At 45.9% G+C, this 576,716-nt stretch overlaps 3 protein-coding genes and 1 long non-coding RNA gene across 8 annotated transcripts in view; 1 reads left to right on the forward strand and 3 right to left on the reverse strand.

The window, feature by feature from the left end:
- Nucleotides 1-111,010: 111,010 nt before the first annotated feature.
- On the reverse strand, nucleotides 111,011-346,255 carry CEP131 (centrosomal protein 131). 4 transcript variants are annotated; one of them, XM_029599216.1, is made up of 26 exons: nucleotides 345,955-346,255; nucleotides 342,975-343,182; nucleotides 331,866-331,960; nucleotides 321,444-321,558; nucleotides 320,023-320,150; nucleotides 312,215-312,328; nucleotides 311,932-312,099; nucleotides 294,851-294,962; nucleotides 294,483-294,602; nucleotides 294,110-294,278; nucleotides 280,162-280,259; nucleotides 279,696-279,875; nucleotides 269,605-269,796; nucleotides 261,267-261,404; nucleotides 248,974-249,099; nucleotides 248,761-248,877; nucleotides 204,765-204,867; nucleotides 202,905-203,106; nucleotides 179,371-179,478; nucleotides 177,804-177,921; nucleotides 156,654-156,728; nucleotides 156,130-156,272; nucleotides 136,908-137,085; nucleotides 136,481-136,677; nucleotides 121,810-121,870; nucleotides 111,011-111,360 (listed from the first exon to the last, which is right to left on the reverse strand). In XM_029599216.1, exons 2-26 carry the CDS (start codon nucleotides 343,146-343,148, stop codon nucleotides 111,289-111,291), a joined length of 3,303 nt encoding a protein of 1,100 aa, XP_029455076.1. In that variant the 5' UTR covers nucleotides 343,149-343,182; nucleotides 345,955-346,255; the 3' UTR covers nucleotides 111,011-111,288. The 4 variants fall into 4 exon arrangements, with proteins under 4 accessions (XP_029455076.1, XP_029455075.1, XP_029455079.1 ...); XM_029599215.1 differs by having other exon boundaries at nucleotides 345,734-346,255; XM_029599219.1 differs by lacking the exon at nucleotides 342,975-343,182 and having other exon boundaries at nucleotides 345,955-346,252.
- Nucleotides 346,256-375,472: 29,217 nt separating this feature from the next.
- Nucleotides 375,473-439,838, reverse strand: TEPSIN (TEPSIN adaptor related protein complex 4 accessory protein). 2 transcript variants are annotated; one of them, XR_003856363.1, is made up of 12 exons: nucleotides 439,687-439,838; nucleotides 407,733-407,805; nucleotides 405,252-405,343; nucleotides 404,365-404,458; nucleotides 396,833-396,900; nucleotides 396,319-396,400; nucleotides 395,811-395,882; nucleotides 395,531-395,719; nucleotides 394,775-394,952; nucleotides 378,036-378,150; nucleotides 377,035-377,168; nucleotides 375,473-376,354 (listed from the first exon to the last, which is right to left on the reverse strand). XR_003856363.1 is itself a non-coding variant. In XM_029599220.1 (12 exons), the coding sequence occupies exons 1-11, from the start codon at nucleotides 439,723-439,725 to the stop codon at nucleotides 377,747-377,749; spliced, it is 1,056 nt and encodes a 351-aa protein (XP_029455080.1). In that variant the 5' UTR covers nucleotides 439,726-439,838; the 3' UTR covers nucleotides 377,040-377,168; nucleotides 377,722-377,746. The 2 variants fall into 2 exon arrangements, 1 of the variants encoding a protein (XP_029455080.1); XM_029599220.1 differs by lacking the exon at nucleotides 375,473-376,354 and adding an exon at nucleotides 377,722-377,800 and having other exon boundaries at nucleotides 377,040-377,168.
- Nucleotides 439,839-440,109: 271 nt separating this feature from the next.
- On the forward strand, nucleotides 440,110-440,869 carry LOC115090302. The gene is made up of 3 exons (XR_003856364.1): nucleotides 440,110-440,309; nucleotides 440,496-440,606; nucleotides 440,844-440,869. It is a non-coding gene; the product is annotated as an uncharacterized LOC115090302 (long non-coding RNA).
- A 21,367-nt stretch (nucleotides 440,870-462,236) lies between these two features.
- The window catches only part of SLC38A10 (solute carrier family 38 member 10), a 219,202-nt gene continuing 104,722 nt past the window's right edge, over nucleotides 462,237-576,716 (reverse strand). The window contains 7 exon segments of the mRNA XM_029599221.1: nucleotides 462,237-464,050; nucleotides 477,940-478,110; nucleotides 526,837-526,860; nucleotides 532,852-532,959; nucleotides 534,326-534,772; nucleotides 542,721-542,891; nucleotides 556,464-556,620. Coding sequence (XP_029455081.1) covers nucleotides 462,963-464,050; nucleotides 477,940-478,110; nucleotides 526,837-526,860; nucleotides 532,852-532,959; nucleotides 534,326-534,772; nucleotides 542,721-542,891; nucleotides 556,464-556,620 — 2,166 coding nt within the window. The 3' untranslated portion in view covers nucleotides 462,237-462,962.

Raw genomic sequence — 576,716 nt, forward strand, 5'->3', positions numbered from 1 at the left:
TGTCTATCTTTACATTAGCTCAGAGCAATCCTCAGCGCTTTCTCATTTTTTTTGGCTCAAAACACCCCTTGCAACTATTATCAAAGCAAGCTACCATTCACCCCATAACTTTCCACTCATGACCAGAGAGCAAGGACTTAAAACTAAACATATTACAATTTTCACAACATTGTTCATCAAACTACTCATCCCAGTAAGTTGTTTTCAGTCTTTAGGTCTTTTCTTTTTTTTAAATGTGTGTGCTTTCTACTCCGCACCTCCTTTGTGCTTTCTTTTTTTTAAAGCAGGTTTAATATAGAAACATAGAAACATAGAAATGACGGCAGAAGAAGACCAAATGGCCCATCTAGTCTGCCCAGCAAGCTTCACACATATTTTCTCTCATACTTATCTGTTTCTCTTAGCTCTTGGTTCTATTTCCCTTCCATCCCCACCTTTAATGTAGAGAGCAGTGATGGAGCTGCATCCAAGTGAAATATCTAGCTTGATTAGTTTGGGGTAGTAGCCGCCGCAATAAGCAAGCTGCACCCATGCTTATTTGTTTTACCCAGACTATGTTATTAGCCCTTATTGGTTGTTTTTCTTCTCCCCTGCCATTGAAGCAGGGAGCTATGCTGGATATGCGTGACGTATAAGTCTTCTCCCATGCCGTTGAAGCAGAGAGCCATGCTGGATGTGCATCAAAAGTGAAGTATCAGGCCCATTTGGTTTGGGGTAGTAACCGCCGTAACAAGCCAGCTACTCCCCGCTTTGTGAGTGCGAACCCTCTTTTCTTCTCCCCTGCCGTTGAATCAGAGAACTATGCTGTATATGCATTGAAAGTGAAGTATCAGGCTTATTTGATTTGGGGTAGTAACCGCCGTAACAAGCCAGCTACTCCCCTCTTTGTGAGTGTGAATCCTTTTTTCCACATTTCCTCTTGCTGTTGAAGCTTAGAGCGATGTTGGAGTCACGCCTGTGTATGTTTATTTAATAAGGGTATTGACTCCAGGCAGTAGCCATCATTCTGGCGAGTCACCCACTCTTCATTGGCAGCCTCTTGACTTTATGGATCCACAGTGTTTATCCCACGCCCCTTTGAAGTCCTTCACAGTTCTGGTCTTCACCACATCCTCCGGAAGGGCATTCCAGGCATCCACCACCCTCTCCGTGAAGAAATACTTCCTGACATTGGTTCTGAATCTTCCTCCCTGGAGCTTCAAATCGTGACCCCTGGTTCTGCTGATTTTTTTCCTTAGGAAAAGGTTTGTCGTTGTCTTTTGATCATTAACACCTTTCAAGTATCTGAAAGTCTGTATCATATCACCTCTGCTCCTCCTTTCCTCCAGGGTTCTTCCTGTTTTGAAGATTTGCGGTAACAATTTTGTTCCCAAAAAGCTCGACTGTTGGAAACAGGATGCTGGGCTTGATGGACCCTTGGTCTGACCCAGTATGGCAATTTCTTATGTACTTATGACTAGCAGAGTGTTAGTTGCTCCCCGTGCCCCCATCCCTTTCAATCTTCTACATATTCTCAGTCTAAACCACAAAACTAATCTCAGTTCAGGCTCCAGAGCTTATTTTGTATTTTAGCAGAGAAGTTCAGTGACCTTTCCACAGGCACTGAGGCTGCAAGTGCTGGGGAAGGAGACCTTTAGCTGGTTGGTACATGGAGAGCCAGGGAAGTAAGGCATATGTCAACTCTCGTTTATCACAGCAATAAATGCTATTAACATAATATGGGCAGCCAGGACTGACGCTTCTGCCCAAGCCCGCCCCTTTACAATCAATAATTCACAAACTCAGATTTGGGAGTCAACAGGCCGCAGCTTTATTAAACACCCCGGAGCCGGAGCCATACAAATATATATAACCTTGAATTCCCCCATTTTCGCCCATCAGTCACAAGTCAGCAAGATGGGCAACCCAGGCTTATCCCAGCCTGCAAAACATGTAAACCCAGGCTGTCCCAGCCTGCCAGGGATGCTCCCCAGGCTATCCCAGCCTGTATGAAGTGCCCCCTTTTATCACGTCCCCACGACTCCTGCCACCATCAAGCAAGAAACCGAATAAACCGACCCCCACCACCATCCAGCAAGGAGTCGAATAAACCGACCCCTGCCACCATCCAGCAAGGAGCCGTACCAGCCACAACTGCACCCAGTTGTTTGGCTAGGGACCACTGACCTGCCCCCCGTCAGGTCAACCACCAGTTAACACAACATAACCCCCCACCAATCGGCTCGGACTACCCCCCCCCCCCCCCCCATAAGAGCTGTGACAACGATAAGGCCCCATACAACAAACAGTAACAACAAGGGCGGGCGGGTGGGATGCATCGCCAGATGCCCGGCCGAGAAGAGAGACTGACCTGGAGACGTCAGGTAATCCCTCTACTGGCTCCTCTCCTCCTCCCCGCCCCCCATCTAACCCCTCGGGAGCCAATCAGTTCCCTCCACGATGTGGTTCAAAGAACCACCCAATCCCAGCACGATACACGGGGGGGGGCGCCGGGTGACCATCCGGCCACCTAGAGGCTCCCCTCCCCCAGCAAGGCACCAGCCAGGCTTGCATCAGTGAGCCTGGTGCCATATTATCCTGGTCGGGCAGGCATGAAGCCTACCTGACCTCTCAAACATCCCAGGCACTGTCTTCAAATAGCAGGGACAGGCAGCAGTTTCCAGCCTTCTCGTGCTGTTTTGTCGATGGGAGAGTAGATTAACCAGGTTACTTGTAGCAACGGTGCAGGGTCTCTTAGAAGGAAATTTAATTTTTTGTCCAGAGATCCCTACACCTCAGCAGAGATTGTAGGCAACTAGGACTACCCCTGCAGCTTTCAAGTGCTTGGGGCTATGAAGATGGATCCAGTTTCCAACCTTGCGTTGCAACTGTGGATATGCAGCAAGGCTTCATGGCATGTGCTGCATGAAAGCCTTCATGAACTGACAAGCATCGCCCTCCACCCTCCCAATCCTAAATATCGGCCCACTGACCATGTGGTTCAGATTAGTCCACCAAATAAAGACAGAGTCCCCATGTTGTGTTTACACCCACAAGAGTTCAGCTATTTCACACCTGAGCCATTGCGTGGTGTCCTGCTCCCTGCACAATTTATTTATTATATACTGACATTTGATCTGAGATATCACATCAGTTTACGTTCGGGTACTGTAGGTATTTCCCTATCCCCAGAGGGCCATCCAGTGCTCCTACCATTTGACAGGGGCCGGCCAATGGCACGGATACCCTGTCACATGGTAAGGGCAAAGGGGCATCGGCGCCATTTTTTTTTAGAACAGCTGATGCCTAGGAATGGGAAATCTCTCCCCGAGGTCCCCCTGGATCTCTCCTCTCCCCGAGGCCCCCCTGGATCTCTCCCTGAGGCCCCCCTGGACCACCGGGTAATTTTAAAAGGTTTTGGGGGGGTCGGGAGGGTGGGGTCGATTTAAAGGGTTGGGTGGTTTGTTTTTTTTTAGCGGCGTGGGCCTCCCTAAAAAAAAGGGTCGGAAGGGTGGGGGAGGTTAAGGGGGGTTGATTTAAAGGGTTGGGTGGGTTTTTTTTTATTGGGCCATCGGCGCCATTTTAATTAGTGGCAACCAAAATGGTGCCGATGGCCCGAGAGCGGGAGATCGTGCCGGGACCCCCCCCCCCCCCCACTGGACCACCAGGTAATTTAACATTTTGGGGGGGTTCGGGAGGGTGGGGGAGGGTAAGGAATTGGTTTTAAAGGGTCGGGGTGGGTTTAGGGGTTGTTTTGGTGTGCCGGTTTTCCCGCCCTCCCCCAAATAATTCCCGTGCCCTATTTAACGATACAATACAAATGCCCCTGACAATAAATCGGGGGCATTTGTATTGTATCGTGCACTCTAATGATTTAGGACGATTTTAAAATTATCTGATGATAATTTTAATCGTTCAAAAACGATTCACATCCCTATGGGATACCCCAGCCCTGGGATTGAAAGTGTGTAAAGCCATGGACAAGCTATATCCTCTGCCAGACGATGCTTTAGAGCTGCTTTGAGTACCCAACGTAGATGCGGCAGTATGCGCTGTTACCAAGAAGACCACGATCCCGGTTACTGGAGCTACAGCACTCAAGGACCTGCAATACAGGAAGTTGGAGGTGCAACTTAAAAGGATTTTTGAGGTTTCAGCAGTGGGAGTGCAGGCGGCTATTTGCAGCAATTTCACCTTACGAGCGGGTCTCCACTGGATTCAGCAGTTGCAAGCTAACTCTGCCTTATCAGATGAAGAGGCGGCCCAGGCAGGTTGCCTGGAAGCTTTGGTGGCGTACAGCGCGGATGCACTACATGATCTACTGCACACATCGGCCAGATCCATGGTTTCAGCTGTCTCAGCTCGTAGGCTCCTCTTTTGAGAAACTGGTCGGTGGATGTCTCCTCCAAGTCACAACTAGGGTCTTTGCCCTTCAAAGACAAACTACTTTTCGGTAAAGACCTGGAAGATATGATCCAATCTCTAGGGGAGAATAAGATTTCTAATTTCTCCCTGCGGTTATGAAACCAAGTGAAGAGCAGTGCAGGACACTTTGCAATGACTTCTGCAACTAGGGGCCATCGTCTCAGTGCCTCGGGAGGCAAGAAGGAAAGGCTGTTACTCCATTTACTTCATAGTGCCAAAAAAAAAGGGATCCTTTCGGCTCATTCTGGATCTGGAAAAAGTAAATAGATGTCTCCGGGTCCCCCGGTTTCGCATGGAGAATCTCTGGTCAGTCATTGCCTCGGTGCGCAAGGGAGAGTTTCTAGCATCCTTAGACCTCACGAAAGCAGATCTTCATATAGGCATTCGGTCAGATCCCCAGAGGTTTCTTCAGTTTTCGGTACTGGATCAGCATTTTCAGTTTCAGGCTCTGCCCTTCAGTCTAGCCACAGCACCCAGGACGTTCACCAAGGTGATGGTGGTGGTGGCAATCCATCTCTGCAGGGAAAGGTTGCTGGTGCATCCTTACTTGGACGATTGGCTGATTTGTGCAAAATTGAAAGTGCTTGTACAGGAGGCGATTCAGAGAGTATTTCAGCTCCTGCAATTGCTGGGCTGGGCGGTCAATTTCACCAAGAGCCGACTGGAGCCCACTCAGTCATTGGAGTATTTGGGTGCTCTATTCGACACTCAGCAGGGTAGAGTTTTTCTTACCACGGAACGCATCTCCAAGCTGCAAGTCCAAGTAAGAGGTTTAATGCTCAAGCACCCACCCAGAGTCAGAGATTATTTACAGGTTCTCGGGTCGATTACTTCAACATTAGAACTTGTACCCTGGGCCTTTGCTCATATGAGGCCTTTACAGTCCGCCTTGCATTCCTGATGGAACCCAGTCTCCGAGCTTTTTCATCTACCTTTGCCGCTTATGGAGGCAGTGAGATCCAGTCTCGACTGGTGGTTGGTGACAGACAATTTAGTCCGAGGAATTCCCTTGGAAGTGCCCGACTGGACAGTGGTCACCACCGATGCCAATTTCTCTGGTTGGGGAGTGGTACACCAAGGGAAATCGGTACAAGGACTTTGGTCTCCCGTTGAATCTCTCTGGTTGATCAATCGACTGGAAACCAGGGCGGTATGGTTGGCATTGCAAGCATTCCATCCTCTCCTCCAGGGCAAGTCGGTCAGAATTCTCTCAGACGATGCGGCCATGGTGGCATACATCAATCGCCAAGGAGGAACCAGAAGTCAGCCGGTGGTGATGGAAGCTCAACAATTGATGAGCTGGGCAGAACAAAACTTGGTAAGCATAGCAGCGTCTCACATCGCTGGCGTGGACAACATGCAGGCAGACTTTATAAGTCATCACCGTCTCGATCCCGGAGAATGGGAATTGATGGATGCAGTTTTACAACTCATTTGCGACGCATGGGGCACACCAAGCATGGATCTCAGGTGACATTTCGGAATGCCAAAGCTCCACGGTTCTATGCTCGGCGGAGAGAGACAGGAGCAGAAGTGGTAGATGCCCTAGTGCTGCCTTGACCCACAGAGGTTCTTCTGTACATCTTTCCACCTTGGCCAGTGATTGGCAAAAAGTGCTCAGGCGGATAGAGATCCATCCAACGGAGGTCATCCTGGTAGCTCCAGAATGGCCAAGACGTCCCTGGTTCGTGGACCTTCTCAATCTTGCCGTGGAGGGCCTGCTGTGGTTTCCAGTTCTCCTGGACCTGCTGCATCAAGGGCCTGTTTGTTTGGAAGAAGTCGATCACTTCTGTCTAATGGCATGGCTTTTGAAATGCAGAGGTTAAGTCGCAAAGGCTGTTCTCCGGCTGTAGTAGCCATGCTCCTCCAATTGCGTAAGACTTCTACCAATCTCACATATGTTAGAGTATGGAAGGTTTTTGAGACTTGATGTCTGGACCGAGAGGTCACGCCTACCCGGTCTTTGGTGTCAGATATTCTGTGTTTTCTACAATCCGGTCTAACGGTTTGTCATGTAGTTCCCTCAGAGTGCAAGTGGCGGCACTTGGTTGTTTGCGTGGATCTGTCCAGGGCGTAGCGTTAGCCACACCTCCGGATGTAGTTCGTTTTCTTAAGGGAGCAAAACACTTGTGTCCTTCACTTCGGCATCCCTATCCGTCATGGACTCTGAATTTAGTCCTTACTGCTCTTTGTTCGGTGCCTTTTGAGCCCTTGAAGAGATCGACTCTAAAAGTTCTTACCTTGAAGGTGATTTTTCTGGTGGCCATTACATCGGCTCTAGGGTGTCAAAACTCCAGGCACTTTCATGTAGGGAACCCTTTTTGTGGATTTCAGATTCGGGAGTTTAAGGACGGCTCTGTCCTTCTTGCTAAAAGTGATTTCCTCTTTTCATGTCAACCAATCCGTTGATTTGCCAACCTTCACGGAGTTAGACTGTTCGGATCCTTTGGCTGGTTACTTGCAGAAACTTGATGTTCGCAGAGCTTTGCTGCGGTACCTAGAGGTTACCAATTAGTTTTGTGTGTCTGACCATCTCTTTGTGCTGTGGTGCGGTCCTAAACTAGGATAGCAGGCGTCCCAAACTACTATAGCTCGTTGGCTAAAAGAGGCTATTAGTTTGGCTTATCTCCTTCGGGGTAGATCCCTTCCTACGGGTCTGTGTGCTCACTCTACTCGTTCGCAAGCGGCGTCTTGGGCAGAGTGTCAGATGGTATCACCGCAGGAGATATGCAGGGCGGCTACGTGGAAATCCTTGCATACTTTTGCAAGACATTACAGACATGATGTTCAGGCTCCAGTTGTGGGAGGATTTGGAGAGGGAGTGCTTCGAGCGGGCCTCTCCAGATCCCATCCCAATTAAGGAAGCTCTGGTACATCCCAGGAGTCTTGACTGATCCGGGTACGTACAGGGAAAGGAAAATTAGTTTCTTACCTGATCATTTTCGTTCCTGTAGTACCACGGATCAGTCCAGAATCCCACCCATCTCAGACATGAGAAAAAGGGAGAGTCCGCTCAGTTCTTATAAATTATCTTATTTCAGATTGGCAGAGTTCTGAATTTTGTCCTCAAGTGGTTCTCAAGGTTCAGGTCCTGGGAGGGTCCAGTGGACCGGTTACATAGAAACATAGAAAATGACAGCAGAAGAAGACCAATCTGTCCATCCAGTCTGCCCAGCAAGCTTCACACTTCTATTTTCTCATACTTATCTGTTTCTCTTGGCTCTTATTAACCTTAGGTTCTATTTCCCTTTCACCCCCACCATTAATGTAGAGAGCTGTGATGGAGCTGCTTCCAAGTGAAATATTAAGTTTGATTAGTTTGGTAAGCGGCAGCATAGCTCTCTGCCATTGAAGCTGAGAGCAATGCTGGATATGCGTGAAGTATTAGTTTTTCTTCTCCCCTGTCATTGTAGCAGAGAGCTATACTGGATATGCATTGAAAGTGAAGTATGCCTTGAAAGTCACATTAACTATCATCTAATATTGAAATGCCTAATAATTGGTAATTGAATAAGCCTAATAATTGGTAATACCTATAGCCAATGTACCCATCCCTGTTTTTTTTGTTTTTTTTCTTTTTTTTAATTTGGAGATGGCAGCCCTCCATCCTTCCGCTCCGTGAAGGTGGAACACCAACCACTGGCCACTGGCATCCCACTCCGTGAATGCCTCTGTGGCTACTGCCGCTCCGTGCAGTGTTTTGCTGCCTCCTCTTTATACGCTTCCTCTAGACCTGATGGATCCACAGTGTTTATCCCACGCCCCTTTGAAGTCCTTCGCAGTTTTGGACTTCACCACTTACTCTGGAAGGGCATTCCAGGCATCCACCACTCTCTCCGTGAAGAAATACTTCCTGACATTGGTTCTTAGTCTTCTTCCTTGGAGCCTCAGCTCGTGACCTCTGGTTCTGCTGATTTTTTTCTGACGAAAAAGGTTTGTCGTTGTCTTTGGATCGTTAAAGTTTTTCAAGTATCTGAAAGTCTGAATCATATCACCCCTGCTCCTCCTTTCCTCCAGGGTGTACATATTTAGATTCTTCAATCTCTCCTCGTATGACATCCGATGAAGACCCTCCACCTTTCTGGTTGCCCTTCTCTGCACCGCTTCAACCTTGTCTCTGTCTCTTTGTAGATACGGTCTCCAGAACTGAACACAGTACTCCAGGTGCGAAGGACTTCAAAGGGGCGTGGGATAAACACTGTGGATCCATCAGGTCTAGAGGAAGCGTATAAAGAGGAGGCAGCAAAACACTGCACGGAGCGGCAGTAGCCACAGAGGCATTCACGGAGCGGGATGCCAGTGGCCAGTGGTTGGTGTTTGTTTCTTTTACTGTATATAGTTATAATGGTTTTGAGATTTGAGATTTGTGTATATAGTTATAATGGTTTTGAGATTTTGAGATTTCCATTCTGCTTTGACATTGAGTAATACTGCTGGACTGTAGGTGGCACCAGCCTATTTATAGGCGGAGTTTGTTTTGATAACTGCTCTGTCTCCATCTGCTAGAGGGAGTGCAAACCCAGGAGTGTGGACTGATCTGTGGTACTACAGGAATGAAAATTATCAGATAAACTAATTTTCCTTTATCTGCCATGTTACTATGAAAGCTAGGAAAACAATAATAGAAACATAGAAATATGATGGAACCAAAAGACCATATGGCCCATCTAGTCTGCCCATCAATCTAATTTATGTAGCCCTTACAAGTTCCATGACTCTGTCAGAGATCCTCTGCATTTTATCTCATGCTTTCTTGAATTCATATACTGTTTTTGCCTCCAACCATTTCCACTGGGAGGCTGTTCCATGCATCCACCACCCTATCTGAAAAGAAATATTTCCTAAGACATAGGGTCTACCCCCTTTCACCATCATCCTATGACCCCCTCATTCTAGAACCTCCTTTCTATTGAAAGAGGCTTGCTGCTTGTGCATGGAAACCTTTGAGTTAGTTAAATGTCTCTGTCATATCTCCTCTATCTCGCCTTTCTTCTAGTGCAGTGGTTCCCAAACCAGTCTTGGGGAGACCCTCAGCCAGTCGGGTTTTCAGGATAGCCACAATGAATATGCATTAGGTAGATTTGCATGTACTGCCTCCATAGCACGCAAATTTTATCTCAATCATATTCATTGTGGCTATCCTGAAAATCTGACTGGCTGAGGGTCCCCCAGGACAGATTTGGGAATCACTGCTCTAGGATGTACATGTTTAGATCTTTGAGTCTATCCCCATATGCTTAAGAACGAAGATTACTGCTCATTTTAGTGACCACCCTCTGGACCAACTCCAACCAGTTTATGTCCTTTTGAAGGAGCAGACTCCAGAATTGTATACATTATTAAAAATGAGATCTCACCAGAGACCTATATAGGGGAAATATCACCTGACCATTCCTCTCTTTATGCAGCTAAGCATCATTCTGGCTTTTGCTGTCACTTTACCCACCTGTTCGGCCAAACAATCACCCCCAGATTCTGCTTCTCTTTTGTGCTTGGAAGAATTCACCTCCAATACTGCACCTCTCCCTTGGATTTTTGCAAACTAAGGGGTAGATTTTGAAAAACTGCGCGATCGCGTACTTTTGTTTGCGCAGCAGGCGCAAACAAAAGTACGCTGGATTTTATAAGATACGCGCGTAGCCGCGCGTATCTTCTAAAATCCTGGATCGGCGCGCGCAAGGCTGCCGATTTTGGGCAGCCGGCACGCGCCGAGCCGCGCAGCCTGCCTCCGTTCCCTCCGAGGCCGCTCCGAAATCGGAGCGGCCTCGGAGGGAACTCTCTTTCGCCCTCCCCTCACCTTCCCCTCCCTTCCTCTACCTAACCCACCCCCCGGGCCCTATCTAAACCCCCCCCCCCACCTTTATCCATGGATTTATGCCTCCCGGAGGGAGACGTAAATCCACGCGTGCCGAGACCGGACCCGGGAGCGGTTCCGGAGGGCACGGCCACGCCCCCGGAACATCCCGGCCTGAAACCACGCCCCCGGGCCCGCCCCCAAACGCTGCGATCGGCCCCGCCCCCAACACGCCCCCTTCCAAAAACCCCGGGACCTGCGCGCGTAAATCCGCCCGGATTTACGCGAGCAGGGCTTTGAAAATCCGCCCGTAAATGCATTACTCTGCATTTATTCACATTAAATCTTGGCTGTCAGTCTGTAGAGTATTCCTTGAGCTTTGCTAGATCCCTCCTCATGTTTTTCACATTTTCCTGGCTGTCTACTCTGTTGCAGATTTTGGTATCATTGGCAAAAAGACAAAATTTTCCTGACAATCCTTCCACCGTGTCACTCACAAAAATGTTGAAAAGAACTGGACACAGGACTAATCCCTGAGATACATCATTGGTAGTGTCCCCCTCCTCAGAGCAAACTCCATTTACCACCTCCCTTTGTTACCTCCCACTCAGCCAGTTTCTAACCCAGTCAGTCAGTTCCATACCAAGTGCACTCAATTTATTTATAAATCTCCTGTGCGGAACCATGTCAAAAGACTTACTGAAATCCAAGCATACTAAGTGTAGCTCTCTCCCTTAATCCAATTCTTTATTCACCCAAAGAAATTAATCAGATTTATCTGACAAAATTTACCTCTAATAAAACCATGCTGCTCAGATCTTACAATCCATTGGATTCCAAAAACTGCACTATCGTCTGTATTAACAGTGATGCCACTAATTTGCTCACTGCAGATGTCAGACTAACCAGCCCCTAGTTCCCAGCCTCCTCCTTACCCATTTTTATGAATAGGAACCAGAGTCCTCTGGCTCTACTCCAGACTCTAATGAAACATTGAAAAGGTCAGTCAGTGGAGCTGCCAGAACTTCTCTAAGTTCACTCAAAACCCTCAGATGTATCCCATCTGTCCCCATCGCCTTATTTATTTTAAGTTTAGTTAACGCCTCATGAACACACTGTTCTGAAAATTGATTGTTTTACCTCACTTCTAATTTTATTTGTGCTTGTTTAATTTGGCCCTGCTCCAGACCCTTCCACAGTAAGCATTGAACAGAAATATTTGTTAAGCAATTTTACATTTTCCTCATCAGGCTCTACATATTTGTCCCCGTCATCTTTGAGTCTCTCAATGCCACCATTGCACTTCCTTCTACCACTAACACATCTTTAAAAAAATCTTGTTCCCTTGCTTTACTGCATTTGCTATTTTTTCTTCCATTTGAATTTTTGCATTCATGACTATTTTTCCAGCCTCTCTTAGGGGAAGATTTTAAAAGGTGCGTGCAGTTCCCGGCATGCACACATGGACGCACGGATTTTAAAATCTGTGGAAGGGGCAAGATGGTGGCATAGGAAGGTCGCTGAATGCAGGTTGCCCGTGAATTTCCTTCTGGTGTATTACCGAGTGGAATTATGCCGTTGAAAAGAAAGGGGAAAGTAAGGATTTTTCCACCAGAATCCTTACCTCCCTTGGGGCAACTAGATATTCTGCGGTTTATGTGCCAGCCGGAGCAAGAAGGGGAACTGGTGAAGCCGATGTGAGGCCTAGCGGGGGAGAGCTGGGAGCTCCGACGGAGGAGGCATCCCTTAGCCCTGACATCAGACCGTCTCCAGCACAGCGTGACCCCGACAGAGTCACTACCCAGTTGCAGGTCGATGACATGGCCGAAGCGACTGGGGGGGGGGGCGGGGGGTGGAAGTTGATCTCTGTATCACACCGAGAACTGAGGAACTTGCCCGTGCAGGAGCCGAGAGTGCTGCCAGTGTGGGAGCCTGTGGATCAGAAGTTTGCCTCGGAAGGAGGAATGAGGAGGCTTCTGTGGACAGAGGTCAAGCCATAATATCTCTCGGTGCACATGGTGAATCCCTAGAATTACCATCTAGGCCGGATGCGGTGACTCTCGAGTCACTCTGGGATTTAGTGGCAGGCCAAGGACTGTCTATGAAAAGACTAGAAACTAAAATGGACTCCCTAAATTATAATTTCCAGCAAAAAATACTTGGAATTCAGGAGCAAACCATGGTGACAACTAATAAAGTTTTAGAGACTGAAAGTAAAATTAAGTCTCTTCAAGCTGTTAACGTGGCAGTAATTAGCGAACAAATGGCGTGCTCCAAACTTTTGGAAATCCTAGAAAACAACATTAGGCATTTAAACCTTCGGATTTTGAACTTTCCCAAAATTGTTGGAGATATTCCCTTCACTACATTAAAACGGCTCCTAACAGAAGGTCTTGGATTTTCTGATGATGATATGCCATCTATTAACTTTTGTAGATTCTTGAATAGTAGACCTTCTGCTGTAGGAACAGCCGCTACATCTGCTATTCCAATAAATTTAACCAGCTTCTTAGAGAACTCTGATACAGATGTATTAGAAAGAAATACTTTGCTAGGTGCGTTTATTTCTGTGCAAGACCTTAACAGCATGATGCGTAATTTCTTCAGAAAGTTTCCTCTAATGTTTTATGGTCAAGCAATAAGAATATATCCCAATTTTTCACAGACAACACAAATTAGGAGGAGAGAATTTCTTTCTTTAGGGCAGGATATGGTTTCTCTAGGATATACATTTACACTTTGTTATCCTTGTAAGTGTATTCTAAAAAAAAAGGGGACGACTGTTTTATATTTTTTCAGATAGAACAGCTTCGTCAATTCATGAATGCCTGCAGGCCAACCACTTCTTCCCCGGTTGATTAAGTATGGGAAGTTTAAAAATGTATTAGCTCCGGTGTATATTCTATGTTAATGCCAGAATGCATATTTAGATTCCAAATAATTCTCTCAGTTTTCTCTTTCCCCTTTATTCACTTTACTATTTCTTATAATGTAAAAACAAAGTGTAATATTTGATTTGTTAAAGGTAGATGATAAATATTTTTCTTTTCTATATTTCCTTTTGTTAAAGTGACAGTTTGGATATAGTAAGATTTTTCAGGATTAATATTGCTGTTGTAATTTGATGTATTTGTTTATATTTAGGTGCAGTAACTCTACCTTTTATTTATTGTTTAAACTTTTGAAAATGATAAATAATTAAAAAAAAAATCTGCGCTCGCACGTGCGGGTGGCGTGCACGGGGGGGGGGGGAATTTTAATAAGTTACGCGCGACAACTCAATCGGGCCTTTCTCCGCTTCCTCCCAGTCCACTCCAATTAAGGAGCGGACTGGGAGAGAACTTCCCTACCCTCCTACCTAAACTCCCTCCCTCTCTTCCCCACCCCCTAAACCCTTTGTTAAAACTTTTTTTTGTTTTTGTTTTCTTACTTATTGTTCCTTTGGAACAGAAGTAATCCGTGCGCGCTGGCCGGTGCAGGACAGAGGCTAATGGCCTCTGTCCTGCACCGGCCAGCTTCTCCAGGACAGAGGCTAATGGCCGCTGTCCCAGGCGGCCCCTGCCCTGCCCCTCCCTGCACAGACCATGCCCCCAGCCCACACCTTTTCAGGGCCCAGCACTTGTTCGCATATCGGCACTTATGCGCATGGCCAAGCCCGTTTGAAAATGCAGTTGGTACGCACAGGGCTCGGTGACACATAAATGCCGGTATTTGTGTGCATGGCCATTTTAAAATTCAGTCCTTAGCTTTTACAGATATTGTTGCCTGTCTTCCGCTTTCACTTGAAGTTTATGAATGCTAATCTTTTCTCCCTTATCCTTGCAGCTACTTCTTTAGAAAACCATAGCAGCCTCTTTTCCCTCTTTCCTAACAAAAAGGGGAGTTGCTTACCTGTAACAAGTATGAGCAAAAAATAAAATAATAAAATGTTTCAAACCCAACTCCGCAGGGTTGCGGTCGGGTTTCGTGAGTACTAATATCTTGCTGTCCTGTGAGAACACCTGTTATAAGTAAGCAACTCTGCTTTCTCACAGGACAAGCAGGATGGTAGTCCTCACATGTGGGTGATTAGCAAGCTATAGGATGCCTGAATATAATGAAGCCAAAACACTTAACGACATGCAACAGGCACAACCACTGTGGTAGTTTTGGGTAGTCGGGCAGCCTGATCATCTCCCTGGGTCACAGGAAGGAAGTTGGGTTTTTAAAGAGGAAACAGGTTTCGCAGGACCGATTGGCCAAAGATGGAATCCTGTCTACCAGCCTTGTCTAGGCAGTAATGAGATGCAAAAGTATGGAGCGAGCTCCATGTGGCAGCTTTGCAGATGTCAATCAGAGGTAGAGAACGAAGGTGTGCCACGGACGTTGCCATTGCTCTTACAGAGTGTGCCTTCACTCGATCTTGGAAAGGAATTCCTGCTTGGCGATAGCAAAAAGAAATGCAATCTGCTATCCAGGTGGATAGAGTTTGTTTGCCTACCGGAGCACCTAATTTCTTTTTATCAAAAGAGACAAATAGTTGGGTGGACTTTCTATGTGGTGAAGTGCGATCCAGATAAAAGTCAAGAGCGCATGTACAGTCCAAGGAGTGAGGATCCCATTCTCCTGGTTGAGAATGAGATCTTGGAAAAAAGGTAGGAAGAGTTATAGATTGATTGATATGAAACACCAAGACTACTTTTGGTAAAAATTTTGGATGGGTACGGAGTACCACACGGTCATGAAGGAACCTAGTATAAGGTGAGTACATTACTAGTGCGTGTAACTCACTAACTCTGCGGGCAGATGTTATGGCTATGAGAAAGAGCACTTTACGAGTGAGATGGCGAAGTTCGCAAGAATGTAAGGGTTCAAAGGGAGGCTTCATAAGTCATGCTAGAACTACGTTAAGGTCCCATGTAGGGACTGGAGGGCGTAGTGGAAGTTTAAGTTGTAACAGACCTCTCATGAAGCGAGCCACCAGTGGTTGCGTTGATATTGTGGTATTGTTGATACCTTTGTGGTAAGCAGCAATAGCTCTAATATGTACCCGAATAAAGGAAGATTGTAATCCCGATTCTGAGAGATGCCAGAGGTAATCCAGAAATTTGTCTATGGGACAGGAAAAAGGGTCTATTTCCTTTATTGCGCACCAGGATGAAAATCTTTTCCATTTTGCGCGATACAAACTTCTGGGAGAAGGCTTTTGTGAAGCCACAAGGACTTGGGATACACTGTCTGAGAGGTTTAAAGATTGCAGAATTAACTTTTCAATATCCAAGCTGTCAGGGACAGGGAATGGAGGTTGGGATGGCGTAGTAGACCATTGTTCTGCATTATTAGCATTGGGTCTGTGCCCAGGCGAATGGGTGGTTGGACCGATAGGTCTCGGAGGATGGGAAACCAGACTTGATGTAGCCAGTGGGGGGCTATGAGAATCATTGTGCCCCTCTCCTGCCGTAACTTCATGAGAGTCTTGCTGATGAGTGGAAGTGGAGGGTAAGCATAGAGGAGACCCATTGAACACGAGTGGGTGAAGGCATCCTGTGGGGGAGCATTGTGGCTGCGGTGCAGAGAGTACAAAGTGGTTACTTTGCAGTTGTATATTGACACAAAGAGGTCTATGTGTGGATGGCCCCATTGGTGAAATATGCGTTCTGCTACTGTGGGGTTCAGAGACCATTCGTGGGGGTGAAAGGTCCGACAGATTGTCCGCCAGCACATTGTCCATGCCTGCCAGATAGGTTGCTCTCAGCAGCATGGAATGGGAGAGAGCCCAGGCCCAGATCTGCACTGTCTCGTGACATAATAGATAAGAGCCTGTGCCCCCTTGTTTGTTCAAATACTACATTGGTATCTTTGTTTGAGAGACAATCCTGAAAGGCGAAGAGGGCATATCAAATTGCCCGAAGTTCCAGAAAGTTTATCTGATGCTTTGACTCTGCCTTGGTCCAAATATCCTGGGTTTGGAGGTTGTTGACATGAGCTCCCCAACCCAGGGTGGCTGCATATGTGGTTAATATGATCTGAGATTGTGAAGGGTGAAAAGGTAGTCCTAGTAGAAGCTTGGACTCCTGTATCCACTATTCCAGGGAGAGTCGAAGCCGATTGGTAACGTGGACAACGTGAGACATCTTTTGACGTGCCTGGGACCACTGCGATTTTAAAGTCCACAGCGAAACTCTCATGGCTAAGCGAGCCATAGGGGTTACATGAACTGTGGATACCATGTGGCCCAGCAGAGTCAAGAGATGATGAGCTGTAATGGTCTGGTGAGATTGTACCAATCTTACTATGATGGATAAGGCGTGTGCCCTGGTCCGTGGGAGAAACGCCTTCGCCTGGATAGTGTCAAGATCTGCTCCAATAAATGAAATTGTCTGAGATGGAGTCAGATTTGACTTGGGGTAGTTGATAAGAAACCCCAGTGATTGGAGCAGACTGATTGTGTAACGGAGTGACTGAAATGCTCCCTTTTGAGTCTGAGCCCTTATAAGCCAATCGTCTAGGTATGGATAGACATGGACATTGTTTTTCTTTAAATGGGCTGCTACAACTGCTAGGCATTTTGTAAATACCCATAGGGCTGATGCAAGCCCAAATGGTAGTACAAGGTATTGAAAATGGAGTTGACCTACTGTAAATCTGAGGTATTTGCGATGAGGAGGATATATCGCGATGTGTACATAAGCCTCCTGCAGGTCTAGAGAGCAGAGCCAATCTTTCTTTTGAATCAGCGGAAGCATGGTACCGAAGGTTACCATTCTGAACTTTTCTTTTTTGAGATATTTGTTTAGGTCACACAAGTCCAAAATTGGGCGAATACCTCCTGATTTTTTGGGGATCAGGAAGTAATGAGAGTAGAACCCCTGACCCCACTGCTGTCAAGGTAAAGGTTCTACAGCCTTGGACTGCAGATGGGTCAAGAGCTCAGCTTCGAGAAGCGGGCCATGAATGTTGGGGTTTGTGAGATGACAGGATATGCCGTTCAGTGGTATAGTGAGAAAGTTGAGATGGTATCCTTGTTTTATTACAGTTCTTACCCACTGATCTGTCATGATGGTATGCCATAGTTTGGAGAAAAGGCACAAGCAGCCTCCCACTGGAATGACCTGGGAAGGAAGAGATTGGCTGTTGCTCTCTAGAAGAGAGTCAAAAACCTGAAGCTGGGCCTGTTTGTGGGGCTAGTTGGGTTTTTAGTGTTCTAGTTTGATGAGTCTGGCCTCTTTGAGGAGGTTTAGATTGTCGAGGACGAGATTGAGGTAGATAATACCTTCTGGGTTTATATGTGAACCGTCTAGGATCACGTCTGAAAGATCTTTTTGTGGTGGATGGATAATTTGCAGGAAGAGCAGACAGCTGACAGAGGGTGTCGTGGTGATCTTTTAACTGTGCAACTGTTTCTTGGACTTTAGTTCCAAATAGGTTGTCACCAGTACATGGGAGGTCTGCTAGACGATCTTGGACTTCTTGTCATAAATCAGAGGACTTAAGCCATTCCCAACACCGAGCATTTATTCCTGCTGCGGAAACCCTGGAGGCGGTGTCAAAGATATCATAAACTGCTCTTATCTCATACTTGCCAGCATCTAGACATTCCTGGTATTCATCTGATAGAGATTTGGAATACTCCAGCACCCTCTTCCAGAGGTTTCTGGAGTATTGAGTCATATATAATTGATATGCTGCAATGTGTGTTATAAGCATTGATCCATGGAAGACTCTTCGTCCGAAGACATCTAATGATTTTTGTTCCTTACCTGGAGGTGCTGAGGAATGATGCCTGGATTTTTTAGATTTCTTTTGGGCCAACTCCACAACTACAGATTAGTGGTGTAGTTGTGTTTTTTGGAAACAGAGGGCTGATTGTACTAGATATATGGCATCAGCTTTCCTATTTACAGGAGGAACTGAGCCAGGATGTTCCCAGTTACGGTGTAGTAAGTCCAGCAGCACTTCATGAACAGGAACTGCCATGATCTCCTTGACTGCATCTACAAATTGCAGCACTTCAAGCATTTTATGCCTGGCATCCTCTTCTGTTTGCAAATTAAAAGGAATTGTGTCAGACATTTCCTTTATAAACTTTGCAAATGTCAAGTCCTCAGGTGGAGAACGTTGACGTTCATCTGGGGGTGAAGGCTCTGAAGGAAGATCATCTGAATCATCAGTCTGTAGTTTCAACTCCCCATGGATTATAAGGATGGTCATCGGCACCTCCAGGACCTTGAGGTTGATGTAGAGGTCCAAATCCAACCGAATCTGGAGGTGGCATCGATGGAATTCAAGGTGGCATCAATGGAGGCACTGAGGATGGTGAAGGCATCGATGGCATCTGTGTTTTCGAAAGGATGGTGAGATGGTGCGGAACCCAATGGTCCTGGTGTCGGTTCAGGCATCAGCCAATCCGGTTCCTCATCCGAGGATAATGGTATCGGCATCAGATTCGGTGGCTTCGTAGGGGCCGGTGGCACAGCTGGAAGCAGCAACGAAGGAAGAGCAACGATTAAGGAGTCCAGTCTATCCAGAAGTGGAGCCAGCATCAGAGGCATCGGATCGGGCTCGGTATGGGGATCGGTGCCGGTGGAAACTGGAAGCCTCGTAAAGCTTGAAGCATCGCCTCTTGGACAATCCTGTTCAATTCTGCCCGAGAAGCTGGCATGGAAAGCACAGCAGTCGAGGGTGGAGGCTCAGAGGGTGTAGCCAGAGGCTCCACCTGGGGCGCTGGAGTCCCGGATCCCGGCACCGATATTGGTGGGTGAACGCCTCGGTGCCCTGAGTCCAGACGGGGATGGGGCCTCATCTCCTTGGGGCTTTTTGGTCGGTGGCTCTGTCGACCACGTTGATGGCTTTCCGGTTCCGACATCGGAGGAGACACTTCTTCGATGATGGCGTAAATGCTTTTCCCAATGATCGGTCCGTTCTTTTTCTGGCATCGAGGACGAGGATGTCGATGCTTTGGACCGGGAAGAGGAAGGCGAAGTGACATCACCGGTAGATTTTTGCCGTTTAGGCTTTGGTGGTGACAGAGTCTTCGAGGACAGAGGATTTTGATTCGGTGCCGGTTTTGCCAAAGTCGATGGAGATACCTTAAAAAGGAGTTCCATCTTCTCCAAGCAAGCCCTGCGGCCTTTTGGAGTCATTTGTGAACAGCTTGTACACTGTTGCACATCATGAACGGGTCCTAGGCACAGAATGCACATGTCATGCAGGTCTGTGATGGACATGGTTTTTGGGCACTCGGGGCACTTGCGGAACCTGGTGGCCATGATGTTTGAAAAAGAAAAGTTGCGCAGTCGGTGACCGGATACCGTTGAGGAAAACTTCCGGGAACCGACCAAAAAACAACGGGAAACAAACTTACTGGCGTCGATGGAAGTCAGTGGTTGATGGGAGACCCCAGGATAGGGACAAATTAGTTTAATTTTAAGTTTGAGTTCCATGAGGAAAATTTGTAAGGTAAACTCAGAGCTCCAGAATCCACGAGACTACTGCTGCGCGGAAAAAAGAGAGACTGAAGGGGGACCCCTGCTGGATGCAAGGTTGGTGCTGTGCTGGGCATGCTCAGTGGTGCCAGTCAAAGTTCTAGAAACCTTGACAAAAGTTTTCCGTGATTGGACTCCATCCTGATGATGTCACCCACATGTGAGGACTACCATCCTGCTTGTCCTGTGAGAAAAGGTTAGTTGCCCTTATATCTCCTTTTAGTTTTGCCCACTGCTCTTCTACATCCCCTGAATTTTCCCAACCAGTTAACAACTCCTTAAGGTACTCCACCGTTTTAACAAAATTAGTTTTCCTGAAGTTTAGGATGAACCTTCATATCTTGTGCCTTAATACTGAACTATACCATCCAGTGATCTCTGGATCCCAGATGATCATCAACTGTAACATCAGAGATACTGTTCCTGTTGTAAATACCAGGTCCAGTATCACCACCTCCCATGTGGGTTTCATTACCAGTTGAGATAGATTTAAGCTTCTCCTGGATTAACTTCCTTTCGTGGTTTGCTTTGTGCATAACATGTCAGGAATGATCCTCACTTGTAAGCCAGGTATGTTGAGCATGATCTCAATATCTCAAATTTACTGCTGGTGCTCTTCTAAATACTTACATTGTGTCAATGAGATCTTCCTTTTGGAGGTCATAGAATGTAATATGTATAGGCAACATATCAAGGTCTGTCTGGAAGTTCCTTTCAATCAGGCCAGTGGAAACCAATAGAATTGATACTATTTCTGTATCTTTCTGCCACATTTTCTTGGTCTCTGATTGTATCATTTGGTATTTAGGATCTTTCTTTTCTCATCTCTATGTGTTCCACAGCATAGCCGCTTGGTATTAACACTTTTTTTAATTATTTTTTTTTAAATTTTATTTTTATATAATTTTACATAACACACAAATATATACGTATGACAGAAATAAGAGGTTCTCTCAAAAGATATAGTAATTACAACTTACACATCTTAAATTGTACATTATAGTAAGCAATTCCTCCTAATTTTTGGTAAATAGAGGAGACAAGAGACCAGTAACATAACTGAAGCAAAATTGTTAAGTAATACAAAATAAAGTATCAGAAATTCAACTCATTAATCATATGCCTACCGAGAGAGTATATAGCTGTTTATCTAGGGTGAGCATCCAAAAATACCCTTAATTGTACTGGTTCAAAAAATACAAAATGTAGAATTCTGATATTTTAAGACACACTTACAGGGATAACGGAGTGTAAATTTAGAACATATTTCCAAAGCTTCTGTCCTCATTAAGAGGAATTTCTTCCTCCTTTCCTGAGTTATGCGTATATCAGGAAAAAGCCATAATTTCTGGCCATAATACAAAGGATTCCTGTTTCTAAAAAAAAATTTAAGAACAGTATTCTTATCCTGTAAAATTGCAAAGCTGACAAGGAGTATCCCTCTCGCAGATATTTCATTGTCTTGAGAGAGCTCTAGCATTTCTGTAACATTTAATTGAGATTCTTGTTTTGCTTTATCTTTATCTAAACCTTTATCTGTAGTGTTCTGAAATAGGAAATGTGCTTTAGTTATAACAGGCATAATTTCATTTGGCATTTTTAACACTTCAGTCAGGTATTTTTTAAAGATATCTACTGGAGGCATTAATTTTACCACAGGAAAATTCAGAACACGAATGTTCAAATGAGTTCTCCATATATTCCATTTTCTTTGCTTGAGCTTGCTCTTATATTATCAATCTTTGCTGAGTCTTCTCTACATTTTCAAGCCTATCCTCAACTTCCTTAATCTTCAGATCTTGTTCCACAGTCTTTTTCTCCATCACCATACACCGTTTATTTGTAGCCAATACAATATTTGCTAATGTAAGTATCGCATTTTCAATTGAAGTTGAAGCTTCCCATAACGATTCAAGAGGAGGTTTAACAAGAAAAGGCTTTAAGTTCAATTCCTGCTCACCCAGACCTTCAGCTTTCTCTGTCGGCGTCCCGAATCTGTTCCACTAAGGCAGCCTCCACGGCTGGCTGTTGCAAAGAAGCCTGTTTTTCTTCTATCCGAAGAGCCAGGTTCTCACCCACGGTTCCCTGCACCTCAATGGACACTCTTCTGGGCAATTCTAAAGAGGTAACTTTTTCTTGTTCCCCTTTCAAACCGTCGGGGGAATCAATTAATTGTAAAAAAAAATCTGCTGCAATGTACCCATGAGGAGGGGACGGAGTCTTAGGCGCGCCGGGGCTAAGCGATATCTCGGCCTGTGAAGGTGGCGTTCGCTCCGCGTCACCTCCATTCGCGGCCCTCGCTCCCGGCAAAGTCGGAGTTGAAGCGAAGAAGCTTGGTATTTATGACTGACCCGGCGAAAAGGTTGCTTCTGAAATCGCCAAGCTCTCCCGGAGCTTGGCCTTCCTTTTAGTGTATGGCATTCTTCCTGGTAAGCAAAAGGAAATACGAATTTCAAGCTGGAAATCTGAGCGTTCCTCACAATCTCTTTCAGTCAAGCGCCATCTTGTCTCCAGAAGACCTGTTTCGGTATTAACACTTCTATCAGTAATGCCGTTCTTGGGCTTTTCTCCTTTACCACAATGTCTGGTTTTCTGGCATCAAGATTTTTATCAGTTGTAATAGGAATGTCCCAGGTGACCATAATTTCATTCTTTGCTGTTATGTCAGGGTGTGATTCCAGTGCTTTTCTGGCACAGTGATGTTCTAGTGTTTACATAGTTTCTGTGTCCTTCTGGCAGCAGCATGGCACACCCAGTGATAAGATATCTAACTGTTGCCAGTCTGTTTTACCATTTTATTTTTCTATCATAACTGTGAACCTTCTTGTCCATAGTTCTCTGGCCTGTGCTATAATTATCAACCTTTCAACTTTAGGTTTAAGTTCATCTCTCCTTAGCTATTTCTGCATCAAGTTTTGATCTCTGTGTGCTGCCAGTTTCTTATCAAAGGGCTCTAACTCACTCTGCTCTACTCCCTGAGACAGTCTGTATTACCAAATAACTCAACAAAGGGTTTCTATCTCTCTATCAGGCCGATACAGTACAGTACTTAATATCATGGCAATATTAAGTCGGAGTCCCAAAAGTTAAAAATAATTAAAAAAAATTTTTTTAATCGACTCGCGGGTTGAAAACCAGACGCTCAATTTTGCCAGCGTCCGGTTTCCGAACCCGTGGCTGTCAGCGGGTTTGAGAACCGATGCCGGCAAAATTGAGTGTCGCCTGTCAAACTCGCTGACAACCTGTCAATCCTGTCAAAAAAGAGGCTCTAGGGATGCGCTACTGTCCCTAGCGCCTCTTTTTACCACGGGCCCTAATTTGAATATTTGTTTTACTGAATCGCGCACACAGGAGAGTGGCCTGTGCGCTCGCCCACTCTCCCGCGCTTTTTACTATATCGGCCTGTATCTCAGATGTAGGTGGTCATTGGTTCTGTACTTGGAGGAAGAATCCCATCTTTCAATTGTCAAGTTTTTATTCTGTCTGACACAAACATTCATTCAGAGTCCGCATGATTAGGATGTACTCTCATCCCTAGTACCATCACACATCCCTAAATGTCCCTGTGAAGTGCATTTCAACTTTTTCTATCAGTAATGGGAAAAGACAAAGATGAATTGAAGGGGTTAGGTTCTGAGCAAACATTGTAATTAACCCACTGACATTCATTCATTCTCTTTCCTAGTAATCCTCAAAGTCCCAACAGCATTCTGCTACTGTAGATGTTTTAAATCAATTTAGGTGGCCTGCATCCAGCCACTCTCCCTCTATGGTATGCTCTTCACTGCTGAGGCTTAGTAGTTATTCTAGAAAGGAAAACTCTGGATGTTGAAAATTCAAAATAAAAAGGGGAATTACTGCTGAATCTCAGCCCTGCATCAGGAAGGTAGGAGAGATAATTAGGAGCAGACTTACCATAGGAACACACACTACATTGATGGCATCCAAAAGGAGTGAATTCACGAAAGAAGAGCTCACTGCACCAATAACTCTGAAAGGAGCTGATTCAACAAAGAAGCATGCACTTCATCAATACCACTGAAAAGGGTTAAATTTTCCAAAAAGCACACACCTAGAAGGTTATTGCTACAGCGTACGCCCCTTTGGTAAATTGGACCCTTTTCCATGTTATTGGACTTAATGGGGATACAAGCTGCCAAAATGTATAAAAATGAGTTAGGTAAAAGGGGCTTCAGAGACATTCTGCATGAAAGCCTGGCCACAGACCAGTCTCAGAGAACTCCCACCTTATCTGATTTACAGAAAGGAACTTGGCCAGCAGCCAATCCATGGAAGATAAACCCAACTGTATTTAGCAAAGCCTTACTTTGTGTTTCATTTTCTCCTGAGATCCCAAGTAAATATCTTGATTTCTGTATAAATATACACTATAATCTAAATGGTATTGTAACTGCAGTAATTATAATAAAGCACTAGTCTATTTGGGTAACCACCTCATTACCAGTTTTTGTGAGGGTGGTAACAATGCCAAAATATGCAATCAAATATATTTTTTATTTTCTTTTTTATTAAATTGAAAACATACCGAACACCAGTCACTAATGTGTAATCAACCTTATAACCCACTTCTCACAATAAAATTTTTTTAAGAGAGGAAAGTGATGTTTCATAAAATTCATTGAAAGTACCATCCAGGTTAACCTCGTTGTTTTTTTTTTTTAATCATGAACACCACGGTCCAACCCTCTATGAAATGTATTATTTTAAGTATCAAAAAACTTTTCTGAATTAATAAACTATTGTGAAAAGTCCATCCTGAACGTGAATAAGAACAATCCGCCAACTCATTATTAGTAAGCCATACTTAGCTTTAGTCTAAAACGCTGAGACATCCATTCAGCAAGAGCGTATATACCCAACAAGGCCAAGTTTCGAATGTCTTCTTTGTCAGGGGAACTGCTTAACCACTGCTCTTCTCAGCTCTTCAACATTGTTAGTCCATTAACTTCTCCTTAGATTCAAAATGCTCGCAGCGTGCTGCATCTATTAAAAAAAACAACGAGGTTAACCTGGATGGTACCTTGAATGAATTTTATGAAACATCACTTTCCTCTCTTAAAATTTTTTTTATTGTGAGAAGTGGGTTATAAGGTTGATTACACATTAGTGACTGGTGTTTGGTATGTTTTCAATTTAATAAAAAAGAAAAAAGTAAAACAGAAAATAAAAAATATATTTGATGCGGGTTAGGTAGTGTCATTAGGTCGAGTTACCCCCATTTTTGTGGATTGATCGTTGGTATGTAAAATATGCAATCAGACATGCAAATGAAACCATATAATTCTTGGAGACCAGAAAGTCCCAAATAAACTAATATTTTATTTTAATGACTACAAATATCAAATTACAACTCTAATCAGGTTATATAGTGTATGATGATACAGATATTTGCATTCATGAAGAATCATTAGTTATTAGCCTTGCAAGTAATACATTAGGACTTACTGGCAGTTGGCCAAATTGCTTCTTGAAGGTCATAGGATGAGTCTGCTATGATGGTGGCTCCTTATGTTTTATACCTTTTCAGCAGCATGTCTCCAACAGTCATGGGCAGAGTCACTGTAACTTTCCACCCAGGATCTGTTTTGGCTTTGAGGAGAGATGTGTGTCCCATTGTTTTGATAAAAGAGGACAGTGGCCTTATAAAGGAAAATTATTCCTCACCTGCTAATTTTCGTGCCTGTAGTACCATGGATCAGTTCAGATGGTGGGTTAGGTCCCCCGTCCAGCAGATGGAGTCAGACAGCAAAAAACAAACCTTGAGGAGGGGGAGGTCCTATATAACCTCCCTGCCTCCGCCTCAGACCTCAGTAACTAGTCTATCAAAGCAGAGAGGAGAAAAAGGACGGAGGGATCAATCATCTGGACATCCGTAATACAACGGCAAAGCCAAATTAGGTAGAGTTTGCCCAACCGGACCGAGGAGGCCAGAACAGCCCTAAAGCCCCCGGAGATCTACTGGAGAACCCGGGAGGACAGGCGAGCAGAGGCGGCCCCCGAATAGGCTCCCATTTCAATGTACAGGGCGGGTCGTCTGGACTGATCCATGGTACTACAGGAACGAAAATTAGCAGGTGAGGAATAATTTTCCTTTCCCTGTATGTACCAGGATCAGTCCAGACGGTGGGATGTACCAAAGCTTCCCTCTTATGGGTGGGCCGAGGCCAGCCCTGCTTGAAGGACACTATCCCCGAAGGAACCCTGGGAAGGGGCCCGAAGATCCAGGCAGTAGTGCTTCAGGAATGTGTGAGGCGACTTCCAGGTGGCTGCCCTGCAGATCTCCTGTAGGGAAACAGAAGCGCCCTCCGCCCAGGAGGTCGCCTGCGAGCGGATGGAATGTGCCTTGACTTCCAGCGGAGGGGGTCGGCCAGCTCCAATGTAAGCGGACATGATAGCTCCCTTCAGCCAACGCGCTATAGTGGCCTTGGAGGCCATGCGACCCCCTCCTACGACCTGTCCACAGGATAAACAAATGATCCGAGAGCCGAAAGTCATTGGTGGTTGCCAGGTATTGTATCAGACAGCGTCGGACATCGAGGTTGTGGAGGTCTCTGGGGTCGGAAGAGGAGAAGGAAGGCAGCTCGACCGTCTGATCAAGATGAAAGGCTGAAACCACTTTAGGTAAGAAGAAGGGTACCGTGCGTAAGGAGACCCCCTCCTCCGTGAAGCGTAAGTATGGCTCCCGGCATGACAATGCTTGGAGCTCTGAGATGCGGCGCGCCGAACTGATTGCCACCAGGAAAATAGTTTTGAGGGTGAGGTCCTTGAGGGTGGACTCTCGGAGGGGCTCGAAGGGTGGACCCCCAAGGGCCCGGAGGACCAGGTTGAGGCTCCAGGATGGGCAAGGGGCCCTGGAAGGGGGTTTTGCCTGGCGTGCCCCCTTGAGAAATCGTATAATATCCGGATGGGAGGAAAACCTTGGATTGTCCCCATCGTGTAAAAGGGCCCCCAAGGCCGCCACCTGTACCCTGATAGAGTTATACGTGAGACCCAGCTCCAGGCCGCCCTGGAGGAAGGAGAGTATCTGCGCCACCGAGGCGCGCAACGGTTGGATGGAGAGGGAATCGCACCAGTTTTCAAAAGCTTTCCAAACCCTCACATACACAATGGAGGTGGACGTCTTGTGAGCCCGCAAGAGGGTTGAAATAACCAGCTCCGAGTAACCTCGACGCCTCAGCTTACGCCTCTCAAAAGCCAAGCCGCAAGACAGAAGCGATCTGCCTCCTCGAAAAATATGGGGCCCTGCCGGAGGCGGCACGGGAGATGCCTGAGGCGAACCGGCCCCTCCACCACGAGGGTGAGGAGGTTCCCGAACCACGGGCGTCTGGGCCACTCCGGCGCTACCAGAATTACCGGGCCCGGATGCGACTCTATCCTCCAGATCACCTTCCCCACTAGGGGCCACGGGGGAAAAACGTACAAGAGAACCCGGCTGGGCCATGGGAGGACCATGGCGTCGAGTCCTTCCGCGCCGTGGTCCCTTCTGCGGCTGAAGAAATGGGGAGCCTTCGCATTTGTTGCTGTGGCCATGAGATCCATGTGAGGAATCCCCCAGTGGTTCGTGATCAGGGACATTGCTTCCTCGGAGAGTTCCCACTCTCCCGGGTTGAGACGCTGACGGCTGAGAAAGTCTGCTTGTATGTTGTCCCCGCCTGCAATGTGCGAGGCTGACAGGCGGAGCAAGTGGGTCTCCGCCCACTGCATTAACTTGCCTGCCTCCCATGCGACATGTCAGCTCCTCGTACCCCCCTGGCGGTTGATGTAGGACACCGTGGTTGCGTTGTCCGAGAGTATCCGGACCGCCCGATGGTGCACCAGAGGAAGGAATCCATGCAGGGCCAAGCGCACCGCTCTGGTCTCTAAGCGGTTGATGGGCCACTGCACCTGAGTTGCCGACCAGCGGCCCTGTATGGAGCTGGATCCACACACCGCCCCCCAGCCGGACAGGCTGGCATCCGTGGTGACCACTATCCACTCCGGAACCTCCAAGGACACCCCCAGGGCCAAGTGGTGGGGAGCCAACCACCACCTGAGGCTGAGGCGAGCCGATGCCGGGAGTGGGAGTACTGCCTGGAAGTCCCGGGGACGCCGGGTTCCACCGGGACAAGAGAGAACACTGAAGAGGCCAGAAGTGCGCAAAGGCCCACGGGACCAGGTCGATCGTGGAAGCCATGGTGCCAAGGACTTGCAAGTAATCCCATGCCGTTGGCCTTGGGAGTGAGGCAAAGAGACGAACCTGCCAACGCAGTGCCTGGGCCTGTTGTGGATGAAGAAACGCCTTGCCCAACTGTGTGTCGAAGTGTGCGCCCAGGAAATCCAGCGACTGGGATGGCGTAAGGTTGCTCTTGGCAAAGTTGATTACCCAGCCCAGGTCTCGCAAGCAATGTACTACCCGGTCCACCGCCCGGAGGGCCTGGGGCAGAGACTTTGCTCGGATGAGCCAGTCGTCCAGGTAAGGGTGTACCAGAATCCCTTTTCTGCGCAGGTCCGCTGCCACCACTACCATCACCTTGGTAAACACACGCGGAGCTGTCGCTAAGCCGAAGGGGAGGGCACGGAACTGAAAATGCTGGCCCAGGATCTTGAAGCGGAGAAAGCGTTGGTAATCCTGATGAATCGGGATGTGGAGGTAAGCTTCCATGAGGTCCAATGAGGCGAGGAATTCCCCCGGGTGGACCGCAGCTAGCACAGACCGGAGGGTTTCCATGCGAAAGTGCGGGACACGGAGGGACCCGTTTACCAACTTGAGGTCCAGTATGGGACGGAAGGTGCCCTCCTCCTTTGGTATCACGAAGTAGATGGAATAATGACCTCTGCCCAGTTCGGAGGCAGGAACTGGAGTTATCGCCCCCAATGCCTGCAGGCGCTCTAGCGTCTGGCAGACGGCACTTCTCTTGAGCAGGGATCCGCAAGGAGAAAACAGGAACCTGTCCTTGGGCGTTTGGGCAAAATCCAACACGTAGCCGTGCTTTAGAGTATCCAGGACCCACTGATCCATGGTGATACGGAGCCACTTCTTGTAGAATAGAGCAATCCGGCCCCCTACCCGTGAGATCGGATCGTGGGCCCGCCTGGCGTCATTGGGATGTCTTCGAGGAAGGACCCGAGCCTCGGCCCTCCCTGCCTGGTTTGCGCCCCCGAAAGGGCCGGTTCCAGTGCTGAGAACAAAAGGACGGGCCCCGGGGAGGCTGCTGTTGCTGTCTCACTGCACGTGTCCGGCGCTGGTTCCGGTATCTAGTTCGCGCCGACGTCCCCAAGGGCCTCGTGGCGCGGGGCCTATCCTCCGGTAGTCTATGAACCACATTCTCATTGAGGGACTTGATAATCTGGTCCAGGCCTTCTCCGAAGAGGAATTTGCCCTTAAAGGGGAGTGAGCCGAGGCGAGCTTTGGATGAGGCATCTGCCGCCCAATTTCGGAGCCATAATAGACGACGGGCCAAGACTGCCGCTACCATGGAGCGCGACAAGACCCGGAAGAGGTCATATAAGGCGTCCGCCCCATATGCCATCACAGCCTCAAGCCGATCCGCCTGCAGGGCCTCCGCTGGCGGTAGGGTCTGGGAGGTGAGAAGCTGCTGTACCCAGCGAAGACCAGCCCGCTGCGCCAGGGAACTACAAATGGCCGCTCGAACTCCCAGCGCTGAGACCTCGAAGACTCCCTTGAGGTATACTTCCAGTTTTCTGTCCTGGAGATCCCTTAACACGGTGCCGCCTGTGACTGGGATCCGCAGGCGGAGCAAGGCGCCCTCGGCATCTCCGGGCAACGGGGGGGGGGGGGGGGCAGAGAGCAGAAGGAGAGGAAAAAAAAAAAGAACGCGGCTCCAAGCCACGCGTTCCCGCCGGGCTGGTCCTCGCGCTCACAGATCGAATCCCCCCCACCGACCAGAGGGAGCCGCCGGGGAAAATACACCTCCCAGCGGCTGGTGGCCCCGAGGAATGGAGCGTCGCGGGGCCGCTGGTTGGGAGCAAGGGAGCAAACGAGAGGGGGGGGGAGGGGGAGTGGCTAGCACCACTAGCATGCACCCCAAGATCCAGCGCAGCAAAAAAAAAAAAAAAGACAAGCTGTAAAGAGAAAAAAACACAAACTTACCCCGTAGGGGAAAGGAAAACGAGCTGAGAGAGGAAGGGAGAAAAGGGCCAACCTCGCCGAGTAGGCACTCTGGGTTCCCTTCAAATTCCTTCTCTTACTGGTATATTTAATTTTTTTTTTTTTTTGTAGAGTGATCGATCCCTCCAGAGGGCCTAAGAACCCTAATTCAAGTGCTGGGGACAGGACGTTCCCTGCTCACATCTGCTGGAGTCAGACGATACTGAGGTCTGAGGCGGAGGCAGGGAGGTTATATAGGACCTCCCCCTCCTCAAGGTTTGTTTTTTGCTGTCTGACTCCATCTACTGGACGGGGGACCTAACCCACCGTCTGGACTGATCCTGGTACGTACAGGGAATGTCAGTTTACACACAGGAGCTATAGACAGTCCTCAGCAGTGTCAGCAAGTATGTTGAGCTTGGCTTTTTTCACTAGCATCAGCATTTTTGTGATTTTCCATTATGGTTTACAGAAGTTAGCATGAATCATCTTCAGCCTGTAGAATTGGACCTGGAGTTTTATCCCTTTTATTACATGTGAATCATGTATCATGTTCATCGCAGAACCATGCTAAACTGCAACATACTGATCTCCAAGAATTATTTGGATTTGCTACAATTCCTATTCATTATTCCTCTAACAGTGTGACCCTAAAGACATATAAATTGTTACTCAAGACTGCCTTGTTTAAGTTAGCCTTTTCTTGATGACCTTAATTTGCCTAATGGTTTAATTGTATATCAGTTCTAGTAATTTTTTTTTTTTTGTGAGCTACAAACTGTTGTGGGTCCGTGTGCTATATGTATGTATTTTTGAATTATGAATGTTGAAATTGTACATTGCCTAGTGCTTTGGCTGAGGCAATTAATACATTTTAATAAACACAAACAAAATGGGAAGGCAGAAATGTTTCACTTGTCCCATGCAGACCCATCAAGCCTGCCCCACTAGCCAATGTAACTCATTCTGCACTATTTAAAACTGTGAAAACATTAGAGATGTGAATCGTGTGCCCGATCGTTTTAACGATCAGGTTCGGATGGTGGGAGAAAAAAATCGGATCGTTAGAGATTGTGAATTGGAATCGTTCCGATTCCAATTCACATTGTTAATTTTTTAGTGAGGCTTGAGCAGATAAAAAAAACCCACCCCGACCCTTTACAAATGACCCCTTTGCTCTCCCACCCTCCCGAACCCCCCCCCCCAAAATGTTAAATTACCTGGTGGTCCAGTGGGGGGGGGGGGGGGGGCCGGTGCGATCTCCCGCTCTCGGGCCATCGGCGCCATTTTGGCTACCACTGATAAAAATGGCGCCGATGGCCTGATTAAAAAAAACCCACCCCCGACCCTTTACAAATTACCCCTTTGCTTCTCCCACCCTCCCGACCCCCCCCAAAAACCTTTTACATGTACCTGGTGGTCTAGCGGGGGGTCCGGGAGCCATCCCTTCAATCGTGCCGGTGCTGGAGTTTCAAAATGGCGCCGATCGCCTTTGCCCTCACTATGTCACAGGGAGCGACCGCCGCTCCCTGTGACATAGTGAGGGCAAAGGCGATCCGTGCCATTTTGAAACTCCAGCACCGGCACCGGCCAAAATGGCGCCAAATGGCCGGTGCCGGTGCTGGCCGGCGCCAAAATGGCGCCGATGGCCCGAGAGCGGGAGATCGCGTCGGGAACCCCCCCCCCCCACTGGACCTCCAGGTAACTTAACATTTTGGGGGGGTTCGGGAGGGTGGGGGAGGGTAAGGAATTGGTTTTAAAGGGTCGGGGTGGGTTTAGGGGTTGTTTTGGTGTGCCGGTTTTCCCGCCCTCCCCCAAATAATTCCCATGCCCTATTTAACGATACAATATAAATGCCCCTGACGATAAATCGTGGGCATTTGTATTGTATCGTGTACTCTAACGATTTAGAACGATTTTAAAATTATCTGATGATAATTTTAATCGTTCAAAAACGATTCACATCCCTAGAAAACATTGTGGGGGTCACTGAAGGAGGCCTCACCCACAGGAACATAACTGTAGCCCTTCTCATCCCAAAGGGATCCAAATAATATTCAACCTTAATTAGGGTCAGGCTTATGCCCAACTGAATGAAACTGCTTGACAATTGGGAATAAAAGAAAGATCTACTCTACTCTCTGAGAGGGAAGGTAGATAATTAAAAAAAAGGGGACAGGAGGAATGGAATAAATGAATATGCATGATATAAATTTGCATATACTGGGTCTCCAGTATTAGCAAATTTCTCTCATAGATATTCATTGTGGATATCCTGAAAAACCAACTGGCTATCTCCAGGATTAGAAAGCCTTGCAGTACACTAAGCCGGCATTCATCTACAACACAGAAATAAGGATTGCCAACATCTGAGGGCACAGGCTGAGCCAGTCCTGGTTTTACCTCACTGCATGCATGGATGTGTAATGCAGTTTTTCTTCTGAAAATTAGGAGCCAGATTTTAAAACTTATGTGCGGGCGTAGATTTGTGCACACAACCCGGCGCGCACAAATCTATGCCCAATTTTTGTGCGCGCAGCCGCGCGCATGTTATAAAATCCAGGGTCGGCGCACGCAAGGGGTGCACACTTGTGCACCTTGCGCGCGCCAAGCCCTAGGGGAGCCCCGATGGCTTTCCCCATTCCCTCCAAGGCCGCCTCGAAATCGGAGCGGCCTTGGAGGGAACTTTTTTTTCGGTCCCCCTCACCTTCCCCTCCCTTCCCCTCTCTAACCCACCCCCAGCCCTACCTAGATTCCCCCCCACCTTATTTTATTTCTTATGCCTGCTTGAGGCAGGCATATCTTGCGCACGCCGGCCGGCTGCCGGCATGCGAACCTCCGGCACGGCCGCACCGAAGGAGGCCTCGGGACCGCCCCCAGACTGACGCCATGCCCCCAGACCCGCCCCCAGACCGCCCCTGACCCGCCCCCGGACTGCCACCACGCCCCTGGACCTGCCCCCTTCCCGCCCCTTTTTCGAAGCCCCGGGACATACACGCATTCCGGGGCTTGCTTGCACTGCTGAGCCTATGCAAAATAGGCTCAGCGTAGGGACTGTCCTAAAATACGAGATTTTTGGGACTTGGTCTCTGGCTGGCTCTCCACGGTCCTCCTTCGGGAGTTTGTGCTTACCCCTCTACAGGCGCTGCTTAATAATGAACATTCTGAACTCACGGTTTTCCAAAATCGTTTTATTAAATATGTTGTCACGATCTCCAGGTGTACATTGGCTCGCAGGTGGAGGGGGCCTGAGATTCCCACCCTTCTTGAAATACAGGGACTCATGAACACGACCCATACTTTGGGGAAAATAACGGAGCATAGGCATAAGACATTACATAAATTTCATAAGATATGGCAACCTTTTGAAGCATGGAAGGATGCTGTTTCCACGTAGTAGAGCATGGGTCCTTGGTAGTATATTTTCTTTTCATCTATCTTCATGGGCTGGATATGGCTGTTATCTTCTATGCACTAACATGTTTATCAATAACACTCTTGGCTTCGATACTTGTATTATTGATAACACAGAAGAGGCCTTTGTGAAAGGGGAACGGGGGTGGGGGGATCACAGATGTTTTGAATAGTTGTTTGAAATTTGGCTTTATTTAGAGTATTATGTATAGGCTATTGTATGCGAATTCCTGTCATGTGACGGATATTAATGTTGCTACACCTATGTTTTTGATGTGTATGTACTATGCCAATAAAAATTATTATATACAAAAAAAAAAAAAAATAGGCTCAGCGTGCCAGGGGCAGATTTTCTCGGGTTACACGCATAGCCTTTGAAAATCTGCCCCTAGATCTATATGACCATGCATACAGTAGGGATAAATCTGTCCCCTTTTTCCTCTCTCCGCACCAACAGAAATCCATAAACTGTTCATAGTTTAAAGCTTGGGTTGTGCACTCTTTACTTGAGGTTTCGGGAAATTTATAGAACAAGTATCCTGAAAGAGAATAGAGAGAACATGTATCCAAAGGAATAAACACTGCAGACCCGCTGACCAGAATCACTTCTGTAACCCCGGGGCTAAATGTCTCAGCACAGGACCCCAAAGGCATTTTTAAATTTGGGGCTTCTGATGGTTCAAATGCTCCTTGCTAGTATTAAGCTCCTCTGAGTTCAAGATTCCTCATCAGGGGAGGGGGAGAATATCTCCAAAGCCCTCATCATTGTTTACTCAATACTTAATCATTGAAGTCTTTTGAATACAGAAGTAATAATCACACTGTAAGCTGATTTTGGTTTCCAACTTATCTTTACTGATTAATGTAACTTTGTTTTGGCCTTCTTGTTATTTGGTTATTTAGTTAGTCCGTAAGTTCCATGTAAACCGGTTTGATATGAATCTTTTTCATGAAGGTCGGTATAGAAAAATGTTAAATAAATAAATAAATAAATAAATAATGATGGAAATTTGATAAAAGCATTCTTTTACAAATCTTTGTTCATGTACAATCCATTTACATTGTTAGTCTCCAATAAATCTGTGACTTTGCAATTCCAATTAATTGTATTTTAATGTTGGATTCAGTTTCATCTGTTATTCCTAATCCTATCAAATTGTTGGAATAATTTTAAAGCTTCTTCCCAAAATTTGGTGAATAGGATGATGACTCCTAATTTAGATGCATTAAAATAAAGTTCCATAACTCATACCTTTAGTCCAATTGTTCAGCACTGAGTTCTTACTCCTTCTCCTTACTCCCCTCTTGGTAACTGACAGGAAACTTCTCACTCCTTTTTTCAATATCCAGATCAGCGGTTTTCAATCAGTGCATCTTGACACAGAAGTGTGCTGCCACACTTCCCAGTCCCCCACTATCCCAGCTGCTTCCCCTGCCCCAGTGAGATGCAAAGTCTTCCTCCACCCGGACTTGAAATGCTGATAAGCCCGAGCAGAATGCTACAGAAGAGCTGGAAGAAGCACTCAGCAGCACTAGCAGCATGCTCTCTTTTTCCCGCCCCCATGGCCATGCGCAGAGAAAGAAGAGACTATGCTAAGCTACAAGTGTGTGCAGCATCGGCCCAAAGGTGAAGAGTAGTGCGGCCTGGAGCAGCATCAGCCCCCACAGCTGATGGGACTCCTTTCTCGAGGCCGTGGGAGTTGTAAGAAGAGTGAGCTGCTACTGCCGTTAGTTGCTCTTTGGTGGGGAGAGAGAGAGTGAGAGAGTGTGAGTGAGTGAGCAAGCATGTGTGTTTGAGAACCTCTGTGTGTGTGTGTGAGAGAGAGACAAAATGTATACAAGTGTGTGATTGAGAGCCTGTTTATATGAGAGAGTGTGCATGAGTGTAAGTGTGTGATTGAGTATCTGTTTGTGTGAAAGAGAGCTTGTAAGTAGTATGATGGGTACACTCTTTTTGCCTTAACCACTACTTTTGACCTTCAACTCTGCTTTGCCGCTCCTACTCACCAGCATGGCTGCTTCCATAACACACAAATTTGACCTTCCTCTCTGCTCTATTGCCTCTATTCACCAGCTACATTCTTTCTGCCTTAACCTCTACTTTCGATCTTTTGACCTTCAACTCTGCTCTGCTGCTTCCATAACATATAAATTTGACCTTCATCTCTGCTCTATTACCTTTATTCACCATCATAGAAACTGCCTTGACCTAGTCCTTTAACTGCTATCTCTGAGTTCTCCATCTCCGTTTTTTCCTTTTAGGGCAATCATCTGAAAACTTTCACAAATACCCTTCCCCACAGCCTCATCCAATCACCACCACCCTGCTCATAACTCATAGCTGGGTAACGGAGACTGATCTTGTGCAAAATCCTCCTTTACCAAGCTGTGAGCATTTTTTGAAAGACAGCAAAGAAGGTTTAATTTGTGAAAAGTATAAAATATAATGTAATTCAGTGATAAAGTATTTGATTTTAACTTAAATGTATTCAAATTGTTGATTTATTTTAATGATACCAGATGCATTACATCCCAGTTTTTGTAAGGGATTGTAGTTAAAGCTAATTTTATAGATACATTTCTTGGGCTATTTTAAATTTAGAGATTCAGAACTACAAATTATTCATAGCTTCATTCATTCCTGTTAAGTTTTTTATTTCAAATACTGACATATATTTTGGATTTTGATACCCAAAAGATAGAATTCCTAGACTGTCTTTTGGTCTAGTTTCAAAGTGAAGATTATTCTCAAATTGTCTTTATAGATGTTACTTTTTGTAAATCACATTTAATTATTGCAATTATTTTTATTTTTTTTCTGTTTTTGTGCTTTTTCACTGATGACAGATGGGGCAAAAAATAGCTAAAAATTTATTTTTGAATCTAATTTTTCCTTAAAATTGAGAATGTTTTTGAAAGAAAATGAGAATGGCTTGGGAAGGTGTTTTCTGAGAAAACAGACTAAAGGATAGTTATAGTAATAAGATTAGATTGTGTAGATAGTCAATGTATTAATTGTAATTACTACTCCAGATTCAGTCTAATACACTTTTAAAAAGAACGCGTGCGCATGCGCGTCCATGTGTGCACGCTATCATAACATGAACGTGCTGGTGCGCGCATGTTATAAAATCCCGGTCAGCGCGCACAAGGGGGGGTTATAATTAAGTAAATTTGTGCGGCGACGCATCTTCCGGCTTCCCTACTTCCCCTCCCAGTCTGCTTCAATTAAGGAGCGGAATGGGAGGGAACTTCCCTACCCTCTCACTAACTTCCCTTCCCCTTCCCCTATCCTGCCCTTCCCCTATCCTAGCCCCACCCCCATTTTTTTTTTTTTTTTTTTTTTTTAATGTAAATAATTTTTATTGTCAATCATGGCATATAAAACACATACAGAAAATTTAACAATCAGTACTGAACGATAAGTATACAGCAAATAAACCGGGCGCCTCTAGCCCCACCCTGCCCCCGGACCACCCCACTGCCGAGGCCCGGCTCTTGTGCGCGTAACAGGGGTTACGTGTGTGGCCGGGCCCCTTTTAAAATGCACGCAGCGCGTGTGTAAACCCTGTCTTTTATGCGTGAAAGCCATTAAAAATCTGGCCTTCAGTGTGCACACCATCACACAAATAAACACTAGTCTAGCTAGCTAAAATAAAGACGTAAAATATACAGAAGAGGAGAGATGCACAAGAACAAATTTACTCAGCATAAAATAAAGAGAAAATGCTATACTTACCTCTGAACCATTCTCTGAAGAAAATTAAAACACCTATAAGAAAACACAAAGAATCGGTTTCTACAAATAAAACTTAATATGCTTACCAACATAGTTTTATAGAGAAAAAAAGAAAAAATATGTACTTATCTGATGGTACACTTTTTTAGTCTTTAAAATAAAATTGAAATTGAATCTTGCTTTAATTTGTTATAGTTTACTGTTTCAATGCTAATTTACAGGATTTTTACACTTGTTGTTACCTGCTTATAATTAATTAATACATTTTAAATCAGAAAATCTTTAAAAATCACTTCATCTCATGTATTCTTTTAACCCTTTCTTATTTTAAACTCAGTGGGAAGTAGGGCATTTCTTGGCTTCTCCTGTGACTATTGGGGTAGATTTTAAGAGGTGCATGTGTGCGTCCATGTGCGCTCGCTTCCCGGCACGCACATGGAAGCACCAATTTTATAACATGCGTGCACATGAGCATGGGAGTTTATAATCCACACATGCATGTGCGGGCGGCGCGCGCAAGGGGGGCCTATTTTATAAGATTATATATGATGCGGTGATGTAATCGGGCCTCCCCAAGTTCCCTCCAATTAAGGAGCAGACTGAGAGGGAACTTCCTACCCTCCCACCCATACTCCCTCCCTCTTCCCTCCTATCCTCTCCACCCCCTAAAACCTCTCCTACATTTCATTATTTTTGTTTTGTTGCTTACTGCTCCGTTGGAGCAGAAGCAACTTGCGCACCCTGGCTAAATGCCGGCGCACACTTCCCCGGCTCAGTGGCAAATGGCCGCTGTACTGGCTGCCTGCATTTTGCCTGCCACGACCTTGGCCTGGACCTCGACACCACTTGCTTGCTGTATGCCCTGATCTCGGCTTTCTACGTGACTTCGTCTGAATGCTCTGTATAGGAGCCTTGCCTAAGACCTGCCATCCCCTGGAACCCAAGATCTTAACCTGCGAGGAACAGAGCTAGTATAGGTGAAGTGCTAGTCTTAGTCCTTGTAAGAGTGCGTCCACCAGCTGTCGATGTGGACCTAGTGGGTTCACCTATTAGGCTACGTCAACCATATCACAGCCCAAGGGCTCACATCGGTATCACAAGGCAATAGAAATAAGGCTCCCAGTAGGGAATGGGGTCCCCTAATCAGAAATGGTTCTCCCTTCCCAAGATTAGAAAAATACCCAAGGTCAAAGATATTCTCCAAAGACTCTGATTCTCCCAGTTCTTTAGGTTTCAGGGCAGAGACCCCTATGAGGGTCTCTAAATGAAATCCTTTGCAGTTCTGTACTCTGTACTGAGATGTTAACTAAATCTTTCTGCGTAAAAGGCCCAAAAATAAACACTACATGGAAAACTCCTGTCTCCCTACCCACGGCAGAAGGAATGAGCAAAACCAAAAAGGCAAAATACACTCAAAAAATACACAAACAGCTACACTGGCACAGAGTCACTACTCTCCAACCACAGGGCGTCATTTGGAATCAGCAGATCTTCTCTCTTCCTATCCATCCCAGGGCAGGAGATTTCCCACCGTGAGCCAGGATTAGGGGTTCTAAAAAAAACTCAAAATTAAAATCTAAAAAAATCTTTAAACAATCCAAAAAACACTTTGAGACACCTTACTAGCCAGGTTTTGGACTAGAGAGGTGCAGTCTCATTTCCTATAGGTGTGTAAGGCCCAGCCATGCTGGAAACAGGGAAACCAATAAAAAAATCTTTCTCCTTCAAAAGCTGAACTAAAATGCCATACTGATCTCTAATCCCACCTGCCCTCAAACAGGCAGGAGTCCTCCACTGCAGCTACCACACAGAGAGTTGCTATAGCAAAATGATAATCTCCAGTTCTGACATACATACAAGCCTTCAACTAGAGCACCTACTTGTGGAGATCCCAAAGGGTCTCTATACAATATTAACACTCATTAATCACCATCTTTGGCATTTAATATCCATTATTGCATTAAGGCTTTACCCTAGACTCCAAACTAAACCTAAAAAAACACATCAACGCCAGTGGCGTAGCCAGAATTGATTTTTTGGGTGGGCACAAGGTTAACATGGGTGGGCTGTAGGCATGCAGGTCTACTAGTTGTTTTTTTACTGATAAATATTGCCAAATTATGCAGAATAGCATTCACATCTATGCCTAAGTATGAGGTCTACTTAATGATACAAACATAATTCACGGTGATTTGTGGTACTTTAGCCTTCTTATTATTATGATTTTATACACGGCTACTACCTGTCCATAAATTTTGAGAGAGCGGTTGTGTTGCTTATATTTAAATTGCTAACATCTCAAAATATATATATTTTTTTTTACCTTTGTTGTCTGATCTTTGTATTTTTCTAATCAGTTGGTCCTGGTCTCTTTTTCCCATTTTTTCCCTTGTAGCTCATTTCCTATTTCCTTTTCAGTGTCTTTCTTCTATTACTGTCTTCTTCCCTTCCACACACACACACATACACGCTTTCTCTCACAGACTCCCCCTCACACACTCAAGCTCTCACTCTCATATGCTCTCCCCCCCCCCCAACAGAAGCTCACATTCTCTGCAGACACACATACAAGCTCTCACTTTCTCACCCCTCCCCAGGCTTATATTCTTATGCACACACAGATGCACATCCAGGCACCCATTCTCACCCACAAACCCATGCTCCCAGTCTCACCCACACATACACATATTCAAGCTCCCATTCTCATCCACACATATACACATTTAAGGTCCCATTCTCACCCACACATACACACATTTAAGGTCCCATTCTCACCCACACATACACACATTCAAGCACCCATTCTTACCCACATATTCAAGCTTCCATTCTCACCCACCCACACAAACCCAGACTCCCATTCTCACCCACCCACAAACCCAGGCTCCCATTCTCACCCATATATACACACATTCAAGCTCCTATTCTCACTCATACACAAACCCAGACTCCCATTCTCACCCACACATACAAGCATTCAAGCTCCCATTCTCACCCACCCACAAACCCAGGCTCCCATTCTCACCTACACATACACACATTCCAGCTCCCATTCACCCACATATTCAAGCTTCCATTCTCACCCACATACACACCCAGGCTCCAGTTTTCACCCACACACACCCACACACACTCCCATTTTCATCCACACATACACTTTCAAGCACGTGCACAGCTTCCGCTTTCTCCCCCCAAAGCAGGAAGATCAGCTGCCTCTCCTGCTGCCACCAGACTCCTGCTATCTTCGGACGTCGGGCCGTACAGCCCGCCGAACTTCCTGTTGGGGGGGGGGAGCAGAAGCGCAGCGCACAACGTCCGCTTCCTCCCCCCTCCAAGCAGGAAGATCGGCGGGCCGTACGGCCCGACGCCCAAAGATAGCAGGAGGCTGGTGGCAGCAGGAGAGGCAGCTGATCTTCCTGCTTTGGGGGAAGAAGTGGAAGCTGTGCAGGGCGCTTCTGCTCCTCCCACCCCCAAAGAGGAAGTTTGGCGGGCCGTCGGCCCGAAGATAGCAGGAGGCCGGTGGCAGCAGGAGAGGCAGCTGATCTTCCTGCTTTGGGGGGAAGAAGCGGAAGCTGTGCGCGGCGTTTCCGCTCCCCCCCCCCCAACAGGAAGATCGGTTGGCCATACGGCCGCAGCAGCGCTACCCCATGTATGCAGTGATGGCACGCGAGGCGTGGGTTCTCTTGTTCGCTGTCGCGGGGATGGGATCCCGCGACAGCCTTGCAGTTCCGGTGCCAGTTGGGTGGGCCTGGGTCTAAGTTGGGTGGGCACCTGCCCACCCAGGCCCACCCGTGGCTGCGCCACGGATCAACGCAGTAATAAAAGAGGGCTACTTCAAACTACAGGTCCTCAAAAAGCTCAAACCCCTCCTATTCAATCATGACTATGGGTCAGTGCTCCAGGCCCTCCTATTTTCCAGGCTAGACTATTGCAACTCCCTTATCCTCGGATTCCCAGCGACCACCCTCAAACCTCTGCAACTGCTACAAAATGCAGCAGCCAGATCTCTCACAAACAGCAAACACTCTGCCCACATCACTCCCATTCTCAAAAATCTCCAATGGCTCTCCATAACCCACCGAATACAATACAAAGCCCTAACCCTCATGCCCAAGACCTTCAGCAATGAAAAGATAGAATGGCTAAAGGATACCCTCCAACCACACAACTCACAAAGAAACCTCCGATCCAAAAACACTGGGCTACTAACTATTCTTTCCACCAAACAGGTCCACCTCACCACAACCAGAGAAGGCACCATCTCAACAGCTGGCCCCTCACTGTGGAATAAACTACCCACACAACTCAGAACTGAACCCTCAACCCAGACATTCAAGAAGATCCTAAAAACATGGCTATTCCAGAAAGCCTTCTAGCCAGCAAGTTAACTTCATCCCCTATGATATATGATCTCTCTCAACCCCCTCCCCCTACATTCCTGGTGAAACTCACTCCTCTCATCACCCCCCCACCCCATAGCATCCCCCCCGCGCTAAACCCCCCCACACAGTCACTCCCCCCACCCATCCCCCTCTCCCTCCTCTATCACAGCCACCTTGTCCTTTTTCAAGTGGCTAAACTGCCATCTACATAATAACTGCCCCATCAAGATGAAAATGGCACCACCACCCCGCCGTTTCATGCTTTTATACGTCTCAAACTAAAGTTCCAAATGATTTAATTAAGTTACTTTGTTTTCTCTGTTTATCAAACTAGAGTTCCAAATTGTTAAATAATTTTATGTTTCGATGTAAAAATAATAAGACACCGTTGTCATATTATGTAATGAGTTGACACTGTAAACCGATGTGATATTCCATATCGAATGTCGGTATAGAAAAAACCAAAAACAAATAAATAAATAAATAGGAGCCTAAGCTCAATAATAATCTTAACCCCGACAACATACTGTAAGGGCAAGGACTTACAATGTGGCCTTCCACGCGGCCCGACCGTCGCCCGCACACGCCCAAAGTGACCACCCTGGAAATGGCGGTAAGCTCCACCCAGCGACTGAAGTCGTCCCGGTGCGCCAGAGCCCTTTAAAGGGCCGACGACCATCCTAGGCCAGCCATTTTCTGGTCGGCCAGCCCTGCATGACCGGCACGGACCCATCGGGGTCAAGGGCAAGGACTTACCCTGCGACCTTCCACGCGGCCCGACTGACGCCCGGATGCCCGCACACGCCCGAAGTGCCCCCCCTGGAAACAGTGGTAAGCTCTGCCCAGCGGCCGACGTCATCCCAGTGCACCAGAGCCCTTTAAAGGGCCGATGACCAGCCTAGGCGTTGTGCGACAAAGAGGCCTGCCCCTTTGTGCGCACCGGAACACCACTCTGCAATTGTCCTCCTTCTCAAACCTCCAGAAAACGGACTCTTTCTAAGCACGCATCCACTTCCCAGCTCTCCAGCAGACTGATTCTCATTCAGAATCCTGGCAAACGAGGCCGTGCCGAGGACCTGACCTGTTCATCAAATTGAGGATGAGTGCACCGACACGGTCCAGAGCCAGACACCAACTCAGAAAACAAAACATTAACGGTAGGCCCGAAAACACCACCTCCACGGTGGACTACCCCCCTTGCTACAACGCCCGGCCTACCTCCGCGATAGGCAGAGCCCCCAGACCCCCGTCCCCAACGCTCATGAGGTGGCGCCGAGGGACCTGACCTGGACTACCCCCCCTCGCTACAACACCCGGCCTACCTTCACGATAGGCCGACCTGTTCCTCAAATGGCGTTCCTCTAGAATACAGCAAGACACTCCAGAATACCCATGACCTAACTAGCAACTGCAACCAAATGAAACATAATACCTATGGTCCAGAATAGCCAATTCTGAAACTAATACCCACCATCACACCAACTCTAAAACAAACCACAACCCCAAGATCTGAAGGAGAGCCAATCACGTCACAACCACCAGCCATCTCTAATATGGCTACAACACCCAACATGTTTCCTCAGAAAAGACACAGACACCTGATAAATATCCCCTCAAGAAATATATCAAAAACATGTTCTATCTTACCTTCTTCCTTATAAATGCCCAATCCTTAACCAAAAAATTCATGTTAATATCAGACATTCTTCAAGAAAAAAACCCTGACTTCATCGCCATAACGGAAACCTGGTTTAAAAATACTGACCAAGTAATAACAAACCAACTAAACAATAACACATATGACATATTTTCAATCCCACGGAAATCCCGCAGAGGAGGGGGATTACTCCTAATCATAAAAAAACACTTCTCAATGAAAATGATTCAACACTCTCTCCCGCGACAATACAAAATATCCCTCTTTGACACAGAAAACCTGCAAATATGCCTAGTATACTGCCCCCCCAAACGTCTGGATAACGAAATCTCCCCCTCTTAGAATTCCTAATAACAAATATCAGTATGAAAAAGCCCACGATCATACTTGGAGACTTCAACCTCCACACAAACACCAGCCCCAGATCGCAAAACTGCCAAACCATGCTTGACATGCTATCAAGTTTAAACCTCAACCAACAAGTGAACAACCCCACACTGGACCTGATTTTTACAAACCACTTCGTTCTTTTCAGACACATCAATAACATATAAACCAGTCCCTTAGTCTGATCACTACCTCCTACAATGCAAGACACAAGCAAACATCAACAACACAAAAAAAACAATTGAATCTTTATCTTTCAAATACCGACCACCCTTCCAACCAGAACTCGGAAAACAACTAGCAAATCTAGATCTCTCCAACATAAACAACACCATACAATCCTGGTTCCAACTTACAGAAGAGACTGCCAACAACATAAACCCCGAGAAAATAAAACAGGTAAAGAACAACAGAGAAAAACACAACCCATGGTTCAACTCCCAACTAAGAGTCACAAAATCCAACCTTAGGAAAAAAGAAAAGGACTGGCAAAAAAACAAATGTCCCTCGACACTGGAAAGATACCGCACACAACTCGCCACCTATAAAAAAATGATTCATGACACAAAGCGTGACTACTATAGTCAAAAAATAAAAAACTCCACCAATAACTCCAAATCACTATACAACATTGTAAACAACCTCATATCTGAAAACAACACCACCCCACAACAGAAATCAAAAATTTAAGCCAAGACCTTGCCATGTTTTTCAAAAACAAAATCAGCAAAATAATGGGAGCCATCAACAAATCCTCGATTACAGAAGACCAAATATCCACTACAAACATAATACCATGGTCTAATTTCGAGCCAATCTCAACTACCGAAACAGAAAAAATGCTAAGAAAAATCAACCCAGCACGCCATGATCTAGACATAATCCCAACACGAGAGCTAAAGGAAATAGCTCATACCGTTGCCCCAACCATAGCAGCAATTATAAATAAATCTCTCGAAGAAGGTGAGCTACCAGATAAATTAAAAACCTCAACGATCAAACCAATAATAAAGAGGAAAAACCTAGATCCAGATGATCTGAACTACCACCGTCCAATTTCAAACCTACCCCTACTCGCAAAATTGATGGAGAAAGCGGCCCTGAAGCAACTCAATGAACATCTCGAAACCAACATCTTACATCCTACCCAACACGGTTTTAGGAAAAACCACAGACTGAAACCCTGCTACTCAACTTATCAAACAATATATTAAGAGGTTTCGACAACAAATTAAGCCATATACTCATTCTTCTAGACCTCTCTGCCGCATTTGACACAGTAGACCACAAACGTCTAATATCAAGACTAGTGAATATCGGTCTCTCAGGCAAAACTCTAGACTGGTTCACATCCTTCCTCAAAAACAGATATTTCAAAGTCAACTTCAACAACAACTCATCAGAAGCCATCCCTCTTGAAACTGGAGTGCCACAAGGGTCAGTTCTCTCGGCCACACCCTTTAATATTTATTTACTTCCACTCTGCCAACTCATCTCAGGTCTAGGCATTACATACTACGGGGTAGATTTTCAAACCGCGTGATTTGGCGTACTTTTGCTGGCGCATCAGGCGCAAGCAAAAGTACGTGGGATTTTAGTAGATACGTGCGTAGCCGCGCGTATCCGCTAAAATCCTGGATCGGCGCGCGCAAGGCTATCGATTCCGTATAGCCGGCGCTCGCCGAGCCGCGCAGCCTACCCCCGTTCCCTCCGAGGCCGCTCCGAAATCGGAGCGGCCTCAGAGGGAACTTTCTTTTGCCCTCCCCTCACCTTCCCCTCCCTTCCCCTACCTAACCCACCCGCCCGGCCCTGTCTAAACCCCCCCCTTACCTTTGTCGGGGGATTTACGCCTCCCGGAGGGAGACGTAAATCCCCGCGCGCCAGCGGGCCGCTTGCGCGCCGGGACGCAACCTGGGGGCGAGTACGGAGGGTGCGGCCACGCCCCCGGGCCGTAACCATGCCCCCGGCCCCGCCCCCAAAACGCTGCCAACGCGCCCCCGACACGCCCCCCTCAGAAAACCCCGGGACTTACGCGAGTCCCGGGGCTCTGCGCGCGCCGGTAGGCCTATGTAAAATAGGCGCACCAGCGCGCAGGGCCCTGCTCGCCTAAATCCGCCCGGATTTAGGCGAGCAGGGCTCTTAAAATCCGCCCCTACATGTACACCGACAATATCCAACTCCTCATACCAATAACCTCCACCATCGAAGATGCATTGACGCTAGCAGCCTCTCACCTTGAATCAATAAGAAACATGCTAAACCACCTGAAGCTTTGCCTCAACATGAACAAAACAGAGTGCATACTGATAGAAAGAAAAAATGCAGGATTAAAACTCAACCACTCCATACAAATAAACATCTGTATCCATCTAAAGGACAATGTAAAAGACCTCGGAATATGGATAGACACCGAACTCAACTACAAAAAGCACATCTCAACGAAAACCAAAGAAGGATTCCACAAACTTCAAATCCTTAAACATCTAAAACCACTGCTTCACCACCAAGATTTCAGAACCGTCTTACAATCACTTATATTCACTAGCCTCGACTACTGCAATTCACTCCTGATAGGACTCCCAAAAACGAATTTAAAACCACTACAATTACTACAGAACACGGCAGCCAGAGTCCTCTCCGGCAAAAGAAAAACAGACCACATCACCCCTGTACTTAACAGTCTACACTGGTTACCAGTAGAAAAAAAGAATTGAATTCAAAATCCTAACCATCCTACACAATGCAATAGAAAACACCTCCCTAAACAACATCATACAGAAACACAGATCACAACGAACCACAAGAACCTCAAGAAAATTACATCTAGACGTCCCATCACTACCTTTAGCTAAACTATCCAACATAAGAAACAGAGCCATCTCCATAGCAGGACCTAATCTCTGGAACTCATTACCAGAGTACCTAAGCTCACAAAGCAACACCAAAACATTTTAAAAAGAGCTCAAAACATGGATCTTCAGACAAACCTTCAAAGATGGAATTGGTTAACCACACATAACATAGCTAACACATAACCATTGTCGGTTATATAATTACATTCTCAAGACCACTATAGAGATCATTTAAACTCTGTAACTCACCGACAAGGACAATAATTATTTATCTATTCACAGGCTGATGATACTATATATCTATTCACAGGCTCTTTAAAATTAGTATTCATAGGTTCATCTAGCGTCGATATTCGCTTTTTTCCCAGTGATAACATAATTCAGATTATGTACCATAACCCACTCCCATGTTACTTAAAAATGTTGATATAAATTATTTAAGTTGAATCAATTCTTGTTGACCATAAACCTGTTTGATATCAGGTGCTTCCAAAATGTATTAAGTTGTTGTATCTGTAAACCGGAGTGAAGGCAGCTAGCTAAACTTCGGTATAGAAAAGCATTTAAATAAATAAATAAAAATAATCGTGCTGTTCTGTGTAGTAGGGAATAAGAGGACAGAACCAGATTTTTCATAAAGTGGTGGCATACTGTTTAATATCTGTTATTGCATTTAAACAATAAACTGACATATATGGGATTGAACAAGATGGCTAGCACCAGACTTGAGGGTAAAAAGCTTTACAGACAACAAACTGAGGAAAGAGACTACTGAAAGCACACGTGGCCTCCAGTGCGTTCATGAGTATGAATGTGTGTGAGGAGGCCTTGTGTGGATATATTCATGTACGTGAGAGAGCAGCTGTAGTTGGTTGTGTGTGTGAAAAGGCAGCTTTGTATGCAAGGTGTGCATTTGTGTGTGTAGGAAGGCAGCCTGTGTTAATGGGTGGTTATGTTTATGAGGAGGCAGTTGTGTGTCCATGGATTTGTATGTGTGTGAGAAGGTGGCTGTGTGAGGGGGGTATTTAAAAAATTTTCTGTGCTGCATTATCTGCAGTTAAAAGCAGCTCATATCAAAACATTCACAGATACAACAAATACAAACATTGTCACATACATGCTTACAGATAAAATTAAGCTATGTGTGTATGTGTGAGGAGGTAGCTGCATGTGCAGGTGCGGATGGATGTGAGAAGGCAGCGGTGGGTGGGTGTATGAGAAGGCAGCTTTTCTGTGTGGGATTGTGTAGGTTTTTGAGGAAGCAGTCATGTGTTTATAAACTTGTGTGTGAGAAGGTGGCTTTGTGAGTGAGGGTGTATATGTGTGAGGAGGTAGCTGGGTGTGTGGAAGGAAGTGGTTGTATGTGTGTGTGTGTGTGCGCATGTGTGTGTGTATATGTCAGAAAGTGGCAATGTGTTTGTGTGTATAAGGAGGTGGCCATTATGTCTGAGGGTTACATTTTTTGAGAAAAAGTTAGTAGAAAAACTGCAAGGGCTATTTCGCAACCAGGTTTATTTGCATAGATGTCCCAGTATCAAAATAGCCGTTAAGAAAACAAAGGAAATAGATGCCTTGATCCTTTTTCAAATATTTATTAAAGTAGAGACTACTGGGACATCTATGCAAATAAACCTGGTTGCAAAATAGCCCTTGCAGTTTTTCTACTAACTTTTTCTCAAAAAATGTAACCCTCAGACATAATGGCCAACTCCTTATACACACAAACACATTGCCACTTTCTGACATATACACACACACTCAAACACACAACCGCTTCCTTCCACACACCCAGCTACCTCCTCACACATAGACACCCTCACTCACAAAGCCACCTTCTCACACACATACAAATTTATAAACACAACTGCTTCCTCACAAACCTACACAATCCCACACAGAAAAGCTGCCTTCTCAAACACCCACCTACCCACAGCTGCCTACTCACATCCACCCACACATCCAACACCCGCAGCCACCTCCTCACATATACACACATAGCTTAATTTTATCTGTAAGCGCAGCGGCGGATTCCCGATGAATACCGGCCCGGGGATTTGCCGCCCACCCCGGCCCAGGAGATACCACGTGGTCTGCCAAGCATGGCTCTGTCACAGCCGCACTCGGCAGACCACGTGACTAGCGCGACCCTTAAGTGATGTTTTTTGAGACCCCTTAATGTAATGATATCTACATAAAGTTTATTGTTCTGAGAGTAGATGATGAACAGAAGAAAACAGTATACCACCACTTTATGAAAAATCTGGTTCTGTCCTCTTATTCCCTGCTACACAGAACAGCACGATTACGGTATTTTGTCGGGGTTAAGATTATTATAATGAGCTTAGGCTCCTATTTATTTATTTGTTTGTTTGTTTTTTCTATACCGACATTCGATATGGAATATCACATTGGTTTACAGTGTCAACTCTTACATAATATGACAACGGTGTCTTATTTTTACATCGAAACAAAATTATTTAACAATTTGGAACTCTAGTTTGATAAACAGAGAAAACAAAATAACTTAATTAAATCATTTGGAACTTTAGTTTGAGATGTATAAAAGCATGAAAAGGCCGGGTGGCGGTGCCATTTTCATCTTGATGGGGCAGTTATTATGTAGATGGCAGTTTAGCCACTTGAAAAAGGACAAGGTGGCTGTGATAGAGGAGGGAGAGGGGGATGGGTGGGGGGAGTGACTGTTGCCAGAGAATGTGGTTAGTGCAGTTAGTATAGCTGTGTTTAAAAAAGGATTGGATAAGTTCTTGGAGGAGAAGTCCATTACCTGCTATTAAGTTCACTTAGAGAATAGCCACTGCCATTAGCAATGGTTACATGGAATAGCCTTAGTTTTGGGGTACTTGCCAGGTTCTTATGGCCTGGATTGGCCACTGTTGGAAACAGGATGCTGGGCTTGATGGACCCTTGGTCTGACCCAGTATGGCATTTTCTTATGTTCTTATGATCCACTCACCCTGAGCAATTATAGACCAGTATCAAACTTACCACTAATTGCAAAATTAATAGAAAAAACCGTACAAAATCAATTAGCAGAACACTTAGAGGACAATAATATTCTGTACTCATCACAACATGGATTTCGCAAAAACTATAGCACTGAAACACTACTACTTACGCTAACAGACAACATCATGAGAGGTTTCGACAGCGGTAAACATTATATTTTAGTAATGCTGGACCTATCAGCAGCATTCGATACAGTAAATCATGATATCCTATTAAATAGATTAGAAGAAATAGGACTATGCAACACAACAATCAAATGGTTCAAATCATACCTAACTAACAGATATTTCCAAGTGCAAATCAAAAAAGCAATGTCAGAAAGAATAAACCTTCAAACAGGAGCTCCGCAGAGATCAGCCCTATCTGCCACACTATTCAACATATACATGCTGCCGTTATGCCACCTGCTAGCTGGTCTGGGCATCTCACACTACATATATGCTGACGATATTCAATTAATACTTCCAATTAATGACTCAATTGAGAAAACATTAACCTTAGCCAACATGTATCTAGATATAATAAAACAGCTCTTAAACCAGATGGAATTAGTTATTAACATAGAGAAAACAGAATTCCTACATCTTGAACGAAAAAACATCACAATCATTCAAAATCCAATCACAATCAATAACAACCAAAAAATACAACTAGCAGAGAAAGTACGAAACCTTGGAGTGATTATCGATACGGAACTAAGTATGAAACAACATATATCTCTAAAAGTAAGCGAAGGTTATGCCAAACTTATGACTCTCAGAAGACTTAAACCACTACTAACACCAAATGACTTCCAGTCAGTACTACAATCATTAATTTATTCAAGCACTGATTACTGTAATGCCCTTCTACTAGGATTACCCCACACCACGATAAGACCACTACAGGTATTACATTTACAAAACACAGCCGCAAGAATTTTAACCAGTAAAAGTAAAAGAGACCATATCACCAAAACCCTAATTGAACTACACTGGCTACCCATTGAACAAAGAATTCAATACAAGACTCTCTGCACCATACATAAATTAATACACGACGAAAAGGCAGAATGGCTGAACACAGCCCTTCACGTACACGTCCCTAATAGAAACTTGAGATCAGCAAACAAAGCCCTACTAACTATTCCCTCAGTAAAAACAGCCAGACTAACTCAAGTAAGGGATAGGGCCCTATCCCTGGCAGGACCTATAATATGGAACACAATGCCTTCAGAAATCAGAGCACAAAGAGACATCAAAGCATTCAAAAAAAGTTTAAAAACATGGCTATTTAAGCAAGCATACCACAAAGGGAATGAAGAGTAGAATCCAGCGAATTGTATGATACAGTCCGAAGAACTCCCACACACACACATCAGCTTACTCGAATGGTGTGTGTGTGTATATTTTATTTTACTTTACCTCTATTAGATTACAACAACAGAGGACCAGACTTAAGTGTTAATTTATCTTATAGCTGATATACTTAAAGTAGACATGACTTATCACAACCACTAAATAATATTTAATATGAAACTATGTTACAGTATTTGATGGCACCTGTTTAATATGTACAGGCCTACCCACATGCTCCCCCATCACAATGAAGAATACCCTACAACAGGATATCGTTAGGATATCCATACTTCTGACTCTCACCCTCCTTAGTGTATTCTGCTACTCCCTTAACCTCTGGCCACCTCCTTTGTAACTTATGACCCACCCCTCTCTCCCTCCCTCTGTACACCCTTCTTTGTATTTTCCCTCACCCTCACCCTCCTCCTCTCTCCCACACCCTTCTACCTACACTAGGCTGTTTCCTCACCGACCCACCTTCCTGAATATCTGAATTTCTCAGCTCTTCACGGCTGTTTTACACTTTCTCAGGATAACCTTTTAGTTTAAGGTTATTGTTTTTTTGCTAGTATCATGTCCCCTTCATCTAAATTGCTCTCTTTAAGATATATTTATTATTATATTTGTCCAAGAAACCCTCTTTCATTCTCCGATATTATATACTTATATATCCCTTGTATATTGTTTCATAGAGCTTGTTACGTAGACCTTGTTACATAGACCTTTGTATATTGTTTCCTAGAGCTTTTAATTTCACATATCTCTTGTATATTTGTTTTTCCACTGTACTTTTACTGTTCGATGTAAGGGCTATGCCCACAAGTTATTAGTTGTATGTAAACCGATACGATGTGCAAATGGCTATCGGTATATAAGAAACTCCAAATAAATAAATAAATAAATAAATAATATAACAACACATTTAATTTTGAAATTATGTGCCTTATTGTGAACCATTGTGATGGCAACTAGCTTAATGACGGTATAGAAAAGATTTTAAATAAATAAATAAATAAATAAATAAATAAATAAATAAATAAAGTGCTTTTTGACCAGTTTCCTGGTAGCATATTCCAACTGGCTAGTCTTTGTACATAAAACAGGCATTCTTGAAATTAATCAAGTCTCTCTTGCTTAAAAAGAGGGGACGCAGAATAGGACTTAGATTCAGGTCTGAGGCTTGCCTGTTAATAAATTTTGAACGAAGCATTGATAGTTGGAGGGGAAAATACATTTAGACATTTAAAAATTAGTAAAAGAATTTTAAATTTTACACGCCAAGAAATTGGGAGCTAATGGAGCTCAATCAGCACAAGAGAAATACCTAATAGGAGTAACTAACAAGATAAATATATAGAAAGTATAATACACATCTCTCAAAACGTGTGACAACTATAAAACCAAATGAGTGCTATGTTATTTTTGTCATATGAACAATCCTATAAAACATTTACATGTAATTTAATATGTAGAGTATGGAGGCAAGGAACACACTTGAGACAGCTTTCATCGCAGGCAGGAAGAGAAGGCAAAAAGGGCTGAGCCCTCACGAGGCTCTTCCTTTTATTGTACATTCATACAAAGGCAGATGATGTGTCATTACATGATTGGCTATTTTCCCATAGCAACAGACGAGTCCCTACACTATTGGCTTTGGCTCAGGGGGTGTGCACGGATCATTTCATTGGCTGCTGAAATCTATACCTCCTGACTTTGTCCTGCCTCTGACTAGGGAACACCCAGCCCCTCTTTCAGGCTATCAGGAATAATTATAAGCCAGAGAAATACATGAAGTCAGGTATCCTCTCCTTGGCAGAGACTTAAGCACAAGTGATGCTTTTATTCAGGCAAATGTCAGGGAGAAGGGAAGTTAATGTTTAAACCCTGAAATGGCTTGCTGGCAAGCGCATATTTCCCACATTAATACAGATTAATACAACAACAATTACAATTCATATGCCAAAATATCTAGCATATCCTAAAAATAAACATTACAGATGACAAAAAGAACCAATTAAAATGTGCTTATATACATAACAATAAAATGTAAATCCATACTCTCAATTATCACCACATCACAATACATACCTCTTAATATATTGACACCATACATACCAAACATAAAACCACTCCATGTGAAACAGTCCCTGACATACTATAAATTAAACATTTATTTTTGTACAAAAATCAACTTGTCCTCTATCTTGTCCTCTATCTTCAACTGTTTTTTCTTCTTATAGACACTCAGATTTAAAAACATCACCCCCAACAAGGGTCCCTTGTTTCACCCAAACAGGCTTCTTCAGGAGGAATTCCTGACCCAAATCTGCAAAATAGATGAATCTTTCATAAATATATGAGTTTCAGATACCATTGTCTCAATGCCATTTCCAACTCCGGTAACACCTCACCTTCTTATTAAAACACTCAGGGTACTTAGTGCCTGCAAGATTAGTTTCAGAAACTGGACACTACATCTCATGTGTCAACCAAACCAACAGTTTTATGTTTGGTATGTATGGTGTGAATGTATTGAAAGGTATGGATTGTGACATGTGAGAGTGTAGATTTACATTGTTTTGTTTTGTGACATGTGTAAGCAGATTTTTAATTGGCTCTTTTTGTCATTCTGTAAAGTGTATTTTTAGGATTTTGGCATATTAATTGTAATTAAGTTGTATTAATAAATAATCTGTATTAAGTTTAAATAATTGTTTTATAGGATTGTTGTTCATATGACAAAAATAACATAGCTCTCATTTCATTGTACAGTTAGCGATAATGCGTGCTGTAGCGTTCTGGACCAACTGCAAAGGTCAAAGTATAGGCAAGCATTCCTAAGAATAAAGAATGGCAGTAATCAAATGATGAAAGCACTAGAGTGTGCATAACAATTTTTAAAGTGAATTTTATTCACAAAAAGACCCAATCTCTGCAAAAGTCGCAATTTATAGAATGACAGGGCAGGCGGGCCCCGTGCCCGCATAAGAGAGCCTAATGTGGCATCAGGCTCTCTCCCAGCGCTGAGAGAGGTCGGATGACTTAGCTGGCACGTCGCGATGGAGTCCAAGGAGGCGGCAGTTGCACTGGAGGAGATGGAGGAGATACCTACACACTCCTTGCCTGGACCATTAGGGTTACAGTCGGGCAGCCAGCCTCCTCGGGTAAGTGTTTCCATGGCAACGCGGGCCAGGGCACCAATGCAGGCCAAAGCACCATTGCGGCAAGCCCCTGCCGATAGGGTTGTCATAGGAAAAGAGGGAGGGGCTGGTGCAAAGATGCTGACATCGCGATCCCGGGCACGGTCCGCTGCGATTCGCACAGGTGCCAAGAGCAGTGCTTCTAAGGGATAGAAGGCTCAGGCACAGCGCAGTGAGCCTCTTCCTCCAGTTAATCCCAGTAATGCACAAAGCCAGGCTGCAGTGCAAGCTAGCAACTCGCATTCTGCTACCCCTTGTCCTGCACCGCAAGATGCATTTTTGGAGGAATTTGCCACTCTGCCTCCTGCAGTAGTCGCTAACAGGCCAACAGACTGGGGCCTCCCAGACAACCTATCCCCCCCTCCAATTTTCTGGGGACTGGAATGGTGGAATTTGTGGCATGGTCACCCGTCTACCTGGCTAGAACTGCGGCTCCAATCCCTTCAGCAGATAATAGGTCAGGGCCTGCCGCAATGGGGAGGCCTCCGTGGGAGGGTCCTGGTACATTCTGGTTCCCACAGAGAGAAGATCAATTTGCGTCCCGGTTTAACCCTGCTTTCCCCGGCTACCACACCAGCGCAGCGAATTGGGGTGTCCCTCCTCCTAACTGGCTTTTTAGCTCGGAGTTTGGTGACCCTGCAGGAGGTAATTACGGGCAGTGGGGTTGGTACCCCAATTTGGGGTCTTTCTCGACCGGGCCTTACTCACCTGGAGCTTACCAGCTTGGTGCATTGGAGGAGGAAAGGGGGTCACGAGCGTGTAAAGGAGCAAGTGACGCCACAGGTAGCGCAGGTCTGTCCGGTTGCTGCTCTCTCTGGTTTGCCTTTGCAGGGCCCAGTTACACAGGAGTCGAGTGAAAGACCTGGCACTTCGAGGCAAGAATCGTGGTGTAACACCCCAGCCACAGCTTTGGAGGTCGCCATTGCTCCCATTCTGTCGAGCACCATCGCCGAGCATCATGGTGATTTGTCTTCCAGTGCAATTGCGCTTGGCGAGACTTTGTCAATGGGAGCGGCAGGGAGTGATGTCTCGGCTGCGGAAGCGGCCAGAAATGGGGTTCAGGTGGGGCAAGGTGAACAGTCCTCCTCAGTGCAGGCCCTTGAAGCCCCTGAGATGGAGAAAGTCAGTGGGGAATCAAAGGATAGTGCAGGCATAGCTGTTACGGGTGAGCAGAGTAGTACTGTGCCAAAGGGAGCAGATCGGGAAAAAAGCGGTCAAAGTCAAAACGCAAGAAGAAGGTCAGCAATTCTAGCTCCTCCAGTTCTTCGTTGTCTTCCAATACATCTTCCGTTAGCTCGAGGTCTTCCCGTGCTTCGGAACACACCTTAGGCAAAGGGCAGGGGCACCGCAGCATTAGTAACACATTCACGGCGCTGTGGGAAGATGTACCGAGGGCGCTCAGGAAGAAGATTCCGTGGCGGAAATATATAGACATATTCAAGCTGCTGGAGGGAAGAAGAGGGAATAGAGTAGAAAAACGTTAAAAAGGACACAGTGAGCGTCTTCATGGGACACAGAAGAAGGTGTTGCACAATATTCATAATTGGACCAGGTCTTTCCTCAGACTCGCCAGTGTAGTGGGGCATCGTGATCCCTCACAATATGGCTCTTGCTGGCATATGTGGATGCCATTTTGGCAGCTAGTAAAGATTACTAGGGGTGGTCCTGGCTCAACTATGATGAGTGTTTTAGGGATTCAGTGGAGGAGAATAAGTCGATCTCGTGGGGTACACGTGATGTTGGCCTTTGGCTGACACAAATGAAGGGTAAGGGCCTGGCGGCTTTGGGAGGCGGCTTCTCCGTTGCAGGCAATTGGCCCTTTTGACCAAGTTCCGCACCGGCAGGTGTGGGACGAGCAGCGGCCAGCATCCCAGATGTTTGTTGGCGGTTCAATTGCTCGGGATGTCTGTTCCCTGACTGCAAATTTAAGCACATTTGCTTCTATTGTGGTTCCAATCACTCTGCCGCGAAATGTATCAAGCACAACGGGCCTGCCACCGGACCCTCCAACAAAGGGCCCAGTAAGTGAATTATCTCGTCGGGCCCCAACGCCGATAAAAGTCATCGCAATGTGGCCGTGTTTACAGATATATCCAATTGGTGAGATTGGGCTCATGTTATACAAAGGTTTTCAATGGGGTTTTTACATTCTTTTCAATGGTCCCAGTTTACTCGGGGGCAGGGCTAATTGCCCATCAGTCCATCGCATGCCACACATAGTTAAGCAGAAACTGATGGAGATTGCCCTTGGATGGATTGCAGGTCTTTATGCCGAGACCCCTTTAAAGATGAAATGCTAAGAGAAATCAGGGAAGCAAACCAATTTGGCAGTGCAATAATAATGGGAGATTTCAATTACCATTAATCCACAGAAGCAAACCTTGCACATAAGCAAGTACTCAGGAACACTGGTGCAGGAAAAAAGGCTCAATTCCATTCAACTCAGTTAAAGTTCTTTTATTGTAGATTGTCACAACTTATTCAATGCGGCAACTCCATTCAAAGTACCAGAAAACAATTTGAAGTCCCCCGACACGGTCCCGTGTTTCGCGGTAGCTGCATCGGGAGGGACCAGATCACGTTTTATATCTAAAAATATAACAATATGTTGTAAATAATGGAACAGGAAGGGCTGCTGGATAAAATATAAAGATACAAACACATACCTTTAAACATGGGCTCAGGAGCGCAAGCACTCTCAAACTTTGACAGCCATTTAAAGGACAAAAAAGGCGCTAGAGGGGAACACTCGCGAGATGCTGTGACTGACAGAACAACACATGTGAATGGAATGACACATCAGCAATACATTCAGTAAAAGAGGTGCCATACTATGTCTTTATTGAGGCCATTGGGGGAGACTGTATCGAGCGTAAAAATCCACCGTTGCTCCCTTCGACCAAGTATAGAGGCGAAATCTCCCCCCCGGTGGGGACGCGGGACCACCTCTAACACAAAGAACAAGAGAGCTGAGATGGAGTGGTCAGCCTGGAGCCAATGAGCGACTAAAGGCTCATCTATTCTAGAGGACCGAATGTTCGAACAATGTTCAATAACACGGTGAGACCATACCTTGAATACTGTGTACAATTCTGGTCGCCGTATCTCAAAAAAGATATAGCTGCGATGGAGAAGGTACAGAAAAGGGCAACCAAAATGATTAATGGGATGGAACAGCTTCCCTATGAGGAAAGGCTGAAGAGGTTAGGGCTGTTCAGCTTGGAGACGAGATGGCTGAGGGGGGGGATATGATAGAGGTCTTTAAGATCATGAGAGGTCTTGCACGAGTAGATGTGACTCGGTTATTTTCACTTTCGAATAATAGAAGGACTAGGGGGATTTCCATGAAGTTAGCAAGTAGCACATTTAAGACTAATCGGAGAAAATTCTTTTTCACTCAACGCACAATAAAGCTCTGGAATTTGTTGCCAGAGGATGTGGTTAGTACAGTTAGTGTAGCTGGGTTTAAAAAAGGTTTGGATAAGTTCTTGGAGAAGTCCATTAATGGCTATTAATCAATTTTACTTAGGGAATAGCCACTGCTATTAATTGCATCAGTAGCATGAGATCTTCTTAGTGTTTGGGTAATTGCCAGGTTCTTGTGGCCTGGTTTTGGCCTCTGTTGGCAACAGGATGCTGGGCTTGATGGGCCCTTGGTCTGACCCAGCATGGCAATTTTTTATGTTCTTATGTAGTCCTCTCCCCTCTGGCCAGGGGCAGATTGGCCTATCGGGGGATCGGGCATCCCCCATTGGGCCAATCGCTCCAGTCATGTGGTCTGCCGTGCGCGGCCGTGACAGAGCCGTGCTCGGCAGACCACGTGATGTGTCCTGGGCCGGCATGGGAGGCGAATACCCGGGCCGGTCCGACATCGTAAATCCGCTGCTGCCTCTGGTGGTCATTCCAAAAAAGAAGTCGGGAAGTTTAGGTTAATTCACAATCTGTCCTACCCAGAAGGTAACTTTGTCAACGACTTTATTCCAAAGGAGCTATGTATGGTGCAGTATGCATCCTTCTAATCAGGCATTAGGTTGGTTCGCAGTCGAGGGAGGGGAGCGTTAATGGCCAAAGTGGACATAGAATCTGCGGATTGTTTTTGATTATTCGGATTCCGCCTCGAACAAGACTTTTATATTGATAAATGCATTCCTATGGGCTGCTCAATTGCCTGTGCCTATTTCGAAGCTTTCAGTTCTTTTGTCCACTGGGTAGTAGGGAAATGCTCAGGTTCACGAGCCATTGTTCACTACTTGGATGACTTCCTTTTGGTAGGGATGAGGGCGCTGCAGAATGCATGGAACTACTGCAATGCTTCCGCAGGTTGGCAAGATGGTAGGCCCGTCTACATGATTAGTATTCTTGGGGGTAGAATTAGATTCCGTGGTGATGGTATCGCAGTTGCCCACAGTTTGCTCATACTAAATGGGATTTGTTTCACCAGCTTGCACCAGAGGCCAACCTAATCGGAGCAGTCGGCCTGTCTTTCCTTTGGAGTTTTGGTTTCCTGAAACATGGAGACTGCTGCAGGCATCATTAACCCCATCCATATAGACAAGTTATGTGAACGGTGCCTGTAAGGTGGTGTCATTCCTTTTGTCCATAGGCTGGCATTGGGGTCCGGTCACACACATGCAGTTATTGCAATTCATCGAAAGAGCAAGGGCAAAGGGACTATCTAAATCAGCAGTGGCCAGACAGATGACGGGATATTCCTTTTTTGTAACTTATCATTAAAATCATCCATTGTACCTGAAGACTGGAGGATAGCAAATGTAACCCCAATATTTAAAAAGGGCTCCAGGGGCGATCCGGGAAACTACAGACCGGTTAGCCTGACTTCAGTGCCAGGAAAAATAGTGGAAAGTGTTCTAAACATCAAAATCACAGAACATATAGAAAGACATGGTTTAATGGAACAAAGTCAGCATGGCTTTACCCAGGGCAAGTCTTGCCTCACAAATCTGCTTCACTTTTTTGAAGGAGTTAATAAACATGTGGATAAAGGTGAACCGGTAGATATAGTATACTTGGATTTTCAGAAGGCGTTTGACAAAGTTCCTCATGAGAGGCTTCTAGGAAAAGTAAAAAGTCATGGGATAGGTGGCGATGTCCTTTCGTGGATTGCAAACTGGCTAAAAGACAGGAAACAGAGAGTAGGATTAAATGGGCAATTTTCTCAGTGGAAGGGAGTGGACAGTGGAGTGCCTCAGGGATCTGTATTGGGACCCTTACTGTTCAATATATTTATAAATGATCTGGAAAGAAATACGACGAGTGAGATAATCAAATTTGCAGATGACACAAAATTGTGCAGAGTAGTTAAATCACAAGCAGATTGTGATAAATTGCAGGAAGACCTTGTGAGACTGGAAAATTGGGCATCCAAATGGCAGATGAAATTTAATGTGGAAAAGTGCAAGGTGATGCATATAGGGAAAAATAACCCATGCTATAATTACACGATGTTGGGTTCCATATTAGGTGCTACAACCCAAGAAAGAGATCTAGGTGTCATAGTGGATAACACATTGAAATCGTCGGTTCAGTGTGCTGCGGCAGTCAAAAAAGCAAACAGAATGTTGGGAATTATTAGAAAAGGAATGATGAATAAAACGGAAAATGTCATAATGCCTCTGTATCGCTCCATGGTGAGACCGCACCTTGAATACTGTGTACAATTCTGGTCGCCGCATCTCAAAAAAGATATAATTGCGATGGAGAAGGTACAGAGAAGGGCTACCAAAATGATAAGGGGAATGGAACAACTCCCCTATGAGGAAAGACTAAAGAGATTAGGACTTTTCAGCTTGGAGAAGAGACGACTGAGGGGGGATATGATAGAGGTGTTTAAAATCATGAGAGGTCTAGAACGGGTAGATGTGAATCGGTTATTTACTCTTTCAGATAGTAGAAGGACTAGGGGACACTCCATGAAGTTAGCATGGGGCACATTTAAAACTAATCGGAGAAAGTTCTTTTTTACTCAACGCACAATTAAACTCTGGAATTTGTTGCCAGAGAATGTGGTTCGTGCAGGTAGTATAGCTGTGTTTAAAAAAGGATTGGATAAGTTCTTGGAGGAGAAGTCCATTACCTGCTATTAGGTTCACTTAGAGAATAGCCACTGCCATTAGCAATGGTTACATGGAATAGACTTAGTTTTTGGGTACTTGCCAGGTTCTTATGGCCTGGATTGGCCACTGTTGGAAACAGGATGCTGGGCTTGATGGACCCTTGGTCTGACCCAGTATGGCATTTTCTTATGTTCTCTTATGTTCTTATGCGAGCTCACGGTTGGGGTTTCCCCATGGAACGGTTCGTGATTCATTGAATGTTCGTGGATTGGTCTAGGGGTTCTGACCCTAGCCATGATTGCCGTGTGCCTATTACTTACGGCATCCTGATACAACTTTGGAATGTGTTGCATAGCATTTGTATGTCCCCTTATGAAAGTTCCCTTTTTCGGGCCGCTTTTGTTCTGGCCTTTTTCAGGGCTTTCCAAATTGGTGAATTAGTGGCCAGGGCTATGAAGGGGGCGGAAGGTTTGGGATTACTCCTGAAACATGTCATCTTGGGTCCCGATTATGTAATATTGCATTATCCTCAGGTCTAAAACTGTCCAAGCAGGGCAAGGCAATTCTGTAATGCTTCAGGCTGTCTGTGGTCTAACTACTTGCCCAGTTCGGAATCCGCAAAAGTACTTGTGTTTACGGCCAGTGGGCGGGCATTATTTTCTCATCCACGAAGACTTGCAACCCTTAACAAAATTTCAGTTTGCAGCGGTCCTGCGAGCCTGTTTAACAGCTCTAGGGTTGGACGTTCAGAACTTTGGCACTCACTCTTTCAGGATTGATGCGGCCACTTCAGCAGCCATATCCGGGCTACCTGGAGAAATGATTCAATCGATTGGCAGATGGTGGTCATAGGTTTTCAAGGGTTACATCCATATCGAGGGCAGTGCAAAACAGCAACGGTACTAATTTTGTTCTCTTTTCAGGTGTTTCACGCTCTAGACTTGAAGTTTGGATTCTGGGGCACTCCTTTATCGCTTGAGCATTCCGGCATGCATGCAGCTGCCCCTATGAGGTTCACTTGGACTTTGCTCACAAAGGGGTAGGGTTTCGATGGCTAGGACGTGAGGGGATGCTGTGGAACGATCTAATCCCATGTGTGCACTACTGGGCATTGGAGCACTTCGGTCCGCCCAGGTTATTGATCATCCACCTTGGGGGAAATGACTGGGAGAAAATATCAGGGTGTAAATTTATTAGCATGGTCCGGAAGGACATGATGTTAATATCCATTTTATCACCACATACAATAATTTGTTGGTCCGATATAATAGCAAGGCCTGCTGAGATGGGTAAGTTGATTTGGCATAGAAGCAGGGCGAAAGCCAATAATCAGATTGGGTCATGGTTACTCTGGGTGGGGGGCTCTCACATCAGACATCAGTGGTCTTGGGATGTGGCATCGGGATTGTTCAAGAAAGGATGGTGTTCACCTGTCCTTCAAAGGGATGGACCTATTTTTTTTAACTCGTGTCAGGAGGCCTTGGAGGAACTATTGTAATGGGAATCTGAGGGCCGCATCTTGGGGGTGGGGGGAGGGGGTGTCGCAAGGTTTGTTTCAAACCTGTGCCTGTGGCCCGAGCCTACTTAGGGGGGCAGTGTCATGCTGATTGTGCCAAGTTCCATTTGCCAGAAGAGCACAACTGGTGCAGTTGTCCCTGCAGGACTCCTTGCTGGGCGATGGGGGGGGGCCGAAGGTTCGGCTCCTTGCTGGGCAGTGGTGGGGGGGGGGTCAAGCGAATTACCATGGCTGAATTGCTAGGCAGGTGACCCAGCGGAGATCATCTTGCTGGGAGGCGGCAGATGGTCATCATCAATTCATTGTGGGGGGGGGGGGGGGGAATATTCAGCTCAGGCCCTGCTGTTTGTTAAATAAAGCTGCGGCCTTGTTGATTCCAATTGTTGTCCTGTGTTGTTTGAGTGATTACTTTGTAAAGGGCGTTGGCGGAGGGAGGAGATAGTCCTGGCTGCCTACATTATGCACTCCTCACAACTTTGTTAACCTGTAGATGCAACTCAATTTAGATTCCATTATAATACCTAAATTGTGTGCCTGAACAATGATAGGAATTTATACACTTTCAATGATGAAATACTTGGGGACACAGTGTGATGGACATCTCGCTAGGTACAGAATCTTTTGCTAGGTTAAGTACCAGTTTAATTTGAGATAACCAAGATTTTAAGGTGAGCATACAATCAGCACTCCTTATAAGTGAGGCATCATAAGAATCTTTAACATATTTAAAAAAACAAAACAAAAAAAACCTGATAATCTGCATAGAGATGGAAGAGGTATTGTTCTATATACCGTACTAGAAGGCTGTTTACTTTAGTTCCTCTGGATGGTAAAAGAGACGCCCCAGGGTTTATATGTCACTGGATGCAGATAAGGCATTTGAGAGAACTAGGTGGAAATATCTGTTTTTAGTTTTGCAGAAGTTTGGATTCCCTGAGCCCTTTCAGGCTTGAATACAAGCCTTGTATGCTGCACATGGACCACAACATGAACTAATGGGTTGCGATTGCCCTTTTTTCCATATTTGGTGTGGTATCGGGCAAGGCTGTCCACTATCACCACTCCCTTTTGATCTTGCTATAGAGCCCTTACCTCAGAGTTATCAAACTGCTTGCATTCCTGGGTTCAAATATCGGGGAGGGTAGTCTCAGCACAATTTGTATGTAGAGAATGTACTTATTTATTTCACTAATCCTAAAGGGTGTGGCAGTATATTTGCAGGACGTGCTGAACCTCTCTAGCAGGATTCATGCTATAAATTAAACTTGTCTAAGTTAGAGATGTTTCTGGTCAGCCATAATCTTGACATACCTGGCTGGTGTTAAGGATTCTCGTACCAAGTTTAAATATTTAGGGTCATCGATTGTACATAGTCACCAGGATGTACATAAAATAAATTACACTCCCATTACTCAAAAAATTAAAACAGACTTGGCAGTTTGGTTGGGTCCTCTGATTTCTTGGGCGGGCAGGATTACTCTGCTGAAAATGAATACTCTGCCAAGACTGCTGTGCGATTCAACATCTTCCATTTCATGTTCCAGCTACAACCTCTTCCAACTTGAATAGTGCTTTCACTAGTTTTATTTGGCAAGGCAAACCTTCTCCTATTAAACTGGGCACCTTGTGGATGCATAAAGCACTTGGAGGTATGGGATTGCCTAACAGGCTGTATTGTTCTGCAGCAGGACTAGTCTATTTTCATGAATGGCTGGATGTTGCTACAGTAGTCCTTGGGCTCCATTGTCACTTTCCAAACCAAGGAGGCTGATTTGCTTTTATCTGCTAACTTTCCTTTAGTCAGGAAGATGTGTCAGGATAGTCCTATTTTAGCACATACTTTGAGGGTATGGTTGATATCATGCAAGCTTCTGGGCCTTTCTAAAGAAAAAAGTTCCCCTACTTGTTCCATTGAGGAATAAACCTAGTTTAGCGGTCTGGACATTTATTTCTAATCTGAGAGATTGGCAATTAAAGGATTTGCAGTTTGTTTGGCAGGACAATCTGTTAGATATTTTGATTCCTTAAAGAAACAAAAACTGAACTTACACACCTAACTTCAATTTCTAACTCTTCTGTAGGTTCTCCTTCTCATTTAGACTTTAAAGGCATCTCCATTCCTGTTCACAGTCATGCTATCAGTTTAGGTGTCATGATAAACTCAGATTTATCAATGTCTGATCACATTTCGACCATTACAAAAAAATCATTTTAGAAATTACACCTCTTAAAAAGACTTCGACCTTTGCTATTTTTTTTCAAGACTTTCATACAGTTCTGCAATCCTTGCTATTCTCGGGATTGGATTAGTACAACGCGCTATATTTAGGCCTATCTGACTCCACAATCTACCCCCTGCAATTAATACAAAATTCAGCTGCTCGGATTCTCTCAGGCATTTCCCATAGAACTCATATTACTTCAGTTCTATCTTCTCTCCACTGGCTTCCTATTAAATACAGAGTACACTACAAGATTCTGACATTTATTCATGCACTTATTTACAATGCTTCATCAACATGGCTCTGCTCCACTCTCCGTATATATAAACCAACCAGACAATTAAGATCTTTATCAAAAAGCTTTTTAGACATACCCTTGGTCAAACTTGCTAGATTAGAAATAACTCATAAAAGAGCCTTCTCGGTAGCAGGTCCCATTTTGTGGAATTTGTTGCCAGATTTTTTACGTCTCGTACCATCAGCACAACATTTTCAAGAAAATGTTAAAAACGTACCTGTTCCAGAAAGCATTCAGTTCCCTGACCAATTCCCAATCATAAATCGTCCCTCATCACCTCCGCTACTTAATTTTATCATTCTCTCTTTCAATCACATCTTCCTCATTCCACATCCCAAAGGCACTATGTTTGTATTTTGAATCTGTGTTTTAGAGTTTGTTTTATAATCTCTCAGTCAAGATTTGTAATTTTATTGTTTTAAAATTAGATTATGTAGGTTTTAATTTTTAACCATTTTGATTAATTTCCAATTGTAAAAGTGGTATACAAACATTTTTAAATAAATAAATAAAATAAAGGGGTTTGATCTCCCTAGTGATTCACAAAGCTATTCCCAACTTCAACATACTTTACAGAACGATTTAGATGGGAATTGAGTAGTTAGAGCTTAACGCAGTTGCAGAAAATGCTCTGTCAAATGCACATCCAGGTCAGAGTCCTTGATTATTTATAAGGCTTTATTGGAATCTCACCTTACTGTGGTTGGCTTTCAGAGATTGATCAATCATTGGAATGCTGATTTTGAACTGGGACTGGATCAGGATCTGGAAGTCTATATATAAAACATCCATATGTCTTCGTAGGATAGAATCAATGATTAGGGTACCATATAAAATGTACAAGACTCCAGAATCAGCAGTTAAATACAATGTTAGAGCCTCAAATTTATGTTGTCAGAGAGGGGAACGTCCCTCAATGATGGTGGTCTTTTCAGATACGTTTCTGAATTTTGATTGGGGGGAGAAAAGGAAATTAAGGATAATAAAAATTTCCACTTGATATCTCTTTTGGGGCTCCTGTGTGATTGGATAGTAGGAATGTGCATTGGTTTAAAATGAAATAGATAATGTCAATGACCTTGTCTATTTCATTTCATTTTGTTGGAATCACAAAACATACAAAAAAAAATTATTTTTTTTTGTTTCGTGGTTCATGCACACTAAGTTCAATCAGTGCACACTAACCATGAATTAGGGGGGGAAACCCAACAAAACATTTAAAAAATGAAATTAAGCAAAAAAAATGACACAAAAAAATAAACATAGCACACCCCTATTGGAGACCATTACTATAACCACTAAACAGAAGATTACAGTTTCTTGCTTTCTGCTAGCTGCTCATTTCACTATAGCCTTACATTGGAAGTTTTCTTCCAACGTTAATTATTGGAGGAATCAAGCTAAGGAGACAGCTCTTATATAAAAACAAACTTTTTGTTTAAAAGGGGATTGAAATTTGAATGTATATGAGTTTGTTCCTGTCTTTTTATAATTTGCAATAATACCTCAGTATACTATGTGGTAATCTTTGTTTATAGTTTTTGCTTTTGGAAGCCTCTGTGGGTTAATCTGTAGAATATTTGCAGATAAGTATACTGGTACTTAGTTGCGATTCTTTTTGTTAAATTGCTGTTGTTCTGTTCATGCTTGCATCTTGAAGAAAGAGTTTAAAAAATGTACTTAATATTTAGGAACCTAAATATTAGGAGTTTAAATTTAGGCCTAAAATTAATTTGCCTAGATTAAGGTGCCTGGTGCTGCTACTATAGGATAGTGGGAAATAGGAACGCCTGAATTCTTATGACATGAACGTGATCTCTGAGTTGGTTTTCCAACCAGAGTTGGAAAAGCTTAGTAAATATTTAAATAAGAGGAACAGGACTCTTAAAGGGGTCTTACTTGAAACCTGAGCACCAGATAGTAAATCTTTTCCATTTAAAGTTGTAAGATTTTCTGGTATAGTATTTCCTTACATAAGAACTACCATAACTAAGTCAGACCAAGAGTCCATCAAGCCCAGTATCATGTTTCCAACAATGTCCAATCCAGGACACAAATACCTGGCAGGATCCTAAATAGAAATATCCAAGGCTGCCTATGCTCAGGGATAAGCAGTGGCTTTTCCCAAGTCTACCTGGTTAATAACAATTTATAGATTTTCCCTCCAGGAACATGTCCAAACTTCTTTTAAGCCTATCCTCCGGCAATGGACGCTTAATTATGAGTGGAGTGAAAATTTTTTTTTTTTCTGGTTTGTTTTAAATGTGATTCACAGCAACTTCATGAAGCATCTCCCTTGAAGCAAGGAGAATTTTCTTTACTCTAGTAGAATTCTGCATGGATGAAATCAGTTGGCTTTCAGCATTAGAGCCAAAGGCTGATGGCTAGAATGTACAAGATTCCCACTGTATGGTGTGATGAGGGATGGAAAGATCCACTTTATTCCATCTCAGTTTTTGAGCAGTCCTTGAAATGAATGGAGTTGGGGAAACATTTAGAGAGAAGCCCCAGTTCATCCAGAATTGAGAAAGCATTTGCTGTCAAATCTAGCCCTTGCCAGTCTCCTAGAATAGTGTTTAGAAACTTTGTTGTTGCAGAATGTTGCAAAGACGTCTATTTACAGAATACTTCAAAGTTGAAAAAGCTCCTGTGCTATGTGGTTGTGTAGTGACTATTCACGTGGTTGTAGTTGATGACTTAAGCTGTCTGCTTTCTGATTCTGGGATCCTAGAAGAAAAATTCCTTGAGAAATTGCCCATTTCCAAATTTTGAAGGCTTCCAGGCAAAGTATGAAATAACCTGCTCCTCCTAACATCAAGTCGTGGTCCCTAATCTATAACATTAGTTTTAATATTTTGTCTTCTCTCTATTGAAGCAGAAACATTTTTCCCTGGGCTATGGCCAGACAGGCTCCGATGAAGTAGATTACACGATATGGTTTCATGTTAGATGTTTGAAGACTGATTAGAAATCCTACGTATTGAAGTATGCTCATTGTAAAAAGAAAGATGAATGAGCTTCCTGAAGGGATTGGTTGGATATGAGCCAATTGTTCTTCCTTAAGGGAGCAGCAACAACTGCTAGGAACTTTGTGAAACTCTCGGCACTGCAGAAATGAATCAGAAAGCATACTTCAATCCGTAGGATTTCTAATCAGTCTTCAAATCAGAAAGCATGCTTCAATCCGTAGGATTTCTAATCAGTCTTCAAACATCTAACATGAAACCATATCGTGTAATCTACTTCATCGGAGCCTGTCTGGACAAATCTAGAAAACCAAGGAAAAAAAACAACCCAACATTGTTCTTCCTTAAGGGAGCAGCAACAACTGCTAGGAACTTTGTGAAACTCTGGGCACTGCAGAAATGCCAAATGGAGAGAGACCATGGTATTGGTAGTGATCTTTTACTACGATGAAGAATATAAATTTCCTGAGAGTAAAAAGCATCTTTTAGGTCTAGTGAGCAAAGGCAGTTGTTTTCTAGGAAGGGAAGGATGATAACCAAAAATGCAGCCTGAAATTCTTGAGATTCCTTAGGTAAAAATTAGGGGAACTTTGGCTTGTTTTCATTTGAATCAGAAAGTACTTGAAATAAAAATCCCAAATTCTTTTCTTGCAGTGGCACAGACACTAATGCATTGACTAGTAAGAAAGATGAAGTCTCTTGTTGAAAAAGCATGAGTTTTTTGGAACCTACAAACACTGTCTTCACTGCAGTATGGTTTAGGGGAGAAGATCTGAGGTTCAAATTGGTAACCATGATTGGTATACTAAAAATTATCATTGGACCATGCTTATTTGACATGCTGAAGCCTTCCACTATCAGAATCTCGTTGAAAGGTAATAAGAAAGATTTGTTTAAATTATAATTAAAAATTAGGATTGGCTTTGGTCTGTATCTGCTGTAGAAGCTTAGGTTGTCTCCTTTCTCTGGTACATTGTTTTGATGCTGATGCTGGAAATGAGGGTAAGGACAAAATGTACTGTTGGTGTGTCTCTCTTGGGTAGCAATATTACTTACTATAGACTGGAGGCTGACCCTTGCTCCACTGTAGTTGATGAAAGGGTAAGGGGGGTAGCACAGTGGTCCTTAATAAGAATCAGTTTCCTTTAATTTCTCTCAAAAGAGGTTATCTCCAATGTGGAGAACATCTGTGAGCTTCTTATGTACATCTTCATACAGACCAGATGCACACAATGAAGCAAGCTTTCTCTCTCAAATGACTACTGCTGAAGTCCTAGAAAATGTACTATAGGCCAACCTTATTGCTTCAGTCTTCTGCCTCCTGGCTAGCAGGAATAAAACAGTTAGTTTGATCTATAGGAACTGCTTCTGCTAGATATGTGCTTATTTGATTTATATTCTGCCTTAAATGAATCATATGCAGTTGATAAGCAGCTGTTCTGGAGCTTAGCATGGCTTTTTGAAAGACCTTCTTTATTATGTTGTCCAACATCCTGTTGTCTCTTCCAGGAGAGATATCTGAATGCATTTATTTATTTATTTAACATTTTTATATACCGAAATTCATGTAGCAAATGTTACATATCAATTTGGTTTACATTATAACATTAAACAGGCACGACAGAGTGCAATTACATCAAACAGGAGGATAAACTTGGATCAAGTAACTGGGGATTAATGAACAAGAAATTACAATAAATAATGTAGTAATCAATAGGATCTGGCTAAATATACAGTAGGTACTGTATATTTAGTACATTTACTAAATATACATTTGAATATAAATATAAATATATTTATATTTGAATTTAAATATATTTGAATTTAAATAATAATAATAATTAAATAATATATTTGAATAATAATTAAATAATATATTTGAATTTAAATATAAATAGTACATTTGAGTGCTTAGCTTTTCTTAAAGCTGATTATAATACTACAGCGTTATGGGGGAAGTTGAACTTTATCATGCCCAGGAGATTGTGAATTCTAAATTAAAGATCCAGCTTCCTTAATATTGAAAAAATGGGTAAAGGTGTGTGTCACATTTTGGTTTGAAGCAGCCTATGTACTGGAACTGCCACTACCTGCCTACGTACATTAATATACTTGAACAAGCCAAGATATCTTCTCTAGCTTCTGATTCTTCTTGTAATTTGAATTAAATTTTCTTAAGCATCTTCTAAACATAGGTGTGGGGGGGTCAGGGGTAGCATTTCTTTAGGAGAAGATATACTCCTATATGTTGGGTTTGTGGCATAGTGTGGACTCTTGGTCGCAGTGGTGATGACTCCTCCCACAGGGAGGGGCCCCATGGGGAACCACAGCGATAGGCTAGACTTAGAGAGCAGATACTGGGAAGGAAAGCTTTATTGTACTGTTGTAGATAGATGATACTTGCACAGGAATGGATGGCACAGAAGTCCAGCGATGTGCCACTAAGCTCAGACAGTCTCAGATGTAGAGGTCTCACCTGGATGTAACTAGGTTGGTAGTGTTCCACAGAGCGGGATAAGCCGAACCTGAAGGGTGGAAATGGAGAGCTGGAGCAAAGAAGTTCTCACTGAAGAGTAGTGCAGGAATCCTCCTGGTAGTAGATGAATGAAAGGACCAGAGGTCCATGGTGCAGGATACCCTGGCTGGAAAGGTCCTCGAGGAGCAAGTACCTAGGAGCGCAAATGGATCCTGAAATAGAGAAGAGAGACCCCTGAGGAGCAGTTGTCTAAGTAAGGTAGTAGAAACCCCGAAGGGTAGTTGGAAGCGAGAGGCCCACAAGGAGCGGGTGCCAGAGCTTCTTCAGGAGCGAGATACCCCGGAGGGTAGCGAGGAATCTAAGTGAGCAGCTTAGAAGTGGTCAGAGTAGCTAAACCGAAGTCCTTGCTAACTCGTTGGTTAGGAGCTGAGCAGATGCTAAAATACCCGGAGGTATTGATGTCATGCAGTGGGAACGCCTCCGAGGTTCCCACCATGTCGTGTTGATAAGTATAGGCAGCATGCGTGCCCTAGGAGGCCATGGGAAGGAGCATGGCGGAAGGGGACGCCCATGCTGAGTTGGAGATGCCAAGGGTTTTGGCACTCGGCACCAGAGGCAGCCATCTTACCCATGGAGGAGAAAGGTAGAAAAGAGGTGATGCAGAGCGGTCGCAGCCATCTGCGACTGATGGACACAACAGTACCCCCCTTCAAAGGGCCCCCTCCAGGATCTCTTCCGGCTGGTCTGGGTTTTCGTAGGTGTGCCAGATGGAATTGATGTACCATGTCCTTATCCATGATGTTGGCCAGAGGCTCCCATGAGTTTTCTTCTGGTCCATAGCCTTCCCAGGAGATGAGGTATTCCCACATCTTGCCTCTCTTACGAACATCCAAGATGTCATCGACAGCATATTCGATGTCGTCCTCTGTGTCCAGACTAATTGGTTCTGGGGTCTTTTTGGAGAACTCAGAGAGCATCAAGAGTTTTAACAGAGAGACATGGAAGGCATTGTATATTTTCATTGATGGAGGTAGTTTAAGACTGTATGTCAGGTTCCCCAAGCGCCGAAGGATAGCAAAGGGTCCTCCATAGCGAGTTGCAAAATGTGCTGAAGGTAATTTAAGATGGAGAAACTTGGTACTCAGCCAGACTTTGTCTCCAGGCTGAAACTGAGGTGCCTTTTGATGGTGAGCATCATTGGTCTTTTTGGCTTTCTGTCCTGCTTTGAGTAGGTCCTTCGTTTGCTTCCAAAGTTGAGATAACTCTGCTGCCATAGCCTGTGCAGCAGGAGAAGCCACAGATAATGGAATTGGCAGAGGAGGAAGCGGTTGTCGTCCATAGACGAGTTGGAAGGGAGAAGACCCGTAGATGTAGCAGGATGCAAGTTGATAGCAAATTCTGCCCAAGGCAGCAGTTCTGCCCATTCTGTCTTGAATTTACGTAGGACTGTAGAAACTGTTTAAGCATTCTGTTCATTTTTTCAGTCTGTCCATTAGACTGAGGGTGGTAAGCGGAGGTTAAGTCCAAGGAGATGTCAAGTTTTTACATAAGGCTCTCCAGAATTTAGCAGTGAATTGTACTCTTCCTTCAGACAGAATATGCTTAGGCATACCATGAAGGCGGAAGATGTGTTTAATGAGCACAGAGGAGAGGATCACCTTTGCTGGTGGCTGAAAGGAATCAGTAAGTTTTTTCTTGGGACATTGTCTTTTTTTAAAATATTGCGGCAAAGTTAATTATTTGGGAATATTACTTAGTATGTTTGTGTGTTTGTGCTTTTAATAGTCAGTAAGGCAGTGAATAAACAAGTTAGACTATTTGTATTTTTAAATAGTCAGTCAATAAGGCAGCTAGTAAACAGCTAGTAAGCAGAACTGAGTGTTTGTATTTAAAAAAAAACAAAACACAAAAAATAGCCAGAAGCTAGAAATAAGCTAGGAGCAGTGTATACCTAAGTAAAAAGGTTGAAAAGTTCAGTTCAGTTCAGTTACTCACCTTGGAAAGGTGTTGAGGTAGTGTGATTTGGTTTGAATAGGTACCAACATTTGTTAATCAAGAGAGCAGTGAGTCACTCAGGCTGACTAACTGAAGTTAGACTGTTTGGATTTCCCAACCCTTCCACCCGTCGCCCACCCACCCCTAGCTCATCCTTTAATTTATAGGCAGGCGCCACTTTCACAAAAAAACAAAACAAAATGGCAAAACGATTCGAGTTTAGGAGGTCGTTCCCGGACCCCCGCTGGACTTTTGGCAAGTCTTGTGGGGGTCAGGAGGCCCCCCCAAGCTGGCCAAAAGTCCCTGGAGGTCCAGCGGGGGTCCGGGAGCGATCTCCTACGCTCCTGACGTCGGGGGACAAAAAACAAAATGGCGCCGGCGCTACTTCTACAACACACCGGAGGCCCGAGAGTAAAAGATCACACTGGGACCCTCCCTCTGGACCCCAGGTAATTTAAGGCATTTTGGGGGGGTTCGGGAGGGTGGGGGATTTATTTTAAAGGGTCAGGGTGGGTTTTAGGGATGTTTTAGTGTGCCGGTTTTGCCGCCCTCCCCCGATTTACGATTTACACGATATTTTAAAAAACAAAACCGCGACGATAAGATTCCCTCCCCCCCCCAGCCGAAATCGATCGTTAAGACGATCGATCACACGATTCACATCTCTAATTCCTACTCCCATAGCAACCTAAAACTTATCTAGGAACTGATCAAAATTGAGATGATGGCAGCAGTCCAGCAGCAAGAGTGGGGCTTCCCAGTCTTTTGCATCGAGTGTCACATGTATGATTTTTTACCCACCGGTGAGAAGTTGAACATGTGCATGCGATGCAAAGAGATCCTGGCTCTCAGAGAACAAGTCCGATCTCTGGAGGCTAGAGTGTCAGACCTGGAGGAGCTGAGGCAGACAGAGAGGTATATAGATGAGACATTCAGGGACATAGTAGCCAAGTCCCAACTTCAGACTGGCAGCCCTGGTGCTGCCTTGGAGGAAGAAGGTCTCATGATTGGCTAGCATCAACCGGGGTGCAGCAGGAAAGGATCCTGTAGCAAGGACCTGCTCTCCAGGTGATGCATTGTCCTTTCGCACTGAGGATATCTCCCCAAAACCTACTGCCCAGGAGGGAAGGGTTAGGTCGACCATCATAGTTGGTGATTCGATTATTAGGAATGTAGATAGCTGGGTGGCTGGTGGGCATGAGGATTGCCTGGTAATATGCCTGCCTGGTGCGAAGGTGGCAGACCTCACGCGTCACCTAGATATGATTTTAGACAGTGCTGGAGAGGAGCCGGCTGTCGTGGTACATGTGGGCACCAACGACATAGGAAAATGTGGGAGAGAGGTTCTGGAAGCCAAATTTAGGCTCTTAGGTAGAAAGCTTAAATCCAGAACCTCCAGGGTAGCATTCTCTGAAATGCTCCCTGTTCCACGCGCAGGTCACCAGAGGCAGGCAGAGCTCCAGAGTCTCAATGTGTGGATGAGACGATGGTGCAAGGAAGAGGGATTCAGTTTTGTTAGGAACTGGGGAACCTTTTGGGGAAGGGGGAGTTTCTTCTGAAGGGATGGGCTCCACCTTAAACAGGGTGGAACCAGACTGCTGGTGCTAACCTTTAAAAAGGAGATAGAGCAGCTTTTAAACTAGAACAAATGGGAAAGCCGACAGTCGCTCAGCAGCGCATGGTTTGGAGAGAGGTATCTTCAAAGGATACTAATGATGCATTAGAATTAGGGCATCCCGACAGAGAGGTTCCAATAATAAGAAAAGTAGTCCAAGTGCCTGTAACTAAAAACTCACCTGAGCTAAAAAAATTCTAACTTATCCCTATCAATTAAAAAGCAGAATGAAAATACAAACAAAAAACAAACTTTGAAATGTTTATATGCTAATGCCAGATGTCTAAGAAGTAAGATGGGAGAATTAGAATGTATAGCAGTGAATGATGACATAGACTTAATTGGCAAGGTTTGAAAATGAATTAATAGTCAAGCGAGTGGATGAGTATAACAAAATCACTGGCTATATGTGTCCAGGGTTCAGCCGGTGCTGGTAAAGGTTGTAACAAACCCCAAGGATGTCCATCTGGCGGCTTTTGCTTGGTACAAACAGCACAAGAACTCACATACACTTGTACATCCTTTTTCATGGTTGGCCACCAGTAGTACTGCTGTAACATTGCCAAGGTACGACTCTGTCCCGGATGGCCGGCCAGACGGGAATCATGCGCCCACTTCAATAGCTTCCTCCTTTGATTTCTGGCCACAACCGTCTTCCCAGCGGGTACCACATGAGTGGCTGCAAGAACCACTTTTCCGGGGTCAATGATGTGACAGGGTTTGTCTGTCACATCCTGTGGAGAGAAGGATGTGACAGGGTTCGTCTGTCACATCCTGTGGAGAGAAGGATCATGACAAGGCATCAGCCCGAGGGTTCTTCTCTCCTGGGTGGTATTTCAAGAGGAAGTCAAATCTGTTAAAGAACAGGTACCATCTTGCTTGACGGTGATTGAGTTGTTGAGCTGTCTGAGGTACTCCAAGTTTTTGTGATTGGTGTACACTACTATTTGGTGTTGTGCGCCTTCCAGCCAAGGACACCACTCCTCAAAGGCCAGCTTGATTGCGAGTAACTGTCTCCGATTCCATAATTTCTTTCGGCAGGCGAGAACCGCCTTGAGAAGAAGGAGCAGGGATGGAGCACATTAGATTCGCTATACTGGCTTAAAACCACTCCCACACCAACGTCTGATGTGTCAACCTCAACGATGAAATGGGCTATGCGGGACTGGATGGCGGAGGCAAGGCTTCTTTTGAAAAGCCTCTTTGAGTGTCAGAAAGGCTGATATGGCTTCTGGAGACCAGTCGGCGGGATTGGCTCCCTTTCTGGTCATAGCAGTGAGAGGGACTGTCAATAATGAGTAATTCTTGATGAAGGAACGATAGTAGTTCGTGAAGCCCAAGAAGTGGTACAGTTCCTTCAGGCCTGTAGGTTGGGGCCAATCCCAGATACTTTCTAATTTCTTGGGGTCCATCTGAAACCCATTTTTAGAAACAATGTCGCCCACGAAGGATACAGCATCCTTGTGGAATTTGTACTTCTCTAGCTTGGCGTATAGATAGTACTCACATAGGCGACTTAAAATCTTCTTGACATCCTCTTGGTGTGTTTGTAAATCTTGAGAGAAGATCAAGATATCATTGAGATATACTACTACGCATTGATATAGTATGTCCCGGAAAATGTCGTTCATCATATTTTGAAAGACTGCAGGTGCGTTACTCAATCCGAAGGGCATAACGAGATATTCAAAGTGTCCATCGCGGGTGTTAAAAGCAGTCTTCCATTCTTCTCTTTCACGAATACGCACCAAATTGTAAGCTCCTTTAAGATCCAGTTTGGAGAATATCTTGGCTCCTTGGAGCCAGTCAAACAGTTCAGAAATTAAGGGCAGGGGATACCGGTCCTTGATGGTAATATCACTCAGACACCTGTAGTCGAGGCAGGGCGTAAGGTGCCATCTTTCTTTTCTACAAAAAAGAAGCCTGCACCAGCAGGGAATTTGGAAGGTCTTATTAATCCCTTTTGAAGGTTCTCTTGTATGTAGGCGGACATGACCTTAGTCTCAGTTACGGAAAGATGGTAAACTCTTCCTTTGGGAGGATCCGAATCGGGTTTCAGGTTTATAGCAGAGTCAAAGACTCTGTGTGGTGGAAGTACATCTGCTGCTTGTTTAGAGAAGACATCCTAGAAGGAGGCATATTGTGGAGGTAAGCCAGGTAACGGTGGTGTAGTAGGCATGCATATGAGCGGTGAAACTTCCGCGAGACACCGGCCATGACAGCCAGGCCCCCACTGGGATAATTCCAACGTGGCCCAATTAAATTGTGGCATATGATCTTGTAGCCAAGGCAGTCCAAGTACCACCGGGTGCATGGCCTTCTCCAATATGAGGAAGGAGATGGATTCAGAGTGTAAAGCTCCAGTGCGCAGGCCAATGGCCTGGGTGCTCAATGAAACTTCTCCAGGAGGTGGTTCCCCATGGATAGAGGACAATAGCAATGGCTTAGCTATTGGTGTGGTAGGAATCCGTAGATGGTCTACTAAGCATTTTAAAATGAAATTACCTCCAGCTCCGGAATCTATGAGAGCGAGAGTCTGAAATTCAAGACCTCCGCAGAGGAGTGAGACTGGTAGAGATAATGGAGGTCTAGGAGAAGTCCTCCTACAGATCCTAGGCCTGTCAGTTTCCCAGACAGATGGGACAGGTTTGGACGGCATGGCCTGATTGGCCACAGTACATGCATAACCCCATGTGTTTGCGAAAGCGTCTTTCCTTGGAAGTTAAATGGCTTCGGCCTAGTTGCATAAGCCATAGGCACAGATTTAGGACAGTTAGCCCCCGCAGCGGACTTTCGTGGACTCTTAACCTCTTGTGTTCGGTCTCTAATACGGCGGTCAATTCTCCCAGCCAGTTCCATCAGAGACTCAAGGGTATCAGGCATATCACGAGCTACCAGTTCATCCTTTAAGCGAGAGTTGAGGCCCTCCATAAAGATAGCACATAGACATCCAGTGTCCCAGTGTAGTTCGGATGCTAAAGTCTTGAATTTGATCACATAGTCTGTAAGCGGCTTATTACCTTGCTGGAGATTAAGCAGAGCAGATCCAGCGATGGTCTGGAGAGCAGGGTCATCGAAGACAGACTTGAAAAGTTTCAGAAATCTTGGTAGGTCATTCAGGATAGGATCTTCACGTTCCCATAACAGTGAAGCCCAAGCCAAGGCTCTTCCTTCTAGTAGAGAAAGGATGTAAGTGTTATTGGAAGCTTCTGTGGGAAAGAGGGTAGGCTGTAAAGAAAAATGCATATTGCATTGGTTAACAAACCCTCTACACATCCATGCTTCACCCGTGAAGCGGTAGGTGTGGATAAAGGTATGGTGGTCTTGACGATCACCACCGGAGACAGCAATTCTTTCACTGGAGTTGCTGAGGTATTTATTTGAGCATGCAACTGAATGAAGGCAGTAGCCAGGCTTTCCAGAGACGTTTGTTGCTCAGTGATCCGCTGGGCTAGGCCAAGAATGGCCTGCAAGGCCGCGAGCTGAGCCGAGTCCATGGAGTTAGAAATCTGTTGGGTTTGTGGCATAGTGTGGACTCTTGGTCGCAGTGGTGATGACTCCTCCCACTGGGAGGGGCACCGTGGGGAACCACAGCGATAGGCTAGACTCAGAGAGCAGACACTGGGAAGGAAAGCTTTATTGTACTGCTGTAGATAGATGATACTTGCACAGGAATGGATGGCACAGAAGTCCAGCAATGTGCAACTAAGTTCAGACAGTCTCAGATGTAGAGGTCTCACCCGGATGTAACTAGATTGGTAGTGTTCTGCATAAGCCGAACCTGAAGGGTGGAAATGGAGAACTGGAGCAAAGAAGAATTCACTGAAGAGCAGTGCAGGAATCATCCTGGTAGTAGATGAACGAAAGGACCCGAGGTCCGTGGTGCAGGATACCCTGGCTAGAAAGGCCCTCTAGGATCAAGTACCTAGGAGTGCAGATGGATCCTGAAATAGAGAAGAGAGACCCCCGAGGAGCGGTTGTCTAAGTTAGCTAGTAGAAACCCCGAAGGGTAGCTGGAAGCGAAAGGCCCCTGAGGAGCTGGTGCCAGAGCTTCTTCAGGAGCGAGATACCCCGGAGGGCAGCGAGGAATCCAAGCATGCAGCTTAGAAGCTGTCAGAGTAGCTAAACCGAAGTCCTTGCTAACTTGTTGGTTAGGAACGGAGCGGAGGCTAAAATACCCGGAGGTACTGACGTCATGCGGTGGGGATGCCCCCGAGGTTCCCGCCATGACGTGTTGATAAGCGTGTGCAGCGTGCGCGCGCCCTAGGAGGCCACGAGAAGGAGCAAGGCAGACAGGGACACCTGTGCTGAGTTGGAGACGCCGAGGTTTTCGGCACTTGGCACTGGAGGCAGCCATCTTACCTATGGAGGAGGAGAAAGGTAGAAAAGAGGTGAGGCAGAGCGGTGGCAGCCGTCTGCGACCGATGGACGCAATACTATGCTGTTCAGGGGAGGGATCCAATGGAAGACTTGTGGATTGTTCATCCTTTGAACACAGAGTAAGGCACTGGAGAGATCAGAGCACTCTTGGAAAACAGATAAAGCAACAGGAGAGTCTTCTGGAGGCATCTTATGTTTGGAAGAAGCACCATACCTCCTGATTTTGAATGAGTTTATACCATTTCATCCCTACATTGGTAAGATATAATAGTGGCCTAGGTATCCAATTCAAAGCCATAGTGTCCAAAATAGGGATCACTTTCTCTAAATGGAGGAGGCAATATCAACACATCAGTTAAATAATTGTATACAAAATCGTCCTATATCTTTTTCAGAAAGAAATTTTGATTCGTTGGAGTGGAAGGAATCACTGTAGAGGAATCATCTGATTCTAGGACTAAAATTGGCATTCTGAGAGGCACAATCTCTTCTCTTTTTGGCAGAGATTTAGCCAGAGTACTTCTAGTGTTTTCGTACTACTCTGCGCAAAAGAAAAAATATTGGCATAAGAGATTTGTACACCAATGAGGCACCAGCTCATTGTCTGCAGTGGACAGCCTTAGCTCCTGTACCGATCTTTTCTCTGCACGATGCACTTCAGGGCACTCCTCATCTTTCACTATGCTTATAGTAATTTTTTTCGTAGCATGTGGGAATTACTTTCACTGCATCGATAACCTTTGGTATCAAAGAATACCACTTGCCTCCTTTTTTGCTGAACGGGGAATGGCCACATCATGACTGATCATGAAGAAACACTGCCCTTTTTATTTTGGATGAAGATCCCTCTGTGGATATAGACTTTCTCCTTTTTTCCAGAAGTAAAGGAATAAGGTGGTTCCAAAAGTTCATGGCCCTGGGGGGGGGGGGGGGGGGGGGATCTGTGAGCACCATTTGACACACAGGAAAAAGGGACCAGATATCTGACACAGTAATCATGGAAGTCAGTCAAAGACTTAGAGCATCTTTTGAAGTCTCGTTTCAATTCCAACATCTTGAAAACCACTGGCACAATGTCAAACAATTTTGGAGAAAGAGAAATAGTATTTTATTTCTTTAATGGAGAAAAAGATCATCAGAAGTTAGTGCAAACCAAATTGCCTCACACCATCTTGCACAGATGTATGATAAATAAATAGCGTAAACAAGATGTACAGAAACAACTTATTGCAATTCTGAAGAATCTTTCCAAAAACTCCATATTCTTTTGGTCAGACAATAGGGGAAGAAATAACTGCCCTGAAGAATATTAATGCCAAAAAGGCCAGTGGCAATAACATTTATCTTATGTTCTTAAGAACTTGGGCTATGTCTGCCAAGAATGGTTGGCCACCTTATTTACTGCTATTCATTTAAGCAGTATAATTCCTAAGGCCCAGAAAGTAGCAAAAGTTGAAGCCCTGAAAAATCAGAAAAATAACTAACTACTCTCTATTTCGCTTCTGTCAAAGACATATAAACTAATGGAGTGTGCATTAATGGCAAGAATCTAGCCAACAGTTGAAAAACATCTACTTAATGAGCAAAGTGATTCCATCGAGGAAAAAGTCACTGTAAATACAGTGTACTTCCATACACATTACACTGAATTTAGATTCCAATGTCGGCAAAAAAAAAAAAAAAAGCCAAACACACAGAACTGCCACATTGGATCTATCATCCGTTTATGAAATTGTGTGAAGACATGGGTTTCTTCCTAAGACAATTCATAATCAAAGTGCCATCTCATACTTAACTCAATGTTTAGTAATCAAAATTTCTGGGTACATCTCACCGCCAATACAAATTGGATGAGAACGATGGCTTGTTCAGTATTTACACCAGTTTTAATTTAGGATCTTCACCTTTCAAAGTAATAAGGTGCGCTGAAGCTGCCATGGGTTTGTGTACCCATTCATGCGTGTTTGTATGCGCATTTTCCAGCGCAAAGCCCTATACGAGGATGTAATAAGGGTTTTGTGCACGGGGAAAAAAAGTGCGTATGAACATGCTTACTGACCCACATTTTTTTCTACGCAAATTCATGCTAATGGCACGCAAAGGAGGCGATTATCTAATTATGGGCAATGCAGGGAGCTGCGCTATTGCTAGTTCAGGTTTTTTTTTATCGCTATGGTCAGGACATGAATTAAGTGACAGTGCCGACTCTGGGACCATTTTACTCCATTGGTGAGGTGGTGTGTCTGTGCAGCTCTGGTGTGATTTCTGATTATTTCTGATTGTGTCCAGCTGTTCCTGATGCTGTGGTATATCCTGCGGGTTCAACCAAAGGATGACAGCAGCAGAAAGTTTGGTAAATGACAGAGGCCGTGGCAGGAGAGAATCCAGAGGGAGCTGGCAGAGAGGGAGGATCATGAGGTCCAGGCTGTTCTGGCTGGAACAGGCTACAGAAGGAAGCGGATATTTCACCTCAGGATCATGTTGATGGGTATGCCGGAGTTGGATGTGGTGAGGACCTTCAGACTGAGCTCCAGGGCTATCATGGGCCTGAATGAAGAGTTCAAAGAAGACATTGATCCCCTGACAGATTGTGGACATGCCATCCCAGGCCTGGTGAAGCTGCTCGGAACCCTTCATTTTCTGGCCACTGGTTCTTTCCAAACACAGTGCTGTGGTAGCTGGCATGTAGCAATCCACATTCTCCCATCACTTCACCTAGATACTGAGGGCCATGCTGAAGAGGGTCAGGCAGTACATCAAATCCCCACAGCAGCTTTGGGAGTGGCAATAAATGAAGAAAGCATTTTTCGACATTGCCAGTATGCCAAATGTGATGGGAGCTATCGGCTGTACCCATATGGCTCTCATCCTTCCTCATGGAAGAAAGATGGCATACTGGAATCGAAAGCGTTACCATTCCCTCAATATGCAAGTGGTGTGCAACGCTGACCAGAGGATTCTCAGCGAGGTGGCAAAATTCCCTGGTAGCAGCCATGATTCTTTCATCCTGGCACAGTCAGCACTGGCACAGCAATTCATTGAAGGGAAATATGGTGAAGGCTGGCTGCTGTGCTAAGTGTGAAAAAAAAAAAAAGCTGGTACAAGAACATAGAATACGTTTCAATCAGCTCTGTGGGGTACATGTGCACAAACAATTTAAAAAGTAAGTGTGATGTGGTGGGAATCTAAGACAGAGTAGTAAGTGCTTTCTTGTATGTTGGTGCCAAAGTGCTCATCTGTCTGTGATCTCACTTGTTTTTATAAATTAATAATATGTTTTTTTAAAACATTTGTGGTTTGGCGTAAAAAGGGGTATATATTATAATGTTCAACTTTTTACATTAGCTGTGTTTTGGAAAGTAGAGGATTAATTACTCAGAAGTTCACAATTATTCTATGTGGACGGGGTTAGTGGAGGGGCAGAGGATATAATGCACCTTTTTTTTTTTTTTTTTCTAATTGGACCTGAAGGGGTTGCCCTCAGTGGTACCATCATATTTTTTGTGGGTGGGTAAGGTAGACAGCCAGGAAATTAGTCTAATATTTCATGTAACTGATTTTTTTATTGGATAGTATAGCCTTTAAACAATATGGAGGTACGTGAGTTAGAGAACAAACGGTAAAGAATGGGCCACATTTTGCTGGCACACATGAATCAGATAAATAATGGCAGCATTGTACATGCTCTCTTGTACACGGCTATCATTGCATCTATTAATTTGTAGCGCATATTAGTAAATAGGGCCGAGTCCCAAAGGTAGAATATATATATATATATTTGTTTTTTATTGCATATAGGAGTCTCATTTGTAATTTTAAAAAAATGGTACAGATGTCGGCTTAAAGGAATCCAGTTAATTTTATGTACAATTTATTTTTCTATAGGTGATGCTAGCTATGCCATGCAAATCATGGTTGCTAGCACCACTGGCAGTTCCTAGGTCGCCTACTGAATTGAGGTACTAAGAGGTTAATAGTGGAGGAGGGGAGGATATGGTATTAGGAGAAACCCAAGCTTGTGAGGGGGAGGAGAGAGTAGTGGGGTTGATGGACTTTTGGGAGGGGAGGAGGAGGAGGATGGGAAAGGGTGGTGGGAGAGGGGTGGGTGGACATAAAACTTGGAAGGGGGTTAGTAGTTGGGAGGGGAAGATACGGTGTAAGGAGAAAGCACAGTTGCTTACCTGTAACAGGTGTTCTTCTAGGACAGCATGATGTTAGTTCTCACAGATGAATGACATCATCAGATGGAGCCTGGCCCAGCATGCCACTATCCACGTGTCTATGCGAGGTCCCCCTTCAATCTCATAACAGAGAAAAATATGAGTGAAAAAATAAAATAAAACAAAAGTAGAATCCAATTCCACAGAGCAGTGGGTGAGTTTCCTGAGGACTAACATCCTGTTGTCCTAGGAGAACACCTGTTACAGGTAAACAACTGCCCTCTCTCCGAAGACAAGCAGGATGGTAGTCCTCACATATGGATGAATACCAAGCTCCAGCCTGTCCCCAGCAATACCAAGACCAACAGTTACTGAACAAGGTGCCAATGGGCACAACAACTGCAGTGCTGTTGGTCAATAGGGAGACAGCCTGGTTCCAACCAGGGGCCCTAGGCAGGAAGAGTTGGGTCTAAGCCTGTAAGAGATTGCATAGGACGGATTGGCCAAAGGCACTGTCTTGACAGCCATCCTTGTCCAAAAAGTAGTGGGCAACGAACGTGTGCAGGGAACTCCATGTCGCTGCCCGACAAATTATGGCGATGGGAACTGCTTGCAAGTGAGCCACCTACGTCGCCATGGCACACAAGAGTGAGCTTTGATTCGGCCTGCAAGCTGAAGGCCCTCTTGTGCATAGCAGAAGGCGATGCAATCCGCTAGCCAGTTATATAGGGTTTGTTTACCCATCGCCACTCCCAATCTATTGGTATCGAAAGAAAAAAAGAGTTGAGTGGACTGCCTGTGGCCGGCTGTGCGGTCTAAATAGAAAGCCAAAGCCCTCTTGCAATCCAAAGTATTTAGAGCCCATTCCCCTGGATGGGAATGAGGCCTGGGAAAAAAGGTGGGTAAAACAATGGACTGATTGATATGGAAATCAGTCATAACCTTTGATAGGAACTTGGGGTGTGTACACAAGACCAAACGATCTTGGAAAAACCTCGTGTATGGCGGGTACGTAATCAAGGCCTGAAGCTCACTGAATCTATGAGCCGAAATGACCACCACTAGCAATATAATTTTCCAGGTGAGGAACTTTGGGTCACAGGAGCACAAAGGCTCGAAGGGAGGATGCATGAGCCACACTAGGACAATGTTGAGGTCCCAGGATGCAACAGGAGGCCAAAGTGGGGGCTTCAGTTGGAGCAGACCCCTCATAAAATGACCCACTAAAGGCTGCACCGATATGGGTGTGCCAGCGACACCCTGATAGTATGCACTAATGGCACTGAGATGAACCCTGACTAAGCTTGTCTGAAGCCTAGACTCAGATAGGTGCCTCAAATAGTCTAAGAACTGGGGAAGGGGGTATGTGAATGGATCCAAGCCATGCTCCGCACCCCAGGTGGAGAATCTTCTCCAGAAGTTAGAGTGTTTGTATATTAAAAACAAACAAAAAAAAAGTAGCCAGAAGCTAGAAATAAGCTAGGAGCAGTGTATACCTAAGTAAAAAGGTTGAAAAGTTCAGTTCAGTTACTCACCTTGGAAAAGTGTTGAGGTAGTGTGATTTGGTTTGATTAGGTACCAACATTTGTTAATCAAGAGAGCAGCGAGTCACTCTGGCTGACTAACTGAACTTAGAAAATGGCTCAGGCCATCCATTGCTCCTTCCATGTGACAGGGGCCGACCAATGGCACCGGTAGCCCCTGTCACATGGTAAGGGCAAAGGGCCACCGGCACCATTTTGTTTACTGGTAGCCGACAGCCCGAGAGGGAGAGATTGCTACCGGGACCGTGCTGGACCACCAGGGCTTTTAGTAAGTCTTGGGGGGGGGGGTTGTATTTAAGTAAATTTGAAGGGTTGGGATGGGGGTGAGGTTTTCCTTTTTTTTTTTCCCGGCAAAAATTGCAGAAAATAAAAAACGATCCATTGCAAAACAAAGTTTTCCATGGGTCACCTGACCCCGACCCAGCAGTTAAAAACGAAGCACATCCCTAATTAATAGTGCTGAGGGCCGGTGCATTGCTGAATCTGCTTTGCTCACCAAGGACTTCCCTTTCCAGCTCCTGCTTCCTTGGCGTGAGACGTCCCGGGTACCCGCTCCTCAGGGGCCCTTTCCTCGTCTCTGGCTATCCGCTCCTCAGAGGGCCCTGCGCTTAGGACCGCTGCCTGCCCCGTTCCTTGGGCTTCCTCTGGAACCATCACTACTTCTACAGTGAGTACTCTGCTTCGCAGATCACTACTGTTACATCTCTACTGAGGAATCCTCATCGGTGTACCCTGCTCTGCGGATCATTGCCATATGATACCTCGCTCTGCAGACCATTGCATATCATCTTTACTGAGGAGCCCTCATCGGTGTACCCTGCTCTGCGGACCATTGCCGTATCATCTCTACAGAGGAATCCTCTTTGGGTATACCCCACTTCACAGACCTCATGCACCTCTGTGTCTGTGTGACTTTCCTGGTATACTCCCTGCTCCACGGGCAGTGTTGCTCTACTTCTCTAAAGAGACTCAAAGACTTCCCGAGCTGTATCTGATGTCAGCCCCCCTGCGCTGACGCGCCATGGTTCCACCCCCTGGGGCCATCCTCTCCAGCTCCTGTCTTTCCAGCTCGCTCTCTCTCTGCTCCCTCTCCAGTAACTACAGTGCTACGCACCCCGCAGCCGAGACCTCGCCTCCCGAAGGTGAGGCTCCTGGGGCTCCTCCCCGCGGGTGGTACCACCTCTCACCTTGGTCCAGGGCCCACATACCCACAAATCCTAACAATTACCATTACAATATAGGAAACCTCCCATACCAAAACAACCCTTACAGCCTTATTTATGAAAAGGCAACACTGCACATATTGCACCATGCCCTAGAACACCAATAAAACTCTTATTAGGAAACCAGGCTGCTTTAGATCCCTATACAGAAATTACAAGCCAGCAAAATACCTCACCTCGATCACATATGCAGAACACAGTGAGACCCAGACCAAATACAGAATAAAAAGATCAGAAAGAATAAACAGAAATGTGATGAGAAGAACTGAAATGGAACCCACAACAAGCCAGCCTCTATATGCAGAGCAACAATGGAAACAGAAACATTACCATTTTTCATAAAACATTAAATAATAAAATCAAGAAATATAAAATATTAATCATAATAGTAAAGTCATATTCATAAAAAGAATATTTCAAACCAGTTAATGAACAGAATATCAAACATTTCCCAAACACCAAAAAATATTTTAAAAATCTGATGAATAAAAAATCCAATTAAAAAATGTTCTATCCCCCTCCAAAAAAAAAAAAATTTCAAAATAGCAGAATCATCAAATTACACATAATTAAAACTACTAAGAATTTAAAAATCTGCTCTCCATACCTGGGATCTGATTTCCAGTCACCCCGAGATTGTCATGGATTGGGGGAGGTAGGACCACACAAATTTTATCTTCTCACACACGTGCACAACACATTCATTCTCTTACACACACTCTCTCTCTAACATATACAGGCTGCCTTACCCTCATAGATACATTATGTGTGAGTATGCGTGCCTGTGAGAGCCTATATGACAAAGGCTCTCACACAGACACACACACAGGCTCTCACACACAGACACAAGCACACACAAACAGGCTCTCAGACACACATAGGCTCTCACTAACTCACATATACATACAAGCTCACACACAGGGTCTCCAGTTATCATCGGGCCATGGCAGGATGAGCTCTATCATAGTCCCACAGGCCCTCCTGCTGTCTTCAGGCCATATGCCCACTGATCTTCCTGCTGTGGGGGGGAGGGAGAGGAAGCTGTGTGTGGGTGTGCGTGCATACATGGAAGATGGGCTTCTCCTTCGGCCTGAGGCCTCTCCTGCTGCCACCGGCCCGCCACCTCCCTGGGTGTGCCGCCCCATGCAAATGCACGGTATGCACGGTATGCACACCCGGTCTTACTGGGCCTGATTGTTACCTGTCCTGGCTAACATCATGCTGGCCAATCTTTGCTGAGATAACACTAGATTAAAACAGCACAAGATAATCCCAGAACACACAGAGCTTCCATTATATCAAGAGCTTCTCAGTCCTCCTCAAAACCATCTTAGGTCTTATAACCAAATTTAAGTGTGCGTGAAACTAGTAGAAACAAGTGGTCTCTACTGTTGAATATTGGTATTCATTATAGAACTCCACTGATGTTCCTAATAAGGACCTCACTGAGGATCCTATAGGATCGCCATACACTTTCCACCTAGCAAAAAAGATATGGTACTCCATAAATCACTTTAGAACATTAACTGGAAATTACCAAACTTTTCCACAATTAAACATTCAAAGACACACCAAACCAGACAAGGGATGGTATCGCAAACAACTGTAGTCTGCACCTACTTGTAGGCAGGCTAGAATCTATAAATTGTGCTATACTGAGAGTATCCAGTGGCTTACAGATCTGACCCAGAGCATCTGATTTGTGCACACTTGCCATACTCCAAAAGAATGTTTTTCATGAATACAGTCAGAGAATATATCAGTTTGTTTAGCATTATTTCCTTTGCTTCTGCTTCTGTTAATATATCAGCATATTTTCCCATATGAAAGATGGTGTTCTTATGTTATATTTTTCAAATTAATAAAAGGTTTTAAAAAATTAATTTTTACAATTCATGCAATTAGGGCCACTTAGACTAAGAGACCCTTGGGTGAGCACACAGATACCTTCCAGAACTGATACACTGCATTCCAACCACACTATGGGGTAAATGTAATAAGCCATGCTCAACCTGCTGTGGGTTTTTGTGCGAGTAAACACCCACATGTTCCTGCATTGACCTTATGCATGTATGTATGTAATATGTTTAGCACAGGGAAAATGCACGCAGAAACCCACATTAAAATATTGTGGCAGGTTTGTGCGCGTGCATGCAAATGGCACATAAAGGAAGCAATTATCCATTAACTGGAGCCATGCTAGCAGGGAGAACTGTTACAGGACGGGGCCGGCCCGGCTCGCATGGACTCATCTTCGGCCGTCCAGGCCCGATATGGCTGCCACCGCGGCTCTCCCTTCGCGAGGGAGATGCTGCAGACCCGACGCGCGGGGGCTCGGCTCTTAAAGGGGCCAGGCGGGAAATCACGGGGACAGCTTCCGGATGACATCAGATGCTGCAGGGTATTTAAACCCTGCGTTTGGTCAAGTCCATGCCTTGAAACGAGGTTCCTCTGCCTTAGAGTGTCTAGTTGCTGCTTGACCTGCATCTTCAACTGTCTTCTGATTCCTGGCTTCCGACCCGGCTCCGTCCCATGACTCTGTCTTCAGCTTCCGCCCCTGGCTTTGGTTTGGTTCTCTGACTTCTGACCCGGCTTCGGCTTCTTCCACCACCTCAGGTATTTGGTACCCGTTGGCCCTGAGGATTCTCCTAAGTCCCAGCGGCTCGGGCTCCTCCCGGGGGAGCAGCGGGCTTCCGAGGGTGAAGACTCTTCCGTCTCCGGGGCCCAGCCGTCCTCTTCGTCCACCTCGCTGGATGCTGCCCAGATCCTTGGTCGCATAGGGTACCGCCTAAGTCCAAGAGGCCCAGGTCCCTACGGGCTCCTCCTGGGGGGACCTCGGGCTTCCGGTGGTGAAGTCCTCTCCAGGATCTCTTCAGCGCCGACTCCCGGCTGTGACGCTTCCTGTGGGTTCCCACAGTATTCCATCTACTGTCTCAGCCGGCCCAAGGGTCCACGACTGTAACAAGAACAGTTATGCAGGTTTTTAAAGTGAGGTTTTTAGGGCCTCAGTCAGGGCAGGAGTGGTATTGGTGTGGGTGTGTGCCCATGCAGCTCTAGTGTAATCATGGATTATGTTCACTTTTTTCTGATACTATGGTACATTTTCCAGGTCAGCCGAAGAGAGGCAGAAGACTTTTAGTGTAGTAATGTGACAGAAGGTCGGAGAGAGAACAGGCTGAGAGAAACCAGTTTTGAATAGGGCCCTGAGAGGAATCCCAACTTCAGTCTCACTCCTGGACAACTGTCATGAAAAGGAAAGGCTTTCACCTCATTAATCATCAATCGTGGGTCTCCACGCACCAGTGGGTTTTTCTGCGTGGGTTGCTACATAGGGCCTTGAGCGTGTGGTTTTACAAGCATAATGGCATGTGTAATTGTTTCTGCGTGGATTTTCTGCGCATATCTCATTAGCATTCTCTGTTATTGCATTCATTAACATACTATTATTGCATCTCATTAGCATACTATGTTATTGAATCTCATGCAAACGCCTGGTTTTGTTGCATGTGCTGAAAAAAATACATGTAGAAAAATTGTATCGATTTCAGTTCAGGTCTTATTACATGTAACTTAACAGTGGCAAAGGAGAAATGACTATTTACCTGATAATTTCCTTTAGTACAGACAGGTGGATCCAGAACCAGGTTATGCACCTTTACCAGCAAATGGAGAGTGAGCAAAGCTGATGTCATGGTGTATATACCACTGCACTGACATCAGCTTTCCAGTATTCTCTGCAAAAGCCAACTGAGGACAAACTAATAAAAACTTGATTATTAACAAACCACCACTCCAGTACTCAGTCAACAGGAAACCGCTGAGCTCAAACAAGGAGTGCAACAACACTAGTCTAGGGACTGCACTGCCACTTACTAGTACTCCCTGGAAAATGCAGCCATGTAGTAGGAATGCTAAGGGTGGAAAGGTGGATTCACCTGTCTGTACTAAAGAAAAATAAATTATTTATTTATTTATTTAAAATTTTTATATACCGGCATTCATGTTGCAAACACATCATGCCGGTTTACATATAACAGGGGTGTACAGTGAACAATTCAATAACCTATTTGTGTAGAAGGAAGCAGTTACAAATAACAAGGTAAAAGAACTGGGAGGAGAGAAGAAAAGGGAGAGAATAACATTAGGTATAGGTATTTACATTAGTAATAACATTTTTACATGTGGAAGTGGTAGAATCTGGCTGAATAGAATTAATCGGTGTCCGGGAAAGCTTTTTTAAACAGTAATAATTTCTCCTTTCTTAGTGTTCAGACAGGTGGATCTGCAACCAGTAGGATGTCCCAAAGCTACTTCTGAACAGGGTGGGAGGCTGCCAGCGGTCCAGTCAAAACCGCACGGGCGAAGGCTGCGTCCTCCCAGGCCTGCACATCCAGTGAATAATGCCTGGAGAAAGGTATGTAAAGAAGACCACGTTGCAGCTTGGCAAATCTTGACAGGAGACAACAATCTAATCTCTGCCCATGACACTGCCTGAGCCCTAGTGTAATGAGCCATAACCTGACTAGGCAACGGCTGCTCAGCATCTATATATACGGCCGCGACTACCTCCTTAATCCAGCGGGCTATTGTAGCCAGTGATGCTGGTTCGCCCTGTTTACTCCCATTATGGAGTGTAAACAGCCAGTCTGTCTTCCTAAGAGGTTCAGAACCTCCAAATGCCTCAAAATAAGCCTCTTAACATCCAAGCATCATGACTATATTCATCCACATCTCTCTCTCTGTCCAGAGATGGCAGGCAAATTGATTGATTCAAATGAAAATCAGAGATCAACTTTGGCAAAAAAGACAGAACAGTACACACCTGTATCACTCCTGGAGTCACTCTCGGGAGCGGTTCCTGGCAAGACAATGCCTGCAGTTCGGAGATTCTTCGTGTATAACAAACTGCCACAAGAAACATCATTTTCATCGTAAATAACCTCAAGGACATGCTATGCAGCAGCCAGAAGATGAAACCCGACAAGAAATCCAAAACCAGATTAAGACTCAAAGGTACTGGCAACCGCAAAGGAGGACGAATATGCTTCACACCTTTTAAGAAGCAAGCTACATCTGGATGAGCTGAGAAGATTCCACCATTCACCTGACCTCGAAAACAGTCGAGATCCGCCACATGTACTTTCAATGAATTAAGGGCCAAATCCTTTTTCAATCCATCCTGCAAAAACTCCAGAATGAGTGGAATCTTAACCGAACAAGAGAGGACCCCTCGATCCTCACACCAAGCCTCAAACACTCACCAAACCCGCACATAGGCTAAAGAAGTGGAGAACTTTCTTGCTTGTAGCAAAGTGGCAATCACCGCAGTGGAATACCCATGCTTCGGCATCCGATCCCTCTCAAGGGCCATACCATAAGACAAACTTGAGTCGGATCTTCGTGAAGAACAGGGCCCTATCACAGCAGACCCCTGTTTACCAGAAATCAAATAGGAGGATCCACCAGGAGCCTTTGCAGATCTGCATACCACGGCCTCCTGGGCCAACCTGGTGTCACCAGAAGTACCATTCCCGTGTAATTCTCAATCCTCTGAATGATTCTGCCCAAACTGGGCCACGAGGGAAAGACAGATAGGAACTTGCAACTAGCCACTTCTATACAAGGGCATCAATGCCCAAGGACTTTTGGTCTCTCCTGTGACTGAAGAAGTGAGAAATCTTCGCATTGTGAGATGTTGCCAGAAGGTCTAGATAGTGGAGACCCCAGTAGTCCACTATGAGCTGGAATGCCTCATTTGACAATTTCCAATCTCCCGGGTCCAGACTGTCTGCTGAGAAACTTGTCTCTTACATTGTCTTTTCCTGCAATGTGGAAGGCTGAGATCTCCTGAAGATGTACTTCTGCCCATTCCATGAGATTGGCTATTTCCTGTGACACTTGTTGGCTCTTGGTTCCTCCCTGGCAATTGATGTAAGCCACTGTCATGGCATTATCTGACATTATCCAGACTGCTCAACCCTTGTGGGAAATTATTTTAAGGAGGAAGTTAGTGTGCGGAAGAGTATTGTGCCACGATAGACAGGAATGAAGCAGAGAAAATTACTGATATTATTAGTGCAATTATTTAAGGCCTATAAGTTCAGAGAATACATGTTCCAGTTTTCTTAGCCTGCTTGTAACAAAAACTAACAAAACAAGACCTGAGACCAGATATATTGGAGAGCTGTTACTCAGAAAGGCTAAATGCAGATATCTGAAGAGAACAGGACTTAGCCTCCTGGCCACACCTCATGTTTGTTGCTGATGCGATAATGGATAGCTGGGGCCTCAGTGAGCACATGGGGAGTGGTCCAGAGAAAGATACTAGCACAAAGGTCAGAAGAATTAACTAAAAAAGAGCAACATGAGACAGGCTGTTTGAAATCAGAAAATCAACAGCTTGAAGGAAAAGCTTTTTGGACATTATCAGTGGTTAATCAAGTGACCAATGAGTTGTTGCTGATTTCCCAAAATACATCACATTGGGAATTGTGAAGAAAGTATTTTGTGTACATATTCTTTCGTTTAAACGGTTTCTATTGAGCATCAGAAATTGGAAAATAGCAATACTGCTAATCCAGTACATACCAAAAATGTATCAATCAACAAGTAATCATACCAACAGAGTAGAAAGAAGACACTCACATTGTTTCCATCACTTAAGGCCCCCCCAACTCCCGCCCTTCCCCCCATCTCCTGTAACCCCTCACCAGTTTCCTGTGGCCTGTACGCAACATAGAAACACAACTTATAATACGATAGAAAATAAAGGTATTGGCCCCATCTCATCAGATTACTAATTATTAAATAGTAGGCTCCGGGGATGGTGCGGTAGTGTTAGAATATATGGTTCCCATATTTGCAAGAAACGATGTCGATGCTGGCAAGAAACTTTTGCCATTTCTTTGTCCATCAGCAGCATTCCATGAAAGTGATTCCGCCACATCCAGCTCCGGAGCTGGCGTTAATGAGGCAGGGAGCCTAAAAATATCCTCGGAGGTTCTTACCAGTGATGAAACACTCCCCCCCCCTCCCCTCCTCTTCAGGGCTCTGCATCACCAGGCAGACCAATTTACCCCGGGAGCTGTGGTGAACAGGGAACTTGGAGCGGTTTCCTTTTTTGTTTTTTTTGTTTTTTTTTACACAAAAACTAACTTCAAGTAACAGGAAAAAAAATAAAGCCTAAGCTAAGAATAATAGGAAAAAATCCCCAGAGGTGTACTTCCCTGTACCGCAGACACTGAGGGAGAGCCTTCGGGTCGCTGAGAGCGCCAGTCCCCTGGCTATTAGGGGACCTGGAACCACACGGGCTAGCACCACCAGGGACTCTACCTGAAGGATGGCCCAGTCACTGAACCTAGCACCTCAGGGCGCAAGAAAAATCCGTCTCACACAGAGCTGCAGGTATACACGACCACCATCTGCTGCAGTCCGAGAAATACTGATGAGCTGCAGGTGGCACACTTGGGATACCAGTACCTCAAAGCTTTGCTCTCTGACTCCATCTGCTGGTTGGAGTGCATAACCCACTGGTCTGGACTGATCTGGGTATGTACAGGAACAGCAATTTGTCAAATGTGACAAGGAGGGAGATATGCCCCCCCTTAATGGTTTTTACAGAAACTGTACCTTGATGAGGGCTCCTTTCTTTCAAAGTCGCTCTTTAGGAATTCTTTACCTGATAGTATTTTATTCATACAACTGTTAGCCCTTCTATGTAGTTTTATAGAGCACTATCCTGTAGAATGGATGTTAAACCATATAACCACTGCTTATTTCAAGAGATGGGTTACGATTATGCTGGTTAGACCAAAGCTGCCCTATCGAATGTGAGAGGCTCTTATCAGAAATATAGAGAACAGTCTGCATTTCTTATTTATATATATATAAAATGTTTTGTCAACCCATTTTGCCTATCCTTTCCTTTTTCATCTCTGCATCAGGCAGATGTGCTTATTTATTATCTATTTATTTATTTATTTATTTAAAGGGGTTTTTTATATACCACAGCACGTTCCAAACATCACCTCGGTTTACAATGAACCATAATTTAGCAACAGGCTTTACAATCAATTTAGAAAGAACAAGCATATATCAAATGAGGTCAATGAACATAGCAATAAATCAACATATAGTACAATTGAATCCAGCCTAATCTCCTGGGAGAAACTATGTATAATTAGGTACATTCAAGCAAATGCAGTAAGAGGAGAAAGGATTGGGATGTATTTGGTGTGGGGTAAGAGGTGTATGAAAGTACATTATGTATTCAAATGATTTTTACCAGAGAGAGGTGACCTTAGAGTTAAAGTGTGTGAAGGAGAGGGGAAGGAGAGGACGGCAGTTGAAGAGTAGGAGGTTATTATGTATAGGCTTGTCTGAAAAGCCAAGTTTTTAAGTTTTGTTTGAATTTATGACAGGGCTCCAGGCGCAGGTCTGTGGGCATTTTATTCCAAAAGTTGGTTCCTGCTATGGTAAATGATCGTTCTCTCATTGAAACATGCTTGATATGTTTGAGCGTGGGAGTCTGGAGTTTGGCTTGGTGCCTTGTTCTTGTAGGTCTATTTGATTTGTGGAATGTAAAATGGTCAGAGAACCATTGCATATCTTGGTTGTAGATGGATTTGTGTATGAGGGTAAGGACTTTGTATGTAATCCTAGATGCTACTGGTAGCCAGTGAAGGTATTGGAGTACGGGCGTATTGTGATCATGGCGGTGTGCATTGGTGAGTATTCGGGCGGCTGCATTTTGTAGCATCTATAAAGGTTGTAGCAAATATTTTGGCAGTCCTAGCAGGATAGAATTACAGTAGTCCAGTTTTGACAATATTGTAGCTTGTAGAACTGTTCGGAAGTCGTGCGGGTGCAGGAGAGATCTAATTCTTTTTAGAGTATGGAGTTTAAAGAAACCGTTTTTGACAGTGGCCGCAATGAATTTTTTTAATGAGAAGTGGTTGTCTATGATAATACCGAGGCTGCGTACCTGCTGTAAGGCGAGAGGGCCAGCTTGTGGATAATTGGTAGGGTTGAGGGGGATGTTGCTTTGTGGGGAGATGATGAGTAGCTCTGTTTTGCTGGTATTTATTGCTAGAAAGTTTTCCGTGAGGAGATTCTTTATTTCTGCAAGGGCGGTATCCCAGAGTTTCAGAGTGTTGGGTAGAGAGTCCTTAATGGGGATGAGGATCTGCACATCATCTGCATATATGGAGTGCGGGAATCCGAGTTTCATCAAGAGTCGACATAGGGGGATAAGGTAGATATTAAACAGTGTTGATGAGAGAGAGGATCCTTGAGGTACTCCTTGTTGCAGTTTTCTAGGTTTGGATTCATGGCGGCCAATTTTTACACTGTATTTTCTCTCATTAAGATAGGATTGGAGCCAGCATAGGGCAGAGCCAGAGATTCCAATTTGAGATAGGCGGGTGATAAGGGTATTGTGGTTGACAGTGTCGAATGCAGATGATATGTCAAGCAGAGCAAGAATGTAAGAGTGTCCCGTGTCTAGGGTTTTTAGTATTAATTCTGAAAGTGACAGGAGCAGGGTTTCGGTACTATGGCTCTTGCGGAATCCATACTGGGATGGTAGAAGTAGTTGATGTTCATTTAGAAATTCTGTGAGTTGCTTGTTTATGATTTTCTCCATTATTTTGGACAGGAAAGGAAGGTTCGAAACTGGGCGATAGATGGTTCAGTAGGGTCCAAGTCCACTTTTTTGAGGGTCGGTTTTATTATGGCATGCTTGAGTTGAGTGGATACCAGACCAGAAGTGATAGATTTGTTGAGAATCTCGGAAATGGGTTTGGCAATCCTTGCAGGAAAGAGAGGAGTGTTTTAGTGGGCATGATATCAAAGGGGTGCATAGCTGGTTTAATTAGGGATGTGAATCGTTTTAGGACGATTAAAATTATCGTCCGATAATTTTAATATCGTCTTAAACCGTTATGGAACACAATACAATAGAGATTCTAACGATTTATCGTTATAAATCGTTAGAATCGTGAGCCGGCACACTAAAACCCCCTAAAACCCACCCCCGACCCTTTAAATTAAATCCCCCACCCTCCCGAACCCCCCCCCCAAATGGCTTAAATAACCTGCGGGTCCAGCGGCGGTCCGGAACGGCAGCGGTCCGGAACGGGCTCCTGCTACTGAATCTTGTTGTCTTCGGCCGGCGCCATTTTCCAAAATGGCGCCGAAAAATGGCGGCGGCCATAGACGAACACGATTGGACGGCAGGAGTCCTTCCGGACCCCCGCTGGACTTTTGGCAAGTCTTGTGGGGGTCAGGAGGCCCCCCCCAAGCTGGCCAAAAGTTCCTGGAGGTCCAGCGGGGGTCAGGGAGCGATTTCCCGCCGCGAATCGTTTTCGTACGGAAAATGGCGCCGGCAGATCGACTGCAGGAGGTCGTTCAGCGAGGGTTCCGGCGCCTCGCTGAACGACCTCCTGTGCCGGTTTTGCGATTTTACGTTTTTTCGATTTTTTACGATTTTTCATGATATTTTACCCCCCCAAACGGCAACAATACGATTCCCTCCCCCTCCCAGCCGAAATCGATCGTTAAGACGATCGAGGACACGATTCACATCTCTAGGTTTAATCTTTTTGAGGATAGCTTCTATTTCTAGAGCAGTAGTGGTTTCAAAGTTTGTAAGGGTGGCAGAGTGTGGTATGGTTTGATTTGGATTGTGTATGTGTGAGTTGTGAGTGGGTGTGGTGATGTGTATGTTGGCAGTAGGTGCATTGACAGGAAGGGGGGAGGTGGTAAAGCGTGCCATGAGATTAGAAGAGAGCGGAACTTTAAAAGTAGCGCTGGGGCTTGGTTTCTACGCCATTTCTTTTCCATTTTACGGAGTTCCGTTTTCATAATTCTCAGATCGGGGGTGTACCACGGTCTTTTGTCTTTCTTCTCCGTGTTGATTTCTTTCGAGAGTAGTGGGCACAGTTTATTTGGAATATTGCTGGTGATTTGGTGCCAGGAGGAACAAGCTGAGTTGGCATCAGTGAGATCTAACTTATTGAGGTTTTCTGATAGTGAGTCCATAATATCTTCAGATTTGCAATGTTTACGGAACGTTATGGTTTTCTGGTTGTGGTGAGACGTATTAGTCTGAATGTCTAATTAACAGTGAGATCTCGCTACAAGAAATGGAAGACAAGAATGAAAGTGCATGGTCCCGATCAGTTACAGCAAATTTCTCCATCAGACCAGAACATCTGCTACACAAGACCCATTGTGTTCATAAGTTTCTTCTTATTTTCTATTTCTATTACTGTTAACATGATGTTATAGCAAGATGCAGGATATTTGCCTAGAAAGCCACAGAGAGAGAGAGCGAGACTACCAGTTTAGCCATAGGGAGCTGCCTTAGTTATTGGATAAGTGGTGGAGAAATAAATTAGTCTGATAAAAGTTATGTTAAAAAAAACGTTTAGAATATTGAATAATGTAGAGCAGTACCATGTACAAAGAAACTGTTAAAAGTTTGGATTTTTAAACCTGTACTTTTATCCGTACTACAGCATGTTGCAAGAGTCACTGCTGACACACTGAATTGCTTGCGTCTTGTCATCAGAATGAATGTTTCTCCACAAGCCCTGATGCACGCACAGAAATACAAAAGACCATCCATGCGCATGTTCATCTCTATAACCATGGTTACAGTTATGAACAATTTATATAAAGATTGTTTGGTTTGTTTGCTTTAACCATTTTGGGTTTATTAGATTCTTTTTTTTTTTTATGTTGCATTTTACATGCTTTGCATTAGAATCATTTACTAATATCATGTTATGATAATTATGGTAACATATGCCATAAGCATGAAATAGTAATCCTTCAGAATTTAGCTTTGGAGATATTTTTGGCCTCTCTTAATATTTCTAATTATATTGCCCCATGTTTGATATATCAAAGAATGCTCCCATACCATTAGCCATAATGGCTAACTGTATACATAGTAATACTAATCCCATATTCTTTCCTCTGTACCCATAAGCGTGACCTATAGTTAATGATACTTTTCACTTCTGATATTTCTCTTTCTTACTCAGTTATACTTTGTTTCTACCAAACCCTCACTAGTAATACTCAAACCCAAACCCAAGATTTAGGCCACAGTTTTATTTAAGAATACTTAATCTCTCATGACAAGCTGCAACTGCTAATATATATATTTTTTTTTTTGCTAGTGTCATGCAATATATCCAGATATTCCAGCAGTAGCAGGTAATCAATGAGGTAGATTTAATACCAATAAATCATACTAGAATACCATCCCATAACAATGCCTTATGTTTGCATTTGTGGGAAGAGTGGATTATTATTATTAAATGATTATTTTGGACATTTAGTCCTCATAACCAATTTCCCATCCTATCCCATCATACCACCCCCTTCTGGTCTTTAGAATGTAATAGTGTTCAATCAACAGACCTGCAGGGTCTTATATAATCATCAGTCCTATATTTTTTGAAATTTTAATATAATAACTTCCACCAAGGATACAGAATATTGGGATACTAAAAAACACTTGCGGGACCAAACATTTACAATTTATGGGACAACATAGAACTTGAGAAGTGTTAATAAGAATGAAGCCCCTGAAGCAGCTCTAGCGAAACACGGTATCGTGTCGGGCTTGACAAGATTGCACTCCTCAGAAAGGAAAGTAAACGTTTATGTACACTTTGGTGGAAGTTATTATATTTAAAATTTCAAAAAAATAGGACTGATGATTATATAAGACCCTGCAGGTCTGTTGATTGAACACTATTAAGTTCTAAAGACCAGAAGGGTGGTATGATGGTCCCTATGATAAACAATCATTTTTTTTTTCATCATTGATATTTGTTCTCTGCAATATGTATTGAACTTTACATGGATAATCATATGGCATTAGATTTAATCCTGGCAGAAAGGGAGAGTGTTTGCCAAGTACTAAATGATGAGCTCAGTGCCCAGTGTTGCACAGAGATTATTGATCATACCCCGCAGGTACTAAACAGTACTAAGTGGTTAACTGAAAATCATAATCTTCCTCCAGCATGGGCTATTAGCATATATGTATGTATGGTGGGAACAGATTAAGGCACGGGAAAGAAAATACTGATTTATGTTTGCATTAGCCTTGCTATTATACTTGGAATTATTTTGATATGCATTGTGAAAGCTATTACTCATGTGCTTACCCTTCCTCTGCGTAATACAGAAGTACATATTAACAACTATTATGAGTTATTACTCTGCTTCAAAACTTGGCGGGTGGAATGTGGGAAATTATTTTAAGGACCCAGTATGGCAAGTTCTTATGTTCTTAGCATGTGGAAGAGTATTGTGCTGTGATAAACAGGAATGAAGCACAGAAAATCACTGATATTAGTGTAATTATTTAAGGCCTATAAGTTCGGAGAATATATGTGCCTGTTGCGCCCTCTCTGCCTTACCTCTTTTCTCCCTCTCTCCTCTCCTCTGGGAAAGATGGCTGCCTCCACTTCAGTTTGCCGACCTCTCCAGCATGGGTGATTGTGTTCGCCATGTTCCTTGAGGCCTCCTAGCGTGCGCGTTGCCCTTCCTTATGAATACATCATGGCGGGAATCTCGGGGGCGTCCCTACCGCATGACATCACTACCTCCGGGTACTTAGCCTCCGACTCCAACACTGCTACAAGTTAGCAAGGATTCCGTTCCAGCTAATTTCGACCACTTCTGAGATGCCTGCTCAGAACTCCTCCTACAACCCTCTGTGTTCCTGCTCCACGGGGGCCCTGTCACTCCTATCTACCCTTCGGGGTTATCTCGCTCACAACAGACTCGGGACACCCGCTCCTTGGGGGGTCTTGCTTTCTTTTATTCTCTCCAGGTACCCTGCCTAAAAGGACGCCTAGGTACTCGCTCCTGCCTCTTCCTGGGTTTCCTGCGTCTCACGGACCATGGCATCGGCGTTCAGCCAGCCTCACTACCTTACTACTGCGGAAGCTATAACCTTGATAGCATTTAACCAGCCTGAGTACCTCATTCTTCAGTCTCTCTACCTCGTCTCACCATTGACCAGATTCTCGGCATACTCCTTACTGCAGATCGCTACCGGATCTGTCTTCACTGACTGCATTCTCTGGGACTGAGTTATCGGCCTACCCCACTCCGCAAACCACTAACAGACCCTCCACTTCCCAGCCTCGGGTAAGATCAACTCGGCACTTGTGTCTCCAGTGTCTGGACTGAACATTATCATCACAGATTACTCTGGGGTGAAGAGAGCTGCCGGTCCCTTGGGCAGTGCCTCATTGCTGTATAATAAAGCTTCCTTCCCTTGTGTTTGCTTACTCAAGAGTTTAGCCTATTGCTGTGGTTCCCCACGGGGCCCCTCCCGTGGGAGGAGTCATCGCCACAACAACCAGGGGTCCACAACCATGCCTCAAACACAACAGTGCCATTTTTCTTAGCCTGCTTGTAACAAAAACTGTGTAACAAAACAAGTCCTGAGATCAGATATATTGGAGAGCTGTTACTCAGAAAGGCTAAATTAGAACAGGACTTAGCCTCCTGGCCACACCTCATGCTGTTTGTTGCTGATGCGATAACGGATAGTAGTGGCCTCAGTGAGCAAAAGGAGAGTGCTCCAGAGAAAGAAATTAGCACAAAGGTAAGAAGAATTAACTTAAAAAGAACAACATGAGACAGGTTGTTTGAAAACAGAGAACCAATAGCTCAGAGGAAAAGCTTTTTGGGCATTACCAGTGTTAATGAAGTGACCCATGAAGTAGGGAAAAGCAGTGGTTAATGAAGTGACCAATCAGTTGATGCTGATTTCCCAACGTGTTGTCCTGGATTTTCCAAAATACATCACATTGGGAATTGTGAAGAAAGTATTTTGTGTACATATTCTTTAATACAAACTCTATGCTTTGATTGCTTATTCTCAGACTTATAAGTAAAGCTTCTATACTTATAATTGTGTATTCTGTGACATATAATCTACCACTCAGCCACCCCTCCCAACCCCCCCCCCCCTTTTACAACCCAGCAATTGGTCCACAAATCGCAAGCATGCCAAAGGGATGGCCCGGGCTTCCAGGCGACTAATGCTCCAGACAGACTCTTCTGTACTACAGTGCCTTTGCACTGTCAGCTCCTGACAGTAGGTCCCCCAACTCTGGAGGCTTGCATCTGTCATGAGTACTAGCCAGTCTGGTGATTGTAGGGAAACCCCTTTCCTTAAATGGTATGCCTTCAACCACCACTGCAACTGTTGGAGAAATTACTTACCTGATAATTTCATTTTCCTTAGTGTAGACAGATGGACTCAGGACCAATAGGTATAGTGTACTCCTGATAGCAGTTGGGAAATGGAGTCAGATTTCAATCTGACGTCAGTCTACATATAACCGTGCAGAAAGCTCTGCTCTTCAGTATTCTCCTCGAAAAGCAATTGTGGATATATGTGTGTCTGAATAACTTGGCTAACTTTGCCTGGTTGAACTGATTTCCAGCTGGAGGCCGCCAGTGCACTCAACCGAGAAACACAGTCACCCAGCAACTATGGGTGTCTTAACTAGGGGTAAAGACTGGCTTACCCGTGCTTGTCTTGCTCTCAGTGATTGTCACCCAAGGTTTCCGGATTTTAGGGCAGCCGTGGGCGGGATGCCGAGTCCATCTGTCTACACTAAGGAAAACAAAATTATCAGGTAAGTAATTTCACCATTTCCTAGTGTGTAGCAGATGGACTCAGGACCAATGGGATGTACAAAAGCTACTCCCAAACCGGGTGGGAGGCTGCCTGTGGCCCACTTAGTACTGCCCTTGCGAATGCTGTGTCCTCCGGGCCTGAACATCCAGGCGGTAGAACCTCGAGAAGGTGTGAATAGAGGACCATGTTGCCGCCCGACAGATCTCAGTGGGTGACAGTATCTTGGTTTCTGCCCAGGACACTGCCTGAGCCCTTGTGGAATGGGCTTTGACTTTTAGAGGTGGAGGCTTTCTGCCTCTGCGTAGGCCATCTTGATTACTTCTTTGATCCAGCGGGCTATGGTTGCCCGCAAGGCTGCTTCCCCTTGTTTCTTCCCGCTGTGAAGGATGAATATGTGGCCCGTCTTTCGTATGGATTCCGATTTTTCCAAGTATCGGACTAGGAGTCTGCCGACGTTAAGATGGCGAAGAAGGCGTGAGTCTTCAGAGTCCTTATGCTTGTCCGGAGATGGCAGTGAGATGGTTTGGTTTAGATGGAAATGAGAAACCACCTTTGGAAGGAAGGAGGGGACAGTGCATAGCTGTATGGATCTCGGTGTGAATCTGAGGAATGGTTTCCGACAGGATAATGCTTGAAGTTCGGAGATGCGACGGGCTGAACATATTGCCACTAGGAATGCAGTCTTCAAGGTCAGGAGCCATAGGGACAAACCGTGTGTAGGTCTGAAAGAAGCTCCCTCACCCATGAAGTAATTACTGTTTGAACTGAGGAAATAGGGTTGAAGAAGCAATTTTGAGGCGGTAAATTGATTCCTACTAGTAATTAAATGCCTCATACCAAGTGGAAGGCTAGAGTCAGGGAGGTGTCAACATCACCCCCTGTACTAGCTACTTCCCAGCCTCGGATACCTGCTTTCTTTGCCCCAACAGCAGGTTTGGAACCGGTGATAGTGGTCGCAGGAGATGTAGGTACTGAGCAAATGCCACCCTCCATGACCGAAACATCTCTGAGTCCCTGTGCCCATAGTACTCCTCCTCCACCTATTCAAATTTCTTCTGACTTCTTAAAAATTCAAAAAGATATACATGGAAATGGAGAAGGAATCTCAGCCACCGTGGGGGGATTGGAACCAAGAACACCGGAAAATACCTCATTACACCTGATTAAACCTAACGAGTTCACAATGGACATACTTTGGGACGCAATAAAAGCTTTGGAGTCTGCAGTAACAAACTTGACCAAAATAACAATGGACTCTAATTACCGATTTAAGAATATTGAAATGCCTATGTCTAACTCTGATGTTAAGATTCAACAAACCGAGAGGAGACTTGATAACTTAGAAATATGGCAGCAGAAGTTTGCCAGAGCAGAGATAATCTATGACAAGAAATTAGAAGTTTTGGAGAATTAATTTAAATATTTAAAACTTAGAATTATACATTTTCCAAAATTGGATTTGATTTCCCCATTGACATGCTTAAAGAGTATTTATTGGAAATTTTAAAAATTCCTCTATCAGCTATTCCCTCTATTTCAAAGATTTACTATGTAAATCCGAAAGGAACTCCTGAATTAGTAAATAGTGAAGGACAAAACTCTTTGAACCTAACGGGTAATTGAATCAAATATAGATACAGTGATTACAAATAGATCGGTATTACATGTATCCTTTTCTTTTGCCATGGATAGAGATCTTGTTGTTAGATCCTATATGAGAAATAGGATGGTCCCTTTCCATGGCGGCAGAGTATGGATATATCCTGACCTTTCTAAGCAGTCACAAGATAGCAGGAAAAAATTTCTTGGATTAAGAACAGAGATAGAAGCAAAGGGAGGGAAAATGATATTAAAATTTCCCTGCAGATGTGAAGTTTTCTTGCAAAAGAAATATATATTCTTTGAAGTTTCACAGTTACGGGCTTTCTTGGATTCACACCCCCAAGAGATTGTGGCTGCAGAATTAGAGGCTAAATAGAGACATGCCTGTCTGTAAACTCATTTTCAGTTGTACGTCTGGTTGAAGGTAATCTCCCAGAATTGTCCTCAAATATTGCTCTGTTACATATTACTTCATGAGGTTAGTTTGCTTCTTAAATTTAATTCAAGAAATGAATATTAGAATACTATTGTTGTGAAAAATTAATATTGTTGAAATTTTCTTTTTAATCTGTATTCATTCTTGATGACTGTGTACTGTTCTATAATGGAAATGCATAAACTAAAAAAAAAAAAAAAAAAGAAAGAAGCTCCCGCTAGGAAGTCTAGTACTAGATTGAGATTTCATAGGAGTACTGGCCACTTTAGTGGTGGTCGGATTTGCTCCTCCCCCTTCTCAGGAAGCGGGAGTCATCTGGATGGGAAAATAGGCTGATGTTGTCCATTCTGGCTCTGAAGCAAGCCAGCGTAGCCACCTGAACCTTGATGGAGTTGAGAGAGAACTCCTTCTTCAAGCCGTCCTGCAGAAATTCCAGGATCATGGGGATTTTGACTGTCCGCGGAAGGATGTTGCAGTCTTCACACCAGGCTTCGAATATTCTCTATATTCGTATTTAAGTTAGAGACGTGGAAAACTTGCGTGCTCGGAGCAAGGTGTCAATCACTGCCCCCGAGTATCCACTCTTCTTCAGGCAAGTCCTCTCAATGGCCAGACCGTAAGAGAGAATAGAGTTGGGTCTTCGTGGAGGATTGGTCCTTGCTGGAGCAGGTCCCTGTGTGGAGGTAGACACAGAGGGTACCCCGCCAGAAGTCTTCGCATATCTGCATACCATGGCCTTCTTGGTCAGTCCGGGGTCACTAGAAGTACTAGCACCCTGTGGTGTTCTCTCCTGCAGATGATCCCGCCCAGTAGTGGCCATGGAGGAAAGGCATACAGTAGGTCTTCCTGTGGCCAGGTCTGGACGACGGTGTCAATCCCCTGGGATTGTGGTTCTCGTCTGCAGCTGAAGACCTTGGGAACTTGGGCACTGGACCAGGTTGCCAGAAGATCCATGGCTGGTGTTCCCCAGTGGTTTACTATCAACTGGAAGGCTGTGGTTGACAGCATTCCTTCCTCTGGGTCTAGACTCTCTGCTGAGGTAATCCACAGTGACGTTGTCTTTTCCCGTGATGTGGGTGGCTGAGATCCCTTGTAGGTTTGCTTCCGCCCATGCCATTAGGGGGTCTATTTCCAGGGACACCGGTTGGCTTCTGGTTCCTCCTTGGCGGTTGATGTAGGCAACTGTTGTGGTGTTGTCTAACATGGCTCTGACAGATTCGCCCCGGAGTCTGTGACTGAATCGTACGCAGGCTAGTCTGACTGCCCGGGCTTCTAGTCTGTTGATGTTCCATCCAGACTCTTCCTTGTCCCATTGCCCCTGGGCTGTCAGTTCCTGGCAGTGGGCTCCCCACCCTCGTAGGCTCACATCCGTGGTGAGCAAGACTCAGGTCGGTGGGGATAGCCTTACTCCCTTGCTCAGATGGTCTTCTTGTAGCCACCATTGGAGCTGGGTCCGCACCTCTGCCGGTAGCTGGAGGTGAACGGCGTAGTCCTGGGACATCGGGTTCCATCATGACAGTAGGGCACAGTTGTAGTGGTCGCATGTGGGCCCTTGCCCATTGGACGACTTCTAGGGTCGATGTCATGAGGCCGAGGACTTAGAGGTAGTCCCATACCTTGGGGCGGGCACAGTTCACCAGTTTTCGCAACTGGTCCAATAATTTCCTTCTCCTTGTAAGGGGAAGAATGACCTTGTCTTGTTTGGTGTCGAACCGGACTCCCAGGTATTCTAGTAATTGGGAGGGCTGTAGGCAGCTCTTGGTTGTGTTTACGACCCACCCGAGATTCTGCAGTAGATTCTTGACTCTGGTGGTCGCCTGAAGACTTTCCTCTGGAGATTTTGCCCTGATCAGCCAATTGTCCAGATACGGGTGTACGAGGATTCCTTCTTTCCTCAGTGTCGCCACCACTACAACCATGATCTTGGTGAATGTCCAAGGGGCAGTAGCCAGTCCGAAGGGTAGCGCCCGGAACTGGTAATGATGGTCCAGGATCGCGAAGCGTAGAAAGCGCTGATGATCGTGATGGACCGGGATGTGGAGATAGGCTTCTGACAGATCCAGAGAGGTCAGGCAGCGATCTGCAGGGACATAGCTGCAATATCAAATGACTGTTTAAGGATGGATTCCTGATGTCTGTCCTGGGCATCCTTGAGTGCAGCACCTTCTTTGACTGGAATGGTAGTGCGCTTTGAGACAGCGCAGACCATGGCGTCCACTTTGGGGAACCCCAGGAGTTCTTTGGCTGAGGGTTCCAGGGGGTATAGAGCTTCTATGGCCCGCCCTCCTTTGAAGCTGGCCTCCGGAGCATTCCATTCCAGGTCAATCAGCTGTTGTACGGCCTACAGCATTGGGAAATGGCGTGAGACCTGACAAAGCCCGACCAAAACAGGGTTAGTCTTTGGCTCCACTGCGGTGCTTGTGCCTGGGATAGCCAGCGTCTTCAGGCTCAGAGACACAAGATCTGATAACTCGTCTTTGGAGAAGAAAATCATCATGGTTCGGTATGGTTCCGTTCCTGGAGGGATTTCCCCTTCCTCCAAGGAGTCTGGCTCTTCCTCCGAGGTGTCTGTGTCCCCTAAGGGGAGGCTTTTGTCCGGAGGAGGCATGTCACGGGGAGGCTGAGAGGGGCCTGGAAGATTTTGGTCTTCTGGTGGGGTCTGTGGCTGTGTCACCGGTGGCACTGATTGTGCCTGGACAAAGATTTGCAGCCCTTTGAAGAATTCCACCCAGGAAAAGGTTCCTTGGTCTATATTGAGCCCAGAGGCGTTCCCTGTGGGGTCCATCTGAGGAGGGGCCGAGCCGGGGATAGAGAGGTCCGGGGTACTATCGTTGGTGGAGCCAGATTCCTCTACTAGCGGGGAGTCCTTGTCTTGGTTCCCCCCCCCCCCCGAGCCTCTTCGCACTGCAGGCATAGAGCAGAGGCCACTTCATGTTGCGCAGCTCTCAGCTGGCAGGCTGGGCAGAGGGCTTGTCCCTTGGCTTTCTTGGTCAGTGGTGCCATAATTTGTGCGCGTGGAGTCATTCAAAACTTGTCTGTGTGCGTACATGCATGCGTCGGGAGGCTTAGTTGTGCGCTCCGGGTGCGCCGAAGCTGTACGTGCAAGCTGCTGAAGATGTGCGCACAGACCAGATTTGTGCGCCCGGTGCCATTGAGCGCACGGCTGTACACCCGGCACCGATGCGCGCCCAGCTCGCTGCTGTGCACACGGCTCAGTAATGCGGACAATACTGCCATCAAGAGGGGGAAATGGCACAGATGACCTCACGGGCAAGATGGTGGCCCCCACAAAGGGTCTCCATGTGGGAGGACCCTCACACCGGATCAGGGTCTAGCCCGGATGGGGCTGCTCAACCCGATAGGACAGACACCAGAGGGCAAACTGTGCGGTTATCCGAGCCGCGGAGACCGGAGACTTTAAGAAAGTTTTCTACCTTACCTTGTCTCGGCGCTTCTTGGTCTAGTGCCGGGCAGTCTCTGGCTGTGGGGGGAGAGGGAAAATACCTTCACCACCGCGCTCGGTATTGCACCCGCTACCTCTCAGCCACTCCCGTTCCTGGGGGCTAAGTCCATGCCGGAACTGGCTACCGGCCCGAGGCTTACCTCTGAGGGATCTCTGAAATCACCTCAGGAATTCTCGACTGGGGGAGGGACCCTTAGGTATCACCGTAGGAGAGTGTGGCTCGTCTTGTAGAGGTAAGATTTTTCTCTCTTCTTTGGTTTGGATTTTCTAACGCTGTGCAAGCATTTTATAGAGTCCCAAACTGCTTAGGAGACTGAGAAATATTGAAGAGCAGAGCTTCCTGCACGGATATATGTAGGCTGATGTCAGATTGAAATCTGACTCCGTCTCCCAACTGCTATCAGGAGTACACTATACCCATTGGTCCTGAGTCCATCTGCTACATGCTAGGAAAATGCCGATTTTCACTGGAAGGTGAAGCTAAATCGAATAGTCTTGAGACTGAGGACTCAGAGTCAGCAGGGTGTGCTGAAGAGGATGATTTTATGCCCTCACCCACTTAACCAACTCTAGGGTGGCTGCCATCAATCTGAGCACCTATAGATAGGACCACACAGCCGGGCTCACCTTTTCTGTCAATAATCACACTTGCGCCATTAGCTTCTGAATGCGGCTCTCCGGCAGGAACACCTTGCTTTGCTTCGTGTCAAAGCCAACACCTAGGTAACTCCAGTGTTTGAGATGTCTGCAGCTTGCTCTTGGCCAAGTTGACCACCCAGCCCAGGTCCTGCAATAAGGAGATCAGTTTGCGTGAGACCCAAAAACTCTCTTCCAGGTTCTTGGCGTGAATAAACCAATCATCCAAGTATGGGTGAACCAGAATGCCATCCTTTCTTAACACTGCTGCAACCACCAGCATAAATTTGGAAAAAGGTCTGGGCAGGTGGCCAGACTGAAAGGTAGTGCCTGGAACAGATAGCGTCGCCCCAACACAGTGACACAGAAATTGCTGATGCTCCAGTCAGATGAGAATATGAAGGTACGCTTCTGACAAATCCAGTGACTTCAGAAATTTCCTCGACTATACTGTCATTATCACTGAGCATAAGGTTTCCGTGTGAAATCAAGTTACCTGCTAATGACTGTTAACTCCCTTGAGATCTAGGATGGGGTGATAGGAACCTTCCTTCTTTGGTACCATGAAGTAAATGGAAAATCTGCCCTTATTTTCATGAGACCTGGGCACTTGGACTACAGCCTGCAGGCTGAGAAGTCTTGATAACCTACACTCCACTGCTTGCCTCTTCTGTGGAAAGTTGCAATGGTGACACCATGAAGACATCCTGAGGAACAGTGAGAAACTCCAAAGCATAACCATCTCTTATCACCTCCAGCACCCATTGGTCTGACATGATCTCGACCCATCTCTGATAAAATAGAGAGGTGTGACCCCTCCCCATCTCTTGTTCCCAGGGGTGGTTTGGCACACCTTCATTGAGTGGCTCAGGGGGGCACCACTACCTGAGCCTGCACCTCTTCTGGGTTGTCTGGGATGAAAGGTCTCACACCTGCACAAGGGCTAAGACCTTTCAGAAGCTGCTCCTCTATAGGGTGTAGAAATGTACAGTGCTGTAAAAGTACAAAGAATGACCAATCCTTGTGAGGTAGGGCCTGGCTAGCATTGCTTCACTGGACAGAAAGACATTGGTGGACAATACATACAGGTATGAAAAAGAATAGCAACATATGGAACACTGAGGAGGCCTGGAGGACATGTGCTTTGAGTTAGCAGCCACAGTATGCACTGGGGGGTTGGGGGAGACAGGATTTGAATTCTGTGCCCGGAGCAAAAGGGGGAGGGATAAAAAAAACCCTGTTTTTTCCCAGAAACAGTGAAACTAAAGAGCAAACTAGGAAAGGATATGGCCAGCAATAAAGAACCAGTATGAACAGGGTGAGGCTGGACATTGGGGAATGTAACAAAGACTGACGAGCGACTATGTGCTGCCTGGCACGTACTCATACAGGATAAAAGGGAGCCTACCATAAGATGAACTTTGGAGAGAAGTGCACAGAGATATCTTCCAACTTGTAGGATTCATAGCATTCTCTCCCCAGGAAGAGAGCTGGCAATAAAACAATTATTAAACACAAAGGGGCAGATTTTATAATCTGCGCGCACGGGGTACATTTGTGCGCGCTATCCGGCACGCACAAATGTACACCCGATTTTATAACATGCGCGCGCTGCCGCACGCATGTTATAAAATCCAGGGTTGGCGCGTGCAAGGAGGTGCACAAGTGTGCACCTTGCACGCGCCGAGCCCCAGGGGAGCCCCTTCCGCTTCCCCTCCCTTCCCCTATCTAACCCACCCCCTCAGCCCTACCTAAATCCCCCCCCCACCTTTATTTCAGGAGTTACGCCTGCCTCTGGCTGCCGTTGCGCCATCCCCAGACATGGCCACTGTGCCGGAGAATTCGGCCCCGCCCCGGGACATATGCGCATCCTGGGGCTTGTGCCCATTGCCAAGCCTATGCAAAATAGGTTCAGCGCGCGCAGGAGCAGGTTTTCGGGGTTACGCGCATAACCCTTTGAAAATCTGCCCCTAAGCGAGACTGATTTTATAGGTACTAAGATGTTTGCCGACTATTGAATATATTTTACTAAATTGTACAAATTGGCTTTATGTGCATCTCTTCCTGTCCATCAGGTTCAGGTAAGAAAAAAATTCTAATTAGAATAAAAACCTGGGGATAAGCACCTGGAAGGTTTGGCCCATATTAGCCTAGCAGGGAGGACAGACAAACAAGGGGCCAAACAAGGGACAAAAACATCTAAAACTGATCGCACAACCTCTTGTGCTGGAGTGCTGCATCTGCTTCTTGTCCTCTGGCAACCGAGGAATCTGGGCCTCACCCTACCCTATTGGCCATTTTTTCCAGCTCACTCCCAAACAAGAGTGTTCTTTTAAATGGCAATTTAGTAAGAACAGACTTTGAAATTGTATCAGCCGACCAATTCCTGAGCCATAGCTGACGTCTGGCTGCTATTACTGAAGCCACCCCTCTGGCCAAAATGCGGACCAGGTCATAGCCCACATGTGCTAAAAAGATGGTTGCTGGTTCCATCACTGCCCTGGAACTCACACCAAATTTGTTGACTTCTTGAGAGAGAAGTAAGCAAGAGCGAGCCACCAGGAAGCAACATAAAGCTATCTGCAAATTCATTGTCATCACTTCAAAGGCTTGCTTAAAGATGGCCTCAAGGATTCTAATCTTTAGCATCCTTCAATGCCGCTCTCCCTTCCATGGGAATAGTTGTGCACTTTGTGACAGCACACGAGTGCATCCACTTTTGGAAAATGCAACTGCTCCCTCGCAACCAGATCCAAGCGATACAGCTCTTCCAAGGTTCATCCCCCTTTAAAATTAGATTCTGGGATGCCCCATTCAAGATCAATCAATTCTTGAATAGCCTCCTTAACAGGAAAGAAACACAAGGCTTTACACAAAGAAGTCAAAATGGGATCTTTCTTTGGCTCAGACATGGAATCAGCCCCCGGTACTCCCAGCATCTTCAATGTTTGGGAAATCAGAGTCAGTATCTCATCTCTATTAAAGAAACGCAACATAGTCAATATGGCTCCAGCCCCAGAGGAATTTTGCCATCCTCCATGGAATAAGGATTGGTTACATCATCCTTGCCGTCCGGGTTCCTATTGGAGTGACCCGCGGCAGGCCTAGATTTACTCCAATGCTTACACACAACACCAGGTGCACGGTAATTGGCAGACTGCGATCTTGAATCACTATTAACTGGGGCCAGTGACTGTACCTGAAGAAAAGACTGCAGCCTTTGAAAAAAATTCCACCCAAGAAAAGATAGCTGGATCCAGGCCAAAACCAGAGGGCATTTGTTCTGTGCCCACTGAACTACCTTCTCCTGCTGAGGAACCAGTTAGGGGAGTCCCAATTCCAGGTGAGATCTCTGGCAATTCTTTTCCCATTCCTGCAACAAGCCAGGATGGACCGGACTTAGCAAAATCAGAGGGAGATAAGTCTCCTTGAGCCTCCAAAACAGTGCTGACACAAATTAGAAGGAATGCCAGGCAGAGATGGCTGAATATGGCAAGCAGTTAACAGGGCAAGGTGCTTAGCTTCTTTGCTATTGGTGCCATAATAAATCACACATGCTAAAATGACTCCGAGAAGAATATGCACCCGGCTGAGTTCATCACTTGAAAAGGACTAGACGTTCAAAAATTAGGCATCCAAAAATTAGGTGCTCAAGTACCTGAGCAGCTGGATGCCCAATTTCTCATGCATCCAACTCTTAGGCGCCCTGAAGCGCAACACTGTACGTCCACCTAGGCACCTTCAGGTGCATTACCAAGCACTCCAGAAGGCATCCTATGTGCATAACTGTGTGTTGATATGCACCCAACTGGACGTCCAGCTAGGCACACCATTAGATACAATTCTGGGCGTTCAGCCAGGCATTCAGCGTGAACCGAATTCCTGAGGACAGACGTACGTGCCATGGAAAAGCATGTGAATGCCGCCACGGCTAAATTCTGAGCCTGAAAGCAGGGCCTAGCCCAAATGACTGATCAACCCGCCATGCTGCCTGAGTTCCTCTACTCCCCTGGAGGCGGGAACGGACCTTGGACTGGTGTGCCGAGCACGGAGACCAAGGAAAGAGGAATCCTTAAAATCAACTTCCCCTCTTTCACTTCCTTTTTTTTTTTTTTTTTAAACTCTTTACCTAAGCTTCAGCCCATCCTGGTTGAGAATGAAGTCTGTCTCCAGCTGCGGGGGGAGAGGGCATGTACCTTCACTGCCGCGCTCGGCTTCCTACAACCACTTGTCTTTCAGCATTTCTTTTTTACAGCTAATTCCACGATGGAAAAACCAGCTACCGAGCCAAGGCACTCATCTGAGGGAGAATCCATTGAAATCACCTCAGAAAATCTAGACTAAGGGAGGGACCCATAAGGTATTGCCACAGGAAAGCAGGGCAATAAACTTCTATCCTTCTTTCTCCTTCTATTTAACTTCAGTGCAATCCCCAGTAGGGAGATGCACGTCCATCATCTGCTGGCAGGCTGACGTCAGTGCAGGGATATATATATAGCGTGATATGTATACCATCTCCATCTGCTGGTAGACGTGCATAACCTACTGGTTCTGGATCCACCTGTCTGAATGCTAAGAAGTGTAAATTTCTCATGAACATGGAAGAGAAATCACCATAAGGCAAGCTCACATCTAGGACCATCCTCTGTACTGTTTCAAATTGTACTTTTCAACAAAATCTGCCACTCAGATCCATATCTTCAAAGTATTTTCCTCATAGACACAAAATGGGAGAAAACCCTTACTACATCTGGACCTTAGCATAAGAGACTGGTACATATACACCGAGTTCCATTAACATGGAGCAAGAATAGGATCTCCAGCTGACTATACACACTTAGCAAACAAATACAGTCTGTTTCATAATCTTTAGTACAGACAAACAAAAAAAACCCAACCCTTTATTACATTACCACGGGGGAGGGGTTCCCAGTGAAGGACACAGATGACAGCATCCTTGTAAAGCAACAAGTTTTATTGTTAAAACACATCCATAAAAAGTCCAGATATACATCAGGTCATTCAGTCAAAGCTTGTTGCTATGGGTACAAGTACCAGGGTTTGTAAAAATAAAAAGTTAGTGAGGTGGGAAACATAAACATGGAGATGAGGATGCATCAGTAACTCATATACATGTTATTTCACTTGAATCTGCACAGACTGTGTGCAATCTCCTCAGAGTTCAGGGTCTTCTCTTGCCATGTAGCAGAATTGGGAGACTCTGCCATGATGTTATTTTGCTAGCAGCTGTTTCCTCTGTTGCTCTAATAGTGCCTCCAGGTGGTCAGCCCGTTTAAGTGCTGCCTAGATCATGTAAAAAGAAAAATAAAACCAAAATAATCATGTTTCAGCTGAACAATTCCAGACATAAAACAAAAGGCAACAGATAGTGTGAGTCTGTGCCAAGAATGGGATGGCTCGGAAGGGACCTAAACTGGAAGAGTGGCATCTCTCTGCAAGCATGCCCACATCAGTCATTGGCACTGGGAACTTGCAGTCTTTAGCCTAGCCGCTTGATAACAGGAAAGTGCAGATGAACGTGTTCACCACTAGGGGGCAAGACCTTTTCTCTTCAAGTAGTCACTGGGTCATAGTACAACTTCAAGAGTCCCCTGTACGGAACTGCTCCAAAATGAAGAGACTACTCATGCCTTGCTTACATATAAATGTGGGATATAAATCTTTTAAATAACTTAATTAATATAAACCTACATTTTACAGGCAAAGACAACATAACAGGATGTTCATAACTTGTTTACTTTGCAGATGATGTAATGACACCACTCATTGCCCAATACCAGCCACTATATGAAGTATAATACTGACACACAGCTTTGCCATTCCCTGAAAAACAAAACAGTAGCTTTCAACTCTCACTCTACAGTAAATAACTGTATAAATTGGATTTTAAATCAGTCGATTGAATGGAACTTGCATAGCAATCACATATTCACAAAAAATGTATTTAAACAAATTTATTTTCTGCCTATATTGGACCAGCCATGCTCAGCAAATTACATAACATATATACAATTAATATGAAACAATAAAAACATATAATGTGAACTAGTGATTCTCACATGGAATGACTGTATATACGAGTGCGTTTGATTGAACATCGCAGCTGCTTAGCCACAGGTAAAATCATGGCTCCAATGGTGGCCCATTGCCTAGAGAAACAGCATTGTTTTCAACAGCTGACATGGCGAGTTTTAGAAGTAGTCACATCGCAGCAACGTGGTGGTGACCTGAATGCTTTGCTGAATTTAAAGGAGCAACAATGGATATTTTGGATGCGTACTGTGAGCCCAATGGGTTTGAATAGCATGATTGAGTGGTATTCTTTGTAATATCAGAGTGACGCGTGTTTACGTCACTTACGCAAGGGGGTTTAAAAATGGTGGCGGGAAGTGGCAAACCGGAAGAGAAGATCGTAAAAAACGCTGAGAGTAACAATGGTGGAAAAACTGAGTAAGTAGCTATGCATGTCAGGACAGTGTTAATACAGCTATTTAGAGTCTAATGAAAGTTTTTTTATGGCGCAGAACATTGCCCTTGAAGAAGGACGATCCCGTCCGAAACACCGTACAGTGTCGGGCACGGACACAGCAATGTGGAGATGTATCACGTTGCTACATATTATCGGATGTGTAACTTGGGCATTAACAGCATTACATACTGGAACTACAAGTTAAGTGATATTTAATTATTTAATGAGGAATATTACTTCGTTGAAACAGTTGAAAAAGTACGGAGCACTTTAATTATTAAGCACAGAAAAACATAAAAAAGATGGACTGACCGATGATTAAAAATAAGGCAGAGTGAAAAAATGGTACGAGTTGCCGCACAATGATGCCTATTATGAAGGTCATGTAAGGAGTGAGTCGCCAAAAGGTGGTGTAATGAGAGCAGTGGGGGTTTTTGTATAATTACAGTGTGATGATCGATCCCTAGCTCGAACAGGAATTGTGTGTCAGTTGAAGGTCTTACGTCTGTATGACTGTATATAAAACATTTCAATAAAATAAATAAAATAGTTAACAACATATCATCCTAGCAAAAAAATCTCTCAGCACTGTGACCTTTTTGGTTTCAAAAAACATGGCAACATGAATCCTCTATGAGAAGGCACAGATTGTAACAGATTCCAATTTTTTGTGAAAACATTTTTAGTCTGATGTTAGTTGAAGCTCAACTGGTACAGCCTCATTTTTACACAAAGGCCTAACAGAGGCAGATCAGTAAAAATATAAAGGAAAATTAGTATCCTTACCTGATAATTTTCGTTCCTGTAGTACTACGGATCAGTCCAGACTCCTGGGTTTTGCCCCCCCCCCCCCCCAGCAGATGGAAACAGACTCCGCCTTATCTAGGCTGGTGCCACCTACAATCTGGCAGTATTACTTAATGTCAAAGCAGAATGGATTATAAAAAAAACCCCAAACTAACTATATACAGTAACCGACTAAGTGGAAAAAATTTGCTCATGTCCCCCCCAAATGGGATCAGCAACCAAGGGCTGCAGCATAACGCAACTGGTCTGCAAAAGCAAGAACTAGACATGAATACAATAGCGGAAACTCTCCAAACTGATAAGACCCTAAATAGGGCGGGATTCTGGACTGATCCGTGGTACTACAGGAACGAAAATTATCAGGTAAGGATACTAATTTTCCTTTCCCTGTACGTACTCGATCAGTCCAGACTCCTGGGATGTACCAGAGCTTCATTTACTTGGGATGGGATCCGGAGAGGCCCGCACGCAGTACCCCTGCTCCGAACGTCCCTGTCCCAGCTGCCTGAACATCCAAACGGTAATGTTTAGCAAAAGTGTGGAGTGACTTCGATGTAGCTGCTCTACAGATTTCCTCGGATGACACCTGATGACTTTCCGCCCAGGAAGCCGCTTGAGATAGAGTAAAGTGAGCCCGAAGGCCCACAGGCAATGGCTGCCCGCTTAACAAATAAGCAGAATTTATGGCCTCCTTTAGCCAACGAGCTATCGTGGTTTTAGCAGCCATATTACCCTGACGAGGACCACTCCAAAGCACACAGATGGTCTGACACCCGGAATTCGTTGGTAAGGTCCAGGTATCGTAGTAAAGCTCGGTGAACATCCAACTTCCTCAAGTCCTTATAATCGGGGTCCGACCGGTCTTGATCAGAAAAAGCCGGAAGCTCCACCGACTGATTCAAATGGAACTAAGACACCACTTTGGGCAGAAAAGATGGAACCGTATGTAAGGAAACACCCAAATCAGAAATCCTCAAAAAGGGTTCTCGACAGGACAATGCCTGAAGTTCTGACAATCGGCCTGCTGAGGCAATCGCCACCAAAAAAGTCTACCTTCAAGGTGAGATCCTTCAAAGTCGCCCTACGCGAAGGTTCAAAAGGGGCCGAACACAAGGCTTTAAGACCCAAATTCAAATTCCAAGACAGATACAGTTCCCGCACAGGAGGTCTCAAATGCTTCACACCCCGTAAAAATCGGGAGACATCAGGATGCATCGCTAAGCTCATCCCATGCATGTTACCACACAAGGAACCGATCGCGGCCACCTGAACTCGTAAAGAACTCCAGGACAAGCCCTTAGCTAAACCGTCCTGAATGAAACCCAAAATGTCCGAGACTCCCGCCTGGGTAGGCTCAACCCCCCTGGCGAGACACCATGCATCAAAAACCTTCCAGACCCTGACGTAAGACAAGGAAGTAGAGACCTTACGGGACTGCAACACTGTAGAAACAACAGCATCCGAATACCCCTGGGACTTCAGACGTTTCCTTTCAAAAGCCATGCCGCTAGACAAAAGCATTCGACCTGATCAAAATAAACCGGACCCTGATGGAGAAGGTCCGGCAGATCCTGAAACCTCAGAGGACCGTCGATGGCCAGATTGACCAGATCCGCGAACCATGGACGCCTCGGCCACTCTGGAGCGCCGAGAATTACCTCCGATGGATACACTTCTATTCTGCAAAGACTTCGACTGATGAGTGGCCAAGGAGGAAACACAGAATATAACATCCACCGGCCAGGGGATAACCAGAGCGTCCACGCCCTCTGCGCACGGTTCCCTGCAGCAGGCAAAGAAAAGTGGCACCTTGGTGTTCCAGAACGTCGCCATCAGATCTAGACAGGGTGTTCCCCAACAGGCACAAATGCAATGAAAAGCTTCATCTGCGATCGCCCATTCTCCGGGATCTAGGCAATGTCGACTGAGGTAGTCTGCTCGAACGTTGACGACTCCAGCAATGTGGGAGGCCGCTATGCTGAACAAATTCCGTTCTGCCCAAGATATCAGTAACTGAGCTTCCAAAACTACTGGTTGACTCCTGGTTCCTCCCTGACGGTTGATATAAGCCACTGTGGTCTCATTGTCGGAGGGAATGTGGACCGACTTGCCTCAGAGAATAGGAAGAAACGCCTGCAGAACCAACCTCACCGCTCTGGTCTCTAGACGATTGATAGACCACCGAGCCTCCTGTGAGGACCACCTGCCCTGCACGGACGTCCGCTGACAAACTGCTCCCCAACCATAAAGGCTGGCATCTGTGGTTACCACCGTCCAATCCGGAATTACCAAAGGCACTCCCCGCCTTAAGTTGTCCGGGTTTTGCCTCCAGGTCAGACTGGAACGAGCATAACCCGTCAGGGGCAACTGAATATGGAATTGTTCCGAGACTGGGTTCCAACGGGCGAGTAAAGCCGATTGCAAGGGCCGCATATGAGCGAAGGCCCAAGGAACCAATTCCAGAGTCGAAGTCATGGAACCCAGCACCTGTAAGTAATCCCAAACAATCGGAGAGGGATTGGCCAGCAGGGCCCGTACCTGCCCCTGAAGCTTGACCCAAATCTCCTCCGTGAGGGACACCGTGCCCTGACGAGTATCGAACAGAGCTCCCAAAAACTCCAAGGACTGGGATGGGACTAGGCGACTCTTGGCCAGGTTGACTACCCAACCAAAACTCCTTAGCAACTGCAGGATACGAGTGATTGCCTCCTGGCAACGCAATTCCAACTTTGCTCTGATCAGCCAATCGTCCAAATACAGATTTATAAGATACCCCTCCTTGCGGAGCTGTGCCGCCACCACTACCATGACCTTGGTGAATGTCTTGGGCACAGTGGCAAGACCAAACGGAATTGCCTGGAACTGGTAGTGGCGCTCCAAGATGAAAAACCTTAAAAAACGATGATCTGCTCGGATGCCAATGTGCAGATAGGCTTCTGTGAGATCCAGAGATGCCAGAAATTCCCCCCGTCGCACCGACGCAATGACGGACCTTAGTGTTTCCATTCGGAAGCGAGGAATCTGCAGGCATCTGTTGACCCGCTTGAGGTCGAGAATGGGACAAAAGGTTCCTTCTTTCTTGGGTACCATGAAATAAATGGAGTACCGGCCCTTCCGAACCTCCCCCGACGGCACTGGCACAATGGCTCCGAGGTCGAGAAGCCGTTGTAGCGTCTCTTGTAGCACTTCACGTTTTGGCGCCTGACCACCGGGAGAGACTAGGAATCTCAGGTGGGGCATGTGTGCAAAATCTAACGCGTAACCGTGTCTTATCACCGAAAGGATCCACTGGTCCAATGTGTTTTTGGCCCACTCCTCATAGAACAGAGTCAATCTGCCACCCACCACTGGGAACGAGGACTGAGCCGGCCACCCATCATTGTTAGGTCTTTCCACCCGGTACGCTCTGGCTGGAGCCAGGTCCATCGAAATGCCGCCCCCGAAAGGACGGAGTGTAGGACTGCTGCCTGTTGGCATTGTGACTAAAGGAAGAACCCGATCCTCGAGAAGTCTGGGATTTCCTATCTCTGTGAAACCGAGCCCTGGAAGAAAAAGCTCCTCTCGACTTCGGCTTATCCTCCGGCATCCGATGAACCTTATTCTCGCTCAAGGACTGAATGAGGTCCTCTAGCTCCTTACCAAAGAGCAGCTTACCCTTAAATGGCAGGGAACCCAGTCGAGCCTTGGAAGAGACATCTGCCGCCCAGTGGCGTAACCATAACAGACGTCGAGCGGATTCAGCCGACACCATAGACCTGGCCGATGAGCGAAGCAAATCGTAAAAAGCATCCGCACTGTAGGCAATGACTGCCTCCAGGCTTTCCGCCTGAAGAGCTTCCTCCTGGGATGATGAGTCGTTAGCCAGTAGCCACTGCGCCCAACGCAGACCTGCCCGCAACAAAAAATTGCTACACATTGCAGCCCGGATCCCCAGGGCAGACACTTCAAAAATCTTTTTAAGCTGAATTTCCAGCTTACAATCCTGCAGGTCCTTAAGGGCTGTGCCCCCCATAACCGGAATGGTGGTCTTCTTCATGACTGCCGCCCACTGCTGCATCCACCGTAGGGACCCTCAAGAGCTCCAAAGCGTCCTCGGGCAAGGGGTATAGCTTATCCATCGCCTTTGCCACCTTAAGGCCCAAATCCGGAGTGTCCCACTCTTTAAAAAGCAAATCTGTGGCTGAAAAATGAAAGTGGAAGGACGAAGGAGGCCCCTGTAGACCCAGTACCACAGGGTCCGTAGCTCCTAGGCGAGACTCCTGAGGAAGTTGAATCCCTAGCTCCCCCAAAACAGCTGGAATGAGTGGTCCTAACTCATCTCTGTGAAAAAGGCGGACCACCTTCGGGTCATCCCCGTCCGCCCCATGGAACCCTCTCAGACCACCCTGTTGAGGCTCGGCCTCTCCCTCCACCTCCCTTGGGGGGGGCTGAGAAGGCAACTTCCAGTCGTCCAGGTCCTCCATGTCCTCTGAGTCAGAGGAAGGATCAGGGTCAGCCACCGGGGTCCTTAGGGGCTTTGGTTGCTGGTCGGACGAGGAACCTGCCACCTGAGGGAGGGGCTGGGACTCCAGGGGAGGGGGTCTTCTCTTGCGTGCCTTGTGAGCCTTAAAGGCCTTATGCATTAGCAGGACAAAATCTGAGGAAAATGAAGACTCTGAAGAGGTATCCTCCATGTACCATGCAGCCGGATCATCAGGATTAATCCTGCCACTAGTCGCAGGCCTGTCCTCCTCAGGGACTCTGCGCTGAGGTGACAAACTCAGGGGAAGGTCATCATCCACAAGAACTGCCTGCGCTGCAGAGCTCCCCAGTCCCAACGGAGACAACATGGCGTCCACCATCGGGACTGCTGACCCCGAGGGACCTAAAATGGCACCCGTTCCCACGCTTCCCGGGAACGGGCCAGAGATTGCGGCAGGGAGCTCCCCAAACGTTCCCATAAGAGTCTGCACCCGGAGGACCACTCGTTTCGGCGGCGCAGAGGCACCCTCACCCCTGGAGACACAAGAGGTGCACAGACCGTCCCGAGATAGGCGCGCTCGCGCCGCAGGCCTGACATGCGGCTGGATGTGGCATGGTTGGACAGGCAACCAAAAATCAGCACCTACCCCCCGAAAAAGTGGCGAAACGGCGCCGAAATACCTCCCCCCCCGTGAATGGAAGGGCGAAGGAAGTCGACTCACGAAAATAAAAAATGACCCTCTTTTAATTACCTGTCCAGCCACCTCGGGTCCTAAAACCACTGGGGGGAGTGAGCCAGGCTCCCTGGTATCACCCCCAGTGTCCGTGTGGGTTGGAAAATGGGTCCTCAACCCCCAACACCAACAGCCTCTTAAGCAGGGAGGATGGTCCCCTCAGGACCTCAGAACCCCCTGGGAGCGGGAGACCATGACCTGCAGGAACATACTGCGGTCTGTCTCAGACAAGATTGTCTCTATAACCTATACTTTTTTCTTTTAAACTTTCGCCTAACCCCATCTAAAACCCTAGGCTAGGCCCAACACAGACTGTAGGTTTTGCACTTCCTCCTCCACCTGCTGGAGACAGAAGAATACTGCCAGACTGTAGGGTGGCACCAGCCTAGATAAGGCGGAGTTTGATGTTAAACTTCTGTCTCCATCTGCTAGAGGTGGGGGGGGGGGGGGGGCATAAACCCAGGAGTCTGGACTGATCCAGGTACGTACAAGGAACTAGAGTTTTAACAATTTTATTTCACTCTTCAGGAGAAAGAAATATTAGAAGTTTCTAAATATTTTCTACATCAGGCATTGAAAACATAGATCTAATGAGGATGCTGCAGTTCGGATCAGCAGAAACCCATATTACTAGGTAATACATTTAAAACTAATAAGAGAAAATATTTTTTATTCAATGCATAATTAAGCTCTGGAATTTGTTGTCCAGAGGATGTGGTGAAAGCTATTAGTGCAGCTGTGTTTAAAAAAAGGTTTGGACATGTTCCTGGAGGAAAACTCTATTAACCATTAAGATAGAATTGAAGAAATCCACTGCTTATTCTTGGGATAAGCAGCTTGGAATCTATCTATCCTTTGGGATCCTGCCAGGTACTTGTGACCTGGATTGGCCACTGTAGGAAACAGGACACTGGGCTTGACGGGCCTTTCATCTGATCCAGTATGTCAAATCTTATGTTCTTATGCTAAGCTTACTCAGATATTACATAGGAATATTTTGACTTCACCATCTTTAAGCAGCATAAACTTTGCCAGCAAAGAATTATTTCTGCATATAATTTGTTCCAACTATAACCAGCATCAACTTATTAAACATGTCTTCCATTGCAAAGTTCAGCATGGCATCTATTATTAGAGCAGACACTTCTCTCATACAATGCCAACAACTCTAATTGCACCTTACACACAGGCTGATACAGTAAGGACAGGTAGGAAGAGCTGTGTTAGTGCCGGGCGCACCCGCAGTTGCCGCACGCACAGTCCAGCTCACCTATCGCTCGATACTGTATGTAAATAGCTTGCAAATGCAAGCTGCGTCTAAGAAGCGTCCGTGAAGCGTTAGGCCCGCGCAACCCATTTTACTGTATAGAGCGCTATACAGTATCCTGGGTGCGCTGGCCTAACGCTTCATGGACACGTTAGTATCTGTCATTTCAAATGACATTTGAAATGACAGGTACCAAGAAGTGGATGGTTCTCCGACGCTCGGGGTTGCCAGCCCTCTCTCCCCTCCTCCCGAAAAAAAAAAAAAAATCGAAAAAGCGAGAAAAAAAAAGTAGCAAGAGAGAGAGGGGAGAGAGGACGGGCAATCCTACGCTCGGGATTGCCAGTCCTCTCTCCCCTCCTCCCGAAGCAAGGCGCGAAAAGCAGCCTTGCTTCAGGAGGAGGGGAGAGAGGACTGGCAGTGTAAAGCAACTGCTTACGTTTTTTGCAGCCCCCCTCCGGAGACGGACATCGGCGAAGACGACTGCAGCTCTCCTGCCTCCAGCTGCCCGTGAAGATGGATGCCTGCACGGGCGAAAGCGGCCCCCTGTGCGTGCAATTGGGCCGCTCAAGACACAATGTCACATGTCGTGACGCCAAACGAAGTGACGTCACGCTTTGAGCGGCCCGATTGCACGCACAGGGGCGGCTTTCACCCATGCAGGCATCCATCTTCGCCTCCGGGAGGCAGGGGAGCCGATGTCCGGAGGAGGGCTGCGAAAAAGTAAGTCCCGCGCCAAGGAGCTCGTTTGACTTGTGCATTTATGATAGGTGTTAAGAGCCCTCCACCTCCACTTCTACACACATACTCTTAAAAACTTTTAATTGTTGATCTCTTTCCAATTCTCAAAAAGTAAAAGTCAGGTGAACAAAAATCATCTTTTTCGAGAGAATAAAAAAAGAGTAGGAAGATGTGTCCACTTTTAATTATTATTTTTTATAGACCTAAAGAAAAAAATGTGACTTGGTCCAGCCTAAAGGGGGGGGAGGGTCCCCCTCATCTTCCACTCTTTCATCGAGGTTTCATGGTTACAGGTTTGGCAGAAACTTTGAAAAGCCATTGCATGTGTGTATGGTTTTTTTTTGGGGTTTTTTTTTTATTATTTCCTTTCTGTAGTGGGCTGGGTTTACACTGCCAGTCCTCTCTCCCCTCCTCCCGAAGCAAGCTTTTCGCGCCTTGCTTCGGGAGGAGGGGAGAGAGGACTGGCAACCCCGAGCGTCTGAGAACCGTCCACTTAGTTGCTACTTTATTTTTTTTTTTTTCGCTTTTTTAGATTTTTTTCCCGCTTTCATTGCTTCGGGACGGGGGGGAACGGACTGGGGCTACCCCGGAGACCAGCACCCATTGACGCGGCCAGGGCAGGTGAGCGGGGGCTGGGGGAAAGTTTGCCGCCTACCCTTACCCCTGCCTCTAACGCAGGGGAAAGGCTAGGCGGTAAGTTAGCAGGTTAAACGCGCAGCAAAACGGCAGGGTAAAAAGGGGATAGTCGGGGCGCGCGTTACTGTATGGGAGGGAATAGCTAATTCGATCGTTTACATGTAATATACATGCCGCGGGCGGAAGGGGTTTCCCGGTGATTTAAAGAGGCGGTAAGGATGGGTTAAAGGGGATTGTGTATCGCAGGAAGGGCTAACGCGGCCGGAAAGTGAGTAGAAAGCGGGTTAGGAGCGGGGTAACCGCGGCCCCACTTTACTGGATAGACCTGACAGGATGCAGTAACCACAAGTTTGTAATGGTACTTAGCAGGATCTACACTTGCAGCTTTTCCTTATCTCCTACATATTCTATGAACTTCATTCAGCTGTCAAACTAGGCAAAGCAGAATGCAGAAGAGACAGTTGTGTGTCTGTGAGCTCCTAGTTGGCTTGGGATGCCTCAGAGATCAGCACTATGATCTATTCAAAGAGCCATGGCTTCTCCTGATCCTATGTCTAACTGCAATCATTTTTTTACTCTTCCAGATCTTAAATTGCCACCCCAAGTAACTACCATCTCACCTCATGCTGCTTCCGAAGGCTGTTCACAGATTCTTCTTTCTTCACTATAGCAGTCTTCACCCTGTCATTGGAACCAAAAAAAAAAAAAAAAAAAAAAGGTCACCACAAGTGTTCATGGCCCACGTGCTGGCAGCTGTAGCTAGACAATACAGGTTACCAACATTTATGTACTAATGTCTCTTGTCCTGCAGCAGCTGTCTTTGATGTGATTGGCAGGTTATACCTAATAAAACTCTCTCTGGACATTTGTATAGAGTCTATCTGCCAAACTGCTCCCTGAGGTGCTAAAGAAACATAACTGATAAGTACGGTCACTGCTGAGGTACAATGAGGCACCATAAAGAGCGGGGTGGGAGAAGGGAGTTGCATTACAGTTAGGTCCTAGAACATTATGGTTCATACCATTTTGAGTAAAATCTTTAGAAAAAAGTGGAGAAGGTAGTAATGCTAGCGAAAGCAGCAGCTCTATTTAGCATTAAATACCTAGTAAAGGAAAATTGGTTCTTACCTGCTAATTTTTGTTCCTGTAGTACCTTGGATCAGTCCAGACTGCTGGGTTATGCCTCCCTTCCAGCAGATGGAGTCAGAGAAAAAACTGAAAGGCACCCCCTGATAACCCAGTGTGCCACCTGCGATCCTTCAGTATAATCAATATCAAAGCAGAATGAAAAAACAATTTAACAGTCAATGACTAGACCAAAAGAACTTACAATAATTGGTCCCAACCTGTTCAACTATGTACATGCAAGGAGTAGATATTCTTCCATTTCTCTTTCATTCTCATATATAAAGCTGGGCGTAGTTTTCAAACACCTTGTGCAGTCTCCAAATCCCCTGTGTAGGATGATAAGTAACAAAATCTAACGGACTTACCAGAACACCTGGGCGGGCATATGGACTGATCCGTGGTACTACAGGAATGAAAATTAGAAGATAAGAACCAATTTTCCTTTCCCTGTACGTACCCGGATCAGTCCAGACTGCTGGGATGCACCCAAGCCGCCTTAACTGGGGTGGGATCCAGAATGTCCTGCTCGAAACACTCTGCTACCAAAACACTCGACCTCCGGAGCTCGGACGTCCAAGCGGTAATGCCTAGCAAAGGTGTGTAAAAATTTCCAAGTAGCTGCTCGGCAAATCTCCAGAGGAGAAACACATTGGCTCTCCGCCCAAGATCTAATCGAATGAGCTTTAAGACCATCCAGCACTTGTCGGCCTTTACATATGTACACCAATGTAATGGATTCCTTTAACCATCGGGCAATAATGGCCTTGGACGCATTCTGTCCCTTCTTAGGACCACTCCATAAGACAAAAAGACAGTCAGATAACCGAAAGGCATTAGTCACTTCAAGTACCTAAGAAGTACCCGGACATCCAATTTTCTCAAATCTTGAGCCTGAGAAGAATCTTGATCCAAATCAGAAAAGCCGATACCACCTTCGATAGAAAGGAAGGCACCGTCCGAAGCGAAACTCCCGAGTCTGAAATCCGCAAGAACGGCTCCCGGCAGGACAACGCTTGAATCTCTGATATCCGTCTGGCCGAACAGATAGCCACAGATAGCCACGAGAAACACTGCTTTGAGGTCAGATCCTTCAACGTAGCCAGCTTGAGAGGCTCAAAAGGCATTTCGCACAGCGCCCAGAGAACCAGGTTCAAACTCCACAAAGGTCATACTGGGCACACCAGTGGGTGTAAATGCTTGGCCCCCTTCAGAAAGCGCGCTACATCTGGATGCTCTGCAAGGGGAGCATCGTCAACTTTACTTTGTAAACAGCCCAGAGCCACCACCTGAACATGAAGCGAACTGTACACCAAACCTTTCTTCAAGCCTTCCTGTAAGAATGCGAGAATGTGCACCACCGTGGCCTTACGTGGGGACACCTTCAACCCGCTGCACCAGGAATCAAAAACCTTCCAAACCCTTACATAAGTAAGCATAATGGAGGTCTTTCGTGCGCAGAGCAGAGTAGAAATCACCGCATCTGGATACCCTTTTTTCCTCAGTCTCCGCTCATAAGCCAAGCCGCTAGACAAAAGCGATCCACCTGATCGAAAAATACTGGACTCTGATGAAGAAAATTCGGAAGGTGACCGAGCCGCAAGGGTCCGTCTACCGCCAAGTTGATCAGGTCTGCGAACCACGGCCTCTGAGGCCATTCTGGACTACAAGAATTACCGACCCCTGGTGGAGACTCTATCCACCTCAGGACCTTGCCCACCAGTGGCCAAGGAGGAAACACAGAGAAGTACGACACGGGACCACGGAAAGACCAGGGTATCTACTCCTTCTGCCACGTGCTCCCTCCTGCGACTGAAGAACCAGGCCACCTTCACGTTCAGTCGTGTTGCCATTAAGTTCAGATGGGGCATTCCCCACCGCAGGGTCAATAGATTCATCGCCTCCGACAGCTCCCACTCTCCGGGGTCTTGCCGCTGACGACTGAGAAAGTCTGCCTGGACATTGTCCACCCTGGCTATGTGAAACGCTGCCGGACGAACCAGATTGCGTTCCACCCAGACCATGAGCTTGTCCGCTTCAGCGGCCACCTGTTGACTCTGTTCCTTCTTGTCGGTTGATGTACACCACAGTAGTGGCATTGTCTGTGAGGACCCTTACCGACTGATGGCGGAGGAGGGAAAGGAAGCTGCACATTGCTAGACGAACCGCCCCGGTTTCTAAACGATTGATGGACCACTTGGACTCCTGAGTTGACCACTGTCTTTGGGCCGATCGCGACTGACAAACTGCCCCCCAACCAGAGAGACTGGCATCCGTTGTCACAAATCAGCCACTGGGAATTCTCCAAGTCCATCCCCAGCTGTAAGTGCTCTGGGACCAACCACCATTCGAGACTGCTCCTGGCGGGATCCAGGAGAGGTAAGCGAGGTGGAACTCTTCAGACTTGGGATCCCAGTGAGAAAGCAATGCCCTCTGCAAAGGTCTCATATGAGTGAACGCCCATGGAACCAACTCCAGAGTAGAAGCCATAGAACCAAAAGCGCCTCACCATCAGGCGCCAGCGAGCGGGGAGGCCACCCTCCATCCTGGGCCCCCGCAAGAAGTGAACACAATCTTAAATAATAAAAAAGAAACGGAACTATCATCAGGAGGTGAGGGAAATGGGTGACTGCGATGTGTGACCACGCCCCTCCCCCGACGTCACTGTGAGCTCCGGCGGCGGTTGAAAAGCGCCTCACCATCAGGCGCCAGCGAGCGGGGAGGCCACCCTCCATCCTGGGCCCCCGCAAGAAGTGAACACCATCTTAAATAATAAAAAAAGAAACGGAACTATCATCAGGAGGTGAGGGAAATGGGTGACTGCGATGTGTGACCACGCCCCTCCCCCGACGTCACTGTGAGCTCCAGCGGTGGTTGAAAAGCGCCTCACCATCAGGCGTCGCACGCCGAAGGGGCGCAACAAAGGGGCTCGCCCCTTTGTGCACCCCTTCATGCAACTTTGTGCTTCATTTAATATTTTTTCTTTTACGTTTTCTGTTAAGTAGCCTTTTTTTTTCAAGTTCCTACCTTATGCCTTTTTTAACAATTTTATTATAAATGTTCTCTATTTGACTATGGAAATATTTTTTCCTGCTTTTTCTGTTTTATGTAAATCGGTATGATTTGCATTTTAATGTAAGAATGTCGGCATATAAAAATTATAAATAAATAAATAAATAAACAAACCAAGAACCTGTAAGTAGTCCCAGACCCTGGGCAAGGGGAGGGCCAAAAGACGACAAACCTGAGCTATGAGCTTGGCCATTCTCTCCACGGGGAGGAAAACCTTGCCTACCCCCGTGTCGAAACGGGCTCCCAGGAACTCCAACACTTGAGACTGAACTAGCTGACTCTTGGAGAAATTGACAACCCAGCCGAGCGACTGAAGACTAAGCAACACCGACTGAACTGCCTATCTGCAAAGGTGTTCCGATTAGCCAGTTGTCCAAATAGGGATGAACTAGAATCCCCTTTCTCCGAAGAGATGCTTCTTCCACCACCATTACTTTGGTGAATACGTGTGGCGCTGTTGCCAGACCGAACGGAAGCACTTGAAACTGGTAATGCTTGCCCAGTACCACGAACCGTAGAAACCTTTGATGATGTTCCTGGATGCCGATATTCAGGTATGCCTCTGTCAGATCTAAAGAGGCCAAAAATTCGCCTTTGTGGACAGCTGCAATGACGAACCTCAAAGTTTCCATGCGAAAACGTGGTACTTGAAGCGCCCTGTTGACTTTCTTCAAGTCCAGAATCGGACAAAAGGAGCCCTCTTTCGTGGGGACTACGAAGTAAATGGAGTATCTGCCGGTCCGGCACTCACCCGGTGGGACTGGGACGATCGCTCCCAGATCCTTCAAATGACACGGGGTCTGGAGCACCACCTGCTGCTTTGCCCGAGATCCGCAAGGAGACACCAAGAAAAGATCCCGCAGTGGGCAAGCAAAATCTAAAGCATAACCGCGATCTATAATATTTAGGATCCATTGATCCAACGTAATTTTGACCCATTCCTCTTGAAAAAGAGAGAGACGACCCCTGATCACCGGAACGGAGGAATGGATCGGCACACCTTCATTGGGAAGATTTGTTGGCGGAGAATCCTTGGAAGGTTCCATCCCGGGAAGGCCGTCTGCCCCGAAAGGAATGGGCCCAAACCTGTGACCTCAATGGCGCCTGTTGAGGAAGAAAGGACGGGGCCCTACTAGACCGAAAACGCCATTGGCCCCGGAAACGACCCCTAAAGGAACTGAAGGGGCGAGTTAACTTGTGTATCTTCCGGCAATTTGTAAACCTTGTTATCCCCCAAGTCCTTAAGATTTTCCAGATTGTCTCCAAATAAGAGCTTCCCCTTGAACGGGAAAGATCCCAGCTGAGACTTGGAAGAGACATCAGCCGACCAATTACGCAGCCAAAGCAATCTCCTTGCTGAAACAGCGGATGACATCGTGCACAAGGAGGTTCTCAGGAGATCATACAGGGCCATCCGCCGTATAAGCGATCGCTACTTCCGTCCAGTCCGCCTGCTCTGCCTCTGCCGGAGGAAGTTCCTGAGCCGGAAGCAACTGCTGCAGCCATCTAAGGGTGGCTCTCTGCATGAGACTACTGCAGAAGGCTGCCCTAATGCCAAGTGCCGACACTTCAAATATCCTCTTAAGAAGAACCTCGAGTTTCCTGTCTTGTAGATCCTTGAGAGCAGTGCCTCCTGTCACTGGAATCGTGGTGCGCTTGGCGATAGCCAATACGGCCGCATCCACTTTAGGAACCTTAACTAGTTCCAAGAACTCGTCCGGGAGTGGGTAAAGCTTCTCCATGGCCCTACTAACGCATAGAGTGGCTTCCGGGGTGTCCCATTCCCGAGTCATGAGCTGTAAAAGGCTCAGGTGAAAAGGAAAAGTCCGAGGAGGTGCGCGAAGAATGGACAACACAGAATACCTCTGAGAAGGATCCGCCACCGACTGCAGAGCTGAAATATCAAGCTCAGTGAGCACATGTGGTATCAGAGGATCCAGCTCATCCCTTTGGAACAGCTGGAGCACCCGCAGATCATCCCCCTCAACCGAAGCTGAAGTATCCAAGTCATTGCCTGGGTCTGCCGCGGGGTCTTGGGGCACGGGGTCAGGTGAAGGAGGTGGCGCTGCCCCTGCAGCAGGGACTGGCCATGGTAGCCGAGCCCTGTGCACCTCCTGATTGTCCGCGGGCCTGGGAATCTTAGGTGGAGGAGGTTGTTGCCAAAGCAAGACAGCCTCTGCCTCCATATAAGCCTTTTGTAATAACAGCACAAATTGAGATGAAAAAGGGTGTTGTCTCTTTAAGGCCCCTCCCTCAGGCAAAGTAGGAGGAGGAGAAGGAGGGGCCAGAGGCTTGCATGCCGGATCAAGGGGCCGATCAGGGCTTAAGTTACGAGGAGGAAAATCTCCTCCCCCGGAGCCCCGTGCATCATCGGGGTGTGAGTCACCCAAAATGGCCGCCGTTCCCACGCTTCGCGGAGACGAGGCCGGCCGTCAAGATCGATCCTGCCTGCTTCTGCCAACCCCTTGTGGCCGCAGGAGAGAATCTTTTGCCTTCCAGAGGCAAATGTGAAGGGCATTCTCCCTCGGGGATGCAGCGCGAGCACAAGCCGTCACGGAAGAGCCGCACTGCCGGCTCCCCACAAGTTGAGCACTGCGATCCTCGCAGCATGGCAAGTACAGCCGTGAAACAAAAAACAGCTGAGTAGCAAATCCACCCCTTCTGGGGACCCGGGAAACAAGCAGGCTTACTCAGTAGGTTTTTTTTTTTAAACCGAGCTTGTGCAGCAGGGGAATGAAACGTCCCTGGCTCAGAGGAATTGAAACATCTCTGGAATGTAGGGAGAGGGACCAGCCCACCAGTAAATCCCCCCTTCTCACCGGACTGTAACTAACTCTCCAGGTATTCAAGCTGCAAGACCAAGGTCCAGCTGTGCCTGCTTAACTTAAACTGGCCCCTTCTTACTGCCTGGTTTTTGGGGGGTTTTTTTATATGTTCTTTTTATTGGGTTTTTTGCAAATATACAGCAGAAAAACACAGTAAGAAAGAACTCATATCACGTATAAGCATGATACTATACAAGATAATGTAGTGTGAAATAATAATATAAGTGAAGAGAGAAGGAGAAGAGCTAGAGTGCATAATACCTTGTGCACTTCCTGGTGTCATGCCCAATTTGCCCGTTCCCTTACAACCAACTAACAACTGTTGCATTGTAGCCTTGAACTTACATTTAACGAACATTTAACTTACATTTAACTAGTCCCATTTTTCTTCTTTTTCTTTTCTCCCCCTCCCCACCATGCCCCCCTCCCCCCTACCGGTCATTGGGGCAAAAAAGGAGGTTAAAGAGAGAAACAATATGCGATCACTAGGCTTGCCTTGTGCTCCATAATCTCTAACACAAAATTTACACAAAACAAAAAACAAAACAAAAGGAGTGTGGTGGTCACGGACTCCATCCGATGTAGGTTCATATTACTTGGTTTGTGCGTCAGTCGTGGGCCTTCAATAGATGTATACGTGTGGTCCTACCTGTGTGTTTAGCCTGACATGGGAGTCCTGCTTCCAGGACGCTAACAGTGAGATTATAGTGTTGGAAGAGGCAATCTTGGGTTCCAAATAATTAAAAAAAGATTGCCATATTCCGTTAATCAAAGTTACCTTCTTCGGAGAGGTGTTTTTGGCAGCTATATATTCCAAAGCACTAAGATTAAGCAGTTTTTTGAACCAAAAATCCACACTTGGTGGTGTGTCATCCAGCCAATGGGTAAGAATAACTTTTTTCCCTACGAGGCTGGCTCGCTGTAAATAAAGCATTGTCTGTGTGGTAGGGTCCCCAGATAGGGATGTTGGTGAGCCAAACAACCACAAATTGGGGTCAGTAGGAAGACAACTGCCGAGAATTTGTGAGCATTTATAAGTTATCTGCCGCCAAAAAGAGAACACAATCGGACATTCCCAAAAACAATGTTCAAATGTACTGTTTTTTGCATGACATTTCATACAGTCCGCAGATGTGGTGATCTTAAATTTAAATGCCTGTAGAGGAGAAATGTACATGCGCCAAAGGAATTTATAGTGGGTCTCCCGGAGGAGTACATTATCTGAGACATCTGACAGAGTGGTAAAGAGGTGCTTAAATTCCTGGAACGAAAGCTTAAATAACGGCCAAGCTGTCCACTTAATATGTAATCATTCCAGATGTACTAGGTCACCACTGGTGGCCAAACTCTTATAATATAGAGTGATAATAGGCTTTTGATGAGATGGGTGGTGGAAAATATCCCGAAACAGAGTTATTTGTGGGATATCGGAGAAGTACTGTCTGTTGTGCCTTAAATAATGCTGAATTTGTAAATAAGCAAATAAATCTGATTCCTGTAATCCGTATTGGGTCCTCAGGGAAGAAAAAGCATAAGGCTGCAATGTTTTGGTGTCATACAGTTGGTAATCGTCCCTGACGATTCCACTGGTGGAACACAGAAGATGTGAAGCCCGGTAGAAAGTTTGGATTAAAAGCTATAGTGATTAGCGGGGTTAGGCGGTGTGGAATATGAAGTAGTTTACCAAGATGTAGCCATGTTTTGCGGCTTGTTTGTAATAGGATATGTGACTTAAGAGGCCCACTGATTTGTGCATATTCAATTTGTAGTAGTGGGTTCAGTGCTGGAACCTGATACCAGTCGATCAAACTCTGATACGGGATGTATGTGGAGGTGGAGAGCAGTCAATCTCTTACCAATCGTATATTACAAGCCATGTTATACCAAGATAAATTTGGACATCCTAGACCTCCCTCAGAAATTGATCTGTATAATGTAGCCATAGAGACTCTCGCTTTCTTATTTCTCCACAAAAACATGCGGAGCGCTGTCGTGATAGTCTTAGTGTCCCAGTGTGTTAACCAGATAGGGATCATTTGAAAAACATATAGCTACTTTGGTAGAAGGATCATTTTAAATATCTGTATCCTGCCTCCAAAGAAAGTGGCAGAGTTCTCCAACGTTCTAGAGTACACACCTTTTGTGTTAGTAGTGGCTTTATGTTAGAAGTATAAAGATCTTCTATGCGCACGGGGATTTTAATACCTAAATATTTTAAAGTCGATGTTACCCATCGTAGCGGAAAGTGTCCTTGCCAGGTGGATTGTATTATGCCAGTGACATCAATCGCCTCTGATCTTTCCTGATTGATTTTTAAACCAGCAAAAGTGCCGAACAGTAGTTGTAGGCGTAGCACTTCCGGTAGGGAGACTAAAGGGTTGAGAAAGAAGACCAAAACATCATCGGCAAATGCCGCTACAGTAAAAGGTTGAGCTGGCCCTCCAAATCTCGTGATATGTGGACTTTCAGCTATCTTCCTTAGGAGTGGATCTATAGAAAGGATGTACAGAAAAGGTGAGAGGGGGCATCCCTGCCTCACACCTCTACCAATGGGGACATCTCCAGAGATACATTTATTGGCCACAATACGGGAGATCGGGTTGGAATATAAAAGTGATACATAATCTAAGAAGGATCCTTCGAAACAAAGTCTTTGTAGAGCAAAAAACAGTTCCAGGAGACACGATCGAAAGCCTTCTCAGAATCAAATCCAACGACTAACGCGGGAATGCGGTTGGAACTGCAAATTTGTAAGGCTGTGATTAATTTAAGGATGTCGGAATTGGCTTTGCGTCCCTTTACGAATCCCACTTGATAACACTGGGCAACAAATTTTCACAAAAGTCATGTTACGGAAATGAAATTAGTCAATTCTTATACATTTCCATTTGCTAAACACGAATGTGACTGAAAATGCAAAAACGGCTCTAGTTTTTTTGTAATATGCAATAATATAATTACATCTTGAACTGTATGCCAATAGCTCACTGGGCAACACATTTTCACAAAAATCATGTTACGGAAATGAAATTAGTCAATTCTTATACATTTCCATGTGCTAAACATGAATGTGACTGTGAAAATGCAAAATTGGCTCTAGTTTTTTTGTAATATGCAATAATATAATTACATCTTGAATTATATGCCAATAGTAGGAGACCTATGGTTAATACCGTTTGAAAAATGAAGTCATAGACTACGTCTTAGATTTCTTTGCTTGTCTCTTGTACACCTGTTCGGGAGCATCTCTGCGGAGTGTCCAGCAGTAGTCAGCCAGCATGAATATTTCAAATGCTCACCCTTTCTGACTGGGCTTCATATAGTACACTGCTGACGTCAGCTTACTCAGCAGCAGCATGGCAGTAGAACTGCATTGCATCAGAAAATGATGTAATAAACTCTGGATGATGTGTGCATGATGGTATTATGCAATATGATGCAATATTACATCATTCTAGGCTTATTTACAGTCCTACTGGATAAATTTACATGACTAAACATAGAAAGTGAACTATGTTAAATATCTTCAAAACGAGAGCCAATAAAAACTTTTCATGGTCATATTCATGTTCAGCACATCAAGGTACTACAGAGTAGGACCTTTTTAGGTCAGTAACACTTTCATTGTTGCCCAGTGTAAGGGGCGATCAAGTGGGGTAGGATGACATTTAGCCGATCAGCGAGAACGTTTGCCAGGATTTTGAGATCACAGTTTAATAATGAAATGGGCCGGTATGATCCCGGGAGCAACAAGTCCTTGCCTGGTTTTGGCAAGACAGTAATGTGCACCAAATTAAAGTCTCTAGGGAACTTATTTTGGGCTAAACCGTCACGATAGAAGCTAGTCATGGGTTCAACAATTTGTGTGCGTAATATCTTGTAGAAATCGTAGGAAAACCTATCGGGCCCTGGGGATTTACCTGAGTTCACGGCTGCAATAGCGGACAGGACTTCTACGGGTTGCACCGATCTGTTCAAGTAACCTAATTGTGCTGTGGTAAGCTTTGTGAGAGATAGGTTCTGAAAAAAAAACAGACTCTCCTGGGTTGTGGTCTGTGGTATCATCCGTGTATAGTTTTTCATAGAATTCCCTAAAGATAAATCTCGGATTTACGAGATACAAGGTTTCCTTTGGAATCCTTTATGTGTGAGATAAACGTCTGGTCGGGCCGCGCGGACTAAATTTGCCATTAGTTACCTGCCTTGTTCCCGAATTGAAATAACTTTTGCTCCCCTTTATATAATTGCTGATGTGCTCTAAAATGCAATAGAGTATTTAAGCAGTTTAATGTCCTGTAGTACTCAAGATTTGATTGATGAGGTACATTGATTAGTTTCCGTTTGTGCACTTGTAGCTGTTTCCCCAGCTGCACAATATCATTGTTCAAGGTTTTTTGATAGGTCCGTGTATATGATATAATTTCTCCCCTGAGGACCACTTTGGCTGTTTCCCAAAATAATTGAGGAGTGTCTGCGTGTTGTTTATTATGTGATGAGAACTCAGCCCACTTCTCCCTTAAAAAGGTCTGAAACTTTACATCATTCCGTAGGTGAGTGGGGAATCTCCAGACCCGTGATTCCTGCCCCTGGCTATTAGTATGAAGTTCCAAAGTGATCGGAGAATGGTCAGAAATTGCTTGTGATTCAATCGTGGTGTGCATTATCGCATGAAAGTGATTTTGGGACACCAAGATATAATCAATACGGGATAAAGAATTGTGTGCCCGGGATTTGTGAGTAAAATCCTTCTCATTAGGATGTAATGTTCGCCAAATATCCAGAAGACCTAATTGATGACATAAAAAACAATTCCTTTCAATTTGTTCCCCTGCCCCCTTGATGAGGGTGGGTTTCTGTCAATGGTGGGATCATGGACACAATTAAAATCCCCCAGCATGAGAAGTAACCCTTGTGTGCGGGCAAGGATATTACGCAGATTCTCAAAGAATTTATGAGTATATTCGTTTGGCGCATAGACATTACATATGGTGAGTGAAACATTATTCCATGTACCAATGATTACAACAAAGCACCCATTTTCAACTATGAATTGGTCAGTGACGTGGAAGTCAATGCTTTTGTGTATCAGTATCGCCACTCCTGCTTTTTTCCCTTGTGCTGCCGTGAAATACAAGTGCCCACCCACTCCCACTTCAATTTTGCACTTTCCGCTGCTGTTAAGATGCGTTTCTTGCAAACATGCAAGGTCCACACGCATATGTTTGAGATGTGAAAGAATTGTTTTCTGTTTAATGGGTGACCCCAGGCCATTGACATTCCACGACACCAACTTACCCATGAACAGTATGATCAAGACACATAGTGGGCCAAGACCCGTAGGTTCGAAACCAGCGAGAGAGCAAGAGGGCCCCCCAGCTTAGCCCTCACTCTCCACAATAAGTTCTCCATACTCTTAAGGCGAGATATATAGCACAGCCTTATGTTGATAAAGTCTACAAGAGAAATGAGATTAGAGCATTCAATAACATTCGCCCCAGCATATCTGATCGGCAAAACCTTCAGTGACAGATAGGTACCCCCCTTCCCTTTCCCCATTGTCCTAATTAGAATATCCCCCCCTTCCCTTAACCCAACCCCATATCCAAGTGCGTCCCACCGCCTATGCGGTTTGGAGATCATGTGTGGTATGTGTACAGGTGCCTTGCCTCCGCCATCTCTAAAGATAATTGTGCAGTAACTCCCCTAATATTAACCACTCTGAGTCCACAACTGTCCAGTAAGTGACCAGAGAACTTGTGCCACTGAGATCATCTTCAGTTATAGGACACTAATCGCTGTTATGGAGCGCTGGATTGGGGAAGATGTTCCTACTTGTGGGGGACCTTAAAAATGAACCGGGTCCAGAAGCAGGCTACTTCATATTGGTCCAGTAGAAAACACCGCTGGCTCCCTCCCACAAGTTACTGTATGTTAGCAGGTCACTCATCAGCCATTCCACAGGATATATCAGAGTCCTGGCATAGCATCGCATGGGTGCCTTCCTATGGAATGCCTTCTTTTGTAGGGGACATTCAACAGTTCACCATTTCCTAGGTCAAATAACGGAGTGGAAATCCTCTGCTTCATACAAAAAAATAGAAACAAATTTGCCAGAAACACTGGTGTAGATGTTCACAACAGTCTCTCCTTCCAACGGGAAGAAACAGGGTAGCCTGTGAGTGTACATGCTTGCAAATACTAGTCACCCCTGAAATCATGAAACATCAACATGAACTTAACTGAGTGTGTTGCAAGAAGAATTAGCCATCCGGGTTTCCAACAGTCCTGCCATTCACTCCAGGGCGCGGACTAGCTGTGGTCATCCATCTGAACTATAATTCCATGGTCTGTAGATCCAATTGTCCCGACTCATTTCAGCCGCAATTCTGAAGGAATTGGTGTGCCAGTTCCGGTGTTGCAAAAAAAAACCAAAACAAAACATGGATTTTGTCCTGATGCCAGATTTTTAGCTTTGCTGGGTAGATCAGGGAAAACCTCGTTTGTTTTTCAAATAGCTCCGTACAACCGGAGAAAAAGCTCTTCACAGTTCAGAGACACAGGCTGAGTAGTCTTGAAATACCCGTATCTTCTGTCCATTGTAGGCCACATCTTGGCGCTTCCTATAAGCCTGCCAAATATCTTGCTTGTGCCGAAAGTTCAATAGTTTAGCGATGACAATCAGAGGTTTATTCTGCCAGTCCGACCGCGCCCCAAGTCGATGCGCGCGTTCTACCACGAGCCGTCCTTGGAAATCGGGAAGCCCAAACTCCTCCGGTAGCCATTTTTCTAATAAAGAACATAGCTCGCTGCCACTACCGTTTCGGGAAATCCCATAAATCTTAGATTCCCTCTGCGATCGCGGTTTTCGAGGTCATCCAATTTGTTTTCCAGGGCAATAATTGTTTTCTCTTGCATGAAAATTTTGGTGCTGCTAGAAGTGGCGTCATCTTCCAAGACGGCAATTCGGCTCTCCGCCTGGTCCAAACGAGGAGTGATCTCGGTCAGGGCAGAATAGACCTCAGCCAGTGTTTCAATGCCTGCTATTTTTTCTCCGAATTTTTCATCCAGGGCTGCTCGGACAGTGTCTTTTATGTCAGCAAGTGTGATGGGAATGGCCGGGCCTTCCCCTGACGTATCGGGCCCCGCCGCCATCTTGTAGTCAGTGTCGCGCGGTTTCTCTATTTTGCTACTTTTCGTGGCCATTCCGGACGGCGATTTTTGCATAAATCGAACAATGGACATATGTTCTTACCAGGAATGGCAGTAAGCTAGCCGTAGGTAGCCTTAAGGGGTCAGATATTGACCGATGGCAGGGCAGGCACCCGGAGCCTAGAGAGAACCCTCTTCCCGGCTCACCACATCACGTGATCTCCTCTTGTTTTGTTTTTTTTATGTGGAGGAATCTGTATTCCTTGACTGAAAAACTATTTTTATTTATATATTTGTTTTTTTAGTTAGTTACTACCCAGTTGATCTAGTCATTCGCACACCAGGGTGTAAAAACCCTCTCGATTAAATAAGAATCAAGAAATTTGGAAGATCAGGACCGCAGGTTATGCTATCCTTCATCTGCTGGAGTCTGAGAAATACTGAAGGATCGCAGGTGGAACACTGGGTTATCAGGGGGTGCCTTTCAGTTTTTTCTCTGACTCCATCTGCTGGAAGGGAGGCATAATACAGCAGCCTGGACTGATTCGGGTACATACAGGGAACTGATCATTAGGAACATAAATTTGTTTAAATTGGAGGGCTTGTGTTTGTTTGTTTTTTTAAATACTCTTGAAAGATTTATTGTGGGAACAAACTGACTCCTGTGCTCTATCTACTGTAGCCGGGGACTGAAAATTTTGGCTGCCTGGTCTTGCTTCAAGGCTGCAATCAGGGCTGTTCCAGAAGAATTAACTCCACAGAGCCAATAAGGAGTGACTGCTACAGCCACAATCCCTCCCTACAGAAGGGAGCAATTCCTCAGGTATCCCTTCCCAGCAGGGAGTGACTACTGCAGCTATACCCCTCCCCCACAGCAATTCCTTAGGCACCTTCCTTAGCCCACAGTGAGGAGAAACTGCAGCAGCCATACTCCCTCCCTCCCCAGTGAAAATTGACTGCAGCAGCCATCCTGTCTCCAGAGTTCTAGCACCAGCACCTCCTGAGTGAAAAGGGGGGGGGGGGGGGGGGAGAGAGAGTTGGCAGAACACCAACCAGTATTGCTGCCTCATGTCTGATTTTACAACAATTTCCCGTCTATGTTCCTGGAGCCTGTTCTCACCTCATGTGAACCTCCTGTAGCTCCTCTTCTTTCTCTCGGTTTATCCTGTCCAGCTCCAAGCGATGGCGTGCTCTCAACTCTGACACTTCCAGCTTTAAGCGTTTGTTTTCTTCTTCTGTCACCACGAGCCTGTCTGCAAACTCCTGGCGGATCACTTCCGACAAACTGTTCCTTTCCTCTGTCAGCTTGTCCTTCACCTGCAGCATGTGGGATGGGGGACAGTGAAATTCTGAACAAATTCCTTCTTCTGCAAGCCAATATCCAGTTTTCAGTAGTATGTCCAAATAAGAGTGAACATTGCGGCACACAAGTGTTCTCTTTCTGCTTACAGAGGGACAGTTAATTCTCACCTTTCACTGTCCTCATCTGAACCCTTCAGCCAGACTATAGCTTCAGCCTCTGGTTTCCCCCTTCATAGGGCACCTACCTTCCTGATGTCCTCAGCCTCCTGCTCCTTCTGCTTCACCAGGCCCTGCAGGCGGATCTTCTCTCCCTCTACCTCCACCAGTCGCCCCTTCAGTTCATTGCAGCGCTCCTGCAGCTTCTGCTCAGATCTCTCCAGCTCCTGCAGTTCAGCTTCGTACTTGTCTCGAATCCTCTTTATTCTGTGATAAAAGACATGGGAAGATAGGCCCAAGGCCTTTGTGAGTCAGGATAATCCTGACTTTGTGAGTCAGGATAATCCTGTGGAACTACCCTATAACAAGGCAACTCTCAAAAACAAGATCTGAAAACCAGATCTGGCTATTTGTGCCACGCATACATCACAAATAATAAAACGAAAAGTTGAAGACAGAGGTTTAGAGTATGAGCAGAGATTCAGCAGGGCCAACTGATACTGTTAGAAAAACTCTGTGCACTTTGAGACAGCAGCTGATGATTTAGCTAGCTTAGGGCTGTTGACATTTTGCCATGGTCTTTCATACCAAGCCTTGCAAGAGCTCTCTGGGAAGGGCTAGGATTACAGCAACATACAGGAAAATATGCACCAGACTGGAAAAATTGTTTGTTTGAAGATATGTACAAATCTAAGTAGAAATATTTCACTTCCAAACATTTTTCTATTTTTTCTTTACAATCTGGTGTCCAAATGCACAAGACTCACAAATCTATACTTGAATTTTACCACTTCCAGAACTTAAAACTGACGTGGAACCCTGAATAAGCACCTAGGATTGCTGCTAACTGGGCCAGTGGAATGCTACAAGAGATCCTTACTGAGTCCTTTACTATTCAGATTATTATGATTTGATAATACAGAGTAAAAGAAGATTACTATGTTACCAGATGTTAAAAATGATGAAGAGAATGTGAATAAAGAATGGATTTATTTATTTTTATTTATTTATTTAATTTCTTTTCCTATACCGATGCTCAAGACTAGGTCTTATCGTACCGGTTTACAATGTAACTGAGGGGAAACCAATTAACATCAAGGTAGAAAGTAAAGTTACATTAAACAGGGAGCATAAAACCTGGGCAATGGAAGACAGTGCAGAGTTTAAACTAAGAAACAATTAGAGAGAGATAAATATATAAATCAACAAAAACTGTAAGATACAAAAACATAGGTTTGTCCTAGGCAGTTATTAGCCTGGTATGTCCAGAGGGAGAAGGAAAGGGTGAGGTTGGGTGGGGGGAAGGGATTGGGGGGGGGGGGGGGGAGTGAGAGTCAGTGATGGTTGAGGAGATCCTTCAGCGGTAGGCTTCTGCGAAAAGCCAGGTTTTCAATTTCTTTCTGAAAGTTGAATGGCATTGTTCTTGGCGTAAGTCTTGTGGAAGTGAATTCCAATGTAGTGGACCTGCTGTTGAAAGAGCTCGCTTGTGAATAGTGTTGTGGACCGATGATTTGTTGGGGGGGGCCTTGAGCGAACCTTTGTAGGCAGTTCTGATCGGTCTTGCGGAAGTATGTAATTCAAGTGGGAAGGTGAGTTGGAGAGTGGATTGCTGGTAGACTGATTTGTGGATGATGGTGAGAGCCTTGAAAAGTATTCTATATTGGATGGGCAGCCAGTGTAGAATTTTTTAGTATTGGTGTGATATGGTCCTTGCGACGAGTGTTTGTAAGGATCCTAGCCGCTGCGTTTTGCAGCATCTGAAGAGGTTTGGTGGACGAAGCAGGCAGACCAAGTAATAGAGCATTACAATAGTCGATCTTTGAAAACAGTATGGCTTGAAGCACCGAACGGAAATCCTTGAAGTGTAAGAGCGGTCTAAGTTGCTTCAGGACCTGTAGCTTGAAGAAGCATTCTTTGGTTGTGGCGTTAATGAATTTTTTGAAATTCATTCTAGAGTCAAGGGTGGCCCCAAGATCTCTGACCTGGTTTGCTAATGGGATGCTAGCATTATTTGCGAGGGGGTTGTTGTCACAAGGGGAGATAACCAGTAGTTCCGTTTTGGAAGTATTTAGGACCAAATTGAGACTCGAGAGCAGAAGGTTGATGGCGTGTAAGCAGTTGTTCCAGAAATTTAGAGTAGAGATGGGGTCTGAAATGGGGATTATGATTTGTACATCGTCCGCGTATATAAAGTGGGTGAGATTGAGACTATTGAGTAGCTGGCATAAAGGGAGTAGATATATATTGAACAGGGTAGGGGAAAGAGACGAACCCTGAGGTACACCTTGGTTTGATGGAATGGAGTGAGATTCTTTGTCATTTATTTTGACTTTGTAGTGTCTGTTGTTCAGAAAGGATGTGAACCAGAGCAGTGCAGAGCCGGATATGCCTATTTCCATTAAGCGGTTAATGAGGATATTGTGGTTTACCGTGTCGAACGCGGCAGAGATGTCAAGAAGGGCTAGCAGGTAAGATTGTCCCTTGTCAAGGCCCATCAGGATGTTGTCCGTTAGAGAAAGAAGGAGGGATTCTGTGTTTAGGCGTTTCCTGAATCCGAATTGAGAGGGTAGAGAATATTGTGGTAGTCAAGGTAGTCTGGAGTCGGATGTTGACAAGCTTTTCCATTAGCTTGGCTATAAAAGGTAGGTTTGCAATGGGGCGGAAGTTTGCAGGGTCGGCTGGGTCCAGGTTGGGTTTTTTAAGTAAGGGTTTAAGTGAAGCAATTTTTAAGGAGTCCGGGACCGATCCTTGATTGAGGGAGCAATTTATGATGTCTGCCAGCGGTTTAGCAATGGTGTTAGGAATGATTTAGGAAAACAAAGTAAAGTCCTAGGGCTTAGGCAATGGTAAACAAGCTATGTATGTATAAGCTTGTACTGCGTGAGACACAAGACAAATCTCTTCCATTGCCAAATCAAAGGACATGGTGTGACTCCAAATAAAAGCATCAAACATACTCTGTATTTGAAAAATTCCTCCAGGACTTATTTGCCAGGAAGAAAAAGCAAAATTGCTTACCTTGTAATAGGTGTTATCCCAGGACAGCAGGATGTAGTCCTCACATATGGGTGACGTCATTGTCGGAGCCCTAGTGTGGGAAAACTTTCTGTCAAAGTTTCTAGAAACTTTTGACTGGCCCTGTGAGGCCACTGAGCATGCCCAGCATGCCATGATATTCTCTGCCACAGGGATCACTCTTCAGTCTCGTATGTAGCAATAAGCTTTAGCAAAAATAAAATAAAAGGTCGGAGACCCAACTCCATGGGGTGGCGGATGGGTTTCGTGAGGACTACATCCTGCTGTCCTGGGATAACACCTATTACAAGGTAAGCAATTTTGCTTTATCCCAGGACAAGCAGGATGCTAGTCCTCACATATGGGTGACTAGCAAGCTAGAGGCTGAGTCATTTTGTAGTGAAGCAACAGTGAAGTATTGTTGTTGAAAAAGAGTCAGCCAAAGATCATAGCAGGTTGGATGTAGGAGTTGGGATTAAACTGGAAACAAGTTCTTTAAGACAGATTGTCCATAGGCTGAATCTTGTCATCCTTGCTTGTCCAAACAGTAATGAGCTGCAAAGGTGTGAAGAGAACTCCATGTTGCTGCTTTAACATATGTCAAGAATTGGTACTGAACGATAGTGTGCTACTGAAGTTGACATTGCTCTTACTGAATGCGCTTTTACTCGCCCTTGGAGAGGAAGGTCTGCTTTTTCATAGCAAAATTGTATGCAATCTGCTAACCAGTTGGATAGAGTATGTTTACCCACCGGTTTTCCCGGTTTGTTTGGTTCATAAGATACAAAGAGTTGATTGGATTTCCTATGGGCTACAGTGTGATCTAAGTAAAATGCTAGCGCACGCTTACAGTCCAAGGTATGTAAGGCTCGTTCCCCTTGGTGAGAATGAGGTCTTGGAAAGAATGTGGGTAAAACTATAGATTGGTTCAAGTGGAATTCCGTAACTACTTTAGGAAGGAATTTTGGATGTGTACGGAGAACCACTCTGTCATGTAGGAAGTTTGTATAGGGTGAGTACATGACAAGTGCTTGTAACTCACTAACCCTTCTAGCTGATGTAATGGCTATGAGGAAGATAGTCTTCCATGTGAGAAATTTAAGATCACAGGAATTCATGGGTTCGAAAGGAGAACACATGAGTCTTGTTAAAACCAGATTAAGGTCCCATTCTGTGACTGGTGGCCGAATTGGTGGTTTAAGTTGAGTTAAACCTCTCATAAACCTGCTGACGAGAGGTTGTATGGATATTGGTGCATCTCCCATCTTGTTTATGGTAAGCTGAGATTGCACTTAAGTGTACTCTTACCGATGAAGTCTGGAGACCAGATTCTGAAAGACGGTATAAGTAGTCTAGTAGCGAAGTAATGGGGCAGGTGAAAGGATCAATATCCTTTTGTCTGCACCACAAAGTAAATCTTTTCCACTTGGAAGAATAGTTGTGTGGAAGGTTTACGTGACGCTATAAGCACTTGAGATACATTAGTTGAAAGATTGAGCAGTTGTAAGATCAAGCTTTCAACATCCATGCTGTCAGGGATAGGGATTGAAGGTTGGGATGGCACAACAGACCCTGATCCTGAGTTATGAGAGTGGGAGCTACTCCTAGACGAATTGGATCCCTGACTGAGAGGTCTAGAAGTGTGGGGAACCAAACTTGTCGAGGCCAATATGGGGCTATGAGTATCATGGTCCCCTTGTCCTGTTGTAGCGTCACTAAAGTTTTGGTTATGAGCGGTATTGGAGGATACGCGTATAGAAGGCCTGAGTTCCAAGGGCAAGCAAAGGCTTCCTTGGCTAGTTGTTTTTTTTGTCTGTGTAGAGAACAGAATTTGTCCACTTTGTGATTCAGATGTGACGCAAAGAGATCTATTGTTGGTTGTCCCCAATGTTGAAATATCCTGGTCACTACTGAGGGATCCAGGGACCACTCGTGTGGAACTGACGACTGAGGCGGTCCGCCACTACATTGTGAATGCCTGCCAGATAAGTGGCCCGGAGGAACATTGAGTGGTTGAGGGCCCAGTTCCAAATCTGTGCAGCTTCTTGACAAAGGAGATATGAGCCCGTACCTCCCTGTTTGTTGATGTACCACATGGCTACTGTATTGTCCGTTTGGATCAGAACAGTCATGTGTGAAAGGCAGTCCTTGAACGCATGTAGCGCATAACGTATAGCTCGAAGGTTTAGAAAATTGATTTGAAATGTTGCTTCGAGTTTTGTCCAAGTACCTTGGGTTTGGAGATTGTTTATGTGAGTTCCCCAACCCAAGGTGGAAGCATCTCTAATTACAGTTATTTGTGGGACTGGTTGCTGGAAGGGTAGGCCCTTGCACAAATTGTCCTTGTCCGCCCACCAAATTAGAGAAGAACGTAGCTGGTGGGTTACCTGAATTGGAGAGGACAATGGTTGAATGGCTTGGATCCATTGTGATCTTAAAGTCCATTGGGTTACTCTCATAGCCAGCTTTGCCATAGGAGTGACATGCACCATGGAGGCCATGTGGCCTAGTAAGGTTAGAAACTGATGAGCTGTTGCTTGTTTCTCTGAGTGAATCGAGTTTGCCAGTATGGAAAGTGTTTCTGCTCGATCTTTGGGTAGAAAGGCCCTTGAGAGGATGGTGTTCAAGTCTGCTACTATGAATTGAAGCAGATGAGATGGCGTGAGATGGGACTTTTGATAATTTATGAGAAAACCCATGGAGTGAAGTAGAGTAATTGTTCGACTGAGAGAAGCCAGAGCTCCTTGTTGAGATTGACTTCTGATGAGCCAGTCGTCGAGATAAGGAAAGACATGGACACTTTCTTTGTGCAAGTGTGCTGCTATTACTGCCAGACATTTGGTGAAAACTCTGGGAGCAGAGGCAAGTCCGAATGGTAGTACTCTGTATTAGAGATGTGAATCGGAACTGAAATCCGAACCGATTCTGGTTCCGATTCACATCTCTACTCTGTATTGGAAATGTTGATGGCCCACCATGAAGCGCCGGTACTTGCGATGAGGAGGGAATATTGGAACATGAGCATAAGCATCTTGTAGATCCAGAGAACAAAGCCAATCTCCTGTTTGAAGAAGTGGAAGCATGGTGCCTAGAGATACCATCCTGAATTTTTCTCTTTAGAAATTTGTTGAGATTTCTGAGGTCTAGGACTGGACGTAGGCCTCCAGTTTTCTTTGGAATGAGGAAGTAACGGGAATAGAATCCTCTGCCCTGCTGAGACCGGGGCACAGGTTCTACCGCCCTGGCTTTCAGAAGGGTGGATAATTCTACTTGTAATTGAATTATGTGATCGTCTCTTAGAAAGAGAATTCTCGGAGGAGAAATTTAGTTTGTATCCTCGAGAGATTATGGAAAGTACCCATTGGTCTGTTGTTATTTTTGTCCAATGGTTGTAAAAGTAGGATATTCGGCCTCCTACTGGTAGATCTGCTCAAGGGTTGGGGAGATGGATTTGTTATCTGGTTGTAGCCTCAAAACCCCGCAGTAGGCCCTGTCTGAGGTGGGGGCTGAGGGCGAGCAGTTCTTGTCTGCCTGGACTGAGAACGTTGTTGTGGCCTAGTAGACCTGCCTCTCGTTGCTGGAGGGTAGTAGCGTCTCTGTCGATAGAATGGACGCCTGGGTTCACGTCGTGTGGGATGGCGAGATGTCTGTGGAGCAGGTTCCTGTGGAACTAGGGATAGTTGTCTCAGGGTTTCTGAATGCTTCTTCAGTTGCGCCAAAGCATCTTAGGACCTTCGCACTGAAAAGGTTATCTCCAGTACATGGTAAATCGACTAGTTTATCCTGTACTTCAGGTCTTAGATCAGAGGCCTTAAGCTACGCCCAACGCCTAGCCACAATCCCTGAAGCTGCTACCCTAGAAGCTGTTTCAAAGCTATCGTAAGCAGCTCTGACTTCATGCTTCCCAGCTTCAAGCCCTTTATGGATGATTGTCTGGGCTGCTTCCTGATATTGTTGTGGCAGAGATGTAGTGAAGTTCTCCATTTGTTTCCAGAGATTCCTCTGGTATTGAGTCATATAAAGTTGATAGGAAATTCTGGTGTTCAGGATAGCTCCTTGGTATATCTTCCTACCCGGGGAGTCCAAAAATCTATGATCTTTCCCTAGGGGGTTTGAAGAATGTGGGCGAATTCTCTTCAACTTCTTTTGAGCAGACTCCACTACTACTGAGTTATGAGGGAGCTGCGATTTCTGATATCCAGGAAAAGACTGTACCAGATACGTAGTGTCCATTCGCTTGTTTACAGGAGGTACAGAACATGGGTGCTCCCAGATTCGATGTTGTAGATCTAGGAGGGCCTCATGAATAGGTATGGCCAACACCTGTTTTGGAGGGTCAACAAATTGAAGTACCTCCAATGTCTGGTGTCTTCTTTTGCAATCAATTTAAAGGGTATGGTATCTGCCATCTCCTGAATAAAGCTGGTAAAGGATAAATGCTCTGGTGGGGACTTCTTCCTTTGATCTGGAGGTGAGGGCTCAGACATAAAATCCTCAGATGATGTATCTGTATATGTATCATCCCCAGTGTTATATGGATCTTCCCGGTATGGAGATAGTGGGGAGGATCTCGGTGGATGATGGAGCCCCGAAGGTCCTGGTAGCGGATCAGAGGGTATGTGTTCAGAAGTGTCCTCTGATGGTTTTGGAGGAAGGGCATCGACCACTTTTTCCAACTTGTTCATTAGAAGTTGAAAGAGTGCTATTTCTGGACGTTCTGGGTCTACTGTTGGTACTGGCATCGATGATATAGGGGTTGGCATCGGTGATGGCATCAATTGTTGCGCCCGCGGAGGCTTCAAATATTTTGAAGGTATCGGCGTCGATGGGACTATCTGAATCTATGCGAAGATCGGTGTCGATGGAAGTACGGATACCGTCTGCGTTGCGGTCAGCGGCATCGATGAGGAGAGCGTCATTGGTGCGATCACCGGCATCGGTGCAGAAGGCACCGGCATCAGTATGAGTACCAGCATCGAAGGCACCGGCATCATCGCCGGAGGAAGATGTTGTTCCTTGAGTGCCTGAATGACCGCTTGCCTGATAAAATCAGACAATTCCGGCGTTACAACTGGGGCGGGCAGAGCAGTTGTAAGCGGTGGCGGAGACTGCACTGGCCTATCATCCACAGAGCCCTGTGGAGGTGCAGGAATCGGCGTCTCTGGATGAAGAGGCCCAGGCGTTGAGGGAATGGGTGTTTCCTGTGTCCGTGGCTGCTTTGCACTCAATTCCCCTGGGGAGAGAGGCGATCCCGATGGACATCGATGTCGATGTTTCGAGCGGTGTTTGCCGACTGATTTAACCGAAGCTATCGACGACGTCGGTGATGGATGATCCCCCGATCCTTCCAGGCGGCGCTTTTTAAACAGTACCCGCTTGGAGGCTCCTGCTGGAGACGATTTCGTCAAAGTCGAGGGAGATGGTAAAAGTTGCAGATGAAACAGATGTTCCATCTGTTCCTGACGGGCCTTCCTCCCTTTCACAGTCATTTCTGCACATTTTGGACAGGAATTTACATCATGTTTCTCACCGAGGCACATAACACACTCGAGGTGAGGGTCCGTAATCGACATTGTACGATTACAAATGGGACATTTTTTAAATCCCGTAGCCATTTTGTCTAGACAGCCAAAGGCAAAGAGAAATCTTGAGAAAGATTATTTTACTCAAAGAGTAAAATGAGACACAGATTTTACTCACCGGCCGGTGGAAAACCCGAGAGAGATCCCGTGTGGGAGAATTTCTGAGAAAAAAAATGACTTTTTGTCACAAATTTGTGAGAGAACTCACAAAGGCTCCTAAACCGCGATGCCTACAGCAGCGTGGAAAAACGAAGTCTGAAGAGAGACCCCTGTGGCAGAGAATATCATGGCATGCTGGGCATGCTCAGTGGCCTCACAGGGCCAGTCAAAAGTTTCTAGAACTTTGACAGAAAGTTTTCCCGCACTAGGGCTCCGTCAGTGATGTCACCCATCTGTGAGGACTAGCATCCTGCTTGTCCTGGGATAAGCGCAGTTGCTTACCTGTAACAGGTGTTCTCCTAGGACAGCAGGATGTTAGTCCTCACAGATGGGTGACATCATCAGATGGAGTAGAGCACAGAAAATGTTTGTCAAAGTTTCTAGAAGCTGTGACTGGCACACTGAGCATGCCCAGCATGCCACTATCTGCGCGTCCACGCAAGGTCCCCCTTCAGTCTCGTAACACAGCAAAAATACAAGCGAAAAATAAAATAACAAAATGCTTGATGACCCAACTCCGCGGCGTGGTGGGTGGGTTTCCTGAGGACTAACATCCTGCTGTCCTAGGAGAACACCTGTTACAGGTAAGCAATGTTGAGATTACTTACCTGATAATCTCCTTTTCCTTAGTGTAGACAGATGGACTCAGAACCAATGGGATAGTATCCGCGTGCTAGCAGTTGGAGACGGATCTGACGTCAGCACGGGGTATATATATCCCCAAGGAAGCGTAGCAACTTAGTAATCTTCCTTGCAAAAGCTGTTATGGATGTGTGTACTGACGCTCAGTGAAAAGTGAAACAGGATTCCCCTGACCGATTGATAGTAGCTGGAGACCGCCAGCATTCACAACCAGAAGGCGTTGACACCTGGTATAGTGTACGCTCTTATGTAAACACATGACATGGCTTACCTTGAATCGGTGAAACCCATGTACACAGGCAGCTGGGCGGGATGCTGAGTCCATCTGTCTACACTAAGGAAAAGGAGATTATCAGGTAAGTAATCTCAACATTTCCTGGCGTGTAGCCAGATGGACTCAGAACGAATAGGATGTATAAAAGCTTTACTCCCAGCCTGGGCTGGAGGCTGCCTGAGGACCATGTAGGACCGCCCTCGCAAATGCTGAGTCCTCCCTGGCCTGGACATCCAGACGGTAGAACCTGGAGAAGGTATGGAGGGAGGACCACGTCGCCGCTTTACAGATTTCTGCAGGCGACAGCATCCTGGATTCTGCCCAGGAGGCCGCTTGTGCTCTGGTAGAGTGAGCCTTGACTCGTAGAGGTGGTGGCTTTCCCGCTTCTACGTAGGCCGCTTTGATAACTTCTTTGATCCAGCGAGCAATAGTCGCTCGTGAGGCTGCTTCTCCTTGCCACTTCCCACTGTGAAGGACGAACAGGTGGTCCGTCTTTCGCACTGTTTCCGACATCTCCAGGTATCTGGACAGCATCCTGCCGATGTCGAGATGACGCAGCACTCGATCTGCTTCCGATTTCTTCAACCCGTCCATGATTAGCAAGGATATAGTTTGGTTGAGGTGGAAATGTGAGACTACCTTGGGTAAGAAGGAAGGAACCGTGCGAAGATGGATAGCCCCTGGGGTGACCCTGAGAAACGGATCGTGGCAGGACAGCGCTTGTAGCTCTGAGATGCGGCGTGCTGAACACACAGCCAGCAAGAACACCATCTTCAAGGTTAATAACCGGAGGGACAGTCCTCGGAGGGGTCTGAAGGTGGGTCCCGCTAGGAAGTCCAAAACTAGGTTGAGGTTCCACAGGGGCACTGGCCATTTCAGTGGCGGGCGAATGTGTTTGACTCCTTTCAGGAAACGTCTGGGTGTGTGGCAATGCTGTTGCCGTCACACCTGGGGCCGTAGCAGGATAGTGCTGCCACCTGAACCTTGATTGAATTGAGGGACAGACCCTTCTGGAGCCCGTCTTGCAGGAAATCCAAAATGATGGGAATTTTAGTGCCATGTGGATTGGTGCTGCGAGTTTCGCACCAGGCTTCAAATACTCTCCAGATCCTTATATAAGTTAGTGATGTGGAGAACTTGCATGCCCAGAGGAGTGCATCTATTACCGGCCCCGAGTATCCCCTTTTCTTCAGTCTAGCCCTCTCAATGGCCAGACCGTAAGAGAGAATTGAGCTGAATTCTCGTGGAGGATGGGACCTTGTCTTAGCAGGTCCCTGTGAGGGGGCAGGGGTAGGGGATCCCCTGCCAGCAGTCTTCTTATGTCTGCGTACCAGGGTCTTCTTGGCCAGTCCGGGGCCATCAGAAGAACTAAGCCTCTGTGTCGTTGAATCTTGTGTATAATGGCGCCCAGCAGGGGCCATGGGGGGGAAGGCATATAGCAGGATCCCCTGAGGCCATGGTTGCACCAGGGCGTCAATCCCGTGGGAAAGAGGATCTCGTTTGCGATTGAAGTATCTGGGTACTTGAGTGTTGGACCTGTCCGCTAGTAGATCCATGCCCGGAGTCCCCCACTGATCCACAATCATCTGGAAGGCCGTGGGTGACAGTTGCCATTCCCCCGGGTTTAGGCTTTCTCTGCTGAGGAAGTCTGCCGTGGTATTGTCCTTCCCGGCGATGTGGACGGCGGAGATGTCCTGGAGATTTGCTTCCGCCCAAACCATCAGGAGGGCTATTTCTAGGGATACCTGTCTGCTTCTGGTTCCGCCCTGTCAGTTGATGTATGCCACCGTGGTGGCATTGTCCGACATCACTCTGACTGCCTTGTTTCGAAGTCTGTGCGCAAATCTCAGTCGGTTGATGTTCCACTCCGACTCTTCTTTGCTCCACCGCCCTTGGGCGGTTAGCTCTTCGCAGTGTGCTCCCCAGCCGCTCAGGCTGGCATCTGTAGTGAGTAGGGTCCAGGTTGGGGAGGACATTTTCGACCCCCGGCTCGTGTGGCCGGGCTGCAGCCACCACGTAACTGATTCCGTACTCTGGCCGGTAGAGGGAGACGCACGGTGTAGTTCTGTAATCGTGGGCTCCACCGAGATAGGAGGGCGCGTTGTAACGGTCTCATATGAGCCCGTGCCCATGGTACTACTTCCAGAGTGGATGCCATTAAGCCGAGGACCTGTAGATAATCCCAAGCTGTGGGCCTGGAGGTGCTCAGCAGAGCCCGCAAACGATTCCGGAGTTTTGATCTCCTCTTGGAGGTCAGGCTGACTTTGTCTCCCTGCGTGTCGAATCGGACTCAGAGGTATTCCAGCGACTGTGAAGGCTGTAGGGAACTCTTGTTCATGTTGACTACCCATCCTAGGCTTTCCAGAAGTGATATGACTGTTGGTTGCCCGGTGGCTCTCCTCCGGTGACCTTGCCCTGATCAGCCAATCGTCTAGGTAGGGATGGACGAGAATTCCTTCCTTCCTGAGGGACGCCGCCACCACTACTATTACCTTGGTAAAGGTCCGCGGTGCGGTGGCTAACCCGAAGGGTAACGCCCGGAACTGAAAGTGTTGGTTCAGGACTTTGAAGCATAAGTAGCGCTGGTGATCCCGATGGATTGGGATATGCAGGTAGGCCTCTGATAGATCCAGGGATGTGAGGTACTCCCCTGGCTGTATTGAGCTTCGGACTGATCACAGAGTTTCCATGCGAAATTTTGGGACCCTTAAGTGCTGGTTGACTGACTTGAGGTCCAGGACAGGTCTGAAGGTGCCCCCTTTCTTGGGGACGATGAAATAAATGGAATAATGTCCAGAATTTATCTCCCATGCAGGCACTGGGATTATGGCTTTTAGGGACAGGAGCCTCCGCAAGGTAGCTTCCAGTGCCACCCTCTTGAGGGGTGAACAAGGAGATTTCACAAACTTGTCCGGAGGGAGATGAAGGAAGTCCAGGTAGTACCCCTCTCGGATGATGGCGAGGACCCACTGGTCCGAAGTAATCTCGACCCATCTGCGGTAGAATAGGGTTAGCCTGCCCCCTATGGCTTCGTCCCCCAGATGGGTCGGCTGATTCTCATTGTGGGGTGCGGCCGGGACCCGAACCCGAGCCGGTTCCCCTCTTGTTGTGCCTGGTCCGAAAGGACTGGTTTCTGGTCTGAGAACGAAGAGCTTGGTAGCGAGTCCTGTAGGGGTTGAAACGTTGAGAACCTCTACCTCTGGATGGCCTAGGAAGAGGGTGCTGGTTCCTCCTTGACCTGTCTTCTGGCAGACGGGGTAATGGAGAGGCGCCCCACTTGTTAGCCAAGTTCTCGAGGTCGCTGCCGAACAGGAGGGATCCCTTAAAAGGCATTCTTGTAAGGCGTGCCTTGGAGGAGGAGTCGGCCGACCAATTTCGTAGCCAGAGCTGTCTCCTGGCTGCCACTGATGAGGACACTCCCTTGGCTGCCGTACAAACTAAGTCGGAGGCAGCATCAGTGAGGAACGAGAGAGCTGATTCCATTTCTTCTCCCGGGGTGTTCCTGGCTTGTGACAAACAGGAACGCGTCACTACGGTGCAGCAGGTCGCGATTCATAGGGACATAGCTGCCACCTCAAAGGCTTGTCTCAGGATGGCGTCCAGGCGCCGGTAGTGCGCATCCTTGAGGGCCGCCCCTCCCTCCACTGGAATGGTGGAGCGCTTCACAATTGCGCAGACCATGGCGTCTACCTTGGGGCATGCCAGCAGCTCCTTAGTTGCCGGGTCCAGGGGGTACATGCAGGACAGGGCCCGACCCCCTTTGAATGAGGCCTCCGGCGCATTCCACTCCAGATCGATTAACTGCTGTGCTGCTTGGAGGAGGGGAAAATGGTGAGCCGTTTGACGAAGGCCCTCTAGCAGAGGGTTCATTCTAGGTTCCCCTGGAGTGCCCTGGCCCAGGATAGCCAACTCCGACAGGCATTGAGAGACCAGGTCTGGGAGATCCTCCTTCAGGAAGAAGCGTCTCATGGTTCGATACGACTCTATCCCCAAGGGAGGTTCACCCTGCTCGGGAAGCTCACCTTCTTCCTCAGAGCAATCTGAATCCCTATAAGTGGGGCTTCCGGGTGGCCGTGCCTACGCCTAGAGGGTCCAGGGGTAGGGTCATCTGGTACGTATGGGTCCGTTCGAGGAGCAGACTGCATTTGGACAAAGGCATGAATCCCCTTGAATAATTCCACCCAGGAGAGGGAAGCAGAGTCTAGCCTCAGGGGCACCAGGTCTCTAGGGTTCCCCGGCTGCTCGCCTCAGCCTGCTAGTTCCAGGGTGTTCCCTGAGGAACTGGCAACTAATCTGGGCTGGGATCGGCCCTGTCCTGGAACTCCTCACATTGGTCACCTAGGGAGTCTGCTTCCTCGCTCTGTGTGGCTCTGAGGTGGCATGCTGAGCAGAGGCCTAGAGCTCTTATGCCCGGTTCTGGAGGCGCCAACTCCGTGGACGCTTGGACTCTCATACGCTCCATTGCGTATCTTATCGCTATGCGCGAAAGCTGTGAGCCTATCAATGTGCGTCTATCAATGAGCGCCTGTCAGCGTGTGCCTATCAGCATGCGCCCCTGATTGTGTGCCTAAAATGCGCGCCTATGAATGTGCGCTTAGCAACGTGCGCCTATCGGCGTGCGCGTAGCAACGCTATTAACGTGCGCCCAACAACGGCGAGCAGGCAGGCAAAATGGTGGGTGCCACAGAGGCCGACCCCGCTAATCCTCGTTCTCCAGAGACCAGACAAAGATGTACGCCTTACCTGATCTTCGGCGCTTCCCGGTTGCGACCGAGGCGGTCTCCGGCTGCGGGAGGAGAGGGTGATTACCTTCACCGCCGCGCTCGAGGAAGTGCACCCATTGCCTCCAAGCCGCGCCCGAGCCATTCTCACTCGGGGGCTAAGTCCTCACTGCGAACGGATTGGGACAGAGGCTGCCTCTACGCCGCGCCCTTCTCACTTGGGGGCTAGGTCCCTGCCGCGATTCGGCCACCGGACTGAGGCACTTACCTCCGAGGGATCACGGAAATCACCTCGGGAAACTCAACTGGGGGAGGGACCCAAGGGTATCACCGCAGGAGTGCGGGGCTCGATCTTCAGGTAGGATTCTTCTAAGAATTTAGTCGTTAGAATTTGGAGAAACGCTCAGCGAGCGTTAGGTAGCTCCAAACTGCTTTGGAGATGGAAATTACTGAGCGTCTGCACTTCCTGCAGGGGTATATGTACCACGTGCTGACGTCAGATCAGTCTCCAACTGCTAGCACGAGCACACTATACCCATTTGTAATGAGTCCATCTGCTACACGCTAGGAAATTATCCTTTTCTTACTAATGCTTTCACCATCCAAGGATTCCATGCAAAAAAGTTTCAGGGATTGATTTACCTTCTTCAAATCTAGTACCAGCTGAAAGGTACCTTCTTTCTTTGGTAGTTCAAAAATATATGGAATAGGTTCCTTTCCTTCTTTCTTCTCTTGGGACCAGTACTATAGCCTGCAAATCAAGTAGTTTGCTTATTGTGTCCTGTACTGCCCTTCTCTTGGTCACGCTGCATGGTGATAAGCTCTCTTTTACCGGAAATTTCAGTTCTGGGGTAATAACCCCTGTTTAGAATGTTGAGAACCTACTGGGTCCTCCTGTGATCTTGGCTCATTTCTGAAAGAACTTCTGCAATATTCCCTCCTCCCCCCCCCCGCTGGGTAGGACAGCACATCATCATTGGGGGCCTTTGTCTATCCTGTACTACACCTGGTCCCCCTGAAAGGGCTGACCTTGCCCTGATGGTTTCACATTCTTAATGTTTTAGAGTCTGGACTACTGTTGGCTCTCCCCTGGGCCACTGCTGTCCGGTGCCCCCTTTGGCAATTCTTTTGCTGCTGTCCTCTGGTAGCCTTTGTGGCTTGGCCTCCCCCCATGTTCTTCACTAATTCCTCCAATTCTTCACTAAACAGCAACCTCCCCTTAAAAGGAAACTTGCCCAACCTGGCTTTTGTGGTCAAATCTGCTGCCCAATTTCTTAACCACAATAGCCGTCTGGCCACAACACCCCTGCTGCTACCTGTTTTGCTGAGATTCTTATTAGATCATATAGGGCATCTGCCATATATGCTGCCACCGATTCCATCCGTGTCCTCCCTCCATGCTGTTAGATTGGGAACCTTCCCCCATCTCTCATTAGCAGAGCCTGCCTCACAGCAAAGCAATGCCCTTGTAGCATACTCCTCAGATTGCTGCTTGTAAGGCTAGGCTAGAAAGTTCAAAAGCCCCTTTCAGCAATGCCTCTCTTTCTTTCCTGGAGGTCCTTCAAGGCTACTTCCCTCTTCAACAGAAATAGTTGTTTTCCTTGCTACCACAGAAACTGCTGCATCAACCTGAGGTAGGGAAAAATCTATCTAGGGGAAAAAAAAAAATCTATCTGCATCTGCCTGCTCCATTACATACAACGTCTCCCATTATTTTTCTGCGGTATCCCATCTGGCTCCTATCATATCCTGGATGGCTGAAGGAATAGGGAAAGCTCTAGCTGGCTTAATTCCAGTAAGGACTGGATTACCTTTTGGCTTTACTTTCTTCAGCTGCTCCTCTGATAGCATCAGGACATGCAAGACCTTGGCAATGAGTGCTCCTAAGCCCTAAACAGCCTCACCACTCAATCATCCGGTAAGCCCTGGGATCGCCTTCCTCCTGTGACTCCTTTTAGGAAGAGTTGCCTGCCTCATTAGAAGCCAGTCCCTCTCCTTCCCTCCAGGCACCATCCACTTCTGTTGCAAGTTTCCCTTACCACTGGGGATTCTGGGTGTAGCTCTCCCTGCTTGAGACAACTTGCCCTTCATCTGGCAGTAGCCCTTGTGTATAAACCGGCACAAATTCTGCAGAGAAATCACTCTCAAGATTCCCGTAAATGAAGGTCCTATGGGCCCCTGATCCTTCCTCAGATACCATCGAGGAATAGCTGGATTGCCTTTTTGAGGAGTTCCTCTGTTCCATAATAGCAGGAAATGCCAGAGCCACAGAGCCGTACTTTCACTGCCTCCTCCCTCTGTCCACAACACTCAATATGAATTGGGCTCTGCAGCTCAAACAAACACTTTCTCCCTGTCCATACCTGCATTCCTAGCAATGCTTCTGAGGGAAGAGGGGAGTGATTTGGGCTGGGTTTGCAGTCAGGGTCTCTGCACTGTCTGCTCTGCTCTTTTTTTTTTTTTTAAGAAGTTCTGCTGCTTCCAAAGGGAAATGAAGGCCTTGAAACCTAATTGATCTGAGAAAGGAAAAGCAACCCTAGGAGGGCTGTCATCCTAAAGAGGGTACCCAGTCCAGCTCTGGAAATTGACCTTAGGGAAGGCAGTCACCCCAATGCCTCTTCATGCTGGACCAGCACCCACCTACTGCCGAAGGCAGAGAACAGACTCCTTCCCTACTGTAGCAACCCATATAGGAAGAAAACAGGGTAAAGAGTCTTGTGCTCTGCCTCCATCTGCTGGTAGGAGGAACAAATCCCACAGTCTGGACTGGACTGGCAGGATGAAGAGGCATTTTAATTCTATTTTCTTGTGGCTTTCTGAGGGCCAAGCTCATATCCAAAACATGTTACAGTAGACCTAATACCATATGGGTTCCAAATGTCTTTTGCTTTTTTGCATGGTCTTCTGGCTGGCAGCCTATCAGTGCATGTAAATATAATATTCATATTGTGATATTTTTACCTCAGAAAACCATACTTTGAATATCCATTTTCATGTAAAATCTGTTATAAATACACGGTTTTTAATTGTGTGTGAGGAGGGCATGACGAGGGTGGAGCATGCAAGGCTTAAAGTTTGCCTAGAGTGCTTTGGTAGGGGCAACAACTGAATGGGGGGGCCTAATAAGACTGCCACCTGGCATATGGGAGTACAGATGTATGAGGCTGATACTGACACCCTGTACCTGAAAGCACCGGAGCACAGGTTTGGTGTTCTTAAGAGGACTACAACAGATGAACAAAAATACACAGAGACAACAAGGAGCCTGGAATGTTTGCCAAAGGAGGGAAGACTGGCATTTGAAATACTTACTTTGGTGGGGAAGAGAACAGATTATGACCAGTAAACACTTAAAAGGCTATTATGTGAATCATTTACAATTTGAACTGAATATACTACTGTTAAAGACAACGAGACATTATGAAAGAAAAGTTCAATAAGCTGCAGAGTGGTTACCTTTTGTACCCCATGTCCATGAATTTTCTCCCCAGAATCCCCAACTGCAAAAATAGCTGGGGTAAGCTACGAATGCATAACAAAATTCAATTTTATGTGTGTATGTTTCTCCCTTATCCAACATATACCCCTGGGAGCACCCACTTTAACAATGGCTAAATATTACAATCACTTTATAAAACTGCTTGGCTGGATAGACTGTGTAAGATATACCAAACAATTCCAGATGAATGTTGGTATAAATGTGGACCATATTTGATGGGACTGTATACAAATACAGAAGTGCAGAAGGTTCTACAGGAGGTTTTATCTGTTCAAGTGATAAAGGATCCAAGAGGTTTTTTGTTTTGTTTTTTTAATCAATTTTCCTGGATGATGTGCCTCACAGGAAAATAAAGCTGACGGCACGGATTTTTTTCAGCTGCCAAATGTGAATTATCAGCACATTGGTGGAAAAGTGTTTGTACCCTCAGTTTGATTAAAGGCCTTAAAAATATGTACTATTTGGGGAAACTAACAGTGCTTCACCGTATTTGCTCATATTTTTAATTATGTATATAATCTTTGTAATCCATGGGCTATACATTTTTTAACTAAAAAAAAAAAAAAAAGATTTGCGTGACTCAATTTTGAAATTATGGGATCCATTTCTGTTTTTCAATCAACCATGTTTATGTAGACTAGAGGAAAGTGGCATTGGGGGAGAGGCTGGGAGGGTGGAGGGTGAATGGGGTATTGTACATGTAAAATTGTTGTTGATTTGCATTGCTCTCTAAAATGATAGCTTAATCTGTGTTTATTCTTGTATTTGCTGGAAGATTAATAAAATTATAATTTAAAAAAAAAAAAATGGCTTGGCTAATCTATCTGGGGCAAATTTCGTACCCAGGGATCTAGGTGCCTCATTCTGGGGTAAGTGCTGGTATCCTTTCAAAATTGTGCTTTATTTGAAAGGTACAAATAATAAACTTGAGAGATCTTCTGGAGAAACTGTGCAAGAAAAAAAATTCAGTGAGTTAATTTCCAAGACTGGCTTGAATAGTTTCACGAGCATTAATATAAGTGGTCATTTGTTGCACCTCACTGAGGAAGATCAGCCACAACAGACCACCATCTTTGTGAACCTGAAAGTTTCCAGTCAGGTACATCAGGTCTGCCTTTTGTGTAGTAAAAATAAGAGCATACGCAGGATTCCCCATTTCCACTTACCACCAGTACTGCACTCTTGAGAGAACTTCCTGTGAATACCAGGTATCAATCCTATGACAAACTCCAATCTGTAACCACCAGAGACTAGGTCTGGTTCTTGCTATCATCACCTGTCTCCCTAGCTGCTAACATTATAATCTGTGCTGTTACACAGTCACCATTCATATGTGCAGAGCAGAGTTTGTAGAAGTGACCAGTCTGCTAGCAGGCTCTAAGGTTCATAGGCTGGTTTCATGGCACCAGCAACACTTACCTGTTTTCGGCTGCCCGCTCACACTCCTCCTTGGCCGTGGACATCTCTGCTTCCAGGCGCTGGATAACTAGTTCTATTTCCTTGTCCCTCCCCTTCCTCACATCCTCTTTCAGCTCCCGTTCACGGGACAGCAGCCATGCTTCCTGGAAATATGGGTCAGGAAGCAAGGAATTAAACAAGAAGACAGGGATAAAACATTAGGAATTCAAGTCACAAAGGCAGAATTTAGGCTTTACGATATATAGAGGGGTATGGGGTGGTGAGAGAGGAATCAGTCAAGGTTTCCAGGAAGGTCTCTTGCACTGCATATTCCACACTAGTAGTGGGAGGTCCTCAGTGAGGATGCTGAAATGTTAAATCTGATGATGCCTTCTTTACACCGCTACAAATATAACACACATACAGAAAAACCCAGCACCAAGGAGCTCTCCCAACCAACACTTACTACCACCCACTGCTATGGCTTTCCCTCCATCATCCCCTTCTCAACGTTCTCTCTCAGAGCCCAGCTTTGTGGCCATCACCTCTTTCTTCATGTAGGTCTCCTGCCAGGCTTGCTTCTCAATATCCAGTCTCTCTTTCAGGGCTTTGGTCTCAGCCTGAAAGTGAAAAAAGTCTGGTCAGAGTGACTTTCTGCAGAGGTTTGTATAGAGGCTGAGGGGTAGTCCTTGCCCAGGCTGAGGCCAGGAGGGGGTGCAAAATAGAAGTGAATGAAAACTGTATTAATTCAGATATGAAAGTGTAGAAAAAAAAATCATGTACCATGCAATAGAAGTTAGTCAGAGCAACAAACACAGGACAGTTGATGAACTTTGTACTATCTGCTATAATCTGCAATACAATCAAGCATTAGAAATGCAAGGCAGGCATCCTCTACAGCAATGGTTCTCAACCCTGTCCTGGGGACCCCCCCAGCCAATTGGGTTTTCAGGATATCCACAATGAATATGCATGAGAGACAATTTGCATGTTATGGAGGCAGTGTATGCAAGTTTTCTCTCATGCATATTCATTGTGGATATCCTGAAACCTGACTGGCTGGGGGGGGTCCCCAGGACAGGGTTGAGAACCACTGCTCTACAGCATCCTCCTGTGCTCTCACAGCATCCTCCTGTGCTCTCACAGCAAATGCCTTTTTTTTTTTTGTTAATCCTCCTGGTTTGGACATGGTTCCAGCAATTTCATGTCCCCAGTGGTGTTGGATGATATGGAGCAGTGGAGAGTTCCGTATTATACAGATTTTCAACCTCAGCCAAAAGACCAAGGAACCTTCCTTAGCTCAGACCATGCACTTGGATCTTTGCTATAAGGCCATGAAGGTTAATGAGACAAAGTAGAAACTTAGGAAGGAGGGAGTTTGACCTGCTTTTGGATATGCTTTAGGATTTATTTTTTTTTGACAAACCCACAGCTCTCTCAGGTGTCTTATCTCTTTTTTCAGTGCCCTGAAATATTTAAAGTACTAAAAAGTGATGGGAGGCGGTGAGAGAGAGAGTTTAGGAGTGCTGAATGCATCGTTGTGTGCAAATATTTAGGCACCCTTGGTCAAAACTATATGTAAGTGAACAGAAGCTGACACAGCCTCTACATGATACAAAGTTAAACAGCAGCTTTATGCACTTAATGATTTTAATAGACTGAAAAAAAAACAATGACTATGGCATGTGCAAACGTTTGGACACTTTCAGTCAGTACCTTGTAACATCTCCTTTGGTAGTAATATCATCTTCCAAATACTTCCTCTTTGTTTTGAAATTTTTCCCTACTCTTCTTGCTGAACATTTCTAGTTCAGACAAATTTTTAAGTTTCCTTGTATGCATTACCCACAGTGTTTCAAAATTAGTAAGTCTATGGACTGAAGGCCATTCCAAAGCCTTCATCTTTCTTTGCTAAGTCCCGTTGAGAGGATCCCTCCGGTTATTCCAGCTACCACAAGAACAGTTCCACAACCGAGGAAGGAACTCTTAGACTGAAGTGTGGAGGAGTTCACAGCCCCGCAGGGTCAGGAGGAGAGTTGGTGGCAACTTCAAGCCCGAGGAAAACACTAGAGCAAATCGGTATGGAGGTAGGAGAATCAAGGGAAGAAGCTGCAGGTGCAGTGGGAGGAATCCCCACTAAAGAAATACCAGCAATGGTAAGACCGCAAGTTCTCTCATTTGAGACGCTGTGGGAAGCCATAAATGAAATGAGACTGTCCATATTACAACAATTGACTCCAGCTATGGAGCAAATTAGACGACATGATGAAAAAATAGAAGTTATTGCCAATACAAATGTGGAATTGGAGCAGCAGGTCTCCTCTATCTGGACTGAGATAAAAACGATTCAACAGTCGCAAGTAATGATGATGAAAGATAAAAATAATACAGCTTTGAAGTTGAAAAACTTTGATAACGTGGTAAAAAGCAGGAATTTGAGGTTTATAAACTTTCCACAGATACCATTAAGATCCCCGAGAGAGGTTTTTAAGAAGTATTTGATTGAAATACTCAAGGTTTCAGAGACAATGATACCACCAATAAAGATATATTATATATCTAAGTCCAGAAGAGTGGCCGCTGACCAAGGAGGAGATATGGAACTATTAAGACCAGTTCACGAGTAGTCTCTTATCTATCAGCAATTTTGGAAGCATCAGATTCTGAATTAGCTGTACCTGCAAACCTCATAGTGACTATGGCACTAGAGACTGACAGAGAATGGTTATTAAAATGTTTGAAATATAGGAATGAGAGATTTATGGGATGTATAATAAGAGCCTTCCCGGATGTCTCTCATGAGACTCAGAAGAGGAGAAAAGCATTCCTCTTGCTGAGACCTCAGGTCTTGTTAATTGGGGGGAGATATTTCCTCAACTTTCCATGCAAGTGCGTGGTTAAATATTTATAGAATACCTATGTTTTCTTTCAACCTCCCCAGTTAACTCAATGCCTAATGGGGAAAACCCCCATAACTCCTGCAGCACCCTGTTCAGGTTCCCCTTGTTGTGTTTGAGGCATAGTGGACCCTTGGTCACAGTGGAGATGACTCCACCCACGGGGAGGAGCCCCGTGAGGAACCACTGATAGGCTGAGCAGATAGACACAGTATGGAATAAGTCTTCATTATTCTGCCGTAGAGATGGTAAGGTAGGAAGGTAATGCACCAATCCACGAGGTGCCAATACGCTCAACAGGCTCAGTAGTGTAATCTCACCCAGATGTACAGGGTAGGCAGGAGTCCGCAGAGCGGGTAATGCTGCGACTGGTGGTTGGAGTTGGAGCGCTGGTTCGTAGAGGTACTCACGGAGAGCAGGCGTCTTCCTGAATGTAGAATGGTGGGACCGATGGTCCGTGGTACAGGATAGCAGAGGAATAGGCCCTCGAGGAGCGAGTACCCGGTAGTCTGATCCTGTAATGAGAAGAGAGACAAGACCCCCGAGGAGCGATTGTCTAGGTAGTGAAGCCCCGAAGGGTGGTAGAAGCGAAAGACCCCGTGGAGCGGGTATCCAAAGCTTCAGTAGGAGTGAGGCCCTTAGCAAGAGATAGCGTCTAAGCTGGCAGCTTAGAGCAGGCAGAATAGCGAAGAGAAGACTTTTCTAACTCGCTGGTGTAGCGGAAACGGAGGTTTGCTATACCCGGAGGTATTGATGTCGTGCGGTGGGGCCACCCCCGAGGTTCCCGCCATGACGTGTACTTGAGCGTCAGAGATATGCGCGCTCGTGCCCTAGGAGGCCACGGGAGTGAGCATGGAGGATGGGGACACCCATGCTCGTTTGAGAACGCCAAGGCACCAGAGACAGCTGTCTTGCCTAGAGAAGGAGAGAAAAAGGTAAGGCAGAGTGGTCGCAGCCGTCTGCGACTGACGGACGCAACACCCCTGGTCTCTCAAACTGGAAAAGAATCGCTGTTATGTATCTATTTCCTAAACTGAAAAAAAAATATTCTTATTCTTTCTTAAGGTTGTGAAGGATTCATCCCCATCCTTTTGAGGACTTTAAAATAGAGAGATTGAAATATATGATTTCTTGATTTAATGTTTATTTGTTATCTACATTGTATAAGTCAAATCTCTTGTATTTTTTTCCATTCAAGAAATGTTCTTGTAATTATTGCAAATTGGTATAAATAAAAAATTAAAAAAAAAAAAAAGAAATCTTGGTCAAATGAGCCCTCTCAAGGGCAAGCGGTAAGACAAAACTGATCTGGATCCTCATGAAGTAGTGGGAGTAAAGACAGAAGATGTTTGTGTTGAGGCCATCGCAACAGATCCCCATTCAATAACCTGATGACATCCGCATACCAAGGACATCATGGCCAATCTGGAGCTATCAGAATCCTGAGATCTTGATGCTCTGCATGCCATTTTAGAACTCTGCCCACCAGAGATGATAGAGGAAACACGTACAAATTTGCTTCTGAAGGCCATTCTTGAACCATGGCATCCAGACCAGCTGAATCCCGTTCTCTCTCTTAACTGAAGAACTGATGCACCTTTTCATTCTTGTTGGTTGTTGTATAATCCATGAAAGGCTGTCCCCACTTGTGCACAATGAGACAGTGCTTCCAGAAATTTTACTTGTGAATCTGAAACTAGTGATAAACTGATTACCAAGTAGAATTCTAGCTCTAGAGAGGAAAATTGGTTCTTACCTGCTAATTTTCGTTCCTGTAGTACCACATATCAGTCCAGACAGCGGGTTGAGCCTCCTGTCCAGCAGAGGGAAACAGAGAAAAACTGAAGAGGTATATCAGGACAGTGCTCACCCTGCGTCCCTTCAGTATAATTGATATCAAAGCAGCCAAAATAGCATTGAATAGAGAAACAGAATAAGATCAAGCAAGTAAACATTAACTTTGAAATTGAAACCGGAAATCCAAACATGCTCTTACACAACTATCAAAAAGCCGATACCTCCGGTGCCTTATAATTTGGATATCCTTCCGATGCCTTATAAGTCAGATAGGAAGTAGAAAATCCCAAAAGGAAACTGTGAATGAAAACTTCGAGCGGACGTGGCAATGTAGATGCAGTCAGGGTGGGAGTCTGGCCTGATCCGTGGTACTACAGGAACGAAAATTAGCAGGTAAGAACCAATTTTCCTTTCCCTGTACGTACCCAGATCAGTCCAGATAGCGGGATATACCAAAGCTTCCCTAAACAGGGTGGGACCGAGACAGACCCGCTCGAAGTACATGTTTGCCAAAAGAACCAAAAACCGGCGCCTGTACATCGAGGCGATAATGACGCGCAAAGGTATGTAGAGATTTCCAAGTAGCTGCTCTGCAGATTTCTTGCAGCAAGACTGACTCACTCTCCGCCCAAGAGGTAGCCTGAGAACGTAAAGAGTGAGCCTTTAAGCCCTCCGGAACTGTCTGGCCCCGACAAATATATGCCGACACAATCACCTCCTTTAGCCAGCGAGCGATAGTAGCTTTGTTTCCCTTACTCGGCCCGCTCCATAAGACAAAGATGATCAGAGACTCGAAAATCGTTTGTAATCTGAAATATTGCAGTAGGACCCTCTTCACATCAAGGCGCCGTAGGTCTGCGCCAGGCGTGTTCGCAATGTCCTCTGGAGAAAAAACAGGGAGCTCCACTGACTGATTTATGTGAAAGGAGGACACAACCTTTGGTAGAAAGGATGGGACTGTCTTAAGGGAAACCCCTGAATCGGAAAAGTGAAGGAATGGCTCCCTACAAGACAGGACTTGGAGCTCAGACACTCTCCTGGCTGAGCAAATAGAGACCAGAAAAACAGTTTTAAGGGTCAGATCCTTAAGTGTGGCCCACCGAAGGGGTTCGAAGGGCGCCTCGCAAAGAACGCATAGAACCAAGTTAATACTCCATGACAGACAAGTAGCCCGGACAGGCAGGCTCGAATGCTTAGCTCCTTTAAGGAATCGAATGACATCTGGATGGGCCACCAACGCGTAGCCATCAACCCGCCCTAGGAGAGAACAGAGCGCCAAAACTGTACCCGCAAGGAATTGAAAGACAAACCCTTAGAGAGACCATTCTGTAGGAAGGAGTGGACCTGGGACATCTGAACCTTGCGTGCCGGTACTCCGGACTCGCACACACATTCTCAAGCACTCTCCATACCCAAATGTAAGCGAGAGAGATAGAAGTATTACGGGCCCACAAACAACAGGGTGGAGATAAACTCCTCCTTATAACCCTTCTTCCTTAGTCGCCGCCGCTCAAAAGCCAGGCCGCAAGACAAAAGCGATCTGCCTGATCGAAAAATACTGGACCCTGTCGAAGCAGGTTTGGCAGATGGCCAAGGTGAAGAGGACCGTCCGTTGCGAGATTCACCAGATCCGTGAACCACGGTCTCCGAGGCCATTCCGGCGCTATGAGGATGACCGGTCCCCGTGGAGTTCTATTCTTCTGAGTACCTTTCCCACCAGAGGCCAAGGTGGGAACACGTAGAGGAGGATGTCATGAGGCATGGGTAGTAACAGGGCAACCACCCCTTCCGAGCAATGCTCCCTTCTGCAGCTGAAGAATCTGGGGGCCTTTGCATTGCTCAGAGTAGCCATCAGGTCTAAGTGAGGAACCCCCCACTTGCGCACGATCAAATCCATCGCCTCTTCGGACAACTCCCACTCTCCGGGGTGTAGATGCTGCCGAATCAGGAAGTCTGCTTGAGTATTCTCCTTCCCCGCAATGTGGGAGGCTGCCAGACGTTCCAGATGGTGCTCCACCCAGGATAGCAGCTTGCTGGCTTCCAGGACCACCGGACTCTTGGTGCCCCCCTGGCGATTGATGTAAGCTACCGTGGTGGATTTGTCGGAGAGGACTCGCACAGCCTTGTGCCGGATCAAGGGCAGAAAGGCCTCGAGAGCTAGACAGACCACTCGGGTCTCCAGACGATTGATGTGCCACTGGGATTGGATGGGGGTCCATCATCCCTGGGTAGACTGACTCTGACACACGGCTCCCCAGCCGGAAAGGCTGGCATCCGTTGTAACGACTATCCACTGGGGTGTCTGCAAGGGTATCCTCTTCAACAGGTGGGCGAGCGAGAGCCACCACTGCATATGTAGATGGTAACATCAGAAAGTGGTAAGGGCATCAAACTCCTCCGAGACAGGCTTCCAGTGGGACAGCAAAGCTTTCTGCAAAGGACGCATATCTATAGTTGATGCCATAGTGCCCAGAACTTGGAGATAATGCCAGGCTGTAGGGACAGAGAGAGATAATAGGTGTTGAACTTGACCCACGAGCTTGCGTGCATGGGCCTTGGGTAACAGAACTTTGCCCACACAAGTGTCGAAGCATGCTCCTAAGAATTAGAGGACCTGAGAGTGCTTGAGTTTGCTCTTTGAGAAATTGACTATCCAGTCAAGGGAGGTGAGGACTGACGAGACCCGGTTGACCGCTATCATGCATAGGTCCTCCGACTTTGCCTGAATGAGCCAGTTGTCCAGGTACGGGTGAACTAGGACTCCCTCCCACCGGAGGAAGGCTACCACTACCATCATGATCTTGGTAAATGTGCATGGCGTAGTGGCTAGACCGAATGGGAGTGCTCGAAACTGAAAATGTTGAAACGTAGAAATCTCTGGTGTTCCTGTCTGATCAGGATGTGAAGGTAGGCCTCCGTCAAGTTGAAAGAGGCAAGGAACTCCCCTGTACAAACTGCCGCTATGACTGCCCTCAGGGTCTCCATCCGAAAATGGGGGACCTTGAGGGCCTTGTTGACTCTGAGGTCCAGGATCAGTCGAAATGAGCCATCCTTTTTGGGGACGATGAAGCAGATGGAATACTGGCCGGATCCCTGTCCCTCGAGGGGGACCAGGACTATGGCACAGAGTGCCTGAAGCCTGTCGAGAGTCTGGCACACTGCTGGGCGCTTCCGAGTTCCGCAGGGTGAGATCAAGTAGAGGTCCGGTAGGTCTCGAGCAAACTAACGCGTAGCCTCTTTTGATCACTTCGAGGACCCTCTGATCTGAAGTAATTTTGGCCCATTCCTCGAGAAATAGGGACAGCCAACCACCTAAGTCTGGAATGGAGGAATGGGCCAGCTATATCTCATTGTGAGGGCTTTGTGGCAGTGACTTGGTACGTACCGTCTCGGAAGGGCCGTCTTCCCCGAAAGGAGTGAAACCATGCTGGAGATCTAGTGGAGGTGTTCCGATGAAAGGCTCCACACGGCTTGTTGTACCTGCGCTGCCCCCTGAAATGAGAGCGTGATGGAAAAAAAGATCTGGACTACTTGGGGCAGTCCTCCGGCAACTTATGGACTTTGTTGTCACCCAAGGATTTAATAAACTGGTCCAGGTCCTCGCCAAAAAGCAACTTACCCTTGAAGGGTAGAGTGCCCAATTGCAACTTAAGACGAGGAGTCTGCAGCCCAATTCCTCAACTAGAGGAGACGCCTGGCTGACACCGCTGAAACCATGGCTCTGGCTTGCACCCTGAGGAGATCATAGAGGGCATCAGCCCCATATGCAATCACGCCTTCCAGCCTTTCAGCCTGTTCCGCCTCTGCAGACGGAAGGTCCTGGGTGCTGAGTAATTGTTGAACCCACCTGAGGCTTGCCCGCTGCATGAGACTGCTACAGACTGTCGCTCGAACTCTGAGGGCTAGCACCTCAAAATTCCTCTTGAGATGCATCAACTTTCAATCCTGAGGATCCTTTAACGTGGTTGCCCCCACCTTGGGTCATCAATTTCGTGGCTGCCATGGAGGGTCCCTCCCTACCGGGCAGACAAACAGCACAGAGTCCATTGTGGGAGAGCTGGGAAGCCAGCTCCCCGCAGGCCAAGCAAGCCGCTGACCGCAGCATCAGTGTAGAGAGGGGAGAAACCACGCTGTCGGCAAGAAAATGGAGTAGACTCAGCTGTGCCTGGCTGAATACGAGCGGTAGCGAGGAGAAACCTCTGCTACGCTCCTTTCCCCTGCAAGTGCGGCTGCAATAGAAAGCGTGAACAGCTGTGCCTCCGATGGTCTCTCTTTTTTTTTTTGTAAGAAACGACGAGATCAGCTGATGACCTGTCAGCACCAGCCTACATTTATTCCATATCTTTAAAGTCAGTAGTGTGAAGGGGTTAGTAACCACACCTCCCCCTTCCTTTATGGAAAGTCCCCAACATCTTTGGTATAAAGTGGCCCCACCTGCTCCCTTTTTCTCTATGTTGACCCACTGTTTTGGTGTATGCCACTCCGACCATTCTGGAATCACTTTAAGCTGTTCCGCTTGATAATATTTTTAAAAATTTGGAATGGCCAACCCCCCTTTATCCTTGGGGCGGTGAAGTATCTTTCGTGCAATGCGAAGTGACCGTTTTCGCCATATGAAGTGAAACACCTTGGTGTGTAGGGCTTTCAGGAATTTTATAGGGAATTCTATGGGTAGTGTCTGAAACAAATAAAGCCACCTGGGTAAGACATTCATCTTAACTGCCACTCTCCCCAGCCAAGAGAGCATATATGGAGCTCCAGATCTCAAGATCCTTGGTTGTTTTTGCCATCAAGGGGTTATAATTTAGAGCAAATAATTGTTTCCAGTCCGCTCCCAAGTGAATACCCAAATATTTAATACTATGCACATTCCATTGAAAGGGAAAATGAGCCTTAATGTTAGAGGCCTGATTATCCGAAAGGGAAAAATTTAAAATTTCCATTTTCATTATATTAACCTTAAATCCGGATATGGAACTGAATCTGTCTAGTTCTTGAACCAATATTGGTAGCATGAGCTGGGGTTGAGCTATAGAGAACAGGATATCATCCACGAATAGTGAGATTTTATATTGGTCGTGTCCTATCATAATCCCCTTGATGTCAGCATTGTTTCGAATAGCTGACACCAATTGTTCCATAAAGAGAGCAAACAGCAGGGGTGAAAGGGGGCACCCATGCAGAGTGCCCCTGCTCAGTTCAAAAATAGCAGAGTAAGATCCGTTAACCTTAATGCATGCCTTGTGTGATGCATACATAGCAGTTAACCATGTCCTAAAATTGTCCCCAAATCCTACTTTATGTAATACACGGAATAGGAACCACCAATGGACCCTATCGAAGGCCTTTTCTGCGTCTATGGCCATTAACACAGATGGAATCTGCTGAGCCCTAGCCTGCCACATCAAGTTAACTATTTTACGCAGATTGTCCCCCGCTTGCCTACCGGGTATGAAGCCCGATTTATCATTATTAAGATGAGTAACACCCTATTAAGCCTACTGGCCAGAAGTTTCGCAAATATTTTTAAGTCTAAATTTAAGAGGGATATCGTCTATAAGACCCACAAAGAGACTTATCCTTACCCGGTTTAGGCAAGATGGTGATACCTGCCACATCCATGGAGGGCAGTAATTTGGGGCTCTGTAAAAGATCATTATATACTTTTTGTAGATGTGGAATAAATAAGTCCCTAAACTTTTTATAGAAGAAGCCAGAGAACCAGTCAAGGCCTGGCGCTTTGTGAGGTTTAAGTGAGGCTTTGGCCTGAAATATCTCCCCCTGAGATATCTGCCCATCCAAATTAGATGACTGTTCTGCCGTGAGACATGGCAACTGTACCCCTGCCAAATAGGTATCTATATCACTATTAGAGATTGGTTGCTCATTTGTATATAATTCCTGATAAAATTGCACAAATCGGTCCCTAATACTCTTATTATCCATGACATTTTTGCCCTGTAAATAAATAAATAAATCTTTAAAATTTGGTTTTGAGAGATTTAGTGTTTCAATTGTAATGTCTAGCCAACAATTTGCCCGGTTTATTTCCCTCAGCAAAATAGTTGCATCTAGATTTATCCAATTTATCAAGTATCTCACCATCTAACATGACTCAGAGTTCATTCCTTTTTTTATACAGTTCCCACAAAATCCCCATGCTCCCCTTGATTTTATGTTGTTTTTCCAATTGGGTGATATCCCTGATCAAGTCAAGACGGGTTTGCTGAGCTATTTTTTTTGCATGCGGACACTTTGGAAATCAGCTTTCCACGGATAACTGCCTTAAAGCCATCCCAGAGTATACCAGGAGATCTTCCCCATTATCCTTGATAAGAAAATAATCTTTGATGTCTTCCCGTATGGCCTCACAAAACTGGCGGTCAGAGAGCAATGTATTGTTCAATCTTCAATACCTGGTCCCCGGATCATCTGCCTGCATTCAGAATGACCCTAAGATGGGCGAGTGATCCAACCAAGTGATAGGCCCAATCTTCATTCCCTTACATCCCACACACCAAGGCTTGCTTCCTAACCAGAGATCAATACGGGAATAAGAGCCATGAACCCTAGAATAAAAAGTATAATCCCTGTCCGTGGGGTGTTGAAGTCGCCAGAGGTCATGGACACCCCAGGTTGCCATAAGAGTTTTTAAATCGCTGTCGGTGGCTTTTTTGCCCACCGCCAGGGTAGTTACTATGATCGGTATGAGGATTTAAAACCGTATTAAAATCCCCCCCCATTAAGCAAGGGGCCTTGTATAAAATCACTTAAGGACTGTTCCAGTTGCGTAAAAAAATTCTCCCTGATTACTATTAGGCGCATATACATTGAGGAGGGTCATTAGAATATTGTCTAAAGTGATCACCAAGGTGATACACCATCTTACCTTATCCCTTCTACAATCCAAGACTTCCACTCTTAGGTTGTTGGCAAACATAATGCCCACCCTGCATTTCTTCTTCCCCTCACATGTGGAGGCCAAAAAGATCTGCGGGTATGCCCTATTCTTTAGGTGTTCCTCTTTTTTGAGCAAATGCGTTTCCTGAACAAAATATATAGATGCCCTATTGGCATCTTCAAAAAGCAACTGCCTCTTTCTAGGGTGATTAAGACCCTTTACATTTAGGGAGATAATGGTCAAGTCAGCCATGGGAAATACCTGAAAAACAAGCTAAAAAGTTCCCCAATCTTTGTTCCATCGTTATATGCCCATAAGTATTTATAGATAGCATATTCCATTGATACATCCTGTTTGGCTTTTCATATTCCCTCCCCCCCCCCCCCCCAAATAGTATTACTATGGAGGAACCCACCCTCACTATCTATAGTGAAGGAATGACGTCAACTCAGGTAGCCTACTAGCACTGCACAGCATAAGTGGTGCCCGTGCTTACATATTCAAATACCCCCCCTTTCCCTGTGGACTCATTACCCCCTCAAATATATATACCATACCGCCATCATGGCTCAGAGACCCTCAGACTCGCAGTCGGGAAGGCCATAGCTGTAACAGCCCCCCTGTAAGTTCACATAATCCACAAAAACCAGGCGAGTAGAGGATCTGTCCACAGGGTGTCCAATTATCCCGCTAAACGGTGTATGGGCCCGCGTCTTCAGGTAGTGCACTCGTTTCTGGGGAACTACGGCCATCATGCCTTTTCAGGTGCTTCCTGTCTTTGCCAGTTCTCTGCCATCGTGGGGCTTCTATGCGTCCCGTGGTAGTACCAGTCAAACGGTTGTGCAGTATCCGCGTTTAAGATGGCCTTACATATGGTTTGAACCAGGGCAACAATCACTCTATCTTCTTCCTCTGGAACTCCACGAATTCTAATATTATTGTGGTGGTGTCTATTTTCCAGATAAGAACATAAGAACATGCCATACTGGGTCAGACCAAGGGTCCATCAAGCCCAGCATCCTGTTTCCAACAGTGGCCAATCCAGGCTATAAGAACCTGGCAAGTACCCAAAAACTAAGTCTATTCCATGTTACCGTTGCTAGTAATAGCGGTGGTTATTATCTAAGTCAACTTAATTAATAGCAGGTAATGGACTTCTCCTCCAACAACTTATCCAATCCTTTTTTAAAACACAGCTATACTAACTGCACTAACCACATCTTCTGGCAACAAATTCCAGAATTTAATTGTGCGTTGAGTGAAAAAGAAAAGAACTTTCTCTGATTCGTTTTAAATGTGCCACATGCTAACTTCATGGAGTGCCCCCTAGTCTTTCTATTATCCAAAAGAGTAAAAAAACGATTCACATCTACCCGTTCTAGACTTCTCATGATTTTAAACACCTCTATCATCATATCCACCCCCCCTCAGCTGTCTCTTCTCCAAGCTGAAAAAACCTAACCTCTTTAGTCTTTCCTCATAGGGGAGCTGTTCCATTCCCTTTATCATTCTGGTCGCCCTTCTCTGTACCTTCGCCATCGCAATTATATCTTTTTTGAGATGCGGCAACCAGAATTGTACACAGTATTCAAGGTGCGGTCTCACCATGGAGCGATACAGAGGCATGACGACATTAGCCGCTTTATTCACCATTCCCTTTCTAATAATTCCCAACATTGTTTGCTTTTTTGACTGCCACAGCACACTGAACCGACGATTTCAATGTGTTATCCACTATGACGCCTAGATCTCTTTCTTGGGTAGTAGCAGCTAATATGGAACCTAACATTGTGTAACTATAGCATGGGTTATTTTTCCCTAGATGCATCACCTTGCACTTCTCCACATTAAATTTCATCTGCCATTTTGATGCCCAATTTTCCAGCCTCACAAGGTCTTCCTGCAATTTATCACAATCTGCTTGTGATTTAACTACTCTGAACAATTTTGTATCATCTGCATATTTGATTACCTCACTTGTCATATTTCTTTCCAGATCATATATAAATATATTGAAAAGTAAGGGTCCCAATACAGATCCCAGAGGCACTCCACTGCCCACATCCTTCCACTGAGAAAATTGTCCATTTAATCCTACTCTGTTTCCTGTCTTTTAGCCAGTTTGTAATCCACGAAAGGACATTGCCATCTATCCCATGACTTTATTTTTCCTAGAAGCCTCTCATGAGGAACTTTGTCAAATGTCTTCTGAAAATTCAAGTACACTACATCTACAGGTTCACCTTTATCCACATGTATTAACTCCTTCAAAAAAGTGAAGCAGATTTGTGAGGCAAGACTTGCTTTGGGTAAAGCCATGCTGACTTTGTTCCATTAAACCATGTCTTTCTATATGTTCTGTGATTTTGATGTTTAGAACACTTTCCACTATTTTTCCTGGCACTGAAGTCAGGCTAACCGGTCTGTAGTTTCCCAGATCGCCCCTGGAGCCCTTTTTAAATATGGGGGTTACATTAGCTATCCTCCAGTCTTCGGGTACAATGGATGATTTTAATGACAGTTTACAAGTTTTTACTAATAGGCCTGAAATTTCATTTTTTAGTTCCTTCAGAACTCTGGGGTGTATACCATCCGGTCCAGGTGATTTACTACTCTTCAGTTTGTCAATCAGGTCTACCACATCTTCTAGGTTCACGGTGATTTGATTCAGTCCATCTGAATCATTACCCATGAAAACCTTCTCCAGTACGAGTACCTCCCCAATATCCTCTTCAGAAAACACTGAAGAAAAGAAATCATTTAATCTTTCGCGATGGCCTTATCTTCTCTAAGTGCCCCTTTAACCCCTCGATCATCTAACGGTCCAACTGACTCCCTCCAGGCTTTCTGCTTCGGATATATTTGAAAAAGATTTTACTGTGAGTTTTTGCTTCTACGGCCAACTTCTTTTCAAAATCTCTCTTAGCCTGTCTTATCAATGTCTTACATTTAACTTGCCAATGTTTATGAATTATCCTATTTTCTTCTGTTGGATCCTTCTTCCAATTTTTGAATGAAGATCTTTTGGCTAAAATAGCTTCTTTCACCTCCCCTTTTAACCATGCCGGTAATCGCTGTGCCTTCTTTCCACCTTTCTTAATGTGTAGAAAACATCTGGATTGTGCTTCTAGGATGGTATTTTTTAACAATGACCATGCCTTCATCTTATTCAGCATTTCCTCTGAGGGTTGTTTTAATTGCGATATTTCCTGTGACTGCCGTTTTATCTCCGTAGCTTGGTCATCTGCGGCCTGCTCCAGCTCGTGCACTCGCTCCGCAATCTCCTCCACCTCTTTGCGAATGTCTCCTAACGTTTCCTGGATTTCCACCTTAAATGCCTGTATAATTTCAGCTTTGATGTCTTGGAGCCACGTTCGGAGTTCCTGTCTTCTTGGACTGGCTTCCAGATTCTGTTCAGCGGGAGTCTCGTCCTTAGGCACATTTTCCACTGCCATTGCTTCTTCCTCCCCCGAGGCCGTCGTTTTCGGCGCAGCGGAGGTCCTGCTGTAGGAGTACTCAATGAGGTCGATGGTCCTCCGTCAAGTTGCCATAGTCAGTCCGCAGTGATTTTACCAAAAATCAATCAGGTGGGGGGGGGGGGCCCATTTGCTAAATTTGGCACCGTTTTTACACCTCAGCTACACGGAGCTGAAGGATCAGGCGGCCATCAGTGAGGGCTCACGTCATTTCCCCACCATTCCCTCGTTTTTTCTTGGAAATCCAGGGCAAGCATGGAACACTGAAAGATCATAGCAATAAACATAGTGGTTACAGAAAAGATTGCTTTTGCCTTGCGGGACAAACCTGAACTTTATGATCAGGTTAGCAACCATACTGATAGTGAAGGAGACAGTGTGCTACTGTTGATTGATGTGTTACAGTGCCTTCCTGCTAGAGTTATTTTCCATATATTCTTTCTTCTGTGATATTGTTTGGTATACATTTGTGTGGTCCTAAAATAAAGTTACCGTATTTTGCGGTCCATAAGACACCCCTGACCATAAGACGCACCTAGGATTTAGAGGAGGAAAATAAGAAAAATTCTGTCCTCATGACTGGCTCTGTACGGAGCTCTCCCTGGAGCGAATATTGCGTCTCTCCCTCTTGCACGCTGTCCCCCTCCGCCTCCTCCCAACTCAGCCCAATCAGTATGGTGGCGCAGGTCAAATGCATGAAACATCTAATATATCTAAACAAATGAGAAGGAAATGGCCTGTACTAACTTTGATGCCATGTATCGTTTTCTGCCGGCAGAGCTTCAGCTCCCTGCCGGTCTGCTGTTCTGGGGTGCATCTTACTGCGAAGCTCGGCAGCACCCTGGGAACAGCAGACCGGCAGGGAGCTGTTTGAACTGGAGAGGCCTCCGTAGCACACGTGGTTCAAACAGCTGATGTTTGACCTGCACCATACTGATTGGACTGAGTTGGGAGGAGGGGGATGGCGCATGAGAGGGAGAGACGCTACATTCGCTCCCATAAGACGCACAGACATTTTTCCCCCACTTTTGGGGAAAAAAAGTGCATCTTATGGAGTGAAAAATACGGTATATAAAAAAATAAATAAAATAGGACATGAAATTTCCAGGACATAACCATTCTGAACCCCCTCTAAGACCAACTCATTTGAGGTAATGTGGACCCATTTCTGATAACATTTTGATAGACTGCCTACCTTCTGATTTGTAGACTGAGACCTTAAAACTTCATTAGGTACCACAAAATGACCCTATCGGAACTGAGTCTCCCCCTCATTGGAAGAGTAAAAAGACAAACCTATTAAGCAGCCTAGCCTTTTGACTGCCTAAGGAGCTTCCTTGCTTGTACCTCTTGGAACCTCTAAATCTATTACAGGTCTGCATTGCCCATGTCATCCCTTTAGGCCTGTTCTCCCGGAGTCTAGGTACTTTTAAATCTCCCCAAACCTTTGCCATCTTTTCAAGGTCTTCTCCAAACAATAAGATCCCTTTAAAAGGGAGTTTTTCAAAAGGAAAATTGGTTCTCACCTGCTAATTTTCGTTCCTGTAATATTACAGATCAGTCCATACCAGTGGGTTTTGCATCCCTACCAGCAGGTGGGAAACAAAACTTTGAGGCATTGCAACAGAGTGCCACCTGTAGTCCCTCAGTATTGACCTGTACCCAAGCCAAAATTAAGCTAAGCACCCTTCAAGCGGGCAAAAGGGATCAAATGGGTGGAAACCCCTAAAACTGTAAACTTGAGTGTCCACAACGAAACAGGAGAACTGGAACACCAGGAACCTGTCCAAAAAGATACTCCTGATAGTAAAGAATTTGCTACTAACTTCTTCACTTTCTTTTTTTTTTTTTTTTTAAAACGTAGTAGCAAAATTCAGTCTTTCGGAGTCAACTGGGTGGGCCTCTGGCCTGATCTGCGGTATTACAGGAACAAAAATTAGCAGGTAAGAACTAATTTTCCTTTCCTGAATATATCCAGATCAGTCCAGACCAGTGGGATGTACCCAACCACCCCTAAACTGGGCAGGAACTCGAAAGACCCGTGCGCACAACACTCACCAAAGGACGCCTCGTCCTGCGCCCTCACATCTAAATGAAAATTCTGGTGAAAGTATCAATCAAGGTCCACACCGCAGCCCTACAAATCTCCTGTGGTGACAGAGGTTGACACAGCCCAGGACGCAGCCTGCGCCCTTGTGGAGTGTGCTCTCAAACCCCTAAGAATCTGCTGACCTTTACAAATGTATGCTGAATAAATCGCCTCCCTAAGCCAACGAGAGATGGTAGCCTTAGAGTCCTTGTCCCCTTTCTTCACTCTACCGTATATGACAAAAAGATGACCGGAGAGACAAAACACATTCGTGACTTCTAAATAGCGTAAGAGAATCCGCCACACATCCAAAAGAAGCAACTCTCTATCCTGAGGGGAATCTTTCAACCATTCTAGAAACCCTGGCAGTTCCACCGTCTGAATGACATGAGAGGTAGACATCAGTTTTGGCACAAAGGAAGGCACTGTGTGCATTGACACCCTGTTGTGTAAATATGCAAAAATGGGTTCCTACAAGACAGAGCCTAGAGCTCCAAAATTCTCCTAGCAGAGCAAATGGCCACCAAAAACGCCACCTTCAGCATCAAATCCTTCAGGGTTGCTCTCTGCAAAGGCTCAAATGGAGCTCCACACAGGTCATGGAGAACCAGGTTTAGACTCCAATCTGGACAAATCTTTCAAACCGAAGGGCACAAATGCATTACTCCTTTGAGAAACCTGATTACATCTGGATGAGCGGCAAGAGTCTGACCATGAAACTTGCACTTGAGCGCACCCCAAGGCTGCCACCTGTATGTGAAGAGAGAGTGGTATGCTAAACCTTCAGACAACCTCTGCTGCAGGAACTCTAAAATATGCAAGACATCCACCACCAGGCGATCCAGCAGACACTGAAGACACCACACTTCAAAAACTTTCGAGACCCTAACATATGCCAAGGACATAGCTGGTCTCCTAGCCTGACGAAGTCTGGAAATGACCTTCTCAGAGTAACCCTTCAAATGCAGCCTCTGCCTCTCAAAAGGCAGACCGCAAGACAGAATTGATTCTCCCGATCCGAGAATATGGGCCCCTGACGCAGCAACCGTGGAAGATGAGCTAACCTGAGGGGGCCTTCTACGACGAGCTGCACCAGATCAGCAAAACACGGTCGACGCAGCCACTCTGGCACCATCAGCACCACATTCCCAGGATGCATTTCTATGCTCCTGAGGACCCAACTGATGAGAGGCCATGGGGGAAACATGTACAGAAGGATTCCTGTCAGCCAAGGGCACACCAGAGCATCTATGCCCACAGAGCCAACCTCCTTTCTTTGACTTAAAAATCTCTCCATCTTTGAATTGACTCGCGTCACTATCAAATCCAACTGGGGAACTCCCCACCTGGCACAGATGTAATTCCATGTCTCGGGGTGGGGGGAATTCCCACTCCCTTGGATCCAAGCTGTTGCCTGCTGAGGAAGTTCGCCTGCACATTGTCTACTTCCACAACATGCAACACTGCTAGACCTTCAAGATGGCACTCCACCCAAGCAAACAATCTCCGAGCTTCCAGTGCCATAGCATGACTCTTGGTACCGCTTTGCTGATTGATGTACACCACCGCTGTCGCATTGTCTGAGAACACCCGAACCATCTGCCCCCTGACCAGGGGCAGGAAAACCTCCAGGGCTAGATGAACTGCCCTCGTCTTGAGGCGATTGATGGACCAGGATCTTTCTCCCTGAAGCCAAAGACCTTGTGCCGATCAGCCCAAGCAAACCGCCCCCCAACCAGAAAGACTCACATCCATGGAAACCACCACCCAGTCCGGGGATTCCAGGCACATCCTCTTCTCTAAATTGAGACGAGAAAGCCACTACGAGAGACTGGACCTGGATTCTCGAAGCAGAGGCAAGGGAAGATGGTACCCCTCTGACAAAGGACTCCACCTGGACAACAGCGCACATTGCAGAGGCCTCATGTGCACGAAAGCCCAGGGAACCAAGTCCAACATGGAAGCCATGGACCCCAGGACTTGCAAATAGTCCCACACTGTTGGCACTGCCAGCCGAAGGAGACACTTCATCTGGGACTGCAATTTCACCACCCGATCCTGCTGCCAGGAAAACTCTGCCCTGCCGAGTGTTGAAAAGGGCCCCCAGGTACACCAAGGATTGTGTCAGTTCTAAATGATTCTTCTGCACATTTATGACCCAACCGAGCAACCGCAAGGTGATCACCTCCCTCTGGAGAGACCTCTCACACTCCTCTTCGGATTTTGCTTGAATCAGCCAATCGTCCAGGTATGAATGTACCAAAATTCCTTCCTTTGGTGAATGTGCATGGCACCGTCACCAGACTAAAAGGAAGGGCCTGGAACTGAAAATGCTGGCCCAACACCATGACACTTCTGATGATCTTTCCAAATGGAAATGTGCAGGTACGCCTCTGTGAGATCTAGGGAAGCCAAGAACTCTCCCTTGCACACCGCCGCTACTATAGTGCATAGATTGTCTTCAGATAAAAAGCAATTCAAGTCTGATCTTAAGACATGGTTATTTAAATGTGCTTTTACAGAGTATGATTCATCAGTAAGGAACACCAAGTAACTAATTTAAGAGCCATAGATTCCAGAAACCTTGCTCCGTTGAACTGCTAAGACCTTTACTATCTATATGTTTTATTATGTCATACTTTGTTTGCAAGTTTTATGTAGTTACGTATTAAATTCCCTTAGATTTATTCTATGTGATTTTATCTTTTCTTTTAACAGCTAATTATTTCGTATTCTTTTATTAGTATTAGCTGTTACTATATTATAAATTTTGTATTTCCATATTTGTATTAAACTTTGTAAACCGTTGTGAAGGTACATCTGATGTAACGGTACATAAATGACAATAAACTAAACTAGTCTGCAAAAACAAATAAGCATGGGAGTAACTTGCTGATTCTGCGGTGGTTACTGCCCTTAATCAGTAAGCTTTTCTGCTGTTGATGCAACTCCAACATTGCTCTCTGCTTCAATGGCAAGAGGTAATGGGGCATTAGACTCAAACAGCAACCAACAAGGGCCCTGACTTTGACAGTGGTAAACTGATAATTATAAAGGTGGCTTGTATAGCCAGCAGTTGCTACCATAAGCTCTTCACCCTAGCCTACGCCTAATTGGACTTAATCCTTCCCACCCACCCTGATTCAAATTATTATGTTTTTCACTGCCAAACAACCTTAGATTTTATCACTTATTACTCTAGTCACTTTTAATCGACTGTTATATGTTTGACTACTAATCTTATATTGATTCTGTTATTTAAGGTTTCTATGTCATAATGAGTTTAAATGAATAACATCCCAGTTCTTCATTTCCTTGTTCTCTGTAAGACTTACTTTCAGTCATTTCAATAGTTGTCTGTAAACCGAAGTGCTTAGTGATTTTTAGAGATGTGAATCGGAACTGAAATCCGAACCGATTCTGGTTCCGATTCACATCTCTAGTGATTTTATCTCTAGAACCTCGGTATATAAAAAATGTTAAATAAATAAAAATAAATAAAAATAAATAAGCTTGGTCCTTTTCTGTCATCATTTCTATGTTTCTATGATTGATGCACCAGAAAATCACTTTTTTATCCTGTAGTCTACTCCCCCAAGTGACCAGAGTTGTTGCTGATTTCCCAAAATACATCACATTGGGAATTGTGAGGAAAGTATTTTGTGTACATATTCTTTAATGAAAACTTTATGCTTTGATTGCTTATTCTCAGACTTATAAGTAAAGCTTCCATATTTGTAATTAAGTGTGCTGTGTATTCTGTAACATATAACCTACCACTCAACCACCTCCCCCTGCCCACCCCCCATTTTCCCCACCTTTCAACACTCCCCATTTTTATTTTTTGAAGGACAGATAGTAGGAAGAAGCTGCAGGCAAACAAGGGCATTTAATTGGTAGCCAGTTAAACCCTCTCCAGAAATGGGATAAACACCCTGGTCCATGGTGTGGCTCAACTGAGGGAAGGAGTGCTGGACTTTCACCTCTGCTGCTGCTACTCAATCCAATTCCTCTGAATTTAGCTTAACCTGACCTCAGTGCTCAGCATGGGATGCTCCTATCATCTGCTGGAGACAAAGAATACTGGCAGACTGAGATCAGCACGGAAGACTGTAAGGGATGACATCAGTGAGTATGTTACTCTGTCTCCATCTTCTGATCGGTGGGCAAAACCTATTTGTCTGGACGGTCTGGCTGGCTGAAGAGGAATATACCCCTTAACTCTCTCATCTCAAGAATAGTGGCAACCCCATCTTCACTATATTAACTGCTCAACCACAGCTCTCATACATAAGCTCAGCACATTTGGGAAAATGGATTGGATGATTTGGGAACCAACTTCTGGAGACTTGCAAACTTCTGTATGAATTGGATATCAATCTACAATAAAAAGCATGGCAGAAAGGATTAGTGGTGGGGATGGTGAGGGGGAAGGGGACAGGTCTACAAGTCTAGTTGTGCAATAGAAGTGATAAGTTGTAATAATGAATAAGTAAGAGGTGTATTTGGGTGGCTCAACTCCCCAGTTGTATGACCTGATGCCGTCTCTCCTGCTCCTCCTTGCTTTTCTCGTATTCTTCCTTCAACGCCTTGCTACTCAGGGAACAGTTCTCCTCCAACTGCCGTCTCAGCTCATCTAGTTCTGCTCTTTGCCTGCCAGGCACAAAAATATATTTGGTTCAGAAAAATACTCCTCCTCCCTCAAGCTGAGCCAATGTTCCTATTCAGCAGCTGTGCCAAAAGACAACTCCTCTCCCCCACCTGTTCTTAATAGAACATTCCCCTGATAAGCCACAATGCACATTGCAGGCTTCCACCTTCAGAGAAGCAAATGCTAGTGACAAGTTTGAGCCAATTATACAAGGCATATGGGGCTTATCCACTATAAAATCATATTTCTCTTTCTACCTACTTATTTACCCAGCATTTTGGATTGGTGAAACATGAACAGGTGAATAGCTTGGTACTGCACTTCTGGGCAGCAGAGTGTCAAATCTAGGGCAGCCATTCAACAGGATGCATGTGCAATGCAAAGGGTATGCATTCCACACACCAGACATGTTATTGCCAACTGGACTGGAACACCTTGGATATGTGCAAAGCCATTATACTGAAAACTGAACATAACATAACGTAAGAAATACCATACTGGGTCAGACTAAGGGTCCATCAAGCCCAGTATCCTGTTTCCAATAGTGGCCAATCCAAGTCACAAGTACCTGGCAAGTACCCAAACATTAGATAGATCACAAGCTAATATTGCTTATTAATTACCATAATAGAAGTTTATGGATTTAACCTCTAGGAGCTTATCCAAACATTTTTTAAACCCAATAACACTAACTGCTGAAATCACATCCTCTGGCAATAAATTCCAGAGCTTAACTATGCACTGAGTGAAAAATAATTTTCTTTGATTTGTTTTAAATGAGCTACTTGCTAACTTCATGGGGTGCCCCCTGGTCCTTCTATTATCTGAGAGAATAACCGATTTACATTAACTTGTTTAAGTCCTTTCATGATTTTGCATACTTCCAACCTTTCCCAAGAGTGATTAGAAAACACTAATGGAAGGTTAAACATAAGCTTCTTTGTATTTTCTGCATAGAAAATTTCAGCTACTGAGGGGAAAATTCTGGGAGGGACATGATCATATGACAGCATCAGGGAGGAATTCAAGACGACATGTTTATAGTCATGCTATTTACAGCAGTGCCAGGAGGTACTGCATGATGTATACATCTACCAGATATGCTAGAGAAGCAGAGTGTGTGCAATTTAGGAAAAGGATTAGGATCAGAGTACCAGACTTCTTTCTACAGGAAACCACCACACAATGTTTGGGCTTCTACCCTGCATACATTATTCATGTTTTCCTTTGAGTGACTATTCAGATTAAGTCTGTGCAAACTGTGAAGACAGTTGAGCTTTTATTATGATGTTTGCTACCCTGCAGTATTTGTTAATTCTCTTGGCTTAGAACAACATTTCAATATTGAACTGTCACATTCCTTCCATTTATCACTCAGTAATCTAGAAGTCATGGACTATACCCAATTTTTCACATCCCTGTGGCACTTCTCTGGGGCACTATCCTCCCACCTGGCTGCCTGTTGATTCAGACGCTCCTTCTCTTCTGCCACCTCACTGTAGAGTCTCCGTCGCTGCTGCTGTAGTGACTGCTCCTCCTGCTCCAGCTGCTTTTCATACCTATGCAAAAGAGGGCGGCATTCTCCTGGTCAAATTGCTCATCACTACCTCCTCACCCTTCCCTCATTGGCTTTGGCCATCTCCTACACTGGTGCCAGGGAGCAAAAGACAACAGTCCACAGTTTCCCATATACCTGGACTCCGGGGGTAGATTTTCAAAGGGATACGTGCATAACCCCCGAAAAACTACCCCTGCACATGTCGAGCCTATTTTGCATAGGCTCGGCGGCACACACAAGCCCCAGGGATTTCCAAAATGGGCGGTCCTGAGTGCTCCGGCACAGTGGCCTGTGCCGGGGCATGGCGCGCCGGCAACTCCTGAAAAAAAGGTTGTGGGGGGATTTAGTTAGAACTGGGGGGTGGGTTAGATAGGGGAAGGCAGGGAAAGGTGGGGGGGGGGGGGGGGAAATCGAAAAAAAGAGTTCCCTCCAAGGCCGCTCTGATTTTGGCGCGGCCTTGGATGGAACGGGGAAAGCCATCGGGGCTCCCCTTGGGCTCGGCGCGTGCAAGGTGCACAAGTGTGCATGTTATAAAAAGCAAAATTGCTTACCTTGTAATAGGTGTTATCCCAGGACAGCAGGTTGTAGTCCTCACATATAGGGTGACGTCACTGATGGAGCCCTAGTGCGCGAAAACTTTCTGTCAAAGTTTCTAGAAACTTTTGACTGGCCCTGTGAGGCCACTGAGCATGCCCAGCATGCCATGATATTCTCTGCCACAGGGGTCTCTCTCTAGTCTCGTATGTAGCAATAAGCTTTAGCAAAAATAAAATAATAAAAGATAACATACCCAACTCCGCGGGGTGGCGGATGGGTTTCGTGAGGACTACATCCTGCTGTCCTGGGATAACACCTATTACAAGGTAAGCAATTTTGCTTTATCCCAGGACAAGCAGGATGCTAGTCCTCACATGTGGGTGATTAGCAAGCTAGAGGCTGAGTCATTTTGTGGTGAAGCAACAGTAAAATAGATTGGATGTAGAAGGAGTTGAGATTAAACTGGAAACAAGTTCTTTAAGACAGATTGTCCATAGGCTGAATCTTGTCGTCCCTGCTTGTCCAAACAGTAATGAGCTGCAAAGGTGTGAAGAGAACTCCATGTTGCTGCTTTACATATGTCAAGGATTGGCACTGAACGATAGTGTGCTACTGAGGTTGATAGTGCTGTTACTGAATGTGCCTTTACTAGCCCTTGGAGAGGAAGGCCTGCTTTTTCATAGCAAAACTGTATGCAATCTGCTAACCAGTTGGATAGAGTATGTTTACCCACTGCTTTACCCGGTTTGTTTGGATCATAAGAAACAAACAGTTGAGTAGCTTTCCTGTGGACTGCAGTGCGGTTTATGTAAAAACTATTGCACGCTTACAGTCCAAGGTGTGTAAGGCTGTTTCTCCTTGATGGGAATGAGGCCTTGGAAAGAATATGGGTAAATATACTTACCTCTGTATTTATGTTTCCGAGTTTGGCACCCAGTTACATTTAATCGAGTTTACGAATGTCTCCCCAAAAGTTTTCCTGTCCTCCTGTGTTAATGTATTCCGCCCCTGAGGCGACTGTTTTAATGTATTCCGCCCCTGAGGCGACTGTTTTAATGTATCCCGCCCCTGAGGCGACTGTTTTAATGTATCCCGCCCCTGAGGCGACTGTTCAGTTCTTTGTAAACCGGTGCGATATGTATGCTATACAGGAACATCGGTATATAAAAATTAAAAATAAACAAACAAAAATAAATAAATAAATAAATCAATAAATAAAACTATGGACTGGTTCAAGTGGAATTCCGTAACTACTTTGGAAAGGAATTTTGGATGTGTACAGAGAACCACTCTGTCATGTAAGAACTTTGTATAGGGTGAGTATGTGACAAGTGCTTGTAACTCACTAACCCTTCTAGCTGATGTAATGGCTATGAGGAAGATAGTTTTCCATGTGAGAAATTTAAGATCACAGGAATCTATGGGTTCAAAAGGAGAACGCATGAGCCTTGTTAAAACCAGATTCAGGTCCCATTCTTTGACTGGTGGCCGAATTGGTAGTTTTAGGTGCGTTAAACCTCTCATAAATCTACTGACGAGAGGTTGTGTGGAAATTGGTGCATCTCCCATCTTGTTATGGTAAGCTGAGATTGCACTTAAATGTACCCTTACAGATGAAGTCTGGAGACCAGAGTCTGAAAGATGGTATAAGTATTCTACTAGAGAAGTTGTGGAGCAGGAGAAAGGATCAATACTCTTTTGCCTGCACCACAAAGTAAACCTTTTCCATTTTGAAGAATAGTTCTTACGTGTAGCTAGAAGCACTTGAGATACATTGGTGGAAAGATTGAGTGGTTGCAAAATCAAGCTTTCAACATCCATGCTGTTAGGGATAGGGATTGAAGGTTGGGATGGCGCAACCGACCCTGATCCTGAGTTATGAGAGTGGAAGCTACTCCCAGGCGAATGGGATCCCTGATCGAGAGGTCTAGAAGTGTAGGAAACCATACTTGTTGAGGCCAATATGGGGCTATGAGTATCATGGACCCCTTGTCCTGTTGTAGCTTCACTAGAGTTTTGGTTATGAGCGGTATCGTATAGTAGGCCTGAGTTCCAAGGGCGAGCAAAGGTGTCCTGGGCTGGCTGGTTTTTCTGTTTGTGTAGAGAACAGAAGCTGTCCACTTTGTGATTCAGGTGTGACGCAAAGAGGTCTATTGTTGGTTGACCCCAACGTTGAAAAATCCTGGTCGCTACTGAGGGATCCAGGGACCATTCGTGTGGGTGGAACTGACAACTGAGTCGATCCGCCATTACATTTTGTATGCCTGCCAGATAAGTGGCCCGGAGAAACATTGAGTTTGTTAGGGCCCAGGCCAAAATCTGAGCAGCTTCTTGACAAAGGAGATACGAGCCCGTACCTCCCTGTTTGTTGATGTACCACATGGCTACTGTGTTGTCCGTTTGGATTAGAACAGTCTTGTGTGAAAGGCAGTCCTTGAACGCATGCAACGCATAACGTATAGCTCAAAACTCTAGGAAATTTATTTGAAAAGTTGCTTCAAGCTTTGTCCAAGTACCCTGGGTTTGGAGATTGTCTATGTGAGCTCCCGAACCCAAGGTGGATGCATCTGTAGTTAGAGTGATCTGTGGGACTGGTTGCTGAAAAGGGAGGCCTTTGCGCAAGTTGTCCATGTTCGCCCACCAAAGTAGAGATAATCTTAGTTGGTGGGTCACTTGAATTGGATAATGAAGGGGTTGAATGGCTTGGATCCATTGTGATCTTAGAGTCCATTGGGTAACCTTCATGGCAAGCTGTGCCATAGGAGTGACGAACTGTGGAGGCCATGTGGCCTAGTAAGGTTAGAAACTGATGAGCTGTTGCTTGTTTCTGTGAGCAAATGGATTTTGCCAGGAGTGAAAGTGTCTTTGCCCGATCTACGGGTAGAAAAGCTCTCGAAAGGATAGTGTTCATGTCTGCACCTATGAATTGAAGTAGGAGAGACGGAGTGAGATGGGATTTTTGATAGTTGATGAGAAAACCCATGGAGTGAAGTAGAGAAATCGTTCGACTGAGAGAAGTGAGAGCTCCTTGTTGAGAGTGACTTCTGATGAGCCAGTTGTCTAGATATGGAAAAACATGGACACTTTGTTTGTGCAAGTGTCCTGCTATTACTGCCAGACATTTTGTGGATACTCTGGGAGCAGAGGCTAGACCGAATGGTAGAACTCTGTACTGGAAATGTTGATGGCCCACCATGAAGCGTAGGTACTTGCGATGAGGAGGGAATATTGGAATGTGAACGTAAGCATCTTGAAGATCCAGAGAACAAAGCCAATCTCCTGTTTGAAGAAGTGGAAGCATGGTGCCTAAAGAAACAATCCTGAACCTTTCTTTTTTCAGAAATTTGTTGAGATTTCTGAGGTCTAGGATGGGACGTAGGCCTCCTGTTTTCTTTGGAATGAGGAAATAACAGGCATAGAATCTTCTACCCTGCTGAGTCCGGGACACTAACTGTACAGCCCTGGCTCTCAGAAGGATGGATAATTCTGTTTGTAGATGAATTAGTTGAGATTCTTGCTGTGGAAAGAAGCTCGGTTGAGATTCTGGTGGAATTGAGAGGAAATTGAGTTTGTAACCTCGAGAGACTATGGAGAGTACCCATTGGTCTGATGTAATTCTTAGCCAATATGTGTGAATATAGGATACACTTCCTCCTACTGGCAGGTCTGGTCGAGGATTCAGGAGATGGACTTGTTCTCTGGCCTGTATTTCAAAAACCCGCAGCAGGGCCTGTCTGTGGAGGAGGTTGCGGGCGAGTGGTTCTTGGCTGTCTGGTTTGGGAACGGTGTTGTGGGCTGGTTGTCCTACCCCGAGAGGCTTGGGGGTAGTATCGCCTTGGTCGGTAGTATGGGCATCTGGCTTCTCTCCTAGGTTGTCAACGAGGAGGTTGTGTAGAGTGTTCTTGTGGAACCTGTGACAACTGGCGTAAGGTCTCTGTATGGTCCTTAAGCTGTTGTACTGCCTCTTGGACCTTTTCGCCAAACAAGTTGTCCCCCACACACGGGAAGTCAACAAGTTTATCCTGGACCTCAGGCCTGAGGTCTGAGGCCTTGAGCCATGCCCATCTACGAGCGGTGATTCCAGCAGCTGCTGTCCTGGAAGCCGTCTCAAAACTGTCGTAGGCCGCCCTCACCTCATGTTTCCCGGCTTCTAGGCCTTTATGGACTATGGCCTGTGCTGCTTCTTGAAATTGTGTTGGTAAAGAGGTGACAAATTCTTCCATCTGCTTCCAGAGATTTCTCTGATACTGTGTCATATACAGTTGATAAGAAGAGATTCTGGCATTTAGGATGGCAGCTTGATACACCTTTCTTCCCAGGGAATCTAGAAACCGGTGCTCTTTACCCGGTGGGGTTGATGAGTGTGGGCGGATATGCTTAGATTTTTTTCTGGGCAGATTCCACTACCACAGATTGATGTGGTAGTAGTTTTTGGTATCCTGGAGCTGCCTGTACCAAACATGTAGTGTCTACACGCTTGTTTACTGCTGAGACAGAACATGGGTGTTCCCAGATGCGGTGTTGGAGATCCAAGAGTACTTCATGTATTGGAATAGCCAATACTTGCTTTGGTGGGTCAAACTGCAGGACTTCCAAAGTTTGTTGCCTTGTATCTTGTTCTGCAGTCAGCTTAAAGGGAATGGTGTCTGCCATGTCCTGTATGAAGTTGGAAAAAGACAAATCTTCTGGTGGGGACTTTTTTCTCTGGTCTGGAGGTGAAGGCTCAGACATGAAGTCCTCAGAAGATGTTATCAGTCTGCTGATCATCCCAGGAGTCATCTGGATCGTCTCGCTGTGGATCATCAGAGGGGATTAATGGAGAAACTCCCTCCAGCGTTTTTGGTGGAAGTTTGTCGATGACATCTTGATATCTCTGTAAAAGACGCTGAAAAAATGCCAGATCATGGGGTTCAGGATCTTCAGATGGTGGTTGCATCGATGGAATTGTAGTTGGTATTGATGCCGGCACTGTTAGAAGTGTCCGTAATGGTATCGAAGACGTCGACGGTGTTGGCATCGAGATCGGCCTCGAGGAGGTCGACGGTATTTACACATAGATGGATGTCGATGCCGTAATGAATCTCTGTGCAGGCATCGATTCCATGCTTGTCGTCTGTGTCGATATCGACACCGGCATCGGCATATTTACCGGCATCGATGCTGTGTGCATCAGTGGAACCGCCGGAATTGGTTGTTGATCTTTTAAAGCCTGTATGACCGCTTGTCTGATAAGATCAGACAATTCCGGCGTTACAACTGATGGAACCAGAACAGTTGTAAGCGGTGGCGGAGGCTGAGGTATCAGATCCTGCACAGAGCCCTGTGGAGGATCTGGTATCGATGGTTGCGGTAGAAGAGGCCCAGGCGCTGAGGGAACCGATGTTTCTTGGTTCCGTGGCCGCTTCGCTGTCTATTCCTCCTGGGGAATGGAACTGGACGTCGATGTTTGGTTTTATGTTGATCGACAGACTTCATCGATGCTGTGGATGTCGGTGGGGAATGATGATGTCCCGATCCTTCCGGGTGAGGTTTTTTTTAAGTAAGATGCGCTTAGTAGCTCCGGCTGGAGACGACTTTGATGACGTCGAGGGAGATGGTACAAGTTGTAGGTGGAACAAATGTTCCATTTTCTCTTGCCTCGCTTTCCTTCCCTTCGTCGTCATCTCTGCGCATTTTGGACAAGTATTAACATCATGCTTCTCACCAAGACACATGACACACTAAGTGTGGGTCGGTGATAGACATTGTCCTGTTACATACAGGGCATTTTTTGAAGCTCATAGCCATTTTTAAGTCGACGGCCGTCGATGAAAAAATGAGAGCTCGTGAGAAAAAATTATTTTACTCAAAGAGCAAAATATGAGACCGAGGTACTCACCAGCCGGTGGAAAAACCCTGAGAGACTCCGATGAGAGAGAATATAGAGAAATTTATGTGACTTTTCAGTCAGAAATTGTTGTGAGAGACTCGCAACGGCTCCTGTCCCGCGATGCCTATAGCAGTGCGGAAAAACGAAGACTGAAGAGAGACCCCTGTGGCAGAGAATATCATGGCATGCTGGGCATACTCAGTAGCCTCACAGGACCAGTCAAAAGTTTCTAGAAACTTTGACAGAAAGTTTTCCCACACTAGGGCTCAGTCAGTGACGTCACCCATATGTGAGGACTAGCATCCTGCTTGTCCTGGAATAATCAGGTGTACATTTGTATGCGCCGCGTGCATAACATTTTAAATCTGCCCCCGGATGTCCAAATGAGTGTGACCTCTACAGAATGTCACAAGTTCTGTCTCCTTTCCTTCTTCTCACAGTGTTCTGTCCAATTAAAATTCATATCATGAAGATTAGAAATGTTTTCAAAAAGTTCTGAATTTCAACCTTCCCTAATTTCTCCATTTCCAGCTTGCATGTCATGAAGATCTCCAGCTGATTTTATTCACACATAATCAGCTGCAGACTTCCACATAAATCTCAGGAAAAAACTACAGCAGAATCATACTAAGAAACTTGATTCTCTGTTGATAAGCAGGCTGAATTAGACATGATCTGTGGGTGACATCCAGAGGCACTAAATGGACTTCTCTTCAAGTAGAGCTTTGAGCTCTACTGAGCATGTGCAGGAGTTCCCATATAAGCATTGCCCCGTAAACCTCTTCAGCCTTTTTTTTGGCTGAGTACAGCCCCTATGTGTATTCAGTCTTCAGATTTTTTTTTTCAGAATCCTTTAAAATTGTTTATTTTATTCAGTTTCTTCACTTTTAGTTGCCTTGCTGCTCTGTAACACCCACAACAGCACTTTTCAGTACTACAAAAAAAAACCCAAAAACACACACAAAAAAGCCAAAACAGACTTGAGCATCCTCAAAATGGCTGAAGAACGACAGCCATAGTAAGATGGAACACCTCACAACGTCAGAGGACCTGCTTAAGTATCTTAGAAGAAGCAGTAGATCCTTCATCTGCAGTACAGCGTCATCTGCCAGCTGGGAAATGAGTTGAACAGGAATTCCTCATTACCTCCCCCATCGGCCTAAATCAAAGTCACAGGGTCGAGTGTTACTATCTCCCTATACTGAACCGGAGCCTACATCAAGACACTTCAATGCATCAAGGGATATGCATGGTACATTGTGGGTCACACTCTATGCACGGTGCACCAATGGATGAGATACACGGATGGTGTGCACTGGGGTACTGGAAGCATAGAGGTTCTAGAAGCAGCTGTATGCATCTAGGCTACCTGCTGAAGGTCTTATCTTATCTGCACCAATCACCACAGCCCTCATTCATTCTATGCTAACAGTTTGCATCTGATTAGACACTTCAGCTCCTTTAAGCTTTATACTGTGGTTTGCCACCCAAAAAATATAAAAAAGGAGAAACTTTCTATTGAGGTAAAGGAACCTATCCTTGTCTGTCACTTACACCAGATCAGATGGCATGTCAGTCGCTCGACCAGACTATGCCGGTTTAAGGTGAAAATGTCTTTGCTTTGTCATTTAAAAAGAAAGAATAAATCACCTGGTCCTCCTCAGCATTGCTGCAGCGATTCCTCAGACCAGCAAACACTTCTTCAGAAGCCTTGATACAGGGTTCTTGATCTTTTCACACAATGGCAGCAGAATCAATGTTGCACCTGGTCGCAGACGGCTGCGCCCTCACTGTCTCACCTATTTTCTTTTTCTTTCCTCTCCTCTGGGCAAGATGGCTGCCTCCGCCTCACCTCGCCGAGCTCCCAGCGTCCCCGGACCGGCATGGGTGATTGCGTTCGCCATTCTTACACTGAGGTCACTTAGGATGCGCGCGTCGCCCTCCCTTTTGAATACGTCATGGTGGGAACCTCGGGGGCGTCTCCATCGCATGACGTCACTACCTTCGGGTATTTAACCTCCGATCTCCAATCCAGCTATGAGGTAGCAAGGATTCCGGTCCAGCGAATTTCGACTCTCTCAGAAGTGTCCGCTCTGAATTCTCGCTCCTACCTACCCTCCGAGGTTATGCTGACTTTCCTAGGACGCTCTAGGAAAGTCAGCTCCTCGGGGGCCTTGTCGTTCCTACCTACCCTCTGGGATTTCGCTGCTCCAGCAAGGACGCTCAAGGCACCCAACTCCTCGGGGGTCTTGCTTCACTCCTATCTACTCTCCAGGTTACCCTGCATCTACAAGAACGCCTAAAGGTACTCGCTCCCCGAGGGCCTTGCCTCGCTCCTGCCTACTTCCTGGGTCGACCTGCTTCTACAAGGACCCTGGCCTTGCCTCACCGCTACTTTCGCGCTGCGGAGATCATCTCTCCAATAGCATTACCAGCCTTGTGAGTACCCTCACTCTTCAGTCTCTCTGCCTTGTCTCACCACAGAACAGATTTTTGGCATACTCCGCTCCTCGGACCACTACCAGATCTACCACTGCTGGCTACGTCATCTGTGACTGGGTTCTCTGCCTACCCCGCTCCGTGGACCACTACCGGACCCCTCTTTTTCCAGAATCGGATGAGACCTCCTCTGCACTTACTACATCAGTGCTTAGGCTGAACACTTCCATCTAGGACTACTCCTTGGCTGAAGAGAACTGCCTGCTCCACGGGAATTGCTCTATTGCTGTCTAATAAAGCTTCCATTCTTTCTGTGTTGTTTACTGTAGAGCCAGCCTATTGCTGTATTTTCCCCATGGGGCCACTCCCCGTGGGAGGAGTCATCAATATAGCAACCAAGGGCCCACAGCCATGTCAAACCCACAACAATCAAGCTGTTCAGAGGTGGTTGACCAGGGGATGTTCCCCTCTAAAGCAAGGGTTCTACAAATACACCTCCTAACCCATTTCTGGATATGCCCGACATTGCACTGGAACATCTGTCATGTTCAAATTTCATGGAACAGATAGGAATAAGGCTTAGGGCCTAATTTTCAAATGCATTTACACACTTAGAACAGTGCATATGCAATTTACTCACATTAAGTGGCTTTTTAAGGATTGCATCAAGATATGGTATTGAATTGTCCATATTGTTTTATCCACATTAAGTGCACTTAATGCAGGTGAATACTTTTGAAAACTGTTCTGATAGTATGTTACTTTTATACAAGTAACTCCTTTGAATAGTCACCTGTTAGTGTCAAAGACACCTGCACTGAAATCTTCATGTCCTTCCAGATAATGGATGCTCCATAAGAGCCAGTAACTCTCCTGGTCTACAACATTCTAAACTGTTGGCAAATGAGAATGTGGAAACACCTATTTCTGACATTCCTACGGCTACAAAGCTGAATCTCGAATGCAGAGTTCAAACTCTCCAAGATTCGGAGTCATCCAATTGTCACATCAGTCAGTTGTTATTGAGTCTGCCTTAATAAGGCTATTAGATTTTCTTAGCAAGGAATTTTTCCAAAGTTCCATGTTTATTGAATGTATCTCCAACATGCCCGCAAATGTATTCAAAATCTGAAGGTTTTCTGCAAATTGCAGAAAAGGAGGGGGTGTCTTATTACCCACAACTGCTTTTGAAAGCTGAAGAGTGAATTCATCACCTTCTTTGTTATGTCTACAAAATTTTTATTTTTTTTTTAATGAATTTTCAAAATTACAATTCCAAGAATACACTTGAAAGGTAATGCATATAGCAAAGAAAATTTCTTTAGAGAAAAAGTAATAAAAGAAAATATATAAATGTTACATGCGTCTCAAGTCCACAATTTGAAGAGATCCAACTACACTACCCAAAGAAAAATAGTATCAATTCCAACAACCAGGAATAACTAGCTCAAATGGGGTAGCTTTACACAATATGAGAGGACGATATACTGGAACATATGCTCAACATGCAGAAACTGGTGATGAACAAGACTGACCTACTTTGACAAAAAAGCTGTTTATTGCAAAGGTTGATAAACATAAGAAACCTCAGAAATCTTTATTATTTTGTTTAAATCATTTTATTAGGAAATGGCACAGTTATCCATACATTAAAGGATATGAACAATATTACAATATCATACATACCGTACAATGAAATACTATTGAATTATTACAGAACAATTCCAAATTCAAAATAATGCAACAGGACAGAAAGGGGAGAGAAGAAGAAAAGTTAGAGAAAGAGGAAAGGAAAAGAAAAAAAAGGGAGGGGGGAGGAAGGTGACACCGGTTAGACAAAGCGAGGAGACCTCAATATGCATGGACACAATGGTACATATCCAACATAACCATACCAAAGCATCTTCATAGAATAATAGGGCTATAATGATTCCACATAATTGTCAAGGGGTTTCCAAATTTGGGCCCAAGTGGATGCTCGCCGATATTTAATCACCATAGCTTTCTCACATATACTATAAAGATAAAGAGTTCCACCAGAAGTGAACAGAGAGCATATCACTATGCTTCCAGTTAGCCAAAATAAGGTACATTGCCACCCTTAGCAAAAAGTCTAATAGTTTTCTATGTGGGGGGATGAGGTGTAGGGACATGTCGGCCCCTCGAAGGATGACTGACCGATATGTTAAAGGATCAGTCATTTCAAGAATTTTAGAAATAGTCACCCAAATTTGTTGCCAAAAAGAGGATATCAATGGGCAATAATAGATCATATGAGATAATGTGGCATTAGGCATGGAGCAAGACCAACATGCATGAGATGGGGTTAAGCCTGCACAAAAAGTTTCCAAGGAGTCCAGACTGCCCTATGGAAGACAACAACAAAAAAAAAAAAAAGAGGTTTGAGTTAAACTAGAAAATAGTGAGACACGCAAAGTTCCTGTCCAAAATCGTGTCCGACAATTGGTCCAATTTCAGACGCCCATAAAGCTTGCAAACCAGCTGATGGATGCGGAAGAGAGACCTTCAGAAGTTTGTACAGCCTAAAGGCTAAATGGCCCCTTGGTCCATATTCGCAGAAAACAGAATATATAGCAGGCAAATCGGCCATGCGAAAGCATAATAGAGGAGAAGCATTGAGTGCATGCCGAAGCTGTAACCAGGCATAAAACTGAGATTGCGGGAGGGAAAACTTCGTCTGTAATTCAGAAAAGGTAAGGATTCCACCCGTAGAATAGAGGAAAGGAGCCATAGCTTTTGTGTTGCCAACTATGCCAATCAAGCGGATGACCGCCGATTAATATTAGAGAATTATGCCATATAGGAGTTTATTTAGAAAGCTTCCAAGTGGGATTTCAGGAGGCGTATCTCTGTTTGAATTCTGTAATTGCTCGGTGGAAGGAGCATAGTATGGGATTGGGATGCCTTCTAAAGGGAAGGGAAATAGGGCCCGTTCGATAGATAGCCATCTAGGAGTATCAATAGTAGGGAAAGGGTGGGAAAACCAGTGATACCCCTGTTGTAATATTAATGCCATATGGTAGAGATAAAAATTGGGAAAATTAAACACCACCACCCCCCCCCCCCACCACCACCACCACACACACTTTTATCTGCTTTTAATTTAGTTAAAGCAATATGAGGCACTTTGTTATGCCATAAGAACCATGAAAGGAGGCAGTCTACTTGTTGATAGAAATTTTTAGAAAAATAGGTATCATGGAATGTATGAAATTTATGCGAGGAGCAAGAACCATTTTTATGGTATTGAGTTATCCCACCAGGTCAAATGTAATGGAGACCACTGTAGGATGGCATCACGGAGCCTTTGTAATAAAGAACATTCACTACGTAGTATGGTAGAACGTACAGAGTCATAAAAATTGACCCCCAAATATTTGAGTCCTCAATGAACCTTCCGGACTGAATATTCTGAAAGGTCTGACACTGCCCCATGGACTTTCAATGGAAGCATCTCAGTTTTATGCCAGTTTATTTTATATCCAGACATAGTGGAATAAATTGAAATGAGATCCAATAGTGGAAGGAGAGACATAGTAGGGTTCATTAGATATAATAAAACATTAGCATAAGTGGATAGTTTGTAAGATACATCAACAATGGTGGCCCCCATCAAATTAGCATCCTGCCGAATCACCAGTAACAGTGGTTCCAAAGCCAGGTTAAAAAGGAGGGGGGAAAGAGGGCAGCCTTGTCGAGTGCCTCTATGTAAGGAAAAGGATGGAGTTGCACGATTATTAATATAAAGACATGCTGTCAGGGAGTCATACAGAAATCGGATCCAGGAGATAAATGAGTACCCAAGACCAAACCAACTAAGTGTTTCAAATAAAAATTTCCATTCTATACGATCAAAGGCCGTTTCAGCGTCTAGAGATAATGCCAAATTGGGGAGGGAGGAAGAATTAGATTGATGCTCCTGTATGTGAAAGAAAAGGTGACTATTGTTGGAAATCAGCCTGTTCTTGATGAAACCTGATTGATCTGGGTGAATTAAAAAACCCATCACAGTAGCTAACCGAATCACTAAGATTTTAGCAAAAATCTTATAATCAGTGTTCAACAAGGAGATGGGCCTATAATTAGAGGCATGTGGGTCCCTTCCTGGCTTTGGGAGCACTACAATACAGGCTTCTGAAAAGAAGGTAGCAGCTGATGAGAGATATACAAGGAAAAAAAAAGTGTGTGAATATGGAACTAAGTCTTTTTGAAAAGCTTGATAGAAGTCTACATTGAATCCATCAAGACCGGGTGCTTTCCCTTTAAGAGAGATGAGATATAGCTTCTGCCTCCTCTTTACATGTGATAGAGCTATCTAATACTTCTTTCTGATCATCCGTCAGCGAGGGATGGGAGAGCCTGGAAAGAAATTGGTGGATCGTCGAATCAGATGCAACAGATTCTGATCTGTAAAGTCACTAAATACTTACAAAATATCATTATTTGATGTTAGCGACAATCCTGTAGATGAAATTATATGGGAGATACTTTTTTTTATCCTTCCGGCACTTGAGGTATGAAGCTAGCAAGTGGCCACATTCGTTGTTCTCAGCATAATATGCTTTTTGATTGAATAAGGTTAAATTCACCTGGGAGTTCAACAGCTTGTTGTATGCGTATTTAGCCTTCAACAGTAAACTCCAGGTAGCAGGTGATGGAGAAGCTATATGAGATTTTCCAGAACAGATATTTCCTTCTGTAAGGAGTTAAGGGCAGTTTTTTGTGTCTTTTTGTCGAATACTATAGCTCATATCACCCAGGATGGTAGCCTTGAAAGCAGCCCAAACGGATGTGAAATAGACATCTGGAGTGATGCTATGCAAAAAGTATTCTGAAATCTTATCCTTTAGCAAGACCAAGAAGGCATTGTCTGCTAATGTCGTCGAGTTGAATCTCCACCGAGGGCCTTCTATCACAGGAGAGACTAGGGCGTAGTTAATAGAGACAGCAGCATGGGCCATTACGAGAATAGGGTGTATCCATGCAGACTGAATGCAAGGCAGCATAGATCTGGAAATTAAAAAATAATCAATCCAGGAGTATGACAAATGCAGAGGAGAGAAGTAGGTGAAGTCCTTATCTGTAGGGTGTAACACGCGCCAAGGGTCAGATAACCTATAAGAATCCATAAGACTTTGTAAGGCCTTACTAGCCTTTGAGTAAGAGATTTGGACTGTTTGCTTATCAAGAATGGGATTCAGGGGTAGATTAAAGTCTCCGCTAATAACTAAGTTTGTAGATCCCATTGTAAGAAGCTATGCAAAGGTTGCATGGAAAAAATCTGGGTTGTCCATGTTGGAAATATATATATATATATATATTAAAAATGTATGAGCCACCACTGATGGACACATTAACGGCAATCCAGAGACCTTCTGAATCAGAGGATTGTTACAAGATTTGCAAGTTCAATTTTTTATGGAATAATATAGCCACTCCTCTTTTTCTGTTGTATGCTGGATTGTAGCAGGACTTCGCCTACCCATGCTTGTTTAAGCTTCTGAGACTAGGGCTCAGAGAGGTAGGTCTCTTGAAGAAAGGCGACGTCCGCTCGTAAAGACTAAGTGAGTATATTTCTCCTCTTAATTGGATGGGAGAGCCCGTTGACATTTAAGGAGATCACTTGAAGAAATTTGCCCACAGAAGCCAAGATAAATATAAGGCAAAGGTAATAAGATGCAGCTGATGGCAATAGGACTCCTCATAAATAGTCTTCCATTCTGCAGTTGGGCAGTGAGTCCTCCCCCCGGGTGTAGAATAGGGAAAAAATAAAACCAAGGCTTAAAAGCTAACAAAGAAACTGAAGAAATGATATGTGGCCATTCCAAGCCTGTTGGCATATGAGCCGAGAGAAAAATAAAAAGCCTCTAGGCAAGCCTGGGCCGAACAAGATTCCGCTGTCCGCAACTGATTTAGGCACATAGTAACATGCAAACAGGCTAACCCGCCCAGATAGGGGTTATCATATTCACAAATATACAACATTGTCCAGAAAGTTCAAGTCCATTATCGAGAATGCATTGAGAAAAAAATTAAAGTTCAAAGCATAAGGTGCGCTATAAAGTATGCATATCCTCATGTGTCAGATGACCCCAACTACACGCACTCACTGCACAAGGGAAAAAAACAAAATAAAAGACTTATCAAGTCACCATTTGCTGTGAGTTTTCCCTCAATTAAAGGAAGGCATCTAAGTCTTCAAGAAGATTAAATATTTTGGTTTGATTGTAGCACGTAACTTTCATTGTGGCTGGGTAAAGTAATCTGTAACGGACTCCTAAGGCCTGAAGGAGAGGCCGTAGTGCTAGGAAGGCCTTGCGTCTGGTAGCTGTAGTTTTAGTGAGATCTGTAATGAATAATATGGAGTTATCTTGAAAAGTTATTGGCACTTTGGAACACACTGTCGCTAAGATGGTGAGTACCTGTGGGTAGCGTAGGACTTTGAGGATAATGGGCCATGGATATTTAGAGTTCCGAAGAGGCCTTGATGGTATCCTGTGTGCTCGTTCGATCTCGAATGGGTGATCAAAAACAATGTGCAAGGAAGATGGAATCCGGTTCACTAGGAAGCTCAGCATATCCGAACCCTCGGCACCCTCTGGCACACCCAAAATTCTGATATTGTTGGGACGGTTTCGATTTGAGAGATTTTCATACTCTTGCTGGAGTCGCTCTAACCTTTGCATGATCTGAGGGAGGGGTGCCGTAATAAGTAGTGAAGCGGTTTGAGATTCCACATCTTCTAAGCAAGATTGAAAAGAGGACATTTGTTGAGACACAGATTTAAGTCTCCTTGAATTGCAGTGGTCGCATCAATATTTAGTTGAATCATTTCCTTGAGATGCTTCAGCTCAGCGAGCAGCAAGTCTGCTGATGCCATTGCTTTCATCGGTGTTGATTTCTCCGGCTTTGGTGGATCTTGCTTCACTCGTTTGGAGCCTGAAGTGGCCGCAAAAGCGGCTTCAATCTTCCCAGCTTTAGAGTTAGACATCGTGAGCGCAGTGAAGTTAAAAAGAAGTGTATTCTGTGCGAGGAAACGCAAGTTTAGCACCTTTTATTATAAGATCTTGAGGAGCAACGGTCTCAAGCAGCCATCTTGGTTGCTGCTCAAGAGCGCCCCCTCAGAAATCTTAACCATACATTTGCACAGAAATTTAAGCAAGAAGAAAGCGCCAAGCTCTAAATCTTTAGGCTTCATTAGCAGGAACTGACGCCTCCTCTTCTGTGTTGACCTGGCAAGATCAGGAAAAATTTGTACTCTGGATTTCAAAAAAAGTTTCATTCGATGTTTAAAGTATTTAAGAATCCAGTCTGTCTGTCTGTCTCAAGGAAAAAAGATACAATTAAAGTGGCTGGTGTAGCAAAATTTCTTCAGATGTTTCCAATATTGTTGAAATATCCAGTTTAGATGTTTCAATCGGTGAGAGAACTTGCATGTTATCCTTATCAAGGGAACCTTTCTTTAAAAACGGAATATAATATACCCTTGAAGTTAAGGGAAAAGCCTGTTCAGGAAACTTAAGTATTTCCAATAAATATCTTTCTTTACCACATATCCTTAGGTGGGACATGCGGGATTATTTGGAAAAATTAATAAACCGAAGATTTCTTCCCCTTATCTGATTTTCCATATTTTCTAATTTATACTGAAGAATTTGGTCTTCTTACTTAGTGCTGGTTGTAAAGCTGAAGAACTCTCAATTTTAACTTTAAGGGAATCAAGAAATTCTTTATTCTCCCTGGATTCTTTCTCCACATTGTTTAAACGGAAATCCAAATCTTTAACACTCTTGAGGAGACGATTTATTTGGGCAATATTACAGTTCAAAGCTTGAATCACTTCCCAAAATTTCCTCCAGATTAAACATTGCAGGCCTTACCAGCTCAACAAAATGAAATTGTGAGAGATCAGCTCAGCTTCCTCCAGGTTGTTGCAAAGCAGCACTACCAGCAGCCTCCCCCTACATCACAGATCTTTCGAGGGGCAAAGACGCTTTCCTCCAGTCCTTCGGGCTCAGAGCAAGACCGATTGTCGGCTATGTCCTTGGTCAGCTCCTGATCTCAGCACTGGAACCGTGAATGCGCCTTAGCTGGATTAGCAGGGGCTGTCCGCTCCTCCAGGGACAGAGATGCTGACAGCTCAGGGAGGGGATCTGGCTCAGCTTCCCCCCCGAATCCCTTCCAGTGAGCAAACTCCCAGCGCTAAGGCTCCCCCCTTTGGATGTGGGCATCCATTGGACCAAGCAGGGGGGATAGAAGATAGAGCAGCTGAGCCAACACGCTCTCTTGCCCTCCGCTTGCATGCAGAATGAGGCATTCTAATAGAAAAGTAGGAAAAACAGAGAGGATGCTCAGAGCTGAAATGCTAGTGCACCATCTTGGATCTCTGAAACTTTAACACTTTTCACACATCAGCTTTGATTGGAACTTGGTGTATAACGTGGCTCAAGGCGAATAGCATTCAAGGGGATGTGCACGCAAGTTACCAGATATACCTAGTTTCTGTGAAATTAAACAAAATGTAGTGGTCCAACCCTACTGTGGGTCCTCGAGCACCTTCTACATTTACCAAGTCATTTTCACAGGAGTAAAATTCCAGCCTTTTCAGCAGTACTACCTATTGCCTCTTCCAGCCCAATGTTGGCAACCACCTCTCGCCACATCCCGGTGGAATGAGCGCCATCATCCCAAGGCTACACAACAGGCCTGGCACATACCCAGGCCCAGTTTTTCATCCCTCCGAACTCTGTTCCAGAGAGGAACTGGATCCAAATCTTTTTTGGATCCTCTCTGGAACTGGAGGACCTCTAAATTCTCTGAATCATGGAGTCTGGATATTGTCTGTTTCTCCCGGTTACCATCCCCACCCCCCCACCCCACTGCTCAAATCCTGATACATATCTGTCACACCTGATGCAGTTTCGCCAAAGAATGCAATCACTTCCTCACCAACAAAAGACAGAACCAGTCTCTGTGTCCCAGCATGAATGAGGTTTCTACTCCTTACATCTCTTAATCCCCAAGAAATCAGGAGGATTGAGGCCCCATTCTGGATCTGAGGACCTTTAACAAACATCTGCTTCGATAGAAATTCAAAATGAATTCCCTCAGTATGCTTCTTCCTTACATCCAAATACAAGAAGGGAAATATGTTCTCAAGCTGAAGGATGCATATGCTCATATACCATCCATCCTTCCTATTGGCGACACCATGGACCTGGCCGAAGTTCGCAACAGATCATAGAGTGCATCCACACTATAAGCGATGGAAGCCTCTAGCTGCCCTGCTTGTGGGGCTTCTACATCAGAAAGACCAGCGTTAGCCTGCAATTGCTGAACCCAGCGAAGGCCCGCTCGTAAGGCAAAATTGCTGCACATAGCTGCCCGCACTCCCAGTGCTGAGACTTCAAAAATCTTCTTAAGCTGCAGCTCTAACTTCCTATCCTGCAAGTCCTTAAGGGCTGTAGCTCCCATAACCGGGATCATAGTCTTCTTGGTGACCGTGGACACTGCCGCGTCCACCTTATTTATTTTATTTATTTATTTTTAGTTTTTATAAACCGACGCTCCTGTATAATATACACATCGCACCGGTGTACAATGAAACAAATCTGTCGCCTCGGGGGCTTACATTTAACAAATAACATTATAAAAATAACATAGATATTAACATTTAAACCTTTAAAATAATTAAACAGATAAACAGAGAGGAGAATGACAGAAATTAAAGGAACATAATGAACATAGAGGAGAGTCTTCAGGAACTTATGGACGACATGGGGTCAGAAATGGTCAGAGGCTAATCTAATACGGTATATCTTCCTGATCTTATTGCTCCGGGAATGCTTGTGTGAAGAACCAAGTCTTTAGTTTCTTTTTGAATGTATTGTGGCAGGGTTCAAGGCGAAGGTCTGGAGGGAGTGAATTCCAGAGTGTGGGGCCAGCTGTGGATATTGCGCGTTTCCTCAGGGTGGTTTTTGCCGGTTGGGTGATTAGCAGGTTCTTGTATGCACTTCTGGTTGGTTTCTTGGAGGTGTGTAGCTGGAGTTGATGAGTTAGGCTGAGAGGCGCGATGTTGTATAGGGCTTTATGTATCATCATAATGGTTTTAAAGTGAATCCTGTATTTAATCGGTAGCCAATGAAGCTGCTGAAGGATGGGAGTGATGTGTTCCCTTTTTTTGGTGTTCGTGAGAATTCTGGCCGTGGCGTTCATTACCATCTGGAGTGGTTTGGTGGTGCAGGCAGGAAAGCCCAGAAGGAGAGAATTGCAGTAGTCCAGTTTTGGGAGTATGATGGCTTGTAGGACCAGGCGGAAGTCTCTGTAGTTTAGTAGTGGTTTTAGTTTCTTTAGAGTTTGCAATTTAAAGAAACATTCTTTCGTGGTGTTATTTACGAACTTGTTGAGGCTGAATCTGTTGTCCAGCAGTACTCCCAGGTCTCTTACTTGTGGCGAGGAAGAAGTGACAGGATCTTGGTTAGCCGTTGTAGAGATGGGTGGAAGGTGATTTTCAGGGGCTATAAGTAGGATTTCTGTTTTGTTAGTATTTAGTACCAAGTTTAGGCTGGCGAGTAGGTTATTGATTGCTTTGAGACATATATTCCAATATGCCATAGTTTTGTGTAGAGATTCAGCTATAGGGATGAGGATTTGAATGTCATCCGCATATAGGAAATGTATTAGCTTGAGGTTAGTAAGAAGGTGACAGAGTGTTATTAGCTTGAGGTTAGTAAGAAGGTGACAGAGAGGCACACGGAGGATCTCAATCGTCTCCTCCAGTAGAGGATTTAGCTTATCCATCACCTTGCTAACTTTTAATCCGAGAGCCGGGGTATCCCATTCTTTAAATAGCAAGTCCGTGGCAGAAAAATGAAAAGGAGAGGAAGTAGCAGGGGCCCTCAGACCCAACAACATTGGATCCATGGCATTGAGCCTGGACTCCTCCTTTGGCCCATCTATGCCGAGTTCACTGAGTATGGCAGGGATAAGCGGAGCCAACTCCTCCCTCCTAAACAGTCTTACCACCTTAGGGGCTCTCACACTGTGGAAGGAGATGCCCCTATCTGGATCCTGTGAACGCTGATCAGGGTCTGCATCCACCCCCATCGGAGGCTTGCCCTGCAGATCCTGGTCTCCTGGATCCGTATCCTGATCTGTGGAATCAGTATCAGTCTGATTAGCCCCTGTACGCAAGGGTCTCTTAGCCTTAGAAACATAGAAATGACGGCAGAAGACGACCAAACGGCCCATCCAGTCTGCCCAGCAAGTTTCGCACTTTTTATTTTCCTCATACTTATCTGTTTCTCTTGGCTCTTAGTAACCTTTTGGTTCTATTTCCCTTCCACCCCCACCATTAATGTAGAGAGCAGTGTTGGAACTGCATCTAAGTGAAATATCTAGCTTAATTAGTTAGGGGTAGTAACCGCCACAATAAGCAAGCTACACCCATGCTTATTTGTTTACCCAGACTATGTAATTCAGTCCTTGTTGGTTGTTGTCTGTATACAGATCCACTTTACTTCATTCCCCTGCCGTTGAAGCAGAGAGAGTTATGCTGGATTAGAGGACCCGGAGTCACCCTGAGACTTAGCCTGCTTTCAAGGATGAGACTTAAGTCCACCAGAAGACGTTTTACCCTCAGCCTGCAGTTTCCCTGTCTTCCTGGCTTTAAAAGCCTTATGAAGAAATAAAATGAACGCCGATGAAAAGGAGGAAGAGGAGGAGTCAGAAACCCCCTCGGGGTCATCCCCCGTTGCAGGAGCGGGAGGCTGGACTGAATCACTGCACCCTGGAAAACCTGGCTGAGGAGAAAGATGAGGCGGGAGAAACCCCTCCCCCATCGCTGCATAAGTCACTGATCGAAATGAATCCAAAATGGCCTCCGTTCCGGCGCTCAGCAGGAAGGGACCTGCCTCAGCCGATCACGACGCAGCTAAGCCTGAAGGAGTCCGAGTCGGCTTGCTCTTGGTAATTTTCGCAGACCCAGAGGATCCCTCCCCCCCGGGAAGACACGAGCACAGCCCTTCACGAGAAATAAGCGCATGGGCCGTGCTGCACGCCGAACGCAGCATCGGACAGCCGGACAGAGGAAAGTAAAAATCAATTCTGTGAAAGTTAGAAAAAAAGAAATGCGGCCCGCCAACGCGCTGAGACAGGGAGGTAAGAGAGAGCCGCTGTGCAGGTAACAGAGGCTGAAAAGGCAAACAAGCCAAAACTTTTTTTTTTTTTTTTTTTTATAAAAACACTTGCCCGGCTGTGGTCCAAGGTCCTGATCCAGCTGGATGGAGTGAACCAGGCTCCCCGGTATTGCACCCAAATTGCTAGCTGAAAGCAAGAGGGCCCTCGACCCTGCAAGGCAGCTGCCTCAGTACCAGTGGAGGATGGTCCCCTCAGGACCTTACAAACCCCCTGGGAGGCTCAGGACAGGAAACTGCTTTTTTTTTTAAACCAAAGAAAAAAAGGGAATGACAGGCCAAATCTCTCTAACTAATACTATTTTCTCACTAAATCCAAAATTCAATCAGCACAGACTGTAGGCTTTGCACCACAACCATCTGCTGGAGACATATAGGATGGTGCCACCTACAGTCCGGCAGTATTTCTCTAAGGTGGAATTTTGTTTTGAAAACTTCTCTGTCTCCATCTGCTAGAGGGGGGGCAAAACCTAGGAGTCTGGACTGATCCGGGTATGTACAGGGAATTGTCATTTGACCTGTTTGCATCAGTACAGAGCAGATAACCCAGACTGGTCTTTTCTTATTTGCACCCAGTATTCTCAGACTGGCTTAAGGCACTTTCCTCTTCGACTAAGGGACAAGCCTCACAGATGCTTTTCCACCTCTACTGCTGATTGCTAGGACTGTGCAAAAGCTGCTGCAAGACAATGCTCCCTTAATTCTTATAGCTCCAGCATGGCCCAGACAGATAGTTTGCAAATCTCATACAACTTTCCAGCAGTGCCCTCGTATACTTAGGGACAGACCCTACATTGTGTTCTTTTGTTTTGAGTTAACAATCATCCAAGTCTTCTGTACCTCAATCTAATTGTTTGGATACTGAATGCTCAAGTATTTGCTAATCTCTCCTTATCTAGAGCAATAGAGGGCATTTTGGTTCCAGCTAGAATGCAATCTGCCCACGGATCAGATATTCCAAATGGTACCAACAGCCTTTGACCCATCTTCTTGTGAGCTCCAGCATTTGCTAATGTACTTGCTCCTCTTTTCTGATTCAAGCCCACCATAATGCCAGTGAAACTACATCTCAACGGCATAGTGGCCTATATATTTCAAATACATGCTGAACCCATCTCTACTCATCCACTGATATCTAGCTTTTTGAAAGGCTTGTGCTACTTTTAGCCCTCGGCATAACTATCTCCCCCTTCCATGGGACTTAATGCTGTCCTTTTTCAACCCGTGAGGCTGACTTTCGGTTCACTGTCAAAGGATTCTCTTTAGTTTTTGACACAGGAAGTAACAGTCCTCACCGCAGTTACTTCATCTATGAGAGTCTGCAAGCTTCAAGCTCATATTAACTATATGCCATACAATTTTTTTCCATGATCGGGTGGTCCTTTTTGCTCAACCAAAATTTCTACCAAAGATTGTCTCGGCTTTCCATAATAAATCTGAAACCGCGCATCCATGAAGGAGAAAGAGCCTTTCATACTTTAGATAGGCGAAATGTATTCAGCACTGCCACATCTTAGCAGAAATGCAGATAACAGACTTGGTTGAACCTCATCAGCTCAAAGCTCTGCCTTCTATTGGTGCTCATCTTTGGGTAGTATCCTTCGAGTATGTTTGCAAAGCTGCAAGTTGGTCACCAGTTCACACCTTTAAGTTCATTGCTCTCTGAAAAACTTCTCAAGAACCAAAAGCAACTGAACAAGCAACTTTGCATGACCTGTTCTCATAGCAATCTACGGAGAAAGCAACCCAGAGTCCTCTGTGGAGAGTAAACACTCCGCTGCAACCCTCAGCTTGGGACGCCCCATGGATCATGGCTAATTCAGCCCGTTTACTGATGGAAAAAAAACCAAGTTTTCTTACCATAAACAGCATTTTCCTTACATAGCAGGAAGAATTAGCCATGAGATGCCCACCCGGCTCCCTGGAGAATTGACTACCTAGTGATATTTAGCTGTGAGATAGACTGAAGAGGCTCTCAAGGCAATGTCTGTGCAGGAACTCTTGCACATACTCAGTAGAGCTCAAAACTCTACTAGCTTGAAGGGACAAATCTGTTTGGTGCTGCTGGATGACGTCACCCACAGATCAATGATAATTCATCCTGCTACCTTCAGAAAACACAAATTATAGTAAGCAAACTTACTTATACTGCAAGTCTTTAGATGGGTGTGCGGCAGTGCACGAGTGGCTGAAAGATTAGAGAGCCAACCTTCAAAAGAGAGCTCATATACCTGCCTAGGTTAACCTCTGCCCCCACCCCCACCCCCCCAAGCTTCTGTCACCTGGCATACTCCCTCTCCTCACTAAAAAGTCTCTGGGTCCCCCTTCTTTGCTCCTCTGTGACCTCCTCTAGACACCTTGGTTTACCTTTTTCTGGCCAGTTCCCGCTCCCGCTGACTGAGCTCTTCCTTTTCCTCCTCCAGGTGCTCCCTCAGCTCCTCTGTCTGGCGGATATAGCGTTGTGCTGCCCTCTCATCTGACTGTAGCAGCTCTGCCTCATGCAGTGCCTTCAGCTTCTTGATCTCTTGCTTATGTTTGGCAATCAACTTCTGGATCTCAGGTTCCAAGCCTTGGCAGAGAGAAAGTGCAAGAAGAGGTTTATCAGTGGGAGATAGAGCAAGGACAACTCCATAATCCTGCCCTCCCCCCCCCCCCCCAAACAACAGCTGCCACATGGAATAAGTCTCCATTCAGCAAAACAGGCCACAACTTTGACCTGATACTCCATTTATCACCAACCAGATATGCAGAGACTGAGAAAGCAACTGTTTCCTCCTTTAATTCCACTCCACTTGTTTTCCCATGCCTGAGTGACAACTGTGTGCTCGACCTGTTCAGCTACCCCAAATGCACGCAGTGTGACACACTACTGTATGTGTCTTCTAAATGCCATGTGGAAGTCCTGTGCCCACATAAGAAGGCTTTTTTTGAAACAGTGCTTGAAGAAGAAAATCTCATTTGTCTACAAACATTCCATTGGTCACAAGAGAAAGCGTGCAAGTAAATTCCTGTTTTATTTTCACATAGATTTATTGTAAAGAAATCTGTAGACTGGATGGATGGCAAATAGCCTAACTTGGAATAGGAGATACTGATCTGTAACAATGACAGCAGGCACAGAAATATCTATCTATCTATATATATGTATATATATCTATAAAATATAAAACACTCAAAAAATGCCACTGGAACACTGAAAATTATTCCAAATGACTTTTTAAATTAGATATATTTTTTTTTATCAAGGTAAAGACCTCATATAATGTCACAGAGTACAAGAATCCGTACTCACATTCTCTAGTGGTAACTTCCACAATGCGATTTGTATTGGCATATCATTTTTGCCCTCAAGTATTTATAATCATTGGTCCAACCTTTGGTTTTTGAAATTTTTCTTAAACAAGCAATGTTTCTTAAATTTCTTATATTTGTGTGCTTTAACGTTATAAAACAAAATAGCACTTACTGAATGAAAGAAAGCTGGATTGTAGCCAACGCGTATAGCACAACGAGCTGCCCGACTTTGAGGAAACGCTGTGTGGGCTGTTACAAGCAGAATTGAAGAAAAACCTCGTGAAAATTAAAAAATTTTACATACCGAGAGCCCCTGAGGAAGCAGTTGATGAAACACGAGCTGTGTCGGGCAGCTCATTGTGCTATATGCGTTGGCTACAATCCAGCTTTCCTTCATTCGATAAGTGCTATTTTGTTTTATAAAGTTAAAGCACACAAATATAAGAAATTTAAGAAACACTGCTTGTTTAAGAAAAATTTCAAAAACCAAAGGTTGGACCAATGATTATAAATACTTGAGGGCAAAAATGATATGCCAATACAAATCGTATTGTGGAAGTTACCACTAGAGAATGTGAGTACGGATTCTTGTACTCTCAGTGACATTATATGAGGTCCTTACCTTGATAAAAAATATATATATAATTTAAAAAGTGATTTGGAACATTTGGAATAATTTTCAGTGTTCCAGTGGCGTTTTTTGAGCGTTGTTTTATATTATATGTTACGGGTTACAACACATTAGCAGTTATTTTGTTGCATACAGAAATATCCATGTCAATATGCAGCACGACAACAGCGAGTGTGGCCATTACTGCCAAGCCACAAGTGCTGTATCCATCTATACACAGGAGCTTCAGTACAGTACTCTCTGACTCTGCTTGCTTTAACAGCCCCCACCTCCTCCTGCCACAAGAAGCAGTGCACACGCACCTTTCACAGTGATTTCTTTAATTTTCTTAGTTTTCTCATCAATCCATTTCTCTCGTCTGACCTTCTCAGTGGCACTCATCAACTCCTTCAGCTTCTTAATCTCCTATAGGACAGGAGAGAGCACAAATGCTGGGTCCAAAGCTCTACCTCATCCTCGCCATCAAATAGTCACATATGCAGCACTGTTAGTATGCACAAAATTGTATAAGACAGATTACACAGTCACAAGTTCCCTACAAGCTGGAATAGAGGAATAGCCAGAGAATTGCTGAGGGTCATATACTGGGTGGCACTAGCAAGATTTTTATTTTTAATGGAGAAATTACTTGCCTGATAATTTCATTTTCCTTAGACAGATGGACTCAGGACCAATGGGTTTATGCTCCCCTGCCAGCAGATGGAGATGAGTCAGGTTTCAAAGCTGACGTCACCCTACATACTCCCCTGCAGTGACCTCAGCCCTTCAGAATTCTCTTCAAAAGCCACTGTGGACATATTAATGAAAAAACTTGATTAAAAATGATTAAAAACGGATAACCGTAAGTCAACCAAACAATGAACCCCAGTAAGAATACAGATGCTCTGGATCTAGGAACTGGATGATGGCTTACCCGTAATCTCTAGGAATAGATATCCACTCCACAAGCGAATCCGTGGCACCATTCTTGGGTAGCTGAGGGCGGGATGTCGAGTCTGTCTACACTAAGGAAAACGAAATTATCGGGTAAGTAATTTCTCCATTTCCTAGCGTGTAGCCAGATGGATTCAGGACCAATGGGATGTACAAAAGCTACTCCAAATTGGGGAGGGAGGCTGCCCGCGATCCGATTAACACCACCCTTGCAAAGGCTGTGTCCTCACGGGCCTGTACGTCCAGGCGAAAGAACCTAGAGAAGGTGTGCAAAGAGGACCATGTCACCGCTCAGCAGATATTGATGGGAAAAAGCAGTCTAACTTCCGCCCCATGAGAATGCTTTAGCCCTAGTGGAATGAGCTTTAACCTGAGAAGGTAATGGCTTTCCTGCCTCCATATAGGCTCCCGTGACTACCTCCTTTATCCAGCGAGCTATGGTAGCCCTCAAAGCTGATTTTACCTGCTTCCTTCCACCATGAAGGACAAATAGGTGGTCCATCTTTCGGATCAGTTCTGAAACTTCCAGATACCACACCAAATGTTTGCTGACATTCAAATGATAAAGGAGGCGGTATTCTTCCGTGTCATTGTGCTTATCTAGGAATGGCAATGAAATGGACTGATTCAAATGAAACTCCAAGACTACCTTGGGTAAGAAGGATGGAACGGTACAAAGCTGTAACACTTCTGGAGTCATCCGGAGGAACAGTTCCCGACACGACAATGCCTGTAGTTCAGAGATGCAACATGGCAAGCATATAGTCACCAGGAACACCATTTTTCAAGGTTAATAAATGCAAGGAAAGTCTGCATAGCAGCCGAAAGTAGGGCCCTGCCAAAAACTCCCATACTAGATTAAGATTCTGCAAGGGAACTGGCCACCATAGGGGTGGCTGGAGGTGCTTCACCAATTTCAGAAAACGGGCAACATCTGGATGAGCCGACAGGTGGGTTCTGTTCACCTCACCCCTGAAAACGAGAGAGTCACTATCTGGACCTTCAAGGTGTTAAGTGTCAAACCTTTATTCAAGCCGTCCTGCAAAAATTCCAGAACTAGTAGGATTTTGACCGCCCAAATGGGGACACCATGTTCCTCGCAACAGGCCTCAAATACTCTCAGTCCTGCATATATGCTAGGGATGTAGAGAACTTCCGTACGCAGAGTAAGGTGGCAATTACGGCTGCAGAATATCATCACTACATCAAGCAAGCCCTCTCAAGGGCCAGACCATAAGACAGAATAGAGTTGGAGATTCTCATGAAGGACCGGTCCCTGCTGTAGCAGATCCCTGTGCAGTGAGGGAGAGACAGGGGGGGGGTCTCCACCAGGAGACTCTGCATAACACGGACTCCTGGGCCAATTTGGAGCTACTAATAGGACTAAGCCCCTGTGGTGCTCGATTTTGCGAACGACCCTGCCCAGCAGGGGCCACGGAGGGAAGGCGTATAGCAACTCTTCTTCTGGCCAGGTCTGAATGAGAGGGTCGATCCCCAGGGACAACTGATCTCGCCCTGCGACTGAAGAATCAGGAACTTCACATTGTGATATGCAGCCAGCAGGTTGATGGATGGGAGACCCCAGCAATCTACTACCAGTTGAAAGGCTTTGGCTGACAACACCCACTCTCCCGTATCCAGACTCTCCCTGCTTAGAAAGTCTGCTCTGATGTTGTCTTTTCCTGCGATGTGGGAGGCTGAGATCATCTGTAGATGTATTTCCACCCATTCCATAAGGAGATCCAACTCCTGTGACACTTGCTGGCTCTTGGTTCTACCCTGGCGGTTGATAGAGGCTACTGTTGTTGCGTTGTCCAACATTACACGCACCCCTTGACCCTGGAGTCTGTGGCTGATTTGTAGATACCAATCTGACTACCCAGGCAGTTGATGTTCCAGAGGGCCTCCTCTTTGGTCCAACATTCCTGGGCTATCAGTTCCTGACAGTGAGCTCCCCAGCCCCAGCTCATGTCTGTTGTGAGACCAGCCAGTTCAGAGAAGACAAGGGTACACCCCTGCTCAGATGACATTCCTGCAGCCACCACTGATGCCGAGAGCATACTCCCATCGGTAAGTGGAGGCGAATTGAATAATCTTGAGACTGTGGGTTCCAACGTGACAGTAATGAGCGTTGAAGCGGTCGCATGTGCGCCCTCACCCATGGCACTACTTCCAGGATTCGCCAGCAAACTGAGAACTTGGGAGATAGCTCCACACTGTCGGGCATATCATGCTCAACAACTGACACACTTGAGACATCAACTTCCTTATCCGCATGGTTAGAAGGAAGACCTTGCCCTGCTTGGTGTCAAACCGGACTCCCAGATATTTCAAGGACTGGGAGGGCTTGAGACTGCTTTTATCCAGGTTTACGACCCAACTGCGTTCCTGAAGCAAGGAGATCACCTGTTAGTCACCCGGAGACGCTCTTCCACAGACTTGGCCCGGATCAACCAGTTGTCCAAGTAAGAGTAAGAGTGCACAAAGATTTCCTCTTTTCTCAATGCTGCCACTAAGACCATCATAATCTTGGAAAACGTTTTGGGGGCAGAGGTTAGACCAAAGGGCAGTGCCCGGAACTGATAATGGCGACCCAGTACTGCAAAGCGTAGGAAAATGTGTTCTTGACGGATTGAAATATGTAGGTAGGCTTCAGATAACCTCCCTGGACCTAAGACCTTTCACGATTGTATGGCCATTATCATCACAGAGCATAGGGTTTTCATGTGGAAATGATTCACTTATATATGTCGGTTGACGCTCTTGAAATTCAGGATGGAGTGAAAGGAACCTTCTTGGGTACATTGAAATAGATGGAATAACGCCCCGTATTTTCCTGGGACGCAGGTACTGGGATTATAGCCCTCATCCTGAGGAGCCTTAAAAGAGTAATCTCCACTGCCTGCTTCCTATTCTGGGAGTGGCAAGGAGACATCATGAATATGTCATCGCATATTCTTCTCATATGACCTCTGTAACCATTTGTCCAAAGTGATCTCGACCCATCATAGGTAGAAGAGGGACAGTCAACCCGCTACATCCTCGTTCTGAGGGTGGGTTGGCAAAATTTAATTGGAGGTTCGAGACAAACCTGAACCCAAGCCTGCCTCTCTCTTGGGCTGTCGACTATGAAAGGACTGAGACCTTCCAAAGGGCCAAGACCTCTGAAATGTTGAGTTTCTGTAGGGGCGAAAGCATTGGGAGCCCTTGGATCAACCCCTCATAGGCAAGGGTCACTGTAACAGCTTTTTATTATCTTCTGGTAGCCAGGGAACTGCAGATTCACCCCATTTACTGGCCAGCTTTTCCAATTCACTTCTGAAAAGGGGTTTTCCTTTAAAGGGCATCTTTGTAAGATTTGCCTTGGAGGTGTGTCTGCTGACCAATTCCGCAGCCATAGCTGTCTTCTGGCTGCCACCACTGAGACCACCCCTCTGGCCGAAATATGGACCAGATTTGAGCTCATGTCAGTTAAAAAGGCGACGGCAGCGGGTTCCATAACTACTCTGGAATTCACCCGAGTCATCCACCTCCTGAGAGAGGAGTAAGCACAAACGAGCTACCAGGACACAACAAGAAGCAATCTGTAAGGTCAATGCTACTGTGTCAAAGGCCTGTTTAAAGATGGATGCCATCTGTCTATCGTGTGCATCCTTTAAGGCTGCTCCTCCCTCCACTGGGGTAGTAGTTCGCTTAGAGACAGCCAAGACCAGCGCATCCAGTGAGTACAGAGCTTATAACTCTCATCCCCCTTTAAAACTTGCTTCTGGGGCATCCCATTCCAGGTCAATCAACTCCTGGATGGCTTCCAGTACTGGAAAGTAGCAAGAGGCTTTCCATAGGGAAATCAGAATGGGATTCTTGTTTGGTTCTGTCAGAGTCCTCCCCAGGAACTCCCAGCATCCTCAGGGTCTGGGAAGCCAGGACAGGCAATTCGTCTCTATGGAAAAACCATAACATGGTCCAATACGGTTCTAGATCAGGGAGAATTTCCCCATCTTCCAAGGAATCTGTATCCTCCTCCTCGTCTGTGTCATCCGGGTCCATGCCAGGGATACCCTTGGTGAGTGAGGCGAGGCATGTCTCAAGATCTGCCGATAAGACTGGGAGAGGGAGGACTTACCTGCTGAGGTTCTGTCTGGATAGAGGCAAGTGAGGTAGCAGACTGTGCCAGTATGAAGGTGATGGAGTCATTTTTTTGGTTACTTTTGCTGAAGATGTATTTAGAGGTTAGGCCATATGAATTCAGAGTTTTCACCCAGATAAAGACTAGTTTGAAGGCCACTGGCCAACCTCTTGAGTGAACTCCTGTTTACTGTCTTGCACTATGAAATGTTTACAAACAGGCAAAGTCTATGATGAGAAAACTATAAATTAAGTTATACTAAAGCCTGAGAGAGAATGAATGCCGCACAGCTGTTTCTGAGATCTGATAAGAACTCAGAGGGAGGGAACGCGGCTGCTTTCACAAGCATTTGTAGTGTATAAGAGGAGATAGCGAGAGAGGGGAGAGAGAGTCCTGGACATGATGGTATGGTTGATCCTTTGGAAATGTAAGCTTTTTATATCTATGTAGCAATTGTTATCTACCATTACTTCTTCTATATGATCTGATTTCATTTGTTCTATCCTCCTATTACTCAAATAAACTTACTCTCTTACCTGGAACTGTGATGTACTGAATCAAAGTTTGTGTGGGGCTCTCTGTGTTGGGGATAAGCCCCTGGGTTCAAGCCCCCAGGTATAATCCCAGTAATTGTGGGTGTTTATATGAGATTAGCCCCCCCCCCCCAGGTCAGAGCCAGACAGCATATCAGTGTGCACGGTCTGAACCCGTAACAGAAGGCTTGAAGGCCCTGGAAAAATTCCACCCAAGATAAGGCAGCTAGGTCCATGCCTAGCTCAGGAAGTACTGGGGGAGGTACTGCTGAATTTCCCTCTCCCATGGATGTCCTAGTCACGGGGGTATTCAGATCCGGGGTACTTCCAAGTTAAGGCTGTGGCTAACCCATCTTCTGAATGGAGGACCTGGCTTAGCAAACTCCAGGTAGGGCAACTCTCCCTGGGCTTCCTCACAGTGCTGACATAAGTTAGAATCCAGGTCACACTGTGAAGCCCTAATATGACAAGCAGTGCAGAGAGAAAGGCGCTTATGTTTCTTGACTGCTGCAGCTATTGGTGGCGGTAACTGTGTTCTGTCGGCTCACGCTTAAAATTTTATGCGCACGGATTTTGGGTGCCTAGGCAGGACGCAGCGAGGTGCACGCACAGCCCGTGTACCCGGCTTTACCTATATTCTGCGCGTATGTACGTGTGCGATGTTATGCACAGTGCGTGCTCAGAGCCGACACACTGCGCGTACCGACGTTCTATGGAGGACAACATGGCACGCACCAAGATGTGCGCAAGATGGCACTGCCGCAGCCAACCATGCCTAAAGGGGGTCCTAGCCCACCAAGGGGCCCCTCAACTCGCTTGGAAGTCCATTTCCCCTTACCCCAACGGGATTGGGAACAACACTGGTACAGCACACCGAGCAAGGAGACTGGAGGAAGTCTTACCGAAACCCCTCCCAACGTCTCTCAATTGGGAGGTAATTTTTTTTTTTTTTTACACTTACCTGGGATCAGCGTTTACCAGCTGAGTACAGAGAGTCTCGGCTGCATGGGTGGAGAAGGCTTTTGCCATCACCACTGTGCTCAGCTTCTGGCACCCACTGCCTTTCAGCTGCTTAAGTAGCAAAGTCCACACTGAGACCAGCTACAGGACCAAGGCACACCTCTGAGGGATCACAGAAATCACCTCAGGAATTCTTAACTGGGAGGAGGGACCTTTAGGTATCATCACAGGGGAGCAGGGCTCAATTTTTTTCTCCAGTTTAAATGTAGAATTTCTCCTTCCAAAAAAGTACAGCAATCCCGATAGGGAGAGGTATGTCCACCATCTGCTGGAGATGAAGAAATATTGAAGGGCTCAGGACACTGCAGAGGTGTATGTAGGGTGATGTCAGCTTTGAAACCTGACTGTCTCCATCTGCTGGCAGGGGACCATAACCCATTGGTCCTGAGTCTAATCTGGCTACACGATAGGAAAGTAAACATTGCTATAATAGCTAGGAATGTGAATCGTTTTTGAACGATTAAAATTATCGTCAGATAATTTTAAAATCGTCCAAAATCGTTAGAGTGCACGATACAATACAAATGCCCATGATTTATCGTCAGGGGCATTTGTATTGTATCGTTAAATAGGGGTGGGAAACCGGCACACCAAAAAAAAACCCTAACATCCATCCCGAACCTTTAAAACAAACCCCCACCCTCCCAAACCCCCCCAAAATGTTTTAAATGACCTGGGGTCCCGGCGCGATGATCCCGGCGCGATGTCCCGCTCTCTGCCCACGGCTGCTGTGAAGAGAAATGGCGCCGGTGGCCCTTTGCCCTTATGTGACAGGGCAAAGGTAGCGCCGGCGCCATTTTGATTCCTAGCTCCCGACGTCACGCATCCAGGAGATCGCTCCCGGACCCCCGCTGGACCCCCAGGGACTTTTGGCCAGCTTGGGGGGGCCTCCTGACCCCCACAAGACTTGCCAAAAGTCCAGCGGGGGTCCGGGAACGACCTCCTAAACTCGAATCGTTTTGCCGTACAGCAAAATGGCGCCGACCGTACGGCATGGTCGGCACCATTTTGCTGTACGGCAAAACGATTCGAGTTTAGGTCGTTCCCGGACCCCCGCTGGACTTTTGGCAAGTCTTGTGGGGGTCAGGAGGCCCCCCCAAGCTGGCCAAAAGTCCCTGGGGGTCCGGGAGCGATCTCCTACGCTCCTGACGTCGGGGGACAAAAAAACAAAATGGCGCCGGCGCTACCTTTGCCCTGCTGTCATATGACAGGGCAAAGGTAGCGCCGGCGCCATTTCTACAACGCACCGGAGGTCCGAGAGTAAAAGATCACACCGGGACCCTCCCCTCTGGACCCCAGGTAATTTAAGGCATTTTGGGGGGGTTCGGTAGGGTGGGGGATTTATTTTAAAGGGTCGGGGTGGGTTTTAGGGATGTTTTAGTGTGCCGGTTTTCCCGCCCTCCCCCGATTTACACGATATTTTAAAAAACAAAACCGCGACGATAAGATTCCCCCCCCCCCCCCCAGCCGAAATCGATCGTTAAGACGATCGATCACATGATTCACATCTCTAATAATAGCAGCTGCTAGTGACGTAAAACTCAGGGTAGAGCCTGCAGCATGGGTTAGTAACTTCTCTCTTTAATGCAGTTTCTTGCAGAGGTCCAGGGGATTTCCAAGAAGTCATGGGAACAGGAAATCTCCAGAGCTGAAGCTATACCATGCCATGTGGCCAACTAGTGGTTTCCATGAAGCGGGGCCAGTTTAAGGCAGGAAAAAAGTCAAAAAAATTCCAAAGTTTTGGTTTCCAGAAAAGAGATGGACTTGTTTCCTAAGCAAGCACCTAATTTGTCAATATTGCCTTGAATAAGGAAAAAAATGTACTGAAGGATGAAGAAGTTCTCTATTGGGATACAACAGTACTAGTGAACAGAATGTTAAAGTACTGGTGTGAATGGTAGGGGCTAAAGAACTGCAACAGCATTCTAATTCACAGCATGGCCTCTAGGCAGGTAGGTGCAGAGTTTTCAAGCCACACGTAGCCTGCCAAGATTATGCAGGTGAAATGCAGCACAATGTTATTGCATGCAAGCCAGATCCAAGAATGGTTCCAGTTTGAGTGCAGAATATGCTGCTTTCTCTGTAATAGGAATCTTTGCGCCTCTTGTGGTTCATTTTTCCCCTCAGTGAGAATTCCTTCTCCTTGCAAATCTTTAGGTTATCATACAAGCAACCTCCTGACTTCTGCAGTGTTCTGCAATTCCTAGTAGCTGAGAAGTTCTCCTTTGTGTCAGCCTGGACTGATGCAACAGAGAGGCATTTCCTGCCTTTGCCTAAGAAAACTGTATTACAATGTTCTGCAAGTGTTTTAAGAGTAAAAAATGTTATTGGTCAGGAAGCCAGTGTCCTGTGTTGGGATTGGTTTTCCCAGCACTGGCGCCACAAAGATCTAGCCTAGAATTTGCCACAAATCTCAAACCTCAGTAAGGAGCACAGCTGACCAAACCTGTGTCAGGACCCTGTCCCATTTTTTAGCCAAATCCTGAGCTTCCCTGGGCACTGGTTAGTTAAAGTGAACCTTGATTAGGTAAAGTTTATTGAATAATCCTTATTCCTTTTCACTGTTGCTGGTTATAACTTTTACAATTTACTGTATTTTTTTTTCTAATAAACTATTTGTTAGCCCTGCATCCAAATGATGAACCCATCAGTTTTGTATGGCATATTTCTAGAAACTGTGCAACTCTTGGATTATGTGGGATTCGGGGTCCATAGAAAAAAAACAACCCAAGGACATAGCTTGTGGGTAGGCTACTTGCCCAAAGGCAAGCAGGAACTCAGTTGGTGGACAGGAGGTTGCCAGTGTAGAGGCAAATGCACAGGTGCAGGTGAGCCTGAGCAGTGCTTGGCAAGATGGCTTCAAATCCAGAGTAGGCGTTAGGGGATATGCTAAGGTGTTATGTGACAATATTGTTTTGCAGGAAATCATTTACAGGTTTTATAAGAAAGGGAAAGGAGGAAAGGTTGAAAGTTAATGCCACAGATAATATATAGAACTTTCTGGGGACGATACACAAAACATTCTTTAAACTCCAGATTCCCCAAGCAGAACCTGTGATGAGGGAGGGAGGGCTGGGCCAGAATGAGAGGTTGTCTAAGAAAACTTAAGGAGTGGTCAAATGTTTAGCAGTAAAATTATATGCCAAGAAGTGCAGAGCCATGCATCTGTGGTGCAGAAATCTAAGCATGGTAAGAAGCTGATGTGCATCAACCAGGAGAGAGATCTGGGAATGATAAGTATCCGATGATTTTAAGATAGCGAAAGTGTGAAGAGACAATGGCAAGAGCCACAAGAATTCTGGGTACATAGGGAGAGGCATAACCAGCAGAGAAAAAAAAGCTAATGCCCCTGTACAGGTCATTGGTGAGGCCTCATTTATAAGTTCTGGAAAACGTATCTCAAAAGGATCGAGAAAGACTAGAGGACAGAAAAACAACCAAAATGATGTGGTATCTGTACCAAAAGCCATACAAGATAAGACTGAAGGATCTAAATATATATTCTAGAGCAGTGTTTCCCCAACTAGTGCACCGTGGCACACTGGAGTGCCACAGAAAAGTCACCATTGCCCAATGTTCAGATTCAGATGATCACTTGGAATTTGTTCTCAACACCTCACAGCAACAAGTGGTGGCTCAAACTCGTAGGAATACTTTTCTGAGAACATGTGTAATCAGTCATACATGTCTCCTCTTCCTAGCTACAACATGAGCCCTGGAGTGTGGTAATTAATGGATAGCATGCAAGGCACGGATAATTGGGACCCACTTTGTGCAACACACTCTGCACCAGTGCCTTCTCACCTTGCGTCTAAGTCCTTTCAGCCTCTATCTTATCCCTCATGCTCAGTGAGACAGTGCATCGAGCACTTGCGTATTGGAACAGCAGTTCTGGCTGCCGCATGAAGCAGCAAAGGTAACTAACTTAGCCAGCTGCTCATACCACACTGGCTTCTTCCTTCTGAATGAATATAGAGGGAGCTGGTGCATTGTGATGGATTCATGTGTATCTTCGCCCCTCTCTACTTTTGTTTTAAAATTTATAAGAGAAACTGGCAGGGCTTTCAGTGCTTTCCTAGCTCTTTTTTTGGCTGTATGAGTCCTCTCTATGTCCAAACTGCCTGCTCCGTGGAGGTTGGAGTGGCACACAACAATTTTGAAAATGTAGTGTGCCTGGGAAATACTGTCCTAATGCACAAGTAGCCAACCCTTTTCAATGGAAAGGAAGCTATAGACCTAGAAGTCATGATATAAGGCTCTGAGGAAACAGACTCAGGAACATCTGAAAAATATTTAGGGAAAGAGTGCTGGATATATGGAATGGACTATGAGTAGGTGGTGGAAACAAAAATAGTAATGGAATTTTAAAAAGCATAAAACAAAGAATACCTGGTGGCAAGAGAATAGTAATGAAGCACTAGGATAACCTACACAGATGGTGATGCCAAAACAGTAGTGGTAGGATGCCATGCATCCAAAGATATTGTTTGCATACCCTACACAGAGTAGCAGTAACAAACCTAAAAACAGCAATGGTACAAAGGCATTGGTTTTCCAAGAAGACTGGTGTGACCTGCATAAAATGACAATGGTTAAAAAGCCAAACTTCAGTAGCACGGTGAAGCCAGATTTCTATTTAATTTATTTACTTATTTTTTTTTACATCCAACAACCTCACTAACTATGATGGTTGTGTAGATTACTATAAAATTTGATGACGACACACAAAAGGTGCCTGGGTATTGGCTTAACTATGGGTTTTGTAAGAAGCAAAGTTGAAGATGGCAAGCCCTGAAATGGCTTGACTAGCAGAGGTGGTGGAGGCTACCACTGTAACAGATTTTGGGCATGTTATGAAGGGCAATGGAAGGAAGAATTGAGAGGTTAGGTTAAAGACAATGGGAGAGGGGGAAGCCTGAGTAGATATACATATAAATTTCCATAAGCAGCCCAACCCAAAGTGGACAAATCTCCATTGAGCAGGCTGGATGGGCCATTTTGGTTTTATCAGCCTTCATTTACTATCAGGTGCCATGAAGTTCATAACCACAATCTTTCTCCCTTCACCCATAGGCCTATTTGGGACCCAACTCAAATTTCCTTAACTAGTAATAGAATGGAACTAAAGTATTTGTTTACTTACTAAAATTTATATCACCTATTTTAAACAATTCCACTACAAGCAGCATAACAAAGTTACAATATTAAAAAAACACCAAAACACAAGAGATATAAAAATAATATACAAAAAATAAAACATAAGAAAATATGTTCTTACGTGCTAATTGTCATTCCTGTAATACCACAAATCAGTCCAGACAAGTGGGTTTTGCATCCCTACCAACAGATGGAGGCAGAGAATAAAATCTTTTCAGGCACTGCTACATAAAAGAGAGTGCCACCTGCAGTCCCTTAGTATTGGCCTGTACCCAAGCCAAAATGTCCAAATCAGCAAACCCCAAAAATCTCTAAGCAAGCAGAGACTCAAAGTTGGAGCCCCCTAAAACTAGGACCCCCTGTCTCAAACAAGGAATATAGTAACAAAACCTATGTACACTTAGTAATTCTGCATATGATTACACATAGTCTGAGCCACATCCAGAAGTGAGGAAGTCTTTCAAAAGAAGGGAATGGGTCTCTGGACTAATCTATGGTATTACAGGAACAAACATTAATAGGTAAGAACAAATTTTCTTTTCCTGTGCATTTCCCAGATCAATACAGACAAGTGGGATGTTCCCAAGACCCTCTAACCTGGGCAGGATCTTAAAAGACCCACATGCAACACACTTTCCGCAAAGCCTCCTCCTCTAGTGCCTGCACATCCAAGCGGTAATGTTTGGTACAAGTGTGACGAGATGACCATGTTGCTGTACCACAAATCTCTTGCAGAGAAATCAGGTGACACTCCGCCCAGGAAGCTGTCTGCGCTCTGATAGAATGCGCCTGCAACCCTTCTGGCATTGACCAACCCTTACAGATGTAAGCTATATTTATCACCTCCTTCAGCCATCTTGCAAATCCTGCCATTAAAAGCCTTATTTCCCTTCTTTGCTCCACTGAACAGGACAAAAAGTTGATCTGATTTCCGAAAGGCATTTGTCACCTTAAGATATCACAAGAGGATTCGTCGCACATCCAATAAGTGAAGCTTCCTTGCCAGAGGAGCACCTAGTGACAAGTGCGGAAGCACCAGAAGTTCATCCAGCTGGTTAAGATGAAACTAGGAAACAATCTTAGGCAAAAAGGAAGGAACTGTTCGTAATGACAATCCATCCACCGAAATTCATAGTAAAGGGTTCCTACACAACAATGCTTGCAGCTCTGATATCCTCCTAGCTGAGCAAATGGCCACCAAGAAAACAGACTTCAAGGTTAGGTCCTTCAAACAAGCCCTTCTAATCAGTTCAAAGGGAGAACCACACAAAACTCAAAAGACCAGATTAAGGTTCCAGACCAGATGACCCAGATGTTTTGCCCCCTTCAGGAAACGTACAACATCCAGATGAGCCGTCAATGGTCTTCCCTGCAACTTACCTCGAAGACACCCCAAGGCGGCCATCTGAACCCAGAGGGAATTGTAGGCCAATCCCTTAGCCAAGCCGCTTTTGTAAGAAGGCTAAAACCTGAGGAACGTCCACCTTCAGTGGTTGCAACTTGTTCTGCAAAACACCACAACCAATACTCTCAAACCCGGATATAAGCCAAAGACTTGGAGGGCTTCCTTGCCTGAAACGTTGTCGTAATCACAGGTTCTGAGTATCCCTTCTCAGCAGAGACGTCACCTTTCAAAAGCCAAGCCGCTAGATAAAAGCAATCCGCCCAGTCTGAAAAGATGGGTCCCTGCCACAACAAACCAGGCAGATGGGCCAAGCGAATGGGACCATCTACTGCGAGATAAACCAGTTCTGCAAACCACAGTCAGCTTGGCCATTCTGATGCCATCAGAACCACCCTGCCTGGATAAAGTATGACGTGACAACACTCGGCCTATGAGAGGCCACAGTGGAAAACACGCATAGTAACAGCTGTCGGCCACGGCTGAACATGGGCGTTGATGCCCTCAGAGCAGACTTCTTTCCTACAACTGAAAAATTGAACTTCCTTCGCATATCTTCGAAACCGCCATGAGGTCTAACTCTGGCCTGCCCCATCTGGCAACTCCCATTCCCCCGGATCCAGATGCTGCCTGCTGAGATAGTCCGCCTGCATGTTGTCCACTCCAGCCACGTGAGACACCACCAGTCCCGCTAGATGGCTCTCTGCCCAAACAGTTCCTGTGCCTCCAGATGACTCTTCATTCCAACTTGCTGATTTGATGTACACCACAGACATCGCATTATCCAAGAACACTCAAACTGTACTTCCTTGAATGAGAGGGAGAAAGGAGAGCAAGGCTTTGCAAACTGCTCTAGTCTCCAACTGACTGACCAGGATGCCTCTTCTGTTGACCATGGTCCCTGGGCAGTTTTCCCTTGATGAATCACCCTCCAAACTTTGAGGTTGGCATCCATGGCCACCATCACCCAGTCAGGTACCTCCAGGTCCATCCCTTTCTCCAAATTGGGATGAGACAGCCACCATGGGAGACTGGACCTGGCATCCCTTTGAAGTGGTAAAGGAAGCTGAAATTCCTCAGACAGCAGATTCCAACAGGATCAAAGGGCCCTTTGAAGGGGTTGCATGTGAACAAAGGCCCATGCAACTAACTCCAGCGTAGATGCCATAGAACCCAGGACTTGTAAATAGTCCCAGACTCTGGGAACCAAAAGACGCAGACGTCTGAACACTTGATCCTACAACCTGATCACCCTCTCCGTGGTCAGAAACACCTTCCCAACCCAGGTATCGAATCGAGCTCCCGGATATTCCAACAACTGGGATGGCTCCAAGTGACTCTTTGCCAGATTAGTCACCCAGACCAATGAAACTAGGAGCTGATGACTACTCTCCATTCCTGACTTCACTCTAATGAGCCAATCATCCAGGTACGTGTGCACCAGGATTCCTTCCCTCCTGAGTGCTATTGCCACTACCACCATCACCTTCGTGAACGTCCGCAGCACTGTTGCCAATCCAAAGGGAAGGGCCTGAAATTGGAAATGCTCCCCTAGGACCATGAACTTCAGGAACTTCTGGTGGTCAGCTCTTATGGGAATGTGGAGATAGGCTTCCATCAAATCAAAAAATGCCAGAAACTCCCCCTTTTGCACTGCTATCACCATCCGCAACTTTTCCAAGTGAAAGCGTGGTACCAGGTGGATGGGGGCAGTTTGGACCATTAATATGGAACTGGAGAGCACTAGGGTTTTTTGGGGTTTTTTGTTTTTTTTAATTTAAGCAGTTTTGGAGGAATTTGGTGGGGTGAGGAAAGGTTTGGTCTAGAAGGGAAATTTGTGAGACTTGGGCTGCAGACCAGAAAAAAATTTTTGTTTTAAAAACAATCTTTTTAATATATCCAGTTAAGTGGTAAGTTATAACTATCTGTCCACATAAGGCTGGATAACATTAAACCTGCTCGGAGGCAGGTCTAAAAGTTATCAGTTAACTAAGCCGGATAGAAGTGAAAAAAAGGATCATGAGCCAGATAAATTTGGCCCACCCTGGAACACTTAAGAATATGCCATGCTGGGTCAGAGCAAGGTCCATCGAGCCTAGCATCCTGTCTCTGACAGCAGCCAATCCAGGTCACGAGTACCTAGCAGAATTCCAAAAAGAAGATCTGTTTCCTTATCACAATCTCAGGGATAAACGCTGGCTCTCTCAAGTTTATCTTGCTAATAACTGTTTATAGACTTTTCCTTCAGGAACTTGTGCCATTCTCTTTTGAACCCAACTATCAGGCCGATACAGTAAGGAGCGGGGAAGAGCTGAGTTAGTGCCGGGCGCACCCATGGTTGCCGCATGCACAGTCCGGCTCACCTACCGCTCGATACTGTATTTAAATAGCTTGCAAATGCAAGCTGCGTCCAAGAAGCGTCCGTGAAGCGTTAGGCCCGCGCAACCCATTTTACTGTATAGAGCGCTATACAGTATCCTGGGTGCGCTGGCCTAACGCTTCACTGACACACTGGTATCTCATTTCAAATGACATTTGAAATGACAGGTACCAGGAAGTGGACGGTTCTCCTACGCTCGGGATTGCCAGTCCTCTCTCCCCTCCTCCCGAAGCAAGGCGCAGGGAGGAGGGGAGAGAGGACTGGTGAAACGACGTGTAAAGCAACGAAGCGACTTACTTTTCTTGCAGCCCTCCTCCGGAGACGGACATCGGAGACGGACTGCGGCTCCCCTGCCTCCCGGGGGGCAGCCGGCTGCGAAAGCGGCCCCGCCGGCAAAGATGGATGCCTGCACGGGCGAAAGCGGCCCCTGTGTGTGCAATTTAGCCGCTCAAGACGTGACGTCACATGCCGTGACGCCAAACATCGTGACGTCACGCCTTGAGCGGCCCAATTGCACGCACAGGGGCCGCTTTCGCCCGTGCAGGCATCCATCTTCGCCGGCAACTGCCTCCGGGAGGCAGGGGAGCCGCGGTCCATCTCCGCCTCCGGAGGAGGGCTGCAAGAAAAGTAAGTCGCTTCGTTGCTACTTTTTTTTTTTCGCTTTTTCGATTTTTTCCGCTTTCGTTGCTTCGGGAGGAGGGGAGAGGACTGGGGCTGCCCCGGAGACCAGCACCCATGGACGCGGCCAGGGCAGGTGAGCGGGGGCTGGGGGAAAGTTTGCCGCCTACCCTTACCCCTGCCTCTAACGCAGGGGTAAGGGTAGGCAGTAAGTTAGCAGGTTAAACGCGCAGCAAAACGGCAGGTTAAAAAAGCGATAGTCGGGGCGCGCATTACTTTATGGGAGGGAATAGCTAATTCGATTGTTTACATCTAATATACATGCCGCGGACGGAAGGGGTTACCCGGTGATTTAAAGAGGCGGTAAGAATGGGTTAAAGGGGATAGTGTATCACGGGTTGGACTAACGCAGCCGAAAAGTGAGTAGAAAGCGGGTTAGAGCAGGGTAACCACGGCCGCACTTTACTGTATTGACCTGTATGTTAGCTACCTTGACCGCATCCTCTGGCAATAGATTTGAGTGAAAAAAATACTTCCTATGATTTGTTTTAAATCTGCCAGGGGCTAGTTTCATGGAATGTCATAGTCCTAGTATTGTTTGAAAGGGTAAATAACCATTCCACAGCGAATGATTTTATAAATTTCAATCATATCCCCTCTCAGTTGTCTCATTTCTAAGCTAAAGAGTCAATCTGTTTAGCCTCTCTCCATAAGGGAGCTTTACTATCTCCTTTATCATTTTTATAACACTTCTTTGTACCTTTCCTATGTTTTGTTTTTGTTTTTTTTTAAATGGGGCAACCAGAACTGCACACCTACGCAAGATGTGGTTGCACCATGGATCTATACAAGGGCATTATGATATTCTCAGTTTTGTTTTCTATTCCTTTCCAAAATAAATCCTAACATTCTATTTGCATTTTTGACCTCAGTCACACACTGAGCCAAGGATGTCAAGGCAATGCTCACAAGGACTCAGGAGGTTCTTTTCCTGGGTGGTGACGCCCAACACAAAAACCAACATCATGAACTTGTAGATGGAATTATATTTTCCTTACATGCATTACTTAGCTTTTGTCCACATTAAATTGCATCTGACATTTAGAAGCCCTGTCTCCTAGTCTCAAAAAGTCCTTCTGCAGTACTTCACTATACACTATTTTAATGACTCAAAACAATTGTGTGTCATCTGCAAATTTGGTCACCTCATTAGTCCTTTTTTTGAGATCCTTTTATAAATATGTTAAATTGCTCAGCTCCTAATACAGACCCCTGGAACACTCCACTAACAACTTTCCTCCAATTAGTCCTACCCTGTTTCCTGTCTTTTCTCCAGTTACAAATCCACAATAGGTCACTGTCTCTGATCCCATGACAGGAAAATTGGTTCTTACCTGCTAATTTTTGTTCCTGTAATACCACATATCAGTCCAGACCAGTGGGTTTACGCATCCCTACCAGCAGATAGAGGCAGAGAAGAAAATCTTTGAGGCACTGCTACATAAGAACATAAGAAATTGCCATGCTGGGTCAGACCAAGGATCCATCAAGTCCAGCATCCTGTTTCCAACAGAGGCCAAAACCAGGCCACAAGAACCTGGCAATTACCCAAACACTAAGAAGAACCCATGCTACTGATGCAATTAATAGCAGTGGCTATTCCCTAAGTAAACGTGATTAATAGCCATTAATGGACTTCTCCTCCAAGAACGTGTCCAAACCTTTTTTGAACCCAGCTACACTAACTGCACTAACCACATCCTCTGGCAACAAATTCCAGAGCTTTATTGTGCGTTGAGTGAAAAAGAAAGAATTTTCTCCAATTAGTCTTAAATGTGCTACTTGCTAACTTCATGGAATGCCCCCTAGTCCTTCTATTATTCGAAAGTGTAAATAACCGAGTCACATCTACTCGTTCAAGACCTCTCATGATCTCAAAGACCTCTATCATATCCCCTCTCAGCCGTCTCTTCTCCAAGCTGAACAGCCCTAACCTCTTCAGCCTTTCCTCATAGGGGAGCTGTTCCATCCTCAATATTGATCTGTACCCAAGCCAAGATTAGACATCTTTCCCCATATCAGGGCGAACCAAAACATTCAGGGTTGGATACCCTTGAACTGGAGAACTACATAACTCCAGTATCCAAAAACAGTCAGACAACCGCTGAATCCAACAAAAAAACTGAACAGATCAACTGGTAATAAAACTCTGATATATCGAGAAAAATACCAGGGCGAGTCTCTGGACCTAATTCTGTGGTATTACAGGAACAAAAGTTAGCAGATAAGAACCAAATTCCTTTCCTGAGCACCCAGATCAGTCCAGACAAGTGGGATGTACCAAAGCAACCCTACATCGGGCGGGAACCCGAAAGACTCGCTCTCAACACACTTTCACTGAAAGTAATATCCTCTTGCATCTGAACATCTAATCGGTTGTGTTTGGTGAAAGTATGAAGCAAGGACCACATCGTGGCCCTACAGATCTCTTGGGGAGACACCAACTGACACTCCACCCAAAAGGCTGCCTGCGCGCTAGACGAGTACAGTTTCTGACCCATCAGAATGGGTCGGCCCCTTACAAATATAGGCCGAGAAAATAGTCTCCTTCAACCAATGAGCCAAAGTAGTTTTGGAAGCTCTCTCCCCTTTTTTCGCTCCACTGTACAACACGAACACGTGGTCCAAGTGCCAAAAGTCATTAGTGACCTTCAAATAACGTAACATGTGCAACGCACATCCAAATGATGGAGAATTCTACCCTCCGCTGAATCCCTAGACCAGGGCTTCCCAAACCTGTCCTGGGGACCCCACAGCCAGTCGGATTTTCAGGATATCCACGATGAATATGCATGAGATACATTTGCATACCATGGAGACTCCATATATGCAAATTTATCTCATGCATATTCATCGTGGATATCCTGAAAACCCAACTGGCTCTGGGGTCCCCAGGACAGGTTTGGGAAGCCCTGCCCTAGGCCATTACGGGAAACCCAGCAATTCAACTGTCTGATTCACATGGAAGGCAGAAACCACCGTACGCAAAGACACTCTCTGTTAGTAATACGCAAAAAAGGATTGAGACAAGATAGAGCCTGAAGTCCATCTGGCTGAGCAAATCGCAGCCAGAAAAACTGCCTTCAACGTACGGTCCTTCAAGGAAGCTTGTCCTAAGGGCTCAAAAAGCACCTCACAGAGAACCAGCAAGACTAAATTGAGGTTCCAATCTGGATAAGTCTTCCGAACTGGAGGTTGCACATGCCTCACACTCCCTTCAGGAATCAGATGACATCAGAATGGGTGGCCAAAGACTTAGCCTGCACCTTGTCTCAGACAACCCAAGGCAGAAACCTGGACATGGAGCGAACTATAGGCCAAACCCTTGGACAAGCCAAACTGAAGAAAGGATAAAATATGCGGCACCATCACAGACAGAGGATCCAGGCATTGTTGTAAACACCAGGTCTCAAAAACCTCACACACCTTGATGTTCGCCATGGAAGTAGCAGGCCTTCTTGCCTGCAGAAGGGTAGTAATTACTGGTTCTGAATATTCCTTCACTTGCAAGTGCTGCCTCTCAAAAGCCAAGCCGCGAGACAAAGTGATCCTGCCAATCTGAAAATATGGGCCCCTGCCGCAATAGCCCTAGCAGATGAGCCAGCCGAAGAGGTCTGTCCACCGCTAGATACATCAGATCAGTGAACCATGGACACCATGGCAAGTCGGGTGCCACCAGCATTACCGACCCTGGATGCAATTCTATGCGCTGTAACACACAACCTATGAGTGGCCACGGTGGAAACACATACAGAAGAATCCCCCTTGGCCACAGGCACAGTAGAGCATCCAACCCTACAGAGCTGGCTTCCCTTCTGCGACTGAAAAATCTTGTCTTTGCATTGGCTCACGTTGCCATGAGATCCAGCTGCAGAACCCCCCCCCCCCCCCCCCCATTTGGCACAAATGTGATTCCAGGCTTCTGGGAACAGTTCCCACTCCCCAGGATAGAGTTGCAGCTTGCTGAGGAAGTTGGCCTGCATGTTGTCTGCACCCGCTATTTGGCAGGCCGCCAGGCTCTTGAGGTGATGCGCCACTCACACAAACAGCTGAGCCTCTGAGCCATCGCATGACTTTGTTCCTCCTTGGCAGAAGACATATGCCACCGCTGTCTCGCTGTCCGAAAACACTAGAACCATGTGACCCCGAACCTCTTCTAGAGCTCTGCGCAACGCCCTACTCTCCACATGATTGATGAACCAGAATGCTTTCACCACTGACCAAAGCCTTTGGTCATAGAAACATAGAAATGACGGCAGAAGAAGACCGAATGGCCCATCCAGTCTGCCCAGCAAGCCTCACACATTTTTTCTCTCATTCTTATCTGTTCTCTTAGCTCCTTGTTCTATTCCCCTTCCACCCCCACCATTAATGTAGAGAGCAGTGATGGAGCTGCATCCAAGTGAAATATCTAGCTTGATTAGTTAGGGGTAGTAGGGGCAGTAACCGCCGCGATAAGCAAGCTACACCCATGCTTATTTGTTTTACCTAGACTATGTTGTACAGCCCTTGTTGGTTTCTTTTTCTTCTCCCCTGCCGTTGAAGCAGAGAGCCATGCTGGATATGCATTGAAAGTGAAGTATCAGGCACATTTGGTTTGGGGTAGTAACCGCCGTAACAAGCCAGCTACTCCTCGCTTTGTGATTGCAAATCCTTTATTTCTTCACCCCTGTCGTTGAAGCTATGCAGGATATGCGTGAGGCATCAGTTTTTTGTTTTTGTTTTTTTTCCCCTGCCGTTGAAGCAGAGAGCTATGCTGGAAATGCGTGATGTATCAGTCTTTCTCCCATGCTGATGAAGCAGAGAACCATGCTGGATATGCATGGAAAGTGAGTATCAGGCACATTTGGTTTGGGGTAGTAACCGCCGTAACAAGCCAGCTACTCCCCGCTTTTTGAGTGCGAACCCTTTTTCTTCTCCCTTGCCGTTGTAGCAGAGAGTTCTGCTGGATGTGTGAAGTATCAGTTATTCTTCTCCCCTGTCACTGAAGCAGAGAGCTATGCTGTATATGCATTGAAAGTGAAGTATCAGGCATATTTGGTTTGGGGTAGTAACCGCCATAACAAGCCAGCTACTCCCCTCTTTGTGAGTGCAAATCCTTTTTTCCATTACCTCTTGCTGTTGAAGCTTAGAGCGATGTAGGAATCACAGTAAGCATGTGTATGTTTATTTAATAAGGGTATTGTGTCAATAGCCATCATTCTGGCGAGTCACCCACTCTTCATTGGCGGCCCTCTTGACTTATTTTATTTAACAGCTTTTAATATACCGGTGTTCGTGCAAGCACATCACGCCGGTTTACAATAACTTGAGAAGGAGGAAATTACAAAAAACAGGGAGTGGGGGAATGGAGCAGGAGCGAAAAAAGGGGGGGGGGGAGGGGGGGAGAGAGGTAAAGGAGGAAAGACAGCAGTTGAGAAAGGTACAAGGAACGTATCAGTATTTACAAAAAAGGTTGCTTAACATGGTGGATTATATTGATAACTTATTAAACAATTAAACACATATATATAAACTCATATGTATAAACTATTAGCTTATTTACAGCAGTTATAGCAAGTAGTAACGGTATCATGATTTAAACATAAAGGTTGAAAGTTTTAACTGGGGGTACAGTGGAGCACGGTAGATAGGTGGGGATGGGGTGATAGGTGGGCGGGGGTATAGGGAAAGGGTGGAGGGAGGGTGGGTATGGGTGGGTTGAAGGTGAGACTAGGGAGGTTTCAGGGAGGTGAGACAGGGGAGAGACAGGGGGGAGCAACTAGGGGGGTTTCAGGGGGGTAGACTACGAGGGGCTGGAACAGTGGTAAGCCTGTCTGAAAAGCCAGGTCTTAATGCCTTTTTTGAAGATGGTTAGGGAGGGTTCAAGACGGAGGTGTGTGGGGAGACTTTATGGATCCGCAGTGTTTATCCCACGCCCCTTTGAAGTCTTTCACAGTTCTGGTCTTCACCACTTCCTCCGGAAGGGCATTCCAGGCATCCACCACCCTCTCCGTGAAGAAATACTTCCTGACATTGGTTCTGAATCTTCCTCCCTGGAGCCTCAAATCGTGACCCCTGGTTCTGCTGATTATTTTCCTACGGAAGAGGTTTGTCGTTGTTTTTGGATCATTAAAACCTTTCAAGTATCTGAAAGTCTGTATCATATCACCTCTGCTCCTCCTTTCCTCCAGGGTGTACATATTTAGATTCTTCAATCTCTCCTCGTACGTCATCCGATGAAGATCCTCCACCTTCCTGGTCGCCCTTCTCTGTACCGCTTCCATCTTGTCTTTGTCTTTTTGTAGATGCGGTCTCCAGAACTGAACACAGTACTCCAGGTGAGGCCTCACCAAGGACCTGTACAAGGGAATAATCACTTCCCTTTTCTTACTCGATATTCCTCTCTCTATGCAGCCCAGCATTCTTCTGGCTTTTGCTATCGCCTTGTCGCATTGTTTCGCTGTCTTCACATCATTAGACACTATCACCCCAAGGTCCCTCTCCTGCTCCGTGCACATCAGCCTTTCCCCCCTCAACGAGTACAGTTCATTCAGATTTCCACTCCCCATATGCATGACTTTGCACTTCTTGGCATTGAATCTCAGCTGCCATATCTTTGACCACTCTTCCAGTTTCCTTAGATCCCTGCCCAAGCCACAGCCCGGCAACTTCAGATCAACCCAGACACACTGCTCCCCAGCCCTTGAGGCTAGCATCCATGGTCACCAGGTCCACTCCCTTTTCCAGGTTGCTCCTCGACAGCCACCATTTATTTATTTAATATCTTTTAATATACAGATACTCAAGATAAAATATCTTATCGTACCGGTTTACATCAAACATGGGGTAACCAACAATATAGGAGCATAAAAAGCATAAAGTTACATGAACCAGGGTGATGAACTCAGGACAACTGTAGAATGAAAAGGCTGAAAAACCATGAAAGGCTGGACCTGGATTCTGCTAGAAGGTGCTGCAGAAGATAAAACTGCTTTCAACACCGGATTCCATCTGGACAGCAACACCTTCTGCAGCGGCCCGCATGTGAGCAAAGGCCCATGGGACTAGATCCAACATCAAAGCCATGGATCCCAGTACCTGTAAGTAATCCCAGACCCTGGGCACTGGAAAACATAAGAGCCGTGTCACTTGCGCCTGCAGTTGACACTCTGTTCACTATCATACACTTGGACCAACTGGGTGTCGAAGTGGGCTCCTAGATACTCCAACGACTGAGACAGAACTAGGTGACTCTTTGCCACATTGATGACAAAACCCAGAGAACAGAGAGTGGACATCACTCGCTGTACGGAATTACCTCACTCCTCCATCTTTACCCAGATAAGTCAATCATCTAGATATGGATGAACCAGAATTCCTTCTCGTTCTAAGGCTGCCTCCATTACCACCATCATTTTTGTGAAGATCCGGGGTGCTGTGGCCAACCCGAAAGGAAGAGCCCGAAACTGGAAGTGCTAGCCCAAAACCTTGAACTGCAGAAACTTCTGATGGCCCTTGCGAATGGGAATATGCAGATAAGCTTCGGTTAGATCCAATGATGCCAGGAATTCTTCTTTGTGGACTGCCGCAATTACTATCCGCAACATCTCCATCTGGAAACGTGGCACTTACAAGCTTAAGTTTACCTTCTGCAAATCCAAGATAAGGCAGAAGGTGCCTTCTTTCTTTGGTACCACAAAATAGATGGAGTACCACTCCCACCCCTGTTCGCTTGGCGGCACCGAAACTATAGCCTCTAGGCTTATTAACCTTTGTAGAGTCCCCGCCACCGCTTCCTTTTTGCCTCGAGAAGAGCCGTGGGACTCCAGAAAGGCTTCCCTGAGCAGATGCGAAAATTCTAAGGTGTAACCGTCTCTTACAACCTCCAGAACCCACTGGTCTGAGGTAATCTTGGCCCACTCTTCATAAAAATGGGACAACCTGCCCCCTACCGCTTCCAGCAAGGAATGGGTGAACCTGCTTTCATTAGGAGGTCTTACTACCTCCAGTCCCATGACCATATCTGCTTCTGGAGGACCTGCCGGCATCCCGAAAATTCTGCTGATGAGATGACTGCTTGGAACCCAAAGAGGAAGGCCCTCTGCCGGATTGAAACTTTAAGTCCCATAAACAGGAACAGGATGGAAAAAACTTATTGGCCTTCTTATCCTCCAACAGTCTGTTTTCCCTTGTACTCCCCCAGATACTCTATCAGCTGGTCTAGGTCCTCCCCAAAAAGCAGCTGCACCTTGAAAGGAAGATTGCATAGTTGAGTCTTGGACCACATGACCTCCGACCAATTGCACAAATACAGAAGTCTGCATGCAGCCACCACAGAGACCATGTTTCTGGCCTACGTACACACCAAGTCATACAAGGCAGCCATCATATAAGCCATCCCAGCTTCTAGGCGAGCCGCCTGAGCAGGAGTGAGCACACCAGACGAGGCCTGCTCCTGAGGCTTCTGGATCCAGCACAAACAAGCTCGCTGCATCATGCCAGCACACACCGCTGCTCACAAACTCAAGGATGACACCTCAAACAAGCGTTTCAACTGAACCTCCAACTTGCGGTCCTGGACATCCTTCAGTTCAGTGGACCCCGCCACCGGAATTGTAGTCATCAATTACTGCAGAGACTGCTGCATCCACCTTCAGAGTTTTAAGGCTGTCCAAATGCTCTTCCAACAAGGGATAAAGTTTCACCATCGCCCTTCCGACCTTTAAGCCTGCTTCCAGGAAATCCCACTCCCAGCTATTCGGCTTCAGAATCTTTTTAGGTATGGGAAAAGCAATGGGCAGCCCCCGTAATCCATCCACAATCGGATTGATGCCCTCATTATCCAACTCCTCCTGAGTTAGCTTTATCCCCAATTCTTCCAACACTTGTGGAATAAGAGGCCGAAGTTCCTCCTTCTTAAACATAAAAACATAAGAAATTGCCTTGCTGGGTCAGACCAAGGGTCCATCAAGCCTAGCATCCTGTTTCCAACAGAGGCCAAACCAGGCCACAAGAACCTGACAATTACCCAAACACTAAGAAGATCCCATGCTACTGATGCAATTAATAGCAGTGGCTATTCCCTAAGTAAACTTGATTAGTAGCAATTAATGGACTTCTCAAAGAACTTATTCAAACCTTTTTTGAACCCAGCTTCACTAACTGCACTAACCACATCCTCTGGCAACAAATTCCAGACCTTTATTGTGTGTTGAGTGAAAAAGAATTTTCTCCGATTAGTCCTAAATGTGCTACTTGCTAACTTCATGGAATGCCCCCTAGTCCTATTATTCAAAACAGGCGGACCCACTCAAGGATCATCCCACTCTGTCCTGGTCTCCACGAGATCCAGGTCATCCCTGCTCACATCTGGATCCGGGGTCTAGCCCCCAGCCGGGTCCCCATCTGGATCTGCTCACTGCTGCAACACAGCATCCTCCTCAGAGTCATACAGATTCCTGGGGTTACCATTCGCACCAGTACCATGTAAACCCAGGGACTTGAGCACACACCCAGAACCACCCACCGAAGCCAACCTAGGTCTCTTGGGCGGTCCTAGTCTTCTATCTCTGGATCTACTCTCTCCTGCACTCTTCCTAGCCAGAAAGGGCTTATGCATCAGGATGACAAATTTGGGGGAAACCCCCACGGGCCATCAAACCCCTGTTCAGGAAGCCTAGACTCCGAAACCACTCCCTCCTCCTGGTCATCCTCCAGTTCCTATCCCACAGGAGAAAGTTGAAGAGGGGAGCCACTGGGGTCCTGATCGGCTGGGGTTCCCTGCCTGCCATCCCTCTCGGAAGAAGGCACAGGAGGAGACACCCCCCACTCCACAGGAAACCCTCCTGGACTTAGCAGTCTTGAGAGAAGATCTCTCCCCTCCCGATGCACAACCTGCACAGAGGGAACAAGCATTCAAACAGGCAGACCAGAGCCCACAGGCCCTGCAAGCCTCCATATGCAGTATATCCACCACGAGGCCCGCGAGTAGTAAGGCCGCCCATGTGACCACTGCTGAGTCAAGCAAGGACACGTGCCCGCACCGAAAATGCTGTCACGAGGGGAAAGACTGCAACCAGCCCGAACGCCGCACAACACTCGCAGCGCTCAGCACAAGTTTCCCAGCCAGGGAAAAACTAAATTTACACGGCCTCTCTTGTTCTCTCACTTTTGCTAGCTGCAGAGAAACTCGCTGGCCAACCATCCCGACACCGCACCACAGCCCAAACTTCCTGGCTCCCGGCTTCTTTTCTTTTTAAACAAACTTAAATCAGATCAAAACAGAACACTAGAGAATAAAGAAAGGGATACTTCCCTGAATGGAGCCAGCAGTGCACAGGAGGGGGACTTCAGGGCACCAAGATGGAGCCAGTCTCCTGGCTATCTAGGTCCCTAGAGACAGTGGGCCACAACAGCCAAAGGTATCCAACCCCTTGGTAACCCAGCTCAACTCAAGGGATGGCCCACAAAAGGAACCTAACACCTCGGAGAGCAGAATCCAACTTTAAAATCTCCAAGGTCTCCACTTTCAGACAGGACTGCAGGTATGCACATCTTCTGGAGACAGAGAAATACTGAGGGACTGCAGGTGGCACTCTCGTTTACGTAGCAGTGCCTCAGAGTTTTTCTTCTCTGCCTCCATCTGCTGGTAGGGATGCATAAACCCACTGGTCTGGACTGACCTGGGTATGTTCAGGAACTCCCAATTTCTTGAAGAGTCTCCATCCAAATCCACTATAATCAACCAGTTCACTTTTGCCCACATGTTTATTTACACCCTCCAAAAAAATATAGTAAATTGATAAGACAAGACTTTCCTTTGCAAAACCCATACTGACTCCCCCCCCCCCCCCCCCCCCCCCCCCCCCAAACCAATAAACTATGTCTATTTATGTGGTCAATAATTTTGTTTTTAAAAATAGCTTTGACCATTTTGCCTGGCACTGACATTTATTTATTTAAAAATGTTTGTATACCGCTTTTTCAATTCAAAGAATTAATCAAAACAGTTCACAATAAAAACACACATAAAATTCAAGGCATCAGAAAATACACAACATAACAAATAAAATATAATAAAAACCCATCTAAATAAACAGAACAAAAAGGAAAACAAAACAAAAAAAGACAAAACAAAAAACCTGAGTTTAGTGTATGGGAAATTAAGAAGTAGTCAGTGAACTAAAGGCTTGCTGAAATAGATAAGTTTTTAATATTTTTTTGAATTGTTGTGCAGAAGAATGGTCTATAGTTTCCTGGATCAACCCTGTTTTAAAAGCTGGAAGTCACCTTCCAGTCGTCTGGTACCATGGCTGTTTCAAATAAGTTACAAACCACCAAAAACAAATCTGCAATTTCATTTTTTGAGTTCCTTCAGAACACTGGGGTGAATACTATTTGGTTCCGGTGATTTGTTATTCTTTAGTCTCTCAATCTGAGTTATTACCTCAAAATCTTCTTCAGTAAAAACAAAGGCAAAGAACTAAGTTTTTCTGCTTTTTCCTTGTCCTCCCTGACCACCCCTTTTTCCCTTGGTCATCTAGCAGCCCAAATGACTCCATCGCAGGCTTTTTGCTTTCAGTACACTTGAAAGTTTTTACTACTTGTTTTTACCTCTATGGCAAGCTTTTTTCAAATTCTCTTAGTCTGCTTATTTTTATTTTTTTTTACCTCTTAACTTTTGGTTTTGTCTTTCTTCTCACTATTAAATCACGCCAGCAGTCATTTGGTTTTCCTTCGACCTTTTTCAATGCGCAGAATATATTTTACCTGGCTAGATTTTAGCCAGATAACAGACTAAAATCTAGCCAAATAAGTGCCTCACTATTCAAAAACTTGCCATTTAGCCAGACAACATATGAGTTATCCAACTAAATGGTTTTGAATATCAATACATGTTCACATAAGCACAGAGCAAAATGTTTACAGAGCTTGCACCCCTGGTGAGGAAAGTAAAACATCATTGCTCTCTAGTGGTATTTGTCTCTGCTAGCTGTGAATTGCCAGGAATTGTACTTCACATATATAATTTATCACATCAGGAAACCTGAGGCACTGCTGTGTGAAGCATAAGTCCTGGTAATTGCAATACATAAAGGAGAGGCTGAAAGTTAATTCCATAAATAAACACAGAATGCCCTGGGTACAATACACAAAATCCTCTTTAAACCATAGATGTTTCTTCTTTCAGCCCAAGAGGAACTTGCTCTATCCTTCTACAATGAAAGCAGCAGGCCATGACAGAAGTGCCACAGGTGTTCATACCCATGACCCTTTTTCTTTCCCCCTTCTTTCAACAGAACTCTTTGGGATCCAACTCAAACTTCCATAAACTAGTAATAGGATGGAATTATAAAGCAACCCCTGTTACTTCCTCCCCCGGTGATTGAGCGCACGCATGTGCTCAGTATATTGTGCAACAGAAAAAACATATTATATGCATAAATATACACACACCTTTCTCCTCAGGGCCATTACCCACATAAATCACCTTTACTGACTGAACCTGCCAGTGCTTCTTGGGTGCCAGCATGAGGTTCTACTGCAGTGGCATGCACACTCCACATTTCCCCACACCCCCTATAGCAAATTTAAGTGCATCACCTCCCTAATGCGTCTGCAACCCTGCCTGCTTTGGATCAGGTCATCTGAACTACAATCCCATGGCTGGGCCCAACAAATCTCCAAAAATCAAACCGTAACCCCAGTAATGAAACATGAGCAGAAGCACTGCTTGGAGATCAGGTAAACTCAAACCTTACACAGACAGAGATGCTTCAGAAATGGTGTCCCCACAGAAAAATGATGAATGAGTGAGCAGGTGTGCGAGATAAGAGATCCTTGCAGAAAATGAGATATACTGCATTCATTGGACCTGGCAGTTTGTTTCTGCTTCATTGGGCTTCCAAATCAATCAGAACTGAGAGGCTAGGCTCTAGCACTATTAGCTTACATTTGGAGAGATTTCCTTCCCCTCTTCTATATCCCCCTCCTAAATTACCTAGCTCCAGCACCACACAGACAGTCCAAGGCCAGGTGCTATGCACCAGGGCTCTTTCAATTGTGATCAATAAGTGTCATTGCTGTGCAATGATTGGGCCTCCCCACTCACAGTAACCCCAGCTCTGGCTGGTCCAGGGAATGGAAGATCTGGTCCAGGGATTAAACACAGATCCCTCAGCATGCAACACACACCATCACAGTGTCATTCTAATGGCTCACAGCTGGCTTTCACACTCCCCATGTAAAACATGGAGTTCAGCCCCGATACACTTTCACACTCACTCCCCACATAAATAGCTTAACTAGCACTAGCCCGGACTCCTTTATGACTTAGTTTCTTAATTTATTGCCCTTTCAAACCTTTCTTTCCAGCTGTTTAAGCTTCCAAGTTTGCAGTCCTTGTTAAATGTAATTTTTTGTTTCTTCTGATTATAATAAGTTGTTTATGTTTACTGTTCTGTCCCTGTTCGATGTAAACCGATCTGATATGGTATTTAACCTTGAAGGTCGATATAGAAAAAACAACAAATAAAAATAAAATAAATAAAGCACAAAGTCCCACCCTGGAAGAATTTGCAGACAGCATATACAAATTAACCCCAGAAAAGCAGCAGGCACCGTTTTGCCAAAGTGCTTCAGTTTTTGCATCATGCAGAATTTTCAAAATTGTTTCTTTTTGCCTCAGTTTTAAAACGAGTCCAGTATGCAATGAGAAATTTGTCTAGGGGAGATTTAACCATAACACCTTTAACAGAAAAAGAATGACAGTAGCCCCAAAGCAAAGCAGCAGCACCCTCTGCTGGAGCAGCAAGCATCAAACCCTCCAATTACAACAAACAAAACCCTTGTGTTGATAAATCCTCATGCACTGAAAATTCAATGTAATACAAAGGGGAAAACTAGCAATTCTGATAAACGAATGCCGCTGATTACATCTACCCAATTCTTAATAAATAACTGGCAGCCTTTCCAGGTAACCCAAAACAGCACAGGTTCTGCTGCACAACCTTGGATCATGCTAAGGGTCTAACATACATGATTATCTTTAGAATAAACATGTTTGGATCAAGTGAACTTGCTAGAGGAGAGTGTACAAGATATTTGGGGAGGCTGGGTCAGTAAAGTAGCTGGCCATCAGGGAGTGGGGCACTCCTGAAACCGTGGTGAGGTTGTACCCATTACCAGAGGAGACACTCGAGTTTTTGATTCTTCTGAAATTAGATGCTTCAGTCTCAGCGGTGACCAAGAAAACCACCATTCAAATGACAGGGTCTGCCACATTGAAAAGTGTGCAGGACCAGAACCTGGAAGGTCACCTCAAGAGGATTTCTGAGATTTTGCTTTGGGTATCCGAGCTTTGGTATACAGCATTTTTATGCAGAGAACTTGTTTGTGCTGGGTTCAGCAGCAAGTAAAGGAGAGTTCCTGGTCCTCCACGAGGCAGGCAGAGTGATTGGAGGCAGCAGTGGCCTATGTGGCAGATGCCTTGTTAGTCGTCCTCCAGCATTATGTCATCAGCAGTTTTGGCCAGGCAGCTGTTCTGGTTAACTGGTCTGCAGATGTTTGGTCAAAGTCTCAGTTAGGGGCCCTCCTGATCAAAGACATGTTTGGGGAGGATTTAATGTAGCTGGTGAAGTATCTGGGAGAGTTCAAGGGACATTTATTGCAGGACGACAAACCAAAGGGGAGGGAAGTAATCCTTTCCCACCCATTCACATTTTAGAGACTATAGATGATAATCAGCAGTACACAGCGAAATTTTGGGCAGGACCCAATACTTTTGAGGTGGGTGAAAGTTGACCCAAGATACCCCTGGTCAAGGAACCAGGGGAGCTACAGTTAGTCTTTACAATGAAACAAGGCTGTTCACGGTCTGTTGGTCCACTTTTACGAAGCGTGGACTGGAATCACAACAGAGCAGTGGTGTCTTGGGAGTGATAAAATAACAGCTACGCATTAGATTTCACACACCCAGGGTGGGAAGCCTTAGTCGTCACCCCTTGCGCTACTAGCGCCAAACAGGTAGCAGTCTGCAACAAGGTGGACCACTTGCGAAAGCCAAGGGTGATGGTACCAGTTCCACAAGAAGAATGGGGAAAAGGTCGGTATTCCATTTATTTTGTGGTCCTGAAAAAGGAAGGTACATTCAGACCAATTTTGAATTTAAAGAAGGTCAATGCGGCCCTCAAGGTATCACAGCTTCTTATGGAGACACTGCATTCGGTCATAGCAGCAGTTCACAAGGGAGAGTTCCTGATGTCAATAGAACTTACAGAGGCATATCTACATATTCCAATCAGGCAGGAGCACCAGAAGATGCTGCAGTTTATGCTTCTGGGAGACTATTTTTACTTTTGTGCCCTTCCTTTCGGTTTGGTGACAGCACCGTGTACATTCACCAAAGTGATGGTGATGGTGGCAGTAGCCCTTTAGAAGGAAGGAGTGCTGGTACACCCATATCTGGATGGCTGGCTCATTCGGGCAATGTCAGTGGACCTCTGTCAGCTGGCAGTACAGCAGGTCCTAGAGAGGCTGAGGGCTCTGGGCTGGTTGGGGAACCTAGCGAAGAACCTTCAAATGCCACCCCACTCCTTGGAGTACCTAGGAGCTTGATTCGACACCTGGATTAGCAAGGTGCTTCTCACAGAGGGCAGGATTGTGAAGCTGCAGAGTCAGGTTTGCTGCTTAATGCAACTCAAAGTGACCAGAGTTTGGGATTATTTGCAGGTCCGGGGGTCTATGGCATCAACACTAAATCTAGGTTCCCTGGGCATTTGTGCATATGTGGCCCCTTCAAAGAGTGCTCTTATTTATTTTATTTATTTGATTTTTATATACCGATGTTTCATGAGTACATATCGCACCGGTTTACATAAAGTTAAATATTGGAGGAGTTGAAAATCCCTCTTCCCTTCAGGAGCGGGGGGGGGGGGGGCGGGGGGAGGTGGTTTGTTTGGGTCAATCTGGAATGGAGGATGGAGTTGAAAATCCCGTATTGGGCAATAAGGACGCCAATGCCAACCTTTCCAATTGGGGAGCAGTGTGTTAAGGCCAGACCGCGGGAGGTCAATGGTCAAAGGAGGAAACATTATGGTCTATCAATCATTTAGAGACTAGAGTGGTACGCTTAAGCCTGGTTTTCCTTTCTGCCACAGTTACAAGATCGGGCAGTGCGAGTTCTGTTGCCAATGCAACAATGATGGCTTATATCAACTGACAGAGAGACCAAAAGCTGAATGGTTTCTCAGGAGGCTCAGCTGTTGGTTCACTGGGCTGTGCAGTCAGGGCCGGAGGAACCACTAGGCGAGCTAGGCCTGTGCCTAGGGTGCCGAGACTTAGGGGGCGCCTCGGCAGGCAGCCAGCTCCTGACTCGCCCTGCCTCCACCCGAGTGCCACCCTCCCGACACCCCCCCTAGTGGTCCAGCGGAGGTCCCGGGAGCAAACTGCCACTCCCAGGGCCTCGGCAGCCACTAAGCAAAATGGTGCCGGTTACTTTCAGTCCCTACCATGTGACAGGGGCCAACCAATGGCACCGGTAGCCCCTGTCACATGGTAGAGGCTGAAGGCCACCGGCGCTGATCTTCTTTCTGTGAGTGTGTGTGTATGTGAGAAAGGAATCTGCCAGTTTAAAAAAATGAAATATGATAATACATATACCTGAACTTTTGAAAAGTTGGATGAAAGATGAAATTACTGAATTTTAAGCATCCCTCCTTTGGAAAATAAAATTTAACTTAAAGTGGGTAGAGACAAATACTAAAGCAAAAAAAATTAAAGTATTTAAAATGTTCATCTCAGCAAAATCACAAATTTAAGATACTGATGCCAGGTGGGGTTTGGGTTTGTTTTTTTTTTGAAGCATAATTTAAGCATGAAGACTAGAATAAAATCTGAAATGGTTTTTCTTTTTTTTAAGCCTTTAGAAAATGTATATTTTTAAATGACTAAGACTGGAATCTTCCCATTTAAGGAAGCCGACTAAGGATGTCTTTCTGTTCCATATCTCCCACATGAATAATCATACGACTGATAGTTTGAAGAAAGACACTTGCTTTATTGCCTGAAAGTGTAAAACAAGAGAAGCTGTACGGTGTGTGAATGGCTGTCCCTTGGGAGGACAGAACCTGAAGGAAGGGTGTCATTTCGCCTTTTGATAGGAATGTGGTTTTCTTATTTAATAGTTGGGAGCATCACTTTCACTTTTAGTAAAAGTGAAAAATGCTGCAAGTCTGAAAGCAAGGTGCTTCTGTGAGAGTGTAATGTGTTTGTAAGTCAGGGAGGGTGCTTCTGTGCGTCAATGTGTGTGTGTGTGCGAGAGAGATGGAGCATGTGTGTGATTGAGAGCTTGTGTGCGAGAGAAATGGAGCATGTGTGTGATTGAGAGCTTGTGTGTAAGTAAGAGAGAGCGAGAGCATTGTGTGTGTGAGAAAGACTGGCCAGGGAGGCGACAAGTGTGTGTGTGAGAGTGAAAGAGAAAGAGAGTGCGTGAGAGAGAGAGACTGATTGTGGTCCCTAAGGAAGAGGACTAGCAGCTACTGCTGCTTCTGAAATGGCCTGCAAGGGAAAGGAGTAGGAGAACTGCTGGGGAGGGTAAGTAAAGGTGGCTTTTTAAGTTCATTTTTCTTGATTGACTACCATTTTAATTATTGGGTAGTATGTGATGTGTCTGCTGTTTGAAATATTTTATTGGTATTTGGTAAAGCTTCAAAATTTGCATGAGTCTTTAATTATTGGATATTCTATTCATCAGCTGTTTTGAAATTATTTTATTTGTATGGTTTTATAAAGGAAAATTAGTTTCTTACCTGATAATTTTCGTTCCTGTAGTACCAAGGATCAGTCCAGGACACCTGGGTTGTGACTCCGCACCAGTAGATGGAGACAGACTAAAACTTGTGGGCGGAGCCATATATGCCCCTGTGTCAGTCACAGCCCCTCAGTCATACGTAATGTCAAAGTAGAACACAACCAGAGAACTAAACTAGCTATAAACCGCTAAAAGAACGGGGAAAGAAACACCCCTCCTGGAAACGGACTCTTCAACCGAGAGAGCTAAACAAGCGGAACAGAATAATTCAGAACAATGAGCGGACTCTCCGTTACTTCAGCGCAGCACTGCGGGCGGGATCCTGGACTGATCCTTGGTACTACAGGAACGAAAATTATCAGGTAAGAAACTAATTTTCCTTTCCCTGTACGTACCAGGATCAGTCCAGGACACCTGGGATGTACCAGAGCAAACCTACTGAGGGTGGGAAGCAGAGAGTCCCGCTCGGAGTACCCTCTCTCCAAAACCCCCGGAATCGGTAGCCCGGACATCCAGCCGGCAATGCCTGATAAAGGTATGCAACGACTGCCAGGTAGCCGCCCTGCAAATCTCTTGAGGCGACACCTGCGACGCTTCCGCCCAAGACGCCGCTTGAGATCGAGTCGAGTGAGCCCTCAGGCCCACGGGAAGTGGTTTTCCCCGCATCAAGTACGCCGAACCAATGGCCTCCTTGAGCCAACGGGCGATCGTTGTGCGGGACGCTGCGGCCCCTTTCTTTGGACCAGAGAACAGGACAAACAGATGATCCGTGACCCGAAACGGATTAGTGACCTCCAGATATCGGAGGAGGGATCTCCGCACGTCAAGCTTCCTTAAGTCCCTTGCTTCTGGGACGGAGGACTCCCCGCCCACCAAAGCGGGCAGCTCCACCGATTGATTCACGTGAAAAGACGAAACAACTTTGGAAGGAACCGTCCGCAAGAGACTCCGGAATCTGAAATACGCAAGAAAGGTTCCCTACAGGACAGGGCCTGTAAATCGGAAACACGCCGTGCCGAGGCAATCGCCACCAAGAACGCCGTTTTTAAAGTGAGATCCTTAAGAGTTACGCGTTTCAAGGGCTCAAACGGCGCCGCGCATAGAGCGGAGAGAACCCAATTGAGGTTCCAAGCCAGACAAGGGAGACGCAATGGAGGACGAAGGTGCTTAGCTCCCCAAAGGAAACGAGAAATATCCGGGTGAAGCGCCAGGGACGTACCACGGCCCTTACCTCGCAAACAACCAAGCGCCGCTACTTGAACCCTTAGAGAACTGCACGCCAGACCTTTGGCTAGACCTGCCTGGAGAAAACACCAGAATGTCGGAAACTGAAGCCGAAGTGGGGTCCACCCCACGCTGCACGCACCATTCCTCAAAAACCACCCAGACACGGACATAAGCCAGAGATGTCGACTGTTTCCTGGAACGCAGCAACGTAGCCACCACCGCATCTGAGTAACCTTTACTCCTCAGGTGCCTCCTCTCAAAAACCATGCCGCGAGACAGAAGTGATCCGCATCCTCCAAACAGACGGGGCCCTGATGGAGTAGGCCCGCCATTCCTTGGAGCCGAAGGGGTGCCGCTACTGCCAGCTGGACGAGGTCTGCGAACCACGGCCGGCGCGGCCACTCCGGTGCCACCAAGATCACCTTGGCCGGGTGCAACTCTATGCGCCGTAGAATCTTGCCGATCATCGGCCACGGGGGAAACACGTAGAGCAACACATCCGTCGGCCATGGAAGCACCAACGCATCGACGCCTTCTGCCCCCCGTTCTCGACGTCGACTGTAAAATCGCGGAGCCTTCGCATTGTGCCACGTGGCCATCAGATCCATGTGGGGCACACCCCATGTTTCGCAAATGAGAAGGAACGCTTCGTCCCCCAGCTCCCACTCTCCGGGATCTAAGCGATGACGGCTGAGAAAATCCGCCTGAACGCTGTCGACTCCCGCAATGTGAGATGCTGCTATGTTGCTGAGATGCAGCTCTGACCAAGCCATCAAGCGCTGAGCCTCCTCCGCCACCTGGGGGCTCCTTGTTCTGCCCTGGTGGTTGATGTATGCCACGGTGGTCGCATTGTCCGACAACACTCGGACTGCCTTTCCCCGCAGCAACGGCAGGAAGGCTTGCAGGGCCAGACGGACCGCTCTGGTCTCTAGGAGATTGATAGACCACTGGGCTTGCGACACTGACCATCGGCCTTGGACCGAGCTGCCTAGGCAGACCGCCCCCCAACCGGAGAGGCTGGCATCCGTGGTTACCACTGTCCAATCGGGCACCAGAAGGGAGACTCCAGAAGACAGATGACTGGGATCCAGCCACCAGAGTAGGCTGGACCTCGCGTGGCCCGCTGGAGGAAGCGGGAGATGGAAGTCCTCCGAGACCGGCTTCCAGCGGGACAGTAAGGAGGACTGTAATGGTCGCAGATGAGCGAATGCCCAGGGAACCAGCGCCAGCGTGGAGGCCATAGACCCTAGGACCGTAAGGTAGTCGCAGACTCGCGGTCGGCGGAGAGACAATAAGCGCCGTACTTGAGATTGTAGTTTGCACACCTGGTCGTGCGACAGGAACACCTTGCCCTGCTTCGTGTCGAACACCGCTCCTAGATATTCCAAGGTCTGCGTGGGTGCCAGATGACTTTTGCTGAAGTTGACCACCCATCCCAGGGACTGCAGGAGATGGAGGACCCTGGCCACCGACTTCCGACACTGATCCTCGGACCTCGCCCGAATCAGCCAATCGTCCAGATAAGGATGGACCAGGAGACCTGCTCGGCGCAACTGCGCTGCCACCACAACCATCACCTTCGTGAATGTACGGGGAGCCGTCGCGAGCCCAAACGGGCGCGCCCGAAACTGATAATGCCGTCCTAGAATGCAGAACCTGAGGAAGCTTTGGAACGACGGCTGAATGCCTATGTGAAGATACGCCTCCGTGAGATCCAGGGAGGCCAGGAACTCGCCGGGCCGTACCGTACCGCAGCAATGACTGACCGAATCGTCTCCATTTTGAAGTGAGGAACACGAAGGCATCGGTTTACCCCCCTTGAGATGCAGAATTGGTCTGGACGTGCTGTCTTTCTTTGGGACGATGAAGTAAATGGAGTAACGGCCCTTGCCTTGTTGGCTGACCGGGACGGGGGAAATGGCTTCCAATGCTTCTAAGCGTCGGATGGTGTCTAGCACCGCCGCCTTCTTCTCGGGGGCCTTGCAGGGCGAGGCAAGGAACTTGTCCGCTGGAGTGCGAGCAAAATCTAACGCGTAGCCGTGTCTTATCACGTTGAGGATCCACTGGTCCGACATTACACCGGGCCATCTCTCGCAAAAGGACATCAACCGCACCCCGACGTTCTGCTGGGGGCGCGGCGGGAGAGGGGCCGACCACCTTTCATTGCGAAGACTTGGCCCCCGTGATCGCCAGGGGACCCCCTTGCCTTCCGAAGCGCTTCCCCCGAAAGGACTGCTGCTGCTGCCACTGCGGGGCACGGGAGGAAGAAGACCTTTGAATGGCAGCGCCCAGAGGTGAGCCTTGGAAGAGCCATCTGCCGCCCAGTTGCGTAGCCACAGGAGTCGGCGCGCCGAAACTGCAGCCACCATGGATCTCGCCGACGTGCGCAGCAGATCGTGGAGAGCATCTGCGCCATATGCTATTGCCGCCCCCAACCTATCCGCCTGCGCTGCCTCGTCTGCAGAAAGATCCGCATTGGCCTGTAGAACTTGAGCCCAGCGCAATCTAGCTCGCATAGCGAAATTCGTGCAGATGGCGGCTCGTACTCCCAGCGCGGAAACCTCGAAAATCTTCTTAAGCTGCACTTCCAGCTTCCTGTCCTGAAGATCCCTGAGGGCTGTCGCTCCCGTGAGTGGGATAGTGGATCTCTTTGTTACCGCAGAAACCGCCGAATCCACCTTGGGAAGTTTGAGAAGGTCCAGCGCATCCTCCGGGAGCGGGTAAAGCTTGTCCATGGCTTTGCTGACCTTCAGACCCAATTCTGGGGTGTCCCAGTCCCGGAACAGGATGTCCGTTGAAGAAAAATGAAACGGAAAAGCCACTGCCGGACCCGTGAGGCCTAACAGGACCGGATCCATGTTCGCCTCCTGCCGAACCACTACCGGAGGGGCCTCTATACCCAGCTCCTGGAGAATGGCCGGAATTAAGGGTGGCAGTTCCTCCCTGCGGAAGAGCCGGACCACCTTGGGATCGTCTCCCTCCACTGCCTGTGATCCTTTTCCTGCGCCGGATGGAGCGGATCCACCCGCTGCCACCTTGTCGGCCCCCTTTAGGGGCTCTTCAGGGGAATCAGTGTCTGCCCCCGTGGAGGAATCTGAGTCCGCCTCCTGTGGGACGCCACGTGGAGGCCTCTTCCCCCTGGAAGAGGCCTCGGGGGCACTTCCGCAACCCCCGATGGCCTCTTGGATTTCTTCAGCAGTGGAGCCTTGCAGGATTCCCTCCGGCCGCACTTGCTTTTCTTATATTTCAGGACTTTGCGCAGCAAAAGCGCAAAGTCCTCAGAAAAGGAGCCAGAATCGGAAGAAACCTCAGCGGGGCTCCCCGGGGCCCCCGAGGGACCCCCCCTCGCCGCGATTCGGGGGGGGGCCCCCGAGGGACACCCCCGCCGCGATTCGTTGAGGAGACAGCGCGGGAGGCAAGGCCGAAGGCCCTGCCGTTTCCCGCGCCATTTCGCGGCCCGTGGCCAAAATGGCCGCCGCTCCCGCACTGAGCGGGAAAAAACTCCTGGGGCCTCTCAACCGCGCCCCCCCCCGCTCGGCGGCGGTCGCAAACGAGCCCCCCGAGACGCCCCGGACGACCCTTCATCTCCCGGGATGCAGGCAGCACAAAAGCCCTCGCGCGCGCCGAGCCGCAGGCCCTGCAAACCGAGCCACGAGGCATGCCGGCGAAAACGGCGCGAAGGAGACCACGGCAGCAAAACAATAAATAAATAAAATTCGCGCGAACGGCCTCCCCCCTGCCAGCAGCGCCCCCCCCGAGAGCAGACGCGAAGAAAACAGAGAGCCGGCACAAAAATAAAAACACACTTTTTTTTTTTTTTACAAAAAAACGCCTGTCGCTGTCCGTGGTCCTGGAGCCCTAATCCAGCAGGGGTGAGTGAACCGGGCTCCCCGGTGTCACCCCTGACGCTGCTACTAGGAAAGCCGGGTCCTCGACCCTAGCAGCGGCCTCAACCAGGGGGGGGGTAGTCCCCTCAGGACCTCTCAACCCCCCTGGGAGGCAGGGCGGACGGACGTCAGTGACAATTTGGCAAAAATCCCAATTACAAACACCGTAGCCTAAACTGGCCTAAAACCAAAAAGAAATAACCAACCCTGACGGAGTACCAGAACCAGGGCAGGGAGGAGCTGTGACCGCACCTGCACCATCTACTGGAGACAGAGTAAGACTGAGGGGCTGTGACTGACACAGGGGCATATATGGCTCCGCCCACAAGTTTTAGTCTGTCTCCATCTACTGGTGCGGAGTCACAACCCAGGTGTCCTGGACTGATCCTGGTACGTACAGGGAATTATGATTAATGATTTATATATCTTTATTTTACTGATTTGTTTCACGAGGAATGGTGAAATTTGTTTTTCCATTGTTACACTGTATAGAGTCTGACATGATGCATTTTACAGTTCAGTTTTTGTCTTCACATTTCTATTTATACTTTATGTGGCTTTATTCTGTATTTGGTGAGGGTTTGTGTTCTGCATGCAAAGACTGAGATGAAGCATTCTTTTAGCATGTGGTTTTCTGTAGGGATCTGTAGTAGCTTGGCCTGTTCTGTTTTCCTGATAGGAGGTGTATTGATATTTTAGATTCTGGTGTAATATTTTTTGTATTCTTTTCCATAGGTAGGGTTGTTATTCTTTGCGTGTTGGCAGATAGTACTGTGTTGATACGGGAGGACCATGCCGAAATATATCACAATAGGTATGATGCCATATGAATTCCAAGATGCAAAGTTTTCTTGTTGGCATCACAACAGTGCATGAAATTATCACAACAACTTGTATATTAATTTTACCTCAGAATGTCATTTTTCATGTAAAAATGTTATAAAGTCATAATTTAAAATTGTGTATGGGGAGGGGGCACCAGACTGTAAGGTTTGCCTAGGGTGCCTAATACCCTTGCACCGGCCCTGGGTGCAGCACCTGGAGTTCTGGCAGCATCTCACATAGCCGGGGTGGACAACATGCAGATGAATTTTCTCAGCAGGCAAAGTGCACCCCTGGAGAATGGGAGCTGTCAGATGAACCAATGCTTCTTGTTTGGGCCAGGTGGGGAACGCTTTGCATGCACTTGACGGTATCTAGACAATATGCCAAAGTGGCATGCTTTTCCAGTTGCAGGCGAGAATACGGAGCAGAAAGAATTGACAGACTGGTGCTACCTTGGCCACTGGGGATTCTTCTTTACGTCTTTCCCCCATGGCCATTGCTAGGCAGGGTGCTATAGCACATAGAGAGCACATAGGCAAAATGATTCTCATGGCTCTGGAATGGACATGTCGGCTATGGTTTGCAGACTTAGTAAACTTGGTGGTGGATGGTCCATTATGGTTCGGTCACCTTCCGAGACTTTTCTATCAGGGTTCCATATCTGCGGATCAGGAAGATCGCTTCTGTCTCATGGCTTTGATTTTGAGAGGAACCACTTGAGATATAAGAGGTATAAGGAAAACTGGTTCTTACCTGCTAATTTTCGTTCCTGAAGTACCACAGATCAGTCCAGACAAGTGGGTTTATGCATCCTAACCAGCAGATGGAGCCAGAGAAGAAATTGTTTAGGCACTGCTACATAACCGAGAGTGCCACCTACAGTCCCTCAAGTACTGACCTGTACCCAAGCCAATATGACTACCTGAACAAACACCAAAAAACCTTGGGTGAACAGAGGCAAAGTTGGAGCCCCCTGAAACCTAGGCCCCTATAACTTAACACAAAGCATATACCAAATTATGTACACTTCTCATTAATCTGAATATATCACATATCTCAGTAACATCCAGAAGAGAGGACGACTTTCGAAAAATGGGGATGGGTCTTTGGACCGATCTGTGGTACTTCAGGAATGAAAATTAGCAGCTAAGAACCAAATTTTCCTTTCCTGTTCATACCCCAGATCAGACAGTCAAGTGGGATGTACCCAAGCCCCTCTATTCTGGGCGGAACTCAAAAGACCCATGTGCAACACACTTTCCCCAAAAGACTCCTCCTCCGGTGCCCACACGTTCAAGCAGTAATGTTTGGTAAAAAAGTGTAAAGAAGAGACCACGTTGCTGCCTGAAAAATCTCCTGCAGAGAAAGCAATTGACACTTCGCCCACAAGGTTGCCTGCGCCCTACTGGAGTGCGCTTTCAACCTCTCCGGCACAGACCGGCCCTTACAGATGTAAGCCGAAGCTATCGTTTCTTTTAACCATCATGCAATAGTGCCCTTGGAAGCCTTTATTTACCTTCTTTGCTCCACTGAACGGGACAAAAGATGATCAGACCTCCAAAAGGCATTTGTCACCTTAACATATTGCAAAAGAATTTGTCACACATCCAATAAGTGAAGCTCCCTCACCATAAGAGCATCCGCTGATGAATTTGGAAAGTCCGGTAGCTCGATCAGCTGGTTAAGGTGAAAAAAGGAAACCACCTTAGGCAAAAAGGAAGGAACCGTTTGTAAAGAAACCCCTTCCTCCAAAACGCACAGGAAAGGATCCATACATGACAATGCCTGCAGCTCGGAAATCCTTCTAGCTGAACAGATGGCCACCAGGAAAACAGCCTTCAGGGTTACATAAGACCACTTCCTAACTGGTTCAAAGGGAGGACCACACAGCAGCTGAAGAACCAAATTCAGATTCCAAGCTGGACAAATCTTCCGAACCGGAGGATGCAGATGTTTTGCTCTCTTGATGAAATGAACCATGCCCGGACGAGACTCCAATGGTCTCCCCTGAATCCTACCTCGAAGGGACCCTAAAGCTGCCACCGGAACCCGAAGAGAATTATAGGCCAAACCCCTTAGCCAAGCCATTCTGCAAAAAAGCCAGAATCTGTGAAAGTACCTCTTTAAAGGTTGCACCTTATTCTGCAAACACCACGCTTCGAACACTCTCCATACTTGGCCATAAACCAATGATGTGGAAAGCTTCCTTGCCTGAAGCAAAGTCGCAATCATAGGCTCCGAATAACCCTTCAAGCGGAGCCGTTGCCTCTCAAAAGCCAAGCTGCTAGACAGAAGCGATCCTCCCGGTCTGAAAATACGGGTCCCTGCCGTAACAACTCTAACAGATGGGTCAAGTGAACGGGACCATCAAACGCTAGACGAAGGTGGTCTGCAAACCACAGCCGGTGCCACCAGAAATCACCCTGCCTGGATGAAGTTCGATGCTCCGCAGCACTTGACCTATGAGAGGCCACAGTGGAAACACATACAGCAATAGATGTGTTGGCCACTGCTGAAAGAGTGTCGATGCCCTTCAATCCGACCTCCCTTCTGTGACTGAAAAAATGATCTGTCTTCGCATTTGCTGGAGTCGCCATGAGGTCCACCACTGGTCTACTCCTTCTGGCCTGAATCAAGGCAAAGGCCTCTGCCGACAACTCCCACTCCCCTGGATACAGATGCTGTCTGCTGAGGAAGTCCGCCTGCACGGGAAATAGCTATTCTTACCAGATGTTTCTCTGCCCAAACAGTTCTTGCGCCTCCAGTGCTACTAGACGACTCTTCGTTCTACCCTGATTGATGCACGCCACCATTGTCACATTGTCCAAGAGCACTCATACCGACTTGTCTTGAATGAGCGGGTGAAACATCGGTAATAATTCACGCATTGCCCTGGATTCTAGCCGATTCATGGACCAGATCACCTTCTCTGATAACCACTGATCCTGGGCTGATTTTCCTTGATAAATCACCCCCCAACCAGAGAGACTGGTATCCATGGTCACCACCACCCTGTCAGGCACTTCCAGTTCCATCCCTTTCTCCAGATTGTTCTGGGACAGCCACCATGAGAGACTAGACCTGGCATCCTCCAGCAATGGCAAAGGAAGCTGAAATTCCTTCAAAATTGGATCCTAATGGGATAATAGAGCCCTCTGCAGAGGACGCATGTGAACAAAAGCCCGTGGAACCGATTCCAGCGGAGAAGTCACGGAACCCAGGTCCTGCAAATAATCCCAGACCCTGGGAACAGACAGACTCAGCAGCCAAAGGACCTGACACTGCAACTTAACTGCCCTCTCAATAGTCAAACACCTTCCCTATCCAGGTTTCTAAGTGTGCCCCCAGATATTCCAACAACTAGGCCGACTTCAAATGACTCTCTGCCACATTTGTCACCCAGCCCGAGTCTAGGAGGTGCAGAACCTGCTGCACTGAGCGACAACACTCCACTTCAGACTTCGCCCATACTAGTCAATCATCCAGGTACGGGTGCACCAGTGTACCTTCCTTCCTGAGGGCCGCCACCACTGCCGCCATCACCTTTGTGAACGTGTGCAGCGCTGTCAACAGCCCAAAGGGAAGGGCCCGAAATTGGAATGCTCCTCCAGGACCATGAACCTCAGGAACTTCCGGTGTTTGGCCCAAATGGGGATATGCAGATAGGCTTACGTCAAGACCAAAGACACCAGAAACTCCCCTTTGCGCACTGCCGCTATCACAATGTGCAATGTCTCTATCCGAAAACGTGGCACCCGAAGGGCAGCACTGACCTTCTGCAGATCGAAAATGGGTCAAACTGTCCCCTCCTTTTTGGGCACCATGAAGTACACGGAGTACCCACCCTGCCCTCTCTCCTTCGGAATTCTGCGTTGGGCTTGAAAGAACTGCTGTCTGCTCAAATTAATTTTGCGCCGCCGGCATGTATGAATTTGAAGAGCTGGGACTTAATGAGCTGAAATTTTGTATGTTTCACCTTTACTTAGCACACCTGTTATTAACCAGGATTCTCTCATCTGACACTACTCACTAATTATACAGGCTACCTACCTCCACTGAAAAAAAACAACTCTGGAGCTGGAACTTATTTTCACATGAAAAAGCTGCTGCACCTTTAATGAATAAGGATGAAAGAACCATATCTGACTTTTTGTTCATTCCAAATCCCTCTATCATCTGAGCAAGATTTCTGATGGGATAAGCAAATGATCACCATAACGTGTTCTTTCTAGGTCCTGTAGCTATAAGAAAAAGCAGCCCAGAAAGGTAAGGTATTTTTATGCAAGTACCACGGGAGGATTAAAAGGATGTCACTCCCCTACCAGTGTCAGCCTCTCACCAGTTCATGTTGCTCCTGCATTTGGGAGATTTTCTTGGTGTACTTCTGATCCACCTGTTTCAGCTCTACCACCACAGATTCGCACTTCTCACTCAGAAGCTTTTTATCATCGATCAGCTGGAAGAGACAAGAGGGAGGTGAGGACTTGGCTTGCAGCATCGGCTGGCTAAGGAGCTCTCTGGGACACCGATAGCAAAAGATGGTAGGATATACCTGATCAATGAAGGCAAGGTGCCTCTGGATGGCTGACTCATACTGTTCTCGTTGGAGCTTCCACTGCTGACTTAGCTCCTTCTCTGTTTCCTTCACGTGTCGGACCGTCAGCTCTCGCTGCTGTGCCTGGCGGATGCAGTAAAGGTTTTCAAGTCTTTATGCAGTAACAAGGGTGGCACCATGTTTGTAAAAGGGGAGGAACTAAAAAAATATCAAACACTTGATAGGGAAGAAATAAGGGGAAAAACTATACTGGGAACAAGCGTATAACAGTGTTGACAATACACATTCAGGGGCAATTTTTTTTTTTTTTAAACTGTGTCTGTACTTTTTACCTGCAGACTTTGTACCAAGTATGTACTTTTTCTTTAAACCTCGCTGTGGGTACTTGCCTCTGCTTTTTGTGAGAATAGATTTTCTAGGGAAAACACCATGCGTAAGCCTGAAAAATACAATCTGCATGCATTAATTTCTAACCTTGCTCAAGATATGCCCCTGGGAACAATTCCCCTAAATGTAGCTCCCAAAGAGCTGCATTGCTCCACACTGTGGGCACTTTTAGCTGTTCTGAGGCAGGGCAGTTTTCAATTTATCCTTGCAAATGTCTTTGAAACCTGTCTTCTTAAATCTGGGTGCCAAGGCTGAACGATATTTATCATATTGGTTGGCTTTTTTTTTTTTTTTTACTCCTGGGAGTATTCTGCACAACAAAATGTAAAATTCTGCGCACAAAAACTGAAAATTCTGCAAACTTTATATTGGTCAAAATAACACAATTTACATGACAGTCTTTAAGTAATTACATTTTAAATTATTAAAGAAAAAAGTTATTAAAGCTGCAGAATTTTATTTATTTTGAGCAGAATTTCCCTAGAAATTCACTGTAAGAGTGACCCTTCCACATACACATCCCCTCATATAGGCTCCCTCTCTGAAACCCACACAAGCATCCCCCGCACTCCCCCTCTTACCAACCAAACTGTCTCTCGCACTCCCCCCCCCACACCGGCATCCCCCTCCTTCTCTCTGAAACCCACACTCAAGCATCCCCCCACCCCCCCCCTCTTAACCTCCCATGCTCTCACTCCCTCCCCACCCCCCTCTTACCAACCATGCTCTCTGTCCCCCCCCCCCCTCTCTCACCGGCATCCCCCCGTGCTCTCTCTCACCCTCCCCAACACACATTCTCTCTCACCGGCATACCACGAGACCCGTGCCGTTTGCGGCGAAGATGAAGGCCCGGCGCGCTGTTTGCGGCACACGGGGGCCTTCCATTTTTGCCTTGAGCAGAAAATAGCAGCGGAGACCCCAGCATGCCGCGAATGGAGCACGTCCCGGGGCACACGGGGGCCTTCCCTTTTTGCCACGAACGACTCACCGAGCCTTCATATTTGCCGCGGAGCGTGTGCCGTGGGACGCGCTCCATTCGCGGCATGCCAGGTTCTCCTCTGCTATTTTCTGCCTGTCCCGCGATGGCTGCTGTCCTTCCGGTTTTGAATAGTCTTCCGGTGAAAGAGGAAATCAGCGAGTCGACGGTGGAAATCTGCGGGAAGGGCGACGAGGGAGGAAATCTGTGGGAAGGAGGAATTCTGCGCAAATTCTGCATTCCACAGAATTCCCCCAGGAGTATTTTTTTGTATTTACTTGTTTGTATATATGCTTGACATGATTGTGTTTTGTGGTTTTATGTGTGTTTACTCTGTGGGAATTTTGTATGCTTATTTATGCTTATTTTTGTTCCTGTAGTACCACAGATCAGTCCAGACTCCTGGGTTTTGTTTCCTCTCCAACAGATGGAGACAGAGAAAGTTTTACTTACACTGCCACTTAACATGAGGTGCCACCTGTAGTCCCTAAGTATTGATCTGTACCCAAGCCAGAAATGCAAGAAAACAAAACCAACCTCCTGAATAACCAACTAGTCTCCCCTATACGAGCAGTGTAAAGAGGAAAACCTTAAAAGCAAAACCGCGCCCACACAAAACCCTGTGTAGAACTAACAAAACCTTTGCCATTCTTCAGAGTAATCACAGGGAAAAAAAAAAAAAAAAGACAGATCGCACGGCTCTTCAATCTTCCCCTTTCCTCCAGAGGGTGGGACTCTGGACTGATTTGTGGTACTACAGGAACTAAAATTAGCAGGTAAGAATCAATTTTCCTTTCCCTGTACATACCCAGATCTGTCCAGACTCCTAGGATGTACCAAAGCTTCCCTAAATAGGGTGGGACAGAGAGTCCTGCTCAAAGCACACTTTCACCAAAGCCCCTGGCCTCTGGAGCCTGGACATCCAAACAATAATGCCTGGAAAAAGTGTGCAATGACTTCCAAGTAGCCGCTCTACAGATCTCTTGTGGTGAAACCAGCTGATACTCAGCCCAAGAGGCTGCCTGAGAACAAGTAGAATGCACCTGTAGCCCCTCCGGAACAGGCAACCCTGACAGATATACGCCTAACTAATAGCTTCTTTCAACCACCTTGCAATTGTGGCCCTTGATACCTTATGAACCTTTTTGGCACCACGCCATAGTACAAAAAGATGATCTGACATGCGGAAACTGATCGTGACCTCCAGGTACTGCATCAATGCGTGCTTTACGTCTAACCGCCGTAAATCTTTAGTGTGCGGCGCCAAAGGATCCAAATTTGAGAAGGACGGGAGTTCTACTGACTGATTTAAGTGAAAAAATGACATCACCTTGGGTAAAAAGGAGGGAACCGTTCTCAAGGAAACTCCCTCAAATTCTCAAAAAAAAAAAAAAAAAGGCTCCCTATATGACAAGGCTTAAAGTTCGGAAATTCGACGAGCCGAACAGATTGCCACCAGGAAAGCCACTTTCAAGGTGAAATCCTTCGTACTCGCACGTCTCAGAGGTTCGAAGGGGGGTGTACACATGCTCTTTAAGACCACATTAAGGCTCCAGGAAGGATACGGCTGCTGAACCAGAGGGTGCAAATGTTTCGCTCCCCAAAGGAAATGCACATCTGGATGAGCTGACAGCCAAATTTCTCGAACCTTATCTCGAAGACATTCTAACGCCACTACTTGAACCCTGAGAAAATTAAAGGATAACCCTTTGACCAAACCATCCTGAAGGCAGGCCAAAATATGCATACAGGCTCACCTAGGATCCACCCGCTGATCGGAAAACCAGGCCTCAAAAACTCTCCATATCTTCACATAGGCAAGGGATGTAGAGGTCTCCCTAGACTGCAAGAGGGTAGCAATGATCACGTCCGAATAATCTTTATCTTTCAAACGTCTGCCTCTCAAAAGCCAGGCTGCTAGACAAAATTGATCTGCCTGATCTAAATAAACAGGACCTTGGCGCAGAAGGTTTGGCAGGTGAGCTAGTTGTAATGGTCTGTCCACTGCTAGGTTGACTAAGTTCGCAAACCACGAGCGTCACGGCCATTTTGGTACAATGAGAATCATGTCACCTGGATGAATTTCTATGCACCATAAGATTTTGTCTACCAATGGCCAAGGAGAAAACATATACAGTAGGATGACCATCGGCCAAGGCATCTACCCCCTCTGCTCCTCTTTCTCTTCGACTGAAGAAACACCTCTGTACTGCGTGAGGTCACCATCAAATCTACACACGGTGAGCCCCACCTGTGACTGACTATGCATATCACTTCCGAGAGCTCCCACTACCCGGGGTCCAGTTGCTGCCAGCTTAGAAAATCTGCTTGCACGTTGTCTGAGCCCACTTTGTGGGAGGCTACCAAGCGCTCCACATGTTGTTCTGCCCAATCGACCAAAAGCTGGGTCTCCTGATCCACCACTCGACTCTTGGTACCCCCCTGTCGATTGATGTAAGCCGCTGTTGTCACATTGTTCAACAAGACCCTCACTGGCCTTCCCCTCACCAAGAGTATAAACGGAACGCCTGCAGGGCCAATCGCACCGCTCTTGTCTCTAGACAAGTGATGGACCAGAGGCTTCCTCCATTGACCATCGCCTTTGCACAGACTGGTTCTGACATATGGATCCCCACCCGGAGAGACTGGCATCGGTGGTGATGATCGACCAGATTGGAGTGTCGAGGTCCACGCCTCACCTCAACTTGTCCGGGAGGAGCCACCAGAAAAAACACGAACGCGCAAACTCTGGAAGAGGGAGGAGGTAGCTGAAAACACTCAGACAATGGGCCCCAGCGAGATAGTAAAGCTGATTGAAGAGGCCTCATATGAGTGAAATGCCCATAAAACCAATTCCAAGTGGAAGCCACAGACTCGAGAACTAGTAAGTAATCCCAGACCTTGGGTACTCATTTGTCCAATAATCCGAGGACCTGAGCCAGTAATTTGGAAATCCGCTCTTCGGTGAAGAGCACCTTCCCCACCTTTGTATCAAAAGGCACCACCAGGAATTCCAAACTCTGAAAAGGAACAAGATGACTCTTGGACAGACTGACTATCCACCCCAACGATCTCAAGCGCCAGAGCACCAAATCCACTTCCCTCCAAGAAAGGGATTCTGACTTCACCCGGATCAGTCAGTCGTCCAGATAGGGGTGGACTAAGACCCCCTCTCTCCAGAGGGTTGCAGCCACCATGACCATTACCTTGGTGAAGGTCCTGGATGCCGTCGCTAGACCGAAGGGTAGAGTGCAAAATTAAAAGTGCTCCCCCAGAATCATGAACTTTATCTCTCTGATGATCGGGCCAGATTCCTATATGCAAGTATGCTTCGGTTAAATGCAGGGATGCCAGGTACTCCCCCTTGTGCACCGCTGCAATCACTGAATGTAGGGTCTTCCATTCGGAACCCTCAGAGCCATGGGTTTTTTTTGGTTTTTTTTTTGTTTTTTTAAATCGAGGACTGAACGGAACGTTCCCTCCTTCTTGGGAACTATGAAATAGTTGGAATAGCGTCCTGTCCTTTGCTCCTCCAGGGGAACAGGGACAATGGCTCCCAACTTGATCAGGTGACGAACAGTGCCTCATACTGCCAGTCTCTTTTCTTCGTAAGAGCATAGGGAGACCAAAAACCGGTCTCTTAGTGGCCAAGCAAATTCTAAAGCGTAACCTTGTTTTATCACGCTTAAGACTCACTGGTCTGACATGATTTTGGTCCACTCCTTGTAAAATAGAGCCAGACGGCCCCCTATTACTGGAACAGAGGAGTGGACCGGCCTTGAATCATTGGGATGATTTGGCACCGCTTCCTCCCTGGGCAGAGCCATCTCTACTGGACAGATGCCCAGGAAAGGACTGACTCCAGGACTGCTGTCTGCCAGAGAACTGCCTCTGAGTAGCTCCTGATGGTCTGCATGCCCAAAATCTTCGACTTCCTCTGAAGTGGGACCGAGAAGGAAAAGAGCCTTTCCCTTTTGGCTTATCTTCCAGCAACTTATAAACCTTATTCGCGCCAAAGGACGATATCATCTCCTCCAGGTCTTTACCAAAGAGCAATTTCCCCTTAAAGGGCAAAGATCCCAACCGCATCTTGAAGGAAATGTAGGCCAACCAATTCCTCAACCAGAGGAGCCTCCGGGCTGAAACCGCCAACATCATAGTGATGGAAGAGGTCCTTACAGTGCATCCGCACTGTATGCTACAACAGCTTCCAGCCGCTCTGCCTGTAAAGACTCAGATTCAGACAAAGACTTGTCCATCTGCAAATGCTGCACCCAGCAAAGTCCTGCTTTCAACATAAAACTACTACATATAGCAGCCCAAGCACCAATGGCAGACAGCCAAAAATCTTCTTGAGGTGCACTTCTAGCTTCCTGTCCTGAAGGTCCTTCAGAGCTGTAGTGCCAGGAACCAGAAGGGTCATCTTCTTGGTAACTGCCAAGACTGAGGCATTCACCTTCGGTACCTTGAGAAGGTCAAGCGCATCTTCCAGCAATGGATGCAATTTATCCATAGCCCTGCTGACCTTTAAACTTGTGTCTAGAGTATCCCACTTCCTGAACAGAAAAGCGCTAACCAACTTATGAAAAGGAAAAGACTTGGCTGGACCCCAGAGGCCAACCATGACCGGGTCCCACTGCTCCCAATTTCGAGTCCTCTCGATGGATCTCTATACCCAGTTCCTCCAGAACTGCAGGGATGAGAGGACTCAGCTCCTCTCTGTGGAATAATCATACCACCTTAGGATCATCTCCATTGACCGCCAAGCTGTTCAATAACGCCTAATCCGGGTCCTGCTCCACCACACCTGGATCAGACCCTTGAGGGTCCTGTCCCTGTCGTTCATAATTTTCACTACCTCTCTCCAGCTTCACATATAGCCTTAACCAATGACTTTTCAGCTGTTCATACCTACTGCTCAGCTTTCTAGGACTCAGTCTGAGATCAGTTTTCAATTCAATAAAGATTTTTAAAGAAAAAAGTGCAGGAGGGAGGTGAAGAAAGCTGTTAAAATCTTGAAAAAGGAAAAAACATTTTTATTCCAATTTTTACCAAAAACAGAACAAGGACCACAAAGCCTACAGGCTATGGTATAGGAAGGCCTTGAGACAAAGCAGAGAGAGGACTAGTGTCAAAGAAGAGACCTAGGGTGGTCTCAGGGCTAGGCCAGACAGAACAGAGGGAAAGGAGGCCACAAAAGGAAGGAAATCCCTGTCCCCCTCAGCCTGCATGGGAGTCCTGAATTTTGCCAAAATGGCTGCCGTTCCTGCACTCACCGTGAAGGGACTGGAGACCTGCTGTGCCGGTGAGAGCCTCCCAGGCTCACGGCGCCTGGCCAACTTTTCCCCCGCCGTGCTCCCCGAAGGGCCTTAGGCATTGGGAACGTAGGCCACTGCACGTCTCCACAAGCTGTGCACACTGTCCCACGTGGCACTGAAGTCAGTGCCGGGCAGGGAGAGAAAAAAAGGTGTTGGAGGAATGGGGAGAAAGAGCAAGCCACCCGAATGAGGATGTAGCACAGCCAGGAACTTGAATGTGCTGACTCACAGCAACCCCCAACTGCCCTGGAAAATCTCTTTAAAAAAAAGAAAAAAAAAATTAAATTAAAACTTTAACAAATAAAGAAGACACTTCCCTTCAGAATGGTTGTCCGTCCCTCAGGGCAAGTGATCCAGGCCCCTCCCACCCTGACTTTCAGCCCTGTCCAGTGAAAAAAGGTAGCGATCTATAAAATGGTCCCAGACTCTCTGCTCATCAGTCTCAAACACAGACTGCAGGCTTTGCATCTCCACCATCTGCTGGACACAGAGATACTGAGGGACTGCAGGTGGCACCTTGTGTTAAGCTGCAGTCTCAGTAAAACTTTCTCTGTCTCCTTCTGTTGGAGGGGAGGCAAAACCCAGGAGTCTTGACTGATCTGGGTACATACAGGGAATGACAATATTCTCTGAAGAAAGGAAAATTAGTTTCTTACCTGATAATTTTCGTTCCTGTAGTACCAAGGATCAGTCCAGGACACCTGGGTTGTGACTCCGCACCAGTAGATGGAGACAGACTAAAACTTGTGGGCGGAGCCATATATGCCCCTGCGCCAGTCACAGCCCCTCAGTCATATGTAATGTCAAAGTAGAAACACAACCAGAGAACTAAAACCAAAACTAGCTATAAATCGCTAAAAGAATAGAACGGGGAAATAAACACCCCTTCTGGAAACGGACTCTCCAACCGAGAGAGCTAAACAAGCGGATCCGATTAGACCAGACCAATGAGCGGACTCCCTGTTACTTTAACGTAGCACTGCGGGCGGGATCCTGGACTGATCCTTGGTACTACAGGAACGAAAATTATCAGGTAAGAAACTAATTTTCCTTTCCCTGTACGTACCAGGATCAGTCCAGGACACCTGGGATGTACCAGAGCAAACTTACCAAGGGTGGGAAGCAGAGAGTCCCGCTCGGAGTACCCTCTCTCCAGAACCCCCGGAGTCGTCAGACCGGACATCCAACCGGTAATGCCTGATAAAGGTATGCATCGACTTCCAGGTAGCCGCCCTGCAAAACTCTTGAGGGGACACCTGGGAAACTTCCGCCCAAGATGCAGCTTGAGATAGAGTCGAACGAGCCCGAAGACCCACGGGAAGTGGTTCGCCCCGCACCAAGTAAGCCGAACCAATGGCTTCCTTAAGCCAACGGGCGATCTACGCCGAACCAATGGCCTCCTTGAACCAACGGGCGATCTGCGCGCGGGATGCTGCAGCTCCTTTCCTGGGACCAGAGAACAAAAAACAAACAGATGATCTGTGACCCGAAATGGATTAATGACCTCCAGATAGCGAAGGAGGGAGCCCCGTACGTCAAGCTGCCGTAATTCCCTCGCATCTGGATCAGAGGTCTCCCTGACCGCGAAAGCGGGAAGCGCAACCGATAGAGGTACATGGAAGGCTGACACCACTTTCGGCAGGAAGGAAGGAACCGTCCGCAAAGAAAACTCCGAAATCGGAACTACGCAAGAAGGGGTCCCTACCTGACAAGGCCTGTAACTCCGAAACACGCCGTGCCGAAGCAATCGCCACCAAGAACACCGTATTCAACGTGAGATCCTTAATAGGTACGCGTTACAAGGTTTCAACACGGCGCCGCGCATAACGCGGAGAGAACCCAATCAAGGTTCCAAGCCGGACAGTGGAGACTCAATAGAGGACGAAGGTGCTTAGCTCCCCGAAGGAAACGGGATATATCCGGGTGAAGAGCCAGGGACATACCACGGACCCTATCTCGCAAACAAGTGCCGCCACTTGGACCCGTAGAGAACTGCAAGCCAGACCCTTGGCTAGACCCGCCTGGAGGAACGCCAGAATGATGGAGATAGACGCGAAGTGGGGTCCACCCCACGCTGCACGCACCATTCCTCAAAAACCCCCCCAGACACGGACATAAGCCAGGGACGGCGACTGATACCTGGAACGTAGCAACGTGGCTACCACCGCATCCGAGTAACCTTTTCTCTTCAGCCGATTCCTCGCAAAAGCCATGCCGCGAGACCGAAGTGATCCGCATCCACCAAACCGACGGGGCCCTGACGTAGAAGACCCGCCCTTCCCTGGAGCTGAAGGGGTACCGCTACTGCGAGCTGGACGAGGTCTGCGAACCACGGCTGGCGCGGCCACTCCGGTGCCACCAGGACCACGTTGGCTGGGTGCAACTCTATGCGCCGCAGAATCGTGCCGAACATCGACCACGGGGGAAACATGTACAGCAGAACATTCGGCCAGAAAGCACCAACACATCAACGCCTTCTGCCCCCCGTTCTCGACGTCGACTGAAGAATCGCGGCGCCTTCGCGTTGTGCCACGTGGCCATCAGATCCATGTGGGGCACTCCCCACATTTCGCAAATGAGAAGAAATGCTTCGTCCGCCAGCTCCCCCTCTCCGGGGTCCAGGCGACGCCGGCTGAGAAACTCCCCCTGAGCGTTGTCAACTCCTGCAATGTGAGAGGCTGCTATGTTGCTGAAATGTAGCCCTGACCAGACCATGAAGCGCTGAGCCTCCTTCGGCACCGGTGGGCTCCTTGTCCCGCCTCGGCGATTGATGTAGGCCACGGTGGCCACGTTGTCCGATATCCCTCTGCTTATCTTACTCTTTTCCCGCACTACCGGTAGGAAGGCTTGCAGAGCCAGACGGACCGCTCCGGTCTCTAGTCTGTTGATAGACCACTGGGCTGGCGACACTGACCATAGGCCTTGGACCGAGCTCCCTAGGCAGACCGCTCCACAACCGGAGAGGCTGGCATCCGTGGTCTCCACCGTTCAATTGGGCCCCCGAAGAGACACTCCAGAGGACAGATGACTGGAATCCAGCCCCCAGAGTAGGCTGGGCTCGCGTGTCCCCCTAGTAGAAGCGGTAAGTGGAACTCGTCAGAAACCGGCTTCCTGCGGGATAGTAAGGACGACTGAAATGGTCGCAGATAAACGAACGCCCAGGGAACCAGCGCCAGCGTTGAAGCCATGGAACCTAGTACCGTAAGGTAATCGCAGACCCGCGGTCGGCGGAGAGACAATAAGCACCGTACTGGAGCTCGCAGGTTGCATATCCGCTCGTGCGACAGGAACACCGTGCCCTGCTGCGTGTCGAAAACGACTCCCAGATAATCCAAGGTCCGCGTGGGTGTCAGAAGACACTTGTTGTAGTTGACCACCCATTCAGGGGACTGCAACAGTTGTAGGACCCTGACCACTGGCACCCGACAGTGATCCTCGGATTTCGCCCGAATTAACCTATCGTCCAGGTAAGGAAGGACCAGGAGACCTTCCCGGCGCCGCGCCGCCACACGACCATCACCTTCGTGAATGTCCGGGGAGGCCGGCGCGAGACCAACCGGGAGCGCTCGAAACCGATATTGCCGTCCTAGAACGCAGACCTGAGGAAGCGCTGGAACGATGGCTGAATGCCTATGTGAAGATACGCCTCCATGGGAGCTAGGGGGGCCAAAAAGTCGCCTGGCCGTACCACGGCAATCACCGACCGAACCGTCTCCATGTTGAAGGGAGGAACGCAAAAGCATCGGTTTATACTCTTGAGATCCAGCATTGGACTGGACGTGCCGCCTTCCTTGGGGACGATGAAGTGAATGGATTAACGGTTCCCCCGCCGCGAGGGAGACCGGGACGGAAGAGGTAATCGCGTCTGTTCACATGGAGGACCCACTGGACTGACGTTACGCCGGCCCATCGCTCGAAAAACCGATACCAACCGCGCCCCGACGTTGGGAACGGCGTGCCGGGGCTGCGGTGAGAGAGAGAGAGAGAGACAGACCACCCTTCATGGCGAAGCTTCGGACTCTGAGCCTGCCGGGGCTCCCCCGCTGCCCCCGAAAGGACTGCTGTCGCTAAAGCGGGGTTCGGGAGGAGGAAGACTAAACGACTGACCGGACTACCCTTGAGGACGCGACGTCCTGGGACCACAAAAGCGGGACCTGGCCGAAAAACGAAGACCGCGTTCTGGATCTGTCCTCGGGCCGCTTGAAAAACCCGGTTTACCCCTAGGGAAACCCGTCGTCCTCCGGCAAGTGAGAGAGCGTACCCATAGCTTTCGCGACCTCCAGGTGCAAAACCGGAGCATCCCCCTCTCGATAGAGTAGAGCTGACACAGAGAGGTGAAAAGGAATGGAGCCCAGCCGAGACCGCTCAGGCGGCGTGGCGATTCCCAACTCCTCCAGGGTGGCGGGAAACATGGGTCAGCCCCTTCCTTATGAAGGGGCGAATCAATCCCGAGCCATCCCCTTCCGAAGCCTGTTTCTGCCTCGCCGCCCCCTGCGGTGGTGCGCCATCTCCCTCAGTTCCCCTCGGAGGAGGGAAAGGCACCTTGAAAATTTCCGGATCCGACGACTCCGAGGTAGGGTCCGTGCCCCTTCTAGGCGGTATGGCCCGTACCGGGCGCGTGGCTATGAATCGCCCCGCCGTGTTCCGTGGCCGGGGGCGTGTCTGGGCCGTGAGTGGCCTCGCAGGCCCCCCCTCCGCCTGGCCATCAGGTCGCTTGTGGGCTTTACGGGCCTTAAAAAACCCTATGCCTGGCCAAAATAAATCAGGGGCAAAGAGTCCTGCAGAGTTCGCCATGGCTCCCCCAGCCCTCCCCCCCACCGCCTCCAATGGCGAACAGACCGCGGAGCCGGCCGTTGGGGGGGGGGGGGGGGGGAAGGAGAATCCTCGGGGCCTGCCGCGCTTGGAGTCGCGCTTGAAGCCGGCACAAAGATGGCCGATTTTCCCGCGCATTTCGCTCGAGAGGTCGACTTATTTATTTATTTATTTATTTATTACAAAAACACCGCTCACTGTCCACGGTCCTGGAGCCCTAATCCAGCAGGGGTGAGTGAACCGGGCTCCCCGGTGTCACCCCTGACGCTGCTACTGGTAAAGCCGGGTCCTCGACCCTAGCAGCGGCCTCAACCAGGGGGGGTAGTCCCCTCAGGACCTCACAACCCCCCTGGGAGGCAGGGCGGATGGAACGACAGTGACAATTTAAAATTCAAAAAGTTAAAACTGCAGAAAAAAACAAACTAACTATAGCCTAAACTGGCCTAAAACCAAGAAACAAAGAACCAACCCTGACAGAGTACCAGAACCAGGGCAGGCAGGAGCTGTGACCGCACCTGCACCATCTACTGGAGACAGAATAAGACTGAGGGGCTGTGACTGGCGCAGGGGCATATATGGCTCCGCCCACAAGTTTTAGTCTGTCTCCATCTACTGGTGCGGAGTCACAACCCAGGTGTCCTGGACTGATCCTGGTACGTACAGGGAATACTGATTTCAACCCATGCTATCCAGTCACATTTGCATTTTTGTCTATATGACCTTTAAAATCTTCACTATATACCCACAAGGCTCATTGCAAAGACTCTTCAGCGGCCTGCACTTGCCAGATTACTCACCAGCGCTGTCTGCAACAGACTTATTGCTCGTTTCTTCTCCTGCACTTCCAGCCTCAGCCTCAGCATTGAGCTAGTGACCTCAGTGGCCACAGCTGAAGCCTGTTCCAGCTGTGCTAGTTCTTCCTCAGACAATAGGCCCTGGAAAATCAGAAAAGCATTAAACCAGAGGCTGCTCACACCCATGCTAGACTGCTTAGAAAACCATGTTTACCGTTCATCATGCCAGCTAGTGGGCTATGGCAGCCAACCTTTGACCAAGGGACATTCTCTGTGATATCACTCTGACAGTGGCACACACAGACACAAACAGATGACAGACATGAATATTCGCCCTCAGTACAGCAGCATGAGATGTCTTGCCCAGTGAGATCTTCAGGGATTGGTCGCTGAGAGCAGCCTTTGGTCTCCTTCTAAAGAAACCCATGCAGTTTGATTACAATCGACTGCTTCCAAATGGAGAAATTACTTACCTGATAATTTTGTTTTCCTTAATTTATTTATTTATTTATTTTTAACTTTTATATACCGACATTCTTGCATTGAATGCAAATCATGCCGGTTTACAGTGAAACAGAAAAAGCAGGAAAAAATTCCTTAGTCGAATGCAATGAAACAGCTTACTTAACAAAGGAAACATAAAAATAAATGTTTACATATACACAAAGGTTTGCACGAAGGGGTGCATAAAGGGGAGAGCCCCTTTGTCGCGCGACGCCTGGTGTTAAGGCTGTCTTAACTGTCTGATGTTAGTGACGTCATGGGGGGGCGGGTCTAACGAACACAGCACTTACATCGCTGCTTCTTTCCAGTTCCAGGTGAAGATCAAGCTGTTTCCTTCACTTCCCCTCCCATGACTGTGGGGTGAGAAGCGCTGCAGGGTGCCCCTTGATGTTATCTGGCTTCCCACACGCGACGCCTGGTGTTGAGGCTGTCTTAACTGTCCGATGTTAGTGACGTCATGTAGACAGATGGACTCAAGACCATTGGGGTATATGCATCCCTGCTAGCAGATGGAGATGGAGTTTTGTTTCAAAGCTGCCGTCACCTCAGCCCTTCAGTATTCTCTTCAAAAGCCATTGTGGACATACTTTTCGAAAGACTTGATTAAAACTGGATTAAAAACGGATCGTAACTGTACTCAGCCAAACAAATGCTGAATCCCAGCAAGATTATAGATGCCCTGATCTATGGATTGGGTGACAGCTTATCCGTAACCTCTTGGTCGATTAACAGGAAGTCCTAGCGATCTGCCACCAGCTGAAAGGCTTTGGCCGACAACGCCCATTCTCCTGGATTCAGACACGCCCTGCTTAGAAAGTCTATTCTGACGTCTTTTCCTGTGATGTGGGAGGCTGGATCATCTGTAGATTTAATTCCGCCCATTCCATAAAGAGATCTATCTCCAGTGACACTTGCTGGCTCTTGGTCCCCCCTCCGTTGGTTGATGTAGGCTACCATTGTTGCGTGGTCAACATTACATGGGCCACCTGACCCTGGAGTATGTGGCTGAACTGTAGACACACCAATCTGACTGCCTGGGTTTCCAGGCGGTTTATGTTTCAGAGCACCTCTTCCTTGGTCCAACACCCCTGGGCCATCAGTTCCTGACAATGAGCTTCCCAACCCCGGAGGCTCACATCTATTGTGAGGACCAGCCAGTTTGGCAGGGACAAGCTTACACCCTTGCAGAGGTGAACTTCCTATAGCCACCACTAGAGCCAAGAACATACTTCCTTTGGTAAGCGGAGGCAAATCGAATAGTCTTGAGACAGTGAGTTCCAACGTGACAGCAGGGAGCGTTGAAGTGGTCGCATGTGTGTCCTCGCCCATGGTACTACCTCCAGGGTTAACACCATCAAACTGAGGACCTGAAGATTGCTCCACACCTTGGGCGTATCGTGTTCATCACCAACACACTTGGGATATCAACTTCCTTATCTGCTAGGTCAGGAGGAAGACCTTGCCCTGTTTGGTGTCGAATCGGACTCCCAGATATTCCAAGGACTGGGAGGGCTTGAGACTGCTTTTGTCCATGTTTATGACCCAAAGCAGCTCCTGAAGCAGGGGCATCACCCTGCTGATCACCTGGAGACTCTTTTCCAATGACTTCGCCCGGATCAACCAGTCATCCAAGAACGGGTGCACCAGGATTCCCTCTTTCCTCAGTGCCGCCGCTACAACCAATATAATATTGGAAAATGTTTTGGGGGAGGTGGCCAGGCTGAAGGGCAGCACCCCGGTACTGCAAAGCATAGGAAACACTGATGTTCTTGCCGGACTGGAATATGAAGGTAAGCCTCAGAGAGGTCGAGAGAGGTTAAGAACTCTTCCAGTTGTACAACCATTATCACAGAGCACAGGGTTTCCATGCAGTAATAAATTACCCGTAGGTGTCAGATGGCATGAAAGGAACCCTTCTTCTTGGGTAAGATGAAATAGATGGAATAATGCCCCATATTTTCCTGGGGAGCAGATACTGGAATTATAGCCCTCAATTTGAGGAGCCTTATCAAAGTAGACTCCACTGCCTGCTTCTTGTGCTGGGAGTGGCAAGGAGACATCATGAACATGTCCTGAGGAATGCTGAAAAACTCCAGCGTGTATCCTTCTCATATGACATCCAGTACTCATTTGTCCAACGTGATCTTGATCCACCGCTGGTAGAAGGGGGGGGGGGGGGGGGAGGAATCGACTCTCTCTCTGTCTCCTTGTTCCGGGTCGGCAAAACTTCATTGGGGAGTTCGGGCTGAACCTGAACCCTCTCTAAGGCTGTCAACTCCTAAAGGACTGAGACCTCCCTGAAGACCAACACCTTTGAAATGTCAAGTTTCTGTAGGGCCGAAAGTGCTGGGAGCCCCTGGATCGACTCCTCATAGGTGAGGGGTGCTGTAACTGCTTTTTCTTATTTTCCAGTAGCCGGGGCACTGGAGACTCACCCCACTTACTGGCCAGCTTTTCCAATTCGCTTCCGAGGAGGAGTGATCCCTTAAAGGGCATCTTTGTGAGGTTTGCCTTAGAGGTTGCATCTGTTGACCAATTTCGCAGCCATAGCTCTCTTCTGGTCGCTATCATCGAAGCCAGTCCTCTGGCCAACATACTGACTAGGTCAGAGCCCACATCAGCTAAAAAGGCAGCGGCAGGCTCCATAGCTTCTCTGTAATATGCCCCTGAATTATCCACCTCTCTAAAGAGTAGCAGGCACGAGTGAGCCACCAGGGCTCAACAGGAAGCAATCCGTAAAGTCATTGCTGTCAAGTCAAAGGCTTGCTTAAGGATGGACCCCATTCGCCTATTATGGGCATCCTTTAAGGCCACTCCTCCTCCCACTGGGATAGTAGTTCATTTCGAAACAGCACATCCACTTTAGGGAAACGCACATGTTCCCTCACTGTCAGATCCAATGGATATACATCTTCTAATGCTCAACCACCTTTAAAACTCACTTCAGGGGCATCCCATTCCAGGTCAATTAACTCCTGGATAGCTTCCAGCACCGGAAAATAGCAAGAGGCTTTCCGTAGAGACACCAGAATGGGATTCTTCTTTAGTTCCATCATAGATTCCGCCCCAGGAACTCCCAGTGTCTTCAGGGTCTGGGAAATCAGGGCCGGCAATTCATCTCTATGGAAAAAAATGTAACATGGTCAGATATGGCTCCAAACCTGGTGGATTTCCCCCATCTTCCAAGGAATCTGGATCCCCTTCTTCATCCGTGCTGTCTGGGTCCCCGCCAGGAATACCTCGGTGAGACGAGGCATGTCTCGAGGCCTGCCAACAGGACTGGGAGAAAGAGGCCCTACCACCTGGGGTTTCATCTGGCAGGGGCAAGTGAAGTAGACTGCGCCTATAGAAAAGGCTTGAAGGCCTTGAAAAACCTCCACCCAAGAGAAGGCTGCTGGGTCCATGCCTAGCCCAGGAGATATTGGAGTTAGCGCCACTAGATTTCCCTCTCCCATGGAAGACCCAGGCCACTTCTGGTTAAAGTTGTAGCTGACCCATTCTCAGAGTGGGAGGAGCCAGGTTTAGTGAAGTCTGGGGAGATCAACTCTCCCTGGGCCTCCTCACAGTGCTGACATAAGAATCAACGTCAGACTTTGCAACCCTAATATGACAGGCAGCACAGAGAGAATGGTGCTTATGGTTCTTTGCTGCCGGAGCCATTACGGATGGTAATAGCGTGTTCAGTCAGCTTGAGCTTAAAATTGTGTGTGCAGTTTTTGGGTACCTACGTGGGCCAAGGCATAGCGCGTGCAAAGCCCATGAACTCTGCTTTGCCTCAATTCTGCACCTAGAGGGATGCGCGTGATGTGCATGCACAGTGTGTGCGCAAAGCCGACATGCACCGTGTGTACTGACGCTCTATGGTGGGCAATAGAAGGCGTATAACACACACAAGATGGTGCCGCCGCGGCCTACTATGCTATGTGCCTACTAAACCTAAAGCATGGACTAGCCAACCAGGGGGCCTCTCAACCCACTCGGAAGCCCACTTCTCCTTACCCCAACAGGATCAGGAATGACGTCTGTACAGTGCGCCGAGCAAGGAGACCAGAAGAAGTCTTATTGAAACCCCTCCAACATCTCTGAATCAGAAAGAATCCCCTTCTCTCTTTTTTTTTTCTACTTACCTGGGCTTAGCGCTTACTGGCTGAGTACAGAGACAGTCTCGGCTGCGGGGGAAGAGGGCTTAGGCCGTCATCACCGCGCTGGGCTTCCTGCACCCACTGCCTTTCAGCTGCTTCAGCAGCAAAGTCCATGCTGGGAACCAGCTACCGGACCAAGGCACACCCCTGAGGGATCTCGGAAATCACCTCAGGAATTCTCAACTGGGGGAGGGACCTTTAGGTATCACCGCAGGAGAGCAGGGCTCAATCTTTCTCCAATTTAAAAGTAGGATTTCTTCTTCTAAAGGGTACAGCGACATCTGTGTTGTAGATCTGCTCCTCCAGAGGGGAGGAGTTGGCAATCTGTTATAATTCTGCTGCTCGGAGTTAGCAATCTGTTATCGAGTTCCTCCTGTAGGGGGAGGAGTAGCAGTGTTATGGATCTCCTCCTGGAGAGGGAGGAGTTTAACAATCCGTTATCAGTCCCTGCTGCTAGGAGTGGCAATCTGCTATAAGTCTGCCAGAAGGTTAGCAATCTGTTATGGATCACCCTGCCAAGGGGAAGAGCTAACAATTGTAATACTCCGTAGGCAGAGTTAATGATCTGTGATGGATTGGCTTCCCACAGAGTGGCAGTCGTATAATACCGCTCTAGTAGTGTAAGGGATGACACTTGAGATAAATTAGTGAATCCCTGGGCCGATGGCAGATGACAGCACCCTCAGGAGGATATCCTGAGAGGGACCACCAGCTAGGCTGGAGTATGGAGACAAACACAGATAGTTCTTTATTAGACAGGAAGTAGAACCACTAGAGATAGCAGTAGTGAGCTGCTGTGCCCGGCACTGCTGAAGTCCCTTCGATACTGGAATTGCGGTCTCTGGGTTGCTGAGCTGTAGCGAGAGACTATAGGTAGTGAGTAGACAGGGTATGCTGGATACATAACCAGTAGTAGATGATACACACACAATTGTAGATATCTGTAATGGCTTCTATGCAACAGAGTCTTCAGTATATTCAGGAACAGGAGCCATAGGCGAGTGCTGGTTCCTATATGCAGTCTGGAATTAGAACTCACAATATCTGTGTATGAGATGGCTTACGGAATAGAAGAGTGTCTTTGGAGAGTTTTAGGAACATAGGCCCTTGTGGAGCGAGTACCGGTTCCTATCTGCAATCTATAATAGTAATGCACCAGATAAGATATATAATAGCTTCTGATATAGAAGAGAGTTGAGAAAGGATTTAGGAACATGGGCCCTCGTGGTGCGAGTACCAGTTCCTATCTGCAATCTATAATAATGACTCACGATCTCCATACCTGCGATAACGTCTTAGACAGAAGGGAGTCTTCGGAGATTAGGAACACAGGCCCTCGTGGAGCGAGTACCGGTTCCTATCTGTAATAGAACTCACTGTGTTCACGTCTGCGATCGCTTCCAGGTAGTAAGGAGTCTTCTGAGCATTCAGGGATATAGGCCCTCGTGGAGCGAGTACCGGATCCCGTCTTAGCAATCTGAAATCAAGAAGAGAGAGTGGGGCCCCCGAGGAGCGGGTACCCCTGGGTAAGGTAGTAGAGGCAGAGCAGTGGAGAAAGAATTCCCCTTGCTAACTCAATTCGAAGTAGCAAGCAAAGACCTTTTAAGGTGGAAGCGGATAACGTCACTACAGGGGGACGCCCCCGAGGTTCATGCTCTTGTCTGTACAAACTCTGGAACGCACGCACCCTTACGTCATCAGGAACATGGCGGATCTGCAGCATCAGGCCAGCCCAGAGATTCCAGGAAGTATGGCGAGGAGAAGCCACGGCAGCATCTGTCCGTTAGATCCAAAGGGAATCGCCACTAAGGTAGAGAGGGTGGAACGAGGGTGAGAACAGGCACAAACGCAACAATCTGCTAAGAGACTGAGAGATACTGAAAAGCTGAGGTCACTGCAGGGGTATATCTATGGTGACGTCAGCTTTGAAACCTGATTCCATCTCCATCTGCTAGCAGGGGAACATATAACCCATTAGTCCTGAGTCCATCTGGCTACATGCTAGGAAATGTTCCAGATAACACAGAAGTCGATCCAATGTAGCAGCAATGCAACCAGAACAAAATTAGATCGGTGTCAGGAAATACTTTAAATTAAAGGTAAAAACCAGTGCCCGACTCGGGCCGAGTTTCACCCATACAACTTGGGCTGCTTCAGAGGCTATATATATAAGAGCAATGTGAAAAAGAAGATGACCATTCAAATGTCTCAGCAAACAAAAGTATGCTGAGATGCCGACTTGTGCATTTGTGCTGTTCTGTACTGTAAATTTAAACAAGATTCCTGCAGTGGACAAATACAATAGACTTCCTATTTGCTGAGATGTTAATCGGTTTACAGACTGTGCGCTGAGTTATTGTGCCTAAGCTAATGTCTGTAGCTGCACTACTAGTCACTGTGAAGAAATTAACATTATTTGAATGGTCATCTTCTTTTTCACATTGCTCTTATATATATATTTGCGATGGAGAAGGTACAGAGAAAGGCTACCAAAATGATAAGGGGAATGGAACAAATCCCCTATGAGGAAAGACTAAAGAGGTTAGGACTTTTCAGCTTGGAGAAGAGACGACTGAGGGGGGATATGATAGAGGTGTTTAAAATCATGAGAGGTCTAGAACGGGTAAATGTGAATCGGTTATTTACTCTTTCGGATAGTAGAAAGACTAGGGGGCACTCCATGAAGTTAGCATGGGGCACATTTAAAACTAATCGGAGAAAGTTCTTTTTTACTCTACGCACAATTAAACTCTGGAATTTGTTACCAGAGGATGTGGTTAGTGCAGTTAATATAGCTCTGTTTAAAAAAGGATTGGATAAGTTCTTGGAGGAGAAGTCCATTACCTGCTATTAAGTTCACTTAGAGAATAGCCACTGCCATTAGCAATGGTTACATGGAATAGACTTAGTTTTTGGGTACTTGCCAGGTTCTTATGGCCTGAATTGGCCACTGTTGGAAACAGGATGCTGGGCTTGATGGACCCTTGGTCTGACCCAGTATGGCATTTTCTTATGTTCTTTATATATATATATATATATATATATATATATATATATATATATATATATTATATATATAGCCCCTGAAGCAGCCCACGTTGCAAGGGCGAAACTCAGCCCGAGTCTGGCACTGGTTTTTACCTTTAATTAAAGTATTTCCTGACACTGATCTAATTTTGTTCTGGTTACATACATGCTAGGAAATGACACATTTACACCAGCAGTCAAAGACATGTCTAAAATGGTCAGGAATGCATCTCCGCTCTAGTATTTCTGGTCTCTCCTACTTTGTCTTTTTCTATTTGTATTTCTGGTGCTGCTCTCTCACTGGAAATTCTGGTTAATGGGAAGCAACTTAGTCCAAAATACAGCAGCAATGTAGCTAGAACTGTGAGAATCTGAGGTATACAACAGTAGACATACATACAGCAGATCACAGACAATCAGTTTTTAAAGCATTTTTCTAGAACAGAGATGTCTCAGAATAGAAAGTACAGGAAGTTTACTCAGCCAGAGGGCAGATCGCAGGAAACCTCATTCAAACATGATAATGTCTGAGCAATTTGTGGAACTGACACTTTAATAGCCCTGGAATAAATGACTTAACAAAACCAACTAAAACTGCCATGATTAAAGCACTGAATGGTGTGTAGCAGCAGCTGCAGCGTGTGCTCATGCAGACACCTCCCAGTCACCTCTCGTCGTGTGGTAGAAGCAGCGGATTTTGGCCTTTCCTGCTCAGATTTCTCCATCTCGTCCAGGAAGCTCATAATACTTTGCAGTTTTGCCTCTGAGAGGAGTGCTCCATTTTCAGACACCCCTGGAGAATGGGTCATTTTCCCAAACCTCTCCAGGTTATCAGTTGTCAAAGAGTTTGAGTCAGCCTCCTTTGTAAGAAAAGAAACAAAGTAAAAAATGAGACAGGACTCCATCTACTAAGAGAGAGTACCCAAGCCCCATGCTGTGAACCAAGAACGCGCTTCCTGCACCTAATGCTGCCTAGCTTCCATACCACCTGGGGCTCGTACGTGTCCTCGTTCTGCTAATGCTTTTCAGACTCCTACTAGCTGGAGAAAGTAATGTGCATTAGCAAGAGTTCCGGGGATTTAATCACAATTTGGAGCTATGGTCCATCCTATGCCCCAGTTTACCCAGCTCTTATTGGGCATCAAAGGATGGTTCCTACTGCTTCAATAGCTATCAAGCAGTATCTTTGCAACAAAAAAAATGTACAGCACTTCACTCCAGAGGAAGATATACACGAGGGCTAGAACTGTCCAGTGTGCTTAAAAGATTTAATACTCAAACTGTAAGTGAGGTAACAGCTGGGAATGCATTTAATCTATAATTGCTGTTTTCTATGAACTTTTGCCAGCAGATGAGCAACTCTAGGCTGATCCTTAGCAGAGGAAAAAAAAAAAAAAAAAAAATAGATGTTGCAAAACTCCCTTGTGGGGCCCAATGCTTCCATTAGTCACCTTGAGGACCAAAATTTTGGGGGCTGCAAAATCTCTACACCATAAAGCCCAGAGGGATGGTGTGCCAGAGCCAATATAAAAGGGAGTGCTGTGCTGAGTTGCTGTCAATAAGTAAGATGGGGGGGCAAGGGGCACATGACTGAAGGTTCGCCTAGGGCACTAAACACTCTTGCACCGGCCCTGCCCCTGTGGGCACTTATGAGTGCAGAATGCATTAGAAAGGACATAGAATAGAGGAGACTGCCAAAAGACATTGTGGAGATAAAAAGTACAACCAGATTTAAAGAAAGGATTAGGTCTATCATAGGCTAAAAATCCTCAAAACAGTCCAGGACGTCACCCCAGGTCGGAAGAATCTCTATGCCATGGCCTCTGAGGACTGGAAAGGTATAATTGTGGGCAGGAATCCTGACAATGCTACACATTTCCTCTAAGTACCTACTGCTTGTCACCAATGGAAATAGGATGCTGGGTGAGATGAGATTAGGGCCCAATCCTAATTGTTTTGGGGGGTTTTTCACTTTTATTCTCTTGGCTCAATGGGAACCAAGGCTGGAAACTGGCAACAAGTCAGCACTGAAACTATCCAGGTTGTATTTTACCCTTATTTTCTCTCCCACTCCTTTTCTCTAAGCTGGCTATTGTGGCAATGGTCCTTGATCAGGGGTCATGCAACTACACTCCCTGTAAACAGGCTGATGCAATACCATGTGCTCAGGCTAGCATTTTGGGCGCACATCCATAACCCCTGATGCAGAAAGGGGATCAGCGCATCCAAACCAGCTCATAGCTAATAGCACTTATCCCATGTAAATGCCATATTGATGAGGCTATTAGCTAATACCCCCAAAGTAAAAAATAACCATGCACCCAACACGCTCATGTTAGAGATGAGCTTTGTTTTTTTCTACTGGGTCGTTTGTTTTTTTTGAGGCGGACGCTTCAGGGTAAAGTTCGTTTTAACTCTGTTAGTTTTTTGGAAAAACGACCAAAAACTAAACGGGGAAAAACGAAACCGGCCCAAAAAACGACGTGGGAAAACAAAGCTCAAAAAAACTCACCCCAAGCATTAAAATTCACTAATACATTAAATACAACCCTTCCCCCACCATCCCAATCCCTCCCCAAGACTTACTAACATCCCTGGTGGTCCAGCGGGGTCCCGCGAGGGATTTCTCTCTCCGTGCTGTCTGACTTTTGGGCCTGCCTCTATCAAAATGGTGCTGATAGCCTTTGCCCATACTATGTCACAGGGGCTACCGGTGCCATTGGTCAGTCCGTCACATGGCCATCGGCGCCATCTTGTGCTCCTACCATGTGACAGGGGCTGACCAATGGCACTGGTAGCCCCTGTGACATAGCCTTTCCCCATCCTATCGGCACCATTTTGATTACTGGCAGCCGACGGCCCGAGGGCAGGAGATCGCTCCGGGACCCCCGCTGGACTTTTAGCCAGCTTGGCCTCCTGACCTCCCCCCCCCCCCAAGACTTGTCAAAAGTCCCTGGGTGTCCAGCAGGGGTCCGGGAGCGAACTCACAATTGGCTGCCAGTAATCAAAATGGCGTGATAGCCTTTGCCCACACTATGTCACAGGGGCTACCGGTGCCATTGGTCAGCCCCTGTCACATGATAGGAGCACAAGATGGCACCGATGGCCATGTGACAGGGGCTGACCAATGGCACCGGTAGCCCCTGTGACATAGTAGGTCAGAGGCTATTGGCGCCATTTTGAGCAAGGCAGGCCAGACGGCAGGGAGGGACAAATCGCTCGCGGGACCCTGCTAGACCACCAGGGATGTTAGTAAGTCTTGGGAAGGGATCGGGATGGTGGGGGGGGGGGGGGGTTGTATTATACTAAATTTTAATGCTTGGGGTTGTTTTTTATTTTAAAAAAATAAAATGTGCCCTTCCCCCTGTACAAACCCGAAAAACAAAATTTTTCTCGTAGTTCGGGGAAAATCTGTTTCCGGGGGAGGGGCCCCCGAACCACGACAAATTAGGCAATTTCTTTAAAATTGCCTAATTCGTCATAAACGAATGCACATCTCTAATGTTAACCCTCAAAAATTAACGCCAGCCCTGGAGCTGGCATCAAGTCTTGAAGAGCCCAAAACATTTTCAGAGAAGTAGAAAATACTGTTTTTCTGTGGTTCCTCTGACTTAATAGCATTGCGATATTAAGTCGGAGGAAGTACAGAAAGCAGCAACATGGAAAAAGATATATAAAAAAAAAAAGTTTTGATGGCGGTCAGGTTAGGAAAACGGACACTCAATTTTACAAGTGTCCGTTTTCCTAACCCGCGCTCAGCCGCTTCTCCTGGGCACCTGATGCCAAGGAGGTGCTAGGGACACACAAGTTTCCAGTAGCGTCTCCTTTTTAATGCAGCAGCTCATTAGCATACTGCATCGCGCACCAGGGAGAGGTGGATGGGAGCGCGTTAGGATAGCGGGTGCTCAATCATGTGCGCCCATTTTTCACACACCCAGATTGCATCAGCCTTTAAGTGTGCGTTCATGATCAATGAGACTGGCCACTAGGTGTCATGGCCGAGCGACGGCCAGGCCTTCCCTCCCACCTGGCCTGGGAATGTTGCCTGCATAGCATCTTTATAATTGATATCTTTGTAAATTTTTTATTCCTGCATTCTGTTTTGCTTTCTTTGCATAATGTTTCCTTATAGGGGAAAATATACAGCAGCACAGTGAGCAGACAATCTATCCAGCTAAATGTCAGCCAAATAAATAGTCATCGATATTCAGCACAACGCTGCAGATTAAGCAATTACTGAATATAAAGCAGAGTTGCTTACCTGTAACAGGTGTTCTCACAGGACAGCAAGATGGTAGTCCTCACATATGGCTGACATCATCAGGATGGAGCCCAATCACGGAACATTGTTAAAGTTTCCAGAACTTTAACTGGCACCCACTGGGCATGCCCAGCATAGCACCAACCCTGCAGCCAGCAGGGGTCCCCCTTCAGTCTCGTCTTATAGTAAAAGTACATGCGAAAAATAATAAATCGTAAGCAAACCCAACTCTGCGGGGTGGCGGGCGGGTTTCGTGAGGAGTAACATCCTGCTGTCCTGTGAGAACACCTGTTACAGGTAAGCAACTCTGCTTTCTCACAGGACAAGCAGGATGGTAGTCCTCACATATGGGTGAGTAATCAAGTTGAGGATGCCCGAGCAATGCACCAAATGTACCCAAAGACGTGCAACAGGCACAAGAACTGGGGTGGAATTTGGTAGAGGGCATCCTGAACCCTACCGGGTTGGCGGAAGGATGTTGGTAACTCAGTTCGCAAATAATTTGCGTAGCACAGACTGGCCAAAGATGGAATCTTGTCTGCCAGCCTTGTCTAAACAATAATGGGCTGTGAAGGTGTGGAGAGAGCTCCAGGTAGCAGCCTCACAGATGTCAGCAAGCGGCACAGAGCACATGTGCGCTACTGATGTTGCCTTGGCCCTGACAGAGTGTGCTTTAACACGGTCTTGAAGTGGAATATCTGCCTGTTGGTAACAAAAGGAAATACAGTCCGCTAACCAGGAGGAGAGAGTCTGCTTACCCACAAGTTTGCCCAATTTGATGGGATCAAAGGAAACAAACAATTGAGTGCCCTTCCTGTGGGCAGCTGTACGGTCTATATAAAATGCTAGAGCACGTTTACAGTCAAAGGTATGCAGAGCCTGTTCTCCTGGATTTGAGTGGGGCCTGGGAAAGAAAGTGGGTAGTATAATGAATTGATTGAAATGAAACTCCGATACTACCTTAGGCAAAAATTTAGGGTGAGTGCGGAGTACTACCCTGTCATGCAGAAGTTTAATGTAAGGCGGGTAGGTGACTAAGGCCTGTAACTCACTAATTCTGCAAGTCGATGTGACCGCTAAAAGAAAAATCACTTTCCAAGTGAGATAGCGGAGATCACAGGATTGGAGAGGCTCAAATGGTGGTTTCATGAGCCTTCCCAAAACCATGTTGAGGTCCGAAGAAGGGGCCGGAGGGCGCAGTAGAGGTTTAAGGTGAAGCAAGCCCTTCAAAAAGCTTGTGACAAGGGGCTGTACTGAAATGGGTATATCCCCCACATCTTTATGGAAGGTGGCTACCGTACTGACATGTACCCTGATAGAAGAAGTTTTGAGGCCTGACTGACAGGTGCCAGAGATAGTCCAGAAACTTCGGAGTGGGGCAAGTGAAGGGATCGATGGACATGGAAGTACACCATCCTGTAAATCTGTTCCATTTATAACGATAAGACTGTCTTGTGGAAGGCTTTCGTGAAGCTACTAGGACACGGGAAACTGGTTCTGAAAGTTGAGGTTGCAATATTAACCTTTCAACATCCAGGCAGTCAGGGAGAGGCCCTCTCCCTGACTGCCTGGATGTTGAAAGGTTAATATTGCAACCTCTTGCGAAGGCAGCCGTTGTTCTGCGTGATCAGAAGCGGGTCCTTCCCTAGAGGAATGTGCCGGTGTACCGGTGGGCCAAGGAGAATTGGAAACCAGACCTGGCATGGCCAATGAGGGGCTATAAGAATCATTATACCCCTGTCCCTTCGCAACTTCACGAGAGTCTTTGAAATGAGTGGAAGTGGAGGGTAGGCATAAAAGGAGACCGCTGGCCCATGAGAGGGAGAAAGCATCTCTGGGCTGGCGGTGTTGGCTGCAAGTGAGAGAGCAGAAGTTCCCTACTTTGCGGTTGTGAATTGACGCAAAGAGGTCTATGTCAGGGTAACCCCAACATTGGAATATTGAGTCCGCTACAGTGGGGTTGAGGGACCACTCTTGCTGTTGAAAAGTGCAACTCAGCTTGTCTGCCAACATATTGTCCACTCCCGGCAAGTAGGTGGCTCTGAGGTACATCGAATGGGAAAGAGCCTCCGCCCATATCTGTGCAGCTTCCTGTCACAGGAGGCAGGAGCCCGTTCCCCCTTGCTTGTTGATGTACCACATGGCCACCTGGTTGTCGGTTTGAATCAGGATGACCTGGTTGGAGAGGTGATCCTGAAAAGCCCTGAGAGCATATCTGAATGCACGAAGCTCCAGGAAATTTATCTGGTGTTTGGCTTCCTCTGGAGACCAGATGCCCTGAGTTTGCAGGTGTGCAACATGTACACCCCAGCCTAGGTTGGAGGCATCTGTTAAGGTTATTTGAGGTTCTAGAATCTGAAATGGGAGGCCTTGTACCAGATTGGATTAGTTTGCCCACAAGCTAGCGATAGACGGAGCTGTTTGGTGATGCGGATTGTGGAGGACATTGGCTAAGAAGACTGAGTCCACTGCGATCTTAAGAGTCCACTGCATTACTCTCATGGCGAGGCGAGCCATGGGAGTGACATGCACTGTGGAGGCCATATGACCCAATACTATCAGGAAATGATGTGCAGTTGAATGTTGTCGAGACTGCAGTCGAAAGGCCAGAGAAGCGAGAGTGAGAGCTCGATCCTGAGGTAGGAAAGCTTAGAGTGTCCAAGTCGGCCCCAATGAACGATAGAGTTTGTAAGGAACTAGTTTGGATTTTTGATAGTTTATGAGTAAACCCAGGGAGATCAGGGAATGCAAAATGAGGCGAAGGGACGTTAGTGCGCCTTGCCGAGAGGGAGCCCTGATCAACCAATCATCCAGATAGGGGTAGACGTGGACACTGACTCCTGAGGTAGGCCGCTACCACCACGAGGCACTTGGTGAAGACGCATGGGGCAGATGCTAGGCCAAAAGGTAACACTCGATATTGGAAGTGTTTTGGGCCTACTAGGAATCGCAGGAATCTGCGATGTGATGGAGTAATTGAAATGTGCATGTAGGCACCTGAAGATCTAGAGAGCAGAGCCAGTCTCCCCTTTGAAGAAGGGGAAGTAGAGAACCCAAGATCACCATCTTGAACTTTTCTCTTTGTAAGTATTTGTTTAGATTGCGAAGATCCAATATTGGGCGCACCCCACCTGACTTTTTTGGTATCAGGAAATACCTGTAATAGAACCCTTGCCCCTGTTCTGAGAGGGGCACCGGTTCTATTGCTCGGGACTGGAGGAGGAGGGAGACATCCTGCTCTAAGAATGGTCGGATGTTCCCCAAGTCAGTGAAGGTGGGGAATTTGATGGGACAGAGAGAAAGTTGAGGTGGTAACCTTTGGATACTATTGCAAATACCCACTGATCTGTGGTGACTGTATGCCATAGGCTGGAGAAGTGGCACAACTGGCCACCGACCGGAATGGTTGGAAGTGGAAGCTGGGTACTGCTCTCTAGAAAGGAGTCAAAAACCTGCCGTTGGACCTGGTTGAGTGGTTGGCTGCAACTTCTGCCCTCTAGGCTGCCTAGACTGGCCTTTTTGGTAAGGCTTAGAAGGCTGACCCCTGGACGCTGGGGGATACTACCTCCTCTGCCAGTAGAATTGTCTCAGAATCCCTCTTAAAGAATCTTTTGGATGAAGAAGAGGGATCAGAAGGCAGTAAGGAGAGCTGGCATAGAGTCTCTTGGTGGTCCTTGAGCTGTGCCACTGCTTCTTGAATCTTTTCACCAAAAAGATTATCCCCCGCACAGGGGAAAATCAGCCAATCTGTCTTGTACCTCTGATCTGAGGTATGAAGATTTCAGCCAGGCCCATCTCCTTGCATTGATACCAGCTGCCGACACCTTGGAAGCAGTGTCAAAGATGTCATACGCTGATCGTACTTAATGCTTGCCAGCATCTAAGCCCTTTTGTGCTAGGGCATGAAGTTGGTCCTGGAACTGCAGAGGTAAGGCTTCAGCAAAGTCTTGAATCTTCGTGAACAAGGCCCTATCATATTGGGTCATGTAGAGTTGGTAGGATGCAATGCGAGAGATGAGCATTGATACATGGAATACCCGTCTTCCAAATGCATCCAGGAATTTCTGATCTTTCCCTGGGGGAATGATGAATGAGGTTTGGCACGTCTGGCCCTCTTTTGGGCTGACTCTACAACCACCAAGTGATGATCCAACTGAGTTCCTTGCAAGCCAGGAGCTGACTGAACTAAGTAGGTGGCATCTGCTTTTTGGTTAATAGGTGCCACCAAACCAGGGTGCTCCCAGTTTCTCTTCAAAAGGTCCAAAAGGATGTCATGAATAGGGATGGATGGACATGATTTCCTTTGGAGCATCGAGAAATGTAGAAGTTCTAGCATCTGGTGTCTAGAATCCTCTTCTGTTTGAAACTGGAATGGGACTGTTTCAGACATATCCTTTACAAAATTAATAAAGGACAGGTCCTCTGGAGGAGAACGCTTCCTTTCATCAGGAGGGGAGGGCTGTGAAGGTAGATCAGAATCCTGGGACGAATCGTCGGTCCAAGGATTATAAGGGTCATCACCAGCTCCCAAATGTTCTTCAGAAGGACGTAACGGGGTTATTCCTGAAGGCCCTGGCCACCGATGGTCCCGAAGGAGGAATCGAAAGCATCGATGGAGGCATCTAGGGCATCGATGGCGGCACCGATGGAATCTGTGACATCGATGGATGTGTCAGTGGCGGCACTCCCGATGGTGGAATGAAGAGCGGTGTTTCGTCATCTTCCTCCGATGACAAGGGAATTGGCGAGGAAGGAGTCGGGTCCCTTGGATCCACCGGAAGGGCACCGATTAACTTGTCCATTCTAGCCAATAGCGGTGCAAGCGCCATGGGCATCAGGTCGGTGACCAAAGGAGGAACCTGTATCTATGGAAGTTGGAAGCCCTGGAGTGCTTTGCAGATGGCCTCTTGGATCATCTGATCCAATTCCTCACGGAAACCTGGGGCATGAATACCCAGTTCTGGAGTGGGAAGTAGCACTGGTGTAGCCGGAGGGTCCACCGGTGAAGGTTGAATTGCGGATCCCGGCACCTGTCCAGGTGGGGAACGCCTTGGTGATCCAGAGATAGAAGAGGATGAAGCCTTTTCTGTACGGGGCTTCCTTGTCGGAGGCTCAGACTACGTCTATGTCGAGGGTTTACTGGTATCGATGGCCTGAGCTTTATGATGACTGTATCGATGTTTTTCTCGATGTTCCCCCCGGTGTTTTTCCCAGAGGAGGAACAGAGGGGGGGGGGGGGTCGACACCTGTGGAGTCGTCTAGGCCGGTCGGCTTGCAGTGGCTTCCCAGTGCTGGCGTGATGTAGACGGCACTGGTTCAGACGACGTTGAAGCTATCGATGGAGTCGGGGTTTTTGGCCGAAAGAAAAGACCCATCTTATTGAGCCGAGCCTTGCGACCTTTTGGTGTTATTTGGGCACATCTGGTGCAAGCAAGGACATCGTGGCCGGACCCCAAACACATCACACAGACCGTGTGAGGGTCAGTGATGGACATTGTTTGAGTGCAGTCGGGGCATGGACGGAAACCCGACGCCATGGATTCGACAAAATTTAGTTGCGGTGCGGTCGATGGCCGGTAGGCCGTGAGAGAAAAACTTGACGGGAATCGACCGCAAACGGGCAAAAAACTTACCGTTCGACCGCGGAGCAAAGAAATCGATAAGGGGACCCCTGTGGGGTAAAATGTTTTGAAATTTTTTAAACAAAGTTCCGTGAGGAAAATTCCTGTCAGAAAGAGCTCCTTAACCCGCGAGGCTACTGCTGTGTGGAAAAAGAAGACTGAAGGGGGACCCCTGCTGGCTGCAGGATTGGTGCTATGCTGGGCATGCCTAGTAGGTGCCAGTCAAAGTTCTGGAAACTTTGACAAAAGTGTTCCGTGATTGGGCTCCATCCAGATGATGTCACCCATATGTGAGGGCTACCATCCTGCTTGTCCTGTGAGAAACAGATAAACCTATCTGGCTAACTTTGGTCTTGCTGGAGAATAGACCTAGACGTAGCCAGATAAGTTATCTGGCTAACTGAATACTGGAGCTAGCCTGATAAGTTACCTGGCTAACTTAATTCCTCCCGGGAATGCATCCAAACTTATCTAGCTAGCTTTCATCAGGCTAAAACATTGGCAGGATAAGTTAGAGCTGTACAGAGCAGCAGGATATTTAATACTCAGTTTGCCCAATTAAGTCCCGAATTCAGCTGGACAGTCTAAAAATATGTAACAAAAAGGTCAATATTCAACATTGTTCTTTTCTAAAAGTACCTCAGTATATTAGTGCACATGAAATGTGAAAAAAATAAATTCCCCGCCCTAGCTGACCTGTTGAGCAAAGTCCTTGTTTGGAAATCAAACAATCAAATTCATTAGAGTCCAGCACTTGCCATTTGTCCTGACCAATTTGGGAGATCTTATGTGCTCTTTCCACTTTAAGTGCCGCATCTAAATCATTGTGCACGGAAGTGAGGAGTATGTGCAGTTATGGGAAGCCCCTCCTTCTCACCCCATCTATCCAGGCATACTTGTCCTTCTTGTAGGTCTTTGGCTCTGAGAGGACCTCAGGTTCCTCCTCCAGCAGTTTGAGGGTGTCCAACAAGTCAGTAAGGGTGGTTTTTGAGTGAGATCTGCTGGCATTCACCACAGCCTCCAAGTCCTCACCTGTGAGCTCTCTGGTGTTGACATCCTAGGGATCCAGAAAAAGGAGTGAGGCACAGAACCAGCTTTCTGTTCTAGTCAAAGACAGCAGCACATTTACAAGCTAACTTCATTTTCTTTGGTTCAGAAATCTGTGCTCTTATGAGATTCCCATATATAAATATTTTTGTGATATTAGATACCTTTGAACTGTTACCATTCCATTCACAAAGCTACCACCCTCCAGAAACCCAATACCCCTCTTCCTATTGACATAATTGACTATTATGAGATGGGGAGAGGGAACACGCCATGTTACTGAGATTGAGACAAACCTGGGCTTTCTCCTCTGCAGGTTTGCTCTGTCCGTGGGATGCTGAGGAAATTGGAGTAAAATGTTCCTTCAGATCCTCCGCTGCCTGGACTCTAGAGCCTAGAAAAATTGAGAAAAATTCTTCAGATACTGTCAAGCTATTGATCCCTTTAACTTCGAATATCAGATGCAAACCTTTGGCTGAAAGATTATGTTCATGGTTCATGTCAGTATAAGAAAGCATATTTGCTTTCCAAAGTCAAAAGGGATGAATTAACCATTACATATGGGTGATGTCAGATGACATCATGGAATGGATTGGTCTCTCCAAACTGTAGAGCTTTTAACTCAGAGTGTGTGGAATTCCCATGCAAGCCTTGCCTCGTGAGCCTCCTCAGTCAGTAACAGAGCTAAATTTAGCTGTGCAGTTGACTCTTCAGGAAGGTAGGCAGGTATTCCATGGCTAATTTAGCCTATCTACGTAAAACACTGTTTATGTTAAGCAAACCTGCTTCTGTCAATAAGCAAGCTGAATTAGCTATTACATATGGGGAGTCCCAAGCTAAGGGTTGCAGCAGAGCAGTTATTTAGTAAGCAATCTGGATTCTACTGTTGAGAGTAGACTACAGTGAGAACAGATTTTGGACAAGCAGTTTTTCACAACTCCTGTCAGTCTCTGAAATGGTATCAAAACAGTAAAGTGAAGTGAATGTGTGGATTGATGACAACACTGCAGCTTTGCAGTTATCTCAGAGATGAGCAAAAGAGGAAGTCATAGTTCGTACCTGATGAGCCTTAACCAAGTCTGTAAGTTGAAGTCCCACTAGGACACAGCAGTGATGGATACATTCGGCTATCAAACTGGATAAAGTTTGTTTGGCAACTGCTACTCCAAGATAGTTAGGGTTGTATGAGATAAAAAGCTGATTAACTTGATGACGAGTATGTCGTTTGTAATATGCCAAGGCCCATTTGCAATCCAGAGTACAGAGGGCTTTTTCTCCCTCATGCATGTGGCCTTGGGAAGAAGGCAGGAAATAACACGGACTAATTAATATGGAAAACAGACTTTTTTAGTAGAAACTTTGAGCGAGTATGAAGAACCATCCTGTTGTGATAGAACTGCAGGTAGTGGATGAAAGCCTGGAGAAAACTAAACAACTCTTCTAGTTGAGGTGACAGCAATGAGGAAACAGTTTCCATGTTAAGAACTTTAAAAAGAGCCAACTCCAACGGCTCAAAAGGAAGCTTCATCAATTGAGAAAAGACCATGTTGAAATCCCATTGGTTTCTGTATTGGGGGTTTGATGTTTTATTCACCATTCCCAACACTCTGTTTGATTTTTGGACTGCCGCAGCACACTGAACCGACAATTTCAATGTGTTATCCACTATGACACCTAGATCTCTTTCTTGGGTTGTAGCACCTAATATGGAACCTAACATTGTGTAACTATAGCATGGGTTATTTTTCCCTATATGCATCACCTTGCACTTATCCACATTAAATTTCATCTGCCATTTGGATGCCCAATTTTCCAGTCTCACAAGGTCTTCCTGCAATTTATCACAATCTGCTTGTGATTTAACTACTCTGAACAATTTTGAATCATCTGCAAATTTGATTATCTCACTCGTCGTATTTCTTTCCAGATCATTTATAAATATATTGAAAAGTAAGGGTCCCAATACAGATCCCTGAGGCACTCCACTGCCCAGTCCCTTCCACTGAGAAAATTGTCCATTTAATTCTACTCTGTTTCCTGTCTTTTAGCCAGTTTGCAATCCACGAAAGGACATCGCCACCTATCCCATGACTTTTTACTTTTCCTAGAAGCCTCTCATGAGGAACTTTGTCAAACGCCTTCTGAAAATCCAAGTATACTACATCTACTGGTTCACCTTTATCCACATGTTTATTAACTCCTTCAAAAAAGTGAAGCAGCTTTGTGAGGCAAGACTTGCCTTGGGTAAAGCCATGCTGACTTTGTTCCATTAAACCATGTCTTTCTATATGTTCTGTGATTTTGATGTTTAGAACACTTTCCACTATTTTTCCTGGCACTGAAATCAGGCTAACCGGTCTGTAGTTTCCCGAATCGCCCCTGGAGCCCCTGTTTGTTCTTTAGAGCTTTATTTTCTAGCCTCTGATGGTCGTTTGCATACCAATGATGCAGGAATGTGATCCTTATGAATGCCTTCTCTTTAGAAAACAGCCTCTTGAAGGCAGTCTCTTGTTCGGTGCTAGTGCATGTACCATTAGTGAGTCGAGAGATTCTATCATGTCCTGTTGAGCCTTTATGTATATTGTATATTAAATGCTTTTGTTGTGATTAAATAAGTCTGAAATTATATTATTTTTTTTTTTTTTTTAAACTGAGACATGGCACTTTTTTTTCAGATTCATTGATTTTGAATCAACTGTGTCAGTCTGGTTATTCTAACCCTCAACATGCTAGAATAGGTCATAGAGGAGGGGGAGTTATGTATCATTCATTCTGGACTGGCAGTAAAATTTTACCCTCAAATTAAAGTATGGATGGTGAAAGTTTAGTTATCACATGTGGCCTCTGGGCGTAGTTTACTGCCTCTGGGCTTATTGAGAACAATGAACTCTTGAGTTTACTGCCTCATCTTTTATTGCTTTGTTAGGAAATTTTAATCTTCAAATCAATAATTCTAGATTTGCTATGGCAAGCGAATTTTTACCTGCACTTACATTTCTGAATATTTCCAAAATGGTTTCTTCCAACATTCAGAGCCAAGAACACATTGGATCTATAGCTGCTCCCCCAGCTCATTGTTTAAATAAAGATGTAATATCTAATACGGATATGATGGAAGTCCCTTGGTCGGACTTGAATACTGTGTGCAATTTTGGTCACTGCATCTCAGAAAAAAAAAAAAAAGAAAAAAGAAAGATAATTGCACGGGAGAAAGTACAAAGAATAAATAAAATAAAACTAAAATGATAAAAAGGGCTAAAGAGGTTAGGGCTGTACAGCTTAGAGAAGACACAGCTGAAACGGGATATAATAGAGTTCTACAAAATTATGAAAGGACTTGAACAGGGAAATGTGAAACAGTTATTTACTCTTTTGGATAATACAAGGACTAGGGAGCACTCCATGAAGTTAGCAATCAGAGAAAATTCTCTCACTCAACGCATAATTAAGCTTTCTGAAAATCCAAATACACTACATCTACTGGTTCACTTTTATCCACATGTTTATTAACCCCTTCAAAAAAAAAAAATGAAGCAGATTTATTAAGCAAGACTTCCCTTGGGTAAATCCATGTTGATTGTGTTCCATTAAATCATGTCTTTCTATATGCTCTATGATTTTGATCTTGAGAATAGTTTCCACTATTTTTCCCGGCACTGAAGTCAGGCTCACTGGTCTATAGTTACCCGGATCGCCCCTGGAGCCTTTTTTAAATATTGAGGTTACATTGGCCACCCTCCAAGTCTTCAGGTACAATGGATGATTTTAATGATAGGTTACAAATTTTAACTAATAGATCAGAAATTTCATTTTTTAGTTCCTTCAGTACCCTAGGATGCATACCATCCAGTCCAGGTGATTTGGTACTCTTTAGTTTGTCAATCTGGCCTACTACATCTTCCAGGTTCACAGTGATTTGGTTCAGTTCATCTGACTCATCACCGCTGAAAACCATCTCCGGAACTGGTATCTCCCCAACATCCTCATTAGTAAACACGGAAGCAAAGAATTAATTTAGTCTTTCTGCAATGGCCTTATCTTTCCTAAGAGCCCCTTTAACCCCTCGGTCATCTAATGGTCCAACCGACTCCCTCACAGGTTTCTTGCTTTGGATATATTTTTTAAAGTTTTTATTATGAGTTTTTGCCTCTATGGCTAACTTCATTTCAAATTCTCTCTTCGCCTGTCTTATCAATGTTTTACACTTAACTTGACAATGCTTATGTTTTATCCTATTTTCTTCAGATGGATCCTTCTTCCAATTTTGGAAGGATGTTTTTTTTGGCTAAAATAGCCTCTTTCACCTCACCTTTTAACCATGACGGTAATCGTTTTGCCTTCCTTCCACCTTTTTTAATGCGTGGAATACATATGGACTGCGCCTCTAGGATTGTATTTTTAAACAATGTCCAAGCCTGTTGAACACTTAACCTTTGCAGCTACACCTTTCAGTTTTTTTCTAACTATTTTCCTCATTTTATCAAAGTTTCCCTTTTGAAAGTTTAGTGTTAGAGCTGCAGATTTTCTTATTGTCCCCATTCCAGTTATTAGTTTAAATTTGATCATGTTATGATCACAATTGCCAAGTGGCCCCACCACCGTTACCTCTCTCACCAAATCCTCCGTTCCACTAAGAATTAAATCTAAAATAGCGCTCTCTCTTATTGGTTCCTGAACCAATTGCTCCATGAAGCAGACATTTATTACATCCAGGAACTTTATGTCTCTAGCAAGTCCTGATGTTACATTTACCCAGTCAATATTGGGGTAATTGAAATCTCCCATTATTTTTGCACTGCCAAATTGATTTGCTTCCCTGATTTCTCTTAGCATTTCATCATCTGTCTGACCATTTTGTCCAGGTGGACGGTAGTATACGCCTATCACTATACTCTTACCCCACACACATGGGATTTCTACCCATACAGATTCTACTGAGCATTTAGTCTCTTGTATGATCTTTATCTTGTTGGACTCTATACCCTCCCGGACATAAAGTGGCACACCCCCACCAAGTTGATCCTCCCTATCATTGCGATATAATTTGAACCCTGATATAGCACTGTCAAATTGGTTAGCCTCCTTCCACCAAGTCTCTGTGATGCCAATTATGTCAATCTTATCGTTTGCTGCTATACACTCTAACTCTCCCATCTTACTTCTTAGACTTCTGGCATTGGCATACAGACATTTCAAAGTGTGTTTTTTGTTTGTTTTAACAACCTGCTTTTCAGTTGTTTGGGATAATTCGGAAATCATTAGCTTTGGTGATTTTTTACATATAGGCACATGGACTACGTTTGCTTTTAATGGAACCTCTCTGTTGGGATGCCCTAACTCTCCTGTTTCATTAGTATCCTTCAAGGATACATTTCTCCGAACCATGCACTGCTGAGTGACTGTCGGCTTTCCCCCTTGTTCTAGTTTAAAAGCTGCTCTAACTCCTTTTTTAAAGTTAGTGCCAGCAGCTTGGACCACTCTAGTTAAGGTAGAGCCCATCCTTTCGGAAAAGTCTCCTCTTTCCCCAAAAGTTTCCCCAGTTCCTTACAAAGCTGAATCCCTCTCCCCTGCACCATTGTCTCAACCACACACTGAAACTCTGGAGCTCTGCCTGCCTCTGGGGACCTGCATGTGGAATAGGAAGCATTTCAGAGAATGCCACCCTGGAGGGTCTGGATTTCAGCTACCTACCTAAAATCCTAAATTTGGCTTCCAGAACCCCTCTTCCACATTTTCCTATGTCATTGGTGCCTTCATGTACCACGACAGCCGGCTCCTCCCCAGCACTGTCTATAATCCTATTTAGGTGACGCGTGAGGTCTGCCACCTTCGCACCAGGCAGGCAAGTTACCAGGCGGTCCTCATGTCCACCAGCCACCCTATCTACATTTCTAATAATCTAATCACCAACTATGATGGCCGGACTAACCCTTCCCTCCTGGGCAGTAGCCCTGGGAAACTTGTCCTCAGTGCGAGAGGACAATACATCACCTGGAGAGCACGTCCTTGCTACAGGACCACTTCCTGCTACACCAAGGTGATGTTCTCCTACTGGGAGACCTTTCTGATCCAAGGCAGCACTGGGGCTGCCAGACTGGATTTGGGGCTTGGCTACTATGTTTCTGAAGGTCTCATCAATGTACCTCTCTGTCTGCACATAGGTATGGCTTCAGTTTATGCAGACAATCATGAATGTATTTTACCATGTTCAACTAATGAATGGCAGTACATGCGGAGAGCATTGTGCTCTGGAATGAACTTTTGCCAAAATTTTTTTTAAGATGGCACTGGCCATCCATTGCTCCTACCATGTGACAGGCCAGCCAATGGCACCGATAGACCCTGTCACATGGTAAGGGCAAAGGGCCATTGGCACCATTTTGTTTACTGGAAGCCGACGGCCCGAGAGCAGGAGATTGCTCCCGGGACCCCCGCTGGACCACCAGGTACTTTAGGAAAGTTTTGGTGAGGGGGAGGGGGGAAGGAGATGCTAAATAATTAGATTTAAAGGGTCGGGGTAGGTTGGGTTTTTTTTCGGCTCAGGACAGCCGATAAAAAAGCGGTGAGAACTGCGGGAAACAAAGATTTCCCGCGGTTCTACGAACACGATACCGGAAACAATTCCGGAACCGATTCACAACTCTAGACTGCAATCCTAAATCACTATTAACTGTGGCCAATGACTGCAGCCCTTGAAAAAATTCCACCCAACAAAATGTAGATGGATCCAGACCAAAACCAGAGCGAGTTGGCACTGCGCCCACTGAACTACCTTCCCCCACTGAGGAATCAGTTAGGGGAGTCCCAATTCCAGTCAAGATCTCGTGAAAGGAAAATTAGTTTCTTACCTGATAATTTTCGTTCCTGTAGTACCAAGGATCAGTCCAGGACACCTGGGTTGTGACTCCGCACCAGTAGATGGAGACAGACTAAAACTTGTGGGCGGAGCCATATATGCCCCTGTGCCAGTCACAGCCCCTCAGTCTTACGGAATGTCAAAGTAGAACACAACCAGAGAAGTGAACAAAACTAGATACCGCTAACTAACGGGGAAGAAACACCCCTTCTGGAACCGGGCTCTCCAACCGAGAGAGCGAACAAGCGAAACAGAGCAAATCAAAAACACAGAGCGGACTCTCCGTTACTTCAGCGCAGCACTGCGGGCGGGATCCTGGACTGATCCTTGGTACTACAGGAACGAAAATTATCAGGTAAGAAACTAATTTTCCTTTCCCTGTACGTACCAGGATCAGTCCAGGACACCTGGGATGTACCAGAGCAACCTACTGAGGGTGGGAAGCAGAGAGTCCCGCTCGGAGAACCCTCTCTCCAAAACCCCCGGAATCGGTAGCCCGGACATCCAGCCGGTAATGCCGGATAAAAGTATGCAACGACTTCCAGGTGGCCGCCCTACAAATCTCTTGAGGCGACACCTGAGAGGCTTCCGCCCAGGACGCTGCTTGAGATCGAGTCGAGTGAGCCCGCAGCCCCACAGGAAGAGGTTTTCCCCTCACCAAGTACGCTGAACCAATGGCCTCCTTGAGCCAACGAGCGATCGTTGTGCGGGACGCTGCAGCTCCTTTCTTTGGACCAGAGAAGAGGACAAACAGATGATCCGTGACCCGAAACGGATTAGTGACCTCCAGATATCGGAGAAGGGATCTCCGCACGTCAAGCTTCCGTAACTCCCTCTCCTCTGTAACAGAGGAGCCTCCGCACGCAAAAGCGGGCAACTCCACCGATTGATTCACATGAAACGACGAGACCACTTTCGGAAGAAAGGAAGGAACCGTCCGTAAGGAAACCCCCGAATCGGAGATACGCAAGAAAGGTTCCCTACAAGACAGGGCCTGTAACTCGGAAACCCGCCGTGCCGAGGCAATCGCCACCAAGAATGCCGTCTTTAAAGTGAGATCCTTAAGAGTTGCGCGTTTCAAGGGCTCAAACGGCGCCGTGCATAGAGCGGAAAGAACCCAATTGAGGTTCCAAGCCGGACAAGGAAGACGTAACGGGGGGCGAAGGTGCTTAGCACCCCGAAGGAAACGAGCAATATCCGGGTGAAGCGCCAGAGACTTACCTCGCAAACACCCAAGCGCCGCCACTTGGACCCGTAGGGAACTGCACGCCAGACCTTTGGCCAGACCCGCCTGGAGGAACGCCAGAACATCAGAGACGGAAGCCGAAGTGGGGACCACCCCGCGCTGCACGCACCAGTCCTCAAAGACTACCCAGACACGGACATAAGCCAAAGACGTCGACTGCTTCCTGGAACGCAGCAGCGTGGCCACCACCGCATCTGAATAACCTTTTCTCTTCAGACGATTCCTCTCAAAAGCCATGCCGCGAGACAGAAGTGATCCGGATCCTCCAAACAGACGGGGCCCTGATGGAGTAGGGCCGCCATTCCCTGGAACCGAAGGGGTGCCGCTACTGCCAGTTGTATGAGGTCTGCGAACCACGGCCGGCGAGGCCACTCCGGTGCCACCAAGATCACGTTGGCCGGATGCAACTCTATGCGCCGTAGAATCTTGCCGATCATCGGCCACGGGGGAAACACGTAAAGCAGCACATCCGTAGGCCAGGGAAGCACCAACGCATCGACGCCTTCTGCCCCCCGCTCTCGACGACGACTGTAAAATCGCGGGGCCTTCGCGTTGTGCCACGTGGCCATCAGATCCATGTGGGGCACCCCCCACGTTTCGCAAATGAGAAGAAATGCTTCGTCCCCCAGCTCCCACTCTCCGGGATCCAGACGATGACGGCTGAGATAGTCCGCCTGCACGTTGTCGACTCCCGCTATGTGAGACGCTGCGAGGTTGCTGAGATGTAGCTCCGACCAGGCCATCAAGCGCTGAGCTTCTTCTGCCACCTGGGGGCTCCGTGTCCCCCCCTGCCGGTTGATGTATGCCACGGTGGTCGCATTGTCCGACAACACTCGGACTGCCTTTCCCCGCAGCAATGGTAGAAAAGCCTGCAGAGCCAGACGGACCGCCCTGGTCTCTAGGCGATTGATAGACCACTGGGCTTGCGACACTGACCACAGGCCTTGAACTGAGCTCCCTAGGCAGACCGCTCCCCAACCGGAGAGGCTGGCATCCGTGGTCACCACTGTCCAACTGGGCACCAGGAGAGAGACTCCGGCGGAAAGGTGACTTGGATCCAGCCACCACCGCAGGCTGGACCTCGCGTGTCCCAGTAGAGGAAGCGGTAAATGGAAGTCCTCCGAGACCGGCTTCCAACGGGAAAGCAAGGATGACTGTAAGGGTCGCAGATGAGCGAACGCCCAGGGAACCAGCGCCAGCGTGGAAGCCATAGACCCCAGGACCGTAAGGTAGTCGCAGACCCGCGGCTGGCGAAGAGACAACAAGCGGTGCACCTGAGTTAGCAGTTTGCCCCTCCTTTCGAGCGACAGAAACACCTTGCCCTGCTTCGTGTCGAAAAGAGCTCCCAGATATTCCAAGGACTGTGTGGGTGTCAGATGACTCTTGCTGAAGTTGACCACCCATCCCAGGGACTGCAACAGATGGAGGACCCTGGCCACCGCCATCCGACACTGATCCTCGGACTTCGCCCGAATCAACCAATCGTCCAGATAAGGATGGACCAGAAGACCTTCTCGGCGCAGTTGCGCCGCCACCCACGACCATCACCTTCGTGAATGTACGAGGGGCCGTTGCGAGCCCAAACGGGAGCGCCCGAAACTGGTAATGCCGGCCCAGAATGCAGAATCTGAGGAAGCGTTGGAACGACGGCTGAATGCCTATGTGAAGATACGCCTCCGTGAGGTCCAGGGAGGCCAGGAACTCGCCTGGCCGGACCGCGGCGATGACTGACCGGATCGTCTCCATTTTGAAGCGAGGAACGCGAAGGCATCGGTTCACCCCTTTGAGATCCAGAATTGGTCGGAACGTGCCGTCCTTCTTTGGTACGATGAAGTAAATGGAGTAACGGCCTTCGCCGTGCTGGCCGACCGGAACGGGGGAGATGGCTCCCAAGTCCTCTAGGCGGCGGATGGTGTCTAGCACCGCCGCCTTCTTCTCGGGAGCCTTGCAGGGTGACACAAGGAACTTGTCCACTGGAGTGCGAGCAAAATCTAACGCGTAGCCGTGTCTTATCACGGTGAGGACCCACTGGTCCGACGTTATTCCGGCCCATCTCTCGTAGAACGACAGCAACCGCGCCCCGACGTTGGGAACGGCGTGCTGAGGCTGCGGCGGGAGAAGGGCCGACCTCCTTTCATTGTGAAGATTTGGGCGCCATGATGGCCAGGGCACCCCCTGGTCTACCATAGCGCCTCCCACGAAAGGACTGCTGGTGAAAAGACTGCTGCTGCTGCCGCCACTGTGGGGTACGAGAGGAGGAAGACCTGTACGATTGCCCCGACGACCTTTGAGGGCGCGCCTTCCTGGGCCCACGAAAACGGGACCTGGATGCAAAGGAAGACCGCGACCTGGATCTATCTTCAGGCAACCTGAAAGCCCTATTTTCCCCCAGGGAAGCCATTAAATCATCTAATTCCTTGCCAAACAGTAACTTACCCTTGAAAGGCAGCGCCCCGAGGTGAGCCTTAGAAGAGCCATCCGCCGCCCAGTTGCGGAGCCACAGGAGGCGGCGCGCCGAGACAGCCGCCACCAGGGATCTAGACGAAGTGCGCAGTAGATCGTGGAGTGCATCTGCACCATATGCTATTGCCGCTTCCAACTTATCCGCTTGTGCTGCCTCCTCTGCCGAAAGATCCGCATTGGCTTGGAGGACTTGAGCCCAGCGCAAGCTAGCTCTCAAAGCGAAATTCGTACACATGGCGGCCCGAATTCCTAGCGCTGAAACCTCAAAAATCTTCTTGAGCTGTACTTCCAGCTTCCTGTCCTGAAGATCCCGAAGGGCTGTCGCTCCCGTAACTGGAATAGTAGATCTCTTGGTTACCGCCGAAACCGCTGAATCCACCTTGGGGAACTTGAGAAGGTCCAGCGCATCCTCCGGGAGAGGGTAAAGCTTGTCCATGGCCTTGCTGACCTTCAAACCTAACTCCGGAGTGTCCCATTCCCGGAACATGATGTCCGTCGAAGAAAAATGGAACGGAAAAGCCACTGCCGGACCCGTGAGGCCCAACAGGACCGGATCCATGTTCGCTTCTTGCCGAACCACCGCCGGAGGAGGGGGGTCTATTCCCAGTTCCTGGAGAATGGCTGGAATTAGAGGTGGCAATTCTTCCCTACGGAATAGTCGTACCACCTTGGGATCGTCGCCCTCCGCTGCCTGTGACGCCTTTCCTGCTGCAGCTGGAGCGGATCCGTCCCCTGCCACGTCATCGGTCCCTTTTTGTGGCTCTTCAGAGGCATCAGTGTCTGCCCCCGTGGAGGAATCCAGGTCCGCCTCCTGTGGGACGCCACGCGGAGGACGTTTCCCCCTGGAAGCACTCGGGGCCCCACTGTTGGCCTTCTTCAGCGGCGGAGCCCTGCGGGACTCCCTCCGGCCGCGCTTGCCCTTACTTTTCCTGCATTTCAGGACTTTGCGCAGCAAAAGCGCAAAGTCCTCTGAAAAGGAGCTGGAACCCGAATCAGCCTCCGCTGGGCTCCCCGGGGACCCCGGGTCCCCCGAGGGACCCCCCCCGGCCGGGTTCCGCTGAGGAGACAGCGCCGGAGGCAAGGCCGCAGGCCCTGCCGCTTCCCGCGCCATTTCGCGGCCCGTGGCTAAAATGGCCGCCACTCCCGCGCTGAGCGGGAACAAATCCTGGGGCTTCTCCAACGCTCCCCCCCCGCTCGGCGGTGGTCGCGCGCGCCGCACACGAGCCCCCCGAGACGTCCCGGACGACCCTTCATCGCCCGGGATGCAGGAAGCGCAAAGACCGTCGCGAGAGAGACGCGCGCGCGCCGAGCCACAGGCTCGGCAAGCGGAGCCACGAGGCATGCCGGCGAAAACGGCGCGAAGAGGGCCGCAACAGAAATCAAATTGAAGAAAGCAAAGTCGCGCGAACGGCCTCCCCCCTGTCAGCGGCGCCCCCCCCCGAGAGCGGCGACGCAAGGAGCAGCTTCCCCCCTGTCAGCGGCGCCCCCCCCCCCGAGAGCGGCGACACAAGGAACAGAGAGCCGGAAAAAAACAGACAAACTTTTTTTTTTTTTTTTTTTTACAAAAAACAAGGCCTGTCGCTGTCCGCGGTCCTGGAGCCCTAGTCCAGCAGGGGTGAGTGAACCGGGCTCCCCGGTGTCACCCCTGACACTGCTAAATGGCAAACCGGGTCCTCGACCCTAGCAGTGGCCTCAACCGGGGGGGGGGTAGTCCCCTCAGGACCTCTCAACCCCCCTGGGAGGCAGGGCAAACGGACGTCAGTGACAATTTGGCAAAAAATTCCAATTACAACACCAAAAGCCTAACCTGGCCTAACCCAAAGGAAAGAAAAACCAACCCTGACGGAGTACCAGAATCAGGGCAGGGAGGAGCTGTGACCGGACCTGCACCATCTACTGGAGACAGAGTAAGACTGAGGGGCTGTGACTGGCACAGGGGCATATATGGCTCCGCCCACAAGTTTTAGTCTGTCTCCATCTACTGGTGCGGAGTCACAACCCAGGTGTCCTGGACTGATCCTGGTACGTACAGGGAAACATTTTTTCCCAGTCTCGCAACAAGCTGGGAAAGACCGGGCTTAGCAAAATCAGAGGGAGGCAAGTCTCCTTCAGCCTCCAAACAGTGCTGATGCAAATTACAGGGAATGCCAGGCTGAGATGGCGCTATATGGCAAGCAGCACACAGCAAGGTGCTTAGGCTTCTTTGCTATTGGCACCATAATAAGTCATACGCTCTAAACTGACTCCGAGAAGAGTATGCACCCGGCTGAGCTCGTCATTTGAAAAGGACTGGATGGCCCACAATTTAGGTGCCCAATACATCCTATCAGCTGGAAGCCCAATCTTTCTGTACGTCCAACTTTTAGGCACCCTGAAGCACACCACTGTGCATCCAACTAGGCGCCTCCAGACGCACTACCAAGTGGTCTGGAAGGCGTCCTAAGCGCACATCTGTGCATCCATATGTGCCCTGCTGGGCATCCAGCTAGGCGCACTATTAGGCTCACAGCTGGATGACTAGCAGGGCATTCAGCGCAAACAGACATCCTCAAGAAGGTAGACTTATGCACTATGGAAAAGTGCGTGTACACCGCCACGGCCTACCACACGGCAAAATTTGGAGCCTGAAACAGGGCCTAGCCCAAAAGACCGCTCAACTCGCCAGGCTGCCCAAGTTCCCCAACTCCCCCAGAGGCGGGAACGGATGCTGGACTGGCACGCCGAGCATGGAGACCAGAGGGGAGAGAAACCCTAAACTCAACTGCCCCTCTTTTTTTTTTTTTTTTATTTTAAAAGGGAAGTGAAACTCTTTACCTCAGCTCAGCCCATCCCGGCTGAGAATGGAGTCTGTCTCCGGCTGCAGGGGTTTTTTTTTAATTTTATTTTTTACAGCTAAGTCCATGCCGGAAAAACCAGTTACTGGATCAAGGCACTCATCTGAAGAAGCCACCATAATCACCTAGGAAATCATGACTAAGGGAGGGACCATAAGGTATCACCACAAGAGAGCAGGGCAATAAACTTCTATCCTTCTTTCTCCTTCTATTAAGTTTCAACACAATCCCCAGTAGGGAGATGCATATCTCTCATCTGCTGAAGACAGAGAAGATTGGCAGGCTGATGTCAGTGCAGGGTATGTATGCTGTGACATCAACTTTGCTCAGTCTCCATCTGCTGGCTGAGGTGCATAACCCACTGGTTCTGGAGCCACCTGTCTAAATGCTAAGAAACCAGTTTTTGAACCCACACACTGTCGTAAATATTTTCTTGTGGGCCAAAATCCTGGGGAGGGAAGGGGGGGGGGGCAAAAAAAAAGTTTTGTTTTTTTTTGTAGCATTCAAAAATGCTGCAGAACCAGAGATCAAGGCAGAATAAGAGATTCTTGAAGGAAAATTCCAAGCTTGAAGTAAAAATAAAGGAAACTGAGTATGTGTCTGTGCTTCAGCTCGGAAAAAAAATAACTCCCACACAGGAATTCTCGCAAATACTCAGTAGATCTAAAAGCTCGACAGATTGAGAGACAAGTTCAATCAGTGCTGCCACACGTTATGGCTAATTCAGCCTGCATATTGATGGAAAAACTATATAAACTACCTGCGCTCAACTACATGGGGGAGAAGTGGGGCTGCCTGCTTTCATCCCCATGGGGGAGGTGGGAGGCTGCCCTACCTATGCTCACCTGCATTGTTTGCTTTGGTGATGCTGCCAGCAGGACTGATGTTTTTCCCTACTGATGTCCTAGAAGGCTTTTTTGTGCCCAATTTGCCACCATCTTTCAGCTGTTCTAGCTCTTCCTGTACAATCCGTTTGCTTTCCATTGCCTTTTGGGCCCGTCTCTGTTGAAGTTCCTAGCAGAGGGGGGGGGGGGGGGAAGAGCTGTTAATGTAGAATATCCCTCTTCCCTCACAGCATTAATTTTTCTGTTTATTATTCCTAATAGACTCCAGAATAGTCTGGATATATTACAATATGCCCAGAGTACTACTTTTCCCCATTGTATTGTCCAGCACCACTACATATCACCCTGAGAGAGAGCATGTGCTATCAGTTACCTGGATTGCTGCTTTTCTCGCCTGTCGTGCCTTCTCTTCTCGACATTTTCTACGTTCCTCCTCTTTCTTCTGATATAAAACCAGCCTGCTCCTCTCCTCCAGCAACTGCTGCTGTCTTTCCTTTAAATGTGAAAACAAGTGGAGTTTACTAAAAGTATACCTTGAAATAAGTGACAGATCCCCTGCTAATCCAATACTGACATACTATACCCTAAACAGCTCTACCAATGCACCTCATGCCTGCCCTGCAGTACCCCCTGCTATTCCATTACTGATCCTATGTACATCTCTGCCAATGCTCATCCTAATTGGAGGTATCCCCCTGCTGTTCCAGCACTGGGACACTGTGTAAGAAAAAAAAATCTTACCTCTTTTTTGGAAGACAGCATGTGCTGCAAAGCAGCAGCACCAGCTCTCTGCCTCTGGTGGCGGTACCAGCGCTGGATTGTGACAGCTGCCTGGTTCACCTGCTGAATGAATCTGAAGGAAGAGGAGAGGATCATTGAACAGAGGTTTTACTAACAGTTGACCTAAGAGGTTAACACCTGCCCTTCCTAATGGTACATTTCACTTGATCCCATAAAAGGAAACATATCTTGCTGCACCTATCCAGAGAGTCAGAAAAATAACCAGCGCAGAGGCAAGAAAAAGACAGTAAACATAATTGTTAGGTGTCTGCACAAGTGTCAGTTCCCAGCTAACAAAAAATAATTTTGATTTAAACTAAACGCTGAGAATAAATTTGGTTCCCACAGCAAACCAATGGCTGAACAGTTAAAAAGATAGGGATATGGCACAGAAAATTGTTTCATTTCAAAATTCTTTTCATAGGGACTACAATTCATTTCTTTAGTTTCAAACAAAATTCATTTTTTTCATGTTTCATTTGCTATTAAAAGTCAATGGGGAACCAGTACAGCTATAATGGGTTCCAGAATTGGGGTTTTCTAATCAATTGTCTTAAAACTTATGGGGTGGAAAAAACCCAACAGACGGGGGAAAGAACTCAAACCAAGGAAGACTGTGGAAAGTGGCACCCAAAGTGGCATGAATAGCCCAAGGCTCCTTAAAAGGGCAAAAGGGTGCCAGCACTGGCAGGAGTTCTCCAAATCCGTGAGGGGAGCAAAAAACAAAAATTGGGAAGAACATCCCAAGGCTCCAAAAAGAGGGCAGCAGAAACAGTGACATGAACCCTTGATGGCATCTCAAGTGGCAACCTAGCACAAACAGTGGCATCAACATCCACCATGAAGGGGGAACAAAACAAAATAGGTAGTAGAAAAATCCCCAAAACAGGCACTGATAAAAGGGCCAAGCAGCATAAAGAGTGGCTTCAAGACACCAAAACAACATGATAGGTAGAAAGCAGCCCCCTTGAATGGCAAAAACAACAAGGTGTAAGATATAGGCCAGGATTTATTTATTTAAGTTTTCTATAACGTCACTAAGACATACCATCGTAGCGGTTTACAAGACATAAAAGTAAATCACAGCAAATATAATCCAAACAATTTTTAAATAACATTTTAAAATAGCTAAAATTTAAAAACACACACTAATCCCTAAAATATACCATTATATTCGAATAAAATTGCTAAAAAAAAAAAAAATCAGTAACTTAAATACTAAAATATGAAACAAATGTAGTAATGATGACAGAAAAAGTCCAAATGGTAAATCCACTCTGCCCAAAAAGCTTCTTATGGTAGTATCTGCTGTGCCATGCAGTTACCATAAGAACTCCAAGGTGTAAGGTCAGGGCATGGAAGCAAAGCTCCATGGCACAAAGACTCCCAAGTTGCTGTGTACAATTCTGATTTTCTTGTAAAATGAGCTTTCCAAATTAAACTGATATCACATATAGGACAAGCAAATAATTTCACAAACTGTGGTTAACTTTTATAGTAAGTTGTAAGGGTTGGAGTTTTTATTTTATTATTATTTTTTTAATTTCCTATATTCTCTAGTTGACCAACTGTTCCCATTTCCTGATTTTGTGGTTTGGCAAAGAGAACACCAGAGTGAAAGGTCTGGGCATAGAAGCAAGGCTGAGTGGCACAAAGACCCCTAAGGTATTGGGTGGAATTTTGATTTTCTTGTAAAATGGCTCTCTAAAAGAAACAGATATCACATTCAGGTCATGTCAATAGTTTCACAAAATGTGTAGAGATAAGTTGTAGCATTGTGGGGGGGTTTTTAGAAAATGTTTCTTATATTCTGTAGCTCAACTCTGGATGTTCCATTTCCTAATTCCGTAGTACTCTCTGGCCGACTGATACTTTTAACTCACTCAGAACAGTGAGTGTGGTTAGATTTTATAGAAGTTGCAAGGGTTGTTTTTTTTTTTTTTTAATAGTTTTTCCCATATTCTTTACCTGGCTGTTAAAATCTCTTCTTTTCTGGTTTTCCATGGGTTCTCGCTGCCTGGTAGACATCAAACACATTCAGAACATGCAAATGGTTTCTGTCCTCTGTTTTGTTCTGCCTGTATTTCTTCCTTAAGACTGAAGGCTTTTATGGACAAACCACCCAGTCCCCAGTATAATCAACCAACAGGTTTCAGAACCAGGCTGAGATCACTGTGTGTTTGGGGGGGGGGGGGGGAGAAGAGGGGTGGTAGAATAATACCAAGAACCGCAACATAGGGATTTTTTTTTCTAAAATTTTCACTTTTTTTTAAACTACCATGCTCAAGACATTAAGCAGGACATAGCAAGTAGGGAGAGCAGCAGCACCCAGATCTCTGTGGTGGTATAAAGGGCATGGCAGGCAGGTAGAGCAGTAACAGTCAGGCCACTGTGTTGGTATAAGGCGTTCAGCAAATAGACATGTGGAAGCAACTTGAAAGTCCCCTTAGGTGGTATAAGGGGTATGGCAGGTAGGCATGTGCTAGCAAGTCATCTATGGCAGAATTAGGAGCATGGCAGCTAGACATCAGGCAGCAAGTCCCGTATGCTGCTACTAGGGGTATACTCAGAAAATGAACTATGCAACTGTGTATAACAAAAAGGGATGCTCTCACTTGTAACAGCAAAGTATTCTTAAAGAAAACTCTAAATATAGGTGACCAACATATACTAGCACTTGGACTGCATACAATAAATCTGATGGCTTTTGTCCTCTCAGTTATAATAATTAGTTACCTCAGGCATAAAGTGTTAGTGATGAATTTTTTCTTCTTTCAATATGCAGATATAATCTCAAAAACAGTCTCATCAACATTTGCAGTACATAAATGCAAAAATTAATCCTTTCAATAAAGTAACAAGATTTGAACAATTTTATCTTGATGTTGAACATCTGCTGTCAGGATTTGCTTTGAGAGACTAGATACAGCATGTGAATGTTCAGACAAGCAACCCAACGCTGCAGAGGTATTTCGTCATCAGGGGTGACGAAGTGTTAAGGAACTGCTTGCAACGTCATCCCAATGGAAGAACTTGCCATGTCAACCATACTGAAGAGAACTCAACACTGCACTTTGTTTTTGGGGTTTTTTTGTTTTTGTTTTTTTATAATTCACTCTTTTTTATTATTAGAAACATTACAGAGGAAAAGATACAACAAGTAAACATCTCTGCATACATAATCATGTCATCCAATGGCATATCATAAAAGACATTCCAACCTCATGGTAAGGTTGAGTTAAAACTTAAAATCAAATCATTAATTCACAGGCGTCTATTAACACCAATGATAAGCAAGATGTAAATTTTCTGAACCATAAAGAGTCATACAATCAAAATTCCCATATTTGCAAATAACGCTCCCTCCCATCCTCCCCCATAAACATTTGAACACCTGGATGACTAAGGACAAGATATTTAATATCCGGAAATGCTACCTGTCGGAAGAAACAGGTCACAGTCATCTCAAAATCACATTTTACCAACTGTTGCATTGAAGTTAGAAGTTATCACGCTTTACCATATTGTCCCCTTTCCATTGAATGTAATATGGCCACTCCATTTTCAAATTTACCTATACTCTATTTTTTAAATGCTGTGATTTTACTGAGCCTGTATATACACTCTAATCAAGTAACAGTAGTTGATAAGGTTGGGACTTTAGATTCCCTCAACAATGATGCAATTTCGCAACAGGCTGCCAACAATATTTGCCACACTTGTAAAGGAAAATTGGTTCTTACTTGCTAATTTTTGTTCTTGTAGTACCACAGATCTGTCCAGACTCCTGGGTTTATTCATCCCTGCCAGTAGATTGAGACAGAGAAAGTTTCACCGACACTGCTTTACAAACCCTGGTGCCAACTGCAGTTCCTCAATATTGATCTGTATCCAAGCACAAAACAATTGCAAAACTTGTAAAACTTTGAAAAAAAGTCTGCATTCCATAACATTAAAAATTTGTACCAAAAAGATTTCAGCTCAGTGGACAACTCTCCATCTCCATAGATTGGGAGGGTTCTGGACTGATCCATGGTACTATAGGAACAAAAATTAGCAGGTAAGAACCAATTTGCCTTTCCTTGTATGTACCCAGATAAGTCCAGACTCCTGGGATGTACCAAAGCTCCAGGTGGGACCTGGAGAATCCGCTTGCAAGACACTTTCGCCAAACAACAGAGACTCCAGATTCCCTATATCCAGCCGGTAATGCCTCGCAAAAGTAAGCTACTTCCAAGTCGCTGCCCTACAGATTTCCTGTGGTGAAACAAACTGTGCCTCCGCCTATGAAGTCGCCTGAGACTGAGTAGAATGAGCCCTTAAACCTTCAGGAACTTGATGGCCCTTGAGCATGCATGCTGACCCAATAGCCTCCTTAAGCCACCTCGCAATAGTAGCCTTGGAAGCCTGGGTACCCTTCTTCAAACCACTCCATAAAATGAAAAGATAAATCAGACCTCCTAAAATCATTAGTGACCTTGAGATACTTCAGCAAGGCCCTGCGGACATCCAACAGTCTAAGCTCTCATGCATGTGGCGTAGAAACATCAGATTCTGGAAAAGCTGGAAGCTCCATGGTCTGATTAACATGAAAAGCAGAGACCAACTTCAGAAGAAATAAAGGAACCATGTGCAAAGAAACACCTCAATCCAAGATCTGAAAGAATGGATCACGGCAAAATAAAACCTGCAACTTAGAAATCCTCCTTACAGAACCAATGGCTACTATGAAGATGACCTTTAGAGTGACATCCTTAAGAGTCGCTCTACAGATAGGTTCAAAGAGTGCCTCACACAACCCTCGAAGAACTAGATTAAGGTTCCAGGATGGACAAAGTCTCCACACTTGAGGGGCAGAGGAAAATCCTCTTTGTATCTGCTTCTTTCCCAAAGTTCCCTGCTTAAATAGATTTGATGAAATGTTCCATCTCCACGGGGTTGCAGGAAAATTGTCATAAGATGATTTATCGATGGCATTATGCCCCCGCTAGGCTGCATCGATTTGCCCCTTCTATTTCTGATCAGTGTTGGAGAGGCTGTGGGATGACAGGCACCTATTTTCACGTGTGGTGGCAATGCCCTTGGGTCGCTCAATTTTGGACCTCGCTGGTTGCTTGGATCAAAGCTATCCTAAAGACTGATATCCATTTGGAACCTTGGCATGCCCTTCTGACGTTACCTATTGCTGAGCTAGATAAGAGCCAGCAACGATTTGTCCAGCAAGTCAGTATTGCTGCCCGTTCCGAGCTTGCTAGATTCTGGAATAAGCAAAACCCTCCTAGCCTAGCCCAAGTACAGGCGCGCCTCTATACCTATTACCAGTTGGGCCGCCTTACAGCTGTCCACCATGATCGATTGAGTGCCTTCCACAGGGTCTGGGCTCCTTATAGCCAGTGGTTGAACACAATCTAATGCCCTTTACTTTTGGTGGTGGCCTTGTTGCAGTACTATGTGTTGAGACACTTGCCATGCCCGATTATACACTGTCCTCCATGTCCTTGTCACTTAGCTGTTCCACCTGCACATATTACCCTAATTCATCAATGCATTCTACTTATCTTTTACCCATGTACTTTTGTTGCTTTGGGGGGGGGGGGGTGAAGGGAGATTATTTTGTATTGTATATCTTGCATTCTGTATTTTGACTTTTCCATTTTGTAAAATACTGACTGGATGGTTAGCTCTCGATGTTATTTCTCATTTCGTAATTCTGTTCACATGTAACGATTATGCTGATTGTCTGGATCAATAAAAATCTTTATACATAAAAATAGATTTGATGGGTGAAAAATGAACTCAGGGAGAAGAGCTCTTCATCTAGAGCCCCTAACTCTCACCCACTGCCCATACTGCGAGATATTCCTGGTGGCACCAGGTTTAACAATAGAGGTTCCCCTAAAGGCCTCCCCAACCTCTGCAATGCTGCCCATGTCTAGACCTACTGCTTCCTGAAGCATGTTCTCCTCCTCCAAAAGTACTGCAGAGGGATGTTGACCCAGAATCATGAAGCAAAGAAAACGCTAAGAATCCTGATGGATAGGAATATGTAGATAAGCCTCCATGAGATCCAAGGAAGCCAGGAATTCTCCTTTGCGTACAGCCGCTATGACCGACCTGAGGGTTTCCATCCTGAAGCATGGCACCTTGAGTTTTACATTGACCTTGTTTAAATCAAGTATCAGTCAAAATGAGCCCTCCTTTTTGGGGACCAGAAAATAAATGGAGTATCTCCCCTGACGGAGTTCTGCTCCGGGAACTGGTACTACCACACTTAACAGACATAACCAGTCTAGAGTCAGATGTACCACCGCCCGCTTGACCGGATAGCTGCATGGGGAAATTAGAAAGAGTTTCCTTATGGGATGAGCAAATTCTAAAATGTAACCGTTTCTTATCACATTGAGAACCCACTGGGGTCCTGAGTGATCTTGGCCCACTCGTCGTAAAAATGCCGTAAGCAACCTCCAATAATAGGAATGACGGAGTGGACCAGCCTGGCATCATTGGGTAGACTTAACTCTTGCTGAGAAGCCATCAGAGGATCTCCTAAAGGACCTTCTGCTCCACAAAAGGATTGTCCCTATGCTTGCCCCCGTGAAAAATATTGTCTCTGCAGTCCCAGCATACCACGGGTAGGCCACGATCTTCTGTCAAACTGAAAACGAGACCTTGATTGAAAAAATCTCTTACCCTTAGGTTTATCCTCGGGTAACCTGAGGACTTTATTGTCTCCAAGAGACTGGATCAGCTGCTCTAGATCCTCAAACAAGAACTTACCTTTGAAAGGCAAGGTTGCCAATTGTGCCTTAGAGAAACATCCGCCGCCCAATTGCGAAGCCAAAGCAACCTTCGGGTGGCCACAGCTGATGCCATTACTCTGGAGGAGGTACGCACCAAATCATAGAGGGCATCCGCACCGTAAGCCAAAGCTGCTTCCACACACTCAGCCGTATCCACGTCTACACCTGATTGAGACAAAATTACCTTGAAGCAGCTGTACCCACTGGAGACAAGCACGCTGCAAGAAACTTGAACAAAGCGCTGCACGCAAACCCAGGGACACCATCTCAAAAATCCTTTTAAGGTGTAACTCCATCTTACGATCTTGTACATCTTTTAAAGCGGCCGAACCAATAACCGGAATCATGATGAGCTTAGTCACAGCAGACACCGCTGCATCCACTTTCGGGAGAGAAAAAAAAAATTCTAAATCCTGTTCTGGTAGAGGGCAAAGTTTCCCCATGGCTCTGCCAACTTTTAAACCAGAATCAGGAATCCCCCATTCCTCTTCTAACTTCCTAACCAACTTGTGGTAAGGGAAAGAAGTTGGAGGATCTCGGATGGCACCTAATACTGGGTCCTTGTCATCCAAATCCTGGTTCTCCCGAGGCATTTTAACTCCAAGAACCTGGTAAGCCAAGGGAAACAAAACCTCCAGCTCTTCCCTTTTAAAAAGGCGGACAACCTTAGGATCCTCCACCTCATGAATAAAAGAGACCAGGTCATCCCTTTGACCCACATCCTCGGTAGCTGGAATAACCTGAGCCACCAGGGGAGTTTGGCCAGACCCCGAACCAGTACCACCAGGAGCTATGATAGCATCCTCCAGATCAACCGCCCCAGCTGCATCATCCTGCGGGTGAAAAATCAAGCCCTGTGCTGAGGGAACCCTATTACCGGGCATGGGACACCCCCCCCCCCCCCCGAAAGGACCCTCAGTGGGCTGGACTGGTGGAATCTGTGGCTGTGTAGTCCCCAAGCCTCTTTCTGTATAGCAATATAGGCATCATGAAGTAACAAAACAAAGTCTGTGGAGAAAAGCCTCCCTGCACCAAAACCAGCATGGTCTGGTTGGAAAACAGGCAAACCATAGCTTTCCTCCCTTCTAGCCCTCCCTGTCCGTTCCCAAACTCGGAACGGGCTGGAAACAGATGGAGGACCCTCCCCCATCCCACCCCCTGGCGACACAGGAACTTCCGCAGCAAATCCAAAATGGCCGCTGCTCCTGCGCCAGCTGGGTGAGGTAAAAAAAGAAGTTGCAGCTGGTCCAAAAGAATATGATACTAGACGCTGTTTAGTGGGAGGAGGAGCCACAAACGAACCCTCCTCACCATCAGCACAGTTAGTGCATAACCCCGACCTATTAAGCTGGGAAGAATCAGGGCCGCATGAACGGCATGTCCTACCGCGAGCCGTAAGATAGATAAAAATTAAAATCCTCTCTCTGAAGGTACTCACCATGACAGAAGTAAAAGGTCCCCCAAACAGCCAGAGCCCCAAAAAAAGCTCCTACCTAAGGGGAGGAAGTCGCTCGCCTGTATAGCAAACACTTTTTTTTTTTTTTTTTTAATTAGCTTTAGTTAAAAATGATCAACCTGCCCTGAAAAATAGGCAAAAATAGCCAAAAATTCTTGTAAAAAAGAAGAATTGTAAAAGAGCTTGCAGCCGCCTCAACGGCCTCGTGAAGGGAGGGATCTGGACAACCAGATTTACACTTCATGGGCACCCAGACTAAGCACACACAAGGGTACCAACCCCCGGCTCAGCTGCCTCAACCAGACAGGGAAGAACCCTAAGGATTCTAAAAAAAATAAAAATAAATAAAAGAAACCCCTGGGAGGAAGGCTCAAAAGAAAAAAAATTAGCTAAAAAAACATTTGTCAACTTCAGAACTGCAGGATTAACAGCTTCTGCCATCTGCTGGAGACAGAAATACTGACGAACTGCAGGTGGCACGGTTGCTTACATAAGGTGTCAGTGAGGATTTCTTCTCAGTCTCCATCTGCTGATAGGGGGGAGATGAACCCAGGTGTCTGGACTGATCCGGATACGTACAGGGAATGACCCTGCCCACCCCCCCAGTGTAGGCCCAACACAACCCTTACAATAATATGCAGCCGTGGTGATCCCACAAGTGGGGCATTTTTTTTCCTGTGCTCAGTGACAGCGGCCATCTTGCTTCCAATATGTGGGTAACAAAGGAAAATTGGTTCTTACCTGCTAAATTTCATTCCTATAATACCACAGATAAGTCCAGACAAGTGGGTTTTGCATCCCTACCAGCAGATGGAGGCAGAGAACAAAAACTGAGGCACTGCTACATATCAGTGTGCCACCTGCAGTCCCTTAGTATTGACTTGTACCCAAGCTAATGAGTAGACACCTTCCCCCTTTCTAGGGGAAACAGGTAATTCAGGGTTGGAACCCCTTGAACTGGAGCCTCTCCTACTTCCAGAAAACACACAGATAACAATTTAACTTAAACCCTCTCAACTGGTTTACAGTCTGCAAATTTCTGATATAAGCTTGCCAAAACTTCCAGGAAATTCAGTCTTTTGACAGCAAAGCGATGGGTCTCTGGACAGATCTGTGGTATTACAGGAATGAAAATTAGCATATAAGAACCACATTTTCCTTTGTTCATACCCAGGTCAGTCCAGACAAGTGGGATGTACCCAAATACCCCCAGACTGTATGCAGAACACTCTCACTCTCAAAAGTTGCATCTTCTTGCGCTTGAACATCCACTCTGTAATGCTTGATGAAAGTATGAAGCAAGAACCAAGTCATAGACCAACATATCTCCTGAGGAGACACCAACTGACGCTCCACCCAGGAGGCTGCCTGCGCCTTAGTAGAATGCGCTTGCAGACCTGCCGGAATTTCATGACCCTTACAAATATAAGAGGAGCAAATGGCCTCTTTCAGCCAACGAGAGATCATGACTTTAAGAAGCTTTGTCTTCTTTCTTTGCACCACCAAACACAGAAAGATGATCCGATTGCGAAAACTGTTAGTGATTAAGAATCTGCAACAGAATCCGAAGCACATCCAAAAGATGAAGTTCCCTTTCCTGCGGTGACTCCCTAGTCTACTCCAGAAAAACCGGAAGTTCTACCATCTGATTCATATGAAAGGAGGAAACCACCTTTGGTAAAAAGGAGGGAACAATTCGCAACGGTCACAGTCAATAGAAATCCACAGATAGGGGTCCCTGCAAGACAGAGCCTGAAACTCCCCGAAATCTGACTAGCCGAACATATGGCTAATACTGCCTTCAAATGTCAGGTCCTTCAATGACACTACCTGTAAAGGGTCAAATGGAGACCTACAGAGCACTCGCAGCACTAAGTTAAGGTTCCAATCCGTGCATAACTTATGTACCGGAGGATGCAAATGCTTGACTCCCTTCAGGAATTGAATGATATCAGGATGAGAGGCCAAGGACCTCCCCCGCAACTTCCCCTGAGGCAACCCAAGGCTGAAACCTGAACGTGAATGTGGAGTGAGCTATAGGCTAGCCCCTTAGACAGCCCCTGCTGCAAGAAGGCCAAGATGTGAGGAATGTCCACAGTTAGGGGGTCCAGTCGCTGCAGCAAACACCAAGACTCAAACACCTTTCAGACCCTGACGTACACCAGAGAAGAAGGCGGCTTTCTAGCCTGGAGCAATGTGGAAATTACTGGCTCAGAATATCCTTTCAGGCGTAACTGCCGCCTCTCAAAAGCCAAGCCACGAGACGATTCTCACAATCCAAAAATATGGGTCCTTGTCGAAGCAACTCTAGCAGATGAGCCAATCTGAGAGGCCTGTCTATCACAAGATACACCAGATCTGTGAACCACGGCTGACCCAGCAACTCCAGCACCCAACTCCAGCAACCCAGCACCACCTTCCCTGGATAAGCCTCTATGCGCCGCAAGACTCAACCAATGAGTGGCCAAGGAGGAAACATGTATAGTAGGACTCCTGTTGGCCATGGGCACACTAAAGCATCTAGTCCCTCCGACCTGATTTCCTGTCTGCGACTGAAAAATCTTGCTGCCTTTGCATTGGCTCACGTTGTCATGAGATCCAACTGAGGAATGCCCCACCTGGCACAAATACAATCCCAGGCCTCTGGGGACAACTCCCATTCCCCCAGATCTAGCTGTTGCCTGCTGAGGAAATCCGCTTGCACATTGTCCACACCTGCAGCGTGAGAAGCCACTATTCCCTTGAGATGACGTTCCGCCCAAACTGCTGAGCCTCCAGAGCCACAGCATGATTCTTCATCCCTCCATGACAACTGATGTACGTCACCATCATTGCACTGTCCAAGAAAATTCTCACCACCCGGCCTTTGACCCAGGGCGGAAATGCCTCCAGAGCCCGGCAGACCGCCCTTGGTTTCCAGGTGAATGATAGACCAAAACGTCTCCGCTGTTGACCCAAGACCTTCAACAGAACACCCCAATCCTTGAGACAAGTGTCTGGACACTAATACCCAGTCTGGTACCTCCAGATCTACTCTCTTTCCCAAGTTGTAGCGAGAGAGCCACCACGAAAGACTGGACCTGGATTCTCCTTGAAGAGGTAAAGGCAGGTGATACTTCTCAGACAACGGATTCCACCTGGACAAGAGCACCTTTGCAAAGATCGCATGTGAGCAAAGGCCTACGAAACCAAATCCAACGTGGAAGCCATGGAGCCCAAGACCTGTAAATAATTAGACTTTGGGCACTGGCAGACCTGCAGGCGCGTCACCTGTGCCTGCAAAGTCATCAATCTGTCCGTGGTTAGGAACACCCTGCCTCTCTGGGTATCAATTCGCACTCCCAGATAATCCAACTGGGTCAGAACCAGATGACTCTTCACCAAATTTATCACCCAACCCAGCAAACTCAACCTGTCCATAACCCACTGGATAGATCGAACACATTTCTCCTCCATCTTTGCCCGAATAAGTCAGTCATCCAGATATGGACGGACCAAAATCCCTTCTCACCGCAAAGTTGCCACCACTACCACCGTCACCTTTGTGAAGGTTCGAGGTGCCATGATCAAGTTAAAGGGGAGAGCCCGGAACTGAAAATGCTGTCCCAGCTCCATGAATTGTAGAAACTTCTGATGGTCCCTCCGAATGGGAATATGGAAGAAAGTCTCTCTGTTAGGTGCAATGACGCCAGGAACTCTCCTCTGCAGACTGCTTCTATAATTGTGCACAACATCTTCATGTGAAAACCATAAGGCTACGTTCACCATTTGCAGATCTAGAATGGGATGGAAGGTGCCCTCCTTTATGGGGACCATGAAATAAATGAAGTACCTCCCCTGTCCCTGCTCAGACAGCAGGACTGGAACAATTGCATTTTAGCTAAGTAACCTCTGCTTTCAGATGAGAAGTGGGATTCTAGAAAGGCCTCCCTGACTGGGTGTGAAAATTCTTATCTGAAGCCGTCTCTCACCACTTCCAGGACCCACTGGTCCGAGGTAATCTTGGTCTATTCCTCGTAAAAGCGAGATAGCGTTCCCCTACTGCTTATATGGAGTAGAGATGTGAATCGGAACCGGAATCGGTTCGGATTCCGATTCACATGTGGGGTTTTTTTGCATCGGGCCTGATCGTGGTTTTGTTTATCGGCTGCGCCTGAGCCGATAAACAAAAAACCCACCCCGACCCTTTAAAACGAATCCCTTAGCTTCCCCCACCCTCCCGACCCCCCCTAAAAAACTTTTTACAGGTACCTGGTGGTCCAGTGGGGGTCCCGGGAGCGATCTCCCGCTCCGGGCCATCCTCCCGCTCCGTTGGCTGCCACTAATCAAAATGGCGCCGATGGCCCTTTGCCCTTACCATGTGACAGGGTATCCGTGCCATTGGCTGGACCCTGTCACATGGTAGGAGCACTGGATGGCCAGCGCCATCTTGTGCTCCTACCATTTGACAGGGGCTGACCAATGGCACCGGTAGCCCCTGTGACATAGTAAGGGCAAAGGCTATCGGTGCCATTTTGAATACTGGCAGCCGACGGTCCAAGTGCAGGAGGTCGCTCCCAGACTCCCGCTGGACTTTTGGCAAGTCTTGTGGGGTCAGGAGGGGCCCCCAAGACTTGCCAAAAGCCCCTGGTGGTCCAGCGGAGGGGGGGGGGGGGGGTCCGGGAGCGATCTCCTGCACTCGGGCCATCGGCTGCCAGTAATCAAAATGGCGCCGATAGCCTTTGCCCTTACTATGTCACAGGGGCTACTGGTGCCATTGGTCAGACCCTGTCACATGGTAGGAGCACAAGATGGCGCCGGCCATCAAGTGCTCCTACCATGTGACAGGGTCCGGCCAATGGCACGGATACCCTGTCACATGGTAAGGGCAAAGGGCCATCGGCGCCATTTTGATTAGTGGCAGCTGACGGCCCGGGAGCGAGAGGACGGCCCGGAGCGGGAGATCGCTCCCGGGACCCCCACTGGACCACCAGGTACCTGTAAAAAGTTTTTGGGGGCATCGGGAGGGTGGGGGAAGCTAAGGGGTTATTTTTGTGTGCCGTTTTTCCCACCCTCCCCCAAAACGATAAGGGAACCCCCATGATCAATATCGTGGGATTTTCCTATCATTTTGGGGGAGCCCCCGATTTCTGACGATTTTGAAAATATCGACGATATTTTCAATCGTCCGAAGCCCAATTCACATCCTTAATATGGAGCAATGAGCACCCCTGGCTACACTGTGCTGACTTTCCACTTCCAGTCCCCTGACTGGCGATATATCTGGAGTATCCATGGGTACCCTGAAAGGGCTGTTGTCACCCTAAAAAGACTGCTTTGGTCCCGAAGCAGAGGAACCCTTGCCTGAAAGGAACAGACGTGTATCCCAAAACAGAGAATAGGAAGGGAAAACCTTCTTGCTGCTCTTTTTATTCTCAGGCAAACCTATTCCCTTTTGATGCCTCCAAAGTAGTCTTCAACTGATCCAACCCCTCCCCAGACAGGAGCTTCCATTTAAAGGGGAGATTATAAAACTGGGACTTGGAACCCATCAGCTGACCAATTGCGCAAACACAAAAGCCTGCGGGCCACCACCCCCAAGACCAAAGTACACACCAAGTCATACAATGCATCTGCCACATAAGCCACTCCAGCTTCCAGACTGCGTGGGACTGAACACCTGATCCTGTGCTTTCTGAACCTAGCACAGTCAGGTCCTCTGCATCATACTACCACAGATCGCCACAGAGAGGCTCAAGGCAGAAACCTCAAAACATTTGCTTCAACTGTATCTTCAATTTGCAGTCCTGCACATCCTTCAGAGCAGCTAAACCCGCCACTGGAATAGCTGTCCTTTTGGTTAACGGCAGAAAATGCAGCATCCACTTTCGGAACCCTTAGGAGATCCAGGGTCTCCCTCCATCAATGGGTAAAGCTTTGCCATTGCCCTACCAACCTTCAACCCGCCTCTGGGAAGACTGGATTCACCCCTTTATTATCAGACTCTTCTTGAGCAACCTTAACCCCCAGATCCTCCAAAACCTGGGGAACAAGGGGACGCAGTTCTTCCTTCTTAAAAAAGTGCACCACTCTAGAGTCATCTCCCTCCGTCAACGGTATCTCATCCGGATCAGGGTCATATTTATTAGCATCAGGATCAGCATTCAGATCCGCTCCATGAGGATTTGCAGGATCCTCCTGTGGATCAGAGTCGTCCAAATCCCTGGGATTGCTCTCGGTTCTTGCAGCGTGACCAAGGTCCAGGTGCCTCAGTAGGTCCCCATATCCTTCGGCCTCTTGGAAGAGTGACATGGCTACTACTCTCTAGGTCACTTCCCCCCCTGCTCCCTTTCTTGCCAGAAAGGCCTTATGCAGAAGCAGGACAAATTCCGGAGAGAACGCCTCTGGATCATTGGAACCCTGACCGTGCACGCTCCCATCAGACTCTCCTCCCCTATCCTGATCCTCCACAGTACCCCACAGGCAAGAGAGGAGGGGAATACCTGGGCTCCCTAGAGGCCAAGGGCCTTTGACTGCGATCACAGGCATCACGGCACCATTCAAACCCCCCCGAGACCACCACTGTTGCCCCCAAAGACCTGGAGGCCCTCTTGTCGACAGCTGTTCCTGCGGAGGTTCCCTCTTCCCCCAATGCACAGCCAGTATAGAGGGAACGCACATTCAGCCTCCCAGGCCAGAGACCACATGCTTTACAAGCCACCATGTGCGGCTTTGGCACCATTATCCACGCAGCAACAGCAGTGGTGCTACAAAGGAAAAAACATGCCCGAGTGCGCCAAACAGAAAAAACAGGCCACACAAGTGGTTTGACCGGCGCATGGCATACCTTTTCCACACATCCCGATGGTAGGAAAAAAGCGGGCTCTCTCTCTTTCTCCGCTCAGCACAGACAGATCCTGCTGCCGAAAGTGCCCCTGCTACCGTGCCGCCCAGGTCGAAGCATCTGACTTTTTTTTTTTTTTTAACAATGTAAACAGGAGTACTTCCCTGACAGAGGTTGACAGCATGAAGGAAACTACCGTGGAGGCAACGAGGAAGCCAGTTCACCGGAAGCAGCAGGCTACAGTCAGACAGGGGTTTCCAATCCCCCTCCCCTCGTCATCCAGCTCTCACAAATGAGCTGGGTGTTAAGTACCTTTGTGGAATGGCCCACAAAAGGTACTTAACACCTCAAGAAGCTTCAGTCCAACTTCTGACTTTCCTTCTTAACTGTACATTTTGTTTTTTTCTTTTTTGTCAGACTGCAGGTTTGCACCTCTACCATCTGCTGGAGACAGAAATACTGAGGGACTGCAGGTGGCACTCTTGGATATGTAGTAGTGGCTCAAAGTTTTTGTTTTCTGCCTCCATCTGCTGATAGGGATGCAAAACCCACTTATCTGGACTGATCTGGGGTACAAACAGGAACCTGTTGAAGACAATTAATGTGCTCCTATTCCTTGGAGCTGAAGAAAAAGCAATACCTAGCTCTCTCCCTGTACTGCGGAGCTACCAGCTTAGAGGTACTCCTCCCACAACCCCAGACACTCTCTCAAAAACCAATGTCCTTCGAGCTGTTTATCCGATTTCTTTTTTTTTTTTTTTTATTTGCCAAAAGCCTTAAAAACGCAGCCCCAGATAAAAGAAGAAAAAGAGAGGGCACTTTCCTTTAGCTGATCCCAGGACCAAGGATCTCCAAAGAGTTAAGAGGAGGAGGAGGAGGAGGAAGAAAGAGGGAACCTAGCACCACTGATTTTCAAACCTCTCATGTCACAGGACTCAGCATCCAGAAAGGTCACCCCCCCCCCCCCTCCAACTCGTCTTCCATTCAGAAGCAGGCATTTTCGACGCGCTAACTTTACCCCTTATTCAGTAAGGGGTAATAGTGCGTCGAAAACACGCATCCAACACCCCCCCTCCCCCCCAGACCTAATAGCGCCCGCAACATGCAAATGCATGTTGATGGCCATATTAGGTATTCCCACACGATTCAGAAAGCAAAATGTGCAGCCAAGCTGCACATTTTGCTTTCTGAAATTAGCCGGGCACCAGGAAAGTGCACAGAAAAGCAGTAAAAACTGCTTTTCTGTCCACCCTCCGACTTAATATCATGGCGATATTAAGTCGAAGGTCCCAAAAGTTTAAAAAAAAAAAAAGTTTGAAATCGGCCCACGGCTCGAAAACCGGACGCTCAATTTTGCCGGTGTCCGGTTTCCGAACCTGTGGCTGTCAGCAGGTTTGAGAACCAAACGCCGGCAAAATTGAGCGTTGGCTGTCAAACCCGCTGACAGCCGCCGCTCCTGTCCAAAAAAGAGGCGCTAGGGACGCGCTAGTGTCCCTAGCGCCTCTTTTTGCCGCGGGCCCTCATTTGAATACAGAATCGCGCGCACAGGAGAGTGGCCTGTGCGCGCGCCGGGAGAGCGGTTGTTCGCCCGCTCTCCCGCGACTTTTACTGTATGGGACCGAAGGTGGGGGAAAATACCACCGCGCCAACTCCTCAGATCTTCCATCTAGTTCACCAGATTGCAGGTTTGGCACTTCTACAATCTACTGGAGACAGAAATACAGAAAGCCTTCAGGTGGCACAATTCCTTATAAGGCTGCTTCCAGCAAAGTTTTCATTCTACATCGCCATCTGCTGGTAGGGGAGAAAAACCTGTGTGTCAGGACTGGTCTGGTAAAGACAATAAGGAAAAAGGGGATGAAGGGGGGGGGGAGGGGCGCCTGACCCAAAAAATTCTGACTGGAATGAAGAGAATATGAGTGGGCGCCAAGATGGCTGTGAGACACATGGGTTAAATACTTGCCTTTCTGCCTCTTCCTCAGAAACCTCCTTCCTCCGGAGCGGACCACCACTTCCACTGCTGCTGCTCCCACCAGTGTTGTTTCGTGCCATATTATTACTGGAAAAGTTCTTCTGGGATTTCTTGAAATTGCTGGTCTCATCATCATGTGTAGTAGCCTTTATAATATTGCTAAATGGCAAGGAGAAGATTTAAAAAAAAAAAAAAAAAAAAAGGGCTAAAAAATGAGGGAGCCACTCGGTGCATTGATTGTAAGCCCAACTGCATTCAGACAAACCCCACTTACTTGAGAGATGTAGCTTTTTGATTGGAGCTTTTGGGTGTCAGGACCTTGTCGTTGATGGAATAATTGTTGTGCAGCATGGTGGTGACACAGTTACCCATGGCACCCTTGTTACTCCTCGTTTAAAAAAAAAAAGAAAAGAAAAGAAATAGACAAATTGGCGTTTGGATCAATCTCCCTATTTTATCCAATTTTGCCTTGATACCCTGCTTTTTCCAGAAAGTTATAACGTGGATAACAATTGTAGAACACAAAAATACAATAATTAAAAAACAAAAAAAAACAAAACCCCATAACATTTCTCACCCACCCTTCCAGTACAACAATCCAATCCTACCCTCAACACCCAGCCCTTAAGTAACTCAGTTAAAGCAAACTAACCCACACCAAATCCTACTACCTGTAACTGGAATAGGAAAACTGGTTCTTACCTGCTAATTTTAGTTCCTGTAGTGCCACAGATCAGTGCAAACTCCTAGGTTTTGCCTCCCTGCCAGCAAATGAAGACAGAAAATTTCAGTGACACTGTACATAACCCAGTGTTAAACCTGCAGTCCTTCAATATTGGCCTGTACCCGAGCCAAGATTACAGCAGCCACCATAAATTTCTAAGCAAACTCACTCTCCTCAAATGAGTCGGAAGAAGGTGAAGTTGCCCAAAAAGACAATGGAAAACTAGTTTCCCAAATTTAACATAAGCGATCAGCACTGAAAACTTCAACACCTCTGCACTATATACAAAGCAACAGTACGAGCAGTGGATTCCCCCCAGTAAATGGGTGGGTCTCTGGACTGATCTGTGGTACTACAGGAATGAAAATTAGCAGGTAAGAACCAATTTTCCTTTCCCTGTACATACCCGGATCAGCCCAGACTCCTGGGGTGTACCTAAGCTCCCCTTAACTTGGGTGGGACCTAGTGAGTTCCACGCGTAGAACACTCAAAGCAAATGGAAGATGGGGCCCCAACATCCAAGCGATAATGCTTAGCAAAAGTGTGCAATGACTTCCCAGTAGCCACCCAGCAAATTTCATGTGGCAACACCTGTTGTGACTCAGCCCACAAAGTCGCCCGAGAACGCATTAAGTGCGCCCCTAAACCCGCCAGCAGGGGATGCCCTTTAGAAATGTAAAGGGACAATTGCTTCCTTCAGCCACCACTCTATTATAACCTCAGAATAATTATTTCCTTTCTTTGGGCCACTCCACAGTACAAAGAGGTGATGCAACTTACTGAAAATCATGAGTGACCTTTAGATACCTCAATAATTCATGTCTCCCATCTAAGAGCCTAAACTCGCCTGAATGGAAGCGTTACTGACTAAGATGAAAACACTGCGTCTACCTCTGGCAGAAAAATAGGCACCATGAATAAAGATACCCCCGAACCAGACATCTGTAGGAGGTGATCTTGACATGACAGTGCCTGGAGCTCCAAAATTCTCCTGGCTGAACAAATAGCCACCAAGAAAACACTTTAAGAGTCAAGTCCTTAACCAAGCTCTCTTTAGTGGTTCAAACAGAGCCTCACACAATCCTTAGATTCAGATTCCAAGATAGACAAATGCTCCGCATCCGAGGATGCAAGTTCTTAGCTCCCCGAAGGAACCGTATAACATCCGATATGCGAACAGAGGATAGCCTCGCACCTTACCCCAAAGCCAAAATATGTGGCACCATAGCCTGAACAGACTAATTCTGCATTCTGTCAACCGCATGCCAAGACTCACAGATCCTCCAGATTCGCACATACATCAAGGATGTAGAAGGTTGCCTAGCCTGCAATAAGGTGGAAATAACGGCTTCAAAATATCCCCATCATCTCAGTTGTCTCCTCTCAGAAGCGAAGGCGCAAGACAAGTGAGCTGTCTGACCCAAAAATATTGGGCCCTGGTGGAAAACAGTCAACCGATGATTGAACCTCAAGGGCCCTTCTATGGCCATGTTTGATGTGGCCACTCTGGAGCTACTAGGATCATATTGCTCAAGTGTTTCTCTGCCATAATCCCTTGTCTACCAGAGGCCATGGGAGGGAAGGCAAAAGAAGAATCCCTAGAGTCCACAGCAGCACCAGAGCTCAGATTCCTTTGTACCGTATTCTGTTCAGTGGCGGTAATTTATTTATCAAAACTAGCCAGGTATTTATATCTCAGTCTCAAACTGAATGTTTCAAAAACTGAAATGATACATCCATCTATCATCCCTCTCTCTTCCTGTGCTCCTCTTTCAAAGTTTACCTTTGAAAATTACACCATTCCAATTTCGAGCCGTGCACGCAAGTTAGGAGTTACCTTAGACAAACCTAATCAATGTCTCCCAATATTTCCTCAGTGGTAAAAAGGTTCATTTTATAAAATCCTTTTATTAAAAGGACTAAAATCTTTCCTATATCCTAAATACTTCTGCACTGTATTACAAGCCTTGATTTTAACAGGTATAGATTATTGCAACTCACTTTATCTAGGACTTCCAGATACCACCCTGGGCCCACTTCAATTGGTTCAAAATGCCACTGCCAGTCTTGTTGCTAAAATAAATTTCAGAGATCACATCACCCCAGTCCTTCGTTCACTTTACTGGCTTCCGATACGACAACACATTCAATATAAATTTCTGTCAATCATTTACAATCTAATTCACAATCCCTCAGTAGTCTGGCTCTGTTCTTCACTAAGGTTATATCAGCCCCTAGGGATGTGCAGAGGGACCGCATACATTACATTTGGTATTCGTACTCGCAGAGGGGGGGGGCGGGGGCAGATATGTTGCATTCGGCAAGGGGGGGGGCCCGATCCGTTCATGCATTCCATTCTTATTCGTTTCCTGGCTAAAAGGTAATTAACTACAACCCCTCACTGTCCTGACCCCCCCCAAGACTTGCCAAAACTCCCTGGTGGTCCAGCGGGGGTCCGGAGCCATCTACTGCACTCATGCTGCTGGCTGCCGGTATTCAAAATGGCGCCGATAGCCTTTGACCTTACTATGTCACAGGGGCTACAGGTGCCATTGGTCGGCCCCTGTGATACAGTAAGGGCAAAAGCTATCGGCGCCATTTTGATTACTGGCAGCCCAACGGCATGAGTGCAGGAGATTGCTCTCAGATCCCCGCTGGATCACTAGGGACTTTTGGCAAGAGGGTCCCCCAAGACTTGCCAAAAGTCCCTGGTGGTCCAGCGGGGGTCTGGGAGCGATCTCCTGCACTCGTGCCGTTGGGCTGCCAGTAATCAAAATGGCGCCGATAGCCTTTGCCCTTACTATGTCACAGGGGCTATCGGCGCCATTTTGAATACCGGCAGCCGACGGCGTGAGTGCAGTAGATGGCTCCCAGACCCCGCTGGACCACCAGGGAGTTTTGGCAAGTCTTGGGGGAGGTCAGGAGGGTGGGGGTTTTGTTTAAATTCGCTCCTTTAGACGGCCGAATAATTTCGGTGAAGATTCGTTGTATTCGTGGGAATCGCGATAGGTTTCGCTTCCCCACGAATACAACGAATATGGCCCTGTACGTTGCGGATTGCCAATACTTTGCAAACGAATGCACACCCCTATCAGCCCCCACATCACAGTCTGTTGATAAAAACTACCTACAAGTTCCAACTATTAAGACAGTGAGGCTAGATTTAACAAGGAAACTTGCATTTTCAGTGGCAGGTCCCAACTTATGGAATTTGATTCCAGACTCACTCAAGCTTTATTAAACACAAAGGAGTTTAAAAAAGAATTTTTAAACCTATTTATATTCCGCTGCATTCAAACTCCAGGCAGTATGATTTAACTGCTCCATTGCTTCCTTACTTTGTACTTTTAACTATTCCTTTTTATTTATTATGTATCTTAAATTCACCTGAAATACCTCTATGCATTCCTTATTACCTATGATTTTGGTTCACATTTTAACCATGTATGCTGTCTATGTAAACCACCTAGACCTACCTAAATTGTATAGTCAGTATATAAAAGATTTAAAATAAATAAAACCGCAACGCCTTGGTGCTCTCTTTGGTCAGGATACCCCCCCATCTTCCATGAATGAGACACGACGCTGTGTACGACATCTCCCAAGCCCCGTAATCTAACTTTCTCTGACTGATAAAATCTGCCTGAATGCTGTTCACTCCGGTGACATGAGACGCTACCAACTGCTCCAAGTGCTGCTTTGCTCAGAGAATCAACTCCCGGGCCTCTCGAGCCACTGCCCGATTCTTGGTTCCGCCTTGATGGTTGATGTATTCCGTCGTCACGTTGTCCGATAGGATTCGTACTGGATGGCCGCATATTCTTGGCAGACAGGCAAGCTACACAAAATGCACCTTTCTGGTCTCTAACAGACTGATAGGCCATGAAGCCTTGTTTCAACCACTTGCCCTGCGCTGAGTGATCTTGTTACACCACCCTGCATCCGGAGAGGCTTGCCTCTGTGGAGACTATTATGCAATTCAGAATCTCCAATTCCACAGCACACTCAAGAATGGTGCAAGTAAGCCACCATGAAAGACTGTCCCTGGCTTCCTCCTCTAACAGAAGAGGCAGATTAAACTCTTCCAATAATGGATTCCAGTGGGAGAGGAGAGCCCTCTGCAGAAGCCATATACCCTGTTTCCCCGAAAATAAGACATCCCCCGAAAATAAGACCTAGCAAAGTTTTTATTTGGGAGCATGCCCGTCGCACAGAACACCAGAGCATGCAGCTGTGATTTTTTTTACCCTGCAGGATTCACAGTTAGTTGTCATCACAAACCAGCATAACCAGACAGCTATTCAGAATATAATAAATGTTCATTTTTTTGTTCAACAATATATGTGAATTCTTCTTCATGGAAAAATAAGACATCTCCTGAAAATAAGGCCTAGTGCATCTTTGGTAGCAAAAATTAATATAAGACAGTGTCTTATTTTCAGGGAAACAGGGTATGTGCGAACGTCCAGTGCACGCATTCCAATGTCTATGCCATAGAACCCAGGGCACTGAAAGCTCTAGCAGAAACCTAATTTGATTCTGCAATTTCAGCAATCTCTCTCCGTGAGAAACACTCTTTTCGCCAGTGTATCGAACTGAGCTCCCAGACACTCCAGAGTTTGTAAGAGGACTAACTGGCTCGTTGCTAGGTTCACCACCCATCCTAGAGACTTCAAGCACATCAGTGTACCTTTTATACTGAACGACACAGGTCATCTGATTTTGCATGAATGAGCAGTCACCCAGATACATCTGTTGCAATGTGGCCACCCCCACCACCATCACCTTGGTGAAGGTACATGGAGCCGTTGCCAGCCGAAGTGAAGGGCTCAAAACTGAAAATGTACCCTTAGGACCATGAGTTTCAGGAATCTCTGGTGCTCCGGCCTGATAGCTTTGTACAAATACGCCTCTAACAAGGCAAAGAGATGCCAAGAAGTCTCCCTTGCGTACCACTGCTATGAGGGACCTCAGAGTTGGATCTTAAGAGTTTCCAAGGGAAACGGGGAACCTTGAGAGCTGCATTTACCTTCTTTAAATCCAATATCTCTTCAATTGGATATGGGGGGTGGGGAAGAAACAGGATGCTTAACTTAAAATTGACCTACAGCCACACTAAGCATGATCAAGGTCTGAGCCAACAGACTCGGGTCATGCTAAGCATGTTCAGGGTCAGCCAACAAACTCAAGCAAAAAATCTCTGTGAAAAAGAAAAGAAATCTGAGCAGAGTCTGAAGTGGCTCTCAGCCATACACAATTTCTCCCTCTTCTAGAGGTGAGAAAACCAAATTCCCCCATTGGAATCCTCCAAAGTCTCATGATCCACATCCACTTGAACATTACCAGGGACAGCCTCCCTATGGCATTTGCCAGTTATAACTGACAAATGGGAGGCTCAAGCATGTGATCACTGCATTGTAGGTTGCTTTGCCTTTGCTAGGCACCCCTGCAGAAAGGTCCGCAGGCCCTGGAAACATTCCTCCCAGGAGGAGGATGGATATATACCGGAGCCCATAGGCCCAAACTTGCACTCTCCAACCCCTCTCTCGGGGAAGCTTCTGCCTTCGGCAACAAGGGAGGAGAACTAACCATTTCCTTGCCTCCCACTCCACAACCCTCCAGAGACATCATAGGCCAAGGGGGATGTCCTAAAATGGACAAAAGCTGTAGTAGTTAAATTGCTTTGAGCATGTAAACAGTGCTGATACAAGACGGAGAGAGTGAGGACTGAATTGCTATCAGACGGCAAACCTCAGATAGCAAAGTGCTTGGGCCTGTTTGCCCCCAGCACCTAGTTCTCCTGAACTTCGGCTCTAGGCAGCCTCCTATATGCACACCAATGCCACTGGGCGTACATGTACACCCCTCCAGGATGCGTGCAAATATGTGCTCAAGACTAGGTGGTGGCTTAGGCGCTGAAGTCTAGGCTGCAGACGTACATGCACAACTCCCGGAGCATGCAACCGCCACACGGGAAAACTGCTGCCGCCGCAGCCTACCACACAGCTAAGCAAAGCCTGCCTGCACATTCAGCGTGCTTAGGCCTGAATCCGTTTAACATCCGGCACCAAAGCTCATCAGCCTGAAGAGCTTCTCAACAGCTCAGGCCTCTTGACTGGCTGATAATCCATAGAGAATGGGGCCAAGAGCCAGCATCCTGCTAAAAATGCTTTGCACATAAGCAAATTAAAACTGGCAGAAGACCTCTACCAGAAACAATCTCCTCCTTGATGCAAGTGCCTTTCTGCACCTCTGTAGGACTGGGAACTGCCGGCGATAGATAAGGAGGGGATTCCCCGGTCTCTCCTGCAGATGCTGGTAGGGAATAAAAAATGGCCGCCACTTCCATGCTAATGGGAAAAGCTTCAGTGCTAGACCCTGTCACCTGTGAGGCTCTTTCTACCAGTGTAGCCATGCTCAATGCAGACCCCCCCCCCCCCCCCCGAATACCAGGCTGCTTTAGCTGCATGCTGTTCCTCCCCACACCTGCGGCCCCACCAGTACCTCAACGTAAGCAGGGGAACAGTCCCTCAGCACCACAGAGCCAACACAGGCAGAGAAGCTGCAGAAAAACCTCATCGCTGAGCTGCCCGAGTTGCTAAGATAGCTTCTCCCCTGGAACCCCGATGCTACACAGAATCCTTCAACTAGTTCCTTGTGGGGTTTTTTTGTGTTTTTGGTTTTTTTTTTACTCTCTGAGAACAAATAAAGATACATACAAACCAATACTTTCCTTTGGTGCAGAGGATCTGGTTCCAGGAGTACAAGCCACATGGCAGATCAGAAGAGAGTCAGACCACTGGCTATATCCCTCTCCTTTCGCCAAACTTTAGCAACCCAGGACAAACCATATAAAAAGGACATTTCCCTGCTTCCCTGGGCTTGCAGTGCAGAACTGCCAGCAGGTTCCACCATTGTCTTGTGAGGGATGAGGAATTTGGACCACCAAAATGTCTACACCATAGACAGATATTAGAAGGGTCACCAACCCCCTGCTTGTCTGCTTCAAACCAGGGGGGATGGCCCCAACAGGACCTCTCAACCCCCTGGGAGGATCCAGAAAATTGTGTCTTAATCTTTTTTTCTCACTCTCCGGACTGCAGGTTTTACACCATCTACTGGAGACACAGAAATACTGAGGGACTGCAGGTGGCACACTGGGTTATGTACAGTATCAATGAAATTTTGCCTCCATCTCCTGGCAGGGAGGCAAAACCCAGGAGTCTGGACTGATCTGGGTATGTACAAGGAAGCTTGCGATATCCTTCAGCCAAATACCCCATGGTATCACCCATAGCCCTTTCACAAAAGCATGCCCTAATACGCTGATCCATCTCTCAGTACCACGACTCCCTCACCTGTTATTAGCAGTGAAGTTTGGTGCTAATGGCACCATAGCTTCTTTCCTTCTCATACCAATAGAGGATTCCAAGGTGCTTGAACTGCGAGCACTGAGCGGGATGGGGAACATTCTGGGTTGATCATCCTAATTTGCATGAACAAGAACAAAACAATGTCACAGAGATCCTGCAGTTTATTAACTTGAATCACTGAGAGGAGATTGGGGGGGGGGGGGGGTGTGAAATCACCTTAACCTAAATACATGACACAAGATATGGTCAAATAAGGGGGAAAGAGGGTTCAGAAGCTGCCAGAACTAAAATACATAAATTAAAAGGAAAATATGGGGGGAGCCAAGTATCCTTTTGAAACTAGATGCATCCATTGCACTGACTCAGAGCCTCAGTCCTATGCACAATGTAGATCTACATATGAGCCCAGCACAACCACGAGGGCACAATCTTATGCTAACACTTGTGTCTTAAGCCATGATAGATCCATCCAAGCCTATACACATGAACTAGGAAAATTTGAGATACAAATACCACCTTGGAGTAGCTTGACTAGATAACTAAGAAAAGCAAAAAAAAAAAAAAAAAAATTCTGAGCACAGTGTGGCAACAGGAAACACACACACACACACACACACACACACATATATATATATATATATATATATATTCATTCCAGTCCTCTCTTTATGTTTATCTTTAAAATCCTCTCTCAAAGCAAATCTGGGGTTTGCAATTCAGGTTCTTAAGTAGGAAAGAAAAAACTACAAACTTCCAGAACTCTGAGATGGGAGTTTAACCTCTCCTAACCCTGAAACTAAAAACAGGACTTGCTAAAAATTGCGTGTGTTAAAGGAGCTATCTGGTCACCCTCCACTAGTGGTGCCAGTGGGAAAGGCTTAAGGGAAGTATCAACCCCTGCCCAATTGTACTGAGCAGGAATATAGTACAGATCTATTTAAATACCAATCCCCACCCACAGATTTATAAATAAAGTGCTCCACGTAAACTCTCGAACAAAGAATGAGCGGCCTAGTGGTTAAAGTAAGGGGCTGAGAACCATGGAAACCATGTTCAACCCCTGCTTCTCCCACTAATATTCCTTGTGACTGAGGCATGGCAGTTAAAATGACCAGCCCAAGTACTCATAAGAACATGCCATACTGGGTCAGACCAAGGGTCCATCAAGCCCAGCATCCTGTTTCCAACAGTGGCCAATCCAGGCCATAAGAACCTGGCAAGTACCCAAAAACTAAGTCTATTCCATGTAACCATTGCTAATGGCAGTGGCTATTCACTCTTATTGTAAGCTCTTTGGGGCATGGTTTTATCACACCTGAATACTTATCACCACTATACAGAGCTGTATACTTTAAACAGTGCTAAAATGTGATAACAATGCTTATTATTATTATTATTATCCTTACCAGGATGTTCCACGTTGTTCCCTTTTCTGGGGACGTTTTACTCAGACTTGCTAGTTTTTTCCTCCCATTAGAGCTGCTGTCAAAGAGAGCTAAGAAATCTCCAGGCTGGTCGGCACTAAACCCCCCCCCCCCCCCAAAAAACACAAAAAAAACTCACACACCATAAAAAGAAAAAGCCTTCAGTTTTAAATGTAGAACTCACACAACAGAGAAACAGAACACAACTGCGTAGCACTCTCTCCCCTACATTCGGGCCGATACAGAAGAGTGCGCTCTGCTGGAGCGCACTGTTAACCCGTGTTTGGACGCGCGTTTTTGACGTGCTAGCTTTACCCCTTATTCAGTAAGGGGGTCGAAAACGCACGTCCAACCACCCCCCCCCCCGAAACTAATAGCGCCCGCAACATGCAAATGCATGTTAATGGCCCTATTAGTTATTCCCGCGCGATTCACTAAGTAAAATGTGCAGCCAAGCCGCACATTTTACTTTCAGAAATTAGCGCCTACCCAAAGCTAGGCGTTAATTTCTGCCGGTGCCAGGAAAGTATACAGAAAAGTAGTAAAAACTGCTTTTCTGTACACCCTCCTACTTAATATCATAGCGATAATAAGTCAGAGGCCCCAAAGTAAAAAAAAAAAAAAAAAAAAAAATTTTTTTAAATCGGCCCATGGCTCGCAGTTTGAAAATCGGACGCTCAGTTTTGCCGGCGTCCGGTTTCCGAACCCGTGACTGTCAGCGGGTTTGAGAACAGACACCGGCAAAATTGAGCATCGGCTGTCAAATTCACTAACAGCCGCCGCTCTTGTCAAAAAAGAGGCGCTAGGGACGCGCTAGTGTCCCTAGCGCCTCTTTTTACCGCGGGCCCTCATTTAAATAATGAATCGCGCGCACAGGAGTGTGGCCTGAGAGCGCGTGCACAGACTCTCCCGCGCCTTTTACTGAATCGGCCTGATAGAGGAAAATTGGTTCTAACCTGCTAATTTTCATTCCAGACTCCTAGGTTTTGCCTCCCCTCCAGCAGATGGAGACAGAGAAAGTTTCACTGACACTGCAACATAACCCGAGGTGCCACCTGCAGTCCCTCAGTATTGATCTGTACGAAAGACAAGATAGCAGAAACCCAATATCAAACACAAATTAATATTCCCTGAACGACCAGTGGGAAATGTAAACTTAAAACGAATAAACTGTGCTCTTATTGAAAAACATGAAGGACTGAACAAAACCTGTGCAGTTCATAGTAAATGCAAACAACGATCTATCGAGCAGACTCTCCTGAACTCCTCATCTGTCCCGGGCAGGACTCTGGACTGATCTGTGGTACTACAGGAATGAAAATTAGCAGGTAAGAACCAATTTTCCTTTCCCTGAATGTACCCAGATCAGTTCAGACTCCTGGGATGTAGCAAAGCCTCCCTAACTGGGGTGGGTCCTGGAGAGTTCCGCTCGAAGTACACTCCCCCTGAAACCCATGATTTCTGGGGCCTGGACATCCAATTGATAATGCCTGGTGAAAGTGAGCCAAGACTTCCAAGTACCTGCCCTGTAAATCACTTGTGGTGGCACTTGTTGACATTCGGCCCAGGATGCCACCTGGGAATGAGTAGCATGGGCACTTAAGCCTTCCGGAACCGGACGTCCCTGACAGACATACACGAAGTTAATGACTACCTTCAATTGCCAAGCAAGCATGGCTTTTGACACTTTATGCCCCTTTTTGCACCACTTCACAGCACAAAAATTTTGATCTGACAACCGGAAGCTGTTAGCAACATTAAGATACTGCAACAATGCATGCTTGACATCCAAAACCCTCAACTGCTTCAAATGAGACTCAAAATTTAGGAAAGCCGGGAGCTCCACCGACTAAATTAAGAGAAAAGATGAAACCACTTTCGGGAGAAAGGCTAGAACCATCCCCAAGGAAACTCTCGAATCTAAAATCCTTAAGAGAACCTAACTCCTTCTGACAGAACAAATTGCCACCAAGAAAACCACCTTTAAAGTGAGATCTTTGATAGTAGCCATTCTGAGAGGCTCAAACGGTGCCTCACACATGCCTCTCAGGACTCAGTTAAGGCTCCAGGGAAGCAGAACTTCTGAAGAGGGGGGCGCAAAGGCTTCAACCCGCAAAGAAAAAAACCACCACATCTGGATGTGCAGCCAGAGTCACCCCATGAACCTTGCCATGAAGAAAACCTAAAGCCACCACCTGAACTTTGACGGAGTTAAAGGACAAACCCTTCACCAAAATCTCTTTGCAAGAAAGCAAGAATATGTGCTACAGAAGCTCGCATAGGGACAATCCACTGCCCCGAGCACCAATCCTCCAAACACTCTCCAGACTCTCACATACGCCAAGGAGGTGGAAGACTTTCTAGCTTGCAAAAGAGTAGCAACAACTTCCTAGAGAAACCTTTGTTTCTCAAGAGTTTTCTCTCAAAGCAAGCCGCCCGATCTGAAAATAAAGGGACCTTGATATAGACGCTGAGGCAAATGGGTGAGTCTCAAAGGGCCACCCACCAGTAGATTGATTGGATCCGCACAAGGCCTCTGAGGCCACTCTGGAGCGACCAGAATCAAGTTTCCTGAATGAACCGCCACGTGACGCAGGATCCTGCACACCAGCAGCCACGGCGGAAACACCTACTGCAGAATGTCGCGCAGCCAAGGAAGAACCAAGGTGTCTACTCCCTCTGCTCCATACTTTCTTCTGCAACTGAAGAAGCAAGGTGCCTTTGCATTTTTCTGAGTTGCCATTAAACCCAGGCAAGGCTTGCCCCACCTGCAACAGTTGAGAGCCATTGCTTCATCCGACAGCTCCCATTCTCTAGGATCCAGCTGTTGACAGCTGAGAAAATCCGCTTGAACATTGTCTGTCCCGGCTATGTGAGAGGCCGCTATCAACCACAGATGCCGCTCAGCCCACTGCCTTAGCTCCTGAGCCTTCAGAGCCACTGCTAGACTCTTAGTACCACGCTGCCTGATGAAATAAGCTACCATCATCACATTGTCAGACAATATTCTGACTGGACAGCCGCACAAGAGTGGGAGAAACACACACAGTGCCAACTGCACTGCTCTCGTCTCTAAGCGGATGAACGACGAAGACACTTCCTCCACCGACCTTGCATCGATTGATCTAGACAAACAGCTCCTCAACTGGAGAGAGTGGCATCAGTGGAAACCAGGGAGCACTGCGGAACCTTCAAGTCAACCCCTCGACACAAAAGGACCCAACCAAGCCACCAAAAGAGATTTGATCCAGCTAACTCCGCAAGTGGCAGTGGAAGCTGAGAACTGCTCAGAAAATGGATCCCACCAGGACAATAATGCTGCCTGCAGAGGTCCCACATGAGCAGACACCCAAGGCATGAGCTCCAATGTGGACACCATGGAGTCGAGAACATTTATTTATTTATTTTATTTATTTATTTGAGTTTTTTCTATACCGGCATTCACGGAGTTCGTATCATGTCGGTTTACATAAAACAAGGGGTGATCAATAAATTATAAACGTACATAACTATAACATGAGTATACATTTACAAAATATAACAAATTATAACAAGTGCACAGAAAAAGCAGTTACAATAAAACAAGGATGGTTCTAACTGGGAGTAGAAGAAGAGGATGATAGAAGTTTAACAAGAAGTTTAACAAGAAGTAGAACGTGCAGTGGTAGAACATGTAGGTAATCCCAGACCCTGGGCATGAAGTGTGCTCCCAGAAATTCCAACACTTGCAATGGGCCAGGATGACTCTTGAACCAACTGACTACCCAGCTGAGTGACCACGAACACTGCAGCACCAGCTCCACTGCTAGTCTACAATGGGTTTCCAATTTTGCCTGAATGAGCCAGACTTCCAGATAAAGGTGCACCAGCACTCCCTCCTTCCTAAGGGGTGCTGCCATCACCAACATCACCTTGGTGAAGGTCCGCGAGGCCTATGCCAGCCCAAACGGCAGGACACAAAATTGAAAATACATGCAGAGGATGTTGAACCTTAGAAACCTCTGAAGGTCGGGCCATATTCCTATATGCAAGTATGCCATGGTCCGATCCAGGGACGCCCAGAACTCCCCCTTGTGCATGGATACAATAACTGAGCAGAGAGGTTCCATACGAAAACAAGAAACCTTGAGAGACCTTCCCCTTCAAATCCAGAATTGGACGAAAGGGAAATGGAGTAACTCTCCATCTCATGTTCCTCCATGGGGATGGGAACGATGGCTCCCTACATCTGAAGACAGACGAGGGCCTGCCACGCCAACACTTTTCTGCATGGATGTGCAAGATGAGACCATGAATAGAACCCTTAGTGGACACGCAAACTCTTAAGGTGTAACCTTGCCTTATCACGCTTAAGTCCCCCAGGTCTGTAGTGAGTTTGGCCCACTCCTCGAAAGAGTGAACCAACTCCCTAAAACCGGGATGAAGGAGTGGTCCAAGCATTGCCACATTATGTGAAATTGGCTCCAGCACCTGTCTGGCCAGAGCCATCTCTATTCAGCTTCTTGACTTGAAAGAATTGGTTCCAGGACTGCTGCCTTCCTGAAGTTTGATTCTGGGTTCCTCCCAAAGACCTCCCCTGCCGAAATCGTCGAATCGCTCAAAACCAAGAGCAAACAGAACAGGAAATTCTCGCTCCATTAGGCTTGTCTTCAGGCATCTTGAGAACCGTATTCTCTTCGAGATGTTTTATCAGCTCCTCCAATCCCCAAACAGAAGCTTTCCCTTAAAGGGCAACTTTCCTAACTGGGATTTGGATGAGACAGCCTGGCTGAGACAGTCAACATCATTGTCCTAGAGGATGTTTTGATGAGGTCATACTGCACATCCACACCATAGGCTACCGCAGCTTCCAGCCGTTCTGGCTGCTTAGCCTCCTGGGAGGATATGGACTTGTCGGTAAGCAACTGCTACACCCAATGCTGCCCAGCTTGAAGAATAAAACTGCTGCATACTGCAGCTCGTAGGCAGAGCGCAGACACTTCAAAAATCTTCTTCAGATGAACCTCCAGCTTCCTAGCCTGCAGATTCTTCAAAGCCGTGGCACCAGCCACCGGGATAGCTGTCTTCTTGGTCATGGCTGACACCGAGGCGTTCACATTTGGAAGTCGAAGGAGTTCCAGCGTGACCTCAGGTAACGGATATAAAACTTATCCAAAGCCCATCCAATTTTCAAGCCCGCCTCTGGAATCACTCTGACTACTAGTTTTTGTTTTGGTTTTTTTTTGACGGACTCATGAAAATGAAACTATTGCGGGACCATCCCCAACCGGATCCATCACTGTGTGATCAAACGCTTTCTGCGTAACTTTCAATTGTAACTCTGCCAACACATAGGGCAATAGACGCATCACATTAGAATGGATCCCATCCATAGATGGGCCTTCTCCCTTGTCTCTCCTCCAGATCCTGCCCTCCCAGGGAAGGAACCACAGTAGGAGAATCTGTTCCAGCCGGCTCTCTGACCTCGGAAAACGTTCGAGCAAAACATCTGCCACCGCGGAGCACTGTGAGGATCCTCCCAAAGGCTCGCCGAATCATGGTAGCCCCCAAAAAACCTGAGACCTTAGTTCTCTTTGCGGCCAGGATGCGGAGTCAGGCTCGAACCCCTGCCGCCCTGCGGTTTTGCAAACCAAATAAGTCTTGCAACAGCATAAAATGCACTGAAAAGGAGGAAGAAACATCTTAAGTGTTCCCTGGGAGATCTTCCTCCAATTCAAAATCCCCCTCCCCCTTCGCGGCCTCAGAAGGAGATTAGAGGAAAGTTAAAATGTCCGCCGTTCCCGCGCTGATCAGGAACGGGGCGGATGCTTCTTGAGGCGCAGGCAGGGGCCTCCCAGACCCATGCTACCATTTGGGACCCCCTACGAACACTCCCAAATTGTCCTCTCCCCCAAGGAGGCAGGAGCAGAGGCCATTTTGGAAGAGCCACGTGCGCGACTCGCCACACGTGGCACGTTTACTGCCATGTGGTATGCTGTTAAGTGCCCCAATTGCAGGAGCCCGACGCCTGAGGGAGGAAAACCAGGAACCTAATGTTCACGATTGCCGAGTCCTGCTGGCGTCAGTCACACTCCACCTCCAAAGCAGCAGGAAGCTTTAAGAAATGTTACTGAAAATAAAAGCAAAGCACTTCTCTGATGATGAAGAGCGGCAGCAGGTTCTGGTGTCCCTTCTGGAGGTGAGTGAACTGGCTCTACCAGATTTCAACCTCCAGCGACCAGCGGTGGACTCACGATGTCGGACTGGCCTGGGTATTCACCGCCCAGGCCGGCCCAGGACACGTCACGTGGTCTGCCGAGCGCGGCTCTGTCACGGCCGCGCACGGCAGACCGCGTGACTGGAGCGATCGGCCCACAGAGGGATGCCCAATCCCCCAATAGGCCAATCCACCCCTGCCGGCGACCAAAGGACTGAGCAAACTAGGGTCCCCAACCGCTCCCTCGTCCACCTCAATACCAGGAGGGATGGCCCAACCAGGACCTAACCAACCTCCTGGGAGGATTCACCAACTTTATCTTTTTTTTTTTTTTTTTTTTTAACTGGCACAGATTGCAGGTTTTGCACCTACACCATGTGCAGGAGACAGAAAAATACACAGGGACTGCAGGTGGCACTTCAGGTTATGTTGCTGTATCAGTGAAACTTTCGCTGTCTCCATCTGCTGGAGAGGAGGCAAAACCCAGTAATCTGGAGTGATCTGGGTACATACAGGGAATCCTACTCAGTGGAAGTTGTTGTGGTCGACACTATTTTATAATCACAAGATGTGCCATGTAGGTCAGACCAAAGGTCCATCAAGCCCAGAATCCTATCTCTGACAGTAGCCAATCTGGATCACAAGTACCGTATTTTTCGCTCCATAAGACGCACTTTTTTTCCCCTAAAAATGGGGGGAAAATGTCTGTGCGTCTTATGGAGCAAATATAAAAAAAAAAAAAAATCTAACAACCCCCCTCACTGACCCCCCCCCCCCAGGACCTGCCAAAAGTCCTTGGTGGTCCAGCGGGGGTCCAGGAGCGATCTCCTGGACTTGGGCCGTCGGCTGCCAGTAAGCAAAATGGCGACGACGGCCCTTTGCCCTTACTATGTCACTGGGGTCGACCAATGGCAGCGGTAGCCCCTGTGACATCCAGGAACTTTGTCTCTATAGCATGTCCCGATGATACATTTACCCAGTCAATACTGGGGTAATTGAAGTCTCCCATTATTACCGCACTACCAATTTGGTTAGCTTCCCTAATTTCTCTTAGCATTTCACTGTCAGTCTCACCATCTTGATTGACCAGGTGGACGGTAGTATACTCCTATCACTATAGTCTTCCCCGACACACAAGGGATTTCTACCCATAAAGATTCAATTGTGCATTTAGTCTCATGCAGGATGTTTATCCTGTTGGACTCTATGCCATCCTGGACATAAAGCGCCACACCGCCTCCCGGGTGCTCCTCCTCTATCTTTCTTTTCTCACAGGACAAGCAGGATGGTAGTCCTCACATATGGGTGACATCACAGGATGGAGCCCAATCACGGAAAACTTCTATCAAAGTTTCCCGAACTTTGACTGGCCCCTACTGGGCATGCACAGCATGGCACTATCCCTGCAGCCAGCAGGGGTCCCCCTTCAGTCTTCTTTTTTCCGCGCTGCAGTAGCCTCGCAGTTTAGGAGCTCTGTGGAGATTGCTGATAGGAATTTTCCTCACGGAATTAACTAACGTTAAATTGCCCCACAGGGGTCCCTCCTCTAACTTCTCTCTAGCCGCGGATAGATAACTAGGGCCTGTAACTCACTAACCCTGTGAGCTGAAGTGATAGCTAAAAGGAAAATCACTTTCCATGTGAGATATTTTAGGTCACAGGAGTGAAGAGGCTTGAATGGTGGTTTCATGAGCCGACCAAGAACCAGGTTAAGGTCCCAAGAAGGGGCCGGAGGACATAAAGGTGGCTTGATATGGAGCAAGCCCTTTAAAAATCGTGTTACGAGGGGTTGTACTGATATAGGGACATCCCTGACACCTTTATGGAAGGCGGCTACCACACTGACGTGCATTCTGATGGAAGAGGTTTTTAGACCTGACTCTGACAAATGCCAGAGATATCCCAAGGTTTTTGGACTTGGACAGTAAAAGAGATCAAGGGACTGCGAAGTGCACCATTATGTGTACCTTTTCCATTTATAGGAATAAGATTTTCTTGTGGAAGGCTTTCGGGAAGCAATCAGGACACGAGAAACCAAATCTGAAAGGTTAAGTGGTTGAAGGATTATCCTTTCAACATCCATGCCGTCAGGGACAAAGCCTGAAGATTGGGATGGCGTAGGCATCTGTCGTTTTGAGTGATCAGATGCGGGTCCGTTCCCAAGGGAATGTGCCTGCGGATGGAGAGATCCTGGAGTATGGGAAACCACACTTGGCGTGGCCAGTGAGTTGAGATCAGGATCATAGTTCCTTTGTCCTAACGTAGCTTCACAAGAGTCTTCGAAAGAAGAGGAAGTGGAGGGAATGCATAGAGCAGAGTGGTTGCCCAAAAGAGGGAGAATGCATCTCTGGGCCGAGAGCGCTCGCTCCGAATGAGGGAGCAGTAATTGTCCACTTTGTGGTTCTGAGGGGACGCAAAGAGGTCTGTCTGGGGGTATCCCCATTGTCGAAAGATTGAGGTCGCTCCCGAGTGGTTGAGAGACCACTCATGTGGCTGGAAGACTTGACTCGGTTTGTCTGCCAAGACATTGTTCACCCCCGGCAAGTAGGTGGCCCTGACGTACATCGAGTGGGGGAGCGCTTTCGCCCAAATCTGCGCAGCTTCCTGACACAGGAGGAAGGAGCCTGTGCCTCCCTGCTTGTTGATGTATCACATGGCCACCTGGTTGTCCGTCTGAATCAGGATGACGTGATTTGATAGGCGTTCCTGAAAAGCCCTGAGAGCATATCGCATTGCTCGAAGTTCTAGGAAGTTTATTTGATTGGCTTCCTGTGGAGACCAAGATCCTTGTGTCTGTATATTGTCCACGTGGGCTCCCCACCAGAGGTTGGAAGCGTCGGTGGTGAGAATGAGTTGAGGATCTGGCACTTGAAAAGGCAGTCCCTGGAGGAGATTGGTCTGATCTTTCCACCAGGTGAGAGACAGACAGAGTGACACCATGGCCATAGAAAAAATCGAGTCGCGGGATGGATGACGGCCAGCAGGCCGCAAGGGCCAAACTCGATGGTAATCGAGTTTGGCCCTTGCCAAACTCGATTACCACCATTCAAGCCTCTTCACTCCTGTGACCTAAAATATCTCACATGGAAAGTGATTTTCCTTTTAGCTATCACTTCAGCTCACAGGGTTAGTGAGTTACAGGCCCTAGTTATCTATCCGCCTTACACTAAACTCCTGCAGGACCGGGCAGTACTCCGCACTCACCCTAAGTTTTTACCCAAGGTAGTTTCGGAGTTTCATATTAATCAATCCATCATACTACCTACCTTTTTTCCCAGGCCCCATTCCAATCCAGGGGAACAAGCTCTGCATACCCTTGACAGTAAATGAGTTCTAGCTTTCTATCTAGACTGTACACTTGCCCACAGGAAGAGCACTCAGTTATTCATCTCTTTCCATCCCAACAAATTAGGGCAACCTGTGGGTAAGCAGATTCTCTCCTCCTGGTTAGCGGACTGCATATCTTTTTGCTACCAGCGAGCAGGCATTCCTTTTCAAGACCGTGTTAAAGCACACTGTGAGGGCCATGGCGACTTCAGTAGCACACCTAAGATCGGTGCAGCTTCCTGACATTTGCAGGGCTGCCACCTGGAGCTCTCTCCATACCTTCGCAGCCCACTATTGCTTGGACAAAGCCGGAAGACGATTCCATCTTCGGCCAATCTGGCCAGCATAACCTATTTCCAATGTGACGTACCAACACCCTTCCGCCTGCCCGGTGGGGTTCAGGATGCCCTCTACCAAATTCCACCCCAGTTGTACCTGTTGCACGCCGTTGGGTACATTTGGTGCATATTCGGACATCCTCAGCTCGGTACTCACCCATATGTGAGGACTACCATCCTGCTTGTCCTGTGAGAAAGCAAATGTTGCTTACCTGTAACAGGTGTTCTCACAGGACAGCAGGATGGTAGTCCTCACGAAACCCACCCGCCGCCCCGCGGTGTTGGGTTCGTAACGTTTTGTTGTTTTATTTTTTCGGCACTGCCTGTAGCTATCAAATAAGACTGAAGGGGGACCCCTGCTGGCTGCAGGGTTAGTGCCATGCTGGGCATGCCCAGTAGGGGCCAGTCAAAGTTCTGGAAACTTTGACAGAAGTTTTCCGTGATTGGGCTCCATCCTGTGATGTCACCCATATGTGAGGACTAACATCCTGCTGTCCTGTGAGAACACCTGTTACAGGTAAGCAACATTTGCTTTTCCTATACCCGAAAGTGCTGTTTATCCTCTGGTTGACTTGAGTTGTGCTGTTGGATCTCCGCAGGTTGTTAATGGCATGGGAACTGTCCAGTCCTGCATCTTCCTACACAGAAAGAACAAAAGAAACATTTAAGTAGCAAAAGCATCAGTAATAATTTATCTAGTGGCCCAAGTAATTCTGAAAATTCCATAGATTTCTATGATCATCTCTGATGGATTCATCTGTGCTTTTAAGAGGAATGGATAAATATGTCCTCATTCATATATCATATTGACAGATATTATATCTGCCTTGTAGAATTGTATAAAAATGTAGCATACAGTATTATCAACTGGTAAAAATAGGAGAGACCCCAGATTTATCTACATCTTCAATGTGGTTCATAAGAGCTCCACTCCAGCCAGCCCGGCATAATTCTTAAGTTAGCAAAATGAGGTTCTGGTAAATGCAAAAATAAACTTCTCTTTATACAGTATCTTACAATCGATCCCACATAACTACATTTTAAATTGTTAAGTATTAAAACTAGGGGGAATGCCCTTTTCACAAAAAAAAAAAAAAAAAAATTGTAAATGATACCCTTAAAAAAATAAATAAATAAATATAACAAGATTTGGGGGCTGAAGGATTGTTTATGTCATGCTCTTTTGTGCTTTGCTTGGAACCAGACGTTGATGTTTCCTATGGAAGGATTGTATTTTCTTTCTTTGTATGCTTTAAAACTTATAAAGAGTTTAAAAAAAATGCCAATTTAAATCTTTGCTGTTCTTGGCAGTAGGCTTCTTTACAATGTGTTACCTGAACAAGATACAAGCAGCAAGAGCCACTCCCCTGAAAAAGAATAGTAGGGGGTGGGAGGAAGGTGGAATGACTGGCAGTTACTGCGCCCTAACTCAAAAGGGGAGAAAAAGAAGTGGAATAGAATACAGCAATCTTATTCTTCATCCCCAAGAGTCATTAAGACTGACGGACCTAACCATGAATTATGACACAGGCACACCTCCTGGGAACAGCAGATAGTCTGCTTCCTCAGATCATACCCATCTTTCCTTAAGAGACAGATTTTTTAAACACTATTCTTCACCTTTTTCAGTGAGTGCCAGGTGACTCATTTTATAGCTCTGTACTGAATTTCCCAAAACTCAGGAATGCTATGTTTTCCATGAAAGCTTTAGATTCCAAATTAGAAAACCCAGTCCCCTAAAATTCCATTCCCTGAAAACACATCAAGCAAAGGCATACCTAGAGTATTTGGCAACACCCCCCGAAAAAATATATAATTTTAAAATTTCCTAAACAACGATAAAATATTTCAAAACAGCAGACACAAACACCCAATAATTAAAACTAATAAGGATTTTTCAAATCTCCCGCTCTCCATGTCAGATTGTTAAGACTGGGGGCAAACACATATACACACACAAAATATGCTCCCTCTCTCATACACAGACATACATGCTTGGTGAGAAACACATGCACACACGCTTCCTCTCTCTCATGCACACAAAAGCTGGAAACCACAAGCCAGATTCTGTATGCAGTGCAACAATGGAAACACAGAAAATCACTATTCCTCAAAACAATACAATAAAGAAATATAAATCAATCAGAAAATTGTAAAGCCATACTAAAAAAAATATACATTTCAAAACAGCTGATGAATAGAATATTCAATAATTAGAAGCTCCTGTACAAATTTTTTAAAAATTTCTAAACGTTGATAAAATATTTCAAAACAGCAGATATCAAATAGCACCCAGTAATTAAAACTAATAAGGATTTTAAGAATCCCCCACTCGCTATACCTGTCATCCTGAGATTGTTATGAACTGGGGGTACACACACACAAATGGAGAAATTACTTACCTTATTATTTTGTTTTCCTTAGTGTAGATAGATGGACTCAGAACAAATGAGTTATATGCTCCCCTGCCAGAAGATGATAGATGGAATCAGATTTCAAAGCTTACGTTATCCTACATACACCCCTGCAGTGACCTCAGCCCTCCAGTATTCTCTTCAAAAGCCACTGTGGACCTACTAGTGAAAAAACTTGATTAAAAATAGGATTAGAAACTGATAACTATAACTGTACTCAACCAAACACTGAACCCCAGTAAGAATATAGATGCCCTGATCTAGGGACTGGATAAAGGCTTACCCCATAATCTCTTGAATTCGATATCCACTTCACAGGCAAATCCTTGGCACCATTCTTGGGCTGCCAAGGGCAGGATGCTGAGTTCATCTGTCTACACTAAGGAAAATGAAATTATCAGGTAAGAAATTTCTCTATTTCCTAGCGTGTAGCCAGATGGACTCAGGACCAATGGGACTTACAAAAGCTACTCCCGATTGGGGCGGGAGGCTGTCCGGGATCCGATTAACACCGCTCTTGCAAAGGCTGTATGTCTTGGGCCTGTACGTCCAAGCGATAGAACCTGGAGAAGGTGTGCAAGGAGGACCATGTCACTGCTCAGCAGATATCAACGGACGACAGACACCTAAACTTTCACCCATGAGCCATGAGCCTGAGCCCTAGTGGAATGAGCTTTAAATCTGAAAAGGTAATGGCTTTCCTGCCTCCCCATAGACTCCCATGACTACTTCCTTAATCCAGCGAACTATGGTAGCCCGTGAAGCTGGTTCACCCTGATTCCTTCCACCTTGAAGGACAAAACAAGTGGTTCGTCTTTCGGACCGGTTCTGAAACTTCCAGATACCGCACCAAAAGTCTACTGACCTTCAAATGACAAAGGAGGCGGTATTCCTCCACATCCTTGTGCTTACCTAAGGATTGCAATGAAATGGCCTGATTCAAATGAAACTCCGCGACTACCTTGGGCAAGAAGGACAGAATGGTACGAAGCTGTAATGTTCCTGGAGTCATCCAGAGGAACAGTTCTCGGCATGACAATGCCTGCAGTTCAGCTGCATACTCAGCTGAGACATGCTGACATACAGCCACCAGGAACACTGTTTTCACAGTTAATGAACAAGGAAAGACTGTGCAGCAGCCAAAAGGAGGGCCCTGCCAAAAACTCCAATGTTAGATTAAGATTCCACAAGGGAACCGGCCACTGTATGGGTGGTTGAAGTTGCTCCACCCCTTTCAGAAAATGGGCAACATCCAGGAGAGAACTGCTACCTGCACCTTCAAGGCGTTAAGGGCCAAAACGTTATTCAAGCCATCCTGCAAAAATTCCAGAATAAAATGGTAATTTGACTGCCCGAGTGGGGACATTGAGTTCCTCACACCAGGCCTCAAATACTCTCCAGACCAGCACATACGCTAGGACATAGAGAACTTCCAAGCATGAAGTAAGTTGGCAATTACCGCCACAGAATATCTTTGCTTCATCAGGCGAGCCCTCTCAAGGGCCAGATCGTAAGACAGAATCGAGTCAGATCCTCGCGAAGGACAGTTCCCCTGCTGTAATCCCTGTGCAGCAAGGAGGTGGGGTGGGGGGGTGGTCTCCACATGTCCACATAGTATAGACACCTGGGCCAATCTGGAACTACTAGTAGGTCTAATCCCCTGTGGTGCTTAATTCTACAAATGGCCCTGTCCAGCAGGGGCCACGGAGGGAAGGCGTATATAGCAACTCTTCTTCCAGCCAGGTCTGAACGAGAGAGTCTATCCCCAGGGACCTCGGAACTCTTCTGTGACTGAAGAATTAGGGTATCTTTGCATTATGAGATGTGGCCAGCAGGTCGATGGCTGGGAGAGCCCACAATCTACTATCTGTTATAGGCTTTGGTGGACAACACCCACTCTCCTGGATCCAGACTCTCCCTGCTTAGAAAATCTGCTCTGACGTCTTTTCCTGCGATGTGGGAGGCAGAGCATCTGTAGATGCATTTCTGCCCATTCTATAAGGATATCTATCTCCTGTGGCACTTGCAGACTCTTGGTTTCACCCTGATGATTGATGTAGGCTACCGTCGTTGTGTTGTCCAACATCACACTGACTGATCGACCCTGGAGTCTGTGGCTGAATTGTAGACACACCAATCTGATTACCCGGGCTTCCAGGCAGTTGATGTTCCAGAGGGCTCTTCTTTGGTTCAATATCCCTGGGCCAAAAGCTCCTGACAGTTAGCTCCCCAGCCCCAGAAACTTGCGTCTGTAGTGAGGACTAGCCAGGTCGGTGAGGACAGGGGCACACCCCTGCTCAGATTAACTTCCTGCAGCCACCACTGGAGCTGAGAGCTTACGCCCATCAGCAAGTGGAGATGAATCGAATAGTCTTGAGACTGCAGGTTCCAGCTTGACAGCAGTGAGTGTTGAAATGGTTGCATGTGTGTCCCCTCGCCCATGGCACTACTTCCAAGGTTGCCGCCATCAAACCGAGAACCTGGCGATAGCTCCACACTGTTGGGCATATCGTGCTCATCAACTGACACACTTGGGACATCAACTTCTTTATCCACTTGGTCAGAAGGCAGACTTTGCCCTGCTTGGTATTGAATCAGACTCCCAGATATTCCAAGAATTGGGGAGGCTTGAGACTGCTCTTGTCCAGATTTACTACCCAACCAAGTTCCTGAAGCAAGGAGGTCACCCTGTGACTCTCTTCCACGGATTTGGCCCGGATCAACCAGTCATCCAAGTACGGGTGCACCAGGATTCCATCTTTTCTCAATGCTGCCACTACGACCACCATAATCTTGGAAAATGTTTTGGAGGCGGTGGCTAGGCCAAAGTGCAGTGCCCAGAACTAATAATGGCAACCTAGTACCACAAAGCATAGGAAATGTAGGTGTTCTTGACAGATTGGAATATGTAAGTAGGCTTCAGATAGATCCAGAGAGGTTAAGAACTCTTTCAATTGTATGGCCATAATCACAGAGTGTAATGTTTCCATGCAGAAATGATTCACTCATAGATGCCGGATGACACTCTTGAAGTCCAGGATGGGGAGAAAGGAACCTTCCTTCTTGGGTATGTTAAAATAGATGGAATAACACCCTGTATTTTCCTGAGGCGCAAGTACTGGGATTATAGCCCTCATCCTGAGAAGCCTTAAAAAGAGTAATCTCCACTGCCAGCTTATTGTGCTGGGAGTGGCAAGGAGACATCATGAATACATCCCGAGGAGTGCTGTGAAATTCCAGCGCATATCCTTCTTGTATAAGAACATGCCTTACTGGGTCAGAACAAGCGTCCATCAAGCCTAGCATCCTGTTTCCAACAGTGGCCAATCCAGGCCATAATAACCCTGCAAGTACCCAAAAACTAAAGTCTATTACATGTTACTGTTGCTAGTAATAGCAGTGGCTATTTTCTAAGTCAACTTAATTAATAGCAGGTAATGGACTTCTCCAAGAACTTATCCAATCTTTTTTAAACACAGCTATACTAATTACTATCCCCAGGGACCTCAGAACTCTTCTGTGACTGAAGAATTAGGGCATCTTTGCATTATCAGATGTGGCCAGCAGGTCAATGGCTGGAAGGGCCAGCAATCTACTATCTGTTGTAGGCTTTGGCGGACAACACCAACTCTCCTGGATCCAGACTCTCCCTGCTTAGAAAATCTGCTCTGACTTCTTTTCCTGCGATGTGGGAGGCAGAGCATCTGTAGATGCACTTCCGCCCATGACTTCCAGTACCCTCTATCTCCTCGTTCCGAGGGTGGATGAGCAAAATTTTGTTGGGGGGTAGGGGGGGGGGGAACGAACCTGAATCTGAGCCTGCCACTCTCTTAGGCTGTCGACTACAAAATGACTGAGACCTCCCAATGTCAAGTTTCTTTTGGAGCAAAAACATAGGGAGCCCCTGGATTGGCCCCTCACAGGTGAGGGGTGCTGTAACCGCTTCCTCTTATCTTCCAGTAGCCGGGAGTCTGGAGAGCCGCCCTATTTACTGGCCAGCTTTGCCAATTTGCTTCCAAAAAGGAGTGATACCTTAAAGGGCATCTTTGTAAGATTTGCCTTGGTGGTTGCATCTGCTGACCAATTCTGCAGCCACAGCTGTCTTCAGGCCACCATTACTGAGGCCACTCCTCTGGCCCAAGTACAGACTAGATCAGAGCCCGTGTTTGCTAAAAAGGCTGCGGTGAGTTCCATAACCACTCTGAACAGGCTACCAGGGCACAACAAGAAAACAATCTGCAAGGTCATTGCTATTGCATCGAAGGCTTAAGGATGGACGCCATTCGTCTATTGTGTGCATCCTTTAAGGCTGCTCCTCCTTCCACTGGGATAGATGCTCACTTAGAGACAGCACAGAGCAGCACATCCACTTTAGGGAAACGCAAATGCTCTCTCAATGCTGGATCCAATGGGTATAGGGCTTCTAATGCTCGTCCCCCTTTAAAACTTGCTTCCAGGTAATCCCATTCCAGGTCAATCAACTCCTGGATGGCTTCCAGTACTGGAAAGTAACAAGATGCTTTCCGTAGGGAGATCAAAATGGGATTCTTCTTTAGTTCCATCATAGAATTGGTCCCAGGGACTCCCAGCTTCTTCAGGGTCTGGGAAACCAAGGCTGGCATTCGTCTCTAATGAAAAAAACGCAACAAGGTTCAATACAGTTCCAACCCAGGAGGAATTTAGCCTTCTTCCAAGGGGTCCTGATCGTCCTCTTCGTCTGAGCCATCTGGGTCCTACCAGGGAGACCTTTGGTAAAGGCAAGGCATACCTCGAGGTCCGCCAATACGACTGAGAGAAGGCGGGCTTACCAGCTGAGGTTCCGCCCAGACAGGGGCAAGGGAGGTATTAGACTATGCCTGTAGACCCTGGAAAAATTCCCCCAAGAGAAGACAGCCAGGTCCATGCTTAGCCCAGGAGGTACTGGGGCTGGAGCCACTGAATTTCCCTCTCCCATGAATGACCCAGTCAAGGGAGTACTCAGATCCGGGGTACTTCCAGAAAGATGTGGCTAACCCATCCTCTGAATGGAAGAACATAAAAAATCAATAAATCTTTCTAAGGGTTTTTTTCAAAAAGGGGATGGTAGCCGTAAGTACACAGAAAATTCAAAGTAAGGCTAAACGTTCCAACAGTGTGCTATGAATTAAATACACCATGTATTACGGATTTTTTGTTTCATTTACTGGCCTCATATGTTGGCATAAATGTCAATGCATATTAGCAGAGATTGTGAATACCGGTAATATAATCATAGGACCAAAATGATTTTTTTTTTGCTTGTGATTCACCATTAATTCATGAGATACCATTTGTCAAATTCTTCCATTTTAAAATAATATTGGTAACATATTGTAATAAATGTTACTTAGCTTCTTAGCTGTATTGTAGAACAGAAACGCTTTTAATTTCAGTCAAGAGGCTATAGATGTCAAGTCCGACACGGACCGTGTTTCGGCGGCTGCCTTCTTCAACGGCCGAATTCTTGTGTCAAGATGTCAGCGGCATTTCTTCCAGCTCGTAATGCTTAACGCATTACGAGAATTCGGCCCCTTTGAAGAAGGCAGCCGCCGAAACACGGTCCGTGTCGGACTTGACATCTATAGCCTCTTGACTGAAATTAAAAGCGTTTCTGTTCTACAATACAGCTAAGAAGCTAAGTAACATTTATTACAATATGTTACCAATATTATTTTAAAATGGAAGAATTTGACAAATGGTATGTCACAAATTAATGGTGAATTCACAAGCATTCACAATCTCTGCTAATATACATTGACATTTATGCCAACATATGAGGCCAGTAAATGAAACAAAATCCGTAATACACGGTGTATTTAATTCAGAACATAAGAAATGCCATACTGGGTCAGGCCAAGGGTCCATCAAGCCCAGTATCCTATTTCCAGCAGTGGTTAATCCAAGTCACAAGTACCCAAACATTAGATAGATCACAAGCTATTACTGCAATTGCAGTTTATGGATTTAACCTCCAGGAACTTATCCAAACCCTTTTAAAACCCAGTAACTAACTGCTGAAACCACATCAAAGTCCAGAGAGGCCAGCTCTCCTTGGGCTTCCTCACAGTGCTGACATAAGTTGGAATCCAGGTCAGACTGTGAAGCCCTAATATGTCAAGTAGCACAGAGAGAAAGGCACTTCTGTTTCTTGGCTGCCGGTGCCAATGCCACCGGCAACTGTGTGTTCCATCGGCTTGGGCTTAAAAATTTGTGCGCGCACAGTTTGGAGCTCTTAGGCAGGGTGCGACGATGTGCACACACAGGCTAGTGCTTGGCTGTTCCAGGTTGTGTGATGTACACGCACAGTGCGTGCGCAGAGCCTCCACACTGTGTGTATCGACGTTCTATGGAGGACAATACGGCACGCACAAAGACATATGCAAGACTGCGCTGCCACGGTCCCCCATGTGGTATGCTGACCAAGCCTAAAGTGGGGCCTAGCCCACCGGGGGCCCACTCGGAAGCCCACTTCCCCCAACGGGATCGGGAATGACATAGGTATGGCATGCCGAACGAGGAGACTGGAGGAAATCTTATTGAAACCCCTCCAAATATCTCTTAAAAAAAAAAATTTACCTCCCAATTCAAACTTATCTGGGCTCAGCACTTACCAGCTGAGTACAGAGGTGGTTTCCGGCTGTGGGGGAAGAGGGCTTTGGCAGTCACCACCACGCTCTGCTTCCTGCACCTCTTCAGCTGCTTAAGCAGCAAAGTACATGCCGGGAACTGGCTACCGGACCAAGGCACAGCTCTGAGGGATCTCTGAAATCACCTCAAGAATTCTCAACTGGCGGAGGGACCTTTAGGTATCACTGCAGGAGATCGGGGCTCAATGTTCCTTCAATTTAAAAGGTAGAATTTCTCCTTCCAAAAAGTACAGCAATCCCATAGGGATAGGATCGTCCACCATCTGCTTGAGACGGAGAATAGAGGAGGGCTGAGGTCACTGCACGGGTGTATGAAGGGCGACGTCAGCTTTGAAATCTGACTCAGTCTCCATCTGCTAGCAGCGGAGCATAACTCATTGGTACACAGTCCATCTGGCTACACGCTAGAAAAATATACTCCCTGTGTCTCTCACACACACACGCATTTGGTGAGAGATGTGTGTGTGTGTGTCACTCGTTTCCTCCATCTCTCTCTCACACATACACGCTTCTTCTGTATCTCTCACACACGATTCCAGTCTCATGCAGGCATACACACATGCATCCTCTCTCTCACCCCCACTCCCCTCACACAGGCACCCTCTCACACAAGCAGGCACCCTCTCTCACAGGCACGCCCACCCCCACAGGCACACTCTTCTATACTCTCACCATCTCATACACCCACACACAGACACACCATGGTCTCCTGTTATCTTCAGGCTGTGGCAAGATGAGCTCCACCAGGCCTGAGGGCCTCCTGCTATCTTCGGGCCGTACAGCAGCATGACAAACCGTGGGCCACTGGCAGAGCCTAACCAGCCAGCAGCTGCTCTGCTGCCACTGGCCTCCTGTTATCTTCGGGCCGTATGATTCACCGATCTTCCTGCTTGGGGGGGAGGGGTGGAAGCTGTGCGCGGGGTACACCTGGGTGCAGGCATGCGGTCCGCCCCAGGTGACAACAAGGAGGGGGTGCCAGCGACTGTGCGATCAATTAACCTCTTATCACCAGGAAGGAGCTGCTCCTGGCTGGTACATTTCTTCTTCCTGGATGAAGACAAGATTAATTGATCGCACAGTCACTGGCATCCCCTCCTTGTCACCCGGGGTGGACTGCCCCCCCCCCCCCCTTACCACACCTCTACAAACAAGGGCACTTTTCCCCTGTAAACACTTATTGGGTTCAGCTACTTTCTAGCGTTTGCTGCCAGCAATCCCAGGTAGACATGCAGAGAAAGCACATGGGATTCATTATGCCTGGGCAGGTCTTTTTGCAAGATAACATTTCCACTTTATCCAGCATTTTTGACATAGCAATAACTCAAATATAGTAAGGAAACAGTAAGAAGCTGGGTTCTTGGATCACACCACCACTGGGAAGATATAATGGAATAAGTTTCAGAAAAAGCTCTCTTAGGACTGCCCTGCACCTGGGTCAATTATTTATCAGGTCCTTCTGCTTCTCAGGCTAGAGATGCTGCAGGATTAGTGTTTGTTGTCCATGGGGAGAGGACGTTACCACTCTGCAGTGACTGGGACATCTAGTAGCCAGGTCTAGGGCTCATGATTGCAGGGTTCCAGAAGGAGCCCTGGTGCATGGTTCTCAGCCAAGGATTATTACTGCAATGGACTGGGAGGGGATTATACAACAGGGAAAATTCCTGGTAATTACAAATAAACGCTTAGTTTTTGTTTTATTTTTCCTGGGAATTTCAATGTTATAACAAAAAAAGAAAAAGTCAGTGGAAAAGTTACTTTTCTGCTGATGTTTCTCCTATTTGTTATAACAAAGACATTTTTCCACATATTTTGTTACACAACACTGAAATACCCAGGAAAAGTAAAATAAAACTGATCCAAGCCCTGGTTTCAACTGAGCTAGAAGTCCAGAGGAGCAAGGGGCAACAGCTGGAGCCCAAAAATAGAAAGTTCACCCAAAAGTTTGATAGACATGAATATTTCATAAGTGCTTTTAATAGGTAAACTTGTGAAAGTGGACATAAAATGATGTTTTTCTATTAGCTTTACTAATCATACTTGTATTCCAATTTTCAAGTTATTTATTCTTTGCATATTTCTCTCATGTTATGCACACAGCGCTTCCGGCACATTACAAAAATCCACTGTATCCCATAAACAGAAACAAAAAGGCCTATCAACTTAAGATATAGCCCACACATGTATCCTTCATCACAGTTAATTAGAACCTTTCCAATCATCTTCATCTAACAATTTTACAAACCACTCTCATCAAGAGTATCAGCCAACCCAAGAAAGGTACTCCTCTTCTAAACCCACCGTTCAATTTCTATCCCTTCCATTCTTTCTTTCTAAGGTCCACCCTACACTATCAGTAATATACTTAGGGTTCAAAAATCACACGCAGCTAAAATAAATGTTCTTCTCCAATAGGCTAAATTGAGAAACACTGAATGTAGTGTGAAAAGCACAATGTGATCCATCTCAAAGCATGCTAGGACCAACATACTCCTGTTCCCTGAGGAGTACAAGGACAGGCAGCAGAGATCTTACTGTCTACCCTGGATGAGGCAAATCAGCCATCCCGCACTCACCAAGGTGTTCCTCTTGGCTTTATCTTCCGTGATCACAGAGATGGAGCGAGCTATGTGCTTGGCAGAAGAGGCACTACTTGGGCGCCGGGCCACCAACAGCTGGGAGCCCGTTAGGCTGATATCTAACCCATCACTGCTAGCTTGGAAGAAGGAGCTGCTGTGGGTGCTCTGCATTGGGAAACAGTGGGAGAAGAAAGCAGGCCTACAGCTGGGCAAGAAAAAATGAGAGAGAATAAAGACATGAAGAAAGTCACAACATGAGCTTCAGCATTTTCTGATAACCAGCTGTGCCAGGGTGAAAAGTATTCATTACTAACCTGCAGCCTTCTGAGATCTGGCAACAAGTCTGGTTGCTTCAAATTAAGACAATAACTGAATTTCCTGACTCTGATGTTGGTAGTCACTTCTCAGGAAAGGCCCAGTGACTGAACAACATGGAGTACTGCAAGGTAGGACTCAGGAGCACTGCAGAGTTACGTCTTGGGGAGTCTCAGTATCAGAATAATAGAAGTTACTGCAAGGCAAAATTAAGGCGCACTGGAAGCGATGTCTCACATGTGGAGGGGCACAGGGATTGGTACTAGAATAGAAGGGGGTGTTGCAAGGTAGGACTAAAGTGCTTTGCCAGAGCTGGAGGATCGCAGTACTGGAATATAGAATAGCAGGGGGTGCAGAGTAGGAATAGTGCACTGGCAGAATTGGATAAGGGTCTCAGTACTGGAATAGCAAAGTGTGCTGCAGGGCAGGAGTGAAGTACAGCAGCAGAAACATGGATCAAGGTCCTGCAAAAGCAAGAGTAAGATGCACTGGCAGAGCTGGGAGGAGGAGGGAAGGAGGAAGACTCCGTAGTGGAATAGTAGGGGGATCATGCAGATCAGGACTGAGAAGAGGATGATAGGTAATAGCCAGATTTTTGGCTCTGGTTATCAGATCAGGGGCTATGGAATGCATCATGATGAAATTAGGGATTGCAGGGACAGGATAGAGGATGAGGGAGTAGACACACACTGCAAAATGCATCATTCTTTTTTAAAATTATTTCAAACTTTCCATATTGGCTGTGCCCAGGGCAAGTTTACAATAAAAAAAAATAAATTTTTAAATCAGTGTAAAAATTCTGTATCACATTGCATAAACTTCATTAAGCAATAGGAATAAAACATTTTAAATAACAGTAAAACATTTTAGTAACCCCATACCCTAGTTTGGGTAACTCTCTCCTGCCCTGATGAAAAAATTAAATATTTCTCTTTCTTTCAGTAGAGGGGTTCACTTGAAAATCTGACATCCCACCAAGTACAGATTAGTATAACATTAAGTTAGAGCCTCCTTGGAGTTACAAAAAGCTTGCTTGAACTGCTTTCCTATAAGACAATTGGTCTTTGAGAGAAATTAATATTCCTGAATTCCTAGTACTGCACTCTTCCAAATCCATACTATTGTTGTGGACTTTTACTGACAGCAAAAAGGACTCCTATTAAAATAATAAGTTTCACCTCCTTCATGCAGCACACCTGTTGGTGGCCCACATGTGGAAGCGGATTCCTTCCCTTCAATGCTGGAGAAGTAAGGTCACGGAGATTGCTTGGATGAAGAAGCTTATGTTCCAGTTAAAAGATAAAGGGGACATTTATAATAAGGCCTGGGGGCCTTATTGGGAATGGAGAGAACTTGAGATGAGCTCCTCAGAATAATGCAATAGGGTTATATAGCCTTTTCTTCTTTTCTGGGGGTATTTTGCTGCATTATGGGTTTTGAGGCCCCATTGTAAAACCGGTGTTTTAGGTCTTAAAATAAATAGTTTAAAATGATAAACTTTGCAGGTACACAATACCACAAAGGCTATCTGAAACAGATCCCACGATAGCATTTCCATGGCCCACCTCTCCCTGCTAATTTGCTCTATACAAAAATTTTAATTCTTAAAAACTTATAAATCACTTTCCAGGTCTTACAATAAGACCTTCCAAACTGATGTACAACAATAAAATACAATTAAAACAATAAAAGCATAAAAACAAACTATTACAGTACAATGGAACTAATCTACAACAAAACAAATTAAATGGTACCAAATATCTAGTGAACTACTTCAAAATTTAGAACCATCCTTTTATTCTTTGGTCAGGTGCAAACATGTCCTCCATTTCAATGGACACTGGTTATGCACTCCCCATACCCCTTTAGAGATACGCATTCAAGAGATTTAATGATTCCCTTAGCTCAGAAAAGGAGCATAGGCACACCCTGCTCCATGGAAACCACGGTACTCAACCCCAGGTGGGTCAGGAAGGAATCAGATACCCCTGCAGTTTGTGGAGTGATATTTGTTAAGAGGAAAATATAGCTGAAAATTAACGTATGTGGGAATTTCTCGTCTGTACTCAAGCATCAGTTGCCCTGGGTTACAAAGTATAAACACTACTACCTCCGGTTTCCAGAAATGGAAAATCGACGAAACACAGTGCCTTAAACTTAGTCGCTTTCTAATACGTCAAAGAGTTAACAAAACGAGAGGAGAGTCAAAATGGGACTGTTACTTTTCAATAATTTTTCAAGATATTTGTCCCCGGAGGCTGATGTTTACCTACAGCGTATATACACATTGCATTAGAGGATTTAATTTACGTCCCAGGCGAAAACTACAATAGAATAGAAATTCTGACATGTTTAAAAATATAAATATTTTCATTTAAAAAAAAAAAGTGAATTAGATGATAATAGATACGTCTATGCAGCTGAGAAGGATGCGTCCTTACCGGGCCTGCCGGGGCGCAGATCGACGCCGTTCACCCCTTCCAGCCCCCCCGCGTCTGCAGCGCTGCACCGAGCCGCTAAAAGCCAAGGCCAAGCTCGAGAGCCGAGGGCACCAAGCCGCGCAGCCCAGAAGGTCCAGTCCCGGCCTTTTACCAGGGAGAGCAGGGCTCGAACTGACCAGACTGGGGGGGGAGGGGATGGGGGAGACACAGCAGAGCTTTACCCCTCCTCCTTCTCAGCAAGGCCCCGAAGAGAAGAGCCAGGCCAGGAGCCAAAGCAGCACAGGCGCTGCAGAGCAGGATCGTCGGGGGCTCCTTTGTTGCGGACGGTCAGGTAGCCCCAGTCCTCTCTCGGCACACACGTGAGGCCTGCCGCCGGCGCTGCCACACTGTAGCACCCGGAGGGAACACTGTAGCGAAGCGCCCCGCCCTCCTCCGCAGCCCGTTGGCGCGCCCAGCTGTCACTCAGGGACTGGCGGGCTAGGTTGAAGCAGGAGGGGAGGGCGAGGAGGACGCGGGCAGCTTCCTGAGAGACAAAGCTGCATATGATGGGCGGGGGGGCGGAGCCCTGATACTAGCGGGTCCTGGTACTGCGTTGGCTCATCCTTTCCCGCGTCGCTCTAGCCTCGTGCTTGAGGAACCTCCATGGGCATGTCCTATCAACAGCCACACAGAGGGGGTGACATCATCAGGCCGTGCGTGAAAATTCGCATCTTGCCTGGAGAAGTAGCCTGCGAACTATGGAAACCAAGGTTTAAATCCCACTGCCACTCCTTGTCACCTTGAGTAAGTCACTTCACCATCCACGCCTGAGGGTCTTTCAGTAATGTTCAGGGGGTCGGTAAGGTAGAATTTTTTTTGAAGACTTCTTGGCCTGTCATGCATTTTTTTTTTTATGTTCGAGTGTAGGTTAGTTTGCACAGCTTCCTTTTATTTTTACGGGTTTCTCTTATATTAAAAAAAAATCCAACACCTCCACCCAAGGTAAAGTGCCTTTTAAAAATTGTTCTAGTCACAGAACTTAGCAATTCAAAATAATAATTATGCGTTTCTATATTGTTTACAGATGCAGCATGAAAGACTATCGTGCTCAGTTGGTACTGAGAATGCTAAGAGTATTGAAATGCAGAAAGATAAAACTTGTGTCACTTAGCCACATTCATAACTGATGAGAATTTAGCTAGCTCTAACGTTGACGCCTGAAAACCTTCTAGCCAGAGCAGATTTTAAAGTAGCAGTGGAGTAGAAGAATTCAGAAAGTGAATCTAAAAAGTGCCCCAGTAAAAAAAATAAAAAAAAAATTATATATATATATATATATATATATATATATATATAAAAAAAACTTAAAAACAGCAACATCAGTGTAGCAACATTTGCTATATAGAGCAGACAATGCAGCCAAACTGAGATCTGAATGACTACGATTTTGAATGGCACAGTTTAGAAATCTTCACAACTCAGCATCAATGCTGAAAAAAGTAATCATAGCACTCAGAGCTGTAGCCAGGCAATTTGGCACTTATGGCCAAGTGAAAAACTGCACCCTTACTCCTTACACACAACATGACGCCACGAGTTGGGAGACTCTAGTAAATGTTTGTACAGCAATGTCCAAGGCCGGTGCAAGGGTATTAAATGCCCTAGGGGAATCTTACAACCTTACACCCCCATCCCCACCCCCGTTACACTCTTCCCACGCACAATTAAAATTATGCATTTATAATAACAGATTTTACATGAAATAGGATATCCTAAGTACAGTCTTTTCAGATAAAAATATCACTTACAATATTAATATTATATTTACATGCACTGCAGTGGTGCCAACCAGAAAAACTTGCAAAAAGGCAAATGTCACTTGGAACTTTAACTTATTTATTTATTTATTTAACAGTTTTTTATACCGACCTTCATAGTAAATTAAACCATATCGGATCGGTTTACATAAAACAAGGGTATAACAGAAGCAATAAATAAAAGTAATTAACAAGAGAAGAGAATAAGATAAAAGTTACATTTAACAAGGAGTAAAAACTTGGGAAGCTTAAGAGCTGGAAGGAAGTTAAAGGTCAAAATAATTGAAGAAGCATTATCCAAAGGAATTTGGAATAGAGCAAAAAGATGCTTTAATCGGTGAGTGCCAGAGTTCTTCGTCTGAAAGGTTGTAGGGCTTTCATCTTCTAAATCCAAGTGAGGAAAAAGAAGACTAAGGGTTGTCTGGAGGCTCATCAAAGGCTTGGTGGAATAGCCACGTCTTAAGTTTTTTTCTGAACGTAATGAGACAGGGTTCCAGTCGGAGGCTTGAAGGAATGTTGTTCCAAATAGATGGACCTGCTATAGAAAAAGCTCGGTCTTTGGTCGAGGAAAGTCGTGAGGCTTTGGTTGGGGGGTAATTCAAAGTACCTTTATGATTGTCTCTAATAGGCCTATTGGAGGAATGAATTTTGAAGGGGATTTCAAGGTCGAGTTGGAGTTGATGATGGATGGACTTATGTATTAAGGTGATTGCTTTATAAAGGATTCTAAAATTTACTGGTAGCCAATGTAGGTTTCTGAGGATGGGTGAGATGTGATTTCCTCGGCTGGTGTTAGTCAGTAATCTTGCTGCAGCGTTTTGAATCATCTGAAGTGGCTTAGTGGTCGCTTTGGGTAGGCCAAGGAGAAGAGCACTGCAATAGTCTATCTTAGAGAATAACAACGCCTGGAGTACTGTTCTGAAATCTTTGAAAAAAAGAAGTGGCTTGAGTCGTTTCAGAACCTGGAGTCTGTAAAAACAGTCTTTGGATGTGGTATTGACCATTTTTTTAAGGTTTAGTCTATTATCCAGAATTACTCCTAGATCTCTCACCTGCTTATGAGTGATGAATGCGTTGTGAGGGTATGGTATGGGAGTATTTTCTTCATTTGCAGAGATGAGGAAGAGCTCCGTCTTTGAAGAGTTAAAGACCAGATTTAATCTATTGAGGAGGTTAGTGATAGATGTAAGGCAGTTATTCCAATGGGAAAGTGCTTTTGAAATAGATTCTGTAATAGGAATAAGAATCTGTACATCGTCTGCATACAGATAATGAATTAAATTAAGGTCGGATAGCAATTGGCAAAGTCTTAGGCATTGGCTTGCTCCTCAGAAAGCCACGAGCAAACAGAGTTGCAATACAATAAAACATAAGACTTGCCATACTGGGTTAGACCAAAGGTCCAGCAAGCCCAGGGGAAGATTTTTAAAACAGCATGCGCGGGGTACATTTGTGCGCGCTATCCGGCATGCACAAATGTACACCCGATTTTATAACATGCGCGCTGCCGCAGGCATGTTATAAAATCCGAGGTTGGCGCACACAAGGGGGTGCATACTTGTGCACGCCAAGCCCTAGGGGAGCCCTGATGGTTTTTTCCCTTCCCTCCGAGGCAGCTCCAAAATCAGAGCGGCCTCGGAGGAAACTTTCTTTTCACTCCCCCCCCACCTTCCCCTATCTAAACTGCCCCCCATCCCCACCTAAATCCCGCCCCCCACCATTGTTTTATTTGTGTGTTTTTATATACCATTGTTTGGAACTGGCCTTCACAATGGTTTACATCCAAAACAATGGTACATGAAACGTTATGTAGGTGAAACAATAATATTTGTAACTTTTAACAAGAATAATTGTAAGTAACTTTTGACAATAACATGTAGTCTGTAAACAATAACAATAGCAATAATAATGTAACAATAGCATGTGATATTTTATCAAATATCACATGGTATTGTTCTTGTTAAAGTATGGCTTAGGTGTGTTTGTGTTGGGGGATATCTGAGCTCATGTTTTCTTATCCAATGCCATCTCTGTAGGCTTGCTGGAATAGCCAGGTTTTGATGAGTTTTCTGAAGACTTTTGTATCGCTCTGTAGTCGTATGTTTTCTAGGAGTTTATTCCAGAGGGTAGGGCCTGCTGTTGAGAATGCTCTTTCTCAAATTGTAGTGAGTTTGGCTTCAGTAACTGAAGGAATTTCTAGTAGTGCTTTGTTTGTTGATCTTGTGATTCGTCCTGGTATGTGTGTGTGTACTACATCGTTTCCGTATATGGTTTTGAGAAGTATGGATGGTGTTTTGAATTAAATTCTTTTGTCGATGGGGAGCCAGGTGTAGTGATTTTAAGACAGGAGTGATGTGGTCTGTTCTTTTGTTACCGGTAAGGATTCTGGCTGCTGCATTTTGTAGTACTTGGAGTGGGTGTGTGGTTGTTTTGGGTAGGCCTAACATCAGAGAATTACAGTAGTCCAGGCTTGTTAGGATTAGGGATTGTAGGATGGTTCTGAAATCATTGTGATTTAGTAGTGGTTTTAATTGTTTTAGTATTAGTAATTTGTAGAAGCCTTCTTTGACCTTTACAGCTATGTGTTTTTTGAGGTTGAGTTCAGTGTCGATCCAGATTCCGAGGTCATTCACTGTGTCGCTGAGTTTGATATTAATGTTTTCTATTTGGATGTTGTTGTGAGTGTTAGTTATTGTGGTTTTTCTTTGTAGGAGAATGCATTCTGTTTTGTTCATGTTGAGGCAGAGTTTCAATTGGTTTAGGAGGTATTTTATGTTGTTTAGGTGTGAGGCTGCAAGGTTGAGTGCGTTCTCGATTGTGTCTGTTATTGGAATGATGAGTGGTATGTCGTTGGCATATATAAAGTAAGTGATGCCGAGGTTGGATAGGAGTTGGCATAGCAGGAGAAGGTAGATGTTGAATAGTATTGCGGATAGTGCTGATCCTTGTGGTACTCCGGTTTCTAGTGGTGTTAGTTCAGATTTGGAATTGTTGATTTTAACCTGGAACGCTCTGTTGTGGAGGAAGGATTTGAACCAGTTTAGAGTTGTTGCGGCTAGTCCGATTTCGACGAGTCTGTGTATTAGGCATTGATGGTCGACTGTGTCGAAGGCCATGGATAGATCAAGTAGTATGAGTAAGTAGCGCTGGCCAGTTTCGAAACCTCTAATGACTGTGTTGGCAAGGTTGAGCAGTAATGTCTCTGTACCGTAGTGCTTCCTGAAGCCGTGTTGGGGTGGGTACAGTATGTTATTCAATTCGAGATGTTCGTTGAGTTGTTGTAGTACTGCTTTTTCGGTTAATTTGGCAATGAGGGATAAGTTAGAGATGGGGCGGTAGTTATTGTGATCTGACGAGTCTAAGTTCTTTTCTTTAATATGGATTTTATTATTGCGATTTTCAGGCTGTCTGGCATGGGTTCTTCTTCTAATGTTTTGTTTATGATGTTGGTGATTACTGGTGTGATGGTTTGGGATATTTCTTTTAGGGTGTGAATTGGTATTTTATCTAGATCATGGTTTGTAGGGTTTTAGGGAAATAATCATTCTTTCTATTTCTGTGGTAGATACATTTTCGAAGGTGGTCCATGGGGTTATGTTTTTCCTGTCTAGGGTTGTGTTTTGAGTAGGAGTTTTGTTCATGTTGTCTGTTATTTTCTAGATTTTGGTTTTGAAAAATGTGGCTAGTTTTTGGCATATATTTGAATTTGTGTGGGTGGTTGGTTTCGAGTCTGCGAGAGGTTATTCACAATGTTGAAAAGGGTTTTTGAGTTGCTGATGCAGTTTTGTATTTTTTTGCGGTAGTATTTTTTTTTTTTTTTTTGTTATATTGATCAGGTTTTTTGTAGAAGGCTAAATAGCTGCAGTAGTCTGTTGAATTTGGTGTGGATTTGTTCTTGCGCCAGGCCTTTTCTTTTTTTCTGAGGGTTGTTTTGATTTCTCTTAGTTGTTTGTTATCTTCTTTACACCTGCCTGAGGCAGGCGTAACTTGCGCGCGCCGTTGCGCCATCCCCGGCAAGGCCGCTGTGCCGGAGGACTCGGGACCGGCCCCAGACCGCTTCCAAAGCCCCAGGACATAAGCGCGTCCCAGGGTTTGCGCGCGCAGGGGCAGGTTTTCGGGGTTACGCGCATAACCCTTTGAAAATCTACCCCCCCCCCCCCCCAGTATCCTGTTTCCAACAGTAGCCAATCCAGATCCCAAGTACCTGGCAGGATCCCAAGCGGTAGATAGATTCCAAGCTACTTATCCCAGGAATAAGCAGTGGATTTCCCCAAGTCTACCTTAATAATTGTTTATGGACTTTTCCTCCAGAAATTTGTCCAAACCTTTTTTTAAATGCAGATACATTAATACCTTTCATCATATCCTCTGGCAACAAATTCCAGAGTTTAATTATACATTGAGTAAAAAAAAAAAAAATGTTCACACTTATTAATTTTAAATGTTATCAACTATTAATTTCATTGTTTGTCCCCTGGTCTTTGTACTCTTTGAAAGAGTAAACAGCCAATTAATGTTTACTTGTTCCATTCCACTCATTATTTTATAAATCTCTATCATATCTCTCCTCAGAAGTCTCTTCTCTAAGCTAAAGAATCATAATCTCTTTAGCCTTTCCTCATAGGGGAATTGTTCCTCCCCCTTTATCATTTTGGTCATCTTTCTCTGTACCTTTTCTAATTCTATATCTTTTTTGAGATGTGGGGAGCACAACTGAAACCAATACTCAAGATGAGGTCAACCTTGGAGTGATACAGAGGCATTATAATATTCTCTGTTTTATTCTCTATTCCTTTCCTATTAATCCCTAGCATTCTATCTGCTTTCTTGGTTGCTGCTGCACACTGAGCCAAAGATTCCTTCGTAATATCAACAATGACGCCTATATCCTTTTCCTGAATGTTGATTCCTAATGTGGAACTTTGCATTGTGTAGCTATAATTTGGGTTACTCTTCCCTAAGTGCATCACTTTGCACTTGTCCACATTAAATTTCATTTGCTATTTGCATGCCCAGTCTCCCAGTTTTGCAAGGTGCTTTTGCAATTTCTCACAATCCTCTTGTGATTTAACAACTTTGAATAATTTGGTGTCATCAGCAAATTTGATCACCTCACTCGTTGTCCCCATTTCCAGGTTATTTATAAATATATTAAAAAACAGTGGTCCTAGAACAGGAATAAACTTTCTATATCAAAACAGCACTAACTACCAGGACTCCATCAGCAACAACCCTATCTATGAAAAGGCAACATTGCAAATATTACACCAATACACCCCTAATTAGGAAAAACAGAACAAGCCGAACTGCTATAGATCCCTACATAGAAACTACACATTATTGGAATACCTCATTTCAGTCACACATGCAAAACACAGATAGACTCTCAAATACAGAAGAAAAAGACCATAAAATATAAATATAAATATGCAGACAAAAACTAAACCGGAAACTAAAACAAGCCAAATTCTGTTTGCAGTACAACAATGAAAAAACAGAATCATCATCATTCCTCATAAAGCAATTAAATCAAGAAATAGAAATATCATCAATAGTAGTAAAGCCATACCAATAAAAAAGAATAATTTAAAAACCGCTAATAATAATATCCAAAAATTAAAAACTCATATAAAAATTTTCCAAACACCAATAAAATATTTCAAAACACACATCAAATAACACCTAATAAACAAAACTATAAGGATTTTAAAAAATACCCCACTTTCTATAGCTGAGAACGTTTGATTTCCAGATGCCCTGAAATGCTCATGGATCAGCAGGCAGAGGGGAAGGGAGGGATTATTTTGCATAGACTTTCTTCTCTCTCTCTCTCTCTCACACACACACACACACACACACAGGTGCCCTCTCTTTCTTATAAACACATGCGCTCTCTCACACATATGCTCTCTCTCTTTCACACATACACACGTGCTCTCTCTCTGACACACATGCTCTCAAACATACACTCGCGTTTAATGACTTTCGCACAAATACAAAACATGCACACTCACACACATGCTCTCATACATGTGCACTCTTACTCTCACACAGGCATGCGCTCTCACTCACTCCCACACATACACAAGCACTCTCTTACACACACATGCATACATACACAGGCACTCTCTCTCACACACATATACTTATGCAGATGCTCTCTCTCACACCCACATGCTCGCCCTCTCTGTCATTCACTCGAAGCAGCAGCAACACCCTCCCCCCCTCGGCCAACAGAACTTCTTTTTTGGGCCCCTGGGCCAACCCTGCTGTGTCCGTATGTTCTTTACAGCAGGCAGAGCATTCTGTGCATCTCCTCCTCTTGTTAGACCCTGCTGGCGAGGTGCCACTTCTAGTGAGGAAGCACAACATAGTGTTGCGACCGTCGCTTCCCGACGGCTTCATTCCGCCTACCTTTCCTTTTTGGCAACTCCTCCTGCTTCTCATGACGCCCTGGCTGCCGTGGGATCAGCCTGCCGTCCTCTCCCGGCGTCCCCGGACCAGCTTGGGGTGCTGCCTCCCAACCATGTTCTTCAGGTACCTTGGGGCACACGCCGTGCAGCCCTCATTCTTATTTCCTCATTGGCACGTTCCTCAGGGGCGTCCCCCTGTGATGACGTCACGCTGCCTGGATATTTAAGCCTACAGTTTATTGCTAGGCGTTGAGTTAGCAAGGGTGTTCTTATGGATGGGATTCGCTCTCCGTACCCAGCTACTCTGCCTTCCAACTTTCATTGGACTCTTTCTGTTAACGGTGGGTACCCGCTCCTCGGGGGCCTCTTTGCTTCTTTCAGGTTGCTATCAGGTAACTGGTACTCGCTCCTTGAGGAATTCCTTCTGAAAAAGATATTTGAGGTGTCTGCCTTAAGCATATGTGCTGCAGTTTGCATCAGCATGTGAGAAAGATTAAAAACTCAGCGCCAAAGCACGCTTCAGCACCAAAAAACTAATAAAAACTCAGGCTGAGTGCTGAAACCACGTCAGCTCGATTTTGATGCCAAACCAAACAAACATTCCTCAGATCCGAGAAAGGATGAATTGGGGCCATCAATATGAGCATCCGTTTCTCACCCCGCAAAAGAAAAGCTGGCGTGTGAAATCCCCTACAGTGACGAGCAGCTGTGCTCAGAACAGGGACTGAGTCTGAAGTAGCCCCTGCAGCAAAGATTCAGCATCCTAATATTTTCTGATATCACTTGAGGTTATCCATCGAGTATTGAAGCCTCGCAAAATGTAAATCAGGCAAGCAGCCAGGTAGGACGAAAGCAGAAAATTGCCACTCAGGTTACAGGCCCTTGACCCGTGGTATGACAACGCCATCTCCGGGAATAGGTTAAATTTGCTGCATTAACAAGGGTGCATATTAGCCAAGCAGTGATTTTCTGCAGCGGATGGGTAATAACTATTAACCTCATCTACATGGCATTTACATGTGATGAGCTCTATTAGCTACACGTGAGTTGTGGACGTGCATTTTGGTCGCGCTAATCCCTTTATTGCAACGGGAGTTAGCCTAGTTTGTCCAAAATGTGCGTCCAATCATTCGTTAATCATTGCTGCTTTATCTACATGAAGGTTAAAGTCTCCTACAATTAAGATGGTGATGGAAAACACCTTAGCAAATAATCAATCAGTGATGAGAGCAAAGCTTTTGAAGTATACCTGAAGGATATAGAACAGTTCTGTTTAGTAGGGGAGATTTTAGAATTGCCACTTCATAGGGAGGTTAGTCTCTACTTTGTAAGGTACCTACCCTTAAAAAAACAAAAAAACAAAGAGACTGGACAATTTAAGAGGAGCAGAGTAAACATTAGGCAGGAAAGAGAAAGCAGAAGAGATTAGTACTTCACATATGGAAGACCAAGTTGTAATCCTTCTTAGGACCACTCCTTAGCTCTCCCTACAGACCCTGTCCTAGCATAGGCTCAATGAAGAAACATCTGATCTATGGTTTGTAGCAATTATGTCCAGGGTGCAATGGAAGTAAATCACTTCAGGTCCGCCTGAAGGGGCAAGCTCCTTTGTGTGTACGTGTTCAGGCATCGCCACTGGCATTCAGATTTTGTTCAGTGAGCGGCGCCAGCCGCTGCAGCAGTGGAGACTCCTTCATCTACCTCGTTCTGGGAGAGAGGGGGGGGGGGGACGACACACACATCTTCAGCACGGTCTTCACACTACCACCAGTGATGGGTGAATGGAAACGAATGGAACATAGTGATAAAGGCAGGTAGGCTGTTTGCCCCGCCCCTTTCCAGCATCACTGCTGTGCTCAAATTACTTGGCGGTGGGCTGGGCCAGCCAGCATGGCAACAGAGACTCCTTCCTCTCCCTCCTCGTGCGGGGTATATGTGTGTGTGCCCTCAGCGCATACTCCTGCACTAGGCCCGGTTCTGTTGAATGTACCAATCGATAAGGCCAGGTAGGCCATGTGTCCCCGAGCCTTCGGCACATCACCACCCATTCAAATCTTTGTTGGGGAGGAGTCTGTTTAGGTCACATAGCTGCAGCAGTATGTGTAGTTCCACACCACATGAGGGAGGCACAATGGTATCTGAAAACACAATGAAATCAGTTAAAAGAGTGGAACCAGGCTGCTGGCACTAACCTTTAAAAAGAAGATAGGAAAGCTTTGAAACTAGATGATGGGGGAAAGCAGACAGTTGCGCAGAAGCACATGGTTCTTTGAAGAATACTAAGAGAACAGGGAAAATAGGGCATCCCAGTAGAGAAGTTGCAATAAATACAATGTGTAGAAAGATACAAAAATACCCCTTCAACAGATAAGCAGGTTGTTAATACAAACAAAAAACTAACTTTGAAATGGCTGTATACAAATGCTAGAAGTCTAAAAAATAAGATGGGAGAATTAGAGTGTATAGAACTAGATGATTAAATAGATATAATTGGCATCTCAGAGACCTGGCAGAAGGAGGATAACCAGTAAGACACTGATACCAGGGTACAAATTATATCAAAATGATAAGATGGCTTAAATTGGTAGAGAGGTGGCACTATATGTTAAAGAGAACACAGAGTCAAACAGGATAAAAATTTTGCAGAAAACAAAATGCAATGTTGAATCTTTATAGATAGAAATTCCAGGTGAAAAGGGGAATAACATAGTAATGGGGGTGTATTACCATCCACCTGGCCAGAATGAACTAACAGACAATGACATGGTAAAAGAAATTAGGGAAGCTAACAAAATCAGCAGCACAGTAATAATGGGCGATTTCAATTACCCCAGTATTGACTGGGTAAATGTTACATTAGGACATTCTAGAGAGGTAAAGTTACTAGATGAAATAAATGACTGCTTCATGGAGCAGCTGGTACAAGTACCAACAAGAGGGGAAACTATTTTAGACCTAGTCCTTAGTGGAACACAGGATTTGGTGTGAGAGGTAACAGTGTTGGAGTCACTTGGCAACAGTCCATCACAACTTTATCAAATTTGTCTTAACTGGACGGAGCCACACAAAAGAAATCTACAGTGACAGCATTTAACTTTCAAAAAGGTGACTATGAGAACATGAGGAAAATGATTAGAAAAAAACTGAAAGGAGCCAACTGCAAAGGGTTAAGAGTTTAGGTCAGGCAAGAACGTTGTTTAAAAATATCATCTTGGAAGCCCACACCATATGTATTCCATGCATTAGAAAAGGTGAAAGGAAGGCTAAGTGACTACCAGCATGGTTAAATGGTGAGGTGAGAGGCTATGATATCTAAAAGAGCATCTTTTAAGAAATGGAAAAGTTATCCAAATGAAGAAAACAGGAAATAGCATAAGCACTAGCAAGTCAGATGGAAAGCATTGATAAGGAAGGCAAAGAGAATTAGAAAGAAAGTTTGCCATGGAAGGTAAAAAGCCTGTGAGAGAGTCAGTTGGACCATTAGGTGACCAAGGGGTAAAAAGGGGCACTTGGGCATGACAAAGCCATAGCAGAGAAGCTAAATGAATTTTTTGCTTCGGTATTCACTGAGAAAGATGCAAGAGATATACCCATGCTAGAAATTATATTCAAAAGGTGATGATTCAGAAGAATTGAAACAAATCTCAGTGAACCTGGAAGATGTCCTGGGGCAAATTGACAAACTAAAGGAGTAACAAATCACCTGGACCAGATGGTATACATCCCAGAGTGCTGAAAGAACTGAGAAATGAAATTGCGGACCTACTATTGGAATCCGCACTGAAATGGTTTGACTCGTACTTAAATGATAGATCCTTCAAAGTAAAATTTCTTTATAAAGAATCTGAACCTATTAAACTTCAATATGGAGTCCCACAAGGATCCTCCCTCTCCTCTACCTTTTTTAACATCTATATGCTTCCGCTATGCAGAATTCTATCCGGTTTTGGTCTAACACACTTTATCTACGCTGACAATGTTCAAATAAAATCCATAGACCTAACTCAAACTCTGGGATATTTATCAATCTGCCATTGAAAGAGTGCTAGCCCAAATGAATCTCTCCCTTAATTAAAAAACAAACAAACGAATTCTATACATTTCACCTAAAATAAGCAAAGCAAAAGAACTTGAAATACAAGAAGCTGCCAAAAATTATCCCATCTCCCTGGAAGTACGAGATCTAGGGGTCATTTTAGACTGCAAATTCACACTGAAAAAACTGGATTAAAAAAGTCATTAACGACGGTTACTTCAAATTAAATATCCTTAAAAAGATTAAAACCTCTCCTTTTCCCTATACATTTTCAGAACAATTTTACAGGCCACTGGTTTTAATCTAAACTCGACTACTGCAACTCTTTATTCTTAGGACTCCCATCAAATTCAAAAAGACCATTGCAACTTCTGCAAAACTCAGCAGCTAGACTTCTAACAGGATCCAAACGATCAGATCATATAACCCCAATATTAAAAGACCTCCACTGGCTGCCTATTAAGTACAGGGCCCAACATAAAACTCTTACCCTAATTCATAAAACGCTATACAATGATAAAATTGAATGGCTGACATCCTCCCTTCATTTCCATACTCTCTCAAGAAATACTAGATTAACAGGCACAGGAATGTTACCCATTCCTTCCTCTAAAATTGCTCATCTAAATGGTGTCAGAGATAGAGCCATTTCTATTGCTGGACTCCAACTATGGAACTCCATACCAAAGGAACTATGATTGGAACCTGACATCAAATTATTTAAAAAGGGCATCAAAACCTGGCTTTTCAACAAGCCTTCCAGGAACTATTAAATTGATGTTTCAAGAATACTTGACATATATTAAGGTAATGTATACTTTTAAATTTATTATCTCTGCACTCGCTATCCTGCCTCTCTAATAACTTAAACTTTGACAATTAGTTTACTATGCTAATTATTTTAATCTATCTAATTATATTATAAAACCATGTATATATTTCCTTTTCTTTTTTGGAAATGCAAATATTATTAAATTAATATTTGTTACCTACTGTAAACCAGTTTGTTATGTTCGCATTAAAAATTCGGTATATAAAGAATTTTAAATAAATACCTGAAGACCGGAGGGTTGCCAATGTAATGCATATATTTAAAAAGGGATCAAGGGCTGAGCCAAAAAACTACAGACCAGTGAATCTGATGTCTGTGCCAGGCAAAATGGTAGAAACTATCATACAGAACAAAACTGCTGAACATATGGGTAAGGATAGTTTAATGGGACAAAGCCAACATGGATTTAGCCAAGGGAAATCTTGCCTCACAAATTTGCTACATTTTTTGAGGATGTAAATAAAATGTGGATAAAGTGTATCTGGATTTCCAGAAAGCATTTCAGAAAATCCCTCATGAGAGACATTTTAGGAAATTAAAGTGTTATGGGCTAGGGGTCAGTGTCCTGTTGTGGATTTCCAACTGGTTAAAACATCGAAAACTGAGAGTAGGGTTAAATGGTAAATTTTCCCAGTAGAGAAAGGTGAGTAGTGAAATGCCACAGGGATCTGTTCTGAGACCACTGCTTTTTAATATATTTATAAACGACCTGGAAATGGGAACAATAAATGAGGTGATCAAATTTGCCGATGACACAAAATTATTCAAAATTGTTAAATCACAAGAAGATTGTGAGAAATTGCAAGAGGACATTGAAAAACTGAGAGACTGGGCATGCAAATGGTACATGAAATTTTATACGGACAAGTTCAAAGTGATGCACTTAGGGAAGAGTAACCCAAATTATAGCTACATAATGCAAGCTACCACACTAGGAGTTGCCTCTCAGGAAAAGGATCTAGGTGTCTTCCTTGAAAATATGTTGAAATCTTCTGCTCAGTGTTCAGCAGCAGCAGCTAAGAAAGCAAATAGAATGCTAAGGAATGGAGAATAAAACAGAATATCATAATGCCTCTGTATCGCTCCATTGTGCAACCTCATCTTAAGTACTGTGTGCAGTTCTGGTCACCACATCTCAAGAAAGATATAGCAGAATTAGAAAAGGTATAGAAAATATTGACCAAAATGATAAAGGGGATGGCACACTCCCCCTATGAAGAAAGGCTAAAGAGGGTAGAACTCTTCAGCTTGGAGAAGACGGCTGAGGGGAGATAAGAGAGAGGTCTATAAAATAATGAGAGGAATGGAACGAGTTACAGTCAATCATTTACTCTTTCGAAAAGTACAAAGATCAGAGGACACACAATTAATTTACTAGGTAATACACTTAAACTAATAAGAGAACTTTTTTTTTACTCAATGCATAATAAGCTCTGGAATCTGTTCCCAGAGGATGTGGTGAAAGCTATTAGCGTAGCTGTGATTAAAAAAGGTTTGGACAAGTTCCTAGAGGAAAACTCCATTAATCATTATTAAGATAGAGTTGCAAAAATCCACTGCTTATTCTTGGGATAAGCAGTTTGGAATCTACCTACCCCTTGGGATCTGCATTGGCCACTGTTGGGGGTTGATGGACCTTTGGTTTGACCCAATATGGCAAATCTTATGTGAAATTTTGTTCTTACCTGCTAATTTTCATTCCTGAAGTACCATAGATGAGTCTAGACAAGTGGGTTTTGCATCCGTACCAGTAGATGGAGACAGAACTAAAATCTTTGAGGCATTGCTACATAACAGAGAATGTCACCTGCAGTCCCTCAGTACTGACCTGTACTCAAGCCAACTACAGAGTAACAATTCCTCAACAACTCAACCACCCCCTAAATGAAGGCGAACGCCAAACCAAAGGTTGGAGCCCCCCTAACAGGAAAACCACAAATCAACCCAAGGGGCTAATCACTAGCTGGCAAAATTCTTTAGGTTCTGTATATATACATTCTGACAGTTTTTCCCAATAAGCATGCCAGAACATGGACTTGCCGTAACAGTCTTCAGAACATAATTCTAATAGCTTCGTATTGACCATGTCAGGCTTGGTTTCCATGGCTCCAAAGACTGTCTCAATCTGATCCAATTTGCTTGCCAGTATTGCCAAATCTCTCTCAATATAACGGTGCACTTTTGCAGCCCAATCTTGTGACCTTGACTTTGACAGCCTGGAGGTTGAAAGCAGAATAATTGACTCTCTTCCTCTCTTAGAGCAAGTAAAAGTACTATTAGTGGCAGAAAAAAGAATAGTATCTGATCATACAATCTTAAATGGAAAAGAATTGTTGATTGGTTTAGTATGCAAAGTAAAGGGCTTTTTTTCATGTAGTGAAGGCTATCAGGATACTTATTGTTCCTTTTAAATTCAGGCCTAAAATCTTGTTCTGTCAGAACTGATTATTGTGCAATTGCTGTTTTCCACTATGAAAAGAATAAGCATTCCATTGCACAGGATCCATTAGCATAACTCAAAGGATTGTTTCACATGAAACCAACCACTTTGAAAACTGGTTCCTCAATGGGACATAACCCTTGTTCTCGATAAGTCCTTAAAATCCCCATTTGAACCTAAAAAATAAAATGGACCTCAGATGGGATATCTTGGAAGTCTATATATCACATAGCATTAACATCCGCTAGAAGAATAAGTGAACTGCAAGTTTTGGTTACATATGCTCTGTATATGCAATTTTTTCCAGACAAAGCAGTTCTCAGGACATAGCCAAAAATGTTAAAGTGGCATCCTAATTTCACCTATACCAATCCCTTTACCAACTTTCTTCCCAAAACCACATGTTGCATAAAGGATCAAATCCTTCATTCCTTAAACTGCAATATTGTTTTATCTCCAAAAGACAAAGACAACTAGAAAATCTATGTAACTCTTCATTGTTTACGATCCGAATAGGAAAGGAAAAGCAGAGTCTAAGGCAACCAAACTTTATCCATCTGGTTATCCAGTTGTATTCCTTTTTGCTACGAACAAGCAGATACTATTTTACCTCACGAGGTCTCTGCTCATCATATTAGAGCAAAATCTGATACAATAGCACAACAAAATGGTACAACAGTGGAGGAAATTTGTGCAGCTGATACATGGTCCACAATATACTCCTTTACAAAACACTATTGTTTGGAGCAAGATTCCTCTAAAGACATGCCTTTTGTCCATAGTGCATTGCATAATTTTGTATCTTAAAAGCTTCAGCTTCTCAAATTTAATATGAACTGTGAATTACAGTAGAATTAGTTTTCAAAATACTCACATTCTGTCAGCTAGGAATCCCAAGTTGCTTAACTTTAACAGAGGTTCTCCATGGAAAGAAGTACATATCAGCCACACATCCCTTCCCTCCTCCTAGAAGTTGAAGCACTCTGATAGGGAAAATTTGAAACTCATGCGTGTCAGCAACATTGGAATGTTCATCCATGCTCTGAAATAGCTTCAAAATCTATCAAAGCTAGAGAGCATTTTTTTCCGTGACAGTACCATGAATGACATCACCCGTATGTGTGGCTGATTTGTACTGCTGTTGATGGAGAAAGCAGAGTTGCTTACCTGAAACAGGTGTTCTCCCAGGACAGCAGGATGTAGTCCTCACATGTGGGTGAAGTCACTGGATGGAGCCCTATCATGGAAAACTTTTCTGTCAGTTTCTAGAACTTTTGACTGGCACACTGAGCATGCCATAATCTCTGTAGCCACAGGGGTCTCCCTTCAGTATCGTTTGTAGCAAAAGGTGTGAGAGAAAAAATAAAATAAAATGTTTTGGACCCAACTCCGCGGGGTGGCGGGTGGGTTTCATGAGGACCTCATCCTGCTGTCCTGGGAAAACACCTGTTACAGGTAAGCAACTCTGCTTTCTCCCAGGACAAGCAGGATGGTAGTCCTCACATGTGGGTGATTAGCAAGCTACAGGCTGACTCATATTTGTTTTGGACCAACAGCGTACAAGTTGTGCAACAGGCACAACAACTGGCATACTGTTGGGAAAAATGAGGCAGCCTGAAAATCACAGCAAATGGTGTGGAAGGAGCTGGGATTATACTGGAAATAAGTTCTTCAAGACGGATTGGCCAAAGGCAGAGTCTTGACGTCCTTCCTTGTCCAGGCAGTAATGTGCTGCAAATGTGTGAAGAGAGCTCCATGTTGCAGCTTTGCAGATCTCAGCAATTGGTACTGAACAATAGTGTGCTACTGAGGTTGCCATGGCTCTCACTGAGTGTGCCTTCACTTGTCCCTGGAGAGGAAGACCTGCTTTGTCATAGCAGAATTCGATACAGTCTACTAGCCAATTGGAGAGAGTTTGTTTGCCCACTGCAACTCCTGATTTGTTTTTATTGAAAGAAACAAAGAGTTGGGTGGATTTCCTATGGACTGCAGTGCGGTCTAGGTAAAATGCAAGTGCACGTTTACAGTCCAAGGTGTGTAAAACCCTGGTAAGAGTGAGGCCTTGGGAAAAATGTGGGCAAAACTATAAGACTGGTTCAAGTGAAAGTCAGTAACCACCTTGGGAAGGATTTAGGGTGAGTATGTAGGACCACTCGGTCATGTATAGGGGTGAGTATGCAACAAGTGCTTGTAACTCACTTACCCTTCGAGCAGATGTAATAGCTACTAGGAAGAGAACTTTCCATGTAAGAAATTTAAAATCACAGGAGTGCAAAGGCTCAAATGGGGAGCGCATGAGCCTTGTAAGTACTACGTTTAGGTCACATTCTATGACTGGTGGCCGTAGAGGGGGCTTAAGTTGTAACAGGCTCCTCATAAATCGACTCACAAGGGGTTGCGCTGTTATCGGGGCATCGCCTACTCCCTTGTGGTACGCCGAGATGGCACTGAGGTGTACCCATACCAAGGAAGTCTGGAGACCAGAGTCTGAAAGTTGCCAGAGATAGTCTAATAGAGACTGAGTGGGGCAGGAAAAGGGGTCAATACCTTTTTGTGTGCATCACGTTGTAATGTAAAGCACACTCTACGCTTATAGCCAGGGTCACAAGAACACTTAGACTCAGTAGAAAGTATAATTTCTTTTTATTAATCAGTATAAGTATTCTTGGGAGATGCTGGGTACTGGATGCCCTTTGTCTGACAAACTGACCAGCATCTCACTGTATATAGGAAGTGACCCTTCTTTTATAGATAACATACAATACTGGAGAAGGTTCTAGAGATTTGCGTGACTGCCCAAAGGATCATTTACATAAGTTGTAATGTCAACTGCATGATAACATCATCCCTAACTACCCCTGATTAGTTTCCCCAGGACTTGTAGCCCATTTACCATGGCTGTCAAGATAGTTCTTTGTTCTGTTAAAATCTTACTGGTCAAGACAATCAACACATCTGTAGCTGTGTTGATTACAAACTCCTGAGAATAGTGCCTGAAGCTCCCCTGTGGTTTCTTCTTTGTGACCCTATGAATAGGCATCACCTGTCTGTTGCCAGCTTGCCTGCCTCTACAGATATCCAGGGACATTCTGTAAGTCATGCTCAGAAAGTCACTCAGAGTCCATTCAGCCTAGGCAGGCTAAAGAAAAGCAGAGGCTTCTGGGGATTTCCTTCTCCATGTTGGTTTTCTGTTCAGCATACCTCTTTTTCGTGGTAAATCTATTCCACTTAAAAACGATAGGATTTTCATGTGGAAGGCTTTCATGAAGCTACAAGCACTTGAGACATCAGTTGAAAGGTTGAGTGGTTGCAGGATCAAGCTTTCACATCCAGGCTGTGAGGGATAAGGTCTGAAGGTTCAAATGGTGTAACATGCCTTGGTTTCTGAGATTATGAGAGTGGGTGCTGTGTCCAGGCGAATTGGTTCTCTGATCGAGAGGTCGAGAAGCAGGGGAACTATACTTGTTGAGGCCAAAACGGGGCTATGAGTATCATTGACCTTTTGTCCTGTTGCAGTTTCACGAGAGTTTTGGCTATCAGCGGTATCGGGGGATATGCGTATAGGAGGCCTGTGTTCAAGAGGCGAGCAAAGGCGTCCATAGCTAACATGTTTTGTTGCCTGTGCAGGAAGCACAATTTGTCCACTTTGTGATTCAGTTTGGATGCAAAGAGGTCACGTGTTGGTTGACCCCAACACTGGAAGATTTTCCTCGTTACCACAGGATCCAGAGACCACTCGTGAGGATGGAACTGTCAACTGAGGCGATCTGCTAGTACATTCTGTATGCCTGCTAGATAAGTGGCCCGTAGATGCATGGAGTGTGCCAGGGCCCAGGCCCAGATCTGCACAGCCTCTTGACAGAAAAGATAAGAGCCTGTGCTGCCCTGTGAAAGGCAGTCCTTGAACGCATAGAGAGCATAACGTATAGCTCGAAGCTCTAGGAAGTTGATCTGAAACATTGCTTCGAGCTGTGTCCAAGTACATTGAGTTTGAAGATCGTTCACATGAGCTCCCGAACCCAAGTTGGATGCATCCGTGGTTAAAGTTACTTGTGGAACTGGTTGCTGGAAGTGTAGACCTGTTTAGCAATTTGGGCTTTGATTGTCCACCAGAGAAGTGATAATGCAGCTGGTAAGTTACATGAATCTAGGATGAAAGCGGTTGAGTGGCTTGGAGCCACTGAGATTTCAAAGTCCACTGACTTATTCTCATGGCCAGTTCTAGCCATAGGAGTGACGTGGACCATGGAAGCCATGTGGCCCAGTAATGTTAGGAATTGATGGGCTGAAGCTGTTTTCTTTGTACGCAGAGACATAGCTAGCTTGGAGAGTGTGCTGCGCGGTCGTTGAGTAGGAAGGCCTTTGCGATTGTGGTGTCCAGATTTGCTCCGATGAAAGTAAGGAGGTGAGATGGAATCAGGTGGGAATTTTGGTAGTTGTGAGAAATCCCAACAAGTGTAGAAGATCGATAATGAGCTCGAGAGCATTGAGAGCTCCTTGCTTGGATTGGCTTTTGATGAGCCAGTCTAGGTAAGGAAACACGTGTATGCTGTTCTTGCGTAGATGAGCCGCAGTCACTGCTAGGCCCTTTGTAAACACATGGGGTACCGAGGCAAGTCCGAAAGGCAGAACCTGGTACTGAAAATGTTGATGTCCCACTATAAAACACAGGTATTTGCGGTGATGTGAGGATATTGGAATGTGAGCATATGCATCCTGAAGATCCAGAGAACAGAGCCAATCTCCTTTTTGCAGAAGGGGAAGCATGGTGCCCAGGGACACCATCCTGAATTTTCTTTCTGGAGAAATTTGTTGAGATTGCGGAGGTTTAGGATGGGGTGGAGGCCACCTGATTTCTTTGGAATGAGGAAAATAGCGGACGTAGAATCCTGTGCCCGGGGAACGGCTTCCACAGCCCTGGCGCTCAGAAGGGTGGAGAATTCTGACTCTAGAATGTTTGTGTGATCCTTCTGGATCCACAGCGGTTTGGGTGGTGAATCCGGAGGTACCGTGAGGAGGTTTACATGGTATCCTTGGGTTATAATGGATTTGACCCATTGGTCTGTAGTAAAGCTGAGCTAGTTGGTTATGAAGTGGTGAAGCCGACCTCCTACTGGCAAGTCTGGATTTGGATTTGTAGAGTGGCTGCTATTCTCTGGATAGATTTCAAAATCCAGAGGCTTGGCCTATTTGAGGAGCTGGCTGAGGTCTGGATGTCTTGGGTGTTTGTGGATGTCCTCTCTGAGGTGGTTTGGATGGTCTCACATGAGACATAGATGGATAGTGCCTGCGTGAGTGATAAAACTGTCTTCTGGGGTCACTTCTCGCGATTCGTCTTGCAGAGGGAGCCTCCATAGTAACTGTGGACAGCTGACGCAGGGTCTCGTGGTGGTCTTTCAGTTGAGTCACTGTGTCCTGTATTTTGTCGCCGAATAGATTTTCTCCGGTATATGGTAGATCAGCGAGCTTGTCTTGGACTTCAGCTCGCAAGTCAGATGCCTTAAGCCAGGCCCACCTTCTGGCGCTGATTCCTGTCGCTGATAATCAAGAAGCAGTCTCAAAGGAATCGTAAGCAGCCCTTACCTCATGTTTTCCTGCCTCAAGGCCTTTTTGAAGAATGGTATTGAGACCTTCTTGTTGTTGTTGAGGCAGAGGGTCTGCTATCTCTTGGATCTGTTTCCACAGGTTCCTTTGATATTGTGTCATGTATAATTGATAGGCCGCTAGGCGTGACACTAGCATAGAGCCCTGAAAAACGTTTTGGCCCAGAACGTCCAAGAATTTTTGGTCCTTTCCAGGGGGTGCAGCAGAATGTGGACGCAGTCTTTTGGCTTTCTTCTGCGCAGATTCCACCACAACTGACTGGTGGGATAGATGTGGTTTCTGAAACCCTGGAGCGTGTGGACTAAATAAGTTTGCATCTGTCTTTCTGTTAACTGTTTGGACAGTGCAAGGGTGCTCCCATAGGCGATGCTGGAGGTCCAGGAGTACTTTGTGGATGGGAATAGCCATAATTTCTTTGGGGGCATCCACAAATTGGAGGACTTCCAATGTCTTATGATGTGTCTCTTCCTCGGTGACCAGGTCAAAGAGAACTGTCCTCTGACATTTTCTTTATAAAATTAGAAAAGGAGAGGTCCTCTGGGGGAGACAGTCCTCCTTTCTTCCGGAGGAGATGGTTCTGAAGTATGTCATCTGCAGAAGTGTCTGTGTCAACATCCTCCCACAGATCATATGGGGCCTCTGGCTGAGATCCTGAGGGAGGAAAAAGACCTGGTACACCTGGACGTGTTGGCATCGATGGATCCCTCGATGGAGGATCCATCAATGCCAACCCAATAAAGGCACCGATAAAGATTTCAACAGCATCGATGGCATCGAGGGGAATCGTGGGCATCTCGAACCCGAGAGCCCCGACGGACCAGGAACCGTTTCTTCCGGCATCGGGGAAGTAGCGCTGGAAGAGGACTGGAGTCCGTGCCTTCATCTTCCGATGACCCCGGAATGGGTATCGAGGGTTTTGAAGACTCAGTAGGTCATTTCGGTACCGATGGCCCCGGCTGGGTACCGATGAGTTTGTCCAGGCAGTCAAGTAGCAGTGTGAAGATAGATGGCTCCAGTGTTGGTGCCCATATGGGCCGGCCTCAATGGAGAATGAATGCTCTGGAGGGCATAAAGGACCGCCTGTTGGACAAGCACGTCCAGCTCTTCCCTGGATGCTAGCATAGGTAACACAGCTACAGGGGGAGCCAGGCTAGGCGCTACTTGGCACCTCCACAGGAGTCTGTGGGGGCTCAGTACCTGGCACAGATGTCAGTGGGGATCGCCTTAGTATCTCAGGTGAAGAGGAGGTTGGAGGCTCCTCTACCCGTGTCCTCTTTGGCATCGGCTCGATAGCCATCGAAGCCGATGTGGTGTTGTTGCCAGCACCGGGAGTAGACTCATGCCGGTGCCTGTGTTACCTCGGTGCTTGGCCTGGTTTTTCTCCTGCACCGAGAAAGAAGATGCCGATGCCCTAGATGTCGTCTGTGACAGTCACCGCTGCCTTGCTGCTCCCAGCGAGGTTTGTCGATGGACTTTGTCGATGCTCCTGCCGGTGATGACTGAGTGGATGTCTATGGTGTTAGCTTATTTTGAAGAGGGACTCCATCTTATCCAGTCAGGCACGCCTGCCCTTGGGGTCATTTGAGCACAGCTTGGGCATCAACGAACATCATGTGTTGAGCCGAGGCACAACACACAGACATCATGCAGGTCTGCAATTGACATTGTGTGCGGACACTCCAGGCATTTTCGAAAGCCCATAGCTTTGTTGGAAAAAAGGGCCGCGAAAACGGTGGCCTGCAGGAACTGAGGGTAAGGTAGCTAGAACTGACCGAATACAGTGGAAATTACTCACCGAGTGTCAAGGAAAACAATGTTGCGATGGGAGACCCCTATGAGGGAACTTTTTGTGAAGAAAACTTCAAGTTTTTCCGTGAGGAAAAGTAGTGAGAAAATTCTCAGAGCTCCTAACCACAAGGCAAACTGCAGCATGGAAAAAGAGAGACTGAAGGGAGACCCTTGTGGCTATAGGGATTATGGCATGCGGGGCATGCTCAGTGTGCCAGTCAAAAGTTCTAGAAACTTTGGACAGAAAAGTTTTCTGTGATAGGGGCTCTGTCCAGTGACTTCACCCACATTTGAGGACTACTATCCTGCTTGTCCTGGGAGAATGCATTACAGGTAAGCAACTTTACTGACCTGTTTTTATTTCCTTTTTATTCAGATGCTGGCACTTTTATTCCAGCTACTTTCTATTTCAGGCTGCTAAAATTTAAAAAGTTGTCATTCTGCTTGTCAGCCAATTTAGCACATGGTTTGTTTTCAAGGTCACTATAATACAACAAACCCTGAACATTTTGATGTGGTATATATTATAACTTTTTATTCAGCCTCACACACAGCTGAGTACAGGTTTATAAAAAGATTATGGGTGGCTATTTTATTATCAAATGAAACAGAATTTGAAGAAGGGTGGCCAACTCCAGTCTTCAAGAGCCAAAAACCAATCTGGTTTTCAGGATATCCACAATAAATATTCATGAGATAAGTTTGCCTTTAGTGGAGGCAATGCATGCAAATCTCTCATATGCATATTTATTATGGATGTCCTGAAAAACATACCTTTTTGTGGCTCTTGAGGACTGGAGTTTGACCACCCGTGGCATAGGGCCACATCATGTGTGGTCTCCAGGCTTTTTATTCTGATCCCACTGAATTGGAAACTGTGTTTGATAGTATACAGGAGCCTACTAATTGCTAAAACATGAAACATTATGTAAAGCTTTCCTATTTAAAATGGTGAGAGTTCACAGTTAAGTTCAGCTAATAAAAGCATTAAACCAGTAGTGTTCTCCAAAAATATTTACTGAAGCAGGCAAGCAAACCTTATGCCTTAATTGACCAGGTGGCATCATTTACAGGAAAATAACAGTTAAAGGCAATTTATTACAACAATGCATTCAAAAGATTTAAAAAAATTGGTTTACTCTGTTTTAGCTGTTGTATTAGTTTTAATTGTGTATGGATTATAGCAATCTGCACTGGGTTGGTTGGGAAGATGCATTATATAAGAATTATAAATAAGTAAATAAATAAATGTCCACCATTTCCTAGCATGTATTCAGATGGACTCAGGACCAGTGAGTTATGCACCTTTGCAAGCAGATGAAGATGGAGCAAGTTGATATTACAGTATATATATATACTCCTGCAGCAACATCAGCCCGCCAGTATTCTCAGTCTCCAGAAGTTGTGGTGAACGTGCATCTCCCTATGGGGACTGCTTCAGATTTTAGAAGGAGAATTTTATTTTAAAAAATAAATAAAGCCCTGCTCTCCCCCTGCAGTGATACCAGATGATCCCTCCCCCAGTTGAGAATTCCTGAGATGATTTCCATGTTACCTCAGATGTATGCTTTGGTCTGGTAGCTGGTTTTCCCAGCATGGACTTAGTTGACTGTATAGCTTAAAGGCAGCGGGTAAAGGAAGCACAGTGCAGCGGTGACAGAAGATGCCCTCTCTTCCGCATTCTGTACTCCGCTGGGAAGGGCTTAGCTCAGGTTATTTAAAAAAAGAAATAAGAGAAGTCAGAGACAGTGAAGAGGGGTTTTGTAGGACATCCTCCTATCTCTGTGCTCGCCACGCTGTTCAGACGTTCATTCCTGCTCCCGGGGGGGGGGGGAACTGGGCAGCCTGGCAGGTTGAGCAGGCCAGGTGAGCTAGGCCCCGCTGTTAGGCTTTTTCCTGTGTCGCAGCGGTGTTTTCACATGCTTCTTTGCATGTTCGGCTGTCCTCTACAAGAACGGTGTGTGCAGTGTGTCCGGCTCTGTGTACGAATTGTGCCCCCAGTTTTGGGTGCACTTCTTGAGCACATGTTTTTTTAAGCATATCGGTGGTGCATCCAGACTTTGGCGCACTATTTGTGTGCTTGTGGCGCATAAACTTGGGGCAAATAACTTTTGTACACTTGAAATTTTTCAGCACAAGCCAGCTGGACGCACATTCTCAATCGACTGACGAATTTAATGGTGCCAGTGAACAAGAAACCTAAGCTCCTTTCTCTCATGTTGCCTGTCATATTCGGACATCTTAGCATCTAACGTGGCAGCACTGCTTAGAGGCTTAGGGAGAATTCTCGCTCTCTGATTTTGCTAAGCCTGGTTCTTCCCAGCCCGATGGTCTGGCTGAGGACTTAACTAGAGGAACGGCAGACCTTGGAACTCCCTTAACTGGTTCCGCTGCAGAACATAGCAGCTGAGTGGGCCCCGCTCCAGTACCTACTGGTTTTGACCTGGATCCTTCTGCCTTTTCTTGGGTAGAGTTTTTTCAAGGATTACAATCTTTCTTCAGGCGCAGTTCTCAGCTTTGACCAATCCTGTCAGGCCAGATCTTCAGCTGGTGGTTTCTCCCTCTTCCCATCCTATGTTTAAGTGCCGAAACACGCCTTGGTTAGCTGTGGGTATTCCCAATAGGAACCCGGATGGCACTAATGATGAGGCAGATCCTGACTCCCTGGAAGATGGAGAATTCCTCCGGGACTGGAACTATATTGGACCATATTGTGGTTTTTTTTGTAGAGATGAACTGCTGGCCCCGATTTCCCAGACCTTGAAGATGCTGGGAGTTCCTTGGCAGATACCATGTCTGAGCCACTTCCCACAGAAGCAGGCAGTGGAATCTACCTTGTCACGGCTCCTCAGTCTGAGGTTCCAATGCCTATATCTCAGGAAAGTACAGGGCGATATTCTATTTATTTTGTTGTGCCCAAGGAGGAGGGCTTCTTTCGTCCCATCCTGGATCTCAAAGGATTTAACTGTCATTTGTGGCTGACTCATTTTCTCATGGAAACCTTGCGCTCTGTGATAATGGCCGTGTAGTCGGGGGAATACCTGCTCTCTCTGGATTTGTCCAAGGACTACCTTCGTATTTCCATCCGGTTGGAGCACCAACGTTGTCCGTGTTTCACAGTGCTGGGGCACCATTATCAGTTTCAGGAAATGGCTTTTGGTCTAGCCACCACTCCCAGAACTTTTCCCAAGGTTATGGTGGTGCAGAGTTGAGAAAAGGATGGGATCCTACTACACCCATATTTGGATGACTGGCTGATCTGATCGAAGTCTCTGGAAGAGAAGCTGCCTGGTGACCCAGGAGCTTGGTTGCGTAGTGAACCTAGCTAAGAGCAGTCTTCAGCCTTCTCAGTCATTGGAGTACCTGGGTGTTCGGTTTGACACGAGGCAAGGCAAAGTTTTCCTGCCAGAAGCTTGGATTCAGAATTTGATGTTGCAGGTGTGTCTTTTGGTGAACACTATACGCCTGACAATATGGTCCTTTCTTCAGGTACTCTAATTGATGGCAACCTGGAAGTGGTGCCATGGGTTAAAATCGCATATGCGTTCTCTTCAGCGTTCCCTGCTGTCTCATTGGAGCACACAGTCTCAGGACTGTTCGGTTGGCTTCATTTGCCGATGGAAATCTGCTCTCACTTACAGTGGTGGTTGCAGTAGGATCATCTGAGAAAGGGAGTTTCACTGGACTACGCCAGACTGGTTGATACTCATAACAGATGCAAATCTCCAGGGTGAGGAGCTCACTGTCAAGAACTAGCATCGCAAGGGCGCTGGGATACAGAAGAGTCTCTCTGGAACATAAGCGCCTGGAAGTCTGGCGTGCGGTCCGGCTGGCATGCTTGCAGTTCAGTGAAACTGCAGGGTCAAGCAGTCTGAATAATGTCAGACAAAGCAAGGACAGTAGCTTACATCAATTGGCAGGGAGGAACCAAGAGTCACTGGAAATAGACCAACTTATGGAAGGGGTGGGAGGACATCTCCAGATGATCTCGACCTCTCACATTGCAGGAAAAGACAATGTAAGAGCAGACTCTCAACCGGGAGAATCTGGACCCGGAAGAATGGGGGTTGTCCGACTAGGCATTTCAGCTGATAGTGGATTGCTGAGGCCTTCTGTTCCTAGACCTGTTGGAGACTTCTCGTAATGCAAAGCTTCCTCGCTTTTTCAGTCGCAGGAGAGATTCAAAGTCCTCAGGTATCGATGTTCTTGTACAAGTCTGGCCAGAAGACAAGCTGCTGTATGCCTTTCCCCATTGACCCCTGTACGGCAGAATAGCTCACAGGATCGAAGGCCACAGGGGGATGGTGCTCCTGGTGGCACAGGATTGGCCCAGAAGACAATGACATGTGGATCTGCGAAGACTTGTGGTAGAGACTCCCCTTCAACTTCCGCTGCACAAGAATCCATTGCAGCAGAGGCCTGTCCTTCACAAAGATCCAACTCAATTTTGTCTTACGGTATGGTCCTTGAAAGGGCTCGCTTGTTGAAGCGTGGTTATTCTGCGGTGATTGCCACCTTGCTACGAACTCGAAAGTTCTCCACTCCCTTAACCTAGGCTTGGTGTTAGCATCGAAGTGTTCTCATTCAGTGAGGATCCCGCTCATTTCGGAATTTTTGCAGGATGGGTTAATAAGGGGTTGGCCCTTATTTCCTTCAAGGTACAGGCTGCAGCTCTGGCCTGTTTCAGAGGCCAAGTCAATGGTGAATCCTTATTGTCTCATCTGATGTGGCCTGTTTCTTGAAGGGCGTGAATCATCTTCGTCCTCCCTTACAGTTACCGGTTTCCCTTGTAGAGTCTTAACTTGGTGCTGGATTTCTTGGCAGGCCCTATGTTTTGAACACTGCGTAGCCTTTCCTTATGGCTATTGACCTTGAAAACATTGTTTCTGGTGGCAGTATGTTCTGCACGCCGAATTTCCGAGCTGCAGGCCTTGTATTACCGGGAGCCATTCCTTTGGGTGACTCCAGGAGCGATATAGCTGCCAATTTGTTTCATCTTTCTTGCCAAAAACGGTCTCTCGGATTTTTCACTTGAATCAGTGCATTTCTTTGCTGTCCTTGGATAAGGGAAAAGATGTGGAAGAGTATTGCCTGTTGCGTGCTTTGGATGTCAAGAAGACATGTCCTGTGGTATCTGGAGGTTTCTCAACCTTTCCGAAAGATGGAGCACCTGTTTGTCCTTCATGATGGAAGAAAATAACGCGAACCAGCTTCATGGGCTACAGTAGCTCACTGGATTAAGGAGATAGTCGTGGCTGTGTATGTGGAGCCAGGAAAGCCATTGCCTACTCAGGTTAGGGTTCATTCCACTAGGGCTCAGGCTGTGTCATGGGCGGAAGTTAGATTGTTTCCTGTCAACATTTACCAACCTGCAACGTGGTCCTCCTTACACACTTTTTCCAGGTATTATCATCTGGATGTGCAGGCCCAGGAGGACGTAGCCTTTGCATGTGCTGTGTTGACTGGATCGCAGGCAGCCTCTCACCCTAGTTGGGAGTAGCTTGGGTACATCCCACTGGTCCTGAGTCCATCTGTCTACATACTAGGAAAGGAGAAATTAGTACTTACCTGATAATTTTGTTTTCCTTAGTTTAAACAGATGGACTCAGCTTTCCGCCCTTGGCTGCCAAATGATTGGTTTAATGGTCCTCCTGTGGGGTTAAGTCTTCCAGGGAATTACTGGTAAGTGTTCATTCAGTCCCTAGATTGGGGTTGTTTGTAAATAAACCCGCAGTTGATCACTCTGAGCCCTAGGGAATCACCAAAGAACGTGAATCTTCTACTCTTCCCAAGAAATAATCAGAGTTGCTTCTGCAAACACGTGACGAATGCCCGCATTCTCCACCATTTGTTTGTAAATAAACAACTCTGACCAAGTCTTAAATCACACAATAATATATTTATTATACTGGGTATAAGCAAAGGTATACGCAGGAAGCAAAGGTATACTTACAGCATGTACATAGCACATCTAGGTCTGGAACGTTTGCTTGAATTTTTTCTTTTTGCAAGCTCTTTTTATATACATTTTCTGTAAGCTAATTGATAACTACTATTTGTTCCAAACCACAAGATTTCAGTTAACCTTGCTGCTAAATGCAGCTACTCTTTGTTCCCGTTTGATCTTATCTTACTTCATATGCACAAACTTTCTTCACAGATACCCTTTCTCAGATCTGTTATCTTCACAGATACCCTTTCTCAGATCTGTTATCTTGTTATCTCATGCGCATCCTGTGACTCACTTGTTGATGTTTCGACTGGATTCTGCTAATGTGTGTGTTGCTTTGCAAAACTAGGCCATAGTTCATATGTTGCTTTGCAAAACTAGGCCATAGTTCATCAGGGTACATACATTCATTACCTGAGTTCAGTGTTCCTGTTGGTTGAATACAATAATGGTTGACTGTTTTTAGATCAAGTTTTTTGCTAGTCTGTTCACAGTTGCTTTTGAAGAGAGTACTGGCAGGCTGATGTCACTGCAGGAGTATATATACTGCGACGTCAGTTTGCGCCATCTCCATCTGTCTACACTAAGGAAAGCAAAACTATCAGGTAAGTACTAATTTCTTCATAAACAAGCACACATTGCTGCAGAAGAGAGGCAGCCAATGTTTTGTAGAGGATTTACAGTACTAAATAGTTAGACTTCCAGGCAGTAAGAATAAGAGAGAGAGAAGTAAAAGAGAAGCAAAACAGAAGAGAGAAAGGCAAGAGTAAAAAAAGAAATAGCAAAGGAGTAAGGAGGGTGCACCTTTGACCATTCTTCATCTTCATAGTGGGAAAGGTGGAGGTCGAGTAGCCACATCAGTCCTAGTAAAAGCAGGGTTTTTCCCAAGCTATGATACTTTTTATTGGCAGGATCAAAAATGTTGTACATAAGTTTTTAATACCAACACAAAACCCTTCCTAACAATCTAAACCTCTGCATCTATTATTGATCTGTACAAGATGTTAGGTCTAATAAGTTTTAACAATACTAAAAATAATCAGACTGTGCCATGCTTTATCTCCCAGTGGGGGGGGGGCAGGGCTAACATTGCCTTGTGAAGCTTCTTACACTCTTGGAGGAAGGTGTAGTTTTGTGGCCTGCAAAAGAAAGTTTAGACAGTGTCTCTTTACATATTGAGAAAGGAGAAAACAGAAGACTCAGTGGCACTAGAGTCTGTGGTACCTTTGCATTCTCCAACTTTGAGTTGCAATTTCTGCTTACAGAATGTCTATCCCTTCCACCTGACAGTGTAACCAGGTTCATGCCAGCAAACAGCGACAGGCTAGGGCTTCGAGCTTCTGCACAGTGCAGATTTAAGGTCTGTATGTCTGAGGAGCTGAACTCCATTCTGCTTGTGCACTCCTCTGTACACGCCAACATGGAGTGTTGTATTCCTGCACAGTTCCGAAAACCCACTGCGCAACTGCTCACACATCGTCCTGCCCTCACTTCCTTGCACGCCACAGTGTGATTGGGCAGCCACACCAAGTCCATCAGACCAAGGCTTCTTGGAGGCCAAAGGGCTGAGATGTTCCCAGTAAGAAAGATGATTGTAAAGGTTGTAGCACTCTCTTCTCTTTCAGCCATGGCAACAGCATTAGTGAGGAGATCCTCTGTGAAGACTCTGGGGTCTGCCAGGGCACAGGATGACCCAGTTTCATCATGTAGGCTTTCACAGGTTAGCTTATGTTTGCTCAAAGCTTTCAAAATGCCTTAGAATCTGACATATAAACCAGAAGGATAAAGCAGCAAGTTACTTTCAGTTTACTTAGCATTATACCTAAAAGTACTATTATTTATTACTTTTATTCATGTATAATAAAAATTAAATGCTTAAGAAAAAAACAGCAGATTGAGAGTTCTGAGTCCTCCTCTACAAATTAATCAGGAAATATGAGGTTTCCCAGTACAGAGTAGAAACTGCATAACCAGCAGTTTAACAACATTCCCTGGGCAGTACACTGATGCTCCATTTCACCCCTGCTCTAGCAGATGAGAAAGGAGTTTGATCCTTGTATTCATCAGTGAAGATCTCTTTGCTAAAGCTGTGCTGAAAATTAGCATTCATATTCCGCACAAATGTGACTGACTGTTTCATGGTGGATTACAAAATGGCAAAACATACGTAATGTGTAAAAGATAAAAAATACAAAAATACATCAAAATACATCATGTAACCAAGCAGTGAACTATTTACTGCGCTACTGGTTTGGTTCAAATGCTTGGGTGAAGAGGACTGTCTTCAGTTCCTTTCTTAAACTTCTTAAACAATTTATAGCACACAAGTGCTCTGGCAGACTTCAACGGAGAAAGCTCTGTTTCTTGTTACTGACAACTAGAATGGTGATTTAAGGGATGCAGATATCAGTCTGAGATGAGGAGGAAGGCACATACACTCACCTTTGTTGCTTTATTTGCTACAGGACCTGGACTTCCCTGACTCAGCTGCTGCAAATGGGTCTGGATCACTGCAAACATCTGGTATGTGACAAGAGATCTGCACACATAAGGGATGAGATTGCACACAGGGCTCTCTGTGGAGGGGACAAAAGAAACTATTTGGATCAAAGTGCCTTCACAACACTGCATGAGTCGGCCATCAAACACACATGCAAACTTAATTTACTCTTAAACAATGACTGAGCTTTGGGGAAAAAAAATCTCTGAACATGATATTCACACAAGGATAGCATGACATGTAGTTCTGTTTATTTTCGATAGTCTGTTAACACAGCCAGCTAGATCACCAAGGATATTTTTCATAGGCAAAGTATGAGAGAAGAGTTTGGTCAGAACTTCTGTGTAGATAGACAGGCCACCACAGTTAAATTCTAAAGCAGCTTGAGTTATACTGACCGATATCCTGCTCTGCAGTGGGAGGGTTTTATTTAAAATAGTAAAAATGTTCATCTTTTAAAAACAAAATTAAGTTATAAACATAAGATGTCTGGGCTCTGATTTTCAATAGATATTTTACTCAGCTGGCCTGGAGGTTGATCTGTAGTGTGTGAGACAGCCAGAGCACCAGAGGTTCTTTGCCTCACTTGTCGTTACAGGTGGAAATAACAACCTCTGAGCAAGCCTCACCATTCTGACACAGGTGCTGTCATCCTCAAGCGAGTGGTTTAAGAGCTCCAGCACAGCTTCGCAGTTCAGCAGGGCACACCTGTGAGGGACATACCACTCGCATCAAGCTTCCACTGAAATAACCCTACCTATGAGTGGAGCCTTGGGCATTTATACGCTTTATTGTAATTCACATACACTGTCTCTTGCCACTCCCTCAATTGTAAAAAGCCCCTCTTTATGAAATGATGGTGAAAATCTATTTTCTACATAACTAGATTATGGGTAAAAGCCAAACAGACAGACTCAAGAGGGTAAAGCCATGTGCATCTTACCCTTTTACAAAGTGCTGCACTTCCCTCTCGGGTGAGGAAGACTGTATCTCCCTTGGTTATTAGCTTCACCAGGTTTATCTCCTGCTGACAGTCATTCAGATTGATGGATTCCACTCTGCAAAACAAATTTCTATTATAACGCAGGACACAAGTAACATAAGACGAATGCAGTCCTCCTAATGAGGCCCGGATAATTTCATGCGTTTCTGAAATTCCTCATTCTGCTCAGGCTCCTTTGGGTTGCATGGCTTTTGCAGTATATGGCACAGAAGCTAACATCACTATGGACAGGGATGTGGGGACCTTAGGGTCCCTCTTTTATATTCACAGCCCTCCAGCTGTCTTCTATTCAGTGTGGGAATTTTTTTTATGCCAAATGCAGCCCCTTTCATAGGATACCAGATAGTTTTACTTAGCCTGACATTGCTCCACCAGAGCATACAACCTATTTGGGGAGGGGCAACCAGGGCAACTACCCTAAGGTTCCATGAGGCTTGGTGGTAAGAGAGGCACTGTGCACAACTTAGTTCCAGGCTGGACAACTGCTGAATATCTTCAGGAGGCAGCAACAGAATGAAATCAGGAGGCGGGAGAAGACCCAGGGATTTGGGGGGGGGGGGGGGGGCAGCGGAATCATCTTTCCAGGTTTCTGCCCTGGACCCCAGAATGTCTAACTCTGGTCCCAGTGAACTGTATTGTATCTCTTAAGTGACAATTATATATACCTAATTATCAATAAAGAAATGTCTTTTATTCAATCATATTCACAAGCAATTTTGAAACATGACAATGTCTGCTATTAAAGGACGATGTATAATTCAATAAAACCACTAATTCACATGCACACATTAAAACATTATATGCTTACTAACATAGATCAACTAGTTGTCTATTATATCATACAAGTGCTCTTCAAAATTTAAAATACATTAGGAACGTATGAATATCCAGTAACTATCTTTTATCCCAATTTGTCAAAATACTACAAAAATTTATGTTACGTTGATTTTTTTCCCCGTACTGGTTCTAACTCACTAGCACTGTTCTGACAAGGGCTCTCTTGTTTCATCACAAAAAGTGGCTTCTTCAGGGGAACCTATCTAAAAAAAAAACTGGACGTAGATAAAGTGACCTCTGTGTTGCATGATAGATTATAAATAAATCAGTCTTCATATCTCTTTAAGAAAATTCTAATATGCCAGTCTTATCCTGAGTCAAATAATCTTCTTGCCTTTCAATGCAATGGACTCCACCACAATCATAGCTTTTGGTTAGGCGCAGTTAAAGGTAAAAATCTGTAAAAATAGAAAAATTGCTTGCGAATATGACTGAATAAAAGATGTTTCTTTATTGATAATTATGTATATATAATTGTCACTTATGAGATACAATATAGTCAATCTAGACACTTCTGTAGCTGCTGACCAGTCCACATACATGAGTAATACACAAAACCCAAAACTTTGACTTATCTTTCCCTTTTTAAAGGAATTGAAATCATATTTCAGTTATAGATATCTAGTCAATATCTTTGTCTATAGTGTATCTCTCTCTCTCTATATATATTTTTTTTTTCCGTCGATAAGCAGGCATAATTAGTCATGTTATTTGGGTGACATCATCGATGGCACTCTCATGGACATTCTCTTCTCCAAGACAGAGTTTTGCTTTGCTGCGCCTGCACAGCACTTCCCGCACAGTGAGTCATCGGTCTCCTCAGTTTGTTTTTTTCCGCGCTCAGGCACGGACATATTTTCTCTCTGTCTCCTCATAGGAATTTCTCATTTTTTGTGCTAGCGATCCCTAAAACAGCACTTTCAGTGCTCTTTAAAATGTCTTTAAAAAATCTGGAATTCAAATATTGTCAGCACGGGCATATCATGCCTGTGACTGACAACCACAACTATTGCTACCTCTTCCTAGGCCCAGACCACGACCAAGCGTCGTGCTGAGACTGCGGCCGCATGTCTCAGAGCATAGAGGCAGCCAAGCAGCCAGGCTCCAAGACAAGGAAGGTGCCTCTTCTACATTAGGAAGTTATGCATCCTCACCAAGGCACTCTTCATTCATACCCGGGACACAAAACCCATGCCCCACAATGATGCCAGGAGATCTTTATCAGTGGAGCCACGAACTAAGGGCAAGCATCCAGCACAGACAGGGCTCAAGGTTGCTTCCGCACCGAAGAAGCCCAAACCTGGACCTGAGGGTTTTTCCTCCCAAGCCTGTCTCCATCAGCTCCAGGTCAACCTCCTCTCAGGAGAACAGTTCTCTTTATAGGAAAATTAGTTCTTACCTGTTAATTTTAGTTCCTGTAGTACCATGAATCAGCCCAGACCATGGGTTGAGCCTCCTGTCCAGCAGATGGAGACAGACCAAAACTGAAAGGGTATCCTATATCAGGACAGAGTCTATCCTGCAACCCTTCAGTATAACCATTGTCAAAGCAGATAAGTATAAAGATAACCAGTAAAAAATCAAGCAAGTAACAGGAGAACTCAGAAAACTTAACAATTGCAAAGATTGAATGGACTCTGTATATGATCGCTCTTGCATAGATATCCATTGTCATCAAATAGATGCTTCCGGTGTCTCTAACTATGATCACAGAAGAAAAACATCCTGCAAAAAGAGAAAAAAGCTTTGAGTGGACGGCAGGAAAATACAGGGAAGGGTGTCTGGACTGATCTGTGGTACTACAGGAACGAAAATTAACAAGGAAGAATTAATTTTCCTTTCCCTGTACGTACCCGGATCAGTCTAGACAGTGGGATGTACCAAAGCTTCTCTAAACAGGGTGGGACCGAGACAGTCCCGCTTGAAGTACCTGCCGACCAAAGGAACCAAATACTGGCGCCTGTACATTAAGGCGGTAATGCCGAGCAAACGTATGCAGGGATTTCCAAGTAGCTGCCCTGCATATTTCCTGCGGAGAGACCGATTGACTCTCCACCCAAGAAGTAACCTGAGAACGCAAGGAATGGGCCTTTAGGCCCTCCGGAACCGCTTGGCCTTGACAGATATAGGCCGAAGAAATCGCTTCCTTCAACCACCGAGTGATCGTAGCCTTAGAAGCCTTGTTGCCCCTATTTGGACCACTCCATAGTACAAAAAGATGATCTCAGACCTTGAAGTCATTTGTAACCTGAAGATAACGCATTAAGTCGCGCTTCACATCAAGGCAGCTAAGATCACTCCCAACCGCACTCGCTATATCATCAGGAGAGAACGCGGGAAGTTCCCCTGACTGACTGATATGAAAAGAAGATCCAACCTTAGGCAAGAAGGAAGGCACAGTCTTGAGGAAACCCCTGAATCAGAAAACCGGAGGAAGGGCTACCTACAGGACAACGCTTGAATCTCTGACACTCTTTTGGCAGAGCAGATAGAAACCAGGAAAACCATCTTGAGCGTCAGATCCTTAAGAGTAGACCGGCGGAGAGGTTCGAAAGGTGCCTCGCAGAGAGCTCGAAGGACTAAGTTAAGGCTCCACAAAGGACAAGTGGTACGGATAGGCAGATTTAAATGCTTGGCGCCCTTGAGGAAACGGACAACATCCGGATGAGACGCAACCGCGTAACCATCAATATTGCCTAAGAGGGAGCCAAGTGCGGACACCTGTACCCAAAGCGAACTGAATGATAGGCCCTTGGAGAGGCCTCTCTGAAGGAAGGAAAGAACCAGGGATACCGGGGCAGAATGCGCTGACACACCCGATTCTGCACAGACATTTTCGAAAATCTTCCAAACACGGACATAGGTGAGCGAGGTAGAAGTCTTGCGGGCACGCAGTAGAGTGGATATAACTTCTTCTTTGTATCCCTTCTTTCTTAGTCTCCGCCGTTCAAAAGTCAGGCCGCTAGACAGAAGTTATCTGCCTGGTCGAAAAATACGGGACCCTGCCGTAGCAGGTGTGGAAGATGGCCGAGGCGAATAGGACAGTCTGTCGCCAGGTTTACCAGATCCGTGATCCACGTCTGTGGGGCCCTCGGGTGCTACGAGAATGACCGGACCCCTGTGAAGTTCTATTCTTCTGACAACCTTTTCCACTAGGGGCCAAGGAGGAAACACGTACAGAAGAACGTCGTGAAGCCAGGGAAGGACCAGAGCATCCACTCCTTCCAAGCAGTGCTCCCTCCAGCGGCTGAAGAATCGGGAAGCTTTGGCATTGCTCAAGGTAGCCATCAGGTCCAGGTGAGGTGGACCCCACCTGTGGACAATCAGATTCAGCGCTCTGTCTGATAACTCCCACTCGCCGGGATCAAGACGCTGACGACTCAGGAAATCGGCTTGAAACATTTTCCTTGCCTGCTATGTGAGAAGCTGCTAAGCAATCTAGACATCGCTCCGCCCAGGCAAAGAGCTTGCTGGCTTCTAGGGCCCCCAGGCGACTCTTGGTGCTCCCCTGTCGATTGACATATGCCACCGTGGTGGAGTTGTTCAAGAACACTCGTACCAATTTGCGGCGGATCAAAGGAAGAAAAACCTTGAGAGCCAGGCGAACCGCTCGGGTCTCCAGCCGATTGATGTGCCAATGGGATTGCACTGGGGCCAGTATCCCTGCGTAGCCTGGGACTGACAGACTGCTCCCCACCCAGAGAGGCTGGCATCCGTCGTGAGTACAGTCCACTGTGGAGACACTAGGGACATTTCCTTCAGGAGGTGTGCTCGCGATAGCCACCATTGTATGTCAGCGATGGTAGAGTCTGAGAGCAGAAGAGTCGCCTGAAACTGTTACGACACTGGCTTCCAGCAGGATAGCAAAGCTTTCTGTAATGGTCGCATATGCACAAAAGCCCAGGGGACCAAGTCGATAGTGGAAGCCATGGTCCCCAGGACCTGAAGGTAGTCCCACACCGTGGGAAGTGGTAGCAAGAGAAGGTTGCGCACTTGGTCCATAAGTTTTGAGCCCCCGAGCGTCCGGCAGGAACACCTTGCCGACCCTGGTATTGAAGCTCGCCCCCAAAAATTCCAAGCCCTGGGAGGGCTGAAGGTTGCTCTTGGAAAAATTGACTATCCACCCGAAGGAGGTGAGGAGAGCAAGGACCGGGTCAACCGCTATCCTGCAGAGAGTCTCCGACTTGGCTTGCACAAGCCAATCATCCAGGTAAGGATGGACTATAACTCCCTCTCGACGGAGAGCGGCCGCCACCACCACCACCATGACCTTTGTAAAAGTGTGCGGCGCAGCAGCGAGGCTGAAGGGTAGAGCTTGGAACTGAAGTGCTGGCCCAGGATGTTGAAGCGAAAATACTTCTGATGGTCGCGTTGGATAGGGATGTGAAGGTAAGTCTCCGTCAAGTCGAGGGAGGCCAGATATTCTCCTGAGCAAACTGCCGCTATCACCGCCCTCAGGTTTTCCATTCAAAAATGGGGTATCTGGAGAGCTCGGTTGACTCTCTTGAGGTCCGAGATTGGACGGAAGGAACTGTCCTTTTTCGGCACGACGAAGTAGATGGAATACTGGCTGGCGCCTTGCTCCTCCACCAGGACCATGGCTCCCAGTCCCTGGAGTCTGGCAAGAGTCCGGCAGACGGCCGCCCACTTCCCGTGTCCGCAAGGGGAGACTATGTACAGATCCCGAGCAAACTGTAATGTGTAACCTTTCTCTATCACCTCGAGGATCCTCTGGTCCAACATGATTTTGACCCATTCCTCTAGAAACAAGGAGAGACGTCCACCTAAGTTTGGAACAGAGGAATGGGCTGGCTGGATCTCATTGGGAGGAGGGCTTTGCGGTGTGTGTTGCAGTCTTGGAAGATCCGGCGGCCCCGAAATGACTGGGCCCAGGACTGGGACCTGGACGTGGTCCCCCTAAGAAAGGAACCTCGTGCCCTAGTATTATACCTCTGCTGACCTCTGAAACGGTAACTCGTAGGGAAAAAAAGACCTAGTCTGTTTAGGGCGGTCCTCCAGCAGCTTATGGATCTTGTTCTCACCCAGAGATTTAATAAGCTGTTCTAGGTCTTCCCCAAAAAGCAACTTACCCTTAAAAGGAAGAGTGCCCAACTGAGACTTGGAGGAAGAATCCGCTGACCAATTGCACAGCCAGAGGAGGCGTCTGGCCGAAACTGCTGAGACCATCGCTTTGGCCTGTACGTGTAGTAAGTCGTAGAGAACATCCGCTCCATACGCCACAGCGCCCTCCAGTCATTCAGCCTGCTCCGCCTCTGCAGACGGGAGTTCCTGGGTGCTGAGCAATTGTTGGACCCACCTAAGACTTGCCCGCTGCATGAGACTGCTGCAGATCGTTGCCCAGACTCTTAAGGCCAAGACCTCGAAGATACACTTGAGATAAAATTCAAGTTTGTGGTCCTGGACATCCTTTAAAGCGGTGGCTCCCTCTACCAGAATTGTGGTGTGCTTGGTGACCGCACATACCAAAGAATCCACCTTGGGAATCTTGAGCATGGCAAAGACAAATCCGCATCTGGATCCTGGTCTGGAGCCGCAGGCGGGTGAGGTGGGACTGAAGGGGGGGGGGGGGGGGGAAACCCCCGTCACTACCCTAACGGGGCCTTGCGCATCAGGCGCTGCAGGAGCGAGCATCCGTGGAACTTTTGCGAGAGGACGACATGGGGAGGGTTCCTCCTTCTCTTCCAGGCTAGCCAAATAAGATCTGTGCATTAACAGCACAAACTGATGAAAAACGTGGCCTGGATTTTCCGGAGGAGGGGAGGAGGGTCGAGGACCTCATCCGGAAGGGGCACAGGGCTTAAATCGGAGGGAGAAATGTGAAAATCTGCCTCCTCTCCCTCCTGCAGCCCCGAATCGGGAGCTACACTGATACCTAAAATGGCCACCGTTCCTGCGGTTTGCCGAGTCGGGAACGGCCTGGCCATGTATCATGAGGACCTCCCCCAGGTCGCTGGCTGACTCGGTGCTGCGGAGGTGCCCTCCCCACCCGGCAGGCACCCTGAACAAAGTCCATTGCGGGAGAGCCGAGAAGCAGGCTCCTCGCAGGTCAGACACTGATGAGAACGCGGCATGACAGACAAAAAGTATCGCCACGAGGCAGGGGAACAGTTGAGCAGTGCACGCTCCCTTCTCTGCCTGAAGCAAAAGGTAAAGAAAGCAAGCTGCTGATTAATAAAATATTTCCTTTGGCCTTATTCATATCCCTTTTTTTTTTTTTAAGCAGGGGAATGAAACTTCTCTGTCAGTGCTGCCAGGGAATTAAGCATCCCAGGGGCCAAGACAGCTAAATAGGGGGAGTGACTGGACCACCAGTATCGCCCCCAACTACACAGGTCACCAGGAAAAGAGCCTAGGCTGAGTAACTCAAGGGGCAAGCCCCCCTAGGCTTCCCAAGAGCGAGGAGACAGCGCTGTCTCCTAAAATGAACAGAGCTTTGTCAAACTACTTTTTTTTTTTTTTTAATTTTTACAAAGAAGAAAAATACTTTCTTGATCCTGTCAATTAAGAGAGAAAACCCTCACAGGTCAAAGATAAAGTAATAAGGTAAGGGAACCGCAGGGTGAGCTGCCTGCATCTTCTGGAGACAGACAAATACTGAAGTGCTGCAGGGTAGGCTCTGTCCTGATATAGGATACCCTTTCAGTTTTGGTCTGTCTCTATTTGCTGGACAGGAGGCTCAACCCACGGTCTGGACTGATCTGGGTACGTACAGGGAATCAGGATTATCCTCCCGTTGGCACCTTCAGTGCTTCATTCTTCAGGAGGAACTCTCCCTGAGAGATAAACATCCTGCACAGGAGGAAGGATCCTAGGACAGTCAACCTTCCTCAAACATATTGTCTGTGGCTGTACCCCCTCGAGGAAGACATTCTCAGTCTTGTGCAGTGGCACCGTAACAGAGGCCTCCTGGGGATCTACATACCATTCACTCCCAACAGGCCATGGATCAGATTTCCTCCATTATCAAGAACCTGTTCTCATATTTACAACCTGAGGTCTCGCCTCTGTATCTCCCAGGTCCAGGTGGGGATGGGATTCCAGACCACAGCCCTCGCTCTCCAGGGGCACCACTATCCCCAGCTTTGGATGAGGAGCAGGATGTTCGGCAGTCACCTCAATCAGTTTGTCCAGACTCTCCACTAGACTGTTCCCCTAATAGCTCAATGGGTATTCCATCTGACTCCCCGGAAGAGCCTCCAGACCACTCTTCTCCTCCAGAGGACCTTACCTATTCACGGCTCGTGGAGAAGCTGGGTAATATGTTGGGGGTGGAAGTACGCAAGTTACCTGACCTTCGGGAGAAGGCATTCTAAAAATCCTAGAAGTACCAGCTGCGCCCTTGGCTCTACAGTCTCATAAAGGTGCTCGATGCGGGTACTGTCTGAAATGTGGGAGTCTGCTCATTCTAATCTACCGGTTTCAAGAAAGCTGGATTTAAAATTCAGGCCAGAGAAGTCTGCCACATATGGAGTCCAACTCCCATGTGCATCAGTGGTTATAGAGTCAGCGATGAAACGAGAGAAGAAATCAAAACTACATGCGTCGACTCCTCCACTGAAGGAGCAAAGGCTTCCTGATGACTTCACAAAAAGACCTTCCAGAGTGCAATGTTGATCTCCCGGATTCAACTACCAATTTTATATGGTACAATATCTGTACAAATCCCTACAACTGTTGAAGCCCTTCTTGCGCGCATCGACAGCCCAGCAACTCACACCTCAACCGTTTTATGATATGGAAGAGGGTTTATGGCATTTGCTCTGGGCGGTTTATGAGTCCTTTGAAACTCTTCCTGGACTTCCGCTACCGCTTTCTGCTCGCCAAAGCCTGGCTCCATTCCAACTCCATCAGGGAGGACATCCATGGCAAGCTGGCCAATCTGCCCTGCATGGGTGAAAACCTGTTCAGTAACAAGCTCAAAGACACAGATAGCAGATTAGGACAGGCAGTGTTATCAAGTGTTCTTAACCAGAAAACCATGTCCACTGGGGAGTAGGGTAAAAAAAAATAAAAATTATATATATATATATATATATATATATATATATATATTTATATTTTAATAAGAAGAACAAGGTAGGACATCGCAGTTGTTATGGCGGCTGCATGTATCTACTATCACCTCTGTTCAATGCCTTTTTAATTTTTACCTGAAACTTGGGACTCCCAACTAACATGGCTAATTCAGCCTGCTTATCGACGGAAAAAAAAAAGCACAATTGCTTACCTGTATTAGGTGTCCTCCTAGGACAGCAGGATGTTAGTCCTCACATGTGGGTGACATCATTGATGGAGCCCGGCATGGAAAACATTTGTCAAAGTTTCTAGAAGCTTTGACCAGCAGACTGAGCATGCCCAGCCTGCTACTATCTGTGCGTCCACGCGAGGTCCCCTTTCAGTCTCGTAACATAGCAAAAAGATGAGTAAAAAAATAAAACAAACAGAATGTGAACCCAACATTATGGGGAGGCGGGCGGTTATTCCTGAGGACTACCATCCTGCTGTCCTAGGAGAACACCTGTAACAGGTAAGCAACTGCGCTTTCTCCTAGGACAAGCAGGATGGTAGTCCTCACATGTGGGTGAGTACAGAGCTCCAGACCATAATTTTCAGTTAGAGAGACCAACAGTGGCCGAACAAGATGCCAACGGGCCATAACATAACTGCGGCACTATGGGTAACAGAAGGACCGTCTGATTCCCACAAGAAGCACGAGCAGAGAGAGTTGGGGTCAGGTCTGGAACAGGTTGTGCCTGATGGACTAACCGAAGGAGCTGTCCTGACGGCTATCCCTGTCAAGGCACTAATGGGCTGCAAACATGTGGAGAGAACTCCAGGTTGTGGCCCGGCAAATTTCTGTGATGGGGACTGCACACAAGTGAGCCATACACGCCGCCATCGCCCGCACAGAGCGAGCCTTTACTCTGCCGGCTAATTGAAGGCCTGACTGTGCGTAGCAGAAGGTTAATTCAATCGGCTAGCCAGTTAGGACAAGGTCTGTTTTCCCACCGCCATCCCCAGACTATTTGGATCAAATGACACGAAGAGCTGGGTGGACTGTCTATAGCTCGCTGTGCGATCTAGGTAGAACGCCAAAGCCCGTTTACAGTCCAGGGTATGGACAGCCCATTACCCTGGGTGGGAATGAGGCCTTGGAAAAAAGGTGGGTAAAATGATGACTGATTGATATGAAAATCAGTCACCACCTTGGACAGGAACTTAGGATGCGTACGCAGAACCACGTGGTCTTCATGTAAGGTGGGTACGTAACCAAAGCCTGGAACTCACTGACCCTGTGAGTGGAAGTGATTGCCACCAGGATTTTAATTGACTTTCCAGGTGAGGAGCTTCAGGTCACAGGACTGCAGAGGCTCAAAGGGGGCTGCATCAGTCGTGCCAGGATGATGTTGAGGTCCTAGGATACTGCCGGTGGTCGAAGCAGGGGCTTCAGTTGGAGGAGACCCCGCATGAAAACGCTCAACCAGGGGCTGGACCGAAATGGGCGTACCAATGACACCTTGGTGATATGTGCTTACCACCTGATGTGCACCCTGACAGAACTGGTCTGGTGTCCAGACTCAGACAAGTGCCACAACTAGTCCAACAGTTGGGAGAAAGGGCATGAGAAGGGGTCCAAACCCATATCCTCCACACCAAAACGGAAAAAACGTTTCCATTTGGAACTGTTAGTACTTCCGTGTCGAAAGTTTCCTGGACTCTACCAGAACCCTGGAAACACCTTCAGAGAGCTGGAGGATTAGGTGCCCAAGATCCAAGCTGTGAGGACCAGTGCCCGAAGGTTGGGGTGGCGCAGGGTGCCCTGGTTCTGCTGCACCCAGTGAAGGGAGAAGGCGTCGCAGGCTGGAATGCTGTTCCCCGCCGTTAGGGAGCAGAACCTGCTCACCTTGTGGTTGAGAGGGGATGCGAACGGGTCCACATGACATGAATCTGAGAAAGTTCTTTTTTACTCAATGCACAATTAAACTCTGGAATTTGTTGCCAGAGGATGTGGTTAGTGCAGTTAGTATAGCGGTGTTTAAAAAAGGATTGGATAAGTTCTTGGAGGAGAAGTCCATTACCTGCTATTAAGTTCACTTAGAGAATAGCCACTGCCATTAGCAATGGTAACATGGAATAGACTTAGTTTTTGGGTACTTGCCAGGTTCTTATGGCCTGGATTGGCCACTGTTGGAAACAGGATGCTGGGCTTGATGGACCCTTGGTCTGACCCAGTATGGCATTTTCTTATGTTCCCCACCAGTGAAACAGGTCAGTCGCTACTGCTGGGTTAAGGGACCACTCGTGTGGCTGGAAAAACCGGCTGAGGCGGTCCGCCAGCACATTGAGCTGACCTGGCAGGTAGCCGGTCTGGAGAAACATTCCTTGGGAAAGGTCCCAGTTCCAAACCTGTACCGCCTCTTGGCAGAGGAGGAACGAGCCCATGCTGCTGTTTGTTGATGTACCACATAGCGACCTGGTTGTCTGTCCTGATAAGAACTTCCTTGGATGACAACTGAGCTCTGAAGGCCCACAGGGTGTACCCTATCGCCCGAAGCTCCAGAAGTTTTATCTGGCAATGTGCCTCGATGATGGTCCAAATCCTGAGTGTATAGGCCGTTCGTGTGGGCTCCCCACTCCGGGGAGAAGCATTGGTAGAGAGGGTCACCTGGGGTGGTGTGGGCTGAAACGGAAGCCCGGTTCTAGATTGGAAAGGGTGTGTCTCACAGGTTAGGGATACCATGAGAGGGTTCGTAATCATGACCAGAGTTTCTAGATCCTGAGATGCCTGCTGCCACTGGGACCGTAAGGTCCCCTGAGCGCTCCTCATGTGGAGGTGGGCCAGGGGAGCCACATGGAAGGAGGCCGCCATGTGGCCCAGTAGGTGGAGCAAGAGCCGAGCTGGCACCCTCCCGCTATTGTGGTCTAGGGTAGCCAGCGAGGCAAGGGCAAATCACCCGGGTCCGTGGGCAGGAAAGCCTTCGCTTCCGCAGTGTCCAACCTGGCGCTGATGAAGTCCAGCGAGGAGGACAGGCAGAGGTGCAACTTGGGAAAGTTGATGATGAACCCCACTGTCTGCAGGGTCTGCACTATCAAGGCCAGAGCATGCAAGGCCTCTGAGCGAGAGTTGCTTTTGATCAACCAGTCGTCCAGGTATGGAAACACATGGACTGAGCAATACCTGAGGTAAGTGGCACCACCGCTAAGCATTTGGTGAAGACGCAGGGGGCTGATGCCAGCCCAAAGGGCAGCACTTTGTACTAAAAATGTGCATTCCCCACCAATAAGCAGAGGTACTTCCTGTGGTTGGAGAAAATGACAATGTGTGCATACGCCTCCTTGAGGTCGAGGGAGCAAAGCCAGTCTCCTCTTCGGAGAAGTGGGATCAGCATGCCCAGAGAGACTATCTTGAACTTTCCTCTTATGAGAAATTTGTTCAGTGCCCTGAGGTTGAGATAGGGGCACAAGCCACCTTTCCTTTTCGTGATGAGAAAATAGTTTGAGTAGAACCCTTGGCCCTGGTTTGCGAGGGACCGGTTCCACTGCTCCCGCTGCCAGGAGGGTGGAAAGTTCCATTTGAAGAACGACCAAACGGTCCAGCCCCCAACCAGGGGCTGGACCGAAATGGGCGTACCAATGACACCTTGGTGATATGTGCTTACCACCTGAGGTGCACCCTGACAGAACTGGTCTGGTGCCCAGACTCGGACAAGTGCCACAAGTAGTCCAACAGTTGGGAGAAAGGGCATGAGAAGGGGTCCAAACCCACACGGTGGCGAAGTCTCTGGGAGCCGACTGAAGTGCAGACGGTACCCCTGGCGGACGATGGAGAGGATCCAGTGGTCCGATGTGATCCCTTCCCTGCGCTGGGCAATGCTGAGGAGCCTGCTGCTGACTGGGGGATCGGGCACCAGGGGAACTGCCAGCTGACTCATACTCCCTTGTTGCCAGTCAAAAGTCCGTGGCCGAGGCTTGCTGGGGAGGGGGTGGGGAGCCCGAACCCTGGAACTGGTGCGGGATGTGAGAGTTCGAGCGGCTTGAGGGTAATGCTTCCTCAGCTGGTAGAAGGGTTTACGAGAACCTTGCCTGGAGGCTTTCCTGGCTAAGGATGGCCCTTCTTAGGCACTAGCAGATAGCTGCTGGAGGGTACCATGATGGTCCTTCAGCTGCACCATCACATCTCGGACCTTATCCCCGAAAAGATTCTCGCCTGTACAGGGGAGGTCAGTGAACCTATCCTGGTCCTCCGGCTGGAGGTCTGAGGCCTGGAGCCAAGCCATCCTTCTGGCACTGATGCCCACAGCAGCTAAGTGGACTGCAGTTTCAGAAACATCGTAGGTGGAACGCACCTCATGTTTTCCTGCATCCAGACCCAGTGAGTCAATGGCGGTAAGAGCTTCCTGCTGTTGCTAGGAAGGTTCGCCGCAAAATCCTGGACTCGCTTCCAGAGATTGTTGTTATACTGAGTCATGTAAAGTTGGTAGGCTGCAATGCAGGCAACCAGCATGGCGCCTTGAAACATTTTTCTCCCTATGGTATTGAGTTCCCTATGCTCACATCCTGGAGAGGCAGAGGCATGGGTACGGGATTGCCGGGCCTTTTTTAAAGTGGACTCCATGACCACTGACTGGTGGAGAGCTGCCTCCTCTCAAATCCCAGGGCCGGTTGCAACAAGTAGGTGGCATCAGTCTTTCTGTTAACTGGGGAGAAAGAGATGGGGTGTTCCCACATGCGGAGCAGGAGGAGTTCTTTAAGCATATAGTGGATCGAGACTGCCACAATCTCCTTAGGAGCGTCAATGAACTGGAAGACTTCCAGCATCTTGTGAAGTGCATCCTCCTCCATTAGGAGCTGAAAGGGGATGGCTTCAGCCATAGCACTGACAAACCCCACGAACGACAGGTCCTCGGGCGTCACCTCTGGGGGGAAGGCTCCGAGAGGAGGTCGGAGTATTCAGAGGATGAGTCTTTGGAGTCATCCCGCCAAGGGTCATAGGGACACTCTTTCCTTACTTGGGCCAGGGTTGGCAAGGGCGAGGGCCGTGAGTGGCATCAGCCCTAGGCTCCAAGGGCTTCGGAGGACGTAGGGGCACTGACGGCACAGATAGGTCCTCCCGGCATCGAAGGGATCATCAGCTGTGGTAAGCCTCAGGAGTCCGGCAACAGCTCGGGGAACTGTGGGTGAGGGCGCATGGTCCCGGCTGCTTCTTCCTTCTCTTGAGGGCCCGAGAATGGGAATCGCTCTGGTGGAGGGCATCGGTGAGCGATGGGGCATCAAGGGGACCTCGGGGACTGGCTGTGTCTGTAGGGCGCCAAGAAGGACATCCAGACGCTCCAGCAGAGGTGCTAACACCAATGGTGGAGGCTCGGGCACTAATATGGGGGCTAGTGGCACCAGCAGCTCAACACTCTGCATCGTCTTGAGCACCGCCAATTGCACCCTGCGGACCAACTCCTCCTGGAAGTCTTGAGGGATCAGGACTGATTGAGGGGGACAAGGTGTCGCCGGCAAATCCTTGGGTCCCCGAGGTGGCACGGCGCCCTGTACCAGTATCGGTGGGGAATGCCTCAGGCTACTAGGTACACCAGAGGATGGGGCCTCCGATGGCTGGTGCCGCTTTGATGTGGCTCGGCGGCAGCTGCAGCCACTCCGAACCAGAACTCTCTGGACGGTGATCAGTGCCGGTGCTTCCGGAACCGCTTCCGGTGCTCGGCCCGGTATTTCCCCGGCACAGAGGAAGTCGATGACAGGTCTGGGGGAGTGGAGAGACCACACAGGATCGATCTCCTTCTCCCCGATCCTTTGGGGTGCTAGCTAGAGGAGTGGCGAGAGGGAGCAATTTCGACGGCTCTCCGGGATCAGTGGGTGTCGAAGAGACTGACGCAGGTGTGTAGAGGATTTAGTGGTCCCAAAAGGTTTCTCCATTTTGTCAAGGTGCACCCGACACCCCTCTGGGTGTCATCTGATCGCACAGATGGCACCCACGGTCGGCATGCGAGGCCCCCAGGCAGAGGATGCAAACCCCATGCGGATCAGTGATGGGCATGGTCCGCGGGCACTGGGGGCACAGACGAAAACTGGTCGATGCCATGAAAAATGTATGGCGCACAGTCGATGACTGATGGACACCGTGAGGTGGGGAGTCGGGAAGCGACCGCGAGTTGGAGCAAAAAAACGGAAGAAAAGTCTTACCGTATTGAGGGGGGCACCGACCGAGAAGGAGGACTCGAAAAAGTTGGAGCTCCACGGACTGCGAGGCAACTGCACCGTGGAAAAGAAGAGACTGAAGGGGGACCTCACATGGATGCACAGATAGTAAACAGGCTGGGCATGCTCAGTCTGCTGGTCAAAGCTTCTAGAAAAACTTTGACAAAAGTCTTCCGTGCCGGGCTCCATCGGATGATGTCACCATTCTGCTTGTCCTAGGAGAAAGCAAGTTTGCTTACCGTAAACTGTGTTTTCCGTACATAGCAGGATGAGTTAGCCATTCGTACCCTCCCTCCTCCCTGGACATGCTTTTTCTGCTCCTTGCTGACGATGGCACAGCCTTCTAACTTTATTATTAACTGAGGAGACTGATGACGTGCTGCGCGTGGGAAGTGCCATACAGGCGTAGCAAAGCAAAACTCTGTCTTGGAGCAAAGAGTGTCCGTGATAGCACAGTCGATGAGGTCACTGAAATAGCATGGCTATTTCATCCTACCTATGGAAAACACAGTTTAAGGTAAGCAAACTTGGCTTATACACACACACACATACATATATATATATATATATATATATATATATATATATATATATATATATATATATATATATATATAATGAGGATGTAAATAGATCTATATAATCATTTCCAGATCATTTATAAATATATTGAAAAGCACGGGTCTCAGTACAGATTGTGTCTCATATACATTATTGTAATGCTCTTTTAGTGGGTTTATCTTTCAAGATATTATGGAAACTTTCAATTGCACAAAATGCTGTAGCTAGAATGCTTAAGAAGTATGCCAGTGGTTGAGTTGCTGACATGATTGCATTGATCACCTGTAGAATCTTGAGTAAAATTATGACTTCAACTTTAAAAGTATCAAGGGGAAAGCCTCCATATTATATGAAAGTTAAGATCAAATGGTATAAGCCTGGAAGGGTGTTAAGATCTACAGATGGGGCATATTTGGTGGTGCCAAATAGAATGGGGCAAAAGCAGATGAGTTCTAGGATGTTTTCAGTGGTGGAATACTTTGCCAGCATCAATTCATCAAGAGGGAGACTGCATTTTAGAAAACAGGTGAAAGCATTTTCAGAGAAAAATGTATTGTTTTAGAAGCACTGTGGTTTCATATGGCAATGGCAGCTAATAGAGTTTTGTTAATTTTTGTAGTTTATCATAGTAACGACAGCAGAAAAAGATCAAATGGTCCATCCAGTCTGCCCAGCAAGGTTCTTATGGTAGTATCTGTCGTGCACGTTACCCCCATGTTTCTCTTAAATTTGTATTTAATTGAAATTTATGATTTTATGAATATTTTATTTGTATTAAACTGCTTTGATTGGCTTAGTTGCCAGAAGTTGAACTAGAAATGATTTTAAATACATAAAATAAACATATATCAGCCACTTCATTTAATACATCTTATCTTTAGTGCAAATATTGCATAGTAACAGTACCAAAGCCCCAGGACACTTTGCTGATCCAGATATTTTCAGTGACCTAGTGCTCACTACCTGCTTATATCTAGGGCTCTGGCACTGGTGTCTTCTTTATTTTCTCCTCTCACAGTCCCTCTAATGTGCAGGTCACCAGTACTGCCCCTCACCTCTCCATCACATCACTCGGCTCTCTACTGGCTCCAGACTGGCTGTCACTGCCACACTTGCTGCAGGACTCAGAAGTCTTGCTGAGGTCACATGTCTCCTGTGAGGAGTTCTGGGAGCTGTGGCCACTGTCATTCTCCTCCCACCCTCCTCCTGCCAGCCCTGGCTGGTGACGACTCCCTTCAAGACAAGCAAAATGAAGGGAAAGTAGTGTCAAATTATTTACAAGTTTTAAGTTTTCTTCATATTAGAAATTATGCTTCTCACATGGCTGGTGGACAATGATTTCTTAGTTCCAACCTTTAATGTATACAGTAATCAAAATGTAATCTCAGCCAATACGAATGACTTTGTGCTGCTCTGGGATGAGATCCAGCTTTTCTCTCACTGGTACCTGGAATTGTACTGCGCAGAAACATACTCAAGACTTAAACCTTGAAGATGTTTTTGGACAGATTTCTTTAAAAATGCATGAATTTTCTTTGCAGTGTGAAAAATATTGTACACATACACAGTCCAGTAATATAAACAAACTAGAATCTATCACTGAAGTCAGACTTTTCTTTCCTTCTCTGTTTTGCTAACCCTGTTCATGCTTTACTTTGAGTTCTGTATAAGAGTGTGTACCTAGTTTCTTAACATTATGGGTTAGAGACAGTATTACATGCACCTCACCTGAACTACAAAATTATTCATTTCTATCAACTCCTAAGTGTCTCTGCTTCCAAGAAAAGCAGAAGTGAAGTAAGCCAGTGTACCTCTCGTGTTGTGAGTTGACAGATGTCGTGTTTTGTCTGGAATATGGCAGTCATCACCAGTAGAAGGAATGGTCACTGGCTGGTAAACCTCTTCCTGAGGATTACTGCTCAGAGGACCAGGAAGCACAGCACTGGCCATGACCTCTGCTGCCTTCTGTATGGTGGAAAGCAGAGATTCACTCACAGAACCTACAGAGAAACAGAAACACCAAGTTTTAAGCAGCTTTAAAAGCTGTCCCATGTTCACCAACATAGAATTAGCCTGGTGGAACGCACTTACTGGAGCCATTCTGCTCTCGAGTGTAACCAAAGCCTTGCAGCTTAGAACAGAAAGTGGACTCAGACCCCATCCCTAGAAGCAAGAGATAAACAGCATCCCAAATTATTCTTGTAAAAAAACATCACATGCAGAAAGAAATAGCTGTGAATCATGTGGGAAAAGGGAGCATGGGACACATGATGGCTGATAATGCAACATCACCTTAGGAAATACCCAGTGGATCCGAGTGCCTGCATATACCAATCTGCTCTTCTGCTGCCCCTGAGACAAATGCTTCATTATCCTACTTTACAACTTCTGGACACCCAAACCCCTGACATTAAGATCCTAAAAAAGCAAGCCATCACTGCTCTAACAGAGCAAAAAAAACCCCAAAAAACCAAACATCATTCCTTCATTGTGTGTTATGGTATATGATCACATATCATCAGCTTTCACTAAAACTGTGCTATACTAATTATATTACTACCTATATTTGGGCCAGACTGTTCCATTTTGTTACTAATACCTGTCTGCTGAGGCAAAGCTCTGGAAAGTGGAGCCAAAGACTGCGATAGTAAGGCATCAGAAAATAAAGCACTTGCCAAGTCCTGAAAAATAGAAAGGCAACAGAACTAGTTTTGAATGAAAGAGGATGCAGTAATGCACGCTACTCAGAACCATGGGAAGCACAGTGCATGTAGCTCCCAAGGGAACTTCAGCCTGCTCTCAGCCATGGGAGGTCACTGCAACATCTCTTGTAGGTGCAAGAGAAAACTGGGTGACTCCGGAAGCTGCATATGACGCCTGCTCTAGTGGAAATGGAATCCCAGGTCTCCTACTCAACACTGCCAGAGATAATATACAAGCACCAGACAGAGCCCCAATCACAGTTTAAGTGTTATAAGCATGAGAAAATTCTAGTTCCTTATCTCAGAAGCTCATGTCAAGTCTCATCACTCAGTGTGGCTCCTGATCCACGGCATCTTGTCAGTAACACACTATTTTGTTTCTTTGTGTATGGCTGACGCCTGAGCACTCACCTGTGCGGCTGCTCGAACCTTTTGGTAGAGGCTATTTCCATGGAAAGGGTCTGGGGGACCACTGAAAACTAGACAAAGGATAACATCCTCAGGAGTGTCCAAAACTTAAAACAGCAAATTCATTAAAAAAAAAAAAAGTGGATCTGGAGCTGTCCCATCCACGCACCCCTCTTCTAAACCTCATGTTCCTTCCCTTACACAGTGGAGTTTGGTTTCTAGGAGTTAGTAGCAGCTAATGTATCCAAAAGCAGCAGGAAGGTCTGTTAGATTGTGGAATTAAAGACAAAGGGACAAGGGTTCAAGCATGTTTCTTGGCGTAGGGTGATTAGTTTATTGCTTCAACTGCTGTGGGAGCACTCTTTTCACACTCTTGTAAGCAAGCTCCAGCAAAAAGCACTTAATCACCAAAAATGAACAAATTCAAGAACACAAACATTGCTCATCCCCTAAACACTGTAGGACTGTTGTCATGGGTGCAGTTTATATCTGTCAGCTTTTAGAAAATCAGGATAATAGGAAACTTGACTCCTTTCTCCTAGGACAAGCAAGATGGTAGTCCTTGCACATGGGTGACATCAGATGGAGCCCAGCACGGAAAACTTCTGTCAAATGTTTCTAGAATTTTGACTAGGAACACTGAGCATGCCATTAACCACGCGTCCATGCGGGGTCCCCCTTCTGTCTCTTCTTTTCCGAGCAGCTATTTGCCTTGAGGGTTCTTTTTAGAGTCTCTCTTGGTGCTTTTAATTGGTACTCCCCCGTCGGTGCTTCATTGCGGTGAGGTAAGTTTTTTGTACCTTCTTTGCGGTCGATTCCCACTGTGCCATTCTTGGTATCCACCGGTCATCAACCGTTCGCCGGGTTCTTTTTCATGGCGTCGTCGGGTTTTTTGCCGATGCCCCCAGTGCCTGCAGACCATGTCCTATCACGGATCTACACGAAGTTTGCATCCTCTGCCTGGGGGCATCATCTTTGTGACCAAATGACCCCCAAGGGTCGTCAGGCTCGACTTGATAAAATGGAAAAAAAACTCTTTGGGTCTAAAAAATATGACCCTTAGACGCTGGTGTTGGGCACCTCTAAGCCCATGGACCATGGGGAACAGATGGAGCTGCTTCCCTCAGTGCCCATTCCCCTTCTGGCGCCCTCACATGATAATCATGCCAGAGATGGGTTTTCTTCAGTGTTGTCGCACTCCAGGACCTCGGGATGATCTCCATCCTTGGCGCCAGGGAAAGATTGGGCTGAGCACCATGGGAAACCTCAAGCATCAGCACCAGTCACCATCATCACACGGTACCGTGCTCGGGGTAGCACCGAGGTCCACGGTGCTGCCCCCCTAGGAACCCTGTGGAGAGGAGACATCAACCTCCATTGCACCGAGTCCTGGGCATTTTCCACAGACATCGGTACCAGATACAGAGCCTCCCTGAGGTTCCGGAGAGGCTCCGGTGACACCTCGTCCTGCTCTTCCACCCTCAGTCTTCGCTTCGTCGGACTTCCAGGAGTAGCTGGACTGCAGGGTGCAACAGGCGGTGCTAAAAGCCCTTCAGGGCATAGAGTCGCTGGCTCCACTGGTACTTCTAAAAAGCAGAGCTCCAAAAACCAGGCAGACCTGGGATTCCAGCATCCGAGCCTGCCCCTGTGATCTAGCGCCACTGCTAGAGCGACGCAACGTCCTCTTGGGCATCCTGCCCATGCAGCCGCCACTGGTGCCCAGGGGTCTCTCAATGCCCCAGTCATCTCCACTAAGGGCTCCTCGTCGGAGGACGATACCTCCCATCCAGGGGCACTGTTGGTGCCTGTACCATGCACACTCTTGCCTGTCTGGTTCCCAGTCCCTTGGGGCTCTCTGTGCCTTCGAGGCCATCGGTTCAGAGGCCGGAGGTCTCAGGTAGGTACCCTTCCTGGGGAGCCCCAGAGGACTTAAGTGAGAAGGAAACCATGTATGATCCCTGGGGGGATGATACCTCAGTCTTCCTCGCATGACTCTGGAGACATCCTCTCGGATTTAGTCTCCTCCGGATGAGAGGTGTAGATCTCCGGAGGATCTGACCTTTGCGGGCTTTGTGTGAGCCATGGCCAAGTCTGTCCCCTTCCAGCTTCTGGCAGAGGAAGACGCTTGTCTCAAGATGCTGGAAGTTCTCCAGTTCGTAGATGCCCCAAAGGAGGTGCCTGCTATCCCTCATTCATGATATTTTCAAGGAATAGCTCCTCAGGATATGGAAACACCCAGTTTTCATACTGCTGGTGAACCATAAGGCAGATGCACTCTACCTTGTCCAGCCGGCCTTAGGTTTTGAGAGGCGCCAGCTCCCACACAAGTCTGTGATGGTGAAATGGACCCTCAAAAAAGCTAAATACTCCTGTACCTACACTTTGGCGCCTCTGGGGCGGGAACACCGGGCTGCTGATGCCCTGGGTAGGAGAGTATCAGGGCACGATGTTGATCGCTCGCATCATCTCCTACCAGCTTTATATGACCCAGTACACTCGCAACCTCTGGAAGCAGGTCCAGGAAGTAGCTGAATGCCTTTCCCAGCAACAGCAGGAAGCCCTCCTGGTCGTTGCCCAGTAGGGCCTTGAGTGCGGCAAAAATGAGGTGCGTTCCACCTATGATGTGGCTCAGGTAGTGGCGGTAGGCATTGGTGTCCGTAGGCTGACATGGCTCTGACTGGAGGTCCAAGACAAGCTCACTGACCTGCCCTGTACTGGGGAGAACTTGTTTGGAGACAAGGTGCGGGATGCTATGGCTCAGCTGAAGGACCACCATGAGAACCCTCCAGCATCTCTCTGCCAGCACTTTTTGGTCCAGAAGGCCTCACGTCAGGGCAGCAGAAGGTCCTTTTATCGCCAGAGGAAATAGTATCCTCTGGCCCAGCGTACTCTTAAGCCGCATGGGAATTCTAGGGGCTGCTCTCAACAGTGGACTCCCAGACCTCAGCCGGCTCAACAGCAAAGCCCCACCACGGGGTTTTGACTGGTCCCGAGGAAGCATATGCCCTGTACCCGTACCCTCAGCACCCCCAGTCAGTTGGCTACAGATCCTTCCAGGAATGATAGCCACAGATCACCTCGGACCAGTGGATCCTGTCCATCATCCATTGAGGGTATCAGTTAAATTTCTTGAGTGTCCTGGCAGACTCTCCCCCTGTTCGTTGTGGGGCTAGATCCCACATCAGGAGTTTCTTTGGACAGAACTCTCCACTCTGTTAATGGCGGGAGTGGTAGAACCTGTTCCACAAGTCAACAAGGACTGGGATGCTACCCAAATACTTCCTGATTCCAAAGAAAGCAGGGGGTTACACCCCATTTTAGACCTGAGGGCCTTAACAAACATCTATGAAGAGAAAAGTTCAAGATGGTCCTACTGGGCACCTCTATTCCTCTTCTGCAAAGAGGGGCCTGGCTTTGCTCCCTCGACCTAAAGAATGCCTCTGCCCACCCAGGCATCTCCCCCCGTCACAGGAAGTAGTTACAATTCCTGGTAAGTAACAATCATTTCCAGTACAAGATGTTGCCGTTCAGCCTGGCCTCAGCCCCATGTGTCTTCACCAAGTGCTTGGCAGTTATGGGGGCACACGTCTTCCCCTACTTGGCCAATTGGCTGGTAAAGGCAGCTTCACACGAAGGGGCACTTCATTCCCTCAACTTGAGCATACAGTTGCTGGAATTCCTTGGGTTTGTCATCAACTACCCAAGTCCCATCTTATTCCATCGACTCAGTTGGACTTCATTGGGGCCCACCTGGATACATCTCAAGGCTGGGCTTTCCTCCCTCGCGACCTAGCGCTTGCTCTAGCATCTCTAGTGAGTTTGATCCGCTGCAGCAGATGCCAGCCCGCCTTATGTTTCGGTTGTTGGGTCACATGGCTGCCTCTGTCCATATCACTCCCTTGGCCTGCTTACACATGCGGAGAGCCCAATGGACTCTGTGGTCGCAGTGGCGCCAGGCCTCCCAGGACCTCAGTGTGTGTGTGTGCACATCACACCACCCCTCCATGTCTCCTTGTCCTGGTAGGAAATTCTCCCTAACCTGGAGTAGGGGGTTCCCTTTCAGATCCTTCACAGATGCTTCCACCCTGGGCTGGGGGGGCGCATGTGGAAGGCCTCGGCACACAAGGTCGCAGGTCGACACAGGAGGCTTCATGACAGATCAATTTCTTGGAACCTTGGGCGATCAGTATGCGCTTTGGGCATTCCGGGACTGCCTATCCAATCGAGCAGTCCTGGTCCAGACCGTCAACCAGGTAGTGATGTGGTACCGGATCACTCCTCCTCTGCCAGAAGCTGTCCAGATTTGGTCCTGGGCCCAGTCCCAGGGAATTCTGCTCTGGGCTGTGTACCTAGCAGGGTCAGAGAATGGGGTGGTGGATCGCCTGAGTCCAGCGTTCCAACCCCATGAGTGGTCCCCTAGATCAGGTGGTGGCGATTTGCCTTTTCCGCCTCTGGAGGGAACCAGACATACATCTCTTTGCCTCCCCCTATAACAAAGTGAGCAATTTCTGCTCCCTTCACTGGAGAACTGGGAGACCAGCCTCAGATGCCTTTGCCTGAAATTGAGGCAAGGGCCTTCTATATGCATATCCTCAGCTTCTGAATACTCCCCTGAAGCTCCGGCAAGACGGGGGGGGGGCTTGATTCTCATGGCCCCCCCCCCCCAGTGGTTGAGACAGGGTTGGTTCCCAATCCTTTGGGAGCCTCCATCAGGGATAAGAACATAAGAAGATGCCATACTGGATCAGACCAAGGGTCCATCAAACCCAGCATCCTGTTTCCAACAGTGGCCAATCCAGGCCATAAGAACCTGGCAAGTACCCAAAAACTAAGTCCATTCCATGCTACTATTGCTAGTAATCACTATACATCAACCAACCTCTTCCCTTGCAATAGTAATTCTCCAACATTCAAATATCGGTGACTATTGCTAGTAATAGCAGTGGCTATTTTCTAAGTCAACTTAATTAATAGCAGTTCTCTTCCAAGAACTTACCCAATCCTTTTTTAAACACATCTACACTAACTGCACTAACCACATCCTCTGGCAACAAATTCCAGAGTTTAATTGTGCGTTGAGTGAAAAAGAACTCTCTCCAATTAGTTTTAAAATGTGCCACATGCTAACTTCATGGAATGCCCCCTAGTTTTTCTATTATCCGAAAGAGTAAATAACTGATTCACATTAACCTGTTCTAGACCTCTCATGATTTTAAACACCTCTATCATATCCCCCCTCAGCCATCTCTTCTCTAAGCTGAGAAGTCCTAACCTCTTTAGTCTTTCCTCATAGGGGAGCTGTTCCATTCCCCAGAATTGTACACAGTATTCGAGGTGTGGTCTCACCATGGAGCAATACAGAGCATTATGATATTTTCCATTTTATTCACTGATCAGATCAATCTAGAGACCTCCCCCGACCTGATCACACAGGATCAAGGCAAGCTGCACCATTCCAACCTCCAGGCACTGTCTCTGACGGCCCGAATGTTGAGAGGTTAGTCCTGCGGTCCCCTTGACCTCTCTGAAGAGGTATAGTGGGTCCTGGTAGCTTTTCGAAAGCCGTCTATCAGGAAATCATACACTTTGAAGTGGAGGAGGTTCTCCTTTTGGTATGAGAGCCTTGGCTTGGATCCATTCTCTTATCCTACTCCCAAGTTGTTGGACTACTTGCTATCTCTTTCTGATGCTGGCCTGAAAAACAACTTGGTCAGAGTGCACCTCAGTGCTTTTGGGGCCTATCACCATCCTGTGGTGAGCCAGTTCATGCAGGGTTTGCTTCAGCTGAAACCTCCCCTGCGGCTTCCTGTGGTGTCCTGGGATCTTAATGTAGTTCTGGCTCATCTCATGTGAGATCCCTTCGAGCCACTGCGTTCCTGCGAGTTGAAGTACCTGACGTAGAAGGTTATCTTCTTGATTGCAGTTACTTCGGCCTGCAGAACTGATGAGCTTCAGGCGTTGGTAACAGATCCTCCTTACACAAATGTTTTCCATGATAGGATGGTGCTTTGCACCCACCTTAAGTTCCTGCCTAAGGTGGTGACTGATTTTCATCTCAACCAGTCAATTGTTCTGCCTACCTTTTTTCCCAGGCCGCATTCTCACCACAGTTGGCAGGCTCTGCACAACCTGGACTGCAAAAGAGCCTTGGCTTTCTATCTGGAGAGAACAGCAGGCCACTGACAGTCCATGCAACTCTTCCATCTCCTTCGATAAGAACAGATTGGGAGTTGTGGTCACCAAGCACACAGTATCCAATTGGCTGGCAGATTGTATTTCCTTCTGCTATGCACAGGCGGGCCTTCAGCTTGGAGGCCACGTCAAGACTCATTCTGTACGTGCCATGGCGGCTTTGGTAGCCCATCTGCATGCGGCTCCCGTGGCAAACATCTGCAAGGCTGTGACATGGGATTTGCCACCACACATTCGCGGCCCATTACTGTTTGGATAGAGATGGCCATAGGGACAGCAGCTTTGGATAAGCTGCCCTGCGGAACCTCTTTCAGTAAGAAACAATCCAACTCTTCCTGCCTAGAGCCCACTTTTGCAGGGCAGGCTTCTCCCTAGGTTTTCCACACCATCGCAGCTGTTGTGCCTGTGGATCTATTTAAGTTTGGGAGCAGCCTGTAGCTTGGTATTCACCCATGTGAGAGGACTACCATCCTGCTTGTCCTAGGTGAAAGTAGAGTTGCTTACCTGTAACAGGTGTTCTCCTAGGTCAGCAGGATGTTAATCCTCAGGAGAACCACCTGCCACCATGCAGAGTTTGGTTTCTGCTAGGTTTATTTTATTTTTTCGTAATTCTATGAAGGGGGACTCCGTGTGGATAGTGGCATGCTCAGTGTGCCTAGTCAAAATTCTAGAAGCTTTGACAGAAGATTTCCGTGCCGGGCTCCATTTGATGATGTCAACCATGTGTGAGGACTAACATCCTGCTGTCGTAGAAGAACAACTCAGCTTTCCACAGCACTATCTTAGCATAACCATTTACTGGGCTCACCTGGAGCCCCCAATAAACAGTTCCATTTAAAAATCCAAGATTGTTAATGGACAGCCAGTATTTATTTATTAAAATATTTATATGCAACATTATCTAAAATTTTAAGCAACTTAGAGAAAACACATTCATAAAAAGCAAACATTTTAAACAGACAACTACTCAAATGAGAAAGACAATTATGCATGTTCTCAGATCTTTGCCTTAACTGCAATCAGAGTGCTACCCGTTCTCTCTGTTAATTTTAAGAAAATGCTTTTCCAAATAAATGTTTTCATATCTTTTTTAAAAGATTTGAAATATGATTCTTTATGAAGGGAGTTCCGCAAACTCTTCCATAATATGGGGCCTGCCTCAGCAAGCATCTTTTCTCATCAATCAGAGAGTCTTACAAGGCGCACTGATAGTACATCATGTAAACACAGACCAGATGATCTTAAATTCCTCTCATGCCTATATATTTTAACCAATTCTTCGCACACCACAGAAATACCTTTTCTGCTGTTTAGAACAAGAATCATGAGCTGGCTCTGTTTACCTGTAGCTTCCTGGATGAAAGTTACATTCCGTCTGAGTTCCAGCATAAAGTGAGATGAGCCATGCATGCACGTGTACAGCAGGATCTTCAGCACCTAGAGTATGACAATACTTTACTATGGTAAGAAGGGAAAATCTACACAGGTCATGATGGGTCAGCTGCACAGAACTGTACCTCCACATGAGGCAGATATACTGTACCACCAAATTGCACTATTATGAAAGGAGGTTTATACAGACTAATTCTGCCCTGGGGGAAGAAGACTGGAAATTGCACACTCAAAAGAATAGAAGCAACAACTATAAGAACCAATTTCAATGGTTCTGCAAGTTTACTTTATTAGAGTACTATGCACTTAGGTTGTCCAAGGGCATTTCCTACCTCCAACAGAATGCATAGCATCATTCTTATATTATCAAAACAGCACGATCAAACACCGACCCCAAACCACATATACTGCTACTATTGTTTATTTGTTTCAAGAAGCTGTCATTATCATTTATGGGACAATTTATGTACAAAGTCAAAACAATAAAGCATGGTGTGTTCCTGACAGAAAATGCACACTTGCACTCTGCCACATTAACATAAGTAGTGCCATGCTGGGTCATACTAGTGGTCCACTAAGCCCCAGCATTGTCTCTAACAGTGGCCAGAGTCACCTAGAAGTAGCTGGCAGATCTACAGGAGGTGGGAGGAGAAGCAGAGAGACATTTCCTGTTGCTTACTAATGGAAGAGATCTTAATTCTGAGTCTGTAATAGAGTACACCAGGGCAGGAGTAGGAAAACCAGACTACAATCTCTGGCCACCCTGGGAGACAGATGGCTGTGACACATGCCCCAGAACACCTTTCTAGTGAGAGTCACCTCCTTATTTTGCCTTTACCTTTAACTTGACATGACAGGACTTATTCTGGAGCCGGTTCAGCAGATACTCTAGAAGACACTGGCTGCTCCCCTCTGACTCTTGAGATATTTCTGAACAGGTGCTTGTTCAGGAAATTAACAAGCAATATAAAAGGTCTTGTTTTTTTTGTTGTTGTTGGCATGGAAAACCCTACTTCACGATCAACAACTGCGCACTTCTAATGCCCAGAAAATGCCTGCTAGTGTACCTAAACTGTAAGTCGCTGTATCTAACTACAGGTCCCCTTGACTTTGGAGCTTCAAGTTACTCAGAGCTGTGCTAAGTCATAATTAAGGCTTCTGATTTAAGTGTTTATAAATTGTAAATTTAGGTGTTTATTTCCCAGCTAATTGGGGTTTCTTAGAAGGTATCAAAAAACTATGTCTATCGGTGTTTTAGAGGTATAGGTACTGTTGAATCAAATGTAAAAATTACTACTTACCTGATAATTTCCTTAGTACAGACAGGTAAATCCAAAACCAGTAGGTTATACAACTCTTCCAGCAGATGGTGATGGAGCAAAGCTGATATCACAGTATATACCCGTATTTTAGCTCCATAACACACACTTTTTTTTCCCCAAATGGTGGGGGGAAAATGTCTGTGTGTCTTATGGAGCGAATATTAAAAAACAAAAAAAACAAACAAACAACTACAACCCCCACCCTCCTGGCCCCCCCCCCCCACCCCAGATCTGCCAAAAGTCCCTAGTGGTCCAGCGGGGGTCCGGGAGCGATCTCCTGCACGTGGGCTGTTGGCTGCCAGTAATCAAAATAGTGCAGACTGCCCTTTGCCCTTACTACGTCACAGGGCCAACCAATGCCCAGTGACATAGTACGGGAAAAGGGCCGTCGGCTGCCAGTAATCAAAATGGCTACCGGTGCCATTGGTCAGCCCCTGTGACTTACTGATTACTGGCAGCCGGCAGCCCACGTGCAGGAGATCGCTCCTGGACCCCCGCTGGACCACCAGGGACTTTTGGCAGGTCTTGGGGGGGGGGGGGTCAGGAGGGGGGGGATTGTAGTTAATTAAATTTAAAGGGTTGGGATGGGGGTTGTTGGTTTTTTTTTGTTTTTCAGAAAGAGAATGATAAAAGTTTTCTGATCTGGAGAGTGGAACCGAAATAGCCCTCCCAGGACCCGAAAACGAAATGGGGACAAAAAAAAAATTGTATGCACTCCCCTAATTTGCTCCATAAGATGCACAGATGCCCGGGAACAGAGCCGGTTTAGCACACCTTTTTTTTTTTTTTTAATTTTCCCCCTCTGAATCCTAGATGCGTCTTATGGTTAGGTGCGTTTTATGGAGCGAAAAATACGGTAACCCCTGTATAGTGACATCCCGGCAGTATTCTCTGCAAAAGCCAACTGTGGACAAAACTAGCAAAACTTGATTATTAACAGACAACCATTCCAGCACTCAGCCAAGAGGAAAACACTGAGCTCAGACAGAGTGCAATAACATTAATCTAAGGACTGAAATGACACTTACCAGTCCTCCCAGGAACACACAACCACACAGGAGGGACCATAGTACAACCACTCAGCTAAGTCCACATCAGTTTGGAAAACAAACAAACAGCTACCGGACCAAGAACTCATCTGAGGGACCATGGAAATCACCTCAGGAATTCTCAACTGAGGGAGAGGACCATAAGGTACCATCACAGGAGAGCAGGGCAAATTAATTTCCTCCTTTTCTCCTTCTAAAACTTAAAGCAATCCCCAGTAGGGAGATGCACATCCACAGAGAATGAGAATACTGGCAAGGCTGATGTTACTGCAGGGTTATATATACTGTGATGTGAACTTTGCTCCGTCTGCTGGTAGAAGTGCATAACTCACTGGTTTTGGAGTCACCTGTCTTTGTGCAGCTAAAGAGTCATTAGCATGGAAAAGGCAAAAAAACAAAGTGGAGGGTAGGCAAGAGAGGGATGACAAAGTGCTAGGGAAAGTGGTGTTTTTCAATAAACACATTTCTTTTCTTTTTTTTTTTGCAACGGGGGTGTTTTTATGGGTTAAATCAGTTAAACCTAAAATCAGAAGCGCTAGTCATAATTCATGGAATTAAACCTCTCCCATAGCTTTTGCAGACACTCATTCAGCTGTAATATCCTTCCGTGACTGAATACAGCCCTCATAACCCATGGAGCAAGAACCCAAGTTATAAATTGAATCCATGTCACCTATTTGGTAGCTCATGGAACAAATTACCAAGTCAGTGGGCTGGGCCTAACTGTAATTTATCTGTGCAGTAAATCTGAATAATTATATTAGTGATAACAGCTGCTTTTTCTCTTTCCTTCTAAAGCTGTCAAGCAATATGCAAGAAGCAATGAAGCCAGCCACAAAAACTCCCTCCATCTGGAAAGATCTTTCATGCACTCACTCACTACAATGAAAAGCAAGCCTCATGAGATTTGCTCTGCACTGCTGAAACCATTTGCTTATAAAAGGATACGAGTAATATCTTCAAAGAGGTACCCTGGACATGGTACCTCATCATCAGCTGTTCCCTTTATCAGGATGGGGAGCTGAAAGGAAAAAACCTGGGCTATGATTGTCACAAATTACAAGGAAACAGGAGCTGAGTTATGTTCTTATAGCTGGTTTGTAGTTTTTGGACCACAATAAAGGAAAATTGGTTCTTACCTGCTAATTTTTGTTCCTAAGATATCACATATTCTAGACTAGTGGTTCTCAACAGCTTTTTTCGGCTAGGACACGCCTGACAATGGTTTTCACATGTGTGACATGTCGAACATGTGACCGTCATGGGGCTAAATGTAAATATACATTCTGCATCCTCAGGAACCCCCTCAACCCCCCCAACAATGGGTGGCAGAGCAGATCTAGGGCATTACCTGTACAACTCACCATAAAAAAAAAAAAAAAAAAAAAGAAGGATATTCTGGTTCTTAGTAAAAGCAAAACAAACTCTCTTTACAGGCCTACATACTAGTAAAATACCTCACCTCAGGCACACACACAGAACTGACTTTCACCAAGAACAGAAAGACCACTAATTATAAATATGGAGACAGAAACTGGAATGGAAAACCAAAAAAAAGCCACTCTGCATGCAGTGCAAACCTGGAGAAATGGAAAGAGAAATATAGCACCTAACATAGTCCCATGATCTGCAATAATGCACACAAACTAATCCACACAAAGTTACACCTGGATTATGGAACACACTCAAACAGTAACAACCCTATCTATGAAAAGGCAGCACTACAAATATTAAACCAGGCCCTAAACACTAATACACCTCCTATTAGGAAACCAGAACAAGCCAAGCTGCTATAGATCCCCACACAGAAATAATTGTAAAACTATACTAATAAATGTTACAAAACAGCTGATGAACAGAATAACATCCAACAATTAAAAACTCATACAAATTATTAAAAAATGGCCAAATATCAATAAAATATTTCAAAACAGCAGACATCACACAATACCCAATAATTAAAATGGCAGTTAATCAAGAAAAATAAACTTATAAAGCCACTTTATTTACCCTCTCCAACAACTCTCCTACTCCTTTCCCTCGCAGGCCAACAGCACTCACCAGAAGCAGCAAGGGCTGCTGAAGCTCTGTCCTCAAGGTCCTCTTCCTTAGGACCCACAACCAGTCACTCACACACAGTCTCTGTCTCACACAGACCAGTAACCTCCCTAACCAGTTTCTCTTCATCACACACACTGACCAGTCTCTGTCTCTCTCTCACAGAAACACATCACCTCCGACCAGTCTCTCTCTCTCAATCACACACATGCTCTCTCACTTACATACAAGCTCTCAAATCACAGACAAATGTTCTTGCTCCCATTCTACCATACACACACAAAGCTGTCACTCACGCACCCAGGCATCCATAAAGCTGCCACTCACACACATACACAAGCTCACATGGAGCCTCTTCTCATTGTTTGGCCCAATAATCCTGGCCTCTGCACTTCATCCACCACCGGCCTGGCCTCTGCCGGCGGCACGCAGCATCTCTCTGCACTTCAGCTGCTGCCAGCCTAGCCTCTGGCAGTGACACTCCCCTACCAACTGCATTAGCCAGTCCACCCCCCTGGGGAGAAGGGAAGCGGGACACCGGGAACTGCGACATACCTGCCGGTGCTTGGCGACACACTCGCGTTTTCGTGACAAAACCAGTTGAGAATCGCTGGTCTAGATAAGTGGGTTTTGCAATCCCTACCAGCAGCTGGAGGCAGAGAATAAAAACTTTCAGGCACTACTACATAACTGAGAGTGCCATCTGCAGTTCCTCAGTATTGACCTGTACCCAAGCCAAGATGCCTATTCTCAACAAAACTCAATGCCAACTCCCCATCTAGGGCAAGCAGAGGAAAAAAAACCAAAGTGGAACAACCCCTTTAATTGGACCCTCATCTCAAAAGAGGACAAAGGAAAAAAAAAAACAAAAAACTTTCAACCATAATGTCTTACATCTCTACAAATCTAAGTTCTGAATTATCAGCAATCAGCAGCAAGGAAGGTCTTTCAAAAAGGGGCTGAACTTCTGGACTGATCTGTGGTATTCCAGGAACGAAAATTAGCAGGTAAGAAACAGTTTTCCTTTCCTGTTCATACTCCAAATCAGTCAAGACAAGTGGAATGTACCCAGCTCCCCTACATTGGACGGGAACCCAAAGACTCGCGCACAACATAGCCTCCTCCTGGACCCTGAACATCCAATCTATATGTTTGGTGAAAGTATGCAATGAAGAGCAAGTCGTTGCCTGACAAATCTCCTACGGCGATACCAACTGACACTCTGCCCAGGAGGCTGCCTGTGCCCTGGTAGAACGTGCACGCAACCCCTCCAAAACAGTTCGACCCTTACAAAGATAGGCCAAAAAATTGCTTTCATTTAAACATCGAGACAGTTGTGGCCTTGGAAACCTACTCCCCCTTCTTTGCTCCTCTGAACAAGATGAAACAGATGATCCAAACGTCGAAAAACTGTTAGTGACCTTACTGAAGGTAATGCAACAGAATCTGATGAACATCGAACAAATGCAGCTCCTTAGCATGCAGGGGATCAGACGTCAAGTGTGGAAAAGCTGGCAGCTCCACAGTCTGATTTAAGATGAAAAGCGAAAACCACCTTTGGTAAAAAGGATGGCACAGTATGCAAAGAAACCCAGTCGCCCTAAATTTGCAAGAAGGGATCTCTAACACGACAAAGCTTGAAGCTCTGAAATTCGCCATAGCCGAAAACAATCGCACCAAGAAAACGCTTTCAAGGTGAGATCCTTTAACGATGCCTTTCTCAACGGTTTCAAAAGGAGATCCACAAAGAACCAGAAAGCACTAAATTAAGATTTCACGATTATCAAAAGCCATAGCCGTGAGAAAAAAGTTGATCTACCCAATCTGAAAAGATGGGCCCCTAATGCAGCAACCCTTGCGGATGAACCAACCGGATGGGAACTGTCTATCGGTGAGATTTTATTTATTTTATTTATTTTTAATTTTTATATACCGACCTTCTTGCATAAAATGCAAATCAGGCCGGTTTACATTGCAAACTGAACAAGCAGGAAATATAATTCCTTAGTCAGATACATAGAACATCTAGAATTAAAAATGTAAATGCAAACTTTTTAGACAGCTTAATAGAGGTTAATTAAATAACAAACATAACTAAACTTATTTTACACAAAGCACGAAAGTTAGCAGGAAGGGGAGCACAAAGGGGAAAGCTTTGAGATGAACCAGATCCATAAACCACGGGACAGCGTGGACATTTTGGTGCACGAGAATCTGACTGGTCTGCTGAAGGCTTTGTTCAATAGATCCCTGGAAATGAGAGTGATGCTACAAGATTGGAGAAGAGCAGTGGTGGTCCCGCTTCACAAGAGTGGGAGCAGAGAGGAGGCTGGAAACTACAGGCCAGTTAGCCCTACAATCGGTGGTTGGAAAATTAATGGAGACTGCTGAAGGAAAGGATAGTGAACTATCTACAATCCGGTGGGCTGCTCAACCTGAGGCAGCATGGATTCGCCAGGGGAAGGTTCCTGTCAAACAAATCTGATTTTTTTGATTGGGTGCTACAGAATTGGATCAGGAAAGAGTGCTCGATGTGATTTGGATTTTAGTAAAGCTTTTGATACGGTCCTGCACAGGAGACTTGTGAACAAAATGAGAAGCCTGAGAGGGGGTGGCAAGGTAGTAGCATGGATTGCAAACTGGTTGACTGACAGGAGACAGCATGTAATAGTGAAATGCAACCTACTCTGAAGAAAGAACTGTGTTAAGTGGAGTGCCATGGGGATCGGTTTTGGGACCAGCTCTATTCAATATCTTTGTGAGCGATCTGGCGGAAGGGATAGAAGGTAAAGTTTGTCTTTTGCGGATGATACTAAGATCTGCAAACAGAGTGGTCATGTCTGAAGGAGTAGAGAGAAAGAAAAATGATTTAAGAAACTTGAAGAGTGGTTAAAGATTTGCAGCTGGGATTCAATGCCAAAAGTGCACGAGTCATGCACCTGGATTGCAGCAATCCAAAAAAGCTTTATGTGATGGGCGGTGAAAGACTAAAAATGTGCACAGGTGGGAGAGAGACCCTTGTTGTGATAGTGTCTGATGATCTGAAGATGGCTAAGCAATATGACAATGCAATAGCTAAAGCCAGAAGAATGCTGGGCTGCATAGAGAGAGGAATAAACAGTAAGAAAAAAAAAAAGGAGGGTGAAAATGCCCTTGTACAGGACCTTGGCGAGGCCTCACCTGGAATACTGTGTTCAATACTGGTGCCTGTACCTCAAAAAGGATAAAGACAGGACAGAGGCGGTCCAAAGAAGAGCGACCAAAATGGTGAGGGGTCAGCATTGGAAGACTGAAGGACCTGGAAGAGGTGCAGGGGACATATGAAACAGACTTTCAGATATCTGAAATGTTTCAATGATGCACAATTGTCAAACCTTTTCTGTTAGAAAGAAAATCAATGGAATCAGGGGTTATGAAATGGAACTCCAGCAAGGACGACTCAGAACTAATGTCAGGAAACATTTCTTCATGGAGAGGGTGGTGAATGCCCTTCCGAAAGAGGTGAAGATGAAAACAGTCAAGGAATTCAAAGGGGCGTGGGATAAACACTGTGGATCCCTAAAGTCTAGAGGTTGGAAATAAAGAAAAAAGTACATGGGGGTAACTTGCTGGTGTGGCAGTTGCTACCCTTAACAATTAAGCCTTGATGCTATTGATTCAACTCTATCTTTGCTCTCTGCTTCAATGACAGTGAGAAAAGGGGAATTGGTTTCAGACAGCAACCAACAAGAGCCCAGACTTTTACAGTATGGGGAACAAATAAACATGGGGGTAACTAGGTAATGTGGTACTTACTACCCTTAATCACTAAGTCCAATACTTTTGATGCAACTCCAAAATTGCTATCTGCTTTCACGGCAATGGTTTAAGGGAAATTGGATTCAAACAGCATCAGAGAGCTCTGACTTACCATCTGGTAAACTGATAAGCATGGGGGTAACCTGCACAGTGCAGCGGTTACTGGCATAAGCTTGCTGGGCAGACTGCTTGTATCATTTGGTCCTTTTCTGCCATCATTTCTGTGTTTCTATGACATTCTATGTGATGCAATACACGCCCTACGAGAGGCCAAGCAGAAGCCTTGTCGGTGAAGGTTGAACCAGTACATCGATTCCCTCAGAACCCAACCTCTCTCCTGCGGCTGAAGAACCTCTCCATTTTGGCATTGCCCCGCGATGAGATCCAGCTGGGGATTGCCCCACCTGGCTTGAACAATGGCAAAGGCCTCCACTGACAACTCCCACTCCCCTGGATCCAGCTGCTGCCTGTTAAGATAATCTGCCTGCAATTGCCCACTCCAGCAACGTGAGACACCACCAGGCCTACTAGATGCTTCTTCGCCCAGACAAAAAAGTTCTTGGGCCTCCTGAGCCACCCAACATCTTTTGGTTCCACCCCGATGACTGACATACACCACTGTCATTGCATTGTCAGAGAAAACCCACACTGTCTGACCTTGAACTTGCAGAAAGAAGGCTACCAACGCTCATTTCCAAACAATTGATCAACCAGGATGCTTCCCTGATTGACACCTGATCTTGGGCTGCCCATCCTTGAACACACAGCCCCCCAACCTTTGAGGCTGGCATCCATGGTCATCACCACCCAGTTCGAGATTTCCAGTCCACCGCTCTCTCCAAATTGGGCCACGACAGCCACCTTGAGAGACTGGACCTGGAATTCCCCTGAAGTGGCAAAGGAAGCTGAAACTCCTCTGACTACGGGTTCCAATGGGACAAAAGCACCCTCTGTAGAGGCTGCATGTGAGTAAATGCTCATGGAGCTATCTCCAGAGTAGAAGCCATAGAACCCAGACCTGCAAATAATCCCCAGATCCTGGGCACTGAAAGCTGGAGCAGCTGCAGCTTGGTCACCTTCTGCAAAGTGAGAAAAACCTCTCTTAACTGGGTGTTGAACTGCACCCCCAGATATTCCAATGAATGGGACAGCCCAGGTGGCTCTTCACCAGGTTCACCACCCAGCCCAGTGACTGCAACAACTCCAAGACCCATCAAATTGAGTGCCAACAGTCCAACTCAGACTTCGTTCGGATGAACCAGTAGTCCAGGTACGGGTGCACCAAAATGCCTTCCTTCCTGAGCGCCACCGCCACCACAGCCATCACTTTTGTGAAAGTCTGTGGCGCAGTCGCCAAGCCGAAGGGTAGGGTTTGAAATTGAAAATGCTCCCTTAGCACGATGAACTGCAGAAACTTCCGATGGTCTAAATGAAATTGGGATATGCAGATTCTCTATTTAAATCCAACGATGCCAGGAACTCCCCTTTGCGAACTGCTGCTATCACAGTCCACAGTGTTTCCATATGAAAACCAAGGTACCCGCAGCACTGTATTGACTTCTGCAGAACAAGAATGGGCCAAAAGGTAGCCTTCCTTGGGAGCCATGATATAAACTCTAGGCTCCCTCGCCTCTGTTAGTTTCCTCCCATGTGCAGTTAACACGGCTGCTGGCTCCTCAGGCACCCCCCCCCCCCCCCCCGAGGTCTCCAGTACAGGCCCTTTCAATCGAGTCAAGCATCTGCTGCCCAGGGTCTCTGAGGAGGTTCCCCCTCCTCCAGAGACCCAACTGGCACACAAGGAAGCCGCACTGAGACATAATCGCCTCATCACTCAGGTCTTGCAAACTTTCCTGTGCTCAGCGTGAGGCACCATTACTGCCGCAACTGTCCCACTAAATGATGCCCCGCTTACAGTCCTGCTGTCGACGCCCAAACATGAACCACCTTGACTTCAGAATAACCTCTCCAATGCTCCTGCCAAGTCGTGGACCCTCTCTCAACCCCAATTCTGGCACAGATGCAGCTTCACAAACAGCCCTGCTCTGCCCCTAACTTCTTTATTTTTTTTTTTTTTTATTAATAAAAGCAACAAAGCACTTGCCACAAAAATAGAGAATACTTCCCTGCTTCTGGTGCTGCTGACTGGGGGAAGGGAGAGGCCTCAGAGAGGGCAAGAGAACCAGGACCCCTAGCAGTCTGCCCCCTCTGGATGCTGAGGGCCAAGCCAATACAGGGATAGCCAACCCCCTTGCTCAAACTGAGGGATGGCCCATGAAGGAACCTAACACCTCATGGAGCCTGCACGAAATACTTCTTTTTGATTCTTTCCTCTATTTAAAATTATTTATGTATTTATTTTTAATTTTACAAAACTCCAGACTGCAGGTTTGCACCTACCATCTGCTAGAGACAGAAATACTGATGAACTGCAGGTGGCACTATGGTAGGGATACAAAACCTACTTGTCTGGACTGATCTGGGGTTTGAAAAAACTATCAGGCTGATACAGTAAAGCGCGGCCGTGGTTACCCTGCTTCTAACACGCTTTCTACTCACAATTTGGCCGCGTTAGTCCAACCCGCGATTCACTATCCCTTTTAATCCATCCTTACCGCTTCTTTAAATCAACGGGTAACCCTTTCCGCCCGCAGCATGTATATGAGATGTAAACGATCGGATTAGCTATTCCCCCCCATTCAGTAACGTGCGCCCCGACTATTGCCTTTTTAACCTGCAGTTTAGCCGCACGTTTAACCTAATTTACCGCCTACCCCTACCCCTGCGTTAGAGGCAGGGGTAAGGGTAGACGGCAAACTTTCCCCCAGCCCCCGCTCACCTGCCCTGGCCACGTTCATGGGTGCCGGTCTCTGGGGCAGCCCCAGTCCTCTCTCCCCTCCTCCCGAAGCACCTTTAAGCAAAAGAAAACCTAAAAGCCTAAAATCCCCTCCTCCTGAAGCGACTCGACATGTAAAGTATTGTGATAAGTGTAACCAAAGTTACTTACTTTTTCTTTCTTTCAGCCCTTTCAAGCCCTCTCTGCCCTCCTCCAGAGGCGCCGCAGCTCCCCTTGCCTCCCGGGGGCAGCCGGCGGCGAAAGCGGCTTCCCCGTGGCCCCCCGCGGCGGAAGACGGACGAACGCACGCCCGTAGTGCCACGGGCGCTCAAGCCAGCGGAAAGCACATGAACGCGCGTGCATGACGTACTCCGTGACGTCACACACACGCGTTCAGGTGCTTTCGCTGGCTTGAGCGCCCGTCAATTTGGGTGCTCAAGCCAGCGAAGCGTATGAACGTACGCCGTGACGTTAATGCGCTTCACTGGCTAGAGCACCCAAATTGACGGGCCCCCAAGTCAGCAAAAGTGTATGAACGGGCATGCGTGACCGTAACGCCGTGACGACACGCAGCGCAGTTCATGTGCTTTTGCTGGCTTGAGCGCCCGTGCGTTCGTCCGTTCGGCTGCCCCCCGGGAGGCAGGGGAGCTGCGGCGCCTCCGGAGGAGGGCAGAGAGGGCTGAAAGGGCTGAAAGAAAGAAAAAGTAAGTTAACTTTGGTTACACTTATTCACAATACTTTACATGTCGAGTCGCTTCAGGAGGAGGGGATGATAGGTTTTTAGGTTTTCTTTTGGTTAAAGTTGGGATCCACTTCCTGGTACCTGTCATTTGAAATGACATTTGAAATGACAGGTACCAGTGCACCCAGGATACTGTATAGGCGCTGTATAAAGCGCCTATACAGTAAAATGGATTGCGCTTCATGGACGCGCGTTGGACGCGGCTTGCATTTGCAAGCAATTTAAATAGAGTATCGAGCGGTATGTGATCTGAACTGTGCGTGCGGCAAACGAGGCTGCGCCCGGCCCTGCAGTACTCTTTCTAAACGCGTCCTTACTGTATCGGCCTGAAAGTTTCCTATTCAAAGTGTGATGAGCTTAGGGTGTCTTGGTTTACAACAGACCCAAGCAAATCCTCTGGTAAAGTGAATGACGCCTTGTTAAGCACAGAGTGGACCCCTTGAGATAGTAAGGAGTTTCAATGAAGTGTGAAACTAAGGGAAAACTACTCAAAAAACTTTTACACAGGTAAATGTGGCGATAACCTGCATATAAAGCCTCTTTGAAAATTGCCCCTCTCTCTCTCTCCCTACCCCCCCCAAATTCAAGCAAAGTATATGCGCTATTTCACACATACTGGCCTCATAACTATCTTGAAGAATTGAATGTAAAAACAAAAAAAACTTCTCCCCACCCATCAGGTAATTTATAAGAACCAGTATGTGCTGAGATTGTACATCCCTAGAACCAAAGGTTAGAATGGGTATTACTGAAATTGATTACACTGATGGGAGGTACTACAATAGGCCTTCAGGCATACTAATGGCATCAAAAGACACAAATTCTAAATAGTGGCCGAAGTATGAAAGCGAGCAAGGCATCCACAGTTTCAATCCTTAAGCTAGACAAATTGTTCTGGCGAATCCAGGGAATGACTACCACATCCACAGTATACAAAGTAAAGCAGCTACAGAATTAGCAAACAAGAGAACAAAAAAAAGGAGGATGATCATAAGTATAGTGGGAAGTATGAGAGATACTTCAGCAACCCCATATGGATCAAGATTTGACCACAGCAGTGACCGAGGAGAGGTGAAATCAAACCTATAGTTGAGAGATTGGTAATTGCCAGTACAGGATAGTGAACCACAGACAAGATGGTCACAGTCAGCATAGAAAAGGCTTAAAACGATCAATGCAGATTCTGCAGAACAGAATGGCTACACATCTCACTGTTGAATGTGATGTGCTGATGCCAGAAGGCTTGTACACAGACAGGGCATAACAAGATAGAACAGCTTATTCATTGGAAACCGTGTAAACATTATAACACTGATGTACCAAACAAACACTGGGAAACAAACCCTAATAGAATAGAAGAGAACAAAGAGTTGTGATCACCTGGGACATCCTTATTCCCATGACAGGAAAATCAATACACAAAAAAATTAGATATTGTGGTGAAGGAAAAGGAACACAAGAATGGCATGCTGATAGAGGTCACACTGTAAGTTAGTCTATATCATACAGACGATCCTCTAATCTAATATTATATATAGACAAAAAACATAACTGCCAATATCTTTCAAATTAATACACAGAGAGCGTAAACAGAAGTAATATTTAAACATATCTTAAATGGATCATCATACCCCCCTCTGCAACTAGTGGGGCCATTTTGTTGGATACCGATTTTTCTTTTTTTTTTAATATTTTTATTATGCATTTCAAATACAAGACAGCAATACCGCATGTCACAGATTGGGTACAAATAATATTATAGGCAATTTCCATTCCTATACTATATTCTGTTTTACCAAGAAAATATATGTATTACAAACTTTTTCCAAGGAAATGATATAGTTTAGAACAAACAAGAGCAAACCCCCGTTATAAAAGTAATAGGAGATCCAAGATGTAATTTGAGCAAAACACAAAGCATTTTATACTGAAACATAAACAGGTAGGCAGTGTATTCAGAATATTCCCTATAAACTGATCTCAGCAGCTCTAGGTAATTTTGCATCAATAAACTTTCGTAATTCAAGCGGTTCTAAAAACACAAACCTCTCACTTTGGAATTTAACCACACATTTACTGGGGTAATAAATCATAAACTGAGCACCAAGGGTTTTCACCTCTTGACCCATTGAAAGAAATTTTTTCCTGCGTGTTTGTGTGGTTTTAGTTAGATCGGGGTATGTCCAAACTTTCTGACCCAGAAACTCTTTATCTCTATTTTTAAGAGATAACCTCAATATTTTATCTCTATCCGCTATGTTTACGAATTTCACACATAACGTTCCCCGTTGCTCTATTTGATCAGTCATACTCTGTTTAAGAAATGCAGTAATGTTTTCCATTTCTTGTTGTTGTATTCCATTTTTTTCCTGTTCTTGATCTTTCTTTTCCATTTTCCTTTGACTTATGAAGAAAATCTTCTCCATTATCGGTATTTCTCCTGGAGTTAGCATCAAGACTTCTAATATGTATTTTTTATACATCTCATAGGTGGATATCAGTCTGATACTAGGAAAGTTTAATATCCTGAGATTTTTATATCTGGCTTGATTTTCCAATGTCTCAATTTTCCTAGAATTTGCATTATCTCCACATATTAACCCAGCCTGGGCTTTCTCTACGATTTCCGCCCGATTTTCAAGGGATTGAAACTTTTCTTTATGCGCAGATAGTATCGGATCAATCTGGGTAACGCAATTCTGCATTTCTATCAGCGTTTTATTCGTTATTTCAATAGATGACTTTAGTTCAACAAGGACTGCCCACACATTTTCCAAAGTAATACTAGACGTTTGTGGAACGCTTGAAAATAACTTTTGACTCACTGTTCTCTCCGTGCAGTCACCGTACCTCTCTCCGGAGGCCTCTGCACGTCCTTTGCCTTCCTCCGGTGTTGAGGTTAGAGGGTGTCCTTCCCCTCTATCCTTTTGGCTCGCTTCCTCTCCATTCGGATTTCCCTCGAAGGAGTCGGGTAAGTCTGGCAACTTCGGTCTGACTTCTGTTCCCAAATCCGGGGACATGGCGAATCCTGGAGGCAAAGGTTTAGAGGGAGCCCCGGGGCCTCAACGAGATGTTTGGGCAAGTTGCGTCGGCGTTTGCTCACCATCAACGCTCACAACGGCCGCATCTCCCGGGGTATTGACACTGCTTGGCAAGAAGAAGTTCCCGATTGAGAGCTGAGATGAGGTGGGAGTCTGGGCTGTCGGGGTCTCTACCCTGACTCTCGCTTTCCTCTTAGTATGTGGCATTATTTTTGCGGAAAATCTTTCAGCTCGGGAGCTCGCCTCTTACACGTCCTGTAAGCAAGACGCCATCTTGGATCGGATACCCGATTTTTCTGCTTTAGGGTCTTTAATCATCGGTCCTTTTTATCCACACAGAATTTAGTAATTTTTAAATTTTATAATAAAATCGAGATACTTCCCCCATTTAGGTACAGCCTGACGAGATATCCCGTTTCGCTTTCCCTGCCTCAAGGGTTATCCTTATATTATTCTTAAAGCCAGGAATTTGTATCTCTTAGTGAATGAATGCTCTAGTTCAGTGGTTCTCAACCTTTTTCCCAGCGTGATACACCTGACAGGCCACGCTCACATGTGACACACTGCTCATTACAATTCACAGCAGAAATAGAAAACAGAGGTCCAGTATTATTTGATTGTTAAGAATGATACAAGGAAAAGATTCGTATTCTGTCTGAACAGAAATTGCATAAATAATAAACATTCCACACCAAAACAGCACCAATTTCCAGCACTCAAACAGTAACCACCTTACCTAAGAAAAGGCAACACTGAAATATTACACCAGGCCTTAAGACACCAATACATCTCCTATTAGGAAAACGGACCAAGTCAGGCTGCTATAGAGCCCTACACAGAAACTGCACACCAGCAGAAAACCTCACCTGAATCACATGTGCAGACCCTCACCTAACAAAGAATAAAGAGACCAAAACGCATAACTAGAAGCATGCCGACAAAAACTGAACTGGAAACTACAACAAGCCAGAGTCTCTGTATGCAGTGTAATAAAGGAAAAAAGAAACATCACCCATCTTTATAAAACAAATCAAGAAATATAAAATCAGTAGCAGTAAAACCATACTAACAAAAAGAACAGATTTCAAAACAGCGGATGAATGGAATATCCAATAATTAAAAACTCAAATCAAAATTTTCTAGATACCAATAAAATATTTCAAAATAGCAGACACAAAGACCCAGTAATGAAAAATAATATGGATACAAAATTTTTTGCTCTGTATACCTGGGAACATTTGATATCCAGGTGTCCTGAGATGTTCTGAATTAGCAGGAGGAGGGGGTGCTTTGCTTGCAAATTCTCCTCTCTCACATTGGCTCTCAGTCATTCACATATACACATGGTTTTTCTCTCTCACTTATATAGGCTCTTAATTGCACATTTACACACATGCTATCTTTTCAAACTTACACACACAGACTTTCAATCACACACATACATGCTGTCTTTTTCTCTCACACATAGACCCTCATTCACATGCTTACAAACATACTCTCTCTCTCATTTACCCACAGGCTCTCAATCACATACTCACATGCTCCCTCACCTAAACCAGCTCTCAATCACACACACAGGCTCTTAATCATACATACACATGATCTCTCTCACACACAAAGCATCTCAATCATACACACATACAGATTCTCAATCAAACTTACATTAATGTTCTCTCACAGGCAGGCTCTCAATCATTCACATACATGCTATCTCACTCACACACATGCTTGCTCATTCACTCTCTCCCCCCCCCCCCCCCGCCGGAACTAGCAGCAGCAGCAGCCTCCTCCCAACCCTAACCTCCTTCATTTTCAACCCTCACGGAGAAAGGAGTCCCATCGGCCGCGAGGGTTGACATTGCTCCTTATTTTACTCTTAGCTGTGCTGCTCATCCTTCAGACCACACCTCTCTTCTTTTCCTCGGGCCGATGCTGCCCGCACTAGCATGGTCTCTTCTTCCCGTGCACTCATCTGCTGCTCACCACTTTCTCTTCCGGGGCGTAGGAAGAAGAGGCCATGCCGGTGCCGCTGACTCCAGCTGTTCTGCCACATTCCGCCCGGGCTGTCAGCATTTCAAGCCCGGGTGGAGGAGGACCGGGGAGCAGCTGGGTCAGCGGGGGACCAGGAAGCGTGGCGACACACCTGCGTGCTCTTGGCGACACACCTGTTGAGAACCGCTGCTCTAGTTCATGGTGTAGCTATCGCTGCATCAAAGCGTCGACTGAACCTGCTCACAGACACCATCTAGCAGTGCCTAAATGGAGGAAGTATCTTGATTTTATTATAAAATTTAAAAATTACTAAAAATGTAATTTCTGTGTGGATAAAAAGGACCGATGATTAAAGATCCTAAAGCGAAAAAAAATCGGGTATCCAACAAAAGTGGCCCCACTATATGCAGAGGGTGGTATTATGGTCCATTTAAGATATGTTTAAATATTACTTCCGTTTACTCTCTCTGTGTATTATTAATTTTGAAACATATTGCAGTTACGTTTTTTTTGTCTATATTGCTGATAGAGGTGTCAGTACCCAGCAACTATTCTGTGAATCATATGGAGAAAGCAAAGATTCTTAAGTACCAAGAGATGGAATCAGAGACTAAGAAAATGTGGGAGAAAGATACATAACTTGTCCCAATTATTTTGGGTGCCATTGGCCCGATTAAGAAGAAAGCCTGTTGAGATTACACCCTGTGAACACCAGAAGGTGTTTTCTGTTTAGGACAATGCAAGTACTAAGGGCATTAGCAGTAAATATGAGACTGAGATCATCTTCAGCATACCAATGGGGTTCATTCCAGTCAAGGTGTGTGCAAAACAAACCCATTTGGAGAAACTGTCCAGAGACAAAGAATGAGTAAAAAGCCTTAATGAATCAGGCCCTATATTTTGTTTCATCCAAACTGCTCCCACACCATTATGCAAAGGCTGATTATTTAACTTTTTCCTTTGCTTGCTTGTAGAATCTGCTGTTTCAAATAAGAAATATATAAGAACTGCTCTTTATTATATGAGGAACTTTGCTATATAGTTCAAAGATTAGATCTATCTTTTCTATCTAGTCCATTGTATAAACCTGCCTCTGTAAGGGAGGAGCCAGTGAACCAAAGGTAATAGAAAGGGGTGGGGGAGGGGGAGGAGTAAAATCAGATCTAGAAACACTTCTAGGGGCCAATGCAATAAATATGCATGGAAAACCGGCGCTCAGTGTTGAGTGCCCACTTTCCTAACGTGTGCCCAGCCACCTCTCCTGGGCACGCAATCGAATATTTACATGAGGGGTTGTGCTAAAAAGGAGCCGCTAGGGACAAATGTGCGCCCATAGCACCTCCTTGGCAGAGGGCACCCAGGAGAGGTGGCTGTCAGCGGGTTAGGAAAACAGATGCTCAATTTTAAGAGCGTCCATTTTCCTAACCTGTCAGCACACTTTTTTTTTTTTTTTTTTTTTTTTTTTTAAACATTCTGGTCCTTTTGGTTCCTCTGACTTAATATCGCCATGATAGTTGGATGAAGTGCAGAAAAGCAGTATTTTTTGCTTTTCTGTACACTTTTCGGGCTGCTCAGAAACTAACGCCTGCTCTGGGCAGGCGTTAATTTCCGAGGGTAAAAATGTGCGCATTGGGTGCACTTTTTTTTTTTTTTTTTTAAATCAGGGAGAATAGCTAATAGCCTCATTACCATGAACTTGCAAGTGATGAGCACTTTTAGCTTGCGGGGTGCTGGATGTGCGTTTTGGGCACACTAATCCCCTTAAAGAATAAGGGGTTGTCGACATGTATCCAAAACCCGTGTCCCACCATGGGTTAGACAGTGCGCTCGGCTGCGCACACTGGGGCAGATTTTAAAAAGTTGCGCGAGTGCGTACTTTTGTTTGCGCAGCAGGCGCGAACAAAAGTACGCCTGATTTTATAAGATACGCGCGGCTACGCGCGTATCTTATAAAATCTGGGGTTGGCGCGCGCAAGGCTGCGCAAAATCGGCAGCCTGCGTGCGCCGAGCCGCGCAGCCTGCCTCCGTTCCCTCCGAGGCCGCTCCGATTTCGGAGCGGCTTCGGAGGGAACTTTCCTTCGCCCTCCCCCCACCTTCCCCTCCCTTCCCCTACCTAACCCACCCCCCCGGCCCTATCTAACCCCCCCCCCCTTACCTTTGTCAGCAAAGTTACGCCTGCTGGAAGCAGGCGTAACTTTGCGTGCGTCGGCCAGCAGCCCCACTCCGTCCTCCGGTCCCGGGGGCTGGTCCGGAGGCCTCGACCACGCCCCCGGGCCGGCACCATGCCCCCGGGCCCGCCCCCGAAATGCCACATCAGTAGGCCCCGCCCCCGACATGCCCCCTTACAAAAGCCCCGGGACTTGCACGCGCGCGGGCCTTTGAAAATCCGCCCCACTGTATTGCATCGGCCCCTTAGTGTGCAGCCTGATTCAAAAGCATACAGCACTCCAATCTGCTAAGTGATTTGTTTAAATATATATTTTCCTCTCTATTTTAGTGTACATGTTTTATTTCTGCTGTTAAACCCTTCCTCTTGCATAATAGTTTAACAACTTGTGTCCTAAATATAACCTGGGCTATTCCATCTATATTGTTTCACAGTGAACTTGCTTATATAGACCAAAACTCCCCAGCTGATCTTTATTAATAGCTCTCTGTGCTACCTTGTTTGGAACAGGCTTTGCCAAACAGAAAATTTATTTTATATTGTTGTAAAAAGCATAATTTTTTGGCTAGTCTCTTTAATCACATCCTCTGTTTTAAAGGGAGATCATAAGGTCTACTACCTATGTTATTTATTCGCTCCCATTCACCCCTAGGGTGTTTTCGTCTAAATAGTTTTTTCAAGAACTTAGGTCTCTATTATTCGTTTAACTTAATCCAACAACTTGTACATTAATTAAAACACTACTCAAGTCCCCCTCACTGACCCTTGTTATTAGAATGCCTTTTATACAGTGTGCTTATGTCCCAAGGCATACCATTTGGAGACTTAAAGGTTGTCCAATTTGCCTCCAGCTATCTGCAATGAACAACGAACTGACTCATCTGGAAGAGGAATGGTTTAGGCTTCGAAAATCCTCCTCACAACATCCAGAATATCACTCCCACCTTCCGCGGAGGAATCTGAATCCCAGGAAAAATGGGATTTCTATGGGCTCTTGGTAGAACACATGTGACCCAGAGACACCCAGTTTCCTCTACTGAGAAACATCCAGGATATCTTACTCCACTCCCACAGAGGAGTCAAATATCCAGAATAAAAGGATTACAGTGGGCTTTGGTAGAATAAGGCCTGTGTTGAACAGATACCCAGTATCCACACTGATACCCTTACATAATTCCTTTTCTGCTTTGGAAACCAAAGCTGCTCCCAGGTAGTCAATGCAATTATACAATAAAGACTTAATATCAATGATGTCAACCATCTAGGGACCATCAACCTTGCTAGATACAGTATCCAAGCAGTACAGGAAGATTTCCAGTGTATTGGGAAGGAGATTAAACCCATGGTAAACAATATTTCCTTTTCTGAAATATTTAAGGTTTTTTTACACTGACATTCATTTTAGGACATCATATGGGTTTACATGTAACAAATTCAGCAACAGAGCTTTACAGTGTAACCAATATAACAATTTATTCAGAGTAACAATAATAACAGTTTAACAGAAACAGCTAAGCAGATTATATTTGTTTAGTGCAGCATTAACAGGTTAAAAATGTAAGAACATAACATGTCATACTGGGTCAGACAAAGGGTCCATCACACCCAGCATCCTGTCTCCAACAGTGACCAATCCAGGCCATAAGAACCTGGCAAATACCCAAAAACTAAGTCTATTCCATGTTACCGTTGCTAATGGCAGTGGCTATTCTCTAAGGGCCGGATTTTAAAAGGGTTACGCGCATAAGTTATGCACGTAACCCTTAAAAAAGCCCCTTCCGCGCGCCGAGCCTATTTTGCATAGACTCGGCGGTGTGCGCAAGCCCCGGGACGCGCGTAAGTCCCAGGGCTTCACAAAGGGGGCGTGTCGGGTGGGCGGCGTGAATTTCAGGGCAGGGCGGGAGGTGTGTCGGGGGGCATGACACTGGCCTGGGGGCATGGTCGAGGCCTCCGGACCAGCCCCGGGTTGGGTGATGGCGCGCCAGCAGCCTGCTGGCGCGCGCAGATTTACATCTGCCTCGGGAAGGCGTAAATCTGCTGACAACGGGGGGGGGGGGGGGGGGAGGGAGGAGGGGAAGGTGAGGGGAGGCGGAAGGAAAGTTCCCTCCGAGGCCGCTCCAATTTCGGAGCGGCCTCGGAGGGAACAGACAGCACGTGCCGGGCTCGGCGCGCGCAGGTTGCACAAGTGTGCACCTCCTGGCGCGCGCCGACCCTGGATTTTATAAGATACGCGCGTATCTTATAAAATGCAGCTTACTTTTGTTCGCGCACCACGCATGTGGTGCGCGAACAAAAGTACGCGCGCGTGCTGTGTTTGAAAATGTACCCCTAAGTGAACTTAATAGCAGGTAATGGACTTCTCCTCCAAGAACTTATCCAATCCTTTTTAAACACAGCTATACTAACTGCACTAACCACATCCTCTGGCAACAAATTCCAGAGTTTAATTGTGCGTTGAGTAAAAAAGAACTTCCTCCGATTAGTTTTAAATGTGCCACATGCTAACTTCATGGAGTGCCCCCTAGTCTTTCTATTATCCGAAAGAGTAAATAGCCGATTCACATCTACTCGTTCTAGACCTCTCATGATTTTAAACACCTCTATCATACCCCCCTCAGCCATCTCTTCTCCAAGCTTAAAAGTCCTAACCTCTTTAGTCTTTCCTCATAGGGGAGCTTTTCCATTCCCCTTATCATTTTGGTAGCCCTTCTCTGTACCTTCTCCATCACAATTATATCTTTTTTGAGATGCAGCGACCAGAATTGTACATAGTATTCAAGGTGCGGTCTCACCATGGAGCAATACAGAGGCATTATGGTATTTTCCGTTTTATTCACCATTCCCTTTCTAATAATTCCCAACATTCTGTTTGCTTTTTTGACTGCCGCAGCACACTGAACCGACGATTTCAATGTGTTATCCACTATGACGCCTAGATCTCTTTCTTGGGTTGTAGCACCTAATATGGAACCTAACATTGTGTAACTATAGCATGGGTTATTTTTCCCTATATGCATCACTTTGCACTTATCCACATTAAATTTCATCTGCCATTTGGATGCCCAATTTTCCAGTCTCACAAGGTCTTCCTGCAATTTATCACAATCTGCTTGTGATTTAACTACTCTGAACAATTTTGTGTCATCTGAAAATTTATCTCACTCGTCGTATTTCTTTCCAGATCATTTATAAATATATTGAAAAGTAAGGGTCCCACTCCACTGCCCACGCCCTTCCACTGAGAAAATTGTCCATTTAATCCTACTCTCTGTTTCCTGTCTTTTAGCCAGTTTGCAATCCACGAAAGGACAGCGCCACCTATCCCATGACTTTTTACTTTTCCTAGAAGCCTCTCATGAGAACTTTGTCAAACGCCTTCTGAAAATCCAAGTATACTACATCTACCGGTTCACCTTTATCCACATGTTTATTAACTCCTTCAAAAAAGTGAAGCAGATTTGTGAGGAAAGACTTGCCTTGGGTAAAGCCATGTTGACTTTGTTCCATTAAACCATGTCTTTCTATATGTTCTGTGATTTTGATGTTTAGAACACTTTCCACTATTTTTCCTGGCACTGAAGTCAAGCTAACCGGTCTGTAGTTTCCCGGATCGCCCCTGGAGTCCTTTTTAAATATTGGGGTTCCATTTGCTATCCTCCAGTCTTCAGGTACAATGGATGATTTTAATGATAGGTTACAAATTTTTACTAATAGGTCTGAAATTTCATTTTTTTAAATTCCTTCAGAACTCTGGGGTGTATACCATCCGATCCAGGTGATTTACTACTCTTAAGTTTATCAATCAGGTCTACCACATCTTCTAGGTTCACCGTGATTTGATTCAGTCCATCTGAATCATTACCCATGAAAACCTTCTCCGGTACGGGTACCTCCCCAACATCCTCTTCAGTAAACACTGAAGCAAAGAAATCATTTAATCTTTCCGCGATGGCCTTATCTTCTCTAAGTGCCCCTTTAACCCCTCGATCATCTAACGGTCCAACTGACTCCCTCACAAGCTTTCTGCTTTGGATATATTTAAAAAAGTTTACACTGTGAGTTTTTGCCTCTACGGCCAACTTCTTTTCAAATTCTCTCTTAGCTTGTCTTATCAATGTCTTACATTTAACTTGCCAATGTTTATGATTTATCCTATTTTCTTCTGTTGGATCCTTCTTCCAATTATTGAATGAAGATCTTTTGGCTAAAATAGCTTCTTTCACCTCCCCTTTTAACCATGCCGGTAATCGTTTTGCCTTCTTTCCACCTTTCCTAATGTGTGGAATACATCTGGACTGTGCTTCTAGAATGGTATTTTTAACAATGACCACACCTCTTGGACATTTGTAGCTGCACCTTTCAGGTTTTTTCTAACAATTTTTCTCATTTTATCAAAGTTTCCCTTTGAAAGTTTAGCACGAGAGCCGTGGATTTGCACACTGTTTCTCTTCCAGTCATTAAATCAAATTTGATCATATTTATTTATTTTTAATTTTTATATACCGATATTCTTGTATAATATACAAATCAAACCGGTTTACATTAAAAACAGAAGATGTAGGAAAAATGTTCCCTTTGTCTAATACATTGAACCTTTATAACAAGGAAATTGTTAACAAGGGATAAAAACTAAGAAAAAACATGGAGAAAGGTAAACAAAAGAAGAAGAAACAGAGAAGTTTAAAAATGAAAAGGTGGCACAAAGGGGAGTGCCCCTTTGTTGCGCCCCTTCAGCGCTCGACGCCTGGTGGAATGGTGCCGTTTACCGGCTCGACGTTAGGCGGGACGACGGGGGGGGGGGGGGGGGCGGGTCTCTTTCTCACTGTCTTCCTCCCATCATTCTCTTTTTAATTCCACAGCCGGATTTTTCCATTTTTTTTTTTTGTCTTTTTCTCTTCAGCGATTGATTTTAAAAGTGCCCGGTGCTGGTGGGCTGCCCCCTCTGCATAGGTGCCTGGTGGAATGGTGCCATTTACCGGCTCGACGCTAGGCGGCCCCACCACCGTTACCTCTCTCACCAAGTCCTGTGCTCCACTGAGAATTAGGTCTAAAATTGCTCCCTCTCTCGTCAGTTCCTGAACCAATTGCTCCATAAAGCTATCATTTATTCCATCCAGGAACGTTATCTCTCTAGCGTGTCCCGATGATACACTTACCCAGTCAATATTGGAGTAATTGAAGTCTCCCATTATTACCGCACTACCAATTTGGTTAGCTTCCCTAATTTCTCTTAGCATTTCACTGTCCGTCTCACCATCTTGACCAGGTGGACGGTAGTATACTCCTATCACTATAGTCTTCCCTGACACACAAGGGATTTCTACCCATAAAGATTCAATTTTTGTATTTAGTCTCATGCAGAATGTTTATCCTGTTGGACTCTATGCTATCCCGGACATAAAGCACCCACACCGCCTCCCAGGTGCTCCTCTCTGTCATTGCGATATAATTTGTACCCCGGTTTAGCACTGTCCCATTGGTTATCCTCTTTCCACCATGTCTCTGAGATGCCAATCAATGCTATACATTCTAATTCTCCCATCTTACTTCTTAGACTTCTGGCATTAGCATACAAACATTTCAAAGTTTGTTTTTTATTTGACAAATATGAGTTGCTAAATAATATGCATATATGTCTAGATTGACTAGTATAAATTAATGTCATTCTATAGTTGGGTGAGAGGATATCGTTTTCAGTAGGAAAGGCTCAGGACAGGTGAAGTTTAGTATTCTCCGTGTGTAGTGGTTAGTGTGGGGAGCGTGGGTGGTATTAGATGCAGAGTATTGGGTGCAAAGTAGTGTCCTTGAGATCATGAGTAAGCTTGTGTGAAGAGCCAAGTTTTTAGTTTTTGTTTAAATTTGTATAGGGTGTTCTTGGCGTAAATCAGCAGGCATAGAATTCCAGAATCTGGGGCCAGCAATAAATAGGGAGCATTCCCTGGTGGAATTGTAGTGAGTGAGTCTGGGTGTGGGAATGTTTAAGGTTGCTAGGTAGCGAGACCGGGTGGGTCTGTTTGTGTTGCGGAAGGAGAAGGTGTTATGGGGCCAATTCATGTCTGGGTTGTGTAGGGATTTGTGTATTATAGTGAGGGTTTTGTACTGTATGCGCTGATGGATAGGTAACCAGTGTAGTTCTTTGAGGATAGGGGTTATGTGATTGTTTCTGTGAGTGTTTATGAGGATGCATGCAACTGCGTTCTGCAACAATTGGAGGGGGGAGATGGTGTTTTTTGGAAGGCCAAGGAGTAGCGAGTTGCAGTAGTCTATTTTTGTGAAAATTGTGGACTGAAGTATTGTCCGGAAATCATTAAAATGTAAGAGTGGTTTCAGTTTTTTTAGGGTTTGCAGCTTGAAGTAACATTCCTTGAGGGTGTTGGTAATTAATTTTTTGTGGTTAAGTTGATCGTCTATGATGATTCCTAGGTTCCTTGCATGTTGAGATGTTAGGATTTAATTTGGGGTGGAAGAATTGAATTTAGGGGTGTATTATGTTGAATAGGGGTTAGATGGTTGTGTGGAGGAGTTATTAAGGTTTCTGTTTTTGAGGTGTTGAGAGCAAGGTTGATACTACAGAGGAAGTTGCTGATGGCTGCAAGTGAAGCTTCCCAAGTTTTGATGGCTTTAGGTAGTGAGTCAGTGATTGGGATGACGATTTGTACATCATCTGAGTATATGTAGTGTTTGAGGCCAAGATCTGAGAGGAATTTTAGAGAGGCAGAAGGTAAATGTTGAACAGGGTTGAGGAGAGAGAGGAGCCTTGGGGAACTCCTTGTAATATATTGAAAGCTTTGGATTCCTGGTTACCTATTCTGATCTTGTATTGTCTGTCTTTTAGGTAAGAGGTGAACCAGACTTGGGGGGGGGTTCCTGTGATACCAATTTCGGATAGCCGATCGAGTAGTGCGTTGTGATCTATGTTGTCGAAGGCCGCTGAAATGTCTAGAAGTGCGAGAATGAATGAGTGGCCTTTATCTAATCCTTTGAGTAGGTGGTCGGATAGTGAAAGGAGGAGGGTTTCAGTGTTGAAGAATTTACGGAAACCATATTGAGAATCGGATAGGATTTTGTTGCTTTTACCAGAAATACTACCAGTTCATGGTAAAGGGAAATGAAAGGATGAGCCAGATAGAAAATGTCAATACATGGTCCAAATAAAGTGGATTTGGATACAATGGAGGCTGGGGCCATGTATGGAGCAGTAAAAGATTATACAGTATGGATGGCCTATGTTTGTAGGTGGCAGAGAAGATGATCCTACATGACAAACTAAAATAGGGGGGTGACAGAATGTGGCCAATGAAACTGGAATGTCACCCTCAAGCAATACAGGAAGGGAAAGGACATCATAAAATCAGTCAACTCAACATTCTAGGCTTAAGCAAAAGAGCAAAAACATTGACCAGGAAGAGCAGCAAAGAAAGTACCAAATTCACTAAGGGTTTTTTTCTATAGACACAAAATGGGAGAAAAGCCTTAATGAATTTGGCCCTAAGAGAGGAAAGATGGAAAGTTATGACCACAAATGCTCATAGCCCAGGCAACAAAATCCCAGATCTGCAGGCCCTTACAGTGGAGGTAGACTTGGACATTGTTGCTATTACGGAGTCTTGGTTCACTGAAGATTCATGACTGGGATATGACCATCCTGGGCTATAACTTGTTAAATAAGAACAGAGGACAACAAGAGAGGAGACGTGGCATTTTATGTCAAAAACAAGATCAACGCAACAGAAACGCAAGGAATATTGAGTAGGGAAGAAGTATTATGGGCTGTCCTAAAAAAAACGAAGATAGTTCTTCCATTTACACTATAGGACTCCAACACAAACTGAAGATCTGGACCGAGATCTGGTCAAAGACATCCAAAAGGTGGGAAGGAAAAGTGAAGTGCTACTAGTTGGAGATTTTAATCTGCCGAATATAGATTGGAGTATCCCTTCTGCGGAATGTACAAGAAAGTAGAGAGATAGTGAATGCCCTTCAAGGAACCCATGAGGGAGAGCATAATACTCGACCTGGTGCTCACTAATGGAGATGTCTCGAATGTGCAGGTAGTGCCCAACCTGAGCACCAGAGATCATCAAACAGTATAGTTTGAAATTGTGAATAGGATACAGAGAAGTCACGTGAAGACCCAAGTTTAGCATTTCAAAAATGCAGACTGTATCAAAATGGGGATGTCCCTGGAGAAAGAAGAAGACTGGGAGATAATGGGTGAGGTAGAACAACAGTGGGCCAAATTAAAAGGAGCTATTCAAAGGCAACAAACCTATATGTTAGAACAGGAAACAAGTGTAAAAGGAAAAAGAAACCAATCTGGTACTCAAAGGAGGTGGCTGAAATAAAGTAAAGGCAAAAAGAGCAGTGTTCAAGAAATATAAAGGATCCCAAAAAAAAGGAACGCAAGGAAGAATACCTGGTGAAACTGAGGGAGATGAAGACAGAACCTCAGGTACAAGCTTAAGCCTTGAGTCATCATTTTGCTATAAATTTTGCAGGCCTAACACCCGCGATAAGGAAAAGGGGCGTAGTTAGGCTAATTTTCCTGTTACCGCATCACACAGCTATATTACCGCAGCGCGTTAAATTTATCACACGCCGCATTATTTCACATTGCACCCTGCGTTAGTTACTGCCCAGACAGGTTGTATAGCATTTGAAGCTGCTCCTGGCTAGCTAGAGAGCGCGAGAGCCTCTTCATAAGGCTTTCATATAAGTAAACTATTTATATCACTGTAGGAGGGTCAGCTAGTAACTTGAGGTGAGGTTTTGGTGATGTCTAGGGTTTGGGGGGGGGAGGGGGAAGTTTTACATGCACAGTTAGACGTATGAACAGCACAGTGTACATCAGTGAAAATTTGTTGTGAGGAAAGGTACACAAAGCTGATATTTGTTTATTGTACTCTTGACCTAGTTTGATGCATGCTCTACCTAGCTGCTATCAAGTTAGATTGAGAGGACATTGCACAAATCTCATCTTTGTGTACCTTTCCTCACGCCAAATCACAACACATCTTCACTGATGTGTACTGTGCTGTTCATAAAACTGCTCCCCCAAACCCTAGACCACCACCAAAACCTCACCTTGAGTTACTAGCTGACCCTCCTACAGTGATATAGTTTACTTATATGAGAGCCTTATAAAGAGCCTCTCTCTTGTTCTCTCTCTCTCTACTCCACCCCTCTCCCCTGCCCGAAAGTACCTGAATGTAATCTGCTTTGAAGTGCTGAAATGTATAATACAAATTAAAAACAAAACAAAAAAAATCAGGAAAGCAAAAAGGTCAAGCAAAAGAAACGATTGCCAAAGATGTAAAATGAGGAGACAAAACATTTTTCAGATATATCAGAGAAAGAAGGAAGGCCCAAAGTGGTATAGTGAAACTGAAAGGCAACAAAGAGCAATGTGTAGAGAGACACAAAGAAATGGCAGAAATATCAATACTTCAGTTCAGTGTTCACTAAAGATGACCCTGGAGAAGGACTGTTGCTGGCTAACACAACCATAGATGGGAATGGGATATACAACTCCATTTACTGAAGAGAATGTATGGGAACAGCTAGAAAAACTGAAAGTGACAAATCTATGGGGCCGGATGAGGTACATCCCAGGATACTAAAGAAGCTCAGAGATGTGTTGGCGGGTCCGCTGAAAGATCTGTTCAATAGATTCCTGGAAACAGAAGTGCTGACGCGGGATTGGAGAAGTTCAGTTATGGTCCCACTTCACAAGAGTGATAGCAGAGAGGAGGCTGGAAACTATAGGCTGGTTAGCCTCACCTCAGTGGTGGGAAAATTATTTCCTTCAACAGAGTCTCCACTAATGAACTTTTTACAATCCGATGAGTTGCTGGACCTGAGACAACATGGATTCACCAGGGCAAGGTCCTGTCAGACAAATTTCATTGACTTTTTTGAATGGGTAACTAGAGAACTGGATCAAGGAAGAGCAAGCAATGTGATTTACCTAGATTTCAGCAAAGCTTTCAATACAGTCCCGCATTGGAGGCTCATGAATAAAATGAGAAGCTTAGGTGTGGGCACCAAAGTGGTTGAATGGATTACTAACTCGTTGACTGACAGGAGACAATGTGCAATGGTAAATTGAACTCACTCTGATGAGAGACTATTATTATTAAGTGGGGTGCGCCTCAAGGATTAGTTTTAAGGCTGGTTCTGTTTAATATCTTTGTGAGTGACATTGTGGAGTGGTTAAAAGGAAAAGTTTATCTTTTTGTAGATGATACTAAGATTTGCAACTGAGTGGACACGTCTGAAGGAGAGAATGGAAAGAGATTTAAGAAAACCTGAAGACTGGTTGAAGATTTGGCAGCTGTGATTCAATGCCAAGAAGTGCAGGGTCATACACCTGGGTTGTGGTAATCCAAAAGAGCTGTATGTGATGGGGGAGTGAAAGACTATCGCGTATGGACCAGGAGAGGCACCTGAGGGTGATCATGTCTGGTGATCTGAAGGCAGCAATGCAATGTGACAAGGCGGTAGCTAAAGCCAGAAAGATGTGGGGCTGCATAGCGAGAGGCATAACCGGCAGGAAAAGGGAGGCGATATGGTCCTTGTACAGGCCCTTAGTACTCCAGGTAAGGCCTCACCATGTTCAGTTCTGGAGACCGTTTCTTCCCTTGGAACCCCCCTAGTAGTTATCACCCAATTTCAAACGTTGTGACCTTGGGTAAACGTCTTGAGAAGATAGATAATCAGTTAACTGAGAATAAACAAAGGGTAAATCAAATATTATATAAATATCAATGTGAGTTCCGGTTAAAGTACAGCACCAAGACACTACTTCGCTTTGTACTGGACTTGTTATTGGAATTTGATAAGGGAGCATCAGTTATTGCCCTATATTTTGATGTATCAGCAGTGTTTGACATTGTGTGTCACTCAGTTCTAGTTGAGCGACTAGAAGCAATTGGAATTACCGGTGTTGTTCTTGCATGGTTTAGCTCTTTTCTTGAATCAAGGAAACAAGTTCTTTTGCAAGGAGTTCATTCCTCTTAGTATGAAACTCCCTGTGGTGTACCACAGGGTTCAGTCTTAACCGCAGTGCTGTTTTAATATTTACATGAGTCTACTATGTTGTTTGCTTGAATCACAGTCTATAACTTTTAGACTTTAAGCAGATGATTTGCAATTGTATTTTCCTATAGAGAGGGATTTGTGAGCTACCCTAACTCATATTGCAGACTGTGCTCAGCTTATCAATGACTGGATGCACAAGAACCATGTTACTGAACGCTCGTAAAACTGATGCAATGTGTTTTTCCCATGATCCTGATTTAAAAAAAAAACATAATATTGACTGTCATTGCTTAACATTGATATCCAGTTTTCAAATTTGGTGTGGAATTTGAGGTGTAATTTTTGACAGTCAATTTTAGGGCTCACTTGCAAAATGTTCTGAAGGGGAATTATTTTAAACTATGGCTATTATATCACATGAAATATATACTTGATAAGGATGACTTTTGGACCATTGTTCAGGCTTTTGTATTCTCTTTGGTAACCTATTGCAATTCTCTTTTTGTTGGTCTGCCTGTTGTGTCACTGATAGCTGTACATGTTTTGCAAAATTCAGCTGCTCGGCTGATATCTGGGGGACAGCGATGTGATTGTGCCACGCCCTGGCTCAAGGAACTTCATTGGCTTCTTGTGAAGTTTAGATCGAGGTTTAAGTTGCTATTACTTGTTTTTAAGGCATTGAAACTAAATGGCCCTGCTTATTTCGTTGATCAGCTGCATTCCGCAGGCAAGGGACTTTTAACGATCCTGTCCCCCAAATTAGCACATTTAAATACAGTAAGAGAAAGAGCATTATCCCTTGCAATTAAAAATTAAGGCTAGAAGTGAATTTGCAGACTTTCAAAAAGAAATTGAAAACGTGGCTATTCCTGCAAGCTTTTACATGACGAGTTCAGTATCGATGAAGGCATTGAGTTTCTTTTTAGTTTTTAACTTGTTTTAATTATATTTTTTACTATGTATTGTTTTTTTTAATTTTCTTTTATGCCATTTTAGATTAGTTTCGATATTTCATTTAGTTAATGGTTATTTTATGAATGTTTTTATATTTATTTTGTTATACTCTGTACATTTGATGTAAACCGGTGTGAAGCTACCACGAATATCGGTATACAAAAATAAATAAATAAAAAATAAACAGTCACTCCAAGTTGTAACTTATTTTCTGCTGATAAGAACCTTCTGGTGATTCCTTTTAATAATTATGCTCAATTGCAAGAAAACACATAGGAGGTCATTTTTGATTGTAGGGCCAATCTTACAGAAGGTTGGCCCTACAATCTGTGAGCTTCTGATAGCAAAGATATTTCAAAAGCTTCTTAAGGTAAATTTGTTTGTTCAGGCATTTCCTTTAATTTGAGTTTAATCTTTTATTTAATATTCAGTACATTTTATGTATTCCTTATTATATTATGTACTAATTTTTTTATATAACTTATGTATTTGGTATTCTCTTTTTGCTAATGTTTTAATCCGTCTAACACATTTTTGTTATAGACAGAATAAAAACACTTTTTAAATAAATCTATATAAATAAAAATGTAAATGTTCATTTGTTCAAAATCTTAAATCTCCGAAAGTTCTTCACCGATTGATTTGAAATTTTGACACAACGCTGCATTCGAATACGCACGTGTTTTTATATACCTATATTATACAGATGTCACACCTGTGACAGGTAAAGACATGCTTCTTTGGAAAAACAGCGCCATCTGTTGGATGTACAAGCAACACACACTATCTACAATATAAATGGGCTCTGACCCACAGCCCGCAAATGCGCAATAGAGAGCAGCTCTAACGCCCATGTGCGGACCATTGAGCTCTGCGCTACGTGCTGGGTGTCACAGAGGGGAGGAGAAAAGGGCAGACGAGTCGCCGCTCCGAGAAACGGCTCAGCCCGTTCCTCCCCCGCTGGGGAAGGGGGGAGGAAGTAGGGACTGCTGGACAGTTACACACAGGAGGAGGAAAAGGTAGAAGAGTCGCCGAGCCAGTCCGTCCACCGCCGGGCAAGGGGGGGGAGGGAGTTGGGACAGCCGGAGCAGAGCAAATGCAGTAGAAAGCGGCTGTGAAGAGATCACAAGCAGCTGCAGCCTGCAGCAGCCAAAGTGCAAAGAGCTGAACAGAGAACAGCTCGCCCTCCTCCCCCGCCCCGAGTTCCGCAGATAAGGAGAAACCAAGTAAATATCCCGCAACTGAGGGGGGGAGGGGGAAGGCAATGCTGTCAGCCCACCCGTGGGTCTCAGCCGCCACGGGAAGAGTTTACATGGGCATTGCTCCACCCACACTCCCAGCAAAGCACCGTGACGAAAGTGAAAGCCAGAGCCCTGCTCCCTCCTCCCTCTCAAGCCCCCAATTGGATTTCTTAAAGGCACAGGTCTCCCAGAAAGAGCAAAGTAAGCTAGGCAACGTGTCCCAAATCTGTTGCAGTGCCTGCCGCCTGCCCTTCGCGAGGGGGGGGGGGGGGGGATGGAGTGTTTTCCTCTCTCTCTCAGACACAACTGGCGTGGGAAATTTGCAAGCTCTTGCGAGTGCAGAGCAAAGACTTGGGTGGGGAGGGGACAAAAATCCCGCCCGTTTTAACTATGTGAGAGAGAAGTGTGGTAATGTGCGCTGAAGGCGAGTGTGAGTGCCAGTGAGAGAGAGGGAGACTACGTGAGGGATTGTGCGTGTGAGAGGGATAGGGCATGCGTGTGTGAGGGATAGAGGGAGAGTGTATGTGAGAGAGAGAGAGAGAGAGAAAGAGAGAGGAAGCCTATGTAGGGGGCTGTATGAGAGAGAGATTCTCTACCCCCTACCCCCCCCCCCCCCCAGTTCTCCACTTATAGGTTACAGTGGAAGGGGTTCAGTGTAGAGGGAAATGGGAGAGCAAAGGAGTTGGGGCCTGTAAGGATAGAGTGAAAGGGGTCTGAGCCTGTCCCTCCACCACCGAGGAAGGGGGAGGGAGTTGGGATGGCAGGACCATTATGCCTCGCGAGATCCCCCCTTGGCCACCGCTGCAGCTCCTACCACCGCCGCCTCTGGCCCTTCGTGGTGCTGGGGGGGGGGGGGGAGCAGAGCAAAGACGTAGGAGGAGAGGGGACAAAAATCTTGCCCGTTTTAACGGGCTTAATGACTTGGACTAAATATTTTACGATTCCATTTCAATGTTTCCGATTGCATTGTTAAATTGAATTTTCATAGATTTCGATTTATTTTCATTTTGATTTAATTATTTCGTTGACATTGCGTTGGAATTGAGCTGTGTCGTTTACCATACTGTTCATTTAGTGAGTATAGTTTATGTTTTTTCTTTTTTCATTCTTTTTCATTTCTAGAATTATGCGGTTTACATCTAGACACGGATTGCTTCTCACATGGACAATTGTATGTTGCATGTTCTAGAGTCGGCAAACCAGAATCTCTATATCTGCACAGACAATGGAACAACAAAAAATATCGTATACCCACAAGCATTGTGAAATTAAACATATTCGAAACGTGCACTCTCTCTTTTCTTTCTTTTCCATTTAATCAGACTGAGCCACAGCAACGCGTGGCCGGGTACAGCTAGTAATAAATAAAAGGGATAGAGACAGGATGAAAATAGTACAGAGGAAGGTGACCAAAATGATGTGGGGTCTTTTTTCAGAAGACCTATGATGGGAGGCTGAAGGATCTAAATATGTATTATCCTGGAAATGCAGGGGAAATAAGATACAGACCTTCAGATACCTGATAAGTATTAATGATGCATAAACTTCAAACATTTTCTGTTGGAAAGGAAACAGTACAACTAGGGCTAACAATATGAAACTCCAGGGGGAATGACTCAGAACCAACATCAGGAAATATTTCTTCACGGAGAGGGTGCTGGATGACTGGAATATCCTCTGAAAGAGGTGAGGAAGATGAGAACAGTAAATAAATAAATTCAAAAAGGCATGGATCAAACACACAGAATGCACGGGGGCAACGTACACGAGAGCGGCAGTTACTACCCTCAACAGAATGCACGGGGGCAATGTGCACGGAGCGGCAGTTACTACCCTCAACAGAACGCACGGGGGCAACGTGCACGGAGCGGCAGTTACTACCCTCAACAGAACGCACGGGGGCAATGTGCACGGAGCGGCAGTTACTACCCTCAACAGAACGCACGGGGGCAATGTGCACGGAGTGGCAGTTACTATCATAAGCAAATTATTTGGCAGACTGAATGGACCAATAGTCTTTATCTGCTGTCATTACTATTTTACTACAAGTTACTATGTAGTTTATAGTCAGATAATACAATACAGCATATAGCCAACTAATAAATGCCTTAGTGGAAATTCAGAGGCCAACCCCCTCTTTGCTCTCGCAAACAACAAACACAGCGTTTCATATCCTGGAAGTAATATAAATTCCTGCTTGAGTAACTCTGATCTAGTGCCTTGGGGTGAATGGACAATGGAATGAGTCTCAGACGTTCTGGGGTACACCAATAGGTATGGATATTTAACAAATACAATTGGTGTCAGCCCCTTGGAGCACTACTTGAGTATGGAGGTTGACTCAGGATCTTCAAGACTCTGGTGAGCAGCACTTCTCCCAAATCTTGCTGTCTCCGAAAAGAGCCTTCTGCAAATCCTGTCATGTCCAGAGAAAGAGATTAAAAGAACCTCTACCAGTCCTTCCATTTCAGAGACAAAGAGAGCTGGTCACCCCAACTCAAAGCCACCACCTGAAACCCCCCTCCCCTTCGCTCCATAAAACCCATCACCCTGACCCAGAGCCATCAGTGCCAGAGACAACAGTCACTCCTAGCTGGCTAAACCCTCCAAAGACAAAACAGAGCATGTCACACTAACCCAGAGCCACCATCTGCCCCACCCCACAGAAACAGAGAGTCCCACCCCGCCCCGAGACAAAGACAAAGCCTGTCATCCAAACCCAGAGCCACCACCTGGCCTACCCTGAAAAAGACAGAGCTTCCACCCTCCAGAATCAAATATAGAGCCTGTCACCAAATCAGAGCCACCACCTGACACCCCAGACTAGCTCCCCCCTCACCCTCCAGAAACAAAAACAGCTTGGCAGCGAAACCCGGAAACACAATTACCTGAGCCCCCCCAAAAAAACAAACATAAAACATCTATCACTCCAAAAGCACCCACCTCCTCCGAAACAAAAAGTCTATTATCTCAGGCCAGCTTTTCCCCGGGCCCAAAGAGTCTCCCCCAGGAACAGAGCCACTCTCCCCGTCATACCTTCTGCAGAAAACCCAGCCTGTCCATCAACGCCGCCATTCTGCTTTCTCCCCATCCTCAGTTACCGAGTCACCTCTAACCGGAAGACCAACCCCCCAATCACAGCCCGTTCACGTGCCCACATGCAGCCAATTGTGCCTCTGCGGCCGCCACACGCCTACCATCAACCAATGTCAAGCTTCCGCAGAAGCTGAGGGCGGTGAAAAGAAGAAACCTGATGAAAATTATAATTCTTCCCACCAATCGTAATCCTTCTCAGTATTCCAGCTGACCATTCAGGGCTGGCACTGGAGAGGGACGTCAGCGTCTACTACCAGCCAGAGCATGTCCCGGCCAGCAGCGGGGGCGGGTGTGTGGAGCCGAAGCCGAGAGAGGCTGGCGGGTTATCCGAGACTGCTGGCTGAGTGCAGGGCCGAGGTGAAGGTTATCGCGGGGGATGCGATGTTTCGTGGTTTTTCTTGCTCGGAACTGTCCCTTGGGCTCGCGGACTTGGCCAAGAGGGTCTCCTGCCACGATCCCCGAGGCCTGTAAAAGCGTCTCTCGCTTTCTTCCATTGCCGATTAGCACCAATACAAATAAATCGGCATATTGCAAAATGCACCACCGCCCCCTCAAAACCATTGGTAATGTTCAATACAGGTCACACAAAACGATTCCCTAACTTTGGCTCAGTATAGGTCAGAATCGTTGGAAAAGATAAGTGAATGACCGACAACGAAAGCCGCAACATGCAAGTTTTCTACTTGTGAGGGGAGACCTTGGGAGCATGGAGGTTACATTATGTTCGTCTTTTAATATCTCTCTTTCAGGCAGCAGTTTATGGAAAGTGTGTGGCTGCAGCTACTGCCCGAGCCAAGGAGGTGAAGAAAGATCTATGTGCAAAAGAATTTGAAGCCTTGAAGACGTGTTTCACTATTGCAGTACGTTGAACTAGTTTAATGTCAAAGCCTAATATAATTTGGCACTTAGGTATTGTGAAATATTACATGCGTCTGTGATCAGGAAAGGAAGGAGCTAATACCTGAAAACCTTTGACGAGACCAGTTGCTGATGAAAATATATATAAGAATAAAAATTTAAGAAGGGACTGTAGGAAAAGTATTTTTACGGTGTATCTAATCTATCTATATATATTTATATATATATTTTTTTAACAGGCAAAAACCAAGAAATAATGGTGCAGTCAGTATACTACGATTTACAAGCTGATGTGTCACTAGAATGCAAAGCTTCTCTCAACTTGGCCAACGCCATGTCCATCAAAATTGGATTACAGTTTACCTGTCCACTGAGTGAACTGACAGGACTCTGCTACAGGAAAGCTGAAACGGCAGAGCACGGAGGGACTGAAGCATTAAACCAGGATAAAGTGTAAACATGACTAAGCAGTTTTTCTGATCATGTCCTAATTTTTTACTTTGAAAATATCTATAGATAGATAGAGGAAACAACGCAAATGGATGGCGTTGTTTGGGTCTAAACCTAAATTGTGAAGAGTAAAATCATTCTGCCAGTGACCATACTAGTCGTTCTAGAGAGCATGGATGTCCTACACTGGAAACTAAGAGCTTGCAACAAATGTTTTAATCTTTAGTACCGGTATATCACTTTTAAAAGGTAGGTGAACGTAACTATTCCTATTCACTGCTTAATTATAAATATTGATGTGTTCACTATTGCTCTGCTACTAACTTGAATTAATTGGCTTTAAGGTGGTGTCATGGTGTTCAGCCAAATTAAAAAAGATTAGATTGGATATGAAGATACATCAGTTATGTTTTCAGATATGGAACAGGAATCTCAAATCACAACAGAGGGCAGGTGCAAGGGTATCAAATGCCCTAGGCAAACATTACAGCCCAGCCTCTTCTCCTCCCTTCCCCCAGCACACACACGTCAATGATGCATTTATAATTGTGTATGAAAGAATACATTGAAGTTAGTCTTCTAGGGTAAAAATAAAACAGTGTTTTAGATGCACTGTTGTGGTGCCAGTCAGAACACCCTGCAAAAAAGATCCTTTGACCCCATCTGGTTTTTGGCCTAGTGTAGGTGTGGTCTTGGCTTTCAGAAAACTATGAATAAACTGAATTACAATGTCTTCGATTCTTTAGAATTTGTCATAAACCAATACAATGCATTTTACAGCTTTTGCATACATGAGGTGAATTTTTATAATTTCTAGACAGGAGTTTTATATTATAGGACTATTTGCATGTGAGCTTATGTAAGAAGACTTTTTGTGACTTTACATTATAGTAAACCTCCCATACCAAGACAGCACTAACTACCAGCACACAAACAGTATCAACCATACCTATGAAAAGGCAATACTGCAACTATACCAGGCCCTAAAATACCAATGCATCATCTCCTTTTAGGAGAACAGAACACGGCAGGCTGCTAGATCTCTACACCAATACTACATGTAAGTAGAATACTTCCCCCTCAGTCACACACGCAGACCTCAGACAGCCCTTCATCAGATACAGAATAAAGAGACTATAAAGAGAAATGTGCAGACAAAAACTGAACTGGAAGCCGCAACAAACCAAGACACTTTTTTTTTTTATTATTATTGCACCAAATAAAAATCACTATTCCTTATAAAACAAACAAAATCAAGAAATATAAAATATAAACTTAAAACCATACTAATAAAAATTTTTAGAACAGCTGTGAGCAGAACATTCAATAAATAAAAACTCAAATTTTAAACACCAATAAAATATTTCAGAAACAGCAGACCCATCAAACATTTAATATTACAGATTTAACAAAATTCCCCTCTCCACACTTGAACATTTCATGCCAAATGCTAAGATTCTTGGCTTAGCAGGCAGGAAAGGGTTGTGCATTAATTTTTCTCCTCTACACACTCCCTCTCTTCCCCTATGGAAACACAAGCAGCAGCAGCCAACAGGATAGATTTTTCTTTGGTCCTTGGGGGTGATGCTTACCTGCCTTTTTCTTCTCCCCTTCTTCAGCCAGGTTAGCTGAGGCACTGCTGTTTCATCGCCTCCTTTGGGCTGTGTGAGCCAATGCTGCAGCCTGTTTGCTAGATGTGCAAGCATAAGCAACAATTCTCCTGCACCGGAAGGAGATGCCATTGCAGCGGCTCCAGCATTGTACTCTTATCTAGCCAGCTGCCGAGGTTGCCCATTGCGTCCATTGACCCTGCACAACTACTACATTTACAGCCTGATGTCAGACAGTCTGTCCTGTGGAAGTAGTTCAGGGTTATACCAAGGTATTTTGAGACCTGCACAGGAGATGGTTGAAGAAGTGGTAGGTAGTGTAGAAATGGGGCTTTCTGCCATTTTTCTGTGGTGCTGTACTTCCTGTAACCAGCTATTCATAGCAGCAAAAGAAAATTAATGTAGACAAGTCTGGTTTGTTTTTTTTAATTTCAAATGTTTACTGAACTAATGAGTCCCTGTCAGAGCTCAGCTGAGGTAGTATTCTGCTATTTAGTTTTAAATAGGGAACAGTTCTGATCTCAAAGGTCTTGCTGAATATCTGATAAGCTGAATTTGCATACAGTCAGTCTCCACCGCTCCTTTCAACTTGCCAAGAAATGTGAGAAGTGGGTTGTTTTTTGTTTTTTTTTTTTAAGCATTAGGTAGGTGTTTTAAGAATGTGGCTAAATCCATGCTAGACTTAAACGAGGATATTTAAAATGGAAAAAAGTTATAAATGCGGGCACACAGAATGCTTCTTAAACCTGATTTCTGCAGCATACTACTCATTTTTTTCCTCCTTCATTTTTCCTGTTTGCTGCTGCTACTACTATATCAAGGATGGCCAACACTGGTCCTCATAAGCTATAGCACAACCAAGAAGAGTGCTAAAAACAAATTTCAACATCGTCCAGAATTCCCAAATTTCAATTGGTCGTTTTTATTTTCTTTTTCACGGCAACTCCACTGTAAATATTACTGCATTTCTAAGGGTCCCCCGACACGGACCCGTGTTTCGCCGAGGCTGTCTCTGGAGGGACAAGCAGGTAACATCAAAAATTTCTATAAACAAATATCAAAGGGACTATGGTAAGAGAGAGCACACCAGTGTTGAACAAAATACATAGCTCAGAACACACAATAACATACCTTGAAACAGTTTCAAATTGATGCGGCAGGGAGCGCATTTTAGATTAAAACACAGGCATTTTTATTGTCAAAAAAGGCACCAAAGGGACGCCTTTATAGGGAAAACCATGAGACAGTTTCGAACCAGAATGATCGAGCACAGTCAAATATTAAGCATGCCCGAGAGACTGCCCCGTTAGTTGATCACTGGACCTCTTTGTCACACACTATATCAGATTTATTTTTCTTTGTTTTGGAGGTTGTCCCTGCCCCTAGTGGGGGCGGTAACTTTTCTGAATGCTTGATCCGGCAAGAACAGAGATGGATTCATGTACTTAACACAGTGGTCCCTACAGGTTTAAATAAAGAGATTGAATGGTTTTATTTCACCTGACTCCTATTGGACGCTGTTCTTCCTGTTCTGATTGGTTAGTCCTCACCCGTTGGCTGATTGGTCCGCGTCTCTTTGGCGCCTTTTTTGACAATAAAAATGCCTGTGTTTTAATCTAAGACGCGCTCCCTGCCACATCAATTTGAAACTGTTTCAAGGTATGTTATTGTGTGTTCTGAGCTATGTATTTTGTTCAACACTGGTGTGCTCTTTCTTACCATAGTCCCTTTGATATTTGTTTATAGAAATTTTTGATGTTACCTGCTTGTCCCTCCCGACGCAGCCTCGGCGAAACATGGGTCCGTGTCGGGGGACCCTTAGAAATGCAGTAATATTTACAGTGGAGTTGCCGTGAAAAAGAAAATAAAAACGACCAATTGAAATTTGGGAATTCTGGACTATGTTGAAATTTGTTTTTAGCACTCTTCTTGGTTGTGATATGATTTTGAGTGCTATTCCTACTCCTTTGCACTACTGGACTGTTCTCCTCATAAGCTATAGAACGGGCCTGATTTTTAAGATATCCCCACTGAATACACGAGAGATTTGCATACAATAGAGGCACTGGAAGGGTAGCTGTATTTTTTTTTTTTTTTTTTACCCTTGAAAGTCGAGCACACCTATCTACTATATGAATTCCATCTTTTTTCCCCACTTTTCACTACTCGAGCAGTGCTTCTTAACCCAGTGCTCAAGGCACACCTAACCAATCAGGTTATCCACAATGAATAAGTATGAGAGATTTGCATGCACTGCTTTCATGGTATGCATATTCATTCTATGCATATTCATTGTGGATATCCAGAAAAACAGACTGGCTTTGTGCTCCCCATGGAGCCAGTCTACTAGAGAGTGAATCTATTAAAGCAGGGGTGGCCAACTCCAGTTCAAGAGCCACAAACTGACCTGGATTTTAGGATATCCATAATGAATATGCATGACCTATATTTTAATGCAGTGGAGGCAGTGCATGCAAATTGTCATGCATATTCATTGTGGATATCCTGAGACCCAGGTCACTTTCAGGTCGATACAGTACAGTGCACAGTGGAGCAGACTGTTAGCCCAGGTTTGGACGTGCGTTTGACGCGCTAACTTTACCCCTTATACAGTAAGGGGTAATAGCGCATCACAAACGTGCGTCCAACCCCCCCGAAACTAATAGCCCCACAACATGCAAATGCATGTTGATTTATTTATTTATTTATTGTTTTTGTTATACCGAGTTTCATGATAGGCATCACATCAACCCGGTTTACAAATAACAAGGAGTGTAAAGCATAACGTAACGTAAAAAACAATATTTTCAATAAGAATCTTGAACTTTAAATACAGTGAATCAGAAAAAGGGAGAGGGAAAGTTACAAAAAACAAGGAAAATAAACTTGGGATGGAAGGGGAGAAATTGAACAGCAGAAATTGATGGCCCTATTAGTTATTCCCGCACGATACAGAAAGTAAAATGTGTGGCCAAGCTGCACATTTTACTTTCAGAAATGAATGCTTGCCGGCGCCAGGGAAGTGCACACTTTTCTGTACACCCTTCGACTTAAATATCATAGTGATATTAAGTCTGAGGCCCCAAAAGTAAAAAAAAAAAAAAAATTTAAAAGCGGCTCGCGGGTTGAAAACCGGACGCTCAGTTTTGCCAGCGTCCAGTTTCCGAACCCGTGCCTGTCAGCGGGTTTGAGAACAGACGCCAGCAAAATTGAGCGTCTGCTGTCAAACCCGCTGACAGCCGCCGCTCCTGTCAATAAGGAGGCGCTAGGGACGCGCTAGTGTCCCTAGCACCTTCTTTTACCGCGGGCCCTAATTTGCATAGGCCACCCTCCTGAATCACGCGCCCAGGAGAGTGGCCTGTGCACGTGCTGGGAGAGAGGGCGCTCGCCAGCTCTCCCGTGCATTTTTCTGTATCGGCCTGTTTGTGACTTGGAAATTCTTCTCACTGTGCTACCCCCGAGGGGCTTCCCAAGGAGCCATCTTCTGCCCCTGCACGTGACACCTTAGCCTCCCAGGCGCTATCGCAGATTTCTCAGATATTGACAGAATTTCTCTAGTCTGTGAAGCAGCAGGCCATTGGCCAACGTACCAGCAAGGCTCATGAAGCTTTTCCCTATAGGCTCCTCTCTCGCCCTGCCAGGGGAGCATTAGCCCTGAACCACATTCCATCAGTCTGCCTCCTCAGGGCTCTCCACCTCGTGAAGTTTCTCCTCCCCGGGCTCCATCCACATCTCCAGGCTGCTCGACCAGTTATCGTTCTGATCCCCTGGACTCCGCAGGGGTGGGCAATTCCGGTCCTCGAGGGCTGCAAACCAGTCGGGTTTTCAGGATATCCTTAATGAATATGCATGAGAGAGACCTGCATACATGCTGCCTCAATTGTATGCAAATCTATTTCATGCATATTCATTAGGGGTATCTTGAAAACCCGACTGGTTTGCAGCCCTCGAGGACCGGACTTGCCCACCCCCGCCCTGGAGGAACAGTCTGAGCCGGTTCAGCTACCCCCCTCCCCCCACAGAAGACCTCTCCTACTCTAAATTCGTGGAGGTGGTGAAGAACAGGCTCAACGAGACCAGAAAGGTGCCAGATCCTCAGGCAGAGGTTCTCGGCTTATTAAAAATCTTTGAGATGCCCTCTGAGGCCACAGCCCTGCCCTCGCATGCCATGTTGGATGCTCTGCTGACCAGGGCTTGGCAGTCTCCCTTCTGTGGACCAGCAACTTTGCGCAAAACAGACCAAGTTTTGCATGAGGCAGTCTCCCTTTTATAGCATAGTCCAGCTCCCCTATGCGTCCGTCATGGTTAAATCAGCCATGAAGATGGCGAAGAAGATACGGATGCACTCCAACACCCCTCCAGGGCGAGATTGCAAATACGTGGATGATTTCGGCAAGCGTGCAGTCCAAGCAGGTATGCTTAACCCAAAGATTCAACACCACCAGTTTTATATCACACAATCCCTATATGAGTGTCTCCACTCTTTTAAACAGTCACTGTGGCTGCACTGAATGGCAACGAGCCTGAGCAATTCCACGATCTGGAGGAAGGCTTCGGCATTTACTCCGTACCATCTATGAGGCATTCGATACGTCCGAGCGGTCCACAGCGGGAGCCAATGCTGCCAGATGCGTAGTGTGGCTTCGGGCTAGCGCCATCAGGGAGGATGTGCATGAGAAACTAGCCGATCTTCCCTGTCTCCCGGACAATCTTTTTGGAGACAAGTTGCACGAGACTGTGGTCCAATTAAAAGAACAGAATGTGGCGGTCATGTTTCTGACATCTTCAACCGACCCTTCATCCGCAACGAAGTACTACCCGGCCTACCAGAAGCCTTACTTCCAAAGGTGTCCATACAGACTGTATACACCATTTCGCCCACGGCCTTATCCACAACCACGGATGCAACCTCGCCAACAGTCATAAAACCATTCCAGGCAGGGTAATCCATGTCAACCTCGCCCTCCTTCCAATGGCAACATGCCCAAAACCCTACAGTGTTTTTAGAAATGTCTGGGCCACCCCTATCCCTTACCCGTGTGTGGGAGGCTTTTCCATTTCCTTCAGTTCTTGGGATGCGATCACCTCCGCCTGTTGGATGCTCAAGATAATCAAGAAAGGTTATACCATGAACTTCAAATCCAGACTGACTCTCCCTCACTGGGTATGGACGAAGCGAGTCGACTCACGACCAGCCGCTGCCTCTGGGAAGAGAGCAGCAGGCTACTTCTCCAACGTTCTGCTGAGTACCCGTCGCTCAGTGGAATCAAGGGTTCTATTCCCAATCCTTCCTTGTCCCCAAGAAATCGGGGGTGGGTGTCCTTCATCCAATCCTGAACTTGTGAGCTCTCAACAAGTTTCTAATAGGGAGAATTTCAAGATGACTTCTCTCAAATCAATACTTCCCTTCTTTCAACCCAACGATTGGATGAGTTCTCTGGACCTCAAGGATGCATATTCCCATATCCCTATGCACCATACGTTCTGGTGGTACCAGTGCTTCCAAGTGAATGGACACCACGTCTGGTACAAGGTGCTCCCCTTTGGCCTCTTGTCAGCCTGGAGGGTCTTCACCAAGTGTGTATCGGTAGCTGTGGCCTACCTAAAGAAACAGGGAATCCAACTGTTTCCTTACATTGATGACTGGCTGCTGGTAGCCCTGGATCTCCCTGCCTTACGCAGCAATTCAGTGTCTGGAAAATCTGGGCTTGATCTTCAGTTACAAGAAATCCCATCTGCAGCCAGCTCAAGACCTACAATTCATTGGAGCCTATATCAGTACAGATTCAAGCAGAACGTTCCTTCCCAACAGATCCCTCACCCTACGAACCATGGCCAATCAGCTGCAGAATGCCACGCATGCCTCCGCCCGACAGGTCTTAACCATTCTGGGTCACATGGCAGCCTCCATCTAAGTAGTGCAATGCACCCGCCTGCATATGTGCTGCCTGCAGTGGGGCATGAAGACGCAGTGGGCACAATTCGGATACCCATCTTAAGAACATAAGAAAATGCCATACTGGGTCAGACCAAGGGTCCATCAAGCCCAGCATCCCGCCTCCAACAGCGGCCAATCCAGGCCACAAGAACCTGGCAAGTACCCAAAAACTAAGTCTATTCCATGCAACTATTGCTAATGGCAGTGGCTATTCTCTAAGTGAACTTAATAGCAGGTAATGGACTTCTCCTCCAAGAACTTATCCAATCCTTTTTTAAACACAGCTATACTAACTGCACTAACCACATTCTCTGGCAACAAATTCCAGAGTTTAATTGTGCGTTGAGTAAAAAAGAACTTTCTCCGATTAGTTTTAAATGTGCCCCATGCTAACTTCATGGAGTGCCCCCTAGTCTTTCTACTATCCGAAAGAGTAAATAACCGATTCACATCTACCCGTTCTAGACCTCTCATGATTTTAAACACCTCTATCATATCCCCCCTCAGTCGTCTCTTCTCCAAGCTGAAAAGTCCTAACCTCTTTAGTCTTTCCTCATAGGGGAGTTGTTCCATTCCCCATATCATTTTGGTAGCCCTTCTCTGTACCTTCTCCATCGCAATTATATCTTTTTTGAGATGCGGCGACCAGAATTGTACACAGTATTCAAGGTGCGGTCTCACCATGGAGCGATACAGAGGCATTATGACATTTTCCGTTTTATTCATCATTCCTTTTCTAATAATTCCCAACATTGTTTGCTTTTTTGACTGCCGCAGCAAATCGTCCTCACACTGAGCATGAAAAAAGACTTGAGCTAGGACCAGCGGTACTCACGGGGAAGGGGGGGGGGGCGCACTTCTTTGTCCTCCAGTACACCAACTGGTTCTCACCACAGGTGCCTCCAACAAAGGGTGGGGTGCCCATCTAGACCAGGTTCAGACTCAAGGCCTCTGGTAGAACTGGGAAAGGACCCAACAGATCAATCTTCTGGAGCTTCGGCGATTGGAAATGTGCTATGCACATTCGAGAGCTTCCTCCGGGGAAAGACTATCGTGGTCCAGATGGACAACCAAGTAGCAATGTTCTACATAAACAAAAAAGGAGGGTCCGGTTCCTGGAAGCTGTGCAGGGAAGCAGTACGAATCTTGGAATGGGCAGAACGCAAGCCATCATGCTCCAGGCAACTTATCTGCCGGGGTAAAGAACTCCAAAGCAGACAAGCTCAGCAAGATCTTCCACGCCTACGAATGGGAACTCAGACAAGATGTGATGGACTCTTTCAAACTTGGGGTCTTCCTCACATTGATCTCTTTGCTACCGAACAGAACAGAAAGGTCCTGATTTTCTGCTCAGTCTACCCCAGCACAGGATGCTTTCCTCCTGTCTTGGATGGAGGGTCTCCTCTACGCTTACCTTCCCGTACCACTCATCTCAAGGACAATGCAGAAGTGCATCAAGGACATGGCCGATCTCATCCTCATAGCACTGGCGGGGGGCCCAGACAGCCGCAGTAGCCTATCTGAGCTGTCTCTCCATTGCCTGGCCCATTCCTCTCAGTCACAGTGTGAACTTGCTCTCACAGGACGGGGGCTCCCTTCTCCACCCCATCCATTCTTCCTTACATCTCACAGCGTGGAGATTGAAAGGACAGTATTAAGTCAAACAGGACAGATAGCGAGCCGCAGCTCCACACATTGGACTGCAAGCGTGCCCTGGCTTATTACAAACGCAGAACGTACTCGGAGCACAGGGCTTCCCAGCTTTTCATCTCCTTTAATCCCAATGGCCCGGGATTAAAGGAGATGATTGGATTTCCTACTGCATCCAATTTTGCTACAATAAGAAAACAGAGTTGCTTACCTGTAACAAGTGTTCTCCCAGGACAGCAGGATGTTAGTCCTCACATGTGAGGTGACATCATCAGATGGAGCCCTATCACTCAATACTTGTCAAAGTTTCTAGAACTTTGACTGGCACACTGAGCATGCCCAGCATGCCACCAACCCTGCATCCAACAGGGGTCCCCCTTCAGTCTCTTTTGTAGCAAAAAGTACAAGTGAAAAATAAAATAATAAAATGTAAGCGAACCCATCTCCGCAGGGTGGCGGGCGGGTTTCGTGAGGACTAACATCCTGCTGTCCTGGGAGAATACCTGTTACAGGTAAGCAACTCTGCTTTCTCCCAGGACAAGCAGGATGGTAGTCCTCACATGTGGGTGAATAGCGAGCTACAGGATGCCCGAATAGAATGAACCAAAAACATCCAACAACTTGCAAAAGGCACAACTGGGGTGGTTTTGGGTATGAGGGCAGACTTAGTTTCTCAGTGGCTCATAGGCAGGAAGTTAGGTTATTTAAACTGGAAATAAGGACTTCCGGTGATGACGTCACCGACACGGAGGTCGGGAGACTGAGCTCCGCTACTCACCCCCCCCGAATTTTCCCGTTAAGACCCTTGTACGCCGGTGATATCGTGGGAATCGGTGTGGGAGGGGCTCCGAAGGGTGCGCGCACATGATGGTGGTCCCGTGGAGGGACGCGAATGTTGGTGTCGGGAGGCAGGCATGAAGCGGAGCTCAGTGAGGAGACGCATGGCCAAGATGGCGGCCGTCCGGTGAGCAGGGGCCCGCCGAATCGTTACAGAGTCGCGGCTCCTTCCCTGGAGGGCTGGCTCCTGAGAGCATTGGGTGGTGAGGGCCTTTCGTTGCTCCCTTCTGACTGTTGAGGCACAATGACAAGCGGGATGACGCCGTGGGAGCGATACTGATACAGGCATGGCAGATCAGAGTTAAAATGGTGGCTGTGGGAGTAAATTTGCATCTCATTTAAAAGTACATGCGCCGGTGAACTGAGGAGAGATGTGACTTTTCTTGATGGGAAGTCCACTTTTTGCACCCTGAGACTCTTTGAGGTCGATTGACTCTACATTTATTTATTTATTTGTCTTTCTTTTCCTTCTCATTTCTCTTTACCCTACGAACCGGGTTTGATAACACCTTGGGAAGTTTGGAGCGGCATAATTGATTTCCGATGGCTGCCCGTGGGGGAAAAAAGGAAAAGGAACGTGAGAAGGCTAGGCAGCCAGATCTCCCTCTGGAAGACGCGGTGACCATGCCAGAAGGGGGTTCTCTACCGCAGGGCTCCCTGGCGGACCTGACGGCAGCAGTCCTGGCTGCAATAACGCCGGAGTTAAAAAAAAGATATCAGACCAGTTGCAGGAGTTAAATACCAGTATGGCAACGATAGAGCGCAGATTCTCAGAGCTGGAAGAGCGGGTGTCGGAAAATCAAGATGGACTACGGGTGGCGCAGACGACAATTGCAGGTCTGCAGGCCGCCTTGGATAAGCAAGCCCTCAAGATTGATGACCTGGAAAACAGATCACGGAGAGCGAATATTAGGCTGGTGGGATTGCCGGAGCGCTTACTTGAGCACACACTCCCTGATTCTCGAAGGCTGGCTTCCTAAAGTGCTGTCCATCAGGGAACTGTCGGACCCACTGAGGGTAGAAAGAGCCCACCATCTTGGTCCTAAGCGGGCAGATGATGCGAAACCACGTGTGGTTATTGTGAAGATTTTAAACTACTCCCATAAAGTGATGATCCTGAGAGCTCTCTGCCAGGGTTCTAAGCCTACCTACGAAAACTGTCCTGTTTTAATTTTCCAGGATTTTTCGGCCACTGTTTCCCAGCAACGTCGGGCTCTGGCACCCTACTGCACACAGTTGTTTGATAGAGGTATTCGCGCGGTGCTAGTATAACCTGCGAAAATGCGAGTTCAGACCGCGGACGGGGTCCATTGGTTTACTGAAGCCAAAGCTGCTCAAAAATTTATTCAATCTCTCCCAGCTACCGGCGATGTTACCACTTGAGATGCATCATGGCTGTTTTACCTTCTACTTGCCTTCCAGGCCAGTGGCCGGGATTCAGGGATCCATTGATGGTTACAGGTGGCTTCTTCATCAAGGACTCTTTCTGGACCTTCCTGTTCTGGTTTTTTCATTCATTGACTGTGTGTTAAGGTTGGGTTGGAATTACGCGGACGTTCCTGTATAAATGTTCTCTGGGAGCTTTATGTTTGGCTCCTGGGGTTCTTAGTGGCCGGCCGGAAGAGGCACTTTCCTGGTTGGATCCCGGACTTGTCCTGCATTATCTACATTGAAGATACCACTGTTAGGAGTCCGGGAGGTTGGATTATCAGGGGCAGAACAGAGACTTGCGGTTTCTCCATCTTTGAACAGGGACAATGACTGTTTGGTTTTGGAGGGAATATTCCATTGAAATAGCTTTCATACGTTTGTTCTCTGATTTAAAATGTTCCTCCTCCATTTCCCCTTTTGAACCCCTAAAGAGAGCTACGCCAAAAGATTTAAAGCTCAAGACGGTGTTTCTAGTGGCTATTTGCACAGCTAGACGAATTTCAGAACTTCAAGCGTCATCCTGTAGGGAGTCTTTCCTACATATTACTGACTCGGGAGTTTCTCTTCGCACAGTTCCTTCCTTTTTGCCAAAGGTAGTTTTGGCTTTTCATGTCAACCAGACAGTTGAATTACCGCATTCTCTGAGGAGGTTAGCAACGCTTCTCGAGAGAAGGAACTTAAGCGGTTGGATGTTCAAAGAGTCCTCTTGCAGTACTTGGAAGTTACCAATCCCTTTCGGTTGTCCATCTCTTTGTTTTGTGGTGGTCCTAAGAAAGGGACTAAGGCTTCTAAGTCTACTATGGCCCGCTGGTTGAAGGACGCTATTGCTTCAACTTACATTTGTCATGGGCGTGCCGTTCCGGAGGGACTTAAGGCCCATTCTCTGTGCTCACAAGCGGCATCCTGGGCAGAGAGTGAATGTGTCTCACCTCAAGAGATTTGCTGGGCGGCTACTTGGAAGTCTTTGCACACATTTGCCAGGCATTACCCATTGGATGTTCAGGATCCAAAGATGGACTCGTTCGGCAGTAGTGTGCTTCGAGTGGGACTCTCCAGATCCCACCCCCTTTAGGGCAGCTTGGGTACATCCCAGCAGTCTGGACTGATCCTGGTACGTACAGGGAAAGGAAAATTAGTTCTTACCTGATAATTTTCATTCCTGTAGTTCCAAGGATCAGTCGAGACACCCGCCCAAAGGAGTAGGAGTCCCATTTGTCTGTTTCTGATGTTTGTTTCTGTTTCAGATTTCTCAGAGCGCTTGGACAGGTACTATGTTGTTCTGGTTGTTGGCACTTCAGACTGGTTTCCAGTAGTTCCTTGTTTCCAAAGTTACTATTTGACTTGATCTAGTCATGGGTTGTTACCATATGTTACTGTCATTCTGCTTTGATATCGATTATACTGAGGGATCGCAGGTGGCACACCAGGGTATAGAGGTGGCGCCTTTTTCAGTTTTCTCTGACTCCATCTGCTGGAAGGGAGGCATAACCCAGCAGTCTGGACTGATCCTTGGTACTACAGGAACAAAAATTATCAGGTAAGAACTAATTTTCCTTTTCTCCACGGTCCAGTTAAAACCACAATTGCAAAGGCTGCGTCTTCCCAGGCCTGCACATCCAGAAGATAATATCTGGAAAAGGTGTGTAAGGAGGACACAATGCAGCTTGGCAAAGGTCAATGGAAGACAACAATCTAACTTCCGCCCATGACACTGCCTGAGACCTAGTGGAATGGAGTCCCAACCTGACTAGGCAATGACTGTTCAGCATCCACATATGCAACCGTGACTACCTCCTTAATCTAGCGAGCTAGTGTAGCCCGCAAAGCCGGCTTGTCCTGTTTATTACCATCATGGAAGACAGGCAATCCGTCTTCCTGAGAAGTCTAGAAACCTCCAGATACCTCATGAGATGTTTCTTAATATCCAAGGGCTGCAACAGGCAATATTCCTTCACATCTGTTTCCCTATCCAGAGACGGCAGGGAAATGGACTGATTCAAGTGAAAATCTGAGACCACTTTTAGCAGAAAGGAAGGAACAATACACAGCTGTATTGTCCCTGGAGTCAGAGGAACGGCTCCCGGCAAGACAGGTCTTGCAGCACGGATATTCTACACGCCTAACTAATCGGCACAAGAAACATTTTTGAAAGTCAGAAACTACAAGGAGAGGGTTAAGCAACAGTCGAAATGAAGGGCCTGCTAAGAAATCCAAAACTAAATTAAGACCCCTCAAGGGAGAGAGTAACCACAAAGGAGGACTAAGATGTTTCACTCTTTTAAAAAAAACAGGCCACATCTGTATGATCCAAGTGACCATCAAGCCACTACTTGTACTTTTAAGGAATTAAGGGCCAACCCTTTATTCAATCCATCCTGCAAAAATTCCAAAATGAGCAGGATGTTCATAACAAACCTCAAATACTTGCCAAACCTGCACATAAGACTAAGGAAGTGGATAACTTTCTTGCTTGTAGCAAGGTGGTAAACACCGAAGTAAAATAGCCACAGTACAGCATCCAGCCCTCTCAAGGGCCATACCATAAGACAAAATTGAGTCAGATCATTAAAAACAGGTCCCTGCCATAGCAGATCCCTGTACACCAGAAATAGGGAGGGGGGGGGTGTTCACCAGGAGCCTTCGCAGATCTACATACCATGGTCTCCTGGGTCTAGTGCCACCAGAAGCACCATACCTGCGTGACTCTTGATTTTCCTAATCTTCCTGCCCTACATGGGCCACGGGGAAAAGGCATACAGCAGCTTACCCTCTGGATACTCCTGCACAAGGGCATCGATGCAGAGAGACTTTGGATCTCTCCTGCAACTGAAGAAATGAGGAACCTTTGCGGTGCAAGAAATCGCCAGCAGGTCCAGAAATGGAAGGCCCTAGCTATCCAATATTAGGTGAAATGCCTCCTCTGACAATTTCCATTCTCCTGGACCCATACTCTGCTGAGAAAGTCTTCTCTTACATTGTCTTTTCCTGCAATGTGCGAGGCTGAGATCTCTTGAAGACATCCTTCTGCCCATTCAATAAGTTGGGCCATTTTCTGAGACACTTGCTGGCTCTTGATTCCTCCCTGCCAATTGATGTAAACTGTCGTTACATTGTCCAACATTATTCAGACCGCTCGACCCTGTAAACGAACTCTGAATTGCAAACATTCCAACCGGATGGCATGGGCTTCCAGCCGTTTGATGCTCCATTGAGACTCTTCTGTACGCCAGTGCCCTTGCGCTGTCAGCTTCTGACAGTGAACTCCCCAACTCTGGAGGCTCGCATCTGTCGTGAGTACGAGCCAGTCCGGTGATCTTAGGGAAACCCTCTCTCTCAAATGATCTGCTTCCAACCACCACTGCAGGTGTGTGCAGACATCTATCGGCAAGTGAAGCCGAATTGAATAGTCCTGAGATTGTGGGTTCCAACAAGACAGCAGGGATCACTGAAGAGACATATGTGCCCTCGCCCACGACACCCCTGCCAAGGTTGCCACCATCAGTCCAAACATCCGTAGATAGAACCACACTGTCAGGCTTATTATATTCAAACAGATGCACCTGCCCTACTTTGTGTCAAACAGAGATACTCTAGCGCCTGAGATGGCTGAAGACTGCTCTTGACCAATTTCACCACCCAACTGGGCTCCTGCAACATGGAGAATACCTATCGCGACACCAGGAGGCTTTCTTCCAGAGACTTGCCCCGAATCAGCCAGTTGTCCAAGTATGGATGAACCAGAATCCTATTGTCTCTCTACGTTGCCACCACTACCACCACTGTAATCTTGGAAAAAGTTCTGGGCACAGTGACCAGACCAAAGGGCAGCGCTCAAAACTGATGATGTCCCAAAACTGCAAATCGCAGAAAATGTTGGTGCTCTAGCTGGATGGGAATATGCAGGTATGCCTCGGACAGATCCAAGGCGGTGAGAAACTCCTCCGACTGCATAGCCTTTATCACTGAGTGCAAGGATTCCATGCAAAAATGAGTCAGTCACAAATGATGGTTGACCACTTTGAGATCCAAGATGGTGCAAAAAGAGTCCTCCTTATTGGGCACCACAAAATAAATGGAATATTGGCCCATTTTCTTGAAACGTGGGCACTGGAACCAGAGTCCTCAGACTGAGGAGTCTTGACAATGTCCATTCCAGCACCTGCCTCTTCTGCAGAGTGGCAAGACACTGTGAACAGGTCCTTAGGAACACTGCAAAAATCCAGCATAGTCTTCTCATATCACTTCCAGAGCCCACTTGTCTGTTGTGATCTTGATCCACCTCAGATTAAAAAAAAAAAAAAAAGCCTGGAGGAGGGTCGGCACACCTTCGTTAGGAAGATCCTTTTAAAAGGCAACTTTGTAAGAATAGGCATTGAGGTTGTAATTGCCAGCCAACGTCTCAGCCATAGCTGACGCCTAGCTGCTAATACTGAATTCACTGCTGTGACCAAGGTACAGACCAATCACAGTCCACATCTGCCAAACAATGCGGCTGCTGGTTCCATCACTGCCTAAGGTTTACCGACCTCGTGGGAGAGCAAGAGCAAGCAAGCAGGAAACAGGAAGTTATCTGCAAAGACATTGCTATCACTTCAAAGGCCTTCTTCATGAATATCCTTTAAGGACGTTTTCTCCTCTATGAGAATAATCATCTGCTTGACAACACACACAAGCTCTTCTGACTTTGGAAAACATAATTGCTCTCGCTCAGCCGGGTCCAGGGAAGACAGGCCCTCCAAGACCTGTCCCTTTTTGAAATTTAGCTTCCGGCACACCCCACTCAAGATCAATTAATTCTTGAATGACTTCTGTAACATGAGATCCCTCTCTTTCGCTCAGACCTGGACTCAGTCCCAACATCCTCAGTGTCTGGGAATCAATGCCGGTAGCTCACCTTTATGAAAGAACTGTCCCATGGTTCTAAAAGGTTCCAATCCCAGAGGGATTTCCATCCTCCAGGAAAAAATGATCAGTTTCCTCATTTGTGCCATCTGCAACCCCATCAGAAAGACCAGCAGCTGATTTAGGCGTGCCACGAAGCTTACCCGTAGCACCACGTATATGGAGTTTCACCATCTACAACCCAGAACCAACAATAGAGGTTGGGGCTGAGAATTGCACCTGAAGAAGGTAGAAGGACAGGTGCCAAAATCTATCCTGAGCCCACTAAACTACCATCTTCTGCTGACTAACTAGTTAGGGGAGGTCCAAGTTATGAAAATTTTTTTTTTTTTTGTCATACACCAGGCTGGGAAGAACCATGGTTTTTTTTGTTTGTAATCATTTTTATTAGAGAGTCATACCACCAATTGCAACAATACATGAAACTAAACATAAGAAATTGTCATGAAATACGACATGGGCCGTGGCTATAAGGCAAAACATACATCATAGAAAGACCAGCAATAAGTACAAAAGAACCATGGAAGCTCGCATATAAACTTAAACACGATCCCTCCAGTAAAAAGAAGCTTGAAGAACCATGTTTAATAAAATCAGGCAAAAATAATTCCTCCTGAGCTTCCAAGCAACACTGGCTTAATTATATGCAATGCCTGGCTGAGATACCCAAACAGGACAAGCAGCAGAAAAGGTAAGGCGTTTAGGATTCTTTGTCATAATCACTATCATTCTATCAGCACACTGAATAAGCACCTGAAAAGTGTGTTTCCAGCCTAAGCCACCAAAAAAATTTAGATGTCCTAATTATCTCGGACGTCCTTTTAGCCAAAGCAAGCATCAAATGCCCAAAATATAGGCTTCCAAAAGGGCCACAACCCGCCAGCTGCCTGTGTTCCCCAACTCCCACAGAAGCGGGAATGCATGTTGGATTGGCGCACAAAGACCAGGAGGAGGAAGAAGCCCTACAGAAACCCCTTCTCATTTTTTTTTCCAGTTTTAAAGCTTCAACTGAGTTCAGCCTGTCACAGCTGAGTACAGAGATGGTCTCTGGCTGTGGGGAGAGAGGGCATCTATCGTCACTGCCATGCTTGGCTTCCTGCATCCGCTGCTTGCCTTTCAGCTGTTTCAACAGCTAAGTCCATCCAGACAAAAGCCAGCCTACCGGACCAAGGCACTCATCTGAAGGACCATGGAAATCATCTCAGGAATTCTCAACTGGGGGAAGGACCATTTGGTATCACCACAGGAGAGGTGGGGCAAATTGAAATTCATTCTTTTTCTCCTTCTAAAACTTGAAGCAATCCCCAAAAAGGAGATGCATGTCCACCATCTGCTGGAGATGGTGAATATTGGCAGGCTGTCACTACAGGGGTATATATACTGTGATGTCAGCTTTGCTCCATCTCCATCTGCTGGTAGAGGTGCATATAAACCCACTGGTTTGGGATTCAGCTGTCTGGATGCTAAGAAATATTGGATTTCTCTCTGCTGCACCACCTCAAAGTAGTGGCAATGAGGTCACAGAAGAATTCAGTGTGCTGTGACTCCATTTGCTGGTAAGGGGATAAAACCCACTTGTATGGACTGGCTTGAAATGGTGTAGGACGACTCATGAAAGGAAATTAACAGGTAAAAATGCATATTCTCATTAAATTTCTATATTTAAGGGATCTTCCATCTTCAGCCCAAATGGGCAATGTTTGCAGACTCCTTTTCCCTCCCTATCTGGAGAGATCAAAGGAACAGGAAGGGAGTTACCCCCCAGACCACCACTCCTGTAGACAAATCTAAAGCAGCCCTGCTTCCAGCTGCTCCTGTCAATATCCTAAAGACTTACTCTGCTTTCTCAAGGCAGGATAGGGAGGCTTCCCCCTTTTTTTCTTCCCTACATTATTTATATGAGTCTTCTTTTGAGAGAATCAAAGCCAGTTTTCAGAGGGAAGAGATTAAACAAGTATTCATAAGGATCATCACAATGGTTCAAATCCCAAACAATGGCCAAAGTATACTTTTGTATTAAAATTATAATAGTGGTTTCTTTTTATAACAGACTGGAAGCACAACTTTACTTTCCTAAATCTGCTGGATGAGTATAAGATTTTAGGTTTTTGTAAAGAGGTGCTACGTATTAATTAGAAGAAAAGTGTCTTAAAACTTCCTGAGAAATAACATTAAAACTGAAAGGTCGTGGTGGATCCTGCAGTGGATGCCCAGATAGTGTAAATGGGCTGGAAACCAGATGACGTAGGCAAGCCACTGGGCTCAGGAACTCACTTACATTGGTGGCTTTCTAGAGCAGGGATTTATTGTACCCCTGTAATATTTTTGGAAAGCACTCTGGTTTAGGCCAGTTTATAAACACTGCAGTAATGTTATCCCTGTCTCCAAGGGGCTGGACTAAGAAGCAATGTCAGGACATTTATTTTCCACAGAGTGCGCGGTGGAAGCACAAGACACCTTCCCAGGATGGCTGGGAAGGCTAAAACAACTACAGAGTTTAAGAAGGCATGGGATAAGCATAGAGGATCCATAATTACTAAAAGTAGAGAGAATAGAAATCATGACAAGCAGCATGTTTTAAATGTTTATAGTACTTTGCTCACCTGATTCAAAGATGAATGTGGGGTCTCCCAGAGCATATAGCAAAGAGATTAAAATGAAATGCTGGTAGTGATAACACAGCCAAGAGACCAGAGTTGGCTGTTAGGCAGCAGTGGTAGAATAGCAGCTGGATAATTCTATAACGAAGTCCTAATGGAAACACAGGCACTCCTGTAGCCAAACCCATCTGGCATGCAACACTGGCAGAGCAGGAAGGCTCACTAGTAATGGTAGCTGTTTAAATCAGAGGTGGCCAACTCGTGTCTTCAAGAGCAACAAACAGATCTGGTTTTCAGGATATCCACAATGAATATGGCAGGAGATCAATTTACATACAATGGAGTCAGTGCATATAAATCTATCTCATGCATATTCATTGTGGGTATCCTGAAAACCTGACCTGTTTGTGGCCCTCGAGGAGTGGAGTTGGCCACCTCTGCTTTATATCATCGTACGATGATTGAATCAAGCTAGCAGATGGGTCTGTAAGGAAGGCTACAAGTTCTTTAATAACTAGAAGTCCTAGTGGAAATACACAGACTCACATTTGGCAGGGGACCTAGTAGGATGTTTAGGCAACAGGTCACACTAGTACTTCTAGTGATTTAGTTTAGAGCCTTGTGCTTAGGCATGGGAACTGTGGATGCTGGAGAGAACCAAGTGGGTATCTTGTATGGAGCCCAAAGGAAGGACCCCTTTCCTCTCTGCATTCCCCCCCCACTCCCAAAAAAAAGGCTGAATTTTACAGGTGATCACACACTGACCACTGTGAATGGTGTAATAATCCAACGCTTCCTGCAACTGGCAGCTGGCCTGTAACCCTAGCAGAGTGGACAGAATAACTAGACAGACTGGATGGGCCACAATCTTTTTCTGCCTTTACTTATTATGCTATTTCCTTATATACAATTACTTTATTGAATGTGGAATTAGCTTAAAAAAAATTGGGGTAGATTTTCAAAGGGTTGCGCACGTAAGATATGCGCACAACCCCCGAAAACCTACCCCTGCCGCCCCCTGAGTGCGCCAAGCTATCTTGCATAGGCTCGGCGGCGCGCACAAGCCCCGGGATGCACGTATGTCCCAGGGCTTCGAAAAATGGGCGGTCCGGGGGCATGGCTGAGTGCCCCGACACAGCGGCCTGGCCAGTGCCTCGGGCAGGCATAACTTTCTCAAAGGTAGGGGGGATTTAGTTAGGGCTGGGGGCTGGAAAAAAAGTTCCCTCCGAGGCCGCTCCGATTTCGGAGCGGCCTCGGAGGGAATGGAGGCAGGCTGCTCGGCGCGTGCAGGTTGCACAATTCTGCACCCCCCTGCGCGCGCCGACCCTGGATTTTATAACATGCGTGTGGCAGCGTACGCATGTTATAAAATCAGGCATAGATTTGTTCGCAATGGGTTGCGCGAACAAATCTACGCCTGCGCATATGTTTTAAAATCTGCCCCATTGTTTTTAAAGTCAGTTGGCACACTTCAAGGAATATCACAAAAGAGAATAATTGATATTCTATTCATAGCTGCTCCAAGAATGGCTGTATAACAAATCAATTATCTAATTCTAATAAAAAATGAACACATTTTGGGTAGGAATGTATAGCTATTTTAATTGGATAATCCTTGTATCTGTAAAATAATAGATGACAATCCCTTCCGTTTTCTTAGTGCCCAGAGTTGCTCCACATGACTGCTACAGCTTGACTAGTACTACTGGTAATATTATCCACTACTCCAACAGCAGCAGGGGATTTTTGCATATCTCCTATGATTGGTCTAAAAATCTGGACTTTTATTCCAGTCCTATTATTTCCATACAGGACCAGGCCTAGAGTTGCAGATCTGTGCTGTGCTTTCTTGACTGCATGGTTTAGTATAATCATTCACTTCCAGGACATTTTTATTCAAGTGTACTTTTCTGCTAAAATTGTAATTTTATTTAAATTTAACCCAAGGAGTTTTTGTATGAAAACATGGCAAACTATGCTGATCATCAGGAAATAGGTTTGTAACCACATTAGTCCACCTGGATATGTAGAAAAAAAGGTAGACAAACAAAAATAAAGGGGGGGGGGGGGGGGGGAGGCAATACCTTAATCAATACCTTCATGCATTTCTTGACTAGATGTTGGGAGTAACATTCCCTTCCTCAGGTCCTCTTTGGAAAGACAGTATTAACTAGCAATTTAGTCAAGAAATGTATTAAGAATTAAAAGTATCACTTTTTTTTTTGGTTTATTGACCTTTATTAGGCTAACAACATATTTGCACGTGTTTACAAAATTCAGTCTTGGTCCTCTGGGTCAGACAAAGGGGGCCCATCAATGCCCCATTTTGCATATCATGGGCACATTTTGTTCAGTCTCACAACAAAAATTGAAACATACAAGGAAAGAGCTATGGTTGGATAGCAGTAAGAACTGCTCTGAGCATACAGCAGGCCACAGGCACCCCATATACGCACATACACTCCCCTGTACAATTATCAATGCTGAACTGACAAGTAACACAAGCTCAGTAACAAAACCAGCTCTGGGGGAAAGTGCTCCAATTAAAAATATAAAACAAGGTTTAAACCACTTTCACAGAATGGAAACATGCAGTGCCTTCAGAAAAAATAGTATATGGTAGGCTTGGCTAGGATCCCTTTGGTAGTCAAAGAACAATTATGTTTGTATTTCAAAATATATTGCATCCAGCCCCAACATATGGCAAACATTTGTTTCACATATTATACAAGTACAAGACTGACAGGGAAAAGCCCCAATGCTTCCACATAACAGTATCCAAAGATCCCAGAGAGAACCCTAGGAAAAAAGTTCTTGGAAGAGATTTGCAGCTTAATTATTTCTATTAAATTCAAGTTCACTGCACAGCAGCATGTTACAGCTACGCCTACCATGGCACATTAGGCAGATGACCAGTGTGAATGCCCTGGGCTGGGCAAATCAGGTGTCCTCTTCGACCACTGGGAGCTGCTTGATGTGCCGGCTCTGAATAACCTGTAGGGCCCCCTCGGCTGCCTGGTTCAGTCGTGTCTCCAGAGCATGCTGCATCTCGTTCATTTTCACATTTGGCACATGCTGGAAGTTAATGATCATGCCATCCTCCTCACCCCCATCTTCTAGCATGGCACTCCTCCGCTTGCGCCGGGGCATGTCCAGGTCATTCTGCAGTTTAAGATCTCTGAGTGGTTTGATTTGTTCATCCTTCTCTGGCTTCTCTTCTGATTTAGGGTAGTGCATATTGTTTTCTTGTGGAGCCTGGGCTGGAGAAGCTGGTTTCTTTTTTTCAGGACTCTGTTCTTTGTTACTGATGGGATTGATTAATACATCATCTTGCTGCCTATCTGCTTTCGCTTCCTGGTCTATATTCAGAGCTTTCTGATGGTCCAAATCTGGTGGCTTCACAGCTGGAAACTCAGACTCTTTATTTTTCATCTGAGAACTATTTGCTTGTTGAAGATCTCTAGGGTTATTTTTCTGCAATAGTTTCGTTTCTGCCTCTTCCCTTGGTATACTGTCTGGGAGAATGCTCTCCAACTGCTTGGCAGGAACACCTGGCTCTACTCTCTGGGCAGTAGCTGCGGATTTTTTCTTCCCAGCTCCCTGTTCCATGCTTTGATCTGCAGCTCCAGTTCTCTGCTGTGCTGTTTCCTTGACCCTCAGCTTACTGTCTTGCTTGGTTTTGTCAGCATGGGGAGCATCTACATTTTTGGCTGCAAGACCAGGAGCATTGTTGTCAACTGCACCCAGGGGAATCTTCATACCTCTGTCTGACTCAAGGCCATCTGCAACATCATTAAGAGAATCCACTTCAGCAGGACCTGAATGCTTCTGTTCTGTTTTAACTGGCAACTCCAGTGATTTCTCACCATTTTCTTTTAGCTGCTTGGCTGGTGCAATGGGGAGATTTCCAAATCCCTGGTACTGAGAATCTGGGACATCTTTCTTCACAACCCCTTCAACACTTTCAGCCACTGGGTTCTCTTCCTCTTTACTTTTTGTTAAAGGTAGAACATGCTCTTGTTTTTCAACTGTGAAAAAATATACAAGATAAAAAGAAGAATATATAGAATAAAGTTTATATAAACACATGTATATATGTTTTAAGTAACCACTCACTAATTCATACAAAATACTACTTTGACATATTTCAGCAGCTTTAAATTACCAGCATTCACTTCTGTATGGGTAGAGAAGGAACAATCATAGAAGGGAAAGGACACTGCTCTGTGGCTAACATCCTACTTCTTAATCACAGTCCCATTACAAACTCACTTAGTCTCTCCATTTTTTCATATAAATACAATTTTCAGATTATTTAAAAACAATGGAGTCATAACTCCTGCTACCTACACAAAATATTTGACCGTCCTATGTTTTCTTACTCTGCTTCAGGGATACAAACAGTAGTCCATAAGGTGAAATTAGTTCTTATCTGATAAATTTCCTTTCCTTGAGTCCAGTAATGCTAGTCCAGATGAATGGGTTATATTCACTGACCAGCAGGTGGCCTCAGAGACCAACAGGTTTGCTATGTTGCCATTTATATGCATCTGGGCTGAACTTGGCCTGCCAGTATTATCTAACACAAGGTAACTATGGACAATTTCAGTTCAAAGTTATTTACATGTTCCCTTCCCCCCCCCCTCCCCCATTAATGTCAAACTACCAATGAACTTCCAGAAATACACGTAGTAGGAGATATAGAAAGTTTCACAAACATGAAATCACTCACCCACATAGAAGCAGAAAAGCACAGTTCTTTAATATCATTCCAAATTGAGATGGAAGAGACATGCAAGATTAGCAGCACCCGGAGGATGCTGGACTGCTCTGACTGGACTCAAAGGAAAGGAAATAATCAGATAAGAAAGCAGAGTTGCTTACCTTTAACAGGTGTTCTCCGAGGACAGCAGTATGTTAGTCCTCGCATATGGGCGACACCAGATGGAGCACCGACATGGAAAACTTGTCAACATTTCTAGAACTTTGGCTTGGCGCATTGAGCATGCCCAGCATGCCCTATACCATGTGTCCACAGGGGTCACTCTTCAGATTTATAACATAGAATTATATATAAATGAAAAATTAGGAGAAACCCAACTCCACGGGGTGATGGGCAGGTTTTGTGAAGACTAATCTCCTGCTGTCCTCAGAACATGTGTTACAGGTAAGCAAATCTGCTTTCTCAGAGGACAAGCAGAATGGTAGCCCTCTCACATGGGTGAATTCCTAGCTATAAGCTGCTTCCCAACACAAAAAGGGGACCAACAGAACCCAATCAGGTGCCAACGGGGATAACAGTGGTGTTGGTAACAGAGGGGAGAGACAGCCTGAACCCAGACAATAGGCCCTAGGCAGGGAGAGTTGGATTGTATACCTCAGATTCCGAAGGACATACTAGCCAAATCTGTCGCGTTGGCCATCACTATTCAGACAATAGTGAAACATGAATGTGTGGAGAGAACTCCACGTTGCAGCCTTGCAGATCTCCTCCACAGGAACTACTCACAAGTGGGCCATCGATGCTGCCATGACTGACAGAATCAGCCTTGACATGACCCCCAAGATGCAGTCCCGCCTGGGCATAACAGAAGGAGATACAATCTGTTAGCCAGCTGGATAGTGTCTGTTTGGCAATAGCAACACCCAACCTATTCCTATCAAAAGAAATAAAAAGTTGGATGGACTGTATGGGCTTCTGTCCGCATCAGATAGATGGCTAAGGCTTGCTTGCAGTCCAAACTGTGCAGTGCTCATTCGCCTTGGTATGAATGGGGCCTAGGAAAGAATGTTGGCAGGACGATGGACTGGTTAAGATGGAAGTCAGTCACCACCTCAGACAAGAACTTAGATTGCATACACAAAACCACCGGTTCATGATAAAACAGTGTAAGGTGGATAAGTCATTAAGGCCTGGAGCTCGCTGACCACCACCAAAAATATGACCTTTCAGGTCAGGTACTTTAGGTCACAGGCGCGCAGTGGCTCAAAAGGAACTTTCCTCAGCTGAGCTGATACCACACAGTAGGAAGCCTTTAGGGGAGGCTTCAATTGAAGTAGGCCCCACATGAATTATACAACTATAGGCTGTAAAGAGATGGGCATACCATCTACACACACCTTGGTGGTATGTGCCAACTGCACAGAGATGAATTAAAACAGAGTTGGTTTTTAAAGTAGCTTCTGACAGGTGTAGAAGGTAGTCAATCGGTTTTTATATGGGGCAGGAGAATGGATCTAGGGCCTTCTGCTCACACCACATGGAAAACCTCCTCCACTTCAATCCATAGGACTTTCTAGTGGAAGGCTTTCTAGAAGCCACCAGGACCCAAGACACATCCCTCACAGATCGAGTAGTTGCAGAATTAATCTCTCAACATCCAGGCTGAGCGCAACAGGGCCTGGAAGTTGGAATGCCGCAACCTGCCTCGATCTTGCGTGATGAGATCTGGGAGATGACCCCAGACTGATCGATTTCCAGATGGACAACTCCCATAGGATGGAAACCAGACCTGTCTCGGCCAATGAGGGGCCATAGTCCCCTTGTTCTCACGAGGCTTCAAGAGAATCTTTGCCATTAAGGGAATTGGAGGATATGCTTACAGAAGACCCTTGCCCCAGTGATAGGCAAGGGTATCCAAGGCTGGTTTACCATCTGACCTGTACAGGGAGCAGAACAGAGGCACCTTCCTGTAGCAAAGGAATGTGAACAGATCTATGTCCGGGCTCCCCCAGAGATGGAATATCCAATTCGCTACCCCCCTGGTCCAAGGATCACCTGTGGGGTCTGAAGACTCTACTCAGGCTGTCTGCTACCACATTCTCCGTCCTGGTCAAGTACATAACCCTGAGCACCATCCCGTGGGACAAGGCCATTAACCAGATCTGGACTTCTTCCTGACACAGGAGGTATGATCCCATGCCTCCCTGTTTGTTGACATACCACATAGCTTCCTGGTTGATAGTTTGGATCAGGACAACTTTGTTGGACAGCCAATCTCTGAAGGCCCATAGTATGTACCTGATTGCCTGAAGCTCCAGGAAGTTGATTTGTCAACAACTTTCCTGAGCAGACCAGAGACCCTAGGTGCTAAGCCCATCTGTATGAGCTCCCCAGCCCAGGGTGGATGCATCCATGGTTAGGGCAGTTTGGGTAGGAGGACTTTAAAAAGAGATCCCCTGTTCCAGATATGAAAGTACTCTCCCCCAGGATGACGAGTCCTGGAGAGACGGGTGACTCGTCTCTCCAGGACTCGTCCTGGAGGTTCTATGTGATCTGGCACCACTGCAACCTCAGGGTCTATTTGGCTCTGCATATGTGTAATCGTGCCAAGGGAGTGGACATGGACGGTTGTGGCCTTATGGCCCAACAGCCTCAACATGTGCCAGGCTGACACCTACTGGCTCTGCTGAATCTCTGCCCTGGCCTGAGCCGTGGCTAGTAGACTCCTATGAAGTCCAATTAAGGTGAAGGGCTGAGATGGGATTTTGGATAGTTGGTGATGAACCCTAGCAACTCCAACACCCAGATGGTCAAGTGCAGGGACCTGACAGCCCCTGCCTGAGATGTGCGACCAGTCAATCATCCAGACAGGGAAAAACATGCACCCCCAGCCTGTGGAGGTGTGCCACCACCATAGCCAGGCATTTTGTGAAGATTCACGGGGCTGACGCTAGCCCGAACGGCAACACCCGGTACTGGAAGTGCTGTTTTCCTACCACAAATCAGAGATACTTCCTGTGACTGGGGAAGATCTCGATGTAAGTGTATGTGTCCTTTAGATTGAGGGAGCATAGCCAGTTCCCTTTTTGTAAAAGGGGGATTGAGGTGCACAGGGAAACCATCTTGAACTTTTATTTTAGAAATTTGGTCAAGGCTCTTAGGTCTAGATTGGGATGGAGTTGTCCTGTTCTCTTTGGAATCGGGAAGTACCTGGAGTAGAATCCCCGTCCTCTTTGCCCTGTTGGGACAGGCTCGACTGCTCTGGCTAATAAGAGGGAGAAGAGCTCTACTAGTATCTCCTGATGTGCTACCAGCCCCAAAAATGTGCTTGGAGGGCAATTTGACAGGACACCCAATAGATTCAGTTGGCACCCTTGGCAGATGATGAAAAGAAACCACTGGCCTGAGGTTATACGGAGCCACTGGTTTGCAAAGAACCTCAGCCTGCCCCAACTGGAGGGTCCAATGTCCTGGGTATGGGCGACTGGCCTATGCTCACTACGACCCAGTCAAAACCCCAGCCCTGGAGTTGACTGAGATGCCAGCTGTAGCTTGGTGCACTCTGCTGCCTGGGACAGCTGCTGGAGTCCTAATGGTGATGACAGGAGTGGAGGACAGTATTTCCTTTGGCGAAAGATAGATTTTCTCTATCCCATTCTTGCCAGCCTTTTAGAAGAGTAGGACAGCTCTGGAGTGCTGGCAGAGAGTTGGAGAGTTTCATGGTGGTCCTGAAGCTGGGCCACCGCATCTCCCACTCTATCTTCAAAGAGATACACGGCACCTCTGGTCAGAGATCCAAGGTCCGCAACCATGCCATTCTGCAGGCACAGATTCCCGCTGCAGAGGCCCTCGATGCTGTCTCAAAAAACATCATAGGTCACTTTGACCTCATATTTCCTTCACTCCAGGCCCTTATTTACCAGCAACATGAGAATGTTGTGCTGCTGTTGAGGCAGCTGCTCAGCCACCTCCTGCACATGCTTACAGATGTCCTGCGAGTACTGGCTCATGTAGAGCTGATATGAAGCAATGCAGGCAATGAGCATGGACCCCTGAAACACTTTCTTCCCAAGAGTGACCATTGTTCTGTCCTTCCCTGGAGATTGCAGAGGAAGGCCATGCCTAAAGTAGTCATGGCCTTCCATTTGAATCAAGCAATTTGCTTTTGTTCTGCAAACATGCAGACTTGGCTGAGTACAGACTACTTCTTGCCTTAGATAGGAGAAGAGTTCCATTGAGATATCTTCAGGTCACTGATGTCTTGAGGAGGTTTGATCATCTCTTTGTGCTATATGGTGGTGTGCAGGAAAGTGAGGTAGCAACTACAGTTGCAGTGGCGCACTGGGTTAAAGAGATTATTACAGGAGCCTATGTGGTTTCTGGTAGGTATTTACCAAAACAGGGGGGGGATGCTGATTTCCACAGGAGCTCAAACTACTTTTTGGGCAAAGCTTAAGTTGGTATCTCTTTTGCAAATTTGTAAGGCAGCGACTTTGTCTTTGTTGCATTATATTCTAAGCTTGCTCACATAAGGCCAGGGAAGAGGCCTCTTTTGCCTCTGGGGTGTTGCCAGCAGGTTTGGCAGCATCTCACATTATTCAGGAGTAGCTTAGATACAACCCATTCATCTGAACTGGTATGACTGTATGATGGGGAAGGTAAAATTAATTCTCTGAGGACAAGCAGGATGGTAGTCCTCACTCATGGGTGATACCATCAGATGAAGCCCTGATACAGAAAACGTATGTCAAAGTTTCTAGAACTTTGACTTGTCACACTGAACATGCCCAGTATGTCCTATACCATGGGTCCAAATGGTGTCCTTCTCCAGTCTCTCTCCCATGTCCATTACAGGCCTCCGTGAGATATGTCCCCTATTCCTGGGGGCATCATATGATGTCCATGATTGCCGCTTATGCACATAAATGACCCTGAAGGGATATAGTCTTTCGTTTGTCAAATAGAGCAGCTCTTCAGGCTGACAACCAAGCCATTGGCATCGGCATCAATGGACCTTCGAGCCGCACCAACGGACACCTCTCCAACATCAGTGTCGATAGGGGCACCAGAGACTGACTGACCATCAATCTCCTCCAAGCCGATGACGTCTGGGTTGTCTGCCTTGGCACCAAGGAATAAGCCAAGCATTGGCATCAGTCCCTGTTGATGTATAGTGCCGGGCATGGGGATGGACCGGCTCATGCTGTGATGGTCTCCACTGGTCCCTGCTGCCAGTCACTGATCCGCCTTGCGAGTCCAAAGAGGTTCTTAGCCACCCCCCTCCTTCCTCCCAGTTGATGTTGGCATTGTCAACATTCGAGGAGGAGCTAGAGTGGCAAGTACCAGCTGGTGGTGGAATGGGCACTGCAGGGCATCGGCGCTGATACCATCTGTCCTGGAACTGCTGCTGGAGAAGCTCAATGTGCTCATCAGTACATTAGCGACCTAGCTGGCGTCTGTTCGTGGGACAGCATTGGTGTCTGGTGGGGCACTGATGCCTCCCTCTACTGATATGGTGATCGTTGCTGGTTCCTCCTCCAAGGAAGCTCCACCTAAGCCAACAAATGCTGAGGCCTATAGCCCCTCTATCCAGCTTTGCCATGCCTGCACATCTAGATGAGGACTGAGTGCCTTCTGCCCTATCCCATGTGGCTTAGGATGAGGGTTCTTATGAGATGATACTTTGGAGTCCTCCTCCAAGGGCTCTGAGGATCTCCCCTCAGAACCTTCTTCAGAAGAGCAAAGGAAAACTCTGCCTGAGGACTTAACCTTTGCAGGATTTGTGCGGGTGAGGGCAGAAGCAATCCTATTTCAATTAGTGACAGAGGAGGACACCAGGCACAAAATGCTTGGGAGCCTCCTGAGGAGATTGTGGCAGTGCTGGTACACGAGATCCTTTAAGGAGCTGCTGCTGAGGATATGGGAGCCGTATGCATTTGGACCACAACCTATGTAATCAACACTGCAACACTGAAATTCTTCAGACTGAACAATAGCCACTAGAAAAAACAGCTTTCAATGTAAGCACCCTTAGAAGAATGTTGCTAATAGGCTCAAATTGTGATATCGCCAAAAAGGGCAAAACCAGATTCAGGTCCCAAGAAGTGGAAGCCTAATATGTTTGATGCCCCTCAAATCAAGACCCAGCTGGATAAGAAGGCAAGTATCTACCCAACATACATCACTCTGTAGAACAGTAGAGTTGATCCTTAAAATTCAGGGAATAACTAGTATTAAATAGTAGAAAAAAATAGTGACTAGTTTGCAACAACCAACAATTGTTCATAAATGTCTCCACCATATATGAATGTACCTTAAAATCTTTATCTTCTAATTTTTATTGATGTCAAATATGTTAAAATGAATTTTTGTAAAAGGGGGAGACCTCAGTACTGGTAAGATATCTGATTTAACAGATTCTCATTGTCCAGTCGTTGCAATCATAGGTCTTGCCACCTCTTGTTTTTTTTAAAAAGTTTTCATAAAATCTGTATATGCTATTGATCCTGCCACTCTGTGTGTCCTTTTATTTCTTTTTTTTATGCACATTCAAATGGCTCTGATATCAATCGAATCCAATGATGATTTCACATGAGATTCAAAGCCTTAATTTAAAACATCCAGAGACTGAAATGTCTTGCCAGCGATCATAATTCAGCAATAATGCCCAACATATAATTACTTTAGAGCCCCTGCCTCGCCAACCTTCTGGATGAGGACAATGGGTCCAGAGTGCCGGCGGATAGCTGTTGGAGGGTTTCATGGTGGTCCTGCAACTGGGCTACCAGGTCCCTCACCCTATCGCCAAAGAGATTCTCCCCAGTACACGGCACTGCCATTCCTGAACCTTTGGACAGAGATCCGAGGCCCGCAGCCATGCCATTCTGTGAGTGCCTAGTCCTGCTGCTGCAGATGCCCTCGCTGCTGTTTCAAAAACATCATAGGCTGGAACACTTTCCTCCCGCTCCTCGGTACTGCCAAGGAGTGGGTCCGAGAGTGCCTAGCCCTATTGAGGGCAGATTCTGACGCTTATCGAATCCGGTAGCCTTCTGGACAAGGTAGACCCCCCGTCCGCTTTCCTGTTAACAGAAGGTACAGTGAAGAGGTGTTCCCATATCTTCAACAGCTGCTCCTTAAGGACTTCGTGTATTGGGACCGCCACAATTTCCTTAGGAGACTCCACAAACTGGAGGATCTCCAGCATCTTTACTCCTGGGGAAATTCTGTGCAAAATATTTTAAAATTCTGCAAACTTTATATTGGTGAAAATAACAATTTACATAACAGTCTTTAAGTAATTACATTTTAAATTAATACAGAAAAAAGTTATTAGAGGTGCAGAATGTTAAATATTTTGAGCAGAATTTCCCTAGAAATTCACTGCAAGAGTGACCCTTCCACTCACTCTCCCTATTTCCCTGGCCACTTTGCCCTCTCAGGCCCCAACTCCTCCACCTGCCAGTATCTCTCCCCTCCACCTCTAGGCTCAACCCCTTCCACTCTTATCGCCAGTCCCAGAGTTTAACCCCGTTCTCAGTACTGCCCCTCACACAGGCTCCAGTCTGTCCATCCCTCTCTCACACACATGCTCCCTTCTCTCTAGTATACATACACACCACACTCATAAAGGCTCCCTCACACTCTTGCACACACACATCCCCTCATACAGGGTCCCTCTCTCTAGCATACAAACCAACACAGGCTACTTATGTCTCTCTCTCTTCACACAGACTGTCTCACACATACACAATCCCTTCACACAGGATAGCACCCTCACATAGACACGATCCCTTTTTCATACATACGCGCTCCCGATCTCTCACACATACACACTCCTTCAGTGCTCCCAATCTCTCTCACACATACACACTCCTTCATAATCTCCTCATACAGGCTCTTTGCCTCTGGCACGCACACTCAAGCATTCCCCCCCCCCCACCCCCTCCTGCTCACCCCCCTACTCTTACACCCCTTTCTCCTCCCTCTTCCCCCCCCTCACCCCCTCTCACACACAAACACACACATTCACTCTCACCGGGGCCTTCATCTTCGCCGCGAGTGGAGTATACTCTGTTCGCGGCACATAGGGGCCTTCATCTTCGCTGCGAATGGCGCCTTCATCTTCGCGCATACCATTCGTGGCATGCCAGGGTCTCCTCTGCCATTTTCTGCGCTGAATCTGCCAATTCTGTGCTCCTCAGTAGTACAGAATTCCCCCAGGACTACACTTTTTGCCGGGCCATCTTACTCCATCAATAACTGAATCTGAATGGCTTCCACCATTGCTGCACAAAACCTGCAAAAGATAAGTCCTCCAGCAGGGACCTCCTTCACTCTTTTGGAGGAGATGGTTCTGAGAGGAGACCCTCCAAACCCTCAGAGGACGACTCCGTAGTATCATCCCCCCAGGGGTCATAAGGACCCTCATCCTTAATGTAATCTACAGGGGAAGGGGCCCTGGCTGTTTGGCTTTTATCCAGAGGCACAGTCACCAGCATACCCGGGCATCGATGGCCTCCCAGGAACAGACACCAGCTGGGTCGGTAGCACACCAATGAGCACATTGAGTCATTCCAACAGGGGCGGATTGTGGGAAAATAGTGGCCCGGGGGATTTTTCTCCATACTGGCCCATGGGTACCCAATTACACATACAATTTAGTGAGTCACCAAATACAGAATAAAGGGACCATAAAATATACACAGAAATGAACAGACAAACTGAACTGGAAATCACAACAAGTTAGACTGTATGTAATGCAGCAATGGAAAAACAGAAAATACCATCATTCCTCATAAAACATCAAACAATAAAATCAAGAACTATAAAACATCACAATATTTATTTATTTATTTATTTTTAATTTTTATATACCGATGTTCCTGTAAAGAATACATATCGCACCGGTTTACAAGGAACTGAACAGACGCCTCCAGGGCGGAAATACATTAAAACAGTCGCCTCAAGGCAGAATACATTAACACAAGTATACAGGAAAACTATTAAAAGAGAACTTTCATAAACTCAATTAAATGTAACTGTAACAATGTAAAATATAATAAAATATAATATAATATAATATTAATTATAATAATAAAATATAATAATAATAATAATAATATATAATATATAATATAATAATAATAATAATAATAATGTAAAAATGTAACAATAGGAAAATCATACTAAAAATATATATTTCAAAACTGCAGCGGAATAGAACCTCCAGTAATTTAACTCAGGGAAATTTTCAAAAATTTGTAGATAACACCAATAAAACATTTCAAAAAGAGCAGACATCAAATAATATTCAATAATTAAAACTAATAAGGATTTTAAAAAGCCCCTGCTGTCCCCTTCTGTGGGAGCTCTTTATTTCCAGTCACACTGATATTGTCGAGGATTAGGAGGTTATCCTCTCTCTCACACACATATTCACATGTCCATTCTCTCTCATACATACACTGTCACATACATACACATTCATGCTCTTATATCCACCATAACCTCTCGCTCTCACTGACACTGACACACTCTCAGGCTCTAAGACACTCTCTCCCCCTCCACACACACACAAACTCTTACTCCCTTGGATTTTCTCATACACACTCATGCTGCCAGGCAAGCTCCCTGTCATTCTCACACACACACACACACACTGACCCCCAGGCAGGTTCCCATTCATTTTCACATCACTCCCTCCCCATCCCCCAGGCATGCACACAATTCATTCTCTCACATTCAGACCCCCAGGTAGGCACCCATGCATTCACACACATACACACCCAGGCAGAGTCCCATTCATACACATGCACACACTAAAGGCAGACCCCCCTCTCTTTTGCCAGCAACCTCGGAACCTCTCTCATTCCTCTGCTGCCACTGTCACTGATGCCGCGTGGCTATTGGGGAGGTGCTGATTGCTGCTACTGACACTGAAGCCCATTCTGCTGCCTCCTCTGAGTAGGCCCCATGGGCTTCCACTTTCTCCATGCTGATCTCGTACATTGTGAGATCCGCATAGAGAAAGTGCTATTCTTGCACATTCCCAAAGATTACATGTGCCAATCACTAAAAAGTAATTTATTTTTTTTTTACCTTTGCTGTCTGATCTTAGTTTTCTAATCGGTTGGGCACAGGCTTTTTTTTTCCACCTTCCCTTTCTTATTTTGTTTTTGCCAATTCCTTTTATATTGTCTTTTTTTCTGTTTCTTTTCTCTCCATCTTCTTCCCTCAAACTCAGTCAGGTTCTCATTCTTACATGCATTTCTCTCTTACACACACAGGCTCTCACTGTCACATGCTGTCTCTTTCACCCACATGCTGTCTTGCTCAAGCACAGGCTCTCACTGTCGCATGCTCTCTCTCATACAATCATTCATGCACAGTCTCTCTCTTGCACATGCTGTCTGACTCTCACACACCCAGGCTCTCTCTCACTCCCACATGCTGTCTTGCTCAAGCACAGGCTCTCACTGTCGCATGCTCTCTCTCATACAATCATTCATGCAGAGTCTCTCTCTTGCACATGCTGTCTGACTCTCACACACCCAGGCTCTCTCTCACTCCCACATGCTGTCTTACTCAAGCACAGGCTCTCACTGTCACATGCTCTCTCTCATACAATCATTCATACCCACAGGCTCTCACTGTCACATGCTGTCTGACACACACACAGGCTCTCACTGTCACATGCTGTCTCTCACACACCCAGGCGCTCTCTCACATGCTGTCTCTCATACAATCATTCATACACACAGGCTCTCACTGTCACATGCTGTCTCTCTCACCCACACAGAGGCTCTCACATGCTGTCTCTGCAAACATTCAGGTCCCTACTCCCACACACAGTCTCTCAAACTCATCTCATACACGCACACTCTACAGACCCTCAGCCTCTCTCTCACCTCTGGGCCTCCTCTTCGCAGGTCGCCGCAGGATGGGTTCTGCAGAGGCCCTGATCTTCTCGGGCCGTGGCGGCCCTGACACCGGGCCTCTTCCTCTTCTCGGGCCGCTGCGCCTTGGGATTCGCGGCGGCCCGTGGCTCCTCTAGTGCACGCGTTGATGCTCCGCCTCCTTCCTGCCCACGCGGCTCCGGCAACGTTTACTTCCGGGCCGCACAGGCAGGAAGGAGGCGGAGCATCAGCGCGTTTAAACGGGATCTTTTTCTTCGGGCCCTGGTGACGTGAATCTTACCATGGCCCTACCGATGCACCGCATGAGCCTCCCTGCGCCCGGGGGCATTGGCTCCCCTCGGGATACCACTGCTCGCAGCGCCCCAGGCCCAGGTCTAGTGCTTCCACCGGCCCTGTCCACAGGTTTCTCTTCGGGCCGCAGCTGTCACTATTTAAAAAAAAAAAAATCACGTAATGGGAGCAACCGGCCCACCGGGGGAAGCCCGATCCCCCGATAGGCCAATCCGTCCCTGCATTCCAACATGGATAAGACCAGCGTTGGTACTGTCTGTGCCACAGAACCAATGGCCTGCATTGCCCACTCCAGCTCCTCCTCGAAAGTTGCTGAAGCCAACACTGACTGGGAGGAAGGAGGGATGGCCAGATCTTCCTCGGATCCTCGAGGTGGATTAGTGACTGGCACCAGGACTGGTGGAGACCATTGCAGACCCCCAGCATTGATGGAAGATGGTCGTTCCCCTCTGCGGGGTCATTTTGTGGGCATCACGGCATGAGCTAGCGCATCCCTGTGCCCGGCACCGTGTACTGAAGACGACTGGTGCAGGTGCTTCCTCTGCTTCCCTCTGTGCTCGGCCTGGCTTTCCCGGTGCCAAGGTCGAAGACAAGGAACCAGACCTCCTCAACCTGGAGGAGACAGAGCATGGCCAGTCCCGTCAATGGCGTGGTATCCATTGGTGCAGATGTCACTGATGCCGAATTCGATGGCTCGGACTTCCACGACCCAAAGAGTTTCTCCATCTTATTGAGTCGAGCATGACATCCCTTCGGTGTCATTTGGGCGCACTTGTGGCAATCTCCAGGCAGAGAACGCATATAACATGGGGGTCCATAATAGACATGGCCCTCGGGCACCGGGGCATCGGTGAAAATTGGTTGTGGCCACGACAAACTAAGAAAGACACAAAAACGATGGCAGTGGGCTGCGATGACTGGTGGGCTCCGAGGCACAGTCGCCACAGGGAAGGTTGATGCGAAAGAAAACTTACCTGAAACAGAGAAACCTAGCTGAAGAGGCTACGGGATGGAAAGGGGGACCTGGCATCGTTGAAACACGAAAACCCGAAGAAAAAAAAATTGTGGGAAAAACGTTTTTCAAAGGTTTTAGAGAAAAAAGCCAAGAGCTCATTCAAACTGCGATGCAACAGCTCTGTGGAAGAAAAAAAAGACTGAAGAGGTACCCCGCGAGGACACTGAGCAGAAGGCACAACACTAGGCATGCTCAGTATGCCAAGTCAAAGTTCTGGAAACTTTGACAGAAATTTTCCATGCCAGGCTCCATCTGATAGTGTCACCCATGTGTGAGAACTCCATACTGCTTGTCCTCAGAGAAATCAAAGTACTATTTTGTGTGAAAGTTTTTACACATATATGATGATTCTTTAGGAAATTTTTTTTTTTTTTTTTTTTAAAAAGAGTGTTCACGAATGTACTGAGGTTAAGCATAATGCTGATAGACTGCAGATTTTTTCAAAAAGCTTTGCCAATGCATTTTCATCCTGTCCTGAAACACCCTCTTCTATTCCAGTGAGACCTCCCTGACACAATACTGCCAATGTACCTCTTTCTTGCCCTAGAATACCCCTTTTTTTTTTTTTTTTTTAAATCAACACAATTAAGCTCTGAAATTCAAATCTCTGGGATAACATGGAATCTGACTACCTCTTGGGATTTTGCCAGGTACATGTGACTTGGATTGGCCACTGCTGGAAACAGGATACTGGGCTTGATAGACCTTTGGTCTGACCCAGTATGGCATTTATGTTCTTATCCACACACAGCTCTGCCACTGCACTTCATTCTTGCCCTGTGGCATCTCCTACTAGGCCAGTACTATGCATTGCCTGAGAAATTTCTGATCACAATTTGAATCAACTTTTGTGCTAGGTTCTGAGCTGCAGACATATGCCTAAGTAGGGACTAGTTGATCAAACACAAATAGAACTAAGATTTAAAGGCAGGATTCCAGAGGTTAAGATCATTTTGGCCCTGCTGGTCTTACCCTGCTTCTCCTCTGCCTCTTCCTGTCTCTGCTGGTGCATTTCCTTGTGCTGCTCTTCAATCACCGCCAACAGTTTTTCCTGTTGATCTAAAAGCCGCTTTTGTTGCACCTGCTGTTCTTTAATTACTTTCAGTAGAATGGCATGATCCAGAATTTCTGCTTTATTGGCTTCTATTAGGAGCGAGAATAAAGCATCAGTCACATGACAGATTATAGGGTGTCAGAAAATCACTGAGTACAGACATCTCAAGTATAACCACAATATGAGCAAAAAACTTGCCTGATCAATCATTTACTGTACTTAAACCACAAACCAGAGACAAAAGTTCTGAGCAGGTATCAATCTAACCTGAGAAATCGCTGATACTATTACATTACTAGTCTATAGTCTGAGCCAAATCATTAAACAACATTTTACAACTGCACTAGCTAAAAACATGTATACTTCAATGGTGACATTTTTTACCTGATAAAGCAGATTTGCTTACCCCAAATGAATGAATTAGCCATGACATGTGGATGACATCCAGCAGCACTGAATGGACTCATCTCTCCTAGCTAGTACAACTTTTAGCTCTACTGATAATGTGTGGGAATTCTCACATGTGAGTTGCCTTGTGAGCCGCCTCACTCAATTTCAAAGCTAAATTCATCTAGTAGTTGCTTCTCCAGGGAGGCGGGTGGGTAGTTAGCATGGCTACTTCATTCTATTATCTATGAAAAACCACAGTTTACGATAAGGAAACTTGCTTTCTCTGAAGCTAAGGGTTGCAGCAGAGCGATTATTTTATTTTATTTATTTATTTTAAGTTTTTCTATACCGGCATTCGCGATAAAATCGCATCATGCCGGTTTACAAACAACAAGTGGATAGGGAACAAAAAGGCAATAAATAACATTGATCCTAATAATAATAATAATAATAATAGTAGTAAACATTAAACAAGTGAAGGCTAAGGATTGCAGTTACAATAAAACAAGGGAGTAATACAACTTGGAACAGAGAAAAGAAGCTGGGGTTTTAATAGAGAGAACATATATGCCAGTCAATGTAATTGATTACAGAGTAAGCAACCTGGACCCCGTTGTGGAGAGTAGACTGCTGAGTGTACGAAAATGAGTTTGTCTTAATTTACAGTCACTCCTTGAAAAGTTATCCAGACAGTAATGGGACGTAAAAGTGTGTACTGACAACCAAGGGGCAACTTTGCAAATATCTTCAAGAGATATTTCTCGCAGATGAGCAACAGAAGAGGCCAACTTGATGATCTTTGATACAGTCTGCAATTTGTAGGCCTGTGGCTACAAATTACAGCTCACTATTCAGTTAGACAATGTATGTTTAGGGACTACTATGCCAAGTCTGTTAGGACCATAAGATTATCAACAGCTGTAAAGCTTGGTGATGCAGCTGAGTTCTTCTCTTGTAATAGGCCAAGGCTCTTTTCCTCTTCATGCACATGTGGCCTCAAAAAAAAGGTAGGCAGGCAATATGACAGATTGATAAATAAGGAATGCCGATATGATCTTTTGGTAGAAACTTGGAGTAGATAAGGAGTACTACCCTATCGTGGAAGCCCTGCATGTATGGCAGATGGTGAACTGATGCTTGAAGTTTGCTGACTCTTCTGGCTGTTACTACTACAAGAAACATTACCTTCCAAGTCAAATTATTAACAGAAAGCAGATTCTAATGCTTCAAAGGGCAGCTTCATCAATTCAGACAGATTATTCATGTCCACCAGAGGTTTAACTTGCCCATAAGCCTTTCATAAATCTCATTCCTGTTCCTATCCCTTATCAGTCCAGACGAGTGGGTTTTACATCCCTACCAGCACAGAGGCAGTGAACTAAAAACTTTGAGGTACAGCTAACATAACCAAGAGTGCCACCTACAGTCCCCTCAGTGTTAATCTGTCTCCAGCAGATGGTAAAGGTGCAAACCTGCGGTTAAGAAAAAAGAAAGAAAAAAGGGACAGAAGAAGAGAAGTTAGAAGACACTCCCTGAGGTGTTAGGTTCCTTCATGGGCCATCCCCCTCAGGTTGAGTTGTGTGGTAATCCCTGATCAGCTTTAGCCTGCAGCAGATCCAGGGGTCTGACAGCCAGTGGTCCTGGTTCCCTCTTATCCCCTGAAGGTTTCTTCCCAGAGGTTTTGCCGCAGGAGATTTGAAGAGTGGTGACTTGGTCTTCTCTTCACACTTTATCTTGCCGTTACAGTTTAGATGTTTAGGCTCCAGGAGAGCCAACCTTTGGTGAAAGTGTGTTTAGAGGGGGTCCGCCTAGTGTAGGGGTACTTTGGTACATCCCACTTGTCTGGACTGAAATGGGGTATGAACAGGAAAGGAAAATTTGTTCTTATCTGCTAATTTTCATTCCTGAAGTACCACAGATCAGTCTAGAGACCCAACCCCTTAATGTTCTTAAGACTGTTTCGGCAAGTCCATGTTCTGGCATGCTTACTGGAAAGAACTGTCAGAATGTATATATACAGAACGTAAAGAAGATTGCCAGGTTGTGGTTAGCCCCTTGGGTTGATTTGTGTTTTTTTTTTTTTGTTGGGTTTGGCATTTGCCCTCATTTAGGGGATTGATGAGCTGCGAGGAGTAGTTACTCTATAACTGGCTTGGGTACAGGCCAATACTGAGGGACTGCAGGTGGCACTCTTGGTTATGTAGCAGTGCCTCAAAGTTTTTAATTCTCTGCCTCCATCTGCTGGTAGGGATGCAAACCCCATTTGTCTGGACAGATCTTTGGTACTTCAGAAACAAAAATTAGCAGGTAAGAACCAATTTTCCTGTACCAACGGATGAGTTGATAACAATTTATCAGCAATTTGAATATGATGACCCACTATGTCGAAGCGATGTACTCTGAGGATATAGCAAGGCCTGATTAAAAGAGAGCATGTAGGCTAGCAAGTGTTTGGGTTCACAAGCAAACAGGTCCAAGGCATTATTCTGATACTATATGGAGAATCTTTTCTATTTAAAGCAAACAAATCTCCTAGTTAATGACTTTCTGAATGATATTATTAAGTCTTTAATTTTTTTCGGTAAAAAGATCTGCAATTACTGAGCATTCGATATTCAAGCCATTAGGTTGAGGGATGGAAGATTTGGAAGGAACAGCTACCTCTGCTCCTTCCTGTTGAGTTAACAAGGTTGGTCTGTCCTCAGATGAATTGGAGGACAGCTGGAAAGCTGTATAAGATATGAAAACCAAATCTGTCTGGGCGTTGCTAAAGCTATGAGGATTAGCTGAGCCCAATCCTTTAGCACTTTTTGCACTATTCTATTACCAGAATCAGTGGAAAAGCATACATGAGATCAGATTCAAATCATGCAGGAAAGCGTTCTGAGCTAATATGAATTTTCTGGGTACTTCCAGTTATGGCAAATAGCTGAGAGGTCGCTGGGGGTGAGAGTTCCTGCCGTCCACCCTGACAAAATGCTGCTCGAGATCTCCCTGTTACTCCCCTGCAGGTCAAGAAGAAACAAGTAATCATGCTTGCAGAGATAACTTCAAAATTTAATTTTGAGCAGAGAATCATAATGCTATGAACACAAGAGTGGTGTGTGTCACCCAGGATAAAGTAAAAGCTAGCGTGAGTAGAATGACAGCCGCAGCAGCGAACGGTGATGTGGCTAACTTACTGGCTCTATTGGAAGAATTGATTGCGCAAATTTCTAAAAATGTTACCACGGCTATAGATGAAAGGAAAATTAGTTCTTACCTGTTAATTTTCGTTCCTGTAGTACCACGGATCAGCCCAGACTGTGGGTTGAGCCTCCTTTCCAGCAGGTGGAAACAGACTAAAACTGAAAGGATATCCTATATGAGGTCAGAGCTTATCCTATACCCTTCAGTATAACCAATGTCAAAGCAGAAAATAACAAAACCAGAGTAGGATCAAGCAAGCAACCATAAAGCTCAATGGAGCAACTGTAGAACAATGAATGAAACATGTTATGCCTAACTGTTCTTGCATATCTTGGTACTTGGACAACCAAGGCTTCCGGTGTATTTGCTCAGTATTCTTGCACAAAAATGATGTCTTAAAATCTGCAACTTGCAAGAACAAGCTTCGAGAGGACAGAAAGAGAGACAAACAGGGAAGGGCGTCTGGACTGATCCGTGGTACTACAGGAACGAAAATTAACAGGTAAGAACTAATTTTCCTTTCCCTGTACGTACCCGGATCAGTCCAGACTGCAGGATGTACACCAAAGCTTCCCTAAACTGGGTGGGACCGAGACAGTCCCGCTCGAAGCACTTGGAGCCCAAAAGAACCAAAAAGTGGAGCCTGCACATCCAGGCGGTAGCGTCGATCAAAGTATACAAGTGGCGGCACTGCAAAACTCCTACGGAGAGACCGATTGAACATTCGCACAGAAAGTAGCTCAAGAACGTAGTGAATGAGCCGTTTGGCCCTCGGAAACTGCCCAACCTTGAAAAAGAGGGTCCGAGGAGATTGCTTCTTTCAACTATCGCGCAATAATGGGCTGAGAAGCCGGCTTACCCCGATTGGGCCCACTCCAGAGGACAGAAAGATGGTCCGAGACAGAAGTCATTGGAAACCTGGAGGTAGCGAAGTAGAACTCGTATGGCATCAAGTTTACGGAGATCGTCCCCAGTCGCAGGGAAAACGCAGGGAGTTCTGTCGACTGGTGGACATGGAGGTTAGAAGAACCAACACTAAGAAGGAAGGGCCTGTTAGGAGGGAAACCCCGGAATCGGAAAATCGCAAAAAAGGTTCCCGACAGGACAGCGCTTGGATCTCTGAGATCAGACGAGCAGGGGAGATAGAGACCAGAAAGACAGCCTTAAGCGAAAGAGCTTTCAAGGTAGCTCGATGGAGAGTGTCGAACAGAGCCGCAAAGAAGGCCCGAAAGAACAGATTAAAATTCCACGAAAGGCAAGCGGCCGAGAAGGTGGACGTAGAACCAAAACACAGCCGGGTGTCCCGCTCAGTGATGACCATCTACCCGACCCAGGAGAGAGCCAAGAGGGTAGACCTGTATGCACCGAGAACGAAGGAAAGACCCTTGGAGAGACTTTCTTGGAGAAGAGAGGACTAACGAGATCGGGGCGGAGTACGCTGAGAAACCCGACTCCGCACAAACAGACCCAAACACGTTCCAGATACGCACGTACGCCAGGTTGACTGTGTCCGGGCCCGCAACAAGATGGAAATGACCTCCCCCTAATAACCCTTGCGCCATAGACGTCGTCGTTCAAAGGTCAGGCCGCTAGACAGAAGCGAGCAGCCTGGTCGAAAAATACAGGTCCCTGCCGAGGGAGCAGAGGAAGATGGCGTAGCCGTAGAGGTCCGTCCAGTGCTAGGTTGAGAAAAAAAATCGCAAAAGTACAGCCTGCGTGTCCACTCTGGTGCTACCAGGGCCACGGGACCCCGGTGGAGTTCTATTTTTCTGAGAACTTTCCCGACCAGGGGCCACGGGGGGAGAACGTACAGGGGGACGTCCATCGACCGAGAGCCAGAGTATCTACGCCCTCCGAGCCGTGTCACCTCCAGCGGTGGAAAAACCAATTTGCCTTGGCATTGCAAAGGGTCGCTATGAGGTCCAGATGGGAGAGGACCACCTGTCGACGATGAGGTGCATGGCTGCGTCAGAGTTCCCACTCCCCTAGATCGAGTGACTGCCGACTGAGAAAATCAGCCTGAACATTCCTCTTGCCCGCGATGTAGGAGGCTGCCAGGCACTGTAGATGTCGCTCTGCACCGGTGAAGAGGCAGATGGTTTCCAGGGCCATCAGCGCACTGCGGGCGCCTCCTTGGCGATTGGCGTAAGCCACTGTGGTGGAGTTGGTGGACAAGACCCGTATCGCCTTGGCGCTGATAAGGGGGAGAAACTCCAGAAGAGCTAGGAACACTGCCCGAGCCTCCAACTGAAGGATGTGCCAGCGATCCAGAGCTGCTAGCCAGATCCCCTGGGTGTACTGGGAGAGAGAGACCGCACCCCAGCCCGAGAGACTGGTATCTGTGGTTACTATCGTCCACTGAGGGAGTTGGAGAGGAATTCCCTTAGCAAAGAGGAAGGGAAAACCACCACTGCAAGGCAGCAACGGTATAGCCCGAAAACAGGAGGACTGTGTGAAACTAACGCCACTGGCTGCCAGCGGGACAGCAAAGCTGTCTGGAACGGGCGCACAGGAGCAAGAGCCCAAGGGCCGAGGTCGATGGCAGAAGCCAAGGAGTCCGAGACCTACAGGTAGGCACAAGCCATCGGAGAAGACAGCAAGATACGATTCTGAATCTGGTCGATCAACTTGAGAGCCCGCGTGCAGGGCAAGAGGACCTTGCCCACCCAGGTGTCGAAGTGGGCTCCCAGGAAACCAAAATCCTGGGAGGGCTGAAGGTTGCTCTTGGAGAATCCAGTACGCACCCAAGAGATGCAAGAAGAGCTAACACGCGATCCACCGCCTGCCGGCAAGGAGCCTCTGCCTTGGCCCCGACAAGCCAGACGTCCAGGTAGGGGAGAACAAGGATACCTTTCCGGCGGAGAGCTGCCGGCACCACCTCCATGACTTCGGCGGAGGTGCGAGGTGCAGTCGCGAAATCAAAAGGAAGGTCGCTGAACTGAAAGTCTCAGCGAACGTGAAGAGACTACGGTAGCCGTGATGAATCGGAAAATGGGAAGACTCCGCAGTCAAAGCGAGTGAGGCGAGGAACTCTCTGGGGCGAAAATGGCACGAGGACCGCTCACAAAGTTTCCATGTGGAAAAAGCGGGATCTTAAAAGCCCGGTTGACTCGTATAAGGTCGAAGATCGGACGAATACCCGTCCCGTTGGGGAACGACGAAGTAAATAGAAAACTGGCCTGCGGAATGTATGCTGGCAGAAACCGGGATCACCGGCAACAGGAGCCTGGTGGGGGCGTGTTCTACCGCTTGTCACTGGGACCGACCGCACGGGGAAATAGAAAAAAGGAATCCTGAGCAAAGCGAAAGCGTACCCAACGCTAAGAACGTCGAAGACCCACTGGTCTGACATGATTGTGACCCTTTCCACGAAAAAAACAGGGAAAAGCAACCGCCTAGGACAGGGCTGAGGAACGAGTCCAGCGCACTTCATTGTGTGGCAGGGTGTAAGGATGAAGCACGTGGGCTGGCCCTTGCGAAAGGGACAGCGCCCACGAGAAGACTGCAACCAAGACTGCGAGCAAGAAGGAAAACCCCCGGAGGAGTCACCCTGCTCACGTGGGGTATACCGTTTCCGGCCTTGAAAACGTTTACGAGAGGGACGGGATGATTTCGGATGGTCCTCCTGAAGCTTATGGACCTTACCTTCCCCTAAGAATCCATAGCTTCCCAAGGTCCTTGCCTAAGAGCAACTTACCTTTGAACGGCAACGTGCCCCACTGGGAATTGGAGGACGGATCAGCAGACCAATGGCACAGCCAGAGGAGCCGTTTGGTGGACATCGCAGAGGCCATCACTGTTGTCTGGACGCGGAGAAGGTCATATGCGCAGCCTCTACCCACGGGAGGTCCCGGGTGCAGAGCAACTGTTAAACTCACCTGAGACCTGCCCGCAGCATGAGACTGCTGCAAATAGCCGCACACACCCCCAGCGCCAAAACATCAAAATTGCGCTTCACATGAGCCTCGAGTACGCGGACCTGGGCGACTTGGAAGCCAGGAAAACCTCCTGTATCGTGTCCGCAAAAAGTCCACGGAGGGAATTATTATTATTTTTTTTTTTAAATCTAAGCATACCTCCGGGAGGGGGAGCTTGTCCAAGGCACGGCCCGCCTGCTATTCCCGCAGGCGCAACAACTTGTGCGGGGGAGGAGAGGGGAAGGTGCTTGCCGGATCCCTGATTCCCGCCAGGACCGGGTCCATATCCGTGGGCAAAGAGGCCGTAAGGGTGCCCCATAAGACCCTGGGGTCGTCCCTCTCTAGGGGTGTAAGGGTATTCTTCGCATCCGGATTGGCGGCAGGATCCGGGGGTACCGGATCCACTGGGAGGTCGGGGGGGGGGGGGGGGAAAGAGGGCACCCCCGGGACCACCCACGCCCTAAGGAACCCCGGGGGCTCCGCAGCTGGCCTAAACGTCAACGGAGTGGGGAAATTTTTTTCTCTTTTTTTGGGGGGGGGCAAGGGGGAGACCTTCCCCCTCTTCCTGCAGGCTAGCTAAAGAGGATCTGCGCAGGAGGAGGGCACCATTAGCGAAAAAACGAGCCCTGGAAGTCCCGGGTGGGTGACAGGGAGGCGAGTGGGTGACAAAGAACCCATCCTGGGGGTCCGCGGGGCTCAAATTGGGGGGTAGCTACAAAAAAATAAAATAAATCGGCCCCCCCCCAGCCCCAGGGAGCTCCGAAAACGGAGCCGACAAAAAATCCAAAATGGCCACCGTTCCTGGGTTTTCCCGACTCAGGAACGGCCTGGCCAAGCTTTGGAGAGTTGATCCCTGGGCTAAATTTGCCTGCCCTGCCGAGGGGGGACCTTTCCCACCCGGCAGGGAGGCAGAGAAGAAGCCCCTTCGCAAAAAATTTGAAGGGGGCTGCAGAGAAAAGGCAGGCTGCCTGCCGCGGCAAAGAGCCGCTCTGAAGAAAAAAAGCTGCAGAGAAAAAAATTTGATAGACAGCCTGGAGGCCCGGAGTAAAGCAGGGGGGAATCCTACTGACTCCTGCCTGTCTGGCTGCCGGTTCAAGCCCAGGTGAGGATCAAAGTGAAAAAAATATTGGTCTGCTGCTGTAGGTAAGTAATACAAGTACTGGAAATACTTTTAAACTTAACCTGTTTCTGTGTCACTGGAAACTTTTTTTTTTATAAACTGAGCACAGCAGCATAAATTAAGACCCTTCAGCAGCCGGGGGGGGGGAAGACGAGACCTGGACAGACTCGGTCCCCTGGAAGCGATAACGGACACAGGCTATGCATTGCACAAGGGGCCAAGCCCCCCTGAGTCCGGCAAGAGCCAGGAGACGGAGCCGTCTCCTGAAGAAAGATTCTGCAGAATTTCTAACTAACTTTCCAATTTTATTTTAACAGGAAGAAAAAAACCACAAAATCCCTAAGGAAGAAGTACTTGCTTGATCCGTAAGAAGAAGAGGAAGGAAAAGGCTGACCAGCCTAAAGCAAAGAACGAAGGGTGAGCTGCTGCACCTGCTGGAGACAGACGAATACAGAAGGGTATAGGATAGGCTCTGTCCTCATATGGGATATCCTTTCAGTTTTAGTCTGTCTCCACCTGCTGGAAAGGAGGCTCATCCCACAGTCTGGACTGATCCGGGTACATACAGGAAATGATTGATTAAGTTCAAGTAACTACTGAAGATATTAAAGAGGGCCTGGAAGGGTATGCTAGAAGAATAGAAGTGGCGAAGCTGCGAATTTCCTCTCAAAAGGATACGACTTTGTAGCTGAAAAGGTAGATCACGGCTCCGCAGGTCCAAAATAAAAAATTGTTTAAGAGAGAAGATCAAGAAAATAGTCAGCGTAGGAATAACTTACAGGTGATAGGCATACCGGAATCAGGCAAGGACGCTGAGTTGCTCAACCTTATAGAAAGCTGGCTTTTGGAGCAGATGGGACTGTCTGACGTGGTGAAAGACCTGCAGTGTGAATGAGTTCATAGAGTGGGCCAGCATGTAGATAAGGATAATCGTCTGAGGCCGGTAATAGAGAGGATCCTTAAACTGGATTCATAAAATGGCACTAACGTAGGTATATTGAAATAAAAAAAATTGTTCAGCTAGGAAGAGCACAGAGTCCTATTGTTTAATGACTATTCGGCCCAGGTGGCGGCAAGGAGGTCAAAATGGCGCCATTTTGCACAGAAGTGTAGAAAGAAAGAAGTGCCATATGCACTGCTGTTTCCTGCAAAAATACAGGTTCAGCTACAAGAGAAAATTCAGTTTCTTCACAGCAAGAGAGAAGCACAAGTTTTTGTAGCATCTTTATCAGATCCAGTTTGTTAACTTTGCTGCTCTGGACTACATATTAAACTGTTTGTTAGCTGAAGTGGAAATTCACATTGCTGGATGGATTATATATATATATATTTTTTTTTTCCTTTATTGAATTTTATATATATATATATATATATATATATATATATATATATATAGTATACAAAATTCAAGAAATACAGATTATGCAGTAAGAAGTACAAATTCGAAGTAAAAAAATCATTACAAGAAATACTATTCTACATTACTGAACCCAATAATTTGGGGGAGAAAAGAAAGATCAAACATCTAAGGAAAAGAAAAACATAATAAGGTAGAGAGGAGATTAAATACATGTTGTCCTTTTTAACATTAATTTAGCTAAGAGGGACCATCCCTCAAGTTATTTTTATCTACTAGAAATATTTCCAAGTGGGAAGGGTCAGTAAAGATGAATCTCTTAACCATTTGCAAGGAAACTTAAAAAAAAAAAAATTGCACCAATAGCTAAGATTCTATTTTTTAATGATAGGAAATGTCTCCTACGAGCCTACATGGTTCTGGAGACATCTGGAAATAAACAAAATCCTCTGACCACAAAATTACTCTTAAAGAATTTCTGAAACACTAGATCTTTTTCCTGTTCCGAACAAAAAGAGACAAACAAAGTAGCTCTTTTAGATATCACATCCACTGACTCTCCTAGGAAAGTTGTAATTCCTGGGCTAGAGACACTCTCCATTTTCATTTTCTCTCTGATTTGATATTACATTACTTCTCTGTTTAAGAAAATAAAAAATATTAGATATATTTGGAATATTGCCCTCATCATAAGACATTTCTTTGAAAAATTTCTTAAACATCTCATAAGGAGAGAGTAAACTAGTATAGGGAAATGTAACTAAACGCAAGTTTTTAGATCTAATCAGATTTTCAACATTTTCCATTTCAGTATGAAACAGCAGACTATCCTTAATATGCATACTCAGTTTTGCAACAATTGAACTTTAGAATTTAATGTAGAGATAGATACCTCTAACTAATATTTTCTTATTATGTTGTTCAACAGAAGCTCTATTAGCATTAACTAAAGAGGAAAGATGAGCATTTACTTGAGAGACACTGAGGTCTAACTTTGCTACCATCCTCTACAAATCTGTGAGTGTAACATTAATAGGTTCATCTGAACACTGTTGTACCAAGTCCGTTTTTTGATGGCATAACAGATTCACTCACAGTTCCATGATGTTGGTCTGCAAGGATCTTCACTGATTGAGTGGCCTCTAATAGAGGTTCACTCTCATTCCGATAAAAGTTCAGCAGCTCTGTTGGTTGATGAACCTCCACGGACATACCTCCAGAAGGTTGTGGAGGAGAAGGGCCAGTGCCTGGACTCAAAGAGGCACTAGACGTACCTACAATGCAGTCACTGATTGGCATATCGCTCCCTCTAATCAGATGAGCGTCCACAGGGCCACAAGTTAGCTGGTTCATAGGAGAAGAGGTAACAATTCTAGCCTCTCTCTTCCCCATCAGCTAGGGAAGAGAAAAAGGGGAGAAAAATCAAATAAAGCTGGCACCCCTTTGGTGCACGTGGTTTAGGCGGTGTGCCACCGGCGTGCTGCTAAGCAGGCCAATTTAATGAGCCAGCAGTAGCAGGGGTGATGATGTCGCCCTTATGAGAGTCCGGGGCAGGCCTAGCAAACCGGGGCTATCTAGGTGACAAATTAAGCTCCAAAACTCTCCGGTGGTAAGGGGAGGAACCCTAGAAACTCCTCTCTCCCTCTTAGCTCCCCCATATATATTTTTTTCCATGCTAGGAAAGCTCATTAAGACTTGAAAATCAAGATAGCTGGATCTTTGAATTTTGTCAAGGAAGTTTCTCCCATGTTTTTGTTTTCCCTCCTCCAGTATTGAGGGACATGGTTTATTCTCTCTTTCAAATTCATATGGTTTGCTGTTTTCCTACACGCAATCACACAATAATTGAGTTCTGTTTTGAATTCTAACAATTCTTTTGCTTTACAAAAGGGGAGATAGTGATTCTTTTGGATATTCAACTTCAGAATACATAGAGGCTTGTGGGAGGGGTACAAATGTGGCGCGTACCTACAGGGTTAGTTTTGATAATTATGTTAAGTCAGGGAGGCTGCTTGGGAACACGAGTGTTAATGTGTGTATGCTGGGGTGGTGGTCCCTTAGAGTGCATTGAATAGATGTAAGGGAGGGACAGGGTGGAGGATTTTGGTGTGGTTATATATGATTGTTGTGTGTGTATATGCATTTACTGTTGAGCATTTGGCAGTTGTTTTCGTAGTTTGGTGGCTTTATGATAGCATGGAGAGTGGATTTGTAAGGAGTAGAGGGATGGCTAAGCTGGATTCCCAGGCTGGGGGGTGTTCCAGCCTTTGTTTTCTGGTACATCGTGTTACTGTCCTATGGGTGGGGTAAGGTAAAAGCAAAAAAATAACAAAATGGTGCAGATCAATGTGGTGACCTTAAACGTAGATGGAATACATTCTCCAATAAAGTGCAAGAAATTGTTGTGTGCTTTTAAAATAATGAAAGCTAATAATCGCTCTCATTCAAGAAACTCACCTCTCAGAAAGGGAACACAAGAAATTAAAACAGAACTGGATGGGACAGGGTTACTCATTCTCTTTTTCTCATCGGCAAAGAGGGGTAGCGGACAAGCAAGTCCAAGATGTAGAGCGATGTTTTATTATAGTGTTGGGAACCCTGTATGACCAGAAACTGGCCATATGTAATATTTATGCCCCCAATGAATACACATTCTTTTTTTTCAAAGCATGGAGGCACATTTGCTGTGTTATCCTGAATATTCAATTTTCATGGGTGCAGACTTTAATGTGGTTGCAGATAAATTGTTGAATTACAAACTGCCAAAAGATCGGAGACATAAGGGGTCTAAAGGCTTTAATTTTGTTTGTGAAGAAATTAATACTGTAGATGCATGGTGAGCTTTGCATCCGGATGAGGGGGATGATTTATTCTAATTCCCATATCATCTATTCCCAGCTGGACTATACATTAGTGGCCCAAAAACTATTCTATAAAGTCCGGGATGCAAAGATAGATGCTATCTCCATCTCAGACCATGCTCCCATATGTGTAGGGTTGAAATTGGGGGATCCTGTCACTATGGGACACAACTGGAGATTAAACCCACTATTGTATCTGGATGAGAATTTTCACACTTACCTGCAAGAAGGTTGGAAATCATATACATCTCACAATGATCTCCCCCTCAAGCCTCTCCGATTTTACTGTGGGAAGCTGAGAAGGCTGTTATGAGGGGTCTAATCATAGTTTATATTCTGGATAAAGCAGGGCAGTTATATAATGACCCAGATAAATAGTGGAGTGCTTTATGAAATATGAAAATCTATATAGAGCTCAGATGACAACCAGTGAGAAATTTTCAGGGTCACTTCTGGCCACAGGTTGGGGAAGCAGAACAAGATTATCTAAACCGAGCTATCTCAGAGTCAGAGGTGTTCCAGGTCATACAAAAGCTTAAGTTGGGAAAGGTGGCAAGTCTGGATTGGCTTTGGGCCAGATTACTACAAAATTCTAAAATTCTTGCTATTTACGCTCTTAGCTAAATTTTATAACAAGATGTTGCACCAAAATAAAATCTCTCCAGAACTAAATCAATCTGTAATAGTAGTCCTGCCAAGCTTAGCTCCTATCGTCCCATTTTACTGATCAATCCGGATATTAAGTTTTTAGCTGCCATATTAGCAAATAGAATAAACAATGTATTGCCAAACTGGCTTTGCATGGGGAAGAAATGGGGTTAAAAATGTGTGTTTCTTTATAGCTGCTTTGAGTCAGAAGCAAAATCATAGCTTAGATGCCGAGAAGGCTTTCAACTATTTCTTACAGTTATGTGTTCTGGCACTTCAGAATTATAGTTTTCAAGGGGATTTACTGTGATGGTTGAAACTTCTTTATAGTAACCCCACTGCTTGTATTCTAATAAATGGTAATGCTATGGGAGGTTTTCACCTAGGCCATGGGGTACAACTGGGATGCTCTTTATCCCCTCTTCTTTTTGTATTAGCTGTTAAAATAAGGAATCTTCAAGTGTATGAGGGAATACAAATTGGCTAGCTCCAGTTAAGGATTTCCCTTTTTACAGACATTTTCCTTATCATGGGTAACCCCAAAAAGGATATTGCTTCAATTCAAGTTTTGTTCGCGAATTTTTAAACTTTTGCGGTGCTAAAAATTAATTTTGACAAATCGGAAGCTGTGCCTCATAAGCGATGTTCAACACGGGACAGAGCAACAATTCTATGGCACAGTGGCATTTTCTTTGCAAACAAAAAAGTTATCCAACCCTGGACTCAAGTCACTGTGTGTTTCTGGAGCACAGCTTTATGAATTAACATACACATCCCATTGATACAGATGTATAGTGGGGCTCTTCATATGGGCCTTACAGATGGGAGACTCAGCGAACATACATATCAAATCTTACATCACTCCTGTATAGATGATTTTAAGAGATATCCATGAAACTGTTTGCCTCTCCTTTATGTGGCCGGTGTCATCTGGCAAATGGGACATTGTTGCACAAGCTGTTGATTGTGCCCTGGTTCATACATTCTGGGCAAATATATGGGCAACATCGCAAAAATGTACTGGAATAGAATAGTGCTGTTATAGAACTTTATCAAGGTAAAAGGCAGCTTGGATGGCACAGATTTCTCTGTCTTGTCCCAACGGTAACATGCCACATGTGCCAGTTTCTCACGAGTGGACCGCTATGATGGTTGAATACATGCAACTGAAGCAGCCTATGTATATACAAGCATGGTGATTTTTTATTTTTTTTTTACTTGTTTCTGACAGCTCAACAGAAAACTTTGTTGGACATTGGTTATTCATTGGAATGGGGAATTCTGAATACATCGCTCCATGAGCAGATGCAAGCTGACAGCCATTTAAAATAAAGGAAGGCAGGACTGTATTGTTTAGCCTTGTTCAGTTGGGTTTTGGTGATGACAGTCTGTTGGTGCTTATACAGTATGAATTTTGTTTATTAGCTTCATGTGTATATTGATATGTTTATCAAAAGAAACAGCTGTGGACTTTTCAGCAACCTAGGAGAAGAGTGGTAGGGTGAGAACTGTGCGAGTGTATGTGGGGTATGTGTGAGTTAGTGCGTGGCTGTGAAGTAGTTTAAAAATTGGGAGATTGGTTCTAGGAGGGGTACACAGACAGTTTACCTATGTTGTGAGGATTTTTGTAATGCGTGTGGATGAAGTTAGAAAGTAGCTCATTTAAAATAAATTGAAGAAAATTCTTTTTCACTCAGCGCATAGTTTTATTTATTTATTTAACACTTTTTTATACCGACCTTCATAGTAATAACCATATCGGATCGGTTTACATTTAACAAGGGTATAACTGAAGCGACAACTAAAGTAAATTAAACAATAGAAGTGAATAAGGCAAAGTTACAATCAACAAGGAGTAAAGAACTTGGAAGCTTAAATAGCTGGAAAGAAAGTAAAGGCAGGTAGTAATTAAAGTGATACAGTAGAGAATATGGGTTAAAGCTTAAAGTGCTTTAACCTGGAAGTGCCAGAGTCCATCGTTCATGAGGATAAAAGACCATCGTCCAGGTAAGAATAAGGGCAACTAGTGATTGTCTGGCGGATCGGAGAAGGCTTGGTGAAAGAGCCACGTCTTGAGTTTTTTTCTGAATGTTAAAAGGCAGGGTTCCAATCTGAGGTCTGATGGGATGTTATTCCAGATAGATGGGCCTGCTATCGAAAACGCTCGGTCTTTGGTCGAGGAGAGGCGTGTGGCTTTAGTAGGGGGAAATTTCAGAGTGCCTTTGTGAATATCTCTAGTTGGTCTGTTGGAGGGGTGAAGTTTGAAGGGGATTTCCAGGTCGAGTTGAAGTTGATGATGGATGGTTTTGTGTATTAGGGTGATTGATTTGTATAGGATTCTAAAATTCATTGGTAACCAATGTAAGTTTCTGAGGATGGGTGAGATGTGTTCACCACGGCTGGTGTTGGTCAGCAATCTTGCTGCAGCATTTTGTATCATCTGCAGTGGCTTGGTGGTAGATTTGGGGAGGCCTAGGAAGAGGGCACTGCAGTAGTCTATTTTGGCGAATAGCAACGCTTGGAGGACTGTCCTGAAGTCATCGAAAAATAAGAGTGGTTTGAGTCGTTTTAGAACCTGTAGTCTGTAGAAGCAGTCTTTGGATGTGGTGTTGACCATTTTCTTTAGGTTTAGTCGATTATCTAGAATTACCCCAAGGTCTCTAACATGCTTATGGGTGATGTGGGAGTTGTGTGGTGATGGTGGGGGGGATATTGTTATCATTTGAAGAGATGAGGAGGAGCTCCGTCTTTGAGGCATTGAGAACCAAGTTTAAGCTGTTGAGAAGACTGGTGATAGATAGAAGGCAGTTATTCCAGTGGGTGACAGCTTTTGAGATAGATTCTGTTATAGGGATTAGAATCTGCACGTCGTCTGCGTACAGATAATGAATTAGATTAAGATCGGTTAACAATTGGCAGAGGGGGAGGAGGTAGATGTTAAAGAGGGTTGGAGATAAGGAGGATCCTTGTGGTACACCAAGAGTGGACTTTGTTAAGGGTGACTCTTTATTATTGATTTTGACTTTGAAAGTTCTATTGCCGAGGAAGGACTTGAACCAACTGTGGGCTGATCCGGAGATACCGATATCTGCTAGGCGATCCAGAAGGATGGAGTGGTTGACTGTGTCAAATGCCGCCGAGATGTCTAGCAGGACTAATAAAAAGGAGTAGCCTTTGTCTAAACCCATTATAATATGGTCTGTAAGTGAAATGAGGAGGGTTTCCGTGTTGCATGATTTGCAGAAACCATATTGCGAAGGGTATAGGATATTGTGATCTTCTAGATACTCTGAAAGCTGGGTGTTTACCAGTTTCTCCGTTAGTTTGACTACGAATGGGAGATTAGAGATGGGTCTGAAGTTAGCTAGTTCATTAGGGTCTAAATTGTGTTTCTTAAGGAGGGGTTTGAGTGAAGCGGTTTTTAGGCTGTCTGGGTAAATCCCTTGAGTTAGAAGGCAGTTTATGATACTTGTCAGAGGTCCTGAGATCGTGTTTGGGATGAGAAGCAAGAGTTTCGACGGGATATTATCTGCAGGGTAGCTAGATGGTTTCTGTCTTTTTAAGAGGGATTCGATCTCTTTGGTGGAGATTGATTCGAAACTGTCAAGCTTGGCTCTCATAAGGGAATTGGGATTCTCGCCTGAAGTGAGAGGTGTTGTAATTGGAGGTAGGAGGGCGAGCGTATTCAAAATCTTCTGTTGAAAAAATGAAGCAAGCTCATTAGCCTTGGATAGTGCTTGTTCATCTGGAATAGACGGAGGGGTTGATTTAGTGATTTGTGTTACATATGCAAATAGGGCCTGGGCGTCATACTGGAGATGGTGTATTTTGTTGGCATAGTATTCCTTTTTTTTTTGTAGAATAGAGGTCCTGTAGTGATGTAAGGATCCCTTGTAAGTTGAAAGGGTAGATGTGTTGGGGGTTTTGCGCCATCTATTTTCTTTATGACGTAAGTCCTGTTTCATCTGTTTTAGTTCTGTGCTGAACCAGGGTTGATTTCCCTTTTTTGTTGGATTGATTGTTTTGGAGACTATTGGGCACAATTTGTTTGCGACTGCTTCCGTAATCTTGTGCCAGGAGGATAGGGCTGAGTCAGGATTTGATAGGTCTAGGTTAGAGAGTTCCTTGGAGAGCTGATCACTAAGTATATCGGATGGGCATGCTTTCCTGAATTGAATGGTAGAAAGGTGCGGTGAGGTGTGTGTCTGTTTGTATGTGGAGAAGGAAGATTCTATCAGGAAATGATCTGACCAGGGGATTGGGGTACAAGAGGGTTCTATTGTGCAAGAGAAGTTAGAGTTGATGAAAATTAGATCCAGAGTGTGTCCAGCTTTGTGTGTGTTGATGGTCTGAGTGAATCCCATTGCACTGAGGGTGGTGAGGAGGGCTTCACAATTCGCAGAGCGAGGTATAGCGTCAGTATGGAGGTTGAAGTCACCCATAATCATAGTTGGGAGGTCTGAGTTTATATGTTTCACAATGGATTCTATGAGGGGCGAGTTAAACTCTGCAATTCATTGCCAGAGGATGTGGTTTCAGCAGTTATTTATTTTTTTTATTTAAGGTTTTTATATACCGGCATTCATGATAAAATCACATCATGTTGGTTTACATTAAAACAGTGGTGCATAGAAAGAAAAAACAAACTGGAACTATAGTGCGGAAGAAAGCAGTTACAAAAAACAGGGATGCTTAAACTGGGAGAGAAAGGAAAAAGAAAAGGTTAATAGCATTTTAAATATTTACAACGAACAGTTAAATGAGCTGGTTGTGTTATAGAACTTGAAGTTGAAGGACATTAGCTGGCATGTCCTAACGGTAACATGCCACATGTGCCAGTTTCTCACGAGTGGACCGCTATGATGGTGTTTTTGGGTTTAAAAAAAGGTTTGGATAAGTTCGTAGAGGTTAAATCCATAAACTATTATGGTAATTAATAAGCAATAGTAGCTTGTGATCTATCTAACGTTTGGATATTTGCCAGGTACATGTGACTTGGATTGGTCACTGTTGGAAATAGGATACTGGGCGTGATGGACCCTTGGTCTGACCCAGTATGGCATTTATGTTCTTATGATGATAAACATAGAAAAACATGGTGTTATGTTGTGTTTATAGTATATTATATATGGACCCAGTTTCTGTTACTTCAGATGTTAATGCAATTGGTTTAAAGTTTGCACTTTGGAGAAAACACACAGAAATGTCTTTGTACATTTGATCATCTTGTGCAATAAAAAATTGGAAACTAAAAACTGAGCAAAATTTCTCCAGCTTTCTGTTCCAACATGAATAGGTCGATCATTGGAAGATCCTATAAATCAAATAGTGTGTCAGCTGTCAATTGCTGCAGAGACCATGCGTGTGGATAGAAGACTCTGCTGAGATGAACCACTATAGTTAGTTGGAAACCCCTGGAAGATAGGTGACTTGCAAGATTGCTTGATGAGTGCATACTCATTCCCATAATCACTTCTTGGCAGAGAGGCCATGACCCTGTGCCTCCCTGTTTGTTCCATAAAACATGACTACTTGGTTGTAATTCTGAATTAGAATGTTCTTTCCTAGAGAAGATATGTGAAACACTACAGAGCATATCTACTTTCTCTCAGTTCTAATAGATTGATTTGACAACTTTTTTGTACGAGGAACCTAGTTCCTTGAGTTTGAAATGGCCATGTGGATGTCTCAAACTTTTCTGGAGGCATCCATTATAAAGATTACTTGATAAGTGGAGTGGAGTAGCCTAGTGATTAGAGCAGTGGGCTATGAACCTGGGAAACCAGGGTTCAAATTCTATTGCCAATCCTTGTGATCTTGGGCAAGTCACTTAACCTTCATTGCCTCAAGTACAAACTTAGATCGTAAGCCCTCTGGGGATAGGGAAATATCTACAGTAGCTAAAATTAATCTGCTTTGAAATGCCAAAAAGCTGAATGTAAATATTTAAATAAATGAGGAAGCCTGCAGAGTGGAGCTCCTCCTTGAAGAGCACAGAGGTTTAGCCATCAGTGTAATTTCCACTGCATGTCCCTTGAAAATTGTACTTTGGTCATCAAGGGCTGAGTTAGCTGGTCCCATTGACAGCATAGACTCCACTGTAAGTAAATGATATGGAGGCAGTTTAGTGGAACTACATGAATGGACACTGGGTATGTCCTAAAGCAACTAGGACTTTTCTGGCTGTTGGGCACTGTGAGTTTAATAGCTTGTAAATAAGTACTCTCAAAGCATCTGCCCATTCCAATGGGAGGAAAACGCTCTCCTACAGGGAGTCTACCCAAAAAGTTTATTCTCTGGGTCAGTAGTAGATTAGACTTCTCGAAATTCACCAGAAAACTCAACTTTTGTAGAGATATTAATATGCCCTCTTGGGAGTTGGCTGTGACTAGCCAATCATTTAGGTATGGGAAGACTTGGACTCCCTGATGCTGCAAGTGTGTTGCTACTACAGCCAGGCACTTGGTGATAACTCTTGGAGCTGCTGACAAGCCAAAAGGCAGTACTCTGTATGATAATGGGAAGAATCCACCCTGAAATGACGATAATGCCAGCAGGTGGGATGAATTGGAATGTGGGCATATGTGTACTTGAGGTCAAGAAACACATACGTTCCACTTTCTGGATGTAGGGAAGAATCGTGTGGGGGAAATTCATTTTGAATTTGTCCTGAACAGAAGCTTGTTGAGGTTTCTTAGATCCAGAGTTTTTGGGGATGAGGAAGTACTGGGATTGGAATCCCTGTCCAAGCTGGAATGAAGGGACAGGCTCTTTTGCTTGCTATTAAAGTAATTCCACTTCCAGAAAGAGTTGCATCAAGCGAGAAAGATCAGAACTGAAGGTCAAACAACGAGGAAGAGATGGTAGTAGTCTGGAGAAATACAAATGGTATCCAGATTCCATGTTCTTAAAAATCCAGTGGTCTTTGATTATCTTGCATCACTCCTCCCGGAAGGCTTGGAGTCTCTCCCCTACTGGAAAGGGCAGCTGGTGAACATGTGGAGTGATCAAAAACTAGGTTTGGACTGAATTTATTGCATTACTTTGTTGATATCTTTTGTGCTGACAAGCATGAACCAGAAGTTGCTGTTGCTGAACAGGAAAGGGCAGGAACTAGTATCTTTGAAAAAATGAAAGGTGTGTCTCTGGAAGTGTGGTCTCTTAAAAGTATAGGAGGAGTATCTTGAAGAAGACAGTTGTTCAGGTCCTGTGGAGAGTGATTGGATTGCTACATTCTGCTCTTATCTGCATAAACACGTTTCTGTGCTTTTCTCCAAAAGGGTGTTCCCCTAGGCAAGGAACATCTGCCAACTTTTCATAAATGTCTTGTATGCTGCTGGCTTTCAAACACAGGCCATTTATGTATTGGGCTCCTATAGAAGAAGTTGAGGTATATGAAGTAGTATTAAACGATTCATAAACTGATCTAACAGGGTGATGTGACCAGAAATGGCTTTGGGTAATTTCTGCCTTCAGTTATTTGAAAGAAAGGTTTTAAATTTTGTATGCAGTTGTGTAGGTACTGCACCATGCAAAACTGATTACAAGAAATCCATACAATGAGCAAGGAGCTCTGAAAAACTTTCTGAAATTGTCAACCAACATGGGATTGTTCCCTGGAAACTTACTAGAATAAAATTGTGTTTTTTTTCAGGGTGGATTCCACAACAGATTGATGAGGTAATTGAACTAGCCCAAATCTTGGTGATTTTTGTACTCTTTACTTGAGGTCTAACTTTCTTGCCATACGGCTGCAAGAGATGGGATTTTCCCATGTTCTCATTTGCAGTTGATGCAAGATATTGTGAACTGGGATTGCTGCTGATTCTGACAGTGTCTAAAATTTGAAGGAGCCCAAAGACCTCCATCCAAGGATCTTTATCTTTGTGCACGGTCACTCTTTCCCAATTTATCCAAAGATTTTTAATAAGACAGGTTTTCCAAGGGAGAGGAATGCTCTGGAGGCTCCGGTAGCAGGTCAGAAGGTAATCCGGTCAACCCCTCTTCTAATTGCAAGGGTGTGGGAACACTAATCCCGGATCTTTGTTGCGCGCCGAAGGAGCACGACAAAGGGGCTGGCCCCTTTGTGCGCCCCTTCGTGCAGCCCCGAGGGAATCCCGAGCAGAGCCTACTGCCTACAGTCCTGTACAACTGTTTTCGCCACATCTGCTGACTTACTACTAGTACCCCTCATCACCCCCTTCCTTCGACATCTCTCCACCTTGGATCTACCTACCTCGCTTCACACTGAGACCTCCCAGCAGGCAAAGAAGCAACATATTCAAAAAACCCAGGAACTTACGCCAAGATACAACATCATACAACCAGGTAAGAGCCCTTTAAAAGTCAGGGCTCTCCCTCATTAAAGGGGCCTGCTCCTGTGTACGCCACCTGTGTACGCCCCTCCGTACAGCCCCAAGAAAAGCCCCGAATCACCACACAGAAGTCTTACTGCTTAGCCACCGCTCTAACTGCCTGATATCTTGCTTCGGCTCCCCCACTAAAATCTTTCTTTTTTCACTCCTCTCCCCATCCCATCCATCCTTCTCTTTCAACAAACATGAGACTCAATGCTATTCCAATCATATATAAAAGAAGGAGATACTCACCAAATAAACAAGTCGCACCTTCCGATCTACAATCTCGACAAAAAAGGCTTTTACCAATCATGCTCTCTCCTTTAAACCAACTCCTTGGTCTTACCCTATTCTCAGTAACCCTTTTGAACGCTCAATCCCTAACAAAAAAAACCCCATCTACTTTATCTCGAGGAGCAACCAGATCTTTGTGCCATCACCGAATCTTGGCTAAAACCAGAAGACACAGTACTGCTCAACCAGCTTCCTCTCCAAACATTTGATATTTTCTCCATCCCTAGACCAAAAAAACAAGGAGGCAGTCTGCTATTAGCATCTAAAAAAATTCTTGGATTATCCCTTATCACAACTAACTCTTCCCCCTCTCTAGAATTTGCTGTCTTCAAATCCCCTCACCTACAAATAGGCCTCATATACGCTCCTCCAGGCCGTCTCGATTCTGACCCTTCTCCATTAATTGAATGCATTGCTAGACACATCAACTTGGACACGCCAGCCATACTGCTCGGAGATTTCAATCTTCACGTGGATGCTAATCCCCGTTCCTCCAACTGTGAAATTCTCATAAACACTCAACTTCATGGGCTTTCATCAACTAATAAACGAACCCACCCATAAAGCTGGTCATACCCTAGACCTAATCTTTATTAATCAAGGTTTATCCCTCTCAGCTCCAGCAGTCTGCTTACCAATCCCATGGTCTGATCACAAGTTAATCAACACCTCTTTAGCCACCCACCTCCCAAGCACTACTACCTCACTGAAAACATTGGTTCAATTCAGAAAATTATGCAACCAGGAAACCCTCATCACTCATCTATCGGAGGAACTAAAACACATTAACATATCGGACGCTGACTCAGCCCTAGCATCCTGGTCCACTATAACCAAAAAAGTTGCAGATCAGACATGCCCTCTTATCTCCAAAACCATTAACTCTAATAAAGTAAAGAAAAAGCCCTGGTATACCCCAGAACTTAGACACTTAAAGCGGGACACTTAAAGCGGGATCTTAGAAACAAAGAACTCATCTGGCGAAAAAACCCTACTTCTGCAAACAACTCAGCCTTTAAAACCAGCATGCACCAATACAGGATTTCCATCCCACAGAAAAAAAAAGAGGATTTCTACTCTCGTAAAATCCACCACTTCATTTATGACCCAAAAGCCCTCTTCTCTCTGGTCTCATCCCTCACTAAACCACCCACAACTGTCATTCCGGATGAAAAATCTGCAAACAAAGCAGAGGAACTTGCAATCTTCAAGGAGAAAATATCCAACCTACTGAATCCTCTTCGGGATCATAAAAATCCTTCACCACAACATCTTCTCTCAGCATCAACTCCACTTCAGACTTCAAGCCTGGAAGCCTTCAATCTAGCATCCTCTCTAGAGATTGAAAATATCCTAAAAAAACTTAAACCTGCATCCCACCCCCTTGATTCGATTCCTGCTAATCTGCTCATAGCTAGTGCCAAAGCTATTGTTAAGCCAATCGCTCAAATCATTAATGCCTCCCTAACTCAGGGCTTAGTGCCAACCCCACAAACTCGCTATCCTGAAACCCCTTCTAAAAAAGCCTAATCTCTCTCCGGATAATCTAGCCAACTTTCGGCCAATAGCCAATCTCCCTTTTATAGCTAAAATCCTTGAAAGAATAGTTAATCATCAACTCTGCGAATTCTTAGACGACAACAACATACTCGCCACAACACAATTTGGCTTCCGCAAATCCCAAAGCACTGAATCCCTTCTAATTTCTCTAACCGACAACATTCTTTTCAACCTAGAGAAAAAACAACCATGCCTTCTGATCCTCTTCGATCTATCAGCGGCATCTGACACTGTAAACCACAAGATCCTCCTAGACTGACTAGCAGAGATTGGTATCAAAAACACCGCATTCAACTGGTTTAAATCCTTCCTACAAGACAGGTTCTATAAAGTTAAGATCAACAACAATGAATCTCAACCGATCAGTACAAGTCTAGGCATCCCTCAAGGATCCTCCTTATCACCGACCTTATTCAACATCTACTTGCTCCCTCTCTGTAATCTACTCTCTAAGCTAAATCTAACCCACTACCTATATGCAGATGATGTCCAAATTCTCATTCCAATTTCCAAATCTTTGCAAGAAAACCTTCATTTTTGGAATTCATGCTTCCTCTCCATATCAAATCTCCTTGCTGAACTCTGCCTAATTCTCAATGCCAACAAAACTGAATACCTCCTAATTACCCAAGATGGCAATTACCAGCTCTCCAACACTCATCCTCTAGAACCACCTCCTCTTTCTCCCCGGGTCAGAAACCTAGGAGTCACCATGGATAACCAACTGAATTTCAAAAGCTTTATCAGTAACACCGTAAAAGACTCAAAGTTCTAAAAAGACTCAGACCCTTACTTCACCCCCACGATTTCAGATCAGTTTTGCAAGCAATCATATTTTCTAAAATTGATTACTGCAATTCTCTTTTACTTGGGCTCCCAGCTATCTCCCTAAAACCTCTACAAATGCTCCAAAATGCCACTGCCAGGATTCTAATTAAAGCAAAAAAAAGACCACATAACTCCAATTTTAAAGAATCTCCATTGGCTCCCTATAAAATATAGAATCCTCTACAAAACCCTCTCAACCATCCATAAATCGATTTACAAAACCTCATACCTCGACCTCAGGATCCCATTGCAGCTACATTCATCCTCCCGTCCGTTGAGAGCAGCGCAAAAAGGCTCTCTAAAAACCCCTCCACTCAAAATATCTTCAAACAAAAGAGCCTTCTCCACAGCAGGTCCTAACCAATGGAACTCTCTCCCTTCAGATCTTAGGCTCGAACAATGCCCCATCACATTCAAGAAAAGACTTAAAACCTGGCTTTTCACACAAGCCTACGCCTGAGTTGGACTTTACAACACCATCCCTTCCTGGACAATTTCATTTTATCCCACTTCGCTTAATAATACTAGAATTAATTGTAAATCCCTCTTGCCAATTTTCAACTACTTGATACATAACTGATTCATTCTAATCGCTAGTATATAAGATTGCTGTTATTTAAACTGAAGTTTTTTATAATGTGTTATTTATATCAATTTTCTCCAAGTTCCTCATTTTCCTTGTTCTCCTTAAGACTCACTTGTTAAGTCATTTCCATGTTATATGTAAACCGAAGTGATTAGTAACATTGTTACCAGAACCTCAGTATATAAAAAATGCTAAATAAATAATAAATAAATAAATCTCAATAATGAAGGCAGTAAACTGGGGGTGGGGGCTTTTGGTCACTTTGGAGGGGAATAGCCCTGGTCTGCAACTCCTGAAATGGCCAAATTCCACATTCACCTGAATCGGAACTCCATCCTGTGAGAGTGTAGCAACAATACTGGAGAGGAGAGGAGAGAGAGCACCTTAGCCAAAGAGGCAAATAAATTATTCACTAACCCCACTACTTGGTTGAGTGGTGGACATGTCCTCTGATCTGGTGTAGGTGGTGGAACATCTTCAGAAATAGGATAGGCTTTTGCCCTTGTTTGGGAGGCTTGTTCGAGGTAAGAAGCACCAGAGTACATATTGGATCTGGTGTGTCTAAGCATAAGCCTTCTACTATTAATTTTGTTGGAGTAAGATCTCTAGGGGATAAAGGTAATACATCTCCTTCTGCTCCTGATCTCAGGCGACAGCATAAGGTTGTGTCGGTAATTCGACATCATGTCCACAGTCCAGGACTTGATGGCATCAAGGCTGTTAGCTTTGGCAGTGCTGAAGACTTATGCTTCGATGGCATTGGATGCTTCCAAGTTTTTGAGGTTGCAAGCTTTGGCAGTATCAGCTTGCATTGCATCAGTGGTGGCCTATACGTTGGAGTTGAAGATGAACATTGATGCTTTTTCAACTCTGGCTGCTCCAACGGCTCTATGGAGTGATGCTGCTTCTTTTTCGATTCAGGGCATTCAGCACTACTCAACCCCAAGGATTTGGCCTATCTTACCAAAAGGGAGGTTTTAGAGGAGCTCCTGTCAGCTCTTTTCCCAGTGCAGCAGATGATGATGTGCTGCAGAAGAACCAACTGTGACATCTAAGAGATTTATGCAATTCCTTCATTTTATATGCCCTGGCATGTTGAGTGCATGGGGACATCTGTCCGCAATTACAACAGTTCGCCTGGTCATGGTCCAGCCCAGGCAACAGCAACATAGTTTGTGATCATCTGTAGTGGACATTTTGCTGCAAATGCAGTTCTTAAAACCACTCACTGCTGGTTTCTTTTTGTTGGACGTCTTGAGGCGGCAAGTAACTATTTTTAGTAGCACTAAAAGTGTTGTGGGTGCTGCTGAGGCAGCGAGGCAACTGAGAAGTGAAAGTAAGAATAAATTTGAATAAAAACACAAGTTTGAAGAGAAAAAAATGAAGTTGTTCTAGGACATCTGCGCTGTTCTAGGACACAAAATGACAGGCAGGTCACAAGGCAATGCTTGCATTGGAATTCCTGCTCATACTCAGTAGAGCTAAAAGCTTTACTAGTTAGGAGAGATGAGTCCATTTGGTGTCACTGGATGTCGTCACCCATATGGCATAGCTAATTCAGCCCTGCTTATCAATGGAAAATGTCCTTTCTTGAATCAGACCAGACCAGTCCAGATGTATGGGTTATGCCCACCAACCATTAGAAGGAGACAGAAAATAACAGGCTCACTGATGTCATCCTTATAGGCTCTAGTGCTAACTTCGGCCTGTCAGTGTTACCTGTAACAAGCTAGAAAATATACCAGTTTCCTAATTTAAAACCCCTCCCTGGACACCAAGGGTCTTCCAAGGAAAGCACAGGGAGAAAAAAAAACTGTTTACAAAAGAGCATTAAATTTACCTCTTACTCCTTAGCTACAGTGCAACACTGCTATGAGTCATATGCCCAGACCTGATAAGTTCAGCAGAAAACAGGGAGGGTCCTGGACTGGTCTGGCTGGATTTAAGGAAAGGAAATTATCAGGTAAGAGCAAATTTCACCTCTCTCCATCTAGTCAGACCAGTCAAGAAGTATGGGATGTACTCAAGCTAATCATGATGTGAGTGAGAAACTGCCAAACCCTCTTGCGACAGGTCTGACACAAAGGATGCCTTCTCCCTGGCTCTAAAATCCAATGATAATGTTTTGCAAAAGAATGCAATGAGGACCAGGTTGCTGCCTTACGATTCACTAATGGAGAAACCAAACGAAGTACCGCCCCAGAAGTAGCCTGCACCCTAGTAGAATGTGCTCTTTCATAGGTAAGGAATGACCTCTATCCACATAGGCAGCAATAATAAACTCTTTGATCCTACACACTAAGGATGCTTTGGAAGCTGCTTCTTTTTTCCTCAGACTGTTAAACAAGACAAAAAGTTGGTCTGATCTCCGAAACCCATTAGTAACCTTTAAGTACTACAAAAGAATTCTTATATCTAAATGCCAAAGCAGCTGAAAATCCCTACGGCTCAACTCCCTATTAAAGGCGGGAAGACACCATCTGGTTAAGATGGAAAAGAGAAACAACCTTTGAATCTTGACCATATCATTTGTGAAAAATAAAAAATGGTTTCCTATATGAAACACAAACACAGACATGATGGCAGAAAAGAACCAAATGGTCCATCCAGTCTGCCCAGTAAGCTTATGGTAATATCTACCTCTTCTTGTAGGTTACCTCATGTTTACCAGTTTCCCACACTGTAAAAGTTTAGGGCCGTCATTTCAATCCAATTCCCCGTAATGCCTTGCCGTTGAAGCAGAAAGCAGTGCTTGAATTGCATCAACAGTATCAAGGCTTATTGATTAAGGGTAGTAACCGCCGCATCAGCAAGTTTCCCCAGACTATAAAAGTCAGGGCCCTTGGTTGCTGAATGAATCCAATTCCCCTTTTCCCCCTGCCTTTGAAGCAGAGAGCAATGATGAAGTTGCATCAACAGTATCAAGGCTTATGGGTTAAGGGTAGTAACCGCTGCACCAACAAGTTACTCCCATGCATTCTTTTCTTCATTTACATCCTTTAGCCTTTAGGGATCCACAATATTTATCCCATGCAGTTTTGAATTCTTTCACTGTTTTGGTTTTCACCACCTCCTCCGTAAGGGCATTCCAGGCATCCACCACCCTCTCCATGAAGAAATATTTTTGATGTTGGTTCTGAAACGTCCTCCCTGGAGTTTAAAACATTTGACATTTGTACATCATTAAAACCTTTCAGGTATCTGAAGGTCTGTATAATATCGCCCCATGTGACTTCTCTCTTCCAGGGTGTACATATTCATATCCTTCAGTTTCTCCCTATAGGTTTTCTGATACTGGCCCCACAGCATTTTGGTAGCCCTTCTCTGGACTGCCTTCATCCTGTCTCTGGTGAGTTAAAGGCTCCAGAAATAAACACAGTACTCCAGGTGAGGCCTCACCAAGGACCCGTACAAGGGCATCCCCACCTCCATTTTCTTACTTGTTATTTCTCTCTCTATGCAGCCCAGCATTCTTCTGACTTTAGCTATTGCTTTGTCACATTGCTTCATCATCTTCAGATCATCAGACACTATCACACCAAGGTTCCTCTCCCAGTCTTTCACCGCCGATCACATAAAGCTCTTTTGGATTTCTGCATTTCTGCATTTTGACATTGAATCCCAGCTGCCAATCTTCGACCACTCTTCAAGATTTCTTAAATCACGTCTCATTCTCTTTACTCCTTCAAGTGTCCACTCTGTTGCAGATCTTACTATCATCCACAAACAGACAAATTTTACCTATCCCTTCCGCCAGGTTGCTCACAAAGATATTGAACAGAATCTGTCACAAAACTGATCCTTGTGGCACTCAACTTATCACCGTTCTTTCTTCAGAGTAGGTTCCATATACCATTACACATTGCCTCTTGTCAGTCAACCAATTTGCAATCCACGCTACTACCTTGACATCACTCCCAGGCTTCTCATTTTGTACATGAGTCTTCTATGTGGGACCGTATCAAAAGCTTTTCTAAATCACAAGTAAATCACATCGAGCGCTCTTCCCCGATCAAACTCTCTAGTCACCCAGTCAAAAAAAAATCAATCATATTTGTCTGTCAGAACCTTCCCCTGGTGAATCCATGCTAGCTTGGGTCAAGCCACCCACCAGATTGTAGATAGTTCATTATCCTTTCCTTTAGCAGTCTCCATTAATTTTCCCACCACAGAGGTGAGGCTAATCAGTCTGTAGTTTCCAGCCTCCTCTCTGCTCCCACTCTTGTGAAGCGGGACCACCACCACTGTTCTCCAATCTTGCAGCACCACTCCCGTTTCCAGGGATCTATTTAACAGGTCCTTCAGTGGACCTGCCAGTACATCTCTGAGCTCCCTCAGTATCCTAGGATGTACCTCATCCAGCCCCATTGTCCTTGTCCACTTTCAGTTTTTCTAGCTCTTTCCATACATTCTCTTCTGTAAACGGAGTTTCGTCTACTCCACCCTCATCCACAATCTTGTTAACTAGCGACGTTCCTTCACTAAAGGAGACTCTGGAGAACACCGAACTGATTTGTTTAATATTTTGACCATTTCTTCGTCTCTCCACACATTTGATCTTTGTCACCTTTCAATTTTACTATACCACTTTGGACCTCTCTGCTTTCTTTGATATATCTGAAAAATGTTTTGTCACCATGCTTTACCTCTTTGGCAATCTTTTCTTCTGCTATTTGCTTTCTTGATTTCTTTCTTCGTCTCCCTGAGTTCCACCAGATATTCTTCCCTGTGTTCCTCGTTTTGGGATCCTTTATATTTCTTGAACACTATTATTTTTGCTTTTATTTTATCAGCCACCTCCTTTGAGAACCAGATCATTTTCTTATTTCTCTTATTTTTATTTACTTTTCTAACAGATTTGTTGCCTTTGTAATTGCTCCTTTTAGTTTGACCAACTGTTGTTGCCCTTCTCTCATTTTCTCACAGACTTATAGTTCTACCTCCAGGTACGTTCCCATTTCGACAAAGTCCGTATTTTTTAAATTCAAAACTTGTGTCTTCGTGTGACTTCTCTGTATCTTATTTGTGATATCAAACCATACGGTTTGATGATCACTGGTGATGAGGTGGGCAGCCACCCAGACATTAATCCTGTTAGTAAGCACTAGGTCGATTATAACCTCCCTCCCTCAAGGGTTCCATTACCATTTGTTCGAACAGGGTCTGCAGTTTTGAAATCCTCCTAATGGAACACACCACTACCAAGAACATTGCCTTAAGAGCCAATAGATTCATAGAAATGTCCCTGATTGGTTCAAAGGTAGAGCCTGTCAAAAAGGTTAAAGCAAGATTCAAATCCCAAGATGGAACTGGATCCCTAATTTGAGACTTAATATGCTTAACTCCTCTAAGGAAATGAGATGTGTCCAGAAGAGAAAAAATAGATCCCCCAATCATGCGACTCTCTAACAGGCAAAGCAAAATTGCTTACCTTGTAATAGGTGTTATCCCAGGACAGCAGGATGTAGTCCTCACATATGGGTGACGTCATTCACGGAGCCCTTAAGCGAGAAAAACTTCTGGCAAGTTTCTAGAAGCTTTTAACTGGCTGCCTGAGGCTACTGAGCATGCCCGGCATGCCATGATATTCCCTGCCACAGGGGTCTCACTCCAGTCTTGTATGTAGCAATAAGCGTTAGCAAAAAATAAAATAATAAAGTTTGAGGCCCAACTCCGCGGGATGGCGGGTGGGTTTCGTGAGGACTACATCCTGCTGTCCTGGGATAACACCTATTACAAGGTAAGCAATTTTGCTTTATCCCAGGACAAGCAGGATGCTAGTCCTCACATATGGGTGATTAGCAAGCTAGAGGCTGAGTCATTGTCCATGCAGGTAACCGGAATGCCGTGTTGAAGAAATGAGTCAGCCGAAGATCACAGCAGATTGGATGTAGAAGGAGTTGGGATTAAACTGGAAACAAGTTCTTTAAGACAGATTGTCCATAGGCTGCATCCTGTCGTCCTTCCTTGTCCAAACAGTAATGAGCTGCAAAGGTGTGAAGGGAACTCCATGTTGCTGCTTTACAAATGTCAATGATTGGCAGTGAACGAAAATGTGCTACTGAGGTTGACATTGCTCTCACTGAATGTGCCTTTACTCGTCCCTGAAGAGGAAGGCCTGCTTTTCCATAGCAAAATTGTATGCAATCTGCTAACCAATTGGATAGAGTATGCTTTCCCACTGCTTTACCTGGCTTATTTGGGTCATAAGAGACAAAAAGCTGATTGGATTTTCTGATAGACGTAGTGCGATTTAAATAAAAGGACAATGCACGTTTACAGTCCAAAGTGTGTAAAGCTCTTTCGCCTTGGTGAGAGTGAGGCCTTGGAAAGAATGTGGGTAAAACTATAGTTTGATTTAAGTGGAATTCCGTAACTACTTTAGGAAGGAATTTTGGGTGTGTTCGGAGAACCACTGTCATGGAGAAACTTTGTATAAGGTTCATACGTGACAAGTGCCTGTAACTCACTAACCCTTCTAGCAGATGTGATGGCTATGAGGAAAATAGTTTTCCATGTGAGAAATTTAAGATCACAGGAATCTATGGGTTCGAAAGGAGAACGCATTAGCCCTGTTAAGACCAGATTAAGGTCCCATTGTGTAGCTGGGGGCCGAATTGGTGGTCTTAGGTGTGTTAGACCTCTCATGAATCTACTGACGAGAGATTGTGTAGATATAGGTGCATCTCCTATTTTGTTATGATAAGCGGAGATTGCACTCAAATGTACTCTGATTGATGATGTTTGGAGACCAGAGTCTGATAGATGGTACAAATAGTCTAGAAGAGAAGCTGTGGGGCAAGTGAAAGGATCGATATTGTTTTGCTTGCACCAGAAAGTAAATTGTTTCCATCTGAAAGAATAATTCTCTCTCGTGGAAGGTTTTCGTGAAGCTATAAGCACTTGAGAAACATTAGTTGAAAGATTGAGTGGTTGTAAGATTAGGCTTTCAACATCCATGCTGTCAGGGATAGGGATTGAAGGTTGGGATGTCGTAACCGACCCTGATCCTGAGTGATGAGATTGGGAGCTACTCCCAGGTGTATTGGATCCCTGACTGACAGATCTAGCAGTGTGGGAAACCATACTTGCCGAGGCCAATATGGGGCTATGAAGATCATGGATCCCTTGTCCTGTTGTAGCTTCACCAGTGTCTTGGTGATGAGCGGTATTGAAGGATATGCATATAGTAGGCCTGAGTTCCAAGGGCGAGCAAAGGCGTCCTTGGCTGGTTGGTTCTTCTGCTTGTGTAGAGAACAGAAGTTGTCCACCTTGTGGTTCAGATGTGACGCAAAAAGGTCTGTTGATGGTTGTCCCCAACGTTGGAAGATTTTGTTCGCAATAGAGGGATTTAGAGACCATTCGTGCGGTTGGAAATGGCGACTGAGTCGGTCTGCTAGGACATTTTGAATCCCTGCTAGGTAAGTGGCCTGTAGGAACATTGAGTGGTTCAAGGCCCAGTCCCAAATTTGTGCAGCTTCCTGACAGAGGAGATACGAGCCCGTACCTCCCTGTTTGTTGATGTACCACATGGCTACAGTATTGTCTGTCTGTATTAGTACAGTCTTGTGTGAAAGGCAGTCCTTGAACGCATGCAGTGCATAATGGATTGCTCGAAGTTCCAGAAAATTGATTTGATATGTGGCTTCGAGTTTTGTCCAAGTTCCTTGAGTCTGAAGAGAGTGTACATGAGCTCCCCATCCCAAGGTGGATGCATCTGTAGTTAATGTTATTTGAGGGATCGGTTTTTGAAAGGGTAGGCCCTTGCGTAAATTGTCCTTGATTGTCCACCAGTGTAGCGAGGAACGTAGTTGGTGGGTTACTTGGATCCGATAATGTAGTGGTTGAATGGCTTGGATCCACTGTGATCGAAGAGTCCATTGGGTTAATCTCATGGCAAGTCTGGCCATAGGAGTGACGTGAACCGTTGAAGCCATGTGGCCTAGTAAGATCAGAAACTGATGAGCTGTCACTTGTGGTTGTGTGGACATGGAATGCGCCAACTGGGACAGTGTTTGTGCACGGTCTTCTGGAAGAAAAGCTCGTGCAAGGTTTGTGTCCAATTCTGCTCCTATGTATTGGAGTAGATGAGACGGTTGCAGGTGGGATTTTTGATAATTGATGAGAAAGCCCAGCCTGTGAAGTAACTGTATTGTGTAATGTAGAGAAGTTAGTGCTCCTTGTTGTGACTGACTTTTTATTAGCCAATCGTCAAGGTAAGGGAACACATGAACACCTTGTTTGTGCAAATGTCCTGCTATTACTGCTAGGCATTTGGTGAATACTCTGGGAGCTGAGGCGAGGCCGAATGGTAAGACTCTGTATTGGAAATGCTGGTGTCCCACCTTGAATCTTAGGTACTTGTGATGAGGTGGGAATATAGGTATGTGAGTATATGCATCTTGGAGATCCAGAGAACAAAGCCAATCCCCTCTTTGTATGAGTGGAAGCATGGTGCCTAAGGATACCATTCTGAATTTTCCTTTCCTTAGAAATTTGTTTAGATTTCTGAGATCTAGAATGGGACGAAGGCCTCCGGTTTTCTTTGGAATGAGGAAATACCGGGAATAGAATCCTCTTCCCTTCTGAGAGTGTGGTACGTGTTCCACAGCTTTTGCTTTCAGAAGAGTAGATAATTCTGTTTGTAATTGAGGAATGTGTTCGAGATAGGAGTTTTGTGGTGGAAACTCCTGAGGGGGAGCTGTGAAGTCTAGGTGGTAACCCTGATGAACTATGGATAAGACCCACTGATCTGTTGTAATGCTTTCCCATTCGTTGTAAAATTGGGAAATTCTTCCCCCTACTGGTAATTCTGGATAAGGGTTTGGTTGGCTCTGCTCTCTGGGATGGCTTTCAAAAACCAGAGGGGGAAGCTGTTTGGGGCGGAGGCTGTGGCCTTGCAGCTCGTTGCTGTCGTTGCTGAGGACGTTGTTGAGGTCTTGTAGGCCGTGATCTAGAGGTCTGAGGGTAATATCTCCTTGGCCTGTAGAAAGGACGTCTTGTGTCCCTACGTGGCGGCTTGTGGGTAGGGTGAGATGCAGTGTCATGTGACAAAGTGGAGAGCTGCTTTAATGTTTCAGAGTGTTCTCTAAGCTGTGCAACAGCGTCTTGCACTTTTGTGCCGAACAAATTATCACCTTGGCAAGGCAAGTCTACTAGTTTATCCTGTACTTCGGGACGTAAGTCCGAAGCCTTCAGCCAGGCCCATCTTCGTGCACTAATGCCAGATGCTGCAGTTCTGGAAGAAGTCTCAAAAGCATCATACGCCGCTCGTACCTCGTGCTTTCCAGCATCTAGACCCTTTTGCACAATTTGTTGTGCTGCCTCTTGCTATTGCTGAGGCAGGGATGGGAGAAATTCTTCTATCTGTTTCCAAAGATTTCTCTGGTGCTGCGTCATATACAGCTGATACGCAGCAATCTTGGAATTCAGCATGGCTCCCTGGTAAATCTTTCTTCCCATAAGGTCTAGGAATCTGTTGTCTTTCCCTGGAGGAATAGAGGCGTGCGTTCTGGATCTGCGTGATTTCTTTTGAGCAGATTCTACTACTAATGAGTTGTGTGGAAGTTGTGGTTTTTCAAAACCTGGGGCTGCTTGAACTAAATACGTGGAGTCCACTCTCCTGTTTACGCCAGGTGTTGTACATGGGTGTTCCCAAATTCTTTGTTGAAGGTGCAGTAGCACTTCATGCACTGGGATAGCCAAGTTATGTTTTGGGGGATCTACAAATTGTAGTATCTCCAGTGTCTGTTGTCTTTCATCTTTTTCAGCTTGGAGCTGAAAAGGGATGGATTCTGACATTTCCTGGATGAACGAGGAAAACGATAAGTCCTCAGGAGGGGACTGTTTCTTAGCCTGAGGCGGAGTACCTTCTGATAAAAAATCCTCTGAAGAATGCTCCGATTGTGTATCCGACCATGTGTCTGTTGGGGGCTGGTATTGATGATGTTCCAGCCTTCTAGATGGTGACACCCCAGATGGGCCTTGTAAAGGATCTTGATTGTCAGGTGAACCATCACTGACTTCACTTTCCCTTTCTTCTTCAGGCTGTGTAGGCAAGGATGCTAAAAGGTCCTGATACCTTTTTGTCAGCATGGCATGCAATCTTTTTTCAGAAGAAACTTCTGGAGCATGCGTGGAAGTGTGCTTAGATTTTCCTGATGCCTTCTTTGATGATAAGATTTTTCCTTGTACAGGAGCTCTAGATGGAGCTAGGGTGTAATGAGGTGTTAACTGTGAAGTAGTTGGCATTGAGGAAGTTAGAAAAGAAAACATTGAAATGGGAATCATTGAGGAGATGGGCCTGGAAGCCATTGTGGATATCGAGGTTTGTGAAATAATGGATTCCATCGATGGCCCCAGCAATTGGATCGACGATGAGGCTGCAGATATCGGCTGAGGAGCCGGCATCGCTGAAGAACAGCTCGGCAAATCTATCGGCATAGACGCTGTAGCCAGCATCGAGATCGATGATGGCATCGACTCGATAGTCTGCATCGACTGGTCCATCGGCATCGGCCCGGCGGCCGGCATCGACTGAGAAGTCGGCATCGACCCTAGGGTCGGCATCAGCGATGATGCCGGTATCTTCTCTTTGAGGGCATCAGTGACAATTTGCTTAATCAAAGCGGTTAAGTCTGTCACAGAAGTTGATGGCATCGATTCCCCTGTGGTTGTTACGGAGGTCGATGATAGCTTCCGTTGTTTAGATACCGGTTCCTCCGGCGGTGGCAATGGAGGAATTGAATGGTGCCTACGGTGTTTATGTTTTGGGCGAACTTCAGATACTGATTTTGACGATGCCACGGATGGTGATGGCGAAGAGGCATCCCCCGAACCCTCCGGGATCCTTTTCTTTATCAATATCTTTTTCGATATGCCCACCGGTGAGGATTTAGTCGAAGTCGTGGGAGACTGCGACGTCTGAAGTTGAAAAATCTGAGCCATCTTTTCATGGTGAAGTTTCCTACCTTTCACCGTCATTTCTTGGCATTGGGCACAAGATGCGATGTCATGGTCTCCTCCCAGACAGCGAACGCACTCGACGTGCGGGTCCGTAATCGACATAGTCCGGTTGCAGGCCGGACATTTTTTGAATCCTGAGGTTTTCTCCGTCGACATCCGTCGATGAATTCGGATTCCCCTTTTATCGAAAAAAGTATATGGTGTTTGTCACCAGCCGGTGACAGACCGAGTGAGACCCGTAAGGGGCAAAAAAACGTAATATGAACTTTATCGTTGTGAGGTAAACTCACAGGGCTCCTATAAACCGCAATGCAGCTAGCAGCGCGGAAAAAAGAAGACTGGAGTGAGACCCCTGTGGCAGGGAATATCATGGCATGACGGGCATGCTCAGTAGCCTCAGGCAGCCAGTTAAAAGCTTCTAGAAACTTGCCAGAAGTTTTTCCCGCTTAAGGGCTCCGTGAATGACGTCACCCATATGTGAGGACTAGCATCCTGCTTGTCCTGGGATAATAGCTATTACTTGAACTTTCAGGAAATTTAGAGCCAAACATTTCGCTAACCTCTCCTCCAGGACTCTAGGCACTTCTAGGAACAATTTGCCTGTGTGTACACAAATCTTCGAAAAAACAGACACTCACATAGGTCAAGGAAGTAGAAGCTTTTCTAGCCCATAAAAGTATTCACCACCTCCATAAAATGCCCCTTCATAAGAACATAAGAAATTGCCATGCTGGGTCAGACCAGCATCCTGTTTCCAACAGAGGCCAAACCAAGTCACAAGAACCTGGCAAGTACCCAAACACCAAGAAGATCCCATGCTACTGATGCCAGTAATAGCTGAGGCCATTCCCTAAGTCAACTTGATTAATAGCAGTTAATGGACTTCTCCAAGAACGTATCCAAACCTTTTTTGAATCCAGCTACACTAACTACATCCTCTGGCAACAAATTTCAGAGCTTAATTGTGCATTGAGTGAAAAATAATTTTCTCAGATTAGTCTTAAATGTGCTTCTTGCTAACTTCATGGAGTGCCCCCTAGTCCTTCTATTATCCGAAAGTGTAAATAACCGATTCATATCTACTCGTTCAAGACCTCTCAGGATTTTAAAGACCTCTATCATATCCCCACTCAGCCGCCTCTCCTCCAAGCTGAACAGCTCTAACCTCTTCAGTTTTTCCTCATAGGGGAGTTGTTCCATCCCCTTTATCATTTTGGTTGCCCTTCTCTGTACCTTCTCCATTGCAACTATATCTTTTTTGAGATGTGGCGATCAGAATTCTACACAATATTCAAGGTGCAGTCTCACCATGGAGCGATATAGAGGCATTATAACATTTTCCATTTTATTAACCATTCCCTTCCTAATAATTCCTAACATTCTGTTTGCTTTTTTGACTGCTGCAGCACACTGAGCCAACGATTTTAAAGTATTATCCACTATGATGCCTAGATCTTTTTCCTGGGTAGTAGCTCCTAATATGGAACCTAACATCGTGTAACCACAGCAATGGTTATTTTTCCCTATATGCAACACCTTGCACTTGTCCACATTAAATTTAATCTGCCATTTGGATACCCAATCTTGTAGTCTTCAAGGTCCTCCTGTAATGTATCACAATCCGCTTGTGATTTAACAACTCTGAATAATTTTGTATCATCCGCAAATTTGTTAAATTCACTCGTCTTATTCCTTTCCAGGTCATTTATAAATATATTGAAAAGCACCGGTCCAAGTACAGATCCCTGAGGTAATCTACTGTTTACCCTTTTCCACTGAGAAAATTAACCATTTAATCCTACTCTCTGTTTCCTGTCTTTTAACCAGTTTATAATCCACGAAAGGACATCGCCTCCTAACCCATGACTTTTTAAGTTTTCTTAGAAGCCTCTCATGAGGGACTTTGTCAAACGTCTTCTGAAAACCCAAATACACTACATCTACCGGTTCACCTTTATCCACATGTTTATTAAACCCTTCAAAAAAATGAAGCAGATTTGTTAGGCAAGACTTCCCTTGGGTATATCCATATTGACTGTGTTCCAGTGAACCATGTCTTTCTATATGCTCTACGATTTTGATCTTGAGAATAGTTTCCACTATTTTTCCCGGCACAGAAGTCAGGCTCACTGGTCTATAGTTTCGCGGATCGCCCCAGAGCCCTTTTTAAATATTGGGGATACATTGGCCACAATATCCAAGCAACTGAATTGCTAGGGATGTAACCTTGCACAATTCAGCATTATGATCCATCCTAAAAAAAACCAAATCAAAAAAAAAAAAAAAAAAAAAAGATGGTGTTCCATTTTTACTGGCGTGATCTACAGGCCTCCAACTCAAACTGAAAAACAAGACAGATATATCAAGGACATTCAAAAGGTGAGAAAGAAGGGAAAAGTGTTACTGATTGGAGAATTTAAACTAATGGATGTGGAATGGAGCATCCCTTCTGCAGAATCTACAAAAAGTAGAGATAGTGGATGCCCTTCAAGGGGATCTGCTCAAAAAATGGTATTGGAACCCATGAGGGAGGGTGTGATACGCGATTTAGTGCTCACTAATGGGAATAATGTCTTTGATGTTCAGGTAGGGGCTCAACTGAGCACCAATGATCATCAGACGGTATGATTTGATATCAAGAATAGGATACAGAGAAGTCACACAAAGACCCAAGTTTTGAATTTCACAAATACGGACTTTGTAAAAATGAAGATGTACCTGGAGGAAGACTGCGAGAAAATGGGTGAGGTGGAACAACAGTGGGCCAAATTAAAAGGAAATATTACAAAGGCAACAAATCTACCGTATATGTTAGGAAAGTAAACAAGAGTAAAAGGAAAAAGAAACCAATCTGGTTCTCAAAGGAGGTGGCTGAAATAATTATGGCAAAAAGAACAGCATTCAAGTAGTATAAAGAATCTTACAAAAAGGAACATAAGGAAGAGTATGTTAAAACTGAGGGAGACTAAGAAAGAAATCAGGAAAGCAAAAGGTCAAGCGGAAAAAAGGATTGCCAAAGAGATAAAGCAAGATAACAAAACATTTTTCAGATATCAGATAAAAGGATTATGAGGATCATAGTCCCTCGGTCCTCTCGAAGCTTCAAGAGAGTCTTTGTCACCAGAGGAATTGGAGGATAAGCGTACAGAAGATCCTTGCCCCAATGGCAGGCACGGGCATCCAAGGCTGGATTCTCGGCTGACCTGTACAGGAAGCAGAACTGGGCTACCTTCCTGTTGAAGGGGGACGCGAACAAGTCCACCAGCGGGCTCCCCCAGAGGTGGAAAATCTGGTTTGCTACCTGCTGGTCCAGAGACCACTCATGGGGTCTGAAGGCATGACTTAGTCTGTCTGCTACCATGTTCTCCTTTCCAGCCAAGTACATGGCCCTGAGAACCATCCCATGCCATTGGCCCACGATCAGATCTGGACCACTTCCTGGCCCAGGAGATACGATCCCATGCTTCCCTGCTTGTTGATATACCACATATGGCTGCTTGGTTGTCAGACTGGATCAGGACAATTTTGTTGGACAGCTGATCTCTGAAAACCCATAGTGCATACCTGATCGTCCGGAGCTCCAGGAAGTTGATCTAACACTTTGCTTTCTGGGCGGACCACAGGCCCTGGATGCGGACCCCCTCTATATGAGCTCCCCATCACAAGGTGGACACATCCTTAGTAAAGACAATTTGGGTGGGGGTTTTTTGGAAGGATATTCCCCGCTCCAAATTCGAGAGAACCCGCCACCAAGACAGAGACCCAGAGAGACAGAGTGACTCGCATGCGAGCTTGGAGGTTGTGTGTGGCTCTGCACATGTGCAAACGTGCCAAAGGAGTAATATGGAGAGTTGCAGCCATATGGCCCAACAGCCTCAACATGTGCCAAGCTGACACCTGCTGGCTCTGTTGAATCCCCTCCGCTATGGACACTAAGGTGACTGCCCTGGATCACGGTAGGAAGGCTTTTGCTTGAGCACTATCTATCAGAACTCCGATAAAGTCCAACTGAGGTGACAGGCTGAGATGGGACTTTGGGTAGTTGATGACTAACCCTGGTGACTCCAACACCCAGATGGTCATGCGCACAGATAGAGTGGCCCTGGCCTGAGATGTGCTCTTGACTAGCCAATCATCCAGATAAGAGAACACACATACTCCCAGTCTGTGGAGGTGCGTCCCCACCACGGCCAGACATTTTGTAAAGACACGTGGGGCTGACTCTAGTACTGGAAATACTGTTTTCCCACTACAAATCTGAGATACTTCCTGTGACTGAGGATTATCTCGATATGGGTGTGTACGTCCTTTAAACTAAGGGAGCATAGCCAGTTTTCTTTTTGCTGGAGGGGTTATCAGGGTCCCTAGGGAAACCATCTTGAACTTTTCTTTCTTTTTTTTAGGAACTTGTTCAAGACCCTCAGATCTAGGATGAGACTGATTTCCCCTGTTCTCTTTGGGATCAGGAAGTACCAGGAATAGAATCCCTGCCCTCTTTGCCCTGTGGAACGTGCTTGACCGCTCTGGCCATTAAGAGGGCAGAGAGCTCCCTTAGTTGTACATTGGGGATGTGCCATATTTGCCCCCAAAACAGGCACAATTTGGTGGGACATCCCATAAGTTCAATTGGTACTCCTGGCAGACTATGAACAGAACCCACTGGGCCAAAGGTTTGTGAAGAACCGTAGCATTACGGGTACATATGGCTGGCTTATGCTCCTTACAATCCAGTCAAAACCCTGTCCCTGGGTTTGGCTGGGGAGCCAGCTGGGGCTTTGGAGCTCTCTGTTGCCTGGGACGGTCACAGGAGCTCACCCTCTGTGAATGGGAGCGAGGGGCTGGAGGATAGTACTTCCTAACAATAGAAAAACTCGCTCTGACTCTGCCTCACAAATCTCCTGGATGAGGAGGGTGGGCCCGAGGTGATGGCAAAGAGTTGTTGGAGGGTCTCATGGTGATCCCGTAACTAGGCTGCTATTTCCCTCACCTTATCTCCGAAGAGATTCTCTCCTGTACACAGCAAGTCCGCGAGTCTTTCTTGTACCTCTGGACGGAGATCTGAGGCCTGCAGTCATGCCATTCTGCAGGCACAGATTCCCACCACAAACATCCTCGCTGTGAAGTCGAAATCATAGGTTGAACGAACCTTGTGTTTTCCACACTCCAGGCCATGGCACACCTGCGATAGGAAAGGGTCTTGCTATTGAGGCAGTTGCTTGGCCAGCTCCTGCACCTGCTTCCAGAGATTGCACGAGAATTGGCTCAAGCAGAGCTGGTAAAGTGGCAATGCGGGGAATGAGCATGGCCCCTTGCAATACTTTCCTCCCAAGAGAGAGTGTCCATCGTTCTACGATCCTTCCCCAGGGGTGCCAAGGTGTGGGTCCGAAAGCATCTGGCCTAATTGAGATCGGATTCGACCACTACCAACTGGTGTGCTTGCTGATGCTTTTCGATTCTGGTAGCTTGTTGGACGAGGTAAACCCCATCTGGCCTCCTGTTGATAGGAGGTAATGTGAGGGGGTGTTCCCAGATCCTCAGCAGCAACTACTTAAACATCTCATGCATTGGGATTGCCACGATCTCTTTAGGAGCCTCCATGAACTGAAGGATTTCTAGCATCTTATGCCTGGCATCCTCATCAGTCATCAACTGAAAAGGGATGGCTTCAGCCATCATTTGCACAAAACTTGTGAAGGTCAGGTCCTCAGGAAGTGACCTCCTCTGCTCTTCTGGAGGAAAAAGATCTGAGGGATGACCTTCCGAGTCCTCGGAAGAAGATTCTGCAATGCCATCCCCCCCAGGAGTCATACGGATGGAGCCCTAGATGTTTGGCCTTTGACCAGAGGCATGGGCACCTGTGGCACTGGTACCAGCACAGGCAAAGCTGTTCAGGGGGCAGCAGGCTCCAGTGTCCCCATTGGCCTCAATGGAGCTTCCTCCTCCTCGGAACCGGTGATAAGCACTGTATCAGTCAGGGGAAGCAACAGTGCCCTGCCTGGTATTAATGGTCTCCCGGGAACTGATGCCAACTGGGTCAGTAACACACTGATGAGCATGTTGAGCCGTTTCAGCAGCAGTTCCAGCAGGGCGAGCGGCAGCATCAGCACCACCAGTTGGATGTCGAGCAATGTCCGCTCCACCGCTAGTCGTACTCTCCGCTCCAGTTCCTCCTCGAAAGTTGCCGATGCCAAAGCCATGGGGAGGCAGGAGGGGCGGCCACATCTTCCTCGAATTCCCAAAGTGAATCGGCAACTGGCACCAGGACTGGAGGAGACAGTCACGTATGCCTGGCATCAAAGGAGGATGGGCGCTCCTCACTGTGGGATCGCTTCGTGGGCATCACAGCTTCAGCCGGCACATTCTCGAGCCTGGTACCATGCAAAGGTGACCGGTGCCAGTGCTTCCTCTGCTTCCCTTAGTGCTCTGCCCTGTCTTTCCCCGGTGCCAAAGTTGATGATGACAAACTCAACGTCCTCGACCTGGAAGAGAGACAGAGGACGGTCCCCGGCGCCCCTATCTGCCAACAGCACCAACAGAACTGAAGACCCTGCCGATGCCGTCTGTGTCCATCAGTGCAGATGCCGCTGATGCTGATGTCAATGGCTCAGACTTCCTTGACTCGAAGAACTTCTCCATCTTGTCGAGTCAAGCATGACGTCCTTTGGGGGTCATCTGGGTGCAGAGGCAGCAACCCTGGATGTCATTCAATGTCCCCAGGCAGAGGACACACTCCTAATGGGGCTCCCGTGATGGTCATCATCCTTGGACACTCTGAGCACTGATGAAAACCCAATGAAACCATGATTGATGGTGAAAAGAAGGGGGAAAAAACAAGAGAAGGTGGCAACGAGCGGTCGACGCCGGCAGGCACTGAGGCACCACCACCATGAGGAAGGGCGGAAGTGAAAAGAAACTTACCGAACCTCCCGAAAATCCTAAATGAGTAGCCTAAGGGAAAACGAAGAGGGACCAGGTCTTGATGAGACACGAGCCAACACTGCAAAAATCCATGAAAAAGTTTTCTAAGGCAATTTCAAGCAGAAAAGCCATAAACAACTTCACCATGATGCTAACTGCTCCGTGGAAAAAAAAAAAAAAAAAGAGACTGAAGAGGGACCCCACATGAACACGTGGTTTAGGGCATGCTATGCATGCTCAGTGTGCACAGTCAAAGTTCTAGAAGCTTTGACATAAGCTTCCTTATTCAGTAAGGGGTAATAGCTTCCTTATTCAGTAAGGGGTAATAGCGCGTCGAAAACGCGCGTCCAACCCCCCCCCCCCCGAGACTAATAGTGCCCACAACATGCAAATGCATGTTGATGGACCTATTAGTCATTCCCGCGCGATACAGTAAGTAAAATATGCAGCCAAGCTGCACATTTTACTTTAAGAAACTAACGCCTACCCAAAGGTAGGCGTTAGTTTCTGCTGGCGCCAGGGAAGTTCACAGAAAAGCAGTAAAATCTGCTTTTCTGTGCACCCTCTGACTTAATATCATGGCGATATTAAGTCAAAGGTCCCAAAAGTTTAAAAAAGTTTAAAATTAAAAAAAAAAAAAAAAAAATTTAAAATGGGCCCGCGGCTTGAAAACCGGACGCTTAATTTTGCCGGCATCCGGTTTCTGAACCCGTGGCTGTCAGCGGGTTTGAGAACAAACGCCGGCAAAATTGAGCGTTGGCTGTCAAACTTGCTGAAAGCCACTGCTCCTGTCAAAAAAGAGGCGCTAGGGACGCCCTAGTGTCCCTAGCGCTTCTTTTTACCGCGGGTCCTAATTTAAATAAATTAAATTACTGAATCGCGCGCACAGGAAAGTGGCCTGTGCGTGCCCCAGGAGAGCGGGCACTTGCCCGCTCTCCCGCGATTTTTACTGTATTGGCCCATATGTTATGTTATTACGTTAAGAACGGTAGTATACAGTAACTACACACAGCGCATCCATTCTGGAGAAACAGTTTTTCTCCTTCCTTAGGACCTAGAGTACAAATTCCTCAAGGAATATCCACTCCTTAAAATAAGCTACTTGGGAAACCTATTTCCGATCAATCAGATCCTGCACTGCTCCATGAGAGGAAAGGATGTTGAAGGCTTCAGAATAGTGATCATAAAGGGATTCTCATTAGAAGCAACCACTTCTTCACCATTACCTTCAACAATATTTAAAATCACTATAATCAAGAAATCCGGAAAGTAAGTTCCTCTTTATGAAATAAACATACCACGCGAAACCATCTTCCTGCTCTGGAGGATGTTCTCTTTCTTCTAAATCGTTCCCACTGTCTTTCCCATTATCTGTCCCTCTATCTTGCAGGGATTGGAACCCAACGAGGGAGTTCTGATCCAGAGGAATCCTCAGCCATTTCTTCAAGTATTTATTAATTGATTGATTTTTATATACCTTCGTTTGGGGAGTACCATCACAACGGTTTACATAAGCAAATTAAATAATCATAAAATAGCGATACAATAAGAGTATTCAACAATACAGTTAATTAAAACAAAATCAAATAAAATACAATATGCTAAAAAAAGTAAAATCAAAATAAAATTCAGCAAATTCTTAAATTGATACTGGGTTTTTTAGTTCCCATCTACTTCTTTTCCTCCCCTGGGGTGCAGGGACCACTAAGACAGAACTCTGGCCCATACAAAAGGCATGATGGAGGCACTTTAGAAACTCTATGGATACAGAAGCTCAGACTGAATATGATGAGGGCTTCCCCTCAGCAAGGCCTGATCCTGTGCCTTTAAGGGCAAAAGAAAACAAACTCTCTATTGCACCCACAGTCAAATCATTTACCACGGGATTGAGAGGAGGTAGCCCCAGCAACTTGCTTGGCTGCAATGCTACCAACATGGCTGCTGTTCCCTGTGGCAGGGAGCCTGCCAGCGGGAACAGCAGCAGCAGCAGCTGAACCCTCTGTTGTGATCCCCCCTCTGGAGCAGACAAATCTTCCGGCTGCTTCTCACAACACACACTCGTGGCATAAATATGCTGTTTCCTAGCTTTCTGATCTCACAGAAAGAGCACAGAATGAACCATTTCCTATGCTCAGAAGATGCCACCATAACATCCCCTGCCACCCCTTCACTAGCATGATTTACTATCATGACTGGAAAGAAACTTAGGAGAGAGCAATGAGGTACTCATCCCAAGAGCTGCAGGGGAAAGGCCCTTCACTGTCCAATCACTAAAGAGCTCTATTTTTTCCACTAATTTTTAATCCTGCTAGCAACAGCAAATGCCAAAAAACAGCAATCAAACCACATTTTTTTTTTCAGAAAGAAAGGAGGAGAAAAGGGGGAACGCTAACCCAGGAAGAGGACTGGGGGATCCCTTCTGAAGCCCACCCCAAGAAAGGAAAATCCACTGGAAGGCCTCTGGACTGGAACAGTGCTCAACTGAAGGAGGGAGTGCAAGATTTTCACCTCAGAAGCTGTTCCTCCAATTTAGAAAAACTCCACCCAGCCTAAACAGATCTCAGAACATAGGATGCACTCCTATCATCTGCTGGAGACAGCAAATACTGGCAGGATGAGGTCAGCAAGAGGGCCTATTGTTCTCTGCCTCCATTTGCTAGTCGATGGGCATTCCCTATACATCTGGACTGGTCTGGCTAGCTGGAGAAGAACAGCAGATTACTGAGGGTACAGCTCCTTTAAGGGATTCAGTGAATTCCCAGCCCTAACCAATTTTTGCTTTTTTTTTCCTCGAGTCAGGCAGGGATGTACCAAACCTTTGCCCAAGCTGATGCTGTTCTCAAATGGGCAATCTAGTTCCTTGCCCCCCCCCCCCCCCCCAGCAAGCAGGAGTTGTGGTTAAGTGAATGTCATCTCCTGCTGCAGCAGGCTAATCTCACAGCTCTTACAAGATTGGCCCCGCAGTAGCAGGCGATGACATTGCATCAACGCGACTCTTGCTACGATGCATGCCATGAAGAGAACCAATAATCCAGCAGGCCACCATGGAGCCCATCCTGCAGTGGCCAAAGAGAGGAGAACCCTGCTACCTGGCAGCATAGCCCATCCCATTGGTGGCTGAAGACAAGTCCCAGTAGACTGTTGCGGCAGCCAAAAGAGAGAGGACCTGTGATCCAGCAGCATGAAAAATATACAGAGAAGACAGGGGGAGGCCCTGAGACTGTGTGAATGAGAGCGAGTGCATGTGAAAGCGATCAAGGCACTGAATGTGAGAGTGCACCTGTGTGTGTGAAGGACAGAGCACCACGGAATGTGGGAGTGTGCCTGAGTATGTATGTATGTGTGTGTGATGGAGAAAGCTACTGAGTGTGAGAGTGCATGTGTATGTTTGTGTGGGTAACAACAATGTGAGTGTGCGTGTGTGAGCGACAGAGCGCCATCGAGCGAGAGAGTGTGAGTGTGTCAGAGTCACTGAATGTGTATGTGGGAGAGCGAGCCACGGAGTGTGAGGCTGTTGCCTCTCCCTCCTACATTCTTTTGTTCTTATTGTCTATTTCTCCCTTGTGATTTTTATAGCACTATCCTAGTCACACTAGTGTTTCGGGAAAGCAGAAACAAGAAGAGCTTCTCTCAGGTGCTGCTGCTCTTGCCTCCAATTGTGTCCCTACTGGTTAAAAGTGCTGGTGCTGATGGGGGAAAGAAGAGAGAGAGAGAGAGAGAGAGAAAAAGAGAGAGAACAGTAGTGCCCCAAGAAAGCATTTCTTGGTCTCCTACAGCCACTTACACTGAAATGCTGCTATGGCAGTAAGCATTTGCCAGCGGCAAGCTGGTGATGAAATTGTGTTCCCTGATCTGAGCTATTTACTGTTGTCATGGTAACAAAGTCCTTACCCAGTCTTCTGCCTCTGTGGCCCTAGATCAGCTATTCCCAACCTTTTGTGTGTTGTAGTACACCTAGCAAAGGGTTCAATTCATATTGGCACCCCATCACCATCTTCTCTTTCCTCCACCTCTGGCATTATCACTTTTCCTCCTCCTCTACCCCCTTGGATTTATCACCTTCCTTTTTTTTTTTCCTTTCTCCCTATCCCTGGCATCATCACTTCTCTCTTCCCTTCTCTCCCCCATCCCCTGGCATCACCCTCCCTCTCCCTCCACCCTTCTGACATCACCTTCTCCCTTTCCCTCCACCCTGGTATTATCACCACCACCTCTTCCCTCTCCCTCCATCGCTCTAGTATCATCAACACTTTTTCGTCAATTCTCTCTCCCCCCACTATGCTGGCATCACCATCTTCTCTTCCCTCTCCCCTGGTATCATTACCTTCCTTCTCCCCAACTTGTTTTCCTCCATCCCCCGACATCACCACCTTCTCCCCTCCACTTCCCTGGCAACATCACTACCTTCTCTTCCCTCTCTCCACCCTTCTGGCATCATCACTAACTTCTCTCCTCTCTCTCCTGGCATTATCACCTTCTTCCTTTCCCAACCCCTTTCTTCCCCTCTCCCTGGCATCACCACCACCTTCTTCCTGAAACCCCTGGAATCAACACCAATTTTTTCTTCCTTCTCCCTCCAGACATCTGGCATCACCACCACCTTATCTTCCCTGGCATCATCACCTTCTTCCCTTACCTCTCCTTCTACCCCCCCAGTATATATCACCATTTTCCTTCTCCCTCCATCCAGCTTCTCTCATCATTACCTCCCCCTTCCCTCCACCACTGCTTGCTCCCCCCTCCCCCCTCCAGCATCATTACCTTCCTTCCCCTCTCCATCTCTCTGGAATCATCACCTCCCCACCCTTCTCCCTGGAATCACTTCCCTCACCCCCCCCCCCCCCCCACACACCCTTTGGCAAATTCATCTTTCCCTCCCCCCACACGCCTCAGCACATTCAGCTGCTGCTTCTTCCCATCTCATCTCCTGGACCAGCAGAAATCTGAGCAGCTGCTTCCTCCTCTGCAATGGTAACAGCACAAGGCCATTAGGTCTTGCAAGACTGCAGGACCCCGTGCAGTTTCAATTACAGAGGAAAGGCAGCAGAGAGAGAAGCAACAGCAGCAGCAGACGGGCATTGCTCGCCTGGCTGGATGACATTCTGCAGGGCCCAGAGGAAAGAAGCAACGAAGACTGCCGGTGCCTCAACTTTTCTTATTGGTCTCTTCTCGCAGCACATCTGCAGGTCAGCTGCAGCACACTGGTTGGGAAACTGTCCTAGAGCTTCAGAAATACTTCTTTAGTAAGGAATTATCTGGAATTTTCTATCCCACAAATTTCCATAATAAACCAGTTATTCTAGTGATGGTCTTTTGATCAGCTCCCTTCATAATTTTGTATGTGTGCACCTGGAGTCTGGCTAGCTGGCTACTTGCTCCTTCCTGGGGCCTGAGATCACTGCTTCTGCAGTGCCCTATTCCTTACTAGGATGCAGAGCTGAAGCAGAGTTCAAGAATTGAATTTGGGTCTCGTACATAGCACACTGGTCCATCAGGCCGACTCCTGAATTACTTTCTTAAAATTATATGTTCAAAGCTTTTGGGAAGCAAGGGAGTATGAACACATGGAAGGGAAAAGATAAAGCATGGAAGGATAATAGTAGAAATTAGCCGGAGAAACAAAAGGGAGAGGTTAAAAAGTTTAATATTTTGTCCACGAAAGGCTTATATAATACAAGCAGAGTGCAGGCAAATCCACTTCACTTCTGATGAATATCACAGGTAGCTATTATAGTATATGGAAACTTGCCATTCCCATCCAAGACAAAGATAGACAGACGGATGGACACATACATGAGTAATGATTTTCATCGCATGGTCCTTACCTGCTGCTAGCATTTTCATCTCAGCTGTTTCAGTTCCAGTAAAAAGCACAAGAAAGAAAAATCAGATCAGGAAAGAAAAGCCAAAGCAAACTAGCAAAACTCAAGAGTTTAGTGTGAAGGAGATTCCATAGCTAAGACTAACTTGCATGTGTCCTTACTCAATGCTATTAATGTCCACAAACATGGGAACAGCTCTCTAACAGGTCCATAGATTTAAAGGTCCTTAGGCTTTACTAATAAACCACATGGCTTTAAGAAGGCCACTTTTCAGTTCCAAGACCAGGGAAAGTCTGGAACCCATCCTGTAGGGCAGAGCTTTCTCCAAAGTGTGTGTCGCGACACTTTAGTGTGTCGCCTGCAGCGTGCTGTGCAAACCCGGTGCACGTAGGGGGCGGAGCAAGTAGTATACCGAGGGGAGGTCAGGGGGAGCCAATGCGGCCGCTGGTGGACCTCATCCCACTGGCGGCTGAGCAGTGAACTACAGCTGTTCTGTGTGCCGGACACACACAGCAGGAAGATCGGCAGGGCCGTGGTGGAGCTCATGTCACCACGGCCCGAAGAAAAAGGTTGCGTCCAAACCTGCAGGTGCTGCTCCTCCTTCCTGCCCGCACGGCCCCCGAAAGAAGACATTGCCGGAGCCGCACGGGCAGGAAGGAGGAGGAGCATTGTCGCAGCGGGCTGAGAAGAGGAGGAGGCCCGGTAGCAGGGCCTCCGCCGCTGATCCCACATTGCGGGCGGCCTGAGAAGATCAGGGATGTTGCAGAGCCCATCCTTCAGTGACCCATGAAGAGGAGGCCCAGAGGCAAGAGAGGCTGAGGGCCTGTAGAGTGTGTGTGTGAGAGTGAGTTGAGAGACACTGTGTGTGTGAGAGAGTGAGTTGAGAGTCTGTGTGTGGGAGTGAGGACCTGAATGTTTGCAGAGACAGCATGTGGGAGCCTCTGTGTGTGTGAGAGAGACAGCATGTGACAGTGAGAGCCTGTGCTTGAGCAAGACAGCATGTGGGAGTGAGAGAGAGCCTGTGTGTGCGAGTCAGACAGCATGTGAGAGTGAGAGCCTGTGTGTATGTTTGAGAGAGAGAGATAGCATGTGAGAATGAGAACCTTTGTGTTTGAAGGAAGAAGATAGATGGAGAGAAAAGAAATAGAAAAAAGACAATATAAAAGGAATTGGCAAAAAAATAAGAAAGGGAACGTGGAACAAAAAAGCCTGTGACCAACCGATTAGAAAACTAAGATCAGACAGCAAAGGTAAAAAAAAAATAAATTACTTTTTCCCGATTGGCACATGTAATCTTTGGCATTGTGCAAGAGTAGCACTTTCTCTGCGGATCTCATAATGAATGAGATCAGCATGGAGGAAGTGGAAACCCACGGGGCCTGCACAGAGGAGGCAGCAGAATGGACTTCGGTGCCAGTAGCAACAATCAGCGCCTCCCCAATAGCCATGCGGCAGCAGTGACAGTGGCAGCAGAGGAATGAGAGAGGCTTCGAGGTTGCTGGCAAAAGAAAGAGAGGGGGTCTGCCTTTAGTGTGTGCATGTGTATGAATGGGTGTCTTCCTGGGGTTTGTATGTGTGAGAATAGGTGCCTGCTTGTGTGTGGTGTATGTGTGTATGAAAATGACTGGGAGCTTGCCTGGGTGTGTGTGTTTGTGTGTATGTGAGAGAATGAGTGTGTATGAGAAAGTGAGAGAATGACTATGTATGAGAAAATCCAGGGGAAACTGGAAAATTGGGCATCAAAATGGCAGATGAAATTTAATGTGGATACGTGCAAGGTGATGCATATAGGGAAAAATAACCCATGCTATAGTTACACAATGTTTGGTTCCATATTAGGTGCTACAACCCAAGAAAGATCTAGGCGTCATAGTGGATAACACATTGAAATCGTCGGTTCAGTGTGCTGCGGCAGTCAAAAAAGCAAACAGAATGTTGGGAATTATTAGAAAGGGAATGGTGAATAAAACGGAAAATGTCATAATGCCTCTATCGCTCCATGGTGAGACCGCACCTTGAATACTGTGTACAATTCTGGTCGCCGCATCTCAAAAAAGATATAATTGCGATGGAGAAGGTATAGAGAAGGGTGACCAAAATGATAAGGGGAATGGAACAGCTCCCCTATGAGGAAAGACTTAAGGGGTTAGGACTTTTCAGCTTGAAGAAGAGACGGCTGAGGGGGGATATGATAGAGGTTTTTAAAATCATGAGTAGATTGTGAATCGGTTAATTACTCTTTAGGATAATCGAAAGACTAGGGGGCATTCCATGAAGTTAGCATGTGGCACATTTAAAACTAATTGGAGAAAGTTCTTTTTTACTCAATGCACAATTAAACTCTGGAATTTGTTGCCAGAGGATGTGGTTAGTGCAGTTAGTATAGCTGTGTTTAAAAAAGGACTGGATAAGTTCTTGGAGGAGAAGTCCATTACCTGCTGTTAATTAAGTTGACTTAGAAAATAGCTACTGCTATTACTAGCAACGGTAACATGGAATAGACCTAGTTTTTGGGTACTTGCCAAGTTCTTATTTATTTATTATTTATTTAAAACTTTTATATACCGGCGTTAGTGGGGACATCACACCGGTTCACATATTAACAGCAGAGCAGAAAATTACATTATAACAGGGCAAAGGAACTTGGGAGGGGAGAACGAGAGAGAAGCATAGAAGGATAGAGAACAAGCCGCAGGGGCATTAAACAAGAGAGTCAAACAAGAAATTACAACAGTTTACAGTATTAGTGGTATAATATACATGGGATTGTATACAGAATTAGTGGTATTATATACATCAGTGAATTAGGTTTTATATACATCAGTAATAGTTAGGTGCAAGAATTAGTGGTATTATGTACAACAGTGAAATTAGGTATTATATACATCAGTAATAGTTAGGTGCATGAAATGGGGGCATTTTAGTGACCAGGACTATTCAGGGTAGGCACGTTTGAATAGCCAGGTCTTCAATTTCTTCTTGAACTTGATAAGACAGGGTTCGAGGCGCAGGGCGAGGGGCATGGAATTCCAGAGGGAAGGGCCGGCGAGAGGGCACGGTCACGGGCGAAGGAGAGGTGGGCTGTTTTTAGGGAGGGCACAGGTAGTGTGCTACTATTGGAGAATCTGGTCGGGCGGGAGGGGTGAAGGGGATATCTAGCCAGTTGGAGTTGTGTGAGTGAATGGATTTGTGTATGATGGTGAGGGCTTTATAGTGGATACGGGAGAGGATGGGAAGCCAATGGAAAATTTTGAGAATCGGGGTGATGTGTTCGTATTTATGTGAGTTAGCGATTATTCTTGATGTTGCATTTTGCAACATTTGCAGGGGTTTAATAGAGGCGTAGGGTAGGCCTAGGAGGAGAACATTGCAGTAGTCCAGTTTGGTAGAGATGGTGGCCTGGATCACTGTACGAAGGTCTTGGGGGTAAAGCAGGGGTTTGAGTTTTTTTAGGACGTTGAGTTTAAAAAAGCCTTAAGTATGGAGCTGATGTATTTCTTCATGTTTAGGTGTTGATCCAGGAGAACACCAAGATCCCTTACGAATGGTTGGGCGGTGGCGATGCTAATGTTGGGATCATTGGCAAACAGTAGGGGGAGGGTAGCGTGAGGGGAGATGAGTAGGATCTCAGTCTTGGTGGCATTGAGAGCTAGGTGGCCTGGATTGGCCACTGTTGGAAACAGGATGCTGGCCTTGATGGACCCTTGGTCTGACCCAGTATGGCATGTTCTTATGTGTGTGTGTGTGGGGGGGGGGGGGGAGGAGGGGGAGAGAGTGTCTTAGAGCCTGAGAGTGTGTCAGTGTCTGTGAGAGCGAGAAGTTATGGCGGGTATAAGAGCATGAATGTGTATGTATGTGACAGTGTATGTGTGAGAGAGAATGGACATGTGAGTATGTGTGAGAGAGAGGATAACCTCCTAATCCTCGACAATATCAGGGTGACGAAATCAAGAGCTCCCACGTACGGACAGCAGGGCTTTTTAAAATCCTTATTAGTTTTAATTATTGGGTGTTATTTGATATATGTGCTGTTTTGAAATATTTTATTGGTGTATAGGAAATCTAAAAAAATGTATATGATTTTAGTTAATAGAAATTCTATTTATCAGTAGTTTTAAAATATTCTTTTATTAGTATGGTTTTACTATTATTTATTTATTTTATTTATTTATTTAAAATTTTTATATACCGGCATTCATGATACAATCACATCATGCCGGTTTACATAGAACAGGGGTGTACAAAGAACAAATGAGTAACCTTTTAGTGAGGAGGAAGCAGTTACAAATAACAAGGTACTAGAACTGGGAGTAGAGAAGAAAGGGAGAGGATAACATTAGATAAAGATATTTACATTAAATTAACATTTTTACAATGGGAGGTAGTTCAACAGGCTGCAAGGGTTATATATAAGCATTATAACTGATGCTTTATGTTTCTTGTTTTTATTTGTTTTATGAGGAATGGTAGTTCTGTTTTTCCATTGTTAATACACAGAGTCTGGCTTCTTGGGGTTTCCATTTCAGTTTTTGTCTAATTTGTGCTCCTTTATTTTGTATTATGTATTTGGTAAGGATCTGTCTCTGCTCTGTGTGTGTGACCATGATGAGAGATTCTGCTAGCATATAGTGTCTGTATAGGGATCTATAGCAATCGGGTTTGTTTTGTTTCCTCAGTAGGTGGTGTATTGGTATTCTAGGACCCAGTGCAATATTTACCCTTGCTTTTTCACAGGTAGGGTTATTATTGTTTGAGTCCTTGGCATTATTACTGTTATGTTACAATGGGATTGCAGTATAGATTTTGAGTGTCTTTTTTGCGGGGTTTGTGTTAGTTCACAATGTGCCTGGCAATGGAAGGTATTTGTGCTGCTGTTATTGTGAGATGGCACCAGAATTTGAAAATATCTTTCAGTATGATGAGCTGTAAGGGAAATATCCAAGCTCCATTGTTTTGGGGAATTTCAATGGATGCACAGAGTTACAGAACTGGAGGTGCAGGATTTATATTGACATTCTGTCCTTTCCTATATATTTCAGACTTCACTCTCATAGCCATATAGAATTAGTTGAATGAGGCTATCAAATAATTTTATAGTGTGAAACTAGCCAGCTTTTTAAAATTACGCAGAAGACCCTTTGGACTTTTTTTTTTTTTTTTTTAACACCAAATATTCAAAAGCTGTGTTCATCCCATCAAGCTCATACATCTCATTAAAGAGGTAAATTGAATAACACAATAACTTTGTTTTATTATTGTTACTCATAAATTATAACATTAATCTTGGAATATTATAATTTTTAATATAAATGAAAGGTTTTCACAAGATAGGAATTTGTTGCCAGAGGATGTGGTTAGTGCAGTTAGTATAGCGGTGTTTAAAAAAGGATTGGATAAGTTCTTGGAGGAGAAGTCCATTACCTGCTATTAAGTTCACTTAGAGAATAGCCACTGCCATTAGCAATGGTAACATGGAATAGACTTAGTTTTTGGGTACTTGCCAGGTTCTTATGGTCTGGATTGGCCACTGTTGGAAACAGGATGCTGGGCTTGATGGATCCTTGGTCTGACCCAGTATGGCATTTTCTTATGTTCTTAAACATTTTATTTATGTATATATTTAAGAAAACTTACATAAATTGTCAAAATACATTTCGTTCGTTTAACCTCTGGTTTGCTAGTAGACTGAATTACTGTGTCACGAAATTATGTTTGTCTAAAACGTGTGTCACCAACATGAAAAGTTTGGAAAGCTCTGCTGTAGGGAATTACTGCAGAGATGATCTGCCTGATGATGAAGCAGATAGCCGCATGCAACTGAAACAGCTTCTACAGGCTTCAGGATTAAAGCATGACACTATCCCAAACATAGTGAGCCACAGTCTTTAGTGAAGTAAAAGGGATCTAGAGGCCTGTATGTTGAATGCTTATGCTTATCTGCAAACAGGAATCATTTTTAGAAATAAACACAAAAAAGTTACCATGTTTTAAAAGTAGGGAACTTTCCTCCAGACTTACCATCCTGTTTTTCTTCACTCTTTCCCTCCGCATTTCTAGCTTCTCTCTGTCCAAGTTGTTCTTCTCCTACATTCCCTTTATCTGCCGGCATCTGCTTTTTTTGTTCCACTGTGGAAAGACAGATTGCATTAATGATCCAGAAAAAGAGAAAGAAAGGAGAAAAAACGGCAAGGCCATCCTTGTGGAGGCAGGAGCAAGTCGACCACTCTGGACCCCACACTGCCATGGGTAGCCCCACCCCCAACATTATAATTTTAGCATTCCAGGACTTCACCATGGTTGATTCACTCTAGGACCTGAAGCCTCCTAAAGTTAGCCCTAAAGTAAAGGGTAAGAAATATGAGTGAGGGAGAGCATGAAAAAGGCAGCAAAGGGGCTAGATATCAGAGAATATGCAAGAAAGCTATTGCTATCAACAGAGTATAAAGTCAACTTTTTATTTCAAGAGGAGAGAAGAAATAAAATTCACTTAATTCCCTTGTACTCAAGTCACAGTTAGCCAGTGACAGCCACTCAATCAATTAAAATGCAAGCATGCTCCTTAATTGGCTTTCAAGGGTACATTTAGAAAGTTATGTCGGCATGCGAGGCTCTCTGTCCCCACTGACTAAAACAGAGGAAATCGTACTTAGGGATGCAATCAGAGACCAAAACAATGTGGCAGCAACATACAGAAATTGTCCCAATTGTATTGGGTGCCACTGGCCTGATTATAAATAACTTCCAAGCATATCTTTATGTGTTGCTGGTATATATTACATCCTATGAACTCCAGGAGGCAGCTGTTTTTGGCACAATGGAAGTGTTAAGAGAACTAGCAGTGCATTTGAGACTGAGATCATTCCCAATATACCCTGACTTAGAAATGAGGCTCAATCCTATCAGACTGCACTGAACAAACCATTTGGATATACTGCCCATAGAAGTGTTTCTTGCTCCCCTATATTTCCCAGCATAAGCTGGGAATGTTTAAATCCACATGACAAAGCAAGCCTCCCAATGACAGAGTGTCCCATTCTGAGTATTTCTTGCTCCCGGACAACCCTGGGTTACAAATGAAAAAGTCTTCGACTGGAAGACGTATGTCCTAGGAACCCAAATTCACAATGGATTTTTAGCCTCAAGTTGCTATGAAGCACCATAGGGCATTCGGTTGGCTGACACCCATCCACCAGGGCTGTGTGAGTCACGGAAGCAAGGGAAGAGCTTTGGTCAAATCTAACTGAAGACAGTCTCTTGCTCTCTGCAGTCAAGTGTTGCTAGCTGCAAGGGGTGTATGTTATCTACGTACTGGCAAGAAGCGTAAGGACAGGAATTAGAAAATCAGAGCTGATTCAGTACCTCATCACATGATGCACTCACTACAGACTCGGAGGGAGGGAGAATGAATTTCAGAAATGATTGGGATGTGATGTTACCTCAAAAAAAAAAAAAAAATTAAACATGTACAAACCAAAAAAAGAGGGATAGTTACCATTTTCCATCTCCTTCTCTATGGATTTTACAAGTTCAACCAAATTGCCACCTTCCTTTTCTCCTGCATTTGCTTTCTCCAGTACCCGTTCCCCAGGTGGTGCTGCCTGCTGGCCTGGTTCCAGCTCTTTGTGTACCAAGTGGTCATGTTGCTTAGCATCAACCTTGGGGTGAAGATCCTCATCCTTCACAGGACTGTCTAGTGCTTTTCCACCTTCATCTTTTCCTTCTTCCTTGACCATTTTTTCCTGTTCTTTTTCTTTGCTCAGATCTGGCTCTGCGCCCCTCTCTGCAGGAGCTCTCTTATCTGCCGGGATGTTTTTGATGACATCAGGGGGGAGCTTGTTCTCATCCAGTTCCTCTCTATCCTGTCCCTCATCTACTATGACTGCATCATGCGGAACGGGTGGCTCATGACGATGGGCTTCTCCAATAGGCAAAGCAATACCTTAAAAAAAAAAAAACCAAACACCACAATCTTTAAAGCAAATGGCACATGATCTACCTGTTAACATTTAATTTTCAAAATCACATACAGAAAAAAAAAAAGCTGCCAGAGTTTGTGGTGGCCATTTTTAGGAAACCACTGCCTGTATACAGCACACAGGGTCCTGAGGTGATCAGCAAAATCCTATGCCATGTCATTCTTTCATGAACACAGGCCTTTAGATGAAGAGTTAGTGATGGCACTAGACAACTTTTCAGATTTCCTTAAGTTTTTATGTTTTGAATACTAAATTACATGCTGGGTCAGACTAAGATCCATCGAGCCCAGCATCCTCTTTCTGACAGTGGGCAGTCCAGGTTGCAAATACCCAGCAGATGCCATAAAGTAGATCTATTTCCTATTATTAATTTCCAGGGATAGCAATAGCTTTCAGTCTACCTGGCTAATTTTTTTATGAACTTTTCTTCCGGGAACTTGTCCTGCTATGTTAGTCTTGACCATGTCTACAGTTTGATTGCATGCAGAGAGAAAGCATTTCCTTTGATATGTTTTAAATCTGCTGGTTGCTAGTTTTATGGAGTATCCCCCCTTGTTTTAGTATTTTTTGTTTTATTTACCCATTCCACTCCACTCATGATTTTAATAAATTTCTATCATATCCCCTCTCAGCTGTCTCTTCCAAGATGAAGCCCCTAATCTGTGTAGCTTATCATAGGAAAGCTGTTCCATCTCCACCTTTATTTTGTGTCGCCCTCCTCGGGATGCTTTCTAGTTCTGCACTGTCTGAGGCAGTGCAGAACTAGAAAATTGGTTACCATCTGCTAATTTTCATTCCTGAAATACCACAGATCAGTCCAGACAAGTGGCTTTTGCATCACTACCAGCAGATGGAGGCACAGAACAAAACAATTTTTAAGACACTGCTACATAACCGAGAGTGCCACCTGCAGTACCCTCAGTATTGACCTGTACCCAAGCCAAAACAGAACAAACTCAAACTAACTCCAAACCCCTCCCTCCAGGGCAAGCAAAGAATCAATGGTAAACCACACCCCCCCCCCCGAACAGGGAGCCCTCATATCCAGGGTAAAACTGAAAGAACCAACCTATATACAATTGGTACATTCTGCAATTTACACATACTGAACCAACGATGGTCTTTCAAAAATAAGTTGATGGGCTTCTGGACTGATCTGAGGTCTTCCAAGAACAAAAATTAGCAGGTAAGAACCAACTTTCCTTTCCTGTTCATACCCTAGATCAGTCCAGACAAGTGGGATGTATTCAAGCTCCCCTTCACTGGGCGGGAACCTGAAAGACCCGCTTGCAACACACACTCCCCAAACACAGCCTTCTCTGGAACCTGTACATCCAATCTGTAATGTCTGGTTAAAGTGTGAAGCAAAGACTATGTTGCTGTCCAACAGATCTCCTGCGGAGATACCAACTGCCACTCCGCTCAGGAGGTAGCCCGCGCTCTCGCAGAGTGCATGCACAGCCCCTCTGGGGCCATCCAACTTTTACAAAGATAGGCCAAAAAAATAGTTTAGAAGCTTTGCTTCCTTTCCTTGCTCCACTGAATAAGATAAACAAATGATCTGAGCACCGAAAACTGTTTGTGACTTTAAGGTACCTTAAGAGTGCAAACATCCAATAAGTGAAGCTCCATTGCATGCAGCATTTCACATGACAAACTCGGAAACGCAGGGAATTCAACCAACTGGTTAATATGGAATGAGGAAACGACCTTTGGCAAGAACGACAGCATTGTATGCAGAGACACACAGTTGTCTGTAATTTGCAAGAAAGGTTCTCTACACTATAATGCTTGAAGCTCCGAAATTCACCTGGCCGAACAAATCGCCCCCATAAAGACAGACTTCAAGGTGAGAGCCTTAAAGACCCTCTTTGCAAAGCTCAAAAGGAGAATCACAAAGCACCTTCAGAACCAAATCAACCTTTTAGATCCTGCTCATTGAAGGAATTATTTCCTGATGCCCCTTTTTACATATCTTAATTAACTAGATCCAAATATGGTATAAAAAATTTGTAAGTAATTAAAAGTATATGAAAAAATGTTCCACTTGTGGAACATTGGTACCTAAAAGGTTAAGGTTCCTGGACAGACACTTCCTACAAACCGGAGAACGCAAATGCTTTGCCCCCTTCAGAAAACATACGACATCTGGATGGAAGGCCAACTGCTTTCCATGTAAACTCTCTAAAAAAAAAAAGCTAACGCTGCTACCTGCACTTGGAGCGAGTTGTGGGCCTTCGCCAAGCCCCATTGCAAAAATGCCAGGATCTGAGGAAAATTGACCTGCAATGGCTCTAGACCTTCCTCCAAGCACCTTGGACACTCCCCACACTCAAATGTACACAAGTAAGGTGGATGGCCTCCTTGCTTGAAGTAAAGTAGCAATAACAGGCTCCGAGTATCCTTTCAACTGTAGCTGCCGACTTCTCTCAAAAGCCAAGCCGCAAGGCAGAAGTGATCCACCCCGATCTGAGAATATGGGCCCTCGCCGCAGTAACCCTGGCAGGTGAGCCAACCTGATGGAAGTCTTATCACGAGCTGAACGAGATCCACAAACCACAGACAACGTGGCCAGTCTGGCGCCACCAGAACCATTCTTCCATTGGTTACAACACTCAACAAGGCAATACAGGAAACACATACAACACAATTGCTGATGGCCAGACTTGAACCAGTATGTTGATCCCTTCCAAGCCGATCTCCTGCCTGCAGCTGAAGAACTGTCTCACCTTGGCAATGATTCACGATGCCATCAGATCCAGCTGTGGCCTGCCCCACCTGGATTGTATGAGGGTCAAGGCCTCCACAGACAACTCCTACTCCCAGGAATCCAACTGCTGCCTGCTGATGTAATCTGCCTACACACTGTCTACCCCAGCTATATGAGACACCGCTATCCCTGCCAGTCACTGCTCTGCCCAGGCAAACAGCACTTGCGTCTCTTGAGCCACCGCGTGACATTTTGCCTCGTCCTGGCGATTGATATAAGCCACTGTTGTCTCATTGTCCAAGAATATTCTCACCGACTGACCACGCACCTGCTGCAGGAAATGACAACGCTCTGTGTATTGCCCTCATTTCCAAATAATTGATAAACCAGGATGCTTCCATTGGTAACTAAAGACCTTGGGCCACCCCGCCCTTGACAGACCGCCCCCATCCCTTGAGGCTGGTATTAGTGGTCACCACTATCTAGTCCAGAGGTCCAGTTCCACTCTTTTCTCCAAACTGTGGTGAAATTGCCACCATGAAAGACTGGACCGGAGTCTCCCTGAAGCGGCAAAGGGCGATGAAACTCAAACAGCGGATTCCATCTGGACAAAAGTGCCCTCTGGAGAGGATGCATGCATGCAAATGGCCAAGGCACACGTTCCAGCATAGATGCCATAGAATCTAGGACATAAGAAAATGCCATACTGGGTCAGACCAAGGGTCCATCAAGCCCAGCATCCTGTTTCCAACAGTGGCCAATCCAGGCCATAAGAACCTGGCAAGTACCCAAAAACTAAGTCCTGCAAATAATCCCAGGCGCTGGGCATCATCAGTTGCAATAGATGAACCACCTGTGCGCCTGCAACTTCATAATTTTGAGGTAAGAAGCACTTTGCCAAGCTGAATATCGAACCTTGCTCCCAGGTATTCCAACTGGGATGAAATTAGGCAACTCTGCTAGATTTATTATCCAGCCCATTTACAACATTTCCATGACGTGTCAAATCGACTACCTGCATTCCACTTCTGACTTCACCAGGATGAGCCAGTCGTCCAGATAAGGGTGGACCAGAATCCCCTCCTTTTGCAGAGCAGCTGCCACCGAACCATCACCTTCATGAACGTTAGCAGAGCTGTTGCTGATCTGAAAGAGAGCTCGAAATTGGAAATGCTGCCCTAGCATCATGAACCGCAGAAACCTCTGATGCTCTGAGCGTATGGGGATGTGTTGATAGGCCTCCATTAAATCAAATACGAAAAACTCTCCTTTGTGGACCGCAGCTATTACAGTCCTCAACGTCTCCATGTGGAAACGCAGAACCGCATTGACCTTCTGGAGATCCAGGATGGGACAAAAGGTGCCCTCCTTTTTGGGCACCACGAAGTAAACCAAGTACCTCCTTTGGCCAAGTTCTTCCAGCGGTAGCAACAATTGCTTCTAGCCTCTGAAGCTACTGCTACATATCCTGAATCACCTCCCATTTGACACGGGATGCACAATGAGACACTACGAAGGCATCCTCAAGCGGGCATGAAAATTCTAAAGCGTAGCCATCTCTTATAACCTCCAGGACCCACTGGTCCAACGTTATCTTGGTCCACTCCTCATAAAAGAGGTCTAATCTCTCTCCCACGGCCTCCTCAAAAGAGGTAACCAGACTGATTTTTAGGATTTTCTTCCTCTGGCCCCCCTGACTGAAGCTATCTCGGATTGTTTTCCAGCCGCCGCAAAAGGACTGCTGCCTTCCTGAGCTCTGCTTCCCTGAAAATGAAGCAGCCTCGTTGGGACAAAATGTTCTCATATTCCCGAAGCGGGAACATGCAGGGAAAGTTTTTCTTGCTGCACTTATCTGGCAATCTATTCCCCTTCGGCTCCCCCAAATGATTCATCAGCTGCTCCAGGTCTTCCCCGAGCAACAGTTTTCCTTTAAAAGGAAGATTACACATCTGCAACTTGGACCAACTGCCCGCTGACCAATTACATAACCACAGGAGCCTGCATGCAGCTACAGCAGAGACCATGCTCCTGGCAGGCACCTGGACCAAATCATACGGCGCATCCGCCACTTAGGCCACTCCAGTTTCCAACCGGGCTGCTTCACTGGAATTAGCTACCGGAGTGGAGCTCTTCTCTTGCGCCTTCTAAATCCAACGCAGACAGGCTCTCTGCATAAGGCTACCACAGATCACTGCTCTAAGATTTACAGCTGAGACTTCAAACATCCTCTTCAAATGAATTTCCAGCTTTCGGTCCTGGGCATCCTTCAGCGCAGCTGACCCCGCCACCGGGTCACTGCTGATATCGAAGCATCCAACTTGGATAACACCAACATCTCCAAAGTATTCTCTCTCAAAGGATAACACTTCATCATTGCTCTGGCTATTTTGAGGTATCCCACTCCCAGCTCATCAACTTCTTTACCTTTTTTGGCAATGGAAAGGCCTTTGGCGGTCCCCAAAGCCCATCCAGGACTGGAACCACTCTATAATCTGATGTCTCCTGGACTATTTTAATTCCTAACTCTTCCAGATCCTGGGGAATAATTGATCTCAGGTCCTCCTTGCGTATCAGATGAACCAACCTAGGGTCATACCCTTCTGTGACCGGAACCTCTTCCATGCCATATGCATCCTTGTTCACATCTGGACCGACATCCACGGGTCCGTCCCCTGGATCATCATGCAGATTATCCTGCAGGTCATCTGAACCTTCTGAAACCATAGAGCAGTCTCATGTAGGACAGTCCAGGCCCAGTCAGTGGAGCAGGCATCCCGACCCTCCAGCCCTGGCCACCTTAGATCTCGTCAGGGTCTTCTGAGATTTCAGGTCCTGGGACCGCTTACCCTCCTGCTCCTCGCTTGGCCAGAGAGGCCTTATGCAAGAGCAGAACAAATTCCTTGGAGAAATCCTCCTCATCACTACTCCAGTCACCTGCTGAAGCCTGTTCAGACTCCCCTTCCTCCTCTTGATCCCCCAGCCCTGACTGAACTGCTTGAGACAGCAGGAGAGGGGATTCTCTGGACAACCTGAGAGCTGGCTGCTTCTTGCCATGCACACACCTCTTGCTAGTTGCGCCTTTGGCCTCCCCAGGGGCCTCTCCGAAAGTCCCATGTGACTGAGTGACTCTCCTGCTGCCGGACGTCCCGCGGAGCTTCCCTTCCCCTCCAGTGGCACATTCTGAGCAAATTGTGGCTGAATTTAGCCACTCCTGTCTAATGCTTCAGGTCAGACATTCCTTCCCGCGTGCTGAGGCCGGCACCATTATTGCCGCGCATGCGGCGCACCGAGCCTCAGGGGACTTAGCAGCATGAGACACCTCTCCCGAACAGACCTGTATCCCCAGAGTGCCGAGAAAACTAGTCACTTCCTGTGTCCTGCTTCCCCAACACCTGCTGTCCCCCGACAGCCCAACATAGCTGAGCTACTGACTTAAAAAAATTTTTTTTTTTAAAAAACATTCAGTACAAAAACAGCCATAACAATAGAAAAAAAGGGTACTTTCCTGTGCGCCTAGCTGTAGGCTAGGGAAAGAAGACTTCAGGTGGACAGAAGGAACCAGGACCTCTGGCTTTCAGTCCTCTGGGTGTTGCGGGCTAAAGCAGCTCAGGGATCTCCAACACCCCTGCTCGACCTGAGGGATGGCCCACAAAGATGCCTAACACCTCAGGGAACACGTGAAGATCTTCCTCTTTTTTTTTTTTTTGTCAGTAGAGGTACAAACCTGCAGACTATCTGCTGGAGACAGAGAAATATTGAGGGATTGCAAGTGGTACTCTCGGTTATGTAGCAGCGTCTTAAAAGTTTTTGTTCTCTGCGTCCATCTGCTGGTAGGGATGCAAAACCCACTTGTTTGGACTGATCTGTGATATGAACAGGAACTGCACACAATACTCAAGGAGCAGAGCACCATGGATCATTATTCTCCATTCCTTTTTGGATCATTCCCATAATTCCATTTGCTTTTTTGACCACCGCACACATTGAGCTGAAGATTTCAATGTACTGTCCACAAGGACTACAAAGGTCCTTTTCCTGGTTGGTGACTCCCATACAGAATCCAGTAATGTGTATCTGTAGTTGGGATTATTTTTCCTTAAGTGCAACACTTTGTGCTTTTCCACATTAAATTTCATCTGCCATTCAGATGCTCAATCTCCTAGACTTACATGGTCCCTCTGCAGTACCTCACAATCTGCTGCTGTTTTAACAACTTTGAATAATTTTGTGCCATCTGAAAATTTATCACTCATTATTCCCTTTTCCAGATCATTTATGAATATATTAAGTAGCATCGATCCCTGTGGTACTCCAGTTTTCCAAATGGAGAAAGATTGTTAGTGATCATTTAGCCCTAACTTACATTTCCTGTCTTTTAACCAACTACCAATCCTCAATAGGACTCAGCCTCCTATCTCATAACTTTTTCCTTTCTTGACGAGTCTTACAGGTGCTTTGTCAAATGCCTTCTGAAAAGCTGAATACTCTACTTTCTCAACTTTATCTACCTATTTACAGCTTTAAAAAATCTAAGAAACTGGTAAGGCAATACTTCCCTTTGCTAAAACCATGCTGACTATTCCCCATTAAGCCATGTTTAGCTAAATGGCCAGTAATTTTGTTTTTAATAGCAGCTTCTACCATTTTGCCTGGAGCTGGTATCTGGATCACCAGTCTATAATTTTCTGGATTACCCCTGGAGCCCTTTTTAAAAATTGGCATAACACTGGCCACCCTCTAGCCTTCTGTTTCTGTGGCTGTTTTAAACAATAGTTTACAGATTACTAGCAAAAGATTTGCAGTTTCACTTTGGAGTTTCTTTAGGACTCTGGGATGGATGTCATCTGGTCCTGGTGATTTGTACTCTTTAGTTGGTCAGTTGGAACTATTACATCCTCCATTATCACAAAATTTGTTTTAATTGCTCAGAATCATCACTATTAAAGAATGTTTCAAGTATGGGTATGTCCACAATACCCTCCATTAGTAAAGCCCAGGCAACTTTCAGGTTTTTCTGCTATTTGTTTTACCTGAGCATCCCCCTTTTGCCCCTCTGTCATCTAGCAACCTGACTCCTTCACAGGCTTTTTGCTTTGAATATGAACACTGGTCATCTTCTGGTTCAATGTATCCAATTGCTTTTTATGTATATCTTATGCAATACGTCATACACTCTCACCTCCCGGATATCTGCCCCTTACCTTGATCAGGCCGATCAAGCTGTGCCTCCTCATGCTCTCTCTCTTTGACCTCTTCTGGCTGTGGCACCTCTATAGGAACCTTGATCTGGGGCTGCTCCATCTCTTGCTTCTCATTCTCCAGTTTTGGCTTATCACGGCTATCCTCCTCTTCCTTCACAACTGGGTTCTGTACTGTAAACACAAGAGTTAACGGAATTCTGTCTGTCAATCAGCATTCTGGCGACATAATCCCCATAATCACATTTCTCCAGCTCAACTGGCAACAAAATGGAGGGTTTTTAATTCCATTATCAGAAGTGTAGTACGAAAAAAGTTAATAGTTTTGTAACTTCATAACAAATGAGGTCACAATTTTCCTGATGTTCCAGTATCTATAAAATACTGACACCTGAATCAAATGACTGCCACAAGGGGGCACCAAGTGTCCAGTCTGCTTTCTACCTGAGCTATAATGGCTATGATTTAAAGTTGTCACTTTCATCATAGGAGAAGATGGGGGAGGGGATAGGGAAATGCAAAACAAAATGCACAGTAAAAGGCCAGATTGATGCAGAAAGAGCTGTTCATTCATTCAAAGCACTGTGGGATTGAGTTTTCAGTATAATTCAATGGGAACCCATCCCACTATCATTAGGTCACTCATTGGTAAACATTTTACAGGGCAGCACATTTAAAATAATTACCAGTACCCCGGTGAAGCTAAATTCCCTCGACTTACCCCATTCTGTGGCTGAATACTTTTTAACAGAAAACTTAACTTGTGCCCAAAGTGTATGAAGTCACACTTTTGGCTGTAATCTGCCGAGTTTCAGCTATAAAGCAGGAAGGGAAGAGCAGGGCAGAATGGGAGCACATGCTGCCCTGCATTGAGAGTTACACAACTCTGGGCTGCTTTGTATAAAACTTGGGCTGCCTGTAGAGGGGCTCATCTGTGATTGCTTAGTGAAAATTCACCTGCAACACTTGTGGTACCTTCTACTCAAAACATCATCTTAATAAAATAGATGTAAAACTGCTCATAGTTTTCCTGTACACCAAAAGGAGGTTCAAAAACCTTGACATTTTTCCCTTAATCCTTTTGTGGTCCAGGCCTCATTCTGGTCCCTATGGCACTAATATTTTCACCTTTTAACCTCTACAGAACCTTTATCCATAGGAGGTAATGTGTTACAATGTTTTCACTGGTAGATGGTGTGAAATGGTAATTGTGCCTTTAAGCCTGGGTGATGCAGAGTGACATCTATGGATATAAATGATGAGACTGAGGAAGTGCATCCCTCTGTTGGGTCAGCACATTTAGCCAACATTAGCTTCTTTGCCATGTTTAGCACTTGCTGGTGCAAAAACAAAAACAGAGAGGAACATTTTTTTCTTTGGAGAGAGTAACCTTTATACTCCTAAGCTTAAGGCCTAGCTTCTTTTGAAGGACCCCTTAAGGAGGCGTTATGGGGTCACTGTCAAAAAGAGCAGCCTGTCTTGGAAGTCCCATCGTTTATCTCAACCTCAGAATGAAGTGACATTTTCTCAGATGAACTGTCTGGACTGACAGGAATGAATTCCCTATGCCGAGGAGTTTATGTTATTTTGCTAAAATGTTTTGCTTTAGTTGCTTACTGTTTGAATTCTCTACTGTGAAAGCCTGTGGAACTTTGTTTAATACATTTTGCATTATTGGAACTTCATATCCAGAGAATGGATTGAATGCTTTTCTGAGGATTTGGGTTCTTCAGAGACCGAAGATGCCTATGATGTGAGAAGTCTGTTCAAGCCACAGCAGGGGAAAAAAAAAGTTTTCCCTGTTCAGGAAGAAGAATCACTAAAAGATACCTCTGAGCCTTGACCCCTACACCATCTGCAAGGAAAGGAACCCCCCCCCCCTTCAGCATCTAGTTTCTTTATTAGGGATTACATAAACATAAAGCACATTATAGTGACAGATTGAAATGACATCACACACACATACATACATATTCTGCTGCTGCTGTATCTCCTCTCAGAAAGCCAATGTCGCCTCTCTCCCCCTTCCCTTTCAGTCTGGACTGATCCCTTTATTGTTTCAGGTCATGTTTCCTGGTTCTCAGCTTTACTGACATCCTTAGCTGCCAGCATGTTTCTTGTCCCTTGGACACACAAACACCAAGATTTTATCTCCATGGTTCCATCTCTCTCTGACATGCCCAGGGTGTTTGGCTTTTGCTGTGGCTGTTAAGTCAGTGGAGAAACCTTTCCTATTTTTTTTTTTACACCATTATTTGCTAGACAAACAGAACTTGTTTTCTTAAAGGGTGAACATAGGTCTCTGTGCAGCTGACTAGGACTAGAGAATGTAGTAAGTTAGGAGAGAGAGAAAGTTTGTAAGTACTTGTGTGGATCACCTTTGGCATCCTCCTTGCACATTCCTAATCTCCTAGGATGCGTAAAGTAAAAACAATGAATCTAAGTGAATGTATTCTTCCATACCCAGATTTGTACTATCCTTTATTTCCTGTACTATGGCCATTTTTATTTTCTGCAGCAGTGTGACACAAACACATCCCTCTCTCTCTTCCTCTTTAGTAAGCTGGTGTGTAATTTCTTGTTTGGATTTTCTGAATATAGGGAAGACAACTCTGCAAAAATTCTTTTTGCTGCACCTTACAGGACTATCTATTTTTGAAGTGCGAGACAGCAAAGGCTCTGAAATAAGGAGAACATGTTTTAAAAAAAAAAACCAAACCCTTCTAGCCTACTGGCATTGCATTTCTTGAATCTGACGACTTGTTTTGCTTGATTGATTGAGGGGAACAATTTTCAAAGCTGCTTACTTGGGTGAAGCGACTGTCCGTAAACTGCTATCTATCCACGTAAAGTGCCTGCGGGTTTTTTTTGGGTTATGTTTAGGTAGACCGTAAATATGTGCAGATTTTTCAAATCTAAGCAAATTTTTGCCCACAGAAAAAGCAGAAAGTCCGTGAGTCCTTTCCCTTTAAAAATTAGCGACAAAGCGGGAGGGCACAGAGCATGCGCAGATTTTGCAGCTACTCAAGGTGTCTGAAAACTGTCCCCATAACCAAGATTATAAGAGGGATTACCAGAATGCTACAGAAACTATAAAAACCCTCTAAAATAACGGGGGAGGACAGAGCGGTATTTGCAATATCACGAGCCAGACCCCAGCAGGTACATTCACAGGGTTTTCTCCACAACAAACCCACTAGAAAACAATACCTGGCCACACTACATACCCCCTCGCCCAAGCTCACTAAGCTCCGCACCACAAACGAAAGGGCCCTCTCCCTAGCAGGTCCTTTTCTCTGGAATAAACTACCTACCTCTCTCCGCCAAGAAACCTGCCCAAAAATATTCAGGCAAAACCTCAAGACCTGGTTCTTCAAGCACTCATACACCTAACCTACACACAACCACCCGCACCCCCTCTCCAATCCCTTCCCTCCCTCCTCCTCCTCTCCACCCCCTCACTCTCTCCATTTACTCCACTTAGATTTAACACTATCCCATCTTCCCACTTGCAATCCTCTGCATATCTGCCTCTTAAGCTCCTAAAACTTCATTTCTCTACTAAGTTTATTCACGGTTTCCCTTCAAAGTATACGTATCCCTCCTCTAAGTGTATTTAAGGACATTATAAGTGTACATAAGGACATTATAATCTCACACACGTGTATATTTACCTCCTCTAAATGTAGATTTCCCTATCAATTGTCAGAATTCTCTGCTCCTCCAAATTTAGCTAACCTTAATTACGTAACCTCCTTAGATATTTGTTACTTGTAAAGACTAATTTGTTATATGTAAAAACTAATGGTTTAACTGTTCCTCATATAATCATGCAATAATTGTAAAGCCTGTTGCTAAATTTTTGTTATCTGTAAACCGATGAGATGTTCCCAACGTTCGTCGGTATATAAAAGCCATTAAATAAAATAAAATAAGCAAGCCATCCCTGACACAGTTGCACAGATCCCCTTGGAGATCTTTCTGCCCTAAGAAAGGAAAAGGGTTTTCTTCTCTCATTCTCTCTATGCGGTGGTTACAAGTGCTACATAAACCTATAAATAAAAATGGCACAAGCATGTCATTTCACATTGTCACCTCCTGCTGGCAAACCTCATAATACCACATAAAACCTCCTTGGAAAAAAAAAAAAAAAAAAGTCAGTCTTGCCCAGTTTCTAGAAAATCCCAACACAAGCCCAGGCAGGCTGGTAAAATACTTTCTATCATTCTTGCCCAACACTTAGGTACTGAACACCAGGAGAAACAATGAGGGCCAGATGATAAAGAGTCTGATTTAAGGGCCTTGTGAAATGAGATTGCACAATGTAACATTTAAAGAGAGGCAGTCACATTCAAGTAAGGAGCTGAAACTAGTACAATACTTGAATGCATCCCCTGGGATCCTCTGGTACTTCTACATACTGAGGGAAATTGTCTAATTAGCTTTTTTTTTTTTTTTTTTTTTTTTAATGGATAATTACTTTCATGAGCTTTACCAGGAGGCTTAGCAACCTTTTAACACATACTTTCTCTCTTTCTCCTTTATTCACTAAAGCAGTTCTGAAAGAGTACATTCTTTCTATGAAGCCAATGACAGCAAACCCTCCCAATTCTACACATGAACATGGTGGGGACAGACTTTTACTTCTCTGGTTAATACAGGTTTCAGTATAAGGGCAGCAGTAATGGTCAATCTCAGCACCAAAGAGGAGGAGTTTCATGAAATTCTGGCCTCCACACATCAAAAAAGGCCATCATAAAAAAGCAAGTTTGCGTACCGAAAACAATGTTTTCCCTAGATAGCAGGATGAACTAGCCATGCTGTCTGGGATGTCCAACCGGGTAGCGCAAGGTGAGCAACATCTGTCCAGATACACAGGGCTTTGCTCTGCGCACCTGCGTGGCAAGTTCCCACACAACTGCCCTCACTGTCAGTTATTAACGAAGGGGCTGATGCAATAAATATGCGCAGAAAGTGGGCGCTAACAGTCAGCGCCCGCTTTCTTAACGTGCCCCCAGGCGCCCCCCCCCTAGCATCTCCTTGCTAACGAGAACCCGATCAGCGTCGGCCATCCACCAGTTAGGAAAACAGACGCTGAGTTTAATCAGTTGAGCGTCCGTTTCCTACACCCCACTGCCAGTGGTTTGTTTTTTTGGTTTTTTTTACTTTATTTTGTTTTGTTTTTCCTCCTACTTAATATCGCAACGATATTAAGTAGGAGAAAGTACAGAAAAGCAGGTTTTTTTTGCTTTTCTGTACTAGTTTTAAGAGTACTCATCTATTAACGCCTGCTCCAGGCAGGCGTTAATTTCTGATCGCTAAATGCGTCCTGGATGCACTTTTTTTTTTTTTTTTTTTGCATCAGGTGTGAATGACTAATAGCCTCAATCACATGCCTTTGCATGTGATGAGCGCTATTAGATTCACTCTGCGTTGGAGAAGCGCTAATCCTCTTATTGCATAGGGGGATTAATTAGTGCCTATACAACCCACATCCAACTGTGGGTTATACAGTGCATATTGCATTGGCCCCAAAAGCATGGACAAGCAGTGAACAGAAAATTGAGTAACAGCAGATAGAATGGTTGAGAGACTGTCCAGGGAGGAGGGCAGGATTGCATGGCTAATTCATCCTGAAATCTATCAAAAACACTGTTTACAGTAGGGATGTGAATCGTTTTAGGATGATTAAAATTATCGTCCGATAATTTTAATATCGTCTTAAACCGTTATGGAACACAATACAATACAGATTCTAACGATTTATCGTTATAAATCGTTAGAATCGTGAGCCGGCACACTAAAACCCCCTAAAACCCACCCCCGACCCTTTAAATTAAATCCCCCACCCTCCCGAACCCCCCCCAAATAACTTAAATAACCTGCGGGTCCAGCGGCGGTCCGGAACGGCAGCGGTCCGGAACGGGCTCCTGCTCCTGCATCTTGTCGTCTTCGGCCGGCGCCATTTTCCAAAATGGCGCCGAAAAATGGCGGCGGCCATAGACGAAAAAGATTGGACGGCAGGAGGTCCTTCCGGACCCCCGCTGGACTTTTGGCAAGTCTCGTGGGGGTCAGGAGGCCCCCCACAAGCTGGCCAAAAGTTCCTGGAGGTCCAGCGGGGGTCAGGGAGCGATTTCCCGCCGCGAATCGTTTTCGTACGGAAAATGGCGCCGGCAGGAGATCGACTGCAGGAGGTCGTTCAGCGAGGCGCCGGAACCCTCGCTGAACGACCTCCTGCAGTCGATCTCCTGCCGGCGCCATTTTCCGTACGAAAACGATTCGCGGCGGGAAATCGCTCCCTGACCCCCGCTGGACCTCCAGGAACTTTTGGCCAGCTTGTGGGGGGCCTCCTGACCCCCACGAGACTTGCCAAAAGTCCAGCGGGGGTCCGGAAGGACCTCCTGCCGTCCAATCTTTTTCGTCTATGGCCGCCGCCATTTTTCGGCGCCATTTTGGAAAATGGCGCCGGCCGAAGACGACAAGATGCAGGAGCAGGAGCCCGTTCCGGACCGCTGCCGTTCCGGACCGCCGCTGGACCCGCAGGTTATTTAAGTTATTTGGGGTGGGGGATTTAATTTAAAGGGTCGGGGGTGGGTTTTAGGGGGTTTTAATGTGCCGGGTTTTCGATTTTTTGATTTTTCGATTTTTTAACGATTTTCACGATTTTTCACGATATTTTACCCCCCCAAACGGCAACAATACGATTCCCTCCCCCTCCCAGCCGAAATCGATCGTTAAGACGATCGAGGACACGATTCACATCCCTAGTTTACAGTAAGCAAACTTGCTTGCCACCCCCCCCCCTCCCCCTCGATAAATGGCTGAATTAGCCATGCTGTCTGGGAGTCTCCAATTAAGGGTAGACTGTGCACACTGTTGCCCATGTAGAAAGGTGACAAGTCTTTTCTGTTGTGTGTGATAAACCTGCTCATTGGTGGCCAGTTCTATGTGCCAGTGGCATAATGTAATACTGCCTGCCCTATAGATGCATCTGATCTTGTTTGTTGTTGTAGGCAGTAATGAGATGTGAAGGTATGCAAAGGTATGTACATATTTTTTGCAATGGCACATCGCAAAGATGGGTTATAGACGTTGCTGTGGCTCTCAGCTGATGTTCCTTAAACCTTCGATTCAAGGCGCTTTGGTTGAGATGAGTAGCAGTAGTGAATACACTGGGACAGCCAGTTGGCTAATGTTCTTTTGGCCACGAGAAATCCTGGAGCACTCAGGTTGAAGGAGACAGGGTTGGGAATGCCGGTTAGGTGAATGAGTCCTCTGTTTGTAGTATGCTAGGGCTCTCTTGCAATCCAGAGTATGAATTCTTTCCCTGACATTTGCATAAGGCTTTGGAATGAAGGTCGGTAGGGTGAGGAAGGATGGATGGGTGCACAAGGTAACCTTGTCATGGTAAAATTGCAAAAGGGGATAGTGGACCAGTGCCTGAAGTTCACTAACTCGCCTTGCTGAAGTTATCGCTACTAGGAAAAACACCTTCCAAGTCAAGAATTTCATGGAAGCAGTTTGCATCGGTTCAAAAGTGTCTCCAACACCAAGTTGATATCCCAAGGGACTGCCGGCCTTGAAACAGGGGGACGGAGCTTTGGAGCATACCCTTCATGAAAAGAGACACCAAGGGATGTGAGGAAATTGAGCATCCTTGTATAGAAGGATGATACACCATTATAGCACTGAGGTGCACCCTGATGGATGACACTGCCAGCCCAGAGGAAAATAGCAAATGCATATATTGCAGCAGTTGTTCCAGGGAACATGCAAATGGGTTTAATCGACACAGTTGCGCGCACCAGTGCAGGTATCTATGCCATTTTCCAGCATAATTATTCCCTATGGATGGTTTCCTGCAGGAAATTATAATGTCCTGAATTTCAGTTGGGAGAGGATGGTAACTCAACACTTCCCTTTCAACCTGTGCAGAGTGTCTCACATTGGATGAAGGAGCATGCCCCCTTCCAGTGACAGCAAATCCCATTAGTTTTCCAAAGGGATTGGTGGTTGAATCGAGAGTTTAACGAGATAGGCATACCATGGCTGTCTCGAGCAATGAGGATGAGATCTGACTGATCCATGATGCATTTTTGAATTACTCATCCTATCAGAGGTACCAAAGGGTAAACATAGAACAGGTTTCACACCCACAGAATCAGAAATGCATCCTGAGCAATTCTATGCCTGTTTCGGTAAAGAGAGCAACAGTTTGGTAGTTTTGCATTTGACTCTTGCAAAAAGGTCCATGCAGGGTATCCTCCACTTCCTGAACAGGTCTGCTACCTCCTCATATAGAGCCCCCTCATGAGGGTGAAAAATTCTGCTGAGCCTGTCTGCTTCTGTGTTCTTGATACCTGGAAGGTAGGACGCCTGCAACTGTATGGAGTGAGCTAGTGGCCATTCCAGGATGAGCACTGACTCCCCGCAAAGTGTTCTGGAACCGGACCAGTCTTCCTTGTTTTATTTAAACATGGCCACTCGATTGTCTGTGTAGACCATGATCCTCTCTCCTGTGAGCAGACAGGTGAAGGTGTAGATGGCATTCCTCACAGCTCTCAATTCTAGAAGGTTGATTTGAAGAGTCCTTTCCTTTGGGGACCAAATGCCCTGCATTTTTAAGTGTAGTATGTGAGCACCCTAACCCTTTGTGGATGTGTCCATCATCATGACAATCTGATATGCTGGGGGTTCAAAATGGTGCTCCTAACTCTAGGACCCTGGGAAATAACCATTAATTCAAATCTGAGATCATCGACTGAGTCATGATCACCTGTGACATTGGATGGTCATGCTGCAACTACTGAGTTTTTGAGTCCCCATTGCAGTTGACGCATATGAAGGTGTGTATGCGGAGCCACATATATTGCTGCTGCCATATGTCCCAAGATGGTGAGAATCTGATGAACTGGAGAATGCGACTGGCTCCGCAACGCATAGGCCAGCTCACGAAAAGTTTGAACTCTGATGGAAGAAAGGCTTTACAAATTTTGGTGTTTATGATCGCACCTATAAATTGTAGCATTTGAATGGGGTGTAGACTGGACTTTTCGTAATTGATGATGAATCCCAGATCCCCTTGGCAGGAAATAGTCTGCGTGACATGCGAGTGGAGCATTTTTGAATTGGAGACCATTAGCAGACAATCGTCCAGAAAGGGAAAAACCTTTATCCCCTTTCTGTGGAGGTGGGCCACAGCTACAGATACGCATTTTGTGAACACTCTGGATGCCGAAGACAGGCTGAATGGAAGAACCTTGTATTGGTAGCATTAAGTATTTACTTGAAAACAAAGGTATCGCCAGGAGGACAAGTGCATCGGGATGTGGGAAAACACATCCTTGAGATCCAAGGGTCACATCCAATTGTTAGGCTACAGAAAAGGCAGAATGGATGAGAGAGATGTCATCTTGAATTTCTCTCGATTGAGAGCTCCCACCTTGGTGCTTGCTCTACTGTGATGCATGCTTCTGTCGCATCGACTCATGGCGGTGTGATTTATCCTTCACCTTCTGTGTCAAAGGCAATTTCCCCTTTGACGCCTGTGTCTGCAACATGTCAGCATTGTGGTCCGGTCTGCGAACAGTACGTGTCCACCTGTGTTCTGAATTGCATCCACTGCACTGGTCCAGAACATGCGTCATAACCTGTGTGCCAAGCTGCGTCATGCTTCAACTTCGATGGGACTTGCGTTGATGGGCACGGGTCCGTGCAGCTCTTCATGGTCTTGGTGCTGATTTGCTCGATGCACCGAGGCTTTGAGGGTTTATCATCCACACCCTTACTTCTCAACTCTCTGGGGGGCTTCCCCACCTGGCCTTGCTTTTTGGATGTCAGTTCCAGGGATGATGCTTGTTTCGATGCTGCCGGTTTCTTGGTCTCCCAACCTGGCGAGCACTGGGTACATCAATGGGTTGAGGCATACGAGCCCAAAGAGGCTCCCTTCCATATACCAAAGCCTGGCAATTTTTTCAGCCTGCTGCCTCTGGGCCCTCTGTGACATTCTGCCACAACTGTGACAGGATGTCTGGTCATGCTCTGGCCCCAGGCATAAGTAGCAATAGTTCTGTCTGTCTGTGACGGACATAACTTTGCCACATTGGTAGTACTTAAAACCTCGAGTCTTCGGAGCCGACAAAAAGCATTGAAAAGTGCTTTTTGTGGGATCACTGAAGTGAAAGGTAGAAGATAGAAGGCAAAGAAGAGGAGAGAAGATCCGCATCTGTACGCTGCACGGGGAAACATCAGAACTGAGGACAGTCGCATGGGATCTGCCTCACAGGTGCACAGAGCAAAGCTCTGTGTATCTGGAGAGATGTTTCCCACCTTGAGCCATCTGAGAGGACATCATATACAGCATGGCTAATTCAGCCTGCTTATCGATGGGGAACTCCCTTGTACATGTTGACAGGCTGCTGAGAACCACAAGAAGCAAAGATGCAGTGCAGCAACTTCCAGCTCCACACCAATGAGGCTAGCCTACCTATCAATTCAAGAAAAATAAAAGGAAAAACTGAAAACCTTGAGAAAACCCTAAACCCAAATAGCAGGCAGCTGGCTGGGAGCAAAGCCATGTGTTTGTGTTGAAGGCCTGTAGAGGTAAGAAGAAGCAGATGTCAGCCTGAGCAGAGAGGGAGCCAGGGCACTCAGGTGATGGCAGCACCACTTCGACCCCAACACATGCTCACAATGACAGCATGCAGCTGTTGGGTACAGCTCAGGGACAAGGAAGACATACCAGGGTTGGGGGTAGGTACTTCACTGACACCGTAATTACCAGTTGGTTTGCCAGGTTTTTTGATCATGTGGAGGGAGATAAGGATAAACAGCTGTCCTAGGATCAGGGTCTGCAGTGTCTGAACGAAGATGTATGTTGCTGAGTGAGATGCCTCTGCTCTGAGGTGGGGGGATACTCCACTGCCTGTCTGACAAGGCTTCAATGTGTTCCATGCCTCTCACAAAACAGCAGCATACTTGCCCTTAGCCCTGCATCTTTCTTCTCTTGGTTTGCAGAGACATGTCTTGTTCACATTCAGGATACTATGGTAGCGAGAGAGAATTTCTCTCAGAGCACTAGTAGCTAAATTTTACCTTAAAAGATTCAAGTCATTCAGACCATGATATGATTTCTGAGAGGAAGGACTAGGAAGGAAACAGATGAGGGGAATGCATTGATGCTTACCCCATGCAACTGCCTGGTATTCAGAGGAGGGCAGAAACAGTACAGCTGTAAAAGTACTAATGGTACTCAGAGCTACCCCCAAAATGTAGCCAGCTTCCCTATGAAAAGGTAAGGAAAAGCGAGGTCCTGCAGAGTTTTTAACCCCCCTTCCCAAATCTTTGGAAGTAATTTTCTTTAGCATCCCCTACTGATATCTGTTTATGTTCTGCTGGCAGGAATATGACAGCTCCAGCAGATTCAGTCTAGCTGCATGGAAGCAAGATCTGTCAGAGCAGTCAATGGAATCTCACTTCACAGTGCAGCTGAATGCCTTCCAAGTTGCAAGCATTTTCAGCCCATGTCTTCTGCATCTTTCCGGAATCTAAGCCTGTTTGGCTCCTGAAGACAATTTTGCAGCATGGTACCTAACAGCACAACTAATCAGTCTTAAAAAAAACAACACAAAACAAAACCAAAAAAGATTTTTTTGGACCCTTCCTAAAAGCCTCCAGCAGAGAACTGGCAATTGATTGAGGGAATGCAATTGGAGAGACTCCACTTCTAGTACCCTAATACCAAAAGCTGATATTCTTGTAAGAGGAATTCAGCGTATATGATGCACAGCACGTCACAACCCAAAGGATTTAGCACGTTTCATATAAATAGCTGATCTCTCACCAGTCAAACCAAACATTACCATTAGTTGCATTGAATTACAAACTTCCACTAGAACTCTCTGCACCAGGGGCAGAGAAGACACTTAAGGAAGTGAGAATGTGGATAGCATTAATACAATCCTGCTGTTCCCCCATTTTCAAATGTGAGCAAAGCAGATCTGCTGGATGCTTGTCATGTCAATTTCTATTAAAAGAAACCTTGTGTCAGGGCCTGGGGGAGAGAGGCAGCACCAATGTTCTCCCAGCTCCTGCAGTTTCATTCTCTCGGCATCCTGCAATACGTCTGCAGGAATCTGTTCATTATGTGGGGGCAGGTTAATCTGGGAAATCCTACACCTCCCTCTCAAGACATATCTCCCTATCACCAATTTCCAGTCTCTTGCTAAAGGACTGTAAAGGTCAGAAAGGCAAAAACAGAACGTAATAAACATTTTGAAAACAACTGCACAGACGCCAAAGATGACCCAGGCGTGCACATGGGCAGAAACAGGGTCAGGGAACACCTGCCAGGGAGGGCTTTGCAGAATTGGCCTACAGCTGTGAAAGGGAGGCAGGGGCTATAATTCTATCAAGGTGTCTAGTCAACAAATAATAAATAAACTGAATCAGTAAACAAAGCAGATGGTATAATCACAAGCTCTGTCCAGAGCTAAAACTGGCTCTAATTTATATCCTCAGCCTCCCCCACTTCCTGCTTTTCTCTCTACCACTCAGAAGGTCCAGCCATAAATTTACATCCCTTTTAGAAGCATGAATAGCTTGTTACTGAAATCTTATGCAATGTTAGCAGAAACGTTGAAAGCCGTGGCTTTGGCTCTCTGCTGCTTGTCCAAAGGAAGCTTCCAAACCTTGCATTACACATCTCCTTTTAATCAGGTCTGCTGCTGTTCACTAATTCTACCATCAGGGGACAAAGTAGTACTCCCCCACAGGGTTACCAACTTAAGACCGCATCTTCATGAGCTTGTTCCAGCCTTGCTTTTAACATCTGACCAGTGCATTCTGGTCCTGGATGACATGGATTTCAGCTGCTACACTGCAAAGGGCATTTAACATCAGAAAACAAAGTACTAATCCTCAAAGGAAAGCTCCCAAGAATGTCTGTTATACAGGAAGCCCGATACATCTTATAACATGGAATGTAGAAACACAGCAAGCAGATTAGCTGTTCTCAGGCAGAGGAGTACAAATACTAGATGTGACAGAATAAAATGCTAACAGCGGATTTCCTTCCCTAAACAAAGGAATTCAGACGTGACCTCAAAACATGGTTATTTCAAAATGCCTATAATCTAACAACCTTCTGAAATCATTACTTGCTCCTACATGGATAAACTCTATATGAACCTAACTAAAGAACTCATCACCACTTTCTTTCCAATCCAGCCCCAATAAATATATCTGAAACATCTTCTCTCAGCCCCTTTCATTATATCCCTCCAGCACCTTTTGTTATAAGTGCTTCCCCATCCCTGCCACCTCATCCCTTTATAATCTCTCCTTCTCCTGACCACCTTAGTCAATGTATGTCTTTCGCCTAATATTTATGATATATGAACACATCAAGTGAATATAATTGGTACCTATAATATTTATGTCATGATGTAAACCACTGTGATCTTCACTTGGAACGAATGGTGAAATAAATAAATAAATATATTTGACTTGCCCATTAGAAAACTGTAACTCAGATTTTAGTTTTAAAGTAATAAAACTGAATTGCTGCACTCTCTAAAAAACATTTACCCCACCAGAGATCCCTCCTGTAACAGCCACACGGCCTCAGGACTTGCAGTAGTGCATGAAAGGAGAGAACAAATGATAACTAGATGCCCAGTTTTGCTTTGGTGGTTTCTTTAAACTTAGAAGAAAATCACTGAAAACCACAAGTTTAAAGACACATACCTGATATTTTGATTGGGTTTTCCTCAGCCTTTTCCTTTCCATCTCCTAACTCCTTGTCAAGTGGCACAGAATCAAGTTCTTCTGGAGTTTTCTCTGTCACCGACAAGGTGCTATATGTGCTGACAATCAATATACCCAGACCAATCCCCAGCATGACCTGCAAAGCAGAGAAACACTAGGATAAATCCCGGGGGGCGGGGGGGATGCCATCATACTGGAGCAATATTAAACACAAGGAGTCAGCCTTCCTGGACATTACTACTCAGAAAGACAGAATTTAAGAAAGAACAAATTCTGTCTCTTACTCCTGAAATTAAGTCATTAAGTATCTTATGACATCACTATCTATTGCTTGGGAAATGACTGAAGAGCAGAAAGCAGGCAGAGAACCTAGGTCCTGGGAGAAAGCAAATGTTGCTTACCTGATGTAACAGGTGTTCTCACAGGACAGCAGGATGTTAGTCCTCACAAATGGGTGACATCGAGGATGGAGCCCACCACGGAAAACTTGTCAAAGTTTAACAGAACTTTGACTGGCCCCTACTGGGCATGCCCAGCAAGGCACTGACCCTGCAGCCAGCAGGGGTCTCCCTTCAGTCTGATTTTCAAAGCTACAGGCAGTGCCTAAAAAGTAAAAACAAAACGAACCCAACACCGCGGGGTGGCGGGCGGTTTTCGTGAGGACTAACATCCTGCTGTCCTGTGAGAACACCTGTTACATCAGGTAAGCAACATTTGCTTTCTCACAGGACAAGCAGGATGGTTGTCCTCACAAATGGGTGAGTACCGAGCTGAGGATGTCCTGACTTACACCAAATGTACCCAACGGTGTGCAACAGGCACAACAACTGGGGAAGAATTTGGTAAAGGGCATCCGCACCCTACCGGGAAGGTGGAAGGGTGTTGGTACATCATGTTGGAAAAAGGTTACGCAAGACAGATTGGCCGAAGATGGAGTCCTGTCTTCCAGCTTTGTCCAAACAATAGTGGGCTGCAAAGGTATGGAGAGAACTCCAGGTCGCAGCTTTACAGATGTCAGGAAGCGGCACCGAGCGAAGGTGTGCCACTGACGTCGCCATAGCCCTCACAGAGTGTGCTTTGACACGGTCTTGAAAAGGAATGCCAGCTTGCTGATAGCAAAAAGAAATGCAGTCCGCCAACCAGGAGGAAAGAGTCTGCTTACCTACAGGATGTCCTAATTTGTTAGGATGGAAAGAGACAAACAATTGAGTGCTCTTCCTGTGATTAACTGTACGGTCTAGATAGAAAGCTAGAGCTCGTTTGCAGTCTAGGGTATGCAGAGTCTGTTCCCCGGAGTTGGAGTGGGGCCTGGGAAAAAAGATAGGTAGTATGATGGATTGATTAAGATGAAACTCAGAAACTACCTTAGGTAAAAATTTAGGGTGAGTGCGGAGTACTGCCCGGTCCTGCAGGAGCTTAGTGTAAGGCGGATAGGTAACTACGGCCTGTAACTCACTAACCCTGCGAGCTGAAGTGATAGCTAAAAGGAATAACACTTTCCATGTGAGATACTTCAATTCACAGGAGTGTAGAGGTTCGAAAGGTTGTTTCATTAGACGACCAAGAACCAGATTAAGGTCCCAAGATGGGGCCGGAGGACGTAAGGGTGGCTTCAGATGGAGCAAGCCTTTAAGAAAGCGTGTCACCAGGGGTTGTACGGAAATAGGGACACCTTCTATACCTTTATGGAAGGCGGCTACCGCACTGACATGCATCCTAATGGAAGAGGTCTGTAGACCGGATTCGGTTAGGTGCCATAAATAATCCAAGAACTTAGAGATTGGACAGGAAAGGGGATCAAGGGACTGAGAAGTGCACCATGATGTGTACCTTTTCCATTTATATGAATAGGATCTTCTGGTGGAGGGCTTTCGTGAAGCTATCAGGACACGAGAAACCGAATCCGAAAGGTTGAAAGGCTGAAGGACTAACCTTTCAACATCCATGCCGTCAGGGACAAGGCTTGGAGGTTGGGATGGAGGAGGCATCCGCCGTTTTGAGTGAGCAGATGCGGATCCGTTCCCAGAGGGGATGTGCCTGCGGATGGAGAGATCCTGGAGTATGGGAAACCACACCTGGCGTGGCCAATGGGGTGCTATGAGGATCATGGTTCCCCCGTCCTGGCGTAGCTTCACGAGAGTCCGTGAGAGAAGAGGAAGTGGAGGGAATGCATAAAGCAGACCTGTCGTCCACTTGAGGGAGAAGGCATCTCTCGGTTGAGAGTGTGGACTTCGAATGAGGGAGCAGTAATAGTCTACTTTGTGGTTCTGAGGGGACGCAAAGAGGTCTATGCGGGGAAAACCCCACCTGCGAAACAGAGAGGTTACTACCAGAGGATCGAGCGACCACTCGTGTGGCTTGAAGACACGGCTCAGTTGGTCTGCCAGAACATTGTCCACTCCCGGCAAGTAAGTGGCCTTGAGGTACATGGAATGGGAGAGGGCTTCTGCCCAAATCTGCGCAGCTTCCTGACACAGAAGGAAGGAGCCTGTGCCTCCCTGCTTGTTTATGTACCACATGGCCACTTGGTTGTCCGTCTGGATTAAAATTATGTGACCTGATAGGTGATTCTTGAAAGTTCTGAGCGCGTAACGAATCGCTCGAAGTTCCAAGAAATTTATTTGGTGTTCGGCTTCCTCTGGCGACCATAACCCTTGGGTTTGGAATTCGTCCACATGAGCTCCCCAACCGATGTGGGAAGCGTCGGTGGTTAGGATTACTTGTGGATCTGGTAGGAGAAAAGGCAAGCCCTGAAGGAGGTTGACTTGAGTCGTCCACCAGGTTAAAGACAGGCGTAGCGCTGGTGTAACTGTGACTATGGAGGACAGAGGCTGAAAAGCTTGAATCCATTGGTGTCGCAGAGTCCATTGTGTTACCCTCATGGCTAGGCGGGTCATGGGAGTGACTTGAACCGAGGATGCCATGTGCCCTAGGAGAATGAGGAACTGGCGAGCCGTTGCAGTGTTCTGAGACTGGAGCTGGCGAGCCAGGGACATTAGGGTGTGGACCCTCTGAAGAGGAAGGTAAGCCTTTGCCTGTAAGGTGTCCAAGTCTGCTCCAATGAAGGATAAGGTTTGAGATGGGACCAAGTAAGATTTCTCGAAATTGACAAGAAACCCTAAGGAGAGGAGTGTGTGAATTGTCAACTTTAGGGAGGATTGCGCAATTTGAGGGGTGGAGGCCCTGATTAGCCAATCGTCCAGATAGGGGTAGACGTGGACACCTTCCTTTCTGAGAAAAGCTGCAACTACCACGAGACATTTGGTAAAGACTCGTGGAGCAGATGCCAGCCCGAAAGGTAGTACGCGGTATTGATAATGGTCGTGGCCTATCAGAAAACGCAGATACTTGCGATGAGATTGTGTTATCGCAATGTGGGTATAAGCGTCCTTGAGGTCGAGAGAGCACAGCCAATCCCCCTTTTGCAACAGAGGGAGCAAGGCGCCCAGGGTTACCATCTTGAACTTTTCTTTTTGCAGATACTTGTTGAGGGCCCGAAGGTCCAGAATTGGACGTAGCCCCCCTGATTTCTTTGGAATTAGGAAGTATCTGGAATAGAATCCTTTCCCTTGTTGACCAGGAGGGACGGGTTCTATAGCATTTGATTGTAGAAGAAGGGATACTTCTTGTTGTAATTGAGTTAAATGGTTGGTGAGACTCCATGCCTGAAGGGGCGGGGAGTCTGGCGGAAGTGTTATAAAGTTGAGGTGGTAACCCTGTGCGATAATTGCTAGCACCCACTGATCCGAGGTGATCTGTATCCATCGGTTGAAAAAGTGGTACAGCCGACCTCCCACAGGGATGTGTGGTAGAGGGAGTTGGCATGTGCTCCCTACAGGGAAGTCAAAGGCCCGCCGCAGGCCCAGGAGGTGGGGCTACAGTAGGTCTTTGCTTTCTCGGTTGACGAGGCTGAGGCCTGTTAGAGGACCGTGCAGGACGAGGCCTAGTTGACGGAGGGTAGTAGCGACGTGGTCGAAAGAACGACTTCTTAGAGTCCTTCTTTTGCGGTTGCTTGGAGGTTACCTCAGGTGGGAGAGATGAGAGTTGCTTCAACGTCTCATGGTGGTCCTTTAACTCCGCCACAATCTGTTGAATTTGTTCTCCAAACAAATTGTCGCCTAAGCAGGGTAAATCAGCAAGACGATCTTGGACTTCTGGGCGAAGGTTAGACGACTTCAACCAAGCCCAACGTCTGGCTGAGATGGCTGTGGCTGAAACCTTTGTGGAAGCATCAAATATGTCGTAGGCAGTTCTAATCTTGTGCTTCCCTGCTTCAAATCCCTTGTGAAGAAGGGCTTGAAGCTGCGGTTGGTATTGGTCCGGTAACGTGTCCGCATAGTCTTGCATCTGCTTCAGGATGGCTCTGTTGTATTGAGTCATATAGAGTTGATATGAAGCTATTCGAGAAATCAACATAGCTCCATGATATACTTTCCGTCCCACACTATCCAAGAACTTGTTGTCCCTGGTAGGTGGGGTAGAAGAGTGTGGTTTAAGACGCTTGGCCTTCTTCTGCGCGGACTCAACCACAACAGAGCGATGATCCAGTTGAGGTTTTTGGAAACCTGGTGCTGACTGGACAAGGTATGTGGAGTCAGCCTTCTTGTTAACTGGTGACACTGATGAAGGAGATTCCCAGTTTTTCTTGAGTAGATCTAAAAATACCTGGTGTATGGGGATGGAAGCGATGATTTTTGGAGCATCCAGAAATTGAAGTAGTTCCATCATCTGGTGTCTATCATCAGCTTCAGATTGTAGTTGGAAAGGTACAACTTCTGACATCTCTTTCACAAAATTAATGAAAGATAGATCCTCAGGAGGAGATCTTTTTCTACTCTCTGTAGGAGATGGTGGCGAAGGCAAATCTGTGTCAGAAGAGGTGTCATCATCATCACCCCAGGTATCATAGGGATCATGTGGGGCTTGTAGCCCTGATGGACCTGGCTGAGGCTCTGAAGGCATCGATGGAAACCGAGGTGGAATCGGTGCCGTAGGTGGAACCAGAAATGGCATTGATGGCTTCGGTGCTGCCGATGGAATCTGTGCCTGGCGGGGAATCGATGGAGCCGAAGGATAAATCGGTGGAGATATACCGGAAGGTACCGATGGAACTACCCCGGAAGGGGGAATTCGAAACGGTGTTTCTCCTGCCGATGAGAAACCAGTCGGAGACGGTGGTGTTGTCGATGGCACTGGAATCATCGATGGAAGGGCCGTCATGAGTGCCTCCATGCGGCTCAGTAGCGGTGCTAACGCTTGTATCAACGGCTCGGTGGTCGGTTCCCTCCTCGGTGAAGCCGGTGCCGGTGCCGGTGCCGGGGGCGGCAGTGGAACCGGTGCCGGTGACGGTGCCGATGGAGGCTGTAATTTCTTCATCGCTTTCTCGATGGCCTCCTGGACCAGCCGGTCCAGTTCTGCCCGGAGACCAGGGGTAACTATACCCGGCTCGACGGGAGAGGGAGGCTGAGGCAGGGCCGGAGGAACCACCGTAACCGGTGGGATCACGGCCCCACACCCCCGAGAGGGTGAGGGTTTCCTCGATGCCGGCGAACGAGACGTGGAGGGTGTCCGGTCTGTTCGCGGCTTCTTTGTCGGTGGTTCGGCCTGAGCAGAGGTCGATGGCTGTGGATCCTCGACAGGCCGAGACTTGTGCCGTCGATGGCGGTGCTTTTCCTTCCGATCCCCTCGCCCATCCGGGGAAGGAACGGGAGTTGACGGCCGAGAAGCGATCGATGGCGGACGGTCACCGGAGGGTTGACGATGATGGTACAACTTCGACGGTGCCGGTTCCGATGACGTCGATGCTATCGATGGCGTTGGGGTGGGTGCATGGAAGAGGAGCCCCATCTTCTCCATCCTGGCTTTGCGACCCTTGGGTGTCATTAAGGCACATTTGGTGCAAGTCAGGACATCATGCTCACTACCCAAACACATTACACAAACCCTGTGGGGGTCTGTGATGGACATAGTCCGGGTACAATCCGGACAACGACGGAACCCCGTTGCCATGGCTGAGAGCCAAAATTTAGGCTGGGGATCGGTAAGTGCCAACAGGCCTCAAGGGCCAAAATCGACGGCCGTCGATGGAAGAAGGCAAAAAACTTACCGGGTTCCGTAAGATGACTAAAAAATTTGTCGAAGGGAGACCCCTGAGGGGCAAATTTTCTGAGGAAAATAATTTCCAAATTCCTGTCAGGAACGTGGTTAGAGAGCTCCTTTCACCGCGTGGCAACTGCTGCGCGGAAAAAAGAAGACTGAAGGGAGACCCCTGCTGGCTGCAGGGTCAGTGCCTTGCTGGGCATGCCCAGTAGGGGCCAGTCAAAGTTCTGTTAAACTTTGACAGAAGTTTTCCGTGGTGGGCTCCATCCTCGATGTCACCCATTTGTGAGGACAACCATCCTGCTTGTCCTGTGAGAAAGCCCTTGATTAGACACAAATGTGTTTTACAGCCTGTAGAAGTGAAAAGAAAGATTAGAGAAGAGGCATATTTAAAGAGAACAGACTTGAAAGGTCTCGGAAGTTATTAATGATCTCTGTTATCACAAGCCATGCAAACCTTGCACTGCTCAGTTACCAACCAAAGAGGCTTCACAGGCATCAGTGGCTGTGAGCAAAAGAATACATACTGCAGCACTCAGATTTTCACTACTTTTAATTCAGCTTTTTGCACTTATGGCTTTTTCTTAGCAAAATAGGTTGTTTGTAGCAGAGACGTAGTCCCAGGTGGGCCTGAGTGGTTTGTGGCCCACCCAGTTTGGGTTCTGGCCCATCCAATCAGCACTGCCTGGCAGCCCAAGAAGAGAGGCCCTGCTGCAGGGCTTCAGCAGACACACCGGGCATCCACATCCAGAGGAGCAGGATGAATGATGTCCAGGCCATATTCATTGTGGATATCCTGAAAATCCGACTGGCTGGTGGGCCCCCAAGGACAGGGTTAGGGACCACTGCTCTATGCTGATCTCATGCACTGCAAGATCAGCATATATGAAGTGTTAGCCCTATGAGTTTTGGATACTGTGGAGCAGGCAAATGAGCAGCAGCAGCAGAATGGGCTCTCCCTTCAGTTCCCAATAGGGAGCCCGCCTGTGTTTTGTGTTTCAGTGAGTGGGAACTGCCCGTGTGTGTCAATGGAAGCCTGCCTGTGTATGTGAGAAACGAGCATGTGGGAGGGAGTAAATGGGTGAGTGGGAGCCTGTGTGTGTGTGACAGAGAATGGCAGCCTGCATGTGAGAGTGAAAAACTGTGTGTACTTATGTATGGAAGTCTGCATGCAAGAGAGCACATGTGAGAGCCTGTGTGTTTATGTGGGAATATGAAGCTGTGTGTAAGATAGCATGCACAACTGAGAACCTGTGTGTGTCTGTGGTGGGGAATGGGAGCCTGCATGTGAGAGAGAGCATGTAAGAGTGAGAACCTGTCTGTGGGAGAGAGTGGCAGTCTGCATGTGAGAGTGAAAGCTTGTGTGTTTCTGGGAGAGAATGGGAGCCTGTGTGTGTTTGTGGGAATGGGAGCATGTGTGTAAGAGCCTGTGTGCATCTGGGAGAGAGTGGAAGCTTGTGTATAAAAGAACATGCAAGAGTGACAGCCATGTATGTGGGAATGGAAGTCTGAGTGAGAGAGCATGTGACAGTGAGAGCGAGAGCCTGTAAGAGTGAGAGCATGTGGGTGTGGGAGTCTGTGTGTATGTGAGACAGCATGCAAGAGTGGAATCCTGCATGAGAGAAAGCTTGTGTATGAGAGCACTTGGGTGTATATATGGAGGAAGGAAAGAAAAAGGGAGGAAAAGAAGAAACAAAGAATAAAACACCCTGAAAAAGGAATAAAGAAGAGAGACCAGGGGTAGAGAGAGACTGGGACCAACCAATTAAAAAATAAGTTCAGACAAAGGTGAAAAAAAATATTTTGTCTTTCAGAGACTGGAATATTCCATCTTTGGGAATGTGCATTTCTTATATACTTTTATTTTGCTTTTTCTTCAGTATTTCAGAGTTCAGTCTGGTTTCTCTAGCTTTTCATTTCAGTTTTGTTTGCATGTTTCTATTTCTAATTTGTAGTCCCCTATTCTGTATTAGGTAAGGGTCTGTCTGAGATGTGCATATGTGACAGAGGTGCAGTATTTTGACTAGCATGTAGTTTCCCTATATGGATTTGTAGCAGACTGGCTTTGTTCTGTTTGCCTAGTAGTTCATATATTAGTATTCTAGGGCTTGGTTTTCTGTTTGCCTTACTGCCTCTTTGTAGATAAGGTTTCTGCTGTTTGAGTATTGAGAGTTACTGCTGGTATGGCAAGGTTCTAGGTGTCTTTTTTGTAGGGGTTTGTGTTACTTCATAAAGTGTTTGGTAGTGGAGGGAGTTTGTTTTGTTATCACTGAAGAGACACCAGAATTTGAATATATATTTTTTTCATGTCCTAGTTTTGTTCTACATCTATTGCAAATCTTAAATTCTTATGATTATTGTACTTATATTCTCTGCATTTTTGGAACAAGTGTTCATAAAAGAATACATTGTTTTATTACGTGATTGGATGTGATGTTTCTGTTAAATGTTCTTTGTTTAATTTTTAACTATTGTGTATTTATAAACTGCAATAAATATATCAAATTTAATCCAGATTAATAAGGCATTTTTAATGTTGATAAGTGCTTGAAATACTAGAACTAAATATTTTAAAATATCACTCATGATGTATGACGGCTGTTGCAGAATACTAAGAAATCCATTGTAGGGTGCATGCTAAGGCATTATTTAATCAATAAAAATACAACTAGTAGAGCCTAGAACTGTATGTTTACTGCCTATCCATCTTAACCTTGCCTCACTCCCCCCCCCCCCCTGAAAATTCAGTTCTGGCTACGTTACTGGTTTGTAGCACACAAAGTTGGGTCCAGGTAGAATGGTCAGGAGAGAAAATTAACAATGCAATGCTTTCTTGTGGAAGCACCTGACTAATCTGAGTTTTCAGTTCTACTTTACTGAAAGCTGCAGCCCAGCTATAAAACTCCTGCAAGAGAGAGTATGATCATCATATCAGTAAGATGAATCTAATGATGTCGTTGTCCATTTCAGGTGTTCCAATTGCAAGACAACATAATTACTTGAAAGAAAAGCTCTCTCACTGTAACCGAGACGGTTACATCACTACAACCCCTTGCACCCAACCTAAGGGAAATACAAAGCACCAGGTTTTTCAAAAAAATTCAGAATTTTTAAAATTTAAATAAAGATTTTTATTTTTGTTAACAAATCTCTAATCATGTTTAAAATATTTAACTTACTTAAAATGAAATATGTATTTAATACAAATTATGTTAATGTTAAAAAATCAAATCTATTACAATTTTACATTTAAAAAAAAATGTGGAACCAGCTTGGTTCAGTGGCAATTCATAGGTCAGGTCTTCTGCTCCCTGGGCCAAACAGGGATGCTGCACAGGCAGCACTCATAGTCCATTTGGGGGGGGGGAGGGAAACCCAATCAATTGCATTAGAGCAACACCTTGTGGCCAGATTTAGGGCCCATGATTGCAAGGTTCCAGAAGAAGCCCTGATGCATGGCCTCCAATAGAGGACTATTGCTGCAATGACTGGGTAAAGTAAGTTAAAAATGGATAGAAAACAGGGAAAACATCCCCACAAAGCTGTGAAAAAAGACTTATGCTGTCAGAACTCAGCCCCAGTTCAGACTGAGCAGAAAGAACCAAGAAGCAGGAGGTAAACTTCCCCCTCTAGCCTTTTCAACTGAAAGTCGTTTCCTACATGAAGAATCAGATGAAAACCATCTTCTAACATTTGAGGGTAAAACAGAGTAAGTAACAGGAAATAGGTATGCTTTGTAAACATTGTGATCTTTACATGGAACGACGGTATATAAAATGTTTAAATAAATAAATAATACTTCATGGAATCTGCTGGGTACTTGCGATCCAGACTAGCCACTGTTGGAGATGGGATGGCTGGGCTTCGACTGACCCAGCATGGCATCTCTTATGCTCTTAATGTTATAAACCAGTCCCAGTAGGTCAAGTACTGTCCACAATCTGATCCTGCATTTGTAACATACTAGTAATAAGAGCAACTCATCCTCACTGGAGAAGATATCATAATTAAATCCTGAGCTCACCTAGCTGGTTCCTTACTTGTGTGTTATAGCTTACAATAGACCTTTTCTTGGTTCAATATTCAGAGTTCTAGCTACTTCAAAGGCTACACTGAAGCCCATAAAAAAAGCAGTTTGCCCAGTCATTATCAACCCTAGTTTTTGCACGGTCTGGCCACTTCAAGTAAACAAGGAGAAATTACTACTTTCCTGATAATTTCATTTTCCTTAGTGTAGACAGATGGACTCAAGACCAATGGGTTATGCACCTCTGCCAGCAGATGGAGACTGAGCAAGCTGACATCACAGTATATATACTCCTGCAGCGACATCAGCCTGCCAGTATTCTCTTCAAAAAAAAAAAAACCAAAACAAAACCCGAGAACAGACTAGCAAAAAACTTGATTTAAAACAGTCAACCATTACTGTATTCAACCAACAGGAAACACTGATCTCAGGTAATGAATGTATGGACCCCAATCTAGGGACTGGATGAACACTTACCAGTAGACCCCGGAACACATAGCCCCACAAGAGGACCATTAAAGCAATCATGAGGCAGCCAACGGCTGTCCACACTAAGGAAAACAAAATTATCAGGTAAATAGTAGTTTCTCCATTCCTAGCGTGTAGACAGATGGGAGTAGTTAAATCACAAGCAGACTGTGATACATTACAGGAGGACCTTGCAAGACTGGAAGATTGGGCATCCAAATGGCAGATGAAATTTAATGTGGACAAGTGCAAGGTGTTGCATATAGGGAAAAATAACCCTTGCTGTAGTTACACAATGTTAGGTTCCATATTAGGAGCTACCACCCAGGAAAAAGATCTAGGCATCATAGTGGATAATACTTTAAAATTGTCAGCTTAGTGTGCTGCAGCAGTCAAAAAAGCAAATAGAATGTTAGGAATTATTAGGAAGGGAATAGTTAATAGAACGGAAAATGTCATAATGCCTCTGTATCGCTCCATGGTGAGACCGCACCTTGAATACTGTGTACAATTCTGGTCGCCGCATCTCAAAAAAGATATAGTTGTGATGGAGAAGGTACAGAGAAGGGCAACCAAAATGATAAAGGGGATGGAACAGCTCCCCTATGAGGAAAGGCTGAAGAGGTTAGGGCTGTTCAGCTTGGAGAAGAGACGGCTGAGGGGGGGATATGATAGAGGTCTTTAAGATCATGAGAGTTCTTGAACGAGTAGATGTGACTCGGTTATTTACACTTTTGAATAATAGAAGGACTAGGGGGCATTCCATGAAGTTATCAAGTAGCACACTTAAGACTAATCGGAGAAAATTCTTTTTCACTCAAGCACAATAAAGCTCTGGAATTTGTTGCCAGAGGATGTGGTTAGTACAGCTAGTGTAGCTGGGTTCAAAAAAGGTTTGGATAAGATCTTGGAGGAGAAGTCCATTAATGGCTATTAATAAATTATTCTTAGGGAATAGCCACTGCTATTAATTGCATCGGTAGCATGGGTTCTTCTTAGTGTTTGGATAATTGCCAAGTTCTTGTGGCCTTGTTTTTTGCCTCTGTTGGAAACAGGATGCTGGGCTTGATGGACCCTTGGTCTGACCCAGCATGGCAATTTCTTATGTTCTTATGGACTCAGGACCAGTGGGATGTATTAAAGCTACTCCCAGCTAGGGGGGAGGCTGCCCACGGACCAGTTAACAATGCACTTGCAAAGGCTGCGCCCTCCCGGGCCTCCACATCCAGACGATAATACTTGGAAAAAGTGTGTAAGGAAGACTACGTCGCAGCTCGGCAAATGTCGATTGGAGACAACAATCTAATCTCCACCAATGACACTACCTGAGCCCTATTGGAATGAGCCCTAACTTGAACAGGCAACATCTTTTTGGCCTCCACATATGCGGTAGTTACTACCTCCTTAATCCAGTGAGCTATTGTAGCCCACAAAGCTGGTTTGCCCTGTTTCCTTCCACCATGAAGTTCAAACAGGTGATTGCCTTTCGGAAAGGTTTAGAAAGCTCCAGATACCGCACGACATGTCTTGACATCCAAAGGACACAACAGACAACGCTCTTCCTCATATTTTCCCTTACCCACTGACAGCAAGGAAATGGACTGATTCAAGTGAAAATCAGAGATCACTTTAAGCAAGTAAGAGGGAATAGTACATAGCTGTATTGCTCCTGGAATCACCCAAAGAAACTGCTCCCAGCAAGACAAGGCCTGCAGCTCGAAAATTTGGCACACAGAACATATAGTTATCAGAAACACTGTTTTCAAGGTCAATAGCTGCAAAGAAATGCTACACAGTGGTCAAAACATAGGACCCACCAAGAATCCAACACCAGGTTAAGTCTCCACAAGGGAACTAGGAACCGCAAGGGAGGATGAAGATGATTCACTCCCTTCAAGAAACGAGCCACATCAGGATGAGACGATAAGGATTCACTATTGATCTGGCCTGCGAAACAGATAAGAGCCGTAACCTGTACCATCAAGGAATTAAGGGCAAACCCTTATTTAACTCATCCTGCAAAAATTACAAAATAAGCAGGATCTTCACTGGACAAGGAAAAACACCACAATCCTTATATCAAGCCTCAAAGACTCGCCAAACCTGCACATAAGTTAAGGAAGAGTAGAACTTCTGAACACATAGCAAGGTGGCAATTACTGCAAAAGAATAACCACGCCTCAACAAATGAGCCCTTTCAAGGGCCAAACCGTAAGACAAAATAGAGTCAGATCTTCATGAAGAACAGGACCCTGTTGCAACAGATTCTTGTACGGCGGAAGACAAAAGGAAGTATCTACCATGAGTCTTCGCAGATCCACATACCATGGTCTTCTAGGTCAATCCACTGCTACCAGGAGCACCATCCCTCTGTGGACTTCGATCCTGTGAACTATTCTGCCCAACAGGGGCCATGGGGAAAATGCATACAGCAGCTTTCTTCCAGCCACATTTGTACGAGAGCATCAAATCCCAAGAACTTAGAATCTCTCCTGTGACTGAAGAAGTGAGGAACCTTTGCATTGTGAGAAGTCGCCAGCAGGTCCAGAAACGGAAGGCCCCAGCTATCTACTATCAGTCAAAATGACTCGTCCAACAATACCCATTCTCCCGGGTCCAGACTCTCCCAGGTGAGAAAGTCTGTTCTTACGTTGTCTTTTCTTGCATTGTGAGAAGCCAAGAGCACCTGGAGATGCCCTTCTGCCCATTCCAAAAGCTGGACACTTGCTGGCTCTTGGTGCCTCCCTGCCGACTGCTGTAAGTCACTATCATTGCATTGTCCAACATTATTCGGTCTGCTTGACCCTGCAGTCTGTTGCTGAATTGCAAGCACACCAACCAGACTGCCCTAGTTTCCAGACAATTGATGTTTCAGAGACTCTTCTGTGTTCTAGCACCCTTGCACTATTTTCCTGACAGTACGCTCCCTAACCCTGGAGGCTCGTATCTGTCATGAGTATCAACCAGTCTGGCGATGTCATGGAAACTCCCTCTCTCAAATGAATCTCCTGCAACCACCACTGCAGGTGAGAGCAGATTTCCATCAGCAAGTGGAGCCAAACCAAATAGTCCTGCGACTGTGGATTCCAACAAGATAGCAGTAAGTGCTGAAGAGGACGTATATGCGCTCTTGCCCATGGCATCACTTCCAGGGTTGCCGCCATCAAACAGAGAACCTGAAGATAGGACCACACTGTCGGGCGTATAGTGTTCACCAAAAGACGAAAGTGCGACAACTTCTGAATCCAAGCTTCTGGCAGGAAAACTTTGCTCTGCCTTGTGTCGAACTGAACACTCAGGTATTCCAACAACTGAGAAGGCTGAAGACTGTTCTTGGCTAGGTTCACTACCCAACAAGATCACCTTGCGGATCAACAGGCAGCTCTCTTCAAGAAACTTGGCTCGAATCAGCCATAAGAAATGATCCCATCCTCTCTCAACTCTGCTGCCACCACCACCACAACCGTGTAAAAAGTTCTTGGAGCGGTGGCTAGACCAAAAGGTATCAGCCGATACTGATAATGGTGCCCCAGCACCGCGAAATGCAGAAATTGTTGGTGCTCCAAGGATGGGAATATGGAGGTAGGCCTCAGATAGATCCAGAGAGGTCAGATATTCCCCCGACTGCATGGCCATTATCACAGAGTGCAAGGTTTCCATGCAAAAATGAGTCACTTGTAAATGACAGTTGACTCCTTTGAGATCCAGAATGGGACGAAATATCCCCATCTTCTTGGACACAACAAAATAAATGGAATATCGCCCCATACTTTCCTGAGATGTAGGCACTGGAACCACAGCCCTCAGACAGGGTAGATTCCACTGCCCTCTTCTTCAGCAGGGAGTGGCGAGGAGACATCATGAACACATCCCAAGGAACACTGCGAAATTCCAACACATATCCTTCTCCTATCACCTCCAGGACCCACTGATCCGATGTGATTTCTACCTACCTCTGATAAAAGAGAGAGAGACTTCTGCCATCTACTGGAGTTGGAGAATACTGGTGGGCTGATGTCACTGCAGGAATATATATATACTGTGACATCAGCTTGCTCCATCTCCATCTGCTGGCAGAGGTGTATAACCCACTGGTCCCGAATCCATTTGTCTACACGCTAGAAAACCTTGTTTTATCTCCTTTCATATCTACACAGACAGAAGTTGTGTGTGAATTTAAATTCTAGTTATCTTCCTAAGGTAGCTGGGTACAAATCAAATGTTAAATTACCAGTAAATAGATCATTCACAATTTTCTAACATACTATAAAATTAATAAAACAAAAAATGTTAATATCCTTGCTTAATCATGATATAAAAATTGGTTTGAGCATAAACCACCAACTCACCAAAAGTGTAATGTTCAAAAAAAGAAAAAAGGGCAGTACTCTGATTTTAGATCAAAAAATAATTTAAAGGCAAATTAACTCTTCAAAAAAAAATTTATTTTTTTTTTTATTTTTCTGAAAATATTTACTATTTCAAAATTTAATTTGCACACAAAAATAAAACTACTTAAACATAAGATTCAATTAGGTCCTACCTGCTAATTGGGTTTCCTCGAGTCCCAACAGACCAGTAATTTGTGGGATTCTCCCTCCCACCAGTAAATGGGGGCAGAGTGCGAAAGCTTCCTCTTTGATGTCACTATCATAAAGGCTGGCCCAGCAGAGAGGAGGTCAGTAGTTTTTTGCTAAAGCATGGCTTCTTGCTTGTATTCTTCTATCCCCTCTTGATTTTTTTTTTTTAATTTAAGGAGACCTAGCTGGTTACTCGGTCTGCTCCCTTGTCTGTCCTGTCATCCCCAGGCTGGCATTTTCCTTGGTATTACAGGACACTAGTTCCCTACATTCTGCAGTAAGGGGTCCAGGACACATCGCAAAACAAAAGAAAATGGTAAATGGAGAACAGCCTGCCTTCGCATTCAGCTGTGCTCCCTTGTTCATTATACAAGGGAGCACAGCAAAAAAACATCTCAACCTTAAACCTCAAAAGATCACTGCCTCCCATAAACTTGAAATTGGCCTCTTCAAAGCCAAAGAATTACAAGTTTGCCTCATATACACCCCCCCCCCCCCAGGGCAGTTTGATCAGGATCCGTTCCCCCCTCATCAAATTTTTATCAGACAACATCACTAGAGACACCCCTGCCATAATTCTAGGAGATTTCAACCTCCACGTAGATGCCCTCCTTCTCTCCCCATCTTGTGAACTCTTCCTAAACACCCTTCAAACTATAGGCTTCAGACAACTGATCACAAGCCCCACACATAAAGCAGGTCATACCCTTGATCTTATATTCATTAATACTAACATTCAATCTCACCATACCCCTTCTACAATCCTGGTCCCATGGTCCGACCACTCCCTTATAAATGCTCTCCTTACCATAAATACCCCCACCCCTCAACCTACCCTCCCCTACAGCACTATCTCCTACCGTAAACCCTGCTCTACTGAAACTCATTACAGCATTCGAAGAAAAATCACCGAGCATTGACCTTACCAACCCTGATACCTCACTATCATCTTGGAACAATCTCACCGCCACTATAGCCAATGAAGTCTGCCCTAAGGTAAAAAAAAGAAAATTTCCCACAAGTCAGTAAAAAAAACCTTGGTACACTACTGAATTAAAAAAGCTAAAAAATGAATTGAGAAATAAAGAAAGAGCCTGGCGAAAGACTCCATCCCCAGCTCACGCAGCTGCCTACCAATCTTCTCTTCACTCATACAGACAACCCACCCTAAAAGCAAAACGAGACTACCATTCCGCCAAAATACATGACTACCAATTCAATTCCAATGCTCTCTTTTCTTATGTCACTGAACTAACCACTCCCTCCCCCCCCTGAAGAAAATGCCAGCACTAAATGTGAGGAACTTGCCATGTTTTTTTAGAAACAAAATCTCTAATGTCCTCCAGTGTTTCCCTGTTAATCCCTCCCCTGTCAACCCCCTCCTCACAAATTCAAGCGTTAACTTTGAGTCCCTTGAACTCACCCCTCTCCTAAACAGACTGAACGAATCCTCCAAAAAGCTAAACCTGCCACACATTCATCTGATACAATCCCCACTAAGACTCTTCTTTCCATCCCCGCCACCATTTCAAAACTCCTGGCTGACATAATAAACTGCTCCCTCTCACATGGCAAAGTACCCGGACCCCCTTAAACATGCAGTAGTCAAACCCCTCCTAAAAAAAACCTAACCTCGACCCCAGTATCCCAGCTAACTATCGCCCTATTTCTAATTTGCCTTTCATAGCAAAAATAATGGAGAAGAGAGTCAATATCCAGTTTACCGAATTCCATGAAGAGTAAACACCCTCCACCCGGCTCAATTTGGTTTTCGTAAAGCTTCCTTCTTACCCTTTCTGACACTATACTCAAGGGATTGGACCACAGTCAAGCATACTTATTGGCCCTACTTGACATATCTGCTACCTTTGACATCGTCAATCATACCATACTCCTCACCCGCCTTGCTGAAATCGGTGTCACAGGTTCTGCGTTGCAATGGTTCTCTTATCTCAACCACAGAAATTACACCGTAAAAATAGCCAATTGCGAATCATCCCACATTCCCCTCACACAGGGCGTCCCGCAGGGCTCCTCCCTATCTTCCACGCTCTTCAATATCTATCTCCTTCCCCTCTGCTATCTCCTCTCTGATCTTGGCCTAAAGTTCTTCATGTATGCTGACGACGTTCAAATCCTCATCCCGCTTCAAGAATCCCTCCCCAAAACATTACAATTCTGGGATTCTTGCCTTACTTCAATCAACACCCTCCTCTCAAACCTACATCTTGCTTTAAATGTATATATATGTATTTTATATATATATTAGGCACTCCGGAGTTCCGTTATTTATGTTAAGCCTGTTGCTTTCATCTGTTTACATCCTGTAAAGCCTGTTGTGTGTAAAGCCTGTTGCTAATTTATTGTTTACTGTAAACCGAGGTGATGTATATTTTTACGTGCCGCGGTATATAAGAATCACTAAATAAATAAATAAAACAAAAACGGAGCTCCTCACAATCTCCAATCCCCCAGCTCGCTCGCTCCCTGCCTTAACCAATACCAACCCTCCACCAGACGCATTCACCTGCAATGTGAGAGATCTCAGTGTCTATCTTGACCAATATTTAAATTTCAAATCTCACATCCACAACACCATAAAAACAGGTTTTTTCAAATTGCACATCCTAAAGAAACTTAAACCCCTGCTTTACACCCAAGACCTCCGCATAGTCCTACAGGCAACTATCTTAACTAAACTGGACTATTGCAATTCTTTATTTCTGGGCCTCCCTCTCTCCACTATCAAACCCCTCCAACTATTATAGAATGCCATGGCCAGAATTCTCACAAACACACGTAAATCTGATCACATTACCCCTATCCTAAAAGACCTCCACTGGTTACCCGTAGCCTCCCGCATAAAATACAAAATAGTCACCATTCTCCACAATCTATTATACAATCAAAATCACACGTGGCTCGAGAATGCACCACTTTTCTGATCATCAACCCGCCCCTCCAGATCCAACCTTGCTGAACTCTATACACCCCCCCTCACTAAAAACTGCTCACCACACCTCAACCAGAGAACGGGCTTTCTCCATTGCCAGCCCTTCCCTATGGAACACCCTGCCCACGGCCCTCCGTCTAGAACCTAACCTGTCTAAATTTTAAAAAGGGCTCAAACCCTGGCTCTTTACATTAGCATATCTAGATGTTGACCAAACTTAGCTTACACTCTAACCTCTTAGCCCACCCACTCTCCCCTCCTCCTATCTGCCTCTTCGTTTTCTCCCCTATTCTTCCCCCTAGCAAAGACTCCAAAATACAGTGTTTCTTCCCCCCAATGACACCTAAATACTGTGGTAATAAGTTCCCCTCCTCCACTCTAAGCTTATCCTACCCTGTCTCTTCCCTCCCCCCCCCCCCCCACCTCTCCTTTTCACTGCCATCAATGGTCTGGTACCTACCAGCCCACCTGTACATATATTGTCTATTGTTAATTTATATTCTTCAAATGTTCCTATCAAATTTTCTCTTTCCCTATCTTTCCTACTGCTGTCCTCTCTCCTCCTTCATTGCTGCTCCCCCCTTCCCCATCCCTGTTTATTGTATTTCACTCTCTTGTTAATTTGTTATAATGTAATCCGGCATGATGTTCAGACGAACGTCGGTATATAAAAATCAACAAATAAATAAATAAATATTTTAAACAAACTCTGTTCCTTTATTCACATGCCTGTTTATTCTTTTCTTACAGGTGAGATCTAGACTGGTCTGTCAGGACTTGAGGAAAGCCAATTAGCAGGTAATACCTAATTGAACCTTCCTCTTCATCCTACCAGACCAGTAACCTGTGGGATATACCTAAAGTGCACTTGCCCTGGGTGGGATCCCTAGTGCTGCTTCCAAGACCCCCAAGAAATCTCCTCTCTTTCCTGAAAGTTTAATCTATAGTGTTCTGTAAAAGTGCAGACAGACTACCACATGACTGCCTTACAAATGTCCCTAGGCGTAACTGCTCTGTTTTCTGCCCAAGATGCTGCTTGTGCTCTTGTGGAATATGCCCTTAGCCCTTCGGGCACTGGTTTGTTTCTCATTATATAGGTTGTTGCTATTGTCTCTTTAATCCATCTTGTGATTGAGGCTTTGGATGCTGCCTGCCCTTTTCTGGGTCCTGTGAACAAGATAAATAGTCTAAATTCCTAAAGTCATTGGTCACTTTCAGGTACTTTCTAAGAGGCATCTGCGAACATCTAGAAACTCAGATCTCTGCGTTTTCCTATGCATTCCGCCTTCCTAAATCCAGGAAGAGAGATGGGCTGATTGAGATGAAATTCCAATACCACCTTGGGTAGAAAGGTAGGTACTGGTCTGATTGTCATTTTTTCCTTTGAAAAGGATAAGTACGGATCCCTGCAGGACAGCACTTGCAACTCTGAAATCGAGACAGAATCTCAGACACTCATTCACTCTGGGGAGAGCCTTACTGTGGGCACCTATTTATATCTCTATAGGAGGGCCATCTATTAGGTTGAGGCGAGGTGTTGATTTAGGGGCCAGTTTCGCATATACAGTGAGACATGTGAACAGCACAGTACACCTTGGTGAAGATTTGACATCATTTGGAGTGAGGAAAGTCTCACAAAGATGAGATTTTGTACTATGTTATCTCACCCTAGCTTGATGGTACCCTAAACCACTACCACCACCACCACCACCTCACCTTAACCTATTAGATGGCCTTTCTATTCAGATATAAATACTTCACTACTATGAGGGCCTTGTAGATAGGCTCCTTCTCCCTCTCCCCAGCGCAAGATGTGAAAAATAGGAATTACAGCAGGGTGTGCTACGTTTACTGCACCACTCAATACTAGCGATGCTAGTATTGAGTGGTGCAGTAAAATTTCCCTAAACATGCCTCTTTTTCTTAACGCGGGCATTATCAATGCATTAATAACTCATTTTGATGAGATGTTTGAAACTGAGATGTTTGAAACTGGCTCTTTCCCCTGTTCACCATCCAGCCCAATTTTCTCCAGGATATGAACTGTTCTCTCTATGGCCTGTTGGCCTTCCTACAGGGAGTCTGCTCTTATTAGCCAGTAATCC

Source organism: Rhinatrema bivittatum, chromosome 4, assembly GCF_901001135.1.
Source record: "Rhinatrema bivittatum chromosome 4, aRhiBiv1.1, whole genome shotgun sequence".
Taxonomy (NCBI): domain Eukaryota; kingdom Metazoa; phylum Chordata; class Amphibia; order Gymnophiona; family Rhinatrematidae; genus Rhinatrema; species Rhinatrema bivittatum.

What these genes read in the sequence shown, in the direction of transcription:
- CEP131 (XM_029599216.1), bottom strand. Translation starts at nt 343,148, where the DNA reads ATGCAGAGCACCCACAGCAGCTCCTTCTTCCAAGCTAGCAGTGATGGG. An exon ending in ACCTTGCCTTCATTGATCAG is followed by an intron (nt 248,878 to 248,973) that starts GTATATCCTACC and finishes TGTCTCTTCCAG; the next exon opens with CTGATCGATGATAAAAAGCT. An exon ending in CTGAATCAACAGGCAGCCAG is followed by an intron (nt 177,922 to 179,370) that starts GTGGGAGGATAG and finishes TGTGCCTGGCAG; the next exon opens with GCAAAGAGCAGAACTAGATG.
- TEPSIN (XM_029599220.1), bottom strand. Translation starts at nt 439,725, where the DNA reads ATGGCGGCGTTGATGGACAGGCTGGGTTTTCTGCAGAAG. An exon ending in AGGTTCGAGCAGCCGCACAG is followed by an intron (nt 396,401 to 396,832) that starts GTGAGTGCTCAG and finishes TCTATTTTTCAG; the next exon opens with GACTTGGCAAGTGCTTTATT. An exon ending in TCGAGAGCAGAATGGCTCCA is followed by an intron (nt 395,720 to 395,810) that starts GTAAGTGCGTTC and finishes GTTTCTCTGTAG; the next exon opens with GTTCTGTGAGTGAATCTCTG.